Genomic DNA, 424224 nt, shown 5'->3' on the forward strand with positions numbered 1-424224 from the left:
AGCGGAGAAAACGTCTGTGTGCCGGGTGAATTGTTATATGAAAATATGCATCCTGTAAGTCGAGGGCTGCAAACCAGTCTCCATCATCCAGTGCCGTGATTATGGAGGCAATTGTAATCATCCTGAAATGCTGTTTGCGCAAATGTCGGTTGAGGGCCCGTAAGTCCAGGATTGGCCTCCAGCCTCCTGTCTTCTTCTCTGTTAGGAAGTATCGTGAGTAGAAACCGTTCCCTTGGAATTGTTCCGGTACTCTCTCCACTGCCCCTATAAACATGAGATGGTCTACCTCCTGTTTTAACCTTGTCTCGTGAGAGGGGTCCTTGAAGAAGGACTGGGTGGGAGGTTTCGGTGGTGGTAGTGATTGGAAGGGGATCGTGTATCCCTTGGCTATAATTTCCAGTACCCATTTGTCTGTCGTGATGTTTTGCCATTGAGAGTAGAACGGTTTGAGCCGATGGTGGAACATGTGCTGAGATTGGCATTGAGAGATGGTCTTGATATTGCAGTCCTCAACATACCGGTCAAACTTGCTGTCTCAGGGCTTGCCCCACGGGTGCGCGACCCTGCTGGGGATGTCGTCTGGGGGCCCTATACTGTTGCTGCTGTTGGTGGCGCCCTTGGTCATAGCTCCGTTGATATTGTGTACGCTGTGGTTGATAAGCATAGCGCCTTTTCTGAGGGTAAAACTTCTTCCTCCTGTACGGGGGGGCGGGGGGCGTATATATGCAAAGGGTCCTAAGTGTGGCTCTCAAGTCCTTGCTGGAGTGTAGGACCGAGTCGGTTGAATCTGCAAATAACTTTTGTTTATCAAATGGAAGATCTACGATTTTTGTTTGCAGATCTCTGGGAATACCGGACGTCTGGAGCCACGATTCCCTACGCATTACCACTGCTGTGGCTGTGGAGCATGCTGCCGTGTCCACCACATCCAGGGCAATCTGAACTCCTGCTCATGAGGCCGCGTAGCCCTCCTCGACGATCACTTTTAGCACTGGTTTCTTGTCCTCTGGAAGGAAATCCATGAGGGAGGTAAGTCTGGAATAATTGTCGAAGTTGTGGTTTGACAGGTGTGCCACATAGTTTGCCATTCTCAGTAGTAAGGTAGAGGAGGAACAGACCTTCCTGCCGAACAGGTCTAATTTCCTCGCATCTTCATCTGACCCTCCTGATTTATATTGGGGTGTCTTGGATCTACGCTGTGATGATTCGACCACCAAGGAATGTGGCTGGGGGTGGCTAAACAGGAATTCCATGCCCTTGGCTGGAACAAAGTATTTCTTATCCGCCCTCTTATTTGTAGGTGGGATGGAGGCCGGAGTCTGCCATATGTTGGTGGCTGATTCCATAATCACTTCATCTAGTGGGATGGCAATCTTGGATGAAGCCAGGGGTCTCAAATTTTTCAGGAGTTTATGATGTTTTTTGGCACCTCTGCTATTTGAATGTCCTGTGTTTGTGCTACCCTCTTGAACAGCTCTTGGAATTGCTTAAGGTCGTCCGGGGGGGAGATATCCCCAGGGACTACTGCCTCATCTGGGGAGGACAAGGAGGCGTCGCTATGATATACCTCCTCTAATTCCTCAGGTTCCTGAATTTGTTCATATGCTTGCTCTTCTGAGGGTTCTGAAGGGAGGTCCAGGGCCTTTGGACCAATTTCTGCCTGGGAAGGCTGTGTTCTTCTCACAGAGTGAGACTGTATGAAGGGGTGTTGGAGAGGTGTAGGTGGGGATCTACCCCTGGATCTGGACCCCCTGTGCCGGTGTTCAGTATGGTAAGGACGGCCATGACAACAGGGGCAAGGGCCCGGTAATGGAGATCTGGACCACGATCGGAATGTGTACATATGGTGCCTAGAAGGGCATGACCTCCGTGATGACGTTGACAACGGCGGAGATGTTCTGTGATAGTATTCATAGGGATCCATCCTGGAGATTGGCGAAGGTTGTCTGAGCGAGAGGGATGGTGGTTGAAGGAACAGGGATGGAGGTCTGAAGCAGGCTGTTGGAGTTGCTACCCAGTGTATCTCAGGGGGTGAGCTAGGCGATAACGGCAATGTGATGACGTCTGGAGATGGGCTGTGGTGCCGGGTTTTGGCCTTTGCTTTTCCCCGTCCCTGAGGAGCAGGTGCCACCCCCTCCAGTGCCAGGGAGCTCGGCACCGTAGCCGGTGCCGCGCTCAGTGCCACTGTGCACGGTGCCACGTGGGTAGCTTCCTCCAGCACTGTTGGGTCCCATGCCGGGTACTCTTGCTCCAGTGCCGTCGGTGCCACAAGGCTTGGTGTCATGGGAGTTGGTGCCACCGATTCCGGCGCCTGCGGAGCCCTCGGTGCTGACTGCTTAATGGTCGGAGGCCCCTGCACAGCTATGTGCGCTGCGGTCTTCCCGCTGTCAACAGCCAGCGGGTCAGGGCCCTGTGCTCCGCTCGTTCTGCTCGCGGATGTTACCGATAAGGATCGAGCTGGGGAGAGCTTCTTTTTCTTTTGCACAGAGGAGGTTAGGGAAGCCACCTTCCTCTTGTGCGAACCTGAAGGCCCCTCTTTATGGGGCTTCTCCGATGGTCCAGTTTGGAGGGCCTTATCAAATAAAATCATCTTCAGCCTCATTTCCCTGTCTTTTCCGGCTCTGGCTGTAAGCTTAGAGCAGTGAGGACACTTTTGTGGAATGTGGGTCTCCCCGAGGAAATGGATGCACTTGCTATGCCCATCTGAGGCAGGCATGGCCTAGCGGAATGACTCACATTTCTTAAACCCCGGCGAAGATACCTCTGCCTGGGCGTTTAAGTCTTTGAATGTTAATAGGGCACTTAACAGCTAATCAGTCCTGGAACAGATAACGTTCATGGCCTTTAGTATAGCAGACCGCCTAAGGCGGCCGCCTCTGTTCTTCTCTCTTTTTCTTCTTCTTTTTTTTTTTTTAACTATATACACATCTAACGTGGAACAACTTCAACAGTGATAACTAAACTATCAACTAATAACTATTAACAGTAATAAACACAGTTTTTTCTGTCTCAGGCATTGGAGCCGGAGCAGATTCCGTCTGCAGCTGTTGGCGGTTGAGAAGAAACTGGCGGGGACCGGATCGCGCACGTGACCAAAAGCACGCGAAGGACCAGCACACATCGGCGCATGCGCGACCCGACGGAGACTGCTGGAAATTTTCCAATCTGCGGCGCCGGGGCGAGCCCAACACCTACTGTTGAGCACCCACGGGGACCACTCGAAGAAGAAGTGACCCTTCAAGCCTGTACTTTATGTAGACTCCATGGTCCATGTCCCTAACTGTGTGGCTGAGGATGCACATGAAAAAGAGGTTGAATAACACCAGGGCCAGCACACATCCTTGCTTCACACCATTGAATATCTCAAATGGATCTGAGGATTCGCCATTTGGAAAAAACAAAGCCAGGCATGTCATCGTGGAACAGGCATATGAGGTTAATGAATCTTCTCGGGCAGCTGAATTTTGATGGGATAATCCACAGGGCTTCTCTGTTGATGGTATCAAACACCTTGATCTGGTCTATAAAGACGGTGTATAGATCCAAGTTCTGCTGTATGCACTCTTCTTGAACCTGACAAAGAGCAAAGATCATGTCAATGGTGCTGCAGCCTGGGCAGAAATCACTCTGTGCCTCTGGTAAGTTCTCCTCTGAGATGCTGGTGATCAGACAGTTGAGGATGATGCGAGCCAAGATCTTCCCAGAAGTAGAGAGAAGGAAGATGCCCTGGTAATTTCCACAGTCAGCTGTGTTGCCCTTGTTCTTGAAGAGCGAGATGACTGTGGCATCTCTGAAGTCTTTGGGAAAGTCTTCTTCTTCCCAGATGCTGATCAAAATGCTGTGAAAGGCTTCAAGTGACACTGGTCCTGCTGCCTTGAAAATTTCAGGAGGGATACCATCCATCCCAGGGTTTTGCCAGAGCTGGTCTGACAGATTGCCTTTTTGACCTCATCAATTGTAGGGGACAGCTCCAGAATGTCTATCATGGGTTTCAGAAGGATCTGGTCTAAGGCCCCATGGTCGACAGTGGAAGGCCTGTTGAGAAGGTCGCTGAAGTGCTTTCTCCACCCATCATTGATGCTGCTCTTCTCCCTCAAGAGGGTCATGCCACCTGCAGACAGGAGAGGTGTAGTACTTGGCTTTGAAGGTCCATATACAGCTTTGATAGCACTGAAAAACATGTTGGCATTCTTGGTGTCAGCATTGTATTGCACTTCATCAGCTTTTCTCTCTCACCACTCAGCTTGCATTTTGCAAAGTACAGTCTGTCCCAAACTCTGAAGGTGCTTGAAACAGTCACGTTTGGAGACTGAGGACTGGTCATTTTGCCATACCAGAAATGCGTAATGTTTTTCCTCTAAGACTTTCATGATGGTCTTGTCCTTTTCTTCAAACCAGTCTTGGTGAACTCTCTTTTTCAGTTCTAGTGTCGACTTGGCTGATTCCATCACCATGGTTTCAGACTGGTCCCACTTTTGTGTTGGGTCTTCAGGCAGAGGTCCATGGGACATCAGCACATTGTCAAGATGGGCTGCAAATTACTCATGATGACCAGTATGTTGGAGCTTCCTGATGTTGAAGGAGGGTCTGACAACCTTGAGCTTCTTGCAGTGCAGAAGTATAATGTGCAGTATAAGGACAGATCTGGTGAGTCAATGATCAGTCCAGCACTCAGGTCCCCACATGGCCATGGAGATCTTAACATCACAAATGTCTCGCCTGCAACTGATGTCATAGTCAGTTAGGTGCCACTGTTTTGATCTTGGGTGCATCCATATGATTTTGTATTTATCAGCCTGCCTGAAGAGAGTATTGGTAATTTTCTGCACACAAGCTCAGCAGAAGGCCATTGGCATTCATGTCACCAATGCCGTGATGCCCCAGCAACCCTTTCCAGTTCCTACAGTCCTTGCTGACTCTGGCACTGAAGTCACCCAACAGGAGAAGTTTGTCACTAGGAGAAGTTGCTTTCACAAGATGGTCAAGTTTCTTGTAGAAATTCTCTTTTGCTTCATTGCTGCTGTTGGAGTGGGGGTATAAGTGCTGACGACTGTAACTTGGCAAGAGGGGTTGAGGGGGAAGCGAAGCTTGATCAAATGCTCACTGATGCAAGTTGGTAGGTCAGGAAGCTGGCACAGAAGTGATGTCTTCATGGCAAGTCCCATTCCGTGGATTCTGTCTTCATCTTCTGGTCTGCCTTTCCAGAAGAAGGTGTAACCTCCTTTCAGTTCACAGATGGACCCTTCCTCTGCAAGTCTGTTCTCACTCAGGGTGGCTATGTCAATATTATAGCATGCCAGTTCTCTTGCTATGAGGGCCGTTCTGTCAGGACTCATATTGTTCTTCCAGTCCAAGAGGGTGCGAACGTTCCATGCTCCAAATATCATCTTTCTTTTCACTGTTATTTGACTGCTGTGAGGGTAAAACTGCCAGCTGCAGCATGCTGGCCAGTTTGGTTGGGACAAGAAATTTTTGAGACACCTTTTCTAGCCCCCTCCCTCATTTGAGGGGAAGCAGTGCTGTTCCTAAAAAGGCCTGCTCAGTCACCTGGGATGTTACTGAACTCCTCTGGTCAGAGTTACGTGACCAAAGTCCACAGGCTACCTATGTGCAGGTTCGGAACTAAGACTTCCAGTGGTCACCTCCACCTGTCGCTTTGCCCTTTACCCCATTGCCGCAGGACTGTGAAGTAAACAGAAGATGTAGACTAATAAAGCAGACTGATTTGAGAGACGAGAATGTGCAAAGAACCTGTGCGGGAAAATGTTCAAAGTGGAAAAGCTGTCACATGGGGCAGTTCCATGCTCTCAGCCTCAGAAGCTTGGTTCCAGTGGTACAAAAAGTCATCATGGCTGGAGGCTTCCTAGGCTGCAGTGGATGGCCATGTCATCTTCAGTGCCTTGTCATGCCCTTCGATCTCCACAGAGCGTTGCAGAACTTCCTTCCTGGTCACTGGATCTCTCTGTTGATCTCATCCGTCCAGTCCACAGGAGCCAACTCTGCATGCTGGGATAGGCAAGTGCCTATCTCATTGAAGGTTTCAGACCTGTTGGCTATCCTCATCTGGTTTAGCCCGCCTGTCGAAGCGGTTTATCGAGGTGTGGCTGCTGCGCATGCTACAGCTTTGAGTCACAGGTGAGAGCTGAGTGCCAGGTGGGGATCAAAGGTTCATGAACTGCCCCCGAAGAGACACAACAAGTCCCCCACACCAGCGGTGCTACCCCTCCCTGGATAGCCCATACACCCTGGAGAGGGAGGGTAGAGGAAGGAAAAAACAGGGTTCCATTTGCCAGAGCACTGCTCTGCTAAACCAAAGTTTTTCTACACTGATCTTGTTGGCTCCCCTGGTTTTCACAGCTTACATACATAACATGGGGTGTATTTTAGTGGAGGTAGTGATAGGGAACACAGTCTCCAAACAATTTGAACAATGCCTGTGAATTGTCAGTTCACAGCTTTCTGAAATGAACCCATCTCCCTCCCTTCTTTTCATTAGTTAGCATGAGGGTGGGCAGATCTCTGTGCAGTTCCCCACTGAGTCACCAGCAAAGGCTGTCATGATCATGTATCAAATTGATTTCAAGCCCTGACAAGTGCTCAGCCTCAATGAGGGAGACAATCTGTAATCAGATTTTATGCACACAAAAGGCAAAATATTAAAATTCATAACAAATATGTTTGTTTTCCATCTTTCTTCCTCTCTTCATCCACCAATGAATGACCTTGTCCACTCCGACTATTATCTATTCTGATTGATTCATTCAATGATGGATTTTTTAACGCAAGGATAGGCATGAATTTGAAGAAAAATATCAAAACGTTACCTCTTCAATTTTTAAACTAAGGAAGATAATTAACCTTTTTATCAAAGTGGGCACAGCTTCAAGTAAGTTGGATGGAAAATATATCGGTTTAATTAAGATATTGTAGAAAGCATTAGTTGCAAATGCTGGGAACCTGGAGAGAAAGAAGAATTTGTCTGAGGAGGGTGCTGCATAGTTTACAACTACCTGACTTTCCTTCTTGTTTGTGCTTCAAATGGAGTCAATTTTTATCTGTCTCACTCCTGCAGAGAAAAAGCTGATTTTATAATATGTTTCAATGAACCTATTAAAAATGTCAGCCATAGGATTTCTCTTTTATCTTTGTGTCTTTATCTCTCTGCTTTGGTACACAGATGCACTGTGACAGTGGTTATGCAGCAATACATATTGATCTATTTTTTCTTTTCATAAATTGATAACTACAGGTAACTACTGGAATCACAACTTTCTGCAGTGGACCACTTAGCACCAATGCCTTTGTCCTCCTGGGCCTAGTCCCCATTCATTTTGCTTTGCTTGGGGTTGGTATGAATTTTGACCTGGTGGTCACTGACCTCCAAGCTAGGCATGTGTATCATTGAATTTAGTGATGGTGAAAAGTTCAAGAGTGACAGCTTGAATTTTCGATTCACAGAACAGGAAAAGCATGGGCAGCATCAGTACAAATCTACTGCTCATATTAAAAGTCCAGGAATACATTGGGAATGCAAAAATCAACACACTGCTGACTCAGGGCATGACAATCAAACCTTTGGGGGCAACATGATGTAAGGCTCCTAGGCCTACATAATAAATATTATGTTTAACCAGTGCTTTTTTTTGTGCCCGTACTTGTCCGCACTGAGTACCAGCACCTCAGGAGCCCCAGACACAGGATCCCAGCAGGGGCAGAGGGAAGTGGTCTGAGCACCAGCTCCTCTTTTACAAAGAAAGCATTGTGTATAAGAATACATGGAATTTTGTATTTTTGTATTCAGTACTCTCTCTTAAAGAATAATGTACCTGATTAAATCTACATAGCTATTATTGATTCATAATTAAACCCCGATCATTAGCCTCAAATATATTGCTAAAAATCTTTTCTAAAAATTGAAAACTTGATATGCACATTTCTTGTAAATAACATTACAGCTAAACTATACAGCCAGGAAATTAATAATTAAGAATCACGAATTGTCTTTTGTTCGCCAGTTTATGTCATAAACATAATGTCAAGTAAATGAAACTGTGCCTCATTGCTAGTCTTTTGTGCTACTAATCAAGAAATCAACATTTGGTTCTCACATCCTGTTTCGCATTCCCTGAGCCAACCATATTTATGGTGTTTCTGTGCTACCACGTGAAAGGCATAGATTAATTTTGTTCATATCTGCCTGATTGCTCCCAAACTCAAGAATGGCTGGGAGTTGAAAGAGAACAGCACTTTTACTCCTGTTGGCATCTGGGAGGGTAGGCTGAATGTGTCTCTCTGAGAACCCATTTGGCCAAGTTCTGAGACATGCTGCGGAGCCCTGAAAAAGGACTTCCCATTTAGAACCGAGCCCTGAAGCACAAGCATGACAAGTGGCTGCATGAAATCCAGAACTCTGGGGCTCCTGTCTCTGAAATGTCATTGTTTATTATTTTACTTCAAGTATCGGAGGGGTAGCCGTGTTAGTCTGGATCTGTAACAGCAACGAAGGGTCCTGTGGCACCTTATGGACTAACAGAAAAGTTTTGAGCATGAGCCTTCATGAGCACAGACTCACTTCATCAGATGCTGGTCATGAGATTTCCGTGACCAGCATCTGATGAAGCGAGTCTGTGCTCACGAAAGCTCATGCTCAAAACTTTTCTGTTAGTCTGTAAGGTGCCACAGGACCCTTCGTTGCTATTTTACTTCAGTTTCACCAAATGATTTTTTTTTTTTTGTCTCATGGGCTACAGAAAATGAACAGGTTTTAAATCCTGCTTTCAAGACGCTGAGCCAAGCTTCTTACTAGCAGGGAGAAATGTCTCCTTTTGTCAGGTCATTCCACAAATGCCAGCTGCGGGGTTTCTTTCACTTTCCTCTGTCATTGCCAGAGACAAGGTATGGGCTAGGTAGACCCTGGGTCTGATGATTCACTGTGGCAGCCCTTACTTGGGTTCCACAGCCATCTGTAATAATGATTGGTTTCCAGACACATCAGAAGGTGCCTTTTATGGAAGTTCAGCCAGAAGTGGCTTTGGGTCCATTAAACCTGTCATTTAAGGGAGCTCATAACTGACAGGACAAATCCCATTTGCAGGCTAGTGGGTGTTATGACAGGTGACTACTCAGCTGGCACTGTGCCTGGGCTCGTGTAGTAGGACAGTTTGGAGCAGGAAGGGAGGGACTGAGGTGGGCTCCCCACTCCAAAAACAACCCCCTGGGGAGTCCTCAGAATCCTAAATACAACCCCATAAGCTGGGGAGGGTAAGCTTGGACTGGACCTGCCAGTTTTCTGTGATCAGTGGCCATTTACAGCAACAAGGCCCAGGAGGGGGGCGGTAGTGAAGGCAAGCAACACCCAGGGAAGGGGAGCCAGGCGGCTCCTGAGCAGCGGATGCCCCCCCACCGCCTGCGACACACACATCTGCAGGTAAAAACAGGGCACGGCATGGCACGCTGTGCTCTCTGGCCCGGCAGGTGACCCAGCAAGGGTAGCATGAGCACTGAAGAGGGAGAGGCCTCACCCCACTCTCACTGACCCAGGGGGTTAACTGGCTGAGGGCAGCAGTGTTTGTGCATACACAGGCCTGGGCAAAGGGTTCACACAGCTGAGCTTGCACCCAGCCCTCCTTACCTGAGGAAAAGGGAGCAGCACCGACGGTTAGGCATTGTTTTCCGATGTAAAATTCAAACTGCCATCAATCAGCTGCAAAGGCCCGCCTATCCCTGTCCTCCTCCAATGAGAATGTTTATGCCCTGTTCTCCCACCATCTTGCATTCAAAGTGGCTGTCAATCACCTCCCAAGCCACACCCCTTCCTCACATCCAATCAGAATTCAGCTATTCCTCTGCCTTACCAGCCCCTAAGAATCGTGCTGAGGGTCAGCCCAGCCACATTCTTCAATGGTGGGGCGAGGAGCATCTGACTGACAGGCCCTCAGCCCCTGCTAGGTTCCACCTCTTTATTTCAACAATCAAAAGATTTTCAACTGTCAAGAGCAAAGCTTCCCCCTACCCCCTTTTATGGTTTTTGTTTTATTGTTCCAATTTTTTATCCTTTTTAAATCCCTAAGTATCTCCCCTACACAAAGGTGAAAGTTGAAGGTGTGAAGAGTCCGTAGCAACCTGCTGCCTCCTCCAGGTCTCTAGCCCCTCACCCAGAACCCCAAGTTAATGCACTAACCCCTCCCCCAATGCCTGAACAAATGCTCTGCTAAATACATTAACATGTTTCCCCAACTACACTGCCACTTACGAGAACTGAGTGCTCTGCACCCCCCTGCACACAGCTGAAACACACATCCCAAGTCACACTCATTTCACAGGTTTTACAGTTCTGCTTCTTCGTCCACCCCCAGCCCCACCTCCCCTACCTTTTGTGCATTGCCCCACCTCAGAACTGCCTGTGAGTTCTCTCGCTCTCTTTTAACAGAGACAGACACTCATTCACATGTACATACGCACATGATGGATGGTATCAATTCGAAGGGGAAGTTTTGGTGAGAGATATCTCCCACAGATTAAAATGCTGGTGGCACATGGCTATGCCATTGCCATGTTGTTGTCTTGAATGAGAGAAGATCAGCCTAAATTTTAATAACCCCACATAGTTCAAGAAGGAGACCCAGGGCCTATCAGTTCTAAATTCAAACCCAAATGAATAAGAGGTCATAGGATGCACAGGACAATACATTAAACGCGGCCAGAGCACAGGACTGCAACAGCATTCACTAAAACTCCCATGATATCCGTTTAGCGCTGGCAGTGAAAAAAACAAAACCACACTCAGTTAACTACACTCCACGCCCAGGGCTCTGAGCTGTCGTGTCTGTGAGTTCCTGCGTGGTTTGTGGTTTGCACATGACTGCCTGATTGGCTGAATTTCATGGTGAAGAGAGGAGAATGCAGGGGGTAAAGGGTTTGTGTGGTCCCGAATGGCTCCCCAAACATCTGCCCTGCTTTGGCTGAAGACAAGAACAGGCTGGTTGTATTGTTATGAAATGCAGGCTGTTCAATATCATTTTATTTCCTCTTAGCATCTGCAAGCGTGGAGTACAACAACTAGAAGCCAAGCCAAGCCACTTTCTCAGCCTGCCCTGCTCTCAAAGGTATGTGACTATGACAACATTTGCTTTCAATTCTTTAACAATAGACAATGCCAATCCAAACCAGTCCAGGGCCCTCTGCCAGCTTATACCAATGACACCCCAGCAGCAAGGCCCAAGATTCAGTTTGTTTGCAGTTCTGCCACACTTCCATCAGACCTCAACCCCTGCCAGTTTGGAAAGGGATGGGAACGTGTTCAAAACTGTTGCATACATTTGTGGAGAGTGTTGGAACATGCAGGCAGAAGATTTCCTTTTAATCAGAAGGAAAAAAAAAACCTGCACTATTCTTCCGTCAGCGCTATGATAAGACACCATCTAGCTTCCACAGAGGCTCAATAGTTGTTTTATTGATAGCCTTTTAAGGCAGCTCAAACAACTGTTCTTTACAAAACACTATACTGGAGCATCCCGGGTGGCCCAGGGCTCCCCATGAGCTTGATGCCTCCGGCATCCAGAGTTTTGACACTCCTTCCTGAACTGCTCCCCAAAAATAGAATGCCCATTCTTTTTAGTATCCTGTGCAACATAAACTGGGGAGCTCCTACTCCCGTTCTTACATCACATCATTACTGACAATGGGGGCCATCTCAGCAAAGAAGTCAAGGCATGAATTGGCCCTCAAAATGCACCCCAACTTTTGCTCCTGATTCATTAGTCAATCTTTGTAAAGCACTTGGGAGATTCAGAGTGCTGTCAGTGCTACCTATTGTGTTTATTAACACATGCTGTCCCTCCAGGGCAGGGTTGAGGCTTTTGGTGGTGGTAGTGTGGGGAGGAGAAAGTTCATATCACTTTGCCCATGTGTGATGTCCATTGTGGAAACAGCAGGAGGCCTTCAGCCTCCAAACTTTAATCCAGCATCTCCCATCAGAAGAAAAGTTAATTAGCAAAAATTCCAGACTGTCTTTCAGCACTAAGGGTGGCAGTAATTTTCTTATTTACGTGTGTCTGGAAAGGACTGTTTCCCTATTGGACAGACTGCTGGTAAATGAATAGTGTGGGATAAAGACAAAATGGAGCAGGGGCTAAGAAAGCACATTCCTTATTACAATAGAGGGCCAGAAAAGCAAAGCTTGACTCTGACCCTCTAAAGAAGACCTGAAGTTTTCATTTACACTGATTTTAATTTATGTTTCTACTTTTCTTCAATCCGGCCTTGGCAGTCATACCAGATGAGGGGCTTTAGGTAGTTTGTGGGCGCACAGAAGAACAGACGTCTTGTATCATAGTGTTAGTCACTGTGTCTTACTAGAGAGATGAAGTGGGTGAGGTACCTTTAACTGGATCAACTTCTATTGCTCTTCTTCAGGTCTGTGTAAGCTTGAAAGTTTGTCTCTCTCACAAACAGAAGTTGGTCCAATAAAAGATATTACCTCACCCACCTTGTCTCCCTAATATCCTGGCACCAACAACATTGCATACAACTGAATGTTACCAGCATTTGCTTAAGTAGCAAAATATGAAGGATTTGGATGGGGATTCTAGACAGACCATAATCACTCCAAATCTAACAGCGTTTTATCTACAAGCCCTCTACTCCATAAAATGATTCTGTTTGAGGGACACCACTATATAAAATAAAAAGTATATCTCTGCCAAGCCAAAGGTTTATATATCTCCCGGTGTCCAGGACTCCCTCAGTTTTCTGTCTTGCTGTTTTGTTTTTTTCTCTTTATTCAGAGTATGAATGTCTTTTTCCCCCAAGCCAGCTGCTTTGTCTTCTTTTGTTCCACTGTTAGCTGGAGGCAGTGTATTCTAACTCTTTTGTTATTTCCACACAGAATGAAAATAATCCTCCTTCTCTTCTTCCCATTCCTTTCCTTGAATTTTCCCACTGACTTAGATGCATGTGATTCACATCCAAGCATTGATTTTATCTATCTATCCTCATAGTCCATGTCTGACATATGTAATCACTGAAAGCTAGCTGCAATGGCCCGAACAGTGCCAAATGTGTTGGCATTCACATAGTATTAGCTATTCTTGATATTTTGGGATATTTTTAACTGAGTTAAGACTACTGTCCTCCTCTCCCATATTTCCTTCTCTCCAGGCTTTGGTTGTTGTTTTAGAAAAAAATAACATGGGAGCCCACTTTTAGCTGATTAAAATGGCATGTAGAGCATAATCATCATCATTTGCTTGATTGACAGACTGTGCACGGCCACAGACACAGTCCAATGAATTTATATGCAGCCCCACAAATCCCTTGCTTTCTTTCAGAATCTTTAATTTTGCAGCACATTTCAGAGCTATAAAAAGGAAACTTCTTTGCTCAGCCAGCTTAATTTTTCATCAGTCCTCATAAGCTAGTGCTTGCATTACCCTTACCCCTTCATCCCAGTGGAGGCTATATTATAACAATGCTTTGTACTCACCATGTACGCTTTTTTATCCTAAAATCTCCCAGTGCTTGACAAAGGAGTATAAATATTAATACTCCGGTTTCACAAATGAGGAAACTGAGGCAGATACCAGTGAAATGGCTTGTCTAAGGACATGCAGCAACTCAGTAGCCAGGGTGGGAACATAATGAAGTGCCTTGACTCCTGATCTTGTTCTTTAACCACAAGACAATACTGCCTTGTTTTACATTTTATATCAGTACTTTCAAATAAGTATTTTAAATGTATTAGACATATATGCGAATATAGCTAGAACCTGTGGTGACACTAACTAGACTAAAGCTTACAAAGGCTGTTCCCCTGTGTAATTTATAAACTGATCTCCCATGATAAAGCTAGCAGAGATTCCAGTGTTCGGAACCTTTTTCATATACTTCTGGTTCTGGTAACTGATGGAGATGGGTTTCCAGGTTAGAGGGACCGATGTCTGTTCTGGTACAGCTATTGCTGTGTTCTCAATTACAGCAGATAAGTACCTGCCAGGTGGGGGATGCATAATTTTGCTATGATTTTAGCCCAGCTCCTTGGCTTTGAAGCAGAGGCACTGTAGGCACTGCTTTCTAGAAGAAGAATTCTAGAAGAATTTATACTTCTAAAAAAAAATGAGCCTGAGATGTTTTTGAAAGAGTCTGAGTATGGGGAAGGGGGCAAACTTTTTAAAGTTACTTTGCAGAGTAGAGGCCCACACTGTGTGCCATTTAACCATCATCTAACTAGAGGCAATTAACTTCCGAGGACCAGGTTTGTTAAGAATGGCCAAATTATGAAGGCAATGAAATTACAACTCAATTCTACAAAATATTCTGAGATGAGAGGAAATGACCAGAATGCCTGAGCTCCACTATAATTTGAAAACCTTCGTTTCATGCTCATAGGGCTGTATAGCTGTGCCTCCCCTACACCTTACACCCCTGTGTCCCAGGCCCCTTAGCAGCCCTGCTGTTAGCACTGCCCTAACCCCAACCCTACCTACCACAAGTGTGCGTGTAAAAATAAACAAAAATGGGGATTGTTTAAAAAACTTGTCAAACTTAGAGAAAAAGAAAAAATAAATTCTGCCAAGCCCAATAATAGTTGCTAGGGATGTCGTCTGTGGCTGAATTCCCACTGCCTCCACATGGTTGAAGAGCTGTTATAGGTTTACGCATTTTCCAGAGACTTACGGGGATATTTGGAGAAGTACCATGGTGGTAATCAAAGCTTTAGCTCAATAAGTCCATTGTGAGTTCATCAGGTAAGAGCTGGTTAGTCCCTGAATGAGGAAATGTCCAAGGAAATGCCAGCACGTCAAGAAATGGTGTTAAGGATTTGCAATAGGTAGCACATTTTCCTCCAAGTCATCTCCTGGACCGAATGCCCCAACATCTTTCTTGCTTAGGATTATCAAATATTCCTTAGCCCTGCACATAAGGATACAATCATTAATCCATTTTCCTGGCCCACTTTCAATTTAAGTAATTGCATACAAGGTAGCTAAAGTTCTATATGAGCATTTGTTACTTCTGCTCTTATACTGCCGTATGCTACTAAAGAGCTGCTGTGTTCCATCCCAGAACAGGATGGTTTTCATGGACAGGTCAAATGACATGTGCACAGAGGGGGGAAATAGGTTCTCATGGAGAATAACACTGATGCTCTGTCAGTCACTTGCTGCCCCATAGAGGCTGTTCTGAGGTGGAGGGATTAGTCCGGGGATGTGGCCAACATGTAACATGAATGCTTCCTATTCTAGCTGCTCTCCAGCTTGGTCAGTGTAACCTTAGCAGGAATAATCTTGCATAAGAGGTATCGGGAGGATACTGTTCCATGTTGGACTATGACAAGAAAAAGGCCTCCACCACTGCTGTCTGAGTTTGCAGCCTATCCGTGCCAAAAAATATGTAGGACTTGAGTGTAATCCACAATTTGTAAAAATGCTTAAAGGCCTGTTGAGATGAAAGATTATTTTCTATTATTACTGTATTTATGATTGATTGTTATATCAGCCCAGTTAAATGCCTGTGCATTTTTATTTCAAATTGTTTCTTTAGCTTTGGGGCAGAAAGGGATTTTTTACAAGCATGTTTTCTGACTCAGTGTCAGCAACAGCTGAGCCCACATTTTCAAAATTGGCCACTGATTTGGGGTGTCTCACATTTCGGTGACCAGCCTCAAACATGGGGGCTGAATATCGGAGGTGCTGAGCACGTACTGCTCCCACTGGTGACCTCGAATGGCGGTGCCCAACTCAGATATATGGTACCCAAAGGCAATGACCACTGTTGGAGATTTTGGCTTTGACAGGTGCTGAACAGAGAGCAGGGCTGACAGCCCCTGTGGGTCCTGGGGCAAAAAGGAAGAGGGGCCTGGCTCTGCAGGCCAGAAGGAGTGGGACCAAGGCAGAAGGGGCAGGGCCTGACCTGTGGTGGAAGAATTACCCCAAAATTTACTTGGGTAAAAGTACAGTTACGTCGCAAAAAATGTTTTTAAGTAAAAGTCAAAGTATCCTTCTGGAAAACGACTTGGGTAAAAGTACAAAGTTGTCACATCTTAGAGTACTCAAGTATACAGGAGTAAAATGTAGCAATCCTAAAGCATCTGGTGAACCACCTGAATTATCACAGGGCTCCATTATTTTTTCATATATACACACACTCATTACCTAATGTGTATATATACACACACACATTTACATGCTTATGTGTGTATGTATATATGGTTTGTGTGTGTGTTATATACACACTTACTATGCATTTATAGTAACAGAGAGAGAGCCGTGCAAGTCTATATACTATCAAAACAAAAAGCAGTAAAGTAGCATTTTGTTAGTCTTTAAAGTGCTACTTTACTGCTTTTTTGTTTTGATACTATGCATTTATATTTCGAATCTGGACTTTAACTAGTTGTAGCCTTCATTTATAAAGCTAAAGAGTGACCAAATTAAATAGAGGAGTCAAAATACAGAAATGCATTTATTTCATCCACATTCACAAATATGCATTTTAGCATTGCAAAGCTTAATTACAAAAATGCTTGTTCAACCTTAGAAGCAGCTGATTTTCAGAATTATCAAAGTCAAGCCTTAGGGAAAATGGTGCCCGGACAAACTGGCATTTTGGTGCCTCTGCCCACCACACCCTGGACATGGTGGCCCCCCACCTCCCATTTCCCATGGAAGGTGCTCAGTCCCTTGCTCCACTGATTACAGGGCTATTGTCTCCCCGCCTTGCAAAGGGATTTGTCAAAGTCCTTTAAGAGCTACGTGGGAAATGGAGTTTATCTTAAATCAGGGGTGAGGAACCTAAGGCCGGGGGGCTGGAGGCAGCCCCTGGCTTGCCGAGGTCTGCTCCACAAGCCTCAGGGCTTCCTCCCAGCATTGGGGAGCCCATGCTGGAGCATCAACCTCTTGCCATTCCCCACATGGCACTAGAGCATACAAAATCTACTAACCTGGGCCCTCCAAAGCTCTAGTGTGTGAGGGGAATGTATTTCTTCTTCTCAGCTGGGGGCCACATTAGTGAGAGTTCTGTTTGCTTTGGGTTTTGTTTTTGCTTCTCACTTGTATCTGACCCTGGACTGTGGCCCCTAACCCAAAAAAGGTTCCCCACCCCGAATTAAATATTTGCCACCAGATCTGACACACACAAGGCAGGCTGCTGTTTTTGAATGGCATCAGATTGTGAAATGAAACAGTGGGCAAAAAATATCTGAGGGGGGATCGCTTGCCCACCAACAGCTTCTTTGTCCACAGTTTGTACTGCTATGAAGAAGCACTGGCAGCTCCGTTGCGGCAGCAGCACTTGCCCCCTATGCCTAGTGCTTAGCCTGCAGCTTGTGGCGAGCTCCATGCTATAGATGGGGGCTGCATCTTTCCCACGGCCTTCCTGCAGTCCTCTGACCACTCCTGGCTTCAGATTGTGGTGGGGCTGGAGAAGGCAACCTTAACTGTCATTCCAGGGGATACTTAGGCACTTGAAATATCTAGGGTTTGGGGGGGGTTCCAAATAATTTAGAAATTAGCTGACTTCACAGTACACAGCAATCCTGAAATACTTCCATCAGCAATAGTTAAATTATCTACAGACAGGAAAAGTAAGAAAAATGCAGCTTGAGAACTTGTTAGAGTTAAAATTCAATTATATAAACTTCTGAACTGGGCTTGTAACAAATGGACGAGTGAATTAATAGTAAAATCAACAAATCATGCCTGGTAATACGATATTTATTTTGTATATCTTGACATGTGATATAGTGGATTTTTGCTGTTTTGTTGTATTCATATTGGTGCCTCAATGAGCACCACAAAGTGCCCGAAATAATATCTTTGATTTTCACTAAATGTGGCTGATGAGAGAGACAACCTTTGGAACACCTCAGAGCTCTTCTCCTGGTCTGTGAAGCTCAAAAGGGCTAATCTCTCACCAACCAAAGCTGTTTCAAAATAGAAAAGATATTACCTCACCCACCTTGTTTCTCTGTGTTTTAACAGCTTTAAAGCTTGAACTCTTTGCATCTCAACTTTGTCATTAAAAATTAACAGCCCTCCCTCCATAATTTCCCACAACTTTGAAAATTATAAAAAGACAAAAATCTTAAAACGTATTACACATTTATAAAAAATAAAAAGTGCATTGCACCAAGATGGGGTGAAACACTGCAGAGGAGATGGGGGGATAGGGCAGAGCCTATATTCCTACTAAATTCCTGAGTTTAAGTGCCTCATTGAAACTGCAAGTCACAACAATCACAACTCATCCTTCCAGAGAATGAAGAAGGTTTACAGGTTAAGATGGGAGCAAAGAAAAATCCTTATTCCTAATATTGATGCAAGAATAACACAGTACTCAAATATTTCTTAGGTAAGGGAGCTTTAACTAGGCCCCCTGACCTGAGAAATTTCAGCATATTAACAAGTACAACTCATAATGAGAACATAAGAAAAACTGAGGGTATGGCTAGATCACCAAAAATTACACAAGAATGGCCATACTGGGTCAGACCAAAGGTCCATCTAGCCTAGTATCCTATCTGCCAACAGTGGCCATTACCAGGTGGCCCAGAGGGAATTAACAAAACAGGTAATGATCTCTCTCTTGCAATCCATCTCCAGTCTCTGACAAACAGAGGCTAGGGAACACAATTCCTTATCCATCCTGGCTAATAGCCATTAATGGACTTAACCTCCATGACTTTATCTAGATCTTTTATAAACCCTGTTATAGTCCTAGCCTTCACAGCATCCTCTGGCAAGGAGGTCCACATTTTATTGTGCACTGTGTGAAGAAGAATTTCCCTTTGTTTGTTTTAAACCTGCTGCCCATTAATTTAATTTGGTGGCCCCTAGTTCTTATATTATGGGAACAAGTAAATAATTTTTCCTTGTTCACTTTCTCCACACCACTCACAATTTTATATACCTCTATCATATCCCTGCTTAGTTTCCTCTTAGTCTGCTATTTTCTAAGATGAAGAGTCCTAGTTTCTTTAATCTCTCTTCATAGCAAACCTGTTCCAAACCCCTAATCATTTTAGTGGCCCTTTTCTGAACCTTTTCTAATGGAAATATATCTTTTTTGAGATGAGATGACCACATCGGTACGCAGTATTCAAGATGTGGGTGTATCATGGTTTTATATAAGAGCAATAAGATACTCTCTGTCTTATTCTCTATCCCTTTTTTAATCATCCCTAACATCCTGTTTGGTTTTTTGACTGCCGCTGCACACTGCACGGATGTTTCCAGAGAACCATCCACAATGACTCCAAGATCTAGCTCCTGATTAGTTGTAGCAAAATTAGCCTCCCATCATAGTGTAGGTATAGTTAGGGTTATTTTTTTCCAGTGTGCATTACTTTACACTTATCCACATTGAATTTAATTTGCCATTTTGTTGCCCAATTACTCAGTTTTGTGAGATCCTTTTGAAGTTCTTCACAATCTGCTTTGGTCTTAACCAGTCTGAACAGTTTAGTATCATCTGCTAAATTCATCACCTCACAGTTTACCCCCTTCTCCAGATCATTTATGAATAAGTTGAATAGAATTGGTATGAGGACTGACCCTTGGGGAACGCCACTAGTTACCCCTCTCCATTCTGAAAATTTACCATTTATTCCTACCCTTTGTTACCTGTCTTTGAGGCAATTCTCTGTCCATGAAGGGATCTTCCCTTCTACCCCATGACAACGTAATTTACGTAAGAGCCTTGGGAAAAGGACCTTGTCAAAGGCTTTCTGGAAATCTAAGGACATTGTATCTAGTGGAGTCCCGTTGTCCACATGTTTGTTGACCCCTTCAAAGAACTCTAAAAGATTAGTAAGACATGATTTCCCTTTCAGAAACCATGTTGACTGTTGCACAACATATTATGTTCTTCTATGTGTCTGACAATTTTATTCTTTGCTATGGTTACAACTAGCTTGCCCAGTACTGACATTAGACTTACTGGTCTGTAAATGCTGGGATTGCCTCTACAGCCCTTGTTAAATATTGGCATTACATTAGCTATCTTCCCATCATTAGGCACAGAAGCTGATTTAGAAGACAGGTTACAACCACAGTTAATAGTTTTGCAATTTCACATTTGAGTTCTTCCAGAATTCTTGGGTGAATGCCATCTGGTCCTGGGGACTTGTTACTGTTAAGTTTGTCAGTTTATTCCAAAACTGCCTCTTGGACACCTCAGTTTTGGACAATTCCTCAGATTTGTCACTAACAAAGGACAGCTCAGGTTTGGGAATCTTCCTAACACCCTTAGCTGTGAAGACCGAAGCAAAGAATTAATGTAGTTTCTCCACAATGACTTGACAGTCTTTGAGTGCTTCTTTTTTATCTCAATAGTCTAGGGGGTCCACTGGTTGTTCAGCAGGCTCCCTGCTTCTGACGTACTTAAATATTTTGTTGTTGCTTTTTGAGTTTTTTGCGAGCTGTTCTTCAAACTCCTTCAAACTTGGCTTTTCTTATTAAATTTTTACACTTTATTTGGCAGTGTTTATGCACCTTTCTATTTTCCTCATTAAGATCTGACTCCCACTTTTTAAAAGATGCCTTTTTATCAATCACTGCTTCTTTTACATGGTTAAGCCACAGTGCCTCTTTTGAATGAAGGTGTTCCAGCCATTCAGCCAGACATCACCCACTGTGACTCATTTCCCTAGGAGACTCCTGGGAGAGCTGATCTCAGTACGAGTTATCTCTTCTGCACCCACCCACCTGCCTCACATTAAGGAAGCAGCAGCAGCAGCCCCCCATCCACCCCAGAAAAGTGAGCAAAACTTCTAAGCCGGCCAGAGAAGCAGGAAGACAGAACCAACTCCTGGTAGGGGCGGGGCACAATTAAAAGGTTCCCACCTCAAAAACCTCAAGTGTCATGCCCCACTCCCCATTTTGTAGCCCAGCCCTCCTCCTCCATTCCTCAGTGAGGCTTAGGAGGAAAAGTGGGTGAGGATGCTCCACACCAGCTCCACACTAACACACACAGGCCGTGTCTACACGTGCCCCAAACTTCGAAATGGCCATGCAAATGGCCATTTCGAACTTTACTAATGAAGCGCTGAAATGCATATTCAGCGCTTCGTTAGCATGCGGGTGGCAGCGGCGCTTCGAAATTGACGCGCCTCGCTGCCGCGCGGCCCGTCCCAACCGGGCTCCTTTTCGAAAGGGCCCCGCCTACTTCCAAGTCCCCTTATTCCCATGAGCTGATGGGAATAAGGGGACTTCGAAGAAGGTGGTGTCCTTTCGAAAAGGAGCCCCGTCTGGACGCGCCGTGCGGCAGCAAGAAGCATCAATTTCAAAGCGCCGCTGCCGCCCGCATGCTAATGAAGCGCTGAATATGCATTTCAGCGCTTCATTAGTAAACTTCGAAATGGCCATTTGCATGGCCATTTCGAAGTTTGGGGCACGTGTAGACGTAGCCTAGGACTGGTAAGCCGTGTCTACATGTGCACGCTACTTCGAAGTAGCGGCACTAACTTCGAAATAGCGCCCGACATGGCTACACGTGTTGGGCGCTATTTCGATGTTAACATCGCCATTAGGCGGCGAGACGTCGAAGCCGCTAACCCCATGAGGGGATGGGAATAGCGCCCTACTTCGAAGTTGAACGTCAAAGTAGGGCACGTGTAGACGATCCGCGTCCCGCAACATCGAAATAGCGGGGTCCGCCATGGTGGCCATCAGCTGAGGGGTTGAGAGACGCTCTCTCCAGCCCCTGCGGGGCTCTATGGTCACCGTGGGCAGCAGCCCTTAGCCCAGGGCTTCTGGCTGCTGCTGCTGCAGCTGGGGATCCATGCTGCATGCACAGGGTCTGCAACCAGTTGTTGGCTCTGTGGATCTTGTGTTGTTTAGTGCAACTGTGTCTGGGAGGGGCCCTTTAAGGGAGCGGCTTGCTGTTGAGTCCGCCCTGTGACCCTGTCTGCAGCTGTGCCTGGCACCCTTATTTCGATGTGTGCTACTTTGGCGTGTAAACGTTCCCTCGTAGTGCCTATTTCAATGTGGTGCTGCGCAACGTCGATGTTGAACGTCAACATTGCCAGCCCTGGAGGACGTGTAGACGTTATTCATCGAAATAGCCTATTTCGATGTTGCTACATCGAAATAAGCTATTCGATGTAGGTTTCATGTGTAGACGTAGCTGTAGTGTGTCTGCATAGACACTGTTTTTGAATGAAAAGGTGTTGTTGCAGCTATTAAAAGGCTCCAGCCACCTGCCACTGCTACTTTGACCCCTTTGAAACTCTGGGCCTGAAGGCAACTGCTCTCTTGGCCTTCCTGTCAGTGGGCCTGTGCACAGATTCCCTTATCAAACTAATTTGAAATAGCTTCAGATTTTAAAAATGACATTGAAACTGACCATTGCACTTTTCCACATGTTGTGGCAGATGGATTAGGTGAAGGTGGAAGAAATATTAAGAAAAAGGAGACTAGAGAGCCATGTATAGCAAGAGGAGGAGGGGTTATTTTTCCCTTCTAGATGCAGACATGCAATACTTTGGATGTTTTTAGGCCAGGTCTACACTACAAGGAAAAAACAAACCAATTTAAGATGCTCAGCTCCAGCTACATGAATTGCATAACTGAAGTCGACATATACTAAATCAATTTTTCCAGCTGTCCCCACAGCAGGAAGTCAGCAGAGAAACTCTCCTGTTGATTTCCCTTACTCCTCATGACTGCAAGGCACACCAGGGTCAGTGGTGGAGCCCTGATCATTCGGTTTAGTGTGGCCCCACTTCATCCATTAAATCAAAACCTAGAAGATCAATGGCCTCCCCATCGATCTTCCAGTAAGAGTATTTCTTTTAGATGAAACTTACTCTGGTGGTAGGAGCCACTGAAGTACCACTAAATGTTACTTAAATGGTCCATGTTCTGTACAGAAGGATGAATTTCAACCAAGCAGCATTTCTAAGACTCACTGCTAGTTTGTTCAGAGAGCCCCTTGTTTGCAGTGGCGTTGTAGCTACATTGGTCCCATGATATTAGAGCAACAGAGTGAGAGAATAATATCTTTTATTGGACCAACTTCTGTTTGTGGAAGAAACAAACTTTTGCGCTTACATAGAGCTCTTCTTCATAGCATCATGGGCAACTAACTTGCTGCAGAGCCCTTACCACAATTGCAATGCATCTTAGCAGGCATAGGCTGCTCAGCTACTACAGTTTGCAGCTCTGGAGCCTCTTTTCTGCAGACTTTGTAAGGCAGATGAAATAGGGCCATCTGGTGGAGTCTAATCAAATAGTTTCCCATGCTGGAATTTCCTTTTTTTCTTTCAAAAATTCAGAAGAAATTCCATTTAAAAAAATTATATGAAAAGAGGGTTAAGCCCAAGCAAACATCAGGAAATGGTAACCAAAACTTTAGCTCAAGGGTCAGAAACCTTTCCAAGGTAGCATGCTGAAATTTGACCTTTTGACCTCTGTGTAAGGTCTAAGTGCTGGTGACACTTTTTACAGTCACTAACAGTCCTATTTACAACAGCTTCTTTCATAAATGAAGATGCAGAGCTTTACCATTTAGGTGATAGTTGGTAGAATTAGCTGGTCTTTTGTTAATCCACAGGCAGCATGGCTTTGAGCAAGCTCCTAGCTGCATGGGGGAGGAGGGGCAGGACTGAGCTCCCACCTCACACGCCAGTGAGAATCAGCTGACGTGCCACTCTTGGCACATGTGCTGGGAGTTGCTGACCCCTTTAGACTCTTGCTCATATGCTGTATAATAGAATGCAACTATATCTTTCAAGGCTAGTTCTCAAATAATACAATATAATCTTCCTACAAGTTTTTTTAGTCTTGTAACTTGTATCTTATAAGGCGCACACTGAACAGAACACTTGCCTCATTTATTGCATATCTCATATGTAACTCAAGTATCAGAGGGGTAGCCGTGTTAGTCTGGATCTGTAGCAGCAACGAAGGGTCCTGTGGCACCTTATAGACTAACAGAAAAGTTTAGAGCATGAGCTTTCGTGAGTTAACTCACTTCTTCAGATGCTGGTCCTGGAAATCTGCAAGGCCAGGTATAAATAGGCCAGAGCAAGGCTGGGGATAACGAGGTTAGCTCAGTCAGGAAGGCTGAGTTGTATTGTCATCAGTAGATCTGGAGGTGTGAACTCCAAGAGAGTGGAAGCTGCTTTTGTATTTAGCCAGCCATTGACAGTCTTTGTTGAATCCTGAGCTGAGGGTATTGAATTTGCAGATGAATTGTAGCTCAGCAATTTGTCTTTGGAGTCTGGTCTTGAAATTTCTTTGCTGCAGGATAGCTACTTTTAAATCTGCTACTGTGTGTCCTGGGAGATTGAAGTGCTCTCCTACGGGTTTTTGTATATTGCCATTTCTGATGTCTGATTTGTGTGCATTTATTCTTTTACGTAGAGACTGTCCAGTTTGTCCGATGTATATGGCAGAGGGGCATTGCTGGCACGTGATGGCATAAATTACATTGGTAGATGTGCAGCTGAATGAACCCATGATGGTGTGGCTGATCTGGTTAGGTCCTGTAATGATGTTGCTGGTGTGTATATGTGGGCAGAGCTGGCAACGAGGTTTGTTGCATGGATGGGTCCCTGAGATAGAGTGACTGTGGTGCGGTGTATAGTTGCTTGTTAGGATTTGTTTTAGGTTGGCAGGTTGTCTGTGAGCAATGATAGGCCTGCCTCCCAAGGCCTGTGAAAGTGTGGGATCATTGTCCAGGATGGGTTGTAGATCCTTGATGATGTGCTGTAGAGGTTTTAGCTGAGGACTGTAGGTGATGGCTAGTGGTGTTCTGTTGGTTTCTCTCTTGGGCTTGTCCTGTAGCAGGAGGCTTCGTGGCACACGTCTGGCTCTGTTGATTTGTTTTCTCACTTCCTCAGGTGGGTGTTGCAGTCTCAAGAATGCTTGGTGCAGATCCTGTAGGTGTTTGTCTCTGTCGGAGGGGTTGGAATAAATATAACCGCATTTGTTCCAACCCCTCCGACAGAGACAAACACCTACAGGATCTGCACCAAGCATTCTTGAGACTGCAATACCCACCTGAGGAAGTGAGAAAACAAATCAACAGAGCCAGACGTGTGCCACGAAGCCTCCTCCTACAGGACAAGCCCAAGAGAGAAACCAACAGAACACCACTAGCCATCACCTACAGTCCTCAGCTAAAACCTCTACAGCACATCATCAAGGATATACAACCCATCCTGGACAATGATCCCACACTTTCACAGGCCTTGGGAGGCAGACCTATCATTGCTCACAGACAACCTGCCAACCTAAAACAAATCCTAACAAGCAACTATACACCGCACCACAGTCACTCTATCTCAGGGACCCATCCATGCAACAAACCTCGTTGCCAGCTCTGCCCACATATACACACCAGCAACATCATTACAGGACCTAACCAGATCAGCCACACCATCGTGGGTTCATTCAGCTGCACATCTACCAATGTAATTTATGCCATCACGTGCCAGCAATGCCCCTCTGCCATATACATCGGACAAACTGGACAGTCTCTACGTAAAAGAATAAATGCACACAAATCAGACATCAGAAATGGCAATATACAAAAACCCATAGGAGAGCACTTCAATCTCCCAGGACACACAGTAGCAGATTTAAAAGTAGCTATCCTGCAGCAAAGAAATTTCAAGACCAGACTCCAAAGACAAATTGCTGAGCTACAATTCATCTGCAAATTCAATACCCTCAGCTCAGGATTCAACGAAGACTGTCAATGGCTGGCTAAATACAAAAGCAGCTTCCACTCTCTTGGAGTTCACACCTCCAGATCTACTGATGACAATACAACTCAGCCTTCCTGACTGAGCTAACCTCGTTATCCCCAGCCTTGCTCTGGCCTATTTATACCTGGCCTTGCAGATTTCCAGGACCAGCATCTGAAGAAGTGAGTTAACTCACGAAAGCTCATGCTCTAAACTTTTCTGTTAGTCTATAAGGTGCCACAGGACCCTTCGTTGCTCATATGTAACTGACATTCAGGGACTCTTACTTTTATTACTGCAGCACATACAAACTGAGCAAGAATGGGACTCCATTGTGCTCAGCTCTCAGCTAACATGGGGCAAATCTTCAGCCATTGTAAATTGTCATTGGTTCATTGAGCTAACCCCATGCATCAGTGCAGGGGTGAGCAAATTTTTTACGGCAGGCCTCACTTTTCGGCCCTGCAATTAGCTGGAGCCCCCCCCCCCCCCCCACCAACCCGTGGGAGGACCACAGGAATGGATGCAAGGGGGACGCTCAAAAAGGGGGTGGGATGCTTGGGAAAGGGGTGGAATGCTCAGGAACCAGGAACTAGGGCACTCCAGGTGGGTGCCCTGAAAGGGGAGGACCCCAGGAAGGCACCTTACCAAGCTGGGAACTCATCAGCTTCCTCACTGCTTGATTCAGGGCCTCTCTACATTCTGACTGGCCCAGCGGTGGCGGGTATGTTCTAAAGGTAACGGCAGTGGCAGAGGCTGCATGGAAGAAATCAGAGGGCTAGCAAGGCAGCAGAAGCCATGCAGGGGGCAGGAAAGAGCTAATGGCACTGCACCCCCCTTACAAAATGTCCCCCCCCCCCCCGGGGGTTGCGTCCCCTGCCCCACTTTGCACACTCCAGCAATAGTGGACAGTCCATGTTCCAAAGATCATGCTGTCTAAAAAAAAAGACAAGCCAAACATAGGGGGAGGGTTAGAGAAATACCACAAAAGTAGAATCAAGAGTGCAATGGGCTGCAAGTTTCACATTAATTCTGTGATTTATTTTCTTGGGTTTTTTTGATTGGGAAGGTTGTTTGGAGGGGACCCTGGCACAGAGAGTAGCAGAAGATACTACACATAAGCCACAGAAAAAATGTGATATTTTCTTGCATTAGTTAAGAAATAGTATATAATCACCTAACTAAAAGCTCTACTGCAATTCATATACACAAGGCTTGAAAATTAAGGTTGCAAATACCCACTTGTGAACACACAGACAACAAGAATAAATGGGTTTTATTCCTATAATAGAGGGAGCTGTGGGGAGGGGTGATGGAAATCTTACCTTTATAAATGCAATAATACTCAGAGCATTCATACTGCTGGGTCACAGTACGCTATTGCTGGTAAAGTAGCAGACCTTCTTTGTCCTTGGGATTTGTCCTATGGGTGAATCTGTTGGTCATTTCCATCCACACCTCCAATTTTACCTCTCCCATGTTGCCTCTCCGTTCTCATGAAAGGTGCATACGGCCGTGTGAAGCTCCCCTCTGGGGAGACTCCGCTGTTTAATTACCAGCATGATGGAAATACAGAATTCCCACTGTTTTAAGGTTCTTATGTGCCTGTTGGACTTATTAATATGGCTGTGCGTTTCTCTAATTGTGATAATCTACTGGAAACAGATTTACATCTCACTCCACTTTATCTGTTCTACAAAGCCAATACAAGCATAGTCTTGTTGGCTCGTCTGCACTAACAATGAATTATTGGTTCTTGCTGCCACCCAAATAAATAAAATAGTTTTTAGATTTTCTGAACATGAACAGAACATGTCCTTTTACCAGCTTTATTCAATAGGATACGGTCAATTTAGATTAAACCCAATGTTAGATGTGGGGAAAGGGGAGGTTATGAATTGTAATATCAGTAGGTAGGGCATGAATGTATATCTTAATTTCAATCAAAACCCTTCTATTTTTAGATTTAACTATCCCCCTGTAGCACTGTGAACCCAAACAGCAACACTGGGCAAAAATGATTATACTCAAGAGTAAAAACAACCAGGCCGAGTTCACTGAGCAGGCTTAATGAAATGCTGATTAAATAAACTGTAGGATTGGTGAAAATAAACAGTAAGACTTTTAACGATAATTAAGTTTTAACATCCAGTGCTGAGATTAGTTACTAGGAGATATTAAAAGTAACAAGAGTCTATCCTGACAGCTTCCCTTTGCTCGTACAGCACATTTCATGTCTGTTCCAGCATCCCTGCAACCACTACTGCAGGCAGAAATACATTCTGAGTTCTGTGCAAAAATGGATGGGATTGTTTCTAGCTTGAGGTAAACTGTCAGTGCTCTGCCTTCTCCTCACCACCTCTACCCTGCCCACCTGCCTGCGCTCTAAGCTCTTGGAGAATGAGTCAATGGATGGCCCAGGGACCCCACCAATGAGTTATTCTTCCCAATAATATTTTCCTTCTTCTTGTGACATACCTTTTGATTGGACTTAAATAAGTATCTTTTCTCTCACTTCCTCCACTCATTGAATTTATTTCCTATGCAGCGTCTCAAGAAAATCTTCACGTGCACATTGTCTGACTCCTTTTTAAAATCGGCACACGTTCAATTTTTTGGCCAGAATTTCAACCTGGGGCCTCATGCTAGAGTCCTAATCCCATCTTTAGGCACCTGAAAATCAAGCCCCTTTTATTCAGAGGTTTTGAATGCCCACACTTCAGTGGACATCAGTGTGAACTGCAGGGGGTAAGCTCCTCAGGAAATCAAGGTTCTTTGATTTAGGATTCTAAATATGAAGTTAGGAGCCTAAGCTTAGGTTTGAAAAGTCTGTCCTTTATATTTTGCCGGGGAGTCTTTAAATACTGTTAATTCCCCCTGAAAGTTCAGTTGCGCCCAGATTTCAATGCAAGTTAGATACTTAAGCATCTTTAAGCATCAGGCCATAATGCCTGTATTCCTGGACTGAGTAATACACACACCCATTCACAGTCATCCATGTGCATGCACAGAGCACATAAGCCCACACAGGCCAATTCTTATGCAAAGTCTCTCAGGCCTGTCCTTACACATGCAACCACACAGGGCACATCACAGATATACACACTCAGATCATTGCAACTGGCTTATTCCCATATGCAGCTCATCAGCTCATGTGTGAAGCTGACTTTTAAGCAAATTCGCAGAAGCATGCCCAGGCTCAGACATGCTCAGTCATACATACATACGAAACAGTTGCTCACACACCCAGAGGCAACCCTAAAGTCACACGCTGGCAATCCCACACAAACAGGTGCACTTCTAATCTCACACATGCATCGTTTCATGCCTTTGTTGGTCTCTCCTATGTGTCTTGCATATGTATTCTAACAGATAATTTCAGTCTTCTTCTTCTCATTCTGTTTAATCTGCAGATGTGGTAGAAAATCAAGATCAGAAATAAATGTAGCAGAATGACTTCAGTCAACCTGAAATGTCAGATGACTCATTCACACCCTCTAGGCAGAGTTCCCTCCTTTGCCACATGCATTCTATTAACCAGAGCTGGAGATCTTGTGGTTCCCTGGTGCAGAGCGGCAACTGATCACTTTTTGCACAGACAGGTTAAATTAGCAAGCCTCTTTGTATATTATACATGGATTGAAGACAAGGCTTCAGGTCACTTAGCTGTTGTGATGGTTGCAACAGCACTGTTCACACTGGGAACAGGAATCGTGGACTCTCCAAGGCCTGTCTATCTTCAGAAGTTGCCCTGGCTTAAGAATTTATCTATACATGGAGTGATTCCTGAATAGGTATGCAACCATGCAATGATTCATTCATGTGGCACCTTCTGCTGGTCACTCCAGAATTAGCTCCATCCAGCCTGCAGAGCGCCCTGCTAGTGTCCCACACGCTATTACATATTTGTTCTCCCTGACTCATTCAGACCCACATCCCTCTCCAACCACAGTACCTTTCAGTCTTGTCACTGCCCTTTGGCAGTGTCTCACACTCTGGAGTCTTCCCTTCATAGCAACCCCCAATACCCTATACCCATCTTGCTTCAGTGACTCACTGCCAGTTGTCACCTAGCCCCTTACCTCAGGGGCAAACTACAGTCTGAAATGGCCACTCATCATTGGCAAGGGGTTGTGGACCTGCTGCCTTCTCCTGTCCTGACTGCCTTCCTGCAGCCCCAGTATCCTCAGGCCTGGTCTCAGGCTCTGCACCCTGGGCATGAGATCAGGCTAGAGTTACCCAGCCCTGCCTGCTTTTCACCAGCACTACTTTGTCTCAGGTACCTTTTGTAGCTTCCCTAGCAGCCAGATCCCTCCTGCACCACAGCTGGAACAAGAGTCTTCTCTCCTGAAGCCCCAGTTTATTAAGCCCCAACTGGCCCCTAATTGACAGCTAATTGCCTCCTCAGCTGCTTGTGCCATATCTCAGCCCTCTCCCAGAACTGGGTTTAACCTTTTATCCTCCTGAAGCAGGGTGACAGCCCTCCTACAGCATATTCCAGAATAACTCCATGTGTGAACATTCTTATTGCTCTTTAAATTCACACCCTCCCTTAATCCAAATTAACTTTCTAGCGTAGACAAGCCCTAACTCCTAGGTTCCCAAACTGGGGGGTGCGAAGAAATTCCAGGAGGGTGTGAAGTAACCAGACCTCCCCATCAATTCCCTCAGCCCCAAGAAACAGCCTGCACTGGCGTTGCTACCTCCTTTTTTTGCAGACCCCAACACCCCACCTGACCCCAACACTCTCCAGCCTGGAGCCCCCTCCCTGAGCCAGCAGCCCCTTCTCCACCTCTTCCTGTATCCAAATTCCCTCCTAGAGCTTGCACCTTTCACCCCTTCCCACACCCAAATCCCTCATTCCCACCCCAGAGCCTGGACCGCCTGTCTCAACCCTGTGAGAGTGAATAAGGGCTGGGGATAGCAAAGGATGGACAGGAGGAGAATGGAGAGGGCAGGGCCTCAAGAAACGGGTGGGATCTTGGGGCTTGCCCTGACATTTAAAAAGTGATCTTGGCTGTTGAATGATTGGAGACCACTGCCATAAAAATTTTTTTTAATTTCAAATTTCGTACCACAAAATGTGATTTTTTTTTTTTTTGCCTTTTGACATGTAGGGGTATGAACTGAACTTTTTGTTAAAAGGAGAGTTGGATGATGGTAAAGAAGAGGTGAGGAATCATGAGGTTTTTTTAAAGATCAAAAAGTAGGCGTGATGCCACAAAGTTTGGAGAACCACTGCCCTAACTCATTGCCATGCCTTTAGCTAAACTGGTATAATTTCAGATAGATAGTCGTGCTAATCTATATACTATCAAAACAAAAAGGCAGTCCAGTAGCACTTTGAAGACTAACAAAATCATTTATTAGGTGATGAGCTTTCGTGGGACAGACCCACTTCTTCAGATCATAGCCAGACCAGAACAGACTCAATATTGGTTCTCTGTGCCTTAAATATTGAGTCTGTTCTGGTATGGCTACGATATGAAGAAGTGGGTCTGTCCCACAAAAGCTCATCACCTAATAAATGATTTTGTTAGTCTTCAAAGTGCTACTGGACTGCTTTTTTTGTTTCGATGGTATAATTTCAGTCTATGGACAAACTACGATTGGTAACAAGAAGGAATCCACATTACTTTCTGCTCAAAAAGAACTGGATCCCTTCTTGGAGAAGTGCCTTTCATTTTAAAAATCCATTATTGTAATTAATTACTTTAATTCTAATTTCAATATACAGCTCTTTTACACCACTCTGTCATTGTAACTGGATTATACTTAAATGAGAGTCAAGCCCCCAGAGTGTACTAAAGACAAAAAGCAGCATTAATTGAACACTTAGGTTGAGAGTGTAAATACAAAAATCAGAACAGTCATAAATTAAGGTTCCACAGCAATATTAATTCTACCACTTGGCACATATCTACAGTAGCAGTTTTAGATGCTGTTTTTGCAGTTCAGTGTGCTTCTTTGTATACAGAGTGGATCAAATTGTGGTCAGAGAACAAATATAACTGAGAGCAGAGATTGGCCTAACGTACGTTACCAAGTTACGATTGTGAAAACCTTAATTATGGGATTGCCTGTGTTTGTGCTAAGGTCTCATACATTTTATATTGATCTAGGTTGGGGTATTTCATCTTATTTTAACTGTTACGTTAAAGACCAAAGAAGAAAGGATAAAATATAAGGGGAAAAGATTAAGGGAAAAGAGAGAAAACTAAGAACAGCTAACCAACCGCAGCTTTTGCAAAGACAATTTAATGCAAAAATAGAACTACAGTTTAAAGGATAAAGAAATGTTACTTTTCCTTACTAAATTAACTGTGCTTCCACTTTTGTGAAAAATGTGTATCTGCTGGCACCGACTGTAATTTCAGCTATAGAGTTACTGGTTTTTCACAGTTGCCTGTGTTGCTAGACTGAATCTTATGCAAAAGAAGGAAAATACCAGTTTTATATAGTGTGACTCATTTTACACAAAATCGTTTCTGTTGGCATGGTGAAGCACATGCAGTAGCTGACTGGAAATGCAATCACATGCACCTATCAGTCAGTATTAGCAGACTTCACTACCACATTGTTCAGACAGGGCATAGTTATGAATTCCTATATATCATGCTGCAGTAGAAATACAAAATTTGTCTAATTAGATCAGGCTGTTGGTTTATAATGGCCAGTATTCCATCTCCTGAACTGTCCGGTATCTGAAAGTTCAAAACAAAATGAAAAAAAAGAAAAACTCCTCTATTATGTACCCACTCATTTGTTCATGATATTGGAAACTTTTTCCTAAACCTCATGGAGATCAATTTATGCTCTGAAAACATAGGATGTGATTATCCTTATTTTAGCATACCTAATTGCAGATATTATTTTTGTTTATAAAACAAAGACATATGCACAGATACAGTAAGGATCCCATCCATGCACACATAAAGTGCATACACACCTGCAGACGCACAGGCAAGGATTTTCAAAAGAGCTTTGTTCTCGGCACCAGAATGAGTGGCTATATTTTCAGAAGAGTGTAATATTTCAGGTGCTTTCCAAAGTGTCACAACAACTACTGGGAACTGAATACTTTTGAAAATCTTTCCTATATTTAATGCTTAGAGGGAGCTGAGCCCTTTTAAAAATCTGAACCAATTAGGTGCTGAAACTTTCTGAAAATCTGGCCCATGGGGCCAGATCCTGAGTCCTACTCTAGCTGCTTTGCACCAGACCGACAACACAAGGAAGCTCTAATGCTGGTGCTTCTGGCCCCTGCAGGACTTTCTCTGAAATATGGAATCCTTGTGAGGTATAATATTGTCTGACACCCTCCATCCCAGCCATAGTTATAATGAGCTTAGGAAAAATGCTTCTACATCCTACTAATCACTGGGTGCTAAAATGGCAATTGGGAGCTGCTGTGTTTTAGAACAGCCCTGGGGCTGGTCTAAATGTATGCTGGGCTCAGATTTACACTGGAGATCTGATTCGTCATGACCTACAGAGTGCAAAGATGGCTAAATGACACCTTTCATCCACTGCATTCACTCTTATGCCACTGATCAGTCAAAGCAGAGGCTATGGTCCTTAGAGGATATACACATGTATGCAAACCCACATATGCATGACGTGTGCGTGTGTGTGTGTGTGTATAATATATATGAACACAAACTCAGACACGCAATCATGCACTGCGAGTATTTCCTTACACATGTCCACAACTATTCAGACACAGACAACATGTATTTCTACACTTGTGTCCTAAATGCAGATTGTATAAAAGCAAACACCATACGTGCAAAAACAGATTTAATGCACAACACAAATGCAAATGCATGCACATACACACACAGAAAAGTACATGATTGGTATTCAACTGACACCGATTTCCATTAAAGTGCATACTAGAGAGTACTAAAACTTACAAAGAGCCATGAAAAAATTGAGAGGCAGTTAGCAAGATAAGTTATGATAAGATCAAAATACCTTTAAAGTACAAGGAAGTGGGTTAATTTTTCATACTGTATGTATTTATGTGGAGGGGGGGTAAATTGGGAAGCTTGCCAATTTTGCAAAAAGAGATCATTCAGAATAAATTCATATCAGACAGCATTCCTCAAGTGCCTGCTCTTTAGGAGCAGTTAGGGAAAATTCATTCTGTAGGAAGTTGTTAATGGGTACTGCATTAGCAACCCCTTGTTGCTCTGTCTGACAGAGAGACAGTATGTTTGCCATTGCCATTTCAGAGACCTGATCACTGCAGATTAGGAATACATTGTCTGGCTGACTTAATCAAGCAAGTTAAAATATATTTGTCCTGATTAAAAGGAAGAAGCGGTGTGGATGGAGAAGGGGAAGGGAGAGGAAAGAAGGGAGACATCATCCTTCCCTTGCTTCAGATGGAGGCTCAACAAAGGCCAGGGCGCTCATCAGGGACAATTTAAATCCTGGAATGGAATGGAATGTTTGCTTGAGTGCGCTAGGTGTGGTTCGGATCACTGAAGACGACTGTCTCTCTGTCTCTCTCTCCTGCAACAGCAGGGAAGCAAATCAGCCACCCGTACAGCACATTTTAATTTCGTCCTGATGGCCATGCCGCCCCCACTTAGCTTATCTGCAGTTCAAATCGGTATCAGGGAACACTGCAGTGACAGAATCAACTATCATCATCATGGCTTAGATATATGAGTCTGTCACTGATATTAGTGTCCTGTTTACCTTTACTTGCAAGCACAGGGCACCTCTTGCACCAGGCTCTGGGACTCTATAAGAGGCCTATAAAGGTGGGGGGATACAGTTCCTTCTATGTGAGCAGCATCACCTCGCTCTCCCCTTCCACCCATCTGCTGTGGGTATTTTTCAGATGTTGAACAGTAGAAGTATTTTAAAACCACAGGACCAGCTCTTCATCTGGTGCAACTCAGCACAGCCCACAGGCTTCAACAGCGCAACACCTTCTGAAGATGAAGGCTTCTTTATTAATCAGTCTTGCTTCAATCAATGTAGAATATGAACCAGTAAAAAAAATCACCAGGACTGCTGAGCAGAGCTAACACTCCCAAAGCCACAGGTCCCAGTGTGCCCCAAGCTGACCTGTCTGGCATTGATGTTGCATTGTAACCAGTGAAGTACCAGGACAGAGCTGGAAGATTTGGTGGCATGTTTGGCTGTATTATTTTCATCATTTAGGAAGAGAATTACAAGGCACAGCCCGTCTGGTTTGCCTAGGTGCGTTCAAAGCAATAGGCAGCGCAGCTGCTGCAAACTGCTTGCTTGTGTCTGGACTATTGAGCAGCGCTGAAGCAGTTCAATGAAGCTAATGGAAACAGAAAAGGATGGCTGGAAACTAAAGGGTGAGGTGGAAAAGGGACAAAACGTAGTCCCTCACTGCCACCTCTTCAGCTGCTCCCCACTCTGTTTGGTCACAGGTCAGTTTTTGTGATCTCACCATTGCTTCCCAGGTGATGAGCAGTGATGTCGCGAGCGCTGCTCAGTGCCATCACTGTACAAACACAGGAGAAGGACATGACTGAGTGGAATGGGTAGCACTGCTAGTGAGACACTCATAACTCAGTAAGCTGCAATGATGAGAAGGGAAACATAGAAGAGGAACTCAGCAGGATCAGCAGGAAGGAGAGAAAATATTTCATCATGTCATGGTTGTCAGAGGTTTGAAATATGTTCCTCTACTTGCATTTTAAAAATGAAAGTGGAGGAACACAGCAACATATTATTGAAAATAAAAATCCCTTCAAAATGCCGACATGCTATTCAATTGGAATGACAGAGTATCTTTTGAGGTGGATCAGCAGAGGAGTTGGGGGTAGAGAGTTTGTCACAGCTGGGATTATGCAGTGCTCTACACTTCCAAATTAAGATCTTGTCTACATTCAAAAGCTGTGCCAGAGTTAAGCTGGTATATAGTTAAAGTTCTGCACACATACACACACGCACACAAACACACAGCACTGTGGATATAGTTATATAGATACAAAGGTGTTTTTTCAGAGGTATAGCTCAATCCTGTATGGGGAGGGATCCCACACCCATAAACAGTGTAGTTACACCATAACAAAGTTTTGCGTAGACAAATTCTTTGTCACATCAGCCAAACTGAAGGAGGGTTGTCAGTGTGCTGGGGACAAGTCAGGACTAGAACAGCAGGGGATGTTTGTACATATGGAGCGTGGTGCATTGACTGAGCTGTTTGAGAACCCTGGCAGGGTGCTGCAGGTGAAGAATTAGGGACAGGACTTTCCAGGGAGAAAGAACCTAAAAAGCAAAGGAGCTATAGATCTGGACTGAAATGTATTGGTGGAGCTCTGCAGAGGAGTTTGAGTAAAACCTCCTGCTCTGTGCACTTGCTCCCTGACTGCAAAAATAACTGTTAGTTAATAACTTGTCACTGTAGCCAGCCATCCTTGGAAAGGGAATTTGAGAGAGAGGATGAATTGCCAGTTATGGAACACATCTGACCATGGGACAAGAATAGATGAGAGATCAGGAGAAACCAAACAGCTCCCATTCATATCTTTCAGCTCAATGTGGATTTGCAACCCAATGTGCCAGCATCCACTGCTGATGAATTATTATTCACTACAATACATGACAGCTGAGAATCTTCCTCATTTTCAAGCTGCTACCCACTCACCCTCCCTTCTCTGTTTCTTGACAATGTTGATTCCCTGAGGCTAGCTTCTTAAGGATGGGATAACCTAGTTAAGTTTAAAAACACACAAAACCAGAGCCAATTAACCTTTCCCAGAACATCAGGTAAAGCTATCTGGTGTTTGCAAAAAGTCTGGGATTTTTAATTTTTTCTTATTTGTTTTTGTTTTGGGTTTTTTTTTTATTGTGATGAAAATTATCTTTCCTTTTTGTGATTCCTCCTATGCCCCCCAGGCTAGACCAACAACTGCTGAAATGCCATGAAAAAGCTTCTTCACTTGATATTGCCCTCTGGTCCAGAAGCAAAAGATGATGAAGATGTTGTAAGAATGCATCCTCTTATGGCAGTTCCAGCCCTTTTTGCATACTCTGTTAATTTGGCACATTCAGATAAGCATCCAAATATATGCAAGTTTATCTGCACAGTAATTTTTCAAAATAGGATTTTCCAGACTGAATCTCACCCATAATCCACCTACTCCAGTATTTTGTCTGTGACAGTAGCCAGTACCAGATGCTTCCGAGGAAGAAGTAAGCACTCCAGAGTAGGAAGACATGGGAATAGTTGTCCCTCCCCCAACCCCCACAATGGCTATGTCTGCACTAGCCCAAACTTCGAAATGGCCATGCAATGGCTGCGCGGCTCGTTCAGACAGGGCTCCTTTTCGAAAGGACCCCACCTATTTCGAAGTCCCCTTATTCCTAGGGCTTTCGAACAGGAGCCCTGTCTGGACAAGCCGCGCAACGGCGAGCCGCATCGATTTCAAAGTGCCGTGGCTGCCCGCATGCTAATGAGGCGCTGAATATGTATTTCAGTGCTTCATTAGTAAACTTCGAAATGGCCATTTGCATGGCCATTTCAAAGTTTGTGGCTAGTGTAGACATGACCAATAGCTCTCATCTTGGTCTACATCATTATTTATTTACATAGATGTAGTGCTGGGAGGCCTAGCCATAAGCATGGACCCCCAGCATGCAAGGCATGTACAAATTAACTAAGCCCTTGAAGATTATAGCTTAATATCCCTTCCAAAAAAGGATTGTTATTCTTAATTTTAACTCTGGATTGTCTTCATGACCTTTAAATGTTAAAGTCTTTAAAATTAAGATCAGGACAGCTGTGATGGGAGTGTACTCCACATGGGGAAAGGGTTAATATGTCAGGAGAAGGGTGGCAAACCCTAGAAGGAAGCCCTCCAGTGAAGGACTCTCTAGGCAATTGGAGACAAGAGCCACTTCCTGTCTCTTCCTCAGCCGCTGTTTTGCCGCCACTAATTTATTTTCATTTATGGTGTAGAAAGCCATTTTGTTTTATGGGTAGACCATAAAGACATTTCAAAGCAGGACATTTCCATGGAGTGCTTTTGGCTGGCTAACCGGAAGCCAGACAATTTTTTGTGTTGCCAAACAGACGAGATGAGTGACAGCTCACAGCAGGTCTCTCAATGAGGCGCTTATTAGGTCCCATAGCAGTAAACATGGAGCAAACAGTTCACTCACTTTTAAAACATATTCTCTCAATCTCCCAGATCATTCACAGGGCACGAAAATTAATGGAGCATAGAGCAGAGCATACAACGGAACTAGCCCAAAAGGTGACTTGAGGTATTGGTGGTGTACAGAAATGGCCACCGGTGAGATTTCCACAGTAGGAGATGGGCAGACCAGTGTGAATTTCTGCACTCGCTACCGCCCCTTACTTATTTCTCAGCAGCCTGACTATGAGAGCTGCTCCGTTCAGCATGGAAGGCCCTCCTACTGCCTCCTTCCCCCACTGGATCGAATAACTTAGGCTTCTTGGTACAGATAGCAGTTTCTTCTGCCAGATGCTCTAGGGAAGCCATTCCTTACGTGATCAGAGGAAATTGCTGGTGCACCTATATATCTGCTGCTGTACTGAATATGCTCATGTGTTCCACGGTTTGTCATGCACATGCCTTGTCGTGGCTTGGAGGTGCTAGTACTTCTGGTAGCTCTATTAACTCACTGGTGAGAGGCTTGCGTTTTTGGAACAGATTATGTCCCAGTGCCTCTTGGGTGCGGTTTAGCTGGTGATACAGCTGTATGTACCATAGCTTATTCTGGATCCTTGGGCCCTACCCAGGTGCTTTAGAGACAGTGTCACCTATCATTCCTGCACAGATGTTGACTCATGGAGTCCATCCCTACTCACCATCAAACTTACCGGTGGGCGGGGAGGGCCAGGACTCTGTGGTGTTGCCAGGCACCCTCCCTCACAGGTGCTTGGCTGGCTGATTCTTGCATACGTGCTCCGGTTTTAACGCAAGTCTCAGAGGGGTGGCTGTGTTAGTCTGTATCCACAAACACAAGGAGAAGTCCTGTGGCACATTGTAGACTAACAGAGAAATATGATGCAGTGGATCTTACCCCACGAAAGCTTATGCCCCAAAAAAAATCTGTTAGGCTGTGCCATTTCGAAGATTACTAATGAGGCGCGGAATTGAACATTCAGCACCTCATTAGTATTAGGATGCTTCCGGCTGCGGCACTTTTGCTTTCAAACGCCAGCGGTTCGGCGCGGCTACGTGGGAGTCTTTTCGAAAGGACCCTGCACATTTTGAAAAGGACCCCACTGTAGCCAAGCCGAGCCTTGGGCATTCGAAAGCGGTGCTTTCAAAGCGCCGCGGCCGGAAGTGTCCTAATGCTAATGAGGCACTGAATATTCAATTCAGCACCTCACTAGTAATCTTTGAAACGGCCATTGGCATGGCTATTTCAAATATTTGTGCCAGTGTAGACACAGCCTCAGTCTATAAAGTCCCACAGGACTTCTTGTTGTTTTTAAGGTTTAACTCAAGGGTCAGTAACCGTTCTGAGGCGGAGTGCTGAAATTTGACCTTTTGACCTCTCTGTATAGTCCGAGTGCTGGTAATACTTTTTGAAGTCACTAATAGTCCTACTTACAAGAGCTTCATTCCAAATTAATTCAGAGAGAGCACTTTTCCCTTTAGGTGGTGGTTGGTAACATTAGCTGGTCTTTTGCTAATCCAGAGGCAACATGGCTATGAGCAAGCTCCTTGCTATATGGGGGAAGAGGGGCAGGGCTGAGATTCCACCTCACATGCTGATGAAAATCAGCTCATGTGCCGCTCTCAGCACCCATGCCAAGGGGGTTGCTGACCCCTGGTTTAACTGATCCCACTAAGAGGGAATGTGCCCAGGTCAGAGTAGCGGTGACCTCAGGGGATTTTCACCTTCCACTGAAGCATGTGCTTGCAGGTCACATGCCAGGATTATCCAAGTATGGCTCCCTTAATCAGTTCCCTTCTCTCCAGGCTGATCCCCACTCTAACAATTCAAGTGCAGAAGATGGGACCTTGCTAGAACTTACAAATACCTGCCTTTAAAGGCTTCTGCTTAAAATCTCCCCAAGGTCATGGATTCCCTGACCCTGCATGATACACTGCCACCACCCATGTGCAAAACCCCCTTTGAAAACCCAGGAAGGAACACTGGGGATGTCTCCCAGTGGTGTAACCCCAAGATGTTAACCCTCCCTCAGGAGAGAGCTTGAAAAAAAATCTGCAGTTCCTTAACAGCTGACCCTTCCATCACAAGTGCATGCACACAGACCCTCCCGCCCTGTAGGGCACAGGAATCAGATCACAGTCTTAAAAGGTGATTTTATTAACAAACCAAAGAAGACATACTTGGCAAGTATACCTCGTTGCTAGGTGTTCCAGAGCAACTAAAAAAAGTGTAGATTAACACAGAGAATTACCTCCCTGGGATTCAGTTTAAAAGTTACAGTGCACAGGACGGTACTTCAGCCAGCCTGAGAAATCCTGCAAACCAATCCCAACATTTATAAAATAACCTGACTGCATCTGATTACATATTCCCTTTTAAAATTGCATACCTGGTTCCCGGCTCTTTTCATCTCGGTGTCTCTCCTTTGGCCACACAAAGGACTGCAGCAAGCAAATCACCATGTCAGTTCAAAAAAACCACTCTCTCTTCACACTGGCTCACCTGGCATGTTGCCAACACTTCCAGCAGCTGCAGGAGGTCACTCCTGGTGGCCTCTCTAGAGCATCAGGCAGTGCTCCGCTGGCCCTTCCAGCTGGCTGAGTGCCACCTGATGAGTGCTAGGGAGCCACAGGGACAATCTCCAGTAACTGGCTGGCATTGATGCTTCCTGTTCGCACCTCCCACTCCCTGCCCATGCAAAATTTGTACTGCTCCCCTTCCTGGGCTGAGCGGGGGGAGGTGGGAGGTCAATGGGCCAAGTGGGGGGTGGGCAGAAATCTTCAGGCCAAGTGGGGGTGGGCTGTAGGTGTCCTTGGGCTGAGCAAGGGGTGGAGGGGATCAGCCAAATGGGGCTGTGAAGTGGGGTTGGGGGGTCCCTGAGCCGAGCAGGGGGTGGGGTGTACAGCTCAAGCGGGGGTGGGGTATTGACTCCTTGTGGGGGGGAATTAAGACTGAGTGGGGGGCGGGTAGGGGTCCTTGGGCTGAGTGAGGAGTGGGGGAATCTTGGGGCCAACGAGAGGTGGGGTGGGCGGGCTGTTTGGGGGGTGCAGTGGCTTGAGAGGGAAACTATGGGTGGCCCTGATGCTGCAGCTCTAGGAATTCGGGCTCGGGTGATGGCCCAGCTCCCATCTGGGCCCAGTGCCGGTCATCTGGGTGGACCCCAGAGACCAAGTAAGTTAACCCGGCCCCGGGGTCATCTCTTGCACACACTGTACCTTACCCCCCCAACTCTCAGCCCCCTGCCCTACCCCTCTGCTTCCCTACCCCAATGTCTTTCCCTGAGCCCCGATGAGCTCTGTTGCCTTGCTCTGGGCCCCTCACTTGTCCCAACCCTTACTCCTGAACCCCTGATTTCCCCCACACCCTAACTTCTGCAGCCCCACACATTGCAACCCCCTGCCCTGAGCCCCTCATGCAATCCAACCCTAATTCCTGCACTTCCACATCCCCAGCACCCTGCTCTAACGTCTGCACCCTCTCCAAACCCATACCCTGAACACCTCAGATATCCCAACCCTCACTCCTGCACCCCACATCTCCAGCCCACTGCCCTGAGCCTCCCACACTCCAGCCCATAATTTTTGGAGTATTTCTAATTGCCCCATCCATTTGTTTAACATCTTAGAGCTGAGCTACATGTGGACAATATACGTTTTGGTGCAGTCACTGGCTTGAGTGGTCAGAAAGGGTGATACTACAGGTACTACAAGAGAAGGGCTCATTTTCTTCGTACGTGATTTCAGATTAAACAAACCTCGTAAGCATTGCGCCTGGTTCATGATCCCTTATTTTAACATATTTTCTACCTCAGTTGTGGACTGTTTACAATATATTGTGATATATCTAGGCATTTTGTTCATCCTGGTGGTGCGCATCCACGCACTACCTCAGTATTGGCATTGCACATAAGAAATTTTAACCCACCCAGAAGAAAATTCAGCCCATCCAAGGATGGAAAATCTTAGAGGGAACATGGCACCCCTGCCCTGTGCGCCATCAGGAGAGTCCCGGCACACGTGCAGGGCTGGGGGCAGCTAGGAGAGACCCAGGTACACAGCAGCCAGGACCCCGACACACAGGGGAGGTAGGCGCAGGGGAGGAGTAGGGCAGCCGGGGCCCCAGTATGCATGAGTGTGGGTGCCAGCAGCAGGGATACTGGGACAGAGGGGCTGTGCCAGGCTGGTGGGAGAGGGAGTGGGGGGAAGGGAGAGGGCCACCTGGAGACCCAGGGGCTGGGGAGAAGGGCAGGACCCACTGTGGTAGAAGGTGAGCCCCATTTGCAAAAATGGGCATTGCACTCCCCCCAGACATTCCTGTGTCTGAGCCTGTATACTGAAAGCTCACTTGGTGAAGACCTGCGTCTGATTTGTGTAGGTCACAGGCTTGAAAATCAAGCTCTTGTTAACAACATCATCTTTGAACAGGCCCCCTGTTGCAGCCATGCCCGCTTGCTGTGATCTTATCACACTAGGGCTACGTCTACACGTGCACGCTACATCGAAATAGCTTATTTCAATGTAGTGACATCGAAATAGTCTATTTCCATGAATAACGTCTACACGTCCTCCAGGGCTGGCAACGTCGACGTTCAACTTCGACGTTGGGCAGCACCACATCGAAATAGGCGCTGCGAGGGAACGTCTACACGCCAAAGTAGCACACATCGAAATAAGGGTGCCAGGCACAGCTGCAGACAGGGTCACAGGGCGGACTCAACAGCAAGCCGCTCCCTTAAAGGGCCCCTCCCAGACGCAGTTGCACTAAACAACACAAGATCCACAGAGCCGACAACTGGTTGCAGACCCTGTGCATGCAGCATGGATCCCCAGCTGCCGCAGCAGCAGCCAGAAGCCCTGGGCTAAGGGCTGCTGCACATAGTGACCATAGAGGCCCGCAGGGGCTGGAGAGAGAGCGTCTCTCAACCCCTCAGCTGATGGCCGCCATGGCGGACCCCGCTATTTCGATGTTGCGGGACGCGGATAGTCTACATGTGCCCTACTTCGATGTTCAACTTCGAAGTAGGGCGCTATTCCCATCCCCTCATGGGGTTAGCAACTTCGACATCTCGCCGCCTAACGTCGATTTCAACTTCGAAATAGCGCCCAACACGTGTAGCCGTGACGGGCACTATTTCGAAGTTGGTGCCGCTACTTCGAAGTAGCGTGCACATGTAGACGCGGCCTAGGTGAAACAAAGTAGAGTTTGGACAGTAAATGAATGAAAGGTTGCCACAGAAAACCCCAGTGATGCAGACAGTGGTGGTTGGCGACTTGGTAGGAGGCACTCTTCCTCTTGAGTCATTACCACTGATCCATCACCCCAGAAACGGACTAGCGGGGGATGATACATGATGGGAGTGCTGTATTTCAGATAAGATGAGATTTATCATCTGAGCACTTGTGGTCATTCAAGAGCCCCTCTCGCTTTTCATAAATGTGGAGGTGTTAACCTCAGTGTCCTGGCTAAATTCCAATACACAGACTTACATATTCTGCCATCCTGAAACACATCCTCTCTAGTTTCAAATGGTAAAGTAACTTTTCACTTCCCCTCCTCTAATTCTGTGTAGCATCAATACCATGGAATGGCCCCTGCTCTCTCTCCTAGATGTGTCAGCAGTTCATTGATGCAGGGGGTGATCTCTAAAAATAAAACTCACTTCTCTGTAGAGAGCCACCAGAATCCTGCTGGACTAATTAATTCACATTCATGCTTTAAATAGAGGTTGAGCAAACGTACGAATGACCATGCTGGGTCAGACCAATAGTCCACCTAGACGAGTGTCCTGTCTTCTGACAGTGGCTAGTGTCAGACGCTACAAAGGGAATGAACAGAACAGGGAAAAAATTATCTATGCCCTATTGTCCAGTCCCAGCTTTTGGCAGTCAGAGGCCTTAGCAGGACTAAGTCATGCACACACCTTGAGCTTGCCCTCTGCCCTGGGGTGATTGGCACCTAATAAATTATATACAGGACTAAATTCTAGTTTCAGTTTCATTGTAGCTAGCAGAGTTGTGCTGTGCACCTGAAGGCATAATTTCACAATCTCTAAAGTGCTCTGATGTCCTTTAGGATAAATGATGCCTGTTATATGTAATTAATGACAAAAAAAAATCAAACACCTCTCAGGCTATGTCTACACTAGCCCCAAACTTCGAAATGGCCACGCAAATGGCCATTTCGAAGTTTAGTAATGAAGCGCTGAAATGCATATTCAGCGCTTCATTAGCATGCGGGCAGCCGTGGCACTTCGAAATTGACGCACCTCGCAGCCGCGCGGCTCGTCCAGATGGGGCTCCTTTTCGAAAGGACCCCGCCTACTTCCAAGTCCCCTTATTCCCATGATATTATTCCCATGATAAGGGGACTTCGAAGTAGGTGGGGTCCTTTCAAAAAGGAGCCCTGTCTGGACGAGCCGCGCGGCTGCGAGGCGCATCAATTTCGAAGTGCCGCGGCCGCCCGCATGCTAATGAAGCGCTGAATATGCATTTCAGCGCTTCATTAGTAAACTTCGAAATGGCCATTTGCGTGGCCATTTCGAAGTTTGGGGCTAGTGTCTACACGGCCTCAGTCATACAGGTGCTGATGGAAGTCATATACATGCAGTGAAAGGAAGAATGAACACCTGGTGGGAAAGCTTTCATAAGAAGCCCAGCGCAGCCGTGAACAGTATAAGGAAATTGGAGATACACAAGGAGGGAGGAATAGGATCAGAGATGCAAGGCTGGTTTGAAGGTCAGGTGTTGAAAAATGCTAGGCTGAAGTTCAAAGATAGGATTATTGAGCAGGGGTGCTTTAGTAGTTGGTGGGAGAAGAAATTTAAGGCCATAGTATCACTGCAGTACTGATTTATCAACACAGCCAAGACTGTGTATATGGTATTTGAGTCACTCCTAAATCCAGCCTCTGGCAATGAAAAACACATTTAATCCATCTGTTAGATTGTTTGAAGAGGTGTCTGTGTCTCGCTCCCTGCCCAAGGTTGGAATTGCTGGAATTGAAAACAGGTGAGAGAGAAGCCTTTACCCATTTCCCCAACACTCCTCGAGGGGCGGATGTCCCAAATATCACATATAACTGTCTGGACACTGACAAATGACATGAGAACTCTCCCTCACCCCAGAAAGAACTACTGCAATCTCTAATTCCATTACAGGGCAAAAATCAAAGCAAGGCTTTGTATTCAAAGAGGTGGTTGTTTTTAACCGGTTGCCTCCAACGGAGGTTATTGCTCGGCACTTGGGAGTTGTAGGATGTGTACACCCAGCTGCCTGCAATCTTTACTGAGCAACCCAATGCCATAAGGTAAAACACTGAGAAACATGCCATGCTAAAATTACCGGCATTTTTATTTCTTTCCCCATCGTTCAAAGTAATCAGTATTAACAAGGGGATGCTAACATGAAAACAGAATCTTTGTTTTTATATTTCATACAATGGCAAATCTGCTTCCTCCTGCCCAGTTCAAAATCCTAACCCTCCCATTGCAGCATAAGAATCATTGTTATCACATGCACTACTTCTCTGACACGACAAGCTGAAGACAAAGAACTCCAGTGGCTAATATAGCATGGGCTGTTGCAGGTCGAGACTGTGTTGCATCAGCAGAGTTAAGCCAGGAACCCAAAAATAGCATGAAACAACTGTAGCTCAGCGCTGAGGTACAACAGCAAATTGATGTGAGAACCCAGGACTGGGATACCAAAAGGTGTCGTACATCAGAATTAAGGTGTATCAATGAATCAGGGGGGAGGGTGGGAAGAAGACAGGAGGAGATGAACATTGGCAGACTATTCAAATAGTGCATGAAGTGCATGGGCAGAACCCCAAGGGACAAGGGCAATACTACAGGTCAGGACTGAACGACATTTGTATAGCTGGATGGGGAGGGGTTCCCAGGAATTAAATAACACAGATGTCAGTAAGACAGGATCCTGTTCAACTGGCAGAGCTATGTGTGGTGCTATGTGCCTCCTGGTCAGTCACACATATTCAAATTCACCTCACGTACGCAGCAAGAATGAGAGTGCTGAAAGAAGCCCTGGAGAGAGCATGTAAAGGTCCTTTTATATTTGGGAATGAATAAGGACAATTCTCAGAATCAATATTTAGAGGACTATCGATTCTAAACATGACATTTTTCTTGCATAATTCTAGGTCTTGTTCTGGGCCAACTCTGTTCAGTAAGTTTGAGCTAGTTTCTCTAGAGGCTGCTGGTGAGGTTTCTTTCTGTGGTCCTCCGGATAATAGCTTTTCCGATCAGGCAAACTGGGGAGTCTTCCCTGTTTGTACAGGGTGGATTCCTCCAAGGAGTGAAGATGGCTTTAGGGCCTTCAACGTCCACCTCACTGATTGCAGTCCAGGCGGGTTTAGAAAATGCTGAAAATTATTCCCCTATGAGAGTTGTTTGGTGGCCTTTGTGAATGCAGTTCCAGGAGCAACTCCCACTGCTTCCTGGAAGGACACATATCTATCTCACAAAAAACACCAGTGCAACTGGCATTAATTGAGCCACTCTCTGTCCTGCCATTGGCAGCCTCAGCAGACAGTTCAGAGATTCAGAGAGCCATGGGAACAGAGCGATCCTTTTGAGCCCAGAAATGGCCTTCCAGGGCACATCTTAGTTATGTTAGCAAGAAGTGTCAACTAAGTGAAGCTGGCACCACCCCTTCCCATGCTATGAAAAGGAAAAAAGTTTGGCTTGCAGGGCTGTCCATGCACTGCCTTTCACTACCACTAAACAAATGTAAGATGTGAATTCAGGCTCCAGAAATCCAGGCTCTTTGGACACACGTCATACTCACAGCTTATGCAATAAGTGCTACAAATTGGTTTTCTGCCACCTCCGAAACAGGGAGTAAAACATGTCTTCACACAGGGTTCTTTCCCTCTCTGGAAAGTCAAATCTATCCATGCCTAAGCCTTTGTAGAGGAAGATCTTTCTTTCATTCTTCAGCATGGTGGTTGCCTTGTCACAAAGAATTGTTTTATTGTAAATTCCTCCTGTTTGTTTCTCTCCTGGGAGCATATGTAGGATGAATTGAGGATGAATGTCACCATCTGGGTGAGTGGGTCACTTACCTCACAGGGAACAGCCAACAGAATGAGGCGGTTATAGGTTGAGCCTCTCTAATCTGGAACTCTCTCATCTGGCAACATCCATAATTCGGCATTTTAGTTTGCTGGATGACAAGTTACCATGGATGTGGCTAGAGGTGGAAAAAGTACTCACAAAAGTTACTTGAGCAAAAGTACTGGGGGAGATGTCATTAAGTAAAAGTCAAAACTATCCTTCTAGGAAACTACTTGAGTAAAAGTACATACATCTCATGCTTTGATTGTACTCAAATGTCCAGAAGTACCCATGGCTTCCCATGAGGCAGATGCTTTTACCTCTGGGTATTTGCATACAGTGAAAATGTGATACTTTTTGTACTTTTACTCAAGTGGCTTTCCAGAAGTATGTTTTGGCTTTTACTTCATTGTCCCCTAAAGCAGCTGTACTTTTACACAAATAAATTTTTGGGGTGCTTTTTCAACCTTTGGGTATGGCCAAGTTTCCTGTGGTCCCATAAAGTTTGTTTCCAGCCACCAGTCATGGATCTCAGCGTCCTGTGCTGTTATTTAGCTGTAATTTACCTCTAAATGTCTTCTAAGAGACAAGTAAGCAAAGGAACAGAGAGAAAGCCATGCTACTCTTTATACTGTGAAAACAAAAAAGCAGTCCAGTAGCACTTTAAAGACTAACAAAATAATTTATTAGGTGATGAGCTTTCGTGGGACAGACCCCCTTCTTCAGATCATAGCCATACCAGAACAGACTCAATATTTAAGGCACAGAGAACCAAAAATAGTAATCAAGGTTGACAAATCAGAAAAATATTATCAGGTGGGCAACACACAGAGTAGAAGGGCAGAAGGTTGCAGGGGAGTGAAGAATTAGATTAAGCCAAGTATGCAAAACAGCCCCTATAATGACCTAAAAAATTCCCATCCCGGTTCAAACCATGTGTTAATGTGTCAAATTTGAATATAAAAGAGTTCAGCAGCCTCTCTTTCCAATCTGTTGTGAAAATTCCTCTTCAGTAAGACGCAAACCTTCAGGTCATTAACAGAATGGCCCACTCCCTTAAAATGCTGGCTGACCGGTTTGTGGATCAGGAGTGTTTTCATGTCTGTTTTGTGCCCATTAATTCTCTGTCTTAGAGAGTTTGAAGTCTGTCCAATATACAAAGCATCAGGGCATTGCTGGCACATGACGGCCAATATGATGTTAGTTGAGGAACATGAGAATGTGCCCGTGATTCTGTGAATAACATGGTTAGGTTCAGTGGTGGTATCTCCAGAATAGATATGTGGACAAAGCTGGCAACAGGGTTTGTTGCATGAAAAAGTTCCAGTACTGGTGTTCCTGGGGTATAGACTGTAATTGTTGGTGCGAATCCTCATAAGGTTGGGAGGTTGTCTGTAGGAGAGAACAGGCCTGTCACCTAGGGCCTTCTGGAGTGTGGCAGCCTGATTAAGGATAGGTTGTAGGTCTTTAATAATGCGTCGCAGTGGTTTGATTGGGGGCTGTAGGTAATGACCAGTGGTGTTCTGTTCTTGGCTTTTTTGGGCCTATCTTGGAGTAGCTAGTCTCTGGGTATTCGTCTGGCCCTGTTGATTTGTTTTTTTTATTTCTCCTGGTGGGTAATTCAGGTTCATGAATATTTGGTAAAGATCTTGTAGTTTTCTGTCTCTGTCCATAGGATCAGAGCAAATGCAATTGTACCAAAGGGCTTGACTGTAAACAACGGATCTAGTTGTGTGTGCAGGATGGAAGCTAGAAGTGTGTAAGTAAGTATAGCAATCAGTGGGTTTCCGGTAGAGTGTGGTACGCATCAAGCCATCCTTGATTTGTGCTGTAGTGTCCAGGAAATGTATCTCTCGCATGGAGTAGTCGAGGCATAAGTTGATGGTGGGCTGCAGATTGTTAAAGTCTCTGTGAAATTCTTCTAGAGTCTCTATACCATGGGTCCAAATCATAAAGATGTCATCAATGTATTGTAAGTAGAGGAAGGGTAATAGGGGACGAGTGCTGAGGAATCGTTGTTCCTGGTCAACCATAAATATATTAGCATATTGTGGGGCCATGCGGATGCCCATAGCAGTTCCAGTAATCTGGAGGTATAAGTTGTCCCCAAATCGGAAATGATTGTGGGTGCGAACAAAGTTACAGAGGTCAGACACCAGTTTGGCTGTGGTGACATCAGGCATGGTATTCCTGATTGCTTGTAATCCGTCTTCAGGTGGAATATTAGCGTACAGAGCCTCTACATCCATGGTGGCAAGGATGGTGTTGTCAGGAACTTTTCCAATATTTTGTAATTTCCTCAGGAATTCGGTGGTATCTCATAGATAGCTGGGAGTGTTGGTAGCATAGGGTTTGAGGAGGGAGTCCACGTAAGTGGATAGTCCGGAGGTGAGGGTGCCAGCACCTGAAATAACTGGGCATCTGGGGTTTCCAGGTTTGTGGGTTTGAGAAGTAAATAGAATAATCCAGGTTGGGGCTCAGATGGTGTGTCTGAGTGAATAAGGTCCCGAGTGGCAGCAGGGAGTTCCTTACGTAGTTGTAATTTCTTTGGAATTCCAAAATGTGATCAGCAGAGAGAGGTCTGTAAAATGTGGTGTTGGAGAGTTGTCTGGCTGCCTCCTGTTCATAGTCTGATATATTCATGATGACAACAGCACCCCCTGTGTCAGCTGGTTTGATTTTAATGTCTGGGTTATTTTTGAGACTCTAGACAGCATGGCATTCAGCATAACTGAGACTGTGTCTCACTTGGTATTATTTGCGTATAATGTCCGTCTGAGCATAGTTACGGAAGCATTGTACGTAGAAATCCAGACTTTCACTATGACTTTTTGGGGAGTCCACACAGAGTTCTTCTTCTTGTGGTGTTGGTAGGGGGAGTTGAGAGAGTCAGACTGTTGTTCATAGGTGTGTTGGAAGAATTCCACATGAAGATGGATTACAAGCAATCAGGAATACCATCCCTGATGTCACCACAGCCAATCTGGTGTCTGACCTCTGTAACTTTGTTCGCACCCACAATCATTTCCGATTTGGGGACAACTTATACCTCCAGATTACTGGAACTGCTATGGGCATCCGCATGGCCCCACAATATGCTAATATATTTATGGTTGACCAGGAACAACGATTCCTCAGCACTCGTCCCCTATTACCCCTCCTCTACTTACAATACATTGATGACATCTTTATGATTTGGACCCATGGTATAGAGACTCTAGAAGAATTTCACAGAGACTTTAACAATCTGCAGCCCACCATCAACTTATGCCTCGACTACTCCATGCGAGAGATACATTTCCTGGACACTACAGCACAAATCAAGGATGGCTTGATGCGTACCACACTCTACCGGAAACCCACTGATTGTTATACTTACTTACACACTTCTAGCTTCCATCCTGCACACACAACTAGATCCGTTGTTTACAGTCAAGCCCTTCGGTACAATCGCATTTGCTCTGATCCTACGGACAGAGACGGAAAACTACAAGATCTTTACCAAATATTCATGAACCTGAATTATCCACCAGGAGAAATAAAAAAACAAATCAACAGGGCCAGACGAATACCCAGAGACCAGCTACTCCAAGATAGGCCCAAAAAAGCCAAGAACAGAACACTACTGGTCATTACCTACAGCCCCCAATCAAACCACTGCGACGCATTATTAAAGACCTACAACCTATCCTTAATCAGGCTGCCACACTCCAGAAGGCCCTAGGTGACAGGCCTGTTCTCTCCTACAGACAACCTCCCAACCTTATGAGGATTTGCACCAACAATTACAGTCTATACCCCAGGAACACCAGTACTGGAACTTTTTCATGCAACAAACCCCGTTGCCAGCTTTGTCCACATATCTATTCTGGAGATACCACCACTGAACCTAACCATGTTATTCACAGAATCACGGGCACATTCTCATGTTCCTCAACTAACATCATATTGGCCGTCATGTGCCAGCAATGCCCTGATGCTTTGTATATTGGACAGACTTCAAACTCTCTAAGACAGAGAATTAATGGGCACAAAACAGACATGAAAACACTCCTGATCCACAAACCGGTCAGCCAGCATTTTAAGGGAGTGGGCCATTCTGTTAATGACCTGAAGGTTTGCGTTTTACTGAAGAGGAATTTTCACAACAGATTGGAAAGAGAGGCTGCTGAACTCTTTTATATTCAAATTTGACACATTAACACATGGTTTGAACCGGGATGGGAATTTTTTAGGTCATTATAGGGGCTGTTTTGCATACTTGGCTTAATCTAATTCTTCACTCCCCTGCAACCTTCTGCCCTTCTACTCTGTGTGTTGCCCACCTGATAATATTTTTCTGATTTGTCAACCTTGATTACTATTTTTGGTTCTCTGTGCCTTAAATATTGAGTCTGTTCTGGTATGGCTATGATCTGAAGAAGGGGGTCTGTCCCACGAAAGCTCATCACCTAATAAATTATTTTGTTAGTCTTTAAAGTGCTACTGGACTGCTTTTTTGTAAGCAAAGGGTGTGTTTGTAATGCTGCTAGACAATGTTGACCTTCCACGGTCCAGTAAATTCTCTCATCCGGCACCGTTCAGGTCCCAAGTGTTCCGAATTAGAGAGTCTTGACCTGTATCACTTCCATTCAGGTCATTCTTATTATCAGTTTGCTTGGGCATGGGGTGCTAATTTTCATCTTAAGATTGTAGGGTGGAGACAGTGGCCTGTAGGAAACAGTTTCTACATCAATATATTTTGAGACCTCTGAGTCTAGGTCCAGTGCCCATCAGCCAGGTCAGTTAACAGGCTCATTCACAGCTGACAATTTCATTCAATTCAGTTGTGGATTGTGGGTCTGAACAAGCGATCACAACACTGGACACAGGTCCACTGACTCTAACAAGGGAATATTAAAAATTAACCAACTAGCTGATCTCAGTGCCCCTGGTATCCTGAATGAGAAGAGATAACAGCACCAACAAACAATTCACAGTGTCCTGAGCAAGAGGAGATAATAACCCCTTCTATGAGCTAGACTCAGAGGTCCCAGCTGCCCCCAGACACTCACATATCTATATCTCTTCCAGCTTTTCCCTCTCACCAAGTCACAGGATGGAAGCCATTGCCAAATTCGATTTCAATGCTTCTGGGGAGGATGAACTGAGTTTCCGCGCTGGGGATGTTCTGAAGGTAAGGGAAGCCCGATGTCCCACCAAAGAAAACTGCTTAACTATGCAACTCCTGCCAGATCCCACTGTGCCAGCACATCCGTCCATAGCAGTCCAGCCCAAATGTTCCAGACAGGGGTCCAGATGCCACTAGTGTTCCATGGAGGACTTGTTGCAGGTCCAGTGACCACTGGCGAGTCACAGAGTGCCACTTGCCACCTGCCTTCCTTCCAGCTGCTAGACCGCCACAAAAGACAGCTCAAGCACATTAAATAACCCCCCTGAAATTACTTTTCCCTCTGAGGACTTACCATGTAGTTGTCGCAGGGATATTATATAATTGCAAATGGGAAGGGAAGTACCCACAAGGTGATTTCTGCATGTGTGGCCATCGGCTAACAACATGAAAAAGTATGAAAACCTTTGAGAATCCCTGAGCTAGTATCACATACCATGCCTGCTTTAGCAATTAAGAAGCAGAGGAACACCAGAGCGGGAGTGAGAAGAAGAAGAGGGCCAACATCAGACATACAGTGAGTGAAATACAGTCTATTTAATCTTTGTATGTGTTATGGTAGAATTGTTCATGTTATCAGCAATGAGGGTGAACCCACACAACCCACATAATATGTGTTACACCCTTTTCAGTCTACGCCACCTTGCATCATAGCCACTCTGCTACAACTGAAGATGACTGTATATGACTCACAGTCACACCAACTACATGCCAAAAGGAGCACTGTTGAGCAGTGAGATGTAACTGCTCAGATTTGCCAGTGCTCCTCTGTCTTGGCCTGCAGCACCCCCATGCTAACCAAATTAATTACAGATATCACCTCTCAGCTTTTCTTAAGGCCCAGATTCCCATTTTCACTTTGCTCTCCCTGCCATCTGTTCTTGAGACTTAAGACAAACATGGCTCTACCCAGAACCCACCATGGTCAAAGAGGTGGTCTTTCCAGAGTGACATAAGAGATGACCATGCTGTGGAAATACCCACCTCCCATTAAGGATGGTCGAGCACTTGCCTACACAGCACTTCTGATGTCTACTTGGCTCAGACTCCCTCTCCAGGCTACAGCTTCCTTCCCTTCTGCACTGAGTTGATTGTCTATCTCTAGCCATTCATTTTCACTGGGAATTCATAACTAGAAGGCCGGAGATTGTACCTCTTTCGCTTTCAGGCTACGCAATTCCCGAGCAGCCCAGAGTCAAAAATATGACAAATCTAAGTGCATAACATCCCACACATGCACCCAGCCCCCACTCCCAGCTGTCCGCCCTACACTGCAACCTGCTGGGGTTTATCTTAACTGATTGGCAAAGGAGATAAGGTAAACAGTATTGATGTGGAGATTAAATGAACAGGAAGCGCGAGGCTCTGAACCAACAAGCAACAGGAGGAAATCCACCACCCTCCCACCCCTGTGCTGAGAGAACAACACGGGGGGCCTGTCTGCACACCAAGAGCTTGCAGGTGGATGGCACCGGAAACCTAGCTACTAGCAGAGCAGTCTCCAGGCAGGAGGGAAGAAGGGGTTGCTGACATGCAATCATACCCCGTATTGAGCCACAAAGAAGAAAAAAGGTGTATCCCATTTGGTTTGCTTGGAGCTGCACAAAGCCACTTTAAATTGGGCTCATCTTATGGGGGAATCAACAGGCAACAAGCCAGAGAACCCTCACAGCTAGCCAGTCATAAATCTTTAGCTGCCCAGTCCCTCCCTTAGGCCAGGTGGAAGTGCTACAACAGGGTCAGGCAATGGAGAAATGGTCTCAGGACTGTGAAGCCCAAAGGTTTTAAAATATGGCTTTAAATGGTTTTTAATTATATATTTTGAATATTTGTGTTGCCTTCTGTTTCCGGAGCCTCTCGGGGCTCACGTGTTGAGCTTTTCTCTACAACCCTCAGCGCTAGAAACTTCCATTTAAAAGAAAGAAAAGAAAAGAAAAAGCTGAGACTCTCCCATGTGCATTTGCCTCCTGGAGCTGGAATTTTAAGAAAAACACCAAATACCACAAAGCTCACAATAAAATCATGTCCGCTGGCAGCAGTGGTAGCTATGTGCCCTTTGTTCCCTCACCTCCGGTTTCCAGCCGTGTTGGGGGCAATGGGGTGGAGGTACAGCATGACACATTCCAGCAATCCTTGGCTAGTACAACGTCCCTAGCAAACATCCCAGCTGGGAATAGTAGGCATAACCCTGAGGTTGCTTGAATTTGCATTACAGGCTGTCCCCTGGCACCACTAGGATCTAGGGGAGCAGAAAACTGGCTTTGAACCATCTTTGCACAGCTGAAGAGTCACTCCCTAATCCTAAGACACGCAACGATACCCGCTAACATGCTCAAAGACACACACACACACACACACACACATTCCTACACAGCAGAATTTTTCAGGGCTTTTTCATCTCTTGTCAAATTGGGCCACTCCAGGGCAAACCATTAAAAACAACACAAAGATCTCATTAAATCCCCACTAAGTCCTTCAGAGCAGACTCCTCTATCACGTAGGCATGAGAGCTGTGCAGTGCAAGTTCCCCAGCCTCCTGGACATTTATCCAGGAGTATGGATAAAACTAACAAGCAGTCCCTCTAATTCCACCATACCATCCTCGTTGCTTTATTTGCACTGAACTGGCCTCTGGCTACCAGCTCTGCTGCAGTGTACATATGTGGGGTGGCCAGGGGAACAGTGGGGTGTTGTATGATTTCAGAGCTCCCAGCATGAACAAACCCAATCTGGTCTGCTTTAATTCTTCCAAATCATTCCAAACCCCCTTTTTCTCGTAACTTCTTCTGAGTACCTTTCCCAAGTAGGTTCACTGATTCATTCTGTCTCTGCTGCAGATTTTAAGCTCCCAGGAAGAGTGGTACAGGGCTGAGCTGAGAAGTCACGAGGGATATGTCCCCAAGAACTTCATTGATATTCACATTCCCGTGTAAGTACAAGGATCACAGGTATTTCCCCTGAAAATTTCCAGGAGTTTTGTTGGGCATGTGTATGTACAATTAGGGTACTATGTACAGGCACACCACACCCAGCTGACCTAGTGATCAATAGCAGTGCAGGTGAGGCATGGCTTTAGTGAGGTGAGGAGAGTGCCCTACATGCCTGAACTTCCAGGGTGTACACACTACATAGACTTTCTACATAGGCTTACTATATTTCAAGCCTCCAAACAGAGGACACTGCCCAGAGGAGGGATCTAGGGTGGGGTACAGCAGCTACCACTTTCCAGCCACTCAGCTCTGATGGCAGTGCTGCCACCAGCAGCAGCACAGAAGTAAGAGCAGCAATACCATGCCGTGCCACCCTCACTTCCGTGCTGCTGGTTGCTGGTGGCACTGTTTTCAAATCTGGGATCCTAGCCCGCAGGAACCACTCACTGTCCCAGGTAATCCCCAGCCAAGCTTGTCGGGAAGGGAGTGAGGGGGCAGGATGGAGAAGGAGTGGGGAATGGATGGGGCCTGTGATGTTGGGGTGGGTTGCCAAAAGCCCCACACCTGGGTCACTGGAGGGGGTTGCCCTGGCCTTGTCCCTGGGAGAGCCCTGGCTAGAGACATTTAGAACACAGTGTTGCTTCTCTAACCATCCTGGTTAACAGCCATCACTGGAGCTATCCTCCCTGAATTTAACTTGCTCTTTTTGGAACCCTGTTGTAGTTTTGGCCTGCAGAATATCCTCTGGCAGGGAGTTCCACAGTTTGTCTGTGCACTGTGTGACCACGTACTTCCTTCGTTTGTTTTAAATCTGCAACCTCTTAATTTCACTGGGTAACCCCTAGTTTTTTATTTCATGAAGTAAATAACATTTCCTTATCACTTTCTCCTCATCAACCAAGATTTCATAGCTCCCTGTCATATGCTCCCTTAGCACTCTCTTTTTCCAAGCTAAAAAGTCCTAGTTCCTGTAATCTCTCCATATAAGGAAGCTGTTTCATACCCTTAATTATTTCTGTTGCCCTTCTCGGTACCTTTTCCAATTCCAATGCATCTTCTTTGAAACAGAGCAACCAGAACTGCACATGGTATTCATGAGGTGGGCGTACCATAGATTTATACACAGGCAATATGATATCTTCTGTCTTGTTATCTATCCCTTTCCTAATGGCTCCTAACATTGTTAGCCTTTTTGTCTGCCAGCGGATATCGAGTGGATGTTTTCAGATCATTATCCACAATGACTCTAAGATCTCTTTCTAGAGTGATAATAGGTAATTTAGACCCTATCATTTTATATGGCTAGTTAGTATTATGGTTTCCAATGTTCGCTGCACTGCATTTCTGAACACTGAATTTCATCTGCCATTTTCTTGCCCAGTCACCCTGGCTGCAGCCTCTCACTGCAGCATGCCCCTACACACTGCAGTGACAAGCGTTGTGCAGACTGTTTTTAACTGTGGCATGTAGCTACACACCTAGTGCCTGTACTCTGCATGCTGCCACAAACATAGACCTAGCCTGTGTGTATGTTTTGTCAGCGCTTTCTCTCTCATACATCATGGTACAGATTAAGGCAGACAGGTATTGTGGCAAAATGCCACACACCACCCTGTCAATGCACCTTTGTCCTGCCCTGAAATATCCCCTATTTCAGTCCTAACAGCCCCAAAATGCTTGTTACTCTTAAGTGATTTTCTTGCTACTGTTGTTCAGAAGAGTCTTACTAAGATGTGATACACCACACCACAGTAACTTTAATTCAGAAACCTGAAACAAACCTCAGTCCCAACTCTGCCCACATAGCTACACCAGTGACACCATCACAGGACCTAACCACACCATCAGGGGCTCATTCACCTGCACACCTAATAATGTAATATACGCTATCATGTGCCAGCAATGCCCCTCTGCCGTATACATTGGCCAAACTGGACAGTCTCTATGTAAAAGAATAAATGGACACAAATCAGGTATCAGGAATGGTAACATACACAAACCTGAAGGAGAACACTTCATTATCCCTGGACACTCAGTAACAAATTTAAAAGTAGCCATCCTGCAACAAAAAAAAAAATTCAAAAACAGACTCTTAAGAGAAACTGCAGAGCTACAATTCATTTGCAAATTTGACACCATCAACCAAAAATCAAACAGAAACTGGGAGTGGCTGGCCAATTGCAAAAGCAGTTTCTCCTCTCTTGGTGTTCACATCTCCCCACACCAGCTGCTGGAAGTGGGCCACATCCTCACTGACTAAATTTACCTCATTAACTCTGGCCTTCCTCTTGATTGGCATTCCCTTTTTTTTCATGAGCCTGTATATTTAAGAACTGCCTCTGGAACCTCCACGACATCTATCTGACAAAGCGGGTCTTTGCCCATGAAAGCTTATGCTCCAGAAAAATCTGTTAGTCTATAAGTGCCACAGGACTTATCATTGTTTATTAAAGATTATGGCGTCTTGGGAACAGTGACAAAGACTGGGCAGAAGAGGAAGATTAGGGGCTTCCTCTCTTTAAACAGGATATAGTGAGGTAATAGCCTTCCCTCCCTCCCTCCTAAGTCTCACTAATACACACACACACGCACACACGCACACACGCACGCACGCACACATCTGTGAGTTTCATTCTATCCACTAGAGGTCAGTGTGATGCTACATGAGAAGCCCGTCTATTGTCTAAACATTGATTGTCAGTGATAACACAGCAAGCATGTGGCATCCACACCCTGTCAGCTCTTCCTGCTCCTTTGAAGTCTCTGCTTTCCAAGCAGAACTTAGGCTCTAGCACACAAACAGAGATGTCTTTGATACATCGATCTCCACTGTGACGCTGCAGCAAGTTCCAGAGGACCAGGATGGAGAGGACTGCAGTTTCAGGAAGGATTTCCATGGGTCTAAATACATAGCAAAATGCACCAGCCTGACACGCTAAATACTACTGTGTAATAGATTTACAATCCTCTTTAGATTCACAGAAATCCTCCCTGAAGTTATAGGCCCTCTGCCCTCCTTCTTCCAAAGTGCTGCAGCACTACAGGACTGAGGATGTGGGGGCTTTTCCCCACACTGCCAAGTGTGTTGCTCTAACATTATAGGTTTTCTGGGGCACTGCTGAGAGGTTCAAATCAGGGCAAACTGCTTAAAACAGGGCTACTTACAGCCCAAGACCAGGGTCCTCCACTATAAGGCATACCAAATCAGTCAAACAGAACACTTCTGTGCCATGCTGGCCAGTGAGAAGGCACACAAGCAACCCCCTCACACACTACAGTTTCTCCTGCAACACCACCAATACCCCTCCTTACACAGATGAGAGGTTATGAAAACCAATCTTACCATATCTGAACAAGTTCTTCCAATCCCAAAGGGTCACCCACTTTCCCTGGGCAACTGATACATCAGATCTCACCCAAACGAGCATGCTGTGCCAACCTTTAGAATCTAAAATCTAAAGGTTTATTGAAATAAAGAAAGAAAGAAAAAGTAAAATTGTTAAATTACTCTATATACACCAACTTAAAGTTCCTGGTCCAGGCTCTTAGCAGAGATGGAATAAACTACCATGTTAAAAGTCTCTGGAATACATCATCTGTCAGGAAGTAAATGCGTGGCTGCCCAGGTGGTGTTGGAGACAGGGATTTGGTTTCTTCGACCATGGGATTCTGTTTCAAGAGCAATGATTGCTAGAAAGCTTTGGGATCCACCTAACGAAGAGTAGAAAGAACATCTTTGAGGACAGGCTTGCAAACCTAGGGAGGAGGGCTTTAAACTAGGTTCGTCACTGGATGATGACCCAAGCCCTGAGGTAAGTGGGGAAGGAAGAAAGTATAACAAAGGAGGACCACTCATTCAAAAGGCGAAAGTAAGCCAATCAGCTTATTAGCTAAGCTGTTTGTACACAAATGCAAGAAGCCTGGGAAATAAACAGGAGGAATTAGAGGCCCTGGCACAGTCAAAGAAGTATGAGGTGCTTGGAATAACAAAGACTTCGTGAGATAACTCACATAAGTGGAGCACTGTCATGGAAGGGTGTAAACTGTTCAGGAGGGACAGGCAGGGGAGAAAAGGAGGAGGAGTTGTGATTTATGTGAGAGAGCAATATGAATGTTCAGAGTTCCAGTTTATGGAGGGAAAAGAGACAGCTGATTGTCTTTGGGTTAAGCTTAGAAGTGGAAACAACAGAGGCGATGTTTTGTTTCGTGTCTGCTATAGGCCACCAGATCAGGTAGATGAGAGTTTCTGCAGACATCTAAGAGAAGTTTCCAAATCACAGGTGCTGGTTCTCACAGGAGACTTTAGTCACCCAGACATTTGTTGGGAGACCAATACAGCAGCACACAAACAATCCAGGAAGTTTTTGGAGAATGTTGGGGATAACTTCCTGGTACAAGTGCTGAAGGAACTGACCAGAGGCCATGAGCAGTGTGACCTGCTGCTCACAAACAGGGAAGAACTAGTAGTAGAAATAGAAGTACGTGGAAACCTTGACTGCAGTGATCATGAGATGGTAGATTTCAGGAATTTAACAAAAAGAAGAAAGGTGAGCAGTAAAATACAGATCTTTGATTTCAGAAGAGCAGACTTCAGCTCACTGAGAGAACCGATGGGCAGGATCCCCTGGGAAGCTAATAAGAAGGGGAAAGGAATTCAGGAGAACTGGCGGTATTTTAAAGAAGTCTTATGGAAGGCACAGGAACAAACCATCCCAACGCAGAGTAAGAAAAGCAAATATGGTAGGCAACCAGCTTGGCTTACAAGGGAAATCCTTGGTGAGCTGAAACTCAAAAAGGATGCATATAAGAAGTGGAAACTTGGACAGATGACTAAGGAGGAGTATAAGTATATGGGTGGAGAATGCCGGGGAGTAATCAGGAAAGCAAAAGCACAGCTGGAATTGCAGCTAGCAAGGAATATGAAGGGCAACAAGAAGGGCTTCTACAGGTAAGTTAACAAAAAGAGGGTTATCAGGGAGAGTCTGGGGCTGTTACTGCATGAGAGAGGTAACCTGGTGACAGATGATGTGGGAAAGTCTGAAGTACTCAATGCTTTTTTTGCCTCAGTCTTCATGGACAAGGTCAGCTCCCCAACTACGGCACAAGGCAATGCAGTATGGAAAGGAGGTGGTCAGCCCCAGGTGGGGAAAGAACAGGTTAAGAGCTGTTAAGAAAAGCTAGACACACACAAATCCATGGGTCCAGATTTAATGCATCCAAGGGTACTGAGGGAATTTGCAGATATCATTGCAGAGCCTTTGGCTATTATCTTTGAAAACTCGTGGAGACTGAGACAGGTCCTGGATGATTGGAAAAAGGCAAATGTAGTGCCCATCTTTAAAAAAGGAAAGAAGCACAATCCAGGGAACTACAGACTTGTCAGCCTCACCTCAGTCCCTGGAAAAGTCATGGAGGTGATCTTCAAGGAATCCATTTTTGAGCACTTGGAAGAGAGGAAAGTGATCAAAGTGATCAAAAGTAATCAACATGGATTCACCAAAGGCAAGCCATGCCCAGCCAATCTGATTAGCTTCTATGATGAGGTAACTGGCTCTGTTGACATGAGGAAGTCAATGGATGTAATATACCTTGACTTTAGCAAAGCTTTTGATACAATCTCTCACAATATTCTTGCCCATAAATTAAGGAAGTATGGATTGGATATGTATGCTTGGCTGTATGATGGATAGAAAACTGGCTTGACAGATGGGCCCAACAGGCAGTGGTCAATGGTTCAGTGTCTGGTTGGTGGTTGGTTTTGGTTGGAGTACCCAAAGGATCAGTTCTAGAGCCAGTACTGTTCAACATCGTTATTAATGACCTGGATGAGGGGATGGATTGCACCATCAGCAAATTTGCAGATGACACTAAGGTAGGGGCTCAGGTAGATACATTATAGGGTAGGGATAGGGTCCAGAGAGCTCTAGATAAATTGGAAGTTTTGGGCCAAAAGAAATTTGATGAGGTTCAACAAGGAGAAGTGCACAGTCCTGCACGTGGGACGGAAGAATCCCAAGCATCGTTACAGGCTGGGGACTGACTGGCTAAGTTGCAGCATAGAAGAAAAGGATCTGGGGATTACAGTGGATGAGAGGCTGGATATGAATCAACAGTGTGCCTTGTAGCCAAGATGGCTAATGGCATATTGGGGTGCATTAGAAGAAGCATTTCCAGCAGATCTAGAGATGTTACTATTCCCCTCTACTCGACTCTGGTGAGGCCACATCTGGAGTATTGCGTCCAGTTCTGGACCCCCCATTAGAGAAAGGATGTGGATGCATTGGAGAGGGTTCAGTGGAGGGCAACGAAAACAATTAGGAGTCTGGAGCACATGACCTATGAGGAGAGGCTGAGAGATTTGGGCTTATTTAGTTTGCAGAAGAGAAGACTGAGGAGCAATTTGATAGCAGTCTTCAACTTTCTGAAAGGGGACTCTAAACAGGATGGAAAGAGACTGTTCTCAGTGGTGACAGATGACAGAACAAGGAGCAATGGTCTGAAGTTACAAAGGGAGAGGTGTAGGTTGGATATTAGAAAATACTATTTCACCAGGAGGACGGCAAAGGACTGGAATGCGTTACCAAGAGAGGTGGTGGAATCTCCGTCTCTGGAGATTTTTAGTCCTGGCTTGACATAGTCATGGCTGGGATGATTTAGATGGGGTTGATCCTGCTTTAGGCAGGGGGCTGGACTAGATGACTCCTGAGGTCCCTTCCAGCCCTAGAATTCTATGATTCTATGATCGTTCTTTCTGGGTCCAAGTTCATAGCAAATATGCTTCTGAAGTGATGAGCTGGAGTAATGACAAAGATGGAGGAACCCCAGGGCCCTTTTTATAATCTTGCCCATGCAGAGAGAATTCCACTGTTCTCGCTGTGTGATGGTACCTTGCAAAATGGAGCTCATCACATGAGCAAGTCACATGTCCATGTTCTTTTTTGAGGCAATCAGCCACAACATATCTGCTGGTCTGCAAGTTCACCTCAAAGTTCTTCAGATGTGGATTAACTCCTATTAAGGCCCTTTGTCAGTCAAGTACTTTGATTCACTTAACTAGTAACCTTTTCACAACATTTTGCCAACCCTCCTCTTGAGGTCTCCCAGAAACAAACATGGCCAATACTCATAACTTCAAATACCAAAATGAGACATGCATATGAGCAGTATAAACAGAATCAAAGAATCATAAGTTTTCAATAGTCATCTCACTTGGCCCACTTTGCACAAGATTTGGTACAAACATAGAGCAGTGGTTGCAACAATGTTCTGTATGTTCATCTCAAAATCCAATAACGTCACAATTGCCTATTAATTTTTTTTATTATCATTATTTGCATAGTACTAGCCTGAAACAGATGTTAGAGTTGCTGCTCCTGTAGATACGGGAGGGACTGTTCTCACTGGGGATCCTTGTGTGTTACTGCCCCCATTGGATGGAATTTAGCAGACCTGTTTGCAATGTTGCCACCCTCGAGAAAAATCGCAAGTCAGATCCCAAAAAATCATGAGATTGGCCCCATAGTCGTGACATCCCCTCCCAAAAGACTGAGGGCTTCTTCACCCTTCTCCCTCCTCTCCTGTATGAATGGTTTCATATTGCTATGGGAAGGTGGAGGGAGACCTTTCTGTAGCAGCTTTGATTGGTGGCTCTGTCTCAGCAGGCAGGCAAGTGAGGCAAACTGCCAGTAGGAAGGCATAAATTCATAAATTCATAAATTCTGGGGCCTCGCTGGTCATTGCCAGAATGGCTCTGGGCCCAGACAAAATTATGACTCTGGAGAAAAAAAAATCCCAAAAGCTGGTGATACTCTGTGTGTGTTATTGCGTGTGAATTCCGCCTGCCAGGTGAGTTGCGGGGCTTGCTCTGTTATCTCATCAGGCAAATATGAACCTGTATTTTTGGCACCCAAGTTCTCTCCTTCCATGCTGCATATACAGTACTTGCTGAGGTGCCTGTGTCACAGGGTGTTATGCTAGCAGCTTTTTCCTGGCACATTCAGAGGAGCGGATCAGACCACTCATTATGCACCTCACATAGTAATTACGTCTTCACTAACCTTTCCCTCTCACGCACACAGAGTATGTAGCAGCTGGGCTGAAACATTTCCACTTTGATTCTCTTCTGAGCAGCAGCAGCTGCACATTTTGTGAGCAATTCAGGCTGGACACTGGAAAGGGGAAGGGAGAAAAGTTGGTCTTCAGTAAGGACAATTTTCTCCACCACTGTTTCTAGTATAAACCATAATTTGAGAACATGTGTCATTAACAGGAGACAGTCCTACGGAACCCTCTGGTCCCTTTTGCTTCTCCGTTCCCTGCCTATGCTCATTCCCAACCTTCCTCTCACCTTTTCCCTCTTTTTTTTTCTAACTCACCTCCCTTATTCACATGCATGTGATTTATTCCCCTTGACAGATGGTTTAATGAAGGGATATCCCGCCATGAGGCAGAGAACTTACTCATGAGCAAGGAAATTGGCTCTTTCATCATCCGAGCCAGCCAGAACTCCCCTGGTGATTTCTCCATCTCCGTCAGGTATCTGCTACTTACTGTATCTTCTTACCTTGGTTTCAGTTAATGCCACTATCCCTAGCCTCCCCTTGACAGGATGGCATTACGTGAAAGCTTGAATGGTACGAGTGAACCTTCTGCTTCTCAAATGTGTCATCTTCCATAAAAGTGACAGCAAATAACCCATTCCAAAATCACAACCCCAGTCATCCAGCTCCTTTTGGAACAAATGAGAGAACATTCTATAGGCCATCTCCCACCCTGCAAAAAATGTGCCTTTCAGGTACTTTTTTTTTGCATGATGGCTTTGGTTATGAGCCAAGACTGCTGCTTAATATCCATTAAGAGGTGATTTACACCATTTATTTATTTCACATAGGCCACTGAGCAGCCACCAGATGGGAATGACTTTCAATTGCTGTTGACCAAATTGCACAGGAGCCAGCTGCTTAACAGCTATGATAATGAAAAATACTTAGCATTTATGTAGCACTTTGAATACTGAAATGCTGAATGAACATTGACTAATAAATCAAAGAGACGCTACTTCCCAGCCCCCGGGCTTCTTGCTCCCTATGAGTGTTTCCCTTTTCAGCTACTTACTTTAGTCCAGCCATTCTCAGTCTTTGTTTCAAACCCAACACTGCCCCCTCCTGTGTGAACCCAGCATGGGCTTGCACAGCCCTAAGGTGGCAGATGTTTCTTCAGAGGGAATCCACTGTTCACCTGGATGCTGGTGGACATTGTGCAGCAAGTATGAAGGGGTAAATCTCAATGCTTTGTCCCCATCTTGTCTAAGGATTAACCTGAGGAAGATATCTCAGATAAGATTATAAGCCGGTGGCACTCTTTCCTTCAGGTCAATGCAAGTCCAGTTGTTAATGGGCACTATGCCGCAGCCCTGACGTCTTCTACACATGGTATATAATTAAGCTTCTAGCCATCTGTGGTCATAAAAGTGCCTATCACCCTTATTTTGAAAGGTCTGAGCCCCGGTACTTTGTGTTTATTCTACCATTTGGCCTTGTGTCATCAAGTCAACTGCATTTTTGTGGTTGGTGATTGACTCCTGGTGATTGACTCCTTTACATACAAGGTCATGTTCAGATCCAGAGTATCCGGGTACAATGCCACTGACTTCACTTTCCGCAAGTCTGAACAAGGTCCAGAGTCTTCAAAGTGATTTTGGGATCTTTCTGGATTAAAGGAATGAGAGAAAAGTAAAATCACTATCCTCTGATGTTCATGTTCTGCCTTGATCACAGGCATGAGGATGATGTCCAGCACTTCAGGGTGATGCGGGATACAAAGGGCAACTACTACTTATGGACAGAGAAATTCCAGTCACTAAACAAACTGGTGGAGTACTACAAGACCTCCTCTATCTCCAGGCAGAAGCAGATCCTCCTGAGAGATGGGAGCCAAGAGGAGAAGGTATACCCAAGGTTTTCAGACCATCCTTGTAAAACCCAACAGGAGAAAGCCATCCCATGGGATGAATTTAGTGCTAAAATGTTGCCTCTGGAGACTTTCAACAGAGTCTTAGTCAGGTCTCTAGATTAGGGGTGGGGCTCAATTTAGCTTTTTGATTGATTGCATCATAAACACATTATATAACTTAGGCTACCTTTACACAACAGCCTTATTTCTAATTAAGCTATTCTGGAATAGCTGTTCCAAAATATCTATTTTGAAATAGGGCTGGTACACACAAAAATGTACTTTGAAATAGTACTTAGCTGTACACATTGTGCTTATTTCGAAACACAATCTATTTCCAAATAACTAGTTCAAAAGAGGTGCTTTTAAGACAAGGAACAGTACTTATTTTGAAATGGCACTTATCTGAAATAGCACTGTTCCTCCAGCACTGAGGTTTACTGATTTCGAAACAATGCACACCCTGTTTTGAATTTTTCTCCAAATAACTTGGCTGTGTGGATGTAGCCTTTGTGTGATTTGCTGTCTCCATTTATGACCAGCTGAAGACTGAAGTAGGGAATGCTTCAAATCAGGACTGAGAGGCTTTTCCAGAGTGCTGTAGGGGCCCAAGGACTGGAAGCCACATGTGCCACAGGTCAAGATTTAGGAGCATCAGCACAGAGAAGGGGAGCCAGGTCTAACTTTAGGAAGGGATGGTACAGAAGAGCCAGAGTGCCACTGATAAATTCAGAGGCTTAGGGATGGAACAGGATGGGGATCAAGGGACAGATTAAATTTATTGACAGAATTGGAAGGAAAAAAATTGAATCTGATTTCTTTCCCGGCTTGAATGGACTCTGGGTGCTGCCCATGCTACAGCTGAAAATGTGGCAGCATTGAGGAATTGCTTATCTCCTATTAGAGTACATCTGCACTTACTGGAGCATCGACACTGCGGAGATCGATCTCCTGTGGTTTGATTTAGCATATTTAGTAGGGACATGCTAAATTGAATGCTGTACTCCTTGCAACCATGAGGAATAAGAGAAGTTTCTCCTGTAGGCCTACCACTGTGGGGACAATGGAGGAAGTTGACCTAAGCTATGTTGACTCCAGTTATGCTATTCTCATAGCTGAAGTTGTGTATCTTAGATCAACTTTCACCCCTAGTGTAGGCCTGCCATTAGTTACAGAACACAGCAGGGAATTACAGAGGAACTGGGGAAAAGGTGGTGAAAAGGGAGCATAAAGTTGTCCCAGAATTCACGAGACATGGGCACAGTTTGCGACTTCAAGGAAGAGGCAGCAAAAGGCATTTGTGGAAGCAGAGAAATCCCTGTCTGTCGAATGCCCATTTGTTTCTATGCCAGCAAAAATGAGGGAATGACGCAGTACAGGCTGCGGCCAGCCACTGCACACACAATGCTGAGAGAGAGAGGGAGACATGGTAACTACAGTAACTGAAGCACTGCTATACCAGGAAACAGACTCTGGCATTAAATTACCAAGATGTGTGGGTCGAGACAAGGCAGAAAATACATCACTTGTTCACTGTGGCAGTTCAGCTTGATCAGTTGAATGTGGGCACAGTTTTCAGCTCCAAAAGGGTGACAGGATTTATTTTTCAATTCGATAAAGAGTCTGGTGTTGTTGACTCCTGCTAGACCCCTTTCTGGCTTGTTTTCTAGAAAAGCATTACTAGGATGTAAGGGAGGCCGCATATAGGAAAGAGCCAACAGCAGAGGACTATCTGTATGGTGCTGGGAGATACGGTATTAGTAAAGCAACTAGTTGAAGATGGCTCAGAGGAGGGAGAAGGAGGAAGGGGAATAATATTTATGCCAAGATATAGTCAAGTAATGAAAGAATGGGGGAGGAGAAGTTGCAGCCTGTGGCAATGAGAGTTTGTACATCAGTTGGCAGTGTTCCCTCTCAGCCGTGCACTTGTGCGTCTGGTCAGGAAAAATTTAAATGCCGTCCAGTTGATTAGCAGAGCACTCACAGCTAGATTTTGTGTTTCCTCTGGTGGTGCACATTCACACATGCCTTGGTACACAACAAATTTATTCCATACATGGATGGAAAAAATCTGTGTGTGGATGGAACATTGGTCTTGGGCCATGACTGGGCCTCCTAGACATTACAGCAATGATGATGGTAATAATAATTAACAATAAGTAGAGCCAGGTGCAGATAAAACTGAAGCCCAAGGCTGGAGGTTTCAAAGCAGCTCAGCCATTTGAGTGCACATTGGATGCTGAGCTCTACTAAAAATCTGGCTTCATTTTGGGCACTGAGCCCTTGGAAGTCTGGGTCTGAGCGATTAACCAAACCAAAGGCCTCACAGCCACTCTTATTTACAATAAGAAACCAGGCTCTAGACATGCTCTTCTCTCTCTGCTGAGGCGAGTGTAGGGCCTCAGCCACACAGGATTATGTACTGAAGGGAATGCTGACCACCCACCCAGCTCAGCTTGTGAGTGCAGTTGGGGACAGAGGCAGGCTCCAAACTTGGGATGTAAAATCCTGTTTAATTAGTGAACCTATTAAATGTTAAGTTTAAACACTTAACTGATTAAATAGGTAAGGAGGCACCCAGGGTGGCCGCTGCAGCCCAGCTGAGCTGGAGAAGCCTCTCCCACCTCCATCACAGATGGGAGTTGCTCTGGGTGGGCTGGAGCGCCTCCTCCCACAGCAGTCCTGCGCCTGCAGCAGACCAGGGCTGCTCCAGCCAGACTGGAGCCTCCCCCAGCCCGCAGCAGGCCCTGGGGGCTGCTCCAGCCCCCACCAGTTAAATGTAGCCAGTAAACCTCATTCGTTTAGGGTAAGGCTTACTCGTTAACCAGTTAACTATTCACATCCCTACGCCAAACACATTGGGACTCAGAGCCCCAAATCCCCACTAGCACTTCTGATGAGGAGCGGCTGTGGTGAAGATGCAAAATCTAGGGTCTGGGATTTCCAAAGGAAAAGGAGTCCTCTTTGCGTAGACGCTTGGGCTAGAGAGCGTAGTGGGAAGATGGAGCCCTGGGGAGGGAAAGGGACAGGGTACTGATTACCAGAGTAAGGCGTTATGGAAGCAGAGCTGGCCTGACCTTTATCACTCACTCTCCCCGACTCCAGGGGAGGCGTGGTGGGAGCCTGGAACGGGGGGCACAGGAAGGTCTCCGCATGAGTGGAGCAGCTGGAGAAATCCGAGTGTCGAAGTCCAAGCGATATGCGGATCACTCACAACCCCTGCAGCAGCAGCAGCAGCAGCAGCAGCAACAGGTACCACTGGGAAAGCAGTTAGCTGGGCTGAGCCTGGGCTACCGAACATGCTGGTCTCTGCTCACTAGGAGCCGGACTGTTTACCTCATTGTTTAAGTGCATTGCCATGACTGTTTCCTCACACTGTGATGTAGCATCAATGTATGGTGTCAGCATGGTGACACCTGGTGGACTGAAATAAATATGTGAACTTCTATGTTGTCCTCTGAATATCAAGGCTGATGGGGCAGACCTGCAAAAATCTTCTCTCAACAGGTTGTGGCCCCTCTAACTGGAGGGCTGGGAACAGCAAACCCCATCTTGCAAGAATGGCCAAGTACAGAGAAATACTGAGCTTGGGACAACACTAAAAGTTATATTGGGAGCACAGAAAAACACCCTCCCTCTAGATGCGTAGGAATGACTCTCAAGTCCCATAGGGCCAAGCCCAGCTGTGCAGCCCGCGCCTTTTGCTGTACGTGATGATGATCTTTGGACCATGGTGCATGTTGGGAATGGCAAGCGAGTTGATACCACTGAAAGAGTTTGGTTTTGTTGAGCACATGCCATACGCTCCCTGTGTCTGATGTGAGTCAGGAGTTCTCTCCTTCTCTGTTGGGAGCTGCTGGTGTGTGGTTCTTGGCAGAGATGGTGAAGGTGCACAAAAAAAAAAAGACTGGAGGAAAGAGAGAGTAGTGCATGTTGCTACCCTTTACAACCATTCTCTACTGATTTGGGTAGGAAATGGCTTCCATGGGGAAGAGGGGATGCCTCCTTTCAGAAGAAGGAGATGCTGCGACAGTATTGGCTCCACCTGTGAAGAAGACTGGTCCCGCTTGGGGAAGAGATTAAAAACCAAGCCCCATAGGGCAAGAGAGTTGCAGTAAAGGAGAGCCCAGGACACTCCATCTTTCAGGTGCAGCCATATAAAGGAAGGGGACTGTTGGTAGAAAAACAGAGTATGTCACAAGATTGCATCCTGGGCACTTTGTGACAAATCTGTCAATGCATCATATTTGATACAGAGCAGAAATTCTTGTAAGAGAAAAATATAGCAAAAAATGACTCCTGCATCTGTAAAGACAGATTGAGTTTGACTCACTCTGACACTTCTGGCCATGGACAATTGACATGCAAACAGGAATCAAGTCACACTGACCTTTAAGGCTGACCACAGGGCAGGCATGACTAAAAGGGCATTTGAAATGCTGGCTTTTGAGAAAGGAAATTGGAAACTATAAAGGACAATTGCAATTTACAGAAAACAGAACTGCACTTCCTCCCCTCTCCTAGGATGAGATGGCTGATCATTATGGCTAAAATGATCCTGTAAGGTTGGCCAGCATGCCTGAGAACTTGATGGGTTCTCCCACACTTTTCACATCCAAATGTGTCATAGCCTGTGCTGGGAGAGGGATGAAATGCAATACCTGATCATGTGAAAGAGTCAAAGTAGAGAAAGCAGAAGGTGTTCTCCAGACCTGTCTGCCCTTCTTCTTTATCTGCACCTACTCCAAGGTGTACCCACCTGGGTGGGCAAGTGTTAAGTGGGACACTTGGTGTGCTCTCAGACTGGTTTGAATGTGCTCTTAGCTCGGTTCTGAATAAATCTCATTTTTAACTAGACGGCTAGAGTCTTAGGCCTGATCCATTCTCTGCACTGCAGGAGCAGCCCAAAGGCAGACAAAAACACCTGGTTCCTCCTTCACATGGGGGCGTCCCCAGCTGGCATACAAACAGTATAACCGGTACTGTACCTGTGCTACTGCACACTCTGGTGAGGGAGTAAGGGAAAGGATAGATGGGGGCATAACCAGAGCAAAGCAATCAATCCTTCGTTCGCAAATGGTCCCTCGGCAGTCATAGCCAGCCAAAGTAAAGCAGTCTTGGGTTTGCTCCAAACTATTTTAAAGGCAGACTAACCACCCCTTTGCCCTAGCTCTCCATGTTCAGCAGCACCCAGTAGATACATGAAATAGCTGAAAAGACAGACTATTGCCTGGGGCTTTCATGTTTATCCAAAAAACTCTCTCTCTCTCTCTCTCTCTCTCTCACTCTCACACACACACACACACAAAGAATCGTGAGTGGCTAAAGCAAAACTGAGTTTGTGTTACTCTAACATTTGCAGCCAAGGACAGCTGACATGCAAAGTGGGATACACTGACATTTTAGGCTAAGGTCCAAGCATGACCAAAGGAGCATTTATTTGAAATGTTAAATACTGAGAAGGGAAACTGGGAAGATACACCCAGGTACCCAGCTTGATGTTTTTGATTCAAAGGGCACAGCCTAAGGGGTCCTTCCTATTAGGTGTGTTACATGCAGCCCAATGAACACCTGGGAAACATAGTCCTAATATACAGAGACAAGAAATCACTTGGAGGCATTAGATGACATATGTACTGGCTGGATCCTGAAACCCTGGTACCCTTGATTTCAGTTTGCACATCTGACTATGTGGATAGCTCTTCTCTTACACTTCACTTTCTAGGAAAGAGGTGTTGGGAGCCTGGATAGGAAGGATGGGCTTCATGGCCTCAGAGACTATGGAGAAGGAAGTACAACTTCCATGTACCGGAGACCTCCAGACCCATCACGTCAGCAATCACAGGTAGGTCATTTGCACTATGTGCCCCTGTTCTCTACCTGACCCTCTCTCTCAGGAAACAACCATAGCGTCTAGGGGGTGTACTACACCTTATGGGATACCGCAATTCCTGACACCTTAGCAGGTGTTTCTGTGTCACGTGCTCCCTTCCTGTATGCTCCAGCCACCTGAGTTCTGCTTAGGAGGTGGGGAAAAGAGAGTGAATACACTGAGAGCAATACTGAGGGTTTCTGATCATTTTAACCCACTCTCAGGTGTCTCTCTTATTCAGGCTCTACTTTCTAGGGTTCTTAAGGCTCTTCCACTGAATGCCATACTGGTATCAACCTTTCACTCTCCAGCTTTGCATTTCTGGATCTTTTTGGTTTGAGCCGTGGGGGAGACTCATATGAGTTGTGTCTGACTTCTCCTGTCTCCTCCTCCTCAGCAAATACTCTGGGTCCAGGCCCTGTATGACTTTGAGGCATTGGAATATGATGAGCTAGGATTCCGCAGTGGAGACATCGTAGAAGTCCTGGACAACTCTAACCCTTCTTGGTGGAAAGGGCGCCTGCATGGCAAACTGGGTCTCTTCCCTGCCAACTATGTCACACCAGTGGCCCGGTGAATCTGCAGCACTCCAAGACAGTTTGAGATGGTGCTGCTCTGGCATCTCAGGGGCAGAGAGAAGATCTTCCATGCGAACAGTACATATGATGTTTTTATTACAGTAATTATTTATTGGCAGTTTATCCATTGATTAGTTATTATTAACAGGACCTCTGGAGAGGGGCAGGTCTTTTTCTCTCCTTTTTACACCCTGTTGTTGGAACAAGAACTCTGGCTTGTCTGCATGACCTTGCTGGATCCTGCCTGCACTGCCATCATTTTTGCAAAATGTTGCTAACTCAGACTTCGCTAAATTAGATAAGTCACAAGAAACCCACCTCAAGCAAGGCAGGTTTTACCTTGTAGGCAGCCTCATCTCCTCCTACATCTGAGTACCACCTTTTGAACCCTTACTACATGCTGTCTAGCAGAGGAAAGGATGTGGTCCTGTAAACTGTTGTACCGAGCAATTCAATGTGGAACCAGTACCTGAGGAGAGAGAGAAACGAAGTTGTCTGCAGTTTCTGATAGACCTGCCCTCGTGCATTCCTGCCTGTACCATTGCCCAAGCTGCCTTTCAAAATATCCTCTATTTTCCATTCCTGTAAGGGGGCCTGGCTTTCCAGCTAAACCAACACTCAACAGCTGGGAATATAGTGGACATCACTAATAGTTTTGTTAAACTGTAATATTTTTAGCGGTATATGGCTGCCTAAAAGTCCTCCTCCTATATTTTTGCTCACCTGGAATCCTGTGTTTATAACCTTGAATTGCTGGTAACATGTATCATTTAACTGCATGGCCGTGTCTACACTAGCCAAAAACTTCGAAATGGCCATGCAAATGGCCATTTCGAAGTTTACTAATGAAGTGCTGAAATACATATTCAGCACCTCACTAGCATGTGGGCGGCCACAGCACTTCGAAATTGACGCGGCTTGCAGCCGCGCATCTCATACAGACGGGGCTGCTTTTTGAAAGGACCCGCCTACTTTGAAGTCCTCTTATTCCTATGAGCAGTTGGGAATAAGGGGACTTCGAAGTAGCCAGGGTCCTTTCGAAAAGGACCCCCATCTGGACAAGCCGCGTGGTGGCGAGCCGCCTCAATTTCGAAGTGCCGTGGCCGCCCACGTGCTAATGAGGCGCTGAATGTGTAGTTCAGCACTTCATTAGTAAACTTCAAAATGGCCATTTGCATGGCCACTTTGAAGTTTTTGGCGAGTGTAGACGTAGCCTATGCGTCTATGTCAGGGGTCTACAACCAAAATGGCAAGAGCTGCCATTTTTTTTCAAATTCGGTAAAAAACTCAAAAATTCAAGAGCTGCAGCGCATGTGAATAATACTTCATTAGCAATATGATCGAAACACTGATACAATATCATATCCCATAATGCACTATACATATCAGAGGGGGAGTTATCCAACATTTCGAGATCACATATCATTTGCTATTTAGATATGAGTTGTTCATTGTTGGGTTTTTAGACATTCACCGTTTATCAAAAATAATCACGAGGGGTTTTTTGACTTTGCAATTATAGCATCGGGAACCAAAAAAAAGTCCTTAAAGAGCAGCATGCAGCTCTGGAGCCACAGGTTGCAGACCCCTGGTCTACGTGAATGCACTCAGGCACACACACAAACATACAGCTGTATATTTTACAGCAAGGTTTTCTGATTGCTACAGGAACAGCAGAAGCCAGGCAACTATATATGATTGGATAGCCTTTACAAACTGTCCCGATTTCACATCCCTGTTTTTCCATCCACCCCTTTCATGGCCTCCATTCCCCATGCATAGCTTCCTTGTCATCTCTCCTCAGTATCTATCTCACTGGTCTCCTGAGATGAACAGTATTATAGTGCCAGAAGCAAGCGCTAGTCACCACTCAAATATTTTGGTCCATTAGAGATGTCTGATTCCAGGCACGGTGCCTACTCTACTTGTAGGAATGCAGTGAATAAAGTTATCATGGAACAGCTTCTTTTATATACCTGTTTCCTTTGAACTAAATGAAGTAAATGTACAACACATTGGAAACAAGGTTGGGAGTGAAAATAAAAGCAGGAGAGTGTTGTAAAAATCACCGATGGTGATACAAATAAATTGTAAATACACATTTAAAATGATCAAAACCTTGAGCAATAGCCCCGAGTAACTGCTGTTCACACAAGTTGAAGTTCAGCAAGCTGCCTGAACAAAATAATTTCAAACCATGTTTAAGAGCTTAGGAGTCAGCAAGGAACTGCTGATTTCAGTTTATTTGTCAAGAAAGAAAACACAAGTAAGAAAACCAAATCAGACTCATCAGTAAAACTGGGCTTGATACAGGATAAAACCAATGGGAAGAAAAGAAGAGAGGATCCAGTTTGAGTGCCTTCTGATGGCATGGCATAAATACCTTTGTCACAAGCCATGTGACATTTGCTGTTCTGAAGCAGTAACAAACTCTTCCAGAATGCTTGAGGAAACGGGAACAAGAACTGATTGGCAACAAATGAAGTACAGTTTAAACAAATCAAATCTAAAACAAAGATGACCCTTGCTTATAGGAGCAGAACTATGGCTTTGTATACACTTGCATTCCTCTTTCGAAAGAGGAATGCAAATGAGGACATTTGAAACTGCAAATAAGACATTAATTTACATTTCTCGTGTTCTATTTGCATAATCTCTTTTTGGAAGAGCTTCTTTCAAAAGAAAGAAACGAGTGTAGATGCGGCTCTTTCGAAAATAAACCCAATCTTCCAAAGAATCCTTCTTCCTATTTTGTTTCAGGAAGAAGGGATCTTTTGAAGATGGGGTTTATTTTCGAAAGAGCCCCATCTACACTGCTTTTTTCTTTCAAAAGAATCTCTTCCAAAAAGAACTTATGGAAATGAAGCATAAGATATGTAAATCATTGCCTCATTTGCATTCCTCTTTCAAAAGAGGAATGCAAGTGTGGACACAGCCCATGCGTCTAACGTTTAAGAGGAAATTGGTCAGGGACTTTATTTAGGTTGAGCAGGAAGACGTGTGGGGTGAGGGGGAGTTGAAACATTTGAGTAGCTACTGGTGTAAACAACTCAGACACCAGGGCCAGAGACGAGCTCTGTTCTCTGAAACCTTTGGTGTTTGGAGTCTGATGGGCAGCCTGGAACCTCCACTCCCCAACCTATTCAGGTTGGCCCCAGGGGCCCACTTGTCTGACTGGGGTTCTGCTCCAACCTCATACACTGTCACACTTCATTGCCACAGACTGGCCCCAGCAACTGTGGCTAGAAACTGTGACCGGCAAATATGGCCAGACATACTGGTTGCTAGGGGATCGGTCAAGCATAAGATTTGACACAGATCTTCTGTCTCATGTGGTAAGTGGCAGATGTTCAGTTTCATTGATACAGGCAGAACTACACTGTTGTGGGTATGGTGAGTGGGATGGCTCAGGGTACACTGGCTGAGAGAAGCCCAATCACCTCCATAAACAGAGCCAACATCTTCCCTCCACCCAGCATATCATAGGGCATGACTTGACTCAGCACCTTCCCCCAGCCCAGTAGTGGACTGGAGGGCTGCTGTCTTCTACTTCAGAGTCTCAGCTTTCCCAGGAAAAGGACAACGAGGTCTTGCAGGTGTGAAAGGGACAGCCTAATTACAGACTTTTACACTTTATCCAAAAGCTTCCAGGAGACTAAGCAGCCCCAGGACTCCCACCAAAAGCTGTCCCCTCCCCTACTAAAATCTGAAATGTTATCCCTGATTTTGGTTACCAGGTTTAGAATGATAAGTTTCAGGAAACAACAGGACAAGGTGGTGAGGTAACACCTTTTATTAGACCAACTTCACTTAATTAGAGAGACGAGCTTTCTCACCAACTGAAGTAAGTCCAATAACATACGTTACATCACCCATCCTCTCTCTCCAATATCCTGAGCCTGAAATGGCTACAGGCTACAGCACTGCAGGAAAGAGAGGGAAATGCTAAATCCTGTTGAGTGAAGTTCAGCTGTGGTAGAACTCATTGCATTTTCATTTTTCTAAATGACCTTGTTCCTGGTTATATCTGAGTTGGATGTGGCCCTAGTGGTTCCATGTGAGCAAGATTCTGACACCCCTACCCAGACTAGTCCTCTCGCTCTGAACAGTCCTGTGGAAAATCAGTGGGACTGTTCATGGAGTGAGGAGTCCTGTTCACCGGAAGGGTGTGAGACTCTAACCCTTGGTGACTCTCCACAGCTTCAAAAGGTTCTTTTCAAGACAATGACAAGATTTGGAAGAGGGAAAGTTAAAGATCAAGAAAGATAAGAACAAGGCAGGGAAAGATGGAAGAAAAAAATTAAAGAGCAACAAAAGTAGAGAAGTAATTTCAGATATGAAACTGCCTAAGAAGAATAAATGATTCTTTCAGATTTTTCCTCACCGTCCTGTAAGTCAATTAACTGTTGTTGTGTTTATATTTGTTTTTAAAATTTAAAATGGATTAATTTTCCCCTTTGCTCAGCCTTCTGAAGATTGTGAAGGTAATGAAGATGTGATCACAAATAAATTAGATTGAAGACCATATGCTTAGCACTCAGTGCTTTACATAGTTAAAGCCCCTTTACAAAATTTAACTAATTACAAAATACTGGGCAGTAAAATTGGTAGCACTTCAGTGTTGAGTGATGATTACTTGAACAAGAGTTTGCTCTCCACGTGGTTTTTTAAATGACATTTGAAGAAGTAATATGTAAAGCAATGAAATCAAAAATATTGTGCACATGCTTATGTCTTACAGCATATGAGATTCTATCTTCCTGGTGTTTGTCAATATTTTATAACGCAATATTCCACGCATCCAGTTTAGATGCTATCCAACTGTGAAGCTGAAAGTTAAATATTTGGTTTAGTATTTTTCACAGGCAAAAATGACAGCATATGAGAAAACAGATTATAAACAAGAACATGAGTACTGAGAGTGGAAAGGCAAGTAAATTTTTTAAAACAAATCAGACTGAGGAAGCTGGACTGCATTTGGAGGGATAACAGAAGTGCAGGTTATTAAGCACAGCCCAGCTGCATTCAATTTGATGGCTGAACTAGCTTTTTGTCCTCAGTCTGGTGAAAATCCATATTTTATTTACAATGTCTCAGTGGTTAAGAATGAGTCAACACAACCAAAAAAAAAACTAGCACAAAAACCAGAACTCAGTGTTCTGTGTTATAGAGGTGCTGTGTGTACACACACACACACACACACACACACACACACACACACACACAAAATAGACACACTTACAACATCATATTAGACACAAGAGAATACAAACAGTTACTGATACAGGGCACCTGCCCTGCACTGGACTCTCAGGTTACATCTACACACCAAAGTGATTTCAAAATAGCAACTGTTATTTCGAAATAACCATGTGAGCCTCTACACAATGCAACCTCTATTTTGAAATAATTTCAAAATGGTAGATGCCTTATTTTGAAATTGGTAAACCTCACACTGTACAAGGAATAGCGCCTATTTTGGAATTGCTGTTTTGAAATAGGGGCTGAGCAGTCATGGAATGGAGCAGATTTCGAAATAAGCCATAGTGTGTCCAATGGCTGTATTTTGAAATAGGCTTTACTGTGTGTAGACACTCTATTTGGAAATATCTGAGCTCTATTTCTAAATCCATTTTGTATGTAGCTGCACTATATTTCCAAACACACTCATCCCTCACTACACGAGCACAACTCGTTCCCAAATTTCAGCTCATAGGCAAAAACTCCTAAAAGGGACAGCAGGGACCCTGAGGCAAGAGTGAAGTAGGTGCTAGGGCCATGGTTAAGTTGCTTAGACAGATCTACTGAGTGTCAGAGGGCATGCAACAAGTAGCATCCATCGACAAGGTCCCTGATCTGGAATTCAAAGTAGTGGGAGGACTTGGTCTCCCCTAGCCTCACTCACCACTGAGGGAAGTGGCTGGATGGAGATTGCAAGTCCCCAGCAGGTGGGGAGCACAGATCATGGCACAGCCAGATGGCTATGTCCTGAAGAGGACACCATTGTCCTGGGAGTGAAAAGGGTCCACAAGCAGACATGATGGCAGCAAGACATCACCAGAAGAGGGTTCACTGGCAGCTGGAGTTAATCCCCAGGACAGCAAACAGAAGGCACTGCAGTGGTGAGTCACACCCTGACACAGTTACATTCTGGCAGTTGCTAGGCAAAGGGCACATAGGGAGACTGTTCTTGCCATTGCTCTGGTGTGCCCCTGTGCAGAACGCCAGGACTAAATCTTCCTACGTGTAACCTCTGAGAGGCATTACCTGCGATGAAGTGACTAGATTTCCCCATTTTTTTTCCAGCATGCAGAGGTGTTGTAGCTGTGTTGGTCCCAGAATATTAGAGAAAAGGCAGACGAGGGTAGTATCTTTTATTGAACTAATTTCCAATATTGGACCTCCTCTAAAGGTCACTAGTGAGAGGGACAAGCTTTCAAGCTTAGAGCTCTTCTTCAGGACTGGGAAATATAATGGAGGGCATGTCTACACAGCAATTAAATGCCATGGCTGGCCCAACTCAGGTGCCTCAGCCCTACATGAGCTATGCACTGTTGAATTGTGGCAAAAAAGTTCAGGCTCAGATGGGAGACCAGGTTCAGGGATCCTCCAGCCTGACTGATTGTGAAGGAGTTAATTTGCATGAAGAATGAAAGAAGTAACTTGCAGAAGCAGAACTGACAGTGGGAAAAGGCTGAGGGCTTAGATGTCAGCTATGGGTCTGGAGAGAAAACAAGAAAATGGGTAAAAATATGCACAGACCTCAGTGCAGAAGAGAAATTTAAAGCACATTTTATTTTTTCATAGTGCAAACAAAAGCCACTCAGCTAATGTAGTGTGTGCTAGTATGAAAATGGAAAAGTTTCACAAAGGGCAGGAGATTAAGGACATTGGATGGAAACGTAAACAGAAGAGCAGCCCAGACAGTCAAGCAATGTCCCAGAAAAGGAGAAACAAAAAGCATGCCAAAAAAAGTAAAGTAATTTACAAGCAAAAATAAATCTCTAACTATTAGATATTTTGATACTACAGTCACACTCACCACTGGCATGAGCAGGTGTCATTCCAACCCAGTCTCTGGAGATGTGAGCACAGTGAATTTGGTTCTGCAAATGAAAGTGAGAACAACTTGATGGAGAAATCTGTACATATGAAGCATGTAAAATACTAAGAACATCCTTATTTTATAACCGATGTTCAAATCCTTCTTTAAAAAGCACTTCTAAGATGACTTTCAATGAACCAGCCAAAGAAAAATAAGATTTATAAAAGACACCTGCCTGATTGCTCTGAAGGCCATCCAGCTGGTATGTCTTTCATATCAGTACTTTAGTGAGTGCATGTGACTTTCAAGCAAAATCTTTGCTTTGGGGATCACGCCATGCTTTCTCTCTCTCTTGTTTGTGAAGTGCCTACACTGTCACTGCTCCAATATTAACAAGTAATTGTAGTTGGGGAGAACTAGTCCATGGTAATGAAATTGGAAATGAACATGGCATGAGATAATGTTTTCAGACACTGCAGTACTGATTAGGCTATGTAATGTTGAATTAGAAGCAAAATATAATTCAACATTTTTGTACATGAAAACTGGATAAAAACACAAAATAACTCTGTCATAAATTCCTGGAGCCAGATTCTCCTTTGCTGTGAAACTCCTGCAGTCTCTTTCACTACTGCAAAGTAGATACAAAGTGGTGCCATTGGCTGGTTCTTACGCCCACTTTGCACTTGTTAATATACCATAGGGTGCCATTTTGGTGCCCATAGTTTTCCCATCACTGATGAATAAAGTGTACTAGTGCAATGCTCTATGTGAAAGAGATACAATCATGTTTCATACTGTAACTTACTATGAAGAAAAAAGAAGTATTTCTAGCATGTTCACACTGGTAAATCTTCTGAAGAAGTTATTATCAAAGGATTCTACCTAGGAGGTAAACTCAACGTGCCCAAAAGTTTTCAGGAGGATTAATTAACAGCCAGAGATTTTTTGATGTCTGTGACCCAGCTAAATTACTAAGTCTTGCTGTTGATGTGTGGCCTTTTGAGCTGGGTAAGAAGCTACCATTTGCGTCAATCGGGTCAGGGAGCAAACCAGTGCTAATACATGAAAATCTTAAACATCAACTGACCAAAATTAGTCACTAGAGCCTCATTTGAATGAGTACAAGTTTCAGATTGCAGCTGTTTCCTAAATACTTATAATACAGAAAATGTACACAACCACTGATCACACACCTCTCTAATTTTAATAGAGGAGAACAAAGATGTTAGTTACAACATCATCAAGATGCAGACACAAGCTGAAGAAGCTGCAGCCACATTAGGAATAAGGCACAGTTTTAACAGTGAGGGAAATTAACTATTGGAAGAGCTTACCAATAAAAGGCTGATGGACCCAGGTCATTGGCAGAAGGGAATGAACCTGGGGCTAAAGCCATGTGTGCTCTGCTGCATGAGCTAAAAGCCAGCTGGCTCTCACCTAAGGCTGTAGAGTAGACACTTCACTCTCCCTTGTCAGTGCTCTCAGTGCCTCTGGGGTTGCACTAAGAAATGATGATGGATTTTGCATTGCTAGGGTTATTAAATCCAGACTAGGTGTCTTCCTGAAAGCTGGAATTCTAGCTCAACCACTCCAGTGAGGTTCTGTAGTTATGCTAGCCGTCAGATGCAGTGAGCATAATAGTCCCTTCTGACCTCAAAAACCTTTGAATCTGTTGGCAAAGTGCAGCCTTATTAGTGCAATATTAAATATCACTCATCCACACAATATCAGTGCAGGAGCTTGCCTTGAAAAGAATGCATTAACATGTAAGTGGCCTTGTTTTTTGAAGTGCTGAGCACCACACAGCTCTAGATGAAGTCGTCTCACAAAAAACAGGATACTTTTATTTGGGTGCCTAACTGAACTTATGCGCCCAGCTATAGGCACAGCCAGCTTTGCAATGAGTGGGCATTAGGTCCTGAAGGGACATTGGGCCATATCCTCAGCTAGTATAAACTGGTGTCACTCTATTTTATAACAGTGGAGCTATGCTGATTTACACCATCTTAGAATCTGGACTATTGGTCCAGAAGGGCATTACCTAGTTTGATAGCATCTTCAGGTAAAGAGGTAAAAGGTGTATATACTTTACTCCTATTTGAAATTACAACAACAATTTATTTAAAGAAGCCTTATACATGTGTATAGCGTATAAAAGAGCCAGATCCTGAAGATTTTACTTCCTCGTTATTCACGCAAAACTCTCCACACTGCCAGAATTCTCACCTAGGCCCTCTGCATCTTGTACCTTGAATATTGTTCCCTTCTCCTCTCTAGCACTGTTGGCTGTATCTTTGTTCCTTCAATTTCCATCAAAATGAAGTTCCTAAGATCTTTTCTTGCCATGGGTGCACTGGGAAAAATGCAGCATATTAGAAAGCACGTTAACTAACCTGTTTTAACTAATATGATGGTTAATACAATTTAGTACAGGGATCAGCCATGCTTAAATTGGCTGCTCCATGCTTTCTTTCTGATTGGCTGTGTCCAATGCAGCCGTTCAAGGCAGCTTTGAGGATCTCGTACTCCCGTTTCTGGGGCAGGGTGAGGTAGGATCAACAGGCCTCCAGCAGGGGGCCTCTGAGCTTACTACACTCCATCACAAGGTTCCTTACACAGCTACACTTCTGTGACAAAGGCTCCAAGGCACTAGGATAATGCCAACAATAAAAGTAAAAGAAACCCCAAAGGAGTTTAAGGGAGAAGCAGACTGGTAGGTGTTCATGCTTAAGAATAATGCAGATGAAAGTCAATATTGTCCTAAATTACTAAAGATATGAGGTAAGTCAGGCTATGGTATGAAAAGCCTTAGAGCCCTTTTGTTTAATACAGTGGTGAAGGCACAGCCAGTGGAGGGACTCAAAGAGAGCTGATATGGTCTTAGTTATGATCCAACAAGGCTTTGTCTGTGCTAGGAAAATGCATCACATTGGAAGATATGTGTGAACTTTAACATCATAGCCTGACTTACCTCATACCCCCAGTAACTTATTACAATACCGACTTTATGTCCATTTATCCTTTGAACAGAGATTGTCCAGTTTCTCCAGTGTACAAGGCAGAGGGGCACTGCTGGCACATGATGGCATATATCACGTTAGTGGATGTGCAGGTGTTTGAACCCCTGATGGCATGGCTTAAGTGGTTAGGTCCTGTGACAGTGCAGCTTGTATAGATATGTGGACAGAGTTAACAGGGTTTGTTGCAGGCAGAGGTTCCTGGGTTAGTGTTTCTGTGTATGGTGTGTGGCTGCTGGTGAATATTTTCTTGAGGATGGGTGGCTGTCTCTATGAGAGGACAGGCCGGTCACCCAAAGCCTGCGAGAGTAAGAGATTGTATTTCAGTATAGATTGTAGGTTCTCAATGATGCGCTGGAGGGGTGTAACCTGGGGACTATAGTTGATGACAAGTTGTGTTCTGTTATTTTATTGTTAAATAACAGAGCAGCACCTGTCGCTCCTTTTATTTTACCCCCTAGGATAGGGGCTGAGCAACTCAGAGCCCCCACTCCCCTGGGGCATGTTCAGCCTCTGACCCTGACAGCCAAGCCTAGACAGGGAATGGGCATGGACTGCTGCTTCCCAGCAGGTGCTCTCAGGCAGGAGTGGCTACCTCCTGCTCTTTGCCCAGCTGTCAGAATCAGCTGCTGAATGTGCCAGGGAGACAGGTGCAGGGAGAGAACAGGCTAGAGCCCCTCTCCCTCCCAGCCCACAGCAGGCCAATCTCCTGCCTAGCCTCTGAAGCATTCCAAGTGTACTGTTCTGTTTGCTCTGCATTGTTTTGTTCATTCAAGTACGGGTAGTTCTCTGGGGGCACGAGACCGGTTCCTTATTTGGCACAGGTATTGTAGAGCTTTACATACACCCAAAGCAATAAAGAAAGATTAAAATTCCAAAGGTCATCTCAGGTGCACCATGTATTTACCTTCAAATCAGAAATAAGCAGAGTTGAACAGGGAAGGGCAGAACATGAGTGAGAAGAGGCAGGGAATCAGCCGTATCAAACTGACTCACCAAGGTAAGTCTTTGAATGTTACCTGTAGTTGGGTGGGCAAATAAACTCACACAAACTAGCCCCGTTCCAGTCAGTTGAATCAAACCCCAGTGCTGGACGTTCACCAAGAGCAGCCTTGTGACCCTGTCACCATCTTTTATTGGATGAACTTCTGGTGGAGAGAGAGAGAGAGACAAGCTTTCAGCTCTGACCTACAGAACTAATATCCAGGAAATGACATGGCTACAACTATCTTATATCCATTGTGTCATCAGTCCAGAAACTGTTCTGTGCTCTGAGAGTTTGTTGCTGCAGCCTATCCACTTCCTGTTCTAATTTGTTGCTTAGTGTTGATATACGGTATTTTAAAAGCTGGTGCATTCCATTCGAGAGGCACTTGCACTGCATTCCACTGCATGGCTGGGTGAAAGGATCCCTGTGCATCCCTTAGCAGGGCTTCTCTGCCGTGAATATTCAAGAAGTGCTGTGAGTTCCTTGGATGCAAAGTGCTACGGAAGAGGAAAGTGTTACGTCACTAGTTCTGATCCCTGCCAGACCCCTCTAATGGCTGGTTCAGTTTCCTGTGCAAAATGAGGTGTGGGGACTGAGCGCAACTGTTAAAAGAGACAGGAGCCTGCATCACAGGAACCACCATAACTTTCTGCACTAACTGTTCCTCTTGCTGGCTGCCTCAACAAAATGGCCATTGAACCCTAAAGACTGAGCTCTCTGCTCACCCCTAAAAATGGCTCAACATTCAGAGAAAAGGTATTGTGGAGGAGTGGTGGGGTGTATCAGCTTACTCTGTGACCCTTGAAAAGTGGTGTGTGCTCAGCCTCACCAGATGTAGCCATCACCCCAGGAGCAGGAAATGGGGAGGGAGTCACATGACAAGAGGGAGAGTGCGGCTAAAACAGGGCGGCTGGGAGATAATAGGGCAGGTCTTGGACAATCTGGAGAAAGATGGGGGCGATGGAGACAGATGGGAAAGAATGAGTAAGGTGATGAGCAGTACACATCAGAAGTTCTGGGAAAGGAAGAAAAGGCAAACTGGGCTGTAAGCACAGAGCCCAATTGTTCAGAATCCCAGGACAGAGAACACGTAGAAGGGGATGGTTCCCCTCCTGCTATTATCTTGTGAGGTGGTGCAGCCATCCCTATCACCAGGGGGACAACAGTGCTGACTGGAGTCCAAGGTGCTTAGAAATTGGACCCAGCAGAAGGGCTACAGATTGTTGTGGAACAATTTAAGCCCTGAGAGGAAGGCCTATACCTGGCAAGAGTCTGGGGTGCGACAGTTAATTTTTGTGATTTAAGACTCTGATTAACTCCAGGTGTGGACTCTCACGCCTTTGGTGGAGAGCTGAGTCACCACTGCAACCCAGCAATGCTGGGAGCAGCTGGTGGTTTCCAGGTCAGAGAGGAAACTGAGGCAATGGACGGGCCTGAATTTAAACTGGGTAAGTGCCTGATACAGACCATGAATACAGTTAAATGGCTACTGTGCTTGTTCTATGTGGAGAGGCACTCGTCAGAGGCTGTCAGTTTGGTGTTGGTTGTCAGCCCCAGAAATGAAAATTATGAGAAATAAGCTGTCTGAAGGATGTAACACTACTGTGGAAATACAACCCCCACTCCACTTCCAATACAGAAATCAAAACACACATACAACAATGTTAAATGTTCACTTTGTCTCTTAGATATAATTGGAGTTACACATTTCCTAGAATTGGAAGGGACATCAGGAGGTCACATAGTCCAGTTCCCTACTCTCTTGACAGGAGCAAGCACCATCCCTAACATCTATTTGCCCCAATCCCTAAATGGCCACCTCAAGGATTGAGCTCACAACCCTGGGTTTAGTGGGCCACTGCTGAAACCACTAAGCTGTCCCTCCCACTATTCCATTCAGCCTTAAGGTAGCACATTTCTTCTTCAGAACTGTGGTCTTGGACCAGTATGCCAGCCTTAACTGTTACAACTAAGATGCTCGGATACCTCTGAGTTTGGCACTATATGGGTCAGTCTCTTAATCTGAGGCACATTTGAAAAAAGCATGGTCACATTAAGACAGGTAACTTTTTTTTTCTTAAAAAAAGAACAAGAGAGACAAAGAAAATTTCAGCACAATCATTGGAAGAACAGAATACTCCCAAATACCTCAAGTCCATCAGCTCAGATCTCCAAAGGGATTTTGATTTTAGAAGAGCTCAGAACTGGATACTTTCACTAGTGCTGACTGGGCCATACACTGGCATAAGCCATAACCCATTTTATAGTTTTATGGTATCAAGATTTTGGATACTAAGCAGGGTTGGGCTGGGTTAGGTTAGGTTAGAGTTTTGTTTTTGATATATGGAACCGTATACAGAAACAAAGTAAGAAGTTCTGGCCACTAACATCCCTACAGGGCTGGCCATGGCGTTTTGTCCAAACTCTAATGATATTTACTTAAAATTCCCTTGCAACTACTGGGGGAAGTTATCCTGCAATCTATCTACTGTTGTTGTGTACTATTAAACAGTGGCTGTATTTCCAGCCACATTTGTGTGCCTTAAGAGACAGCTGAGCGCACAGTGCTGGAACTAGGGGTGCTGCAGCACTCCGGGCTTGCAGTGGTTTCCATTGTATATACAAGGTTGAGAGTATGGTTAAGTGGCTTTCAGCACTCCTTCAGCACCTCTGGCTCAGTGATCATAATCGTTTAGCACTGTACTCCCAAGATGCAGATTAATGCTTATGAAAGGTGCAACCATCTAAATTAATAAACAGTAATAGCTGTAACTGGCTCTGGTCTCTAAATTCTTCAGCTGCTCCATGTTGAATCTCAATCCTGGGTTGGTCACTTTTGTGGGGGTGTACCTTTTGAGCTTGAACTTGAGTTTTACTGTGACCGAATGATGGTCTGAACCTACATCTGCTCCTCTTCTAGTGTTGATGTCTTGCATGGATCTTCTGCAAGAACAAATAGGCACTTCAGCCAAACCTCATCCCAAAAGATGCTACCGTGGAACAAAGTTGGGAACACATCAAAACAGCCTAGAAGGAAACCTGAGATAAAACACTGGGAAAGAGGAAAAGACATCACAAAGAATGGATCACAGCAGAAACTCAGAGAAAAGTGAAGGAACAAAAGGATAGAAAAGCAGCAGTCAACAACAGCAAAACAAGACCAGCCAAGGTAGAAGCTCCAAGGCTGTATTCAGAAGCCAACAAAGAAGTTAAAAAGGCTGTAAAACAGGACAAAAACTTCGTGGAAAACCTTGCACAACAAGCCAAACAAGCTGCAGGACGGAGAAACTTGAAAGAGCTCTATAATATCACAGGGAAGCTAGCTGGGTCATGGAATACAGTGGATCAGCCAGCAGTTTCCACTAAGTGTCTGTATCAACGCAGTCAAAGGCTTTTTCAAAGTCTATGACAGCTCATGAAGATCAGACAGTACAGGATAAGAGAGGGCTGCAGTTACCTGAGGAAGGTTTGGGGAAATGTGTGGTGGAAGTGGCCCAGGGAGGCAGTATGCTGCACCAGGAGGGCCCAGGGAGGGAAGCCCCTCTAGCCGCAGCTGCCTAGGGTCCTGGGCCAGAACCTGGCATGTGTGGGAGGGGTCTGGATTACCCCCAGACCTCCCCACGCCCCACAGCAGCCCTAGAGGACAGGAGGAGACTGGGCACCCCTAAAGCGGAGGGTCTCCTCCACCAATGACTGTGTTTTGGACAAGCCGATGATGACAATGGCTCAGTGATGCCATGACCCAAGCCTCTGCGAGAGCAGAAAACAGAGCAGGGGACACAGCAGACCTCGGAGGCTGCATTTTAAACCACCACATAGTGCAGAACTCGACAAGGACAAGCCTGGAACTTTGTCACAGGGTGTAGATGGAAGAACAGAAAAGGATATCAATGCCAGGACAGGGAAACAGTAGCTGAATTCAAGACTCTCCATTCCATATGGAGTTCACAAATAATACCTGTGAAAACGAAATTGCAGATCTTCAACACAAATGTGAAGAGTGTGCTCTTGTGTGGACGCAAGACCTGGCCTACTAAAAAGTCTTCAAATCACAAGCTACAAAACATTCATAAACAGATGCCTGAGGTACATCCTTCACATCAAATGGCAAGAATTTATCACAAATGAGGAGTTTTAGAACAGAACAGGACAAGAACCAACTGACACTGAAATCAAGAGGAGAAAGTGGGGATGGCTAGGCCACACTCTTAGAAAACCATCATCCAGCTTAGTCCATCAAGCTTCACATGGAACCCACAAGGAAAATGCAAAAGAGGAAGACCTCAGACAACATGGAGAAGATCTACTGAGACTGAAAGACAACCACTGGGGTACTCCTGCAGCCAGCTAAAAGTTTTGTCCCAAGACAGAGTGAAGTGGAGGAGACTTGTAGATGACCTATGCTCCACATGGAGTACAAGGGTTAAGTAGTAGTAGTAGTAGTAGCTGTAAACCTTCAGGCCCTATGCCACAGCTGGGGCATCTCTGAAACAGGCTTACAGGAAGACTTGCTGCCTTTTCTGTTTTGTTCGGGTTTTTTTTTTACTGGCATGACCTGGCCCAAACTCCCTAAAGTTTCTTTTCCAGTCTGGCCCAGGAAAATCATGCAAGCGTAGGGAGCAGTCCGAACTCTGTGTGGCAATTGCTCTCTTACAGGCTGGCCACCTGACTTCTTGTCTTTCAGAATTCCTTTTGGCATTTTCACTTTCAAACTACAAGTAAGGGCTCTGTCTACACTAGCAAGTTTTTTTTGAAAAATGGGCCTTTTCCAAAAGAATCTGCAGAGTATCTTCACACAAAATGCACTCTTTTGATCTGAAATTGAAAGAACGCAGCCGCTTTTCTAGTGGACCCCTTCCTTTCCCAGATGAAGAAGAGTGCCTTTTTCTGAAAGGTTCTTGTGGGGAAAAAAAACATGTGTAGATACCTTGGGACCCTGGACCAGTCCACACAAGAGATCCACTTCCTGGACACTGCTGTGCAAATAAGTAATAGTCACATAAATATCACCCTACACCAGAAACCCGTGGACCGCTATGTTTACCTACATGCCTCCAGCTGCCATCCAGGGCACACTATACGATCCATTGTTTACAGCCAGGCAGAAAGGTACAACCACATTTGCTCCAATCCCTCAGACAGAGACAAACATCTACAAGACCTTTACCAAGTTTTCCTGAAATTACAATACTCCCGCAAGGAAGTGAAGAAACAGATTGACAAAGCCAGATGTGTTCCGAGAAGCCACCTGCTACAAGAGAGGCCCAACAAGGAAAACAAGAGAACACCACTGGCCACCACATACAGCCCAGCTAAAGCCTCTCCAGTGCATCATCAGGGATCTACAACCCATCCTGGACAAGGATCCTTCACTCTCAGAGACCTTGGCAGCAGGCCTGTCCTCACATACAGACAGCCTGCCAACCTTGAACAAATTCTCACCAGCAACTATAGACCACGATACAATAACTCCAAACCCAGAACTAATCCCTGCAATAAACCTCACTGCCAACTCTGCTCACCTACCTACACCAGTGATATCATCACAGGAGCTAACCACATCAACCACACCATCAGGGGCTCTTTCATGGGCACGTCTACTAATATTACACATGCCATCATGTGCCAGCAATGCCCCACTACAATTTACATTGGCCAGACTGGACAGTCTCTATGTAAAAGAATAAATGGACATAAATCTGACATCTGGGCTGCGTCTACACGTGCACGCTACTTCGAAGTAGCGGCACCAACTTTGAAATAGCGCCCGTCACGTCTACACGTGTTGGGCGCTATTTCGAAGTTGAAATCGACGTTAGGCGGCGAGACGTCGAAGTCGCTAACCCCATGAGCGGATGGGAATAGCGCCCTACTTCGACGTTCAACATCGAAGTAGGGACGTGTAGACGATCCGCGTCCCGCAACATCGAAATAGCGGGGTCCTCCATGGCGGCCATCAGCTGGGGGGTTGAGAGATACTCTCTCTCCAGCCCTTGCGGGGCTCTGTGGTCACCGTGGGCAGCAGCCCTTAGCCCAGGGCTTCTGGCTGCTGCTGCTGCAGCTGGGGGTCCGTGCTGCATATACAGGGTCTGCAACTAGTTGTTGGCTCTGTGTATCTTGCACTGTTTAATGAAAGTGTGTCTGGGAGGGGCCCTTTAAGGGAGCAACTTGCTGTTGAGTCCGCCCCGTGACCCTGTCTGCAGCTGTGTCTGGCTCCCTTATTTCGATGTGTGCTACTTTGCCGTGTAGACGTTCCCTCGCTGTGCCTATTTCGATGTTGGGCTGAGCAACGTCGAAGTTGAACATCGACGTTGCCGGCCCTGGAGGACGTGTAGACGTTATTCATCGAAATAGCCTATTTCGATGTCGCAACATCGAAATAAGCTATTTCGAAGTTGGGTGCACGTGTAGACGTAGCCCTGGAGTGGTAACATACAAAAACCTATAGAAGAACACTTCAATCTCCCTGGACACTCACTAACTGATTTAAAAATAGGAGTCCTACAACAAAAAAAACTTCAGAAATAAACTCCAAAGAGACTTCAGAGCTGCAATTCATTTGCAAATCTGACTCCATCAACCAAGGACTGAACAGAAACTGGGAGTGGTTGGCCCATTACAAAAGCAGTTTATCTGCTCTTGATGTTCACACCTCCACATTAGCTACTGATAATGGGCCACACCCTCCCTGACTGAACTGACCTGATTTCTCCTCTCTTACTGTTCATAACCCCACATGAACTGCTGGTAATGGGCCCCATCCTCTATGACTGAACAGACCTTGTCAACTCTGGCTCTCCCCTTAACTCAGACTCCCTCTTTATACCCTCCTCTGAACCCCCGCCCCCGCACTTATGCATCTGAGGAACAAGGTCTTTGTCCATGAAAGCTTATGTTTCAAATTATCTGTTAGTCTAGAAAGGTGCCACAGGACTTCTTGGTTTTGAAGATACAGCCTAATGCGGCTACCTCTCTAATAAACAGCATGCTGTTAACTGCCTTTTCTTCTTCTCCGCACCCACTGGTTTTGTCTTTCTCTTGTCTCCATTTTAGACTGTAAACACTTCCAGGAAGGACTGCCCTTGAATATGTTTGTAAAGAACCTAGCACACTATTACACAACACATTTTATACAATTATAGTAACAGAGAGGAAGCCGTGCTAGTCTATACACTATCAAAACAAAAAGCAGTCAAGTAGCACTTTAAAGACTAGCAAAATAGTTTATTAGGTGAGCTTTCGTGGGACAGACCCACTTCTTCAGCCCATAGACAGACCAGAACAGACTCAATATTTAAGGCACAGAGAACCAAAAACAGTAAGTAAGGAGGACAAACCAGAAAAAGATAATCAAGGTGAGCAAATCAGAGAGTGGAGGGGTGGGGGGGGGAAGGTCAAGAATTAGATTGAGCCAAGTATGCAGATGAGCCCCTATAGTGACTCAGAAAGTTCCCATCACGATTTAAACCATGTGCTAATGTGCCGAATTTGAATATAAAAGCCAGCTCGGCTGCTTCTCCTTCCAGAACTGTGCGATAATTCCTCTTCAGTAACACACATACCTTTAGGTCATTGACAGAATGCCCCATTCCATTAAAATGTTGACTAACTGGTTTGTGGATCTGGAGTGTTTTGATGTCTGCTTTGTGCCCGTTGACCCTTTGTCTAAGGGAGTTAGAAGTCTGTCCAATATACAAAGCATCTGGGCATTGTTGGCACATGATGGTCCATATGATTTTAGTAGAGGAGCATGAGACAGTGCCCATGATTCTGTGAGTAACCTGGTTAGGTCCAGTGATGGTATTTCCAGAGAAGATGTGTGGACAAAGCTGGCAGCAGGCTTTGTTGCAGGGAAAGGTTCCAGGACTGGTGTTCCTGGGGTATAAACTGTGGCTATTAGTGAGGATCCTCATGAGGTTGGGAGGTTGTCTGTAGGAGAGAACAAGCATGTCACCCAGGGCCTTCTGGAGCGTGGCATCCTGATTAAGGATAGGTTGTAGGTCTTTAATAATTCGTTGCAGTGGTCTGAGTTGGGGGCTGTAAGTGATGACCAGTGGTGTTCTGTTCTTGGCATTTTTGGGCCGATCTTGGAGTAGCTGGTCTCTGGGTGTTCGTCTGGCCCTGTCGATTTGTTTTTTTACTTCTCCTCTCCTACAGACAACCTCCCAACCTCATGAGGATCCTCACTAATAGCCACATTCTATACCCCAGGAACACCAGTCCTGGAACCTTTCCCTGCAACAAAGCCCGCTGCCAGCTTTGTCCACATATCTTCTCTGGAAATACCATCACTGGACCTAACCAGGCTACTCACAGAATCACGGGCACTTTCTCATGCTCCTCTACTAACATCATATATGCCATCATGTGCCAACAATGCCCAGATGCTTTGTATATTGGACAGACTTCTAACTCCCTTAGACAAAGGGTCAACGGGCACAAAGCAGACATCAAAACACTCCAGATCCACAAACCAGTTAGTCAACATTTTAATGGAATGGGGCATTCTGTCAATGACCTAAAGGTATGTGTGTTACTGAAGAGGAATTATTGCACAGTTCTGGAAGGAGAAGCAGCCGAGCTGGCTTTTATATTCAAATTCGGCACATTAGCACATGGTTTAAATCGTGATGGGAACTTTCTGAGTCACTATAGGGGCTCATCTGCATACTTGGCTCAATCTAATTCTTGACCTTCCCCCCCACCCCTCCACTCTCTGATTTGCTCACCTTGATTATCTTTTTCTGGTTTGTCCTCCTTGCTTCTGTTTTTGGTTCTCTGTGCCTTAAATATTGAGTCTGTTCTGGTCTGTCTATGGGCTGAAGAAGTGGGTCTGTCCCACGAAAGCTCGCCTAATAAACTATTTTGCTAGTCTTTAAAGTGCTACTTGACTGCTTTTTGTTTTGTTTGTACAATTATGGCTTCCATTCAGAAATGACTCCCTGTTCCCCACCATTACCTTCAGGAGTCACTTTTACCCAGGCTTGAGGTATTAGCAATAGGACCCCACTTCTACATTCTTTTTCCCTGAATGGAGGAAGCTAAGGGAAAGAGTGCGGATCCTGGTTTGCTCTGTCTTAAGTCCCACTCCCTGCAAAGGACTTCTGACCCACCTGCTTCTCTATTTCTATATCCCAATCTCTGTAGTGTCTGAGCAGCTTCCAAATGTTTTTATATTCATCCCCTCTGTAGCAAGGGAAGCTGGAAAATATCCTAATTTACAGGTGAAGAAGTGACGTACAAAGTTTAGGCTCAGCTTTTCAGTGCAGCATTGCCTAATGGGTCTAGAGTCCTCATTATCCATTTAAAATGTGATTTAGGCACTTACGGGCCTAAATCCCGTCACCCATCAATGGGATTTTGGTTTCTAAATGCCTAAATCCCTTTAGAAGATAATCAGTTGCAACACTGAGCACAACAATGCCTAAATATATTGAAAAAAAATCTGAGCCTAAGTGGCTTGCTCAAGGTCATCCAGGAGGTCTGTGATTGAACTGGTGGCATGGGATACCTCAGTGGTTTGAGCACTAGCCTGCTGATCCCAGGGTTGTGAGCTCAAACCTGGAGGGGCCCATTTAGGGATCTGGGACAAATACATTTAAGGAAAGAAAATGCGTCAGGGACTGTGATAGGTCCTGCTATGAGTGCAGGGGACTGGACTCAATGACTTCTCAAGGCCCCTTCCAGTTCTATATGATAAGTATGTTTAACTGGAAACTCACACAGCAACTCCTGAATCCTTGTCTAATGCTGCCCAGCAGATCCACTCTTCTACTGCCAACATGGGAGAAGCCAAACAATTGATCAGGGGGCCCTCTTTCAGCCTTGTGCTCTTCTGGGGACTCCTGTAACTACTGCACTGAAGAAATGGGCTAGGGCTCTTTTAAGAGGGTCCCTTTTGTTCCTTGCACAGGACTCTCCCCTTACCAATTTGCTCTTTGCATGGCAGGAGAAGCTGAGGGAGCAAGTGGGAAGCCCTACTTTCCCCTGGGCTGTGAAGGCAGGAGCGCATGCACATAAAGGTGGCTCAGATGAAGCAGCGCTCTCAAGTCAGCATGCAGGTTTTCTCTCTGTGCAGTATGGCAGGTAGGAAGCTTTTGACAGCACATCATCCTCCATGTCAGAAATCTTTCAAGCTGCTGCAGCGGCCATCTTGTCACACACCGTCACTGGCTAGAGCTCTCCAGAATGCAGGGGGGGGACAGTAGTGAAGGTGGGTGCTTCTTCACTCCCACTCTGTAACCACCTTGTTTAAGAATCTTCCCTAGCTTGGATGGGTTGTCGTGAACTCAGATACAACCATAATGCATCCTGCTGATCCCCTGACTCTAGCGTTCTCAAGCTGGCTTGGCAGCCCTTACAAACAGAAATCCTTATTCTCAGGACACATATAGTGTAGTACAGCGGTCAGCAACCTCCGTCATGGGTGCCAAGAGTGCCACACGAGCCTTGGAAAGGTCGCTGACCTCTGCTACTTGCACATGTAAGTTTCTCTTGATCTGTCTAGTCTTTGAACCCTAGCCCTGGCCTGGAGAGCACAGCAAAAAGGGAGCAGTCTTTTACTGTCCATTCAACACTTGGGGCCTCTACGACTAACAAGCAGAGTGTTTAACCCTGGTAATGTAACCACCTGCTCACTTACTTGGAACTGAATGGGCAGGCTCTCCATTCCCAAAACTTAGGCTGGGGAGCTGCTGAAAGGGACAAGAATTTGAGGAACTGGGATACCTAGAGATGAAAATTTCAATAGCACATCCCCAATCCCTTAAGTTATTCAGTTTTCTTCTCAAAATTAACAAACTATTCCCAAAGTTTCAGCTTGGAAACTGATTATCATTGCTTTAGGTGGGGGAGGGGAAAGCTATATACACTCATCCCTCGCTATACGAGCACAATTGGCTCCCAAATTTCTGCTCGTAGGCGAAAACTCATAAGAGCGACACTAAATTCCCATTAAAATACACGTAAAAGTCTCTGATTCATTCCAAGTTCTTGTAACTTGACATGAACCAGTTGAGTTTAGGCACTTTTTTGATGTATTTGAATAGTTTGGCACCAGAAATAGGATGCATTATATGTATGTAGAGCAGGGATTCCCAACCTATGGGTCCCATTAGATTTGTTAAGGGTCGCCAGCTGGGCAGTTCAAAGCTGCATGTGGCTCTTAAAGAAGCCATTTGCAGTTCCTTAACACTTCTGCCTCAGACAGATATCTATCAACAGAGATAGAGAGAGCTGCCATCTCCAACAGCTGTCACTGGGGATAGCAGTTACCTTATATTTAGGTGCTGAAAGCTTAACACTTGAGTTAATTGGTTTTAACGACCGTTATCTGCTGGGAGCAGGAGGGCTGGGGCAGCCACCCAGCCTAGCAGCCCCCTGTGAAGAGGCTGCGGGAGGTGGAAGAGAGTCTAAGGCAGGAGACGTTTAGGGATGCAGGGGTCTAAGACTGGGAGAAGTTTGTGGCTGCAAGGGCAGGGTATAAGGCTGGGGGCATTTGGGGGCTGCTGCAGGGTGCGTAAGCCTGGGGCAGTTAGGGGCTGCAGGGAGAGTCTAAGGCTGGGGGCAGTTTGGGGCTGCTGGTGGGGTGTAATTCTGGGGGCAGTGTGGGGCTGCAGGGGGAGTCTAAGGCTGGGGGTAGTTTGGGACCATGGGGGTGGGTGAAAATCTGACCAAGGGTGAGGTCTACATGGCAGGTGGGGGGGACTAATACATTGAACCCTCAAGTTACCCAGGGGTTGTACCTGCAACCCTTGCATAACTCAAATTTTCCTGCAAGGGGAGGGGAGCAAAAAACCACCAGGGCTGGTCAGTTTCCTGACTCCAAGAGTGGCAGGAGCTGGGAACCAGGGGCAGGCTAGTTCCAGTCTCCCCATGGTGGGTGGGACTGGTAAACTGATCAGCTCATTGCTGATGGCTGATCAGTTTCATGTTCCCCCCCAGTGGAGGGGAGTCGGGAACCAGGCTAAGAGCCTTCTCCCTCTCTTCCCCCAGCCACAGGGCTGTCAGACAGCTGCATGTCTGAGGGAAGGGAGGGAGAAGATTCTAGCCACAGGGCTGTGGGTCTGCCCGCCCCTCAGCCAGGGACCCCACGGCTCGCTCATGTAAGCGGGGGAAGTTTACTTGTTTAGTGAACAAAGGTAGGTGTGCATGTCCCTCGTTCTAGCGACTACTTGTAAGTAAAGTACTCGTTAAATGAGGGATGAGTGTATTTTAAAAAAGAGAAAGCAGCAAATGAGGACTATATAGATAGATGCAGGCACCAAAAGTCTTATAACGAGAGCTTGTGACATAAACTGCTACCAGGAAAAACCACTGGGAAATTTATCTAAGAACATATCATGAGATGGGCTATTTAGGGACTGAAATTACACAAGAGGGACTGGCAAGGGAGATGTATGCTATGGGCCAACACAGTTACAGTCAATGCTAAATATAAGGTGTCATAGCATCAGCTAATATATAACCTGCATTACATGCAGACAAGAGAAGCAATTATGCTTAAGCAACAAGACTAGACGTAGGAGGTGCTTAAAGGAGATTTAAAGCAATAGAAGGGAAACTAGGGGAGGAGGCAACATGTCCAGTATGGTTATCTTATTGACCTTGCATGAAAAAATATTTTGGACCCAAACCAGGAATATAAATTAGAACTAAATCCTGGCTTGGCCGGGAGGAACTTTGCAAATAGGGCAAGAGTAAATAAACCCTGCCTAGCAGGAGTTATTTCATGCACACATAGCTAAATAGCAAACCACCCAGAAGAGTTCTCTCAAGAAAAATTCAAGGGGCAGTTCTTGTAGCTCAGTTTGGACCTGCAATCTTTTTAGCCCAATTAGAAATGAGCCAGCAATAGGGGTAGAGAGGAGAACATGACATGAAATAGCAGGAAGATAAGTGCCTCACTTGGAACTGAGGCTGAAATCCTGTTTAACCATAGAATGGAGGACAGCAAAGATAACCCCACCCCCCACACACCAGATTTTCCTCTCCCATCCTGGAGGGGCCACCCGCTAGGGGGTCTATTCTGCAGTCACCAGATGCAGTAGCAGCCCAAGCAGATACATGTGAGCTAGTTACACTACATCCACCTTGATTTCTGGGACAGAGAAGCTGTGTTCCTGCCAACACAAGTTTCAGCACAGGATATCAGAACTTGGGTGATTACTTGGGTCTAGCTCACACTGCCATGGCTTCACTGATGGTGTTTCAGGACCTAAGTTAACTAGTCAGGCACGTCAGGTCTAATTGCAATCACGCCCTGTCAATGAAACATAGGTATATGCGACAGAAGAAGGGAGGTGGGATCTGTCTCTCTTTCATTCAATCCTTAAGCCTTTTTTTAATCAAGTGAAATGATCAACAAGAGTAAAAGCGGTTTTCATGATGTGGACATCCTGGCTACGTCTACACTTGGGAAAAACTTCAAAATAGCCATGCTCATGGCCAAGTCTGAGAATACTAATGAGGCGCTGAAATGAACATTCAGCGCCTCATTAGCGTGCTGCTGGCTGCGGCACTTTGAAAGTGCCACGTTTCACTCACGTGCATGTTGGAAAAAATAACCCAAATTACACGTACTTCATGATGGGGTCAAATTTAGCTATGACAGATCAGGAAAGGGATCTTGGAGTTATAGTGGATAGTTCTCTGAAGACATCCACGCAGTGTGCAGCGGCAGTTAGTAAGGCAAATAGGATGTTAGGAATTATTAAAAAAGGGATCGATAATAAGACAAAAGATATCATACTTCCCCTATATAAAACTATGGTACGCCCACATCTTGAGTACTGCGTGCAGATGTGGTCTCCTCACCTCAAAAAAGATATATTGGCATTAGAAAAGGTTCAGAAAAGGGCAACTAAGATGATTAGGGGCTTGGAACGGGTCCCATATGGGAAGAGGCTAGAGAGACTGGGACTTTTCAGTTTGGAAAAGAGGCGATTGAGGGGCGATATGATAGAGGTATATAAAATCATGAATGGTGTGGAGAAAGTGAATATAGAAAAATTATTTACCTTTTCCCATAATACAAGAACTAGGGGACACCAAATGAAATTGATGGGTAGTAGGTTCAAAACTAATAAAAGGAAATTTTTCTTCACACAGCGCACAGTCAACCTGTGGAACTCCTTGCCCGAGGAGGCTGTGAAGGCCAGGACTCTATTAGGGTTTAAAAAAGAGCTTGATAAATTTTTGCAGGTTAGGTCCATAAATGGCTATTAGCCAGGGATAAAGTATGGTGCCCCTAGCCTTCAGAACAAGGGCAAGAGATGGATGGCAGGAGATAAATCACTTGATCATTGTCTTCTGTTCTCCTTCTCTGGGGCACCTGGCATTGGCCACCGTCGGCAGACGGGATGCTGGGCTGGATGGACCTTTGGTCTGACCCAGTATGGCCATTCTTATGTTCTTATGTTCTTATGTCTACATGGGGGTCCTTTCTGAAAGGACCCTGCAAACATGGAAACAGCTGATAGGAATGAGGGGATTTCAATGTCTGCAGGGTCCTTTTGAAAAGGACCCCCGTGTAGACGAGCCACACGCAAGCTAATTGCGGCACTTTTGAAGTGCTGTGGCTGGCAGCATGCTAATGAGGCGATGAATATTCATTTGAGCTCCTCATTAGTATTCTCCAATTTGGCCGTAAGCATGGCCATTTTAAAGTTTTTCCCAACTGTAGACACCGCCTCTATCTGCTAGCAAATGGTTTGAAAAGCCAACAACTCAGTGCTTATAATTTAGTTAAACCAAGTTCACTGGGAGTAGAGTTTTGGAAGGTTCCCCAATTTTTTTTTCTTCCCATAGCCCCAAAGAATACTTGATCTTAAATGATCCACTACACAATATATTCTTTTACTGTGATACCTGATGGCTAAAATTTTCATCATAGTGAAGTAGAAATCTTTAGCTTCTCTGCTGCTTAAGACTGGACAGCAGAAAAAGTGGCTTTAAAATCAAATAAAGCCGGAAATATAAACAATAAGATGGAATTGAGAGTCTGCTGTTGCCTTCCTATGGCACCCTTCTCTCGATATAGAGGATTAGCTTGTGAAGTAATAAAGAGATTTTACTTAATCATATGCAAAATGGGGAATTTGGTGGCAGACTAGTACAGGAAGAGAAAATAAAAACCTGCAGGGAAATTAATATATGAGCAGCAGCAGATTTCTGTACTTCTCTGTAGTTCTATTTCAAAATATTTAGTGATTTCATGCTTCCAAAAAGTACTGACTTTCAGGGTGGAATAACAGAAATTTTCTATTTGCTTACTGCAAAGGCACAGCACAGGTAGGGGCAGAGCAAGCAGCTCTTCCCCACCCTGGGATCTCAAGCTCACCCCTCAATTGTAGTGGATCATTTCTGGGGGACAGCAGAGTGGTGGGCATTCAGAATTCATTGCCCTGCTCACATAGATACTGAACTTCATGGATACAAGCCATCTCATGACTTTAATGGCACTAATCCTCTCTGTAACTGTCTGCATAAGAAGCCCGTGTTTGTTTCACTGTTAACTTGTCCTCACCCTTATTTGTTTGCCCATCTCCACCTGTAAGGATAAGACCTTTTCCTTCAGCCATATTGTAAGACCTACCTAAGGCATTTGTCTGCAGCCATGTTAAGAGAGCAGCTGCCATTATTTAAGAAGCGAAAAGTCACATCCTCACACTCCATCTAAATTATGTAAAATAATGTAACAGTAGGCTGTGAAGAAAACAATCCTGTCCTAATAGCATCTGCCATCACCAGATAAAGAAACAGACATTAAGATGGTTAAAGAAAACTTAAGTCTGATTGCTTGCCAGACAAAATGCTATCACCTATCAATAGTTCTGGTTGTATAAATCCCCATTTCTTTGTTATGTCTTTATGGCCACCAGTTCTACATTGTCTGTCTGTATGCTCTCTCTCTCATTCTCTAAACGTCCCTAACTAATTTGGCTGAGTGTATATTAATAAAGGTAGTGGGGTAGGATTGGTTAGAGAATTTTGTTACAATATACCATTAGTAAAATTTTAGTGTAATGACTGGTTGAGGTATAACTAAGCAAGACCCAAGTTTCACTACATAAAGTGCCATCCAGAAGGTAGTTTTTTGGGAACCAACTCCAGGATACATCCCCAAAACAGAGCAGGTGATCCTCAACACCCTGCCAGTGATAGAGTGCAGAAACTGGAGTCCCACAGGTGACCTGAGATGGATCAACTATCAAGAAAAGTTCATCTACTTTATTGTGATTGGGTGTGCTGAGCACTGTATGCTTCCTTTTAGGGCAATAGTTAATAGAGGTCAAGAAGGATATTACTGCGTAAGCCTCTTTCACTTGTAAAAGAGCCCATAACCTGCAATAGAGTAACTCCTGCATACACAAGGAATGGGTGCGCACCTCTCAGGGCTCAGGGTAAAGTTAGGTGCCTTTTAACTGGAACCCTAGGAACTTGAAAGGGTGGGGATGCCTAAATCAACAGGGTTACACCTTGAGCCCTAGGAACTAAGTAGAGGTAGGATGAGCTAAAGTATACAGGCAACAAATGTAATGTACAGATGGGTGCCTGGAGTGTGGGGGGGTGGCGGAGAGAGAGAGAGAGAGAGAGAGAGAGAGAGTGTGTGTGTGTGTGTGTGTAAAATAAAGAATTTTGTGCACATAACATCTGTTTCCCATCTGAGTAGTCGGGTCTTTGGAGAAAGAGATGCTTCAGTCTATGTGTGGACAGTGCATAGCACAATAGGGCCCTGATACTGATCAGGGCTCCTAGATGCTGCCATGTATCAAATAAGCAAAAACCTAAACAAATTGTAACACTACTCCTATCAATCCAGCAGTCTCCTCTGATACTACTGGTAAAGTGCATAACACAAGATGGCGATTTCTCAAACTTTATTTAAGGGGAGGCAGGTTGGCCTAGAGGACCAAAGATCTCAAGAAAGAACCTTAGAGAGAACCACAGAACCTGAAGGTATCACTGCCCCTCGCTGTGCCTCCATTTCCCCAACTCCAAACTGGGCACAATGAAGAAACATCTCTTTTAATAAAGGATTTAGAGATCTACTGATGAAAAATGACATAAAAGAGCTAGGTATTAATTTAAATAAAGCTAACATATGCAAATGCACAGTTTAGCTAAAAATATACACATCCCACTTAAGCAGTAGTAATATGCATTTAATAAATGATAGAGCTCTAGATAAACTGCTTTTATTAGCAGCTTTAAATGCCACAGCAGCACTCTGCCCCAGTCCTCGACCCCTTTCAATATTCAACTTCTCTGAGCAGCTTTTATGTAGCAGTTCTAATTTTTGAAGAAAAAAAAATTAATGAAACCTGGCAGATAAGTACTTATTTTGGTCTTTCTTAAGAGTGAAAATTCTCTCCCAAAATTAAATGGCTCTATGTCCCACAATGGGCAATACAGTAAGGAAAGAATTATTAGATACATAGATGAGGGAATAAGTTGGGGAAGAGTCAACTTGGCTTTTATAAGATGGAAGTTATGCCTCACCAGTTTATTATAGTTCTTTGAGAGGGTCAACAAGTATTGTGGATAAGGGCGATCCAGTGGATATAGCATACCTGGACTTGTGGAAAGCCTTTGCTGAAGTCCCACACCAAAGTCTCTTCAGCAAAGTAATCAGCCATAGAATAAAAGAGATGATCCTCTCGTAGTTCAGTAACTGGTTACAAGACAGGGGGAAAAGGGTAGGAATAAAAGGTCAGTTTTCACAGCAGTGAGAGGTATAAGGGGGCACTCCAGGCATATGCCCTGACCAGTGCTGTTCAACATACTCAGAAATTCTCTGAAAAAGAGAGAAACGTGGAGGTGGCAAAATCCGCAGTTACAAAATTACTCAAGAATCCCAAAACAGACCACACAAAGTTAAAAGGGGAATCTCACAAAACTGGATGACTGGACAACAAAATGGCAGATGAAATTCAATAACAACGAATGCTAAGTAATGCATATTGGAAAGCATAAATCCAACTAGGCATACAAAATCATGGATCTAAACTAGCTGTTGCCACTCAAGAAAGATCTTGGATTCATTGTGGATAGTTCTCTCTAAACATATTTGCTCAGTGTGAAGTCACAGTCAAAAGCTAACAGAATGTTAGCAACCATTAGAAAAAGAACAGATAATAAGACAGAAGATATCAGGCAACTATATAAATCTATGTTACGCTCACACCTTGAATACTGTGCACAGTTCTGGTCACCTCATCTCTTAAAAAGAAAGATACACAGAAGGGCCTGGGGCGAAGGGCGAGCTTTTGTATGAGGGGCAAGTGAGGCTATATAGCTTGGAAGAGAGACCAGTACAGAGCAATATGATATGTGATACAGGTCTACAAAATCATGAATGGTGTGGAGAAAATTAATACTCTACTCCTTCACATAGTACAAAAACACAGAGGGGTTAGGGTGACACAATGAAATGAACAGGCAACAGAGCTTTTTTTTAACGGAAGTACTACTTCGCACAATGCACAGTCAACCTGTGGAACTCATTGCCATAGGATTCTGTGAAAAGCAAAAAGCATAAACAGATTTTTAAAAAATTAGATAAGTTTATGGGGAATAGGTCCACCAATGGCTATCAACCAAGATAGTCAGGACTCCAACTCCACGCACTGACTGAGACACTGAGACTCAACCACAGAAAATGGATCTCTTGTCCTAGCCATTCCCTTTGCGCCCCTGGCCACTGTAGGATGATAGGATACTGGGCTAAATGGGCCTTTGGTCTGCTTAGGTAACAAGGTTCTTACATTCTTAGGACCACTGACAGGTTTGAGGTCTCACATCTTGCTACCCATCACAGCTTTGTAGATACATCTTTGTATTAATCAGTTTACAACGCGGATATATCTCTGTATTAATCACTTTTATACAAGTGTAGATCATCTTCGTACAACCTCTGAATAAGTCTCTCTCTCTCTCTAACCTTCATTTTCATATAACTATATTGTTTTTATTGTCTCTCTCTCTGTACTAAGGCCTTCTACATAGAAACTTTTCATAACTTTGTATTAAGTTTTTTTTTATAGATATCACATCTCATATTACAGGAAGCTCATTGAGTCCAGTCTCCTGCAATCACCATCCCCGGCACATTTTTTTGTTTAATCTAACCTGCCCCAGAACCTTGAAAGGGCCCCTCATGGGTGAGCTTACAATCCTGAGTTTACAAGGCCAATGATCTAACCACTGAGCTATCTCCCCACCCCACCCCACCCCCAACTCTTTTGAATTAAGGTAAAGATAGTATCTTTCTACCAATGTTGAATAGTAACAAAGAGATAGCTGTGTTAGTCTGTACTCTATCAAAACAAAAAAAAGCAGTCATGTAACACTTTAAAGACTAACAAAATAATTTATTAGGTGATGAGCTTTTGTGGGATAGACCCACTTCTTCAGATCTATTGCCTTACCAAACCAGAATCAATATATAAAGCACAGAGGTCCAAAAAATGGTTATCAAAGATGGCAAATCAGATAGAAGAGCAGAAAGAGAGGTGGGGGAGTTAAGTGTTAGGTCAAACACCAAAGTATGTGAAAGAGTCCTTATAATGGGTCAGGTAATTGCTGTCCCTGTTCAAACCATGTGTTAATGTGTCAAATTTGAATATGAATGTTAGTTCCAAACATTCTTGACTGCTTTTTGTTTTGATAATGTATACACTAGCACGGCTTCCTCTCTGTTACTCTGTAGACCAAGGGTTCCCAAACTTATTGGCGTCACACCCCCCTTTTGATTTTTGAGAAATCCTCACGCCCCCACCCTTTTTTTACCATGGGCCAGCCATCCCAGCTGCCTGTGAGCCACCTGCCTGCACCCCCTCCCCCCCCAAAGCCAGGCACCGCCAGCCTCTCATCTAACCTCATCCTCCTCCCTCCCAACAACCCACACTCACTCACCTTTGCAAGAGGCAGCTTGCTTCACATGTGCCTTTGCCAGCTGCCTGTTTTTTATAGCAGCCGCACCAGGTTGCTCACATGAAATGACAGGGGCTGAGAGCCGAAAACAAGGGCCAGCTTTTAATTTGTGTGGGAGGAATGAACGGAAGAGGGGGATGGGTTGCCTCACTCCCCTCCACGCCCCCCCCGTAATTTCTTCCAGCCCCACTGGGGGGCATACCCCCCAGTTTGGGAAACCATGTTGTAGATGGTTGTTAAAGTCTCTTTTCTCCAGAACACAAACTCTCAGGTCTTTAACCCAGAATGGCCCAATCCATTAAAGTGCTGGCTGACAGGTTTGTGTATTTGGAGATTTTTGATGTCTGCTCTATATCCATTCATTCTTTGGTGAAAAAAAATAAATAAATAGACAGGGCCAGATGAATACCCAGAAACCAACCACTTCAAGATAGGCCCAAAAAGTCAACAGAACACCACTCATTATTACCTACAGCTCCCAACTCAAACCACTGCAACGCATCATTAAAGACCTACAACCTATCCTAAATCATGATGCCACACTTCAAAAGGCCCTAGATGACAGGCCTGTTCTCTCCCATAGACAACCTCCCAACCTTATGAGGATTCTCACTAGCAACCACAGGTTATACCACAATAATACTAACCATAGAACTTTTCCAGGCATAGCGGTCCGTGGGTTTTTGGTATAGGGTGGTATTTATGTGACCGTTGCTTATATATATGTGACCATCACATAAATACCCATCCTATAACCTAACCAAAAACCTACGGACCGCTATGTTTATTTACACGCCTCCAGCTTCCATCCAGGGCACACTGCACAATCCATTGTTTACAGCCAGGCACTGAGGTACAACCGTATTTGCCCTCATCCATCAGACAGAGACAAACATCTACAAGACCTTTACCAAGCTTTCCTCAAACTACAATACCCACCTAAGGAAGCGAGGAAACAGATTGATAGAGCCAGACGGGTACCCAGAAGCCACCTGCTACAAGACAGACCTCTCAAGGAAAACAAGAGAACCCCACTGACCACCATAAACAGCCCCCACCTAAGACCTCTCCAGCGCATCATCAGTGATCTACAACCCATCCTTTCACTCTCACAGACCTTGGGAGGCAGGCCAGTCCTTGCCTATGGACATCTTCCAACTTTGAACAAATCCTCGCCAGCCACTACAAATCACAAACCAGCGCCTCTAGGCCTGGAACCAGCTCCTGCAAGAGTCCTCAATGCCAACTCTGCTCACATATCTACACCAGTGACATCATCACAGGACCTAACACCAACTATACCACCGGGGCTCCTTTACCTGCACATCTACTAATATAGTATATACCACCTCTGAGCTGCAATTTATTTGCAAATTTGACTCCATTAATCATGGATTAAACAGACTGGGAGTGGCTCACCGCTTACAAAGCCAGTTTCTCTGCTCTGGATGCTAATATCTCCCCATTAGACTCTGACAAAGACTCACATCCCCCTGTCTGATCTGACTTGTTTTTAACTCTTTTGATAAGTACTGTTGATACTGGGCCATTTCCACCTTGCTGAATAGACCTTGTCAGCTCTGGCACTCGCTCTAACTGGGACCCCACTCTTTAAATACCCCTCTGAAACCACCCCCCACACTCATACATCTGATGAAGAGGGTCTTTGCCCACAAAAGCTTATGTTCCAAAATATGTTAGTTTATAAGGTGCCACAAGACTGGTTCTTGTTCTCAAAGCTACAAATACAGCTAATCCTAGATAAGTAATTCTAGCTACCACAATTGCATAGCTGGAAATCTATGATCAACTTACCTGGCTCTCCTCACTAAGGAAGGTTGATGGGAGAAACTCTCCTGTCCACCTCCCTTACTTCTTGTGATAATGAGGCATAGAGGTAAACTGATGGTTCCATTTTGTATATCCCCATTAGGCACACGAAATCAGGCTCTGGAACTCCCAGTAAGTGCAGATATATCCTAGACTATCCTGCAGGTCTCATCTTGCCAGCATCAGAGTACTGACACAAATCAGTAGAAGCTGGACTCCAGCCCTCCCCTACTCAACTCACTTGATCAGTGAAGTCAGGGGGAGCAACTACTTGGTAACAACAAGATGGAGTATGCTTGTGTGTGAGAGTACATAAGTGTAATAAATAACATGCATATGATAAAGTAGTGATTGATGTGTGTATTACCAACAAATGTGGAATTTGGTCATAAACCCCACAAAAGATCCTGACTAATTCTTAAGTGCAGCAGTTAGCTTTATATCAGACAACCAGGAATGCTTCTAGCCCAGTTGTACCCGACAAACACCTCCAGGCCTGGAGCCCACCAGCCACCTTCACACAGTGGCCGCCCTGCAGAACTGAATGGTCCATAGGCCTGGAGCAGGCAGTGACAGAAGCCGGGGGAGGCAGAGTCCCTGCCCTTACCCAAAGCGGTGGGTGTTTCTCCACACCAAAGGCTTTTATGTAAATTAGGCGGTCATGGGATAGGAGGAAAGATCCTTTCATGGATCGGGAATTGGTTAAAAGACAGAAAACAAAGGGTTGGAATAAATGGTAAATTTTCACAATGGAAGGGGGTAACTAGTGGTGTTCCCCAGGGGTCAGTCCTGGGACCAATCCTGTTCAACTTGTTCATCAATTATCTAGAAAATGAGGTAAGCAGTGAGGTGGCAAAGTTTGCAGATGACACCAAGTTGTTCAGGACAGTCAAAACCAAAAGGGATTGTGAAGAACTACAAAAAGATCTCAGCAAACTGAAGTGATTGGGCAGCAAAATGGCAAATGAAATTTAATGTGGGTAAGTGGAAGGTAATGCACATTGGAAAAAATAACCCAAATTACACGTACAACATGATGGGGTCAAATTTAGCTATGACAGATCAGGAAAGGGATCTTGGAGTTATAGTGGATAGTTCTCTGAAGACATCCACGCAGTGTGCAGCGGCAGTTAGTAAAGCAAATAGGATGTTAGGAATTATTAAAAAAGGGATAGATAATAAGACGAATGATATCATACTTCCCCTATATAAAACTATGGTACGCCCACATCTTGAGTACTGTGTGCAGATGTGGCCTTCTCACCTCAAAAAAGATACATTGGCATTAGAAAAGGTTCAGAAAAGGGCGACCAAGATGATTAGGGGTTTGGAACGGGTCCCATATGGGGAGAGGCTAGAGAGACTGGGACTTTTCAGTCTGGAAAAGAGGCGATTGAGGGGCGATATGATAGAGGTATATAAAATCATGAATGGTGTGGAGAAAGTGAATATAGAAAAATTATTTACCTTTTCCCATAATACAAGAACTAGGGGACACCAAATGAAATTGATGGGTAGTAGGTTCAAAACTAATAAAAGGAAATTTTTCTTCACACAGCGCAGTCAACCTGTGGAACTCCTTGTCGGAGGAGGCTGTAAAGGCCAGGACTCTATTAGGGTTTAAAAAAGAGCTTGATAAATTTTTGCAGGTTAGGTCCATAAATGGCTATTAGCCAGGGATAAAGTATGGTGCCCCAGCCTTCAGTACAAGGGCAGGAGATGGATGGCAGAAGATAAATCACTTGATCATTGTCTTCTGTTCCCCTTCTCTGGGGCACCTGGCATTGGCCACTGTCGGCAGACGGGATACTGGGCTGGATGGACCTTTGGTCTGACCCAGTATGGCCATTCTTATGTTCTTATGCTTCTGGGGGTTGTGTGTGCTGGCCAGTTGCAACGCAGTGCCCTATTCCCACCTCCACGGGTGCTGTGCAGGCCGGCCCGTGCCCTGAGGGGCAGGGGCTGCAGTAGACCTGGCGGGGCGGAGCCGGGTCGCCTCCCTCAGCCACTGCTCCACCCGCTGGGCGGGCGGCGGCCAGGTGAGGAGGCCCCGCCCGTCTCCCCCGGTGGCGGCAGGTGAGCGGCGGGCATGGCGGCCTCCCAGCTGCTGTGCCTGGACGAGACGCACGTGAACGAGAAGGTGAGCGAGGCCCAGGCCAGTTTCTACTACAGCGAGGAGCAGCGCCGGGCGCTGGAAGCGCTGGTGACCCGGGGCGAGGCGGACTACCGGCAGCAGCTGCAGCAGGGGCAGCTGCGGGACTTCCTCTCCAGCCGCGAGCTGCGGGCCCTGCCGGCCGGCTGGCGCCACTATGACGCGCACCTGGAGGGCGGTGAGGCCGGGGGCGAGGGCCTCTCGCTGGCCTACTGGCCGGAGCGCTCCGACACGGAGGTGCCGCCGCTGGACCTGGGCTGGACGGACAGGAACTTTTACCGCGGCATCAGCCGCGTCAGCCTCTTCACCCACCCCCGGAAGGAGGAGAACGCGCCGCACCTCAAGCAGGTGGTCCGGGAGCTGCTGCAGCAGGCGCACAAGGTAGGGGCGTGTGCCCCGGGCTGACCTCGCCCTGGGCCGCCGCACGCCGCTTGCGGGTGCGCTCGGGGGCTTGTTTCCATTCAGGTCCTCTTCCCTCAGGGCTGGCAGCAGCTCCTCGCCAGCCGCTGCGCCACGGAGCCTGCATGGTGCAGGTCGGGGGACTCACTGACGGGCCTCTAGGGAGGAGCTGTCATTCACTGCTTGAACTTGAGGGTTAGGGATGGAAAAAGGCAGCGGGGCAATCAGGCCACAGTCCCCACCCCCACAATACATACATTGACTTCCCTTGCTGTGTCAAACTGGAAACCGCTGGCCATGGGCCCCTGGGAGCTATGTAGCCAACTAGCGGCCTGTCCAGAATTTCCCTTACTTTACTCCATCGTTTCACTTTACTGCTAATCAAAATAAAGTTTTGCCGAAGTGACTCTCTCAAGGATGTACATCCAGGACTGGTATCAAAGAGGTGGCCCAGTTAGTCTGTATCTTAAAAAATAACAAGAAGTCCTGTGGCAGCTTAAAGACTAACAGATGTTTTGGAGCATAAGCTTTCATGGGCAAAGACCCGCTTTGTCAGATGCATCTGATGAAGTGGGTTTTTGCCTATGAAAGCTTATGCTCCAAAATATCGGTTAGTCTATAAGGTACTACAGGACATCCAGAACTGGGTAACCTGTTCTTAATGAGGTGTTATATGGGAGCCCTGTTTTGTTTTGTACTGTCAGTTTTGGCCATGGATCAGACAAACACTGAGTCTGTTTCAACTGTTTTCTTTCTCTCATATTGGTGAAACTATTTAACCTCTTTGTAAATTTAGATAGGCTTGTTTGTTGACAGAGTCTAAATCAATAGTTTAGTGAGTTGAATACTCTCAATTTACTCTTGATTGCAAAGTAGTTGGATATGAGACAATACACAGCTGTATTTATCTTTTGTTAAATGTTGTTAATGATGGTACTTTTCTGCCAAGAAGACAAACCAATAGGAAGATTCCAAAAGTTTGCATAGAACATGGATATTTCAAGAATATTTCTCATGTCAGCTGAGTTTAGGCTTCCAGGAAGAAGATCCTGTTTAAAATGGCTTCTTTTCTGGCACAGGTTTTCTTGGCGCCCATGGAAAGGTGTCAGATGGGGAGGCTACTTTGATCCCTCCCCTTCCCTGCTGCTTTCTGTGTGTAATGGGAGCCATTTGGATCTCCCCATATAGACGTATCTGGCACAGATTTGCATAATTTATCTGCTATGCGGAATAGGAAGTAGCTTTCTGAAAAGATCCTTTCTTCAACTAGACTCAGAGGGATAACTGTGATAGTCTGTAGTTTCACAAATAACAAGCAGCCCTGTGGCACCTTAAAGACTAACAAATCTATTTGCTAGGTAAAGAGCTTTCACAGGTAAGACCCACTTCCTCAGATTTGGAGTAGTGATAACTGATTCCAACCCCATGGCTCTCCCTTCCTTTTCTGTTTCACTCGGTCTAATAATAAGGACCTACTCAGCATCTGGTATAGTCTCTCTCTCTCTCACACACTCACACATACACACACACAGAGAGAGAGAGAAAAGTGGCTGTAAAATGCTATTATTCTGAGTTACAGTAAACTCTTTCATATCTGGCATTCTGTTATCTAGGACTCTCAAATAACGGGCATTTTAACCATAAGTAAACTTTAGTTGCATTTTTTGTAAGTACAGCATACTGAATATAATAAAAATAAATAAAGTATAAGTTTACGGTGTACAATACTACTGTTGTTAAAGTACTCTGCATACATTTTTTGTTTGTTTCTTAATAGCTAATGGGTTTTTTTTTAAGTACAATGTGTTGCTTGATATACCTCTCTATTATCCAGAATGTCTGAATATCCAGTAACCTCCCAGTGCCAGGGCTGCCAGATATGAAAGAGTTTACTGTAATAGCCTTCTATATCCATTGTGCATCCACTTTACAGTTACACTGGTGGAAATGTCCTGGCAAGGGAAAGGAATTGGGCTATACCAGCCATTGTGCCTGATGGCCAAAAGTTGCTCGTTTTTGTTTTATTTTTGCTCAGCTGGACAAACAGAAAAACCTGTGACCCTTCCAGTTGAAGGGTGATTGCATGTTAAAAGCCACTGAACATTTAATGGCCCTTTCTGTAATTAAACCTGCCTGTCCTACTCGTGTTATCTGGTCTACACTGGCAATTGAGCAACAAAGCTTTTGTCATTCTCTAGCGCTTAACTACCTTCATCCGTGTGCACGCACGCACAAGCTCCTGGGGGATGGAAGTTTTTTGTGGTCACTTTGTCTACAATTACCAAACTTTGTCACCAAAAACTCCACCTGTGACAGATCATGGCCACACTGGGGATATCAGCCTCAACAGTGTGAGCAATGCACTGTGTGTATGTGTGTATCCCATGGTGCAGTGTTGTGGGAAAGCAGAGCTGATTGCTACACATCTTGGGATTCCCCACAAGTTCTCCCACAGCCTTCTCCACTGCCGGGAGCAGCATAATGAGTAGCTGAGTAGCCCCGTGAGCTCTCTGTGCCGAGGAATGTGAAAGCATCACTGCAATCTTTCCCCCATCCCCTGCAGTAGCAGTCTGCCTGCCACTGGGTTTCCAGTGCAGGATGAAACAGGTACAGTCCAGTGATTTGCTCTTTGTTCCCCAAGAGAGCAGCTCACTCAGATGGAATAGAGTTTCTGGAGCTTTGAAAGGGGAGAGGCACATGCCTGCAGAGATCAAAACACTGAGCAGATCCACCAGGACAGGCATTGTGGGATTCTGGTGGAATCCAGTTCTGTCAACAACAACAAAACTGAACCGGTGGTGTCTGTGCAGTGCCTCTTTGTTGACGAGAAAGGGAGGGGAAATCTCTTATGGGATGGAAGTATTTTGTCACAGAAAGTTGGTGTTTTTTCCAGCAAAAGTTGCATTGCAGTGTGTACACTCTGTGTTTTCACCAAAAGGCAGTTTTGGCAACAAAACTTTATACTGTAGGCAAAGCTTTAGGGTATGTCTACACAATGCAGCTTTTAGCAACAAGACAGTGCCAATACCACTTCTTCTCAAAAAGTCAGCTTGTCACATTTTCACTTGCCGTGACAAAACTTTGTTGTTTGGGGTGGCATAGGGACTTAAGCACTCATGAACAACAAAAGTTTTGTCAATCGAGTGCAAGTACAGACAGACCTAGTCTTACTGCGTAAATGCTGTTAAGTGTAGACAAAGCCCAAGAGAACATTGCGGTAGCTATGTTGGTCCCAGATATTAGAGAGCGAGAGAGAGAGTGGGTGAAGTAATTTTTTTTTAATCAGCTTCTATTAGGGAGAGACAAGATTTGAAACTATGCACAGCTCCTTTTCAGGTCTGGGAAAGGGACTCTGTTACAGCTCAACACATGGTGGAACAGTTTGTTTAGATATCCTGTGAAAACCTGCTTTAGTTGAGGGGGGACTCTCTGTCACCCCTACTTGTTTCCCTCCACCTCACACAGAAATCCTATTGGGCAGTGGTGGGCAACCTGAAGCCTGTGGGGCATATGCAGCCCACTGGTGTTCTGTGTATGGCCCGCCAGACATTTTGTTTACCATTATCCATACTGAGGGTTGCCAGACTCTTTTTTTCTTACTGGTATTACTAAAGTGACATGCATGTGGAATGAGGTGAGTATGGATTGCATAGAAGATCGACTAGGAGAGCCATGCATTCCTTCTGCATCCTGTCAAAACACTGCTACAGTTCAATTGACACACCCCACAAATTGTGAGTACGCAAATGCAGTTAGCAAAAGTGCCCTATCCTGAGAGACCATCTTGGTTACAATGATCGTGTGGTCCTCTGAAATGAAAGCGGGCCACTCATGCAGCTCACTCACGAGCGGAGGCTGCCTGTTGCTGCTCTTGGGTATCACTAAACCATTACAATCCATAGTCAGTGGAGACCATAACCGAAAAGAAGTTCTCCCCAAGTCCCTCTTTTGGCTTTCAAACAAATCACCAAGCTCCTCACGTTCTTGCAACCTCGGACCACCAGGACCTTGTCAGAACATCTGCAGGTTTTTCACCTCTTGTCTCTCCACTGCAACAGTGGCCAGTACTATCCACATCACACCTTCCAAGATACAGGACTCCGGGGTGTGCCTATCAGAACATGTGGGGTACCTCATGTAGTGGTAATGTGCAGCGTTCCCTCTGTTTTTTTTCCATCCATGGGAGAAATGCATTTTGTTATGTGCACCAAGGCATTTGTGCATGTGCACCACCAGTGGAAACACACGCTGCCTAATGTGAGTGGCTGCGAGTTTTCTACTAATCAGCTGGTAGCACCTGAATTTCTACTGGGCAGATGCCCAAGTGCTCACTTAACAGGGAACTTTGGTAATGTTCCAGTAACAACTATATGGATGAAACCAGGTAATCGCTATGCTCTCAAATGAACTCCCACAGTAAAAAGATAAAAGATTAAAATACCAATTACCCATGAGCAACCACTTCTCCTAAAACGATAACTCAATATCTGGCCCCTCAGTCCTTGTCCTCAAAAGAGACCTGCACAACACCTTCTGAAGATGGGCCTGAGAGCTTATATTTGTAACTTTGCTAGACACTAAAAATCATGGCCTTGGGGGCATCTTCTCTCTTACCTTGCAGCTGCAGGGTGAGCACACATGGCACATTTCTAAGGCTTAGCAGCATTTTACAAGCATTAATAAATGAAGCCTCACCACCGTGAGGTAGGCTGGTATGATCCCGCAAATCTCTACATGTCTGTAAAGAGTTTGGTATACCTGTGGCACTACACAAATAGCAGTCTCCATGTTATAGATAACGATGGTGAAAAAGCGTAATCAGGGCAGCCCCATACTCAAGACTTCCCCTTTATCACTTTTCCAGGTGATCTAGCGAAATCACCAGGTTACTGTCTGCATTGGCCTGGTCATTGCCAATATGTAAATACTGATATTCTATTTGTGGCAGCATTAGAAACAACCTGGAGCAAATGCATTATGAGTTGCATTTGCCACCCATTCTCAGAAAGTTTCAGGGCAATCATTATTTTCAAGGGTGTTTCCTTTTCCTACCATTTGCAGAGGAGCCAGAGCATCATTTGTGTGACTTCATTTTGTTTAGGTTGGCAGTCCACATCTACGTTTGATGTAGTGCAGGCATAAAAGGGGCTGCTCACCCAAAGAGAAGGTATGGACTGTAATATAGATTTCTGTTCAGAGTGCTGGAGGAAGACTTGATGTTCCTGAGGTACGGTGTTTCTCTCTTGCTATTTATTCTTGGAGTTGGAGCACTTACTGGGGAACTGGCAGTATTTTGCCCTCCCCTCCCCATTATTTTAGTGTGGCTGATTGCTTCAGCCACCCTAAGATGATAAAAGTCTATGCCTCTCTTGTGCCTTTTCTTTGAGGATCTCCAACACCTTTTTTTAAAAAAGGTAGATGATATCCCCATTTTATAGACTAGGAAAACAGAGGCATGATGAGGGCAGTTATGTTGCTGAAGTTGTATGCAGTTCTGTGGTAGCCATTTCGTCAGTTTCAGGATATTAGAGAGACAAGAGGAGTGAGGTGATCTCACCAAGAGAAGTTGGTCCAATAAGAGACCCATTGCCTATCTTATCTCTAGGTTGCCCAAGGTCACACTGACTTAATGGCAAAGTTTTGAATAGTATAAAGTACTACTTAATATTCGGTCCTGCGCTGAAAACATTGAGCTGGCTGTCTCAGTTGCAGCTCATTGATGCAATATACGTAGGGAATGACCAGATGTCCCTTTTTTAAGGGAGCATCTTACATTTAAGCCCTCCTACGGGTGCCCTGCTTTTAAAAAATGGGCCAATTGTCCTGTATTTTGTGTCTCTCCCTTTCCATCAATACTGGTGGGTCCTATTGCTGGATGGATCCTTGCTTACCAACCGCCTGTTCACCAGTGGAGAGTGGTGAGGGTCCAGGGGCTGATGGTGGGGGTGAGTGCACAAGGCTCATGGTTGGGCAAAGCTGCGGCATGCAGGCTGACCGCTCCCGCTGCTGTTCCGTGAGTGCTGCCCCTGCCGCATACTGTCTCTTGGCCCTGCCCTCCTCCCATACCCCCACCCCATTTCTACCTAGTAGTGGCTGCTTGCTGTGGGGACCGGCAGTGGCCGGCTATGTCCCCTCTGCTGCCCATCCATTGCCCCTTTCCATGCTTCCCCTCTCACTTTCCTTTCCCTGTTGTGACCATTCAGCCACTCCCCCCACTGCTCCTCCGTATCCCCCTGTTGGGGCACATCACCCCACCCACAGCGCTGCATAGAGCAGTATTTCCCAATTTTATTTGACCTCAGAATCCTTTTAAACTCTAAAGAATTTTGCAGAACCCCATTCCCAGGCTCCACCACCCTGGGCCCCCAAGCCCACTCTCTATCTCCAGGCTTTACCTCCTTCAGCCCCCAAATTGGCCCCCCATCCCACAAACCCACCCCCCACCCCCAGGCTTAACCCCATTCAGCAGCAGTAGCACGGCAGGGAGTTGCAGAGATCTTCACAGGAGTCAGCGTCAGCAGCATCCAGAGTCGCAAATGACTCCTTAAGCCTCATGTGGCTCCAGAGTCCCAGGTTGCTGACTCTTGACTGTGGAACCCTTACTTTCACTTCATAGAAGCCCAGGGTTCTGCGGAACACCAACTGAGAAACGCTGGTGTGGAGAACCAGCCCCTGGTTGGATCATTCAGCTTACCAACAACCTAGCTGGCAGGCTCCTTCCTCTCCCCTCTTTTACCCCCCACGCCCCCCAGCCTTTGGCTACATTGGCTCAAGATCCTCCAGCTCAGGGTGCCGGCCAGGAGGAGCCAAGAGCTGCAGGTACCAAAGTCCAACACAACACTGGCACAGGGAACATTCTCTGCCTCTCAGCTAAGCTCTGTGGTGGTGGGGAGGAAATTTTTTCCAGCCTGTTTGTACCCCAATCCTGCAGGCTCCACAACAGCCCTCTGAGCAAGGGCATCGGGCCTCTTCACTCACTGTCCCCTAGGTCTTGGCCCCAGGGCATGTGGTGTCCTCTGTCCTGTAGGCGCCCTCTTTTGCTGAGCCCCATCTCTGGCTGGGTCCACTGAAGCCTGTGCAGACAGATTCTCTGAGTGCTGTGGCACAATGTACTTTTTAGCCAGGGAACAGGAGGTGTCTGGGTTATGTCAGTGGCGAGCAGCGGCTTGGAAGGGTTAACTGCCTTTCAGCACTGTGTGGGCAGGAAGGGACAAGTTGCTTCCAACCACAGGAGAGCCAGGGGAGGAGAAAAGAGAGCAACTCTGCACAAACAGGGACCAGGACGTTCCTATTCCCCACCTAGACCCCCCTGCAGCTGGAAGCAGCTTCTGTCCATTTTCTCCCACACACAACTGAGAGGCTGATTCTATCTATGCTCTGGCATGAACCTAGACAGAAATCTTGGAAGATGGGGGCACGGGTTGTGACCAATGTTCCCTGTAATTTTTTTCCATCCATTTGCAGAGTAATTTCCTTGTATGCATCGAGGCATGTATGGATGTATACCACCATAGAAGCACACGCTGCTGGCTGTGGGCAGCTGTGGGTGCTCTGCCAATCAGCTGGGCGACACTCGGTTCTCTTTTGGGTTGCCACCCAAGCGTTTGGCTTACAGGGAACACTGTCTGTGACCCTGCATACTCCAGGTTCTAGAAGAGGCAGGTCAATCCTGGGGGGGCCCAGCAAGGCATGAAGTATGGAGAGCACTGGGTAGGGAGGGTTGGGTCAGGTTAATCAGTCACCCCCATACTCGTGTGAGGGATGCGTGTGGGCGTGCGTGTGTGTGTTGCCTCTCCCCATGCAAAGGTAAAAGTAAATAAAAAGACTCCAGCTGTGCAGTATTTCTTTTAGCAGGGCTAAGTCAACTTGATGTTAATTTGAACATTTGCGCTGCTTAGTTCTGATTGTCACTGAGCTTGCTTGAATATGAATACTTTTACCAGATCTCCCATATTCAGCATATGGGCTTCTCGGCCTCTTGAAGGCTAAGATCAAGTGTAATGTAAGGAAATATTGTCACCCTGAGCATACATGCAAAAGCCATAGCAGAAGCTAGAGCTAAATAAGTTGACGAGGAATCTTCTGGCACCTTAAAGACTAACGAATTTTTAGGGCAGTCTTTAGTAGAACTAGTCTTTATGGTGCCTCAGGACTCCTCGCTCTTTTCACTGAAACAGGCTAACACAGTTACATCTCTCAGATTTTACAAGCATTCCTGTTAATAAATGGCATTTGAACTCAGTAGCACTCCCTAGCCCCAGGGGAATGAGCTGCACAAACAGGGAGGATATATGGCAGCATAGAGTATTTGCCCTCTGGCTAGAGCAGTGGTGTCAAATAGTAATTTAGGGATTGCCATGCTTGTAGATGTCCTTCCGTATTCGTCTCCCTCCCCATCTAACGATGCCCTCCCCCTCCCCTAGCCCCCACACAAGCTGAATGATGGCAACTCACCAGAGCCACAGAGCAAGCTGGGGCCAAGCAAACCAGGGCCACCTGAGCTGTGGCCACCTAAGCAAGCCCACGCCACTGGGGCCCAAGCCGTGACTGCAGGAGTTGCCCCCACCAGGCACTCATCCCACCAACAGGTGGCGTGCACTCCATGGGTGTGGCTCTGAGAAGCTGTAATTAAAGGCTTCAAAAGCCACATGGGACTCCAGAGCCCGGAATCACCACACTGTGGTGTCAAGTTCATCACAGAACGTATTGCAGACATGTGGGCTAGAGGCTTGTGTCTGCAACACTGCATTTCTGCTGGGAAGTCCAAGAGCTAAATGTGAGCCCAGTCTTTCTGCATTGATGTAATCATTAGGGTACAGTTCAGCATTTCTCAAATGCAGCCACAAGGGGCTTTTCACACAGCTACCAGGCTTCTGGACAGCGATAGATGGGATGTAGGGGGGAATATCAGTCTCTGCAACATTGTGCCTCAGCAGTCCCCAGGAACAAGGGTGAGGGAGAGGGTAAGCGTCAGACTTCAACCGTGGAATGATTGGGCAGCAGACTGACCAGCAGTAGGAACTTCTGGAATCTGGCTGTGAGGCTTTCGGCACTGGCCCCTGGCTCCAGCTCTGTGGCCACAGCTCAGACCGCTGACTCTGGTCCCCAGCTCCAGCCACCTGGCAGTAAGAGCCAACTGTGGGTGCTGACCCCTGGCCCCAACTGTGTGGCAGCAAACTCTGACCCCTGGCTTCCAGTGCACAGCTCTGACCACACAGTGATGGTTACTGAACCCCAGCTCCAGCCACACAGGCTCACTATCACCTATGTGGCCCTAGGCCACCACGGTCTCCCTTTCTGACCAGCTCCCATTCGGGGCTTAATCTGTCCTAGGTCTTGCAACAAACATGCAAGCATCACCTTTCACAGCATTATTTCTACTATTGAGTGTGCAAAACCTCCCAAAGCTATATGCATAAACTACAAGGATTTGGATCCACAGAGGTGCATATTTATTTGTTTTTTCCTAAAATTAGCTAAGTATTTCAGGAAAAATGTCAGTGCAGCCACTAGCAAGAGTTGGTGGCCGCACTCTGAGGCAACCAAAAATTTTCCTGTGAGAACCCGTCTAATCAACACAGAAGATGTCTTCTGAAACTTTCGCACATTATCAGTCCCATACAGCTTCACCAGGGGTTAGCAGCTGAGACCCCACTGTAGACTAGATTTCCATAGCTACTGTTGTTAACCACAGCACTGAGACTTGGTCAACCCAGGTGTAATTGACAAGTTTTGTTATAACTGAAGCAGCAATTGGCAGGGTGTCTAAATGAGGGCTCATATTATGGCTAGTGCAAGAGCTAAATCCGTACCCCCATCATGAGAAATTTGTAAAATGTTTCCCTGTTATATGCAGGGCTTACGATGGCCAGGCATCGAAAGACTAGGAATGAAATATGGGGCCTCTGCATAACGGCACATAGCACTGACCCCAGGAGGTGCACCTTGGCTTCACCTTTGCACTGGGATCTCCAGTTCAGAGCCTATCTGATGTCAGGCCAGTGTTCTGCTACTAGCTGCCCATATTTGGCCCAATGTCACAGAGGTGATTGTGCGGATAACTTATTCACCCTTTAATCACTGATCCCATGCGGTAAACTCCGCTACCAGAATGGGTCTAGTAGAACATTGGCCTTTGGCAGTGGGCTGTCCCTTTCTGTACAAAGAAGAACAAGAGAATATGCCTTTGTAGCATACAAGGGCAATCTCTTTCATGCATTCAATTTGTTCCTCTAGTGAGGATCATTCACCTTGCTGTACTTACTATCCTTTGAAACCTGTGTTGCATATCTTCCAATTTTCACCTGAAGGCAAGGAACTCTCCTTCACACTGTGCTGGGAAGCTGATTGGCTTTATGAAGAATTTAACACAGAGTGGTGCTACCTCCGTTTAACACATGCAGCTGCCAAAGTGCCCATGGAATTTAAACTTTATTCAGACAACTCTGTTTCCAGCCCAGTATAGACAGGGAGGGATCTGCCAGTCCAAGTCTGTATGCCCACTGTAAATGAATGAGACTTGGAAAGCAGCAGCCTCCTGCAGTCATTCATTCACTGCCTCCCAAAGGCTGGGGAAAGTCAAGGGGATGAGGCGAGTTGGAACTTGAAACTTCTAGACTTCTAAAAAGGGAGAATAGGGTGAGATCAGCTTCCTCTGTTGTAAAGGGTGCCAACACTCTTGCTTTGTAGTTACCTGTAACCACTGACTGTTCAGACTTTTGTGAATTTAACATCATGTTAGTGTAGCTTTTTGCACTTTTATAAAGTCTGTGTTGGAAAAATGTATCCTGTTGGGAACTTTAAAATGAAAGGGGAGGACAACTGTAGCTCCAACAGAGAACTGAATGCCAAACCAGATTTGCTCTTATAAATATGAGCAGGAGGTGTGTTTGATATATATCGGATTTAGAGCCATTTTCCTTGTGAACCCAGCCCAGGCAGGAGAGTTCTCAGGGGAATCTGTGGAACAGAAGAACAAAATTCCCCTCTTCCCCTTCACCTGTAGTGGTCTGACTTCCCATCTCATAATTTCCCTGGCCTCTTGTGTTGAACAGGTAAATGTTGGTTTTCCAGGGTCTCATCACATATAGGTAAATCGCTGTGAGATAAACGTGACAGAGAGGTCTCACAGTGGAGGTAAAAACTGGACAGGTAACTGTGTTATTCTTCAGGCCTCTGAGTAATATTTCTACAGCATTCCTTGCAAATGACAAGAGAGCTCCAGCAAGAACTAACAAACTCCTTCCATGTACATGTGCAGGTATTGGAAGCCAAGCAATGAGATGGTAAGATTACTGAATTGTGCTCAGGCATGTACTTTCCTATGCCTTGAGTGTATTCACTGCCCAGTTGGCCTGGCTTCCATATCCTTCTGTTTTATATTAGTGTCTTTGCACACCCTGCCCCACCCCTCATTTCTAATATTGTATTTTATGTGCCCTTCTTTCTACCCCCTCCTTGCTTCCAGATCATTGCGCTGGTAATGGATCTGTTTACTGACCGGGACATTTTCCAGGATATTGTGGAAGCAGCATATAAGCGACGGATCCCTGTCTATATAATCCTGGATGAGGAGGGTGTGAAGTTCTTCCTGGAGATGTGCAAGTGTTTGGATCTCAATGGCTTCCAGATCCAGGTAAAATACAGTGGTACAATGGAGACCATGTCTATGCTACAGCTGTTCCACTGTATTGCCGCATTGCTGACACTTCCTTCACTGGCAGAAGGTCTGTCTGTGTGGTTCATTCACTCTTTCAAGAGGCAATAGTTTGGCTGACTGACAGGTTCTTCCTTCAGCTTAGAACTGCGGCCAGTGGGAACTGTGGGGGCAGAGACAGCTCATGGAAGAAGCTTTCAGAGCCTCCCTGGCCAGTCCTGCATCTAGGAGATGCAGAGATAGTTGCCGCTTCCTGGGAGGCACCTGAGGTGAGCATGTTGGAGAGCTCACACACCCCTTCCTCCACCCCAGTCTGCCTGGGGCCTACTGGACATTTAGGCTGCGTCTACACGTGCACGCTACTTTGAAGTAGCGGCAGTAACTTCGAAATAGCGCCCGTCACGTCTACACGTGTTGGGCGCTATTTCGAAGTTGAAATCGACATTAGGCGGCGAGACGTCGAAGTCGCTAACCCCATGAGGGGATGGGAATAGCGCCCTACTTCGACGTTCAACATCGAAGTAGGGACGTGTAGACGATCCGCGTCCCGCAACATCGAAATAGCGGGGTCCTCCATGGCGGCCATCAGCTGGGGGGTTGAGAGATACTCTCTCTCCAGCCCTTGCGGGGCTCTGTGGTCACCGTGGGCAGCAGCCCTTAGCCCAGGGCTTCTGGCTGCTGCTGCTGCAGCTGGGGGTCCGTGCTGCATATACAGGGTCTGCAACTAGTTGTTGGCTCTGTGTATCTTGCACTGTTTAATGAAAGTGTGTCTGGGAGGGGCCCTTTAAGGGAGCGACTTGCTGTTGAGTCCGCCCCGTGACCCTGTCTGCAGCTGTGCCTGGCTCCCTTATTTCGATGTGTGCTACTTTGCCGTGTAGACGTTCCCTCGCTGTGCCTATTTCGATGTTGGGCTGAGCAACGTCGAAGTTGAACATCGACGTTGCCAGCCCTGGAGGACGTGTAGACGTTATTCATCGAAATAGTCTATTTCGATGTCGCAACATCGAAATAAACTATTTCGAAGTTGGGTGCACGTGTAGACGTAGCCTTAATGACCCAGTCAGCAGTGATCACTGGAACCTCCAGGGTCCTTTTTCAGCTATGGCTTCTGGTATAAAAACTGGCACCTGGTAACTTGGTGTGTTAAAATGGTTAACTAGTTAATCAGTTAGGTGCTCTCATTTATCTGTTTTGCCTCACCTGCCCTGCTGCCTGGCTCTGCTGTGGCTGTGACCCCAACCATGGGGTCCCACCATGGTGGTGAGGTCCCACTGCCTGGCCCACCAGCCCAAGGCTGGATCTGCTGTGGCCCAGCATGGCTAGCCACCACTGGAGTTCACTGCCAAGGGTCAGTTAACCAGTAAGCAGACCTAACTGCCTGGTATCCTTACTGGCAGCACTACACGCTAATTTTCTGACTCCAGTGTTTTTCCTGGGTAAAGACATGGCCTGGGAGGTACCCAGTTGGCTCTCCTAATGGGCATCTGTTCAGCGCTGGTCTCTAGGGTTTGTGGTTAGATCACTAATTTTTGTCCACCTTTGCTCAGTTCTATATGCACCAAGATAGCATCAGTTACAACATGTTCATATGCTGGTGCCAGAGATGGAATAAAGGTCTGGGTCTAATCTACCTGCTGAGGTGTAGCGTTTGCACGGTGGGAAGAACTTCACATTAAAGAGAGGGACAGGTCCCCTCCATGTATGTATCATAACCCACTGTGAGGCCTACAGCTTGTAGCTTGCAGGGGTTCTATGAGGCCATGATTAGCTTGCTTCAGTTCCTAGCAGGAAATAGTTGGTCATTGCTCATGATGAAAACCAGGTCTCCTGTGGTTGAAGTCATTTGCAAAGCAAGCACCAGTTGGAGATATACCTATCTATCTCATCCAGCTGGAAGGGACCTTCAGAGGTCATTGAGTCAAGTCCCCTGCCCTCACAGCAGGACCGATCACCATTCCTGGCAGTTTTTTTTTTTTTTAATCTGTTTGCCCCAGATCCCTAAATGGACCCTTGAGCTCACAGCCTGGGTTTAGCAGGCCAATGCCCAAACCACTGAGTAATGCAGCTGTATTTAATTTGGTGGGGGAATGATTCCTAGCTTAGGTAATTAACCTGAGCTGGAGTAGACACATTGCTATTTTTAGGTGCTAGCTCCTAAGTATGTACCCAGGGCTTGGGAGAGATTGTACTTGGGGCAGCAAACTTGAGAGGGCATCCTGGCCATTGCAGACATGCTGATACTTTTAGGCAGTCGCTTGAGCAGCACTAGCATAGCTACATCCACACAACCTGGGAATCACACCTCCCAGGTCAAATATAGGCATATCCTTAAACTATTGAGTGGCATGGTAGTGCTCCATCCTAGAAGTGAGTGTGTTTCAGTGGAGGGATATCATTTCCTCAGTGTAGTTTATTTATAAATCTTTAAATGCCCAGAGGTCTTTCAGGAGAAGAAACATTATATAAATATGTTTTTGGAGGTAATTATCATTTGATAGTCATTAAATTGTGTGCTATTTGTGTTTTCTGCTCATGAAGCCATGGCAATTATCTTTGTCTCTATTCTGTGACAGAGGAGTTTGTGTGGAGGTTTTTGCATTTTTTTTACTTCCTTTGTGTCTGTGTAAAGAGTCATTTTCAGATCTTACTAATTAAAAAAAAAAATCAAAGTTGACTTCTTTTTACCAAAAAAAACAAGTAAGCAGAGCAAAGCGGACAGGGAGCTGCAGACGGGAGTTTGGGAGGGAGTTTGGCAGAGGGAGGCCTATGATGGTTAGGAAGACCTGCAACACCTGTGCCAGCACTACTACTGTCTCCTCCACCTGTGCCTGTAGCCAGACAGACTGTCTGACCATGGATGCGTCTACCCAGATCCTGGTGTGGCTTTGCAGGGACTGTGGCTTGCAGTTCCCACTCACTGCTATCCAGGCTGGGGGGACCATCCAGTGTGAAAGGTGCCTGCTGATGGAATCTCTCAGGCGGCAGGTGGGAGAGCTACAGGAGGAGGTGGCCGGGTTGAGGAGTATCCAACTCCACGAGCAGTTCCTGGATAGTATTCATGTGGAGACAGCTGAGGTAACTGTCCCATTACACAGGACAGCTGATAAACCACTGGTGGAGGAGGGGAGAGATCAGGGTGGACACTGGTGGCTTGTTACTTCTGGCAGTAGGCAGTGTTCCACCCCTGCTCAGAACCCTCCCACTGTGGTACTAGGAAACTGCTATGCTGTACTTAATACAGGAGACAAAGAATCAATCCGTACAGCAGAGGAGAAGCCTCATAGCCCCAAGGCTGGGAAGTCTGCTGCCACCACTGTGAGGAGGAGACGTAGAGTAGTGGTGGTCGGGGACTCTCTTCTGAGGGGGACGGAGGCGCCCATCTGTTGCCCTGAGATTTCATCTTGGGGGGTGTGCTGCCTGCCAGGGGCTCGTATCCGAGACGTTACAGAGATGTTGTCGAGGATTATCTGGCCCTCTGACTACTATCCCATGCTTCTCATCCATGTGGGCACTAATGATACTGCGAAGTGTGATGCTGAGCAGGTCAAGAGTGACTTCAGGGCTCTGGGGGCACGGGTGAGGGAGTTTGGGGTGCAGGTGGTATTCTCCTCAATCCTGCCTGTCAATGGTAGGGGCCCAGGCAGAGACAGGTGCATCCTAGAGGTGAATGCCTGGCTTCAAAGATGGTGTCACCAGGAAGGCTTTGGCTTCCTTGACCACAGGATGCTATTCCAGGAGGGACTGCTAGGCAGAGATGGCGTTCACCTTTCGAGGAGGGGAAAGGCCGTATTTGAACACAGACTGGCTAACCTAGTGAGGAGGGCTTTAAACTAGGTTTGACAGGGGCAGGGCAGCAAAGCCCACAGGTAAGTAGAGAACATGGAAACCTGGGAGGTGGGTCAGAAATGGGAGGCAGCATGGGCAACAATGTCAGAGTAAAAAGAGGGTCGGGGCAAAACAGGGAGGCAAGATCAAATCAATATCTTAGATGCCCATATACAAATGCAAGAAGTACGGGTAATAAGCAGGAAAAACTGGAAGTGCTAATAAATAAATACAACTATGAGATCGTTGGCATCACGGAAGCTTGGTGGGATAATACATGATTGGAATGTTGGTATTGAAGGGTACAGCCTGTTTAGGAAGGATAGACAGGGAAGAAAGGGGAGAGGTGTTGCCTTATATATTAAAAATGTACACACTTGGACTGAGGTGGAGATGGACGTAGGAGATGGATGTGTTGAGAGTCTCTGGGTTAGACTAAGAGGGGTGAAAAACAAGGGTGGTGTCCTGCTAGGAGTCTACTACAGGCTGCCTACCCAGGTGGAAGAGGTGGATGAGGCTTTTTTTAAACAACTAACAAAGTCAATGCAGGGCCCCAGATTTGGTGGTGATGAGGGACTTCAGCTATCCAGATATATGTTGGGAAACTAAAACAGCAGGGTACAGACTATCCAGTAAGATCTTGGATTGCAGTGGAGACAATTTTTTATTCCAAAAGGTTGAAAAAGCTACCAGGGGGAAGCTGTTCTAGATTTCATTTTAACAAATAGGGAGGGATTGGTAGAGAACTTGAAAGTGGAAGGCAGCTTGGGTGAAAGTGATCATGAAATCATAGAGTTCACAATTCTAAGGAAGGGGAGAAGGGAAAAGAGCAAAATAGAGATAATGGATTTCAGGAGGGAAGATTTTGGTAATCTCAGAGCTGGTAGGTGAGGTCCCATGCGAAGCAAAACTTAGGGGGAAAAACAGCTGAGGAGAGTTGGCAGTTTTTCAAAGGGACATTATTAAGGGGCCAAAAGCAAGCTATCCCTCTGCGTAGGAAAGATAGAAAATATGGCAAAAGATCACCTTTGGCTTAACCAGGAGATCTTGCATGATCTCGAAGTAAAAAAGGAATCATATAAGAATGGAAACAAGGACAAATAACAAAGGATGAATATAGGCAAACAACACAAGGATGCAGGAGCAAGATTAGAAAGGCTAAGGCACAAAATGGGCTCAAACGAGCTACAGGCATAAAGGGAAACAAGAAGGCTTTTTATAAATATATTAGAAACAAGAGGAAGACCAGGGGCAGGGTAGGGCCATTGCTCAGTGAGGAGGGAGAAACAGTAACAGGGAACTTGGAAATGGCAGAGATGCTTAATGACTTTTTTGTTTCGGTCTTCACTGAGAAGTCTGATGAAGGAATGCACAACATAGTGAATACTACCGGGAAAGGGATAGGGTTAGAAATTGAAATAAAAAAGAACAAGTTAAAAATCATTTAGAAAAATTAGATGTCTGCAAGTCACCAAGGCCTGATGAAATACCTCCTCTATCAGCTCCTTGAGTATTCTAGGATGCATCTGAGCATTTATCTGTCATCTTTGGAAAATCTTGGGAGACAGGAGAGATTCCAGAAAACTGGAAAAGGGCAAATATAATGCCCATCTATAAAAAGGGGAATAAGAATAACCCAGGAAACTACAGGCCAGTCAGCTTAACTTCATTGCCAGGAAAGGAAATGGAGCAGGTAATTAAAGACATCATCTGCAAGCACTTGGAAGATGGTAAGGTGTTAGGGAACAGCCAACATGGATTTGTAAAGAACAAATCATGTCAAAATAATCTGATAGCATTCTTTGATAGGATAATGAGCCTTGTGGATAGGGGAGAAGCGGTAGATGTGGTATACCTAGACTTTAGTAAAGCATTTGATATGGTCTCACATGATATTCTTATCAAAAAACTAGGCAAATACAATTTAGATAAGGCTACTATAAGGTGGGTGCATAACTGGCTGGATAACCGTACTCGGAGAGTAGTTATTAATGGTTCTTAATTCTGCTGGAAAAGTATAACAAGTGGGGTTCCGCAGGGGTCTGCTTTAGGACCGGTTCTGTTCAATATCTTCATCAACAATTTAGATATTGGCACAGAAAGTATGCTTATTATGTTTGCAGATGATACCAAGTGGGAGGGGTTGCAACTGCTTTGGAGGATAGGGTCATAATTCAAAATGATCTTGACAAATTGGAGAAATGGAGAAATGGTCTAAAGTAAACACAATGAAGTTTAATAAAAGACAAATGCAAAGTGCTCCACTTAGGAAGGAACAATCAGTTTCACACATACAGAATGGGAAGCGACTGTCTAGGAAGGCCTACAGCAGAAAGGGATCTAGGGGTTATAGTGGACCACAAGCTAAATATGAGTCAACAGTATGATGCTGTTGCAAAAAAAGCAAACATGATTCTGGGATGCATTAACAGGTGTGTTGTGAACAAGACACGAGAAGTCATTCTTCCGCTCTATTCTGCGCTGGTTAGGCCTCAGCTGGAGTATTGTGTCCAGTTCTGGGCACCGCAGTTCAAAAAAGATGTGGAGAAATTGGAGAGGGTGCAGGAAAGAGCGACAAGAATGATTAAAGGTCTAGAGGATGTGACCTATGAAGAAAGGCTGAAAGAATTGGGCTTGTTTAGTTTGGAAAAGAGAAGATTGAGGGGTGACATGATAGGGGTTTTCAGGCATCTAAAACGGTGTCATAAGGAGGTCAGAGAAAACTTGTTCTTTTTGGCCTCTGAGGATAGAACAAGAGGCAATGGACTTAAACTGCAGCAAGGGAGGTTTAGGTTGGACATTAGGAAAAAGTTCCTAACTGTCAGGGTGATCAAACAGTGGAATAAATTGTCAAGGGAGGTTGTAGAATCTCCATCGCTGGAGATATTTAAGAACAGGTTAGATAGATGGCTATCAGGGATGGTTTAGACAGTACTTGATCCTGCCATTGGGGCAGGGGGCTGGACTCGATGGCCTCTTGAGGTCCCTTCCAGTCGTAGTATTCTACGATTCTATGAAAAGCTAGAAATGGAATATGAAAATCCAGCAAAACTTTTGCTTCGCTAAATACTGTTGTAACATGCCTGGCTTTGTACTCACATAGACTGCTCTCTGTAAACAGATTGCTTCCTGGTAATGAAGTCACATAACCTCTTCTACTTTTTTGAATAATTTGAAAAACTGAGGTCATTCTGTTTGAAGATTATGGGCTGTTGACTAGTATGCCGAAAAATCCAGGTTGGTTAAAGAGAAAAAGATCTTAAGTGGAAAACCAGATGAATAAAAATGTTATGAGAAACACCATGCACATCCTTGCTTCTGGTGTGCTCTCCCAGACATGCATTCAGTATCCCACGCACATGACTCACTGCAAGGCCTTGAGCAAGTCACTTTGACTTTCTCAGGTTCTCCATCCATGACATAAGGTAGTAATATTTATAGGGGTATTGTGGTGGTTAATTAGCTAATATTTGCGCAGCACTTCAAACACACCAAGCATTGTAAGACTGCAAGTATTACAGTATATTCAGTTAGAATTTGTACTAACACTGCAGCATTTCTCTTGAGCAAATGCAAACAGATATAATTGTCCAATTGAAAAGTACACATTCTATTTAGAAAACTAGGATTTTAAAAATAATTCTGGATTCCTTTGGTCACAGTAAGTTCACTGATGGCTGGAAGAACAGTCTGATAAAACCAGGGTCACGTGGTTCTTTAAACTTATGACATAGGTCTAATCAGGCAAATTAGCACAGCATGCGTGTCCTCAAATCTCTGTTTTTATGTTATGTGTAGACAAACATCTGATACTGAAAGTCATGTAGCCTTAAGTAAGCATTTTTCTAGTGTATTTAGGCCATTAATACAACTAGCTCTTATTCCACCGAATATCTAAAAGAGATTCTGTTGTTGGTCATGCCCTATGATCTATTTGCAATGTCCCGGTAGATTTCCTAGTTGCCTGGGAATCCCTCCCAACCCACTGGCGAGGTGAGTAGTTCTCTTACTGTAAAGTAGGGTTACCATATTTGAACTTTCAAAAAAGAGGACACACCCAAGAGGGTATGTATCGGTATCTACCAGCTTAGGTTGTACAACATAAACCACATTAATACAGTGTGAGTTGTTAGATACTGATAGAGATACATACCCTCTCAGGTGCCTCCTCTTTTTTTGAAAGTTCAAATATGGTAACCCTACAGAAGGAGACCAGGAAACCTCCATTATAGGGGGCCAGAGGCATCTCTTCTGTTGGAATGGTCCAGAAAATTGGAGTGTTCTTTTGTCTGTGAAAATAGAATTGTCCACATTTTTAATTTCCCTCCTTTTACCCAGCCGTACTTTTCCCTATGACAGGAAAAATGAGACCAGAGCATGGGGCCTTGACTCAGGTCTCCATTTCAGCCCCTCTACATTAACAACAGGTGACTCTCCCTACAGAAGATGCTCTCCTCCCCATTCCTCACAACATAGGAAGATGCAGAGGTTAGGAGTTTATGGCCGCAATGCACAGTGCTCTCTAGCTAGCCTGTTGTGGCAGAGTGGCTTACGGGTAAGTGGGAGTGGACCCAGAATTCAGAGAGTGCAAAAACGCCACTGTTAATTCGCTCTCCAACTTGGGCTGGGTCTCCTGAGACTGAAGATCGGATTTGGAGACTGAGTATCATTTTCTTCCCTTAGATTTTGAAAACTTCGTTCTACTTGCATTTTAAACTTCTGAATGCTGAGATAAAAAGGTGAATGGGGCAGGCAGAGTTGCAAACAAATTTTATCTGTTGGGCAGGCCCCCAGTTTGAAGGAGAATGATCTGTGTAGAAAAATAAGTGACAAGCTGGGATGGACAGCAGAAGTACATTCTGCTTTGCATTAGCCCTTCTGCAACCTTTCTAAGCTCTGTTGGTCAATGTGAAATAAGCTCCAGTGTGGGATGAGGTAAAATGAAATGACTGGGGTCATGGCATTGGAGCTGGGGGATTATCTGATTCTCTATATGCACTGTTTGTTGTGACTTGTTTTTTCACCTTCCTGTTAGAACATCCGTGTACGTTTTGTGACGGGGGTTGGGTTCTATATGCCATCAGGGAAGATCAAAGGCACCTTGGCCTCCCGGTTCCTGATGGTTGATGGTGAAAAAGTGGCCACTGGGTCCTACAGGTAGGTGACTCACCTAGGTCATACCCATATTCCTTATATAAGGTCTATCTCATGCTTTACCTCAGAGAAGTGGAGAGCAGCCTTCTTCCTTCCCCTGCATCCCACTTACCAGTTGTCCAGTCCATTTCCTATTTAGGCTGCTGTGTCCAGTTGCGCATTTTGTAGAAGTTTGCTGTTGTAGGATAGAATCATAGAATCACAGAGCTGGAAGGGACCTCAAGAGGTCATCAAGTCCAGCCCCCTGCCCCAAGCAGGATCAATCCCAACTCAGTCATCCCATGACTATGTCAAGCCAGGACTTAAAAACCTCCAGGGATGGAGATTCCACCACCTCCCTAGGCAACACATACCGGTGCTTCACCACCCTCTTGGCAAAGTAGTTTTTCCTAATATCCAACCTACTCCTCTCCTTCTATGACTTCAGACCATTGCTCCTTGTTCTGCTATCTGTCAACACTGAGAACAGTTTCTCTCCATCCTCTTTAGAGCTCCTCCCTTCAGGAAGTTGAAAGCTGCTATTAAATCAACCCTCAGTCTTCTCTTCTGCAAACTGAATAAGCCCAAATCCCTCAGCCTCTCCTCATAGGCCATGTGTCTAGCCCCTCAATCATTTTCATTGCCCTCTGCTGAACCTGCTCCAGCACAGGATAGAGAATACAGAACAGATTTTTGGAGGACAGAGTATCTCTGTGTCAACAGACATTCCACTGAGTGAGAGAATTCCTCTTCTTCACCAGTTGGGATTCCCCATTGCCCACTGTGGCCGGTTTCCTGTCTAGAACAGGTTAGCAGCGCAGTATAGAGAGCCCTCCTGCCAATTCAGCAACAGCTGTTTATGTGAGATTGCCTGAATCTTTGGGGGAACTGTACTTTAAGGTTATGCAGCTTTCTCTACCAGATTTCTCCATCTGTACAATACCGAACAGACTTAAAAATACATGTACCATGCCACTCAAATGAGTAAAACGCTTCTCAAATGGTTGCAGTACCCGATGTTTCGGAACGCTGAGGGTTGAAAGGTCACCATTTTGGGGTGGAGAGAGGTGTCAGGTGTCCTTGCCTCTGTGCAAAAATCTAACAGTGGCTTCTCTACTGCCAGCTTCACTTGGAGCTCATCCCACATCGACAGAAACATCCTCTTGTTGTTGACGGGACAGAATGTGGAGGTGTTTGACATTGAGTTTCGTGAGCTCTATGCCATCTCTGAGGAGGTCAATCTCTACAAGGAGCTGAACATTGTGAACCCTTTTCATTCAGGAGCTGGAAAATTGGAGTTTCGCACTTCCACTGTGTCTCGTAAGATCATCAACCCCAAGTATGGGCTAGTAACCGGGGCTGCCCCTGGTGAAATGTTACTCTGGGCTTCGCGCCAGAGGCAGGAGGCACAGGAGAAGTCAGAAGGGAATGAGGAGGAAAGTGAGTCAAAGAAGCGGCTGGATCAGTTTCTGAATGACTTGATCACGGTGGAGCAGGTGCTACCAGAAATTGTGCCACCATTTGAGAACTTGAGCAGAGTGAACCGGAGTCCCCAGAAATTTTTCTCCTGGTTCCATGCAAAAAATAAATCCAAATCCAGGGAGTCTGTTCGCGACACCAAGAAGGACGATGGGGCTGGCAGCTCTGTTGCCAACGGGGAAGCCAACTCCAAGCAGGGTAAGAGGTTCGGCAGCTGGTTTTTCAGCAGAAAGGCTAAACGGCCCTGTCAGTCATGAACACTGAGGCCAATTCTTTTGCCATGGAGGAACTCTTAGGAGAAGAGTTTGTGATTATGAAGATGGCAGATAAGGACCTGTCAGTGTTCACAGTAACGGGGACACTTTAGATAAACCTCCCCTACCCCAGTGCCTGTGGGCTCCCCCAACCCAGACACACAAGGGCAGCTCCCACAATTTATTATCCTCTCTGCCTTAAAATGACAAAGGCTGCATCTACAGTAGGATCTAAAATCAATTTTATTAAAATCAGTTTAACAGTGGGTTTTATCAGTTCAGTTTTGAGTATCCTCTCCTTCCCACAGGCTCCCCACACAATCGACTAATTGTTGCCATGCACAAGTCACCAAAATTGAACGTTGCAGCGGTGTATTGTGGGAACCTATCCCACAGTTCCCTAAGCCCTGTAGCATTCTGGGTATTTTCACTGGTTCAGCATGGGCAGTAAATGCCTCGCAAATGGCTGTAGGTATCTGACTTCCTCTTCCCACATATCATTTCCTACATTTCTTTTCCCTCATTCCCTTGCCATGTTAACCAAATATCCGAAAATCATGTCCGCCAAGGGAGACTTCCCCTGAGCAGCTAAAAGACCCCCCCAGTTGTAGCCAGCCCCTGAAAACTGTGTCCGCCAAAGGAGACTTCCTCCTGGCAGCTAAAAGACACCTGATTATAGCCAGCTCCCTGGCCTTTGGATAAAGCCCATACAAAAAATTTGCTCTGAGAGTACAGACACTCTAGTGACAAAGGATTTTCTTCTGTTGACTGAAAATTGTGTCCACTGAGGGAGACTTCCCCCAGGCGGCTGAAAGACCCCCAAATAGCTGCCAGCCCCCCCCAGTATCCTACCCACTAAAGGAGAGTTCCCCTGGCTGGCTACAGGACTCTCACTGTGCGCAAGGTGCCTGGCACCTTCCACAACATTCTCCTTTTATTGATGCGGGGTCAAGCCACATGATGTGGCTGGGTGCAGGAAAGTTCCAGAGTGCTTGGTGCCTGCAGGCTGAGGGAAGGGTGGGGATGTGGGAGTCAGGACAAAATGTAAACATCCAAAAAGAAGTTTCTCGTCCAAAAACAATCCCCACCCACAGACTAGCTGCCACGTGATGTGGGCAAGGAAAAGTTCCAGAATGTGTGGGGCCTCTCAGGGAGGGGATGTGGGGGGCAGGACAACATGTAAACAGCTGGAAGGAAGTTTCTCATCCTATCATACAAGCACAACCCCTACCCACAGCCTAGCTGCCACATGGGGCAGCAGCTGGCACCAGGAAGCGCAGCAAAAAAGAGATGGCAGAGGTCAATGTAGAACCACAGACCCCACAGCCATGCTAATAGCAAAGATAGGAAAATTTTCAGCCCCTTCTGGCCCTACAGGCACAGGCTTCCAGGTACCAAATTGAAATGGTCTTCCTGTTGCCTAATTCCTCCACACCTGAGAGCAATGGAGATGGAAGAGGCCAGAGTAGAGAACTTTGGAGCAGTGTGGAACACGTGTGGGACATAATCTGGAGGCTAATGAATTTGATTTAAAGACATGGCACTTCGTCACTACCCTTCATTCAGAATTTTAAATTCCAGCTGAACACTACACCCATCAGGTTACATCGATACTATGATATTGATATTATGTCAATTTTAGTGCACCATAAATTGAGCTAATGAAATTTACAGTGAAGACAGGCGCTTGGAAAATTGCGCTAAATGCCTTAAAATCGATATTATCTGATAGTGTGCACATAGCCAAAGAGAGCAATTAAGGCCAATGAAACAAAATAATCTGGCAGGTGTTTTTAAGGTGAAAATTTGTGAGACTTGCACTTCTCATGTGACTTCCTTGGATGGTCTCCAGGTGGGGAGGGTGAACATCTCTCTCATTTCCCCTCTCCCCATGTGAAAAAGTTCCAGGCTCAGGTACTTTGTCTTCCAGCTAGAAGTAGTATACAATGGTTCATGGCTCTCCTAGGACCTTGTTTTTGTGCTTGAGGGACCTTGTGGACAGCACTCAGTTGCACAGACAGGTTTCAGATGTCTCCTATCACCTGACTTGTTCAGCTTTATGTGATTGGCTATGAGTTACTGTGACAAGCTCATGGGAGGCAGGAAAACAGAATGGGTGAATCCTGTGTAATCTCCTTCTTTCCAATTCTGCCTTCCTAACACGGGAGAGCCTCACAGAATTAGAAGCTAGAGAGTTATTGCACCTTGGCCATGCTCAGTGCTTGTGACAAGTCCTTCAATGGCTTTGTCCAGGTTACTTTTCAGTGACTCGAGTGAATTCAAAACTGGGAAATTCCTTCACACATTAACTCCTGCGTGCTTTGGATGTTGTCAGACTGGACTAGACCTATAGACTATCCAGGTTTCACCCCATCTCTGGCAAGTGACCCATGTTGGGTGCTGCAGAGAGTTACAGAGGCAGAACACCTCCTATAGTAGAGGAAAATAATTACATTAGGGCAGTGGTCCCCAAAATTTTTTGGTCACATCCACCACCTCCCCAGAGCCTTGGTCAGGGGATGGGGACTGGGGAGAGGCTGAAACTGTGGGTCGGGGCTATGTCTGGCGTTAGAGCTGGAGTCAAGCTAGGGTGCACTCCCTCCCTACCCAAGTTGACTGTGCCCCAGATCCTGCCACACACCTCTGAACATTCCTCTGTGCCTCCCCTAGGGGACCACTGCCTTAGAAGAGTAATTTCTTCCTGACCCATCTGAACTAGGGATTATTCTGTGCCCACAAGAATGTGAAATGGCACATTCAGTGTGGGGAGGAGGGGACATTTGATAAGTCTGAAGCTACCATTTTGAGGAAAAAAATTGAAAGAATAGCTCCAGAGACCAAGAAAGTGAGGAGGGCCTTGGGGAGAAAACCAGCCATTTGTTGGATTCTTAGAAATATTTTTGCTGAGAGAGAGTATCTTAAATCCCAAACCTACTTAAAACAGATTGAAACAAGATGATGATAGTATAATCTGAACCATAATCGATACATTTTGGGGGTACCCTTAGAATATGGGAAGTTGGCAATGACCCCTTCCACCCACCATCCCAAGTAACTGAATATTCTCCATACAATGGTATATACCTGCTGTTAGGTACTCTGCTGCTCCCCTTCCGCTTGGGGAAGTAAATCTGTATTGGATAAGATGGGTTCACCTAAGGGCTTGCAGTACCCTCTAGTGACAAAACTAGAGAACTGTTGAGTCCATTTTCCCCACCTGCCTATCTAAAGAGGCAATTAAAGGAGATCGAGGCTACTCTACACTACGAGATAAATTTGAATTTCTTTAAATCAATTTTATAATTCCGTTTTTTTAAATTCGATTTGAGTATCCTCACTTCCCACAGGCTCCCAACAAATTCGACATATTGTTTCCACACTGAAATCACCAAACATTGACTGTTGCAGCAGTGCATTGTGGGAACCTATCCCACAGTTCCCTCAGCCCCACATTCAGAGCCAGGAGCCAGGTGCAGCAGCCCTGGTCAGTTTCCCAGCTCCTGCTAATACAGTAAACCCTCCATTTAATGGACTAATGGGGGGAAGGACTGTCCGTTCTTCCCAATAGGTGGTTAAATGTGTGGGTTTAGTCCCCCTCCCCACAGGCTCCCCTGGTCCCAGTCCCACCCCAACTTCCCACCAAAAAACAACCTCCCCAAACCACCTCACAAAACAAAACAAACCCCTGCCACTCACTGGCTACGTCTACACATGAAGCCTACATCGAAGTAGCTTATTTCGATGTAGCAACATCAAAATAGGCTATTTCGATGAATAACGTCTACACGTCCTCCAGGGCTGGCAACGTCGATGTTCAACTTCGACGTTGTGCAGCACCACATCGAAATAGGCGCTGCGAGGGTACGTCTACACGCCAAAGTAGCACACATCGAAATAAGGGTGCCAGGCACAGCTGCAGACAGGGTCACAGGGCGGAGTCAACAGCAAGCCGCTCCCTTAAAGGGCCCCTCCCAGACACAGTTGCACTAAACAACACAAGATCCACAGAGCCGACAACTGGTTGCAGACCCTGTGCATGCAGCATGGATCCCCAGCTGCAGCAGCAGCAGCCAGAAGCCCTGGGCTAAGGGCTGCTGCCCACGGTGACCATAGAGCCCCGCAGGGGCTGGAGAGAGAGCGTCTCTCAACCCCTCAGCTGATGGCTGCCATGGTGGACCCCACTATTTCGAAGTTGTGGGACGCGCAATGACTACATGGTCCCTACTTCAACGTTGAACGTCAAAGTAGGGCGCTAGCCCCATCTCCTGATGAGGATAGCGACTTCGACGTCTCGCCGCCTAACGTCGAAGTTAACTTCGAAATAGCGCCCGACGCGTGTAGCCGTGACGGACGCTATTTCGAAGTTAGTGCCGCTACTTCGAAGTAGCGTGCACGTGTAGACATGGCTACTGGCTCCAGTGGAAGAGCTGCTAGAGCCTGCTGCCTGGGGTCGCCCGGTCACATGTGGCCAAGGGCACCTGCAGTGTGGGTGCCTGCTCATGGGCGTCTGGCCCTGTGTGGCTGGAGTCACCTGGCCATGGGGAGCCTGGCCACGCAGCCAGAGCTGCCTGCACCTTGTGCAGCCAGAATCGCCTGCACCTCATGTGAACAGAGCTGCCTGGTCACAGGGTGCGTAGGCCTGCGTGGAAGGAGCCGCCTGGCTCCGGGTTTCAGGAGCCACCTGGCCACGGGGTGCCTGGCCCCGTACAGCAGGAGCTTCCTGACTGCCTGCAGCTAGAGCTGCCTTGCCACAAGCAGCTACAGGGGCCACCATGCACATGGCAGCTCTGGCAAAGGAGGTGGTGGCAGCAGAGGCTAGTTGGGCTTCAGCAGGTAAGTCCCTTAATTTTTGGGTAAGGGAGGCGTGGGAGGGATTTTTAAGATTTTACTGATGCCTATTTAACGGGCATCAGAAACAACAGGAAACGTCTGTTGTTTCCAAAGTCCGCTAAATTGGGGTCCTTAAAATTGAGGTTTCACTGCAGCTGGGAGCCAGGAGCAGCATTGCTGTCCGTTTCCCAGGTCCTCCCGCTCAATTTCCCAGCTCCCGCTAGTAGAGGGGAGCTGGGGGCCAGGTGCAGCGTGTAGCTTTGTGGGATACATACTGGACACTTGTGGAGGCTAATAAATTCAAATGAAAGACATGGCATTTCAAACTAGTCTTCATTCGACATTTTAAACTTGATATTGACACTATACCTGTCCGTTAATATCGACATTTTGTTATCACTATGAGGGCTGACTAAATTGAGCTAATGACATTTACAGGGAAGACAGTGACGTTTTGATGTTGACCTAACGCCTTTAAGTTCAATTTTATCTTGTAATGTAGATGCAGCCTCAGACTCCATATTTCTGTCCCCTGTCTCTAGAGATTATAAAATAGTTGTCCCACGAGCCTGTCAATCCTACATGTTATGTCTAAATGAGGTTGGTACATTTCTGGGTCTTGAGCTGTGTCTTCCTATCAGTATAGTAGGTCACTTACCACAATTTGGGGTAGTGTATAAATAATGTGATAATCAAAATAAAACTCACTCAAATCTTACAGTTTGTATAAATTTATAAAGTGCAGCAAAAACCTTCGAAAACTGAAGTCAGTAGTAAACCTGGTGGGTATGTGGGCAACCTTCATTTTGGCAGGAGGAATAAGGCACTCAAGAGTACAGACTTCCAGGTGGGATTGTGCCTCTGGGCTTTTTTAACCCTACTCTGATTGGCCAACCTTTTTGTTTTGGCTTTGTGGCTCAGAGTGGCTGGCCAAACAGCTAGGGGCACTCCTGCCTGTGGTCTCCTGTTTAGATTTATACAACTACAAAAGAGATGCTGGTTCAGAAGTGTAGATGACCCTGACACCACAAAAACGGGTGCAAGTGAATCTAAAGGGTTCTGAATATAAAGTTGCAGAAGGAATGTAATGTAAGCATTGCCTTTGAATTTGGACTACAGTTCCCACTGCAAGATGCTTATCATCAAAGAGCTTGATCTTGCAACCTCCTCTAATCAACGCGGCTTAAGGTTCAGGCCCCAAGGTAACACTTGAGAAGAGGGAATGGAAGAAAGAAAAACAAGGGGTACATTGATAAAATCAGGTGGCTGTGTTGTTAGTAACATGCTGCATCAGTGTTCAACAAAAGTTCTTAGCTGTGGATGTGGAGCAGCATTCATGCTTCTTCAAGAAAACGTGAGGCACTTCTTGCCACTCACTGGAGCTGGCTTCATTTTAAAAGTCCACAAGCTTGGCTTGATGTAAGCCTAAGTGAAGAATGCTGTTGTGCTGTGTTTGAGGCTGGGGAGCAGGGAGAGGCTGAGATACAAGAGGTGCTTTGAATGCAGTTGGGTGCGTTATCCAAAGCTTCACACTTCAAAGGACTTGCATTCATTTTTTAAAGGTTCACACAAGCATGCATTAACCCTTTGGGCTTACCTGTGCACACATCCTGCAAAGTCACTGTTCTATTTAACTGTAGAGACACAGTTAAACTAACTAATACTGTCTAACAAATACATAACAAGACCCAATTCCCATTGCTTGTGTTGGGCACTATCTGAGAGAAACTGTCATGGCCACTGGCAGTGTGGGCTTGGGCTCAGGCTCAGTCAATAATAGTAAGAGCTGACTGTGATGAAAGGTGAGAAGTAAGCTTTGCAGCAATGCTTGAAAGGCTTTACTGTCTGTTTACCTTTCAGGAGACTGTACCAGAGTTAGATACAAAGCATGTGGGTTGTAGAGACCTCACCAGTGAAGACCTGGGGGGGTGGGGTGGTATGCCCTGATCAGAAGCCTAGCCTTCACTTACAAGCATTTCTGCAAGGGTTATGGGCCAACGTCATGCTTGAGCCCTCCATTTTTAATGAAAGAGTTACCCTTGGATCTTAAGCAGCCTCCCCCAATCGCATTGTTTCTGTTGAATGAAATGTATGTACTGCCTAAATGGGATATGGTCACTTTGCAAGTTGTAAAGGGTACGGACATCAGGGAAGAGCAGGAAATAAGGAAACTGTTCAGTGTAGTGGCTGTGAGGGATAAATCATAGTATTGGGATAAGCAGTATTGGGATAAATCTCAGAATACGACTATTTAGGCTAGATACTGCACTTAACTGTGAGGTGGTTATACCCTGGATTTGCATCTCAAGGGCTACGTCTACACGTGAATGCTACATCGAGATAGCTTATTTCGATGTAGTGACATCGAAATCGGCTATTTCGATGAATAACATCTACACGTCCTCCATGGCTGGCAACATCGACGTTCAACATCGACGTTGCGCAGCACCACATCGAAATAGGCGCTGCGAGGGAACATCTACACGCCACAGTAGCACACATCAAAATAAGGGTGCCAGGCACAGCTGCAGACAGGGTCACAGGGCGGAGTCAACAGCAAGCCGCTCCCTTAAAGGGCCCCTCCCAGACACAGTTGCACTAAACAACACAAGATCCACAGAGCCAACAACTGGTTGCAGACCCTGTGCATGCAGCATGGATCCCCAGCTGCAGCAGCAGCAGCCAGAAGCCCTGGGCTAAGGGCTGCTGCCCACGGTGACCATAGAGGCCCGCAGGGGCTGGAGAGAGAGCGTCTCTCAACCCCTCAGCTGATGGCCGCCATGGAGGACCCCGCAATTTCGATGTTGTGGGACACGCAATGACTACACGGTCCCTACTTCGACGTTGAACGTCAAAGTAGGGCGCTATTCCTATCCCCTCATGGGGTTAGCGGCTTCGACGTCTCGCCGCTTAACGTCGATGTTAACATCGAAATAGCGCCCAACACGTGTAGCCGTGACGGGCGCTATTTCGAAGTTAGTGCCGCTACTTCGAAGTAGCATGCACATGTAGACACGGCTAAGAACAGTTGTGTAAGCCCCTCACTCTGGACATTGGAAATTAGGGTGAGTGAAGTACAGCAGAACATATCATAGGGATTAAGGCTGTACTGCTCAGGTGGACAAGCCAACCCAATAGCCTTTTTTTCATCTCTAGCTCTTTAGAAGTGTCCTAAAGCAAGAAATGACCAGGTTTGGCCTTTCTTGGTTTCTGTGAGCTGAGGAGACTGTGGTTTAGGCTGTCGTGCTCACAGGCCAGGACATAGAGCTCCTTTCTCTTCTTGTTATAAAGCTCTGTCACCTTTTGTTTCTTGAATATGCACTTTGTGTGTGTGTGTATGCGTGTGTCCTGATTTCTCTGTGCCTTAAATATTGAGTCTGTTCCGGTATGGCTATGATCTGAAGAAGTGGGTCTGTCCCACAAAAGCTCATCACCTAATAAATTATTTTGTTAGTCTTTAAAGTGCTACTGGACTGCTTTTTTGTTTTCACAGTAAGAAAGTGAGACAGGTTCCCTGCCTTCCCTGGAGAGGGGTGAATGTGGGTGTAAACAAGCAATATGATGAAGAGAGTTGAAAGTGTGCTGAAAGTTTTATTAAAATCTTTTTTTAACTTTTTTCAGGTAAAGTGAACCCAAATTCTCCCTCACGAGATAAAACCAAACAATCAGCCTGTGTGATGTCTTGATCCAGAAGGAATATCGGGGGGAATGGAAGACTTCCAAAAGAACATTTGATGGACCGTAGGGCTTTTATCCCATTTCAGATCTGTAGACATGTTATCTCATGGGGTCTTTCAAAACACAGCAATGTCCAGTACCTCCCTTGAAAGCACATGTGCTTCACGAAACAGAAAAAGTGGGTGGCTCCTATGTGTGGGTTTGCAGTGAAAGGGTTAAGGTCAATATTTAATTGTAATAAGTGGAACTCAGAGCTAAGCCCGTATTGGGATGAATGCAGCTGAGCTTCCCACTTTTTAATGCTGCTATTTCAATTTGTCTAGCTGTAGACTTAAAAGGAACAGCACTGCATCATTCGGGAGAAAACTGTGAAATCTGCAGATCATGTGGATTTTCTTAGTCCATGGATTTCTATAGATTTCTGTTATCAGGAGGGACAGCTAGAAGATTCAGTAGTTGAAGGGGTAGGATTTGCCTGGAAGAGACGAAGGGCTTAATATAAGCCCTTCACTTCATCTCATAAAACTAACAGTTAAGTGGAATGAGGTAATTCCAGGAGAAGAAAAGGTTTGGAATATAACAGAATGCGTCAGACCAGGATCAAGGTGCATTATTCAATTGGGTGGGGTCACAGGCCTGGGATAGCAAGGAGTCCTGCAAGATCATACAGGGCCACAGGAGATGATATGTCAGGTCTGGCTGCCATGAAATCAGTCAAAACACTAATTCTGTGCTGTCTTGGTCTTAATGAAAAGCGAGTAAGTTAAGCGGACGTATCTTGAAGGGTGAAAAGAATGAGAGATGGGTGAAAGTTTCAAACATCTGGTTTACCTTCCATTTTTAGTTAACTTCTTTCTTCTAAAATAAAAATCAAAGTCCCATCCCATAATATATAGAGATGCCAGTTAATTTGCTCAATCCCACTGGATTAATTCCATGTTTGAACTAGCATTTTGTCCAGCCATGCTGAGTGAATTTTTGCTATGGAGATTACTACAATATGGGTGCATCTACACTAGCCGGCTATTTCGAAGTAGCCAGCACAATGTCAAAATAGCACGCGTCACGTCTACACGCGCCGTGTGCTATTTCGACATTGAAATCAACGTTAGGCAAAGAGACATCGAAATCGCTATTCCTATCCAAAGATGGGAATAGCGCTCTACTTCGACATTCAATGTCGAAATAGGGCATGTGTAGATGATCCGCATCCCGCTGCGTCAGAATAGCGGGGTACTCCATGGCAGCCATCAGCTGAGGGGTTGAGAGACGCTCTGTCCAGCCCCTGTGGGGCTCTATGGTCACCGCGTGCAGCAGCCCTTAGCCCAGGGCTTCTGGCTGCTGCTGCTGCAGCTGGAGGTCCATGCTCCATGCACAGGGTCTGCAACCGCTTATCGGCTCTGTGGATCTCGTGCTGTGCAGGGCAAGTGTGTCCAGGAGGGGCCCTTTAAGGGAATGGCTTGGGGCTTTGCTGGCCCCTTATTTCGACGGGGAGCGCTTGTGTGTGTGGACGCTCCGCATTTCCTTCCGGGGCGGCTCCTTTCAATGTTCTCTGTCACTACTTCGACGTTGAACATCCACGGCACCAGCCCTGGAGGAAGTGTAGACGATACGTGTCGAAGTAGCCTATTTCGATGTTTTTACGTCGAAATAAGCTACTTTGACATAGTGTGCTAGCATGGACATAGCTTATGCTGCCTTCAACAAACCCTCTATGGTTTGTGAGGAAAATACATTATAATGATAAAAAACTACATTTGTACTAACAGGGTATTGAGCACAGCAAAGGTAATATGATTTCTTAAAGAAAACGAACAATTAATAAAGTGAATCAATTGCATCCTGTCTTCAGCCAGTTTCCTGCCTGGAAGTTGCTCATTATAACGGATTTCTTCCTATCAGCAGATATGGTTCTCAGATTCAATGTTGGTGAGTTTGGTATATGAACATGAATGGAATTCTGTCTCTTCCTACTGATATTTATAGGGACAACAAACAGTCATATGCTGTTATATTAGGCATGTGCAGTATAATATCAGTAACAAGTGAACTGTTTCTACTACTGAGCATGTTTGCAAGGGCCTCACTTGACCATAAGTTGGCCATGGTATCTTTTGCTCTTTCTACTGGGTATGCTCACTCCAGTGTGAGTTGACAACGTGATGATTGCTAGTCAATATAACCAGCCTGAGAACAGATCATCTCTCTACAACTGGTCAACTAACTTCTACCTAACAGCTCGTTATAAATAAACTTCCCCTCTCTAGTAATTCAGTAGGGATTTACACCATCACTTAAACACGTGAATAACTTGATACATGAGTAGCCCTACTAAATTAAGCAAGGCTACTCACATATGAGCATTTCTAGGGTTGTGTGACAGGGCTTGCTCCTTATAAATTGAAGTGTCTTTGTCTTTGTTCTGTTGTCCTTCTATTGGTTTGGAATGTTTTTCTTCTTAGTTGTATTTGTTTACCTTCAATCGCTGATAACCATGACCTTCCCTGTCCATCTTTCCTACATAATTTGTACCTATCAGTAATGCCATTTCAGAATCAGTCACCACATTGCCTTTCAGCATACACTTTTTCTAATTGGTCAATTGTCTAACTTCAATCCTCTGGTGATTCCCTGTTCTCTGTGATGTGTTTCTTAAACTTTTTGAGACCATGGAACACTAAACAATATTTTTTATGCAGAACACCTATAAACATTTTCTTTAAAAAAATTGTCAGACCAACAAAACCAAACAAACAAACAGAAACAGTAGCATATCCAGCAAAAGCAAAATGAAGTATCATAGGAAGGAAGAAGTAACACTGTGTCTGATTTTAATAAAAGAAAATACATACAATCAGTGTGTTTTTCCAAATGCTCATGGCACACCTGCGAGTTGTTCACAGAACACCAGTATTCTGTGGAACACAGTTTAAGAAATACTGCTGTATGACAAAGTATTGGTTTTTTCTAAATGTGTTTTAATAAATATGCTAGCTAATTTACTGAACATGATGATATAAGTAGTCTATTACGTGGTTTTGATCAATATATTGTGAAGGTCTTCATTATGATCCACATACCTTTGTTTCTTATTTTTCTAACTAATACAGGCATTGAAAACTAATACCTCAGCCATTCTTTTGCTGTTAACTTCATTCCTCCCTCACTTATTAGCAGACTGAATTTCTCTTGCTGCTACTTTACCTCCAATTAAAAAAAACTTTATTTTCTTTAACCTCAGTGGCTGACATAAACTCAGTCATCTTCACTTACTGTACTTTTTTTCTTTGCAGATCTTATTGTTCATGTTTGTTTTGTTATGACACTCACATGCTTTTTAATCTGTTTTCTTCCAGCTGTTAGTAGCCTCAGGAATTAGTTTTATACCTTATCTCTGGTGTCTGATTGGACCGTTCAGCCCTATTACACACAACTAGATTTTAATAATATTTATTAGATTTCTTAATTTTTCACAAAAGATTCTGTCTTGCACTCTAGTGCTGTGTCTTCTGAACCCATTTCTTAACAACTTCAGGTGGAATATTGTTGGGCTGTCTGCATCCTGGCAGATGCAGAACTGAATGTTTCTGCCTGGTGGGTTACTTAGTTCTACACGTCAGATGTCTAGTTGTTTCCATTGCAATAGAACTGTGGCTGGATGAGATAATCATGATTTATTTTGACCATCTCTATTTACTGTGGTTCTCAAAGTACTTGCAACTTGTGAAATGATCGATACTTCTCTGATGGATAAAGTGCAATTCAGGGTGGGGACATGTGTAAAGATAGTCAGCACCTTGTTAAGGGAGGACAAGGCTGCAGCGGTCCTCAATTAAGCTAGGTTGGGCTCTTGCTCAGCAAGCCATCTTTTGAATGCTGCTATTGCCAGTTAGAACTATGTGTTTAACTTTCCGTTTTGGGAAGATTACTTGAGCAGATTGAGAGGAAGCAATTCTTAGGACTACGTGGAGTCTATTTCCTTGACCCTGATCAATCAAGTGAGAGTGCCTCAACTCTGGAACTCGCTTCCCTTTGGTCCAGCAGAACCAGAGTTCTCTGACTATCCTGGCACATCATGAAGCCTATCCTGTTGCACAGGCTTTTGCCATGGGACAATAAATATGGGGTGCTCTCTCTTTTCTGGGAAAACTAAGTCCTGTGGTTGACATTGTGCCAATTTATTGTATGTATTTGTGTCTTTAATGTGTACATGTGCCAAGGAACCATAAAAGATGACTTTTATAAATCAAATTAAATTCTTAACATGTTACATTCCGGTTGTTTGTGTTTCTTGGTGTGCTTTTTGTATTCCCACAATTTCCATAACTTCCTTTCTGGAGGTTTTGGTTTGTTTTCCCTGTCATGGCTACTTTTTGGATCACATTTTATGCAAACCCCATAACAACTTCCAAAGTGCACAGCAGGAGCAAAGAGCAGCTATGTGAGTATCTGATAAAAATTTACTCTAGTGTAGTATTGCATATAAATTGTATAGGTCGCCATTTTAACTACATGTATGAATTACACATTAGTGCCTCCAAAGTGTGCAGATATCTTTGACAGCCATGCATCTTCCAATATAATATTCTGCCTAAGACAAGTGGAATCCATTATGAGCATGTACCCTGTTGTGTGTTACAGTCAGGACATACCTGGTGCTGAAATCAGTTATAAATTTGTTTCTGGGAATTTTTTAGATTCTAACCTTAATCGCAGAGGATACACTCTTGCCCTCCCTCCCCCTTGGTTAGCGATTGGACTTGCTTTCTGTGCAATATAGGAAGATCTTTGGCAGATATTTGGCTGTATTTGTTAATGGATGTCTGAGCAGTTAAATTTCCCCGTGAGTACAGTCCCCTGTGGTTTTGAGCACTTTGAGAGCTGCTCCATAACGTTTTCATTCTTGCTCTCTTCTAGCTGGGTAGGCTGTTGCAGTTGCCCACTTCAGTTCTTTGTTTTTTTCCTTTCTCATGTTGCTCTCTTTGTGGCTGAATTGTATGTTGCTGTTGTTGATTTACCTCTTGAACAAGTGCTATCCTTCCTTCCCTGTCCATCTCTCCTATGTAATTTGTACCCATCAACGTCATTTGAGAGTCAATCACCCTATTGCCTTTCAACTGTATACACTAGCTCGTAATTACTGACATTTAAGCAACTCTTCAATTCTTCCTCATGCAATACTCTGTTTTTCTCTCGTGTGTGAAATACTCTTAGTCCTGATTACATTTTGCAACAATTCTATCACCTGACTTCTGTATACTGAAGGATATGAAAAACTATCTGAGGTAAGAAAAAGCTCCTCCCTTTCCCATCTGTATTTTAAAAAGATGTTTAGCAATCACCACCAGTTCACAGCCTGGAAGCTGTGCACTCCTTCTGCTGAAATGGCAGTAGTCTCATCCAGTTTCCTTATGGTGGAATGCGTGTCAATCCTCCATGAGCCCCGAACTATTTATGCAGTGTCTACTAACATCTTACCATCAGTTGGTTTCCATTGTCAGCTTTCTTCACTTGCCCTTTCCCCAGTGAGGATCTCCAACAAAATCAGAAATACTGATCTAGTCTTTCATTTCATTCCTTGCTCCCTTGTACCATTCTTGGATATTTTCCTCTCTGCAATTTCCTTAAACTTTTGGTAGATATTCTCATGCAATCAGTGAGCATTCCAGGAATTAATGACCATTTTGTGTCACAAGACACTATGGCTACACTTACGGGACCAAGTTATTTTGAAATAACAGCAGTTATTTTGTAATGACATTGGCAGCATCTAAATTACACGCTATTTCAAAATACATTTGAAATACTGGGTGCATTATTTTGATTCTGATAAACCTCATGCCACGAGGAACAGCACTTATTTTGAACGTGCTATTTCCAAATGAGTGCTATGAAGACACAGAATATGGCTATCTCAAAATAAGACATAATGGACTCCAATTCCACTATATCTAAATATTGCTATGGACCTGGAAATGCTATTTCAAAATAGCTGGGGTGCTATTTTGAAATGTGTTTTGTGTTTGGATGCGTTATTTCAAAATAGCCATTTGGGCATATCTTATTTCAGAATAGCTCTGCTGTATAGACATAGTCTATTTGTCCTCAGTCTGCAGGGAGGTGACCATCTGTCCCGTTTTGGGTGGGACAGCCCCATATTTGGAGTGCCATCCTGGTGTCCTCATTTATTTTGCCAAAAGGGCTAATTGCCTTGTATTCTACTTTTTTACTAGCCACCCAACTTACCCTGGCTGGGGGAGCCAGGAGCTGGGCCCACATGGTGCCACAGCTGCTGTGCAATTTCCTCCACAACTGTGGGGAGCCAGGAACCAGACCCACACAGCAATGCAGCTGCCGACTGACTTCCCCAGACTGGGAGGAGCCAGGAGCATCACTGGCCAGGTGACAGCCTAGTTCCCAGTGCCCCAAGTCATGGGGCAGCCTCAAGCTGTAACTGCCCCCTGCATCCTCCCAGCAAGGTGGCAGCCCCCACAGGGCAGCCCATTTTGGCCAGGACAGCGTCATTTCCCCATGTCCCCTGTTTGGCCAGGAGAGATATGGTCACCTTAATCTGTATAGGAATGCAGGACACCTCCATAGTGAGAGGTTTGGGAAAGGCTAGATCAGAGTTCATAGGAGGCATGGAATGGAGAAGCCTACAGCTGTAGCAGTATGGCCTTTGTGCCTGCAGATGAGCTGGGGAACATTTTTCCTAACTCTTACCACAGCTCTAGTTTCTGGTCTTGGTTTAAAGTTACAAATGTTTTTCTCATTCTTCTGTTTCCTTTCCCCTCCCTCCCCTACAAATCTTTAGTAGTGGCTCCTCACTGCCCTTTTTCTTGGACAGGGAACAACAGCATCTCCTAAAGGGCAGTATACCATTAGTGAGTGCAGATTTAAAGGAAGGGGTAGTAATTTCCTTTTATGTGTTGAATAGCTATTGCTCTAGTTCTTTGCCCTATCAAAATGGAGCTTCTGTTACTGAAGGGATGCAATCTCCTGCAGCCATTTTAATAGCCATGACAGAGGAAAAGCTAATCTCCTTGTTCTGTTGCTCCATGTCATGCCAGGGGCCTACTGCCCATAGGTTATAAAAGGGTCAGATCAACACTCCTGTTCAAAGTGTACAATAAGAGACTCAGCCTGGAATATTCAATTTACACATGACCATAAGGGTGAATGTTTCAGAATAATCCACATCAGAAAGTCCTCTTATGCTGTGACCCAGTATACAGATTGACTGTGGCTGAACAAAACGTCCTAGTTCACTCCTTTCCACAAATAATACACTTAAATAATGCCCATTTCTCATATAAGTCTCAGCAATAAATCTCAGGGTGCTTCACAATCTCTTAATGTAGTTGTCCTCCAACAGCCTTTTGATGTAGGGAACCAATATTAGCCCCATTTGACAAATAGTATATGGTGGGATGCAGAAGTTAAGAACTGGCTTGTCTAAAATCACACAGGAGTTCCCCATCAGGCAGGAAATTAAAGCTAGTGCCCTCAACTCTGAACTTGCTTTCTGCTCTGTATGTTGGAGCTTTGCCCACCCTGGATTAAAGCAATTTGCCTGTTGGAGCCTGGGCCCAACAACAAACAAAAATAATTAAGGATCCCTGTGTGTCAAAAAGGGGTGTGGGATAAGTATGTCAACCACTTGGGTCAGCAGATTTGGTGGCATCCTGAGTCAGGCACTTTGTTCATTTAGAGAACAAACCCTTCGCATGGATATTACCTGTGGCGACGTTTAGTTAATGGTATCTGCGATTCTTACATGTTAATTTAAAAGGTCTAGTCTGAGCTATTTTCAGTAGGGCAGAGCCATGAATCCCCCTTATATAATATATTTGGGTTTTATTGGTCTAAAAAGTATAGGCCTAAGTGAATAGCAAGGGGTATTTTTATTATTATGCTTTCCTCTTTTTAATTTACTGGGAAAGGAAGGACTGAGGTGCTCCTCTCAGAGTCAGATGGAGGACAGAGAGAGAGAGAGAAATAAAAGTGAAAATGAAGGACAAGACTTTTGGGAGAATGACTTAAAGTGCATATATTATATATCCTTAGGAAAGGGAATTTGCATCTTAAAGTATTTGAGAAGAAAAACTACTTACATTTTCAAAGAACTGTTCGTTTTACTGTTGCAACATTTATGATCCTTATAGAATTCTGACACTAACATCACTTTAATTACCTCAATCTTCTACCAGAAATTATCTTTGGCAGTTCCCCCATGCTGACCACTTGCTATTAGAGAAGCTGAAAATAACAAGCCTAAACAAAGTGTGATCGTTTTTAGCCAGTTTGCTAAGTGCAGAACATAAGTGTAGAAGGATCAGTTACTCTGGTTTAGCACAGTCATTAGTCACAGTGTGCTGCTATTGAAAGAAAGGAAAATGGCTCCATTTAGCGTAGTGAGGAGTAACTTATTTCCAATGGTAGAAATAAGCGATAGAAAAAGACCACTGGGTCATCTTGCCTGCTGCTTCAGCCTGCTACAAGATTATTCCCCACACATTTTCTAGTCCTTTGCAAATGATTCCACCACTTGTCTTTATGCGTTCTGTTCCTACAGGCTACCCCACCTTGTATTCAGGAAGTTATAACACTTCAGGAGATGTCCAGTAGGTAGAGGCTTTGATGGGCACTTCAGTGACATAGTGACCTTCCCTCTAGCATATTAAAGCACTTGCTGTTGTCCTTTTAAGGCAGAGATACAGTAATAAATACAGTGTAAATAAAGTGACTATCTTATGAGCATTTTAATAAAAGCTTTCTGGGAGAAAAATTGAGTTAAGCTGCAGCTGGTTTCTCACTAAGTTCTGACCTAGTTTACAAGTGCTAATTTCTGCTATGTTCACAATCCATGCTCACACCAGTGTAAATGTAGACTGCCCACATTGACACCAGTGAAGTTTGTCTGGATTTACACTGGTGTTACTGACAGTAGAATATGACCCACAGTCTCCTATCTATTTGCATCCGAGAAGAGGGAGACCACGACCGAGATAAGTAAAAGCCGCAAGAGAAGGTAGAGGTGAGCAAGCAACAGAGGGAAGGTGTGCGGGGGCAGAGCCTTGGAGAAGGGGTAGGCAGGAGTGTAGCCTTGGGGAAAGGACAGTGTTTTGTGTGGTTAGAAAACTGTCAGCCGTAGGAAAGGGGGTGTACAATGCAGAAAGAACTGGCAGCAGCTGTAGTCTCCTGTGTTGCAAGGTTCTTCACATATGATGTTGGGGAGGGGTATATGTGCAAGTCTCCCATCACACACTGGAAGCTGGACCACTCCTGGAATAGGGGAAGAAAGTTCTCCCTTTCCTCCACTCCTGAGATCTGTTAATAGCTTCACTGTGCTTCATTGTGGTAAGAACTGGAGAGAAGATGAAGCCTGTAATAAATGGCACCATTGCCAAAGGACCTCTGTCTGTGGACTTCCCCTGCTCTTGCTGAGAGACTGTAGGTGGTGGTCCTAACCTCTCCTCTCTTCTCTTCTTGCTAGGCCAAGGGTTTTAACTTTGATCCTTGTTGGGGCTTCACATACGTTTCATGGTAACTGTTTTCAATTACCTAGGGGCAGGGTAGATAAACATCAGTCAGAGGTGGTGCTAGGTCCTGCTGTGAGTGCAGGAGACTGGACTCAATGACCTCTCCAGATCCCTTCCAGCTCTATGATTCCCTTCCATTGCTATCTGCAGCCTTTGGGGATCTGCATCGGCCTTCCTTTTCCATCCACACACTTCTCCCTGCGGTGTGGATGGCAGAAATAAATTAGCTAGAAATAGCAAACGTGGAACTGCACAAAATTTGACATCGTGACCTTATCAAACTCCAGTGTTTATCTGAATCTACAGTTTGTCTTTCGACGTTGAGGAGAAGGAAAATACGGTGCAGCCTGATCCAGGATGACTGCTAGAGCCACTAACAATAGACTCATGGGAAATACAGTTTTACTTTCATGTACCCGTTGCAAGTGCTTTTTTCTTTAAAAAAAAGCCAGTACTTGGCTAGCTCCCCACCTCTGTTCCCCAGCAAGTACTGGCACAAAAAAACACTGCCCATTGTTACCGGTTTTCATTTGTATGTAGTTAGAATTGCTTCAGAAACTGTCATAGTAGATGCAGCTGTTGGTGGTGAGAAGGATTTTATTCAAATTGGTGGGACTGGGAGGATTAAAGAGTAAGCTAAAAATTTACACACTATGTCACCTGACCTTTAACCACAGAAAATCTGCAATAGGACTACAGTTCCAACTACACTCCCCCTGCAAATAACCCATAGAAATTAACTGATTTATTTTCAGGACTGAAAGCTCAAAGCAAATGTCACCCTGCTTTAAACATCCCATTGCAAAACAGCAAAGAAAAGTGTTTGTTTAAAGGACTATAAAATTGTTCATAATACTTTCCTAGTTATCCTTCTTCTTTTAGAAAATCACAATGATGTTGTTTTGCTGAAAAATTAAATACCTTCATGACAGTGTGAAAATAAAAATGTCTTCAAATAGCATCTGAATGAAATACTGTCTTAATTTTGTTTCTGAAAAACTGTCCATTTATATTCTTTTTAAAAGTTCGTGTTTATCTAAGAATAACTGAAGCCTTAACTTTTTTTGCAGAGGAAGGTCATGCAGTATTCTTTCTTCATATGGCACACTAAAATTGGTGGAATTAAAAAACAAAACAAAACAAAACAAAACAAAATAGAACAAAACCAAAAACCTTTTCATATTAGAAATAGCCATACAGCTGGGCATTCCTGGTTGAGTCGTAGAGCCCAGGTTCTGAACATTTGTGGTCATTAAAGACATGAAACCCTTTTTTATAAGAGTAGAAGTATCAATATCAGTGACATGGCAATTTCCAATTTGGACAACTAAATTTGATATTATCTCCCTAATTTCCTCCTCTGTTTCATTTAGATAAAATAATCTTCCCTTTTGTCCACAATTGTTCTTTGTATTGCTCTGTGATCTGAAAAGAAAAATAATTAGGTATAGGGTTTTTTTCTTTGTTGCTTTATCATGAATAAAGAAAGCCTGAAAATGCCTTTTTCCCCTTTTGCTTCCCAGTCCATCCACCTTCTTGCAACTCTCAGGAACAGCAAATCTTGTCTTACCCTTTTTTCTAAAAGTCTTCTTAGCAGCCCCAGGGAACTGGTAAGAGAGCTTTCTCAGCCCTTAAGCAAAGGCCTGGGTGCTCTGCTGAATCTTGAACTAATTCATGTTTTAGTTAGACTCAGAATAATTTCCAGTTAATCCAGTCCTACTAGTTCTTTATTTGTTTTTAAGGTCCTCCATGAAAAAGAAGGGTAGGCAAGAAGTGAATTTCCGTTAAAAAGCAATGTGGGAAAAACACATCAAGCTGTCTTTGTACATAATGGGAGGTCACAAATTCTTTTATCACCTTTTATTATGTCACTTTTTAGCAGCTGCTACCCCTTCCACCCAAAGTGTTTTCTGTCATATACAGGAATTACAGTGTGGGCCAATGGATCTCAGGCCTTAAATGTACAAATTGTTTGAGCATTCCTGCCAGCTCCCTGGCAGAATGTCCACCCAAGTTGTGGTATAAGAGTGACGCTATGTGGCTAAAGAAGAGAAGTGCAGTTTCTTTATCCAACTTGATGCCATTTCTGGGCAGAGTGTGAAAAACAGCAGGAAGGTTCTGTATGGAGTGACACAGCAGCTAGCGTGAAGGCTATCGCCCCAAGATTAATTGAAAATATGGAGACAATCCAATAAAAACCTGTTTATGTAAATCAGATCTGTCTCACAGAATGGAACTAGAAAGAACAACTGGGTCCCTTTTACTACATTGAAAGGAATGAAATTTACTACGTCATGGAGTTTAAGGCCACAAAAGACCATCAGACTGGAATGGTTCCCCTGCCCATGCTTTGTGAAAATTGGGATATGAATATAAATATGCATAGCTCAAAGGTACTTTAGACAAAATACCTCCTGTAACCTACCAATTTTAATGTTACAGTCTGCTTGAGCTGTATTTCCTATTTTGCTATATGCATCATTCTTGTATGGGAAATTAGAAATAAAAAGCGTAAATCTGTTTATAGTTTTATATGTGCTGATGAGCACCATTACCAGTGCCCTGGAATTGTAATGACTGGGTAACCAACTGAGCAATTTGTAAACAGCTTGGTTTATCCTGTAAGCTGAGAAGGTGGGTGATATTAGAAAGACGTGACCATAACACTTGGCAGTGCAATCCATTTTGAATCCAGTGTTTTTTCATGGGAAGCAAAGGATGCCAAACAATAGATTCTTGCCAAGGGGGAATCTATTTAAGCAATGGGAAACTATGAGCTCTTTGTCTTCAGCTATCTTTTGAAACCTCAGAACACACTCTAAGAGGAAACAAAGAACTTCATAGGGCTGGAGACCCAAATCTAAGTAAATGATCATCTTTAATTTGAAGCTAATGCTGAGGTAAGAACACCTGTTTAGGTGGAGAATTTGCTTATGACCAGTTTCTTTAGAGAAGGTAGAGCTAGCTATAATGTCAGGAGAGCCCTGGGATTTTGACTGACAGCAACTGCAGCCGAATGCCTCAGCCAGCCAGCTACTTCTTGCTAGAGTGGCATGCTGGGGTGCACCAGCTTGCTTTCATCTTTGGTATCCCCCTCAGAACTAACCCTGGTCTGCTCCATTCAATGTCTTATCTCCAGCCACGCCCGTTCCTGATGTTTCAGAGGAAGGAGACCGAAAGGGTTGCAATATATGTCATCACACCTTTTCACTGCCCCTCCACTTACTTCTGATGATACCCACAAAAACAGGCAAAACAATATAAAGAAAACCCTGGCAAAATGTATACTAAATGTAATACCGAGATAGAGGGCAGTATCCTTTTTTCTCAGGCATAGCAGTTCTGTGATAGCATTGCTTTACAATTCTCTCAAACACACTCCCTGGGAACAACGTATCAACAGCCTATTAGCAAGCTTTGATTATACAATTAACTGAGTATAATGCACTGGAGAAAAGAAAGCACATGTTCTGTGTTCAGTGAATGAGCACTAGGAAACAGAGGGTAGGTCTTCATTTCTGTGTATCCACAATTTATTTGACGTCCTACATTGATTGATCTAGCACCTGTGCTATGCCTTACAGCTCATTACAGAAATGCAAGTGTATTTGCACTCCACTTAGTGGGAGTGTCCATAGCAACCCGATTTAAGTCTAAGGCAATGGCTGCTGCATAATGAAGATCTCTTTGTATGCTTTATTGCTGCTCACTGTTTTGTATATCTAAGACCATGTCTGCAGTACAAAATGTTTGTTGACACAGGTTACAACATAAAGTCACTGCTATTAGTACATTGCTTGTGTGTGGATACTTAGCTCCTTGCTTATGAACCACATGTACTCACTAGGGGTCCGTCTACACTAGGAACTAACTTCAAAGTTAGGCACTACATCAAAGTAGCCAGCAGAGAGTCTACGCACATTTTCCCCTCACTTTACTTCAAAGTAGGAAGCCAACTTTGAAGTCCTTACTCCATTCCCGGGAATGGAGTAGTGCCCTACTTCGAAGTAGTGTGTGTGTAGATGCTCTACTTTGAAGCTGCTTACTTCAAAGTTGTACTTTGAAGTAAGCAACTTCAAAGTTATTTTTGTAGTGTAGATACAGTCTCAGAGTGCTTGTGTGGTGGTTAGCGCATGGGGCTTGTAAACCCAGGGTTGTGAGCTCAGCCCTTGTGGGGGCCTTTCAAGGTTCTAGGGCAGGTTAAAAAAATCTGCCAGGGATGGTGATAGGTTGTGCTGTGAGTGCAGGGGGCTGAACTCACTTACTTCTCAAGGCCCCTTCTTAGCTCTATGAGATATGTATATGTAAGTTTGCCACGGGCTTTTGAGTAGTTTGGTGAGGCAGAAATAAATGGGATAGTGGTGCCTGGGAACAGGGTGTATTGATTCAAGTCATGAAAAAAAAAAGTCATTGATTTAAGTTCAATTTCTCGCTGATACATTTCATATTTCTTCAAACAATGGTGCAAATCTGCTCACTAACACGTTAATTTACAGCTTGGTACAGCATTTTACTTTGTGTAAATTTTTGTAGATAAATTGATTTTCATCAATTTAGGAAAGAGTACATAATACTTATGACCTGTGTCAAGCTGCAGATGCAGCAACAGTACATTAGGAATAATAGAATTATAGGGCTGGAAAGGACCTCAGGAGGTCATCTAGTCCAATTCCCTGCCTAAAGTAGGATCAACCCCAACTAAATCGTCTCAGCCATGACTATGTCAAGCTGGGTCTTAAAAACCTCTAGGGATGGAGATTCTACCACTTGTCTCGGTAACACATTCCAGTGCTTCACCACTCTCTTAGTGAAACAGTTTTTCCTAATATCCAACCTCCCCCTCCCCGTGTAACTTCAGACCATTGCTTCTTGTTCTGTTGTCTGTCACCACTGAGAACAGTCTCTCTCCATCCTCTTTACAGCACCCCTTCAGGAAGTTGAAGGCTGCTATTAAATTACCCCTCAGTCTTCTCTTCTGCAAACTAAATAAGCCCAAATCTCTCAGCCTTTCCTCTTAGGTGATGTGCTCCAACCCCTAAACCATTTTCACTGCCCTCCACTGAATCCACTCCAATGCATCCACTTACTTTTTATACTGGGGGGACCAGAACTGAACACAATACTCCAGATGTGGCCTCACCAGTGCTGAGTAGAGAGGAATAACAACTTCTTTAGAACTGCTGGAAATGCTTCTCCTAATACACCCCAATATGCCATTAGTCTTTTTAGGTACAAGGGCAAACCGTTGACTCATATCCAACCTCTCATCTGCTATAATCCCAGGTCCTTTTCTGCTGCACTGCTACTTAGCCAGTCGGTCCCCAGTGTGTAACAGTGCTTGGGTTTCTTCCTGTTGAACCCCATCACATTTCTTTTGACCCAATCCTCCAATGGCAAATGAAATTTAATGTGGGTAATTGTAAGGTAATGCATATTGGAAAAAATAACCCAAATTACACATACTACATGATGGGGTCAAATTTAGCTACGACAGATCAGGAAAGGGATCTTGGAGTTATTGTGGATAGTTCTCTGAAGACATCCACGCAGTGTGCAGCGGCAGTTAGTAAGGCAAATAGGATGTTAGGAATTATTAAAAAAGGGATCAATAATAAGACAAAAGATATCATACTTCCCCTATATAAAACTATGGTACGCCCACATCTTGAGTACTGCGTGCAGATGTGGTCTCCTCACCTCAAAAAAGATATATTGGCATTAGAAAAGGTTCAGAAAAAGGCGACTAAGATGGTTAGGGGCTTGGAACGGGTCCTATATGGGGAGAGGCTAGAGAGACTGGGACTTTTCAGTTTGGAAAAGAGGCGATTGAGGGGCGATATGATAGAGGTATATAAACTCATGAATGGTGTGGAGGAAGTGAATATAGAAAAATTATTTACCTTTTCCCATAATACAAGAACTAGGGGACACCAAATGAAATTGATGGGTAGTAGGTTCAAAACTAATAAAAGGAAATTTTTCTTCACACAGCGCACAGTCAACCTGTGGAACTCCTTGCCCGAGGAGGCTGTGAAGGCCAGGACTCTATTAGGGTTTAAAAAAGAGCTTGATAATTTTTTGCAGGTTAGGTCCATAAATGGCTATTAGCCAGGGGTAAAGTATAGTGCCCCTAGCCTTCAGAACAAGGGCAGGAGATGGATGGCAGGAGATAAATCACCTGATCATTGTCTTCTGTTCTCCTTCTCTGGGGCACCTGGCATTGGCCACCGTCGGCAGATGGGATGCTGGGCTGGATGGACCTTTAGTCTGACCCAGTATGGCCATTCTTATGTTCTTATGTTCTTATTTGCCTAGGTCACTGTAGACCCTATCCCTATCCTCCAGTGTATCTACCTGACTTCCTAGCTTAGTGTCATCTGCAGCTTTGCTGAGGGTGCAATCCATTCCCTCATCTAGGTCATTAATAAAGATGTTGAACAGTACTGTCCCCAGAACCGATCCTTGGGGCACTCCACTTGAAACCAACCATCAACCAGATATTGAGCCATTGACCACCACCCATTCGACCCACCCATTAAGCCAGCTTTCTATCCCTTACAGGCCATGTACTCAAACCATTAGCCATCTTGGCTACAAGGGCACACTGTTGATTCATATCCAGCCTCTCATCCACTGTAATCCCCAGGTCCTTTTCTGCTATGCTGCGATTTAGCCAGTCAGTCCCCATCCTGTAACTATGCTTGGAATTATTCTGTCCCACATGCAGGACTCTGCACTTCTCCTTGTTGAACCTCATCAAATTTCTTTTGGCCCAAACTTCCAATTTATCTAGATCTCTCTGGACCCTATCCCTACCCTATAATGTATCTACTTGACCACCTACCTTAGTGTCATCTGCAAATTTGCTGATGGTGCAATCCATCCCCTCATCCAGGTCATTAATGAAGATGTTGAACAGTTCTGGCCCTAGAACTGATCCTTTGGGTACTCCAACCAAAACCAACCGCCAACCAGACACTGAGCCATTGACCACTGCCTGTTGGGCCCATCTGTCAAGCCAGTTTTCTATCCATCTTACAGCCCATGTATCCAATCCATAGTTCCTTAACTTATGGGCAAGAATATTGTGGGAGACTGTATCAAAAGCTTTGCTATAGTCAAGGTATATCACATCCATTGACTTCCTCATGTCCACAGAGCCAGTTACCTCATCACAGAAGCTAATCAGATTGGTCAGGCAGAACTTGCCCTTGGTGAATCCATGTTGACTACTTTTCCAAGTGCTCCAACATGGATTCCATGAGAATGCCCTCCATGACATTTCCAGGGACTGAGGTAAGGCTGACTGGTTTATAGTTTCCTAGATTGCCCTTCCTTCCTTTTTTAAAAATGGGCACTACATTTTCTGCAGAGCCCTGTGTGGATACAAAATTTGTATCCACAAAAATTAGCTATGGATATCCACACTAACATCTGTGCCTATGGATACCCATGGATGTAAAGCACATATCCACAAATTTGCAGGGTTTGTATCTGCATCCGCATTCATATTTGCAGAAATGAACCGCAGATATCCACCTTGAGTTCCACGGACGTGGATACCTGCAGATATAAAGTGGGTATCTGCAGGTTTGCAGGGCTCTAGGCGTCAGAAGTTTGACACAGGTAATGAGTGTTATGTACCATTTCTTAAAAATTAGATAAAGTGTGTCCTCCTGGATGTTATAAAATGCTTTAGTGATTAGATTTTCACCATTGTTTAAGAAACTTGATTTAAACAATGATTTTTTTCTTGGTGATTTAAATTACAATGGTTGGAACCAATCCACCCTGCTTGCATCACAGTTACTGTGTCAGAAGAGACTATACACCTCGGTAAGAGGATAACAAACTGGTGTGTGTTTATGATTGTGAGACCACACAAACTGGTCAAGCAGCAAAATACACCAGCTAGTGACAAAGATGCTCTGTGACAAAATCTCAAAACTATTCCTGTTGGGGATGACTGACAGGCAAAGGGCTCTGCTGTTCTTCCAATGCAGGTAAGTGCCATTTCCCAACTTCACAGGCTTTTTCAGTAACATAGTAACAGATAGGTAGCCATGTTAGTCTGTAGTCTAACAAAACAAGAGTCATGTCCCACTTTGAAGACTACAAAATAATTTACGAAGTGATGAGCTTTCATGGGTCTGTCCCACAAAAAATCATCACCTAATAAATGATTTTGTTTATCTTTAAAGTGCTACATGACTGCTTGTTTGTTTTTATTCAGTAAGATAGGTGGGTATATATCTGCAGTTCCCCAGCCAACATTAGAATGATTAAAATGGTATCTTCAGCTGACCAGAAATTCCATTTAGTTAGGACCCTAAGGTTCTTGTGGGAGAATCCCAATAAAAAGGATTCTATTGATACACAGCCATGTGTGGGACAGAATATGGCAGTCACTAAAAGGATGCAAGCAACACTTGGCAACACTTTACAAACTAGAATGGGAAACCAGAATTAGAAACGTATGAGGTAAAGGACAGCTGAGGATCTATCGGTGATCCCAAAACCACATAATGCCAACAGGCAAGGGCGTTATAGGATTGTCCTGATTCTGAGTCAGTATAGCGTCACATGAGGTCATAAATGAAAGCTGGGGTAACACAGGCCATTAATATAATTGTGAAATGTATGTGCAGATACTATGTATGGGTTTATGCCTCCATACTGAAAATGTTTTAAAGTCTCTGTCAAGCCAGATCTGGCAAACAGGTTTTCTTTCAGACAAGAAATGCCTAGTCCCCTATCGGCTGAGATGTAAGTTAAGTATTCTAAGCTAACATAACTGGTCTCATCAGTATGCAAATGAAAGACTGTAAGAGTTGTAGAAAAGAATTAACACAGTGGCAAAAGGAATAGGGGCTGAGAAACTCATCCTGAAATAACAAATTCAGAGGGGACTGTGGTGCACTTGCTTTTAACCTGAAAAGCAAAATAAGGTCTAGAATTGGCCAGAGGAGAGTGCTTGGGTGGCTAAAGAGCTGGTGATACTGGGGAACAGTTACTCCACTAACAATAAGAAAGTTTATCTTATGCTGGAGGCCGGAGGTGATAAGGTGATTCATAGGTGTGGGTACCCCTAGAATCATCACACTATTCCTGGGCCTCTGCATAAACCCACTATATCTCAGCTGGTGTCAGGCACCTTTTCAGTGCCCTCTCTCTGCATCTCTATTCTATAACCTCTTATGCTTCCTCCTTAGTTCCCTGTATCTCTTTATTTCAAGTCATTTCCTTTGGAATAAAGGATTATATTTTGCACCAAGTAATTTGCGGATGTGCACCATCAGCAGAAGCATACACTGCCAGCTTGTGAGCACCCTGCTAATCAGCTGGATGGCACTTGAAGCTCTCTTGGGTAGCCACAGCAAGCACTCAGCTTACAGGAAACACCGATTCCTGGCTCAGCCCAGCAGTTGGAGTCCAAGGATCCATTTTTATTAGGATTACCAAAGAAAAAAAAAAGGGACGCTCCTGAGAGCAAGTGTATCAGTATCTACCAAATGACGTTGTATTAATGTGTTAGAGTATATACAGTTCATTAATACAATGTGTCCTGGTACATACTGAAACAAATACACTCCCCCTCAGGGGTGTCCTCTTTTTTGCACACCCCCTCAGGAGTGTCTGCAGAACAAAACACAATGGGGATAGCTGGAGATAGTTAGCCCAAGAGCTTAAAAAAACTGTCCAAAAAGTGAACTACAGCCAAGATTTCAAAGTGCTGAGGAAGAAATCCTGCCTTCACTGGCAGCAAGGTCAAAGCCCTCATGAACTCCAATGGAGCCAGGGTTTGATCCCTTCCATGCAAAATGGCAAGTGGCATGGGGAGGTTGGAGGAAGCGCAGGACCGGGCTGCCCCAGGCTGCTGCTGCCGCATAGAGTAAGGCAGAGCTCTGTCACTTAATTGCACTAGCTGGGTGCTCTGGTTCACCACAAAGGGTTTAGCGCAGGCGTTCTTAACCTGTGGGGTGTGCCTCCCCACGGGAGGTGCAGAGAGAATACAGGGGAGGTGTGAGGTGCCTCCCAGAAAATTTTTCGCAATTACTTTCTCACTGTATAAAATTCTAAAGTTTAGAATTCTTTATAATTAATATTATGAATTAAAATTATTAAAATTAATTGCTTATTAATTAAATGTAGGGGAACTTGGGGTGAGATCAGATACTTAAGAGAATAATTTCTACTTTCACCGTTAGAGCTATTTGACCGTATTCCCCAAAACTGCTTTAAACTGGTTATGACAGAAATTAACATCTTGCTAACAGTGTTACATTTTGATTGGCCAATGTAACAAGAGGTGATATTTTTTTTCCTCATGGCTAACACTTTTAAAAAATTAGGTCAGACACCATATTGCGCCTTTGTAGAATTACTGCAAGCTTCACACACATCCCACGCCTCGATTGCGCTTGTTCAAGGTCAGGTGTACTGCTTTCTCTTGCATTGTGCCGTATTGTCGTGTACTTTGCCCACACGCACTGGTTCAGTTAGCAGTCTGTCTTTGGAGCGGGTAGTTGTTTTTGCGTTTAACTCTACCACGATCGACAGTTTAGTTTACATTTTTGTGTCCCCTCAAGAAGATGAGAAAATGTCAAAGAAAAGGAAATACAGCGAGGATTATGTGAAATTTGGATTCACGTGCTGTCTTGACCATGATGGAACTGAAACACCCTAGTGCTTTTTATGTGCAAAAGGTCTCTATAACGATAACATGAGGCCTCTGAAACTCCAAGAGCATTTTGCAAATGTGCACCCAAGAAATTCTGGAGACTTGCTGGAGTTGCTGAAGCAGAAGAAAGCTCGATTCCACTCACCAGGCTCTTTAACCAAGTTGGGTTTTGGATCTACTCAGAAGCCACTCCTTGAGGCCTCCTACAAAGTGGCATATCTCATTGCAAAGAACAAAAAGCCTCACGCAATCGATGAGACTCTGATCAAGCCTTGTGCCCTTCAAATGGTTGAAGTTGTTCTTGGAGAGCAACAGAGGAAACAGACTGCTGAAATACCTCTGTCAAACAATGTCATCAGTTGTCGGATTTTGGATATGTCATCTGATATTTTGGATGAACTCATGGAGGAACTCAAGAAAGTGAGGATGAACGTACTGATGAGGCTCAATGCAGTCAACTCTTGGCTTTTGTGAGGTACGCCACTGAAACTTGCATCAGAGTTTTTGTTCTGTGAACCCTTGTTGGCTACCACAAAAGCTGCCGATGTGTACCAGCTAATTGATGAGTTCTTTTCAAATAATGGACTGGACTGGAAGGCGAAATTGGGCTTCATATGCACTGATGGTGCACCTTCCATGCTGGGGAAGAAATCTGGCTTTGGAGCTCTGGTGCAGGTGGAGGTCATCCACTCTTTTCTACATTGTCATGCATTGGCATCAAAAACTCTTTCTCCAAGACTGAAATCAGCCATGGATACCGCTGTTCAAGCAGTGAACTTCATCCGATCTTGAGCTTTGAACCACAAACTCTTCAAACTATTCTTGCAAGAAGTTGGAGCTGCTCGTGAAGTATTGTTATATTACACAGCAGTATGTCGGCTTTCACATGGAAGAGTCTTCACTCGTGTTATGGAAGTTAGAACTGAGATAGCCATGTTTCTTTGAGAAAAGGAAAACAAACTGTGAAGAGTCTGAAACCCAAGGTTTCATTGTTTTGTTGGCCTATCTTGCAGGTATATTCTCGCAATTGAATGACCTCAACATTTCACTTCAAGGGTCAGAAGGGACTACTCTGGATGCAAATGAGAAGATTGCTGCCTTCCAGCAAAAACTGGCTCTTTGGAAGAGACGTGTGGTGAACAACAATTATGCAAATTTTCCTACTCTGAAAAACGTTTTTCTCTTTGGAGAGGGTTTGTTAGAGACAGTCCCAGATTGGATTCGAGGTGATATTTTGAGGCATCTGGAAAATCTCCTGGCCTCTTTTGATAATTACTTTGGTAAAGATGAATTGAAAAATGACGAGTGGATTCAAAATCCTTTCACCTTTAATGTGGACTTGATGGATGATGCTGACATGCAGAAGGACGACCTTATCCATGTGCAGAGCAAAGCTTTGCTGAAGCAAGGATTCTCCAAAAAAAATCTTGATGAATTTTGGTGCTCTCAAATAGCTGCCTACCCAGTTTTCACAAAGAAAGCTCTTTCAGCCTTGATCCCATTTGCTACAATCTATCTGTGCGAATCTGGATTTTCAACATTGATCAGTGTGAAGACAAAGGCTAGAAATTGGTTGGATGCCAGGCATGACATGCACCTAGCATTGTCCAAGACTGTCCCCCAAATTTGTCCTTACTCACTGAAAGCATCAACAGCCATCTCATTAAGGTGGTCCTGAAGAACTGTTTATGTATTTTTATATTTTTGTGTATGTGAGGAATTGGTTAGAAATAAAATCCCTTTACCATCTGAACTATGTCTTGATTGGTTCACTGATTACTTTGGGGAAGGAGGGGAGGTGTGAGGGCAAAAAGGTTAAGAACACCAGGTTTAGCGTGAAACCTGCCGCCTGCGCAGATGGACGCCACAAGGGTCACTCGCGCTGTACCGGGTCTGCGGCACGACCCCCACTGAAATCTGCGTCACAGCAACAGCCTGGAGTGCAGCGGCTGCTCGCGTCAGGACGTCACACGCCGCAACCAGGGTCCTGCTAAAACTAACCTTGAACTCAGGCTGGAGGCATGGCAACGCCAGGCGCAGCCAATAACACCACGGAAGTGCACGTCACATGGCATCCGCTCAGCAGGAGGATGCGAGGGTTTCCGCTCACGGGCGCGTGACTACGAGCCAATCACAGGCGCGCTAAGATAATCGCCTCCCGTTAAGTCATCAGTTGCTATGGTTGATGTGATCCATACCGTTGCTTATTGTTGCCAAGGCCTGAAAACATGGTGGGCGGGACAAACCTAAGCGTTTCCACCTACAGCTTGCCAATTTCATCATGACTGACACCTCCCGGCCCAAATAGAATTTCACTCCCGCTGTCGCCCAAAAAGGAGCAGTGCAAGCGGGGGTAAATAGCGTCGCAAGCTGTGTCCGGTTGTGCCAGTGTGTTGTTTCTCTGCTAGCAATCAGCCGGAGGGGGGAGAAGAGGAGGCAGGGCCTCGCGTTTCTGGGTGTTTTTAGCTGTGGCCTTGTTGGTTACACGGACCCCGTCGTAGTCCCTCCCTCTTGCTCGGCCCACAGGGGAACCTGTGGGCGTGTCTACAGTTGACCGACGACGACGTAACCAGCTGCGATCGGCTGTGCTGCGGGGGCGCTTTGAAATACCAGCGCCATGGATCTCTAAGACCCGCGGCGGTGGGCAGGACCCTGTTTTGTGACGAGCCAAAGGGCGGGAGAGAATAAAAATGCAGCCCAATGAAGGGTGCGGAAGGGCACAAGAAGTGGGTGTGTTGTCATCCACATCCTGGGTTTGTAGTCAACGGGGGAGGAGAAAAGACGCCAGACAATGACTTATGTGGAGGAGGCATGTGACTGTCACTGAACGTAGCCAATAGCGAGGGCGCTGAAGACATATCACCCAATTGAAGATGTGGAAAGGTGGGCGTTAATATGATAGGCAAGAGTTTTGGCTAATGGGCGGAGAGATCATGTAGCCCAGACCCAATTAACAGAAAGGAGGGGTGAAAAGGGGTGAGGACTTCTATGATGGGCAGGAACCGAGGCCAATGAGCGAGAACATCTGTGCCACCCTATCCAGTGAGCAGCCAGGGGGGCGGCACGGGGGCGTGTCTCGGTGTGTTTGGGCTCGTGATCTCGGGGGGAGGGAGACGGCGACGAGGAAAGTTTTTATTTTTTAATTTTATTTGGTTTTTAGTTTCTGGGGCTCGCGCTTCCCCGACGGCTGAAGCGGGCGGGCGGGAGGAGCCGCCCCCCGGCGCTGAGAAGAAGGGAGCTACGTGCACCACGGCGGCGGCTCCGCGGCGGTGAGTGCGGGACAGGCCCCCCCGGCCACAGACTGCGCGGCCGGGGTCTCCGTCAGCTCCTTCACGCGCCTCCCTGGGTCCCTGCGCGTATTCTTTTCCCGCGGGCAGGCTCCTCCCCGACACCCCGGGTTAAGGGGGTCTGGCTGGAGACCGGCCCCGCCCCGCCAGGGTCCCCCCGGGCCGCTCCCGCCTCGGAGCTGGGGGCGGCCGCTCGCTGATCTCTGCCTGCGCAACCCCGCTGCCTGTCCGCGGCCGGCTGGCGACTGAGGCGCCGCCCTCAGCGCGCGCGGGATGCAGGGGCCGCGCTGGGGGGAATCCAGGCCGGGGGTTTAACGGGTGCCCCAGCCCCGCCCCGCGTGGAGGGAGGGGCAGCGGGCTCCTCTCCTCCGGCCGGCGGGGGCGCGTTGCACACGGACGCTTGGGCGCCGCGGCGCTGCTCTCTGCCTGCGGCTCTAGTACCCTGGGCGCGCCTCGCCCGCTGCGGAGCTAAGCGCAGCCCCTGCCGCGCCGGAGGGGCGGCCGCGTTATGTGCCCGGCGGCGAGAGTCGGCGCCTCGCTACTGGCGAACGCGTGGTGCTGGTGCCCAGTCGACCAACCTTCAGCGGCTGAAATGAGCCGGACGCGCGGAGCAACTGGGGAGGTTTATTTTGGTAGCGCTACAAAGCGCAGTGGAGGTGTTTGATAGGGTGCTGCTGGTTGCAGGGAGTGTCTAGGCGGGAGGTGTGTCCCAAGCCAAAGCCCGTTCTCACAACTGCGCCTTTCACAGGGAAAGGTGAGAAGGCAAATTGGTAGAGCTGCGAAACCCGCAAGTCTCCTGCCTGCTTTGTGATGCTTCACATGTTACTATGTATATGGCTAACTAGGGAAGTAAGTAAGGTCACTTAGGTTTCTGAGATCAGCCATTGTGCTGAGGTCCTATATTTTCATTTCTAGTCGGCCATGATCCTCTGGGGTTAACTGTCCTAGTTTAACTTCTACAAAGAATTTTTAAAATGCCAATGTGTATTTTGATTTTTAAATTGTTGGCTTTAATATGCAGGTTATTTTGAGCACTCTATAGAAACAATATGTAAAAGGTGTTATTAACATCAGTTTGTCAGTTTATATTTAAGCCATTTTCTTGTATAAACACCTGTATTAGCTAAGAATCATGTGTATCTCACCTTTGTATATAACAAGATGTTAGATTTTCTTGAAAGATGCTGCAAAAGTGGTAATAGTCTTTGGTGGCTTGTATAGGCCCTTGATTTGGAAGATTTGCATGGCATGACAGTAGTAGAATAATTCACAAGAGTAGATGATGTATTCATGTACCTAAACAGGTTTTCTTATTTTGATCTAATTAATTCTAACATCAGGTCTTGTCTTGGCCCTGCAAGGCGTACAGGACACGGCTCGAGTTAGTGCAACTCATAAAACATGTTCATGCAGTAATGCAGGTGTGAGCACACTTTTTTACGGTGGGCCCCACTTTTTTCCCCTGCAATTAGCAGGTCTTCTCCCCCGCCACCTGTCCAAACTGATGGAAATTTTGATTGTTCATATGAAAAAAATACCCTTTATGGACATGTAAGAAAATAACTATGCAGAACATACAAACTTTATTAATTATTATGTACATATGAATACACATAACAACAGTAATGTATTGCAACGTTTTTAATAAGGTGGATGAGCCTGAGACTCAGCAGTTGATTGTGCTGTGCACGCCTCACAAAATTTCACCCACCCCAAAGGGGGCCCATTCCCCCACTTTGTGCACCCCTGCAGCTGGTGTATTACCTCACAGTGTGGGCTCTCTCCCGCTAGGCTACCAGGAGAGCTACATAGGACAGACGTAACCTTCACATGTTTGCAGCTGCAGTTTGGGCAGTCTGTTCGCTGGCAAAAAGGTGGCCTGCTTTTTTTTTTTTTTTTTTTTTAAATACAGCAAGGTAGTTAATGCATGTTATGTAACTTTAGGATTGCTGGGATTAGATATTTTTTTCAGGAAATACCTATTTGCATACACACAAATCAGCAAAAATATTTTAATTTATAATCGACATGTACAGATAGGTAAAGAATAACTTCCTAGAGTTTGATTTGAGGATGTTTACTTTGCGTATTTTCACATGCAATGTTGACAACTTATTTTAATGTGTTTAGTCTCCTCAATTGTAATTGAGTTGTTATTGCCTTGTTCTGATATAACATTGCACACCCATGAATCTTTAGATGCCTAAAAATAGAAGTCTTAATGGAAATTGCTTGGCAGAAGTCAAATTTTTAAAAACCTCATTATTTTCCCTCCCCGTCTCAGTTTGACTTTCCTTATCTACATCTCAGTAAAAACTACAGAGCCTTCTGTCATTAGTCTTTTACATCAAAATAGCTAGTGGGTGTTATCACATAAAAACACACCTTTTTTTTATTGGAGGCTTAGCCTTGATTTCTATCATCCACATAGAGGTATTGATGGCTGGTCTGGAGCTGGGAATTTTTTCAAACTCTGGGTGTTAGGTGTTCACAGGGAAAAATTAGGTTATGTTATCTACAGCAGTGTTTCTTAATTGCAGTGTTTCTTAATATTTTTGAGGCCACAGAACATCAAACAATATTTTGTATGTGGAACACCTATAAAAATGTTCTTTAAAAAACTTGTGGGTACACAAAAAACACAACCCAGCGACACAGACAGCAAAACCAAAATGAAGCAATAATGTTGTATTTGGCTTTAATAACACAAAATATATACTAACAGTGTATGATATCAAAAAATATCAGACACTTGTGGCACATCTGCGAGTTGTTCACAGAACACCAGTATTCTGCGGGGCATAGTTTATGAAACACTGATCCACAGAATAATGAGGGTCTTCAGCCTCATGTAGTTTCATACTAATGCAGATAGTTTTATGTTGCTGCATATTATGGCTGAAAAATCGAAGCATTCATTTTAAAAATTAAATCTGCAAAATGTGTGCCAATGTAATAGCTGAGCCTTCAGAAAGTCTCAGAGGGGTAGCCTTTTTAGTCTGTATCTGCAGAAACAACAAGAAGTCCTGTGGCATCATGTAGACTAACAGATTTATTGGTACATAAGGTTTCATGGGCAAAGACCCACTTGATCAGATGCATGTAATGGAAATTCCAGAGGCAGTTATAAATGTATGGGCACAAGAAAAGAAGGGAGTACCAATCAAGAGGAAGGCCAGAGTTAATGAGGTCAGTTCAGTCGGAGGATGTGGCTTACTTCCAGCAGGTGATGTACAGTTGTGAATACCAAAAGAGGAGAAACTGCTTTTGTAATTTTCCAGCCATTCCTGGTCTTTGTTCAATCCTAAATTGATGGTGTCAACTTTGCAAATGAGTTGTAGCTATGCAGTTTCTGTTTGGAGTCTGTTTTTTGAAGTGGTTTTTTTTTTTTTTTTTTTTTTTTTTTCCCCCCCCCCCCAGGATGGCTACTTTTAAATCTAGTACTGAGTGTCCAGAGATTTTTGCAGTGTTCTACAGGTTTTGTATGTTATCATTCCTGATATCTGATTTGTGTCCATGTATTCTTTTATTCTTATTCAGAAAGTCTGAAACACCAATGAAGTCTGAACTTTCATTCGCCTCTGGAATATAAACCATTTCAATGTCAACGTTGTCGGTTTCACTGCTGATCAATCAAGCAAAAACATCAAGCTAAAATGTTTGTCACTTTTGTATAATGGCAGATGTTTGGAGTAGAGTGGGCAAGCTACCAGCTGTCAAAGATTTCTGAGGTGCGAAACTAGGAATCAACCCCATTTCCCTTTCTAAAATGTGTTGAAAGAATCGATGTCACTTTGCTAGTATCAAAACCATCAAGTTACCTTATGGATAACAGAAACTAAAACAAACTTGTACACTTTCTTTGTGCCAAAAACCTCATTTTTAAATTATCCAGCCTTCTCCCAATAACTCTTTGTATACTGGTGTTTAATATAAAAATTGACAGTGCATTTGAAAATTTAAAATTTGTGTCAGTAGAAGAAAAATCACACGAACACTTTTTATTCATGGGGGTGAGGTAGACTGATGGTGAGGGGGCATTGTGGTGGCAGAACTGCCTCACGCAGGAGGATTAGGAATAATTTCTTGTGCTAATGATAGAAGCATGGTATAAATAAAGGTAAGTCAGAAAAAGATGGCAGAAAATGGAAAGGTGCAATAAAATTCAGATATTAAAAAGGTAACTTGTTTGAATACTCATTTTCTAGTTACAGTTGTTCACATTTGTAAGAGAGTTGGGTTTGTAATTAAGTTGTATTAAACCAAGCTCGTAAAACAATCCTTTCACAGGTGATCTTCAGTGATTTTTGTAACAAAAAAATTAGTTCTAATACTCTGAGGTTGTGAAGAGTATTTTGAATCCAGATAGTTTATGTATTGGATACCCATGTGTTGCTTGTTAATTCGTCTGTGTAGACTAGGAGTGGGGAAACTTTCTGGGGTCAGGAGTTAAGGATGGGGCAGCTCAGAAGCAGGGATGCACATTGTTCCACATGCCCCTGCAGCACACACAGCTATGCTTCCCCACCAGTACTGCCCCCTGCCTCTACCATGGGCTGTAATTTGAGCAATGGGAGCGGTGGGGGATGGTGACAGTAGTGGGATGCTTCCGTGCAGCACACCAAGCTGCTTCCCCTTGCCGGGTAGAGCTCTTGGTCCGGATCTGGTCACAGCTTGGCTGGATTGGGCCTGAAAGGCTCAGGGCTCTCCCCACATCTTGCAATGGTGCAAGGTGGCTGAAGTTGGTGCTCCAGCCGTGGTGCCCCCACATGTGGCTGGAGTGCCAGCTTTTGCTTGAGCCCCTGCATGGATGGGATGCAAGTCCTGAGCCTTGTAGGTTTGATCTGAGTAAGCCACGGACCTGCAACCTGGTCTAGACTCTGCTTGTGTGTACTGTAGTTTTTATTGAATGCAGCCCATGTCTGTTCTCTTCACGTTTTCGGAGGCAGCCGTCTTAGTCTGTATCTTCGCAAAACAAAAAAAGCGGTCCTGTAGCACCTTAAAGACTAACAATATTATTTATTAGGTGATGAGCTTTTGCGGGACAGACCCACTTCTTCAGATCTGGAGAACAATTGCTTTGCGCATCTGTTGTTTTTTTTTAAAGTTAACTATCTCTTTTTGTCTGGTATCTTAACATTTTAGCATTTTCCCTATCTTTTTATTTCTGAATTCCGAGTCAATATCTCTGTCATTTTTTGTGGTTCACCAGCTTTGACCACCTTCATAGGGATCTTTGTAAGAAGAATATTTTAACCCAATGCTAGTTACTTTTTTAAAATCTGTAAATTTTAGAAAATGTTCTCTACCCTATGACAATGTAAAGTTTATATTTTGTTCCTATTGTCTGACTTTTTTTCCCATGATTTTAGTATTGTTTTTTAGAAATATTGGGATAGGTTTCTATTCCATGATTATAATCTTATGGAATAAGAATAACAAGAAAGTAAGCATTCTCTAGTTGTAATAAATATTTGTAATCATAAGAACATGGATTATGCTAAATAAATACAATATTCTTCTCATGCTTGTCTCACTGAAGGGGGCAGTGTGATATGTAATGGAATCTGAGGCTCAAGATCTTCTGGAAAGACCGATATCTGTTAGGACTGCTGCCTGCATTGCTGATATGTTTAGGCAATATGTGTTAGATTTGGCTTTCTTCTTCTTTGCCTTTTTATCTTACTCTCCACAAGTTAATTTAAAAGATCAGTTTACGTTTTGTCTCCTGTGTTGTGTGTAGGAGTGAACAAAATGAATGCTGCTTTTTTGTGAGATGTGGCATTCAATCTTTTTGTTACAGCCCAGCTAATAGAAATAGGGATGCCTTTTGTACTCTAGACAGCTGTTATTGTCAGACAGATGAAGCTGCCAGTATATATTTCTGTTTAGACTTTGACTGGTGCAGCAGAAATCAGAAATCCTCCTTTCCCTTCTATTTCAATGTTTAATAAAGGGTGTTCTACTGACGCCAAAAATAATAAAGCAGATAACTTTAAAAAAAAATACATTTTTGTTTAGTATCCTCCAGCTGTGTGAAGCAGAAGATATACTTTTCAAGCATTTAGTAGTTCTTTGCTTTTGTGAGGGAATGGACATATAAGATGAATATACAGCATTTAGATTAATGTTTGTATTTTGCTTAAAAAATACAAAGCATAATGTGTCTTTGCATCATCCCTTCATATTAGAATACCAAGTGCAATGATATTGCTAACTTTGTCCTAACTATGGCATGAATGTTGTGGGAGAAGGTTCTGCTGCTTTTGTGTTATCATGGGCATGAGGGGTTGTAATCTCATTTGGGATGAGTGCTTTGTTTACAATGTACAGTAGACTCCCAACTTACATGGAGGTTGCATTATTGCAGAATGCTGCATAAGTCATATTTTGCATAACTCAAGGGTACCAGGAAGCTGACCAGTGCATCAGTGCTGGTCAATTTATTGTCTCCTGTGAGTGTTAGGCAGCCGAGAGCCTGGCTCTGGGCTGCTTGCTGCTCACAGGAGAGGGGAAACTGAGCCGCGTTAGTTTCCCAGCTCTTGTCGGGCTGGCAGCCACTCCTGTTAGTGAGTGGCGTAGAGCTGACACCTGTCTCCTGCTTGTCCACCATTCACAGGAGACGGGAAACTGACGAGTGCTGCTGCACTCATCAGTTTCTTGGCTCCCCTTAATGGCGGGCAGCCTGGAGCCAGGCACAAGCTCCTCTGCTACTCAAAGTCGCGATAACCCAAGATTTGTGCAACTTGAGTGTGCATATCTCAGGAGTCTACTGTACTGAACTGTGGAGATGACATTTACTTGTTTTGCCAAGCCCATTTGGATCATGTTTCTGGGGATTGGCAGTCTCTGTAGTTCAGAAATCAAGTAAACCAAGAAATGCATTTAAATGATTTTGTGTAGATGGGTAAAAATGTGATAGATTATTTATGCAAAATGTGGAAATGAAACTTTTTGTCCCCTCTTCCTATTTTAAAATAAATAAATTTTACGTATCTAAATGTCTATTAACTAGAAACTGGAAAAAAAATATCCAGCCTACCCCTCGTAACCAACAAGTCTCTTTTGGGCTGTGGAAAAATACATAATTGGGTTAGGGAAGACAAATGGGAAGTAGTATAAAATATAATGGAGGATGAATGCCTTGAAGAGAGAAGTCAAAATGAAAGTATAAAATGATAGGCAGCAACAGGGTCAAAATACATGCAGAGGAGCAAAGACCAAAAACTTAATTAGTGGCTCAAAGGATGAGAAGAGAAGTCAAACAGAAAAATGAAGGGACAATGGTTTGGAGGTTTTTTAGGGCAGTTTGACAGAGTACAGTAGACCCCTGAGCTATGTGAGTGTTGCGTTCCTGGTCGGCTCCTGGCTCCCCTGGGCTTGCAGGAGCCAGGAAACTGACTAATGCACCCTGCTGGTCGGTTTCCTGGCTCCCACTGTGACAGGGAGCCCTGGAGAAGCTGCGGCAGTACGGCTGTCTGTTTGTCCCCTGGCTCCCCCAACTGGGGGAGCTGCGTGGGCAGACAGCTGCACCACAGCAGCTTCTCCCTGGCTTCCCTAAGCTGGGGGCTGGAGCAGGGAGTTAGTGAAGGAACAGCACTCACCGCAGTCCCTGGGAAACCAAGTATTTTTGAGTCATGTTAATGCAAGTTAAGCGCAAGTTGAAATTGCATATATCAGGGGTTTACTGTATGAGGAAAGAGCTCTCACAATAATAGTATGTTGCTTGAAAGAGAAAATAATTGAGTTATGAAGGTAAGATTCACTTATTGGAATTTTATAAAGTACATTTAAATATAACATCTCCTAATTCCTTGCAGTCAGCATTATTAAAGAATCACCGTAATGGAAGACAAATTGGTAAGGTTTCTAGTAGAATTTGTAGCTGCTTAGAGCAGTGGTTTTCGACCAGTGTACCATGACACACTGATGTGTCGTGAGAACTGTCCAAGTATGCCACAACATTTTGTCAATTTTCCAGACAATTTTCCAGAACTGCCACAAGGGGAAATGCTTACCCTGCAGGAGCCTGTTTGTGCTGGGAGGCAGCTAAATGCTGTGTCAGGTGGGGAGGGAGGGAGCCTGTTGGAGCTGGGACATGGCTTCAATGTCGCATTTCAGCATCAATGGGCTGGTAGGGCAGGCAGAGTCTGCCCTCTGTAGCCATCTCTTCCCCCGGACACCTTTTTCAACATCTGCAGCAGGCCCAGGTTTCCCACTAACTCAGTAAGTTTCTGTTTGCTTTGTGTTCTGCTCTGAGCCATTGAATTTCAATTATTTATCAGTTCTATTGTTTAATAAAAATTATACTTTAAAAAATATTGTCAGATATGAAATTCATAATGTGAAAAGGTGAAATTTAGGCAGAAATCAAATGCTGCCTGTGGAGTAGATATAGGGCTATGAACAGTTAGAAATAGTTGAGTTGAGCGTATTTTGAAAATGTCTGTGCTTACTGTTCAAGATGGTTTATTTTGTGGTGGATTTGAAACACTAATGCATGTGTTACTTGTTTAGTTGCATGCACTGCTGTTTCACAAACCTCTTCAGTACGACTGTAACCATAGTAAATGTGACTAAAAGTGATGTTTGTAGTGATCAATTCAACTGAAAAAATGTGGTTGTGCTGTAAAATTGTTTGTTTTATTGGAGTTTGCCGTGTTGCTGAAAAGGTTGGGAACCACTGGTTTAGAGGGTGAAGACTGATCTAGTAAGGAGCATGTGATAATGGGAAATCAGTTCTCTGATGTTAGTGAATCCAGCAGCACTTTACAAAAAAGGTAATTCTTGTTGCTATAGAGTGCTTCTTTCTTTGTCTAGCTGACAAATTCCAGATTCTACCTTCTATCTTAGGGTTGCTCTACACTACAATGGGAGATCAGTCTAAGTTACAAGAATAACTGAAGTCAATGTACATAGGTCTGCTGCTGTGTCTTCACTGCAGTGTGTTAAGAGATGATGTTTCTTCAATTGCCCTGGTATTTCTAGTTCCAGTGGATTACTGGAGTCAATATCCAAGCAGTTAACAGTTGATTTAGAGAGTCTTCACTGAATCCACTAAATTGACTGTTGCTTGATTGATTACTGGCCCCCTCAGTCCAACTGGTAGTGGAGACATTCCCCATATAGTTATACGTCACAAAAACATCATTCAAGCAAGAGTTTCCTTTTCTCACGTTACCCGCCTTTGTTTCTACTTTAAGACAGCCAGAACAGAGTGCAAATTGTTACCCTTTTAAGATCAGATACTGTGTCTTGCAGTTCTGGGATATCTTCCTTTGGAATTAAGTGGAGATTTAAAACTTTATAAAAGTGAGTAACTAAAAACATGTCTTTAAAACACTTCAGCTAAACTGGCAGAAAACCTCGTGTGGATACTCTAGTTTTTCTGAATGGGTTATGCTCTTTTACCTTGACTAATAAAATCAGAGGCTGCATCTACACAGTATTCCCCTTTTGGAGGAGGAATCCAAATGAGGGAGATCAAAAATGCAAATCAAGTGCTGATTTACAAATCTTGTGCTTTATTTGCATAGTTTCATGAGATTGCATTTCCAGAAGAGACTTTTCCAAAAGCAAAAACAGATTTGTAGATGGTTTCTTTAGGGGAAAAAAAATCCCGTTTTTGAAATAACCCTTTTTCCTGAAGTGAATGAGGAAGAAGGGTTTTTTCGAAAACTGTGTTCTTTTCTGGAAGGAACCCAGTCTAAACATCTGTTTGGAAAAGTCTCTTCCGGAAATGCAATCATGTCAGATTATGCAAATGAAGGAACAGTGTTTGTAAATCAGTGCTTCATTTGCATTTTTGATCTCTCTGATTTGCATTCCTCTTCCAAAAGGGGAATGCTGTATAGATGTGGTCAGTGTGTTTAAGGTAGGGTTTTGTACCAGTTTAAAGGAATTGGTTTAAAATCATGCCTGTAAATAAACTGTGCAAGATGGTCTGAAACTCAGTTCCTGTCTACCACAATGACGACATGCTTGCCTAATGTATCTGTGTGTGGACTAGTTACTGTAAAGCTTTTATTCTAAGCAAAACCTTAATGCATGATCTAGACACAGATATTTGGATTAGAATAACTAAGTTGGTTAGTCTTGTTTTCTAAAAACGAAATAGCATTATTTCTATGACAGTAGTGCCTAGCAGTCCCAGTTGTGGACCAGCATCCCATTGTGCTACGTGCTGTACAAACACAGAACTAAAAGACTTGTTTTGCCCCAAGGAGTTCACAATTGAAATATAAGAAGAGACAACAGTTGGAAATAGACAAGCAGGGGAGTGCATGGAAACAGGTTGGCAGGTTTTGAGAGCTCTCTGCATTCTAAAGTTTTTCCTCCAAGCTAAATTGTTTAGTTCCTTTTCTAGAAGAGTTCAGCACTTGATAGGTGTAGTTTTGAAAACTTCTTTCATGAGGCTATTCTCTCTTTTTTCTTATTAAGATTATTCTGTTCTCTCTATTTCATTTGTACTATGAAATTAATCCTAAAACTTTCGCAAAGAGGGTGATTGCTCCTCCTGGAGTATCTTGGCTAACCTTAGAGGATTTCTCATTTCTCCAATTAGCCTTCTGTGGAATCTGCTTTGGTACTCAGAAGTCTGGTGCGTCCATGATTTGGAAGCTTTCGGAATGATATTCTGCTTAACCCTGATGTTTGCAGTAGAAAGACTGGCAGTCCACATTTTCTATCTGTATAGTGAAAACATAATTTCAGATGGCTGGGTTCATGTTGTTCACAAAACAGTGCTTTAATAAAGATATGCTGAAGTTAACATAGTAGGTAAAAACAGTAGCTATAGCAGTCTTGCACAGTCTTTATGACCCTTCGGGGACAATAGTGTAGCTTTGAACTTCTGCTTCTGATTAAGGACTGAAATTAGCCCTCTTTCTTCATTCCCAAGTGAATTCAGTTGCTTCAGTTCAAGAATGCCCTGTATGTTTATTTCTATAGGTCGAATCTCTCTAATCCAGCACTCTTGTCCAGCAGCATCCTTAATCCAGCATCTATTATATCTGGCACACTATTCTAAACGGAGAACTGTCTGTCCATCCGTCCCTCTGTCTCACTGTAGTTACTCCCACTGTCAGAATGAAGTCCTCTGTGCTGTGCACATGCCCAGTGCTTGGTGGGAGAAGCGTGTGGCGGGTCCTGTGGTGGCCCTGGCCACTCCAGTGGCTCCAGCGGCAGCAGCTTTCCAGCTCCAGTGGAGGCTCCAAGTGGCTCTCCGCAGGCCCAGTGGCCCCCCAGTAGCCTCTGCTGGTTCCTCAGCAGCCCCACCCTCACAGGCTGCTGCCCTAGTGGGCCAAGCAGCCCTGGCTCCAGTGGCCCCGAACAACTCCCGGATCTGGCACCCCGGATCGGCCCCAGCGGCTCCAGCCTTGGCGGACCTGGCAGTGGCATTGATTTAAAATGGGGGATGGGAGAGCTGGGGGTGCCTGGCTGTGGAGGAGCCTAGCGTGGGGGGGGTATTTATTTGGTTCTGGGAGGTGTCTGGGGGAGCCTGGCTCTGAGGGAGGGCATGGTACTTTGGCTGTAGCTGCCACAAAGGGGCGGGCCTTGCTAGTGTTTATAGTTAGCCAAACGACCACTTATCATAGGTGTGGCCAAGTTTCCCATGGTCTTATAAAGTTTGTTTCCAGCCACAAGTCCTGGCTCTCAGTGTTCTGTGCTGTTATTTAGCTGTAATTCACTCCTGCATTATTTTCTAAGAGGTCAGTAAGCAGTGGAAGTGTTGACAATGCTGCTGGACAATATTGACTTCCCGTGATCAGGCAAATTTTTGTTCTGTACTTGTCAGGTTCTGAGTGTGCCAGACTAGAGAGGTTTAACTAGAAAGGTTTAGCCTTAATATGTTTCACCTGAGATAGTACTTCAGGACATTGCTATCTACTGATTTTTAAATAGTTTTTATTAATCTTCCTCTGTCTGAGGGGTTGTCTACACAATAGGGTTGTTTCCAGGTAATACAGTTAAACTACTGTAATTATTTAGATATAACTGTCTCATGTGGATGTGAGTATTCCAGAATTAGAGTGGTCTCTTTTAGTTGAAATCAGTGGCTCTCAACCAAAGATCTGAGGCCCCCTGGGTGGCCATGAGCAGATTTCAAAGGGCCCACTGAGCAGGGTTGGCATTGGACTTTCTGGGGCACACAGTAGAAAGCCAAAACCTACCACATGGGGCTGAAGTACAGGATACTAAGCCCCTTGCCCCAGGGTTGCAAATGGAGCCTAAGGAACTTAGCTTCATGTGACGGGGCCCTTAGCAACTTCCCTACTCGTTATACCCTAGTGCTTCCCATGGGTTTTATACGTAGTTGTGAAAGATAGACTGTAGGGGTTGTTTTTTTTTGAGCTTGCTGTGGGGGTGGGAGGCTTCAGAAATCAGAAGCTTGAGAAAGCCTCGCTTAATGTACTTCCCAAGTGACATATGTTAACTGTAAAAAGGCACTGGTATCCCACAATAAGCGTGTGTGTGTGTGTGTGTGTAACATAACCTGTAGCACCTTAAATTCTCAGCCCTTTCAGTACAGACAAGAAGTTTGTCTGAAAATAAAATTGTCAATTTTGCCTTTTTTCTGTTTATAGGAAACACTTAATTTTCTACTTGTTTCATCCGGAGCTTCAAATTGATGTGTCTTTTGTTATTTCTCTGATAATGACTCTAGTGTTTCCACATGCCACCTTTTTGGGGCTGTAAAGTCATTGTTTCAATTTCTGATAGTTCACTGCTCTGGGGAGATGATGATGTTGCAGATGAATGTTTTAAAAACATCCTGATCCAAGCCTGATGATAAAGTGTAACTGAAGTTTTGGGTGCAGTATTCTATTAGCATGTATCCTTTAATATGACATTGTCCCTTCCTGATTGTGTCTTAAATCTCATTGTCATTTTAAACTCCTCCAATCAAACAACCCTTCAAACAGAACATGCAACAAATATTTTCACAGTCGTACAAAAACATATATATCATGAGGCTTTTGGATAAAATACAATTAACCATACAACAGAGGAAACAAAAAGAGAAACGTGAAATAATGGACCTCTCCTACTGCCATTGTCGACACCATCATTATCATCAACTATGGGCTCAGTGCTCACTGGTGTCTAATGCCTCTTGCGCTATTTCCTTCCATCCTTCCCTGTCCAGTGTGGAGTGGCTTAGTTTCTGTAGACTAGCTCTGCAACAATTTACTATATCATCTAACCGTTCTCTGTGGGGTCTACTTCACCTATTCGAACCGTCCTTTATGCCAAATACCAGGCTGTTGATTTTTCATTCATCGTTCATTCTGCAAATATGACCAGCTAGTTGTAACTTCCATTCTATAAGCTTTTGCAGTAGGTTCTCTTCTGGCTGTATCTTCCGATATAATTTCTTGTTGGTGACCATCTGCATCCATCCTATTCTCCAGATCTTTCTATAACAACTCCTCTTGAATGCCAGTAGCCTGCTCTTAGAATTTTTTGTCATCACCCATGTCTCACATCTGTGCAACATGCTGCTGAATACATGTTTTCAAAATGCTCAGCTTTGTTCATAAGCTAATCACTTTGCTTTTCCAGATCTTTACCCATCACCTTCAAACTTGCTCTTGCTTTTACTATTCTAATCATTATTTCCTTCTAGATCCTGTTGCTCTCCAGATACATGAACTTCTCTACAGTCTCTAGTTTAATCTCATTTACACTGATCTTCCTATTTCCTTATCTCCAAATACCAATGTTTTCATTTTATCAATGTTCATTATCAGTCTGTACTGCTTCCCTTCCTCATTTAGCACCTGCACTGTTTTCACTCGCTTCTCTTAACCGTCCCAAAGAGAACTATATCCTCAGCAAACCTTAAGTTGTTAACTCTCATTCCATGCACCAATATCCCTTCTACCTCTTCCTTGATCTTGTCCATCATGCTCTTTAGGTGCGTGATGAAGATAATCGTCAATATCTGATCTCCTTTTCTTTTACTTCTTCTCATTCTGAACCAACTTCCCAACTCTCAGCACATTCTCACCACTACCTCCACATTGTCGCTGGTATCCTTCAAAAAACTTATCAGACTGGTATTCGCGCCGTATGACTCCACCACCACCCTAATCACTTTCTGAGCTATACTATCAAATGCTTTCTTAAAATCAATGAAGCAATTGTAGATGTTCTTTCATCAAGCTTTCTGCACTATCAATCTTATTGCCAATATCTGCTGTATGGGTACTTCCATCTTTCCTGAACCCTGCTTGCTCATTTGCTAGATGTTCATTTGCCTGCAATCTCAGTCTTTCCTTCACTATTGTCGTCAGCACCTTGCCTAGATGACTCATTAGGGCAATCATTGTGGAGTTCTTGCACTCCAATGTGCTTCCTTTCTTGTGTATTGTGACTAGCATGGATCTTGTCCATTCCTTAAGTGCCTTCCCTTAGTTCCACACTATGTTATGTAGTTGGTATGTTTCCTGAATCATACTTTCTCTGCCACATTTGATCATCTTTCCCGTGATCTTATCATTTTCAGGGCTCTTGTTGATCTTTAGTCGGTTCACTGCTCTTTCTACTTCCTCCTTCAAATTGCAATACATGTCATGATATCCAGCAAGATAACAATACTGCAGAATATTCTATGTTGTGGTTTAATTTTTGTGTTTCCTCTTGGTTTACCTTGCATATGCTCCAGTGACTTCGCTGTCTATTGCCTTTGGATATTTGTGGCTGCTTCCTCTTGTGAATAGAGTTTGCAGAGACTGATGCTGATGAAAATACTCTTCATTCTTCTTTGCGTGCTACTTGGTTTTTCACCTTCCCAGGTTAGCTGTTGCCTCCTCTGGACTTTTTTTTCCTACTCCTTTGCTGGCTGGCCGACTCCTCTCTCCCTCCCCACTGTCCAATCTCTGAGATAATGGATTGAAATTAAGAAAAAACTTCCCAGTGGGGAGATATTAGGGTTTGGAGACATCTTAAAGGAAAGAAGTTGAAGTCCCATTGTCTGAAACCATTAACAAGGTTTGGAATGCATACTGTAGGGAACAATATAGCTGCAACCCTAGGATATGCCTGCACAAGAGGCTTTTCCCAGCAAAACTGGGCTTTTGTCGAGGAAAAGCCATGGCGCATCTACAAGCAAAATGCGCTTTGCTGACAAAACACAGCACATCTGTCTGCAGCATTATACTGCTCATTCAGGTACAATGCCTCTCTCAACAGTGTTCTGTCAATAAAACAGCCATGTAGACACTCCGGGACCCTTTTATCGACAGACAGGGGTTCCTTTTCACCAGGCAGCCCTGTTTGCAGAGCGTCCATTCTGTTGAGAGAAGGCTGGGCAGTCTGGCAGGTCTCTGTTGACAGAGCGGATTGCTCTTTGCATCTACACGTAAAAGCAGATCGAATCTGTCAACAGAAGTTTTTCTGGGAAATCCCTTCCAACAGTAGCTTCTGTCAACAGGGCTTCTTGTGAAGATGTGTCTAATAATTGGGGGTTTTACTGCATTTGAATTGTACAAACCCTGATTCTGCAAATACTTGATAACTAATGAGAGGCAGTTATCAGGGCTTCTCTCCACAGATAGTTTTCCAAACTTAAAACATAACAAAAAAAGCAGTAAAGTAGTACTTTAAAGACTAACAAAATAATTTATTAGGTGAGATTTCATGGGACAGTCCCACTTCTTCAGACCATACCCATACCAGAACAGACTCAATCTCTCTCTGTTACTTAAAACATCCATGTACCCCTTTCAGGACTTTGGCCTTATTGGTTTACCCCTCTCTCAGTGCCATCCCAGTGCTTATCTCCTGATTTTCAGTCATTTATTTTCTTCCATGTACCCTTTGAAATCCTTTTGCATACCACTGGTGGTACATGTACCACACTTTGGGAAACACTGAGGCTACGTCTACACTAGCATGCTGTGTCGAAGTAGTGTATTTCGTTGTAAGAACATCAAAATAGGCTACTTCGAAGTGTATTGTCTACACATCCTCCAGGGCTGGTGCCATCGACGTTCAACGTCGAAGTAGCGACGGAGGATGTCAAGAGGAGCTGCCCCGGAAGGGAATGCGGAGTGTCCACACACACAAGCACTCCCCGTCGAAATAGGGGGCCAGCAAAGCCCCAAGTTGCTCCCTTAAAGGGCCCTTCCCAGACTCACTCGGCCTGGCCAGCACAAGATCCACAGAGCCAACAACCGGTTGCAGACCCCATGCACGCAGCATGGACCCCCAGCTGCAGCAGCGAGAAGCCCTGGGCTAAGGGCTGCTGCACGTGGCAACCATAGAGCCCCGCAGGGACTGGACAGAACGTGTCTCAACCTCTCAGCTAATGGCCGCCATGGAGGACCCCACTGTTTTGAAGTAGTGGGACGCGGATTGTCTACACACTCCCTGCTTCAACGTTGAACGTCGAAGTCGGGCGCTATTCCCATCTTCGGATAGGAATAGTGTTTTCGACGTCTTGCTGCCTGACGTCAATTTCAACATCGAAATAGCACACGGCGCATGTAGACGTGACGCGTGCTATTTCGACATTGTGCCAGCTACTTCGAAGTAACCAGCTATTGTAGACGCACCCCTGACTGCGTGGTAACTTTCTTTCTCAGGGTGTGAAAAAGAAATCTCCCCCCTCCTCCCCTTAAGTACAGCAAGTTACAGTGCTGTAAACTGCCTGTGTAAACAGGCTACCCGCTGGTGTGAGCTGCTCTACCACTGCTGTTAGTTACTCTCCTTATGGAGGTGGTTTGTCTACCATGCTGGAAGAGCTCTCTTCTCAGTGCTGATGTTGTGCCCCACTGCCACATTAAAGCACTGCTGCAGCTGCACTTTAAATTTACAAGTGCAGACAAATCCCCAGTGTTGACATGAGATGAGAAAATTCTAACTCTTCTTTGGGGAAATGGAAGGAGTAAGAAAGAAGACCTTTTGCTCACCTTTATCAGAAGTTGCATTTCTTTGTTCAGTCTTATGAAAGCCAGGCAAAGCAAAGATGCATCTATGTGACCAGTGGATTTATTCTGCAGTAAATTTGGATTCACAGCAACTGGTCCTGAACTATACCTCATAAAACAATGCATTTCGTATGTTAAAATCTTATTTTTCTTATGTTAAAATCATAAATGAGTTTGTCACCTTTGGAATAATCTAATTGGGGAAATAAGATTTTTTTTTCTTGGTTTATACTAGCAGTTGTTTTCTGTGACATAGCTGTAGGCAGCTTGAGGCCTATTGAGTGTAGAGTAGGCTCATAGTTGCTTTGTTGGAATCATTCCGGCACATGAGTCAAGACTGGGATTCAAAATAAACTCCCTGCTGTCAAGCATTTACTCATTTAGAAATAAGATATTTGAGCCTTGATGTCAGCAAAGACCCCTTTTTTGTCTCCCAGTGGGCATGCTCCTAGCCTGAGATTGTTTGTATGAAAACCACATCTCAGAATGCTTTTAGTTAATGCCAGAAGCGGGGAAGAAAACGTTTCAGTTTGACAGCTAGTTCCATGACAAGAATAGTTTATTGCTTCACCATGTTGCTCATTAACAATAAGCTGTAGCCAGACAATATGACTGAATTTTAAAAACCTGCACTGTTCAATCATAGCTCCGCAATAAACTTTCTTTTCTATGCTGCTTGAACTCCTGCAACTGGAACTATTTCACAAAGTGCACAGAGCTGTTCAGATTGCCTGTGTTGCTGTTAGTTGCCTGGTTTTAGAACATTTTTAATTAGAAAGAAATGGGTTGCATATTTTCATGCTACTTAGAGAAGAGTGTGGGAAAATGCTAAGAAAACTGTTTGCCCTGAACTCTGAATTATTTGAAGGGGATTATTTTAATGGTAGGACTGATTCTCCTTCAGTTTAAGATAAATACCCATCATACAATCCAAGAGTCCATCCTCCCCATGGAGGAATATATCTCACATTGGCTACGTCTACACGTGAAGCCTACATCGAAGTAGCTTATTTCGATGTAGCAACATCGAAATAGGCTATTTCGATGAATAACGTCTACACATCCTCCAGGGCTGGCAACGTCAATGTTCAACTTTGACGTTGCGCGGCACCACATCGAAATAGGCGCTGCGAGGGAACGTCTACATGCCAGAGTAGCACACGTCGAAATAAGGGTGCCAGGCACAGCTGCAGACAGGGTCACAGGGTGGACTCAACAGCAAGCCGCTCCCTTAAAGGGCCCCTCCCAGGCACAGTTGCACTAAACAACACAAAATACACAGAGCTGACAACTGGTTGCAGACCCTGTGCCTGCAGCATGGATCCCCAGCTGCCGCAGCAGCAGCCAGAAGCCCTGGGCTAAGGGCTGCTGCCCACGGTGACCATAGAGCCCCGCAGGGGCTGGAGAGAGAGCGTCTCTCAACCCCTCAGCTCATGGTCGCCATGGCGGACCCCGCTATTTCGAAGTTGCAGGACGCGCAACAACTACACGGTCCCTACTTTGACGTTGAACGTCAAAGTAGGGCGCTATTCCTATCCCCTCATGGGGTTAGCGACTTCGACGTCTCGCCGCCTAATGTCGAAGTTAACTTCGAAATAGCGCCCGGCACGTGTAGCCGTGACGGGCGCTATTTCGAAGTTAGTGCCGCTACTTCGAAGTAGCGTGCACGTGTAGACACAGCTATTAAGAGTTTTTTAGCTTGTAGAGTTTCCCACAATTTTTTGTGTGGTGATTTAATGCCCTAGACCCTGCAGAAGGAACTGTTTCTTTCTGCACAGAAGGGTCCTGTGGCACCTTATAGACTAACAGAAAAGTTTTGAGCATGAGCTTTCGTGAGCCCAGACTCACTTCATCAGATAAAGTGAGTCTGTGCTCAAGAAAGCTCATGCTCTAAACTTTTCTGTTAGTCTATAAGGTGCCACAGGACCCTTTGTTGCTGTTACAGATACAGACTAACATGGCTACCCCTCCGATAATTTCTGCACAGAGAATCTGGGCTTTCAGGAGTTCCTGTTGCCCTGAAATCTTCTGTGAAGGATATTCCATACTCCATAGAGAAATACAGCCCTCTGTTGTATAAATTTCTGCTCTTTTCTTTGATGGTTTGCTGTTCAGGAAGAGGAGTGAAAGGGACAACAATAATGTTAGAGGAATCCATCTTCCCCTGTAATCATTTTCTGCTCCTTTCATTTCTGCAAGCTGGAACATTATAGATCCCTGCAGAGGGATTTATGTGATGTCACTAAAAGGGAAGCACTTGCTGCAACTGTAATATTCTCCCTACATGTAAATCTGTAGTGCAAGATCCAATATGAATGAAGGGAAAAACTTAGCTAAGGGTTCATGATATTGTACAGGTTGATTTGCCAATCAAGCCAGCTGAACTGTTGTCACATTGCATGCTAGAATCTCCAAGAGATTGTTTTCAGATTACATTATAGAAACAAACAGTATTGGTCCGTTAGAACAAACAGTATCGGTCCGTTAGTACTGATGTCCACCATAAAAGTTGTTACTGGATGGTTTTGAAATGTTAGTACTATTTGACACCCTCTAGATCTGATTTTTTTTTGTGTATGATTGGATGTTGAAAGAATAAGGAATGTAATTTTGTCATGGTCAGTCACATAAATAAAGAGCAGAAGTTTAGGATACTATACTATTGTATTTCCTGTCCTATTTTCATTCTGCTAAAGAAATTACATTTGGCTCTCTTTGCTTCTCTCTGTGTCTTGCCCTTTCTGGGAAGGAGCCAGTAGCAACACAACCCAATTCCAAGGCCAGAGTGGATACTGTGAACATCTAGTCTGACTGCTTAATATAATGTAGGACATACAAATTCCCAAAAATAATTCCTAGAATATATATTTTAGAAAAACATTTATTCTTGATATAAAAATTGTCAGTGATGGAAAATCCATCACAACTATGGGTAAATTGTTCTGATGTTTAATTACTCTTGCTGTGAAATTTACCTTATTTTCTTTCTGAATGTATCTAGCTTCCACTTTTAGTCATTGAATCATGTTCTACCATTCCCTTCTAAATTATTAAGTGTTTGTTCCCTGTGTAGATATTTATGGACTGTAATCAAGTCATCCTTTAACTTTCTCTTTAAGTTAAATAGATTGAATGCTGTGAGCCTGTAATTGTATAAGCAATGTTTTGTAATCCTAAATCATACTCATTGATGAACCCTCTTCAATTTATAATAAAATCATGGATGTTACGGTTGGACACAGTACTCCATCATAGGTCTTACCAGTGTGAAATTCAGAGCTGAAATAACCTCTCTACTGCTGTTTGAGAGTTCCCTGTTTATGCATCCCAAGATTGCATTATGATAGGTATCAGAGAGGTGACTGAGTTAGTCTGTATCTTGAAAAACAACAAGAAGTCCTGTGCCACCCTATAGACTAACATATTTTGGAGCATAAGCTTTCATGGGCAAGGATCTGCTCTATAAGATGCACGAGTGGGAGGATTTCGGAGGAGGATTTAAAGAGGGGGCCTCAGTAAAGGGGAGGGCCAGAGCTGACAAGGTCTATTCAGTCAGGGTAGATGTGGCCCATTATCAGCAGTTAATGTGGAGTTGTGAACAGACTTTTTTTCTCTCCTCTTTGGATGTTCACAGCTCCACGTTAACTGCTGATAATGGGTCACATCCACCCTGACTGAATAGACCTCGTCAGCTCTGGCCTTCCCCTTTAGTGAGACCTCCTCTTTAAATGCTCCTCTGAAACCCTCCCACTTGTGCATCTGACGAAGCGGGTCCTTGCCCACGAAAGCTTATGCTCCAAAATACGTTAGTCTATAAGATGCCGCAGGACCTCTTGTTTTTCAGGATTGCATTAGCTCTTTTGGCCACAGTGTCAATGCTTAGCGCTCTTTTTCAGCTGGCTATCCAGCGTGTTCGCCTAAATCTTTTTCAGAGTCTGCTTCCCAGATATAGTCCTTTGTTCATCGATAGATATGTACCTTAACATTTAGCTGCATCAAAACACAATATTTGTTTGTGCCCAGTTTATCAAATGGTCTAGATCTTTGTCTCAGGGACCTGTCTACAGGGTGGTTAAAAATCAGTTATTACAAAAACTGGATATTTAAATTTTTGAATCAATAAAATACTAGATTTCTCATTTTAAAAATGTTACAATTAAATCTTATCACAAACATGCTAAACCTAAACTTGCAGTCTCACAAAAATAATTAGGCTGAACAGACTAGAGCCATTATCTACCAATTCTTGCTGCTTGCAAGTTGTGGGCTTTCAGTTTCTGTTTCTTAGAAGGCTAAAAGTGCAAACAAAAACACAGCTGGATAGGATTATTTTTCTTCTGTGCTTATGTGGTGGAGGAGCTGAGCCAAGCACAGATGAGGAGTTAAGACATAGTTTTAAAGACAGAGAAACAATATACAGGAAAAGTGTCGGGGTAGCTGAGTTAGTTTGCATCTTCAAAACCAAGAAGTACTGTGGCACCTTATAGACTAATGGATATTTTGGAGCATTAACTTTGGTACTCAAAGACCCCGATGAAGCAGGTCTTTGCCCATGAAAGCTTATGCTCCAAAATATGTTAGTCTCCAAGGCGCCACAGACCTTCTTGTTTATCATAGAATCATAGAATGCTAGGACTGGAAGGGACCTTGAGAGGTCACTGAGTCCAGCCCTCTGCCCTCATGGCAGGACCAAGTACTGTCTAGACCATCCCTGATAGACATTTATCCAACCTGTTCTTAAATATCTCCAGAGATGGAGATTCTACAACCTCCCTAGGCAATTTATTCCAGTGTTTGACCACCCTGATGGTTAGGAACTTTTTCCTAATGTCCAACCTAAACCTCCCTTGCTGCAGTTTAAGCCCATTGCTTCTTGTTCTAGCCTTAATGGCCAAGAAGAACAAGTTTTCTCCCTCCTTCTTATGACACCCTTTTAGATACCTGAAAACCGCTATCATGTCCCCCCTTAATCTTCTCTTTTTCCAAACTAAACAAGCCCAATTCTTTCCGCCTTTCTTCATAGGTCATGTTCTCTAGGCCTTTGATCATTCTTGTTACTCTTTTCTGGACCCTTTCCAATTTCTCCACATCTTTCTTGAAATGGGTGCCCAGAACTGAACACAATACTCCAACTGAGGCCTAACCAGCACAGAGTGGAGCGGAAGAATGACTTTTCATTTCTTGTTCATGACACACCTGTTCATGCATTCCAGTACCATGCTTGCTTTTTTTGCAACAGCATCACACTGTTGACTCATATCTAACTTGTGGTCTGCTATAACCCCTAGATCCCTTTCTGCCGTACTCCTTCCTAGACAGTCGCTTCCCATTCTGTATGTGTGAAAATGATTGTTCCTTCCTAAGTGGAGCACTTTGCATTTGTCTTTTATTAAACTTCATCCTGTTCACTTCAGACCATTTCTCCAATTTGTCCAGATCATTTTAAATTTTGACCCTATCCCCCAAAGCAGTTGCAACCCCTCCTAGCTTGGTATCATCTGCAAACTTAATAAGCGTACTTTCTGTGTCAATATCTAAATCATTGATGAAGATATTGAGCAGCACCGGTCCCAGTACAGACTCCTGCGGAACCCCACTTGTTATACCTTTCCAGCAGGATTGAGAACCATTAACAACTCCTCTCTGAGTACGGTTATCCAGCCAGTTTTGCACCCATCTTATAGTAGCCCCATCTAAGTTGTATTTGCCTAGTTTATTGTTAAGAATATCATGCAAGACCATATCAAATGCCTTACTAAAGTCTAGGTATACCACATCCACTGTTTCTCCCTTATCCACAAGTCTCGTTATCCTATCAAAGAAAGCTATCAGATTATTTTGACATGATTTGTTCTTTGCAAATCCATGCTGGCTGTTTCCTATTAGTTTACCACCTTCCAAGTGTTTGCAGATTTCCTTAATTACTTGTGCCATTATCTTTCCTGGCACAGAAGTTAAACGGATGGGTCTGTAGTTTCCTGTGTTGTCCTTATTCCCCTTTTTATAGAAGGGCACTATATTTGCCTTTTTCCGGTCTTCTGGAATCTCTCCTGTCTCCCATGATTTTCCAAAGATGATAGCTAATGGCTCAGATACCTCCTCTATCAGCTCCTTGAGTATTCTAGAATGCATTTCATCAGGCCCTGGTGACTTGCAAACATCTAACTTTTCTAAGTGATTTTAACTTGTTCTTTTTTTATTTTATCTTCTAAACCTACCCCTTTCCCACCAGCATTCACTATGTTAGACGTTCCTTCTTCAGACTTCTTAGTGAAGACTGAAACAAAGAAATCGTTAAGCATCTCTGCCATTTCCATGTTTCCCGTTACTGTTTCTCCCTCCTCACTGAGCAATGGGCCTACCCATCCTTGGTCTGCCTCTTGCTTTTAATGTATTTATAAAAAGTCATCTTGTTTCCCTTTATGCCCATAGCTAATCTGAGCTCGTTTTGTGCCTGTGTCTTTCTAATTTTGCCCCTGCATTCTTGTGTTGTTTGCCTATATTCATTGTATAGGTAAAGACTGCAATAATATAGAAAGAAACAATGGAGTGGACTGAAAAGAAAAAGGGAAGACATTATTCAGCACACACACACCTTCTTGTATTTCCCTACACTTTTGCCACAGAAAAACTGTCATGGCTTCTAGGAGTAAGAGTGGGTGAAAAAAGGGAAAGTGTGCCAAGTGTAAGAAGTACAAAAAGGAGATGCAGGGCCTAATAACATTCTCAGCTCCAGATATGAAGGTAGATGCCTAACTTCTGAAGGCAACGTTGCTGCCATGGCATGGGCATCTCAGAATCGCTCCTCAGTTATGACAGTCATAATAAATTCCAGGCCTGAAGTGAAACCCTTTAAGCAGTGCATGTTTACTGATGATGTTTTGAACAATCACGCCCTTGAATTGGTAGAAATCATTAGCTAGGCATCTTGAAACAGTTTCTTCAGTTGCTAAGACAACTTCTCACAGCGGTAGCTTTCTCTGAGGGCATAAAGAGAATATTTTCATAGTTTAGTATTACTCACTCAAAGATAAATTGAAAAAACAGGAAAACTAATTTTTGTTTGTCTGTGAATCAAAGTGGCAGTGGGACTGGAGAAAATTAGAGCCAACTGTAGAAATTTTAAGGACACGGTAGATTTAGTTTTGTGATGACTTGTCAGTTTAGGATTTTAAGGTTTTTTTTTTTTGGTTTTTTTTTTTAAGACAAAGGTTTTGGACAGCCATCAGCCAGCAACTCAGGAAATGGCTGAGTTTGTTCCAGCCACTTGTCCTGGCTGTCAGTGTTCTGAGCTGTTGTTTAGCTGTAATAGTAATAGTAGTAAGCCTCTTCCACTCCTACATCTTGGAGCATAGGCCATTGATAATCATTTGGCAGAGTCACCTGTCCTGGGCAAGCTTTTCACATTCTGACCAGGTGTATCCCATCTTTTTAGTGTATGCCTTCAGGTCTCTGCACCAGGTGTTTCTTAGGTACCCTCTTTTGTTTCACTGAGACCAAGCACTGTGAGCTTATAGTGTCACATTTCTGCAGCCACTTGCGCTGTCCCTTCCTGTTTCATACATTTTTCTGATGATCCATGTTCCAATTATGAGGGTTTTCGTGGTTGGTAAAAGGGTGGTTGGCATTGTAGCTTCCGTTTGGCTTTCGGTTGCTAATGCTAGATAATATTGACCTCCTGCAGTCTGGCAGATTCTCTCCAGGGGTGATTTTCTTGTCTGGGAAGAACTTTCTGAACAGATCAGAGTTTCTAAACGTGCGTGTCTCATGTACCTTTCCTGACGATCCCACTTTGATGTTTCTGCAATGGTACTTGGGATCCAGCAATGCCTATGACACCATGGCAAAGTACCCCTTGCTGCAGTTTATGTATTCTGTAGCAAGGTGGTTTGGTGCCAAGAAAGGGATATAAGTTCCACCTATTGCCTCACCACAGTTACGGAAACCCATTGCTGCACAACCATCCACATTTCCCAGAGTCAATGCCTTTCTTAGCAGAAGGATATTGGTTGCTTTGGCTACTTGAATGACAGCAACCCTCACTGGATTTCCCACTCTGAATTGATTGCCCACTCTCTGGTGTTGCAGGCTTCCACAAAGCTATTGCCATATGCTTCTGAACTGTCAAAACAGGTTTTATTTTGATATCACAGCACTTCAAGGTGGAGGAAAGCAATTCACAAAGTTCCACTAAAGTGGCCTTACGCATGCAGAAATTTTGTAGCCGCTGCTGATCACCGCATACCTGTAAACAATGTAGTCCCGCCACTCTGAGCTTGTTTCCCAGCACCAGAACCTATGTTCCACTGTGTACAAAGCATCAAGTGCAGCCAGCATCTCACCATTCCTCCTCTCTACTACGTCACATTTGCAGATGACCATGTCCTGTTTAGAGTCTTCCTTGCTCTGATTGCTGTGGAGTGTGCAGAGCCTACACAGCCCAATGCATGAGGTGCTCAGAAGACTTGCCTCAACATTTTTAAGCTGTACAGGTTCCTTGTAATGACAATATTGACCTTTCATTTCATATCATGAATATGAAAGAAGGGCATGAAAACACTTTCTGCTTTCCAAAGGGATGGGGCAGGAGACAAGTGCCCTATGAGGTGCTGATGACACACACCCAGAATCGCACATGGGACACTTTTGTCCCATCACCCACTGGGACAGAAACACATAATGCAGTGGAGCAGCAGGAACTGTGGGATAGGTACCCCCGTGGTTTGCTGACAAAGTTGAACCTGGCAGCCCTAAAGAGGATACACTGTGACTTTATTTACCAGTATGGACATGTATGTTTGACTTTACAAAATTGGGTGCTAGAAAATCAACCTTAACAAATTTGATATAATTTCATAGTTTAGGCTTACCCTAAGGCTTTGTCTATGCTGCCCAGTTTTTCCAGTGAAAGACAACTTCCGTCAATGAAAGAGTGAAAGGTATATGTACTGCAATGCCAGTTTTGGTGGCAAAACTCCGTCTCATTAATGAAATGAAGCCACTTCTACAAGAATCATAGGGTTTTTGACGCGAAAGTTTCATCAATAAATTGCCAAATTTTTTTTTTTTTTGGTACCATGATTTCTATGAAGTCGTTAACAGAATTGCTCTGAGTGGTGATCTCTCTCATTAATCCAGTGTGCCTTCATTAGGTTTAGTCTTTTAAATTGCTTGGTTGACACCATTGGTTACATTCAGGATTGCCTCTAAAGAGCTGTGGTAGCACTAAGAAAAGGAGGGTTTCATTCAGTGATAAACAATAGATGCACTCTACAGGTCCTTTCATACTATGACTGGTAAATGCCACTGGGGCATGGTGAGGATTAATTTATACATCCCAGAGGAGAATACTGCTAGCAACCCCTAAGCATGCTGTAGTCTGGCTCTAGCTCAAAACACAATGACATGACATTGGTAAGGTGGCAAACTACGTGCAAGCTAGGGTATGACTCTGTCATATACTAGTATGCTGTGGACTAACTCTCCACGTGGACCCCGTTGCATTATGTTGACACGACTGCCCATGCCCATCAGCAGGGTCCAGACAGACAGTTAATTTGCAGCAGGCTGTTGAATGGTGGATTCACACCATGGCTAGCCACAAAATAATAGTTCTTGTGGATAAGACCTTGCTATCCAGCCTCTAAAAATATCTTTCTGGGAAGGTACACTGAAAAGGTGGTGTTAGGTCAGTTTCAGTGGCATCTGCTGTCCTCCATTTTGTGTCCCAATCAGTTGGGCTTTTAATCCTAGGTCTGGCCCTAAAATTGAGTGTTGCTTATGTGTTGATAACAACACCACTGGACAACGGATGTCAGTCAGACATGCATACTGATGCTTGGTAGGTTTATTAGTAGCCTTTAATATTTTTGGCTAAATTCTGCTGACTTGATGATGTTGCTTTGAAGGGGCTCCACAAGTTCCTGTCTGAGGAATCTCAAGTCACTGTGCATGGTGATGGCTTTGTTTTCTGAGCACCTTCTCTAAGCTCACTTCAAGAAGATTTTGTTGACACTTGTTCAGAGTTTTGTGAAGTATGTTAGATGTAATTCTTTTTATGCTTGGCTAGCAAAAGTAGTATCATTCTGCATAGAGTTTCTGTTAATTTTTGTGCCTTTTTCACCTCAGTGTTATAGCTCTGGCATGTATTCTAAGCGAGTTTACTGTTCATGGCTCCTCAGGAGTTAGAGGGAAGACTGGTGTGCGTGTGGTATGCTTATGCTTATGCTTATGCTTATGCTTTTGTGTTTGCCCTGGGTACAAATATACAGACTTATATCAGTCTTAGAAAATTCATGAAAGTGTAGTTTCACAGGCATAGAATGCACGTTTACTTGCCATTTGTCTTGGTGATTGATGATAATGAAGAAGGGATACTTCAGTCACCTATCTCTAATTATTCACTTTATCAAATGAATACGTACAAATTTGTGAGGCCTGTCTTAAATTGACCTTAAAATTTCAGAGATCATGTCTGCCTTATGCCCTGTTATGACGTCAGCTCTACAGGGAACACCTTTGGGGGAGATAGACTTCTGTGACAGATCCACACTACTAGAATATGTCGCCTGAAGTGGGTCAGAGCTTATTCTCTTACTCGGGATGGTGTAAGAAGTATCTTTGTTCAGGTTTTCTATTAACATCATGCTGTGAAATCCCTGACATTTTAGTCTACTGGCTGATTCTCCCAGTCAGAGTGGGTGTGGGTGTGAGTGAGAGAGAGAAGATTAAACGTAGGGTGTGGGGCAGAGAAGGCAGGAGGCTTTACACAGTATAAATTTTGTAGTTTTGGTAAAATATTGATGGTTCTTGACCAAAAATGTGTAGAGGGCACTCACACTGTGGTGATGGATGTCTTATAAATGTGTGTAACAAGAATCTAATAATACTGCATCAGTATTTTCAAGGCTGTCTGCTTGTAATGTAAATCTATGCTCATACTTCTGTATTGAACACCTATTCTGTGAAAGTCTGTTATGGTACTCTACCACTTATGACACAAAATTTTTGTAGCATGCAAAATTGTTGGTTCAGAAGAGCAACTTGCTGGGGCAGGAGAGCATATTAATATGGGAGTTCAGGCAGAATGAGAAAAATGTGTTCCATTATTGAGCAAACAAAACAGAAGATAAAGTAAACAGGTAGCTCACAGTACCTCTTTTGCAGTCATGAATTTTTACTATGCAATTGATTTCCCTTATAAGTAGGACCTTACAAAATTCATGGTTAATTTCATGGTAACAGAATTTTAAAAATAGCACATTTCGTTATTTCAGCTATTTAAATCTGAAATTCTGGAGTGTTGTACTTGTAGGGATCATGACCCAAAATGGAGTTGTGGGGAAGTTTGTGATACTGCTACCCTTACTTCTGCACTGCTGCTGCAGTTGTTGGTGATGTCTCTGCCTTCTGATCTGGGCAGGTGGAGAGTGGCAGCACATAAGGAACAGAAGTAAGGGAGGCAGAACCATACCATGCCATCCTTCTGCACTGCTGCTTGGGGGGCACTGTCTTCAGAGCTGAGCTCCTGGCCATCAGCTGCCAATCTCTACCTGCCCATCTTTGAAGGCAGCGGAGAAGTAAGGGAGGCAGTATCACAACACTAACTCCCTGCAGTGCTCTTTTCAGTCAGGACTCCCAGTTTTAGAAATGCTGGGCTCCCCTGCGAAATATGTTTAGTATAAAGGCACACAAAAGACCAGATGTCACAGGGGGGAGACCAGATTTCATGGCTTGTGACATATTTTTCTTTGCCAGAAATTTGGTAGGGCCCTCCATATAAGGAGGATAAGCTTTAAAAATTATTTTGGAGGTGAGGGATTGCTTGTATTTGGAAGGAAGCTTGTCCTCTTGTACATACTTAAATCTAGTGATAACAAGAGCCGATGATATATTTTTTCATTTCTTTTTTACAGGGTTTTGTTTTTGCACTGAATGTAGCCAGGACGGATCCTTGTGGGCTTCAGCAGCCCTAGGAAACTGTCAAAGGTAAAAATCATCCAAATAGCAAGCAACACGTACTTGGCCTTTTAGGAGAATAGAGAACAGAAATAACCTATGCTAACCTTTTTTTGACTGGCATAGCAGTGCGTGTTGCTGTCTTGTTGTCACTGTTATTTGCTGTGAGTTTGGGTGTAAGATTTTGGTAATTGCTTAATGATTTTAATGCTTGTTGGATAAAGTTGTGGACTGTAGTACATTTTGATAGAGTTCAGTTGCAGTTAGACTATTGACCTTTTAGAAACAGTGAATACTTAATCCTGTCTCATAATGCATGTATACTCCAAATTTTTTACTCTTGAGGAAATTCAGCACCAAAATATCAAAAGTTCTGTGCTGCTCTGCAAATTTTATTTGTCAATAAATAAAAGCGGAGCTCTAGGCTAGCAGTGGGGACACGTACTTAGTGGTGAGGCCACATCTGATTCTGACACAGAACTAGGGCCAGGTCTGACCCAGAAACACCTCGGAGTCCTGCCTCTTCACACAAAGTAACCCACGGGTGGGCAAGCAGGGTCAGCCTGGCAGGATCCAAGTGTGGAGGGGCCTACTGTGGGGGGGATCCAGGTGTGAGATGAGAAGGTTCTGTGTGGGGCAATCTGTAGGCCGTTCAAGTGGGTCCAGGTGTTTGTGGGATCTGGCTGCATAGAGACTCGTTGGGGAATTCTGGGCACAGTGGCAATGGAACTCTGCAGGAGGGTCCAGGTGAAGGTGGATTTTTGCCTCCCCTCCCACAACAGGGAGAACTGTGGCTGTGGGAGGATGATGCTCAGTTTGGTGAGGAGTGTGGGTATGGAGGAGGTCCAGATGCACAGCTGTTGGGCAACTGAGGGAGCAACTCCCCACACAGGTGAGCCATCCCAACATGATAGAGGCAAGAAGTGGGGGACTGTTGGCTGGGGGTGGGGGATGAAGCTTCCTGCAGCTTGGAGGTTTCTGGCTCTGGACCTACTCCTTGCAGAAGAACAGTAAGTACCATCCTCCCCAGCCTAGCTGGGAGTAACTGAGCCTGGCACAGAGTAGAAGCCACCAGTTAGTGTCCCCAGCCCTGGCCCTTTTCTTCCCCACTCTCTCGAGATTTACCTCACTGCTACAAACTCCAGGCACCAGAAATGATGTGTCTGTGCTTCTGGGGAGTGGTGCGTTACTGTTCTTGTGGTTCTCTTTGTTTCCTTGTCAGAAAGTCATTTTTCTTCTTCGAGTGATTGCTCATGTGCATTCCAAGTTGGGTGTGAGCTGGTGCATGCCCAGTCGCTGGAAGCTTTTTGCCCTAGCTAGTAACCCTAGGGTCAGTGTGGCATCTCCTGGAATGGCACCCGTATGGCCGCCCATATATGCACCGCTTGCCCCAGCCGCTCACTCAGTTCCGTCTCTCCACACTGTCCGTTGCTGGAGCTCTTTCACTCCTTCTGTATTCGCTAGTAGCCTTTACTTGTATACTTGTAAATTAGTTGATCGTTAGTGTAAACAGTTGTAAATAGCTTAAATAGTTGTATTTTACTTGTAAATAGATCTACTTAACAGTTAGCGAACTGAGGCAGGACTCTAACCCCTCTTGACGCTTCGGCACCAGGGGATGCCAGGCTCTCCAAGTTTCAAAACCTGCCCAAAATGCAGCAAATGAATGCCCAAAAGTGACCCACGTAAGACTTGTCTGAGCTGCCTCGGTGAGGCTCACCTCTGGGAATGCTGCTCTGTATGCAAGGCCTTCAAATCTAGAGCATTGAAAGACAGGGCTCTATGGCTGAAGGTGTGGCTGATGGAGGCAGTCTTCCATCTGGACATTTCCCTGGAGGGAGCTCAGAGTGGTGCATTGTCAGTGCAGAGTGCTCTGGTACCGTCGGTGCCGCCACAAAGCTCCTCACCCCGAGAACAGGACTCGGTGCCTAGTGCTCCTCAACGCCATAGGAGCCAATTCCCAGTGCCTTGCAAGAAGAAGAGGCGAGACCGGGGTCGATCCCATGCATGGCCAAAATGACAGCAACCCTCTGAGAAGTACACCAGATCTCACCATGACGGGGTCACAAAGTGCTCTCTGAGGCTGCCTTTGACACTGGAGGCTTTCAGCACTGCGCAGGGCCTCTTACAAATAACAATGCCGGTTCCGACTGCGCGATGGGAATCCTCATTGCCACCTCAGACACAGGTGCCAGAGCAGTCTGCAAGGTCACCAGCAAGGTTCCCGACACCGATTCCACCCTCGCAGACAGTTATCTCCTTTGGTGCCCCATATCATACAGTACAAGGCATGCAGGAGCTGGCATGCATCATGGGCCCCTCGGTGCCACCGTGGTCGTTGGTGTCAGAGTCAGACTCATTTTACTCCAGCTTGGCTCGGAGAGGGAGAACAACGTCGTCCTGGCGCAGTGGACCTAAAGGGATGATGTGTTGCAGTCAGACAGTACCACGGCAATGTATTATATAAACAGACAAGGGGGTGCATACTCTTCTACCCTGTGTCTCGAGGCCCTTGCACTCTGGGACTTCTGCGTCCAGCACCAGAGTCTCCTGAAAACAGTTTACCTACCATGGGCTCACAACTCCCTAGCAGACTGTCTCAGCAGGTCCTTCATGGACCACGAGTGGTCATTACACATGGAAGTCCTGAATTTAATTTTCTGGAAGTGGGGATGTCCCCAGGTAGACCTCTTCTCCAGCCATCTCAGCACAAAGTGCCAGACGTTCTGCTCTTACCAAAACCAAAACCCATGCTCCTGGGCAGATACCTTCAGCATTCACTGGTTGGGCCCTCTGCTGTACGCCTTGCCTCTGGTACCACTCATCCACCAAACACTACTCAAAATTCAGTCAGACCGAGCATCGGTTATCCTGGTGGCCCCAGCTTGGGCTCAATGACACTGATACTTGACCCTCCTGGCGATGTCTGCCTGTGACCCAATCACACTTCCGTCATGCCCGGACCTGCTGACACAGGAGGGGAGACTGCAGCATCCCAGTCTCTGGGCTCTACATCTGACAGCATGAAAGCACCATGGCTGAGAGTGGTCAAGATTTCTTGCTCCGAACCTGTCAGGGAAGTACTGTTAAACAGCAGGAAGCCCTCTACAAGGGCAACATACGTAGCCAAATGGAAGAGGTTTGCTGTCTGGGCAACTCAAAGGAGGCTCTTCCTAGGGCAGGCTCCCGTACCAAGTATTCTAGACTACTTGCTGTCCTTCAGCCAGGAAGGGCTGTCACTATCTTTCTGAAAGTGCCCTTGGCAGCCATTTCGGCTTTTCACCCAGGGCCTGGGATGTCATCTGTCTTCTCGGACCTTATGGTGAAAAGGTTCATGAAAGGAATGGAAAGGGTCAAACTGCATGTTCAGGCTCCCCTGGCAGCGTGGCACCTTAATTTGGTATTGTCTAAACTTACAGCAACCCCATTTGAACCCCTTGTCACCTGCTCCCTTTTATTCCTTAGTTACAAGACAGCGTTCTTGGTGGCCATTACCGTGGCCAGGAGGGTGTCAGAACTCAGGGCCCTGACTGTGGACCTGCTTTATACGGTGTTCCACAAAGATAAGGTCAGGCTGAGACCCCACCTGGCGTTCCTGCCGAAGGTGGTCTCCCCCTGCCACATTAACCAAGTCATCACCCTATCGGTGTTCTATCCAAAGCCTCATGCCTCCCCAGGGAGCAAAGCTTACATACTTTGGGTATTTGGAGGGCGCTGGCATTCTGTATGGTGAAGACGAGATCCTTCTGAAAGTCTCAACAGTTGTTTGTTGTAGTGGCAGACAGGATGAAAGGTCTCCCAGTCTCCTCCTCAGCGGATTTCCTCCTGGAGAGTGACCTATGTCAGGGAGTGCTACAAACGGGCGGGGGTCCCCCCTCCCCCGATTAGAGTGCACTCTACTAGGGCACTGGCATCCTCTATGGCATACTTGGCCAGGGTCCCTGTCCAGGTTATCTGCAGGGTGGCCACTTGGTCCTCCATTCTCACGTTTTCAGCGCATCACGCATTGACGTAGCACTCATGGGAAGACGCTTCAGTGGGTAGGGCTGTCCGACACTCCTTTCAGGGCTCTGACCCCACCTCCTAGGCATTGGCTTGCATTCACCCAACTTGGAATGCACATGAGCAATGACTCGAAAAAAAGACAGCTACCTGTTCTGTAATTGGTGTTCTTCGAGATGTGTTGCTCATGTTCATTCCAAAACCCTCCCACCTTCCGCACTGTCAGAGTAGCCAGCAAGAAGTAACTGAGCAGGGAGCAGGTCAGGCGGTGCATATATGGGCCACCATATGGGCCCCACTCCAGGGGGCACCACACCAAACCTAGGGCTACTGGCCAGGGCAGAAAGCTTCCGGTAACTGGGCATGTGCCCGCACACACCGAAATTGGAATGAACTTGAGCAACACATCTCGAAGAACACCAGTTACAGAACAAGTAACTGTCTTTTCTGTGGGGAAGCAAAGAAATCTGAGGGACACATGAATTATGCCTGTAGACAGGGGTGCAGAATTTTCTTCAGGAGTAGTGTCAGAGGAGTAGTCCTGTTAGACTGATGAAGTGGGTTTTACTCCCAGACGCTCATGACCTAATAAATTTGTTAGTCTCTAAGGTGCTGCAGGTTAGCTTGTTTTCCCAGCTGCAATGTTTGTTTCCATACATGTCTTCCATTTTTCTCAGTAGTCACCAATTCCATCTTTAAAATGGGGGAATAATTTTTTTTTCATATATTAAAAAAAAAGTTCTCAGTCTCTGCCCTTCAGAACATTGTGACAATTGGTTAGGATATTAAAAAATTAATTCTTGATTCAGTGTATTCCATGGACATGACCAGGGCACAGGAATGAAGCTGGGTGGCACTCCCTTGCTGCCACCCCCCTCCGGCTTGACTCAGGCCCTCCCTGTAGCCCCCTGAATGGTCCGCTGTCCCCCCATAGATGAGTGTCCCCCACAGTTTGGGGACCTTTGCTCTAGGGCAAGAATTTGCAGGTAGGGTAGGATCACTTTCAAGTTGACGTTTTTGTTTTTAAATTAGCTTAGTATCTAGGGAGATATTTCTGTATACTGTATTTGTGAAGCTGGCTTTTTGTATTTTTGTTTAGATTATTTTCTATTAAGAGGTTTGTTGACCTCCAGTTTGTGTAATTATTCCTCACTAAGCACATCTTTTTTATGAGGTGATGAGCTTTCAAAGCTCACCACCTAATAAATTATTTTGTTAGTCTTTAAAGTGCTACTGGACTGCTTTTTTGTTTTTATACTATATAGACTAGCATGGCTATCTCTCTGTTAACTATCTTTTTATGAATGAGTGAACATAATGACTGTAAATTCTCAGCCATTTCCTTCTGACACTTTTAAATTTAAAACAAATAGTAATGTGTTCCTGCTACACGCATTGTTCTCTTTAGAAAGAAAAATGTCTATTTTCTTGTCCAGAATTGCTGTTACTGTCTGAGGTCCAGCTAATTGCATATGGTGTGCTATCTGATTACAGGGAAGGCTTTCGGTATTATGGTGTTATGAGAGATTCCAGAAAAATGTTGAAGGTGGCAAATCATTGTTTGTGTATTTTTAAATGCTTTTTCCTTGTCTTTATTTCTTTTAGGCACTGTTTTGCATTTCTGCAGTTTTGCACAGATTCCGTTCTCATGCAGACTGATGAGGGAGAAATACTGGAGGAAGCCAGTCCCAAGGTCAGTGAGATAATGCAACTGAACATTACATGAGCAGGAACTTCTGAGGCAGGGAATAGATATTGTCAACACCAACTTCTAAGCTGATGCTCAAGTCTGCTTTTTAAATGACAAGTCTAGTATTACTGCGCTATTTATTGGTAAATGCATACACAGTATAGGTGATGTCTAGCGGGGAAAAAGAGGAAGCTCTTTAAAGAAATAGTGAACTTTTCAATAATATTATCCCTAAGAATTAGAGCATGAATTTCCTGGCCCCGCTCCAGCCTGATTAAAGAATTAGACAACTGGACGCTCAAGTCCTGAAGTCAGCATATATGTGTCACAAGCAAGTCTATGTGCCAGTGTTCTAATTCTTAAAAAATATACCCGTGATCAACATCTTGTATTTTTGTCCATCTGAATTTATTCCACAAAAGTCACACCTTAGCATGGGCAGGCAAATACAGCCAAGGGGCCAGATCTGGCCTGTCAACCCTTTTAATCTGGCTGCAGTTGGCCCTTAGGGCTGTGAGCCGGGGAGAGCTCCAGCCAGTGGGAGCTGGAGAGATTGTGGGGGGGGCACAATTTCTCAGCTACCTTTTGGCTGGTTTCCAGCAGTAGGAGCTGAGAGATTTTGCTGAGATGGAGGCAGTACCCAAAGCCTTCCCTGCTCCTCCCTCCACTGTAGAGAGACACATGGAATAGCCAGTAGGCCAAGGCTGCTGGCAGGCAGTGAAGTCTGCTTCAGAGTGCTGCCTGCCAGGAGCTGCTTAGGTAAGCATCTCTTGGCCAGAGCTTGCCTCTGGCACCTCACTCCACCTCCCTCCCAGATCCTGCACCAGCTCCTACATTCTTCCCCCAGACCAGAATTCTCTTCTGCACCCATACCCCCTCCTGGACTCTGCATCCCAATACCCTGCCCCAGATCACAGCCCCTACAAACAAATTCCCCCTCAGACCCCATACTCTATCTTTCACCTGAGTCCCTTACCCCAAGCTCCCTTCTTCACTCAACCTCTATCCTGGACCCTGCATCCTCTCCAAAGATAAATGTGGCCCTTCATCACTTACCAAAATCTTGGAGTGGCCCTGCATTAAAAATTATTACTCACCTGTGTCTTAGCACAGTGCCCTCCTTGGAAGTGAATTTGAGATTCATCATTGCACAAGAGTGTTCAGTGAGAACTTGAATGATGCCAGAACAGTAATGCATGTAATTCACCCACCTAGATGAATACCTTGCTTAGAAGGATCTCTCTAATTTAAAATCCTTCCTAAGGAGATGTGAAGGGATACAGGATGGTTCCTTTTATCTTCAAAGAGCTTCTTCCTTTAGGCTAAGTTGCAGGTGTTCCAGTTTTACAAATGACCTTCACTCTCTGCGTAATGACATGACAGATTGCACAGTTGCACCGGTGTTTAGCTGTATTTTACTGTCCAAAATATATCATCTCTACAGAAAGATACCTCAGTGTTCACTTTGCTACAAATATGTGTAAATTGTGTTGCACTACTTTTTAAATGTCAACCAAAACCAAATTCATACTGGCTTGTTTCTACTAGATTTTAGATACATTCTGACTAAGTCTGAACAAGCCAACTTCATTGAGGACTGGGTGAATTGGTCTTAACTCTTTCAGGCTTTATTATTCTATTAAGAGACATTCTTATGGTTTTTCGTCACATATTTGCATACATTAACAGAATAACCAATTATCTGAACTATACATGTACCTCACCATGATGGTCTGTTAGTATAAAGAGGGTTACTATGGTAATTCTATGGAATTTCTTGGAAAATGCTTGGGACAAAGAGCTTTTAAATGTTTTTGGGAGTAGGGATTGTTGAACTTCAGAATTATTCAGTGAAAACCATAGCAGGTTCCAAACTGTTGTTAGAACAGTGGTGCATGTAATTGACCCAGGCAGCTGAATACCTTACTCAGAGGGATTTTGCTAGTTCAGAAAGTTCAAGATGAAAAGGGAAACTGATGGTAAAATCAGTTACTATTTCTAGAAACGCTTTTTATATTTCTGTGTGATGAGCACAATCGTAGATGCATATGTTTCAACAGAATAAAAAAAAGTATCTGTGTTTTATGCTTTTGGGAATGCTTGAGGAAGCTAAAGTGAAAGAACCTCGTAGTCTGAAAAACAAATTCTTTCCTGCTGGCGCCCCTGAATATATTTTAGAAGCTCCTAAAGAATAAATGGAGTCAGGTTTTAACAGGAAAGTTTTTGTATTTCTAGAGATACTTTGGGTGTTGAACATGTACATTGCTGGCTGAAATGCAAGAAATTGTGAGATTTGTAAATTTGCATCAGCAGTCTGATTTTTATTGTTCAGATAGCTCAATCATACTGTATATATAAGAAGAGAAAAGAAAGCACATTAGCATATCTAGATCCTCTTACCCACATGCACTGAGTTATATCATTTACTAAATTTTTAGTGCTTTGTCTTGGCTTGGTTTAAATTATTGTAGGTATGAGCCTTTCTTCCCTTCCATTAGGGGACTTCTTTTTAATTCATTGTAAGTTTGATATAAATTTTCTTCTTGATTTCAGTTTACTGTCTTCTCAGTTGTAACTTTTATGCATGTTAAACTATTCTTTGCTATTTATAAATATTTGAATGACAGCTATTTTTTCTGGCCCCGATTTTTGTGTTCTAGGTGAGACATACATATTTAGAGCCATGTCTGCAAGTATAAAGGAACAGCTTTTTAAATTCATTATAAGAAAAAAGTAGTTAAAAAGAAAAATAATTATGTCTGTTTGGGAATAAAGTTGATTTATATATGACTTTGTTCATTACTGCTTTGGTCTAGTGTAACACTCATTCTCAGTATTCTGGAGAAGTGTATTCTTCCAAAATCATGGCACTAGAGTAGCTGTACATTGTCTAGATTTGTTCTGGACTGCCTCTGCCCACCCTGTCCCAGAAACATTCAGTTATAAATGAAGACTAATATGTAATACTTATGGGTACATGCAGTTCTAGGCTATTGTTTTGCCTACTTTCTTTTCCTGCCACCTTTGGTGGGGTTTTTCTATCCATTTGGAGTTTTCAGGATCCTTTAATTTCCCATTACTAAAATACTCAATTTCTCATTTGAAATAAATTACAATTAAATCTCATCATTAACATGCTACACATACACTTAGTTTCAGAAAAAGGCTCTAGTCTGTCCTGCTTAACTACTAGATCTTGCCTCTTTAAAGTTCTGGGCTTTCAGTTTGTTTCTCTGCAAACAAAAATCTAACACGTGCAAAGAAAGATACAAGCTGGATAGGATTGTTTTTGTTCTGTGCTTATGTGGTGATGGACCTTGGGCAAGCATGGTAGAGGAGTTAGTTAAGAAACTGTCATAAAGATAGAGACAATATGTAGGAAAGGACAGAGGCAGCATAGAAACAGTGGCATGGATTGGAAAGATATTGATCACACAAACAGCTTCCTGTATTCGCCCACACTTTTTCCACAGAAAATCTGTCATGGCTTGTGGGTGTAAGAGAGACCCTATCTGGGAATATTTTGAAGTAATTCATTCCCTGGGTAAAAAAGGAAAAAATGTCAAGTGTAAGCCGTACAAGATGATGATGTAGAGCCTAGTTGCAAGAATGAAACATCACAAGGAAAACTGCTTAATGGGAGAAAATTACGTGGATTAAGGTGGGTATGTCTGAGTGGATCAGCTGGTTAGTATCTTACATACATTACAACTTTTGTTATCCAGCATATGCAGGGAACCAGGGATGCCAGTTAATAAAATGGGCCAGGTATTTAAGCTGGGGTTGGCAGCTGGCCCCCCTCTGTTCCCCTGACTCAACTGCAAGTATCAGGCAGCTGGCTCCTCTCCAATCCAATCCCCACTCTGCCTGACTGGTCAGCTGGCCTCAATCAGGTAACTCATCCGGCGACAGCCAGCTGCCACCCCTATCTCCATCTGCCAGGTACCCTGCCCTGCCACAGACACGGCTGGGCAGCTTGCCCCGTGGCATGCTGGCTAACCGAATGTGATTGTTATGTGAGCTTTTGTGCATTGCAAAGTGAATTACAGTAACTCTTCAAGAATTCTCTCTGTGCCTTTTAGTATGTATGATTTGACAAGTAATTTCCCAAGCTGTTTCCTGGATTGGATGTTGCTAGAAAAAAGAGTTGAATTAGTTAGCTAGGTTTAAAATTTTATCACTCAAGTATACAATACAGAAAGCTGCAGTGAGAGAAATCTAGAATTGCCCATTGCCACTGTCATTTCTTATTCTATTTCACATAATATATGCTTTTTATTTTGGAACATCTTGTTCAGAGAACATAATGGTGATGCCATTAGTCAACCTAGGAACCTGTTTTACTGTAGCATAAACTCAGCTTTTCCAAGGGAACCCCATTCTATACATGCTTTTCCAAAAAACTGAAATGCCAAAAGTTCAATGGGTCTTACTCTAAAATTAAGAACAAGAAGAAGTCTTGTGGCACCTTATAGACTAACAGATATTTTAGAGCATAAGCTTCCGTGGCCAAAGACCTGAAAATTAAGTGTACTGTAAGCACAGTCAATCTTAGCTTTTTAGGTAACTTGATTTAAATCATTGTTTTTGTTTTGTTTTTTTGGTCCTGTTTTGTTTGTGTTTGGTGATTGCAACTGTGATTTAAATATCAGTCCACTCTGTGAAAGTTCCACATTACAACCACCATTTTTCTGACTTTAAAAATCTCTTCAAGCTCATAAATAATGGTCTTTTCAAGCACACTGCTTTTCCCAGAGGCCTAGAGAAAGGACAGAGATTCATGGGTGGTAGTGCACAGCATATTTCATACATGGATCGATTCTTTGAAAGTACAGTGTTAAAGTTGCTTTAAGTGAGGTTTCACTGCTATCATGCTGCAATCCATGGAGCTAACGTCCTGTGGACTTCAGATCAGTTTTTAACCCGGTCTTCAGGAACTCCTTCTCATGAGTGCTGTTTACCAAAAATGGTCTTGTTGCCTCATTGGAGAACTTGGAAAAGGTTCCAAGGAAGTACAGGGGGGAAGAAATTTTACTAACAAAGTTTTTGTTTTCCCATTAAAAAGGGGGTCTTCCTCTGATCCTTGACTAATGGAAATTGAACGCTTACATAGGCTACTTCAGATTTAAAGTGGTAATGCTTGATGAGTCACTTGATGGATTGAAACTAATTCATGGCTTTTGACTTGCAGAATGTGTACTTTCATATGTCAGTTCACCTTGCCCACTTGACATTCATGGTGGGAGTCAAATATTAGCAGTACTAGATATTGCCCTTTGGAATCAAGGATATTCACAAAATGCGTAGTGATGATAGTGCCCATGCTTTCCTGAGAGGGGAGGGCTGGGTGTACATGTCTATCCCTATCTAGATGACTGGTTGCTCAGACAGATCACAGCAGGCGGCATCGCTGAGCTTGAAATGCAGTTTCTGTTGATCTAGCTGTGCCTCCTAATGAACTTTGGAAAGTCATTTTTCCTCATCTCATACTTTAGAATTTGTAGGTACTGTGATCTGTTCCATACTGGAAAAGGCTTATGTCCTGGAGGACAGATTTAAGGTGTTACAGGCACACCTTCAACTGATAGTCTGTGAAAGTATGGACTTGTAGTGTTAGGTCACATGTCAGTGTACAAATACGTGTTGGAGCTTGCTAGATGTCACTTTGGTCCTTCCAACTCTGAATCAGGTTGGTGTGTTTTGAGATTCATTGAATAAACGGGAATGTTTCAGTGCTCCAGCATGTCATTTGATAGTTGGCTTGGTAGTTGAACCCCGCAATCCCTCTCTTTCCAGGCCTCTCCCTGGCTAAGATGCTGATCTTAGATGCATGATGAGTAAGTTGGAGCTCACTCAGACCTCTTATAGATTAAAGGGACCTTGTCCCTGGATGCTATGGAGCTACAAGATATGACCATCCTGAAGCTCAGTGCTCCAAAGCTGTCCTTTCTTGTCTGTGCTCTGAAATTCATTAGTACAAATCTTTACAGACAAATGTTTAGTGCCATCAGAGGTGACTACCAGACACTTCACCTCACTGGGCTTCCTGAGCAGGCAATCTGTTATCAACCTTCATTGGTCCCTGCGTGGGTCTGTGGTAGAGTTGGTATTCCATCTTTCAGGATTCCCCCCTGAAAGGTCGTGGACAATGGACATCGGACCTTCTGCTCTAGATGTAGGCTGAGGCCATGATAATTACCAAATACTTTTCTCCTGCACAGTGCGAGATGCCTTCTCTTTGCCCTTCAACCTATTTCCCCGATTCCCCGAGTGATCTCCAAAATCAAGAGACACAGCAATAACAATGGCTGTGGTTGTGTATTGGCTGAGGCAGAGCTGACTGACAGATCTGCTCTTGCAGTCCATTCAGCCTTTGATTCCATTCTCTTCAGCAGTGGAAAGCCCTCCATGTGTGCCACTTGTCAAGCCAAGTGGAAAAGTTTCTGTATTTATTCTGCGCAAAAGGTCACTGCTCCTCTGCAGTCCTTCGTTCCCTTTATGTTGGACCACTTAGTCTACTTAAAAGGGCAAGGTCTAGCGGTCTTGTCAATCAGGGTGCACCTGGTAGCTATTTCCACTTTCCATCCAAGTGTAGTGGAGGAGTCAGTGGCTGCGTCTACAATTATCTGGAAGGTTGATGGCTGCTACGCGATTTTTGGTACACCAATTGCAGTTGTTGACTTCTGTCCCTGTCTTCATGGCAGAAGGTTGACGGCGGCACTCCTCCCATCGACTTTCCTTTATACCATGCCACTCCAAAGAAGTTCCAGGATCGACATTGACCCTGGAGTGTGTCAGTTCACATGCGCACGAAACGGCGCCCCGGAAGATTGAACATAAGCGTTCGATCTTCCGCAGTGAGTGTACACTCAGCCAGTATTTGCTAGTCCCTTTGTTGGTCACTCCCTTAAAAGGCTAGAAAGACTGTATCCCCCAGGTGCAGCAAACAGTCATTTTCTCCTCGATCGCCTCCAACCGTTTTCTAGTCTTCTCGAGGCTCGTGGGGCTACCTTTTGAACTTTTAACAACTTGCTTTTTGCTTTACGTTTTGGTTTCTTGCTGATACCCAAAAGTGTCAGTGATAATCCTGCACATAAGAGACTAAGTGCAGAAAGTAACATTTTTCATATATGGTAGTATTTTTTTTATCATTTTTAAACTTCACACACACATGCGTATTTCACATGTATAGGAAAAACACAACTTGCTGTATTTGATCAGCTGGGTGATTCAATGCTGTAAGACCATTTCTGGTACCTGTGACATTCCAGAATATGGTGTTTTGTTGGTTAACAAACCCAGATTTACCCTTCAGAATTTTTCTATATGATATTAGTTTATAGTGCATGCCACATATAGAGTTACTAGAATCACTCACCATATTTTTTTCATAGCTCACTTTTTAAGACGAAATATGTATGCATTTCAAACGATGAATAATGCTTCAGAGGGCATAAAGTGAAAAATGTAATTCTGCAGAAGAATTTTATCTGCTTGAGTCATGCTGACATTCGTAAGTAGTGTGGACATGAAAACACACTTCTATGAAAATTGTTTTTTGGGTAGGTATGTCTGCTTTTGCTTCTGTTTGAGCAAACGCCAGTGAAATTCAGTGGGAGCAGCATGAGGCCTGCAATGAGCTTTAATGTTATTGGGGTGCATCAGTCTTTTCTCTTTTGCTTTCTCTCGCTTGTTTCCCTATTTTATTTCTCTCTTTCCCTTTCATTTTTATAATTTTAGTTCTCTTGTTTTTCTCAATGCTACGTGTGTTGGGCCTCTAACTGCATTCATGAGCTCCTGATGTCATTCAGACATGTGAGAATTGATGCTTTTACTGCATATTCACTAGTGCTGCTTTGGCATTTTTCTGGATGTGTTCTTTTGGGTCATTGACTCTTTTCAATGGTAGGTCTCTTCAGCAAAGGGAATTCTTTCAAAATTGAATTTTTTTTTTTTTTTGTTTTTGTTTTTGTAAGAATTTGAATTGTTTGAAGGATCTCTGTCTGCTCTTTTAGCTGAGTTCCTGCTGGGTTTGAAAACAAAATAGCAGTCCAGTAGCACTTTAAAGACTAACAAAATAATTTATTAGGTGATGAGCTTTCTTAGGACAGATCCACTTCTTCAGATCATAACCATACCAGAACAGACTCAATATTTAAGGCACAGAGAACCAAAAACAGTAATCAAGGTTGACAAATCAGAAAAATATTATCAAGGTGAGCAAATCGGAGAGCAAACGGGTGGAAGTGGGGGAGGGGGTTGTAAAAAATTAGACAAAGGCAAATATGCAAAAGAGCCCCTATAATGAGCTAGAAAATTCCCAGCCTGGTTCAAACTATGTGTTAATGTGTCAAATTTGAATATAAAAGAGAGTTCAGCAGCCTCTATTTCCAAACTGTTGTGAAAATTCCTCTTCAGTAAAATGCAAACTTTCAGGTCATGAACAGAATGGCCCACTCCATTAAAGTGCTGGCTGACAGGTTCGTGAATCAGGAGTGTTTTTATGTTTGTTTTGTGCCCATTAATTCTTTGTCTTAGAGAGTTTGAAGTCTGTCCAATATAGAGAGCATGTGGATATTGTTGGCACATGATGTCATATATGATGTTCGCTGAGGAACATGAGAATGTGCCCGTGATTCTGTGAATAACATGGTTAGGTCCAGTGATGGTATCTCCAGAATAGATATGTGGACAAAGCTGGCAACGGGGTTTGTTGCAAGGAAAAGTTCCAGTACTGGTGTTCCTGCGGTATGGACTGTACTTGTTGCTGAGAATCCTCATAAGGTTGGGAGGTTGTCTGTAGGAGAGAACAGGCCTGTTAGCTATGGCCTTCTGGAGTGTGGCATCCTGATTAAGGAGAGGTTGTAGGTGTTTAATAATGCATCACAGTGGTTTGAGTTGGGGGCTGTAGGCAATGACCAGTAGTGTTCTGTTCTTGGCTTTTTTGGGCCTATCTTGGAGTAACTGGTCTCTGGGTATTCGATTTGTTTTTTTATTTCTCCTGTTGATAGCTGAAAGAATGTCTCATGATTCAGAGTTTTGACATAAGTATTTTGCAAAATAGATTTCAGCTGAAGACAAAGGTACGAACTGAAATTGATGACTCTAGGCCCATGATGTCTAACATGCTAGCCACATGTGGCTATTTGGCTTGTTGAGTGTGGCTAGTTGGCTTGAGCAATAAATATATTTTCAGAATAATGTGACTAGTTTGCTATGCTACTGCCTCAGAACTGGTTGGACACAATTTTTTTTTCAATTCATTCTTGCTACAGTTGACATTTCAAGGCAGATGAAAGTATTAAACCCCCCATTCCGCCCCCTCCCCCAAGAAAAAAGAAAAAGTAATCTGGAAATACTGACTTGTCCTTATTCATGTTTTGATTTTCTACTGTGGTGTACCTCAAGCCCTCTTGAGAAACTTACCTGTAAATCATTCTGCTGCTGCTTTATTTCCTCTCGAGTTACCTACCTGTTCTCATTTATCATCCTGTTACATTCCCTCATATTGTTACTTTCCTGTCCTTACCCCTGTGATTCACTCCCTCTTTGCTAGTATGGCTACCATTCTGGGATTCAAGTGGAATCCTGCAGTTAAGAAAGGGTTGCTTTTGATATTTTTTTAAAGTGCTGTTCAGGATTGCCTGTCTTACTTTGTTTAATTCAAGCACTATTCACATCTCACTTGGTACGTTGGAGCTGAGAGATTGTAATAGTAGAAAAAGTCTCTTCCACTCCCATGTTTTGGAGCATAGGCCATTGATGGCCATTGACAACCATTTGCCAGCAATCCCCTGCCTTTGGCAATCTTTTCCAGACCCATATTTAGGTATTGCTTATGGCTAAGTCCCTGTGGTCAGTTAATGTATCAACGTGGTAAAGCACGTGTAGGTTAGCCTTCTTAACATTTGTATTGTTTTTTCGATCTAAGAAATGGCCAATTGACATTTGTAAAGAAAAACTTAGAAATTTTGTGGGGTATGTATCTAAAGAAAATATAATTTTGCTACTGGGCTGTACTGGAATTTAGGAAGATGTGACTGAAACTTAACCCGTTGAGAAGTGCTTTGGCATTATCAATAATAAATGCAGAAATGGCAGAATCCTTCACTGAATATTTCTGTTCATTATTTTGGGGGAAAAATAGATGATGTGGCTCATTGTATGACCATAACACTATTAAACCAGTATTTGTGGTTGTTTCTGTTTAACATCTTCTAAAGTTAGACATTTTAAAATCAGCATTTCCAAACATTGTCCGTCAACTTTTTGTTATATCACTTGGCTTGGAAAGTTAAGATGTTTACTGACATTTACCAATAAGATTCAATTTTGCAATATATGGAAATTGACGTTATTTCTGTCATTGATAACGGAAACTAATGATTATGCAATGTAAGAAAATGGTAGTTAAGAAATTATTAGAAATTGATTTAAGGATATTTGCTTTGTATATTTTTTACATGTCATTAACAAATTTTGTTTTAATCATTCTGAAGTTTTTTATATTTTAATTTTACTGCGTGCCCACCATCATTAAATAATAGTCTGACCTTTCCCTTACTGAAAATTTAAACTAAAAGCTTAACAATAAATATCAATGTTTCCATTGTAATATTAAAAAAAAATTCTTCAGACCTGTTTATTTCTTCTGATCCTGACTTTGGTTCACTTTTTCTTCTTATAGAGCAGTGGCTATCAATTTTTCCATACTACTTGCTTTAGGAATCTGATATGTCTTACATATCCACAAGTTACACAGTAAAAGCTTTATTATCTGGCATCCCTGGGGAGCTGGGGATGCCAGATAATGAAATACGCTGGATATTCAAGCTGGGGCCGGCATCTAGCACCTCTGAGCCCCTCCCTCCCCGCCCCACCTCCCAACAGCCCTGGCTGGGCAGCTAGCCTGCACTGCCTCCCTCTGGCAGACAACTGGCCCCACGGCAGCTGGCTGTAGTGGGTTATCTGGGTGCTGGGTAACTGGGCTTTCACTGAACCTCACTTAAAAACTACTTGCTTGCAAAGTCAGATATAAAGATACAAACGTGCCACAGTGCACTATTACTGACAAACTGCTGATTTTCTCATTGATTATATAGTTATATGGTAAAAATCAGTTGGAGGATAACATTCCAGTGTATAGAATGTAGAGCAGTATAAGCAAGTATAGTAACAGAGGGGTAACCGTTTTAGTCTGTACTCCAACAAAAGCAAAGCAGCAGAAATGTAGCACTTTAAAGACTAACAAAATGATTTATTTGTTGATGAGCTTTCATGGGACTGATGAAGCGGGTCTGTCCCATGAAAGCTCATCACTGAATAAATCATTTTGTAAGTCATTGTATGAAATTGTATGAGTTTGCTAGTATTTTTATGTAGCATGTTGTAAAACTAGGCAGATATCTAGATGAGTGGCTATACCCCTGGAAGACCACTGTGAACCCCAGGGCTAAGTTCCCACTAAGTGTGTGGTCACATAGCAGGCTGTTGAGGACTGTACAGCCATAGGGGTCTTTCCAGAGAGCAGAGAAGTAGAGAGTTGAGAAGGGAGTAAGTTGTAGCATGCAGGCCTGAGTCAAGGAGAGGTGCCTTTCCCCCAACCCTGGCCCTAGGGCTGCTGCAGGTGGAGAGAGACAGGGAGAGAGGCTTATAAGAATCACAGGGCTAGCTGAGTTAGTCTATATCCACAAAAACAACGAGAAGTCTTGTGGCACCTTGTAGACTAACAATTTTTGGACCATAAACTTTCATGGTCAAAGATGCGCTCTGTCAGTTGCCACAGGACTTCTAGTTGTTTATAGGGAGAGATGTTCTCCATCCCAGGTGCTGCTGTGAGGAGAGAGGGCTGGACTAGGGGGAGGCATCTCTCTTCCTGCTGCTGCCTTGTGGTAGCCTGTGCCCCAAATGTCTCATCCCCAGCCCCACTGCAGAACCCTCACCCTCTGCTGAAGCCTTTAAAGTGCTGGTCCAAGCCCAACCATCTGACCTAGCCCTGAGCCCCTTCCCTCAGTCCAAACCAGTCATCCCCAGCCATGCCCCAAAGCCTTCATTTCCCTCACCTTACCCCTCTACCCCAGCCCTGAGGCCCTACCCCTGACGCTCTAAATTGCTTAGCGCCATCCCACCATGTAGCAACTTCATATTGGTGCGCATAAGGTTCATTACACACACTGATGTAAAAAATTAGTGAATGTTGTTCATGGGGTACACAAATGGCTGATTGAGAACCATTGCTATGGAAGATCAATATTTTTTCCCTTAGCTGTATTAGATGTCTGTCTCTTCTTTTTCTGCTCTTTCAGCCATGCTTTATATCTCATTCTCTACCTCTTCCTCTATAGGTAAGCACTTCTTACAAATTCACATCACAACAGCAAAAGTGGGTGCTAGAATATATGTCATGACTTGTTTCCCTTGATTATACGTTTTCTGTGGAGTTTAAAAATACCACCAGCTGAACTGGTTGGATTGCAGGAATTTATTGTAGTGAGAACAAAACCTAAGCAAAGCTTTCACGGGTTTGTATGTCAAAATAATTTCTAAAACACGGGAAATAAAAAGGTCTGTTAAAATGGAGTGAGCACATCTGCCCCTCTGTGTATTCACTATATTGTTGGTTTGCTTTGGTGATAAATATTTTACTACTTGTCACCCCTGCAGAAACAACACAGCTATAAGAACATGAGCAAGAGTCTCTTTTGTGTTTATGAAAAATCAGAGTTCTAACTGCAGACTCTCCTGTGCACAACTCCATTGTTTTCAAATTATGCGATCAGTTGCCTTTGTGCAAATCTGTAACGGACGGCAGCATGTGGCCTGCCAGAATTACTAGCAATGATGCTGCATAAAGATACATTGAGTAGGCCGGAGAAAAAGTATTTTACTTATGGAGTAAATTTGATCTCATGTTGTAGAACACAGTTTTGAAATTCCATTAAGCCTTATTTTTAAATCACTTTGAGTAGAATGAAATTTCAGTATTAGAAATATATTCCAGTTAAATGTCTATAAAATGTTATTTCAAAAAGCAGTTATTCAAAAGCTAAGAAATTGGGAGCCAAGATTCTGCAAACTATTTGCCAGACCAAATGAGACAGGAGGTCTGTCTAGCCCTATATTTTATACTCCTTCATTGCCAGTACCAAATGCTTTGGAGGACGATGCAAGAAATCACCTCCCAGACAACTGGGGAATGACCAGTTCATAGAACTTTTTTGTTTTTTAGAGATTTGTTTGTCCTGAAGCAAGAGAGTTCTCATCTGTGTTTTAGCTTGTGATTGTTCTCACCCAAATGAATATTTAACTTTTAAAAATCATTCTATGCACATGACTTCAGTGGCACATTGTGGGAGTGAATTTCTCAAGTTATTTTTTAAATAATATATTATTTTCTTCTCTTTTAAATTGGTTGTTTTTCAACATGATTGAACGTCGTCTTGTTCTGAGAGGTGGCAAAAAGTGGCACCCATTTTAAGTACTCTATGCCATTTATTGTACTTTGTCTCTCATGTCTTATTCTTTGAGAAAAGACAAAGCAATCCCAATGTCTTTTAAGGGTAGCCATAACAGTTGCTACCTTTGAAACTTCTGATTTCATTCTTAAATTCTTTCAGGCCATTCAGGTCCTCGTGACTTGCTGCTGTTTAGTTATGAATTTGCATACATTCCCCCTCTTTTTCTGAAATGTCACTTTCTGGCAGTCACTCATATTTATTTCTTGAAAGCAGTAGCTCTAAGGAAGAGATTTCCCCATCATTTCTTCTGTTAAAAACTAATAATTTTGCTTCTGTGAAATTTTATTCTTTATTTAATTGCTCATTTTACTCCTGCTCTCTGAGGCTTCCTGTTTCTAATACATTAGAAGAATTTCTTGTTTGGTTGTTGTTCACTCTTCAAATCCTTCTTTTCTCTTCATAATTTCAATTTTATATTTTATCTGTCATAATTTGCTCCTTTCTATTATCCTCTGAGGCTGTCTCTACACTTGCATTCCTCTTTCGAAAGAGGAACGTAAATGAGGGAAATTGAAAATGCAAATAAACCACTGAATAGGAAGAAGGGTTCTTTTGAAGACGGGGTTTATTTTTGAAAGTGCCCTGTCTGTGCTGCTTTTTTCTTTCAAAAGAATCTCTTCCAAAAAGAGATTATGCAAATAAAGCATGAGATATGCAGATCAGTGCCTCATTTGCTTTTTCAGTTCCTTCATTTGCATTCCTCTTTCAAAAGAGGAATGCAAGTGTAGACACAGCCTGAGAGAGAATTTCCATTTTGTAAAAGACATCAGTTTAGCTTAACTCTGACCCTCTATAAATACTTGTCCTATTGACCCAGTCCTTTTGTCCAGACTACTATTCACCTGTTTCCAAGACCACAAACCCTCCTCTCGTTTGTGGTACACACAGATTTCAGACTTGCCTCATGTTAGCAATAGACTTTTCACAAGCCACCTGAATATATCTTGCAAAATATAGAGAAATAAAAGGACAGATTTTAGTATTGCACATAAAAATATCTTCTGTGTGCCATTACACTGTGCCAGAGAATTTCACTTACCTGTAAAAAGTAGAAACTCTACTGTATCTATTGGTCTTTCAGATCCCAACCTATATATATAGAGAGCCCTGCAAATCTGTCAATATCCACTTAGTAGTTGTGGATCATGTTTGTGGATTGCAGATCAGATGTGGATGCCAATTATGCATACACAGGGGCTCTATCCATCAACAACCCTGATGGCGCACCTTTACCTTGCCCAGGTTTATAAGTGGGTGTCAGAGCACTGTAATAGAAGAAATACATATATATTAAAAAAAGTAATCTATAATTTAATTCTAGCTAATATATTGATATGTGAATAGAAGATATACTTCTTTGCTAAACTATACTGCTTAATTTCCCGACTTTCCAATATTTGTTTTTTTAAATAACAGCAGTATTTTGCTTTTGTTTTAATAGTCACTGTTAAAAATATGTGTCAAACAGGCTTTTGTTTGGGGTATATATGTGTAATGTTTGGCATATCACTATTTGTTTATAACTGATCTTTTACAATGAATCTGTGGTCTTGTTCAGGAGTACTTTTCTACCTAGGCAATATCATTGTTTGTTTTCTCTTGTCCCTGTAAAATGTCATCTTTGGAAATACAGAGAATGCCTTGCATAAGTGAATTTCTGACACTGCTTGATGATATTGAGATATGGATTTGTATGTACCTACCATTTTTTAAAAACACCTACCAGCACAAGTTTACTCTTACCTCCTGGATTAATACACTTCCCCGGTCCCTACTGTCAGTTTTACGGCGTGGATCCCAGGTTTCTTTTTTGGGTACCATTTAGTTGATTTGTATCTGCCATTTCTGTATATGGTGTCTACAAGCTATCATCATGATTGCAGTGTGGCTAGCTTATTTCAGATGGCATGAAAGGCTGCTTTATGTGTGTGTGAATGCGTGCGCCCATCCCTACAAATCTGCAGATATCCACTTTGTCTCTTCTGTGCCTCCTGGATATCCACTGACCATTTTTGAAGATTGGATGCAGATACAAATTTTGTATTTGTGCAGGGCTCTAGTTATATATCCATGTATATATTTTAAATGCGTGTGAGATTTTTATATAAAGGAGAAATATTCTGCTGCCTTGTGCAGGAAATTCTCGCTGAGGGAGATGCTTAATGATTGTTCGCTGATGATGATTAGCTTTAGTGTTTGAGTGCTCTGATTTCCTTGACTAGGAAATGGTTTAAAATACACACTGAAATTGTAGGAAGTATATAAGATAATTAAACAGAAGATTCAAGAGACACTATGGAAGTTTTCTGTCATGAGAGCTGGAGGAAATGCCTGCCTTAGTGGAGCATTTGTTTAAGGGTTGCTTAGGGTTTTTCATCTACTGGCTACAGTATGCAGTGGTATGCTTATCAGTAAATCTTTTTTTTAAATACAAGAAGTTATTTTTCACAAAATATATTGTGTTTTTACAGTATCTTACATTGTTGGATGCCAGAGTTCTTTAAAAATGTTAATCCTTAAAGATTATGTAAGGCAGAGAAGTATTTTTATTCCCGCTTTACATATAGGGAGTTGAAGTAGAAAGATGAAGTGCTTGGCCAAAGCTACGCAGTAAGTCCATGACAGAGGCAGGTACAGAATCCAGATCTGCTGATTACTGCTCTTTTGCTTTAGCCGTTAAACCATTCTTCTGCTCTGGAAGCACTTATTTTGTTATGCACACAGGCATTCTGGAAATTTCTGCTGTAGAATGGTACAACAATCAGAGGAATGAAGGTGTGCATTCATTGTTTAGAATCTGGATAATCTGTTCTGGGCCAGTCACTGAAATAAAGTGGCTACATTAAGTTGTGATATATGGAAAAAGGCCACATTAGGGTGACATGCACATTGCTCCACCAATTTCTGACCTGCAATGCTTGCCTTTGCAGATGGAACATGAGGATTTTGTAATGGAAGGGCATGGCAAGACTCCACCTCCTGGTGAAGAAAACAAACAGTGAGTCTCGCGTTTATTTAAAAAGGGACTTACCATAGTAAATGGTGGGTAGCACTCTTGTTTAAACGTGCTGGAAGCATTGGTTGTTCTTGGGGTGCTCGCCCTTGGTTTCTTAACTACCCATATTTCGTAGTAGCTAGCGATTGAAAAGTCAGGGTGCTAATTTGTCTTAAATTCTGAAGCACAAAATTACGCTTTGTGTATTCTGCAGTGGGTTAATTAGACTTTGTAGTTAAAGGATTAATGGCACTAGGAACCTAGAGCTGACATAATGAACTCACTTTAAAAATGGAAATGTGTACGTGAAGCTACTTTGAAATGCACAAGAAAGAGAGTTTGCCTGTTGTGAGCCTTCGGTGTGCATCTGGTGGGTTGGTGCTCCTGAAATTTGAATGGTGGTGTTCTTTAAAATAAATTTCCAGAAAAGAACTAGAATTGTGAATGAAATGTCCTTTGCAGGATGGATCACTTGTAGCCTGCCTTCTGTGTCTTGAAGAGAGAAGACATATAGTCAAAGAAGAAAGTACATTGAGAAAACTTGTCTCTAAATATTTTTGGTGGAAATCTACAAACCTTTCTTTGGTTAAGGGAGGGCAAAGCTCTCTGATAATGATACTATGATGATGGATGTCATAGATACAGCCTAGGAAATTCTTTGCTCAAGCCCATGCCAATACTGTGGTGGTCATCCTTTTCTTGCCTTCATTCTTTGTAGAGAGTAGGATGACCTTGGGTCTTTAGCCCAGCCAGATTGTAGTAACTTATAAAAAAAAAAAATAATAATAATAATGCTAGTGTCACTTTCCCCTTTAAAGGAGAGTGATCTTACCCACTCCCAATATACTGCCTTCTGGATAGTGCAGGGAACTGTATTGTTTCATTGTGTCTGGTATTGTGCTTTTAGGCTGTGTCTAGACTCTCTTGGAGGTCAATGGCTTTTATGCCATTTTTGGTGCGCCAGTTGCATACCAAAAATAGACTTTGCACCCGTCGACTTCTTTGCCTGTCTTCACAGCAGAAGGTCAACAGAAGTGCTCCTTCTGTTGTCTTTCCTTACTACCATGCAGCTCAGGAGGAGTTCCAGGGTCGATGTTGACCCTAGAACATGATGATTCACGCATGTGCGAAACAGCACCCCGGAAGATTGACCCAGAGCAGTCGATCTTCTCCAGTAAATGTAGATGTAGCCTTAGTTAGCTAGTGACACAGACCACTGTGGCCAAAGTTTTTTCTTAGATAGCCCAGATGAACTCAGGAAGATTATAATACTGAACAGATGCATTCTTTTCCATAGTGGAAATGAGCCAAGCCTTTCAAAATAATTGTTGCCATTTCTTTCTGTTTATACTAGTATCACAGTAAAATGAAGAAGAGTTACAAATTTGTGATGATTAAAACACCCAAAAATGTTTGAAATGAAGAAGATAAGGTAAAAAAGTTGAAGTTAACTTCCTGCTATAATAAAATTTCTCAGGCACTGAATGATGAAATTAAGTATGTCACTACAGAGAATAACCTGGAGGGATATTATGTTGGATTTATCAAAATAGCGTGCTCTGCCTTTTGTTGCTGCCTTTGTTTACCATGAATAAAATTGAGAATTCTTTCATAGCTGACCTGATTTGTAGCTGCAGCTTTACATATGACTTGTATCATATTCTGTCTTCTCAGACCTATTTTGATTGGAGCGAGCATTCAAAACTATCAAAGTGCAGTGTTCCTCACCAAATTTTTTGTATTATTGTACAGTGGCATCCAGAGTTCTCAGTCAGGATCAAGGACCCATTGTGCTAGATGTCTTACAAATACGGAGTAAAGTGACAAAGCTTTCCCTAAAGAACTTCAGCTCCTAATTAGGTTACCAATAAAATGTGTGCAAGTGTAAAGATACAATTTTGATACCTCAGCTAAAAACAAGGATAGTTATGTTAATCAGCAATACTATAATCACAGTACTTTGTTGTGGACGTTGCTTTTTGCGTTAGTAGTCATCTGGATTTCTTTTTATCCAATATCATAATTTTTCATCTACTTACGTGATTATACTGTTGGTTTCAGTATTTAAAAAAGTTTGTTTATACTTCATTGACCTGGTGACTGGAGTTAAAAATTGATTATATTTGTAAAACATTGGAAGGGGCATACCTCGCCTGGAGTGTAAGAACTGTGGTGCACAAAGCCTATGTTGGTGAGCAGTCCTTACACCAGCTGCCTTGGCTGCTTGAGTGAAGGCCACATTAGTGACAAGTGTTATATTTGTAAAAGCTGTAATCCATGCATCAAAAAAGAACAGAACATTAAGCTTAATGCTCTACTTATGGAGATGGTGCTGATCCTGACACTGGACTGGTTCTGATCAGACTTGGTGCACAGGGCTGCCACATCAGTGCAGGGCTATGCCTGTTGTCAGAGCCAGGGAGATCTTTGTCCCTCGTAATGGGTCTGAAAAGAAAACGCCCAGAAGAGGACATAGTCTTCGTGTTAACTGGCAAACAGTCTCCATGTTTTGTATCAACAGGCAAGGGGGAGCATGACTGTAATTCCTCTGTCAAGAGGTGCTTAATCTTTGGGAATCCTGTATTCATCAAGCCATCTGCCTGGAAGCATTAAACCTTCTGGACATCAGGAATGCAATGGCAGATCAACTGAGCAAATTCTTCTTCTCTCTGCATGACTGATCTCTTCCATCCCAAAGTGACTCATTTGATTTTTCCAGTGGTTGGGAAATCAACAGTGGATCTCTTAACTACTTAGCTGGAAAGGAAATGCCCTAATTTATGCTTTGGCAGGGATACGATTTCTGATGCATTCCTCCTGTTATGGTGTGGGGAACTGCTGTATGTGTTCCTGGCAATCCCGCTTATCACCGGGGTTCTGTCAAAGATCGAGAGACATGGCTTGAGTGATCACCCCTGTTTAACTGTGCCAACGTGTGTTTGGCATGTTGCTGGAACTTACGTTAAGCCTCACACTCACACATAACGTACTTTAGGACCATGTTTTTCTCCTGTCCCCTAGACTCTTCACCTCATGGCATAGATTCTTTTGGAGCATAGGAAACCCTCCACTAGGTTAACTTAACTGGTGAAATAAACTAGGTTCTGTTTCTGGATCTCTGAGCACAATAAATTCCCGACAGCTTCATCCAGGGGCTCTTGGTGTTTTCCCACAAGATGCCAGACTGGTTCCTGACAGAATTTGAAAGAAAGTTCCTAGCTGTAAAGGATCCTGTCTATCAGGGGGACCTCTAATTTGGTCTTGTCTAGGCTCATGAGTCTAGTGTTTGAACCTGTGATTTCTTGCTCCTTGTCCTGCTTATCATCGCCTTCTTGGTGTCAGTTACATTGGCTAAGAACATGTTGGGGGGGGAAACAACCTTATTGATTTAAATCAAGTTACTAAGAAACCTAAGACTACTGTGCTTAGAGTGCACTTAATTTTGAAGTAAGCCTCATTGAACTCACTGGCATTCTGTTTTATGACAAAAGAAGTATATATGGCATTTCCTTGGAAAAGCTGATTTATGCTGAAGTAAAACGGGATAGTCTTACAGCATGACCATTATGGTCTGTGGCCATGATGTTCCAAAATAAGGGGCATTTATTATGTAGTATAAAATAAGAAAATGACACTCAGTGGCAACTGGCAGTTCTAGATTTCTCTTACTGCAGCTTTCAGTGTTTTATACTTGAGTGATAGAGTCTAAATCTAATTAAATAATGAAACAAACCAAAAGGATTAGCTAAACTAAACTTTTTTTCTAGCAACATCCAACATGGGAAACAGCTTGGCAATATACTTAAGTTACATTTGTACTAAAAGCAATAGAGAAACTCTTGAAAAATAATGTATTGCAAAGCGAATTGTTTAAGTTATGAATCATTTTATTCTTGCAGATAGGCCCTGCGTCATCTTCTTGCACTGCTTACACTTGACATGCTTTCCTTTTTTACCCAGAGAATTAATTTCTTCAGGATGCTCCCAGATATGGCTTCTGGGCATAAGAGACGTTTTTCTGTGTCAAAAGTGTGGGAGAATTTAGGAAGCTGGGTGTGTGCTGAATGTCTTCCCTTTTTCTTTCTAGTCCATTCCACTGCTCCTTTCTGTGCTGCCTCCATTCTTTCCTGTATATCATCTTTCTGTCTTAACTAATTGCTCTGCTGCTCTTGGCCAAGGTCCATTACCATATAAGCACAGAACAAAAACACTCTTATCCAGCTTGTGTCTTTCTTTGCGTGTGTTACTTTTAGTCTGCTGAAAAAACAGAAATTGAAAGCCCAGAACTTTAAAGAGGCAAGAGCTATTTGATAGGTTGACAGATTAGAGCCATTAATTTATTTTTGTCAGACTGTAAATGTTGGTGTAAGATGTTTATGATGATTTACGTGTAACTGTTGTTTTTAAATGGAAAATTAGTATTTTTTTTTTAAATCTGGTTTTTAATTTAAAAAACAAACAAAGTTGGATTTTTATCTGCCCTGTTACCCAGCACATAACAGAGGATGCTGGCTTCTGCAGAGTGGCACTTCAAGCTGTACGGCTATCAACCCCTGTCCATTTTCAGTCATATTGCTTGGGAATCTCCTAAGATGGAATAGACATGAGCAAGAACTGGAACAAGAAACAAATAGTTACCTTTTTGTAACTGGTGTTATTCCAGTGTGTTGCTCATGCCCAGTCCATGGCCCGCCCTCTGCTCATCTTGTCAGAGTTCCATCATGAAGGAACTGGGGAGGGAGTAGCACAGGGGAGTAGCTGTCAGAGCCCCATATACCATGCCATGCTGATGCCAGCCCAAAGGGTGTCAGAGGCAATCTCCTATGGATACAACTGAGGGAGGAACTTTCGGCACTGATGCATGTGGTGAGCACGCATGCTTGTCATGGAATGCACATGAGCAACACATCTCAAAGAACACCAGTTGGACAAAGGTAATCCTCTTTTATTCAAAGACACATGTTGGTTATTTAAGACATAAATACTGTTTTTTTGCAGATTGCAGGAAGGGGCTTTACCTTTTGCCCTAATCCAAAGTGTTTCAAGTAGACTGACATAAATTGGATGCCATGGGATCACTAAAGGTTCTGTAATACTGACACAGATTTTATTGGAAATCCTCAGCTCTTTTTATCTTAGTCTCCTATCAGTTAAAAAGAAGATGCTTCTACATCTTACATTTCAAGATGGATCAAGGCATGTATTTTTAAATCCTATAGATTTTCTAGGGTGAATCAAGCAAATAATATTACAGCCTACCCCCATCGGGGTTCAGGAACCACTTGGGCAGAGGAATCTTGTAGTTTCTTTGAAGAAATCTCTAAGATAGGTAGTTGCTCTTTGTGAATGTATACACTGATGTCAACAAGATTAATGTCCTTTCCTCCTCAGATTTAGCTTTCAGAGAATGAGACGTTGGAACAAGTATCACAGAGGTAGCCGTGTTAGTCTGTAGCTTCGAGAACAGCAAGAAGTCTTGTGGCACCTTATAGACTAAGAGGTATTTTGGAGCATAAGCTTTTGTGGGCAAAGACCCATTTCATCAGATACATGAGTGGGAGGATGGTTTCAGAGGGGTATTTGAAGAGTGGGGTCCCAGTAAGAGGAAGGGCCAGAGCTGACAAGGTCTATTCAGCAAGGTGGAAATGGTCCAGTATCAACAGCACTTATCAAAAGAGGAAAAAACAAGTCAGATCAGACGGGGGGATGTGAGCCTTTGTTAGAATCTAATGGGGAGACATTAACACCCAAAGCAGAGAAACTGCCTTTGTAAGCTGCGAGCCACTCCCAGTCTCTGTTTAATCCATGGTTAATGGAGTCAAATTTGCAAATAAATTGCAGTCAGAGATTTCTCTCCATTTGATTTTTGAAATTTTTGTTTCAGGACTGTCACCCTTAAATCTGCCACTGAGTGTCCAGGGAGATTGAAGTGTTCCCCCACAGGCTTCTGTACATTACCATTCCTGGTGTCTGATTTATGTCCATTTATTCTTTTATGGAGAGACTGTCCAGTTTGGCCAATGTAAATTGCAGTGGGGCATTCCTGACACATGATGGCATATATTATATTAGTAGATGTGCAGGTAAAGGAGCCCCGATGGTATAGTTGGTGTTAGTTCCTGTGATGATGTCACTGGTGTAGATATGTGAGCAGAGTTGGCGGCGAGGACTGTTGCAGGGGCTGGTTCCAGGCCTAGAGTCATTGGTTTGTGATTTGTAGTGGCTGGTGAGGATTTGGTTACGGTTGGCAGGCTGTCTATAGGCGAGGGCTGGCCTGCCTCCCAAGCTCTGTGAGAGTGAAAGATCATTGTTCAGGATGGGTTGCAGGTCACTGATGATGCGATGGATTTTAGAACAAGCTGTCCTACTAATAATAATGGTATTGGTTCCCATGAACATAGTTTGAATCCTCCTCCCATTCTAGGAGTGAGTACTGCTTTGCATGTCCCTCAGTAGGGGCTGCAATGTGGCAGTGAGTGAAAGAGGAAATTTTCTTTCTAGCCTGTGAATTTTCTTTAGTCCTTTTGATATCCAACATTATGGCTCACCTGGAGAGGATGCACCTGTCTTCATACGAGTGATTGGTTCTCTCCTCTCTTGCCACTGATATGAAGGTAAAATGCATGTTTGCATAAGGGATATTTGTCTCTTCCCTATGGGTCTGATACACAAGGTTCATTTGTTAGGTGATATGTGTATTCATTTAGTATTTTTTTCACATTGGAAGTCGTCATTCTGTGTCACTGCCCAGGAAAGCTGTCCTGGGCCCCTGCTGAGTATTGGGCTATGCTCTACATCCAAACATCAGGAAGATGAGGAATGCTATTCTGTTGGATCTGCATAGGCATGAAAATCAGTTTTCCCATTCTCTACATTGTTTCAACAACTTAAAAAATATTTAGCAAAACAGTAACTTATTATTTGGTAAAATATTTAATAAAAGAGATTTAGCAAAATAAAATTTTATTCAAAACGGTCCTACAGCTCTGCATTGCACAGAATTGTTGATTGCAGAAGTTAATGCCTGCCTTTAATCCCACTAGCTAAGGAGAGTTATGCCCTGGTCATTTCATGGAAGTGAGGCTGAAGAAGACTCTGCTTTTGGTAGCTGTATAGGTGGCTTTCTTCTTCAGTCAGTATGAACCAATGTCTCAACAGAGTATTTGTTTTGGAGAATTATGCTTCTGTCAATTTTTTTTTTTAAATAGAGGAGACTTGAAATAGAAGTCCTGATCATCTGTGTTCATTAAAGAACCCTTGGGAGTTTTTTATGAAGTTTAGAATTTTGATTCCTGTATCCTGGACAAATTCTGGTTTATGTAATTACTGACCTGAAATTCTCATTGTCTTGGACAACCTATTCTTCACTTCCTGTCTTAAATTGTTCAGAGAGTTTTTTTTTTTTTTTCAGATTTAGTACAATAGCACCTCTGTTTCGTTTCAGAGGTTGCTTTGTTTCATTGCTTGAAGGAAAAGTTAGTATTTGAATAATTTATGAAGAGCTTTAGGATCATTTTGAATAAAATTGTATTCTGCTACTGTCTAATGTGATTTTATTTTGCTAATTTCTAACATGATCTGGGGCCCCAGGAATAGCTGCTATCGTTACAGAAGTTTAAAGTGCGGAAGAAAAACTATTGATGGATTCTTATTTTTTAGTCTTGCAATACACTGAAGGTATCTAGACTGGCTGTGATGGCCTGCTATAGAGGTCATCACAATTTCAAACGTATGAGAGCTGGAAGAGGTCTGCTTCTGTACATATAGCCTGGAATTACGAAAGAAGCTTGAGAGTTAAATTCCCAAATCCCATTGAAATTCAGTCAGTGCTGGATATCTGAGTCTTGCGTCTTTAAAATTCTAGCTGTACTGTGCTCAAATTTCAGGTCATGGCTGACCTTTTTTGCCTGATAGATTCATAGAATACTAGAACTGAAAGGGACCTTCACTCATGGCAGGACCGAGCATCATCTAGATCATCTCTGACAGATATTTATCTAACCTGCTCTTAAACATCTCCCCTGGACAATTTATTCCACTACTTAACCACCCTGGCAGGAAGTTTTTCCTAATGGCCAACTGAAACCTCCCTTGCTGCAATTTAAGCCCTTTACTTCCCATCCTATCATTAGAGGTTAAGGAGAATAATTTTTCTCCCTCCTCTTTGTAACACCTTTTTAGGTATTTGAAAGCTGTTATCATGTCCCCTCTCTTTTCTTTTCCAAACTAAACAAACCCGGACCAGGGCCGGATGAAATGCATTCTAGAATACTCAGGGAGCTGATGGAAGAGGTATCTGAGCCATTAGCTATCATCTTTGGAAAATCATGGGAGACAGGAGAGATTCCAGAAGACCGGAAAAAGGCAAATATAGTGCCCTTCTATAAAAAGGGGAATAAGGACAACACAGGAAACTACAGACCCATCCGTTTAACTTCTGTGCCAGGAAAGATAATAGAACAAGTAATTAAGGAAATCTGCAAACACTTGGAAGGTGGTAAACTAATAGGAAACAGCCAGCATGGATTTGCAAAGAACAAATCATGTCAAACCAATCTGATAGCTTTCTTTGATAGGATAAAGAGCCTTGTGGATAAGGGAGAAGCGGTGGATGTGGTATACCTAGACTTTAGTAAGGCATTTGATATGGTCTCGCATGATATTCTTATCAATAAACTAGGCAAATACAACTTAGATGGGGCTACTATAAGGTGGGTGCAAAACTGGCTGGATAACCATACTCAGAGAGGAGTTGTTAATGGTTCTCAATCCTGCTGGAAAGGTATAACAAGTGGGGTTCCGCAGGGGTCTGTACTGGGACCGGTTCTGTTCAATATCTTCATCAACAATTTAGATATTGGCATAGAAAGTACTCTTATTAAGTTTGCAGATGATACCAAGCTAGGAGGGGTTGCAACTGCTTTGGAGGGTAGGGTCAAAATTCAAAATGATCTGGACAAATTGGAGAAATGGTCTGAAGTGAACAGGATGAAGTTTAATAAAGACAAATGCAAAGTGCTCCACTTAGGAAAGAACAATCGTTTTCACACGTACAGAATGGGAAGCAACCGTCTAGGAAGGAACATGGCAGAAAGGGATCTAGGGGTTATAGGAGGCCACAAGTTTGATATGAGTCAACAGTGTGATGCTGTTGCAAAAAGAGCAAACATGATTCTGGGGTGTGTTAACAGGTGTATAGTGAACAAGACACGAGAAGTCATTCTTCCGCTCTACTCTGATGGTAAGGCCTCAGTTGGAGTATTGTGTCCAGTTCTGGGTGCTGCATTTCAAGAAAGATGTGGAGAAATTGAAGAGGGCCCAGAAAAGAGTAACAAGAATGATCAAAGTTCTAGAGAACATGACTTGTGAAGAAAAGCTGAAAGAATTGGGCTTGTTTAGTTTGGAGAAAAGAAGATTAAGGAGAGACATGATAGCGGTTTTCAGGTATCTAAAAAGGTGTCAGGAGGAGGGAGCAAACTTTTTCTTCTTGGCCTCTGAGGATAGAACAAGAAGCAATGGGCTTAAACTGCAGCAAGGGAGGGTTTAGGTTGGACATTAGGAAAAAGTTCCTAACTGTCAGGGTTGTCAAACACTGGAATAAATTGCCTAAGGATGTTGTAGAATCTCCATCTCTGGAGATATTTAAGAACAGGTTGGATAAATGTCTATCAGGTATGGTCTACACAGTACTTGGTCCTGCCATGAGGGCAGGTGGCTGGACTTGATGACCTCTCAAGTTCCCTTCCAGTCCTAGCATTCTATGATTCTATGAATTCTTTCAATCATCCCTCATAGGTAATTTTTAATCATTTTTGTTGCTGTTCTCTGGACCTTCTCCAATTTCTCCACTTCTTTCGTGAAATGTGGTGCCCAGAACTGGGGGATACAGTACTCCAGATGAGGCCTAATCAGCGCAGAGTAGAGTGGAAGAATTACTTCTCATGTCTTCATTACGATACTCCTGTTAATGTGTTCTAAAATGATGTTTGCTTTTTATGCAACAGTGTCACACTGATTCCTGTTTAGCTTGTGGTCCACTATGACCCCTAGACCCTTTTCTGCAGTAATCCTTCCTAGATCATCACTTTTCACTGTGTATGGGTGAAACTGATTGTTCGTCCCTAAATGGAGTACTTAGCATCTGTCCTTATTGAGTTTCATCCTGTTTACCTCAGGCCATTTCTTCAGTTTGCCCAGGCCATTTTGAATTTTAATCCTATCCTCCCAAAGCAGTTGAAATCCCTCCAAGCTTTATATCACCCTCAAATTTTATAAGCATAGTCCTATGCCATTATCTAAATATTGAACAGAACGATCATTGTGGAACCTCACTTTCTATGCCCTTTCAGCATGACTGTGAACCATTGATAACTACTTTCTGAGAGTGGTTATCTAACTAGTTCTGCACCCACCTTATAGTAGCCCTATTTATGTTGTGTTTCCTTAGCTTATTTATAAGAAGGGCTCCAATATTGTATTAAATGCTTTACTAAAGTCTAGGTATACCACGTCTAACCTGTCCCCTTAATTCATAAGGCTTGTTAATCTATCAAAGAAGCTATCTGATGGGTTTGACATGATTGTTCTTGTTTCTTGGGAGGTGGGGTAGCTCAGTAGTTTGAGCATTGGCCTGCTAAACCCAGGGTTGTGAGTTCCATCCCTTTGGGGACCATTTTAGTGATCTGGGGCAAATAAATTAAAAAAATAAGTCAGGGATGGTGCTTGATCTTGCTGTGAGTGCAGAGAACTGGATTCAATGACCTCTCAAGGTCCCTTCAAGTTCTGTGAGATAGGTATATCTCCATGTATTTATTTAAACCCATGATGACTGTTATACATTACCTTATCTTCCAGGTGTTTGCAGATGATTCATTATTTCCTCCATTATCTTTCCTGGCACAGAAGTTAAGATGACTGATCTGTAGTTTCCTGGGTTGTCCTTCTTTTCCTTTTTTATCGATGGGCATTGTATTTGCCATTTTCCTGTGTTCTGGAATCTCTCCCATCTTCCATGACTTTTCAAAGATGATGGCTCAAACAGCCACTTGTGTATTCTAGGATGCATTCATTACACACTGGTGACTTGAAGACATCTAACTTTTTAAAGTAATTTTTAACTTATTGTTTTCCTATTTTAACTTTTTGAATTCCTTTTCTCCAGCATTTACTACTGTAGACGTGCAGTTGCCACCAGCTTTCTTGGTTAAAACAGAAACAGAGATGCTGTTAAGCAGCTTTGCCATTTCCACATTTTCCCCTTTACTCAGGGATGCAACCAATCAGTCTGGTCATATTGCCAAAATGCTGGTACCAGCTTATCATCAGAATTCTCCCTGGTTTTTGTGTGTGAGTGAAGAAGGCTATGACTGTAGCCCACCATTTTACCACTTATTTTTCTTCTGTTTTTTCCCTTGAATGCAACAACATATTCTAGACCATACTACTAAGCACCTATTTTCTGTGTTTTCCCCTTAGTATGTGTGGTGTAACTAACTCTGCTTAGTATCACACCTTTTTCAGCAATGCATCAAATCACTTGAGAACCTACTATCATCCTTTCTGTACCAAAGGACCATCCAAATAGAATCTGTAGACAGAGAGCATCTTAAATTTCTCTCCTTCCAGTTTTCCTCCATATGTATCGGAGCAGCCATCTCTAATCAGAATGGTCCTCCTAATGGTCAGCTCAAATGTCTGAGAGCCTGTAGTAAAATGTCAGTATGACAAGGTCTTTTGTTTACACAGTGTTGCTTCATTTTTGCTTGGTGTATTTTCACCATGGGGAAAAGTAGTTGAGCGACCTGTTGACATGGTAGAGTCAGATTATTTTTTAATCACTGTTCTTTCAAAAGGACAGAATGAAAAACAGTGTCATCAGTGGATGCTTCAAAATGGCGGGGATGGGGTGCATAATGCAGACAAATCAAACAGTTTCTCTCATTGAGGAAGAGACTTCAAAAAAAGGTTGTTTGTTTTCAGTGGGAGGGGAATAAGGGCAATGCAGTCTGGGAAGATGACATCACACACCCACAACCACTTGTAGGACCTCTTTTTTTCCCGTAATGCACTAACAAGAAAACCCAGAATGCCACAAGTCTGAGAGAACTGTGGGATAGGTGCCCACAATGCATTGCAGCAACAGTCAAACTTCGGTGACTTAATGGGGGCTCACTAAGTCGACTTTATGGGCAGGTGTGGAAACTCAACTTTGACTGTATACAATCCAGTTTTACAAAATTGACTTTAATAAATTCAACCTTATTTTGTAGTGTAGACATAGCCTAAGGAAAGAATGCAGCCTATCACAGTTGGGCAGGATTATAATTAAGTTGTATGAGAGAATAATTCTGTGTACTCAAGATCTTCTGCATACTCAAATGCCATTACTGCATCTTCCTTTTTCCCACGCGTTCCCTACTGTCTTTCCAGGAACTTGTCTACCTACAGGCAACCTATAAGACAAAGTTGTTTCTAGTCCAGTTTTCCAACCAAGGTTTTCACAAAGTTTGACACATCATCATGAACTCCATTAGGTGCCCACCCTCTGGTTTCTCCAATTAATAAGGATAGTGGGAAATTGTGGCTCTGCAACAGTTCATTGTTACTTTTCAGTCAGCCTGGTGATAATACAAGTTTCTCCCACCTTCCTGTAAGCAGATCCATAGCAATTTTATCAGGAAGCTTGAATTCTTGATTATAGAAATTTCCCTCTGCACAGAAGTAAAATTATTAAAGCAAATCTGAAATCATTTGCTCACAATAGGAATGATTTTGGCAATGCCAAATGGATAAGATAGTTTGATTACTTTTTTGCAGCACCAGTGTGAATTTTAATACAGAAGATTTTGATTCAAAACTGTATTCTCATGAAGCACCTTCAAGAACTGACAACCCCTTTCTCTTCAAACCTAAAAAAATTAAATTACAGGTGCTAGGCCACAAGCTTCTGAAATGATTACCTTTGACTACCTTTTTCATATTCCCACTTTTGAAGCATGAGCCTCAGACTAGGTAGCTGCATAAAAATACAGCTTCTAAATTGTATACTGTATGCAAACATTCTATTCATTGTTTCTTATCTTCTACCTTACATTATGGACCACTATTACCTTTTTTTTTTAAAGGCAAGGCTTCAGGTAAGCTAAATTGTTGTTCACTCTCTGTCAGTCTGTAAAAAGACTCGTGGTGGCTGGCTGCTTTGATCAACGCTGAAGTATTTTTCTCTCCAAATCTGTAAATAGAGATACTGTGTTTTCCAAATTAATACTTGGTAAGTGTTGAAGTTTTTTCAGGACACAGTGCTCATTTTTATTGGTGTTATAACAGGGTGATGTGCATTGGAATGTGTTGTGTATGTCCTTTTTGACTGTAAATACTGATGGGTTTACTTTGGTTTGGTTTTTGATTTTTTTTTTTTTAATGTTTTACCTTTATCAGTTTTATCTCCTGTTTATCAGAGGAACACCTTATCAGCGATACTCAGACTTCAATGGTTCAGGAGCCAAATTAGGGGTCATCATTACCCAAAAAAGCTTCAATAGCATGAATTCAGAATATCAATTCAATTGCTATAATACCATATGTTCAAATGTATACAGTATGACAGGAAATATTTGTGTGTATTCTCAAAACCAAGTAACTGATCAAAATTATTTTATCAGCTACAGTTGGTTAATAACAGTATAAGTATCCTGACTTGTTAATAATTTAGGTTGATCAATTATTAAATCACAGTGTTTTACATGCTGCAAAGAGGTTCAGGAGATGCATTAAAGAGACACTTGTGACTCGTGAGCCTGAGTCTAACAACTATTGCATCACTAGAACCTTTTTGTAAATGGTGATCTAATTATAAAGTGCAATCTGATTCAAAGGGTTTCTGCTCCGCTCCTGTCTGGAATAGGGCCACTTCCCTCAGGAAGCAGTTGGGGCATAAATATATTTATATAAGCTGTTTTGGCCCTAAGTTTTATACAAATTTAATGAAATTCCATCATCAGACAATGTCAGATTTCTCTCTTCTTTGAGACCAATATTAAAAAATAAAAGTTTCCTGGATCCCACATCCTTTGCACACAAGCCCAGACAGGTGATTGAGTCTCCCTCTTAGAAGATGGAGAGGAGAGTAAAGACTGCAATAGGGATAGTTCTCTGTTAAAGAGACTTGCTTTGAAGTTGTTTCCTGTCTTCAGAAGGTGAAAGAAACACTTGATGGCTGTCAGTCTGGTGTGGCTTAGTCACCAAAATGTTTTGCAAGCTTTTTTTCTTCCGTTTTTACGTATTATTGCCTCTTCTAGCTATCTTCAACAGTACTGTTAAAGGGATTTCACATGCCAGCTTGCGTCTTCTGCCTTCTCTTTGCTCCAGCAGCTCCATACTGTGCCAATAAATGCACCAATTGCTAGTCACCCGTTACTATTCTCTCTTCTTCATTCCTACAGCTCAGTGCCAAGTACTGCTCACATTGGAGAGTACTGCACCCAACAAAGTGAGCTGAGGTGAAACTGAGTTAGCTTTCCATTTTCACAGATCTGCAGAATTCAAGGAAAGACATGATTATCTGAAGCTCCTTATGCATTTATAGACCTCTGTACTACTGGCACAAACTAGTGGAGAAACTCATTCCAGTTAAGATATTATCACTGTTTTTGTGGGGGTGGGGTATTTGGCCAGATTGTGCTACAAATTCCACTTCCTCCCACAAATGAAAAAAAACCTGGAAGGTAGACCTTCAAAGACCTACAATTGAGAAAAAGCAGTAGAAGAGCCTAAGCCCCACAGAAGTAGAGGAATTACCTGGGAGAGGAGATGTTCTGTACATTTATCAGCTGTACCCATGATTATTTCACTTAAAGTAATACGTCCTATGTTAACCTTGCTCCTAAACTCTGCATATTTCTTTTACTACTGGATGTTTGGCTGTAAATAGATTGACCTGTGGAATATGAATAATGCTGGGGAGTTAGCAGTGGAGATATTGTTTTGTTCATTCTTGGGTTTATTCACAGAAGATAATCCTTTTCTCCTGCTGAAAGGAAGAGACTATTGAAGAAAGAATGAGTCTGAGCTTAATTGTTTATATAGGAAATTTCATAAGCCATAATGAAGATCTGTTACCCTCAATGAGGCTTGTTTATTGATAAATGAGGGACAGTACAAACCCATCCCTTCCAAACTCCCACCTACCCCAGTTCTCCAAAAATCCTTGTTCTTTTTGTTTGTTTGTTTGTTTGTTTTCCCATTAAATCCTCAAGAAATATTGGAAGCCAAGAGTACAACTCCAAATTGAGATTTTCCCTCTGGACTCTTGTACAATTTCCCTAGGCAACTTCCATAGTGCTTAACTCCCCAAGTAGACAACAGGATTATGGTTGTGAGCAAAAATACCATCCTCCCAGCACATCATATGTCTACAAATAAAGATTAGTGATAATGTTTATGCAAGTGTTGGAGCTCTGTGTTGTCATCATCATCTTCTAGTGTAGAGATCAGCAAACTTTCTAAGGTTAAGTGCTGAAATTTGTCTTTTTCACCTCTCTGTATAATCTGAGTGCTGGTGAAAGTGCGGCAGGGACCCTGTGCTCCTGGGAGTCCTGCACTGCACTCTGGCAGGGGATCCATCTCTCTGGCCCCTGTGCTCTGGTGGGAATCCCAGGCTCCAACCCCAAGTTGCAGCAGGGCGGTGACCGTGTGTCCCAGCCCTGAGCTCCAGGCCCAGAACTACGCTCCAGCAGGAGCCACAGACCCATGCTGTGGTGGGGCAGGGACTCTACAACGGGTACTCTGAGGTGGGGGCTTCTGGTCCAGGTCCAGGCCCAGGCCCATGCTTTGGCAGGGACTCTGACTTTAGCCCCGCACTATGGCAGGGGCTCCGCGGTGGGATTCCAGCCTTGTGCCGTGGCAGGGACTGCGCAGCAGGGGCGCCATGCTCCTGCCCCCTCCCATGCTTCATAGGGGAGGAGGGGCAGGGCTGGAGCTCCCACCATGTGCCAGTGTAATTGGCTTGCATGCCAAGAGTGGCACATGTGCTGGGGTTGCGGACTCATGTTTTAGTGTAATGTTGAGGTAGTTGGCATGTGACTGTTATCTAGCTAAAGAAGATTGGTTGAATTTCTTGCCCTTTCTGGAGTTAGCAGCTTTTTTGTGTATTAGGGCCTTTTATGGAAGCTTTTGTGTAGTTACCACTTGAAGAGATCAGAGAATCCCAGCACAAGGTGTTAGGTATTTTATTATTCAGAATTCCCCTTGCTCTCTTGGCTCCTGCAGAATCCATTTGTTAGTCTCTGGCTGTGCTAATTCCCATGTGTAAGAGGGTTGATTTTAAAAATACCCTCCTCCTCCACCCACCTCAATCTCTGGTTGTTGATGTAATTAATGAAAGGGATAACAACATTCAAAACAAAACAGCAGTCACGTAGCACTTTAAAGACAAACAAAATAATTTATTAGGTGATGAACTTTTGTGGGACAGACCCACTCCTTCAGATCTCCAGCCCTACCAGAACAGACTTAATATATAAAGCACAGAGGTCCAAAAATTATCATCAAGGTTGTTAAATCAGTAAAATTGTTATTGGCAAATCAGATAGAAGAGCAAGGAGTGTGGGGTGAGAGGTGGGGAAGTAAGTGTTAGATCAAACATCAAAGTATGTAAAAGAGTCCTTGTAATGGGTCAGGTAATTACTGTCCCTGTTCACACCACATGTTAAAGTGTCAAATTTGAATATGAGTTTTAGTTCCAAACATTCTCTCTGTAGACAGTTAGTCTTCTTTCTGTGGCACACACACTGTCAGGTCTTTAACAGAATGGCCCACTCCATGAAAGTGCTGGCCTACAGGTTTGTGTATTTGGAGGTTTTTGATGCCTGCTCTATCTATATCCATTCATTCTTTGTTGAAGAGTGTTTCCAGTATGTGGGCATTGTTGGCACATGATGACATATATGGTGTTAGTTGAGGAAGAGGAGAACATGCCAATGATTCTGTAATTAACGTGGTTAGGTCCAGTGATGGCATCTCCAGAATATATAAGTGGACAAAGTTGGCAAAGGGGCTTGTTGCAAGGAAAACAACATTGTTAGTCACCCTGTATGATAGAGACCAGAAATTCCAGGAGTTGCTGGGGAGAAAATCCTATTAATCAGTAACCCAGCAATTCCATATTGCAAGTTATTAGGTGCTGATGGTAAAGTACAATTGCGTAAAACATACAAAGTCTGGACTGGTTCTGAATACCTTCCTCTAGACCAAAGGGAACAAATTCAGGTCATTATTGCTGAGGGACAGTTACTAGCCAGACCATCTATTCAGATAACTTTGGATACTGCAGATGCTGAGGCTCACGCCATCACCACTGTGGTACAGATGCACAGGGCTTTCTGGTTGCAGCTGTGTGACTTCCCTGGAGAAGTCCATACTACAATAGCGGAAATTCCCTTCGATAGACTGAAGGTGTGTGTGGAAAAGATCAGAGTCATTGCATGCCCTTAGGGATTTCAGGACCATGTTACACTTATTAGGTACAGTAAACCCTCGAATTATGTCAGGGTTGTGTTTCTACAACCCCCACATAACTTGAATTTCTGTGCAATTTGAGGGGAGATGGCAACCAGGCTATAGCCTAGTTCCCACCTCCCCTGAGCTTGCAAGATTGAGGAAGCTGACCAGCCCAGAAGGGCTGGTCAATTTCCTGGATCTGAGAGTCTGGGAGCTGGCAACCGGGTGCAGCCTGATTCCTGTCCTTCCGCCACTTGCTGCTTGTGGAGCCAGGTGGTCAGTTTCTCGGGTCCCAGGAGCGGTGGGGAGTTGGGAATCAGACAGCAGCCTGGCTCCTGGATCCCTTCTGCTTGCAGAGAGGGCAAACTGAGCACCGCAGCAGCCTTGGTCAGTTTTCTGGCTCCAGCCAGGGGAGGGGAGCTGGGAATCAGGGGCAGTCTGGCTCCCCTCCACTGCTCAGTTATCCGGCACTGCAAGCTGAGGGGAGCCAGGAGCCAGGCTACTGCCTGATTCACAGCTCCCGGCCACTCCGGGGACTGGGAAACTGCTCTTGTCAGAGGTAGCAGCCTGAGTTTTGGCTGCACCTCTGACAGGAGCGGTTTCCTGTCAGGGGCAGCAGCTGTGACTCAGGCTGCTGTCCTTGACAGGACCAGTTTCCCTGCTCCTGTCAGGGATGGCAACCTGACTTGTGCCTGCCACCAAAACAGGAGGAGGAAACCACAAGAGGGGGCGGCAAGAGTCAGGCTGCTGCCCCTGACAAGATCAGTTTCCTCGCTACTGTCAGGGACATCAGCCAGACTCACAGCTGCTGCCCTGACAGGAGTGCTTTCCCGCGCCTGTCAGGCGGCAGTTGCATTAACCCAAGAGATGCACAACTTGATTCCACATATCTTGAGGATTTACTGGACCTCACTTCTGCAAATAGAAGGAAGTTTAACGGATCACAAATGGCTTAAAGACCCTGTCTGATGCAGTTCTCTGCATTTCAGAGACCAAAAGAATCTCCTAGACAAAAATTTGAGAAAAAGAGACCTAACACCTGGGCTGCTTCTACACTACATTCCCCTTTCAGAGAAGGACTGCGAATGTGGGAGATCAAAAATTCAAATAAAGCCTGGTTTACAATTCTTGTGGTTCATTTGCATAATTTTGCATGATCACATTTCTGGAAAAGACTTTTCTGAAAACAAAAACAGCAGTGCAGACAAGGATGCCTAAGGGGGGGTGGGAACTGTTTTCAAAAGAACCCTTATTCCTGAAAAAAATGTTGTAAAGATTTGTAAATCAGTGCTTCATTTGCATTTTCAGTCTCCTTCATTTGCATTCCTCCTCCAAAACGGGAATGTAGTGTAGACGTGTTCCTGATATGTCTACATGATAGCCTTCCTGATCAAAGCCTCAGTTTCAATGGGATAGCCATGGGTTTGAGCACAACACTTTTATTAACTTGCCAGCTTCAGAGCTTTGTCCCCTCTTCCTCCTGCTTGGAGACTGACTCACTCATTTCTGTCAAGCATGGCCATGTGTTATTTCAGACAAAGGGATAAAATGAATTAAAATTGAGCTCACTGGGCTACGCCATTCGTTTTACCTGCCTGCCACCTTCTCATTTCCCTTTCTGTTCAAGAAACACTGTAATTCCTGCTAAGATAGGAAGTAAACTCCCTTAAAGGGCTCTCACAAAACCAGGTGACTGTGCAACAAAATGGCAGGTGAAATTCAATGTTGATAAATAGAAAGTAATGCACATTTGAAAATAGAATCCCAGCTGTCTCTGTATAAAATGTTGGATTCTAAATTGGCAGTTACCACTCAAGAAGATCTTAGTTCTCTGAAAACATCCACGTTAGAAGTTGAAACAGTGAACAGAATTTTAGGACTCATTAAGATAGATATAGGTAATCAGACAGAAGATATATTCTTCTTCGAGTGTCCCCGTGGGTGCTCCACAATAGGTGACGGGCTTGCCCGGCGTCGCAGATCGGATCTTCCAAGCAGTTTCTGCCGGACCCCGCATGCGCCGGCGCGCGCCGCTCCCTTGCGCGCTCCTGGCCTTGTGCGCGATCCGGTCCCCGCCAGTTCCTCTTAACCGCCGTCGGCTGCAGACGGAATCCGACTAGGCTAAGGCCAAATAGCGTATTCAACGACTTTATCTGTTTTTCTTTAAAAGTTTTTTCAGGTACTTAGCCTACTACGAGTTAGCCGGTTGTTATTTTGCAAAAAAAAAAAAACAACAACAAACAACTACGAGCGGGACAGCTTCAGTCCAGTCCCAGTAACAAGCGCCGGAGGCCAGTAGCTACGGCCATCAGCCCTCCTGCTGAGGCAGGCCATCGGACGGGGAAAACAGCACAAAGAAGGTGCTAAGTACCCACTTAAAAACTCAAAGACTCACCAACAATGTCCTCTTCAGGCTTTAAAAAATGTGAGTCCTGCCGAGAGGCGATGCCAGTGTCCGATGGGCACAGTCTATGCATAAGGTGCCTGGGGGAGTCCCATGTGGCACAGAAATGCGCCTTCTGTGCTAAATTAACAACCAGAGCACGGAGAGACAGGGAGATGCGGATTAAAATGCTGCTTCTTGATAAGGCCCTCCAGCCAGACGTGCCGGAGCGGCCGCAGCAGGAGCGACCCTCCGGGGCCCTTAAAAGGAAAGCTGCCTCCCTCACTCCATCAGCGCAACAACGGAGGAAAGTCTCTCCAGCCCGATCCCAGCCGGCAGCAACAGTGAGCGGGACGGGAGGAGCACGCAGCCCCCAGCCGCAGCAACAGCTGATCGGCGGCGGCACGGAGAGCCACGTGGAAGCGGCTCAGCCTCCGATAATCAGCCAGCCGCCCCGCACCGCAGGCAGGGCGGCGGCTAAACAAGCGCCGGTACCGGCGGCAGCACAGGCAGCGGCACCGACCCCCAGGGAACCGGCGGTGCAGAGCGCGCAGGCACGTAGCCTGCAGGCGCAGAAGGACACCGCACGTGCGGCACCGCCTTCGAGCGTGCCTAGCACGGTGCCGACGGGGCCGGGATCCCCCGCGCGTCAGGGGGCGAAGTCACCTCCTTCAGGGAGGGGGAAGGCTGCACACAAGAGGAGGCATTGCAGCCCCTCTCCGGACAGGGCTGTGGAGCTGCTTTCTCACAGCCCTCCGCTCATGTTGCAGACTCCAACCAGAAGGCAGGGGTCCCCCCTAGCCTACCCGGAGCCCCCTTCTCCATTTTTACAACCAGCCTCACCATGGCTGGCACCACCTTCACCCTTCCTGGGGTTCGAACCGCTGGACTATTATGCGAAATCGCTCTCTCCAGTGTCTCGACGATCTCCCTCCCCCAGACGCAGAGGGTACGCACCAAGGGAGTGGTCTAGGTCACCTTCCCAAGAACAGTGCCTATACTGCCATGGTCGCCCCTACCACGCGGGGCATACACACCATCGGCAATCTACTAGGGAAAGATCCCCACAAACTATCTTGTACCCCCGAGGGCAATTGCGACCGGGGACAGAGACTCAAGCATCTCAGAGGGGACTGGTCATGGAACCCCGAGATTTTCCCTCGCAAACCTCCAGCGAGAGGGTGTACCATCACCAGCAGGAACCGGAAGGGTCCAGAGAGACGTACCCCAGCGGTTCCTCGCTCTCCTCCCCGGACGAGGCTACGGCCCTGGGGGACGTCCATCCTCCGGACGATCTCAAACAGTTTCAGGAGCTGTTTAAGAGGGTGGCCTTCACGCAAGGCATCCAGACAGCAGAGGTGCAAGAGAAACAGCATAAGCTCCTCAAAAATTTGAGACCTCCGGCCTCCTCCAGAGTAGCAATACCGCTTGATGAAGCGATCTTAGGGTCCGCCACTACGATATGGCAGACCCCTGCAACTATTCCGCCTGTCCAAAAGAGAGCGGATAAGAAATACTTCGTGCCGGCGAAGGGCATGGAGTTCCTGTTTAGCCACCCACAGCCAAACTCCCTGGTGGTGGAGTCCTCGCAACAAAGATCAAAAACATCTCAATTTAAAACAGGGGGAACAGACAAAGATGCCAAGAAGCTAGAGCTGTTCGGCAGAAAGGTCTACTACTCCTCCACTTTAACGTTGCGAATGGCAAATTACGCAGCGCACTTAGCGAACCATAATTTTGACAACTATTCCAGGTTAACCTCCCTCATGGACTCGCTTCCAGAGGACAAAAAGCCGGTCCTCAAGGCCATAGTGCAAGAAGGCTATGCGGCTGCGAGGATGGGAGTTCAGATTGCTTTGGACGTTGCGGACACGGCAGCACGTTCCACAGCAACCGCAGTGGTGATGCGAAGGGAGTCCTGGCTCCAGACCTCGGGTATACCAAGGGATCTGCAGGCGAAGATAGTTGACCTTCCCTTCGACTCGCAGAAGCTGTTTGCTGAATCAACTGACTCGGTCCTTCATTCCAGTAAAGATTCAAGAGCCACACTCAGGACCCTGGGGATTTACACCCCTCCATACACAAAGAAAAGGTACTACCCTCAGCAAAGGCGGTACCAGTACCAGCAACAGCGCCCCCAGTATCACAGGGGTTACGAGCAAGGGCGACATCAACAGCACCAGCAGTACAGAACTCCCAGGCGACACGCACAACAGAGCCGTGCGTCCTCGGGGCGAGGCCAAAGGCCACAAGTTTGACATACAGATCCAGGGCTGCGCCATCACTACCATCGCACAAGGTCATCCGAAGCGGCTGTTCCACCATCGCCTCCGACCATTCTACGACCAGTGGCAAAGGATCACCACAGACAAATGGGTGCTGGAGATCATAGCCACGGGGTACGCCATCCCCTTCCAGTCGCTCCCACCGTCACGACTTCCACCCAAGCCCCACCTCCAGGAGGCCTCCCAGGTAGCGAGGCTCAGGCAGGAGGTGGACCATCTCGTGCTCATAGGGGCGGTGGAAAGAGTGCTGGAGCAACTGCACGGGAAAGGGTTCTACTCCAGGTATTTCCTCACGGACAAAAAGACAGGAGGCTGGAGGCCCATCTTAGACCTTCGCGGCCTCAACAGGTACCTGCGCAAGCAATGTTTTCGGATGACCACGATCGCCTCCATCCTTACAGCTCTGGACGATGGAGACTGGTTCGCAGCCCTCGATTTACAAGACGCGTACTTCCACATAACCATCCATCCGGCTCACCGGCGATTCCTCCGGTTCATGGTAGGCAACAAACACTTCCAATACAAGGTCCTACCGTTTGGCCTGTCCTTGGCCCCCAGAGTCTTCACCAAGACCTTGGCAGTGGTGTCAGCCTACCTGCACAGACAGGGGGTATTTATTTTCCCGTATCTGGACGACTGCCTGCTCAAAGGGGCCTCGAAAGGGGAGGTTCTGCGCATGATACGCGTCACAGCAAACACTTTCTCCTCACTTGACCTGGTTATCAATCTGGCAAAATCACAAATAGACCCCCACACAGGACATAGAGTTCATAGGGGCTGGCATAAACTCGGTTACAGCGAGAGTATACCTACCAGAGGCTCGCTTTCGAGCCATCGGTTCCCTCGTGCAAGTCATCACCTTCAGCCCTACGGTGCCGGTCTTGACGTGCTTGCAGCTGCTGGGCCACATGGCAGCGGCGACGTTTGTAGTGCAGAACGCCAGGTTACACATGCGCAGCATGCAGCACTGGCTGGCGAGTGTATAGAAACTGGCAGTACACACCGTTCACAGGGTGGTGTCGCCCACAGCCGGGGTGCGCAAATCCCTGCAATGGTGGGTAAACCCCAGGAACTTGCTAACAGGGGTACCCTTCCACCAGCCGCAAATATCGGTTTTTCTCACTACAGACGCCTCCCTCGTAGGGTGGGGAGCGCACATGGGCGAAGAGGTGACTCAAGGACTGTGGTCACCCACGGAACAGTCACTACACATCAATGTACTGGAGCTCAGAGCAGTGTTCAACGCCTGCAAACACTTTCGAGACCACATACAAGGCAAAGTCGTCGGGATCAGTACAGACAATACCTCCACCATGTTTTATATAAACAGGCAAGGAGGAGCTCGATCCTGTGCCTTATGCGCGGAAGCAATCCCACGATATAATCTTGAAAGCCTCATACTTGCCGGGTGCGCACAACGTGAAGGCAGACCAGCTGAGCAGGCGTTTTGCGCTCAGACACGAGTGGCAGATCTGTCCCGATCTGCTACGGCCAATTTTCCACGCATGGGGTTTTCCCCAAATCGATCTGTTTGCCACTCAGCACAACAAGCAGTGCCCACGATTCTGCTCCAGGGCAGGACTGGGATGGGGGTCCCTGGGGGACGCGTTCGCGATCCCGTGGGGGGGCCCCCTGCTTTATGCGTTTCCTCCCACAGTGCTGATCCACAAAGTTTTGCAAAAAGCCAGGAGGGAAAGGGCCCGGATGATCCTGATAGTCCCAACGTGGGATCGCCAACAATGGTTCCCCCTACTCCTGCGCATGTCGGACCGTCCACCGATGCCTCTTCCGGTGGCGCCGGATCTGCTCACGCAAGCCCAGGGGTCCATAGTGCATCCGCACCCCCAAAGCCTGCGACTGCAAGTGTGGTTAATCCATGGCTCAGCTCCCTAGAGAGCACATGCACAGTGGCAGTACAACAAGTCCTAGAAAGTAGCAGGAGGACTTCCACTAGGAAGACCTAGAAACAAAAATGGACTCGCTTCACGGCTTGGTGTTCTACCAAGCAGCTGGCCCCCCTTTCGGTGCCTATACCTACAATTCTAGAGTATTTACTGGACCTCAAGAGAGGAGGACTCTCGCTATCCTCGTTAAAGGTCCACCTTGCCGCCATCTCGGCGTTCAGACATGAGGAGGAAGGGCACACGGTGTTCGCCCACCCTATGGTTACCAGGTTCCTCAAAGGGTTGGTAAACCTCTACCCCCTTCGGAAACCGATTCCACCTTCGTGGAACTTGGACCTGGTGCTTACCACACTGATGGGACCACCGTTCGAGCCCTTGGCCACGGTTCCCCTCCGCCTCCTTACAATAAAGACGACCTTTCTTCTTGCAATTACATCAGCTTGTAGGGTGAGCGAGCTCGCGGCAGTCATGGCAACGCCACCCTGCACTGTTTTTTCCAAGGAGGCGGTAACCATACGGCTGCATCCAGCCTTTGTTCCCAAAGTTTCTTCCGAGTTTCACATCAACGAACCTATTGTTCTACCCTCGTTTTATCCAAAGCCTCATAACTCCAACGAAGAGGCGCGCCTACACCTCCTGGACGTGAGGAGGGCGCTAGCCTTCTACGTAGACAGGACCAAGTGCTTCCGGAAAACGGATAGACTCCTAGTCTCCCTCGCTCCCAAATCGAAAGGAGAGGGTCTCTCCTCGCAGAGAATCTCGAAGCACATTGTATCCTGCATAAAAATGTGCTACGAGCTCAAAAAGACTCCCTTATCGGCCACTCCCAGGGCTCATTCCTCCAGGGCGGTGGCGGCATCAACAGCCTTTTTCAAGGGCGTTGCGTTAAAAGACATTTGCAGAGCGGCGACCTGGTCATCCTACGACACCTTCGCCAAACATTACGCCCTTCACAGGGTATTCCAAGAGGATACCCGTCTCTCTGCAGCGGTCCTCTCGGGGACAAGCTGCACATAATCCGATTACCCACCTCCTATCTTGGGTTACTGCTGGGTAGTCACCTATTGTGGAGCACCCACGGGGACACTTGAAGAAGAAAGAGAAGTTACTCACCGTAGTAACGGTGGCTCTTCGAGATGTGTCCCCGTGGGTGCTCCACTTCCCGCCCATCCTCCCCGCTTCGGGTCTCTGTTAGTGTTTTGCAGGGGCACCCGAGGCGGTTGGTCGAGGAACTGGCGGGGACCGGATCGCGCACATGGCCAGGAGCGCACAAGGGAGCGGCGCACGCAAGCGCATGCGCGGTCCGGCAGAAACTGCTTGGAAGATCCGATCTGCGGCGCCGGGCAAGCCCATCACCTATTGTGGAGCACCCACGGGGACACATCTCGAAGAACCACCGTTACTACGGTGAGTAACTTCTCTTTTCATCTATGTAAGTGTATGCTGTGTCCACATCTTGAATATTGTATGCAAATGTGGTAACCCCATCTCTGGGACTGGAAAAGGTTAAGAAAAGGGCAACAAAAACATTAGGTGTATGGAGCAGCTGCTGAATGAGGAGAGATTAGAGTGATTGGGACTGTTCAGCTTGGAAAAGAAATGATTAAGAGGAGGGTATGACAGAGGTCTGTGAAATCATGACTGTTGTGGAGAAAGTAAGCAAGAAGTCTTGTTTACTACTTGTAACACGAGTTAGGTGTCACCAAATGAAATTAATAGACAGCTGGTTTAAAACAGACAGAAGGAAATGTTTCTTCACCCACTGCACAGCCAACCTGTGGAACTTTTTGTCAATGTATGTTATGAAGGCCAAGACTATAACAGAGTTTAAAACAAACAAACAAACGAAAAAACTAGAGAAGTTCATGGAAGATTGGTCTATCAATGGCTATTAGGATGAGCCGGAGTGTGTTCCTACCCTGTGTTTGCCAGAAGCCAGGAATGATCAGACAAGGTATGGCTCTCTTGATTACTTGTTCCGTTCATTCCCTCTGGGGTATCTGGGATTAGCCCACTGTTGGAAGAGATGATACAGGGCTACATGGACCTTTGGTCTGACTCAGTGTGTTTCTATATTTGTTACTCTGTCCACTCTAGTGCACGGCGAGGGTTGAGATGCTTTCACTCCCTACCACTAAAAGCTCAGCTAAGGAGCACCCCCCAGCCAAGAGATTCCCACTCCTTCCCCTACTCTCCCATTGGGACAGCTGTGGCATGGCCTCCAAGCCAGGACAGTCACACCTTTTCATCCCCAAAACCCAGCTGCAGTACCCTGCTAACTCAGACACTTGCATGGCTTCTTTCCCTGGAACACAATTCTATCTTCCCACCTGCCCAGAGACTCTGTACCCTTTCCTCCTCCAAAGCGCAGCTGAAGAGCTCCCGTATCCCAGAAACCTGCCTTTTTGATCCCCCGCAGAATGCAGTTGTACTCTCACCCCCACACACACTCTTTCTCCTTTTCCTTCCAGAGTCTGAGGATCCTGAGGGAGAAACAGCCTGATGCTGAGTTTCAGGTTTGTCCAGCTGGGGATAGGAGACAGTTCAAAGTATAACAAAAAATACGCTAGATTGTTCAGGAATTGGAGAGGTGGGCTTTACTAGTAAGTTAGAATAGAGTATGTTCATAGAAAATAAGTTTTGTTTAAAGTTGGAGGACTCTTTGTCTTGTGCCCCACTGTGTCTCATGTTTATTTGCCTCCCAGTTATTGGGCTAAAAAACAGCTGTCGGGAAGCTGCTGATATGTAGGGGCTCAGTTTTGAAGTGGTAAAGGTGTGCCTCTGAGTGCTGCTGGCAGTGTTCATTGCGGGATAGTCTTGCATTTGTAAAGCCAGATGGGGCCTTCCTGAAGGGTCACTTCCTTTTGCGTGTGTGTTTGTGTATGTGTGGGGGAGAGAGGAGAACGTGGGGAGAGAGCAGACTGCAACTTCTGGGACCATGTGCCCCAAGGTCCAATATAGAAGACTGAATTCTGTTGTTGGAAACTAATTTGATTTCATGTTTTTACGACTTCTTAATCTGTGCAAACTTAATGTTACATTAACCCTGTTAGTTTTAATTAGTTGCTAGTGCAAAAAAATCCAGCTATGATTTTACTTTTACCTATCCTGGATCTATTGGATGAAATCTTATCAAAACAAAAACGCAGTCCAGTAGCACTTTAAAGACTAACAAAATAATTTATTAGGTGATGAGCCTTCGTGGAGTGGGTCTGTCCCACGAAAGCTCATCACCTAATAAATTATTTTGTTAGTCTTTAAAGTGCTACTGGACTGCGTTTTTGTTTGGATGAAATCTTGTTTCTGTGCAGATGTAGGCATGATATAAAATACATGCTAAATAGATGAGAAGTAATGTAGATGAAAAGTGCACTTCTGCAGCATTACCCACTTGACGGAAAGCAGTGCAGTTCGAAATTGACTTTTAGATGGAAAAAAGAACGCAAGAGGGGGAAAGGCTGCTTTCCCTTTAAGGTTGTAGCATTCCACCCCCCCACCTTTCCTGATTGACAGCCTACCCAAGTCACATGACCTGCCTCTATTTGAAGGTCACAAAAAGCGTCTTCCTTTAGAGAGACAGAGGGGGAGAGAGCGCAAGAGGGAGAGAGTGAGTTCAAGCCAAAATGGCCGACGGAGTCTCTGCTGGTTTCTGAACATTTAAAATAAAAATAAAAAAAAACATAGAAATCATTTTTGGATCTCTTCATTTCCATTTCTACCTTGTATGCCTCATCTCGCTGGATTTAAGCACTGCTGCACTTTATGAGGTTAGTATATTTCAGCTATTTTTAACCTGATTTTATGTGGATCTTGTGCGACCGTCTCATGTGTGCTGTTTTGCACGGTGATGCTAGGCGTAAAGATTTGCTGCAGACTGTTGTGGATCAGTGTGATCATACATTTTAATGCACTTTGACAAGATTTTAGGATTTGAGAATCTTTGGCAGAAGTGTTTTTGGAAAATTTTGAAAGGGATTGATTGCAATTTAAATACATTTATATAAAAATTGCATAATGTTTCTGCTTTCCAAACAAGCGAGAGTGGTAGGCATTGTTTAAAGTCCTGTTCTATTTAAATAGGCTTCTTTTCCTCCCTTATTGGTTTTCTCCCCCCAGCACCTGAAGCTCTTAAATCTGCTGCAAAAATTTGCATAAATATAAATAGGTTTGCATCCTTTAGAGTCGACAGGGAGAGGAGGGAGAGTGGTTTTTATTAGGCCATACTTGCCACAGAGATGCAACCAACAACTAAAATGATGCATCAGTACATCTACATACTGGGTTTGGGGCGGGAGTACTGGATGGTTTGCGATTTGGAGGATTCCTGTGCTTCGCTTGAAAGCCTTCTGTGCAAAATATGCATCAGCACTCACACTCCTGCATATCTCGCACTCCTCTCCTTTTCTCTGTCTCACCCCCACCCCGCCCCTCTTGCAACCAGATGCGTTTTTATTTTGGTCGCAGTTGGGACCAAATGGTGTTGCTCGGTAAACATGGCATTTAGAGTTTGGACCAGATAGTCATGCTAGCTTAGTGTCAGTTTCAGAGTAGTTTTCCCTTGCCTGGTGAGCGAGCTCCCCTTATTAAACATCACAAGTTTTAGTCCAGAAAAATTGTACATCATCATTTTAAAGGTATTTATAGACACATTTGAGATAGAAGACTGTAGCTTTTGTTTTGCAGGATGTTTGTTTTTCCAGTAGGAAATGATCATGCACATACCTTCTAAGGCATGCTGTTAGAGTTGCAATATTCTAGTTATTAAGTTTTGCATTATTCAAAATTAAATTCTGATTTATTTTACATCCCTTTACCAAGTAGTTAAGTAAAAAGAAATAACTGTAAATCTTCCTTTTTGGAAACAGTCCCCTCCCCCTGCATTGTAAGAGTGTGATGTAATGCTCCTTGCGGTGGAGTGGAAGAAATAAGACAAAGTAGTTTTTACTGTGGTCATGTACATCCTCCCTGCCACCCCTTCCTTCTGAGAGGCCTTGTGCATGGTGTGTAATATTTTTGTAGCCTGCTGGCTAGGCAGCAGACTACTGCAGGGGCAATCATATCCAGTTAATCTAAATCCATTTTCAGACTCTATTAAAAAAAAGTCTAATTATATTCAACAAGTTAGTGAAGCAAAACCTCCTCTGTTAGGGGGTCATTGAGTATATATTTTCTGAACCCCACATCTGCATGGTCAAAACACAAACTAAATAGGCAAACCTGAATACATTTAACAGAAAAAAACCACTTTCTCTAGTTTTCTTCCGTTACTTTGTGACATAGACAGTTCATAACACAGTAAGAAGGGAGCTAGAATGTCTAAAAATATGGAGGAATGGGCTGTTTAATTAGAATAGGATTTGTGTCCTCATTTGGAAAATAAGCTTTATTTTGGGTTGGAGGAGTATGTCTGTCTTATTGGAGAAGAGTTTTACTTGTGGGATTCACTGGGGGTGGGGTGTAGTTGGGTGACCTAGTTCAGTAACAAAGTAATCCTGGAAGAGAATGTTAATGAACCAAACATGGATTCCATCTTCTCCCGTGGGCACACGTGTAAGAATCTCCTCTAACTGTGACCTGATGCTGAAAGATAAGGAAATAGAGACTGAAGTCTGTTTTTTGTCATCACAGTCTTGTGGGCTAATGAAGGTACCACAGTAATCAAAATCCTATTAATATGCATGTTGATCAGGCCAAGTTAACTAATCATTGAAATTTATAAAAAAATATTGTGGAACTTGTAATGATACTTCAGTAAAAAATATCACTTTGAGTATTTATTATGGTATCTATCTGCTGCTGTTATGGGATGAGTGGCCTCAGAAGGAAGGGAAAACATGGACTTTGTCCTGGTTAGCTAAAGGTGCTGGAGTCAGCCTTGTTTTTGCTGCATATTTTTATTTCACCATCTGTGTGTGTGACACCATGTAAGTCAACTCTAATTCATCATGATTGTACACTGATTGAAAAAAAGGAGGTTGTTTTCCATTTTTGACAGCTGTTCAAGACTACAGCAAATTGACCTGGACAAGACAAATGGGAGCAAAATTTGGTGGTAGTATTAGTGACCAGAGCACATAGTATGTGAACTCATGCCCAGATGTAAGTCCTTAAGGAGGATCACTCTCATGATGTACTAAATTTGTTAGTCTCTGAGGTGCCATAGGACTGCTTCTTGCTTTAAAAGGAATTTTCTTTTTTCTTTTGGATATACCCAGATGGCAAGGTAAACCTTTTAAGTGTCTTCACCCCAAAGGACCTACTACTGGTTACTCAGGTTACTTTTGCAAGCTGCAAAATCCCATGTACCACTGCAGTCTTACTCCCAGAAGGGAGAGAGAAACATCAAGTTTTTAATGGTTGGGGCAGGGCAAGTGATCTGGACTATTTGTATTGTCAGTATTCGAAGATGCTTTTACAATACAAGAGGAACATTTAAAATTATTTAGAATCAGTCTCAGGGAGTTCCCTTGGTAGGTGTACACCCAAGGTGTTATCCACAAGCTTCTTTAGTGAGTAGTAGCATTTCTTGGAATTTTGTTTCTTAAATTTTTTTTCTTAAATGGTAGCAGTCTCTTCAGATTTTTTTTGTCTGTTAGTAATTTATTGGCATTCCCTTTTTAAGTATTGCAGATGGCTAAAACAATCTGAAAGTTCTTTCCCAAAACAAACTCCCAGCTTTAATAATTTAGTAATTTTTGGGCGAGGAAGCAGGGTAGAATGGGATAAGATCACCTTTCAAGTAATATGGACAGTGACACTATATAAATTAAAAACTACTTGGTAGTCCTGTTCCATTTGGTAGCTTTTTTTTTTTTTGCAGTACTACTGTAAAGGATTTCCAAGGCTGTATTTAACTGAGGAAAGGAACTGTGCTGCTTCCAAAAGAATCAGTTCAAGTTGGCAGGAGTCTGTTGCCCATCTAGAGAGTTGAAGATAAGGAGAAACTTCAAAGAAAGATACTTGGAAGTGGTTGGCTGAGACATATCTTCATTCAAACTCTGGTAGGGCATTATGCATGGGTGTTTGCTTTTTAACCTCTGTAAAAGTTTTTATGTTTAGTGTGTACTCTTAAAGACCAAGGACCAGATTTTTCCAAATGGGAGGCATCTATGTGTTCTTAAATATCCTGATTCCTAGGAGCCTAATTCCCATTTGGAAAAATCTGGTCCTTAGTCTTTTAGGGTATTGACACAGCTGTTTGAAAACTTGCTGGTGACTCTTGCCCAGAGACTTGAGTTTGGGCTGAGTGGCTGTTTAATCGTAGTGTAAATATTTAAGCTGCAGGGCTCAGGTAGGGGGGAGGATCCTAGGACTTAGGTGCTTTAAAAAGTCCTCTCTTACTGGCAACTGGTCCTTAAGGCATGTGTCTTCCCCCGGGCATGTCTACACTAATTAAGAACCTGTGGCTGGCCAGAGCCAAGGACCTGTAGACATTGGGCTCATGTGGGCACCCATGTGCCAAACTGTCATCTAATTCAAAGTGCTTACTTCAGTGCTTTTGACAATCCTACTCCTAAGTACCTACTGACATTTTTAAGTGCTTACATGCTGTTGAAAACTCGTGAATTATAGTTTAATATGTAGACATTTAATGTGTGTTGAGGTGAAAGTCCAGATTCACTGATCTGAAAAGTAAAGTTCATTATTCTATGGACCAATAAAAACTGATGATCACTGAAGCATGAAATCAGTGCTTTGTTATGTATACTATATGCTAACTATTTTAGTTAGAAATAGGTGCTAGTATCTTCATGACCATGAAATGCTTAAAGTTAATAGGTTTTTGTTTTTTTTTAAGAAAGAAAAGGTGACAGGGAGGATTTTAAATAGGAATGGAGTTAGATGTCCAGGAAAAAAAAATTACTTCTGTCTTTTTATTGTGGGGTGGGGGAATGTTACTGTTGCTGTTGGTTATTGTTTATTGCATATTATTCAATTAAGCCATTGCTTCTTGCTGGATGGAACACTGTAATGAGCTCTTGAACCTCCCTCCACCATAGTCCTACAATCCCTTGACCAAATCCCTCAGCAACCACCTAGAGATGATCTTGCAACGCTTCCTACTCTGAGTGAAGCCCAAGCTGCCATTAAAGCGATGAAGTGTAACAAGGCAACCGGACTAGATGGAATTCCTGCTGAAGTCTTCAAAGAATGTGGGCCAGAGTTCCACAAACAGCTCCACCTCCTGATTTTCAAAATCTGGGATAAGGAGCAGATGCCGCAAGATTTCAGAGACACACTGATCATCAGCGTTTTCAGGAAGGGTGACAAGTCGGACTGTGGAAACTATCATGGTATCTCTCTTCTGGCAACATCAGGGAAAATCTTAGCTTGAGTCCTTACAAACCAACTCCTGCCGCTCTGAGGAAATTCTCCCAGAAGCCTGGTGTGGCCTCTAACCGTTCTGAGGAAAAGCGGCCATGACCATCACCACCTGGCAACTGCAGGAAAAATGTTGTGAACAAAACCAAGCTTTATATAAGAGTTTCAGCAGCCTGACCAAAGCATTTGATTCAGTCAATTGTAATGCCTTGTGGAACATCCTCTCAAAGATCAGCTGCCCCAAAAAATTCATTAGCAGCTTAAGGTGCTTCATGACAACGTGACTGACACAGTATTGAGCAGCAGTGGGTCCCAAAGCAACCCTTTTGAGGTCAAAACGAGATTCAAGCGAGGCTGTCATTGCCCTATCACTGTTCTGCCTGTTCATCACCTTGACCCTTCACCTCATTGATGGCAAGCTTCCAGATGTTTAGATTTTCTGTAGAATGAATGGGAAGCTTTTCAGTCTCAGAGCGTGAAGATGAAAAGCAAGACCACCACAACCTCGATCATGGAGCTCCAGTATGCGGATGACAATATGGTTGCTGCTCTTTCTTCCACAGCCCCTCAGACCATCTTAAGTGCCTTCACTGAAGCATATGAGAATCTCGACTTAACACTGAACATCAAAAAAAACCAAGGTGCTTGACCAACCTTCACCAACGGGACAATTTCATGCACCTTCTATTGAAGTCAGTGGAGAACTTCTGGAAAATGTGGAGCACTTCCCATACCTTGGCCGTTGTCTTTCTGCTAAAGTCAACATTAATGCCAAAATCCAGCATCGTCTGAGCTGTGCAAGCTCTGCTTTCACCTGCCTGAGACAGAGGGTCTTTGAGAACCAGGCCATCTATCCCAAGTGTCATTTGAAGGCACTTGACATACAAGGCAAGTGACATACAAGTGTCATTTGAAGGCACTTGAACAATATCATCAGTGCAGCCCCAAGAGAATCCTAAATATCTCTTGGGAGTATAGGCGCACCAACACTGGAGTGCTGGAAGAGTCGAAAATGACCAGCATTGAAGCTATTATCAGTCATCAACTTTGTTGGACTGGTCACATGGTTCGGATGTCTGATCAGTGCCTCTGAAACAGATTCTGTTTTCCTCATTGGAGGAAGGAGAGGGGAGTGTTGGGGGGCCAGTGGAAGCGATATGAGGACATGCTGAAGGCACACATGGAAAAAAAATTCAGTATCAGCTTCGACATTTTGGGAGAACCTAGCCCAAGGCCGTCCACAGTGCAGAACGGTAATCTGTGAGGGGGTGGTACAATTTGAGAGGTGCTGCCCTAGTGCAGATGAGGAGAGGCAGAGAAGAAGAAAAAAGCATCAAATACTGCCCCACCCCCCTCCAACAGCTACCAACCCCTGCCTCTTCTGTGATAAGATCTGCGGCTCCAGAACTGGGCTGATCAGCCATCAGTGGACTCAGAAATAGGAGGGTTACATGAAGAGGTCCTGCTTGTTGTTGAGTGACCAGCAAGGAATTATTCATTTTAGTGACTACACACCAGATATCTGAAGTCAGGTGTCTAAATTGTACTTGAGATTTTGCGGGGGGGTGTTGCTCATCAAAAACAGGCCACATATTGAATGATTTGGGAGTCAAAACTCTCCTCTCATTCATAGGGATTGAGGTGATGTAACGATACTTGAAATGCATTTTTGGGGCTATTGTGTGACACACAACTCCTTTCCTGTTTTGTGTGTAGAGAACTTAAGGCTCCAGTGCTGTCAGTCTTGTATTTTTCACTAGTCTAAAGTTAGGAAAAATTTCTCTTACACATACCTGTAGTTCTAACTCAGAAGGCAGTTGTAGAGATATTTACTTTTTATCTAAAGACGATGCATTTTCTGTGACATGAAAATATTTTTTTTTTTTTTATTGCACTTGTCACCCTCAGGACGTTGTCATAGGATAATCTTACTAAGATTTCTGGTGGGTGAGTTAATTTCTTTAGTGGGCTTTCAAATGTTGATCTGTCTCACCAACTGAAGTTGGTCCAGTAGAAGGCAGCATCTCACCCAGCTTTTTTTTTCCCCCAATATACAATACACCCTCAATTTAACGGACCCCGATATAATGGACTTCCGAAATAACAGACGCTGTCCCCTAGTAGTCTCCCCCACCCCCATGCTGGTGACTCACTGGAGCTGCTGTGTCTGGAGGAGCAAGCACCACAGCTCCGGCCGCTGCAGTGGCTGATGCTGCTGCGGCCGAATGAAAACTCTGTCCCGAGCCCACTGCATTCCTCCCAGGTCTTGGATGGAGCCTTCCCAAGTGAGCATTGTAAGGTGCCTCCAGTCCTGCAGATTTGGATTTAATAGGCTTTTAGGCATTAACAGATACCCTTTTTCCCCCCTTTAGTCTGTTAAATCAAGGCTTCACTGTAATATAATAAAGACCAACGCGGCCTACAGCTACACTACACTACCTAAGTTTTCTGCTGTCATACATCATATAATTTTGTGTGGTAGTCTGCTGCTTATCTTCCTTTGTGCTATGTTGTTATGGCCCTTAATTGAAAAAGAAGCAATGTTTTGGATACAGGAATATGTGAATGTATTTTTAGCCTGTGATGTTCCAAAGCTGATAAACATACACCTTAAAATTGCAATATTGTCTTCAGATTTGAAAAGTCATAACTGAAAGGAGATTAGTAAGAGTCCAGTACGATAGTCCTGACAAATCCAAAATGATAAATGGATTCTTGGCAACATAATTCTACTTCAAAATGCCATACTTATAGATTTAGCTTGAATTAGAACATACATTATTTGTCGAAATATAAAACGTAGATTACTAAAATTTAATGGCTTTGTCTACACTAGCCAAAAACTTCGAAATGGCTATTCAGATGGCCATTTCAAAGTTTATTAATGAAGAGCTGAAAGACATATTCAGCGCTTCATTAGCATGCGGGCAGCTGCGGCACTTCGAAATTGACGCAGCTCGCCGCCGCGCGGCTCATTCAGATGGGGCTCCTTTTCAAAAGGACTCTACCTACTTCAAAGTCCCCTTATTCCCATCTGCTCATTCCCATTTGCTTGAAAAGGAGCCCTGTCTGGACAAGCTGCGCGGCGGCGAGCCACGTCAATTTCGAAGTGCGGCAGCCGCCTGCATGCTAATGAAGCGCTGAATATGTATTTCAGCACTTCATTAGTAAACTTCAAAATGGCCATTTGAATGGCCATTTCAAAGTTTTTTGCTAGTGTAGACATAGCCAATATGATACAAAACCAGGAAAAGAACAACATAATAAAGTTCTAGGAAGAATAAACAAAAAGTTAGCAATTTAATTCTGTCTGTGAGCTAATGTAGCTGATTGGAAGCAGTTGCAGGGAGTGATGGTCTTGTGATTAAGGGACAGATATGAACTGGAGGAACTTGATTCTAGTTCTGTCTCTACCACAAATTGTATGTTTCGAAGCAAGTTAACCTTGTTGTGCTTCAGCTTCTCCATCTGCAAAACTAGGGTGGTATAGAATTATTTATAACATGCTTTCAGAACCTAGGACGGACAATGCTATGGGTAGAGAGCAGTTGCCATAGTTAAAATGGTGATATTAAATTGGGTGTAGGTTCTGAAGTTGAATTTGAGTTTCCATTGTACTGCGGTTAGGAAAAGGCAGTTCAGTGTTAGGCTGCAAATGTATTGTTACATGCCAATATGGAGGCAGTTCTCTTTCTCTGTCTGGTGTTTGTGAGTCAGCTGTTTGAGTACTGTAAAGTTCAGACTCTGAATAACAGAAAGGTAATGAACTAGAGGGAGTTTGGAGAAGAGTAACAAATACAGAAGAGACTACTTTAGGAATAAAGATTTAAAGAGATATATAATAGCCATGCAATAAAAAGATGATCTACTTAAACCTACAAGTAGTGAAGGGTATAAACTTGAAAGGACTAATGAGTTGTTCAGCCAAAATAAAAGCAACAGGAAACAATTTGTAAGTTTGTTAATAGCTGATGACAGAGCAGCACACTATAGTTAAGGTTATTAATCTGTTGGCATAATAACCCACTACTTTCGTATGTGCGTAATGTAGCAAAGCATTTATGGCTTATTACAAGACTGTTACATGCTAACTCCTCTTTTCGTTCTGTGACTACCAGGTGTTAATGGATCACTTCACCTTCAGTGGTCCCTTAGAGTGTGTGCTAACTACAGGTGCAAAATTGTCTGTTCTGACCTTGGATTTAGCTGTGTCATTCTCAGACCTGTTGAAGAGCTCTTTGTAGCTTGCAGGTTTGTCTCACCAACAGAAGTTGATCCAGTAAAGGATTATTTCACCTATCTTGTATCAGTAATAGCTCAGCGTGCACATTTTGATATGAAATTGTCAGTAGTTTGAATCTGTAACAGCAACGAAGGGTCCTGTGGCACCTTATAGACTAACAGAAAAGTTTTGAGCATGAGCTTTCGTGAGCAAGGACTCACTTCATCAGATGCTGGTCATGGAAATTTGCAGGGCCAGGTATAAATAAGCCAGAGCAAGGCTGGGGATAACAAGGTTAGCTCAGTCAGGAGGGTAGTTTGATTGTTAAGTAAAGTCCGAATTAAATCCCTTTTGTGTTTGAATTAGGAAGAGGTGAAAGAGACCCTTATTCCATTTGTTGCTAGAGTCTTTTTTGGTACTGCTACAGGAGTGATGTTTGAAACTGGAAACGTGATGTAGACACGGTTCTCAAAGAAGACTTTTCCAGTGCACTGGAAACTCATATTGTGGGTGGAGAAGCAGGAAGGGGATAATAATAAAATTGACTGAAACGTGTTCATTGGCCAGAGCTGTCCCATCCATAGGATAATTAGGGGTGGCCTCCCTGGGCCCTGTGCTTTGGGGGCCCTGACAACAACTGCTTCAACCATCCTGTTCATGAGAGGGACCCAGGAGATTATGTGAGCCAGCACAGGGTGGCAGCAGGAGTTGGCAGTGTGATCCATTGTGACAAGGCAGCCTGCTCCACTCCACTCCGCACTGCCCTCTCCAGCTGGCTGTCCTCAGTGCAATGCAGAGCATCATGGCCCTGTGGCATTCCACTTCCCACTGATCCACAGAAGCAGGTCACAGTGAGCCAGGAGAGGGCATTAGAGCGGGGTGGAGTGGAGCAGGATGTTCAGCTGCTCTGAATCCCATCTCTGTGAGTGCTGGTGGTGGAGAAGCAACCCTTCTGCTGCTGTGCTCCAGGCCCCCATAATCTTCTGGCTTGTGTTCAGAGGAAACAGCTTGGGGAAGGGGTGGAGCAGATGGGTTGCCCTAGGCCCCATGTGTGGGGCATTTAGGGAGGGGCTTGCCCCAGATCCTGTGCCCACCCCAGGGATGGCCCTTTCAGTAGCATCTCATAAGATTTTCTTAGGAGAGTTTAGTAAGGCACTGTCTCTGTAATATTTCTGTAGCCCCTGTCCCCAAAACCAGACATGCTTAAGCAAGTGCACAACTTCATATGCAAGTAATGCCACTGAAAGTGTACAAAGTTGTCTGGTAAGCCTGACAGATGACCTTCCTCTACAGCTTGCTTACCCTCCCTCTTCCTCAGGCTTAACTGTTTTGTTGACAGGAAAGCTTCTGCATCCACATAGCTACTGCCTGTAAGGCTATGTCTACACTTGCAGTTGCTTGACAGAACTTCTGGTGTTTTATGGGTCCTTAAAGTCCAACTTTGTCAGCAGGCATGCTCCTGTGCTGACCAAGTGAACCTGTTTATTGGAGATAGAAATAATTTATCCACAGAAGTGCCAAAAAACAGCATTCTCACAGGGTGCCTTCTATCTAGTGCTAGGGCTGTGTTGGACAGCCTTGTTGCTGAAAGCTGCATAGTGTAAACATAAACTGAGAGTGGTGGACTAACTACACAGGCAGGAAAAGCTCTCTCATCTGCATAGGAGTGTCTTCCCTGAAGTGCTACAGCTGTTCAGCTGCCTAGGTGCAGCTATGCTGATGCAGCATTTTAAGCATAATCCTGCCCTCCTTTGAAAGGGACAAGCAGTTTAACTGCTGTTTTTTTTTCCCTGAAGAAGGTTGCAAAAGTCTCATTTGTATATAATGTTTGCTTATAAATACGTGTGTTTGTAGACACACAGGCATTAATAACCTCCCAAAGGCACTAGATTGTCAGGGATAGCAGAAAACCTTAGTTGCAAATTAAAATGCATCCTGCAGTAGTAGTGTCTGCAGATTTTGTTACTTTCTGAATTTTTTTTGCTGAATTCTAAGTAGTTTTGAATGTGAAGAAGCAAAAAGCTTTTCCTGTAATTAATGTAATAATGAATAAATAACAAAATATAAGTTGACAGAAAACCTATCTAAACAGGAGCAGCAGCAAAGATTAAGACATAATGTAATAATTTCATTAAGGTACGAACTGCATAGCCTAATTTGAACAATTTTAGATATTAACATTGTTAAAGGTAGACCATTTCTTTTTATGAGTTTACTTAGTTTCTAATTCTGTAGGTTATCATGTTAATGTACTGTGAGGTTTACTCAGATTAAATAACAAGTCATGAAATACAGCAGCATAATTTTCTTGGTCATTTTGCTTATACATAGGGGTAAAAATTTCAGAGTTACCTACCCGATTTGCTGGCATAAGTCTCTGGGATATAAACTCCAAAATTATACAACATTTCCAAAATGTCTGTCTTGTGTTCTTATTTCACTTTTTTTCCTGTTTGTCTGTAGCCAAATATAATATTTTTCGTAATAAAACAGTAATATATACATTGTTTTAGATTTGTAACATTTACTGGACAGTATACTAGAGAATATATCATCAGGACCAGTCCTGTGCTGTTAGGTGAAGCCCAGTACTTTATTGTAGGGAAGTGGGGATCCTCTGAAGCTTTGTGGTAAACCTTCAGTAGTGCTTCATGCTTTATTGGAGGGGTTGTGATTTATTTTTAGGTGGAAACGAGGGATTTTTCCTGTAATTGCTTTTTAGGTGTATAAAGAATGCACACTTCCCTCTTCCTAATATACAATTTTTGAGCTGCTTTTTTTTTAAAAAAGTACTGAATGTTAAGTACTGTCTGTCTTAACAAGGAAGGAGGATATGTATTAGCAGCTTCTTCAGCTGTTCCTTAGAAAGAAATTTTCTCAGGTGTTCTCGTTACCAGATTAATAGTAGGAATAAAAAACACTTCTACTCTGTTAGGTTTCACATCCTTGGTATGTCATAATCTTAGTTCTCCAGATGATTGTAGAATCTTCCATGGTGGACAGGATTTAAAGTTTTAATGTGTAATAGAGAAAAAGAAAAGTTGTATGTGTGAGGGGAGAGGGACACATACAGGATGGATCTATGTTAGAGTATTTTATATTTTTGAAACATTACACAAACTCTCTCCCTTTGGCATAGAACAGTAGCTACAGCAGCACGGGCGCAGCTATGCTGCTATAGCTCTTTCAGTGTAGACTAGCCCATAGACATAGCCTGCCTCTGTTCACAAAGCTAGCATTATTTGTAAAGATGGTTTTCCTACACTGACAGAGGAACTATTACTGTAGTTGACTGCATCTACAATGGGAATTATGCTAGCATCACTCTGCAGGCCTATGTCTCATAGTGTAGACGCAGCCAACGTTAAACCCCTAATGAAGACAATGTAGTTGGACTTAGCCTATTCAGGAAATACTAGAAGTAGTCGGGGTTTATCTTGACCGGGTAACTCCAGTTAAAACTCAGTTACCTTGCACTCATGAGGATTTTACTATGTGTTAGTTAATGTATGGTAGCAAATGCCTGCTCTGGCTTCCAGCCTGGCCAGGGTCAGGGCCTTGCGGGGAAGAGGAGGAGCAGGAGACAGGGCCACAGAAGGGGCAAGACCTTGTGCTCCCCAAAACTTGTACCAAGGTTTCCACTCTCCTGCATGTTATATTTTAGGTCTGAGCCACATACAGAGTTGCACCAGTTTAAACCAGGGTAAAATCCTGATTGTACGTTTATGCATTTTTTGCTTTAAAAGTGGCTAATGTTGTAGCTTCAGCTGTTCTTAACTAAAGCAAAGATGAAATAAGTGTTCAATCCAGTCTTTTGCAATTGTCTTAGATTAAGCCTATGCTACTGTTCATGCAGACAAGCTCTTCACCCACCTCTTCCGCACCTTCTGGGGACATCTTTGACCAATGGATGCCCTTTAAATGGTATATAGGGATTTGTCTATTTTAGGAAAAGAGATTGAGGGTGGGTAATGTAGCTCTTCCTTGAGTCTGTCATACCTAGTCAAAATCAAATAAATACATCTATATTAGGGGAAAGCTTTTGGTCAGGGTTAACTAACTATGTGGCTTCTTTTCCCAATGTACATAAAATTCAAGGACCTAAATCAGTGGTCGCCAGTCAGTCACCATTGACTGATCGATTCTGGAGACTCTCTCAGTGGAGCATGATGTCTGGTGGTGTGGTGGGGCTGCTGCTAAGGGAGTCTCCAGCTGCCCTGACCCCAGGCTCCTCCTGGAAGTAGCCAGCGGGGCTCCATGGCTCCAGGGGAGGGATCATGGGCAGGGTAGATTGATTTCAATCAAGGTGATTTATATAATTCATTTAAATCACTTAAAAATCATTGATTTAAATCAGGTTATCAAAAAAGCTAAGACTGACTGCTTAGAGGGTACTTAATTTTGGTGTAAGCCCCATTGAACTCACTGGCAATTCTTTTTCTTGAGAAAATAAGTATGGAATGGGATTGCCTTGGGAAAGCTCAACCTGTACTCCCCTCCCATACTGCAAACCTCTTAACCCCAGTTCAGAGTCTGCTTACCCTTCCAGCCCTCTGCCCCAGACCCATCAAGAATGGGAGAAGTTTGAGTGATGGAGAGAAAGGTCATAGAGTACACAGAATGGGGCCTTGGGGAAGGGGCAGATGTAAAAAGTCTGGAAAACATTGACTGAAATGGTATTTAAAATGTTAGCTAACTCAAAATAAGAAAAAAGCAAGCATCTCTTGTACTGGTCTTCATCAGGCCACTGTGCTAGGTCTTTTCTGTAATTAGAAGGGTGCTCTGGTTTACCGTTAAACCACGGTAAACAACTAAATGGTGATTGGTAAATCTGGAGAACCTTGGCTTAAATCTATGCACCTTTAATGGGTAAATTACCAACTTTTACATCAGTTTAAGCAAGACTTACTCTTCTTAGTTTATCTGCATCCACATTGATGTTTTACGCTGCTTTAACTTGAACTGGTGAACTTTTCTAATATAGGCTAGGACTAGTTTTATTGGTTGATAAAAGGTTTTCAGGATATATAGAAAGAACATACTGTATGCAATAATGGATCTTGCTTATCACTCAGTAATTGAGAGACAGGATGGGTGAGGTAGTATTTCGTTGACCCAACTTCTGTTAGTGAGAGAGACAAGCTTTTAGCTAAACAGAGCTCTTCCTCACTTCAGGCCAATGTAGATCAAAATGGTGTCAGTCACCAGTAGAAGTTTGGCCAGTAAAAGATATTACCTCACCCAGTTTGCCTTTCTAAAATCCAGGACCAGCATAGCAATAGCCATGCATATGCAATAGTTGAGGTACTTAAGAATTTAAATTCCCTCTTCACTTATTTTGATTTTTGCTGTAAGGATTAATATACATAATGATACTAACAATATGGATTTTCTTATTTTTCTCCTTCACTTTAGTTTTCCGAATGCCTTTTCAAAGAGCCATTGACTCTCTCTGGCTATAGTAGGTTGAGCCACATGCCCTCAGGTGGTTGTGTGGTATATACTGCTGCTTAATTCGTTTTTAAAAAAAAAAAAAAAAAAAAAAAATATATATATATATAATTGCTATATGAAAGCAAGTTGTGACTTGTAGAACATCTAAACTGGTTTGCATTGGCACTTTCTTTCATAGTAGCAGATAAACTGATAAGCTGTTTTAGGCTGTTTCTTCCAGTTATAAAAAAGCCACAATGAAGAGTGTTTTCTGAATTTACAGTACACATATTTGAAGGGTTTGTATAAACAATTTGAACACCATACCTGCAAGGTAAGCATTCCCTTTTTAATGAATGGAGTATTCAGATAGGGGGGTAAGTGGGTTCCCCAACACCACACAAGTCAGTGGCAGAGCCAGGATGAGAACATAGAAGTTCCTGGATTCCATACTGAAAATCAGTCCAGGAGAACACAGATGCTGTGAATTTTGATTAGGATGGCAGCTCTCTTCTCCTTCACACTGTTGTTTGGAACAAAGTTTATGTCGCTGAGAGATTGTAATGCCTGTGAACAGATTAGGCTTGCATTCCACCTTGCTCTGGCATTTCCCTTGGAGATCATTTTCTGATACTGAGAGAGCCATAGCAGGTTTAACTATTACGTGGTAATTACAGATTTCCAGTTCCAGTGAGTTCTCTGAATGTAATTGAACAGTTTATTGCAGAGTTATAGGTAAGGTTAAAATCTAGCTGCTGAGCTTATAGAAAGAATTAGCAATGTAAAGTTGCTTTGTAAGGCCTTGAGAAATCTGAAAAACAATTTTGTACAGCTAATTTACACTGAAAAGTTGGCTGTATTTCTAAAATACAAGGAAGCAAGCAAAGTAGTGCTGAGATTGAGTAAATTGACTTTCTGTACTAATTGGTTTTATAACCTGGGATTCATTCTAAACTGCCATCATTTGGAAAATATCTTCCTTAAAGTTTCATATTTTTCTCTCTCTCTCTCTCTGTCTGTCTGTCTCTCATATCTTCAGATTTAATTTGTCAAGGTAAGACTATATAATCAAGCCAGTTCCAGTTATTTTGGTAATTTATTTCAAAAATACTTGTTAGTAAGCATGTTTCTAACAATACATACACACCCACAAATTCTCTCAGGAGCAGAGAGTTAAAGAAATCCCTATGAGAATTCAGGTCCTGTTACCCTGCCGCCTCAGAGTCCAGCTGGGGGGCCAGACACATACATTTTACACCCCCAGAGTCAAGCTGCAGCCTCTGCCCAGATATTCACTCCTCCCTCAGTGGCCAGCTATGGGAGCCCCTCCAATCCAAGACACACTCAACCTCTACGTCCCAGAGCCCAGAAATGCTCATTGGGAATTCCTTCATGTGGGGTACCCTCAAATGCTTTTAACCCTTCTTCTGGAGCGAGCTTGAGAACTTCAGTTTTTCTTAGTACAGGAGCCTTGCAACTTACACGATTTCGACTTAACATTTCTTGCAATAGCACAAGTTGAAATCATAAGTGGCAGGGAGCCGGGAAGCAGGTGGGAGCCTGGCTCCCAGCACCCCTCCACTTGCGGGAGCTCAGAGCCAGGTGCAGCAGTGCTAGTCAGTTTGCCGGATCTACCAAATGGCAGGGAACTGGAAAACTGACCAGTGCTGCTGCTCCTGGCTCTGGGCTCTCTAAAGCTCATGAGAGCAGGGAGCCAGGCGCAGCCAGAACTGGGGGACCTGAAGGTGGGAGGGCCTCTCCTCAACCTCGTCCCTACTTATATGAAATATGACTTACGTGTGGTAGCCCAGGAGCGCAACCTGTGCATATGTTGGGAGTTTAATGTAGTTTAGCTTTGCAGTCTTAGGCACATGCACGCAGAACCTCCCACCTTCTAGAACACAGGAATAAGATCATTGTCTTAAAAAGGTGATTTTGTTAACAAAACAAAACACACTTAGTGAAACATTACTTGGTTGCTAGGTGTTACAGAGCAACTGGCAAAAGGCTTAAAATATGGAATTGCTTTCTGGGATTCAGTATGGAAGGTTACATTGTAAGGGAGTAGTTACATGTGCTCAGCACAGAGAAGTCAAACAACACCCAAATTAAAATAACCTGATCGCATCTGACTAAACATTCCCTGTTTCACTCATGTATCCGTTGCTTCAAGATTTAGTTCTTCCCCAAGCATGGATGTTGCTGGAGTCTCCATGTCTGACTTCCTAGCTTAATTCCTGTCCTTCCAGCACTACTCTGGTTATACAATAGGAACAGGAAGGTCACCGGCCTTCCATTTCAAAGGTCTATGCTCTTTTTCCATTGGCTCTCCTGGAGCCCTGCAAACTCACTTCCTGCTTCCCTAGCATTCCTGGGGACTTTCTAGGACCCACGGTCTATGGTTTTACCTCTTAACAGGTAAGACATTTAGGGTCAGGTCTCAGGAGTTAACTATTGAGAGAATCTTTAGTTAACGGAATGCCCGGAAAAGGGGGTATTACACTCTTCTCTTCCCCATTCAGCACCACCTTGCTTTGGTGGTTCTTGCAATAAAAACAATTGCCTTTTATTTACCTATTTTATTAGTGGTCATATTGTGCAATAATTAAAATATATGGGTAAACATTATGCACATAAAGGAAGAAATGCTGCTCATCCAGCCTGGTCCAAAGTGAAAATTTGTAATTAACATTTTGGGGGACATTCTTGGCTGTATTCAAATGTTGCTCGGCTATAGTGAGATATGGACCATGAGGGGAACCAATAGCAGATCCTTGATCCCAAGTGATAGCCCCAGGACTAACTAGAACAGCAGTTCTAATCTGTGCCTATGAGAAACAGGTGCAGTAGAGTTCTGTTCTCTCAGATCCCCTTCTCACTATGCCAGAAATTCAAGAGACAACTTGTGCAGAAGGTGTCAGTACTTCTTTTCCCAGCATTAGGTTCATAGATAGCTTCAAGACAAAGGAGGATTTCTGTGCTGGCGCACACTGACCACTTGAGGGCCTCTTATGTAGCAGAAGGTAACTTAGGATATGTCTACACTGCCAAGTTTTGTCACCAAAAGCCGCCTTTTGGTGACTAAACAGTGAGAGCGTTCAGATTGCAATGCAACTTTTGCCAGGAAAAATACCGTTTTAGTGACAAAAAACTTCCACCCCTGCAAGAGTTTTTTCTTTCACCCTCCCCTTTTTGTGTACACTGCTGTTTGTTTTGTTGACAGAATTGGCATCTTCCAGTATCCAACGTTGTCTGCCCTGATGGCTCTGCTCAGTCTTTTGATCTCTGCAGAAATGTGCCCCTCTCCTTCCAAAGCACCATGAAGTATTTCTCAGCTGAATGAACTGCTCCTTTTGGGAATCAAAGAATAAATCCTTGGAATGCTCCTGCTCTGTCCTATACTAGGAACACAGTGGTAGACTGCTGCAGGGGGAGGGGGACAGATTGCTGTGCTGCTTTGACATTTCTTGTGATGCCACGCTGAACAGCTGAGCATGGCAGTCCCGAGATGAGCAGGTATCAGCTCTGCCTTCTCACTACATCATCGTGCTGCGGGATACATACCAACAGTTCATTGCTCATGCACACAATTCATTGTCGATGGTGGTGGCTCGAGTGTGGACATGACCTGTCTGCAGAGGGAGCAGGTGTGAAAATCCTCTTGAGAATTTTTATTTTGTTGACTTTTGGATATCAACATAAGTTTTGCCAACCCTATGTGAAAACACATTCAGGGAACATAAGCTGACAGATTAGATTCATGATTTTGGTGTTTGAAGGGCTTTCTTTTCTAGCACTAAATCATCTCCTATTCTGGTTTATGCATTCTAACCTTCTGCTTAGTATAGCAGTGAAGAGTTGACCTGCATTTACTCTGAGCCACCTTTTTTAAAGAGGATAGAGGATTTATCTGAATAGATTAAAGGGTTACATCTCAGAGCATTGGGTACCTTATTATTCTGTTTGGTAGCTGAAGAACACTTAAGAAATAAATAATTGCTATCGAAGTTGTATATTTTAGAGTTACTCTTCTGATTAACAGAAATGGGTAGAAATTAATTGGGCGGTAGAGAGAAATCTTCAACTACAAGGTGGACCGTAACCTTTGTCAACTGAGAAATAGACTTTCCTAGTCAGAGACATGCAGCATTATCTCATACATAATGCAAACCTTATTTTGTTATAATTGAGTTCAAGTATTTAATTGTGGAATGAGATCTATTTTCTACTGTTCAAAATTAGAGAAATCTCTAATTTTCATATTTAAAAGGAGTGCATCTGTAGACTTACATACTTCATTATATTTTATGAAGTGATGAATTATAATACGATGTTGTATACCTAATTTTAGCTTTACTGACGTAAACCTGTTTATCCTATAAAGTGGTAATGGTTACTGAAAGCATGTAACACTATTTTGTGTTGGGAAATGAAAAGAGCAAATCAATTTAAAATTTGGAACGTCTCAGGAATTATTTGTAAACAGTGTATTTCATTTATACTTAACTATTAGCATTTAGTTCCTCCTATGTCACTGATGCATGAGGTAGTCCAGTTTCTCCATTAATTATTGTTGCTTGTTTTGATACTTTTTCCCAGGTGATGCCAGTGCATTTGATGTCTCCTTTTCTTCCAGCTCTCCTTTGCCTTTCTATGCTATTTATTTCCCACTTTCCCTACATCGTAATTGTACTGATAAATCTCCACAGATTTTTTTTTTCCTGTAACTTTGTTTTTCAGACCTGTGTTGCTCTTTATATCCTCATACTTTCATTAGATCAAAGCATTGTCAGTTTCCTTGTGATTATTTCCTGGATTGTCTCTTACTATTTTGCCCTTGCCTTTTTAAATCAATAAGTGAGGGAATACCTCTTGGGGAACTGAACCATAAACACATTGCAGATGGTTTGCAATGTCTGCATCGCTGTTCTGAACATGTTAAGACACCTTTCTGATGTGTGTTCCCAAATTGTGAATAGAGGCAACTGGACAATGAATATAAGTGTTTATAGGTTTGGCTTGGCTTGCCAATGGCATACATATCAAAAGTGTATCCTCACTTAGACTTCATAGTAAACTTAAAGAAAAAAGGTTTTCTCTAACCCCCACCCTCCTGCCGTTTCTCTATGAAATATATTTAAATCTAATTTTGGGATATTTCTTGCCATAGGATGGCACTTTACTGTTTTCTTAATGTTGTTGGTAGTACTTGAAACACTGTGTAGAAGAGTATGCATGTATATTGGCTTGAAGTTGCCAAATGGGCCACAGCTGTATTTAGAAGCATGGATTTGGTGTCTTTGAGCTGGGTGGACTGCAGGTAAAATACAGAATTTTAAAGAATGTTACCCTTCCTGGAAAGAGTGGTCTACAACAGTGTTTCTCAACCAGTGGTATGTGTGCTCTTGAGGGTACAATGAGGTCTTCAAGGGGTTCATCACCTCATCTAGATATTTGCCTAGTTTTACAACAGGCTGTATACAAACACTAGTAAACTCAGTACAATCTAAAAGTTCATTCAGGCAGTGCCTTCTGATGTTTCTACTGCTTCATGTACCTTATGCTGAAATGTAAGCACAATATTTCTATTCCTATTAATTTATTTGATAATAAGATGGTAGAAAGTCAGCAAGTTTTCAGCAATAATCATCTGATGTTTTTGTAAGAATTTTTGAAGTGGGGTGTAACTTGGTGGTTTGCAAAACAAACCTGAATCCTGAAAAGGGTAACAGTAATCTGGAAGGTTTGAATGGCACTTGTTTCAAGACCTCAGGACCTTAGGACCATGTTTCTCAACTGATGGTATGTGTAACCTTAGAGGTTTGTGAGAGAAGTCTCGTGTACCTATAAACTTTTTTGAAAAAGTGTTACTTTTTTTAAAAAAATAATCAGAAATAATGGTCTACAAAATATTCATCAAAGCTTGAAAAATCCACTCTCAGAATTTAAAGGCAGGTTTGCCAAGTGAGTGTGAGAAGTGGATAAGACATCAGTATTGCAGAAATTAATAACCTTTGTAACAATCAGGATGACAATTTTTCAAAAAGTATCTTCCAAATATAAACCAACATGTTCCTGGTGGTGATGGGAATGACATTGTTAATTAAAAATATAAAATGCCGAAGGCTGGTCTGAATGGAACAGGGAAAGCACCCATCAGTATCCCTTCTCGGAGGCAAGGGATGAAGCCAAGATCCACACTAGATTGCTCCTAGATTTCGGTGGCAACAACTACTGTGGATCCTGTGGTGAGGTTGGAGATAGGGGCGCTCCATGCCCTGGATGGAGCAGGGCAAAAGGCACTCAGCTTTCAGCACTGCCCAGACAGTGGTGCTGGTGCCTCCCCCAACCGTCACAGCTGTGTATAGCCAGAGCAGCATTGCTGTGGTGTTTCAAAGGGCCCTGGGGCCAACTGCCCATTTGGCGCACCCCCTTGTCAGCAGGCCTGTCTGTTTTAGTAGTTGGTCTCTGTTTCTCTTTTTTTTTTTTTTACATCTGCTTCTGCCTTGTAGGCTTCAGTCCCTCTGCAGTGTGTGTGTCTGGCAGCATTCTCTTCCCCCCTCTGCCCAACAACACTGTCTTTCTACTAAAATACATTTCAGGAATATAATTCATGTTCTAAGTTGTCATGTTTTTTCTTTGACTTTTTCAGCAGCTCGAGCAAAAGAAACAGTGCAGTGTATATTTATTTAGTGGGAAACTGAGCTTTGGAAATCCTGACCTGGTATCTTACAGAGTTGGCAGGGTAAATGATTTTTTTCCCAGTTTCCTTTCTCCTTTAAAGGCTTTAAGAAACAAAGAGATTGGTATTTGTGGATAACTTTAGGTAAATTTTTCATTAGTTAGACTAAACTGGTCTAATTTGTTTTAGTGACTGGAGGGAATGAAATAAAATGAATGGAGAAAATGTAGCGAAGGAATGGTGTGCAGTATCAGGTGTACTGTTCAATGAGTAGTTAAAAACGGTTCATTTCCACTGGTTTCTCACCCACTTTATTTAATAAAATTATGAACTAGCAATGTTCTCTTCCTCTCAAATTCAGTTGGTTACAAATTGTTGATCAAAGTTTTGGTGTCTTTGGTGTCTGTTGATCAAAGTTTTGGTGTCATTTTCCCCAAACTGAATGACTGATGTACTGAAATTACACAAACTACTACAGAAAGTGTGTAGCACTTTCTGTAGTAGCTTGGTATTTTTTTCCCCAAACTGAATGACTAATGTACTGAAATTACACAATCTACATTTCTACTTTTTCTGTTTTGATTAGGGTGCCTTGCACAGTTCCTGTTCAGCAAAAAGTCTTGTGGCACCTTATAGACTAACAGATATTTTGGAGCATAAGCTGTGGAGATGACTCATGCATCTGATGAAGCGGGTCTTTGCCCACGAAAGTTTATGCTCCAAAATATCTGTTAGTCTATAAGGTGCCACAAGACTTTTTGTTGTTCTCGAAGCTATAGACTAACACGGCTACCTCTCTCATAGTTCCCGTTGTGCTCTGGAGTTAAGAGATGACTGTTTTTTACACAGCTTGTTGTACGAGAAGGATTGAATTACTTTCAAGATACTATTTTTCCTACATTGTCTCTTTTTAGTATTAAAAGGAGGTACTTAATTTTTAGAAGATCTTAGCACTTACATTTACTGGACAAATTACCATTTTTGAATCACTTGTTTCTGTATGTTCTGAACTCCTGTTTTAGAAGTTCTTTTTCTTCTCCTTCACGATATGAGATAAGGAAAACCTATCCAGGCGGCGATGAAGAAGAATAATCTGACAAAGTGGGCTTTTGCCCATGAAAGTACATATGTACTGTGACCACACCCCATATTTTTGCCAAAAATGAACCCATAAAAAGTTCTACTAACAGATGTATACAGAATTGCAGCCTGGACTTCAGAGTACATCTTCACAAAGCACTACACCGCCACAGTCAGTCCTGTTGTTACTACCACCATTGGTCTTGCTGTATTCTCCTCCATGTCCAGTGTATAACTCTAAAGCTCACCTGCCTTACTGGGGCACTGCTCCACAAACATCTGAAGTGGAACACCCACAAGGACAGCATTCAAAGAAGAAATTGTTACTCACCTCATGTAGTAACAGTGGTTCTCTGAGATGTCCTTGTGGGTGCTCCATTCCCTTCTTCTCTAATTTGGAGTTGACCTACTGAATTCTTTGGTAGAGAAGGAATAAAGAGGGCCACATAGTGCACTACATGGACACTGTGAGACAGCTACTGTGCATGCGTGATGCTTACAAGCACTGCTACCTAAAATCTCTTCTTGTTGGCATGAGGCCTCACGCCAACACCTAAAGTGGAGCATCCACAGAGATAGACATCTCAAAGAACCATTGGTACTGCAAAGGTTGAGTAACTTCTTTTAATTGGAAGAAAATATGTTTAGATGTAACTTCTTTGTGTATAGAGTAACTCAGATGCTTATGCTTTTAATGGCTGAGTCATGTTGATAAAATGCTTTCCAAAGCTTTGCATCAGTTACACATTATTCATTTGCAGATTTGTAGATTCAAAGGCTAGAAGGGATCAGTGTGGTCATCTAGTCTGACTTCTTGTATAACACAAACCACAGAACTTTCCTACCCTACCTTTCTATGTCATTGAAGCCTTTTTAAAATAGATCTTAGAACCAAATGGATTACTTTCATTTGAGCAAAATAAGCATTATTAATTACCAAGTTTGTTGACTTTTTAAATCCAGCGTAGTCTCTAGTCAGCTAAGTTCCTTAGAACTTTGGATATGCTAACTAGGCTACATTTTAAAATTTATTATGTAGTGAAGCTTGCTTTTGAGAGTCATAATCAGTTTTCATGGATACATACCAATATTTATAGGTGTGTTCAGGTTATCGTCCTTTCACAGGTTTAGTACTGGAGCAAGGAGGAGAGCACTTAATGCGATTGTAATCCACCTTACTCTCCTGAGCTAGAGCTGCAGTCCCTCACTAATATTAAAGGTCAAAGTAGGGAGGGTCCCTGCTTGGATGCCTGACTTACACTGCAGGTGCAAGTCAAAAGTATCAATAAATGCATTTTCATTAATTTTTTAAAAAAAGAACAAGGCATGATCATTTGGCAGGATTTTTCAGCTTAGTATTACAAACACACATACAAGTGTACAAAATTCAACCCACATCATGAAGGTTAGAACGCACTTGATTTGTAAAGGAGCCATAAACACACGAGTCGCAGAATTTTTTTTTTATTTTTGCAGCAGGTAGTATTTTTATTAAGCATTTTTCTCAATTTTTATAGATTCTAAATGTTCACTGTTGTGGGGAATTGTGGATGATGGTCAATTATTTAGTGACAGAAGAAGCTGATTCAAAAATTTTCAAGCTCTATGATCATTAAAATAGAAATGGTCAGCATTGTATGTCAAAATATGCGAAGTATGTATCCTTAAACTCTGGTAGGTCTCAAGCAACGTTTTTCTTACTTTTCCAACCTGTAATTTTTTTTTGATAGAAATATTTTTGTTAGCTTGGATGAGTGAATAAAATCTGTTTACTGATTTTAAAAAAAATCAAATATTTTAAGCTTACGTATAAACAAATAAAAAGTAGTTATACCCAGCTTATCACAAAGTTAACTGTCTAGCTAGTGTGGGTGTGACAGATTAGTCGTCTTTTGTCTGGAGTGGATGGGCTGCTGATCTTAACATAATTATGAGTTTACATGGATGAAGATGGGTCATTCCTTTCTTCCCCCTCCAACCAAAAAAGACAGCTAGCAATAACTCATTTTAACACAGGTGAAATTTCTTTGCGTTTGGTAGGGTGGTGGTAGTAGCAACTCCGCATGCAAAATGTGTCCATGGTACAGCTGTAACTTTGTAGTTCTTCACTGAAGATGCTACTAAACTGTTGGAAGAGCTGCTGACAGCATAATTAACCCACCACTGAAAGAGGCAGTAGCAGGTGAGAGAACTCCATCACTCAGTGGATTTTTGGTCTGCGAGTGATGTGCTCATGCTGATGCATGTTTATAGTGTAGACTTAGCTTAGTCTTCCACCTGCAGTGTGTGTGGAAGGAAAAAGTAGGTTGCTAACCTGTGCTTTGTTGTAAGAGCTTTGGGCTCCCACGGGTAATACTCGCAATAAATTCTGATAATTTCTAGTACTCTGAGTTTCTTGCAGCCCATCGCTTAGAATTTCAACCCCTGACTATCTGCTGTAGTTCAACAGGTTGCAGATGTCTGGAGCAGGGAATTGGCCCAGCCTCACAAGGAGGAGCCACTGCTGCAGAATGACTGAGGAGCAGGCTTAAGCTGAAGTCCTCCCTTCTTCCATGCCACAAAAGTGTGACCTAAACCCTTTTTTTAGATAAAATAACACAAAATTCCTTGAATATTTTTAAAATGAATTTTAAGCAGTTCTGTGCACATACTTGGAAGTCTGGTTTCTGTTTGGGACAGATGCTAGAATGATGATGCAGATACATCCAACTGTCAGTACCTCAGTGTCATCCTGCATAAAATTGAAGACTTGCTGAGTGGAAAGGAAAGACCCTTGTTTGTGTTAATTATCCTTAATTGTTGCTGAGGTTAGTTGCCAGGTGGGGGGATTTTGGTGTTATCTCTGTCAAGGCCAGATTTGGGCAATAAGTGGCTTGTGAGCTGGATGCAGTTTGCCAGGCTTAGCCCTTGAAGGGCCACTGGAGCTTTATCTACTTTCATGTCTGCAGCCATGGCTGCTTACAGTTCCCTGCAGCTCCTGTTGGCCAGGAACAGCTGTCCATGTCTGATGGGAACTGCAAACAGCCATACCTGTGGATATGCAAGAATGTAAAGTGCCAGTGGCCCACCATGGGCTAACCCTGGTGAACTGCCTCCAGCTTATTGCCCACCTTGGCCTGTACCCTTTATTGAAAAAGCTATGCCTTAAATATGGGTTGAAAGTGTGTTTTCCAGGTGTGCAATGTACACAGGGTATGTACCTATTTAACAATAACTTATGCCTTCATGACCCCACATTTAATTCTGTTATACCTTAGTTGTGATTTACAACAGCACTTCTGCACATCTTGCTCAGAATGCAGTGTCACTTCTACACAGATTGGAGCAATTCTGTCATCTGTCCTCTTTTCGTTTTGTATATTAACTGCCTAAAGGAGGCAGTTGGATTTAAACTGTTATAGTTTTGGGGCTGCTGTGGTGGTCTGGTTTAAATGTACTTGCTTCATGAGCTTTGATCTGATGATTGTTTTTTATACTTCATTCACCTTGGAGCAGCTTGCGATTAAGGCTTAGTGTGGTTGACTGTCATGCTGGCATCTGTTGGCCCCATCTGACCCTTAAACTTGGTTTAATGTTAATAAGATTTTTATAACAATAAGTAGTGCTTTATTAATTAAATGCCTTTTGCATGATTCTATGGTAAAAGGGGAAGAGAGACTTTTTTTTTAGGAAAAATATTTGTTTACTAAAAGATACTTAGTGTTTGTACTTTCTAGGCTGACTTTACCTTGAGTTGTGGAGAGAGGTAGTGTAGCGCTTGTGACTAGAAATGTATTTTCAAGTCTCCAGTACTCAAAAGCAATATTTTAAAAACAGTTCTGAAAAATAGGCTTATTCACACACAGTTGCAACTTCATTCTTCTATGAGCCTGAGTGGTCAAAAGAAAACTGCTACTACTTTGCTCAGTCTATTAGTCTTCAAGTTCACAAGGAAAGAAGCACTTGTCACTATGAATGAACTGTTGTAACCAAAAACAATCATTACTTTGGGTATTTCTGAGCCTTATGTAGGATATGGCCTTCTTGCTACTAGGTGATGTAACTTGTGTCAGTGAGACTGTTGTTACCCAGATTCCAGCCATTAGTTAATAGAAAAAATATTTACATTTCAGATCATCCTTATTCAAAGCCTGTTAATATTTAATGCATCTTGCATAGGTTGTTCCTTTAACAGAAAAAGAAAAACTTAGCTGTTAAATCTATTAGTAAAGGGATATGAAGTCTGGATTATAATGTACTCTTTTATGTGCCTTTTTATTGTTAGTGTCACGAATGACATCATTTTCAGCAAAATATCTGCCTCTAGCACAGGGCTCAGAAAAGCCAATTATAATTAAAATCTTGAATAAATGGATTACTAAAAGTTATTTATTACAATTAACATTTGTTCCTAGTGCTAGAAGCACCCATCTTGCTGAAAAAACATGATTTGTAACATTGATAGTACAAAGATATTTTTCTGACCAGAACACCTGAAAACTCCTCATAGACCTTGAGAATCAAGAAGAGCTCTTTCCATCCCCAAATCTCATTACCAGTGTTCCCTATTTCTTTTCCTTCCATAGGCAGACTGAATTTTGTCATGTGTGCATATGTGGATGTGCACCACCAGTAGAAACCCATGCTGCCCAAATGGATGCTCTGCTAATGAGCTCAGAAGCAGCTAAATCTCTCCTGGGAGACCACCCAAGCACTCATCTTACAGGGAATTCTACATATTACCAATAATATAGATTTGATAGTTCAGATTAGACTGTTGGTGATGCCTTCAAAAGGGGTGCATAGTTTGCTGAATAGAAAGTATTAGAATCCACATCCTTTCATCTTAGATCTGGGGGCCTGCAAGGCTACTAGGAGGGAAAAAATGAACGGAAATCTGCAGCTATGACTCCATGAATATACAGAGGCAATGTTTACATTTGCCCCCTTTGAAGGGGGTATGGTAATCAGGGTGATGGGAGATTATTATTGAATTGCCGCAATGCATATGCAGCACTTCATTAGATAAATTCTCCCCCGTGGTAACTTCGACGTGTCAGCATGCCGTGTAGCATTTTGGGGAATAAAGGCACTTTGAAGTAGCGCGGGCACACAGCATGCCAGCACCTCAAAGTCTGACGCTTAGAAGTTGCTGCTGAGTAGTAAATGCATTTTGATTACTTTTTAGAGTTGTATTACACTTGGAGTATTCTAGACTGTTGATTGATCTTTAATTTTCGTAGTCACAGGTGAGTGTATGTACATGTTCTGAGCAATTGTGTATCAGGTTGGCTGGGGAAATGAAGGGGTGTGGAAGGCATAGAAGCTTTGATAGCTTGACTGATGATTGGGGGGAATGGTTGTTGCCTGTAGTTTTTGGGAAAGTAAGCTGGTATTTTGGTCACGCTGCTGTTCTTCCTTTTTATGCAGGTTGAAGTTTTTTAAGGATAAGGGTTTAGTAACTAATGAGTTACTAGTTTAGTCTGATAATGGGGCATTGATTGAACATGTTAGAAGATGCATCGCTTTCACCTTGGAGACCTAGATTCTATGTTTGCATCATGTCTCAACCTACTGGTGTTTGCTAACGTTACAACACTACGAAATAACGCAGTGTAAATGTCATTTTCTTCTAAGGACTGTTCTCGGACAAGAATATCAGGAATTCTGCCAGTCAAGTTCAAAGTATATTGGCAGAACTGTGCTCTATTTGTTGAGAAGGTTACAACTTGCATAGGTTCTGCTAGAGAGCACTGACTGAAGACAGATGTATAATCTTACATTGCTAAAGTTCACTACCATTTAAATCTTGTGCATTGATGATAATAGCATTGGCTCTGTACCTAGTTTTGATGCAGTGTTCACCAGTTGCAGAAGCAGTGGACTTCAAGTTAGGACACACTCAGTTTCTTGCTCTTCCACACTGCAAACTTGTCCTGTGACTTTGAACAGGTCATTCATTTCATGCTTGGGTTTACTCATCTACAGAATTAAGTTTTTAATACTTAATTACATTGCAGAAGTGGTGCAATGTTTAATTAATGTTTGTAAAGCTCTTTGGCATCCTGTGATGAGAGAAACTATGTTAAGTGTTAAGATAGTTTTAGTGTTTTATTAGGGCAAAAGACAGGAGTCAGGAGAATATTGGGTTCTAATACAGAGTGAGAAATTTACTCACCTCTGTAACCTTGGGCAGGTCATTCAGGCCTCTCTTTACAGGACATTTCTCCTGGGAAAGATCAGATCAAATGCAGCCCAGGTTAACAAATAAGTTAGTTGGAAAATGGCAAAAATCACAAGATTTTTTTTTTTTTTCAGTAGACAATATACATTCTTTGACTCAGAGATTAAATTTCTTGATGCCTGAAATGACTGCTGCTTGGAGCAGCTAGTACAGGAACCCACAAGGGGAGAGTCAATTCTCGATCTAGTCCTGACTGGAACGCAGGATCTGGTCCAAGAGGTAACTGTTACTGGACCGCTTGGAAATAGTGACCACAATATAATAACTTTCAATATTCCTGTGTTGGGAAGAACACCACAGCGGTCAAACACTCTGGCATTTAATTTCAAAAAGGGGAATTATACTAAAATGAGGAAGCTAGTTATACAGAAACTAAAAGGTAGAGTAACTAAACTAAAATCCCTGGAAGCTGCATGGAAACGGTTTAAAGACACCATACTGGAGGCCCAACTTAAATGTATACCCCAAATAAAAAAACACAGTAAGAAACCTAACAAAGAACCACCATGGCTCAACAGCCATGTTAAAAAGGCAGTGAGAGAAAAGGGCAGCTTTTAAAAAGTGGAAGTCAAATCCTAGTGAGGAAAATAAAAGGAACGTAAACACTCCCAAATTAAGTGTCATAATGTAGTAAGAAAAGCCAAAAAAGATTTTGAGGAACAGCTAGCCAAAAATTCAAAAAATGATAGTAAAGTGTTTTTTAAATACATTAGAAGCAGGAATCCCGCTAAAAAAGCAGTGGGGCCCTTGGACGATAAAGATATAAAAGGAGCGATCAAGGAGGACAGTGCCATTGCGGAGCGATTAAATGATTTCTTTGCTTCAGTCTTCACGGCTGAGGATGTTACAGAGGTTCCTAAATCTGAGCCAGCCTTTTTAGGTGACAAATCTGAGGAACTCTCCCAGATTGAAGTGACATTAGAGGAGGTTTTGGAGTTAATTGATAAGCTGAATAGTAACAAGTCTCCAGGACCAGACGATATTCACCCAAGGGTTCTGAAAAAAATCAAATGTGCAATTGCGGAGTTAACAACAGTGCTTTGTAACCTATCCTTTAAATCCGCTTCGGTACCCAGTGACTGGAAGACGGCCAATATAACACCAATATTTAAAAAAGGCTCCAGAGGAGACCCTGGCAATTATAGACCGATAAGTCTGACATCAGTACCAGGCAAATTAGTAGAAACAATAGTAAAGAAAAAAATTGCAAGGCGCATAGAAGAGCACCAATTGTTGGGCAAAAGTCAGCATGGTTTCTGCAGAGGGAAGTCGTGTCTAACTAATCTATTAGAATTCTTTGAAGGGGTTAATAAACATGCGGACATGGGGCACCCAGTGGACATAATATACCTAGATTTCCAGAAAGCCTTTGACACGGTCCCACACCAAAGGCTTTTGTGTAAATTAGGCGGTCATGGGATAGGAGGAAAGATCCTTTCATGGATTGGGAATTGGTTAAAAGACAGAAAACAAAGGGTTGGAATAAATGGTAAATTTTCACAATGGAGGGGGGTAACTAGTGGTGTTCCCCAGGGGTCAGTCCTGGGACCGATCCTGTTCAACTTGTTCATCAATGATCTAGAAAATGAGGTAAGCAGTGAGGTGGCCAAGTTTGCAGATGACACCAAGTTGTTCAGGACAGTCAAAACCAAAAGGGATTGTGAAGAACTACAAAAAGATCTCAGCAAACTGAGTGATTGGGCAGCAAAATGGCAAATGAAATTTAATGTGGGTAAGTGGAAGGTAATGCACATTGGAAAAAATAACCCAAATTACACGTACAACATGATGGGGTCAGATTTAACTACGAGAGATCATGAAAGGGATCTTGGAGTTATAGTGGATAGTTCTCTGAAGACATCCACGCAGTGTGCAGCGGCAGTTAGTAAGGCAAATAGGATGTTAGGAATTATTAAAAAAGGGATAGATAATAAGACGAATGATATCATACTTCCCCTATATAAAACTATGGTACGCCCACATCTTGAGTACTGTGTGCAGATGTGGTCTCCTCACCTCAAAAAAGATATATTGGCATTAGAAAAGGTTCAGAAAAGGGCAACAAAGATGAGTAGGGGTTTGGAACGGGTCCCATATGGGGAGAGGCTAGAGAGACTGGGACTTTTCAGTCTGGAAAAGAGGCGATTGAGAGGCGATATGATAGAGGTATATAAAATCATGAATGGTGTGGAGAAAGTGAATATAGACAAATTATTGACCTTTTCCCATAATACAAGAACTAGGGGACACCAAATGAAATTGATGGGTAGTAGGTTCAAAACTAATAAAAGGAAATTTTTCTTCACACAGCGCACAGTCAACCTGTGGAACTCCTTGCCGGAGGAGGCTGTAAAGGCCAGGACTCTATTAGAGTTTAAAAAAGAGCTTGATAAATTTTTGCAGGTTAGGTCCATAAATGGCTATTAGCCAGGGGTAAAGTATGGTGCCCTAGCCTTCAGTACAAGGGCAGGAGATGGATGGCAGGAGATAAATCACTTGATCATTGTCTTCTGTTCCCCTTCTCTGGGGCACCTGGCATTGGCCACTGTCGGCAGACGGGATACTGGGCTGGATGGACCTTTGGTCTGACCCAGTATGGCCATTCTTATGTTCTTATGACTCTAAGTTGAGCTTTCCTGTAGAAAACTAAAAAAGGAGGGCTGCTAGGCCATCTATTAAATTGTTTTTCAAGAAATTTTAAAATGGCTGCAAAACTTGCATTATATTGAAATATATGTGTAATTGAAATATATGTATAGTCTGAATTTTATGTTTAACAAAAGTTGAATGAGAGAGAATTTTTTATATATGCACCGACATTGTGAAAACATAATTTGTGTAGTTAGAGGCCATAATGCCAGGGTGGGCAATGATTTCTGTGCGGGAACTACTTCAGAAATTTGTAAGTGATCACTGACTGCACTTTTCTCCTGTATTAAAGGTGGGGGTCAGAGGTGGATTGGGATGCAGAGTCTGAGAGAGTTTGAGTGTTGGGAGAGGTTTCGGACTTGGGGCTGGGGAGGGTCGGTTGGGGTTTGCTGGTTCTGGGAAGAAGTTTGGGCGCTGGAGGGGTGCCAGGTGTAGGCTTTGTCTGGGAATAGTTTACTGTTAGTGACTTCTGGCCAGCAGCCCACCTGGATGCTCAGGCTTACTGCCTGCAGCAGCTACACACATCACTCAAAGTGACCAACTACTAAGATAAGCATTTTTCTGTGTCCTCCTGTGGGGTGGGAGGAAGGCAGCAGGTCTTTTTAGGCAGCTTGCACCTGCAGGTACTGCCCCTTCAACCTACATTAGTCAGTTAATGGCCAATGGGAGCAGTGAGGATAGTGCAAAGGCTTCATGTGGAGACCTGCTGCCCCCATCTACTCAAGGGTTCTGCAGGCAGAGCTATGCTTGTCCCAGCAACCGGCCACTTTGAGCAAAATGTATAGTATAGGGGCCACAGGAAATTAATGGCCCACAGGGTCATGGTAGACCGGATCCAAATGTGAGGTGGGTGGGATTGAGCCCATGTGCCATATTTTGTGTACCTGTCTAAATGCCTTATAACTTACTTCCTTTGTGTTTTTAACAACTTGATATGGTATTTAATTAAAAAAATCCTGTGCACTATAGTGGCAATTCATGTGTTAAGCTTTTGGTTATGACCATGATGTAAGGTTGGAGAGTTAATCTAGCTTTTGTGGAGTTAGGTCTGATTTCTAATGCTATGTCATGTTTTTTTTAATATAGTATAAAAATATTTTGAGTGTGCTCCAGGGAAAAGAGATTTTGGTATTGTAAAGTGCTTATTCCAGTTTTTGGCTACCACACTTTGGTCAGATTTTAAAATGGCAGTTTTTAAACTGTTTCTTGGCTCAGGGCTCTCCATCTCCAAAATGCTTTATAAACTTTGTGATATTTAATTTTTCCTGAAAACATAGACCAGAAATAATTATGACCTGTTGAGGTATTAAGTGATCTAAAAGAAACAACAATGCACTGTCCTTTTTTTCACATTTGCTGTCACATTCCAATTGTCTGAGCATGAAATCACCTTTGTTTCTCAAGACTTACCTTTTCTTCCACAATCTGTTGGCATCCGCGATTACAACCAAAACATTGACAGCAGTGTCTTATGGGACTGGATCTCTGCTTTGTGCCATTTGGTAGAAAAGGCAAGCTAAGTCTAGGTATAGATCTTCCTTTAGCTTCTCTGAAGCTGAAGGGCCACTTCTCCTTCATATTGATTGCAGTAAAATATCGTAAACAATCTAAGAACAAAATGCATTGGTAATAAAATTATATCATAGAAAAATGCAAAATTCAAAACTAAACGATGCTAGAACTGGAAGGAACTTGGAGAGGTCAGCTAGTCCAGTCCCTTGCACTTACGGGAAGACCAAATACTATCTGGATCATCCCTAAAAAGGTGTTTGTCTACTCTGGTCTTACCAATCTGCAATGATAGAGATTCCAAAACTTCCCTGGTAGTTTATTCTAGTGTTTAACCACCTAGATGGAATTTTTTCCAAATGGCCAACCTACAGGTCCCTTGCTGCAATTTAAGCCTATTGTTTCCTGTCTTATCCTCAGAGATTAAACTTTCCTCCCCTTTGTAACAGTTTTTAGTACTTGAAAGCTCTTATATACCCTCTCAGCTCTTTCTTTTGTAGACAAAACAAACCCATTTCTTTCCATCTTTCCTAATAGATTGTTTTCTAGCCCTTAAATCATGTTTGCTTTTCTCTGGATCCTCAATTTTTCTACATCCTCCCTGAAATATGGTGCCCAGAACTGGATGCAGTATTCTAGTTGAGGCCTAATCAGCACAGAGCAGAGTGAAGCAGTTATGTCTTGTGTTTGGCTTTACAACACTTCTGTTATACGTTTCAGAATATTTGCATTTTTACAATAGTGTCACACTGAATCCTATTTAGCTTGTGGTCCACTGTGACTCTTAGATCCCTTTTTGCAGTAATCCTTCCTAGATAGTCATTTCACATTTTGTTTGTATGTGAATGATTGTTCCTTGTAAGTAGACTACTGAGCATCTGTCCTTATTGAGTTTCATTGTTTACCTCAGATCATTTCTCCAGTTTGTCCTGGTCATTTAGAATTTTAATTTTATCCTCCAAACTACTTGCAGCTGCTCCCACTTTGAGATTATCTGCCGACTTTAATAAGCGTACTTTCTGTGTTAGTATCTAAATCGTTATTCTTTGAAGGTATCAAAAATAGTTCAGACCTCTGAGCCTTGCAGAACATCACTTGTGTTTTTCCAGTATAACTGTGAATTTTCTGGAAATCGTTATGTATTCACTTTATAGTAGCCTTGTCTAGGTTGTATTTTCCCTTGCTTATTTAATAAGGAGGTGATGTGAGACTATCAAAGGCTTTATTATAGTCTAGGTATACCACATATACTGCTTCCTCTGTCCACAAGGTTTGTTATCCCATCACATTGTATACGGTCTAATTCTAAAGAAAGTTTAGCTTGTCAAAGATATGTTTTTATATATACAATGAGCAGTGTCATATGAAATTGGATTAGCGTTCCATCTAGTCCAGTAGTCTTGGCTGCTAGTGGCCAGTATCATTTGCTTAAGGGGAGTGTGCAGTAAACCATGTACTTGAATAAACTAACCAATAAGAGGAGTTTCTTCCTCCAGAAGTATCCGAGAGGGTGCTCCACTCTAGGTGTTAGTGCGCCCCTGCGCTTTTGCACACATTATTGCTGCAGTGTCTGTCTGGGTCACTAATGCATATGCAGGGGAGACTTGTCTTGCACCCCCGCTTTAAAAGAGCTGTGCACGGGACCCAGAGCCCCTTAGTTCCCATTCTGCCCTTCCTGGCCGGAGACAGAATTCAGCAGTTGAACTGTCAGTGTTCTTTTGTGACTTTGTGCAGTTAGATAAGCTATCCTGTCTTAGCTAGGTAATGTTGATGATTGAGTGAAGGAGGAAGGGAGGAAACAAATGAGATGTGCCTCCTACAGGGAACATATTCCTCTCTCTGACAAAAACAGGTGGTGTGTCTGCTGTGTGGGCAAGGGGTATATCCTCCAGAAATGTGCCCACTGCCAAAATGAAGTCCAGGGCATGCCCAGATAAGAGGAGTTTCAGCCTCAGGTCCCTAATGGAGAAGTCCCTCTCACCAGCCTCTGCCTGGGACAAGGAGGATGCTCAGCAAAGGGCTCCCCAAGAAGGTCGCTAACAAGGTCCCCATAGCCTCTGAAAATGTCAATAAAAGTGGCTTATGCTTGTGTCACAGATCATAAGAAAGAAATGCTCTCCAACAAGATCCCTTCTGCTGCCACAGACTGCTCTGAGAACGAGTACTGTCGGTGTTCCAGGAACTTCAGACAGCACTGGTGCCAAAGCTAAGGCAGCTGTCCTCCCTGTCATGCTCCCAGTATTGTCAGCACCTCAGGCTGACTCTGAAACAACAGACAGTCTGCTCTGAGGCACTCATCACTCCTGCCCTGCAAAGCACACTGCAGCTGTCAGCTTAGGCTGCAGTACTGCAGCTGGCCACACCACAGACTTAATGCTCACAACAGAGACTGGCAGGTTTCCCTGGTACCAGCCTACCTCCTGCTTGTGGCACTCCTCCCATCTACTTCAGAGGCACCACACCAAGGCTATTCACAGGAGACTTCCCTGTTTTCCATAGGTGAGTTCGCAGGCTTTTCTCCTCACCATTTGCCTGTCTCAGGAGCCCACAGCTTGACAAATTGTTGACATATCAGTCCTGTTACGGTTATGAACTGCAGTGGTATGGGCACCGATGTGAGCCACCACCCTCACTGTGCTTGGCCATATTGGAATTCATGGGGCCCCTATACATCCTACTGCAATTGACAGGACTTCCCGCACAGGAGCATCATTAAACCCCCATCATCATCTCTGCAGCGCACGGAGGCAGTGGAATGAGACTTGCCTCTCATTGACCAATCAGAGGGCATAGTTTGACCCATCATCTCAAACTCATGAGGCCCCTGTGCCATCAGGTGAGGCTGCTTCGCCCCCTCCCCGCCACCCGTTGTGGATGATTATACTCCTTTCTGAGACCTCTTTCATCACAAAAATTCAGCATAGATATGGACAAGATGCTAGAAACCCAACAGAAGTAGACCAACATGCTACTGCCACCTTACTCAGCTAAGATTTCTTTACCCATCAGGGCAGCAGTTCTACATGTGGTAAAATCAGTGTGTCAGACAACAGCCATAGCAGCACCCACCAGGAAGAGAACAGATCATAAGTACTATGGGCTCCTTAAAGGCTTGGAATATTTTTTCACCCACCCTGCCCCAAATTCAGTAGTGGTGGAGGCAGTGAACCAAAGTGCTAAACAACAACAGTCTGGAATTAGCATAGCGGACATATTAAGAGGCTGGACATCTTTGGCTGCACAGTTTACACTTCAGCCACATTTCAATTCAGGATCACAAATTACGTTGCACTAGTTGCTAAGTATGACCAGAAAAATCTATGAAAAGTTTACAGACTTTTTTAAAGATTTGCCACAGCACAAAAGACAGTTGTTTCAAGCCTTCATCACAGAGGGACAAATAATTGTACACACTGTGCTCCAGGCAGTTTTTGTACTGGAGATGCAGCTGCTCTTGAGGCACAGCCACCATGATAGTCATGATGCAGGCCTGCTGGTGCAGCTCCACTGTGTTACCTAGAGAGATTCAGAGCATGGTGAAAGATCTTCATTTCAACATCGAGAAGCTCTTTACAGTGGGGACCAGTAAGGTGCTTGGGTCCATAAAGGATTCTTGAGCCGCTCTGCAATCCCTGGGCATACAGAAACCTGCCGCAAGATGCCAGTTTAGATACCTGCCATATCAGTGAAATAGTCATTACTCTAAACAAAAGCAGGGATCATGTCATTGTTTGGTCATGACATAGACCAGAATGTCTTTGATCACTGTTGGCCATGGAACCTCAACTCACCCTTGATGGAAAAGCACATTTGATGATATGATTGAAGTCCTGGAAGATCTCTCCCTCTCTGTAGTGCACTCGGTCCTCTGTTTCTCCAACTTTCTTTGCTCCTTCTATCAGGAATGACTTGCGATTATCACCGACAAACATTAGCTCTCATCAGATCTGGCTACGTTATCTCCTTTCTTTCTATGCCCTCTACTTGTACCCCTACCTCTTTTCCCTATATTAGGGACCACTCTCATAAACAATTGTTGTATCAGGAGGTAGACCGTCTCCTTAATTTGGGGGTGTAGAATGTTCTTTTTCAAGTGATTCCATAGGTGTCGGGCCAGTCCCAGTGCCACAGATTGGAGATATGCAAAGCGGTCAGTGCTTGGATCGTGCACATGCAGAAGTGCCCTGGGCCCTTTGTGCGCTTCTAGTTACGTTTGTGATCTGGTCTGAGCCAGTTCCTCTCAACCGCCCTTGGCTGCAGACAGACTTCTCCTGTGTTCCAGAGCAGCATGTCTGAAAAGCAATTTTTCATCTCTGTTGTTTACTGTTCGTGGTTCTTAACCAGCTTTCTAGTAGTAGTAGTTTTATATTTAATAGGTATAGAAAAAGAATTCTTAAAGTTGTATAACCAATTCTCTAGTAGTTAGTAGTTTAATAGTTGTGTTATCATCTTGACTGTAATTCCAAGAGCTAAGCTGTTAACAGCTCTATTGTTCTGTTGAAATGCCTGCATCAAGTTTTAAAAAGCGTGACTCTTGCCCGGAAGCAATGTTGGCCTCAGACTATCACTCTCAATGTATATACTGTTTAGAAGAGTCTTGTGCCTCACAAGTACCCACATTGCTCTAAACTTTCAGCGAGGGCTAGAAAAGGCAGAGAGATGAGACTGAGAGTGATTCTCTTTGAGAGAGCTTGCCAGCCTGATACCGCAGACCAGCCAACACCTGTAGGTTCAGCAGCAGGTCAGAAACGCCGAACAACCTCATTGGTCTTCCTGGAAGTCCATAAGAAGAAGAAATGATCTTCGACACGATCTTTGCCTGTTTCATCTGGTGACAAGCCGATTGTACTGAGAGCTGAGCTTGCTCACTAACTGAGGAGGAGAAGCGGCCTAAGCCTAAGAAACTGGCTCCACCATTGCTGGTGCAAGAATCCTGCCTAAAACTGATGGGTTCACAGAGCTCACGGGTGCCAACACATAAAGGTTGATCAGCACCAGAAGTACCAGCACCACATACTGTGCCCCCAGCACTGGCGGTACCTGAGCCAGCTGAACTGACGACCTTGGCACCGAGTAAGGCACCGTAGCTACCCACACCAGTTTATCTGGCACTACATACGGTGCTGATGGGCACCGACTCCTGGAGGGAACCGAAAAAGGCACAGGCCAAGACTCTGCACCTAGCCCGTCACCCCATTCTCCAATTCTGACATTCTGTCCTCAACCTATGTCTCTCTGCTCTCCTATGTTACTGTCATTTCAACATCCAATATCTCCTCCATCGCTCTTCCTGAGACCACCACCTTTCTTAGAATTACTACACCACACCTATAGCCAGGTTACCGCAGGTCCCCTTCACCCCCACCTTCTTTGAGGTTGTCATACCTGCCTTACTCTTATCACCATCATGAGTACAGGAGATGCTCCATCTCTCACTCCTCATCCTCAGATACTCGAGGATGTTGTTACCCTCTCACCTACAGGGGTCACCAGCAGCAATACCACTATCACAGCAGATCTTGAGAGATCTCTCCCGAATCCAGACAAGGGTATTGATGTTCAACTACCCCTCCACCGCTGCTATCACTTCCATCTCCATGGGCCCAATGCGTAATTCCCACCCTATTGCAACTGGTGGAGGAGCAACCAGGGGATTTAGAGGAACTCCTGAAAACTTACCAGACAGACACATCCTCCTCATCCCCAGATGACATGGTTATTCTGACAAGGATGCCAAAAAGCTGGACCTGTGCAGGAGAAAAGTCTGTGCCTCTTGTACCATATTATTGCACATGGCTAACTACATTGCACGTTTGCCTAATCATAACTTAGATGATTATATGAAGCTGAAGACCCTCATGGATTACTTAACAGATTCCAAGAAACCTATTCTTAAGGCAGTTGTCCAAGAGGCTTATGCAGCGTCTCGTACACATGTATAGATAGCCTTAGATGTTGCTGACACTGTTGCACGTTCTACAGTGACAACAGTAGTTAGGACAGTAACCTGGCTCCAGACCTTTGGTGTACCTGAAGAATTACAGACCAAGGTGGAATACCTGCCTTTTGACAAAAGCAAACTTTTGTGGAAACTACAGATACTGTGTTACACTGCTGTGAAGATTCTCGAACAATGCTGAGAACTTAAGGGATATATAATCTGCCATACAAAAGGAAGAGATATTACTCGTATCAGTGGCAGTCCTATCGGCACAGGGTCCGTGATCAGTCCCGACAACCCCATAGGCCACCTGGAAGGCATAACCAACAACAGCTAAAACCACCTCTGCAAAACCCAAGGCAGCAACTTTGACTCCTCCATTGAGGTCTGTGTGGCTATCTCAATCGCCCAACACGAATCTTCAGCTCAACATCTCTTTCAATATCAGCTACACCCCTTTTACCATCAGCGGTCCAAGATCACTACAGAAAAATAAGTGCTGGAAATAGTCTCAGCAGGCTGTTTAGGCCACCCCATCCCTCTTCAGGGACCCCTCTTGTGAGACCCTGTCAGAACAAGATGTCGACCACCACCTTACGATAGGAGCGGTGGAGTGACTACCTCACGAATTCAAGGGAAAGGCTTCTAATACCGTTACTTTCCTTATGGAGAAAAAGACGGGGCCTAGATACTCATCTTGAACCTACGGGTGTTGAACCACTACCTACTCAAAACAGCTAAATGTAGTGCCTTGCATGTTGAATAGTAACAGAGAGGAAGCCGTGCTAGTCTATACACTATCAAAACAAAAAGCAGTCTTGTAGCACTTTAAAGACTAGCAAAATAGTTTATTAGGTGAGCTTTCGTGGGACACACGCACTTCTTCAGAGCATAGCTGTACCAGAACAGACTCAATATTTAAGGCACAGAGAACCAAAAACAGTAAATCACGGAGGACAAATCAGAAAAAAATGATCAAGGTGAACAAATCAGAGAGTGGAGGGGTGGGGGGGAAGGTCAAGGATTAGATTTAGTCAGGTATGCAGACGAGCGCCTAAAGTGACTAAAAGTTCCCATCCCAGTTTAAACCACGTGTTAATGTGCCAAATTTGAATATAAACCCTGCTTTTGAAAGAAAAATCAGAAATTTCAAATCAGCTCTTCTGGAATTGAGATTCCCACGTGAGTAAGCAAGTGAGGGATGTGATCTTTGAATCCATGCCTCATTTGCTCTTCTGATCAGCCACATTTGTGTGCCCCTTCTGAAAGGCTGGGGTAGTGTAGTCACAGCCATAATGAATCTGTTGTCAGTTCAGAGAATGAAAGAGTATTGCATTCTGGTTTGTACTAGGTCATCGTTTGACTCTCCTGGTCTCTCTCAACTTTTAGGTCTCATGAGTCCCAGAATTTATCATCCCTTTCACAATCCCCTAATCATTTTCTAGCAATCTGACTCCCTTGTTATCTGTGGTGTTCCAGGGTGTGACTATCTTTTAAATAGTTAACTATTTAACCAATTAAAATATTTTCTTTAAAGGAAGAGTGACTGGGGTTGAGTTTGTCTGGTTGGAGCCACTTACTAGTGTGAGCCTGTTGACATTTTACATCCCTAGAAGTGGTGTGCCTGTCTATGTGGGTGCACTTCCAGTCCCAATTTCCTCATTATATCTTCCTGGGCCCAGAGATTCTGAGCAGTTTGTTTTATTGACTTCCAGGTTCAGGCTCATCTATTGTTATGTTGTGTGGTCTCACTGCACAATGCAAATAGGTCATGATCAGGGCTAGAGACCTCAGGATTTTGTTAAATGCTGTCAGATATTTAAATTTGCACCTTATTTGCATTTTTTATTTCCTTCATTTGCATGCCTCTTTTGAAAGAGGAATGGAAGTGTAGACACAGACTCACTGTTCCTGGGCGGAAGGTATCATACACCACAAAATGCATTACAGTTGCTCTTTGAGCAGGAGTTTCCTCTGAAGCTGTCAAATCTGTGAAATGGTCATTGGCCAACTCTTAAGTTGTGGGACCCCTATCCTTTTTGTTCCTCCTCCCCTTCTGAGAGAGGCAACTTTGAAAGACAGCTATCATTTCATAGGTAAATTGTAACACCCCCCCCCCCCCCCCCCCCAAGCCTCCTAGTGGAAACTTCTGTGAAGTCCGGAGGCTTTTTTCTCAGTCTTAAATATTCTCAGGGCAGTAGAGCATGCTGTCAGCTGAGTGACTTAGATAAACTTGGATAAACTTTTCACCGTCTAATAAAAAGGTAGAAAAGTAATCCTTATGGGGAAAAATTGCGTAAACTAGTTTATTTACAGAATGGGGAAAAATAAAATTAACCAGATTGTTTGTTTAAAAGTTAATTAGAATTAACAGCCTTTTATCTTTCTTAACTTAGGGGGGAGGGAGAAGCACCATAAGTGTTGTATACTGGATCATGTATTTGGTATAATGCATTATCTGTGCCGCTGTCAGTGCAATAAGATTGTGTGCTCAGTGCTAGGTTGTGTCATGGTCGTGCACATACTTGGTACTTTCATTTGGGGGGGCAGGAAGGGAGTGTACTTGGACTGTTTTACAGTTGACTGATTAACCAGAAAAGTACGGTGAGGGAGAGAAGATTGAAAAAAATCCTCTTAATTTAATGGCCTATGTTTTCTGCAGTATGATATATTCATCTGCCACATTTTATTTATTGCTTGTGATAGGAACACTAGCTTTCTGCTCTTTATTTCTTCCAAATGAAGAAAATATTCTCCCTTCCACTGGAAAAGATGTTACTGCATTCTAAAGCTGGTTTACAGCTTCATCTGCTTGTATCTTTTGGTTATTGTCCGGTGACATTTGCTACTTCATTAGTTTAGATCTTTCTATCTTCTGCTACAAATTTAGTTGTGATATAGGTTGACTCCAGTAGTAATTTTTGATCTTCTAGTATAGCTCTCATTTTAAGGTGTGTATGCATGCAAAATGGGATTATTTTTAGTAGTATTTGGCCATTCTATAATGGATGCATTTTGCTGAGGTGCAGTAGATGCCTTATTCTAATTGGGAGAGGTCCACATTCCAGAGAAGTTAAGCATATGTTTGGATTGCTTTTCTTTCTCTGCAAGAACCCACACGTTTTCTGGAGCAGTCCAGTTAGCTCATCGGCTACCACGATATCCAGCACATAAATGGCTGTGATGACCCTGTCAGAGAGAACCGGCAGAGAAGCCAGATTGACTCTGGTTCTTTCCATAGGGCTGAAGATGTTTACATTGAAACTGACACCTCAGACAGAAGAAATCTCACAAGAATCTATAATTTATAAAAGTAGTCTCATCGTTTTGACTAGGAGCCACTGAGCAAGCTGTCCAGGTGTATTAGGGAAGAAATTTTTCCATGTTTCCTCATTCTGAAAATGAAAAGATATTTTCATCGTACCCCAGACCTGAGTAGACACCAGAAATACATGTGTAGTCTTAAGTTCAGAATGGTAAAGCTTGAATCAATCATTCTGGCACTGAAAACTGGTTTGTAGCACCTCACATGCAGGATGTATGTGCTTCCATGCAGTAAGCCCCCTGTTTACATGATTTCGACTTGCGTGTTACTTGGATTAAAGCTAGTCAAAATTGTGAGTGACAGGGAGCTGGGAACCAGGCGGCTCACAGTTCCCCTCCACTTCAAGGAGCTGGGAAGCTGACCAGTGCTCTCTGTCCTTCCACCTAGGACTACGTTGGTGATAGAGTTCACAGGATTTCTGCTCAGCTTCAATTTGGCTAAAGCTTTCTGTATTCAGGAGGGAGCCTGAAGCCTAAGGCCTTGTATCAGAGGACTGGTATGAGGCCTGGACAACAGTAGTCAAAATGTTGCTGTTTATAAAGTAAAGTTAAGTTGTTAGCAAGAGGCGCAGGCCCTGATGACGGAATCTGACAAGAACAGAGCTGATGTTGGAAAAAACCACGTTCCTAAGATGTGCTAGGCACAACACATTCTCATCTACACATTCCAGAAGGGAGATACCAAAATGTCCCATAGCAAGAATGTTACAAACATATTCCTCCAAAATAATGAGGACACACTGATCCCTCCTAAAGATAGTCAGGATAACTGTGATAAATAAAAACTTAACTAGCATCATAAGAGGGTATCAGCTAACCACTTGTGCTAATGTATAAAGAGGAAGTGCCTTTAGCCAGCAGAACATCACACCTCTAACTGAGCTGGTTCCATTGTCTCTGGCATATAAGTCGTGTTATCCTCGTAGAGTCTGCCAGGTACTATTAGCATGCATTGTCAACAAAAAAACTGGCTGTGTATCTTTGTACCTTAACTGATTATGTGGTCATTGTGTGATTTGCTCAAGATATGCTGAGCCACCATTCTGTGCAGAACTGTGATGACCTGGAAGGATACACGTGCACACAGCCAAACACCTGTCAACGTTTGCCAGCCCTTTCCTGACAGAGGAGGCTTTGCAGTCACTTCAACTGGTAGTGATTAAAGACAGTACCAGACATGTGCACACTGTCAGTGCTAGTGCTCCTTTTTTGCAAATTCTTGAGGTTTTTAGATATCTTTTTAGACCAACTTCAATTTGATTAATTATATAATGCTTAGTGGGTTTAAAATAAGCTGATCATGTCTCAAAAAGTAATTTACCAGTGTTTGGCTCCATTACTCTGTGGTCTGAGTCATCAGCCACTAAAAAATTATTTAAAAATGTATCAAAAGGATGTTTAGCTTACGGAATTGGACACTTTAATGTTAAGACAGCCAGAATTCTTATCACTTATGCATATTTAATTTGCTCTTCATATGCATATAGTTTATAGTAGACTTCGAGAGAATTCAGTTACATGATAATCTATTTATTTCTGCATAGAAGCTTGCCTTCCTTTCTTAGATAATCCCATTCAACCCTCAATCCTGCATCCTTGACCGAGTTTCCTTGGCTGAGTCCAGCTCTTGAGTGCAAGTGAAGAGAGAATCTCTGTGCACTATTCTAGTGCTCAGCATCACAGTGGCCCTAGCTGTCAGGAGGAATGATTTGCAAGGAAAGCTCTGCTCAGCCCTGCAGCTCTGGTTTCTGGGGCATTCCATATGCCAGAAAAATCTTAAACTATAGCTACCAAACTCTCAAAAGCTATTACTCAGCATGTACAGACAGATTTTTTTTAAGACCCAAAGTTGGGCAGGTTTTTCACAGGAGTGACAGAACGCACATCCCTGGTCCCAGGGTGACTGTAGACAAATTTATAGACCCTGCTCCCAAATCATGGCAGTACTAGAGCTTCTCAAATAAATAGTTGTAATTTTTTTTCTTAATACAGGTTGGACCTTCCTGGTCCAGTATCCTCAGTACCAGGCCAGCCCCAAATGAGGGACTTTGTTGGACCGGTGTGGTCCCTGTTGCTGTCCCCTCAGCCTGCCACTGGCTCTGCTTTTGCCCCGATTGGCACCTTGCTGCTAGCCCTCTCTTGGGTGCCTGCCAGGCTGCCCCACCATGCTGTGGGCTTCTCCAGACCTGCCACGGGCTGTCTTGGCTTCCCAGCCTCCTGTCCCTGCTGCATCAGGGCTGGGAGGTGGCGTGGGGGCCACTCTGTCAGGGGTGGGAGCAGGGGAAACTGTTCCTTGTCTGTGGTTCCCTGGCCGCTACTAATCCTCTGTTCCTCAGCCACTGCCAGGCTGCCACACCCCAATCCCAGCACTGTCTGTCTGCTGATTCCAGCCAGACTCCTAGCTAGTTCCTGTTCCACACCTCTAGGCTCTCTGTCCAGCAACATCCATGGTCCTGCCAGACCATGGATGCAACCTGTATTGTCAGAACAAATTTTTTTTACCCTAACTACATTTTCAGAAATGGCTGGGTAATTTTTTTCTTTTTTTTTTTTCCCCCTTCCCAGAAAAAAATGGGACGGCGGTGTAAATTAGCTTTAGGCAGACACTTAGCCCAGAAAATTTCAGTCTGGACAGCTTGTAGAACTTAGTTATTCAATGGGACATATCAGGCAACATAAAATAATCAGTGGTCCTACCAGCTCTCCCTGTAACAACTCATTAATAATTTTGTGGCTATGCAAAAAAGCTAAAGATATTTTTTCAGCTGGCAAAGATCTAACACATTCTGGTTTTAGGGGTTTCATGTAATTAAAATAAGTAATATAGCATAGATGCCCTATTTTGCAAGCCCTGTAAATGCATCTCTTTGAATAAGGTAAGTTTTGGTTTTCCAAGCAACAAGTGAATACAGTGTTTTATTTTGCAAAGAAAATAAAATAAATTGATTTGGATTAACTATGGTAAAACCTACACAATAAACCTTTTGTATGCGGCCACGTTAAGAGAATACCCTAAAATATTCCCAAATATATTGAGTACTGAGCAATTCCACATTTTTAAAAGTCTGTTTCATTAACTAGCATATTTTTATTTGAGTCTTAAATTGCATTTTAAGAAAATGTTCAATGTATTTAAGTAGCTCAGCAGTGAAATACTTTCTGCTGAACGTGTTAGGTGTGGTTACATATTTGTGGGTTCAGTTCCTGTCATCTTAGATCTTTAATAAAACTCTGAAATATATTTTGTATTGGATAAGAATTACAAGTTACTGCTTATGTTCTATGACGCAGGGACCTGCTTTGTGTCCCTAGCACAATAGGGCAGCAATGTTTACATCGCTATAGCATCCAGATTGCTATAGTCATATTAATAAGAATAATAGTCATGTCTATGGGAATGTATAAGATCATTTTGAACCAGATTATTTAACTAGTAGCAGTACTACCTAAAACAGTGGTGCCTAATAGGAATTCAAATATTGCCACATTTGTGGTTGTCATCTTTCCGTATTTGCCATATTGTTATACACAACTGTATGGAGCCAGGCAATCCTGCCCCCCCTCAAATAAATGACCTTCCCCTTCTCTAGAGCCAGGCACTCCCAGTCCTCCTGTTCTAATTAAATGCCTGTGACTCACTAGAGCCGCCAGAGTCTCCATGTTCTTCTCCCACCAAGCGGTGGGGCCTGTGCATGGGGTGGTTGGAAAGCACTCCCTACATGCGGCTCCCACATTTAGACTCCAAGAGCTGCATGTGGCTGGAGAGCCATGTGTTGGCCATCTCCATATACACCACAAAACAGGGTCCTATTTGCCATATGTGGCGAATGATGAACATATTGGACACCCCATCCTTAAAAACGTGCTTTTACAGACCAGTTTTCAACTGGATGTTCTGCTTAAAATAGTATTTTCAGTAGCACTTTAGCTGTTGTTTAACAGGCTTTTGGTTCAATAAAGCTCTTTTCTGGTGAACTTCTGTAGTATCCTACTTTTGAATAATATATGCATAATAATTGGCTTGAATACTGTAGGATAGAATCACAGGTGGCATGTCTCATTCCAAACTTCCTGATCTTGGCAGTAGCATTGTTTTGTATGAAGACTCTTGTTGTCCTATGTCAGGCATTTAAAAATATGTACAAGTAGCAAGAGATAATATTTATCACTTTTTTGCATTTCTTGATCCCTAGATGCTAGAGTGCTTGATGAAAGTTCTAATCATTATTCCCACTTTATAGATGGGAAAATATGAATCATAGAAAGGATTTAACTTCCTAAAGTCACAAGTGAGTCATTGGCAGAGCTGAGAATAGAAACTAATACTTGCCTCAGTCTAATGCCCCAATCACTCTCCTTTAATTACAGAAATACTTGTGCACTTCATGTTATAAATCCATATAGAATCTCAGAAGTCTGGAAAGGTAGCGTGTATTGTAGGAAAAGTTTCACTTCCTTTGTGTATTCTGAGGCACCTTACCAGTTAGAAATCCCCCAATATCCTTAGCAAGGAAGGGGCATCTGAATGTGTTTTTCTGTTTAGTTGCCAGCTAAGAGCTTTTCTGCTGATATGTGAATATCCTAAATCTTCTAGTTTTATAACATTGTAGTATAAAACCATTCTGGCAATTATTGTGTGTGTTCCACTTGCAAGCTAATAGATCTTTTAACTGAGATCTGGCATTTTTCCCAGATCGCCTGCATTCATTTTAAGCCTGTGTTTTGTGGAAAAGTAGGATTCCCAAAGTATTTCTGTATGCACGGTGAAGTAGGTAAAATGACTTTTGGATTGGACAGAAATCTCATAAGTGCGAAAGGAAAATAAGCTACAGAAGTTTCTCAGAGTACAGAACTTGAATATTAATTTGGAAAATTGAGGAGCTCAAGAAGAGCACAAATTCTCCTAAAGTCATAACTACATTACAGAAATTACTTATTGATTGGTAGGGGTGTCAGTGATGGATGCTGCTGACCTAGTGTTCCTAATCTCAAAAATAGGTAACTTTCATTGCACAGTATATACAATGCATTACAGTGAAGATTTGGTCTATTCATAGACTGCATTCTACTGTGATAATCTTTTTGATGTAGGGCAGTTATCACCTTCCATATTTAAGTACTAAGTTCTGTATTCCTGGAGTCTTATCACCTTGTATTCTTTTTATTTTTCTTTAGCTTGAGCAGTGGAAAAAGGGAATAGATGTGTTGCCCTTCTTTGGGAAGAGATTCAAGGTGGCTCTCAGGCTGAGTTTACACTTGAAATTGTAAAGTGCTGCCATGGCAGCACTTTAAAGCGAAAGTGTGACCTCACCAGCACTGAGAGGGCTCCCAGTGCGTTACGTAACCCAACTAAATGAAAAGCATAGCTCCCAGAGTTGTGAGCCCTTTAACGCTGTTGTTTTATGGGACTGTAGGTTGGAATTTGTCTGTGTTTTCACGTCCCTGAGCCAGAAAATTGCAGCACAGTAAAGTGGCAGTGTAGACCAGTCCTTAGTCTCAGTGTTTTTCAGCAGAGTCCCCCTGAACAATGCTGGCCTTATGATGGGCATGGGCACTGTGACCTCTCTCTCTCTCTCTCTCACTCAAAGTGAAGATTCAGCCTTCCAAAGGTTCACTCCCAACTGCCACTGCAGGGATGCGTAGAAAGCTTCACCCATAGTATGGTGGGAGAGAAAGAATAGGATCTTTTCCCAGGTGGACCCTCTGCTATTATTGGGAACTTTTGTTTACAGTAAGATGTGTGGGTTCTCTCTCTTCCCCCCCCCCCCCCTGCTTATTGTGATGGATTATTTTGAGGGGGGAGACAGTTTGTGGTTTAAAATCAGAGATCTTAACACAATTGCTTTCTTCTCTATAGGCAGCGAGTGCTCACAGACGAGTTTATTGTAGCTCTGTGTAGGGGAGAGAGTCCAGTTATCAGTTTCAGATTTTAGTGTGTTAAGTTTGCTGTGGTAAATTACTCATTCTTTACTCTTATTGTTTGGGGGTTTTATAGCCACAGAATTTTTTATGAGTGAAAATTATCCGTAAGTTTTAGAAAGTGGTGCTTTCACCAGTACCTTTATTTGAAACCTTTGAATTCCACAATAGCTGCTAGCATTTTTTTCACTAAGTGGAATTGATCAAGGTTTTAGTTACATAGCCTTGTAGCTGGATACTTCAATGAATAGACTTTCTAAAATTGTTTTATCACCTTTTAAAAATTATCTCATCAGTGTTTTTCTGTCATGAATGCACATGCATGTTGATAGCTTCACCCAGCTCCTCATTTATTACTCGGGAGAAATAATGAATTCTGTGTGCGTTTGCAAATTAAAAAGTGCAGGGAGAGGAGGAAACTGCTCAAACTTTAGATCCTAGAACTTGGATCATGTCTCTTTAATTGACAATACCTTGACTCAGTTAATCTACTGTAGATAACTTCTGCAGCAACTTTAACTCTGGCAATATAATTAAATACAAATGGAAACAAATGTCCTTTTTACCATGTACTTTTTCCTCTGTATCTTTAGATATACTTAAAGCACATTCAACATGGTGCGATCGATCATCCAGAGTTTGATTTTGCCTCATCTGTGAAATTGATGTCTCTGGGCTCGGCCATTGACCCTGGTACTCCACACTATTGCGTGGAGTAATGGACATCAGTGTGAGCCCAAAGAGCCCCAGTCTACATGAGGGAACATTAATCGATCCTCATATGTCGAGTCTTGCTACACTAATGGCATAGCTTGAATTGCACATCTGTGATCGACTTTATTCCCTAGTGTAGACCAGGCCTTTGACTGAACCTGAAACATTGTTATAATCCACATTTTTAACCTGTCGCCTGCCCCTCTTTTTTCCAAATACTAATCTTGTCTTTGTGGCACCATAGAAACTATTCTTCTGAGGACATTGGCTAAATAAACATCTGTCCGTTTCAGATCAATTATGTCTGCCCCTTAATGGGCCAGATGACTTACTTTTGAGTAGCTCAAGGAACTCTTTCCTTGCATGTACCAGGTTAGCTGAACTATAGTGCATAAAGCATTGTGTGGACTTTTTTATTTTGATTGATTTAGTTTTGGTTTAGTTTAAATCTGTTCCTCATTTTAAGCTAAATGAAAATAAGCCTGGTTTAAATTGAAAAAAAGAATGTCACACAGCTATTTGTGCAAGTTTAATTTTGTTTAAATCACAATTCAGTTAGATTTGGTGGACCTGTGCATATAAGCAAGCATTGAATTTTCTTGCTTTTGCAGTATTCTCAGCTGGGAAATAAGAAAACAGAAATAAATATCAAACTTGAGTCATCCCCAAGGCAGATCAGAGCACTTGTCACTGGACAGTCAGACCATTTCTTACCCTCATATTATTTCTAAAAGTGAATTCCATGCTTGGAAGCTGATGAAAATTAAGCTGTCTTTGTCCTCTTCATTCATCTGAAGCAGTTGGATTTACCCATGAAAGCTCATGACCTAATAAATCTGTTTAGTCATCTAAGGTGCCACAGGAATGCTTGTTGTTTGTGAATCTGCAGATTAATATGGTCACTTCTCTGAGACTGTCCTCCTTGAATACATTTAAGGCAGCAATGTTGCTTTTTTTCATATCCTAACGTCATATCCCTGCCAAGATACTTCAAACCTGTCCTGTAGAGAACCTGCCTCTTAAAGTGGTAGAGTACTGGACTCAACAGGAGAGCTCTTGGCAGTCAGTTTATTACATATATACTGTAATCAGGGTGACCATATTTCCCTATGTGAAATACAGGACACCTGGTACAATTTCTTAGAGTTAAGCAAATTCAGTGGCAATCCATTAGAAGTATGCAGTACAAACATATAATATATTAAGTTGATTGAGCACCCATTTAAGCCGTATACTGCATTATTGTAACAAAAATAGATTAAAAAAAAGTATACCTACATTTAAGTGGTTATTGCTCTGTAGAAGTGCCTGCCTTGTTCTCACCTTGCTGTCCTCTGGACTGTGGGCTGGTAGTGTAACAACTGGTAGTGAGTGAGCAAGCAAGTAAGCAGGGGGAATGTGGGGGATGGTTGGGATATGTGAGTGAGCTGCTAGAAATCAGGGCTGGGTGTGTGTGTGCAGGAGGGCAGGGTTAGGGAGCAGGAGTGTCTGGGCAGGAGGCTGGGGGCAGTGAGGAGCCCTGGGGCTGGGTTCTGGAACAGTGTAAACCAGTTGATATTTGCAGCAGTATAAAAAGAAAATGAAACATACTAGGCCAATTTAACCCCCCTCTTCCCTATTTCAATTTCACTGGAGTCAGCAGATCTACAACAATGCCGGTGTGGTGCCTGCTTGTTTCTTGGTTACTATTGCCTTTGGTCCACCCTTTCCTCCCCCACTCTGCAGTCCTGGCCTAGCTAGCTCCCCCATTCCCTAAGGCAAGGCCAGATTAAGATAAGGGCTACAGCTTAATGGTTCAAATACCCCTTCCCAAACAAATGTTAAAACTTGATGCAAATCACACATCTGGAAATTCAACTCTAATTGAAGTAAACCAAATAAACAGTAAAGTTAAGTTCCTTCAGTTTTTAATTTATCTTGCATCACTTAGTAAAGTAACACAGGATATTTTAAAAAAATGGATCAGTTTTCAGGTAGTTACAAAACTCCAAAAGAATTATGTTGTAAAAAGAATTCTTTCCCGTCTAATCCATTAACACCTGTGCAAAGTGGAGCAGACACACTTCCTACCCCCACCCTATTTCTCCCATCACCTCACCTTTTTTCCACCTCCTCTCGAAGGGTGGGAGGCTGTGGCTCTGGCCTTTGAGAGAAGGTACAGAGAGAAAAAATGGAGCAGGGGATTAGCCTCCCCAAACGGGAGGGGGGGAGTTCCACCTGCCACACCTGCCTGAGCAATTTAAAAGGGTTTGGGGCTCCCAAACCCTTCTGAATTGCCTGGGGCCCTGGACACTTACCCTCTTTTTCCCCCATCTATCAGTGTGCTAGGCTGAGCCCCCTCCCACACTCCAGATCCCTGGACCCCAGCCTGGATCCCTCTTCTTCTGCACCCCAAACTCTTCATCTTAGGCTCTACCTCAGAACATGCACTCCTAGCTGGAGCACCCTCACCCCAGCCTTCTGGCCCAACCTGGAGCTCCACCCCCATATTCTGAACCCATTATTTTTGCACTCACCCCAGATCCGAGGAAGCCCCACAAAGAAGAGTTAATCCAGCCCTCCTCTATGATTCACCTTCTTTGTGACCTCCTTCCTGTCTCTGCTGCCTCCTGAGCCCTGTCCCCCACCCTTTATGGGACTCCTCTAAAGCCTGGATCCAGCATCTAACCCCTGGCCTGGATCAAGTTGACCTTTATTCCAGAGATTTGCTTGTGGGCTACCAAGCTAAGTGCAACTCCCCAACAGCTATCCCCTCTTTCCCCCAAGTGGCTGCCCCCATTCCCCACCATGGAGCCCCCTGCCCTCCCTACCCCAATCCTACTACCTGCCAGCGGTGTTTGGGTGGGAGTGGAACATATCTGAGATACAGTCTCCTCTGTCTTTCTCAGGCAGTGTGGCCAAAGAGTGCACAGCAGCCTGAGCCCCTTGCCCCTCCTCCACCATACCCACACTGCCATCACCTCGGGGGCTGCTGCTGGCAACAGTGTGTTTAAACAATCTGTTTAAAGAGCTCTCCTGCCTCCTCCAGCCTTTCCAGCTACCTGTTTAAAAGGACAACCCCTGCTGCTTAAGGAGCTGTCTCTTTAAAATTCAGGTCCCCACTTTGCAACATACGAGACAATTAGCCTATTTTTAAAAAGTTGGGACGGGCTCCATGGAGCTAAAAAAAAATTTACAGTCCTAGCTAAAACAGGACAAATGGTCACCCTAACTATAATAGACATACTGGATCAATAGCTGCCTCTTGATCCAGCCTGTGGGGAGGACATGCTCATAACAGCACCATCTTAGCTTTAAAAGGTATTTTTACAATGTTAAGAATGATTTTGTTCATTGCTATGCCCTGCTCTGTGGGGCATGCTGTGGCAACTATGAGATCTGCTCATCATGTTGCATCAAATTATCAGTGAGAAGAGAACTGCTGCTTTCCTTATCTGATGCTTTAATCTGAAGAGTGTGGTTCTGCGGGAAGTGGAGGGGAAACAGGAAATTTGCTGAATTTCTCCTTTGAGTAACAGATACAGCAAATCTGTTTTGCATTATTTTAGCTACTTCCCCTTTGATAGCCTGCAAGTGTCATTAAAACTCTGTAAAATTAGCTGCCCAGCTGTGAGACTGAACCTTTCAGTCGCTGGTCCTCAGTTGTCTTGTACATGAGTTGTATTTTTTTTCTAATTTAAAAAAAAAAAAAAGCTTTTGGGTGGCAGTGGGGAGAACATCATCTTCTGGAATAGATTCCCAAGAATATAGATGGTTCTCTATATTGTCCGTGAGAAGTCTTATCTTTAAAAAGTAGTACTCTGTTAGTGACTAACATATACTATCGTCTGATTTCTCCCTGCCCCCCCACAACCTTAAAATTCAGAATGCTTTATTTACTATGATAAAAGAGTATCAGTCGTTCCGGATATGCACTTTGGAGAAAAGACTTCTAACCAGTGGTGTTGCTTTAGTTTTCAGCCAAGAAAACAGGCTACACTGTTTGTCTGACTGAGAACATTTTGCTTTTGGAAAACACCAAAGATAATTTTAATCAAGATAAATAAATCAGTAGTTGGACTGCTTTTATATTAATAGAATTTTACCTAATAAATGGATTACGTCCATTTTATTTTACTTGGCACTGAGATTTTTGTTATAAATTCATACTGTGCTTCTAATTTTTGGCTTTGTTACAATTTCTGATGTAGTACCGTGATATGATCTTGACCTTAATTAACTTTTTAAGTGGCTTACTGTCTTTTCAAGACAAGAATAGTGCAACTGGACCACAGACTGACTTGTTTGCTTTTTCAGACTACACAGTTACTCATGTATCAGGATGACCCATTCCCTCAAAGATGCTGTTTCAAACTAACAAAAAGTGATCTGAATGCTTTTCATTTAATTTTCATATGCTCAAATAGAGTTAGAGTTCATTTAAAGTTCCTTCATATTGAGCGATATCTGATCTATTGTAAACACAACACTTCCTGTGTCTGAAACAAATTATTTATCACCTTTAATGGGTTTGTTCTTTAAATAACTTCCTTATTAGTCTGGACTTCAACTTCTGTACAACCTTTAGTTGTCAGATCTAGGAGAGTACAGCATAAAACATAAGAGTCTGTAGTGTTAGGGGACTTAAACATGATCTTCACAGAATTAATGAAGTGCCTTTTGAAGTTTGTCCGTACAAGGTTATAGAACTGCTGCCGGCGTAGGCCAGCTGACTCAGGTTTGATGGACTTGGGCGGCCAGGCTAAAATTCACTGTATAAACTTTCAGGCTCTCTGGGACTCTTCACCTCATAGCGTCCCAGGACTTGGGCTCCAGTCCAAGCCTGTGTCTTCACAGCTATTTTTTAGCCCTGGAACCTGAACGCCCTGAGCTTAAGTCAGCTGACCCTGGCCATCTGTGGTAGACATACCTTTCGATTTGCAAGACCAGATTTCTTACATGGGCTATTTATCTGCCTAAAGAGAATTGTATTTTAAAATTGATTTTTCAGAGCTGCTGACTTACCTGACATTTGTTCTGGCAGAATTCAGTGGACGTTCTGGGTCCTTGGCATCTCTTACAAATCCAGCCACTTCATTTTGGTGCCCAAATATGAATTGATTTCTATTTTTAATTACAGGTTGCACCTTCATTGTCCAGTACCCTTGGGACCTCTGTGGTCCCAGATGTGGTATTTTCCCGGAACGGGGGGATGAATGCTCCCTGGTCCCGACCACCCCACTGGCTTGCTGCAACGCCTGGCTTGTGGGGCTGCCAGGGGACGCCATTGCCCAGGACCCACTGCCCCCTGCGGGGCTGCTGGGAGGCCAGTTTAGCTTGCCCTTCTGTCCTGGCCCTGCTGGACAAGGACGTCGCCAGACCAGAGAGTGCAGTTTTTTGGAGGTGCAAGCTGTATTTAGGTTTGAAAATTGTGGTCTGTTTGCATTTGTTGTCTTACATTTATTACTGGTTTTTTTGGACTTTCAGAGATCACTTGATGTCTGTCTTTACTGCATATTTAACTCAGATGTTACCTGTAACTCAAGACCTATCTGCACACAAAAATATTCCACCTGAATGAGGTGGCTTTTTTAACTACAGTTGCCTGGCCTGTCAGAGGTATATAGGCTAAAGCTTGAGTTAGCACAGTTCATCAACAATTAACACGAACAGGCCCATGTCCATTGGAAGGATGGATCTAATGCATCCGAGAGAGAGAGAGAGAGTTGGCTGATACGATTGAAGAGTCATTGACCTTTATTTTTTAAAAATATTATTGATCGGAGGTGGTCCCAGACATTTGGAAAAAGGAGCATATAGTGCCCATTAGTGTATTAAAGAGCAAGCAATCTGGTAACCGAATAACTGCCAACATTGGTTACTCAGTTAACTCTCATTTCCCCCCAGTCCCTGACTTTCCTGCTCTGCATTTAAGAGGGAGAGCCAGCATGCAGGCTGGCTCAGCTTCTGTTCTCTCCTCCCTACCCCTTCTGCATTTAAAAGGCTGAGCTGGCACACAGGCTAATTCAGCGTCTGACCCTAATCTAGGGATCAGGCTCTTCTCCTGTCCTGAAGTTTTGCATTTAAATTTTAAAATGCAGAGTGGTGGAGCGGGAAAGAGCCCAATTCCCAGAGTGGGGAATGGAAGCTGAGCCAGCCTATGTGCTGTCTCAGCCTTTTAAATGCAGAGCAGCCAGCAGGAGAAATTACCTGATTCCTGTTTACTTGGGGTGGGAGGGCTGTGAAACCATTCGCACTAATCAATAAGCAGGTGCTTATCAATTAGTTGTGTAACCAGATACTCTATTACATCCCTAGTGCCCGTATTTATAAAAAAGGGAAAAAGGAGAATGTGGGGTACTACAGACTTGTCAGCCTCATGTTAGTCCCTGGAAAAATCATGGAGCAGATTCTCGTGGAGTTGAAGAAGGTCATTAGGAACAGTCCACGTGGATTCACTAAGGGCAGGTCATGTCTGACCCATCTGTTATGTGATGAAATAAGTGGCTCTGTGCATATGGGGAGAACAGTGGATGTGATATATCTTGACTTTAGCAAAGATTTTGATACTGTCTCCCACAGTTTTCTTGCCAGTAAATTAAAGTAGTATGGCTTGCATGAGTGGATGTTAAGGCAGCTAGAAAGCTGGCTAGATTGTCTCTCAACAGGTAGTGATCAACAACATGATGTCTGGTTGGAGCCATTATCAACTGGAGTGCCCCAGGGGTTGGTCCCAGGGCAGGTTTTGTTCAACATCTTCATTAATAATCTGGATAAGGGAATGGGTTACACTCAGCAAGTTTGTGCATGAAACTAAGCTGCTGGAAGACACAGAAATACTGAAGGATAGGGATAGGGCACAGAGTGTCCTATACAAATTGGAGGATGGACCCAAAAACAATCTGCTGAGGTTGAACTAGGACAAGTGCAGAGTCCTGCAGTTGGAATGGAAGAATCCCATATGGTGCTACAGGGTGGGATCACTGACTGGCTAAATGGCAGTTCTTCACAAAAGGACCTGCAAATTACAGTGAATGAAAAACTGGGTAGGAATCAGTAGTGTGTTCATGTTTCCAAGAAGGTTAATAGCACATTGGGCTCTATTAGTAGAATCATTGCCAGTATTGTCCTGTTTTGGGCCCCACTACAGAAAAGATCTGGACAAATTGGAGAGTGTCCAGCAGAGGGCAACAAAAATCCCAATTTAGAAGTCACAGGTGTCTGAAATCTTGTATCTGTTACTGTTATGACATTAAATAGTATTGTAACAATACTTTCTCCAGTTGACTTCCTGCGACCGACCGCCCCCCCCCCCCCCCCCACTTTTGTATGTTTTGACTGCGCTTGGTATAATACAGCAGTTTCAGCTGTCTCATTGGTCAGTGTGAAAAAAAAATGTGATTTAAAATGAGATGGTAAATTCATAACAATTGGCTGTAGAATTCAGGGGCATATGTGGTATCTGAAACGCTGGCTAATTTTTTTTCACAATTGATAAGTTTTCCGTTAATGGTGTTTCATTAAGCCTGTGGTGTCCAATGAACTTGTCACGTTATTCTGAAAATAATTTATTGTTCAAGCCAACTAGCCACACTCAACCATACAAATAACCACATATGGCTAGTATTGGAGGGGTAGCCGTGTTAGTCTAGATCTGTAACAGCAACGAAGGGTCCTGTGGCACCTTATAGACTAACAGAAAAGTTTTGAGCATGAGCTTTCGTGAGCACGGACTCACTTCATCAGATGCTGGCATCTGATGAAGTGAGTCCGTGCTCACGAAAGCTCATGCTCAAAACTTTTCTGTTAGTCTATAAGGTGCCACAGGACCCTTCGTTGCTGTTACATGTGGCTAGTGGCTAATGTGTTGTGTACCATTTTATAAACCTTTCAGTGCTACAGATTCTCCGTTCATTATTACATAGGGATAATTTTCTTCCTTACAGGGGTTTGAGTTAATTCATATTTGTCAAGAGTTTGGGATAACCTCTGTATTCTGGCCTCACTTCTGCAAGGGTCTAAATAATTATAAAAAATGTTTTTACTTATTATATTACTGTAGCTTTTGACAGATGTTCTGATAAGCATAATCGTTGTAAAATATTTCATAAAATGATAGAGAAATCAAGTGATTCAAAGAAAAAAGTTCTTTACAGCCTTAATACTAATAATTCCCTTTTGCTTGTGCACTCTTGAAAGCATCTCCTGTAATCATCATTCTAGCTGTATGGCATCACTCAAACAAATAACTGCAGCTAAATTTTCACTGTATAGTCTTCAAAGCCAGCATCTATAGATTTGTTTTCCATTACAGCTTGTTGTAAACTATATCTTCAGCGCAGTTGCACAGAACTTTTGTTCTGATTTTCTTCCCTGCACAGTTAATCCTTGCTTGCCAGTCACTCCCTAAAAGGAGGGGAGCTATATTAAAAGAGAAGGTTATCTACATATCATGATATTAGACCCAGTTGCCCACTATTAAGTCTGGTGTTTTTGACATCACAAATTGTTGTAATTGAATTACATTTTTAGTGTCTGTCTCAGTAAATCCTTTTGTATAGCTCTTGCAAATAGTACTAGGAAAAATTGCTTTTCATTAATGGTACTATTTATAGCTGTCACACGTAAATCAGAACGCATAATTGGTGCAACACGGTTTTAAAAAGTCTTGACAGCATGAAAGAAGAAACCTGTTGTTTTTACTAGCTTAAAATCTGAGTATCAGAGTAAGGTTTGATTTACATTTTGCTTAAAAATACAGGCTCAAGGAAAATGAAAAAATGTTTAGTTTTTACTCTTGAATTCCATGTAAATCCTCCTCTTTACTCCCTATCATATGCTTATCAGTACAACTGAAAAAATGGTGGGACTTTTCATTAGTGTGGCATTGAACTGGGAAGTGCATTTTGACATTTTGTAGCACAAAGGAGGGAGCGAGAACTCAGCTAGTAAATAAACTATTAGACGGTAGATGTGTAAAGCAAGCTGTTCAACATGACATGGAATTCTTGTTTTGAATTTTGTGAAATGGAGACCTTCCAGTCTGCACTCCATTTTCAGGTAGCCATAAGGGTGGTGGACTTAGAAATCCCAGGACTCTTTCTTCAGCAGGACAGCCTGGGATTAGGAGACTAGCCTGTTCTGTTAATTTCCCAGGAACCCTTATGGTTTGGATGTGCAAAGAAACCTCCTTGTCTATAAAAGGCTTCAGAAAACTAACAGGTAGATTTTTTTTTTCAAAAAGAAGTTTCTAGTTTTGTGTGTGCCTTTCTGAACACCTCAGTGTGGTAATAAATGTGAGCGTACAAATATAGAAGCTGGCTAAAGTAGGATAACTTTTATGCAAGGAAGTCTCTGGAGTAGCTAGCTCTGATGAATGGTTACTAGGCATTTATTCAGCTGGTTCAAACCTTTTCACAAGAGAAGACACTTCATTTTAGATCATTTGTAGTCCTATGTTAAAAGTAAGTTTGAGATTTATTTCTCAAGTATGCCGCTTCTGTGATATAAGCATTTCAGTCAGCACCAATATGTCTTTTGCATATTCCAGTATAATGTAAATACATCTTTATATTAACTTTTTTTTAACATCTCAGAGATTTAGAATGCTGATGGTGTTATGGGTTAATCTAAAGTAAAAAGTCTGAATACTATGTTCATGTATATCTGACACTCGAATCTCTTTCTTCATGAAGAAACAGTAAATTACATTTGTAAGCTACTGTCTGTCTTCAAAATATATAGGATACCTTCCTCTTGTGTCCTTTGAACCCTTTCCCCCCAAAAAAAATAACCATTGTACCCTGATCAGCCATTAGATTTTTTTTTTTAAATTAGTTGTCCTAAATTGCATGTGGTAAAATAAAATTATTCCAAGCAAATTGAAGTCTTGTTGGTCCAAATTCCCTTGGAGTGGATGAAGATACATTTTCATCTGATTGGCTGGCTACCATAGAAACAGCTCACCCTGTAACATAGTTGTGGTGAATTAACCAATCACTTTCTGGCACATTCATATTTAATAGAAAACATAGCAACCAAGATGATAGCATGACAACAGCAGCATCTGCCCAAGAGCTTTTTTTTTTTTTTTTTAAAATAAATGCCTATGAAAAAGATTCCCTAGAAATTCATTTTAATGTAAGCTTCATCACAGAAAATATACTGTAGGTGGGTATAGTATCCTATAAATAAAAATTGTGTATAATAATCATATAATAAGTTATATGATTTGACATATCTGGTAGTTTATTGATGACATAGCTACAAGTAAGTGAACGATCTTACACTTTTAAAGATAAATGCTATATGAGACCAAGTCATTAGGTATCGAAACTACATTTTTGTAATGCTTTGTCAGAAGAAAAAAAATACAGGATTATTCAGGAAATAGTAGTACAGACTGGTTTCATGAGTATTTAAAAAAATTTTCCTAGGACTGTTGGCAGGCATCCACTTTATTTATACAGGGTTTAACTTGAATAGAAGTGTGTCTGTCTCTAAGGAGTCTTCTCGTGCATTGCAAGCTGCAAGATTGGGACCATGTTGAGCTACCAAATACAAATTGCAATGTTGATTCACTGTAAACTCCTACAAGCAGATTCTGAATGGACTATAAAATATTTGTCCATGCTCTCTTGTCTGTCAAATTGGAGATGGAAGAGATCCAAGTCTTATTTTTGAGCTCACCTTCCTTGGCAAAGAAACGGAGAGAGAATGAGTCAGTATGAATGTGTGTGTGTGCATATGCACACGGTTTGACTGTGTTTTGATAGATTATTTGATTTTAACAGAGAGAAGGAGCAAGAAAGGGAAGAACAGTTAATGGAAGACAAGAAAAGGAAGAAGGAGGATAAGAAAAAGAAGGATTCTACTCAGAAGGTAGGTTTGATATTTAAAGTCTCTGTTTCCTAATTGTTAAATATGTAGAATCCTTCACTGGGGGACCTGCCCTCACCCTGTTAAAGGGCTACAGCTGGCGGAGCACTTGGGTCTGCCAGTTCAGCCCCACCAGCTCCACTTAGCCACCCTTAACAGAGGGATACCTGCCCCCTCAGCAGCAGCCTTTGGGGCTAAGCTGGTGGAGCCAAGTGCTCTGCCAATTCTCTTCCTCCCTTCGCAGGGGGATCCCCTGTCCCAGTCACACAAATGAGATACATGTCTGTCAAATGCATGTATTTCAGGGGATTGCTGTGTGGATTTAGGAACAGGTATAGTTAGTAGTGCAACCTCCGGTGTTCATGCATGTATAGTGCAGTATAAAAATATTAATATCAGTAAGATTGTTTCATTAAATTTATTAGAAGATTTGATTTATCCCACAACTGTAACAAGAGATTCTGAATATGTGGATTGGATTCTTTTTTGTCCATCTGTCTAATTTCAGTTGCTTGTAAGATAGTCTCTATCTTAGCAGTGGAGAGTACAAAAGAACTGACATATTTTCAACTAATGATGTGCAAGAGCTGCTTCACTTGTACCCTGTAAGAAGAAACCAGTGACGCTAGGCTAGTACACTGGTATTTCAGTGAAACAAGCAGTTTGTAAAGCTTGTTGCATAAAATCAGGCTGTTGCTGTAAACTCACGATCGCTCAAGTACAGGAGAGGGAGACACTAAGGAGAGTGTCCAGCTAGCTCTTAAAAAGATTAGTAATCATCTGGAAACATCACTGTTGGATCTTACGGAGTATCCTGAGTTCTGAATGCAGAAGTCAAATGCTGTCCATTTTTGGATTGTTGCCCATTGCCTGTCAAAGAATATACAACACAACTTCTCCAGTAATTTTCCATTATGATATCCACCCAGAGTCCTGGGAAAGATGACATCTTTTTATCTTCTACAGGCTAGTCCTGTTGAAATGTTTTTAGGGGGAAAGCTATCTGGGGATTAAGGGGCAGAAGGTCTTGGTCAGTTGAAGAGGGATTACAGGCTTTTTGCATTTTGTTCAGTTACAAATTTGAACACAGTGCAGTGAGAGAACAGGCAGTTGTTTGAAATTTATATTCTGTGTCAAAGAATGACTTTTCTTGCCAGCATGCATCTTTCTCATGGTATATGAGAGAAGATAATCTACAAAGAAGTCACATGCAACTCATCATTACAAAATACTTTTGGTTTTCAATTAAAGCTGTTGAAGTGGCTGATATTGTAGCTTTTTGTCTTCGATGGTTGTCACTGGATGGTCCATTATTGGTAAACCGAGGCTGTGTCTACCCCAGAAGACCCACTTGGGGTCAGTCTTCTGGGGTTTGATTTCATGCATCTGGTAGAGATGCACAAAATCAACTGTACTTCTGGCAAGTTGCAAGGTGTATGGGAGGTCAATCGGAGAAACTTTTCCAGGGGAGGATGTAGAAATCATTACAGGTTTTTAAAAGCAGGTTGGACAATGACGACATCTAGGTATATTTGGTCCTGCCATAGTGCACTATTTGGGAGCTGATGACCCCCTCAAGACTCCTTCCAGCCCTATATTTCTATGATTCTGTGAATAATGGTCTTTGTTAGATTTTTATTACAATGACATTTACTGTGTCCCAGGTTAAGTATGCTAAAGCTAGCAGCACTGCAAATTGTGACAGAGATCATCTTTCTCTCCAAATGCAAGAAAATGGACATTGTACTGAAGGGACTGACAGTAAAAAACCCATTACAATAAACGTATGACACCAACTACAGCGAGAATTTGTGCCACACACACACTCAGAAACTGAGGAACCACTTGATCAAAATCCGTTGCAATAAACAAAAGATGATTAAATATTGACTCTCGGAACTTGAAACTCTCATAAATAATCAGGTATCCACACAAGATCCCACAGAGCAAGACTTTACCTATACTAGACAGGAAATCTGTAAAGCACACTTCCACTCCCTACAAAAAAAGAGAGGACAATAAACTGTCTAAATTACTTGATACCTCGGGATACTACAGCTCCAACCACCACAGCTCAATGAACAATATTGTTAAAGTCAGCCCAGCAGAAGTCTCTCTCTTATCCCTGGGTCTGTCTTTCTGCCCCACTTCCTCCATGAACTTAATACAATTCTGTGGTGATTTTGAAGCCTTCTTTCGCTGTCTCCGTCTAAAGGAATTCTTCCAACATATCTATGGACATCAGTCTGACTCTCTTGACTCCCTCCCACCAACAACAGAAGAACAACTCCTCTATGTGGACTCCCTTGACAGCCGTAGTGAAAGTCTGGATTTCTACGTACAATGCTTCTGCAACTGTGCACAAACTGATATTATACTCAAACAATACCAAATGAGAGACAGTCTCAACTATGCTGAACGCTTTGCTGTCCAGAGTCTCAAAAAATAACCGACATTATGATCAAACCAGCTGACAAAGGGGGTGCTGTTGTCATTATTAGTAAGTCAGATGATGGACAGGAGGCAGCCAGACAACTCTCCAACACCAAATTTTACAGACTTCTCTCCTCTCATCCCACTTGGGAATGCAAAAAGAATTTACAACTACTACTTAAGGAACTCCCTGTTGCTACTGGGGACCTTAGTCCCTCAGACACACCATCTGAGCCTCGACCTGGATTATTCTATTTACTTCCCAAAATCCACAAACCTGGAAACCCCGGCTGCCCTATCGTTTTGGGTATTGACACCCTTACCACCAGACTATCCACTTACGTAGAGTCCCTTCTCAAACCCTACGCCACCAACACTCCCAGCTATCTCTGAGATACCACTGACTTCCTGAGGAAATTACAAAACATCGGAAAACTTCCTGACAATACCATCCTTGCTGCCATGGATGTAGAGGCTCTCTACACTAATATTCCACATGAAGACAGATTACAAGTGATCAGGAATATTATCCCTGATTTTACCACAGCCAGTCTGTTGTCTGACCTCTGTAACTTTGTTCTCACCCACAATTATTTCTGATTTGGGGATAATTTATATCTTCAGATTAGTGGCACTGCTGTGGGCACCCACATGGCCCCACAATATGATGATATATTTATGACTGACTTGGAACAACAGTTCCTTCAGCTCTCGTCCCCTATTACCCCTCCTTTACTTATGTTACATCGATGGCATATTTATCATTTGGACCCATGGTAAAGAGACTCTAGAAGAATTCCACAGAGACTTCAACAGTCTGCACCCCACCACCATCAACTTATGCCTTGACCACTCCACAGAAGAGAGACGTTTCCTGGACATTACAGTAGAAATCAGTGATGGCCGGATCAGCACCTCACACTACTGGAAACCCACTGATGACTATACTTACCTACGCGCTTCTAGCTTCTACCCTGCACACACAACAAGATTCATCATTTATAGTCAAGCCCTTAGGTACAGTTGCATCTGCTGTGATCCTACTGACAGAGAACCAAAAACTACAAGATCTCTACCAAACATTCATAAACCTGAATTTCCCACCAGGAGAAGTAAAAAAACAAATCAATAGGGCCAGATGAATACCCAGAAACCAACTACTCCAAGAGAGGCTCAGAAAAGTCAATAGCAGATCACTGGTCATAACCTATAGCTCCTGACTCAAACTACTGCAATGCATCATTAAAGACCTACAACCTGTCCTAAATCAGGATACCACATTCCAGAAGGCCCTAGGTGACAGGCCTGTTCTCTCCTATAGACAACCTCCCAAACTGAGGATTCTCACTAGCAATCACAGGCTATACCGCATTAATGCCAACTTTGTCCACATATCTATTCTGGAGATACCATGACTGGACCGAACCATGTTATTCACAAAATCACAGGCACAGTCTCCTGTTCTTCAGCTAATATCATATATGCCATCATGTGCCAACAATGCCCATTCACCATGTGTATAGGACAGAGTGCAAACACTCTCTTCAATAAAGAATGAATGGACACAAATCAGATATAAAAAAACTTTTAACTCAGAAACCTGTGAGCCAGCACTTTAATGGAGTGGGCCATTCAGTTAATGACCTGAAAGTCTGTGCTTTACTGAAAAAGAACTTTAACACTTGTTTACAGAGGGAGTCCTCAGAACTGACATTCATATTCAAGTTTGACACATTAACAAGTGGTTTTGAACCCGGGCAACAATTACCTGGCCCAAATAAGGACTGTTCTACATACTTTTTTTAATCTGACATTTAACTCCCCCCACCCCCACCCGCTGCCCCTCTGCTCTTCTGATTTGCCAACCTTGATAACAATTTTTGGACCTCTGTGCTTTATATATTGAGTCTGTTCTGGTAAGGCTCTGATCTGAAGAAGTGGGTCTGTCCCATGAGAGCTCATCACCTAATAAATTATTTTGTTAGTCTTTAAAGTGCTACTTAACTGCTTCTCTCTCTCTTTTTTAGCACAGCAATATGGCATTCATGAATTGTGTGTTTATTTTGGTTTGTTTTGGTGTAAAAATATCATAATTATGCTCCTGTTTCTAGAGAGGGTGTGGGGGAGGGAGAATTTTAGCTGTGTTTTAAAAACACTTTACTATATTGGGGTAGATGAAAAAGAGTGTATTTTTGCTGCCTGATGTATTGTGTGACTTAGGAATTATATGATTTTTGATTGAGGTTTTGATAGAGCATGGAAGGAGGGATGGCATTTTATTTTTTGGGGTGTGTTCTGTTTCCGATGCCCCAAAAAGAATCTTTCCCAAGTGGAATTATGTCCACAGCAATTGAGTGGTGGTTGTTCTTTTTATTATTCTTTACCATACAAAAGAGATTTGGCTAGGTTGGTGTAGGCAATAAATTGTCCTTTACTGGTAGTGTTTCCATTATTCTTTATTGTGACTACTATCCAGAATTGGGGACTGGTTCAGCAATTTCTTTTAAGAATAGGTAGCACAAAGCCTGACACATGATGGTCTTGGGGTTTTCCCTTTTTGTGTAGAGGAGCTCATGACGAATAAGTTCAAAACATGTCACAACACAAAGAATGTGGGAGAACATACCAGCAGCATATTTGGTTCTACTGTAACTCTAAAAATCTGTATTGCTAAAAGTATTTAAAAATACAGCAGAAGCAAAAATTGGAGGGGTTGGTTGGTATAATAGAGAGCCTGTTACATTCACCAGATTTTGAAATATGATGATGCTGGAGGTATTACAGATTCCCATTTGTGATGATGATAAGAAGATTGAAGTTGTCTTGTCCTGTTAAAAAGAATATGTCAGGGAAGAAAGGCGAAGGGAAAGACTGCAGAAAGATGGGTTGGGGCTCTTCACTCATGTCCCTGAAGGCAGCATGGTATGTCACCATAACAGTGCTCACTTATGGGCTATAAGGGGCATTCTTTAAGTTTGGTTCCATTATGCTTTGCAATTTAAGGCAATGGTTTCCTTCAAAATATGATTTTTTTAATACTGTTAGAGTGAATACCTATTTATGCTTTAAAATGCTAAAGTGGGAAAGTATCTTACAAAAATAAGACCTTTCTCAAATGTTTGGACCTGATCTGTTACACAAGTAATGATAAATATCTCTTCTCTTGACAATTTTATCTTTACATATTTTTGAGCTGTGTACTTAAGCTTTTGATTTTCAAACTGAGGGGCTAGTCTTGTATTAATATATGAAGGCTGTATTGTAGAGCAGCTGTATCTTGCTTTTATTAACTTCCTTGTATTTAATTTGCAGGTCACAGATCAAAAAACCAAAGGTAAGAAATTTAATTTGTTTAAATATATGTAGCATAGTTTTGTTTAGGCCACGGATTGGCAACCTGCAGCTCCGGGGCTGTATGTGGCTCTTTAAGGAGTCATGTGCAGCTCCAGACTCTGACTCCTCTGCAGCTCCAGGTGCTGTAATGACGCTGCCCTGCTGCTGCTGAAAAAATAGTAGCTACCTCCAGACTGGCCAGCACTCAACTCTCTCTCCTTCCCCTCTCACATCTGGCCAGGTCAGGAGTCCGTAGGCGTTGGGGCTGGCCAGTGCTCGATGCGGGAGGGTGGGGGTCTGGCCCTATTGCTGTGTCATCTGGGCTTGAGCAGAGTGTGGTGCAGCAGGCTTCAGTGAGCCTGCTCTGGGCAGGAACAGAGCGGTTTGGGTGCCCCACCTTCCCCCAAAGATGGGTTCCTCCTGAATCCCCCTCCACTTAGCTGTAATGCTCTGTCCCCAGCAGCTGTGTGCTGACCCCTCTTGCCTCCTTGTGAGCCAGGCTAGCAGCGTCTCTGCCGCTGTGCTTTAGCCCCAGGCTCTCTGGGCATGCAGCAGCATCCTGTCCCCACCCAGCTCTGGGCACAGTGCATACTGGTTCAGCAAATCAGTGATTGCTGGCTGGGTCTGCTGCTGCTGTCCAGCAGGGGGAACGTGCAGGGCAGAGACCCTCATCCTGGGAGTGACTGCAGGATATGCATGCAGAGCATTGCTGTCTGTACATAGGGCAATGCACTGTGTTGCCTTGTTTAGAGGACAGTGTATCTCAGTGACTGGTAGATGCACCATTATTAATCACTGAAATCTCCATGACACAATATAAGAAGGCGGCAAGCCAGTCCCTGGTGTCAAAAAGGGTTAGATAGGAGAACTGGCCATGTGGTTATTGAGCCATAACCCTGCCATCGAACAGTTCTTAATGATTTAAACCAGGTCCAAGAAAATAAGTTCTGTTAGCTAATTGAATTATCTACTGTTTGGGAAACACCATTTGCTACCACATATTGCATGAGTAGTGAGCACGGTTACAGACACGATTATGTTTAGAGCCCTAATTCTACAAATGTCTTTGAAAGCATTGGAGTAGGTGGGGCCTAGATCCTTTGTGCAAAAATGTCTTATTCTGGCATCAGAGGGGCAGATTTATCCTAAAATGAGCTTAAAACTTTGACATTATTAAGGATTGTCATATTTACATGTATTGTGGCTCTTGAAGTATTGATTTTTGTAAGCAAATTTGAAAAAAAATGGCTCTTCTTGCTATTTTGTTTGCAGACCCTTGGTTTAGGCTCAAAACAGGCCTTTGCCCTTGAGTGAAATTCTTGAATAAGGGAGGAGGACCCTCAGGTCCCAAGATGAGGCATGGCTGCATGAATAGTGAACAGCAACATTTAGTTATAAAGGTTAAGAGGAGCATTTCTGGTTAGCCTTCAAACTTTTTGAAGAAGGAAAGAGAGATTTTTTTTGAATAAAATAACATCTTAATCTAATTCACAAGACCATCACAGCTAATGCTGAAACCCCTAAAGTGCAGGCTTTTAGAAGTACAGCCACCAACAGATTCACTCCACTAGATGGAAAAGAGAGACGCTCTTAGTGAGGGAACACCAAAGTGAGTGGAATACTTTCTACCTCTGTGTGAACTGAGAGATGTTTGAAGCATAGAGACTTGAATGTCAAATGGAGAGAAATAAGCATCTTGTTAAGTGTTTAACTTGCTCACCTGGATTAAACCATAGTTGAACTCGATTTGCATCCGAGCATTGTGAAAGTAGTGGAGGAAACAGCCAGTTAAAAGAGGCAGCAAAGGAGGAATAGTAATTTGGTTTAAATTTTAAAAGGAAAATTCCTAATATTTTGGACAATGGAATTTGCATAGGAAGGTGGGAGAACTTGTCACCAACTATTTTGAAAGATAAAACTGGGATACAACACATTCTACTGTTCTAGAGGAATTCCTATTCTTGTTATATTCTATTGCTTTCCTAAAAAAGAGTCTCCTGGCTTATATGTAAAAGGTTGATAACATCAGGAATATGTTTAGAAGAATAGCCCCTTCTTGTGCTACTGCTACTTCAGTCTGCAAGAGACTGGAAAAGTTACAGCTCTAAAATGTGTCCTTGGTTTTGGAGATTGCTCATGTCACTGTGAAATGTTTTGACTTATAGCAACCTGGTTATGAAGTAACAAATTCTGCTGTTATTCACAAACTATTTAACATGTGAGCTTGCTTTGCTTCATTTCTAGAAACGTGTAGAGTAGAGGAATTCTATTTATGGCTTCTCCCAAGTGGACGAATATAGTTTTGTTAAGGCGCAGGCTCTCCTAGGATTTCCTCATTCCTCCTCCCCCCTCAATCATTTCACCTCTACTCAGAGGTCCTCAGAGAGGAAACCTGCCCTTAGATACAAGCCCATTTTGGCTAGATCTCATTACCGTTTTTGTAAACACCATTCTTAGATCAGGCAGAGAGCGCTGCTTCAGAACAAACAAAGGCATTTCCTTCCCTTAGCAGCTGTGCATTCTACTTGGCTTAGACTACATTGTCACTGCCCAAAATGGTGCTTTTGTTTATTTACCTGTCTCAGTGTTAAAACAAATTGTGGTTGGCTTTCTTGCTGTCAAACCCTAATGGAGACAAAGCACCAGATAGCCTTCAGATGTAGCTAGATGAGGTCTCGTAGCTATGGCACCCAACAGGGCTTGACCTCACCTAACTACAGGGCACTAGAAAACTCCATTCTGGTCTCCACTAGCATTTTATGGCAAGATAACTGATGAGATGAACTATCTCCTTGCTGTACCAAACAAACAAGAAAATCCCATCATTTTCAGTGGTAACCACATAGCCATAATGAGTCTGGTAAAAGCTTGGGAACTAAATTCAGATTTTCTATATGGCAGCATCCATGACAGCAGGAGATGCTGCCACTAAGTGAACCAACGATTAAGAAATATGGAGGAAAAATACAAAACTTGTATTAATCACTTAGTTTAAATATAAAACTTAAGTTTGAGATTTTACCCATGATGTCTGAATCACTGGTTATGACAGGGGGGGCTACTTCTTCAAGTGCTTGCTCAAATCAGTTCCAGTTAGGTGTGTGCGTACCATGTGCACAGTTGTCAGGAGGTTTTTCACCCAGTAGCATCTGTAGGTTGGCTGTGGATACCCACAGAGTGGCGCCAAGATAACAGTGCTCATGCGCGCACGCACATACTCAGTTCCTTCTTGTCTCTGGCTTTCTTGCCTTTTCATCAGAAAATATCTGATGTTTGTTTCTCATCCCCTTCGCTGGGTCCAGGACATGCCTTGAACCCTCTGCTTTAAGCCTTGTGTCTCCTGCCAGAAGTTTCTGCCAACAGGGGACCCCCAACAATTCCAGTTGAAAGTGCCTGGAAGAGGCGCACCTTACACAGAAGTGGAAGCTTTGTAATGCCTCTGCTCAAGAACTTTGAGGGACAGAGAGTACAGACTTAAGTAGATTCTCATGGAGACTCTTTTTCACTGTCAACCCCAGCAGCTTGCTTCGGTGCTGAAGCCTGGGGCATCAACTGGGCAGTCACTGGACATAGGCCCTGTACCTTCCAGTGTAGGAGCTGCAGTGCACCCCAGCATTGGACATAGCATCAGGATTCAGGAAGTGGCACTGGTTCAATCTGCACAGTCAGCTGGTGCAGACAGTGTGGGCATGACAGCCCCCCTCATCATGATCCTCTCCTGATGAGGCAGTTGCAGGCTCCTCCACATCCCTTCCCCTTATTGATGATAAAGGCCATCAGGAACTCCTTAGAAGAATGACAAGTAACATGGCATTGCAGGTAGAGGTGGTGGTGGAAGATGTTGAGCCCATGGTGAACGTCTTGACCTCTGGGGCTCCTTCTAGGTTGGCGCTGCCATTCATAAAAATGGTGCAAAGGGTGTGGAAAGGAAGTACTTGTTCCCTCAAAGCATTACAAATACACGTTCCCCCTCCTGCGCTTGGGCACATTGAGTGTGAATGCTGCCAATGCTGAAGAGCATCAAGGTCAGTAAGGGCCCGCTCCAAAATGAAAAGAGGCCAAGAAACTGGACCTGCTGGACAGGAAGGTGTCCTTGACAGGCAGTCTCCTGTTGAAGATTGCCAGCCAGGAAGTGCTCCGTAGCTGCTATAACTATAATATGTGCGCCTCTTTGCAGAAGTTTAAGGAACACCCTCAGAGTCCCATACTGAGTTTGGGGCCCTTATGGAGGAAGGCATGGTGATCTACCACACCTTGTTGTAGGCCACAGTAGATGCTACTGACTTGGTGGTGCATACAATGGTGACACACGTCTTTGTGCATCACTCCTTATGGCTCTGAGCCTCTAGGATATCCCCAGATGTCCAGCAAACAATCTGAGACGTGGCCTTCAGTGGCACAGGATTGTTTATGGAACAGACTGACTCCAGGCTTTATTGTCTTGAGGATAGTCGAGGCATGCTGCAGGCATTTAACCTTCATACCCCAGCCACCTAGAGGAAGCATTTCAAACCTCCACAATACTTTTCCGCAACAGAGTCAGGACTTTTATGGTAGGGGCAATTGCCAGAACCATAGGCAGCCCCCAAACTCCTCTAAGAATAATTAGGGGCAGTCATCTTCCCATCAGTCCCCTAGCACCAGAAGGAACTTTTGAAGATGTGCTTGAGGATGACATCCAACTCATTTTCCCGGATCCAGTCCCCAGGTTTGGGCACCCCTTATCCCAGTTTTACCATGCCTGTATGCAGACCTTCAGGGACAAGTGGGGCTTAGACAGTGGAAAAGGGATATACCCTCCAGTTCCTGTCTACCCCTCCTTTCCAGTCTCCCTCCCTGTCCCTTTTCAGGGACCCTATCACGAGTGGCTCCTTCAACAGGAGGCTATTCTCAGTCCTCAAGCTGGAAGTGATGGAAGAGGTTCCTTGGGAGTTCTGGGATATGGGGTTTTACCCCCTGTATTTTCTTATTCACAAGTCCAGGGGGGAGCTTTGACCTATCCTAGACCTGCAAGACCAAAACAGGTACCTGTAAAAGCTGAAGTTCCACATAATCTCCTTGACAGCCATTATCATTCTTTGAAGCTGGGCGACTGGTGTACACTACCCTGGATTTGAAGGTTGTGTATGTTTCCACAATACCTCATCACAGAACATTCTTTCATGTTGCACTAGGAGCAAGCCACTATCAGTTCACGGTATTGCTATTCAGCCTGTCAGTGGTGCCCAGGGTATTCACAAAATGCACGGCTGCCTTTTTCTCTCTTGGGCATCAAGGTTTAGCACTACTTGGATGACTGCCTAATAAAGAGACCCTCCAGATGTGTGGTGCAGTGGTGGGTGTGCCTGGTGAGACTGACCTTCCAGTGACTGGGCCTAATATTGTGGAAGAATGCCCCCTATTTCCAGTACAGAGGATAGACTTCATTGGAGCCCGTCTAGAATCAGTTGCCACCAAGGTCTCTCTTCCTGGTGAGAGATTTCTCAACATCTCTGATCTGATTATCTGCCTAGTGTGCTTTCCGAGTGCTACAACAGAGGCATGCCTCCAGCTCCTGAGCAATGTGGTGGCTTGCACTTGCATGGTGTAGTTCGCCTGGCCACACCTGAGACTCCTTCACACTTGGTTAATTGAGGTGTACAAACCAAGCCACCACCACCTGGACTGGGCGGTCACTTTGAGTTCTCAGGTATTAGATTCCCACCAATGGTGGTTTAACCATGATGTTGTATGGGCCCCACCTCTGCGTTTTGCTTCTGAACCTGCTAACCCAGGACCACTTGTGCCACCTCCACCCTAATCTGCAGTCCCATCAGCTTACAGCATGGCTGCTCTGTGGCCAAATCCTATGTATCTCCAATGCTCAAAGGGTGTTTGCAGTGTTCTGATGGGCAGTATTGTCGTCATCATCATCATCATCATAAACAACCATGGGCTCAGCACCTATTGGTGTCTGATACCTCCCTCACTATCTCCTTCCATCTTTCCCTGTCCAGCATGGGGAGGCTTAGTTTCTGTAGACTAGCTCAGCACCAGTCTACTATATCATCTACCCATTCTCTGTGGGGTCTGCCTCTCCTATTCAAACAGTCCATTGCCAAATACCAAGGTCTTGTTTTTTTGTTCATTGTTCATTCTGCAGATATGCCTGAATAGCTGTAACTTCCTTTGTGTAACCTTCTGTAGTAGGCTCTCTTTCAGCTGTAGCTTCCCACATAATTCCTCGTTGGTGACCTTTTGCATCCGTCCTATTCTCAGGATGTTTCTATAACAACTCCTCACAAACGCCAATATCATTTTCTTTGAATCTTATGTTATCACCCATGTCTCACATCTGTGCAACATACTGCTGAATACACACATTTTCAAGATGCTCAGTTTTGTTCCTCAGATAATTGCTTTGCTTTTCCAGATCTTACCATCACCTTCAAACTTGCTCTCGCTTTCACCATTCTAGTCACTATTTCCTTCTTACAGTCTAGATCATATATTATGTTGCTTCCCAGATATGTGAACTTCTCTATGTTCTCTAGTTCAAATCCATCTTCATTGATTTTCCTTACATCCTTAACTCCAAATGCCGTTGTTTTTGTTTTACCTATGTTCATAATCAGTCCATACCACTTCCCTTCCTCATTTAGCACCTGCACCACTTCTGCTATGTTCTCCTCAGCTTCCTCAATGATAACTATATCATCTGTGAACCTCAACTTGTTAATTCTTTCCCCATGCACAGATATCCCTTCTGCCTCTTCCTTGATCTTGTCCATTGCTCTCTCTAGATGCATGATGAAGATAATTCAGGGATATCTGATCTTTGTCTCATACCTCCACTCGTTCTAAATCAACTTCCCGACTCTCTGCACCTCTGCCTCTGCATTGTCAGTGATATTCTTTAACAACCATATCAGTCTGCGATCCACTCTGTACAGCTCCGATGCTGTCCAAATCACTTTCTGATCTGTACTGTCAAATGCTTTCTGAAAATTGGCGAAGCAATTATAGAGGTTCTTGTTTTTTTCGTTGAGCTTTCTCTATCTGTTGCATGGTACTTCTGTCTTTCCTGAGTCCTGCTTGCTCGTCTGCTAGATGTTCTATCTGCGATCTGTCTCTCCGTCACTATGATTATCAGCACCTTGCCTCAATGGCTTGTTGGGGCAATTGTTCTGTAGTTCTTGCACTCCAGCGTACTTCCTTTTCTTGTTTACTGTCACCAGCATGAATCTTGTCCATTCCTTAGGTGCCTCCCCTTTTTCCCATGCCACGTTACACAGTCGTGTGTTTCCTGAATCATGCTTCTTCATCGTATTTGAGTATCTTTCCCTTGGTCTTATCACTTCCAGGGCTCTTGTTGTTGTTTAGTCATTTCACTGTTCTTTCTACGTCCTCCTTACAAATATTGGTCTCACTGTCGATGCTCGGCGGAGATATTTCTTTCAGTTCTTCAACCTGAGACACTCAGGTCCAACTGTGCTTTGTACAGATCAGTGCAATATCTTGTCCATCGCTGCACAACCTTCTCCTTAGTCATGAATGCCTTGTTGTTCTCATGTTTGATAGATATCTGCTTCGGCTGCCACTTCCTATTAATATTTCTGGTCATCTTATACACCTCCCCAGTCTTACACTCGCCATAATACCTCTCTATATCTTCAAACTGCTTCTTTAACCATTTTGTCTTATCCTTTCTGGCCGCTTTTGTTTACCTTGTTGCATTTCACTCTGTGTTGCTGTTCCGCACCCTCGGAAACATCCTTTCTAATTTTCAGTGCTCTGCTCTCTCGGACCACCTTCAATGTCTCCTGCGTAATCCACTTCTTATTGATCTCTTCTTCCTAATCTTCTCTTCACTTGCTGTTCTGTATGCATTCCCTATTTCTCCCTTGCCTAGCTTTGCCATGTCTCTTCTTTTCTTAAACCATATCTTATACTTCCTCTTGTGTTTCTTCTTGATGTTTGTGAATACTATACCATGGCCCAAGTCTGTATCTGCTCCTTGGAAAGTTAGAGGCTTCGTGGCGGAGTTTGATGGACAGAAGGAAGCCCTCTAATCAAGTAACTTATACTGACAAGTGGAAGGGGTTTTCCATTTGAGCCAAATGGAAAAAATTTCATCTTATGGAGGCCCCAGTACCCTTATTCTTGATTATCTGCTGTACATAGGCACCAACAGGCCTTGCTTCTTTTCCTTAAGGGTTCACCTGGCAGCAATTTTAGCTTTCCAGCCAGGGTCAGGGGGCCAGTTGGTTTTTGGAAATCAGCTGGTGACCTGTTTTCTAAAAGGGATGGACAGTCTCTACCTGCAAGTCTTTGACCCAGTCCCACAATGGGACCTCAGCCTCATCCTTTCCTGGTTAACATTCCCCTACCCCCACCCCGAGCCCCTTGCTCCATGCACCCCCATTTATATGCCTATGAAGGAAGGCTTCCTGGTATCCATTAAATCTGCTCAGTATGTCTCTGAGCTTAAGGCTCTAACCTCTGAATAGCCATAAACAGGGTTGAGTGGGTTTTTTTGTTTTGTTTTGTTTCTTAAGGATAAGGTTCAGCTGCAACTGTACAGTCTTCTTTTCCAAGGTAGTTTCCCCGTTTCACCTGGGCCAGAACATATGCTTAACAGTGTTCTACCTAAAACCTCATGCATCTGAAAGGGATCAGTTCCTGCCTACTGTGGATGTTTGCTTTATCTCTTTCAGTGACTGTGCATGTGGTGCGCACACACACCTAATTGGAATGGATATGAGCAACATATCAAAGAAAAACAGTCACAGAAAGGGGAATAACCATTTTTTCTTTTTAATTTGACTGGTTCCTTGATGGAGCTCTGAGAGTATTCTGAGAGGAGAATTATCAGAACCAAAGTTCATTTTCTGTGACTACTTATATTCACTTATTAGGTTTTGGATCTTATAAAATTTTAATTTTTCCTTCCTCTTGTGTTGCAGTGCCCGAAGTGACGAAACAAAGTTCAAGCCAGCCAGTGGCCGCCAGCCCAATTGGCAGCTCTCCATCGCCACCAGTCAATGGTGGCAACAATGCCAAAAGGGTGGCAGTGCCGAACGGACAACCGCCAAGCGCCGCCCGCTACATGCCTCGGGAGGTGCCTCCGCGATTCCGTTGCCAGCAGGACCACAAAGTGTTACTGAAACGTGGGCAGCCTCCTCCGCCATCCTGTATGCTGCTTGGGGGTGGGGCCGGGCCTCCTCCCTCTTCAGCTCCTGGAGCAAATCCAACCAACGCACAACCAGTGACAGGAGCACTGCTGCAGAGCGACAGTGGGACTGCAACAGGTAAGGAAGGCTTAGCTAATTAAGGATCTGCATTTTAACAGTTGTAGTATACTGATTGCTTGCTTGTTTGTTTGTTTAAATAACCCCCTGACCCTCACATCTTCCCTTCCGCCCAAAATATTGTCATTGCCACACTGGAATAGAGCAATGGCCCTTCTAGTCCAGTATTTTCTTCTTGCTTCTGACAGTGGCCGGTATCAGATCCTTGATAAGGTTGTCTCCCCATTTTGAGGCACATTAATGCACCTCTCTAATTGAGTGATGCTATGGAAACTAGGATCAAAGGGAAATCCTTTGCCTTAAAATTATGATCTGCAACCTAAGGTTCTTATCCTCTGTATTGTAATATTTCTGGTTTTGTTTGGAACTTCTGTTTTGTTGTAATTTGTAATACAAAAAGAAAGCTTCCTTCTTGGATTAGTGTCCCTATGGTTGTTCCAGTCTGAGTGTAGGTTTGTCCTTGTGCCAGTGCTCAGAGACTCTTCTGTAGCTGTGGCTTTCTGCACCATATGTGTGCAAGTAGTTCCTCCTCATGCTATTTGGTGCATGCCTCTCAGTTTCTTCCCTACCATCCTCAGCTGCAGATGGAGCTTCATTCTCCCTCTGAAAGACAAAGAAGAGATTTGTTAGTTTAGTGTTTATTCTAACCTTGTCTAAGTTTTCTCTCCTGTTCGAAGTTCAAAAAAAAAACTGTTAGAATTAGTTGCTTCGTCATCACCATGCTGGGCCTCCTGGGCTTCAAGCAATGCACAGTGTTCAGGGAAGCCATGCTGATCTCTGACAGCCATGTCTTCTGCATCAAGTGTGTGCAATCCTGAATCCATTGCTCCAATCTGATGGTGAGGACCAGGAGAGACTGAATCAACAGGCTCAAGACTTTATATATAGGAAAATTTCCTCCAACCACTGATCCCAGAGCAACCCTCTGCCACGAAACTGTCATGGAAGACCAGGGGTATGGACTCTGCGTATACCCTCTGTCTTGATTGACACCCCATCCATGAAGGTGGGCCCACCTCTGGTGCCATCCTCACAGGCCATGCCAGTTGAAAAGACTGTGGCCATGTCCCCAGCACCGTCAAAGCTGGCACCGCTAAATTCGGTGCACTTGGAGCTGAGCCATCAGCAGTTGGCACCTCAGACACCATCAGCACCACCAGCTTCAGATGCCTTTACCCTGGGACATAAGAGGTCCTCATAAACTAAGACTACGTCATCACTCCTTGTCTTCACCAGATGCACTGTTCTCTGTTTCATCTCCCCCTATGGACAGCTCATGGGCTTTCCAGGAGCTATTTTGATGTATGGCCCAGCCTCAGGAGAAGGATCTGCAGGACGTACCGGTTAAACGGTACAGACTTCGCCGCACCGTACAGCCTCCCTCCTCCTTCAGAATTTCAGTACCTATTTATGAAGCCATAATGGACCCTACAGCTGTCATCTGGCAGATGCTGGCATCCATTCCTCCCACTAACAAGAGGGCTGATAAATAATATGTCATGGCATCTAAGGACATAGAATTTCTGTTCACTCATCTTCAGCCAAATTCATTAGTGGTGAATGCCATCTGCCACAAAACTAAATCCTTTTGTTCCGCTGCTCAGGACAGGACAAGTAAGAAATGGAGCATCATGAGGCACCATGTTACTCTTGCTGGTGGTGAACCATGTGGCCATGCTGGATGACTATGACCACCTGAACTACTCTGAGCTGCAGGAGTTGGTCCCCTCCTTACCTGAGCAGCAGCGCCCAGCCCTCATGAATGTGGTCCATAAAGAGCACTTCATTGTGCACACACACTCCAGTCAGTGATGGACACAGGAGCTAGGGTCACAGCCTCCACCCCATGGTCATGAGGTGCATGTCGTGGCTTTAGCCCTTAGGGGTGCCCAAGGACCTGCAGCAGAAAATGGAGGACCTGCCCTTTTGACAAACGTTATCTGTTCACGGAGAAGACACATGAGGTCCTTCACTCTATGAAGGATTCTCACGCTATGCTGGGAATGTACAACCCCCTATTCAAGCAGGCCCGGTACTCTCCCTATCAAAGACCACAGGAGCAGTTCCAGTAGCAACCACAATGCTTTGAACTTCACCAACAGCACAGATCCCAGCAGAGAATGCCTCACAGCAATAACACAAACAGCTGTGGCATCCCACGCTCAATAGCATAAGCAGTTTTGAGGGTGTGATCAAGAGCCTGAGAGATCTTTCTGCCCCAGCTGTCACACAGTATGGTTGCCATTCATTCCACCACTGCCTACATCCTTTTTTCCACCATTGGTGCGCCATTACTTCGGACAAATGGGTGCTTGAGTTAGTGGCCCGGGCGGGGGGCGGGGTCCATCCCATTTACCTCTACCCACCCACACCCTATCCCTCTTCAGGGACCCAATTAACGAGCATCTCCTCGAGCAAAAGGTACAGCAGCTTCTCCATCTGTGCGGCACTGTCAAGCTAGTCCCCGCAGAGTTTTGGGGCAGGGGGTTCAAGATGGTGACTCTTGCAACCATTATTCTGGCCCTGGGCTGGAATGACTAGCTCCTAACTCTCAACCTATAAGATGCCTATTTCCATATCACAATCCACCCAGAGCATGGGCACTTGCTCCGTTTTACGGTGGGGTCCCACCACTATCAGTACCAGCTTCTCCTGTTCGGGCTGTCCGCCCCACCCAGGGTGTTCTCCAAGACTGTTTGGCAGTTGTGGCTTCCCACCTGCATCGTCACAGAGTAATCATCTTTCCCTGTCTGGGCAATTGTCTCATAAAAAGGCCATCATTCCTGGAGGCCCTTTGCATGATGACAGTCATCGCAGACCTTCTGCTCAGCCTGGACTTCCATGTAAACTACAAGAAGTCTACACTTCAACCCACACAGTTCCTAGAGTTTGTTGGGGCTCACATAAACGCTACCACCGCCAGGGGTACTCTGCGCAGGATCTGGAATCTCGTCCTGGTTGTGCAACTGTCTCCCACTGTCATGGTGCGTGTATGTCTCAAACTGCTGTGTCACATGGCCACTATCACACAAGTGGTCAGGCTAGCCAGACTTCACATGTGGTGCCTTCAGTTCTGGCTGCTCACATGCTACACCCCAGACAGGGATCCACTGTCCACATCTGTGGCTATACTACCATGTGTTCTCACCTTGCTTCAGTGGTGGGCATGTCCAAACATCTTTCTCACCAGGGTGCCATCCCACCAACCGCCCCCATCTGTTGCCTTTACTATAGGTGCCTCCCTTGTGGGATGGGGCCTCATTTGGGTTTCTGTACCACCCTGTACTGAGCAAGTGCTCCACATAAACCTCCTGGAACTCAGGGTGGTCTGCTACTCTTGCCAGCATTTCCAGTGGTACTGCATATGTAGATCAGTCAGCATCCTCATGGACATCCACCATCTGCATGTATTTTATCAACCATCAGGGTGAGGTTTGGACCCTGTCCCTGTGTGCAGAAGCTATAAAACTGTGAACTTGGTGCCTTCAGTACCACATTACTCCAGTGGCCACATATCCCCTGCGGTACTGAATGTGACCATGGACACCCTCAGGAACTCGTTCAGTGATCACCACAAATGGAAGATTGACATGGTGGCCCTTAACATCATGTTCTAGCTTGGGGGCCAGCCGTTCATAGACCTGTTTGTGACCCAAGTGAACAGCAAGTATCACCAGTATTGCTCCAGAATGGTTCTGGGAAACCATTCCAAACCTTGGGGTCACCTCCATCAAATGGGATGCACCCCTTCTTTATGCATTTCCTCCCCTTTCCTTGATTCACAAGCTTCTGGACAAGGTCAGATTGGATTGGGCTCACCTCATCCTGATAGCCCCAGCATGGCGGAGACAAACTTGGTATCCTTACCTGTACCAGCTGTCAGTGATGACTCTGTATCGTTTTCATTCTTCCCACACCCTTTGTTATGCTTATAAAGAAGCACACTGGATCTTTTTTAGGGGAAAAGGCAATGTACCACATTTATTGAGAGTACAGCAGAGAAGCAGTTAGCATATGTTTTATAAAGACAAATATATATACACACACACGTCCTGCAGATGGTGTATCAGTCCATGGTAGCTCAGGTCAATCTTACTGGCCACACAAGGTTGACTGAGTGAGGAGTTGCGGTTCCTCTGAGACTCCTTCAAGGCTTGGCTTGCAGCATTGAATCCGGTGTCCCATGGCAAGAACTTCCCTTCTTACACGTTTAAGTTCTCATTTGAGCCTGAGAGTTTTGCAGTGGCATGCTGCAGTCATCTGTCCTGAGGAGGTGTTAATCTGTGTTTTTTCAGACTTATCCTTTGGTGGCAATTATTAGGCTGTCCATCCTTGTGTTTCTCACTCTTGGGGGACAGGGAGGGTCTCTTCCTGTCTCCAGGGTTCCTCAGTGCTGCTAATTCTATTCAGCCTCAAGGCACAACGCATGTTTCCTCATTATCTTCAAATTTTCCACTTATTGATCACCTGGGCATCTGTGATGGCTTTTACCCACACACATCCTCCACTCGCCAAAAAACTGTATAGAGTTTCAGACAAGATCAGTAATTACTAGAAGACACAACTTAGTTTGGTGAAGACAATGGATACAACTTAATTTGTAATGTTAACAGGGAGCAGGGCTTTACAGTAAACATTATCTAATTATGAGAGAGACAAGGAAATAGAAGCTACAGAATTTATAATCAAGCCATTGTACATGAAATTATACATCATACTTAGTCTTATAACTGAAATATACATTTTTGCTACATTTTCACCCCGATCCATTCAGGCTGCGCCTCCATGCATGGCTCCTTTATAGTTCCAGAGTGCTGAAATTACATGCTCCGAAGGGGTCAGGAGAGTTCTGGTTAACTGCAGATGGAAGTCCACCCATAAATCCTACCTGTACAAGTGGACATGGTTCTCTCAGTGGTTGGGCACTAATCTTTCTGTGCCTCCTCACACCGTGCCACTTCCTGTCTTCTGGACTATCTGCTGTACCTACGTGAGTCATACATCGCCCTCAGTACTGTTTGGGTGCATGCTGCGGCATTGGGGGCATTCCACCAAGTGGAGGGTGAGATTCCTTCCTCGCCCATCCCATCACCAAAAGTTTTCTGACAGGTATGCAAAACACCTTTTCATCAGTACATCCTCTGGTCCCTATTGGGGACCTTAATCATGTGCTCAGCTGCCTCATGAAACTGTCACCATCTATCGACAGTCTCACTTTTCGTCACCATCATGTTGGCCAGGAGGGTTGGGAATCTTGCTGCTTTTATGGCAGAACCTTATTATATGGCATTTACCAAAGATAGTCACTCTTTGCCCTCATCCGAAGTTTCTCCTTAAGGTTCTCACTCCATTTCACACCGATGAACCTGTCCACTTACCTGCGTTCTTCCCAAACTGCACTCTGACCCTGTGCATGTGGTATGGGATGCCCTGGACATTCGTTGAGTGTTGGCCTGTCACATCAATCACACAAAGCCTTGGTGCAAGCCTCCTAGGCTCTTCCTGTCCTTCACAGAGTGATCCAAGGGCCTGCCTGTTTCATCTCAACTACTGTCGAAGTGGATCTCCACCTGTATTCATACATGCTATACACGCTTCACTGACAAGAGCTTCCAGGTGCTGTCCTTGCCCATTCTTCCAGGGCTGTCTCTTCCGCCACTGCCTTTCTCAAGAATGTTACCCCTTATGTACATATACAAGGCAGTGACATGGTCTTCCAGCAACACATTTGCACAGCACTACGCTCTGTTGTTTTCCATTGTTTCCTCTATTCAAGTGGGTCGAGCAGTTCCGTTGCTGTAACTGTTAGTGGGATCCAAACCCCCCTCCAAAGTGTGACTACTGCTTTATACTCACCCAGAGTGGGGCACCCATGGGGACACTACTTGAAGAAGAGGAAGTTACTCACCTTGTGCAGTAATGATGGTTCTTTGAGATGTGCATCCCCGTGGGTTTTCCACTTCCCTCCCTCCTTCCCCTGCTTTGTAGCATCCTGCTCTGTTTGCTAGAGTAGAGAATGAAAGGAGGGTTCCATGTGCCAGATAGCATGAGAAGGCGATATTGCACATGCACAGCGCAAGAAACCGTGGTTATAGAGGAGTCTGCAAGCACTGGTGCGAGGACGCACTGACACCCAGATTGGGGCGTCCGTGGGGACACACATCTTGAAGAACCATCATTAGTGCACAACATAACTTGCTCTTCATCTAGGTTTGTCCGTCTCTTCCTTAGGGGTTATCGTTTCACGTGGTAGAACGCATGTGAAAGCAGTGTGGGACGCGGGGAATGTAGTATGGTGGATTGCTGACTTGAAAAATAGTTTGTTTCTTAGCTAGCTAATGTGCAGCAGTCTTTAGGAGGCCCGGTAGTCTGGTGCAATCCACTTGTCTTCCTGCTGGTGGCAGTTTTTTGCCTCTGTCTCAGCTAAGTGTCGTCACAGCAGCAGTGCTTTAGTTCCAGTCATCATAAAGCTAAAGACCAAATGTATTAGGTCTATAGATATTTACTGTAATGAAGCATAGAAGATGTGGTCCATTTCTAGTCTTAGCGAAGGTAGTATGTTAGAACTCCTTCTGGTGCCTGACTTTGTCCTGTGACCATTCTTTTTGATTGATCCTCCCAAGGTAGGGCGTAGTGTCTTACAAAATTGTATTAGGAAGCTTTTTAGTTGTTTTCTTTAAAACACATTTGATTTGTAGGGTTTATGTAATTTGTAGAAACCGGTCTTCCTAATGGTGATGTCTTTTTGTGTTTTCTGTTGTGATATTGGATTCCAGAATAAAAGGTTTGTTTTTAGAATTTGCCATTGTTTTGGGACGAGGGGACTATGACAGATGGCTTTATCCAGAATATTAAATGCTATGGTGAGAGACGTATGCTTCTACTTTTTCTGCCTTCATTTTTTGCCCTCAAAACTGGGTGTTTTAACTACACTTGATGAAGGAAGAAGCTCTTTTATAAGCTTCCAGACCACATAGGGAGTCAATTTGACTTAAGTAGTTTCTTTTTCAAAGCCATGTTCTTGGCACAAATGAAACTCCATTTGAGAGATCTCCCTTCTGAGGAAGCTAGGTGGGTCCAAGAAACAAATGACTGCTTCAGCTGAAGCAACAGGGACTCTTCTCTCAACACTGGGAGGTTTAGGGATGAAGACAAGACAGCATCGTCTTTTCCTTAAAATCCCATTCTTTGTGAATCCATCCAGATCTGTTCACTATGTTTGTGGAAGTATTTATAGCCTGAGGTCTCCATAGGTCAAGAAATGGGTGATAGGTTGTTTGGTATTCCGTAACCAACCTAACCTGGCAGAGAGGAGGTCATTTCTGTCAAAAAATTTTTTTGCCTTAGGGTGCCTCTTTGAAAATGAGGAGGATAATACAAGTCTATATTCCACCATCGTCTTTGCAGGCTGCCAGTTATATCAGGTCCCTGTTTAAGGGTTTGATTGTTTTTTTTTTCCCTCTTCCAACAAACTAACCTTATTGATCTTTGAAAACAGGTAGGGCTAAGAACATACCATAAGATAACGGTGCCAGGAAGACAGATAATCCTATTCAGAAATTACTTTATAGGTCACAGTGGCAAACTAAAAAGATTTTGGTCTCTGTATGACCTTATAATGTGGCATATGCTTGTTCCATTGTTGGAACATCTTTTTGAGGATCTGAAGAAAATTAAAGAAATAGTCACAGGTGACTTACAGTAGGAAAGTGTTTTCTAGAAGCTGCCTATGATGCTGCAGACACGAGTTCCTATTCGTTGGCTATGTAGCTATCACTATGAGAAGAGTTGACTGTTTGAATGAAGTAGTGTGGGATACAAAGCAGGGAGAAACGCAAATCTGAGCCAGGTCACAATATGAAAGGTTGGAGATCAAGTTACACACGAGCGCATTGATTAGCGAGAGTAATGCAGCTTTCATTCAAAGGGTCTTCCTTATATTCAAAGGACGGCAATGTGGTGTAGAAGGTGAATGCTAGTGTTACTCAGCAGATTGCCACGGAAGGGTTTGATAACAATGTTTAGTGCTGAGAAGTGGTTGGTCGTTGGCAATGCATCCATTAAACTTCTCACCTGTGTAGCAATCCATCTTCCATGCAAGGATAGCATGTTTGTGGATGAAATAAGCAGAAACCGTATTCAACAAGAATGGGCATTAAAAGATTTAATTGTTAAGCCCTCTTCTGCAGATGCATCTGTTTCCCACATCTAGAATCTGCAATTTTCCTCCGGAGGAGGACAAAGGTCTTGTTGACAGATACCTTCTTATTTAATAGCATTGTCCAGGAAGCAGACATTATTTATACAGTGCTAGTGGTCCCCAGGATATGGGAGATGGATGACCCAGGACAAAGTATGGCTTTTTTGCTGATAACTCAGAAGTAGAAAAGAGGTTTTTGCCACATGGAGCTCCTAGAAGTAGCAGTGAAACCATCTCTTTGCCTCTTCTTTCTTTTCTTAGTCGTAATTTGTCACCAATAATAAATATTTTACCAATGTCCCTAGAACTAGGAAGATAGATCAGATGTGTGTTATCATAGATCATATCTTCTTACAGAGTTTGCTGGAGATAGCATCTGACTTTCTAGTACTTTCAACATCTAATCCTATTATGCTGCATGATAGAGACTATAAATGGCAGCGTAAAAAAAACACACTTGTAACAATACTTGTTAGACATTTTAGCTGTCATTGTTTCAAAAAATCAAGATTCTGTGGATTTTGTTTACTATCATTATTAACACCAAGTCATCCTCTTTGGTGTTAGCACAGATGGGCGTGCTCAGTTTATCTTATTCTATAGCTTTGGCCGCTGTTTTAGTACCGTAATCTAATCTAACCTTAGCAATTGACTAGATTTGCACTGAGCAAATTCAGTTAATCCCATGCAGAAAACAACTGCTGAAGTCAGTAATTGGTCCATATACTGAGGCTCCAATGTTGTTGCACTGTGGTGGCTGAAACAATGGCAGCACTGAAAGTAAATAAATACAATTGATAAAATTACTGAGCTTTCATAATATGCATTCCAGCCTTTCATTTTCCAATACAAAACCAATTCCAGTATCTCCTGTGCTTTACAGACAAGATTCTTTAGAAGGGTTAATTTAATGCTGTCCCACCTTTTTTTGAGAATACCATCTAATACTGTGCTAATGGTTTCTTGATGTAAGCCTGTGGGGGAGTATTCATTTGTCACTCCTTGAAGACCTAGTTTTGTGGGAACATCATCAGCCAGGTTACTTTTTGAGCTCCAACCATTAATTACCGACACTTCTCATTATATAAAGTTAAAAGTGATACAGTTTTACAATTTCAAATTCAACTATAAAATAGTAATAGATTTTTCTGTCAGATGAGAAGCTTGCATATCTTGTCCACATAATATTTGTTACCAGGTAAGGTGATCTTAGAAGCAGGCCTTTATCTATAGTCTTAGTTAGGACAATGCTCTTCTGCAAATCCAAGGCTACTTGTGGGGGTTGGCATGTATGGGAGGCAGTTTCCTTTTGACATTTGTCAAAATGCAGCAAAACACATCCTTTGGATTAGGAGGCACTTCAGTCCTGGATGTTGTAAGAATGCATTCAGGTAGACCCAAGATAGCTTCCAAATTATTCATGTTGTTAAAATACATAGAGCTGCTCATTGGAGGAGTAAATTAACTGCTGAGTACTCTCTCGTTGACTCCATTACTCTACCAGAACAAGAAATGCGGATGGAGTTGACGGGAGAGAATCAGCTGTTGGCTTAGGTCTACCTACAGCTGTGTCTTCAATGCACTAAGTATGTTGACATCAGCTACTTGATTCATGTAGCCAAAATAGTGTAACTTAGATCAGTGGCCCCCAGTAGTCTAGATGAGGCCCTAGTCTACTCCTCAGATGACCCTCCCCCACTTCCCTAGAGAGTTCTCCCTGATCAGTCTCCCAGCTGAGAGGATTTCTGCTGGTGTTAACTGAAGAAAGAATAGTTAGGCGTATGCAACTGGAATTCTTCTGTAAGATTGTCAGTGCAGTTCCACATGCCCTACTGCAACAGTTGACTATAACTGCACTCTTCCGTTGGCATATTCTGTGGTTGGAGTCTAAGGCTAAGTCTACACTAGAGAGGTTGGGTTTTTTTGACACAACCCGTGGAGCATTCACATCACAAAGGCATTCTGTTGAAAGTAAATCAACAGAACCTAGCACTTCTGTCGACAGCATTCTGGTGTTCCCCCCGGAGGCAGAACACCTCTGTCAACAGAAGAGTAGTCTGTGGCACCACACAGCTACCTGGGCGATGCCCTATTCACAGCAATCAGCACTCTATGATCTGAGAGCATGGAAGCAGTAGAATCCCAGGCTGCTCCTCGACATGCCCTCCCAGCCACGCCTGTAAGCTCATTTCTGAAAGATGACAGAGAGCAGCCTACTCATGACCCCCATGGCCCTTCCAGGGAGCAGGCTGAGGAGGGGTCCCAGGAGCCACCCCATGGCACAAAAGGCTGGGTCCCCTCCTAGGATGGGTCCAGTCTCCAGGACCTACTCAGTATGTGGGCCAATGAAAAGATCCTCCTGGACCCCTTGGCGAAGCGGAGGAATGTGTCCAGCTTGCCACCACCCTGGTGGCACGAGGCCACACTGTGAGCAAAAGTCAAAGAATATAGTCAGCTGAGCCAGCGATGCATGGCACAGATCTGGGGCAGGACTGGCCACCTGCCCCGCTACAGGGAGCTCCACCACCTCCTGGGGGTTGACGACACCTCCCCCCCACAACATCCCCTGTGAACACCATGGAGGAACCCAAGCAGGAGGAGGACCTAGGAGCACTCCAGGACTCAACCAGAGCCAGAGAAGGACACAGGGTCTGAGTCCAGCAGCAGAACCCTGGTCGTCACCCTGGACTCGGATCTCTTCAGCCAGGTCATCTTCAGGGTGTCCCTGGAGCAGATCAAGTGTCTTTGCGGTAAGTACCCTGTGCATCACACAACCCAGGGCATGGGGGCTGGGTGCAGATGGGGCATGCTGTGAGCCTACCAGCATGCCCAACTCGTGCTGTGGTGCCAGCACCTGGAACCATGTGCAAGGCAGTGTGTCCCACTTGGACCCAGCAGCTAACCCCTGGGGAGAGGTGCCAGCCTGCTGCCAGTCTCATGGGAGGCCAGACAAGCCCCAGGTCCTGGAGTGGGGTGGGCCTGCCAGCCCCTGCCGCGGCTGGAATTAGGCTGGCCACGTGGGCATTGGCCTGACCCCAGACACAACACAGAGACCTGTGGGCCCCCCAGCATGTGGGCAAGCCCACCAGCGAGAGTCAGTACCTACAGATAGTGGTGTGAGACGCATGTGTATGCGGGGGCCTGGGGAGGGCCAGACTGTGCCTGGCTCACCCGCCACCTGTCCAGGGCCCTTTTGTGGCTGGACACCCCTTCCTCCCCTTTGGCCACTAGTCCATTGGGGTTGGGGAGAATGATTAGCCTTGTACCCTAGGCACCACGGAATCTCCACACATCAGGGCCCGCTGTGCAGGTCGCACATGCCTGTGCTCCTGGGAAATCTGTGGCCCGGGGGTGTTGGTTGGTGGTCATGGTGGGGGGCAGGGTGTCAGGAATTGTGTTGTGTTGTTCATGACTCTGTCTCCCTGCCTGGTCTTCCTTACAGTTGGACCCACACCAAGTGAGGGGCGAGCCAGCCCCACCTCCCTGCCAGGGTCAGCCAGCCCCAAGGCAGCATCAGGGACGAGCTGGCACACCCACCAAGTGGACAGGCCTGCCGGTGGAGGGGACATTGCTGGGCAAATTATGACCTCCAGAGGGCCCATATGGCTTCCCTCTTTAAGATGACTGACCTCCTCGAGCAGCGGCTGTGGGACGACTGGGAGCACTGGGCACAGGACCAGGAGTGATGGTCACAGGCCAGGGACCAACTGATCTCCTGCTTTGCTGCTGCTACCAACATCTGGTGGGACCTGTTGGCCCAGACACATGCGGCTGCTGCTCCTGCTCCCCCTGCCCCTGCTGGCCATCCTCCAAGGCTTCTTGGATGTCTGACAGTTGCTGAGGGCCATACCCACCCTCACTTCTCCCCCTGCCAACCCAGACCCCACCACAGCCCCACCGCCTCCCTACCTCCCCATGCTCCTGGCCCCAACTCAGCCCCGACTGTAACCCTGAACCCATGATGGGAGGGGATCATGAGGTCAACGCCGCTCAGGGTCATGCTCCCCACCCCCCCATTGGTTGATGTCCACCCCCCATCCCAAGTCCCCACCTACTGTATGTTGTTCACTGTTCTTGCATTTTGTACATAGTTTTACTAAATTTATTTTTACATTTATCTTTGTAGAAGTAAAAAAGTTATTCACTCACCACCTGTGTCCCTCTTTATTAGGCTGGGATTGGAGAGGGGTGAGGCAGTAAAGGAAGGGGGGTTATGGAGGGGACTGGGTACGCCTGGGGGTGCCCCGGAAGAGGGTCACTGGGGGGCTCCAGAGAGGTCTCCCTCCGGGCCTCCCACATTCACAGATCATCCCTGTGGGCTTGGCAGAGCAGAGCTGTGCTCAGCAGTTTGTAGCCCCGGCCGGCATCTGCCCCCACATCCTGGGAGGAAGGCTTCCCCCTTCATGACACTCAGCAACAACTTTGGAGATGTTGTGTTCTCCCATGTCTAGCTGAGCGAGGAGGTACTTGAAGCATGTCTTGAGATGGCTGAAGGCACACACGTTCTACCTCTGTGCCCGGTTGAGTTGGACATTGAATAGTTCCTTGCTTGGGTCCAGCTGGCTCGTGAAGGGTTTCATGAGCCAAGGCATGAGGGGTTAGGCCGCTTTGCTCACAATGGCAAGTGCACATCCCCAACAGCCAGCTTCCAGTGGGAGACAAAGGTGCCCTCCTCCATCTTCTGGCACAGGCTGGAGTTGTGGAACACCCACACGTTGCGTGCCCAGCCTGACCACCTGACATACACATTGAGGAACTATCCCTGGTGATTGACCAGGGCCTGCAGCACGATGGGGTAATATTCCTTTTGGTTGATGAACCTAGCCGTGCTGTGGTCTGGGGCATGAATGGGGATGTTAGTCCTATTGATTGCCCCAGAGTAGTTGGGGAACCCCAGGACAGTGAATCCAGCCACGACCATGTCTGTATTTGCACGACAGACCACCCTCTGCAGCAGGAGCGTGTTGATGACCATCACGACCTGCAAGGGGAAGAGGCCACACACGTCAGGGACTGAGGGAGGGAGTCCCTTCTCTCCGGGAGGCCACCCCTTCTGTCCCTGGCAGCAGGTCTGTGAGAGCATGGGACAGCATGGTCCCCCAGGACAGGGCTTCCTCACACTCTGACCCCACTGCCTGAGGGCCCCCTTTGGTGGGACCCCTCCCTCCCTTTGAGCAGGGCCTGGAGCCAGACAGTGCATTCTTTTCATGAGGATGGCCCTGAAGGGGATGTCCCCACTCCAGGCTGGTTCCTGACAGAATGGTAGCTGTTGGGGGTGGTGAGCTTCCATAGGGTGACAGCGATCTGCTTCTGCAGGGGGATGGCAGGCCACAGCTGGGTGTCCTGTGTCTGGAGGGTGGAGATGAACCAGGTGCAGAGGTGCAGAAAGATGTTCTTCTGCATACAGAAGTTCTGGAGCCACCGTTGGTTATCACGCTGCCCCATAACAAGCCAGTCTCACCAGTGGCAGCAAGGGCTGCTCCTGAAACGTGGTGTCTGGATCATCCTCCTTGGGGAGGAGGAGGATGACAGCAGTGAGGGTGTGCAGCAGATGCTGAAGCACCTCTGAGAGTGGCCAGTGCAAGCCCTGGGGGCTGCTCTGGTACTGTGGCTAACTGGAAAGAGCAAAGTCTCTCTCAGCAAGTATGTGAGCCCTGCTGTAACAGCTGTGTTGTCCCTTGATGCGGTAGGCGAGCCTCGGCGTGGGCACGGAATAGGCATTGTGGGGACCCTTTAAGGATTCACCACTCTCTGTTGACGGAGCAGATCAAAAGAGCAATCCGATTTCAAGTCCAGCCGCAATCTGTCAACAGAAGTTTTGTTGGAAGATATCTTCCAACAGTAACTTCTGTTGACAGATTGCTCTAATGTAGACATAGCCTAAGAAACAAGAAAGAAATGAAAGTGAATGGGAGCCGTATATTGTTACCTAAAGCCTTTCACAGCTGAACAAGTTTACTTTGCCCCCCCAGTGGTTCAGTTTGGTACAGAGTGTAGTTCTTCTACTGATGGTCAAAGTGCTTCATTTACAGATAAGCAGTTCTTCACAAGGTTCTGAAGGTTCTGAAGGTCAGCTGAGAGACAGACCAACAGATCAGCTATTTAATTGAAAAAGCATGGAACTTGTTCTAACAGTTGTTTGTCTTTAATAAAAATGTTGGTAATTGAACATTCCTATTAGGTTACTTCTGACTAGATAGTTAAAACAAAGATTCAATGCATGGGTAAGTATGAATTAGAAGTATGCAGGAGATGTTAGCCATTTGTGCAATCGCTATTTGCAATTTGACCTATTTTCAGAGCTCGTCTATAACCAAGCCTCGCCCCTTCCTGCCACCACCCTGTCTTTCACTACCCTTTCTTCCATTGCACCCAACCTCCTGCATCAGAGGGGACATGGTCTGAGGGAGCATGTTTCAGAGCAACAGTGTTTGTCAGGGCCTCCCACCCAAACCAACTCAACAGCTGAGAGCTGCAGGGAACTCAACGTGGTAACAGCTGGAAACTGGGAAAATGGCCCACTAACCCCGCCGCCCACCCCCATCCCACCAGAGCCATCCCATTTATAGGATGAACTGCTGTGGCCACCCAGGGACCCATGCTTTTGGGTGCCCTGCTGTGGCCAACTTAACTGTTCTACATATGGGAGGGATGTGGAGTTACTTGGGGCCAAAGGCAACCAGGGCCACCTGCCTCTCCCCCACACATGCACCCAACAAGTGAGGTGGTGGGAGTGGCAGCCCGCTCTGCTCTTCTGCACTGTGCCGACTACATCGCGCTTCTCTGCAACAGTGGGAAGTGGAGTGGATCTGCAATTCCTGCTCTCTGCGAAGAAGTGAGGTGCAGTAGGCTGGGAGGGTGGCATGGCACAGGAGGGTAGAGCAGGCTGCTGCTCCCACCCCCTGTGTGGTGAGTGTGGGGTGGGAGAGCAATCCCTACTGCCTACCCTGCCCTCTTTGGAAGGGCAGGGACAGAACAGGAGTGAGGCAGGCCCTACAGCATGGGAGAGGTTGCCCCAGGCCCTGCCCATCTTACCCATTTCAGTATTTGCAGGTTTCTCCAGTCACAGTGGTGTCAGGATGCAAATGTCATGGGTTTCCTGTTACATTTTTAGGAGGGTGTGACTTAACGTCAAATGACTCTAGCCAGTGCTGATTATGTGGTAGTAGCTCAGTAGTATATATGCAGACTTGGTGCTCAAAGTACTGACAAATATTGTGCATTTCTTGCCTCACCATGTTAGCTCTACTGCAGAAGCAGGATTACCAAATACCAGAGTATTACCAGGGCTCACTACAGAAGAAATGAGCATAAGGAGGTGGAGTTATCTTTGGAAAATTTTAGCATGGCATCTTGAAAGCACTGAGGTTAGAATTGGAGAGAAGAATGACTAGTAGCACCAAACCGAGAGAACATGGTGTTAAATTGGGGCGTAAACTTGTTTTCCTTAAAGATTAATCTTTTATCAATAGGGCAGTAGAAGGAGGATGGCATAGGAGTGCTGCCCAGTGACTATTACGCTAGTAATGACACATCTGTGAAACACATGCAATGAAGCCAGAATTGACTGTCTAATGTTATAGGAGGTTACGTTTATAGCTGATCTAAGCCTACACAAATCACGTGAACATTTCTGGGCTATGCCGAATGCACATGTGCATGTAAACATAGCATAAATTGGAACTGATATTGACGTTCAATGATTTTGCAAAACTGATATAATATGCACAGTGAGGGGAAGAAAAGGCATATGTTGCAATAAAATCAATTTAGACAGTTTGATCAAGTGAGGGAATGCAGGAAGTACTTTTTAAATACTCTACCCTCCTGATAGGCACTTTTTCTAAACACTTTACTTTGTTCCCTTCCTTGTGTAAATTACATTTGGTTGGAAAACCTACTGAATGTCAATCTACTATAAGCTGCATTAGAGTACAATGCACACTTTATATTTGAAGCATTATTTTATCACTGCTGAATTTTATCCAGTACGTTATAATTTTAGATCCAGCCTTAAAAAAATAGACAAACTTGAAATTGGCCTCAGAAGTGGCATTATTATTTTACAAAAATGTTGCTTAAAGTTGAATGACAGAAATGCTAGCAAAAGGAGACATCCCTCAGTGAAATTTTAAGTGCCTGCAACATTGAATTGTATGTGAGGATTTGTTTTTTTGGAACGTTGGATATATTAATAAGAGTAGCTCATACATGATTTTCCAGTGTAATATTCTGCTATAAACAGCTGAGTTTATAGGTCTCTGGAAAAAACAAGATTTTAAAAGGAAAACAATCAGTGTTGTTAGTAAATGCAAACTTCAAGGGGCTTGTAAATAGTGATAAATAGTAATGACCTTCATCTTTTTAGATTCAACAATTGGAGGTGCTGCTGCTTCAAATTATGCAAATTCCACTTGGGGTTCTGGAGCCTCCTCCAACAATGGCACCAGTGCCAACCCAACTCACGTCTGGGACAAGGTGATTGTAGACGGGTCTGACATGGAAGAGTGGCCTTGTATTGCCAGCAAAGACGCTGAGTCTTCTTCCGAAAACACCACCGATAATAACAGTGCCTCGAACCCTGGCTCAGACAAGAGCATTCTGCCAGGAAGCACCACTAGTAACAAAGGAAAAGGAAGCCAGTGTCAGTCTGGAAGTGCTGGGAATGAATGTAATCTTGGGGCATGGAAATCTGACCCCAAAGCTAAATCTGTTCAATCTTCCAACACTGCTGCAGAGAGTAACAATGGACTAGGAAATTGGAGGAACTTGAGTGGGCAGGACAGAATAGTCCCTGGTTCTGGCTTCAGCAACTTAAACCCAAATAGCAACCCATCTGCATGGCCAGCACTAGTTCAAGAGGGCAATTGTAGGAAAGGTATTTTGGAGTCTGATAATGGTAATTCCAATGCACAGATTAGCACAGTAGGTCAGACCTCTAGGGAACAGCAGTCAAAGATGGAAAACGCGGGTGTTAACTTTGTTGTCTCTGGCAGAGAACAGGCTCAAATACATAACACTGATGGACCAAAAAATGGAAACACTAACTCCTTGAACTTAAGTTCGCCAAACCCTATGGAGAATAAGGGAATGCCCTTTGAAATGGGCTTGGGGAACCCCTCCAGAAGCACTGACACCCCTTCACAAAGCACTGGAGAGAGAAAGACTGGGAGTGTTGGATCTTGGGGTACATCTAAGGGGCCTTCTGGAACTGACACATGTGTTGGACAAAACAATTCTGGAAACCATGGGAACAATGGAAAAGAGAGAGAGGACTCCTGGAAAGGAGTTTCTATTCAAAAATCTAATGCATCAAAAAATGATTCTTGGGATAACAGTAACAGGTCTGTGAGTGGTGGGTCTTGGAACTTTGGCCCTCAGCACTCAAATGAAAACAAATGGGGTGAAGGGAACAAATTGACATCGGGGGTCTCTCAGGGAGAATGGAAACAGCCGTCAGGGTCTGACGAACTGAAGATTGGAGAATGGAGTGGTCCAAACCAACCAAATTCTAGCACTGGAGCATGGGACAATCAAAAGGGCCACCCCCTTCCTGAAAACCAAGGCAATTCCCAGGCTCCCTGTTGGGGAAGATCTTCCAGCTCTACAGGAAGTGAGGTTGGAGGTCAAAGCACTGGAAGCAACCACAAAGCAGGAAGTAGTGATAGTCACAATTCTGGACGCCGATCATACAGGCCTACCCATCCTGATTGTCAGGCAGTCTTGCAGACTTTGCTGAGCAGGACTGATTTGGACCCCCGTGTGCTTTCAAACACTGGTTGGGGCCAGACTCAAATTAAGCAAGATACAGTTTGGGATATTGAAGAGATGCCAAGGCCAGAGGGGAAATCTGATAAAGGAACTGAGGGGTGGGAGAGCTCTGCTACACAGACAAAGAACTCAGGGGGCTGGGGGGATGCACCCAGCCAAAGCAATCAAAACAAGTCTGGATGGGGTGAGCTCTCAACCCCCACAGAGTGGAAGGACCCCAAAAACACAGGAGGGTGGAATGACTATAAGAACAACAATTCTTCCAGTTGGGGAGGAGCAAGACCAGAAGAAAAGGCCTCTTCCTCTTGGAATGACAGTACCAGCAAGGATCAAGGGTGGGGTGGACGGCAGCCTAATCCAGGATGGTCTTCAGGAAAGAACGGATGGGGAGAGGATGTTGACCAAGCAAAAAACAGTAATTGGGAAAGTGCAGGAAACAAACCTGTGTCAAGTTGGGGTGAAGGTGTGCAAAATGAGATTGGGACTTGGGGTAATGGCGCAAATGCAAATGCTGCTTCAAAGAGTGGATGGGATGATTGTAAAAGAACGCCAGCATGGAATGAGACTGGTCGACAGCCCAGTTCCTGGAATAAGCAGCAACAGGAGGCTCCAGGCTCCTGGGGTCCACCACCACAAACTCCAGGTAATGCAAGACCTCCAAATCCAAACTGGAACAGTGGGCCACAGCCAGCTGCCCCCAAGGATGAGGAACCCAGTGGCTGGGAAGAACCTTCTCCACAATCAATCAGTCGTAAAATGGATATTGATGATGGCACTTCAGCATGGGGAGACCCTAGCAGTTATAACTACAAGAATGTGAACCTGTGGGACAAGAACTCACAAGGGGGACAGGCTCCACGAGAACAAAGCCTGCCTACTCCAGTGACTAGCAAATCAACAACATCAGGTATCATTTTGCTTCCTTCTTTTCAGCAGAGTATATGAAACGATATATATATCTAAGCCGGTATTCTCAAATGGGTTGTGACTCCTTGGCCGTATCTACACTAGCCCCAAACTTCGAAATGGCCATGTAGAGGGCCATTTTGAAGTTTACTAATGAAGCGCTGAAATACATATTCAGTGCCTCATTAGCATGCGGGCAACCACGGCACTTCGAAATTGATGCGGCTCGCCGCCGTGCCACTCATCCCAACGGGGCTCCTTTTCGAAAGGACCCCGCCTACTTCGAAGTCCCCTTATTCCCATCTCCATCAATTTTGAAGTGCTGCGGCCGCCCGCATGCTAATGAGGCACTGAATATGTATTTCAGTTAACTTCGAAGTAAGGGAAAAGTTGTGTAGTCTCTCTGCAGGCTGCTTTGAAGTAGCGCCTAACTTTGAAGTTAGTTCCTAGTGTAGACGCACCCTGAAAGACAAGATATGTTCTTAATTGTTTGTATATCAATACCAGTAAAAGATTTTAGAGTCCAAATTCTGCCTTCATTAATCTGTAAAACCCCATTGTCTTCAGAGGAATTGCACATGTTCAGCTTAAAACAAAATTGTGTTTTGTATTTGGAATTTAGTTGACAATGGTGATCATATATGAACTAGATTATAACTTATTTTATACTCCCACGGCTGTTCTGTGCTATTAAGAATGAATTTTTTTTTAAAAAATTAAGTAAACATCTAGAGCTTGAATGCACATCACAGAATGGCAAGGTGCCATTTTTACATAGTTACTTTTCTGACCATAGTATACTTTTAAGAGTATTATTTATTTTTCAATGTGCACTTAAATTTATCCTTGGTTTTCAGTTTATTAAACTTCCATACAATGTGGGACTAATAATTTGTCATGGGAAAAGTTATCTGAGTAAGTTAGCATCAGGGGTAGTCTTCATATCTAACTTGATACAATAGTAATTCTGTTTCTCATAACATCTCTAAACCGAGGGTCCTCTTTTTCATTTCTAGAACTGAGAGTCAAGTCCCTGTTCTGGACTGTAGTGTTTGCAACTAAGTGCCAGTTAACGCTTCTTAATAGCATGAGCTACACCAGAAAGATAGCATTAGTAGGTTTTTCGGTGATACTGTGCTGAATGTTAGTGAACACTATAAAATGTCCATACTAAAATATCTCCTCTTTGTGCAGTCTGGAGCAAAAGCACACCGCCAGCTCCAGATAATGGTACATCTGCCTGGGGTGAGCCAAATGAAACCAGTCCTGGGTGGGGTGAAGTAGATGATACAGGAGCATCAACAACAGGCTGGGGAATGCACCCTCCAACACTGCGAATGCCATGAAACCTAGTGAGTATGGGCCAGTAATAAGTCATATTTGTAATGATGCACTATATTTGAGTAACTGATTGATTGATTTCACCTGCATATGTAGTGCAAACCCTCCTAGTGAGGACCAGAAGGCACACAAAATGTTTTCTGAAGAGCTGATGGTGGTGCTTGAATGAAAGTGTTTACAAATGACTAAAAACTGATCTTACTGAGATATCTGAACGTATTCATTAATAAGGTCATAAGGTCAGTTACTTGTTTTTCCTTTATCTATAGGACATCCCCTTGCTACACATCCAAATTTTTCATCGTCTGAAACTAGCTTCCAAGATAAATCTCCTGTTATATCAGAGTTAGGAACTTGCCATTTATCCTTAGCCAAAATATTTTTATTGTAGATCCTGGTTATATAGGCAGAAGTCTATCCACTGCAGCAGAAAGTCTGTGGACATTCTAATTTTATGCCTACTAAAAGCTATGTGAAAATGCTGCTTTATTTTAACCCTGTATTATAAATTACTGGGAATTATTTTGGGGGCTCAGCCTTCATGTGCCTGGTCTTAACCCAAACATGATTCTTTTGGGAAAACTAGAACAAAACAGACTTTTCTAAAAGAAGCATGATAAAATGCATCTTTTAAAATAATTGTTTACAGCTTTTATGTACTCAATCCAAATTAATAGATTTTTCACCTTTGTACTTAGAAATTATGTCCTTTATTCACTTGTGAATGAGATCCTTCTGAAAAACTTGGATTTGGTAATTTTGAAATGTCTATTATGTGATTGCACACCAATTTCATTTTTGTGGCACTCTTTTCTGTCAGCATAGGTAGTGTTTTGTTTAAGGTAAAACAAACAGTAATGGAAGGAGTGGGGAGGGAATTGCAAAATTCTTCTTAAAGCAAGTAACTTATTTAATGAGTAAGGGGCTTGCTTGTACACACACTTTTTTTTCCATGCTTGTATAACAAGCAATATATATTTACACACATACAAACACACAATTAAAATCAGAACCATGATTAAAGATATTGAGAAGTAGATTTTGTGCCCAGATTTTCCCCTTCCCAAGACAATTTAAGGTTTTAGCAAGAGGAAGATGCTGGAAAACCCCTTTTGGGAAGATAGGTAGGTAGGCAGAGCAGCAAAGCAAGAAGGAGCAACATGATCAGTAGTGGGAAGGAAGTGTTGATCAGCAGACAAGGTAGGGGTTGAGAAACATGTTGGCTGGTCAGTAGAAGCTGCAGTTATAATACACTGTTGGGTGGGCAAACTGGTGTAGGAGTGAGCAGGTAATAGGAAGGGAAGGAACAGTCACTAGTTCATTTTGTAAAATGAAATGGTTGCAGCATTCGAGTAGCAATGCTCCCTTTGTTTAAAATGACAACACCAATGTCTCGCTAGAGTGGACCAAAATGTTAACATCTAATTTTTGAATTTTCTCATTTTGGAGGGCATGTTAAAATATGAACAGCGTTTTTTGCAGATTACTCTGCTTGCTTCTTAGTCTGAACAAAAACGTATCCTGTTTTTCTCTGCATTCATAAGTAGAATGCCACTAGTTTTTTGATTAGGTCCCAATAAACTTACTAACAAATGCGAAGATTCATGGAGAATTTGTGTAGCACGCTTCCCACATCTCCGATTTCTGACCAGTTTCTGAGAATTAAATCTGAGTTTTCCAGAGCAGAGTTTTATTGTTGACCATGCGTAAAGTACAAGGTTTTAATGTTGGTGGTATTTTTTCTAATCGAATGTTGAGGATTTGATAAGTGTTAACCACATAGACTAATTTCCTTAACTGTATTACTTTGAGAGGCTCAGGAATCCTTTCCTCCCCAGTAGAAACTATGAGCACCTCTTTCATTTTAAAGTTAAAGGCATTTGATATGTTTGAAGCTAAAGTGAATAAATATTCAGAACATTTGGAAAATATAGCACCCTATTTAGCACTGATAACTGTTAGGTGTTGTGCTTTTGTGAGCAGTTTTCTACAGTAGAATAAAATGAAGAATTTTTTTGTCTGTTAAGAGCAGTTGTGTACTAAACATCCCACTGATCTTGCCATAAACTGTCATAAAACCTATCATCCCCCCCCCCCCCCCCCCCCCGCCCCGAAGGTTCCAAATCTATGCAAGATGGCTGGGTGGAGAATGATGGAACAGTAACGGGAACGCGTCATTCAAGCTGGGAAGAGGAGGAGGAAGGAGGAGTCTGGAACACAGCAGGCTCTCAGGGTAGCAGTTCCTCTCACAACTCAACAAGCTGGGGGCAAGGAGGAAAGAAATCACAAATTAAGGTAAGAAACCTAATACTTGAATGATTCATATCTGCCATATACTCTGAAAGCAGGTGTAACTAGCATGTTATTCCAGTGATTGCTCATGTTAATTCCAAGTAGGTGTGTGCACTGTTACCTACACTCACAGAAGATGCAGACCTCATAACCGATCTCCTTGCCCAAGGGATAGCATTGCTGCTGATAAAGTTCAGGTTTTGTATGGTCCCCTAGTCTGTTATCCCCTGCTTGAATTGAGGGACTGGTATGTTGCCCTTGTTATGAAGGGCATGTATTTTCATATTCTTTTAGTGATTGCTCTTGTCCATTCAGCATAGTTGTGTGCGCTTGCTACATGCACCAATGTTGGAAGATTTTCCCTTAGAAGACCCTGGTGCCCTCTGAAGCAGTACCCACATACTGAGCTATAAAGGGTGCCACCAGCCCCTTCCACCCTCAGTTCCTTCTGGATGTCTGTGATGGTGTTTGGAACATGCTTGTCTCACCTGTTGTGCATTTTACTAGTAGGACTTTGTATTTTCTCTTTAGATAGTTCTATTGTGGTTAATTCATTGTTCTTATGGAGCTAGCGTAGTCCCTGTAGAGACTTAGCCTTGAGCAGAGGCATGGCCCATTCCCTGGGCTTCAAGTTAAGTTGCAGTTTTAATTGGCCATGCCAGTTAGTGATGCCTCACCCCCACCCCGAGTGCCCCTTGACTTTGCCTAAGGAAGGGCTGAGAGAAGTGATAAGTGCTACATTTGCAAGTCCTTGAAGCCTTGTGCCAAGGAGAGGGACATTTTCTTTAAGGCCCTCCTCATGATATCCACGTTGGCTCCAGTGCCCAAGCATTTGGATTTGGTGCCAAGTACAAGCACCTCATGCTGCGGAAGGTTATAAAACAGAAGGTACAACTATTTGGGCATATTTGCAAAATGCATGATGAACGAAAAATCAAGACCCTGGTATTTAGCATAATGGATGGTTCGAATAGGAGAGGCAGACCCCACAGAGAATGGATAGATGATGTAGTGGATTGGTGTGGAGCTAGTCTACAGAACCTAAACCACTCCACGCTGGACAGGGAACGATGGAAAGGAATAGTGAGAGAGGCATCAGACACCAACTGATGCTGAGTCCATGGTTATTAATGATGATGACAAGCACTTAAGCGTGTCCTGGCACCCATGGGCACTGTGGCAGTCTTCACCGGCTCACTTGTAACTCCAGCAGAGATTCCCATAAACATTTTGTCATGTTGGCTACAGAGCCGTTACAGAATGAGCCTGAGTAACAAGTATCCAAGGGTTCTCGCTCTTCTCTGGGTGACACATCACCTGTGCATTAGGCTGCTGCTGACACATTACACAGCCTGCTGAAGTTCTGATCTCATTCTCGCTTCTGGTGGCAACAGTTATTTCAGCTTGATTTTTGGGCTTCCGCCTTTGTTCTTAGTAAGTGGCAACAACAGTAGCAAAAAGATGTAAGTGACTGCGCACTTGGCTGTAACACTATGATCTAACTGCTGTGTAGAGGATACAGCACGTGAGACTTTCTAGTGTAGTGTCGAATACCGTGTTAAGATTATAGCCAGGTCTGCACTTTGGCTGCTCCTGGGCTAAGATAAGATTCTAATTAAAAATAAGTGTTCAACAGTTTTTTTACAAGACAGTCAATCTTAATGTGGAGTTGTATGGGTTTGTCAGTTTCTACTTTGAACAAACTTATTCCCTTTAATTTCAATCAGTGTGTTTTCCCCTGGATTTTTAAAGACATTTTATTTTTATCTTAACCACAAAACCACTTATCTGTAAACTTTCCTTTGCAGCATGCACACGTGTGTGTGTATGATATTTCCAACTTCTGCTTTTAGTTTTGTTTCTGGTCATTCACAAGTCACAACAGGACCTAACTGAAAGCCAGTTAAATTCAGCACTTTGCTGTTTGAGAGGAAGATGCTGAAAGGAAACAATGCACAGCAGAAACCTTTACATATAACAGAACAGTGTGCATCAGTTAAACAAATAAATTGCAGTAATTAGTCTTTTTTTTTTTTTTTAAAGTATGTGGCAGGTGTCTATTAATAGTACCAAAGACTGATGAATGAGTAACTGTCATGCTTGAGACATGGATGTCAGAGACTGTATTTTCAGTTCATACTTCTGCAGTTATGGGGTAGAATAAAGAAAGTGTGAAAATGGAGGAAAGATAAGGTAGCTGTTTAATTACATATCTGTTTTGTTTTTTAGTGCTCATTAAAAGGAGGAAATAGTGATTCGTGGATGAACCCTTTATCCAAACAGTTTTCAAATATGGGATTGCTAGTAAGTGGATTTTTTAAAATGTCATAATCCAATTAAGAAGCACGAGCAATTGTTTACTAGGCAAAATTCTAAATTTATATATTTACTAGCCAGTGTTTATGAATTATTTGCATTTATCATTCACATTCTCTTTCCTAACATACTGATTCCAATACTGATAGTTGGCGGCTATTTCAAACTCCACTTACTAGTCAGCATTTATCTTTCATGAAAGTAAAGTATCTTTTTAAAATCTAAATAGATTTCATGTCTCTAACTAATGTAGCCTTGCAGTTCATTTGCAGACAATGAATGGTCTTGTGTTTAAAGTGGACTAGAACTCTGGACATGTGGGCTTAATTCCTGGCTGTGCCACATACTTGTGTGAACTTGGGCAAGGCAGTATCACTGTACCTCAGTTTCCCAGCTGTAAAAAGGTGGTATTGCCTTTAGCTCATCCTGTCTTCCCTATTTATTGTAAGTGCTTATGTGTTTAGCACAGTAGCTACAATAGATATAGCCTCTTAAGTGGAGCTGTAAGACACATACTATCACTGTCAGTGGGAAGTGCAGAGATTTGTGCTGCCTTCTTTTCAGTGTTAAGGTTCACAGATGAAAATGTTCAAGAAGCTGAGCCATGACACCTGATGGAGTGAGTTGCATTTTTCAAAATGCTGTACACAGTTCAGTAATTTGTCTTGTGAAATAGGTATTATCATTATAGAATTGGGAAAATTGTGGTGCGAAGGTGCTGTGATGTCTGAGGTGGAGCAGAATGTTGCTGGAAAAACTGGGAAATAGTATCTGAGTTTATGGCACACAGTCTCAAATAAAGTCCACTAGATCATGCTGCCTGTCAAAGTTATGGGAACACCCTGTCCTGGACTGCCAGCGGAAGAATAACTTGGCTGCACATTTTAAGATTTGATGCCTTGACAAGTCACGAGGAGGAGCTGTCATTCTGGCTGCTACTGGCATAATTTGATCCCTTGACCACTGGAACATGAGGACAGAGGTTCATTTCTGAGAGCAGCTGTTCACCCATCTCTCTCTCTGGCATGAGTTCACATGTCTAGTTGCATTTTAGGAAATTTAACCCTGTATGCAGCCTGACTGAGTTGTGCTCAAAGTTACATCAGGATTATTTTTCTTTGTAGTTTAACACGTTATTTTTATTCACACTGGCGCAAACACTTCCACATTTCCAATACACATTTTTAACTCTGAAGACTATTTTCTGCAGTGTTTTTTAACTTTGCTGAGTACTCAGATCAGTGTTTATTATTTTTGTTTTGTTTTGTTTTTTTGCTCTTTCAGAGTCAAACTGAGGATACTCAAGGCAGTAAAATGGACTTGTCTGTAGGTGCGTATAACTTCATTAAAATGCATTTGGCATGGTGATTCATATTACGTGTTTGACATGATTATCTTAAGAAAGGGAAACATTTCACTACTATTTTTGAGCTGTGTTCTTTTGATACCAAGATAAAGCAGAAGCTTCCAGCCTGTTGGCTGCAGAATTTATACAGCTATACAACTGCTGCTGAGACACTGTGCTGGGTATAGGAGGGAAATATCAGCATAAAATGAAGGGGGTGCTTTAAAAATTGATGCAATAGTCAGTTGTGTTGCTTTAAGATGGCGGAGCATCCCTTGTCACGTGTCTTTGCTATGTGGGGGAAGGAAGTCTACTAGCTTTAGCATTAGACATCCCAGCTACCAGATCCTTAGTATTGATATATGGGAAAATGAAAGTCTTTTTATTGTTGTATCTTCAACTGTTTGCCTCAGGCAATGGAGCTGCTGCTGAATAGAAATAGATTTTATCACCCTTGGTGGCCTGACCACAAACATCAGGGAGTTTAAAAGAGTCATGCTGGGTGAGCAGTGTCCTCATAATAATAGTCTGAACTGATCTCTTAGATTATTTCATCTAAATTTCTGTATTGTTTTACCTAATCTCAATTGATTGCCTCCTAATTTACCATATCTCCCGTGTAAGGAGGACTATATTGTTAGATTATAGGATTGACTTTGTCATCAGAAATGCTTTCCTAATTTCCAAGTTAAATTTTTATTTAGAAGCATTGTTCTTCAAGTTGCCTCTGTGTATTCACACTTGAGACTGAGTTGCCTGCACCATAAGCTTCTGGTGACTGGTGTCCATTGAGACCACACACTTCCATCTTTTTCTCATTCTCAGCTACATAGAAGAGAAAGTGGCCCATTTAGTTCTTCCTAACCAGCTAATTTACAGCAAGATTGGATTATCCTATGGTGTCTTCATCACTTAGAATAATTCAGATACTACAGACTGCTGTCTTGTCAAAATCATCCAAAAGGTCTGTGTGTTTCAGTTTTCCCTCCCTCCACTTCCTGGCCCAGGATGCAGAAGACTGACTGTTCTTCAGATGTGTGCAATAGAGAGGGTCCCTTCAGAATTTCTGGCCAACGGCTTCTTACTCCCATGTCTTCCTCATTCCAAAGAAGGATGAATGACATCCAGTACTGGACCTCAGGTCGTTTAAACATGTTCATTTTCAGCCCTGAATAGAATCATAGAAGATTTGGGTTGGAAGAGACCTGGGGAGCCCATCTTGTCCAACCTCTTGCTCAACACAGGACCAACCTCAATTAAATCATTCCAGCCAGATCTTTATCAAGCTTTGCTTTAGAGAATAGTCACCTTTGAATCTATAATTGTCCCCGTTCCCCATAATCAGTCTGACTCTCAACTTACAGGATGCATACTTCTTTTTCTGTCACACAAGAAATACCTGGAATTCCTAGTGAAATACACACACAACAATTAATTGTGTTATCATTTGGCTTTGTGCAGGTCCAGAAGGGTTCACCGAGTGACTGTGGCAGTTTACCTGTGGAGACATGTCTTCACTTTTATCTTTACCTTGATTTTCTGATACAAGGAGAATCGCCCCAACAAGTCACCAAACTTGTGGGGATGGAGCTTCATCACATCTCCTTTGGACTCAGGATTAATCGATCCAAATCTATCCTTACTCATTCAGAAGAATTTATAAGAACACTACTAGATTCAGGGTCCGCGAGGACATACCTCTTCATCTTGACAGATTTGACATCAAGTCTCAGGGTCAAGAAAAGACATGAGTGAAGATTTCTCAGTATCATAGGACCCATGGTCAATTGTATTTACATGATGACATAGGACAGATTGTCTTTGTCGTCTCTGTATCTGGTCAAAGTAAGTCCATCAGCCAAACGAGCACAGCACAGCATTTGTTTGGAGAAATATACTTCTTCTACGAGTGTCCCGGTGGGTGCTCCACAATAGGTGTCGGGCTCACCCGGCGCTGCAGATGGGAAACTTTCCATCAGTTTCTCCTGGATCGTGCATGCGCTGGCGCGCGCCGCTCCCTTGCACATCCCCGGCCACATGCGTGATCCGGTCCCCGCCAATTCCTTCTCAGCTGCCATCAGCTGCAGACAGAATCCGCTCAGGCTATGGCCAGAGTCAGATTAGATAGAGTTTTTACGTGTAAATTGTTGTTTTTTCTTTTAAAAAAAAAAAAGAAAATAATGTGAGAGAGGAGCGGAGAAGACGCGGGGACGTGAAGGCCAGTAGGCCTCCCGCCGCTGCAGGCTGGTGTCCGCGACGGGTAAACAGGCACGAATTAAGTGCTAAGTGCCCTATTAACAGCAAAAAGACTCACCGCGATGTCCTCTTCAGGCTTTAAAAAGTGCGAGTCCTGCCGTGAAGCTATGCCAGCCTCCGATGCGCATAGCGAATGCATTCAGTGCCTGGGGGAATCACATGTTACCCAGAAGTGTTCCCACTCTGCTAAGCTCACAGCCAGGGCCAGGAAAGACAGAGAAATGCGGCTGAAAATGCTCCTGTTTGATAAGGCTCTCCAGCCTGACTTGCCGGAGGGGCCTCAACCAGAGGGACCCCCTGGGCTCCACAAAAGGAAGGCGGCTTCCCTCACCCCTGCGGTGCAGAAACGGAGGAAGCTCTCTCCAGCCCGATCCCTGCTGGCGGTCTCAGCGAGCGGGACGGGCAGAGCACACAGCCCCCAGCTGCACACTCAAACAAGCGGCAGCGCAGCAGCACACGTGGCAGAGGCTGAGCCTCCGATTACCAAACAGCCGGCACGCGCAGCACTCAGAGCAGTGGCCAGGCAAGCGCCGGAACCGGCGGCACCGCCACAGGCGGCACCAACCCCTGCGGCGCCAGTGGTGCAGGGCCAACAGTCACGGAGCCTGCAGGCACCGGAGGACGTTATCCACGTGGCACTGCAACTGAGCGGGCCGAGCGTGGCGCCAACAGCGGGGCCAAGATCCCCGGCACGGGAGGGGACGGTGCCAGCCCCACAGGGGAGGGGAAAGGCGAGAGCAAAAACCCAGCACCGCAGCCCTTCTCCGGACAGGGCTGCAATGCTGCTATAAACAAGGCCTCCCCTTATGCTGCACACGCCACCCAGAAGATCTGGGTCTCCACCGGCCTATCCAGAGCCGCCTCCTCCATTCCTCCAACCAACGTCACCATGGCTTGGGCCACCTTCGCCCTTTCTGGGATTGGATCCCTTGGAGTACTATCACAAACCAGCTTCACCGTTATCTGAGTCGTCGTGGAGATCTCGCTCTCCCAGACATCAGGGGTACGCACCCCGAGAGTGGTCCAGGTCTCCATCCCCGGACACGTGCCCGTGCTGCCATGGTCGTTCTTATCATGCTGGACACAGACACCCCAGGCATACACCTAGGGGCAGGTCCACCCCCGGCCGTCCAGTACCCCGTGGACACTCCCGGCCGGGGATGGAAACACAGCTATCTCAAGGGGAGTTAATTGTAGAACCCCGAGACTTTCCTTTGCAAGCCTCCAGTGAGCGGGTGTACCATCGGCTGCAATAACCTGAGAGTTCGAGGGAGATTTACCCTAGTGGTTCCTCCTCGTTCTCCCCTGATGAGGCCACGGCCCCCGGAGACGTTGCTCCCCCGGACGACCTCAAACAGTTTCAGGAGCTGTTAGAAAGGGTGGCTTTCACGCAAGGCATCCAAACGACAGAGGTACAGGAGGAACATCACAAACTCCTGAAAAATTTGAGACCCCCGGCTTCATCCAAAATCGCTATCCCGCTCGGTGAAGCCATTATGGAGTCAGCCACTACCATATGGCAGACCCCGGCCTCCGCTCCGCCTACGAACAAGAGAGCGGATAAGAAGTACTTCGTCCCGGCGAAGGGCATGGAGTTCCTCTTTAGTCACCCACAACCAAACTCACTGGTGGTAGAATCGTCTCAGCAGAGATCAAAGACTTCTCAGTACAAATCGGGGGGTTCAGACAAAGATGCCAAGAAGCTAGAGCTGTTTGGCAGGAAGGTATATTTCTCCTCCACCCTGCTATTGAGAATGGCAAACTATGCAGCACATCTAGCGAACCATAATTTTGATAATTACTCCAGGCTTACTTCTCTCATGGATTCGCTTCCAGAAGATAAGAAGCTGGTGCTAAAGGCGATTGTGCAAGAGGGCTACGCAGCTTCGAGGACGGGAGTCCAGATCACCCTGGGCGTGGCGGACACGGCGGCACGCTCAACGGCTACAACAGTGGTCATGCGTAGAGAATCCTGGCTCCAGACATCAGGTATCCCGAGGGATCTGCAGGTGAAGATTGTGGATCTTCCCTTTGACACGCAGAAGTTGTGTGCAGACTCAACTGACTCGGTCCTCCACTCCAGTAAGGACTCCAGAGCTACACTTAGAACCCTGGGTATTTATACCCCTCCATATAGGAAGAAAAAGTATTACCTTCAGCAAAGACGATACCCGTACCAACCACAGCGTGCTCAGTACCAACGGGGCTACGACCAAGGGCGACATCAACAGCAGCAACAGTATAGAACTCCCAGGCGACGTCCTCAACAAAGCTGCGCATCCTCGGGGCAGGCCCAAAGGCGACAAGTTTGACGGGCAGGTCGAGGGCTGCACTATCACTACCATCGTGCAATGCCATTCCCAGCTAATGTTCCATCATCGCCTCCAACCGTTCCACCCCCAATGGCAAAAGATCACCGCAGACAAATGGGTACTGGAGATCATAGCCACGGGTTACGCGATCCCCTTCCAGTCGCTTCCACCACCGAAACCTCCACCCAGGCCCCACCTCAGGGACGCTTCACACGAGGCGAGACTCAAACAGGAGGTGGACCATCTTATGTTCATAGGGGCGGTGGAAGGAGTGCCGGAGCAATTCCAGGGGAAAGGCTTTTATTCATGCTACTTCCTTACAGAGAAGAAAACAGGAGGCTGGAGGCCCATCTTAGATCTTCGGGGCCTCAACCGGTACTTGCGCAAACAACGTTTTCGGATGATCACAGTCGCCTCCATACTCATGGCACTGGACGATGGAGATTTTGCAGCCCTCGACTTACAAGATGCTTACTTTCATATAACGATCCACCCGGCACACAGGCGCTTCCTCCATTTTATGGTCGGCAAGGAGCATTTCCAGTACAAGGTTCTTCCGTTCGGCCTCTCCTCGGCCCCCAGAGTCTTTACCAAAACCCTGGCAGTGGTGTCAGTCTACCTGCACAGATGGGGTGTTTATATTCCCATACCTGGACGACTGCCTATTGAAAGGGGCCTCGAGGGCAGAGGTCCTACGCATGATACGCATAACAGCAGACACGTTTTCTTCGCTGGGCCTAGTCATCAACCTCGCGAAGTCAAAGACCGACCCCACACAAGATATAGAGTTTATAGGGGCACGTATAAACTCTATTACAGCAAGGATGTATCTACTCGACGCCCGCTTTCGCGCCATCAGTTCGCTGGTGCAAGTCATTACATACAGCCCCACGGTGCCGGTCTTAACGTGCTTGCAGCTGCTAGGCCACATGGCGGTGGCGACGTTTGTGGTGCAGAATGCCAGATTGCATATGCGCAGCCTACAACATTGGCTGGTGAGCGTCTACAAGCCGGCATCCCACACTGTCCACAGGGTGGTGTCGCCCACAACAGAGGTGCGCAGATCCCTGCAGTGGTGGGTAAACCCCAAGAACCTGGTAACGGGTACTCTTTCCCCAACCACAAATCTCTATTTTTCTTACTACCGACGCTTCCCACATAGGTTGGGGAGCACACATCGGCGACAAGGTGACGCAAGGACTATGGTCCCCTGCGGAACAGTCACTGCACATAAATATACTGGAGCTCAGAGCAGTGTTCAACGCCTGCAAACACTTTCGAGACCACATACAGGGCAAAGTAGTCGGGATCAATACAGACAATACCTCCACCATGTTTTATATAAATCGACAAGGAGGACCCGATCCCATGCCCTATGTGCGGAAGCAGTCCGATTGCGGAACTGGTGCATCGCCAACAATATAATGTTGAAAGCCTCGTATTTGCCGGGCTCTCACAATGTGAAAGCAGACCAGCTGAGCAGGCGCTTCGCACTCACGCACAAATGGCAGATCCGCTCCGATCTGTGACGACCGATCTTTCACACATGGGGGTTCCCCCAGATCGACCTGTTTGCCACTCAGCACAACAAGAAGTGCCCCCAGTACTGCTCCAGGGCAGGATTGGGGCGGGGGTCCCTGGGGAACGCATTCGCGATTTCATGGAAGGGCCCCCCTACTTTACGCATTTCCCCCCACAGTGCTCATCCACAAGGTCTTGCAGAAAGCCAGAAGGGAGAGAGCCCGCATGATTCTAGTAGTCCCAATGTGGGATCGACAGCAATGGTTCCCCTTGCTTCTGCGCATGTTGGACCGCCCACCGCTCCCCCTTCCGGTGGCGCCGGACCTACTCACACAGGCCCAGGGCTCCATAGTGCACCCACACCCCCAAGGTCTGCGCCTACAAGCATGGCTAATCCATGGCTCAGCTCCCTAGAAAGCACATGTACGGAGGGAGTACAACAAGTCCTGGAAAGTAGCCGAAGGACCTCCACCAGGAAGACCTACAAGCAGAAATGGACTCGATTCATTGCATGGTGTTCTGCCAAGCAGTTAGCTCCCCTTGATGTTCCTGTACCTGTAATACTAGAATACTTATTGGACCTCAAGAGGGGCGGACTTTCCCTATCCTCGCTAAAAGTCCACCTCGCCGCTATATCTGCTTTTCGGCATGCAGAGGAGGGGCCCACGGTATTTGACCATCCTATTGTTACCAGGTTCCTGAAGGGGCTGGTAAACCTGTACCCCCCTTGGAAACTGCTTCCACCATCGTGGAGCTTGGACTTGGTGCTCAGCACGCTAACGGGTCCACCTTTTGAACCATTAGCCGCAGTTCCCCTACGTCTCCTTACGATAAAAACAACCTTCCTACTTGCAATTACGTTAGCTCGCAGGGTGAGTGAGCCCGCAGCAGTTATGGCAATGCCGCCCTGCACAGTATTCTCAAAGGAGACAGTAACTTTACGGTTGCACCCAGCCTTTGTTCCGAAAGTTTCTTCCGAGTTCCACCTTAACGAACCCATAGTTTTACCCTCGTTTTACCCGAAGCCTCACAGCTCCAGCAAGGAGGCACGCCTACATCTCCTGGACGTGAGGAGGGCGTTGGCCTTCTACATAGACAGAACTAAGTCCTTCCGGAAGATGGACAGGCTTCTAGTCTCTCTCGCTCCCAGGTCAAAAGGAGAGGGTCTCTCTTCACAGAGAATCTCGAAGCACATTGTGTCCTGTATAAAAATGAGCTACGAACTTTGAAAGACTCCTTTGCTGGCCCCGCCTAGGGCTCACTCCACCAGGGCAGTGGCGGCGTCAACAGCCTTTTTCAAGGGCATCGTGTTAAAAGACGTCTGTAGAGCAGCGACCTGGTCATCCTGTGACACCTTCGCCAAACATTATGCACTACATCGGGTATACCAAGAGGACACCCGTCTGTCGACAGCAGTCCTTTCAGGGGCAAGCTGCACATAAACCGATTACCCACCTCCTTACTTGGGTTACTGCTGGGTAGCACCTATTGTGGAGCACCCACGGGGACACTCGTAGAAGAAAGAGAAGTTACTCACCGTAGTAATGATGGTTCTTCGAGATGTGTCCCCGTGGGTGCTCCACCACCCGCCCATCCTCCCCGCTTTGGATCTCTGTTTAGTGTTTTTCAGGAGCATCCGAGGCGGTTGGTCAAGGAACTGGCGGGGACCGGATCGCGCATGTGGCCGGGGACGTGCAAGGAGCGGCGCGCGCTGGCGCATGCGCGATCCAGGAGAAACTGCTGGAAAGTTTCCGATCTGCGGCGCCGGGCGAGCCCGATACCTATTGTGGAGCACCCACGGGAACACATCTCGAAGAACCATCGTTACTACGGTGAGTAACTTCTCTTTTCATTGTTGTTCTGGTGGAGAGATCATCAGAATGTCTGTAAAGGAGTGATAATCTGTTTTCACCTTCCATAGACACTCTGTGGAGTACCTTTGACTCATCTGCAGACCAAAGGTTGATTGTCCCCATTGGAATTCCAACTACATATAAACAGATTAGAATGCTGAGTGATTTTGTGTTGTGTGCAGTCTGTTTCTACCTGAGATTCAGGGTACCACTGTGCAAGTTCAAGCATTACACAATGTAAACAAGCAAGGAGGAGCAAGACCATCTCCCCTGTGTCGAGATGCCATTCTCCAGGGAGAATGGTGTGTTTTAGCATCACGTCAATCTTGTAGTCTTACACTTCACTTGGAATGCAAAACAACTTCATGGACTAACTGGGAAACAACTGTTTCACATTTTGATCATAAGCAAAGAGTTTGGGCTCATTCTGAGGTGCATTTCTGATTTGCTGAGACAAGAATATGCTTTGCACGTTTCCTCCAATTCCTGTCATTCCCAGGGTTCTCAGGAAAATAAAGGAGAGGACAGACTCAAGTTGTCTTAATAGCCTTATGGTCAGTGCACCAGTCTTGGTATTCAGAGATAATCTTACTAATTCGGTCAGTTTGTTGCTGATCAGGCCAGACATATTTTAAGGCTAAGATCTGGATTTATAGCTCAGCCCAACATGTCTGCATCTAACAGCTTGTTTGCTAGCTGGCTGACTTTGGAAGATGAATGTTGGTCCGCTGAGATACAGAATGTTCTTATTCAGAATTGAAAATGTTCAACAAGGCTTACTTAGGGGACCAGCTGGAAATGTGTTTGATTATAGCCTTTTTTTAATCATAACTTTCACCTTCTGAAGGCATCTATTCCTGTCACTTAAGTACAAGTTATAATGGAAATATTTAGGTTTCTTTAATAGCTCTGTTAAAGTTCACCCAGCAGCATTATCTCTGAACCATCTTCCAGTACAGGGACATAAGTGTTTTTTGTTTCCCAGCCTCCAGTCACCATCATTTTAAGGAGCTAAAGCACATCGTCCCCCTTGATAGGGATTTTTTCTCTTCCTTGAGGCTTAAGTATAGTCTTCATATCTTTTGATAGAACCTCTGTTTGAAGCTGTATACTTTCTAATTTGTGTATCATTTGTCTGCTAAGAGGGCATCGTTGATGGCTGTTACCTTTGCCAACAGAATGAGAGAGATCCAAGCACTGATGTCAAGACTATCTTATACTTTCTTCCGTAAAGATAGTTACCTATTCTTTTTTTCCTCCTAAATTTCTGCCTAAAGCAGTCCTAGACTTTCACTTAAATCAATTTATTTGCTTATAAGGGCACTTTCCAAGATCTTGCTCACCTCCTGCAAAGGCTGAGCTACAAATTTACTGCATTTTTAAGAACTATCTTGTGTTGCCTTAACACATAATTCATCCAGATAACAGGTTGTTTCAGAAAAAGTCTCAAAATGGGTGCTAGACTGCTTTAGAATGTCTTATCCAGGCGTTTTAAAGACTAACAAAATAATTTATTAGGTGATGAGCTTTTATGGGACAGGCCCACAAAAGCTCATCACCTAATAAATTATTCTGTTAGTCTTTAAAGTGCTACTGGATTTCTTTTTTGTTTTGATAGTATATAGACTAGCACGGCTTTCTCTCTGGTTTTTATCCAGGCATGTTCTACTAGAGCTTAGGCATCCTCTTTGGCCTTTATTAAGAGATATAACATTGCTGCTTGGAGTTTTGTATATAAATTTAGAAGCCTTATTCTCTACTGTCAACTTCTTGAACTGATGTACAGATTATCAGGGCAGTCTAACAATACGTAAATAGGATTCCTGGCACCCATCACCTTGGACAGACAACTTTTTGCCATTCACCTGGAATGGAATCTACAGGAACAAATATTTAAAGAAAATAGTTACTTTATATAGTGTAACGATGGTTCCTCAAGATGTCGTGTCCACACTGATCCCATGACGCACCTTTCTTCCTCATGGATGCAGAATCTGATCACCTTGGGAATTCTGTGTTGATGAAGGCACTGAATGGTGGTTGGGGCTCAAGGACATTGTAGGTGCACATTCAGCCCTAGTCCACTGTTCACCAAAAGAATCTGATACGGCATGCCTGTGGTATCTACAATGAGATCCATGAGAAGTAAGCATCTTGAAGAACCAGAGTTACTGTGTCTGTAAAAAATAAGTGGTCCTGTGGCACCTTGTAGACTAACAAATTTATTGGAGCATAAGCTTTTGTGGGCAAAGACCCACTTTGTCAGAAGTTGCATATGACGAAGTGGATCTTTGCTCAGGAAGGCTTATGCTCCAATAAATCTGTTAGTCTATAAGGTGCCAGAGGACCTCTTGTTATATTTGCATATACAGGCTAACACGACTACCCCTCTGATAATTGTACAGTGATCATTCTTTTTCTATTAATAGGACTGGAAGGGACCTCAAGAGGTTATCTGGTCCAGTCCTCTTCACTCATTACAGGACAAAGATAATCTAGACAAGTGTTTACTCTTAATGTAATGTAATGGAGATTTCAAAGCCTTCCTAGACAATTTATTCCAGTGTTTAGTGACACTGACAGTAAACAAGTTGCTAACATGCAGCCTAAATTGCCATTGCTTCAGTTTAAGACCAGTGGTGCTTGTACTTTCTTTGAAGGTTAAGGAAAGTATATTTCTCCCCGTCTTGTTACAGCCTTCTATGTACAGTAAAACTCGGATTATCCAACATAAGTGGGACCGAATGATGGTTGGATACCTGAAAATGTTGAATAAGCAGGGATGGATGCGGGGCTCATGGGCCCCTTTTGAAATGATGGTGGCTGGTTCCCTAGCCAGCTTCTGGAGCCAGCTCCCCAGCTGTCAGATGCTGCTGGCTCTGTCTCAGGCTGGGACCCAGCTGGTCTTGGCCGGGAGCTGCTGCTGGTCCCTGTGGGGCTGTTGGCTTTGCTATGCTGGGGGCGATTATCCAAGCCCTGAATTATCAAACATTCCATTTCATCCCACATTGCCTGAGGCCTAATCAGTGTGGAATAGAACAGAAGAATTACTACTTGTCTTGCTTACAGCACTCCTGCTAACACGTCCCAGAATGGTGTGTGTGTGTGTGTGTGGTTTGGTTTTTTTTTGACAGTGTTGCACTGTTGACTCAAATTTAGCTTGTAATTCACTGTGATCTTCTCATCCCTTTCTGCAGTCCTCTTTTCTAGGCAGTCATTTCCCGTTTTATACGTGTGTAACTAATGATGCCTTCCTAAGTGGAGTACTTTGTATTATTCTTTGTGAATTTCTTCCTATTTACTTCAGACCATTTCCTCAGTTTGTTCCGATCATTTTGAGTTTAATCACAATTAATTTTATATTAATCATGCTGTTAAACAATAGAATTATTAATTAAAATTTAATTTTTACATTTTCAAATATAATGCAAAGTATAATGTTCAGTTTCTACTTTTATGACATATTTGCACTGTAAAATGATTAAAGTATTGTTTTGCAGTTCACTGCCTACAAATATTGTAATACAATCTCTTTATTACAAAACATCAACTTACAATTGTAGACTTTTTTGTTGCATAATTGCACTCGAAAACTTCAGAGCATACAAGTCCACTCAGTCCTACTTCTTGTTTTGCTCATTGTTCAAATGTTTGTTAACATTTGCAGGAGACAATGCTTCCTGCTCCTTTACAATGTCACCTAAAAGTGAAAACAAGCATTCTCATGGCTCTGTTGTACCTGGTGTTGGAAGATATTCATGTGCCAGATGTTCTAAAGGTTCGTATGTCCCTTCATGCTTTGACCATCATATCAGAGGTGGTATGTCCATGCTGATGACAGCCTCTGTTTATTCATGATCCAAAGCAGTGTGGACCAACATACATTCATTTTCATCATTCGAGTGAGGTGCCACCAGTAGAAGGTTAATTTTCTTTTTTTGCTGATTCAATTTCTGTAATTTCCACATTGGAGTGTTGCACTTTTAAGACATCCGAAAGCATGCTTCACACATCATCCCTCAGATTTGGGAAGGCCCTTTAGATTCTTAAACTTTGGGTCAAGTCCTATATCTGTTTTTAGAAAGCTCACATTTATATCTTCTTTGCATTTTGTCAAATCTTCTGTGAAAGTGTTCTTAAGTGAATATGTGTGGCTCATCACCCAAGACTACAATAATAAGAAATATATGTCAGAATGTGGATAAAACAGCAGGAGATGCATAATTCTTCACTAAAGGGTCCAGTAACAAATTTAATTGCAACTTTTTTAATGAGTGTCATGAGCCTGGAAATATGTATTTTGGATTGATGGCCAAAGCATGAAGGGACATACGCATGTTTAGCATATCTGACACACAAAAACTTAGCAGTGCTGGCTACAAAAGTGTCAAGTAAAGCCTGATCTCACTTTCAAGTAATACATGGTCAACATCATTATCTTCTGTAAATGTCAACAAACTTGCTGAACAAGAAATAGGACTGAGTGGACTTGTTGGATCTAAAGTTTTCATTGTTTCAGTTTTCAATACTGTTTTTTTTTAATACATAATTCTGCATTTGTAAGTCTGACTTTGATAGAGATCACACTACTGGAGCTGTAATAAGTGAACTAAAAAGTTTCTTTTTTATAGTGTAAATATTTGCAATCAAAAATATTAAGTGGACACTGCACTTTGTGTGCTGCGTTGTAATTGAAATCAATATATTTGAAAATGTAGAACTCATCCAAAAATACTTAAGTACATGCTGTTCTCTTGTTTAACAGCATGATGAATTGCAGCTAAAATTTTAATTTGCTCTACTGCCGTAATTTTAATTCTCTTCTCCCAGTTTGGTATCATCTGCAGACTTTGTAAGAATATGTTCTATGCTATTATCTAAATCATTGATGAAGCAACCAAACAGGGCCAGACCTGAAACTGATCCCTGCAGGACTCCACTTGATACTCCCAGTTTGACTGTGACCACTGATGATTATTTTCTGGGAATAGTTTTCCAATCAGTTATCAAAATCAGTATCACCCTCCTTATAAGTAGCTCCATCTAGGTTGCATTTCTCTAGTTTGTTTTATGAGAATATTATGCCAGGTGGTATTAAAAGCCTTACCTACCACTCTTCCACTTTCTCCTGTCACAGGACACTACTAGGTTGGCTTGACATGATCTTGGCAAATCCATGCTTACTGTTACTTACCTTATCATCATCTACGTGTTTGCAAATTGATTGCTTAATTATTTACTCCATTATCTTTCTGGGTATTAAAGTTAAAATGACTGGTTCATAATTACCCAGATTATCTTTATTTCCCTTTTTATGGATTGGCACCATGTTTGCCCTTTTCCAGTCCTCTGGAATTTCTTGTCTTCCATGACTTTTCAAAGATCATCGCTAATGACTTAGATGTCTCCTTGTTCAACTTCTTGAGTAGTTTAAGATGTATTTCATAATGCCCTGTTGATTTTGAAGATCTCTAACTTGTCTTGATCTTCTGGGACAGGAATTGATACTCTGAATGGGGCGTTTGTTTGACTTGTCTCAATGTATAGTCAAACCACCATATGAAGTACTATTGGCAGCTTCTTCATGAATTTTGTACCTAATCCTAAATAGAATAAAGAACAGTATTTCAGACTGGAGGCGAGATACAGAAATATTTTTTCTGCTGTAGTTAGGTTACTGTCAAAGATGAATTGTTTGAATCTTCCTGATAGCAAAAGACAGATAAAGGTACTTTTCGTGATTAACTGTCTGGTTGTCCAGAATGAATGATGAGCCTAGTTTCTTGATTAGAGATAATATGATGGGGTTTTGCCAGTTCTTCCCTTTTCACATTTTCCAGGATTTAGCTTTGTCCAGACATCAGTCTCCACACAGTTCTGCAGGACAGTTACCTGTGTTGGATGAGAAGTACACAGAGGTAGATATTATTGATGCGTTGCTGGTATCATAGGTTATAATGCAAACAGTTGAATTTAGGTGTTGAGCAGTTGTGGCTATTTAGGATCTGTTGAAAAAGGAAGAATGTAGCCAGGTGAGGATGATTCCAACAACTTCTTCCAAGACACACAAGGGATTGGCAGTATCATTTGATCAGAGAGGTTGAAGATACTTGAGAAGTTGAGTGATATTAATTTTGATATTTCAAATTGTGTTGCTGCAATGAACCATGACAAGAACTCAGATCAGATATTATCTAGGATGCTAGCATAGGCTCTGTGTTACTGGGGGTGGTTCATTATTGCCTTCTCAGCAACACTGCCTGTGAATGAGTGATTACTGACTAGACAGACAGCAGTGAATGAGGCTGGCATTGAGTGTGGCTCTTTTGGAAACAGGCTAGATTAGAGTGGGCATTAATTTTCATAAGGGAGCCACTCCAAAAGGTTGGTGGTCACAGACTGTACGTTTCCGTTCTATTAATGGAGGGGGTTTGGGGTCTGGGATAGAGACTGGGGCAGAAGGGGGTTGTGTCCTGGAGCAGGGGTATGGAAGGTTTTGTGAGGTGCAGGCTCTGACCCTGACTGGGAGGCACTTACTATATATAAGCTGTGCAGCGGTGAACTTAGGCAGGCAAGCTGCTTGCATACTATGGTGGCCCCATGTAACTCGTAAGTGGCTCATTGCTGCTAGCAGAAGTATTTCTGTATGCCTCTTGGCAGGGAAGGGAGCAGCAAATTTCTTCCTCTCACTTGCAACCATATTACCTCTTAATTTTTTCTATCAGTGGAATAAATTTAATTATGCGTACTAAAGTATCGAGAGATGAACACCACCAAAGAAACACATGCTGTCAACCTTGGGTGGTTGCGGGTGCTTTGGTGATCAGTTGGGGCAGCTCCTGAAACTCTCCTGGGGGGCTGCCCAAGTGCTCAGTTTACAGGGAACACAACTCACAAGTATTGCCCCTGAAGATCGTATTGTTCAGAAACAAGCCAGTGTGAGCTGTGAGGATGGTTCTGAGGGTGTGAACAGCGTGCCAAGACCTGCTGCCCCGCTCCCTCCAAGGGGTGCACAGAGACATGCTTGCTACAGACAGCCTGGCCGCTTCTGGGAGTAGCCTGCCTGAGTTCCCCACTGTGCTGCAGGACTTCTAATGTCCCAGAGGGTAATGGTGGGCCAGAGTGAAATGTCTGGTGGGCCAGATGTGGCCCATGGGCCATATTTTGCCTTCTCCTGTACTAAACAATGGCATATTTCAGAAAGTCTAGTAGTGTACTTACTCTTAGGAAGGTGTTAACAACTTTTCGGCTGTGGGCATGGGTTCTAGCTATCTTAAGTTTCCAGGTAATGTTTTTAGAAGCTCCATCTGTGCTGCTAAGCACAATTGTGACAAAGTGGTTGTTTGTGCTACTTTGTGCTGTGCTGAATATACCCTTGAATATCAAGAGATGTGGTAAATTTCCTCCATTTTGTCATAAAATAGTGCATATCCTCATAGCCCGTTATGCCTAGCTTTGATTGAAAGGAGGGAATATGTAAGTTATAACTTAGCTGATTTTATGAGACAGTAAACTTCCCTGATGCTATGCTTGTAGGGGAGGATTGATTTCCTTTATACACTGCCACTGCATGTATTTGTACTAAACTTCTGTATATTTTGTACACATTTTTTATTTATTAATGTTTTAAAAGCAAATTGGCTTGTTTAATCTTGCAGTAAATTGTAATACCTGATTTTTTTTTTCAGCATCTTTTACCATGAGCTGTAGTTCTACATTATAAAATAAATTCCTGACCCATACTGTTTTGCAGCATGTAGAGGTACTTTCAAGCCATGTTAGCTGTGAATCTGTCCAGAAGAACAGGTATAGTTTTGGTAGTGGCACTGATATTTCACCATCTTCCTTCCCTTGTATAGGTGGTCTCACAGATAAAAAATTTGATGCGGACAAACGAGCCATGAACCTCGGGGATTTTAATGATATAATGAGAAAGGATCGATCTGGGTTCCGTCCACCTAATTCCAAAGACATGGGAACCACAGATAGTGGGCCTTATTTTGAGAAGGTGAGATCAAATCCGCTACTACATTTACATAAGAACCCAGTTTTTAAATACTCCTTTGGAAGTAATATCCAAAATCCTGGATGATAACTTAATAATACATTAAATAAGATAAGAAAAGCATGCATCTGTAGAGTGAACATAGATGAAAAATTGAGGTGGGTTAACGATGAGCAGGAATAAATTAGTGTAGTCCTGAGCAGTGAGTATAGCTCTGAAGAAAGATTATTTGAATACTTCAGTCTTTTGCTGAGGAAGAAGTCATCCATGTTGAACAGGCACTAACAGAGTTTAGAAAGGGGGCATCACAATGGTCCTTATTTCTGTTTATCTACTGGCTATACTCCTGCACCCTAGAACTCTGTTTAAATCTAAACATACGGACAAAATCACAATATTGGAAGACTTTTGCTTTTTGCTTTCATATCTGCAAGTTATCTGAAGCATGCGCTCTAGATTAGATTGTCCTATGTGCTGTATTTGTCCATTTACTGTTGATTTCCCTACACCTGTTATATACTGCTGTAGTATCTCCTTTGTAACTTTGCCAGCTTGAAATGGGTGCTGTCATGCTTTTTAGATTTCAGATATTATTTAAAACATGATTGGAGAGGGTCCCTTGGATATACTTTTTTTTATTTTAAATGCAGTTTTTTAATAAAATGTAAAAGAGATAAAACGTTATAAATTTTGTGGGAATTCTCCATCCAACAAACCATTTTTTTTTTTAAATTCCTATTTTTAAACTACTCCATTTTTCTGTAACAGGCCAAACAGGTTTATGAACTCCATCTGCTGGTCTAATTAACAAACACCAGTGGCAGAAATGCCTAGTGTGGACCCAAATCAGCATGTATAAACAGAAGTAAATAATAGGAACTCATACTTGCTGTAATTGTTGCTGTAGTGGAAATATTCACTTCCAGAAAAGGACAAAATTAGTAATAGAAGAAATTTTCTGTGCATCTATGAGATTTTTTTGAAGTATTTTTACATCTACAGAAATTGACCATGCCTCCTTAATAAAAATTCTCCAAGTGCCAGCAGTTAAATTGATTCAGACATTTCCCCTTTAAATTGCTATTACAAAATACCTTTGCTTATTCGTGATCACTCACAGTCCTTCTTTTTTTTCCTTTTGCATTCTGTTGCTTCACTAACCAACTCCTGCTGATTGGCTAACTACTGCTTCAGCTGACTTTGCCATTCTCCAATCAAGATGGGTGCCTTGGGGATGAGGCTCCCTGCTCTCCCTTCTCCCCTTCTCCCAGCTACAAGCTCTCTCCCTCTGGTTCCACACTACCCAACATCAGCCTTGGGGCAATCGGCTCAGGGCTCAATCCCCAAAACTTCGCTGCTAGACAAGTAAGGGGGCCACCTTCTCAGATTTATTACTACGTGGTTGCAACGTAGGTTTAATTCTGGTCAGCTGGTTTTCTTACAAGACTTATTGATCACCGACTACATAGTATAATGTAATTAACATAGGTTTCAGACATGCTAACCCATGAAAAATCCGTTTTCCTTCCTATTGTCCAATATATATTTTGTTTGTTTCACTGGCCTCTTATTGCCTGCAATATAGTGCCACAGGGTGATGGATTTACTTTTCAAGAAAGCTTTTATCTGCTTTTGAAGTCAATAACAACTGTTGTTGAAGGATTTTCTGTAGATGATCTTCTATTCTTTCACTATAAGAGCAGGTTACTCCAAATTTGTCTTGGACTTCTTTTTACCCAGGTTCCATACAGTGACTTACATGTGGAAATGTTTGGAAGAGTTATTTATTTTTCTAAAAAGACTTAGCAAGAGTAAAAGGATGGAAGAAGAATGATTCCTCGTTAACAACTATTAGGCAATTTTCAGGGGAAAAATTGTGTGTGCTTGCTATAACTAGGTAAAAGTAATTGTAGGCAGTTTATGGGTTATTGTGGCAGGATAGTTGGGAAGAATGTTGTAAAAGGGAATAATGAGAATACTCGTATTTTAATGTACTACGAGAGATTTGTGTTAGTGACCTCACTCTCAGAATGTTAGTAGTTCTCCAGGAATCTGCTCAGAAATAGTATTAGACAAGAGTTTGAATTCTTTTTAATGTGTTTGGTTACATACTATTCAATATTGGTAAAGCTGATCAGAAAATGGTGAGTATTTTCTGTGTAGAATGACAGATATTCTTAAGAGCGCAGAATTATTGTTCTTCAAGTTCTGGTGTCTGTATGTATTCCACATATGGATGTACATGTATCACAGGCCTTGATACCAGCAAGTCTTGCCTCAGAGTTGGTCCATAGCTGCACAGGTGCTCTCATTCTTCAACCTGAGGGCATGAAGGGTGGCGTGGCTCAGTGGTTCTGGATTTCTGTTCCTACTTACTGCCAGATCATGTGATTTGGAATTCTCTGCATCGTTTTGTGATTTTTTTCCTGTACTTCAACACCTGTAAATACATATTGTAAATAGTTTTTAATGAGTTTAGACTTAACATTTCAGTGTTTTTATAATTAGTTTATTCTCCTTTTGAAGTACTATGCCAGGAGTCCCAGGATATAAAGAACTTTTATCTCCTTTCCCCATTCTTCTCAATCAACAGTGAACACCAGAGTTGCCTTTTACTGTCTTGATGAGGTTCACAATGCCAACAAGTACAGTTTTTGCCACTCTGTCTTTCAACCAGGTATCCCTCTTGGAATAGGCCAGGAGGTCCCACTCAGATCTAAGATAAGGGGTACCCCTTATATAGTGGTTTCAGATTGTGAGTATTACTCCTCTGGGTGCTAACACTTAAGCCTAACAAACCCTCTCACAAGAGCAGGAATATGGCCATAGGCATAATGATAGATCTCTGTCCAGACGTATCTGTAAGATAAAGGATCCTACCCCATCTCAGTCTGTTGGGTGAGTTCTTGCATGTGTGCAGGTCCTGAAGAATTAGTTCCACGCAAACCTTCTGTTAAAGAGAGAAATGCACATAGGAAGACTAATCCCATCAGTAAAGATCAACACTTACTGCCCCATGTGAGAACCTCTGAGCAGCAGACTGGACGCCTCAGATTCATTAATTCCTACTTTAGGGTCTCTTCTGAGTGTAGGTAGGGTGACCATCTTTATGTCACTGGAGGATATTTTAATTTGTCTATCACAGTCACTTCTTCTGTTGGGCATTCTCCTTACAGACATTTCTATACCCAATGAACCCTCCTTGATGGAACAGTGATCTTCCCAGGCTATGTCCACAAAAAGTTCTCCGCTGCTGGTGCTGCCAGTAGAGCACAACCCTACCTTTTCAGAGTGAAAATTATTTGTGAACCTGATACTCCATAAGAATCTCCTTCCACCCTTCTTCACAAGGATAACATGCCAATGCAGAGCCCAACGGAGAATCCAGGAGACTATTTGTAACTTTTCCCCAACCCCTCAATCAGTTCACCCATTGAACTGACGTTACCACAGGCGCTATCAGAAGCTTTTACAGAGAGTAGCACATAAACTCTGTATACCTCTTAAGGAGATCCAGGACACACAGCACGTTCCAGTCAGACATCCTTCAACCCTCTGACCCTAATAGGGTTGCCCTCCCAGTGAACAAGGTCATTCTGTACCCTCCAGCTGTGTGTGGCATTTCCCTGCTGCCAGCGCCCCTACTGTTACAAGGGCTGAAAAACAGTATTCTGTGCCAGCTAAACGGGCATAAGTTTCATTTACCTACAGAAAACACAACTCCTTAGTAATACAGACAGCTATAGAGAGGACCAGGTCACAGCACCTCAAGCGTGCTTTAACTTCCTTAGTCAGAAAGTATTTTCACCTGTTAGTTACCCCCTTTGTACTGAAGACTACCAGGCATTGTTAGGAGAGTGAGATTTCTTAAATTATTGAGATGCTGGAATTTAGAGAGAGACATCCTGAGGAAGACAGAAGTGTTCCAAGCTCTCATCAATGAAGGCAGGCTGGTGACTCAGACATCACTTCAAGCAGCAGTGGACTTAGCTGACACGTCATCTAAAAATGCTACCACAGGTGTTGTCATGAGGCATGGCTGCATTCTTAAGGGTTCTTCAGAGAGGTCCAGAATACCTATGCGGATTTTCTCAGTACTAAATTCAATCTCTTCAGGGAGAATACTGACAAGTCATGGCACGCTCGGAAGACATTAGGACAACTCTCCATTCCTGTGCATTTATACACCAGCCCTGAAGAAGGAGCACCATAAGCAAACCAACAGGTCCAGCAATCTGCACCCACTTCCTCAGCCTTTAATTGACATCTCTGTTATGAACCCAATGCAAAAGAGCAGAGGGTTCCAAGACTCAGAAGCACCACTTCCTCCAGCCCTGTGACTGCTGCCCAGCCTGACCTACCATCCAATAGTTTCTTGTGATGGGATACCCAGTGCCAATATTGATACCATGCCACACCACGTTGCCCCTGCCACCCAAACTTTTGGTGGCTACCTTACCTACTTCACACACATTTGGAAGGCAGTATCATACAAGTGGATACTACAGAACATTTACTTCAATTACACAGTTGAGTTGATCTCACCTCCCATCACAAATCCCCTACTCCCAAGGAGATCATTCACCAGGGGGTTAATTATCTCCTCCAAAGAGGGGTTGTAAAGCAGATTCACCTCAGCATCCAACTGGGATTTTAGTCCCCATATTTCACAGTTTCCAAGAAGAATGGAGGATAGGGATCAATTTTTGATATTCGCCAACATAAATGCCTTTATTCAGAATCAAAAATTTGTGTTCTTCTTCGAGTGTCCCCGTGGGTGTTCCACAATAGGTGACGGGCTTGCCCGGCGCCGCAGATCGGATCTTCCAAGCAGTTTCTGCCGGACCGCGCATGCGCCGGCGCGCGCCGCTCCCTTGCGCGCTCCTGGCCATGTGCGCAATCCGGTCCCCGCCAGTTCCTCTTAACCGCCGTCGGCTGCAGACGGAATCCGACTAGGCTAAGGCCAAATAGCGTATTCAACGACTTTATCTGTTTTTCTTTAAAAGTTTTTCAGGTACTTAGGCTACTACGAGTTAGCCGGTTGTTATTTTGCAAAAAAAAAAAAAAAAACAAAAAAAAAAAAAACAAAAAAAAACAAACTACGAGCGGGACAGCTTCAGTCCAGTCCCAGTAACAAGCGCCGGAGGCCAGGAGCTACGGCCATCAGCCCTCCTGCTGAGGCAGGCCATCGGACGGGGAAAACAGCACAAAGAAGGTGCTAAGTACCCGCTTAAAAACTCAAAGACTCACCAACAATGTCCTCTTCAGGCTTTAAAAAATGTGAGTCCTGCCGAGACGCGATGCCAGCGTCCGATGGGCACAGTCTATGCATAAGGTGCCTGGGGGAGTCCCATGTGGCACAGAAATGCGCCTTCTGTGCTAAATTAACAACCAGAGCACGGAGAGACAGGGAGATGCGGATTAAAATGCTGCTTCTTGATAAGGCCCTCCAGCCAGACGTGCCGGAGCGGCCACAGCAGGAGGGACCCTCCGGGGCCCTTAAAAGGAAAGCTGCCTCCCTCACTCCATCAGCGCAAAAACGGAGGAAAGTCTCTCCAGCCCGATCCCTGCCGGCAGCAACAGTGAGCGGGACGGGAGGAGCAAGCAGCCCCCAGCCGCAGCAACAGCTGATCGGCGGCGGCACGGAGAGCCACGTGGAAGCGGCTCAGCCTCCGATAATCAGCCAGCCGCCCCGCACCGCAGGCAGGGCGGCGGCTAAACAAGCGTGGGTACCAGCGGCACCGCAGGCAGCGGCACCGACCCCCAGGGAACTGGCGGTGCAGAGCGCGCAGGCATGTAGCCTGCAGGCGCAGAAGGACACCGCACGTGCGGCACCGCCTTCGAGCGTGCCTAGCACGGTGCCGACGGGGCCGGGATCCCCCGCGCGTCAGGGGGCGGAGTTACCTCCTCCAGGGAGGGGGAAGGCTGCATACAAGAGGAGGCATTGCAGCCCCTCTCCGGACAGGGCTGTGGAGCTGCTTTCTCACAGCCCTCCGCTCATGTTGCAGACTCCAACCAGAAGGCAGGGGTCTACCCTAGCCTACCCGGAGCCCCCTTCTCCATTTTTACAACCAGCCTCACCATGGCTGGCACCACCTTCACCCTTCCTGGGGTTCGAACCGCTGGACTATTATGCGAAATCGCTCTCTCCAGTGTCTCGACGATCTCCCTCCCCCAGATGCAGAGGGTACGCACCAAGGGAGTGGTCTAGGTCACCTTTCCAAGAACAGTGCCTATACTGCCATAGTCGCCCCTACCACGCGGGGCATACACACCATCGGCAATCTACTAGGGAAAGATCCCCACAAACTATCTCGTACCCCCGAGGGCAGTTGCGACCGGGGACAGAGACTCAAGCATCTCAGGGGAGACTGGTCATGGAACCCCGAGATTTTCCCTCGCAAACCTCCAGCGAGAGGGTGTACCATCACCAGCAGGAACCGGAAGGGTCCAGAGAGACGTACCCCAGCGGTTCCTCGCTCTCCTCCCCGGACGAGGCTACAGCCCTGGGGGACATCCATCCTACGGACGATCTCAAACAGTTTCAGGAGCTGTTTAAGAGGGTGGCCTTCACGCAAGGCATCCAGACAGCAGAGGTGCAAGAGAAACAGCATAAGCTCCTCAAAAATTTGAGACCTCCGGCCTCCTCCAGAGTAGCAATACCGCTTGATGAAGCGATCTTAGAGTCCGCCACTACGATATGGCAGACCCCTGCAACTATTCCACCTGTCCAAAAGAGAGCGGATAAGAAATACTTCGTGCCGGCGAAGGGCATGGAGTTCCTGTTTAGCCACCCACAGCCAAACTCCCTGGTGGTGGAGTCCTCGCAACAAAGATCAAAAACATCTCAATTTAAAACAGGGGGAACAGACAAAGATGCCAAGAAGCTAGAGCTGTTCGGCAGAAAGGTCTACTCCTCCTCCACTTTAACGTTGCGAATGGCAAATTACGCAGCTCACTTAGCGAACCATAATTTTGACAACTATTCCAGGTTAACCTCCCTCATGGACTCGCTTCCAGAGGACAAAAAGCCGGTCCTCAAGGCCATAGTGCAAGAAGGCTACGCGGCTGCGAGGACGGGAGTTCAGATTGCTTTGGACGTTGCGGACACAGCAGCACGTTCCACAGCAACCGCAGTGGTGATGCGAAGGGAGTCCTGGCTCCAGACCTCGGGTATACCGAGGGATCTGCAGGCGAAGATAGTTGACCTTCCCTTCGACTCGCAGAAGCTGTTTGCTGAATCAACTGACTCGGTCCTTCATTCCAGTAAAGATTCAAGAGCCACACTCAGGACCCTGGGGATTTACACCCCTCCATACACAAAGAAAAGGTACTACCCTCAGCAAAGGCGGTACCAGTACCAGCAACAGCGCCCTCAGTATCACAGGGGTTACGAGCAAGGGCGACATCAACAGCACCAGCAGTACAGAACTCCCAGGCGACGCTCACAACAGAGCCGTGTGTCCTCGGGGCGGGGCCAAAGGCCACAAGTTTGACATACAGATCCAGGGCTGCGCCATCACTACCATCGCACAAGGTCATCCGAAGCGGCTATTCCACCATCGCCTCCGACCATTCTACGACCAGTGGCAAAGGATCACCACAGACAAATGGGTGCTGGAGATCATAGCCACGGGGTACGCCATCCCCTTCCAGTCGCTCCCACCGTCACGACCTCCACCCAAGCCCCACCTCCAGGAGGCCTCCCAGGTAGCGAGGCTCAGGCAGGAGGTGGACCATCTCGTGCTCATAGGGGCGGTGGAAAGAGTGCTGGAGCAACTGCACGGGAAAGGGTTCTACTCCAGGTATTTCCTCACGGAGAAAAAGACAGGAGGCTGGAGGCCCATCTTAGACCTTCGCGGCCTCAACAGGTACCTGCGCAAGCAATGTTTTCGGATGACCACGATCGCCTCCATCCTTACAGCACTGGACGATGGAGACTGGTTCACAGCCCTCGATTTACAAGACGCGTACTTCCACATAACCATCCATCCGGCTCACCGGCGATTCCTCCAGTTCATGGTAGGCAACGAACGCTTCCAATACAAGGTCCTACCGTTTGGCCTCTCCTCGGCCCCCAGAGTCTTCACCAAGACCTTGGCAGTGGTGTCAGCCTACCTGCACAGACAGGGGGTATTTATTTTCCCGTACCTGGACGACTGCCTGCTCAAAGGGGCCTCGAAAGGGGAGGTTCTGCGCATGATACGCGTCACAGCAAACACGTTCTCCTCACTTGGCCTGGTTATCAATCTGGCAAAATCACAAATAGACCCCACACAGAACATAGAGTTCATAGGGACTCACATAAACTCGGTTACAGCGAGAGTATACCTACCAGAGGCTCGCTTTCGAGCCATCGTTTCCCTCGTGCAAGTCATCACCTTCAGCCCTACGGTGCCGGTCTTGACGTGCTTGCAGCTGCTGGGCCACATGGCAGCGGCGACGTTTGTAGTGCAGAACGCCAGGTTACACATGCGCAGCATGCAGCACTGGCTGGCGAGTGTATAGAAACCGGCAGTACACACCGTTCACAGGGTGGTGTCGCCCACAGCCGGGGTGCGCAAATCCCTGCAATGGTGGGTAAACCCCAGGAACTTGCTAACAGGGGTACCCTTCCACCAGCCGCAAATATCGGTTTTTCTCACTACAGATGCCTCCCTCATAGGGTGGAGAGCGCACATGGGCGAAGAGGTGACTCAAGGACTGTGGTCACCCACGGAACAGTCACTACACATCAATGTACTGGAGCTCAGAGCGGTGTTCAACGCCTGCAAACACTTTCGAGACCACATACAAGGCAAAGTCGTCGGGATCAGTACAGACAATACCTCCACCATGTTTTATATAAACAGGCAAGGAGGAGCTCGATCCCGTGCCTTATGCGCGGAAGCAATCCGCTTATGGGACTGGTGCATCGCCCACGATATAATCTTGAAAGCCTCATACTTGCCGGGTGCGCACAACGTGAAGGCAGACCAGCTCAGCAGGCGTTTTGCGCTCACACACGAGTGGCAGATCCGTCCCGACGTGCTACGGCCGATTTTCCACGCATGGGGTTTTCCCCAAATCGATCTGTTTGCCACTCAGCACAACAAGCAGTGCCCACGATTCTGCTCCGGGGCAGGACTGGGATGGGGGTCCCTGGGGGACGCGTTCGCGATCCCGTGGGGGGGCCCCCTGCTTTATGCGTTTCCTCCCACAGTGCTGATCCACAAAGTTTTGCAAAAAGCCAGGAGGGAAAGGGCCCGGATGATCCTGATAGTCCCAACGTGGGATCGCCAACAATGGTTCACCCTACTCCTGCGCATGTCGGACCGTCCACCGATGCCTCTTCCGGTGGCGCCGGATCTGCTCACGCAAGCCCAGGGGTCCATAGTGCATCCGCACCCCCAAAGCCTGCAACTGCAAGCGTGGTTAATCCATGGCTCAGCTCCCTAGAGAGCACATGCACAGTGGGAGTACAGCAAGTCCTAGAAAGTAGCAGGAGGACTTCCACTAGGAAGACTTACAAACAAAAATGGACTCGCTTCACGGCTTGGTGTTCTACCAAACAGCTGGCCCCCCTTTCGGTGCCTATACCTACAATTCTAGAGTACTTACTGGACCTCAAGAGAGGAGGACTCTCGCTATCCTCGTTAAAGGTCCACCTTGCCGCCATCTCGGCGTTCAGACATGAGGAGGAAGGGCACACGGTGTTCGCCCACCCTATGGTTACCAGGTTTCTCAAAGGGTTGGTAAACCTCTACCCCCCTCGGAAACCGATTCCACCTTCGTGGAACTTGGACCTGGTGCTTACCACACTGATGGGACCACCGTTCGAGCCCTTGGCCACGGTTCCCCTCCGCCTCCTTACAATAAAGACGACCTTTCTTCTTGCAATTATGTCAGCTCGTAGGGTGAGCGAGCTCGCGGCAGTCATGGCAACGCCACCCTACACTGTTTTTTCCAAGGAGGCGGTAACCATACGGCTGCATCCAGCCTTTGTTCCCAAAGTTTCTTCCGAGTTTCACATCAACGAACCTATTGTTCTACCCTCGTTTTATCCAAAGCCTCATAACTCCAACGAAGAGGCGCGCCTACACCTCCTGGACGTGAGGAGAGCGCTAGCCTTCTACGTAGACAGGACCAAGTCCTTCCGGAAAACGGATAGACTCCTAGTCTCCCTCGCTCCCAAATCGAAAGGAGAGGATCTCTCCTCGCAGAGAATCTCGAAGCACATTGTATCCTGCATAAAAATGTGCTATGAGCTCAAAAAGACTCCTTTATCGGCCACTCCCAGGGCTCATTCCACCAGGGCGGTGGCGGCATCAACAGCCTTTTTCAAGGGCGTTGCGTTAAAAGACATTTGCAGAGCGGCGACCTGGTCATCCTACGACACCTTCGCCAAACATTACGCCCTTCACAGGGTATTCCAAGAGGATGCCCGTCTCTCTGCAGCGGTCCTCTCAGGGACAAGCTGCACATAATCCGATTACCCACCTCCTATCTTGGGTTACTGCTGGGTAGTCACCTATTGTGGAGCACCCACGGGGACACTCGAAGAAGAAAGAGAAGTTACTCACCGTAGTAACGGTGGTTCTTCGATATGTGTCCCCGTGGGTGCTCCACTACCCGCCCATCCTCCCCGCTTCGGATCTCTGTTAGTGTTTTGCAGGGGCACCCGAGGCGGTTGGTCGAGGAACTGGCGGGGACCGGATCGCGCACATGGCCAGGAGCGCGCAAGGGAGCGGCGCGGTCCGGCGCATGCGCGGTCCGGCAGAAGCTGCTTGGAAGATCCGATCTGCGGCGCCGGGCAAGCCCGTCACCTATTGTGGAGCACCCACGGGGACACATCTCGAAGAACCACCGTTACTACGGTGAGTAACTTCTCTTTCTAATGCTCGGATCAGTAATTTCCTCCATGTTTTTCAACACATGACTTGCAGACCTCAACCATGAACAGTGCTTTCTTTTATGGAGATATTCACCAGTCCCACAGAAGATTTCTTGTGTTCATTTTTAGCGAGAAGGAAATACCAATTCAGAGTGTTTGTATTCAGACTGATGCCGGCATTTAGGCCTTCATGAAAGTCTGTCACATTCAGCCACCCAGATGAGACATGATGTCTATGCTATCTTCTTGCACATATATAACTGGCTGCAGATGGGCATATTAAGCCAGAAGGTCCAGTTGGCGATCTTATTCTTACTCCACTTTCTGATATTGTTGGTTTGTGTAAACAAGCACTTTGATTCCCACAAGTACTATAGATTTTATAGGAGCAACTGTGGACACGTACTCAGAAAAAGCCAGCCCACCCAATAGACAGATTTCGGCTATGAAGATAACCTGATAAACCAAGAAAGCCTCAGACCTTGCATCACAATCACTGTCTACCTTTCCCTTCTAAGCCACATGGCTGTGTGCACGCACATACACTCATTTGGCAGACTCCCCATTCGTTGTCTGAAGGCCTGACTTCAGTCCGTTCACCAGACAAGGACAACTTGAATAGTAGGGTAATAATCCCATTGAAAATCAGATCCTCTTTCACTGGTGGCCAAAACTTGGCAATGAGTGAGCATGAGTGCACTTTCTTCCATCTCCCCTTGATGCGTCCCTCATAGGATGGCAAGGCTGGAGAGTTCCTCTGCAAAAGACACAGTGCCTGTTAGAGGTCAGAATGCACGCGAGTCTGCTTCAGGTTAGAGTAGTTCACCTTACCTGAAACAAATACCGCTCTCTCACATGATCCTGCCATATCCAGGTAATGTTTGATGACATGACAACTATCTCTTATAAACAAAGGTAAACAGAGACTCTGAACTTACAGCAGTATGCATGAAGAACACCAATACGCTGTTGGCAACATACACGCCAGGTATACTCTGGTAGACAGTCTGAGCAAGCTCTGCCATAGACTGTAGATGGGAAATATGCAATTATTGCATGATCAAAATGTTGGTAATTGAAGGAACTGGAGAGGCATTGGTCTATGTCTCATTTATGCCCCCAGTTCGGAGCATGAGGAGAGCAACTACATGATAGTGAACCAGTGGATGCTATTTGCTACAATTTTCCAATCTCAAGCATAGTGTGCATGCATACTCACGTGTAGAATATAGATGAAAAACACGTATCTCAAAGAACATCCTGTTACAGGTTTGTTTTTGTGTTTTCATTAATAAAAAGCACAAAGATATAACAGAAAATTTCAAAAGAAACTAATTTTTCATTAAAATTTTCAAAAGGAAAAATAGGCCAGTTTTTTGTCAGTAGTTTTTCAAAAAAAATAATAAAATAATAATAATTAGAGCTGCTCAGATTTTTTTAAGGCAGTGGAAGATGACAAAAGGCCTGCAAAGTACATCAGTAATGATCCAGGCTCATTTTAGTGGCAACTGGTTCCTGAATCCTCAGCCAGCTCAGTCTCATGTCATAATGGAATAACCAAAATGACTTAGTGATAAAATACTGCTTAAGAACTTTCAAGCAGGAGAATGTTCTAGGATAGGATAGGATTGTTTTCTCTGACCCTCATTTCCATATCTGTAAAAGGGGATAATTAATTTTTACCAGCTATGTCAGGTATAATGCAAACTTTGTCACGAGGGTGTTTTTTGTAGTAAAATATTCTTGCAATACTCTTAGCAAACAGCTAATATCACAGAAATCCATTAGTCTAAGACTTAAAATACCAATTGATTCACCATTATTTTAATTTTATAGGCTGGCAATCATGGTTTATTTGGAAACAGCACAGCACAATCGAGGGGCATGCACACTCCAGTGCAGCCACTGAACCCTTCTCCCAATATCCGGGCACAAGTGCCTCCCCAGTTTCTTTCCCCACAGGTAAGCATTTTAACTTTTCTGATATCTAACAAGATATAAGGCTTACAGCATTTACACATAAATGTTTTAAGAGTTTTCACATGCCAGCTTTGTGGGGAACAAATGGAGCAGTCAGTTTAAGCACACAGGCCCCGAGTTCCATACTAGCTCTTTGCAAGGTGTGTCTTTATTTTAATTATTTTATTTATTTTACATTTTATAAAGTTGGTAGCTAGAGAACTGCACGCATGTCATAGTTTTTGTAGGCTGAACTCATCACATGAACAAAGCACTCCTTTCATCCCTCCTCCAACCAACCCAAGTTTCTTATTTGCCACCATCTCATGTTTCTGTTTCAGGACTGCTTCTAGGTGTCCCCACTCTCTCCCCGTCCTCCCCTCCTTAGGAGGTTTTATTCCACCCCAACCCTCCCGCCCCCATTCTCCTTTATACCATACCAAGGTTACCCAGTCTTCCTCCTGCCTGGTGTTCCATGCATGCACCTGTCTTTCTCTTCCCCCTATGTCAAGGCTCTGGGCATTTCCCTGTTCCCCACTTTCCCTCTTCTCCAATACCAGGTTCCCCTATTCATCACTCAACCCAGATGGGTACAGGCCTCATTCCTGATATACCACTCACCATCTTCCTAATTGATAGACAAGTCATTGAGGGTATCAGCATGCTACAGTCTAGTGCGAAGATGAGCAGAAACAAGATTGGGGTATAATGTTGGGGGTTATTGAGTGCTGATGAATCAGTTTTGAATTGCATAGGTGCTTAAAACTGTGGTGGTGCTAGTATACTGGAAGGAGATTAATTTGGTCCTCCCACCATACCCATACCCTTTTTATTTTTCCACTAAATCAGTAAGGTTCTGACCATTGGCATTTTGAAGCTGTTGAGATGTGGTGTTCAAAAGTTCTTATTCTTTTTTGAGTGATTGCTCATGTGCAATGTGTGCATACGGCTGTTAGAAGAGTTTCTCTAGTGATACCCATCTGGTCAGTTTTGGAGCCTTCTGGAGTGGTGTCTCGGGGGGGCGGGGGGTGTGGTGAGCCTGATGCCCGTTCGATTCCTTATTTCCCATGGTGACAGTCATTGGAACTTCTGACCTCTTGCTTTGCAAGTTGTTAGTTCCTAGTGCTGACAGTTGCTTGTTGTCCTATACATAAGATGGACTCGTCCACTAGCTCCAATCTCACTCCCTGGTACCACAGAAGACGATGACCAACTGGGGCCATTCTCTCTCCAAGAGTTCTAGCAAGGCTCAGGAGTGTGCCTGCATCACACCAGCCCTATTCAGGCCAGGCTTCTTGGCCCCTGCACCAATGACTCCAGCACCCTGAACAGGGCCATCGAGTTCGATATCTCTGAACTCTCTGTAACTAATGATCGTGTAGGAGAACTTGGATTTTCCCTCCACACCAGATCCTTTTACGCCGCTCCAAACCTTATCAACTTCATGGCATTGGCTCTGTTCTAGTCGCAGCTGCCCCTCACCTGTCATACTGCTGGCACTGCCCACTTCAGCACCATCACCTGGATCTTCAGCCTCAGCCCCTGCAATAATGCCACCAGTGATATTTTTGGCACCTGTGCCTGGAGCTCCACTTTTAGCACACCATATACATCCTCCTGCGGCTCCGACACCAGGGGCGTCTTTGGTGCAGTTGGCAACAAAGGAAACTGTCTGGCATGAACCAGCATAGACTCTTGCCTCCCTGCCAATCACCAGCACCGGTTGGCTCCACTGCTCCCTGGTCACCATCAGAGTATAGGTTCAACTCCAAAGCTGAGTCCTTTGTGTTCAGGAGTTCTCAGTACCAGTACCACTCCCACTCCCTGTATTGTTCTCAGCACTGTTCCCAGCATTGGTATCCTGATGCACCAGCACAGTGCTAGCCTCCTCAATATCAGGTGCCTATTCGATGGCCTTTCTGGACTCCATGGGTGTACCACCAGAACCAAGGGCAAGGAGATCCTTCTAGGGCTACTTCCATGGCACCTTTGAGCAGAGTGCTGCTGTCTGCCTCCTCAGCGTGCCCAACCCTCCTCCTATACTGGAAGCACCTGTGGGACAAAGTGGGCAAGCAACTTTAGTGCTCCCTCCTCAGACAAAGCTCCCTGACCAGCCACTGGAGGTGGATGTCTTGGGAGACCCTATGAAACAGGAAGACCTTATTTCCCCTCTGGTATCATCTTTGTCTCCAGAAGAAGCGGTGGTGAGCACCTCCATGTGCCCTCTGTTTATGGACTGTAGGGCCCATTAAAATGTACTTCAGCCCTGTCCCCCATAACTTCAGCCGCCGGCTGAGGAGGTTGTGGAAGCATCTAACCTAATAGTAGATGTTCTCTCATCCGAGGATTTGGCAAGGATTGCCCTGCCGCTCATTAAATCTGTTCAAACCACCACCAAGGTGGTGTTGCACCCACAGAAAAGGGGGTTGAACAGCACTACTTTGTGCCCCAGTGAGACCGTGAGCTCCTCTGCGCATACCCTCAGTTGGAGGCACCAATGGTGATGTGGTGAATCACCAGGGGCACCAAGGATAACCAATATCTAACCCTAAAAATAAGGAGGCAGGATGCTGGAGGTTTTGGGGCATAGTCTGTTCAACCGAGGGCCTCCAGCTGTGGGTCTTGAACCAGCAGGGGCTTCTCAGTCACTATGCCCCTTCAGTCCATGGAGCATGCACTCCAAGTTCCAGGATCTCCTCCCCTTGGATGCCAGGCGGGAGTTTATGCCAGTTCACGTGCTTATTTGTAAATCCATTCATCATAGGGGTGTGTGTGCGCATGTCTGTGCATGCTTGCCACGTGTACCACTATCAGAAGATTTTCCCTCAGCAGTACCCCTAGGTGTCAGCTCCAGCACCCTGGGGCGTGGTACTCATATACTGTGCTATGTAGGGTGCTGCCGGGCTTCCTCCTCCCTCTTTTCCTCCTTGCTGACAGTGAAGGTGCTTAGACTTGTTCACTCTAGCCTTGGTGGAGGCTGGCGTGTTCATTTTAATGTTCATTTTCCCTTTTTCAGTTGTAACAGTGTTCCCTCCTGTTATTAATGGTTGTATTTAGTCTCCATAAGGGACTTAGTCCAGGGATGGGGCATGGCCTGCTCCCTTGGCTTTAGAATGTGCTAGGTGCCACAGGTCTATGCCAGTCAGTGACCTGCGTGCTGATTGTCTTAGTTGTCTCAGAGAAGTGCACATCTCTGAGAAGTGTTGTATCTATAGATTATTTCATCCACACACGATAAAAAGACAGGGTCATCTGGTTAAAGGCTCTGCTCTTTCAGTCTGCCTTCACTCCCCAAGACCAGCATTCGGACTAGTATTTGGTGCTGAGTGTCTCGATGCAGAGCATTCTCCCTGGCGCCATCAAGCCAGCACCAGGCATCTTCACTGGCGCCAGCCAAAAAGAAAAAGTGGGTGAAGAAAAGCCCCATGTAAGGAGCAGATACGGTGAGCAGGGGAGCATGAGGAAGACCACATGCCTGACAAGGCACCAATGCAAATGGAACAGGGCAGCCCTCCTCATTCCTCACTGTCCACCCTGATCATCCAGGCCCCCTACACCCAGAGTCATCTAGCAGCATCCACTCTAACAACATTACATCCTATGCTGCCCAGCCAGTACCACAGATGGCTTTGCCTCCTGCTACATGGCCCCAGGCACCTCAGTCTGCTCAGTGATGCCCATGGATTCCCTAGCACTTCCCAGGACAGCCCCAGCCTACCACTCTGTGACCAGACCTTTGGAAGTACACAGTGTGCCCCTAGCCAGCCTCCCGCTGGTGCTGTAGTCTGTTGGATGGCTACCTTTCTAGTTGGGTGGGGGAGACAGGTGATCAGCCCCCAGCCACAGAGGAAGATCAGCCCAAACCTCCTCATCCTTGTCCCCAGAAGAGGCCTTTGTGGCACCCCCTCCAGTGGTCCCACAGGAAGATATTTGGGCCCCCAAGGACTTTCTGAAAACGGAGGTTTCCAGAATTCCTTCTAATTTTTTTCATCCATGACAGAACAAATGTTATGTTCATTGAGACGTGTGGATGTGCAGCACCAATAGAAACATACTGCCACCTGTGGGCACTCTGCTAATCATCTGAGTGGCACCTGAATTTCTTCTGAGTGGCTGCCCAAGCACTCAGCTTATCGAGAACATTGGTGGTTGCAAACCTAGACCTCCCAAGCTGAACATATTGAAGAAGCTGCAGACACCTTGTTCAGGATACTGGATCAGAGTGGCTCTGCTTCTGTGTGACAGAGCTGCCAAAATCGCAACAGCTCTGTGGCAAATTCCTTCTTTGCTCTCCCTGATTTAAAAAATAATGGAGCATAAATATTTTGTCCCTGCAAAGGGCCATGAGTATTTGTATACTCACCTAGAACCCAGTTCCCTGGTGGTGTAAGGAGTGAACCACCAAAAGAGACAGAGCCAACCTGCCTCCACCCCTAAGGATAAAAACTCAAAACACGTAGATCTGTCTGGTCCTAATCTTTATTCCTCTGCAAGTTTTTCAACTCTGGGTGATGGACCATCAGGCCCTCATTTCCCATTATGATTGAAATATGTGGCAAATAATGTCCAAATTCGACTCCGTGTTGCTGGAAGCCATTCTGGGTACCTGCCAGTGAGGGGGCCTCAGTGCTGAAGGCAGTACTACAGGCAGCTTCTGAAGAGGGGGATTCTACAACATGACCTGTGGCATCCACTCTTTCCATACTTGGGTGGCATAGTTATTCCCATCAGGATTGTCTCTTGATGCTCAGCAGTCCTTCCAGGATGCTAATTGGTGAGGCTGCAGGACAGAAGGAAGCAAAATTGCAAAGGCTTAAAGACTCCCAAACCAACTTGAAGGCATTGGGATTGTATGTCCCTGCGCTGGAAAGGAAGAATTTAAATCTCACATTTCCTAGTCAGATCGTCCTGCCTCCCATCTGTCAGACTGTTCCAGCAAGAAGGAATTGAGTGTATATCAGGTCAGCAGGGGAACGTACACACAGCCATAGGGGTGCCACTCCAGGAGGCTTCACAGCTAACCCAACGGGTACTGCTAGGGAAAAATTTTCCAATACTGCTGGATGTGGGTGCACGCACACATACATTGGAACAGATATGAGCAAGACAACTCAAAGAACAACAGTTACGAAGGGTAATTAAGTTTTTTACATCCACACTGAGCAATGACACTTGTTAAAGTGTAGGGCCTTCTTAAGCTTATCCACTTAAATGTGAACTATGAGACCAAACTAACATTTTTTTACCACAGTATGAAATGTTTCTCTCCACTCCAATCATGGATGCTTTCCAGCCTCTTGAGTGTGTGGCTCAGTGTAAACTTAGCAGTTTACTAACTCAGTGTTCTATGGACTCCAGTGCCCTTTGAATACTGTGTGCAGGGAAATAACTTCTTCATACTAAGCACATGATTCCTTGTTGATTAACACATGTGCAGAAGTTTCAGGTTCAATACAGTCTTTAACACAGACCTTCCTTCTGGGTGTGTAATGTTGCATATTATCACTTTAACTTCTGACATGAACGGAATATATAATTCAGGTAACTACATCATAAAGTTACATCAGTATTGGTGCTCCATTTCAGGTGTGCACGTGCTTCCCAAGCTCTGGGTGGTAGACTTTCTGTTAGCAGTGTCTGTTCAGCCCACACGTCCTGTGCCACCTCATACTGGATACTGAGGCTATTAAAGTGTCCACGGGCCCCCAGTTCCTTCTCAATCACCTGGGCCTGAGACAGAACCCTAGCATGTCTGCCTTGAGCATGTTTCAGCTTTTCTAATATTTCTATAATGGTTAAGATAATATAGTTATAGTTAAGTAGTTGTTTTATGGAACCTGGAATTCCTTCAGGGAGACTTATTTTTCCAGGTTTCAGACATTGCCTCTCCTGCTGATGGCCACTCCGTGTGCCCTTTGACTGGGAAGGTCCCACATCTCCCACAAGTGTGAGTTCTGCCTAGCCCTTAAGTCTAGAGTAATAAAAATTAGGGAGATTAAACACAGGCTGCTAAAGATGAAACATTTTCTTCAGTCATGTCAGGAAGTCTCCCCCATTACATCTGTCTCATCCCCCTTTCTGCCTTGGTGCAAGCTTCCCTTAAGGAAGACTTCTAAAAAGAGGAGTGAGGACTCTGTCACCTTAGTAAGACAGCTATGAAGACCACCTTCAGTGCCAGTGGAGCCATAAAGTCCTGGAGCATAAGGGAGAGGTACAGTTCAGATAGGACCGTGGTGCTTTCTACCACATTGAAGAACAAGCATAGACACTTGAAACTGGCATTGTTGAGGTCAGCCCAACCATTGGTGCCCCATGATGCAGCACCTTCGGCACCAAGCAAGCAGTGGTCCCCAGACACATTGGTCTCTACTTTGGTGTGTCTGCTGTTAGCAAATGCTGTCTGCTTTGGTAATCTTGTTGCAGCTGCCACATTGATACTGGATCCTCTCTTCAGTGCCACAGGAATTCAGATATACTTAAGACCTCTTGATAACTGATGAACTTCATCATACTGAATGTTTGTAGGTACCAAGACTCTGTTCTCGGGACACTGGGACTGCAGAATTTTCTTCCCCTTTTTCGGCAGATGCTCATCCTTTGGATTAGATGGAGGAAGATGAAACTTTTGAGTAGGAGAATGTTCAAGGACATAGTATTTGTTTAACTGGAGACTCACTTTCCGTATCTGTAAAACAGGATAATCAATTTTAATCAAAACAAAAAAGCAGTCAAGTAGCACTTTAAAGACTACCAAAATAGTTTATTAGGTGAGCTTTCATGGGACAGACCCACTTCTTCAGACCATAGCCAGACTGGTCTGAAGACCAGTCACCTAATAAACTATTTTTCTAGTCTTTAAAGTGCTACTTGACTGCTTTTTGTTTTGATAGTGTATAGACTAGCACAGCTCCCTCTCTGTTACTATTCAATTTTAATCAACTGTGTAAAATGTATGGAGATCCTTGGATGAAAAATATGATGTAAATGTGGAGTAAGAGTCTGTATTTCAAAAACAGTTGTTCACAAAGAGACTTACACGGGAAGTAAAGCTGATATTCTCCAATATACCTGTTCAGGAACCCTTTCTCTGAAAAGGCATAGGGAAGATCACATGCTATATGGGCCCTCCAGTGGCCATCCTGAGACTGCTGGGCTGCTTATTGATAGGAATTTGCCAGGCCACTGGTACTGACTCATTGGGAGGCCAGAGTTCTTCCTCGAGTGTCCCCGTGGGTGCTCCACGATAGGTGTCGGGCTCGCCCCGGCGCCGCAGGTCGGATCTTTTCAGCAGTTTCTGCCGGACTGCGCATGCGCTGGCGCGTGCCGCTCCCCTGCACACTCCTGGCTGTGTGCGCTATCCGGTCCCCGCCAGTTCCTCTTTAACCGCCATGGGCTGCAGACGGAATCCACTCAGGCTACGGCCAGAGTTAGCGTATTTAATGTTTTTAAAGTGTTTAGAGCTTCTTTTTCAGTCTTTAGCTTAAGTTAGCTTGTTGTTATTTTCCAAAAAAAAAAAAAGGAGAGAGAGTAAAAAGCAAAGTTTTACAGTCTTAGTAGCGAGTGGAGCAGCGGAGGCCCGGGGACGTAAGGCCATTAGGCCTCCTGCCGTGGCATGCTGAGTCCAAGAGGGGAACAGGCACAGAGAAGGCGCTAAGTACCCTATTAACAACTCAGACTCACCACAATGTCCTCTTCAGGATTCAAAAAGTGTGAGTCATGCCGCAAAGCGATGCTGGCCTCCGATGGGCACAGAAATGCTCCTTGTGTGCAAAGCTCACAGCCAGAGCAAGGAAGGACAGAGAGATGCGGCTGAAAATGCTGCTCTTTGACAAGGCCTTCCAGCCAGACGTGCTGGAGCGGCCTCAGCAGGAGGGACCCGCAGGGGCCCATAAAAGGAAAGCTGCTTCCCTAACCCCATCAGCGCAAAAACGGAGGAAGCTTTCACCAACCCAATCCCTGCTGGCAGCCACAGCAAGCGGGACGGGTGGAGCGCATAGCCCCCAGCCGCAGTCACAGCTGAGCGGCGGCAGCGCGGAGACGCACGTGGCAGAGGCTGAGCCTCCAATAATCAAACAGCCGCCCCGCACCATGGGCAGGGCGGCAGCCAGGCAAGTGCCGGAACCGGCGGCACCGCAGCTAGCGGCACCGACCCCCGGGGAACCGGTGGTGCAGAGCTCGCAGGCACGCAGCCTGCAGGCACGGGGGGAGACCACCCGCACGGCACCGCAGCGGAGCATGCCAAGCGCGGCGTAGACAGCGGGGCCGAGATCCCCGACACAGAAAGGGGCGGAGCCAGCCCCACAGGGGAGGAGAAAGGCAGCACAGAAAACCCGGCACCGCAGCCCTTCTCCAGACAGGGCTGCAGGGCTACTCGCTCTAAGCCCTCCACTTATGCTGCGGACTCCAATGAGGCGGCAGGGGTCACCTCCAGTATACCCTGAGCCCCCATCCCCGTTCCTACAGCCAGCATCACCATGGCTCGGACCACCATCGCCCTTCCTGGGCTTTGAACCCCTGGAGTACTGCCACAAATCAGTCTCTCCATTATCTCAATCACCCAGACGATCTTGCTCCCCCAGACGCAGGGGGTATGCGCCTCCAGAGTGGTCCAGGTCTCCATCTCCGGAACAGTGCCCATGTTGCCATGGTCACCCCTATCACACAGGGCATAGACACCATAGGCATACTCCCAGGGACAGATCCCCCCAGACGTTTCAGTATCCCCGAGGGCAATCGCGGATGGGGACGGAAACGCAGATATCTCAGGGGGAGTTGATTCTGGAACCCTGAGATTTTTCCTCGCAAGTATCTAGCGAGAGGATGTATCACCGTCAACAGGACCCAGAGGGGTCCAGAGAGGCTTACCCTAGCGGTTCCTCGCTATCGTCCCCTGACGAGGCCACGGCCCCAGGGGACATCCATCCTCCGGACGATCTCAAACAGTTCCAAGAGCTGTTTAAAAGGGTGGCCTTCACGCAAGGCATCCAAACAGCAGAGGTGCAGGAGAAACACCATAAGCTCCTTAAAAACCTGAGACCTCCGGCCTCTTCCAAAATAGCTATTCCGCTGATGAAGCAATCATGGAGTCCACCACCACAATATGGCAGACCCCTGCGTCCACTCCGCCTATAAACAAGAGAGCGGATAAGAAGTACTTCGTCCCGACGAAGGGCATGGAGTTCCTGTTCAGCCACCTGCAACCAAATTCTCTGGTGGTGGAATCGTCTCAACAGAGGTCAAAAACTTCTCAGTACAAGACAGGGGGAACGGACAAGATACCAAGAAACTAGAGTTGTTCGGCAGAAAGGTCTACTCCTCCTCTACCCTACTGTTGAGAGTGGCGAATTACGCAGCGCATCTAGCGAACCATAATTTCGACAACTACTCCAGGCTGACTTCCCTCATGGACTCGCTTCCAGAGGACACGAAGCCGGTGCTCAAGGCCATCGTGCAGGAAAGCTACGCAGCCTTGAGGACAGGAGTTCAGATCGCCCTAGTCGTAGCGGATACAGCAGCACGCTCAACAGCTACGGCAGTGGTCATGAGCAGGGAGTCCTGGCTCCAGACATTGGGTATCCCGAGGGATCTGTAGGCGAAGATCGTTGATCTCCCCTTTGACATGCAGAAGCTGTTTGCAGCATCAACCACAGGGGCTACAAGCAAGGGCGACATCAACAGCACCAACAGTACAGAACTCCCAGGTGACGTTCTCAACAGAGCTGTACGTCCTCGGGGCAGGGCCAAAGGCCACAAGTTTGACACACAGATCGAGGGCTGCACTATCACTACCATCGCGCAATGTCATCCGAAGCTACTGTTCCGCCATCGCCTCCGACCATTCTACGACCAGTGGCAAAAGATCACCACAGACAAATGGGTACTGGAGATCATAGCCACGGGTTACGCGATTCCCTTCCAGTAGCTCCCACCTCCACCCAGACCCCACCTAAAGGACGCCTCCCACGAAGCGAGACTCAAGCAGGAGGTAGGCCATCTTATGCTTATAGGGGCAGTGGAAAGAGTGCCGGAGCAACTCCGAGGGAAAGGGTTCTACTCAAGATACTTCCTCACAGAGAAAAAGACAGGAGGCTGGAGGCCCAGCCTAGATCTTCGAGGCCTCAACCAGTACTTGCGCAAGCAACGCTTTCGGATGATCACAGTACCTTCTATACTTACGGCACTGGACGATGGAGATTGGTTCGCAGCCCTCAACTTACAAGACGCGTATTTCCACATAACTATTCACCCGGCTCACAGGCGTTTTCTCTGGGCTATGGTAGGCAAAGAACATTTTCAGTACAAGGTTCTGTCGTTCGGCCTCTCCTTGGCCCCCAGAGTCTTCACCAAGACCTTGACAGTGGTGTCAGCCTACCTGCACAGACAGGGGGTGTTTATATTCCCATATCTGGGAAGAAAAAAAAAAAAAAAGACTGTCTACTGAAAGGGGACTCGAAGGAGGAGGTACTTCGCATGATGTGCGTCACAGCAGACACGTTCTCTTCGCTGGGCCTGGTCATCAATCTGGCAAAATCAAAGATAGACCCCACACAGGACATAGAATTCATAGGGGCAAGTATAAATTCCATCACAGCAAGGGTTTATCTACCAGATGCCCGCTTTCGCGCCATTGGTTCCCTCGTGCAAGTCACCACCCTCAGCCCTACGGTGCCGGTTCTGACGTGCTTACAGCTGCTGGGCCACGTGGCAGCAGCAACGTTTGTGATACAGAACGCCTGATTGCATAGGCGCAGCATGCAGCACTGACTGGCGAGTGTCTACAAACCGGCAGCACATACCATTCACAGGGTGGTGTCACCCACGACAGAGGTGCGCAGATCCCTGCAATGGTGGGTGAACCCCAAGAACATGCTAGCGGGGTGCTCTTTCACCAACCACAAATATCTGTTTTTCTCACTACTGACGCCTCCCACATAGGGTGGGGAGCACACATGGGCGAAAAGGTGACGCAAAGACTGTGGTCCTCCACGGAACAGTCACTGCACATAAATATACTGGAGCTCAGAGCAGTGTTCAACGCCTGCAAACACTTTCGAGACCATATACAAGGCAAGTAGTCGGGATCAGTACAGACAATACCTCCACCATGTTTTATATAAATCGGCAAGGAGGAGCTCGGTCCCGTGCCTTATGTGCGGAAGCAGTCCAATTGTGGAACTGGTGCATCGCCAACAATATAACCTTGAAAGCCTCGTATTTACCAGGCACTCACAATGTGAAGGCAGACCAGCTGAGCAGGCGCTTCGCACTCACACACGAGTGGCAGATCCGTTCCGATCTGCTACGACCGATTTTTCATGCATGGGGTTTTCCCCAGATAGACCTGTTTGCCACTCAACACATCAAGAAGTGCCCACAATACTGCTCCAGGGCAGGACTGGGACGGGGGTCCCTGGGGGACGCATTCGCGATCTCGTGGAGGGGCCCCCTGCTCTACACCTTTACTCCTACAGTGCTTATCCACAAAGTCTTGCAGAAAGCCAGGAGAGAGAGAGCCCGAATGATCCTAGTAGTCCCAATGTGGGATCGACAGCAATGGTTCCCCTTACTCCTGCGCATGTCGGACCGTCCACCGATGCCCCTCCCGGTGGCGCCGGATCTGCTCACGCAAGCCCAGGGGTCCATAGTGGATCCACACCCCCGAGGCCTGCGACTGCAAGCATGGTTAATCCATGGCTCAGCTCCCTAGAGAGCACGTGTACGGAGGGAGTGCAACAAGTCCTAGAAAGTAGCAGGAGGACTTCCAACAGGAAGCCCTATAAGCAAAAATGGACTCGATTCACTGCATGGTGTTCTACCAAGCAATTAGCCCCCCTTGCTGCGTCTATACCTGTAATACTAGAGTATTTACTGGACCTCAAGAGAGGTGGACTCTCCCTGTCCTCGTTGAAGGTCCACCTTGCCGCTATATCGGCTTTCAGACATGAAGAGGAAGGGCACACGGTGTTTGCCCATCCCATGGCTACCAGGTTCCTCAAAGGGCTGGTAAACCTATACCCCCTCGGAAACCGCTTCCACCTTCGTGTAGCTTGGACCTGGTGCTTAATGCACTAACAGGACCACCGTTTGAACCCTTAGCCATGGTTTCCCTCTGTCTCCTTACGATAAAGACGACCTTCCTTCTTGCAATCACGTCAGCTCGCAGGGTGAGCGAGCTTGCGGCAGTTATGGCAACGCCACCCTGCACAGTAATTTCCAAGGAGGCGGTAACCTTATGGCCGCATCCAGCCTTTGTTCCCAAAGTTTCTTCAGAGTTTCGTATTAACGAACCTATAGTTTTACCCTCATTTAAAGAGGCGCACCTACACCTCCTGGACGTGAGGAGGGAGCTGGCTTTCTATATAGACAGGACTAAGTCCTTCTGGAAAACAGATAGACTCCTAGTCTCTCTCGCTCCCAAATCAAAAGGAGAAGGTCTCTCTTCGCAGAGAATCTCGAAGCACATCGTATCCTGCATAAAAATGTGCTACGAACTTAGAAAGACTCCTTTACTGGCCCCACCTAGGGCTCACTCCACTAGGGCGGTGGCGGCATCAACAGCCTTTTTCAAGGGCATTGCGCTAAAAGACATTTGCAGAGCAGCTACCTGGTCATCCTATGACACCTTTGCCAAGCATTATGCCCTTCACAGGGTATTCCAAGAGGATACCCTTCTCTCGACAGAGGTCCTCTCGGGGACAAGCTGCACATAAACTGATTACCCACTTCCTATCTTGGGTTACTGCTGGGTAGTCACCTATCGTGGAGCACCCACGGGGACACTCGAGGAAGAAAGAGAAGTTACTCACCGTAGTAACGATGGTTCTTCAAGATGTGTCCCCGTGGGTGCTCCACCACCCGCCTATCCTCCCCGCTTCGGATCTCTGTTTAGTATTTTTCAGGAGCATCCAAGGCAGTTGGTCAAGGAACTGGCGGGGACCGGATCGCGCACGCGGTTGGGAGCGCACAAGGGAGCGGCGCACGCCGGCGCATGTGCGGTCCAGCAGAAACTGCTGAAAAGATCCAACCTGCGACGCCGGGGCTAGCCCAACACCTATCGTGGAGCACCCACGGGGACGCATCTCGAAGAACCATCGTTACTACGGTGAGTAACTTCTCTTTGTCCAGCCCATTCCTTCCAAGACAGTTAGCACACGCTAAAGCCAAAGGAGCAGTAACATAAGGCATAGAAGGAGGCCACCACTCAAAAACCCATTTCCTCCTTATCTCCAGATAAGACAGTTGTCTTCTACCACCATTCTTGGCTTCAGGTGCTGCAGACACTGCTACCAGATCCATAGCGGTTGTGGTTGGTATGTGCAGGGCATCATGACTCTTAGTACAGAACAGTATGGAAGACTCTCCCCTTTGACAGTTCTAAACTGTTCTTGGAAATCACGAATGGACCCTTGTGCACTTTAAAAGATCTCTTAGGGCTATTGCAATTTCTGGGTATATATACACCTGTGAATAAGAAGAGTCTTAACAGATCATTGACTTCCCAGAGATTGCATCTGACTGAGTATTCCAGGTTCCATAAATCCACCATACCCTCTAGAAAGACACGCAGATTTCATAGAAGGAGGCTGATGGGTTGGTCAAGGGTTCAAATCTTCGTTGAACTCTGGATTTACAGCTACACCCATTAACCCATCTCACCCACCCCTGCCCATATACACCCCCCTCGGAAATTGCCTTGCCTGTTGCCAGTATGCTTGGAGGCAGATCACTACAGACAAGCAAATGATAACATTGGGTTATACCATCCATTTGACATTACTGTCTCTTCCAGCTCTCTTTGTTACTTTTCTGGGATCTCTTTAGAGCTTTTATTGAAACATGAAGTGAACTCTGTCCATCAAGGAGCAATATATCCAGTTCCTCGTCCTCCTTGTCATCGTCATGAGGGCAAAGGATTTAACTCGCATTTCCTTGAGCTAAGGAGAATGGAGAGTGGATACTGAGCTTGCTTAAGATATCTAACAAGTTCATAACGTTTCAGGAGTTCAGAATGGTGACTCTGCTACTTCACAAGAGAAAGGGGGTTGGCTTTCAGCCCTCAGTCTACGTGATGCCTATTTCCATAAAATTATATACCCATCATACAGGAAATATCTGCAGTTCACTATAGGCCAGGATAATTTCCACTACTGAGTCTTTCCTTGACCCCATCAACGTTCTCAAAAAAATACTGGCAGCAGTGGCTGCTTACCTCTGACAAGAAGTGATCCTAGTCTTTCTGTACCTCTGTAACTGGCTATTTTAAGGGCCTTTCCTACAAAATAGTACTATCTTCCTCCTCCTGGCCCTTGCATTCTTCCAGGAGTTGAATATGCAGCTGAATTTAAAACAGTCCACATTATCCCTGTAGAGAAGATATAATTTGTAGAGACATATTTGGACTTGCTGACTGCTCGAGCCTACCTGCTATTAGACTTGTAACCTTGTTAGACCTAATCACACACAGCTATGTCTTTGCCGCTTCTAAGGTAGGCTCAGAATGATCTATTCTCCAATCAGAATAATTTGAGCAGTCAAGGAAGCATTCAGCTGTAAAAAAGGTACTCCTTAGACTGGTGGAAGGATCACTTCAGTGTCTGAGAAGGCATTCTCTTCTATCCACCGCTCCTGTCACTGGCTTCAGTGACAGCTTCAAACACTATTGGGTGGAGACACCACCTTAATACCCTCACAACTCAGGGCTGATGGACAACCAAAGACTTGTCTCCACATCAACCTGTTGGAGCTCAGTGCTGTCAAAAACACTTGCCTTTGTTTCCTGCCCCTCATCACGGATACACAAATCAGGGTGGTGATGGACAATGTCTCCCAGATGTTTTATATAAGCAAGCAGAGAGGAACGAGATTGCCTCTCCCAGTGCACTGAAGCCATGACATTATGGAATGAATAAGTGCATATCTTGTAAAGTCCAAGTTCCAGTGTTCTACTTCCCAGGTATTGAAACTACCACACCGAATGTCCTCCTTTGCCTTTCCCACAGACTTATCATTTGCCTCACAGGTAAGTATAACAGTACCTTCTGTCTCGCCACAGACACAACTGAGGTGGATGTATTATCATTTGTTATGATGCTTTGGGCACTCATCCCCTCCTTACCTCAAAGTGAGGTAGCTCATTCAGTCAAATAGGCAACATCTATGACATTAAGAATGTATGAGTAGCTGAAATATTGAAGCCTGGCACATGGTTTTGGTGGATATGTACTAAAAGAAGAGGTTAATCACTTTGGGCAGCAGCTGTGATTCTCCAAGATGTTTGCCCCTATGGTTGCTCTGCTACTGGCTCTTCTTTCCTTGTGCTTCAGACACTTATTTAGTAGATGTTTGCATCCGATATGAACAGATACTAGGTGCATGTGCAAGCCCAAAGGACACTGATAATGGAAATCTCTTATCAAGGGTTCCAGAGGCACATGCATACCTGAAGTGGGGCAACCATTGTGACACACATCTTGAAGAATTGCAGTTCTTTTATGAAGTGAGTAACCTGTGCATTTATGGACATGTATGGTGCCAGTTAAAATGAAATCTAGTGGCTTATTTTAAAATATGATACAAATTGAGTATATGCCATACTTGCTCCTCCTTACAAGTAGCTCCTTCCCAGCATTCTTTATTATAGCCAGTGCTATTTTTTTAGGAAAAAAGGAGCTGGAACTCTGCCCCTTCTCTGCTACAGCGCCAACCCAACACCATGCTTAACCCCCCCGCATGGCCCCAACCTGCTGCATCCACTGCACCTTTAACCCCCCGAGGCCCCAACCCGCCACCAGCCTTTAACCCCCCCCCCCCAACCCCTCCCACGGCCAGGCTTTAACACACCCCCTCCATGGCCCCAACGCTCTGTAGCCTTAACCCCCAACCTCCAAGGCCCCAATCTGCTGCCCACCTTTAACCCCCACAACCCGTCCCATGGCCACGCTTTAACACGCACCCCATAACAGCTCCAACCTGCCACAGCTTTAATTCCCCATCTCCGAGGCTCCAACCCTGTTGCCAGCCTTTAACCCGCAGTTGTCCTTCCCCCCAGCCCCCCCCCCCCCCCCCCCCAACCCAGGATTCACTTTCAAAAAGAGCTCCACGTGCTTCTGCTCCTTTGTCAGCTGCCTTGTTCTCATCTGCGTGGCTGCACAGCTTCCCCACATATAGCACGTAAGGGGCAGCTTCCTGACCTGCCGTGCTGAAAGACCAGGGCTTAATTTAATTGGTTTAATGGGCAGCACTGGCTTTTAAACCAAATTAAATTGAGTCCTGCTATTTCGCTGCCAGGCAGGGAGCTGGAGTGGTGGCAGTTGCAGGTGGCTGCTTAAAGAGCCATATGCGGCTGAGAGCTGCCAAGTCACCTTTTAAAAATGGTGGCACCGGAAAAACTGGTGGTGGAATACAGTTCTGCTGTGTTCTGGTGGAAAAAAGCCCTGATTAAAACAGTGCAGGTTTTGTTGGTATATGCTGAATCTTAGTTGTTTGTTTGTTTATTTCTGCACAGGTTTCTGCTTCCATGCTCAAGCAGTTTCCCAATGGTGGCCTGAACCCAGGTCTTTTCAATATATCTCCTCAACAGATTGCTATGCTGAGTCAGCTTCCAAGTATTCCTCAGTTTCAACTTGTAAGTATCTTGTTTTCTTGAGCTGGTAGACTGGGTTTCCTACGATTCTGTCCCTGTCTGCAAACTTTGCTCAAACCAAAAGAGAAAATCATAAGACTTGTTCAGCTGATATTTGTATTGTTAACAAGTACTGTCTGTTCTTTTGTACAGGACAACACATAGTTGTTAGGGGGTCAACACAGTCTGAAATGATCTGTGTAGTTGTAAGTTGGATTTCTTTTTTGTTAGTCAACTTTGCCTGGGAAGCAACTGTGTGCTGCTATTTCAATTATTTTGTTATTCATGCTTGGGGTTTTTTTTTTATTTTATTTTAATGACTTGAATAAAGCAGCTACTGGCAGTACTGTTTCTTATTCCATTAGGTAGAATGGGAAAGCCAGATCACATTTTTCTAATGCTTTCACAGTGATTTTGTTTCCTGTGAAAAACAATGAACTGTTTTTGCGAAAAGCTATTAATAAAGCATTTGCTAGTGATCAGTTTCGCCAGGAATGTTTTGCCAAATGACCAATATCTTTCTTCTCTGTTTTTGTGGTAGGCATGTCAGCTGCTCCTTCAGCAACAGCAGCAGCAGCAGCAGCAGCAGCAACTATTACAGAACCAGAGAAAGATTTCTCAAGCTGTGAGACAGCAGCAAGAGCAACAGGTATGGTGCTGTTTGGTCCATCAAAAGGGTATGGGATTGCAGGATATTTGAGGAAACCTTTCAGTCTACAAATGGAGGTCATGCTGAGGCGTGAATGCCATATGCCTTTCATCATTAGGTGCTAGTTAATCTTCCTTAAAATTCACTCTCTCAGAACTAATTTCTACTGCATGACTCCCCAAGCAGCCAGTTTTAGTTCAGAGTAAGTCCCCTCACTTCATTCCTTTGTTTGCAGATTGCCCGTATGGTGAGTGCCCTCCAGCAGCAGCAAAGGCAGCCTGGCATGAAGCATTCTCCATCCCATCCAGTTGGGCCTAAACCACATTTAGACAGCATGGTACCCAATGCTTTGAATGTGGGTCTCTCAGATATACAGACCAAAGGGCAAATACCTGGATACAACTCTGGTAAGTACTGCTATGAGCTGAGGTTATTTGTTGTGTTGCCAGTGATATTACTTTATTAATTTGTTCTGTGATCCACCCAGGAATGCACTAATTCTCTGGTACCCAATTTCTGAATTGGGTTTGGATTTAGTGTTATTGTCATAGCGCTAGCTCTCTCCGCATTGAGTTGCCAGTCTTCTAGGTTTAGCTTTTTTCCTGTAAAGAGTGCAGCTCAATCACATGCTGACTTACGAAGCTTATTTTAAGACTGGCTGGTAGGGCTCCATTAAGTAAAAGATAGGCACTGTTCCAAAGAATTGAACAGTCTCTAAATAGACAACAGGCAAAGATTGGGATTAGAATCAGAGGCACAGAGAAGTATAGTGAGTTATGAAAGGTCACAAAGCAGATTGATGAAAGATCATAAAGAAGATTGGTGGTATAAATGGGACTAAAATGCTAGTTTATTGATTCTTAATAAAATAGCACCCCACTGCCTTGTGGGTTATCCTGGGAAGGAGCAAGGCTAAGGGAGTAAACCCTGATGCAAAATCTGGAGGGGAGTCCTAAGGCGGTTTTGTGCCAACTTCTGGCATTGACCAGGCAACTCCTGCAGCTGAGCTGGTACCAGACGTAGAGGTTATCCTCTCCTTTGGACTATATCAGTAAAGCCGAGAGGGGGACACTGGTGTCTGGGCAGCCCAGGGTCCCAAAAAAATTGCCCAGGCTCGCGCCTGGAGAGGTACTCCAGCATTGCTTAATAGCGCTGAACCAACACGGGAGGTAACAGATACCGGTTATAAGCTCTTGCTCGATTGGCATAGAGAACAAGCGCCAGGGGGTTGCCTTCGATGGTGGGAGACGACATTGCATCTCACTGGACAGGCACCGCCTGCCTCAAGCTGGGTAGCCCCCAACCAAAAGGGTACTGTCCCGCCACAGTCCAACTGCGTCACTGGGTCCATGAAGCTTAAGGTTCCCAAACCTGATAAGTGACTGAAATTTGAGCACCAGGCAAACCAATAAGAAAATCAACAAGAAAAGGAAACCATCAAAGTTTTAAGCTTGCTTGCTGGAATGTGTGGACCATGCTGACCGGTTTGACTGAAGATCTTCAGGACATCAGCGACACCCGAAAGACCGCTGTCCTCAATGAGGAACTGAAGAGGCTCCAAGTTGACATTGCTGCTCTGCAAGAGACGCAACTCGCAGATTCGGGATCTCTAAAGGAAAAGGACTACACCTTTTTCTGGCAAGGTAAAGCCCAAGAAGAACCCAGAGAGCACGGTGTTGGCTTTGCCATCAGAAATACCCTTCTACAAATGGTGGAATTAGTCATGGGCGGATCAGAAAGACTCCTTCAGGTCATACTTCAAACTTGCGCCAGTCCTGTCCACCTAATCAGCGCTTACGCTCCAACCCTGTACGCCACACCAGAAGTAAAAGACAAGTTCTATGACGTGCTTACTGCTTCCATAGCGCAAATACCTGCTCGCGAATAACTGCATTTTGGGTGACTTCAATGCGAGAGTTGGAGCCGATCGTGACTCATGGCCTTCTTGCTTAGGCCACTTCGGTGTGGGAAAAATGAATGAAAACGGACAGCATCTTCTCAAACTTTGCACATAGCACAATCTGTGCATCACAAACACATTTTTCCAAACCAAGCCACAGCACAGTGTGTCATGGAGACACCCACGCTCGAAACACTGGCATCAACTAGACGTGGTCATCACTAGACATGATAACCTCAAAAACATCCTTCTGACGCACAGCTATCATAGTGCCAACTGCGTTACAGATCACTTGCTAGTTTGCTCCAAACTCAAGGTGATACCCAAGAAGCTGTACCACTCTAAACCAACTGGAAGGCCCCTCATTGATGCCAGAAAGATGGCAAACTCAGAGAGAGCCGAAAAGTTCAGAGTGACCCTCGAGGAGAACCTGCACAGCAGCCCTGGTGGTGCCGATGTGACATCCAGATGGCAGCATCTGAGGGATACGATTTACAATATGGCCTTGTCAGTGTTTGTTTGGAAGAAGAGCTAGAAACACAAATGACTGGTTCGAAGCTAACACCGATGAGATGATTCCAGCCATCGAAAAGAAGCGCGCTGCACTCCTGGAGTACAAATGCTCACTGAGCCAGAGTACCCTGCAAGCACTCAGAGCAGCCAGAAAAACAGTACAGCAGACAGCCAGGCGCTGTGCCAAAAACTACTGGCTCGAACTATGCAGCAGCATCCAGACTAGTGCTGACTGGTAATCTCAGGGGAATGTACGAGGGCATCAAGAAGGCATTAGGACCCACCCAGAACAAGATGGCACCTCTGAAATCCAAATCTGGTGAAGTCATCACTGACAAAGCCAAACAGATGGATTGCTGGGTCGAGCACTACTCCAAGCTGTACTCACGCGAGAACACTGTGGTTGATACAGCCTTCAATGCCGTCGAGCTCCTACCAGTAATGGATGAACTGGGTCTGGAACCCACTGTGGACGAACTGAAGAAAGCCATAGACAGCATTGCAGTAGGAAAGGCCCCAGGCCAGGATGGTATACCACCAAAGGTAATCAAGTGTGCCATGGACACCCTCCTGGAACCCCTACATGAGCTACTGTGCCTGTGCCTGTGCTGGAGAGAGGGAGAGGTTCCACAGGATATGCGCGACACTAACATTGTAACCTTGTATAAGAACAAAGGAGACAGAAGCGACTGCAACAATTACCGTGGAATCTCCCTCCGAGGCATCACTGTTCGCTCATGTCATCCTTGGCAGACTCCAGAAGATTGCTGAGAGGGTGTATCCCGAATCACAGTGCGGATTCCACGCAGAGAGATCTACTATTGACCTGGTCTTCTCTCTGAGGCAGCTGCAGGAGAAATTCAGGGAGCAGAGGAAGCCACTCTGTATTGCCTTCATCGACCTGACCAAAGCCTTCGACTTGGTCAGCAGGGATGGACTGTTCAAACTGCTCCACAAGATAGGCTGTCCACCATGGTACTCAAGATGATCCAGTCTTTCCACGAAGACATGAGAGGAACCATCCAATATGACGGCACATTATCACATGTTTTCAGCATCAGGAGCAGCGTCAAACAAGGATGCGTCCTTGCTCCGACATTGTTCGGGATCTTCTTCGCACTCCTCCTGAAGCACACCTTTGGATCTTCAACAGAGGGCATCTTTTTGCACGCAAGATCTGATGGGAAACTGTTTTATCTTGCAAGGCTGAAAGCTAAATCTAAGGTATGGGAAGTCCTCATCAGAGAGATGCTGTTCGCAGATGACTCTGCTGTAGTGTCACACACAGAAGACCAGCTTCAGAAACTGCTGGATCAGTTCTCCAAAGCATGCAAGGACTTCGGGCTTTCCATCAGCCTAAAGAAGACAAATGTACTTGATCAGGATGTTGCTGAACCTCCATCAATCAACATTGACAGCTATACATTAGAGGTTGTCCACGAGTTCGTTTACCTCGGGTCCGCCATCACTAACACCCTGTCATTGGAGACTGAGCTAAATAGGAGGATCGGAAAAGCAGCCACAACTCTGTCCAGACTCAGCGAGAGTGTGTGGAATAACATAATGTTGTACACCCACACCAAAATGCAAGTCTACAGAGCCTGCATCCTCAGCACCCTCCTTTATGGCAGTGAGTCTTGAACCCTGTACACCTGTCAGGAAAAGAGGCTGAATGTCTTCCACCTGCGCTGCCTCAGGCACATCCTTGGAATATCGTGGAAGGACAGCGTGTCCAACACCACTGTCCTTGAGCAAGCTGGAATCCCAGCCATGCACACCCTCCTCAGGCAGCGTCAGCTCCGCTGGCTTGGCCACGTCCACAGGGTGAATGATGGAAGGATTCCGAAAGACATCCTGTATGGCGAGCTAGCCTCTGGCAAAAGACCTCCCGGACGCCCCCAGTTGTGCTACAAAGATGTCTGCAAGAGAGACCTCAGGGAGGTAGACATCGAGCCGGACAGCTGGGAGGAGCTGGCAGATGATCACAGCAGATGGAGGCAGGAACTACACAAGGGCCTTCAGAAGGGTGCGATGAGGATCAGACAGCTAGCAGAGGAGAAACAAGCCCACAGAAGGCACAGTAAGGACCTGCCAGACACCCATTACACATGCAACAGATGCAGCAAGGACTGTTACTCTCGTGTGGGCCTTCACAGTCGACGCTGCAAATGATGATCCCAAATGGAACTACGAAGGGCGCGACCCATAGTCTATGTAGACTGAAGGATGCCTGCTACTACTACTACTTGCTAATAAAATAGCTTATGTACCAGGTCACATGGCCTTTAAATGTCCTCTTCAGGGCAAATAGATGTTATCCTTTCTCCTTCACAGCACCACCACACTCCCTTCACATACATTTTGTGTTTAAAAAGGGACTGAAGCTGTGAGAATGCTACGGTATTTATTAGATGATTAAGGGAAAAACCTTGGGAGCTATTGGAAAAGTGACTTGGACTCAGATTGTTGAAAGCTGGACCCTTGTAGCAACAGAATATAGTAATATCTTTAGAAAATGGTTTGTAGGAAAAGGAGGACAGATGGAAGATATCGGACCATTGTATGTGGTAAAATTGATAGAAAACAATATAGCTTTTTGTTTACCTCTAAAAAGATAGCTGAGCTATTCTATTTTGGTTTGTTAGTAGCAACTCAAGGTCATTCGTTTTAGTTCGTTCATCACCATGTTTCATGACCCTTGGAGATACCTTGAGTCATTATAGCTTAGTCTAGGCACAGACTTGTGCTAAGATACTTTCATCCATGTGGAAGGCAGCTTTTCTGCATATCAGAGCTGACAGCATAGTAACACAGGAGAACCTGTTTGACAGCTGGCAGGAATTTAGCAATGAGAAGGTTGTGCAGCAATGGACAAGATACTGCACTGATCTGTACAAAGCACAGTTGAACCCAAGTGTCTCAAAGAGATTGGTCAAAGAACTGAGAGAGATCTCTGCTAAGCATCAAGCGCAAGACTGATGTTTCCAAGGAGGAAGTAGAAAGAGCAGTGAAATGACTAAAGAACATACAAGAGCCCTGGAAATGATAAGATTACAGGAGAGGTGATCAAATACAGTGGGGGAAGTATGATTCAGGAATACACCAACTACGTAATATAGCGTGGAAAGAAGGGAAGACAAGGTCCATGCTAGTGACAATACACAAGAAGGGAAGCGCATTGGAGTGCAAGATCTACAGAACAGTTGCCCTAATGAGTCATCTAGGCAAGGTGCTGATGATGATACTGATAGAGAGATTGAGGTCGCGGATAGAACAACATCTAACTATGATCAAGCAGGATTCAGGAAAGATAGAAGTACCATACAGCAGATAGTGGGTGCTGGCATGGTCCCAGTGCTGCAGGTGCAACCCAGGCCCTGCAGAGACCAGCTGCAGTCCATGCCAGACACTGTGCTGGCCCTGTCCCAGCCTGGAGGCCAACTATGGTCAGGCCAGGCTAATGGCAACAGCCCCACCTTGTGAGTTCCTGGTGCAGACCCAGCTGCCTGTGCCAGCCGCCCACCTGCCCGAACCCTGCGCTGCCAGAGCTTCCTGCCTGCCCGTCAGCTGCCAGAGCCAGCTGCCTGCTCTCCTACCAGCTGCTCGAGCTGTCCATCCAAGCTGTGGGTCAGCTGCCTGCCTGAGCTCTGCCCTTCCCCTACCCCAAAGCCAGGCACTGCCAGCCCCCCACTCTTACCCCATCTTGCTGCCTCCCCCAACTCACATTCCTTTGCAGGAGACAGCTTGCTCCATGTGGGTCTTTGCTGGCTGCTTGTTTTTTATAGCAGCTGCACCAGGTCGCCGATGTAAAATGGCAGGGGCTGAGAGCCAGAAGCAAAGGCTGGCTCTTTCTTGAGGTGGGGGGAACGACGGTGGGGGTGGGGGTGAGTCAACTCTCTCATCCCCTGGAGTTTCATCATGCCCCCCAGTTTGGGAAACCATGATCTAGACTGTAAGAAGGAAATAGTAACTAGTTCTTGCTTTCACTATTCAAGTTTGAAGGTAATGCGTAAGATCTGGAAAAGCAAAGCGATTAGCTGAGGAACAAAGCTGAGCGTCTTGAAAACGTGTATTCAGCATCATGTTTTACAGATGTGAGACATGGGTGATAATGAAAGATTCAAAAAGAAGGATATTGGTATTCAGGAAGAGTTGTTATAGAACGATCCTGACAATAGGATGGATGTAGAAGGTCACCAATGAGGAATTATATAGGAAGATACAGCCGAAAGAGAGCCTACTGCAGAAGATTATACAACGGAATCTACAACTATTTGGGCATATCTGCAGAATGAACAAAAATCAAGTCCCTGGTATTCGGCATAGTGGACAGTTCGAATAGGAGAGGCAGATCACACGTAGAATGGGTAGATATAGTAGACTGGTGAGGAGCTAGTCTACTAAGAAACTAAGACTCTGTTCTGGGCAGGGAAAGATGGAAGGAAATAGTGATAGAGGCATCAGACACCAACGGGCACTGAGTTCATGGTGGTTGATGATGATGATGAAGAATTTAGTGTGAATGATATAACGCTGTGTCCTGCAGGGATATGGGGTTGAGAGTCAGATGTATTGCTTTTATATTACCTGAACTGTAGCTGTGAGAGAGAATTTCAGTTACTACCGTTGCATTTTATTTCTTTTTGGTCACAAGTATCCATCTGGAAGGCAATTTGATCGAAAAGAGAGAAACTGACATTGTTTTTTGTTTCACAGGCTTTGGTTCCAGTGGCATGGATTATGGCATGGTGGGAGGGAAAGAAGCTGGATCAGAATCTCGCTTTAAACAGTGGACTTCTATGATGGAAGGGCTGCCATCTGTAGCTTCACAAGATGCCAATATGCACAAAAATGGTGAGAGAGATTTGAGGTTATATTGCTGGCAATATTTTTATACTGCCCCTTTTCACTCTAGGTGAAAGAAGTTAATAGAGCAATCTTCATTCCAGTTTTCCTGTCTTTGATATTGGTTTTGAACAAATTTTCCTCTGCTAATTTTTTTAACCCCATCAGCTTTGTCGGTTGCTGATAGGTATCATTTATGACCCACACACCAGTAGTTCTGAAACTACAGTGAAATTAGTGTGATGTGCTTTGATTTGACTAATACCTTATTTATTCTGTGGTAGTTTTAAATTCTCTTGGTTCCAGTTTTCCTGCCTGTTTCGAAGCTCCTTATTTTTCCTCCATGTAAAGATATCTTTCTCCAACTTTACAGGTGCAATAGTGCCCCCTGGAAAAGCCCGTGGAGGATCACCCTACAACCAGTTTGATATAATCCCAGGTGACCCATTGGGTGGTCATGCAGGCCCTGCTGGTGATAGTTGGTTACCTGCCAAGTCCCCACCAACAAACAAAATCGGAAGTAAAACCAGCAACGCCAGCTGGCCTCCAGGTACTGCTCAGGGAAGCGTGACCTCACCTCTGCAGTAAACTTGACAGGCATTTCTCTTCAGTTTGCTTTTTTAAACTATCTCATGAGATATTTCTTGGGTCTCTCTACCCAGTCTGTTGAATCTGTTGTCTTTGTATATGTAAGTTTTAAACTGGCAATGTAAATTTAATATGAATTAGGAACAGAATAACTCCCCAGTGCCTTAAATGATTCTTGATTTCTGACAAGTGAACTGTGATTTTTATACATCTTTGGCTTGAATGTAATTGATTGTCTACTCAGAAACACCCAACCATAGAATGTATACAAATTGGTTTTCCACCTCTGCTGCTTGTTGTTTCATTCTCAATTGTGCTTGCTTGGAAGCACACCTCTCAGTGAAAGGTGTGAAATCTTGGTTTTCCTGGTGGTTTTGGGATGAGGAAGGGCAGGGTTTTTCTACCTAGAGCTTATTACATTTGATGATCCATGATATGGCATGAACTTCTATGGGAAAGGCAAAAAATATTTTGGAAAGGCTGTTATATAGTTATCAAAGCTAAAGCACATTCTGAAATGGAAAGATGGAGTACATTAACTATGGGTTAAACAGACTGGGAGTGGCTCGCAGCTTACAAAGACAGTTTCTCTGCTCTGGGTGCTAACATCTCCCCATTAGACTCTGACAAAGGTTCACATCCCCCTGTCTGATCTGACTTGTTCTTAATTAAGTACTGTTGATATTGGGCCATTTCCACCTTGGTGAATAGACCTGGTCAGCTCTGGCCCTCCCTCCCTCTTACTGGGACCCCACTGTTTAAACACCCCTGTGGAACCACCCCCCCCAACTCATGCATCTGATGAAGCGGGTCTTTGCCCACGAAAGCTTATGCTCCAAAATATGTGTTAGTCTATAAGGTGCCATAAGACTTCTTGTTCAGTAATTCCTTGATTTATGCAGAGGTTGTGTCCTGAGTAACCTCCACGTAAATAGAATTTTGCCTAAATTGGGGGTTGGGGGAGCAGGCAGCTGTGGAAAGTGGGTGGGAGGCATTCACACAGCCTGCAGCTTCTTCCCGCTGTGGGGCACACAGTTGCTTGTGCCATGGTTTGTGAGAAACCATGCAGAAAGAGGCTTGAGGCAAGGTTTCTCCCAGCCAGGGGAGCTGGGGAGCCTGGTGCGCAGACAGAGGCTTGTGGCATGGTTTCTTAGGACTGGGCCGCAAGCCTCTGTGGCACTGGTTCTCCCAGCTGGGAGAACTGGTGCTGCTAGCAGCTGTCTGTTGGGGACAGCAGCCTTTACTCATGGCTGCCACCCTTGGCAGGAATGGATGTTGCCCATGACAGGAGTGGGCAGCAAGAGTCAGGCTGTCAGGCAGCAGTTGCGTTAACCCAAGAGACGTGCAACTTGATTGCACATACTCCCGGTTGTTACTGTATTTGAGCCAATTTTGAGTAAGCTCCCAAGATTTGACGTGAAGAGCAGCATGGTGGGAGGAGTAGTACAAGGTATATTCTGTGCAGAATAATCCTCTCCTGGTGGTCAGTTGAAGAGCCATATGAAATAGTTGTGAGCCCTTTCAAATCTCCCTCAACGTTATATTTTTAAATGGCATTTCTGTCTCTACATCTTGTTTTTATTCCTTCTCATCCCAGAGTTTCAGCCAGGAGTGCCGTGGAAAGGTATTCAAAACATTGACCCTGAATCTGACCCCTATGTGACTCCTGGAAGTGTACTGGGGGGTACTGCAACATCTCCCATTGTAGATACTGATCACCAACTTCTGCGGGACAACACCACAGGTAAAACATTAGGCACCTGCATTCATTCCATTATCTCAGCCTATTACAGAAAGGATTTTAAAAAAATCTAATTCTCTTGTCCAGCCCTCAAAGTGAGAAATAAAAAAAGCTTCAGCTGCATTGACATAGCTGTTGTGTGTGTCACTGACACTTAGTGGAAATAGGACCAGTGGGTTCTGTTGGAATTACAGAAACTATTGTATATATCAGCAATATTTCTTACTCCTTTTCCCTTTTATAGGGTCTAATTCTTCCCTCAACACCTCGCTGCCTTCACCTGGTGCCTGGCCCTACAGTGCCTCTGACAATTCCTTCACCAATGTTCATAGCACTTCAGGTAAGCAGGTTCCAGATCTTGAAAAATAATCTCCAGTCAACAAGTATGCTCTATGTGTACCCACCCACCTTCTCTCTTTACTGTGGGTGTAGTCTTTAGTGCTTCGTGAATGTTGGGGAATTCAGCACTGTGATTGGCTGGTATGCTAGTTTTCCTGCTGATTACATGTTCCATTACCATTGCTTTAAAACAACTCTATATATATTTAATGAAGTTCCCTTTAAGGTCAATATAAAGGTCTGGCACATAGGTCAGAGGATGGAGTAGAAGGCAAAGCAGAGAGGATATAAGGAACATCCAAAAATGTACAAGTATTTCTCTCACAGGATCTGATAGGATAAGTAGTGGGGGGTTTCCTTTCTTGATTTTTAAAAGTGCCTCCTACTAAGCCAAGCACTCTGAGATGTTAAGTGAGAGAAGGGCTCCATGCAATCACCTTGCCAGCTTTTTAAGAGTAAGAGCGCTGTTAGAACATTTTTATTTGCACTGTTTATTGTACCTTTCATCCCCTGTCAGGACTTGAAAAAAGCACTATAGTGATTCTGGCAATTTTAACATGTTGACCAAAGGTTAGAATTTTTCCCTAAAGCTTTCCTTAGTGATAAGGACACCAGTTATTCCTATTAATCATGAGCTCTGTACTCAACAGTGAGTAATCATTTGTGTTTGCAATCCAGGAAGTGCAGTTTGATTTCCAGTCTTTCGTAAATCCCAAAATTTTCCTTTGAGCTGGCATTGCTCTTGACTAGTTAACTGATGCAGGTCTATAGGATGGCTTTGATTGAAGCAGTGTCTGAATGTGTAGCCTTGCTCTTTCTATGAGGACATTATAAAGTTTCTGTTCCTAAGTCAAAGTCAGATGCTGGTTAATCCAAGTCAGGGAAGAGGGACACCAAATCCAGCTTTTACCTCCTTTTAACTGTCTAGCATGCAGGAAAGATAGGAATGATTTAAAGAAGTAGAAATTTAAGAGCATTAACCCTTGTTCTTCATGTTTCTCATCTGCTGAGCATTTACCTAGTGCAGGAGAATGGCTCCTAGAAGTGGGTCCTCTAAATTTGGCAGGTTAGAATTCACCGATCCCTAAATAAAATTTCCAGCTCTGACGGTATTTAGATTTTTTGGTACACTTTAGATTTACATGTGTAAAGTTAATGCAAACCGTTGGTACTTACAGACCCCTGGACTCCAAGCAGTATGGAAGGTAGCGATTCAAATACATTGTTTTATAAATCATTATCCTTTTTGCTAATAAATCTGCATTCTTAATTCTGACTTATTTGCACTTACTGTGCTACGTTGTGGAACTAGGACCCCAACTGCTTTTTCTCCATTTTAAATCTACACTAACTTAACAATAGCTAGGTGTTAAATGCGCATTCCAGATGTGAGCCAGATGATTGTCTAGACAAATGCATTTTTCCCAGACTACTGTTTCTTGAAGAGCAAGTGCTGCTTCTGGATTTTTCCATCTTACTGTTTTATTCTTCATTTGCTATATGCAGTCAGAATAAGATAAAAATGTGGGCTACACTGACAAAAAACTTCGAAATTGCCATGCAAATGGCTATTTTGAAAATTAGTAATGAGGCACTGAAATGCATATTCAGCACCTCATTAGTATGCCACTGGCCCCGGCTCTTCAAAATTGCCACGTTTCACTCCCGCGCGGCTCGTCCAGACGAACTTCGAAATCCCCTTATTCCTATAAGCTCATAAAGCTGATCCCCAACGTGTCCCCTAATAAAAGTTCAGAGACTGTCTCTTGAAGTTACTGAACGCTCTGCTCAACCAGTATAAGCATGAGCTCATAGGAATAAGGGGATTTCAAAGATGGCGGGGTCCTTTCGAAAAGGATCCCCCTCTGGATGAGACACGCAGAGCGAAATGTGGCAATTTCCATGGCCATTTCGAAGTTCTTTGTCAGTGTAGACATGGCCCTGGAGTAACCCGCACTAGCATGCTTATACTAGGTGAGTAGAGTGTCCAGTAACTTCAGCAGACTCTAAAGAATGTTATTACTGTTTTCCTCTTTCAGGGAGAAGTAGGGGCCTCCCTCATATTTAGAATTGCAAGCACAAAGTTTCCAATTTTATCATATGGGACTTTTTATTGGAGGTCTCTGAACATTTGCTAGGGGACAGGTTCGGAATCAGCTTCAGCAAATGGGTGACCAGTAATTTTTCTGAGCCCTAACAGTAACATTGTAACTATGTCTGATAAACTAAATTCCTGCCATCAAGGGATTTCATGAATCCAGATTATACTATAGCTCAGCTTCTTGCTTTGCACTTCATAAAGAAAGTCTTATTGCATAAAATGCAAGTCATCCAATAAAAATAAGCCTGATTATATAGAGGAGAGAGTGATGAGATGTGGGTTTGTGTCCTCAGGCTGCAAGCGACTTTTTCCTGTGTCTCAATTTTCAAATTCTTAAATAAGGTTAATGCTTGCCCACCCTTGCAAGGAGCTTTGAGATCCTCAGTTAGATTTCAGATTATATTAATGTGCGTAATAGATAACTATATGAATGAACGAGTTTCTCTGTCAGAAATGGAGATTAACCAGGTCTGACTTTGTTTGCGTTTTAATATGGTATATATTAACAGCTGCATGGGTTTAGATATTGTGTTCCTGCATCTGACAGAAGTGGTTTTAGCCTGTTATAATAGCTGCATAGTTACTAAGACTGTGTTGTGGGGCTTAAATCCCACTAATGCATGCCCTTTGTATTTATCTATTTATAGCAAAATTCAGTGATTACAAATCAACATGGTCCCCAGATCCCATAGGACACAATGCCACTCATCTCTCCAACAAGATGTGGAAAAACCATATTTCCTCAAGGAACACTACAGGGCTGCCCCGCCCACCACCTGGCCTGACCAATCCAAAACCATCATCTCCCTGGAGCAGCACAGCACCCCGATCGGTCAGGGGGTGGGGGGCACAGGACTCAAGGCTTGCCTCTGGTGAGAAGGATCTCCTGATAGCATCATTGCTCAGCCGTGAGGGGTGTGTGTTATACAACGCTAATGGTGTGGATTTGATGCGGCCTTCACAAGAGAGGAAGTTGCGGTTGCCCGGTAAAGGAAAAAATATCCCTTTTTAAAATGGAAATTTACTGTCAATGTGAGGGAAAGGCCCCAGGAGCTGCCTGGGGAGGAGTGAGGAGAGGGCTGGGAGCTATGAAAAAAGTATTTCTGCAGCACAGATCTTTTGGTGTTGGAGAAATTAACTGTTATAGTTTGGGAAATTCTCTAGTAGACAGAAACTGGCAAAAATTACTTCTGATAAGTGTAATGTTAATTGATTTTAATTAATCCTGGTATTAATTGTGTTATGTACACTATTGTGAAGCATATAATCCATATTGTTAGTGTGTTTTAATATGTATGAAATTGTCTGAGAGACAGAAAGATCTGAACATAGTACCAAGGAGTTATTTTTGTGTCAGAATGTTGTGCCCTGGTATCTTCTGACATTTGTGTTTCTTCCTTTGTTTAACTGTTTTCAGCTTCTACATGGAGTGATGGTGGTTCAGTTCGTCCTAGCTACTGGCTGGTTCTTCACAATCTCACTCCACAGGTATTCTCTGCTATTCTCTGCTCTTCTTTTGAGAGGCAGGAGTGCTAATCTGCCGAGAGGAGGATTGTTGGCTGTTTTTCTCTTCTATTCAGTGAGGTTTAACCATGTTGAATTGGCTTGGTGATTCTGATGAAATGCTGGTAATCAGAGTAGCCTGCTTGACTAAAGTAATCACATCAACTAAATCTCAGTTGCTTTGTTAGGATGTTTGGTGTTTGCCATTATACCATAACTGTCCCCACAGTAACCCAAAGTTTTTAATGGGCAAATTATTCAAGATTGTGTCATTCAGAAATGTGAAGAAAATTGGGTTGTATATAATAGCTCAAAGCTCCAGTTCCTTTGGGACATCCTCAATAACAGAGCAAGGCAGATTGACAGGTTTTACTCTGGGGTTTTCATAGCAAAACCCCAGAATGTTTCACACTGTTGCCAATGGCACAGCCTAGTTAGTCCACTTCAGCAGTTCTTTGCAAAGCTTGTTTCCATTCATAATAAATTCTACTGAGATCCTGTTTTCAGTTACCCTAGTTAGCCTGCACTGGAGCCTACAAAATACCTGTCTGATTATCAGCAGTATTTTGAGACTAGACAACCAACTCACTATTCAGTAAGATTTTTTCCCTTTAAGTGCGTGTTCGTGTGTATTCCAGTTAGGGATGGGTACATTCGCGCATATGGTGACTGGAAATTTTTCCCCATATCAGGCCTGTAAGGTTGGTCTGGGTGACCCCTACTATGGTGCTCCACTGACCCCCTCCTCTCCTCAGTTCCTTCTTACCACCAGTGATGGTAGGTTGGAACTCATAGCTTTTGCTCAGCAAGCATCCGAGTTGTTTCTCTTGCAATTTTTTCCTATGGTTAGTGGATATAGTTTTGTTAGTCAGTTATTCCTTAAGCAAACTGGGGATCCCTTCTACCCTGGGTGGCCGTTCTCGCTGTTGCCCTCTGAACCGTGGTATGCTGCAGTCCCAAGGGTTTAAGACTTGCCAGGACTGCTCCAAGCACAAGCCAAAATATGACCTACACTGCTCCTGCCTACGTTGTCTGGGAGAGGGTCACCAGAAAGATTGTTGTCACATTTGTTGAGAATTTTGACAAAAAATTCTAAACCATAACAGCAACTTGAAAAGTCGTGGAGATTGGGAGAGATCCCGGATGATTGGAAAAAGGCAAATGTAGTGCCCGTCTTTAAAAAAGGGGAAGAGGGATGATCCAGGGAACTATAGGCTGGTCAGTCACATCAGTCCCTGAAAAAATCATGGAGGGGCTCCTCAAGGAAGTCATTTTGAGGCACTTGGAGGAGGGGAATATGATCACGAATAGTCAGCATGGATTCATGAAGGGCAAGTCGTGCGTGACCAGTCTGATTAGCTTCTATGATGAGATAAGTGGCTCTGTGGATAGGGGAAAATCAATGGATGTGATTTATCTTGACTTTTTAGCAAAGCTTTTGATACGGTCTCCCACAATATTCATGTCAGCAAGTTAAAGGAATGTGGATTGGATAAATGGACGGTAAGATGGATAGAAAGCTGGCTAGAAGGTCAGGCCCAGTGGGTAGTGATCAACGGCTCGATGTTGGGATGGCGGTCGGTTTCTAGTGGAGTGCCCCAAGGTTTGGTTCTGGGTCCTGTTCTGTTCAACATATTTATGAATGACCTGGATAAGGGGTTGGATTGCACCCTCAGCAAGTTTGCGGATGACACTAAGCTAGGGGGAGAGGTAGATATGCTGGAGGGTAGGAATAGGGTCCGGAGTGACTTAGACAAATTGGAAGAGTGGGCTGCAAGAAATCTGATGAGGTTCAATAAGGACAATTGCAGAGTGCTGCAGTTGGGCCGGACGAATCCGAAGCATTGTTACAGGCTGGGGTCCGACTGGCTCGGCAGTAGTTCTGCAGAAAAGGACCTGGGAGTTGTAGTGGACGAGAAGCTGGACATGAGTCAACAGGGTGCCTTTGTAGCCAAGAAGACTAATGGCATATTAGGTTGCATCAAGAGGAGCGTTGCCAGTAGATCGAGAGAAGTGATTATTCCTCTTTATTCGGCTTTGGTGAGGCTGCATCTGGAGTAGTGTGTCTAGTTCTGGGCCCCCAATTATAGGAAGTATGTGGATACACTGGAGAGGGTCCAGCTGAGGGCGACCAAAATAATTAGGTGGCTGGAGCATATGACCTATGAAGAAAGGTTGAGGGAATTGGGACTGTTTAGTCTGCAGAAGAGAAGACTGAGGAGGGACTTGATAACAGCCTTCAACTTACTGAAGGGATTTTGCAAAGAGGCTGGAGAGAGGCTGTTCAGTGGTCACGGATGGCAGAACACGGAACAATGGTCTCAAGTTGCAGTTGGAAAGGTCCCGGTTGAACATTACGAAAAACTTTTTCACTAGGAGGGTGGTGAAGCATTGGAATGGTCTACCCAGGGAAGTAGTGGAGTCTCCATCCCTGGAGGTGTTTGTCTCGCCTCGTCAAAGCCCTGGCTGGGCTGATCTGATGGGTTTGGTCCTGCTTAGGGCAGGGGGCTGGACTTGATGGCTTTTTAGGTCTCTTCCAGGTCTATTGTTCTATGATTCTGTGACTTAGTCCTGCTCACAGAGGCCCTGTGCCCACAATCTGGGCCCAGGCTTGGGGACCCTGCACAGAGAACATCCTTATGAACACACAGTGCTGATGAAAGACACTCTGAAAAACCACCACACGTTCTCAAAGGGATCTTCTAGCAGGTGCCCTTCCCAATCTCTAGTGCCTTAAAAAAGAAGTGAGATAGCTGTCCTTCCTTCTCATCAAGGGAAGTGAGGGCTACCTTCTAAGTCTTTGGCCAGGCATATGTCAGTTCCCCCCCCCCACAGAGGGCAGGCTGAATCCACAGCCTCGTCAGTTGACCACTGCAACAGCCTTCAAAGCCTTAGACTTTTCAGGCAGCTGAAGACCTAATTAGCATTACAACACCATTTTTATCTCCTTAGTGCAAGAAGTCATGAGAACCTTTGGTGCTTTCACAACCTCTGATTGCATCAAAAGGGAAGCCTGTGGTCCGCATCATTGAGTCCCAAGAACCCTCAGGTGCTTTGTAGAGAGCCCAGACATTCTCCCAGCTCCCACAGCTTTATTAATGCAGCCTTGGCACCACCATGGTCTTCAGTCAGTGGATATGTGCCCCAATTTTGTCAACCTTGGCTTCAGTGCCATGACAGCAAACCTCAACCAGGCACGCTGTGCTGTTTATGCATGCATATGACCTGGCACCATTAGGGCACCAGATTCTGACACTGAGAGCTCTGCCAGCGTCATTGGCATCATCAGTACTCCCGCAGCACCAGGTATTCCCCAGGACACCTTACCACCTTTTGACATCATCATCTTTATCTTCGACAGGTGAAATTTTAGTGGGCATGGCAGTGGCTCCAACCTTATGGGATGTGAAAGTCCTATGGCTGTTGCATAAGTATCCCAAGGCCTCAACATTTAGGCAGAGGTGGTCACAGAAGCAGCAAACCTAATGGTCAATACGGTGGCCTCCTCTGGACCTTTTTGGGTTTCCTTGCCTCTGATAAAATCCATATCAGAAAAGAGTAAAACATTTTGGCAGACCCCATCTTCAGTCTCCCCACAGCAAAGCATAATAAAAGACACTGTGTTGCCCCTCTGGGGGTTTGATCATCTATATACTCATTCCCCCACCTGATTTATTCATTGCTGATGTGGCAAATCACAGGGAGTGCAAGAGGTTCCAGTGCCCTTCTCCCAAAGCCAAAAGGCAAGACTTGTTTGGGAGGAAGATGTACAGGGTAGAGTGGCTTCACACCCCTATTGCTAATCACCAAGCCCTGGTTAGCAGACATGCATTCAACACCTTAACCTCTGTCAGAATTTGCCGAGCTTATTCCCACTGACTTCCAGTTAGAATTCTCTGCACTCACTGATGAGCATAAAATTATTTCTAGAGGAGCCCTCCAGGTGGCTTTGGATAGTGCTGACACATTGGCAAGCGTCCTGGCCTTTGGAATTGCCATGAGGAGAGCTTCTTGGCTACAAGTATCCAGTGTGCTGGCAGTACGAAGTACAACAGACTATCCAGGACACGCCTTTTGAAGGGGCAACGCTATTGTCTGAGAAAATGGGCAAAAGGTTACACAACCTAAAGGGTTCTCAGACAGCCCCAGAGGTCCTTAGGCCTGCATATCCCTGCAAACCAGCACAGGCATTTTAGACCGCGATTTCCCCTATGGATTTTCCAACAAGAGGCCCACAGGATGCCCCTAGGTGGTATAATAGGAGTGATCAAAGGAGGCCACACCTGTTTTCTGCCAAGGGAGCTGGCCAGTTGAAGTCTTCCTGGGGCCCTAAACAGGCCATTTGATGACATGGTCAGCAGTACACCTGATGGCATTCAGGATCCAGGTCACAACCCCTTTGCTTCCATTTTATCCCCTTTCTACCAGACTTGGTCCCGTAATTACTTTGGACCACAGTAGAAATGGGATACTCAATCCAATTTTCTTCCCCTCCTCCCAGCCCCTTTCCCCATTTCTGTTCAGGGACCCCTCTCATGAGCAGCTCCTCATCCAGGAAGCGCAGTCCCTTCTGTCACTGAAAGCATTAGAGGAAGTTCCTCAGGAACACAGGGTCAAGGGTTTCTATTGCTGGTATTTCCTAATACTGAAAGCCAAGAGGGATGGGTCTCAGACAGTTCTAAACTTGAGAGATGTCAACAAGTTTCTAAAAAGACTCGGGTTTCGAATGGTAGCTCTGGCCTCCATCGTCCTGCTACATGGTCTTCAGTAAATGCATATACTGCCCATTGTGCCATTACACAGCAGGCCAGAGACAATGCAGCCTTTGGTAGGGCAATTTTGCAATCAGCCGTTTATTCTGATTTCACTGCCAAACTGCTGGCGTGTGAATCGCCTAATTGGAATATACACGAATAAGCAATCAAAGAAGATAAGAAAAGAAAAGTTGTGTACCTTCTCCTAACTGTTGTTCTTGGAGATGAGTTGTTCCTTTCTGTTTCTATATCCACCCTCCTTCTCCTCTTTCGGAGTAGCTGGCAAGAAGGAATTGAGGATGGAGCGCCATATTCAGTGCTATGAACACACTACTCCTGGGGGTTGCCCAGAGTGACCATACAGGTGTTGTGATGAGATAAAATTTTTGGCCACTGCGCATGCACACACATACATAATTGGAATAGACGCGAACAACACATCTCGAAGAACAACAGTTACAAGAAAGTACATAACTGTCTTTTATCACACAGCACAGAAAACTGAGATGACAGAAAGGAGGGCTGGGACCTGGTCGGGTTATCCAGAATGCCAGAGTCCACCATTCACATTATAAAGAATCTCTCTCGATATAGAGGGCAAGAGCAGCAGTAGGGCAAAAGTTTTAGTTGCAAAGATAAGGTACATTTTTGTATTTCTCTTAATGCAAGGAACATTTCATGCTTTTCTAGCAGTTACTGCATGACAGATGAATACATTTGGGAGAAGTTTAAATTACTGAAAAAGGCAGTAAATGGAGCAGAATGTGATCAGAAAGGGCAAATGGCAAAGTAACACTCTGTGATACAGAAAGATAGCTTCTGCTAAAGGTGTCCAACATGAGAGACTGAGTTCTATTAATCTGGCAGACCAGCAACAGTTTTCAGTGGCGGTTTGTGAGCTAATCAACTATGTGAAAAATTGAACCTTTGGGCTGAGATTCCCAGCTGTTCATATCATATAAAATAGTAATCTTTAGTATTTTCAAATTACTATCTGATTTGAAATTTTTCTGAAATTGAGTAGTTGGGGATGGAGAGCAGCCATTCAGGTAATCAAAATGATGTTTTCCTGATGCAATGTCTCATCCATTATTAGTGTTAGAAATACAGTTTTTACTCCACTGGAAATTAAGAAAGCACAGAGAGAATCATAATTTAGTAATCTCAATAAGATGAAGGGAGAGAGAATTAGGCAGGGGCCTAGAGTGATTCAGTGTTATCAAAAAAAAAAAATCTTTATCTAATCACTGGACTGGAGAGCGAAGTCATTGTAAGATGCACAAAAGCCTGATGAAAAGAACATGCTTGAACATAACATCCCATCTCTTTCACTAACCTTCTCAGCTACCCTGTGACGTACAATATAATACTTAGTCTTTATTACCCTGTTTATTAACCGTTCCTCAAGTTCTTCAAACATTTTCACATCATAAACAAAAATTTCGGTACCCTTTTTCTTTCAGTAAACCTTTATTTTTCCTAACTATTCTTCCTCAGATCGATGGGTCAACCCTGAGGACGATCTGCATGCAGCATGGTCCACTGCTGACATTCCATCTGAACCTGACCCAGGGCACTGCCCTAATCCGATACAACACCAAACAGGAGGCAGCCAAGGCCCAGACTGCACTGCACATGTGAGTTACCCCAGCAACATACAGATATACAAAAAATAATTATAATATACCATTTCTTCTGCCACAGAGATGACTTTACCTGTTGATGAATGTTCTGCATGTACGAGATGAGGTCCATAAGAGTTGTTCTTTGAGTGCTTGCTAATGTCCACCTGGGTAGGTGTGTGTGCGCATGTGCAGGTGCACAAGGGGCATAACTGCTGGGAATTTTTTTCCTTTATGGATGCCTATTGGATGGGCTTCAGTGTCTGTGAAACCCTGTGCGCATTCACCAATATGCGGGCCACCAACGGTGCTGTACTCTCTGTTCCTTCTTACAATCCATAACAGTTGCTTGGGATGACCTGCTGGCTCCTGCACGGCTTTCCTCATAGGTTGGACACGGTAGTCTGTTCTATATAGTGTTTGTAGTTAGTGTATTTAGTTACCAGTATATGTGTGTGTGTAGCGTAAATTGCAGTCCCAGCTGTTATGGAACGTCAGTCTAGGGACTGGGTGTGCCAATGGGCAACCCACATTTGTGCTGTCTAAAGTGTCTCGGGGAAGCTCGCATGAAGGAGAAATGCAAGTGTTTCAGACCATGCATTCAGAAAGACAGACGCTTGTCTGAAGACTTTCCTCATGGAGGCAGCCCTCAAAATGTTGTCTCAATCATCCTTCTCTAAGATGGCACTGAGCAGTTTGGTTTCCATACAAAGAGCCCCACCAGTACCAGGCTCTTCCCAGCACTGTTCTCCCTCCCCACTGCCAAGAAGTAGTTATAAGAAACAGCGTGTCAAGAGAAGGAGCTCTCAGACGCTGTAGAGGGACAAGCAGGGAGCAACTGATGAAGTGAGACTCATGCCAGGCCACTCATCCTTTCCAGGGTTGGGCTCCCTCAACTCCACAGGCTTTCCAGGCTGCAAAGAATTTCATGTCCCTCTTTATATTGCCTCCTCCCCAGTACCCTATTCCCAGCCAGGACTACCTAGGGTGTAAAGTTTCTTGGAGTCGTGAACTCCATTGCATCATTGGCCATCGCGGCACCTCCCAGAGAAAAGCCCTCTATGGGCCAGACACTGCAGCCCTGAATCCAGCATCAATCGCTAACTCTCTAGCACTACCTATAGGCAAAGTGGGTATGGCTCTGCCATGGTCTCCAGGGGAAGAGTGCTCTTCAGGATCTGAGGGGAAATCCTTTGCCCTACCAAACAAGGACTGCAAAAGCCAGGTTATCCAAAATTTTGATAACCAGCATGCTCAGTTAACCAGCACCTGCTCCACTGGTGGCCACCCAGCCGGGACTAGGGTGGCTAGCTACCTGTCTGTGGCCTGCAGCTGTGAGGCTGGCAGCTGAGGGGGCTGGTGAGTGCAGGGTGGTCCTGGGAGCCAGCTTCCCAGTCAGGACCCCACTCTAATATCCAGCATATTTGCTTATTTGGCACCCCCAGTTTTCCCGGGGGTACCGGATAATATAGCTTTTACTGTACCAGCAGTCATACTTCCTAAGGTCATGCTTGGTGGTGTCTGAGAAATGAACCAATATGGTTGGTACAGATAGAGGAGGAAGGGTCACTTCCTTCTGTGGTGCTAGCCTGTTCCTCTTCATCTCCCAGGTGAAGCGGTCACTAGTTCTAGTATCCCACTTCTGCCAGCTGACTTCAGGGCCCATCAAGTGCTCCTGCAGTGAGCTGCCATAAACTGGGAGCTGGAAGCCAAGAAGCTTTGTGCATAGCCTGATTTGATATCCTGACTGCAACAGCACTCTCCAGAGTGGTCAGAGACAGTCAGTGAAGCTGTGTTTGGACCAGAGAGAGCACTATGACAGACCTCCTTGTCTGTAAGAGATTCCACATGGTTTCTCTTGCTCTGTCATCTCCTCCCTGGATCCAGGAAACTGGTATGTTATGCTCAAGTTAAACTCCTGGAAAGTGGCCTTCCTGATGGCTTTCACCTCTGCCAGTAGGGTGTCTGAGCTCTGGGTCCTCATGTCAGAGTCCCCAAACACAGTGTTCCATAAGACAAGGTTCAGCTCCACCCTCGCCTGGCTTTCCTTCCAAAAGTGATTTTTGGATTTCGTACTGGCCAGGACATTTTCTTTCTTGTGTTCTGTTCTAAGCTTCTCAGTTCCTCAGTGGAGCAGCAGCTGCCCTCTCGAAGTGAGGTGGGTGCTTGCCTTCTACAGCAAACAGAGCAAGCCATTCCACAAGACCTCACAGCTCTTTGTGGCTGTCACTGATTGTATGAAAGGGCCTCTGGTTTCATCACAGCACATCTTTTCCTGGATTACGTCCTGTATACAAACATTCTATGGTGTCACTAAGGTTAGCCTGCTGCCTGTTACAGTGCACTCTGTGCAAGCTCAGCCCTCTTCAGCTGCCTTCCTTGCTCATGTGCCTCTTCAGGAAATTTTATCAAGCTATGACATGGTCCTCTGTACATACTTTTATGTTACACTGTGCTATTGTGTAGCAGTCCAGATGGGGTGCAGCCTGCAGTGCCACTATCCATGAGTCAGGCACATGTTGATTCCAACAAGTCCTCCTCCTTGGTTTGACTCGAGAATCACCTAACTCCAGTAGATATGAGCAAGCTTTCAAAGAAGAAAAAACAGTTACTCGTCGTCATAACTGTTCTTCAAGATGTTTTGCTCATATCTACCCATACTCTTTCCCCACTGTTGAAGTAGCCAGCAAGAAGGACCTGAGGAGTAGTCAGATAAGCTGGGTCACATGTGGGGTTCCACTTCAGGGGTCTCCACAGCTGATCCAGTACGTAGCAGCTAAGATAAAACTTTCTGGTAGTCATGTACACAATGCACACACGCACTTAACTTGAATAGATGTGAGCAACACATCTCAAAGAACTAGTTACAATGGTGAGTAACCATTTATTCCACATGCACATTTATGGTTCTGTTGATATTTCATACTCTGTATACTGGGTTTCCTACAAAGCCAAAAGAGCTGTAAATTTACTGCCACTTTAAAAAAAAATCTTGGGTTCTGTAGAATTAGAGTAAACTGATAAAGTGGAGATTGCTGCAACCATCTCGTTGTGTAATTCTACCACTGTTTTTTTCCTTACTGGTCTGGGCAGTCTTTGGTATTTCATATTAGAGGTTTTGAATCCTGTGCCTGTTACCCTGGCTTTTATATGTTTTGTTTTGGTTTTTTTTTCCTTTTTGTTCACCCTTTTCTCTCCTCCCCACCAGGTGTGTGTTGGGAAACACTACCATCCTGGCTGAGTTCGCCACAGATGAGGAGGTTAGTCGCTTTCTGGCACAAGCTCAGCCTCCAACACCTGCAGCAACCCCAAGTGCACCGGCAGCGGGCTGGCAGTCCCTGGAAACAGGACAGAACCAGACAGATGCAGTTGGACCTCCTTTGAATCTTTTTGGTGGGTCGGCAGGGCTTGGGCAGTGGAGTAGCAGTGGTGGCAGCAGTGGCGGCGATCTCTCTGGCGCTTCATTGTGGGGGCCCCCAAACTATTCTTCAAGCTTATGGGGAGTCCCAAGTGTAGAGGATCCCCACAGAATGGGCAGCCCTGCTCCCTTACTACCTGGAGACCTTCTGGGAGGAGGGTCGGATTCAATCTGAACTTAGAACTTTCAACTCTGACCTCGTGACCTTTTTTGGAACAGCAGCAGCACTAACTTGACCTTTTCGTTTTTTTTCAACTTGCAATAAATACATTTTTAAAAGGAAAAAAGAAAACGGAGAGAGAAAAAAAGGTGGGTCATTGACAGACTGTCTGAGCACATAGTTGCCTCCCTTATATAACTTCAGTTTTTTCGTTTGGAATATGAATCCAAAAAAGAACATATCACTCTTGAAATACTTGAATCATGAACGCCAACTTAGAAAGACAATGTGAAGCAAGTACACATACCATTTAAATTTAAACACAAAAAAAAATTAAAAAAATTAGTTTCTAGTTTTTCACTTTTTCATGTTATACGGAAGTTGTTGCTAAGAAACATATATACTGAAAAAATAGCTTTTTAACTTTGTTTGCACTGGGTGTGTTTCCGTCCTTAGGTCTACCGTGTTGGGTGGGGCTGGAGGTGGGGTTCTAAAGAATTGAAGGGGTGGAGGGAGGGGAAGACTTGACGGAGCCTCACTTTAAAAAAAAAAAAAAAAAAAAAAAAAAGAAAAGAAAAGAAAAAAAAAGAAACCCCCTCCCCCCCCCCAACACTTTGTGATTGGCTGGTTGATAAATACCAGTGTGTTCTGGCACATGTAACTGCCTGTGTGTGCTTGTTTTGGGTAAGTGCTCATTCTCTCTCTCTCTCTCTCACTCTCGCTCTCCCTGTCTCAGAAAGCTGCATTGCTGATGGGTGTATGGGCGGGCGGGCTGGCTGGCTGTGTCTTGATTCTGAAAATGAGACAACTATGGAGGAGTTTCAGTGGCTGAAACAAAATTTTCTTGGGCTGGATTAAAATTTGTGTTTCTTTCTTGTTTCTTTTTTCAGTTCATTTTAGTAGGGTGCTAATTCAGCTTTGCAAATCATATTGAATATGGTTTGTTGCTTCTAAGCCCTTTTTCTGATTTTGTGGTAGAGCAAAACACTTCCATGTCTGAAGGATATGATGAGAAGCAGAGCTAGTGTTGTCTTTTGAGTACCCATGTATGTATGTATTTATGTTCGGATGTGGGGTTTTTATGAGTAAATCTAGAATGTTTGTTTTATGATGCAAGCCATTATTTTTTCTTCTATGGAGGGTAAACCAGAGAACAGAAATCATCACATTTGTAAGTGGGTCAGACCAATGTTCTTATCTAGTTCTTTGCAGTCTTCAGTACCTTTAAAAATGAGTCAGCCCTCCCCAAACCTTATATATATATATATATATAGCCATGTCTATTCATGAAGTATCTATCAATACCCTGAAATTCCAGCCCAACCAACATTATTCTCAGTTGATTTACTGCTCATAGTAAAACTGGCAAAACTCAGTTGTGTTACTTTGCTGGCCTGTCTGCCTCATTTCCTGAAAGCACATGCAGCTAACTCCTTTCTTTGTCCCTCCTGATGAGTGTTACCTGTGCCAGGCCTTGGTGTATTACTGCACCAGACCATCACTGACAGAAACGTTTACTTACGAATGTTCTTAAAACCAGTGTGTACTTCAAATGTTTCCTTTTGTTTCTCTGTGTTGTGTTTTTTCCTGTGTATGTGGTTTTGCTTAGGCAGGAATATAACTAGCAAAGACTTTTTTAAAGTATTGCACCTTTTTTGTTTTTGTTTTTATTTTTCCTGTACTGTTGCTTTTTTTTAATTTCTGTATTTAACAAAAGATTTTTGGGGATTATTTTGAGCATGAGTGTGGTACTCTGGGTGGGATGGGGGTGACCTGTAATTCAAAGTGATAGCCAGTGTGTGCACTGGGAACAAAATTTACAACACTGCTTGTTGTGAAAAGAGCTGTAGCAGACTTAAAGGGACATCCCTTTACCCAAAGCTGGAGATACTTTGTGAGGGCAGGGAGAAGAACGATGAGAGATGCCGGTACTCTTCTTGGAAGGCCACCACTAGTGTGATGGTGTCAAGCTCTGTGTTATACTTTTTAACATAAAAGTGCTGACATTCTGTACCAGCAAATACCTACCTACCCATTCCAACTGTGAATGGGGGCGTACCTCTGTTGTCCTAATTAACTGTAGGAGGTGAGGAGGGCAGGGGAACCTTTTCTTGCACACCTTCACTGAAGAATACAACTGTATAAGTCTAATGGATTTAACTCTTTAAGCATGAGGGGAATGAAAAAGGCAAACTCAAATTGTGTGTGTATGTAAGGACGGAAAGGTGGGGGAATTCTGTGGCTTTTTTTTAAACTGCCATATCAGTAAAACAAGTGTCACAAGAAGGCTGAGTGAGGGGGGATGCTGTAGATTCATATGCAGAGTGTTACATGACAAAAAGTGTGTGTGTGTGTGTGTGTGTGTGTGTGTGTAACTGGAGTCTGCAGAATACTATCTGACCCTTTTTTAAATATTCTTTTTTCATTTTTTTCCACTCTGCCCTCTCCTTCATTCCTCCATACACATTGAAACAAAATGTTTTTCTTCCAATGCCTACCAGTTATATTTGTTCTCTCCCTCCCTTCCCTCCCCTTCCCCCAGGCAGAGCTGTTTTGTCTCTGATAGCCTCAACATGAAGACCAGCCATGGCAGAGATGCAGGACAGATGAAAAGCCCTGTGCCCGCAGTACTTTCCAGTGAAGCACCTATGATGGCCTGAATGAGCCAGTTTCTATTCTGTCATGTAACTTGCCCATGCTGGTTCACTGCTGTGTTTCCCACTCCCACACTTCTCTCTCCCAACCTGCCCTTAGGTCCCTTTACCTGCACTTTGGGTTAGTTGAGTTCATTGAGATACTACGGTGAAAGCCGGGTGCTAGAGCCCCTCTTGTTTACAAGACATAATGAGGGATTTGAAATATTTAAAAAGAAAAGCTAAAAATGTTCTTCCATCATAAACATAGAGAAAAAATCAAAAATTTACACAAAAAAAGACCAAAAAGTGCACGCATGCATGCATGCATATATATTAGATGAAGACTAACTCTGGGAGCATTTAACAGTGTTTTTTCTTTGTTTTTGTTTTAACATTTATTTTCCTGCTTTAAATTTGCAAGCTTTCTCAGGAATTCTAGGGTAGGAAGCCAGTTTTTGAAGATGGTGTATTTAACCTTATCTTATCCTAGATAGATGGCTGTTTCTTTCCTGTTGATAAACTTTTACAAGTTCCTGAATCTTCAAAAACTTTGTATGTTTTTACTTAAAAAATTTAAAAAGCAGAAAAATCTTCAAATGTTACTGTTATAACTGGGGATCAAGCATTTTAAAGACTGTAAAAATAATAATTATAACAAATTCAATAGCAGCATCAGAAACTCATTGTATTATTAAAAACCAAGTTATGGGAGAAGAAGGGTTATTCTTTATAGAGCTTTGTTAGTCTGATGTGGAACATGTACAGTTGCATTGGGGGGAGGGGGGAAAGAGATGTGTGAATGGAAATATAATCACTTAGTTCTTTTACAGTGAAAATTAGACTGAAAGATTCCTCCAAGCACCTTTTTTTTAAAAAACAAAACAAAACCGTAAATCTAACCCATACCTGTGGCATATCCTAGCAGTTGAACAGTTTTATCTCGTCTCCTTTGGAGTACAGAAAATGATCACGAGAGAATAAGGAAGTCCCCTGTGAGATGTAATTTGAGAACAAAAGTGATTTATTTTTAAGTTTCTAATTTAGCCGTAGTCAATGTTAATCCCCATTAGGAAGATTTGCTGCTTGCTTTTGTACATCTCTCATCTAGAAATGTACTTTTGTTTTCGTGTTTTTTTGTTTGTTTTTTAAAACAGGAATATTTAAGCTCTCCTGCTGACCCCGTTTGTGCCAGCTGTCAGGATTCCCAGCCCTGAGAACAACTTTGATGCTCTCATTGCTGGGATGGATCGCTCCTGCCTCCCACCAGTAAGGAGGAGGGGTCTAATCTACCTGAAATGGTTAGGCTGAAACCACAAGCCACTTTAGTGCCTTTATACAGACACCCACGCATTCTGCAAAAGGAGGCATATATAGTCCAGCAAACCCATGGAAATGAATGCACCTGCTCTTAAAACAGACAATGAGCTTGTCACAAAAGCATGCCATGCAGTGAGTTACATAACAGAAGAATTAATGCTTTTTATGATTTGTAAAATCAAATGCCAAGTTCCTTTCTTGTCACTTCAGCTGTGCTCTGTTTTTGCATTGAATACTTCCTGCAGGTGTGTGCATGCAAATATGTTCAGAACAATACACTATCTTAATTTGGAAAATTGTAGTGTGATTGGCCAGTGGAGAGGGATTTTTTTTTTGGTTCTTTTTATTTTTTTAAATTGAGGGGAGTGTTTTGCCAGAGGCTGTGCATTATGAATAGGCACTCTTTAGAACAGAAAACAGTAGGACTTAGTGAAAACCTAAGCCTTTGCTGCAGTCCCTTGGCAACAGCCATGGCTGATGACTACTAAGAGGTTAGAGCACTGAATCTTTGGCTGTGTTGTTTCGTAAGATCATCCTTCCCTTATCCAGAAACACCCCCTATCCTGAACTCTGTGTAGGTTTTGTGTTAGGCACTTGTGTCTTAAGTCATTGATATACCAGTTGCTTGAAATACCTTAATGCCTCCCATTTCCCAGTCTGAGAAAATTTAGTTGTCAGTTTTATTCCTGTCGAGTTTAATAGTTGAAACCACTCAAGTAATCACTTTTTCACTCGTTTGGTTCTATAATGGTTTTCTTGACCATTTTAGAGGACCATTCTAGCCAGACTGCACTCTCCTACAGGTCAAATATGGCCTCTGTTTCTCAAACGAGCAGTTCTATTGCTGTCAGTGCATGAACAAGACAAGTGACATTTGGTACAGGGTAAGTCTAGCTTTTAGAACATTGTTGATGAGAAGGCATTTCTGATGTCATGGTCAGGAAAAAATGAGCTTCTTCCTGCTAGCATAGTTTCACATGAACACCTTCAAAGGAAAGCGAGGAATAGTTTGTGAGAATAGGTGGAAAGGGCACATTTTAGAATAGATTATGAACCTCTGCTGCCAGTTGGGGTTGAATGTCAATTCCTTCATGTTAGTCTCAAAAATACATCTTCAGTTTCTCAAGATGTTCATGAAGATACAAGGAATGCACTCTGTAGCAGTTCTGTTATTGATTCTTGATCCTCATGGCTATAAAATCTACACACATACCTGTCTCAATTATAATTACTTTCTTCCTGATTTCCTATCTCCTTTTTAAATCCTCCACTGTTTAATTTTTCTAATTACATTTTAGCATTTTTTTCTTTTACATTTTATTTTCTATAAATCCTGCTCCAATATCAGCTGTTTTTCCCCATATTCCAAATGTTGCTTGAATTGTCTGTAGGCTTACTCTCTCAATTAGATGGGTTTGATCTCTTCTCTCTCTCTCCGTGCTGCCCTAGACATTTTTATTAAAGCATGCAAAATGAGAAACAAAAGCAAACTAAAAAGTTTTAACAATCTGCCACCACTTCTAGTGGAAAGTACATGTAATTTCTTGAACTGGATGCCTTTGGGAAGACTTTTAGCCTTTTCCAGTGTGCTTGTGCTTTTCTGGAGGTTCTTCCATCAGTGCTGAAGACCTCTACAATCAAATGGTATGAACTTTTTCTTAGATTTTGGCTTTCTGCTGATGCTTAATCCGAAGAATTTATGTAATGAGCAGAGCACTTAAGCCAAACACGTTTTACTCTGAAGTATCAACATGATGTTTTCAGCAGACTCCATTATTGGAGAACAGTGTTTGTGTTGGCCCCTTTTTATTCATCATGAAGCTTTTAAATATTAGTACATTTGAAATCTTGGTCTTTCTACTTAACGTCATTTTTCATTCCAGGGATTTGAACTGGCAAAGGTGGCAGATAAACACTTTGTAAAAGCCAACTTTTTACTATGTGTGTTCTTCATCAAATGCTGCCACATTTCCTCTGTTCATGCCTTGATTGTAGAATAATCTTCATCCTTCAAATGCCTTTCCCTCTTCCTGGGTCTGATTTTGCTCTTGCATGTGACTCTCCTGTTGACTTTAATGGGGGTCCAGTATATACATCTGAGATCCAAATTTGGCCCTCTGGGTCAGATCCAGGAAACCCTTACAGGCGTAATCCTTACTCTCACAAGTTAGTGCCACTGACTTGAATGAGTAAGTGCTACTCATAGGAGTAAGGGCTGTTTGTGCAAATAAGAGGTTGCAGGGTCAAGGCTTAATTTTGTAGCTGGGGAGCTGCAGTACAGCTAGGAGCACCTGCATGCCCAGGCATATATTGAATTTACTGTAAACGTCTCCAGTGTTCTTAGATTCACTTTCAGTGCTTGACATGTTGACTTTCAGGATATGAAGTCAGGGATGATGGTTAGATTTTTTTTCTGACCTGGAAAAAAATCCATTGTAGTAGGGATGGATGTCTCCTTAACTGTAAACATGCAAAATATTAATGCAGAAAATAGTCCCAAATTCAACGTTGAAATGATGTATAAGAAATGAAAAAATATTGTCAGGAGAGTTCAATTTCATCAAAACTTGAGTTTGTCTTGTAGTTGAAATAACATCTGCAGATCCTGTAGCTTTTTCTACACTTAATTTTTCAAAAAAAAAATAAAGGAGATCCCACTGGTAACATTAATAACATTGCGAGTCTAGCATAGTTGGGCCACCTGCTGTCTCTGGCTTTTTAAGCATCACATTGATTGTACATACTCTGAACAGACTGTAGATGACATGATGCTTATAAATAAGAAGTCTACCAACACTAAGGTTCCGTATGTGGCTGGATATATGTTAATAATGACTGAAAACTTCTGCAGCATTTTTCTAACCTGTAAAAAGGCTATTCCTGTCTACCCTGGTGTTGCAGCAGAGCTTAAAACACATATAAGCAGAGCTTAAATCTTCGGAGTTTGTGGATAGGACTAAACAGTGTTGTCTGTAGCGGAGACAAAAACTGGGCAATGTTCTGCAAAAATATCCCACCATTGCAAATACTAACACAAATGAACTTGTATTACAAACAATGGAAAAATTTTGGCAAAATTTCCCAGAAGTACATAAGTTCACTCCTGTTGATGTTAATTAGCCAGGCACTATTAGAAACCTGTTTGTCCACAATAATATCCACAATGCTGCTATATTAAAACTGAATCAGTTAGCCTCATTACAGTTATAGTTTGCTTTGTGGTGTGGACTGGATTTCAGCCACGTTCTGTGGTTGGCTAAAACCTTGGATGACCTTCATCCCCACTATGGAAAATGGTTAAAGTCCTCCTCTGCCACAAAAAAGTGTTCTGATGGTCTCCAGATTTGTAAGGCTTCAGCCTGTTTTTTAAACTGTGTTGTGAGGCCAGTGTAGATGTGACCTAATCTATGGCATGCAACAAAGCAACATTTATATGCTTTCAGATTTTGTGTGCATCTTGGTTTTTATACAGATATGCAGGAAAGTTTCTCTGAAAACCTCCCATAATCTTATGTGGCGAAAAGAGTGTCTTGCAAACTAAGTGCCCTCAGAGAAGAGCCATGTCCCACAGTGCATGTGGCAATCAGTAATGGGAACATCCAGCAGTGTTAAAAGCATGTGGAGGGTGGTGGGTTGTTTTTTTTTTTTCCTTAACCAGAGAGCTGGAATAGTTTTAAGCTGACCCTAAAAACTGTTCCTATAAACACAAAACAGTGCAATCCAGTTAAAATGGTAGAAAGATTTGTGCCAGGCAGCCACTGAGTATTTGTGGCACGTTCTCTTGGCTATTTGGTGGGCAGTGGGAGAAAAGGGGAGATGGGAAGAGTTTTCGTGGACAAATGAGGCAGGCAGCGTTTAGCAAGAAGTGTTTCTTCTTAAATACTTACTGCCTTATCTTAGGTATTAAAGTACAAATCAATGCATTGAAATAACAAAATTTGTCAATTTTTAACTGTTTTTAACCATGACAAATAAAAGTTTCTCTCACGTTTTAGATGAAATAACCTTAGATGAACATGGTTCTTTCTTAATACTAATGTTGAACAGCAAGAGCAGGTTGCAGAACTTTCTGGAAATGGCTATTTTAGTGATATGGTTGTGGTATTAAGTGCTTTTCTTCCTCTTCCCTACCCCTTCTAAACTCAGCTCACACTTCTTATATAAGGTGCTGAATGTTTTGTGTTTCTAGTGGGGGATACAGGAGGAGCAGAAGAATGAAAATAGAGCCAAGATAGAACAGCCTTATATTAGGGGGTAGCCTTACAACAGAGCTTTATAGTGGGGGTGTGCTGTATTCCAAAACATGTAAGCCAAAAATGGGAGGGGGTGTTCATTTATGCAACAACAAAAAACGGGATGTTGGAAAACTTATTTAAGAAATATGTACCTTCTGAAGGTAAAATGGGGTGTCACCAAGTGATATGTGATGCTTCTTGCTGGGTCAGGATGGATGGGGTGGGGTATAAGCGCTTAATATTTTTCCCTTCGTTGTTGTTTTTACAAGCAGTAACTTAAATGTGGTATTTATGAATGTGCCTTTGTGAGTACAGTGACTGTCAAAGGAGACTACTTGGGCTGGATTAGAGAGAGAATGGTCAATTCTTTCTTTCTTTCTTTCAAGAGGTCATATTTAAGGATGCCAGCCCACTGGTCCCTTTCAATAAGAATCATCTGTGGGCTAGTCTCTGCACTGCTCAGTAAGTAATCATAAGTAGTGTAGAAATTTGGGGTGTGGAAAGAGAAGTGACATGATGCACAGAAGCTGATGATAGTTTTAGGTTAGTCTGCCATTGCAGGTTGAATTTATATTTGTATAATGTAGCTTCTCCTTTGTTTTTGTATGTGTGGCTTGCTTTAATTTTTGTAAGCACTGGAGAACTGAAACACAGTGATGTTTGAGACACATTTACGCACGTAGAGAAGAAGGTATTTTGTAGCTTCTGCCATTTGTGGGTATAGGCACACTTTTACCCTTTCTTTTCATGTCTGAATGAGAGAAACAGGAAAATTATATTTTTTTCAACCCTTTAACTTCCAGCACATTAAATGTTGCCATTTAAATTAACAGGGTATTACAAGAATTTAAAATTAAAAAAAAAAAAAGTTTTTGAAATGGTGAGGTAGAAGTGTTTAAAAAAGAAAAGAGTAAAGTCTGTAGTAATTTTGTTCTTCAAAGCTGTTTGTAGCTAAACATGGGAATCTGCAGTGTCTCCTTCCATTTGTTTTCCCCTATTATTCCACCTCTTCACCCCAAATCTGAGGTGTGCAAGAGCTGTTGCATTAGCCCCTTTCAGTCCTCACCCCAAAAAGAAACTTAGAGGGACCCTTCAGGTCCATTCAGGAAGACAAAGGGAAGAGAGACTCTGCAGCTTTCTTTGCTTCGCTCTCATTCCTCTCTAATGGCCTTGAAATGTATTATTATGCAAATGTGAATTTTGATACTGAACTTAAGAAGAGTTTTTTTTTTCTTTTTCCAAAAAAAAAAAAAAAAAAGGTCCCATATGTGGTCAGCATTGCTTCTTTATTTTGTAAGTGAATTGTAAACTATGCATTCTGCTGGAGGGATATAGGCGAAGAAGAGGTAGCTTTGCTAAACTTTTCAGTGGTTTCTGTGTCCATGGTCCATCGATATTGGTGTGCAGGGAAGGAGAGTGATGACTTTGGGAAAGAAGGTTCTTGTAAACTCTTTTTGGAAGTTGGGAATTTTGATAACTTGACAATTTTGGAGAATTCAGTTAAGATTGATTTCAAAATCTAGCCCTAAATATTCTGCAGGATTGTGAATTCTAGCCATGCAGTGTTAACCAAGGGCCAACAGTGTGACATGAGACCCAGCTTTCCCTGGGAAACAATTTGACCACCTCCTGTATTTAAGGCCCCTTTCAAGCTCAGGAAACAAAGTGCCTCTGGCACTTTCTTTTGGGATTTACCTAATCACTCTCCATACAAAGTCACTCTCTCAGGAGAATTTTAACACAACCATTCTTTACTCAAACTATCTACACAAAGCTTTTCCTAAAATTGCCACTGTTGCTGTCTCTGGTGCAGCTCTAATGGGTAAGAGCACTGTTACAGACGGAGGGCTGGTGTAGCTAATTTATGTTCCAGCCCAGATCAGAGCACGTGTGGAAGAACTTGGTGGTTAAAGCACTAGTAACTGCCAGTGCCTTGCATATGGTAGTACAACCCAGCAGTGGTGGTATGCTAGAAAATTTTAAGGAACAAAGACTAATGTAGATAACACCTTACAAATTATCCTTACCTACTGGGAAGTGACTGCTGTCCCCCTGGGCAAAAGAGGATTCACTTTCTCACTCTCAAAATGCAGTTGATTTTTTTTTAACCTACACGTGTATCTGGAGCTCAGTGGCTTCTTGGAATGGTCTCCTTGTTTTAAAAAAATTGTAAATCTTACTGCCCTGTTTATTGTCTTAGTAGGAGCCCTGTATTGACTTGACTTTCCCTTACCCATGGTGAACCATGGGACCTGCATTACCCTTGGCATTATCTTAGATAACAGTATCAGAACTGAGAGATTATCCTGCCTGTATTCAGTGTTTTTCATGCAGCAGTTTTATTTTTTGTTGATGTTCGCAGTACTGTAACAAGTAATAGACTTGATGATGACACTCTCCTCGCATCTGTGCCTGCCTTACAGATGTGATCTTATCAGGGTTCCACTCTGTTGGATTGCCTTTTAAAAGTAAAAAAAAAAAACAAAAAAAAACAAAAAAAACTGAAGTTTCAATTCTTCATCACAAAATACCTCATGGTACATTTCCCTTTAAATTTAACCTTTTAAACCCTGCATTCTCTTCTAGCTTGGTGAGTTTAAGTTTCTTAGATCACTTCCGTGGAGGGAGGTTTAGATTAGTGGTTTGAATTGGCACCTGAAACTCTTGAGTTCTAATCCTGGCCCTTCCTTTTCCTCTTTTTAGCCTCAGGCAAATCACTTTTCTCTGCCTCAGTTTTTTTCATCTGTGCATTGGGGATATTAATACTTACCTACCTCACAGGGATTTTGTGAGGATCAACTAAGTCTTGTCTGTAAAGTGCTTTGAAATCAAAAGCACTATGTAAGTATTACGAGTTTAAACAGCAACCTAACTCATTTTAGCATGGGTTGGGATGTGGGGAATCTATAACACTTCTAAATTTAAGCCATCAAAAAGCAGATCTTAAATGACTTAAATAAGCAAAAGTCTCCTCAGCATTCCACATGCAGAAATCTCTCTTTTTGTAATAGGTCATAAGCCCTTTCTTTTAAGCAGACATTGAACCTGACTGGATTGATACACTTGCAACTTTTTTCCTCTTTCACCAAATTGGATGCACTGTCATCTTTTCCCTGCCTTTCAACAAATATTGGGTAGTGAATTGTCATTCCTCCATGGACGCATCTCTTCCCACCTTCAGGAAGGGAGAAGTATCTTGTAGATCTGATGGGGATTGTAAAATGAAGAGCATTGTTACTTTATGCTGCTCCAGGAATAGAGGACAGTGTAGCTTCCTCCCTGAATTAATTTATGAAAGTGTTTGTTATACCGACACTTCAAATAAGGGGTCACCTTGTCCCTAATACACAGAAGCCATCTTATGCCAATAGTAAGTAGGAACAGAATGACATTCAGTAGTAGATGCTGCTTATGTGTATGCCTTACAGCTCACCCAGAATCTCTGAGAAGGTGGTGGGGGAAGAGGTCTTTGTCGGGTAAATCCCACAGCTTGTCAGGGAACCTCTGGTATTTTCTCCCCTCTCCGATCATGTTATGGTCAGTTTATTCTCTCTTGGATGAGTGTCTCAGGGATGTGCATATGAGCCCATGCCTTTTGTAATCTGGTCTTGGAAATCTTGAGATTTGATTTCAGTTCTGAATTTGAATCTTTCCTTTGACACTTCAGCAGTCCTTTCCGTCCATTGCATTGCTCCCTGTGGCCTTAGGATCATCTCTTTATTGTTGCCATATGTCACCCTCTCCATCTCTGTCAGCACACAACCGAAACCTGTCCAGTGATTCCACGAAGAACAAAACCGAAATGATGTGTGGGTGCCCCTAAAGTTTGTGCACAATTGCACATGATTCCTGAGGTGCAGAATATCTAACACGTTACTACTTTCCTGTATGGAAACTAGAATAAACATTGCATAGCTTTGCTGATGGTAACTCTGCACTGTTTACTTTTTAATTAAATTTTATGTCTTTCCCCAAAAGAACCAAATAAATACCAAAAAAAAAAAAACTTTTTGGGATGATGGAGGGGGTGAGGAGAGAAATGGTGGGGAGGGTTTCTGAACTATTTTAGTTTCCACCCTTTGGATGGAGACTTGAAGTGCTGCTTTGAAATCCACAGACCTAAGGAGCTATGTTTACAAAGACAAATGCTTTCTACCTGATCAGGAAACTGGCTAATGGTGGGCATCAGAGGTTTAGTGAGGTTTTCCTCATTGCTAACAATCAGGTCAGGTGATGGGGGAAAGAAGTTTGTCTTGAGAAAGAGAAGAGGAAGAGGTTAACTTAAGCTAGCCTTTTTTATAAAACAGTTCCCCCTTCCTCTCTTCTTCCGTTAAATAAATGAGTGCAGAGTGGATAATCACTGATGTCCAAAACAGCTGGATTAGAAAAGGCAGCTTCCTACTTTGCACATAAATAAAGTAACAGGAAGGTACAGCTAAATCCTCTTGCTGAAACACTGTCCCCACACAAGCAGACATTGTAATAATAAAAACAGTGAGATGCATGTATTGATGCTCTTTGCAAGTTACCTATGAGTATTTTTTCTTATACTTGAAATAGCTTTCTTTATTAAACTACTTTAATTCTGATTTCTTCCTTCCCCTTCCCCAATGGGCAATGAAGAAAGCGGACACAGAATAAGGGAGAAGAGGTGACATGATTACTTACATGCCCAAGTTTCATCTTAATTCCCATCCAAACACCCCAGTGTGTGATCTTGCTTTCTATCCTAGTGGTTTTCCATGGACACAGAAACTCAGCACTTTGAGAGGTGCTTTTGTACAGCAGGCTGCCCACCTTCTCCTCCTCTTCTGTATTTTTATTTTACTTTTAGTATAGTGGTACTTAAAATCACTGGTTCACTTAAAAAACAATAAAATGTTTAAACTCTACTAATGTACAAATAAGCTGAAATGTTGCATTTTATGTGTATTTTTGCCATAGCAGGTACTGTATTTCTCATGCTGGATTTCAAAAAAACAAAAGGGTGATGTTTTATTGGAGTGTGACAAATTAAGAGTAATAAGGAATTAAGTCGTCGTCATTTCATTGAAACTGAGAGATAGTGTAATACATATATAAGTTTTCTGAAGGTTTTTTTTTGCTTTTAAACAGCTTTTTTGTTTTTATTTTATTTTTATGTTTTTTAAAGATATGATTGTATTATGTGCAACTCAGTTGCTTACATTATAACTACAAAATATTTTTGGGTTCCTGGAAAAAAAGAGACTAATAAATGTGTTTGGCTGCTAAGCATTTAATACTGTGGTTTCTTGTCAGTTTGTTCTGTTAGTTGGCCATTTTGTCTTGCGGGGCAAGCATGACTGTAATGATCCCAGAGCTGTCATTCAAACAAAATACAAAACGATGTGCCCCTGAGTGACCAGAGCAATCTAGGGTGCTTTTAGAGATGCAGAACTGCAGTTTTAGAGAGGATTTCCAGAAATATGAAGACTTAGGACCAAATCCTGTCTTTGCTCATGCAAATAGTCCCATTGACTTCGGTATGAAATGCGAACAAGGTTTGATCCATGCCATAGAATTGTGTTTCTCAACCTCTTTTCATAAAGTTCCCTCTTTCAAACACATGCTCTCTCTCTCTCTCCCTTCCCCCACCACACCCCCCAGGCTTTTCTCATGTTATCCCTATGGATTTGCATACCACTGGTTGATAAACATGATCCTAAGGTAATCACAGGTCTTGAAACAAGTGCCATTCAACCTTTCCAGATTACTGTACCCTTTTCAGAAGTCAGATTTGTTTTGCATACCCCCACATCACACCTCACTTAAAAACTAGTTACAGAAACATGCAAAAAATATCACAGAAGACTACTGCTGAAAACTGGCTGACGTTCTACCATCTTATCAAATAAATGAATTGGAATAGAAATATTATACTTACATTTCAGCATAAGGCACAGGAGGCAGTAGAAACAAGTCATTGTCTGAATGAACTTTTAGAATGTACTGACTTTTTACTAGGGTTTTTTATGAGGCCTGTTGTAAAACTAAGTAAATATCTAGATGAGTTGATGTACCCCAGAAGATCTCATCCTACTCTCAAAGGTACACGTACCCCTGGT

General features: G+C 44.2%; 3 protein-coding genes across 3 annotated transcripts; all 3 read left to right on the top strand.

The window, feature by feature from the left end:
* Window positions 1–10998: 10998 nt before the first annotated feature.
* GRAP2 (GRB2 related adaptor protein 2) lies at window positions 10999–71413 on the top strand. The gene is made up of 6 exons (XM_074983913.1): window positions 10999–11105; window positions 51987–52089; window positions 54921–55012; window positions 63429–63548; window positions 64790–64958; window positions 71234–71413. The coding sequence occupies exons 2-6, from the start codon at window positions 52012–52014 to the stop codon at window positions 71411–71413; spliced, it is 639 nt and encodes a 212-aa protein (XP_074840014.1). The 5' UTR covers window positions 10999–11105; window positions 51987–52011.
* A 34908-nt stretch (window positions 71414–106321) lies between these two features.
* FAM83F (family with sequence similarity 83 member F) lies at window positions 106322–129380 on the top strand. Its single transcript, XM_074983914.1, is given in 5 exon segments — window positions 106322–106765; window positions 118251–118418; window positions 127300–127421; window positions 128521–129121; window positions 129124–129380. Coding segments are annotated over 5 exon segments (1455 nt in total). The 3' UTR covers window positions 129244–129380.
* A 31339-nt stretch (window positions 129381–160719) lies between these two features.
* Window positions 160720–423399, top strand: TNRC6B (trinucleotide repeat containing adaptor 6B). Its single transcript, XM_075009512.1, is given in 26 exon segments — window positions 160720–160744; window positions 161022–161130; window positions 195651–195738; window positions 212183–212250; window positions 299106–299193; window positions 304936–304957; window positions 313902–314246; window positions 330815–333124; window positions 334318–334434; window positions 334437–334475; window positions 336581–336759; window positions 338986–339060; window positions 340357–340402; window positions 356219–356367; window positions 369074–369199; window positions 385701–385820; window positions 386359–386466; window positions 386702–386873; window positions 393596–393733; window positions 394098–394274; window positions 395910–396056; window positions 396298–396393; window positions 399141–399365; window positions 399911–399981; window positions 406248–406387; window positions 409581–423399. Coding segments are annotated over 26 exon segments (5550 nt in total). The 5' UTR covers window positions 160720–160734; the 3' UTR covers window positions 409966–423399.
* The last annotated feature ends 825 nt before the right edge of the window (window positions 423400–424224 follow it).

Source organism: Carettochelys insculpta, chromosome 1 (genome assembly GCF_033958435.1).
Source record: "Carettochelys insculpta isolate YL-2023 chromosome 1, ASM3395843v1, whole genome shotgun sequence".
Classification (NCBI taxonomy): domain Eukaryota; kingdom Metazoa; phylum Chordata; order Testudines; family Carettochelyidae; genus Carettochelys; species Carettochelys insculpta.

Excerpts from the sequence above, each read along its gene's own strand:
- GRAP2 (XM_074983913.1), top strand. The coding sequence starts at position 52,012 with ATGGAAGCCATTGCCAAATTCGATTTCAATGCTTCTGGGGAGGATGAA. Across the intron at positions 63,549-64,789 it reads GATTTCTCCATCTCCGTCAG|GCATGAGGATGATGTCCAGC; the intron begins GTATCTGCTACT and ends CCTTGATCACAG. Across the intron at positions 64,959-71,233 it reads ATGGGAGCCAAGAGGAGAAG|CAAATACTCTGGGTCCAGGC; the intron begins GTATACCCAAGG and ends CCTCCTCCTCAG.